General features: G+C 40.9%; 3 protein-coding genes, 1 long non-coding RNA gene and 1 other non-coding gene across 9 annotated transcripts in view; 2 read left to right on the forward strand and 3 right to left on the reverse strand.

The window, feature by feature from the left end:
• Positions 1–67,136: 67,136 nt before the first annotated feature.
• LOC126161918 (alpha-1,2-mannosyltransferase ALG9) lies at positions 67,137–184,936 on the reverse strand. The gene is made up of 13 exons (XM_049918087.1): positions 184,729–184,936; positions 184,497–184,653; positions 179,597–179,802; positions 163,409–163,522; positions 146,892–147,002; positions 146,593–146,680; positions 138,963–139,157; positions 123,299–123,415; positions 114,668–114,875; positions 97,472–97,613; positions 93,174–93,303; positions 90,691–90,824; positions 67,137–67,361 (listed from the first exon to the last, which is right to left on the reverse strand). Exons 1-13 carry the CDS (start codon positions 184,815–184,817, stop codon positions 67,232–67,234), a joined length of 1,821 nt encoding a protein of 606 aa, XP_049774044.1. The 5' UTR covers positions 184,818–184,936; the 3' UTR covers positions 67,137–67,231.
• Trnat-ggu (transfer RNA threonine (anticodon GGU)) lies at positions 104,647–104,718 on the reverse strand. The gene has a single exon. It is a non-coding gene; the product is annotated as a tRNA-Thr (tRNA).
• Positions 184,937–185,030: 94 nt separating the features above from the next.
• LOC126161921 (cilia- and flagella-associated protein 300-like) lies at positions 185,031–329,195 on the forward strand. Of its 4 annotated transcripts, none has more exons than XM_049918091.1 (7): positions 185,031–185,256; positions 185,328–185,476; positions 227,138–227,170; positions 238,114–238,286; positions 269,027–269,199; positions 294,155–294,187; positions 328,677–329,195. In XM_049918091.1, exons 1-7 carry the CDS (start codon positions 185,168–185,170, stop codon positions 328,714–328,716), a joined length of 690 nt encoding a protein of 229 aa, XP_049774048.1. In that variant the 5' UTR covers positions 185,031–185,167; the 3' UTR covers positions 328,717–329,195. The 4 variants fall into 4 exon arrangements, with proteins under 4 accessions (XP_049774048.1, XP_049774046.1, XP_049774050.1 ...); XM_049918089.1 differs by lacking the exon at positions 294,155–294,187 and adding an exon at positions 325,134–325,362; XM_049918093.1 differs by lacking the exon at positions 294,155–294,187.
• Positions 329,196–358,183: 28,988 nt separating this feature from the next.
• Positions 358,184–576,716, reverse strand: part of LOC126161922 (uncharacterized) — a 270,341-nt gene continuing 51,808 nt past the window's right edge. Inside the window, exons 1-13 of one of the 2 annotated variants that reach the window (XM_049918095.1) lie at positions 525,477–525,701; positions 524,292–524,457; positions 524,156–524,212; positions 515,209–515,396; positions 489,223–489,343; positions 483,803–484,056; positions 470,120–470,233; positions 442,937–443,097; positions 433,618–433,823; positions 401,805–402,042; positions 389,429–389,562; positions 368,113–368,368; positions 358,184–359,889 (exon numbers count right to left, since the gene is read on the reverse strand). In XM_049918095.1, the coding sequence (XP_049774052.1) occupies positions 359,773–359,889; positions 368,113–368,368; positions 389,429–389,562; positions 401,805–402,042; positions 433,618–433,823; positions 442,937–443,097; positions 470,120–470,233; positions 483,803–484,056; positions 489,223–489,343; positions 515,209–515,396; positions 524,156–524,212; positions 524,292–524,425 (1,980 nt within the window). In that variant the 5' untranslated portion in view covers positions 524,426–524,457; positions 525,477–525,701 and the 3' untranslated portion in view covers positions 358,184–359,772. Of the gene's footprint in view, positions 359,890–368,112; positions 368,369–389,428; positions 389,563–401,804; positions 402,043–433,617; positions 433,824–442,936; positions 443,098–470,119; positions 470,234–483,802; positions 484,057–489,222; positions 489,344–515,208; positions 515,397–524,155; positions 524,213–524,291; positions 524,458–525,476; positions 525,702–576,716 lie in introns of those variants that run through there. The other variant, XM_049918094.1, reaches the window with a different exon arrangement.
• LOC126161923 (uncharacterized) lies at positions 563,166–563,977 on the forward strand. Its single transcript, XR_007534974.1, has 3 exons — positions 563,166–563,368; positions 563,517–563,627; positions 563,787–563,977. It is a non-coding gene; the product is annotated as an uncharacterized LOC126161923 (long non-coding RNA).

Genomic DNA, 576,716 nt, shown 5'->3' on the forward strand with positions numbered 1-576,716 from the left:
TGGTTTCTGTACAAATTGTAAATAGCCTTTCGCTCCCTGTATTTTACCCCTGCCAGCTTTAGAATTTGAAAGAGAGTATTCCAGTCAACATTGTCAAAAGCTTTCTCTAAGTCTACAAATGCTAGAAATGTAGGTTTGCCTTTCCTTAATCTTTCTTCTAAGATAAGTCGTATGGTCAGTATTGCCTCACGTGTTCCAACATTTCTACGGAATCCAAACTGATCTTGCCTGAGGTTGGCTTCTACTAGTTTTTCCATTCGTCTGCAAAGAATTCGTGTTAGTATTTTGCAGCTGTGGCTTATTAAACTGATTGTTCGGTAATTTTCACATCTGTCAACACCTGCTTTCTTTGGGATTGGAATTATTATATTCTTCTTGAAGTCTGAGGGTATTTCGCCTGTCTCATACATCTTGCTCACCAGATGGTAGAGTTTTGTCAGGACTGGCTCTCCCAAGGCCGTCAGTAGTTCCAATGGAATGTTGTCTACTCCGGGGGCCTTGTTTCGACTCAGGTCTTTCAGTGCTCTGTCAAACTCTTCGTGCAGTATCGTATCTCCCATTTCATCTTCATCTACATCCTCTTCCATTTCCATAATATTGTCCTCAAGTACATCGCCCTTGTATAGACCCTCTATATACTCCTTCCACCTTTCTGCTTTCCCTTCTTTGCTTAGAACTGGGTTTTCATCTGAGCTCTTGATGTTCATACAAGTGGTTCTCTTATCTCCAAAGGTCTCTTTAATTTTCCTGTAGGCAGTATCTATCTTACCCCTAGTGAGATAAGCCTCTACATCCTTACATTTGTCCTCTAGCCATCCCTGCTTAGCCATTTTGCACTTTCTGTCTATATCATTTTTGAGACGTTTGTATTCCTTTTTGCCTGCTTCATTTACTGCATTTTTATATTTTCTCCTTTCATCAATTAAATTCAATATTTCTTCTGTTACCCAAGGATTTCTACTAGCCCTCGTCTTTTTACCTACTTGATCCTCTGCTGCCTTCACTACTTCTCCCTCCGAGCTACCCATTCTTCTTCTACTGAATTTCTTTCCCCCATTCCTGTCAATTGTTCCCTTATGTTCCCCACCATGGTGGGTGCCGTACCAAAAATCCAGCAAGCCTCCAGTCCCTCTGCTCACATCCTAAGGTCGTCTTCCTAAAGTCCATAGGTCCAATCACCCAAGACTCCCCATTGTGGCTTGTTACTGCACTGTGACAGAAAGAATCTGCTCTCGTGGGCCAACATCTACAGCATATGACCCATAACATACCTGCCTATATAACAGAAACTAACCATTTCCTCCACAGACTCTGTACGGGTCCGGTTCCTTCCCTACCTGGTACCTTTCCCATCAGTGTCTATGCCACCTTCCTTTGTACTGATGTCCCCCGATGCCCTTGATCCTCCTGCTATAAACACTACATGACTCCAAACCTATAATCTCCTTCCTGGTCACCATGATGAACAGTATCCTTATCCACAGTTACTTCTTTTTTCAAAGAATCACCTACAAATAAATCCATGGCACAATCGTATGCAAACCTATCCATGCGCGATCTAGAGGAATCCTTCCTAACCACCCAGAATCCCAAACCTTTCACTGGGTTCAGATTCATTCATGACACTTTTGTGATTGTGTAACCTTCATACCTTCTACCCCATTTGATTAACCTGGCCCTTCTCAACCTAAGCTACTTTCCTTGATGTTGACATCCACCTCAAGGGTGGCTACGTTAGCACCTTTTTCCACATCAGACCTACAAACCACCAACAATGCCTTCTACAGCATTCCAAACAGCCTAACCACCCATGGTTATCGCATCTATAATGACAAGCAGTCTCTCTCCAATTATGACACAGGTCTCACTGAGGTCTTCACAGCTTGAAATTACCCTTCAGAGCCTTGTCCATAAACAAAGCACCTGTGCTTTCTCTTCAGTCACCTACCACCTCCCAGATACCAGGAGCGCTCCTCTCATGACTCAGGACTGGAGCAACTGAATCACACTCTGCTTGGTCTGCAGCTTGTGGTCTAGGGGTTAACATTGCTGCCTCTGGATCACGGGGTCCTGGATTCGATTCCCAGCCGGGTTGGGGATTTTCTCTGCCCAGGGACTGGGTGTTTTTTGTCCTCATCATCATCGTCATCATCATCATCTGTGAGAGTGACTACATTGGATTGTGAAAAGAAAATGGGACTGTGTAAAAATTGGGACTTTGTACGGGTGCTGATGACTGCACAGTCGAATGCCCCACAAACCAAACATCATTCTCTGCAAGGGTTTGGACTACCTCTTGTTATGCCTTAAAATAAATATCCTTCACACCCCTCTTACAGTTGCATTCCACCTCCCACTGGAACTACACAATATTCTTGTCTGTCCTTGCTCCAACCATGCTTCCAGTCCCTTGCCTCATGGCTCATATCCCTGTAATAGACCTAGATGCAAGGTCTGTGTTGCAGGCATTCCTATCCCATCAAAGGCAGGGCAACTGGTGGAAGCAGCCACATGATCTATCAACTGTGCTGCAGTCACTGTACAGCTTTCTGCATGGGCATAACAAGTGCTGCCTGTTCACATGAATAGCCACTACAAAACTGTGTTCAAGAGGAAGCTGAACCACCAAGTCGCTGAACATACTGCCCAGCACAATACTTGCTGTCTTGATTCCACCTACCTATCCCCTCCCCAGCTCCCACTCTAGCATTACACAAGCCTTCAATACCACCAATGCACCCATTAGTCTTTTCCACTTCTGAGCCCTATCCTGTCCTCACCACATCCCTGTGCTCTCCCACAGGCAGCACTGCATTCTCCCCCACTCTTACCCTGCTATTCCTCCACCACCTCCTTACCCCTACCACTACCAACTGTGTAGACTTATGCTCACATCAGACACTTGGGTCCCAGCGCCCAGAGGCAGTGGTGTGTGTGTGTGTGTGTGTGTGTGTGTGTGTGTGTGTGTGTGTGTTTTCTACTTTGGAATGAGGACTTCAAACAAAAGTCTAAATATTTTAGAAGCTGTTTTCATTGTTCCTGTCCGCAATTCAGTGCCTTCCCTGTCAGGTGACAAACTACCCTCAGACTTCAAGAAGAATGTAATAATTCCAAGATGCTGGCAAGTGTGAATACTCCAGAACCAGCAGTTTAATAAGTTATGCCTGCAAAATACTGACACAAAAGATTCCAGAACTGGTTACACAGTGTGTATACCTCCTGGGAAATGTGAGAAAAACCTGGGAATTTTTTCATGTGGGAGAAAACCGGGAAGAACTCAGGAATCTTTTAGAATTCTGGGAATTTTTTGTTGTCTTAGTTTTGAGTTAAATTTTTGTAATTTTGGCTGGCAAGAACTGATATTCTAACAAAGAATTTTACTTGAGCCCACTACTGTACAATAGTACTGCAGCAATAAAAAATGAACGAGATAGAACCACCAATGTAAGACTTATGTTACAAAGAAAATGCATCATTTACAAGACATAGTGTGCACATAAGCATTCAGCAGCAGCAAAATGTGTCAAAGCCTTTAGCATAAAGACTATGCAACACTTCATAACAACCACTTTCAATGAGCATTGTGTCACAACTGTTTTTCTAACAGGTCACGGGAAAAAATTGCAAATGGTGGTTTGAGAAGTGTTACTTTAAAAGTAAATTTTCTTTCATGCAAGCTGCATTATGTTAGTGTGAGAATGTGCAAAGAATTTCTTAAATCATAGTGTTTGACTCTCATTCAAAATTTAACACTTGGATGACCAGCCACTCAGAAAAAATCTCCCAGAAAAATTTGGGCCTAGAAGATAAGACATTTATGTCATCATTTAAAATTTTACTGGCACATTTGGATTTGATGTACCTTAAAGGGTAACACACACAAAAAAGGCCAATATTATATGTGAAAACTTAGATTTTCTTGTAGCTATAGTACACATATATTAATTTAAACCATGAACTTTTCCTATTAGGGGATTTGCTCCACTTAACAGTGATGCTGCTACTGGCTGCCTACATCATGTGTCCTAAGTTCTAAATACGTGCTTTCATTTGCTGGCGAGATAACATGATGTAAGCTATGATGGGTGGACAAAAGCACATCGTGATCTGGATTTTAGTTCTTCGGAAACTAACGTGCTGTGTTTGGAATTTGTATTAATACTTTTGTAATATGAAAATATGCAGCATAAGTGTTGCTGCACATCAAAGATCTTTCCAAATCATGTTATTTTTTTCTGGGTTTTGTTTCCTAAAATTCTTTACCATTCAAACAAATAAACAGTTTTTCAGTTCCTAGAGAAAGAAAACTGGGAAGAACTCAGGAATCTTTTAGAATTCTGGGAATTTTTTGTTGTCTTAGTTTTGAGTTAAATTTTTGTAATTTTGGCTGGCAAGAACTGACTTAACACACAGAAAGTGCATCTTTGTCTGAGAAAAACCTGGAATTTTTCCCCCCCTCCTCGCCTGCATATACACTCTATTATAGCCAACCTCGTGGAAGACCAGTTTTGGTTCCGGAGAAATCTAGGAAAACATAAGGCAATACTGACCCTACAACTTACTTTAAAAATGCTGAACGAAAGCAAACCTATATTTATAAGCTTAGCGATTATAGATAAAGCTTTAGACATTATTAACTTGTGTACCCTCAAATTTCTGAAGTCTCTGCAGATAAAATACAGGGAGTGAAACAACTTGTACAGAAACCCGACTGCAGTTATAGTGTGTTGGATATGAAAGGGAAGTTGTGAAGGGAGTGAGACATTGTTGCTTAGTCATATTGTAGTGTAGTCACAGTGTTACTCAAACTGTAAATTGATCAAGCAGTAAAGGAAACAAAGATATTTTAGTTCACAGATAAGGAATAAAAGTTTTCATGTTTGTCAATGTAATTATGTCAGAGGCAGCAAACCACTTCGAAGTTCAGTTGTTGATGGTGTCTCGGAAAGAGGTTATAAGAACAAAAATATTTTGAAAAGGATAGATTGTTTCTCACAGCAAAGGTGGCACATTGAGTTGCAGATAGGCACAATGAAATGCAGCTATTGGCAAAAGCTTTGTAGTTGATTCTGGGAGTGGTGTGAAGATTGGGGGTGTAGGGATACAGCACGGTAAATATGTTTGTGGACTCTAGGTCTGGGCCTAGTGTCTTTCCATGAAGGCCTTTGTGAGATCTTCAGCATACTGGGCAAGGGAGTGCTTATCAATGGGGTGGGGGTGGGGGGATTGTTTGGTGTGGAAGGGATTGCAGCTGTTAAAAAAGCAGGTACTGTTGGTGGTTGGCACCATCAGAAAGGAAGTAAACGTCCAAGAAGGTGGCATATTAAGTTGAGAAGGACCAGATGAAGTGGATGGGGGAGAAGCTGCTGAGGTGTTGAAGGAATGAGGATAGGGTGTATTGATTCCAAATCATGAAAGTATCATCTATTATCCTGAGCCAGAGTAGGGGTTTGGGGTTTTGAGAGGTTAGGAAGGTTTCCTCTAAATGTTCCATACCCATAAACAGCCTGGCACTGGAGGGTGCCATGCAGGTGGCCATGGTTGTGTTGCAGATTTGTTTGTATACCTTCCTTTCAAAGGAGTAGTAGTTGTGTGTCAGGATAAAGTTAGTAAGGTGTATGAAGAATGAGCTAGTGGGTTTGGAGTCTGAAGAATGCTGGGAGAGATAGTGTTAAATACTGAAAAGACAATGGGCGTGAGGGGTGTTGGTGTATAGGGAAGTGGCGTCAACAGTGACAAGTAGAGATCCAGGAGGTAAAGGGGTGGGAATGGTGAAGGAAGTGGTTGGTATCTTTGACAGGAGACTAGATTTTGGGCAGCTGGCTGGAGTTGTTGGTCAAAAAGGGCCAAAATTCTTTCAGTGGGGGCACAATAAACAGCTACATTGGGGTGTCCATGACTGTTGGGTTTTGTGAAGCATGTAGGTGGGTTGCAGGGTGTCATAGCGGTGAGGAAGTAAATCCATCCCTCTTCTTTCTTCACACAAATTGCATGTAATCCTGTGCCCACAGCACTGTTATTTTTTAAACTTGATTCTTCATTTTCCATCTCCAATTTTCATAATATACTTTTTTCAGCAAAATTCTACGTTGATTTGAGCTTCTTCAGCCAGTCTATGCCAATATAAAACACACACTCAGATGTGGTGCTCATCAGCACTCCTTTCTTGTACTACTGTTGGTGTATTTTGAAGTTTAATAATCTGTGACCGTCCAATGGCAGGCTTTTATTTTCAACCAATCGTACATATTGGGAAACAACATTTACGAAGTGTTGCCAAAATTGCACTTATTTCACTCTTACTGTCAATTAGGTCATCAATATTTACACATCTCTCTGGCATTAAAATTATTTTGTCTCTGAGCAGGTCATACTTACATCCTCATTTTCTTTTAGTACTAAGGAAATTTGTACATTTGATCCATCTTTTCATAAATTTTCAGAAGAGTCGCATCCAAATCATGTCCTCATTTTAACTACTCATTGCAATCACATTGGTCTCATATTTGTTGTTGATAATCATAATTGTAATTATGTTGCATCTTCGTAACGTCATATTCTTGTCACATTCTCTTCATTGTATTGCCGATAGTGGTCTGTGACTTATGTTATTTGGAAAATCACATCATGCTTTCATCTTTTTTTCTTCTGCTCATAGTTATTATGTTTATTGTTGTTGACATAGCTTCATCAGTCAGCCAACACAATGTTGTAGTAAATCTCATGTTAACATAACTTTGTACTGCTATGGCTATCTGTTTACACACCATGTCTGGCAACTTGTGGTTTAAAATTAAGATCAATTCCCTCCTTTTATGGGAGCTTATAAGGAAGCATCTCTATCATGAAAATGCTTGCTGAAATATTTGATAATGCTTTCCCAAAATTACTATGCAGCATGTGTCAATTATTTGTCTGCCCTTCAGTAGTATTTTTGACCTGTATTTGTTTACAAAATTAGTTTCAAATGCAGTACATTTTTTAAATTTTTCAAATGCTTTACTGTCTTATCCATCTTCTTCACATTGCATTTAACTAACACAAAATTAATTTTAACAACATTGATACTCTGCCCTGGAATTGTTGGTCAAAATTAATTTTCTTTTTTTCTCCCTATGTTTGACAAATGAAGGTTGTGTACTGCCAGATGGTTTAAACATTGAAAACAGTATACATTTTTTGTGTAGTGTGAGCAATGAGTTCAGTATTCCTTACTTAAGAGTGAGCTAATTTCATTGTGAAATTTTTCCTTGCTGTCTTAAGTGAAGTTTCATTGTGAGTTAGCTAGACGGCCTGCAAGTCTCCTGTCATTAATAACAATTATTTCTTTTGGCCTCTGCTAGTCCATTTTGTTTATTCAACCTCTTTTCCTGGCTACTTTATTTGACTAGTTAAGTCGTCTGATTTTTTTGTTTAATTTTTCTGTTAGCTGTTTCTTTGTGTTGTTATATTAATATATTTTTTGATGACGTAAGATCATTATTCTTATCTGTAGTGATTTAGTCCAAGGCACTACTGAATTTTTCAGCTATCTTCCTTTTGTTCCTTTATCTCCTTTGATATTATCACAAATCATATGATAAACACCTGCTCACTGAATGTGTAATAGGTAATTCTTGTTTATTATTTTTCTTCCCTTGTTCTTACAGCAGGTGGGTCACATTCAACTTGGCGTCTAATTGATCTGCATCTCATTTCCAACCTATTCCTTTTTCCACCCTGAAACAGGAACCAATAATTCCAAAAACTATGTATGTCGTTTACTTTTTTGATATTTATTGCCGGTGAAATGTTGTTCCTCTGAAGGAAGCTACTGGTCCATCATGTAGCCATCTTATAATTTATCAGATGAAATAAGGTGTCAGACAGCAGTAATAGCTTCAAAAATAAATTGAAATCATAGCTTCAAAAATAAATTGAAATCATATCTCCTTGACAACTCCTTCTATACCATAGATGAATTCTTGAATAGGAATAAATAAATCTATAAATATAGTATATGCATTTTGTGCCATTTAAATGATGTGGCCAACAGGACCAGTTTAAAAACAACAGTGACATTCATGATTATAATACCAGAAGCCTCACAATACATCAACTCACTAATGAAAACAATAGTGTACTGGCCTTATTAAATGTGTATATGAGGTGTTGTGAAAAGTGAAAGTAAACAATATCTAATGCAGGAGAATGTGGAAAATTCATATTTTGGATCTCCAATTAAGATTATCATCTATATGTACACCCAACAACTTAGTATGCTCTACCCTTGCTACTGACTTCTATTGATGTGTTATATTTATTGAAGGAACTGTACTTTTTGCAGCAGAAAATTGGATGTACTGTCTTTTTTCAAAGTTAAGAGCAAGCCCATTTGCAGAAAACCAATTAATGACTTCCAAAGACTGTATTTGTATCATTTTCAATTGGACTTTCTTTTACTGGATTAATAATGATGCTTGTATCATCAGCAAATAGTGTCAGTTCAGTGTCCTTTTTTAGATAGGAAAGGAGGTCGTTCACATATATCAAGAACGGAAGGGGACCCATGATTGAACCCTGTGGAACACCAAATGTAATTTCACCTCAGTTAGATGAAGTGGCAAACTTCTTGAAATCACTTGACCCATATAAGGAAACTTTTTGCTTCCTGTTCTGTAGGTATTACTTAAACCACTCATATGCTATTCCATTTATACCATAGAATTGTAATTTCTATAACATATTGTCATGGTTCACACAATCAGATGCTTTGGACAAGTCACAGAAAAATCCTATTGGTGACATTTTACTATTTAAAGACTATTATGTGGACAGTGAAACTGTATATTGCTGTCTCTATGAAACAGCATTTTTGAAATCCAAACTGTGATTTACTAAGTATCCCATTACTGTTGAGATGGCTAACCACTCTTGAGTCAATTACTTTCTCGGAGATTTTTGAGAATGCTGTAAGCAAGGATACTGGCCAATAATTGACATCTGTGGTGTCCCTCTTTTGTAGAGAGGCCTGACGATGGCATATTTTAACCTGTCTGGGAAAATACCTTGAGTTAGTGATGCATTACATACGTGACTCAAAACATCAGCTGTAATTGCTCCACAATGTTTTAATATCTTATTAGAGATGTCATCTACTCCAACAGAACATTTATTTTTCAGAGATTTAATAATTTTACTTATTTCACAAGAGGTTGTTAGGTGAAACTTGTTTAATCTAATTTTTTTTCAAAACAGACTCTTCCATGCACTGACTACCTTTTTCTTTTGAATTGTTCTCACCAATTTTTTCTCCTACACTTAAGAAATGGTTGTTAAATATATTAGCTGCTTGTGTACTGTTGGTTAGGATGGTCTTGTTCTCTTTAACAGTAATACTACCTACCCCAGTGTTTACTTTTCCTGTCTCCCTTTGTGCGCGCGGGCTCTTCCTCCCGTGGTGGCACGATGGAGTGTGAATGTATAGTGTGAGAGGGCTTGCTGTCCTCCCCTTGTTTCCACTCACAATAACTAGATGGAAAAAGTTGTCTGGTATAAGTGTTTATTACATTAAACATTACAACTTGCACAGGCAGCGCACCAACTGCGGCTTCTGGCTTAGCCGGAAGACATACACGCCTGTCCGCTATGGGGTCTCGCAGCTACCTGCTCGGCCATTACAACGGCTAATCCTACCTGCGTGCACAAAGGACCTGGGAGATCCACTTCCACACGCAGGTTGCAAATTCTTCCGACGGGGAGCAGACTATATTGGACAGTCTGACCTGCCCAGTTTTCCAGTTTGAAGCTGCCACTAGATGGCAGCTGGAGTGAGTAGCAGAGTGCAAACAGACTCCCACTCTAAAATGAGTTTTCTCATTTTACAAATACCAAAATTTTAACAAACAACAAAACCAAAACAAGTAAACAATAAAAATATAACTAGGCACAATGTCAATGCACATTAAAAACATGAATACACTAACATTTGGGATGCCCACATCACCAAAACACCACTGTCACGCTGCATGTGAAACTTAATGGGTACTAACATGCAGGACACAAAACAATAAAGTATTAGTATTGTACTGCATAAAAACATGTAATCAATACTAACAGTAGTTAGTCCACAAGAAACATCCACAGCTTCCCAAGCTGGTCTTATCTATTATGAGGTTATTCCAGTAAATGGCAATTTGGCAGTGGCCCTGTATCATAGACCACTACACAGATCTGGGGGACACAATTTTGCTATAGGCCTCTTAATCTGCCCACTAGCAGTTTTTACCATCACCACACACACACTTATCAGGACCAGGAAACAGCTGGCCAATGACACCCAGCCTCCACACCAAGGGAGGCAAATTATCCTCCTTGACCAGCACAGGATCGCTGATCTGGTGTTGCCATGCTCCTTCCGATGTCCATTTTTGTGTTGCTGCAGATCATGTATGTATTCTGTGGACCACCTCTTCCAAAAGGACTGATGCAACTGCTGCACAAGTTGCCATCTTTGCAACCTGTTTGCGGGAACCTCAAGGACAGAGGGTTCAGGATGAGCACAAAGGGGCTGTCCGATTAGGAAATGACCAGGAGTGAGAGCAGCAGGAGAATCTAGGTCATCAGAGAGAAGACACAATGGCCTTGAATTCAAGCATGCTTCTATCTGAATTAACACAGTAGTCAGTTCTTCAAATGTCAGTACTGCATTGCCGATGACGCGTTTGAGATGCGACTTCATGCATTTGATTCCTGCCTCCCAGAGTCCACCAAAGTGAGGGGCCGGAGGTGGAGTGAACCTCCAACTAATTCCTTCTGAGATCGAAAAATTCACCACACCTTCAACAGTAGCATCATTAGAGAGAAAACGTTTAAGCTCATTGTCTGCACCTACAAATGTGGTGCCATTGTCACTGCACATGTGAGAAGGTTTCCCTCTTCTTGCAATGAATCTCCTGAAGGCGGCCAAAAATGAACTTGTTACCAAGTAACTAACTAATTCTAAGTGGATGACCTTGGATGAAATGCAAATGAATAAATCAATATAAGCCTTGGTGGTAACTTTACTCCGCCTTCCACCATGCTTTACAGCAATAGGGCCTGCATAATCTACTCTGCAGTGCTGGAATGGATGAGACTGGTTTACTCTAGCTGCAGGTAGCTGACCCACGAGTTGAACTGCTGTCTTGGACTTAAGCCTAAAGCATTTTAAACATTTCCTGATAACTCCCTTAACTGTGTTACGCCCATTGGGGATCCAAAACCTCCTACGCAACATAAGCCAACAAAAGTTGTGACCCAGCGAGCAACAGATTTTCATGTTCATCTATAATGAGAATTTTTGTCAAATGATGCTTAGGCGGTATGATAATAGGATGGCGCTCATCATATGGTACATCAGCATTCATTAATCTCCCTCCCACTCATAAAATACCTTCAGCATCAACAAATGGGTGCAAATCCCTTAATTTGCTATTATGTGGAATAGGGGAGCTGGCCTTCAACAAAGCGACCTCATTACCATATTCGATGTGTTGAGCTGCGCCAAATGCCCTTTTGATAGCGTTGTGGCATTCCTGTGGAGTGGCCCAGTTATCCTGTCTGATTTCTGAAGCCTAGTGTTATTAGCAAACCTCAGTGCATAGGCCAAAACTCTGTACGTTTTTTTGAATGATGAATATTTACACAGCATTTCATCATCAAGATTAATGACAGACACCAAGGATACTTGTGTACACCTTCTCTCAGGCACATCTTCTACACTAAGTGGACTGCAAGTGTTGCAGTCGAGGTCGCAATTGGATAGCCATGACGGGCCAGGCCACCACTGAACAAGTGAACTCAAGGCAGCTGGATTAATACCACATGATAATATCCTCTGATTTGACATGTCTCCAGTTGGCAACTGAACTCAGTTCCTGGATTTCAGAGACTCTGTTGGTTTTCCAGTGACAAGGACTACGCTGCAGCCAACAGACTACTATTGTGGAGTCTGTCCACAAATGAATGTCGCCACTATCTATGATGCCTAGGGCATTGGACACCTTGTGAATGAGTTGGGCAAGAAGCAGTGCACCACATAATTCCAGTCGTGGAAGACTGTTGTTTTACAGGGGCAACCCGAGATTTGGCTGCAGCCAATGAGACCAACACACTGTTATTGGGAAGAACACATCTGATGTATACACAAGCACCATATGCCAACTGTGAAGCATCACAAAACCCATGAATTTGTAATTTAACATGCTGGGGGCAAGTAATGATCTTCCTGTTAATGAGAATACCATTTAGGGAAGACAGTTGCACATAAACAGCATTCCATTCATCAATGAGGTTGGATGGAAGAATTTCATCCCAATCAAGGCTTAGTTGCCACAAGTGCTGCAAGAACAATTTACATCTTATGACTGCTGGACCTAAAAGCCCCAGTGGGTCATAGATTGATGCTATTGCAGACAGGACACTGCGTTTGGTAACCTTTGAGAGCCAAAGACTCTCCAGCTGTACATGGCACTGGAAAGTGTCGGAGCCAGGGTGCCATAATATCCCTAACGTTTTTATGGCTTGTGACCAGTAAGATGACAAGGTAAACACGTTTCTCTGTCCTGCACAGGAATTTTTTCCATGACCTTGTGACTATTGGAACACCATTTTCTCAGTGGAAACTCCGCAGAAACAAGTAGTTGAGTCAGCCGGATTTGAAGTTCCTGAGCTTCAACTTCTGTATCTGAGCCACCTAAGAATTCATCCACATAAAAGCTAGACATAAAGGCTTGCGATGCCATTGGAAACCTGTTTTGATTCTCCAAAGCCAACTGTTGAAGACATCTGGTAGCAAGAAAGGCAGCAGGAGCGGTTCCATAAGTGAGTGTACACAGTCTATATTCTTGCATCGGTTCAGACGGTGATTCTCGCCACAGAATTCTCTGGAAGTTCCTATCATCAGGATGGAGCGACACTTGGCGATACATTTTTGCTATGTCAGCTGACAGAGCAACGTTAAAGGAGTGAAATTTTATAATAATGGAAAATAAATCTGGCTGGACAGTGGGACCAACCATCAAGATATCATTGAGAGATACTCCATTAGAAGTGGCAGCAAAGCCATCAAATACTACCCTCAACTTAGTAGTGGAGCTGCATTCTTTGAAGACAGCATGATGTGGAAGGTAACACCTTGGACCAATAATATCTTGAGAATTAGAGATTTCCATGTGTCCCAGTTATACATATTCATACATGAATGCAGCATATTCCTTCTGCAGATTTGGTTGCCTTTTAAACCTCCTCTCAAGATGCGCCAGTCTCAGAGAGGCTTGTTGTCGTGATTCGCCTAATGATTTACAGTCAGGTTTCACTGGTAGCCGAACCACAAATCTCCCTTCTTCATCTCGTGCCGTGGCGCTGAAAGTGAGCCTCACATATTTCATCCTGCCTACTCATTGTTTTCGTAGACAGTTCCTCTAACTCCCAAAACCTTTGCAGTTTGGCATCTAAATTGTCACCTCTAACAAAGCACGAGGTCACTGTAGAACGAGGCATATTGCATGCAGCTGAAAGCATCCTTCCAGACAAAATCCAGACAAATCTTGTTTCAACCAGTGAAGGATGACTTGGTTTCACCAGCCTTTCCTTACAAACAACGTCAAAGAAAACCTCAGCACCAAGAATTAAATCTACTGTGGCAGGCTTGTTGAATTCTGGATCAGCGAGCGGAAGATTACATGGGACACTCCAGGACCTTGTGTCTATCTTGCTTGCTGGTAGGTCACTGGTGACATGATCTACGATAGCACAAGTAGTTCTGACATCAAAGTCGTTGACCCTAGACGACAGTTCAACATCACAAGTGTAAGACACTGAGGCTGCAAAGGCATTGTTTATACCCTTCACAGGAAACGAATGTTTACTTCGTTTCAGTTTTAATTTCTCTGTCATGCCCTTAGATATAAAGGATAGCTGACTCGCACTATCTAGCAGAACTCTGCAAACCTGCTGTCTACCCATGCTGTCTTTAATGTTGACAACAGCTGTTGCCAACAAAACATTACAATGATGTTTGCCTTCCCGTTCATAGCTTGATGGGCCAAGGAGTGGCCTCCTGGTTCACTATTCTGCTCATTCCTTGGTTCAGCAGGCTTGCGGAGCAGTATGTTGTGCCTTCCTTTACAGGTCTTACAAGGAGAGATCCTGCATTTAGTCAAGAAATGACCAGAGCGGATGCACAAAAAACAAAGCTTATTTTTTGTCACATATGCCCGCCACTCATCGACATTTAGTGCTTGAAACCCTTTGCGTTTAGTGATAGTATGAGGTTCACTACAAAAATTACATGATTCCTCAGCATCAGCATTAGCGAGATAAGCCCTCCTCACATGTCTTGTTTGATTTAAATTATTGGCATTTCCTTGCAAATCCCTTGAGGTGTTATCCCTGAACCTGATCAACACAAGGGCCTGACATTTTGTTTCCAAAAAATCTATTAGTTGATTTAATGTGGTGAATGTTGACTCAGGCATCTTTACCTCCCACTCATGACGATCCGTGGGTCACATATTAGACAGAATCTCTTCCGAAAGAATAACTTCATGAAGTGGAACATCAGGTTTGAGAGGTTCTAAGGCCTTCAAATGGCTGCATACATGATTAATTAGTTGCCTATAATCGCTTGCTGCGCCATGGCCGACTGTAGGCAAGGCCAACAAAGCCTTAGCATGTCTGGCTGCAATTATTTTTGGGTCATTATACCTCTGCGTAACAAGTCCCCAGGCTATCACTAGATTTCTTGCTGTGACAGGTATATGTTTCAAAAGGTCTTTAGCTTCACCTCGCAAAGACGAATTAAGGTAGTGAAGTTTTTGAACGTCATCAATTGAATTGTTATTCATAATGAGACTCAAAAATGTATCCCTGTATGATGACCACTTAAGGTAGTCACCTTCAAAATTTGGCAAGTTAATAGTGGGTAGTTTCAAAGAACTGACATTGCCTGATGGATTCGAGCCCAAAGGCTGCAGAAGCTGGGTGTACCTCTTCATTGAACCCTTGATAGTGGATTCAACAAAGTCCCACAAATCCTCGAATTCTGCCCTGTCCTTACTATGCTCTGCTGATTCGTCTTCAATTTCCAGCCGTGTTTGAGATGACTCAAAATCAGTCTGAATCCGAGTCAATCGACTTAATTTTGATTCCAACATTTCGATGCTGGCACCGTCTACAGACTGCACAAAGCTCGCTAAGCGCGCGAGAGTGGCCTTTGCTACACCCCTCTGCTTGACTAATTTTGTTTTCTCTGAGGGCTCCATTTTAGGACCAGGAAGATGGTAGCAGGAAGTCAACAGTTGCACTTACCAGGCTGCAGCGGCAATACGAGGCAGTACGAACTGGAACAGCAGTCAGGGCACTGGTAGCTGGCGTGGCAGGCGCTGCAGTCTCCGACTGCGCGAAGTTTCGGCGGGAGCAGGAAGTGACGTCACCGATGATGCTGGCACTGACACGTTTCTGTGCCTCTTGCGTTTGAATTAGACACACATTAAATGTTCACAAATATGTCCCCGATCGCTGTTGTTAAGGCTGTTTTTGTCTAAATCCCGAACAGACCTTGGGACACTCGATAGCTGTCAACAACGAAACTGATAACGTCCGCAGCTCACACGTGGTTTTTTAGAAGTTCACAAATACCGGAAATAAATCCGCGCGAACGTAAATTCTGCGTGGTCACTGTATCCGGCACAGAGGACCAAAAAATATGCGCGCGGGCTCTTCCCCCCGTGGTGGCACATTGGAGTGTGAATGTATAGTGCGAGAGGGCTTGCTGTCCTCCCCTTGTTTCCACTCACAATAACTAGACAGAAAAAGTTGTCTGGTATAAGTGTTTATTACATTAAACATTACAACTTGCACAGGCAGTGCGCCAACTGCGGCTTCTGGCTTAGCTGGAAGACATACACGCCCGTCCGCTATGGGGTATCGCAGCTACCTGCTCGGCCGTTACAACGGCTAATCCTACCTGCGTTCACAAAGGACCTGGGAGATCCACTTCCACACGTAGGTTGCAAATTCTTCCGACAGGGAGCAGACTATATTGGACAGTCTGGCCTGCCCAGTTTGAAGCTACCACTAGATGGCAGCTGGAGTGAGTAGCAGAGTCCAAACACCCTTCTAACAACATTCCATATTGATTTTATTTTGTTGCCTGAGTTGTTAATTTCTTCTCTAACATACATATTTCTTGATTTCCTTTCAACTTTTCTCAGTATGTTAGAATGCTTTTTATAGTGTAAAACTACTTCTGGATCTTTACTAGCTCTTGCTGTCTCATACAGTTGTCTTTTTCTTTCTGAAGACACTTTAATACCTGTAGTTTCTTTGAAAAGTGTGTGGTGTTACACTTAGTAATTTTCTTTGGGCAACAATGTTCAAAGAGGGATATAAATTTATCAAGAAATATGTTGCTCTTATCATTAGCATTTGGCTCATTATGTACATCTTCTCAATTAACATTTCTTAAGCTTTCTCTGAAGTGCTGTATAGATACTGGGTTGAGCGATCTCACACTTTTACTTAATGGTTTCTGACCTGTACACCGTGTTATGTTTTGTAAGTAAATCAGTTGTGCATCGTGATCTGACAATCCATTTACCACAGGGAAAGCATGTTTTTCTTTTACATCCTCTTTATGTATAAATACATTATCTATTAGTGTGCTACTGTTCTGAGCTATATGTGTATGGAAATTGATCACTGATTCTAAGTTATATGTTATTAATAACACATCTAGTTCACTTTTTCTATCAGAATTACTTAGAAAATTTACATTGAAATCACCACAGATTAATAACTTCTTCTTTTTGTATGACAGACAGCTTAATAGGGAGTCAAATTTTTTTTATGAAGAACTCCCAGTCTCCTAATGGGGACCTGTACACTGTTGCTAATATCAATACTACATTATCTAGCTGATAATTACTCTGCCATTCTGCTCTCAAACAGCTTGTGGGTAAAAATTAACACCCAAATCTTTCTGTGTGAACTCGGATTCCTCATATTTTATTATACTAATTTCTCCCTGTGTAGGTGGGAGTCAAAACAAATATTTCAGCTTTCAGTGGAGAAAGGTGCTGATTGAAAATTCACAAAAAATCTCACAAACGCTAAACATCTTGTGGGACTATTACCTTCGTGAATTTTAAGAGTCCTGGTGTTGGAGGGAGGTTGGAAAACTTGCTTAACACCATGTTTCTTCAAAACATGACAAATTTTGACTGAAATGTTTTCACTGTAGAGCAGAAAGTCTATTGACTTTGGTGACACCTCCTCACTCTCTGAACTTGTAGATGATTAGTAGTGCAAAGCACTTGCTTTCTCTCATTCACTTGATCCAGTTATGCTGGCAGGTTTTCAAAGTCTGACATAGCGTGTGCCCTATTCACTAAAGGTCATTAGGTTTTCCTTCACAATAGACCAGGCAGTGAGCATTGTTGCCGCAGCGGTACAAATGGGTGTGAGTAGGATTACTATAAATCACATGTCCCAACATCCCATACCCCTCCTTCCTGCCCATCACAGTGGCAAAAGTGATGCAGCCATCCTTTTGTACTTTCACAATGAAGTAGATGTTTGGGTGGATGTAGTTATGGTGATCGAAAACAGTGCAAATTCTCACTGCTGTGAGACAATGTTGAAAACCCAAGGCTGGATTAGCAGAAAAAGTCACCTTCGTCTGATGGAAGAAACGCTACAGAGATGAAACACACAGAAGCCATTATGGCATACTTCGGCAAGAAGCTACAAGTGAGCTCCACTGAGACAGGAAGAGCACAGCCTAGGCCTCACGATGGGTGAAGTTACCACATAACCAATTTTGACAATTACTTCCAAGGCTGCAACACCGCTGACACAACAGAAGTACCAAAGCAGACTGTATCAATGGTGGTCTACATTACCACGCATCTAGGCCTGGCACCAGGCCATGTCCTTGGTTTATGTGATGATTGATGGCTTGGCAAAACAGTGGTAGTTCAAACCACTGTAGACACTGCCCATTTCAGCTATGCAGTATCTGTCTTTGCCTGCAGCCAGTTACAAGAGATACCCCTCACCAGTCATAAATCTGAAATGCAAAGTCTAGCTGCTGCTGCTGCTGCTGCTGCTATTAAATGCACCTTTACTAGCTGGAGCTACTGGCTACGCCTACATCTGATGCCGTCGAGAGTCGAACTGGTGTCTTCCAACACTGGGACATGTGGTGGCCAACTTCTACCAACTTAAGGGTGTCCACCTGCTTCACACTTGGCCCTGATTAGCTGCTGAGCCACAGCTTGCTGTATGTTGTACACTTTTCTACTGCAGGCTTGCCCCTGCACACCACTGATCCTCCATAATACACTGGACTCCTTGGTTCAACTCTGTGTGCTCAGGCGAGTTTTCCACTGAGAAGCACACCTGCACCAACCATTGTGATGGATTTCTGCAGTGTCTGTCATAGATGTGTGACAACCACCTGCCTGGGATCTGAAGTGACACCATGCCACCAGAGTACTGGCGACATAACTTTGCTTCAGCTGTTGTCTGCTCGATGGGTCTACGGCACAAGCTGGCTGTTCCATGAGGCTGCATGCTGAGTTAAATGTATTCGCCCTGCCAGGACCACCCTGCATCTCATGGTGATAACTTCTGTTCAGTAACTCTATGACTGCTGTACTTTTTGTATGGAATAAATAAATCCATGTATTTGCTGTTTCTGTGACTTTAGCAGACATGAACCTTTCACCATGCTAATAGACACTTAGTGCCATTGTGACCTGTAGTAAGGTATCTAATATCACCTGCCACCCTGACCCCTGTTACACCAGATAACAAAAGGGTTATATTCTTTTTGGGCCAGCAGGCAGATCACAGAGTCATCTAGACAGAATGTTTCAGGAGTTCCTCGTCAGCTACCTTCAGGTAAGAATATTGTTTCCAAATCTTGCTGGAACGTGTTACTGTCATGACCATGGATGACTGAAGTACTTGGGAGTGTATGTCGCCACTGCCCCTTAATCAACGTAAAGGTGCAGCAACTCATTGGTGAAAGCTATCAGAAATGATGAATCGTTAGGGAGTGTGTGTGTGCGCGCCAGCCCAGTCAAAGACCATCCTGACATTTTCAGTTTTCTCACCTGAAGATGATGGACCACTCAAATTTTTTGTCAAGATGACTGTGTAACCTGGTTGCAGACTCGACATGTACATAATAAATTAGTACACTGGGAAAGCTTATATAGCTACAACGGAACTTTTGTCCACATACCTAAAACGCAATGTGGCTATAAAATCATGGACTCAAAGCCTCATTCTTCATAACATCAGCAATTTTTGATGAGTTTACTTGGCCACACATCCACAAATTATTCAAACATTAGTTATGGTGGTAAAAGTGACAAGTACACTTGCTTATTTCTGTAGGGAGGAAAAATGTATCATTGTATGCAGAATGATGACAAGATTCATAGTAGGAGAGTGTTCTTTTGTTTCTGTTGGGACTAAAAAATAGTCAACCTATCACAAATGTTGTGCATCATAGTACGCCGAATAAAGCAATGAGCTAGTTTAGCTTTTGTCTATGGAAGGAGTCATCGGCCTGATTTTGTTTCACGAGATTTTCGTCACTTGGTTTGATTTATTTGCCATTTCAGTATTTTTTTCTAGACTGGTTAAAAGGCATGACCTGGGTACACTGAGACTAAGAATTTTATTTTGTTACTGTTCAGCAGTCTTCAGAATGTGAAGGTTTCTGTGACCTGTTGTGTCAAGAAACTGCACCTCAAAGTTTGCTGATTAATCTCACCAACAAATCTTTAAGTGAGGCAGCTTTATCTAGGAAGGTTTGAACTTTGCCCTATGTTCCAGGTGTGTGGCCATCAATGTTTTTATTGGTTCTCTTGAGCAAACAGTTCACAATTTAACTCTTGAAACTGCTGAGGAAACATGCTGAGCTCTGACTAGAGCACATCCTGTCAGAGGGGTCAGCCTTGCATTCCCTCAAACGCCACCCTGACACAGTCATGTTGACTCACTGGCATAGGTGGTGTTGAAAAAGTGAGGCCATGTACATGAGATGCATGGCATATAAAGAGACCCAGTTTATTGCAGGCATGATGCTGATATAAAAAAAAAAAAAAAAAAAAGAAGGTTGAAAACGAAAACAAAGAATCCTCTTAAGGAAGGACAGCACTTTCTCACAGGTGACAGTTAAAGACTTACCTTCCATTATTCCTATTGTTAGCAACAGTGGTGTTGCTATATATATCGCAGCCTGGCATCATTTTACATTGTTGAGAAATTCAGTAGAATTTTTTTTTCACTGACTACAGGGGTTTCACCTTAATGATTACAATACTGTAGTATGTTTTTTCTGTTACCATACTGTTGGTGTGTGGGGCCATGGGAGAGATCCGAGCACCCCCCTCTGTCCAGCTGTGCAACAAGCCATCAAACTCTCACCCCAAAGAGCAAAGCCACTGGCTACACAATCGGTAGGCCGGAGAAGACACGGATAGTACTCCCACGAAGACTTCCTATGTCCCTCCAGCCAAACAATATCCAAGTCTTCCTCTGCTAACCAGAAAGGCTCAAAGAAGTTGACCAAAGGCAAATAGTCTTCTCCTTCGCCGACTCGAAGATCTTCTTTGATGGTGTCACCATGTGATACCTTAGCCTGGCCGCCTCCGTGTCGCCAGTGTGCACCACCAACCATTTTTCTGCTTTGGACTCCACAGATCAACGGCACAAGCAAGTCGATGATTCTGTGGACCTCGTGGAACAGGATCCTCCTGTTTCTGTGCCCTTTAGTAGTGACTCTTCGCAGGCTGTCATTTGGCAGCTGCCGAGGTCATGCCCCCTTCAACTCTTCCTCATCATGACTCTCCTCCAATGGAACGTTTGCGGCCTTTGGTCCCACAAAGAGGATTTACGGCTGCTTTTAGCATCGCAGTGCCCCCTTGTACTCTGCCTTCAGGAAACGAAACTGCGTCCTCATGACTGCTTGGAGCTTTCGCATTTCTTCCCAGTTCGTTTTGACCTTCCCCCTGAGGTCAGCATTCCATCTCATGGGGGTGTTGTGCTGCTCATACGGGATGACGTTCATAGTCAACCCATCTCCCTGATTATCCATCTTAAAGCTGTTATAGTTTGTCTTTTCCTTCCTCACCAGATTTTCTCCCTCTGTACCATTTGTCTCTCTGTCATTTGATGTCACCAGGGCAGACTTCTTTCAGCTTATTGGGCAGCTACCTCCCCCATTTCTGTTACTCTGTGACTAAAATGTGCATCATCCCCTTTTCTTGGCTGATCTTCTTTGTCAACTCAACCTCTTCCACTTTAACACTGGAGCACCCACATTCCTTTCCAACTTCTTGCACACTTATTCCCATTTGGACCTATCCTTCTGCACTGCCCAGCTTGCCCGTCATCTAGAGTGGTCCGTTCTTTCTGACACCTACTCGAGCGACCATTTCCCATGTGCTGTCCATATGTTGACTCCTACCCCTCATGCATGCACACCCAAATGGCAGCTTACTGAGGCTGACTGGCAGCTTTACTCCTCCCTGGCGAACCTTAAAAGAACAGGATTTTCCCAGTTGTGATGATCAGGTTGAATATCTCACCAACGTTATCCTTACTGCTGCAGAATGTTCCATTCCTCACACTCCCTCTTTACCACACCATGTCCCAGTCCCTTGGTGCACTGAGGCATGCCATGACGCAATTCCTGCATGGAGACGTGCACTCCACATTTTTAACCATTGTCCTACAATGGCAATCTGCATTCATTGTGAACAGATGCGCGCAAAGTGTCATCGCGTTCTTCAGGAACGCAAAAAAAGCTAGCTGGATTTCATTCACTAGTTTTTTTAACAGTTCCACCTCTTCCTCTGTCATGTGGGTCAACTTCAGACGGCTCTCTGGGACCAAGATCCATTCCCCAGTTTCCAGCTTGAATGTAGCAGACGATGTCATTGTACCCTATTGCTATCTTAAACACCTTGGGTCACCATTTTGCGAAAATTTCGAGCTCTTCCCACTATCAACCTGCCTTCCTCCATCGGAAAGTTGTGGAGGAGGCTCAAGCGATACCCTTCTCTTCTCAGAATCGTGAGTGCTACAATGCCGCCTTTACTATGAGGGAGCTAGATCATGCTCTCAGTTCATCCCGTTCCCCCACCCCAGGGCCGGATGCTGTCCACATTCAGATGTTGCAGCTCCTTTCTCTTGTGGGAAAGGAGCAGCTGGTCAGAGCAAATTTCCTGGATGTTGCCATAAAGCCACTGTCATACCCATACCTACACCCGGTAAGGACAAAAACCTTCCTTCTATCCACCACCCCATCTCTCTCACCAGCTGCGTTTGCAAGTTTATGGAATGTATGAATCATGCCTGGGTGGTATGGTGGCTCAAGTCTTGCAGTTTACTAATGACTCAATTTACTAATGACTGCAAAATCTGGATTTCGAGCATGGCATTCTGCATTTGACTTTGTCCACCCATGTCATGAATAGTTTTCTGTGGAAATCCCAGGCTGTGGCGCCATGTTTTTCAATTTGGAGAAGGCCTATGACATGTGATGGAGAACTGGTATCCTCCGTACTCTTTACATGTGGGGCTTCTGTGGCCACCTGCCCTGTTTCCTTCAGGAATTTTTAAAAAGACAGTTTTCAAGGTGCATGTGGGTTCTGCCTTGTTGGATGTCTTTATCCAGGAAAACAATGTGCCTCAGGGTTCCATCCTGAGTGTTATCCTCTTTGCTATAGCCATTAACCCTATAATGGCCTGTCTCCCACTGGGCAGCTCCGGCTCCCTTTTTGTTGACGATTTTGCCGTATATTGCAGTTCTCCACAGACCAGTCTCTCAGAGCGATGTCTTCAGTGATATCTTGATCCTGTTTACTCCTGGAGCATCGACAATGGCTTTCACTTCTCCACTGATAAAACCATCTGTATGAATTTCTGATGTCACAAATGGTTTCTCCCACCATCTTTACATTTTGTGCCTGTCACCTTTCTGTTCATTGAAACTACGAAATTCATGGGACTCATGCTTTATAGAAAACTCTCTTGTTCCTCCCATGTGTTTTACCTGGCAGCCATCTGTATGTGGTCCCTCAATATGCTATGTGTCCTCAAAGTTACTTTCTGGGGTGCTGATTGAACCACCCTCCTCAGTTTGTAGCGGTCCCTTGTCCATTCAAGACCCAACTATGGGTGCTTTGTTTATGGGTCTGCACGTCCATCCCTCTTACGCGGTCTCAGCACTATACACCATCGTGGCAACTATTTGGCCATTGGCGGCTTTTACACTAGCCCGGTTGAGAGTCTGTATGCTGAAGCTGCTGAACTACCACTGCCCTACTCCTGTGACTTTCTCCTCAGCAGGTACACATGCCATTTGTCTGCCATGCGTGACCATGCATTAGGATGGTAATGCCTCCCTCTTCGATGATTCCTTTGGTGGTCAGTATGGGGCACATCCCTCTTCTGTTACCTCCTGGAGTCCGCTTTTGGCGCTTGTTTTGGCAGCTTAACTCCACATTACCTGCAACATTCCCAGTGGGTGTGACCCTTTCACCACTTTAGCTTTGTGAAATGGCTCGTGTTAACCTTGGTCTTCATTCATTTCCTAAGGACAGTACTCCAGCCTTACTCTATCACCTTCAGTTTCACGACCTCCACGTGGAATTTCATGATAGTACCTTTTGTGTACACTGATGGCCCTCGGACTGACCGTGGTGTCGGGTGTGCCGTTGTCATTGGCGCACACATCTTAAGATATCAGCTTCCAGCACACTTCTCAGTATGTACAGCCGAGCTCTTCGCCCCGTATCATGCTATGGAGTACATCCAGCAACACTGACTTTTCAACTGTGTCCTCTGCTCAGACTCTCTCTGTGCCCTTCAAAGTCTGTGTGCTGTACACTGCCCAACCCTCAGTGCAACAGGTCCAGGAAAACTGTCACTTGCTCACTCTTGGTGGATCCACTGTGATGTTACAGTGGGTTTCCGATCATGTCGGTCTGCCAGGAAACCAGGCTGACACTGCTGCCAAGGTTGCAGTCCTTGTACCTTAGCCCACTAGTTCCTATATTCCCTCCAGTGATCTCTATGTTGCCATCTGTGTCCCTCTGGCATCACCATTTGTCCTCCCTTCAAGTGTATAAGCTCAGGATTGCTAAGCCTCTCGCAGCAGTGTGGACAACCTCCTCTCAGCCCTCTCACCGGGAGGCAGTCATTTTAACTCAGTTGTGTATTGGGCACTGAATTTTTAGCCATCGTCATTTGATAAGTGGAGCTTGCCCCACCACTTTGAACACATAGTGCCCAAGTTCTGACTGTCAGCCACTTCCTGACGGAATGTCCCATTTTTTAACTGTTTATGTTCCCACTTGAGTTTGCCATCTGAGTTAACGGCCGTTTTAGCAAATGCGCAAGCTGTTGACTGTGTTTTACTTTTGGACCTCCATTTCTGTATGGTGTCTTTAGTAATCTTTTCTTCACATCCCTGTTTTTAGCTGTCTTCTCTCATGTCATTTGGGATTGACATTTAGTCATTTGTAACTCCTCTCTGTTTTTGTGTTTTGTAGTTTTGATGAGGGCACATGATCCCAGTTGTTCTTGCGCCCTAAAAAAAAAAAAAAAAAAAAAATGGGAGAGTCATTTTCCCCCACTGTCATTAACATTCTTATGGAGGATTTTGAAAGATGAATCCTTGAATCCATGGTTTTGAAACCTTCTTGCTTTATTAGGTATATGGACAACAGTTAGGCTACCTGGTCTCATGGTAGTGTGAATTTGTTTATCTTTTTGGAGCATGTAAACATTCACTCTACAATGGAGGTAGAGATGCATTGGTGCCTCACTTTCCTCAATGTGATGGGACTTCGAGCACGCAGTTTATAGGAAACACACTTGTACTGATTTGTACTCCATGCTCACAGTTGCCATCACATAATCCAACATGAAAGGTAACTTCATCTGTTGATGCAAGGGTTCACACAATGATAAGTGGAAACCTAATACCTCTAAATTTTTTATGTGAAAACTTACAGAGTTAACCTTTTAAAATAAAACAAAGTTTATTAGCATACTACATTTTTATGTATTTATTTTCCAACATAGTCACCCTGGTGACGAACACTTTTGTCCTGAAGAGAGACCTGTTTGTTGATACAGTCACAGTAGGATGTTTGACTTTGGTGAACCACAACTTAAATTCTCCTTGCACTGCTTCATCATTATCAAAGTTAAGTTCTCAGAGGTGTTCTTTAAATTTTGGAAACAGAAGCATATTGGTTGGGACCAAGTCAGTACTGTAGGCCTATGGAGGATGATCGATGAGAATGAACCCAAGGTGTCAGATTGTTGCAGGTGTCGCAGCCCTCATGCTTGGTCTGCTACTGTCATGCTGAAGGAGAAGTTGCTCCATGTGTAGATGAACTCTTCAAATTAGTGCTTTCAGTTTTCCAAGGGTCTCACAGTACACTACCTTAGTTATATTACACACCACCATGTTACACATTACAATTCGAAGACCTGTAGCTGCAGAGAGTTGCAACTTGTCAGTGAAGGGGGAAATTTGACCAAGAAATACACATGACAAGTAATACTTCAACTGGTCTTGAGAACACAATAAAAATTTGGAGGCGTTTCTTTTTTAAGCATGCTCTCACATCTCTGACTCTGGAAGCCTGCCAGATGAACTGGGTCACCTAACATTAATTTTTGGCATAAAAGCTATATTGAGCTATAGAAAGGTCAAGCATTGCGCTCCTGACCCACTGTAAGTTCAGAAGCATTGAGAGAATGAGGAGAGTGGTCCATAGGTAAATAGTGCTGCAAAAAAATATTGGCCATATCTTATAGTCTGATTTAAAGTAGTTGTCACTTGACGTTTGTGCTGCGAAGTTGCGGCGTTGTCACGTCAAGCACTGGCTGGAGGCAGCCGCCTCAGCGCATCGCTACCCGCGGCGATAGAAAATCGTTTTAAAGCCTGTATCTTCTACAAAAAGTAAGTAAAAAATTTCAAACCCTCATATGATGTATATCTCTACAATGTCTCAATCTGTCAAATATCTATTCTTAATTTTAATTAGGCCAAGAGTTACATTAATTTGTTTGAAACCATTTAAATTCTCTATTTTGCAAACAGCTTCTAACTTATCAAGTCATTACTGAAAAACTATTGGTGTCACAGCATATTATTTTTTTTCCATTCATTACCAATATAATGCACTCGGCAAAGAATCCTTAAAAGTTTTCGTAGTGCATTATGTTTCCTGTATATAAATTTCTGAAAAGCGTTTTTAAGCAACCCTATCAGTACTGAACTCGAAACAAGTACCTCATACAAATATTATGTAAATATTTTGAAATTTAAGTATAGTATCGGTCTCAGTGGTATCTATAAGCATATCAAATATCTCTTCTTAATTTTAATTAGGGCCGTTGTTACATTAACTATTGAAGTGTGAGAAATTTTCGCGTCTGGAAAAGTTTTCTTCTTTAGATTGCAAATCTCAAACTATTACACACATGGAATAACATCTTGGTGTATATACAAAATGAAATAGAATTAAAATTCAGTCTAACTTACCATAAGGAGTCTCACAATAAGAATAAGAATTTATTGAAATAAATTCACAAACACAATATTTAATGGCAGTAAGTACACTACACACTAATCAGACAATGCGAAAACACTGCTTAATTCAGAGTCAGAGTCAGTGGAACTATCTGTGTTACTGCTCGTATTGACAGATATAATCAAGTCTTCGACACTTTGTTGTAAGATACCTTCATTGTTCCATGCATCCTGTATTACTCCTTTCACGTGATTCACTACCTTCTGCCAGTCTTCCGATGTCACAATTTCAACTGCTTCTTTCAAAAGGCGTTCCACTTCGGTTAATGTGAATTTCTTATTTTCTGCAGCAATATGCCGTTTAACCTGAGCCCAAATCAGCTCTATTGCTTTGAAATGGCAATGGTAAGGAGGCAATCTGAGCACTTTATGCCCGTATTTTTTTTGCTACTTCATCCACAATGTAAATCGGGTTCTTTGGCTTGTGTTGCGATACATGTTCTAATAATTTGACAAAATTACTGTCCAACTGTACCTTATGTACCTTAGGTCAACTGTACCTTATGTTTCTGTAACCAGCTAACAATGTCGTTTTTCCTCGTTGCCTTTGTGGGTGCTTTATCTTGTATTACTGAGTGATAAGGAGCGTTATCCATAACAATGATAGTTTTTTGTGAAGTTCTGGAGCACACAGTCTTCAAACCATTTCAGAAAAGTATTGTGGTTCATCTCTTCGTGGTAGTCGGAGGTCTGAATGGTAGCAGACAATTTGGAATGAAACCTTTTGAATTTCCAGCATGTGCTACAATTATCCTTTTTCCTCTGCCAATCAGAGCTGCCATACAACCGCTGATGGTACCATCTGTCCAGCCTTTTTTTAAATTGTGTCCTGCATTCACCCACATTTCATCAAGCCAAACGATATCATCAAAATTTGTCCCCACTAATTCTCTAAGAAAGCGGCATCGCCAGGCTGCAATATCTTGGCGTTCCATTAGTAACTTTCTGCCAGAGATGGATTTATAGCAGAATCCTAACATTTTCACGACTCGTAACAAAGACGATTTACTACCCTGAAACAGGTTAACTGCTGTGAGGGTAGCATGTGGATTTTGAGTGTTGGATACTCTTTCCTCGAATAAAATGCGTATATTTGACGACGAATGGCATCTTCCTGAAAAGAGTCAAGTTTTGTGACCCTCTTCTCGAGTCGCCTCTTTTTCCCAGGTGTCTCCAATTTAGATGATTCACTGGAGCCTTCTTTCGTGAATTTCTCCTTGCAGATTCTTATTACTGGTCGTTCGCTAACTTGCAGAGCATCTGCAGTTCGCTCCACCACCTTATCCAAAGGAACGAGAGGCCCTCCTGCATCCCTCTCTCTCTCAAAATACTCCCTTAAGGAACACACGTATTCATTCCTGATTGCGTATAATGACGCCATGTCCGCAACTTTTTGGAGGTTTCCGAGGAGTGTGCAGCCTCGGCCTCCCTCTCTTGCGACTGCTTTCATCAGACATCATAAACACGCAAAGCTACAAGTCACTCAAATCTCTCATGTCTACAACAGCTCGCTGAGGACTGACTGGCTGGCACAATGCCTTAGTCAGCTCAGCAGAGCGAAGTGGCAACGCAATGGCAGCTGACAGCGGCTGCCATTGGTTTATTGGTGGCGGGAGCCCTGCAGCCCGTTGCCTGTCAAGTGACAACTACTTTCAATCAGACTATAGTGTTGTGTTTTGCACACTACAATCCCTGCAAGGTAGTGTGCCCATCTGTCACAGATAGCGTGTGGATTTGACCTACATCAAGGCAAATCCAGGGCAGCAAGTTTTTCAGTGCTCATCCACAGAGGCCGCAAGCAAGTGCCACAGAGTACTTTTGCACATCTGCATCACATGCACAAGTCAGGCAGAGGGATGACATCACTCCAGAAGCCAATAAGCAGATGCATGGTTGGCTGTGGCAATCAAGCAGATTCCCAGCATTAATCCTCAATTCCATGCACCATGTATTGCGCATTCCACATGATTATTTGACTCATGCCCCAGCAAGGTAGCAGTAGTCTTGTCTGGAATCAGCAGTCTTCATCGGGTGTTTCCGGTCCATGAGTATAGCAGCTGCCACAGCCATGACTGCCCATCAATGTCAGTAATGCACTTAGCTCTGGACAGTGTTTACTTCTTGAAAGTAACTAAATTGTGTATTGGACTTTCTCATAAATTGTGTATTGGACTTTGTCTCAGTCAGGACAAATCCAGATCAGTGGTACCTGAACCGGAATTTATGGTTTTGTATTGTTGCAAGAAAAGTGTGTCCATTAACATTTTACTAATTATTTGGTAGCAGTGTTTGAAAAATTCTACTGCTGAGCATAAATAAACATGGTGTGTGTTCCCCAACCTGTCTCTTAGGTTAGAGCTATTTAAGGGTCCGTGAAAGATGATCTGAGCCTACATCAGCCAAGTGACTTATTGGATTCCATGCAGTTGCAATTTGGCAAGTATATGTCTGACTGTAAGGACTCCTGAAGACAACTATGTGGAACATAAGTGTAAAACATACCTACAACAACCAAACAAATGTGTAATTCCAGAACTCTACTCTGGTACTGGTAACTGAATGGAATATACGAACACCAAGATGTTTGCCTGGATTTCCAATTGGAACAGTGTTTTAAGGACATGAAAAATAAATAACCATGTCACGGAAGAAGAGGTTGCCACTGCCTTTATTCCATATAATGGCGCACTATCGGGGAAAATGGGCCGTATATTGAAGAAACACCGAGTTAAAACAGTCTTCTGCCCGCCCAATAAAACGGGCATTACTGGGAAGAGTGAAAGATGGCCTCAGTTTGAGGAAGGCCGGCATATACCAAATTCCCTGTGAGTGTGGGAAGACTTATTTCGGACAAACAGTACGCACCATCGAAGGTCATTGCCAAGAACATCAAAGGCACACTCGACTGAAACATCCAAATAAGTCAGTGGTAGCAGAGCACTGTTTGTCCGAGAAACATGAGATGGATTATGAGCGTACCGAGATCCTGGCTCAGACCTCTAAATTTTGGGACAGCATTATAAGGGAGGCTATCGAAATTCGCACCAGGGAAGATCTTATCAACTGAGATTGCGGCTACAATCTCAGCAAGGCTTGGGCCCTGGCATTGAATGTAATTAAGAAGACTCTCAGTAAGAAGTACGAACTGGCGACCAGGGCAGACGTAGCAAGCACATCGACACTACGACAGATTCCGACGCCCATGTCTTCGCGACCGCGGGCGCGTGGGCACGGACGGCAAGCGTGGGCACGGACGGCAAAGAGAGCGGCCCACGGGGGGAGGGGATTTAAATTGGCCGCCCACCCTCAGGAGCTCAGTTCGTCAGCACACCTGACGATGGCGACATGTCTGATTGCCGAAATATTATGCCCGTTGGACACTATGAACTGGCAGTATACCCGTGGACTGTTCGAACAACTCAAAAGATAATTAAAAATGTAACTCATTACCCACTCTTTTTGCAGGTTATTTGAATATTTAGATTCAAGTACCAAAAATTGTTTTGTAGGTAAGTTCTGGTAGATTGTAAATACTTTTGGATTAAAGGTCACCATTCACCGAAAAGCACAATCACTGAGTCACCAATAGGTACACATAAAAAGAAAGAAAAACTTTACCAGATTCCTCAGTAATCGTTTATCAAGTGCCCATACGCTGCCTGCTCATGCACATACTCCTCTCTCTCTCTCTCTCCACATGGTGCCATGTAGGGCATAGGAGGGTGTTTTCTGCATGTATCTGCTGAAAAAGGGAATGTTCAGAAATCTAGCAAGTTTTTTCTTTCTTTCTTTTTGTGTGTGACTATTGATGACTCAATGCTTCTGCTTTTTGGTGAGTGGTCTGTTTTAATCCAGAAGTAGTGAAAATTTGTTAGTTACAGGACTGAGTGATTAGGGTGTGATCTACTGTACACAGGAGTCAGAATATACAGTGACAGTACCTATTTTCTTTGAAAAATGTAATGTAATAAGTAAATGTCTAAGCCACAAAATGGAGACGAGTATCGGCTATTCAGTATAATTGAGGAGGCAGCAATGTTATTTCTAATTTATTTACGTTTAGTTGGCATATGCATTTGTAGCATTAAGCAGTATAGTGAAGTTTTATAGTTGATACTATAAACAAATTATGGTTCTTTGATTTGCTTATCTTTTTGTTAATGTATACGTTGACTCTTTCAACATCCCTGAATGTTCTCCTCCTTGATGGGATCTGTGGAACAAGGTGAATGAATGAACGGTTTTCCAATATCCTTTAAATAAAGGTATTAAATACTCTACTTGCCAGGCAGTGTCAAAAACAGTTGGAAACGTAGTGTGAAAAATCTGACTAATAGGATACAAAGTTTGCATGCACTAAATTTTATCAAGAGACTAACAATATTCATAAATGTGTCACAATTAGACAAACTGGCAATGAAAATTCCGAGTAGATGCTGGAAGAAAGTATATTTGATTTAATGTTTGGAAATGTGAGAATTACAGTTGCCTTGCCACTTCAGATAGTGAAAAGAGCAAATACTGGAGTTGTATGTAAAATAATCACTTACCTTTAGAGATCAATGCACGGAGCACAGAAATGTGTAACAGGGAACAGCATTCACACTAGCTTTTGAGCACTAGTTCTTTTTCTAGCAAAAATGTGGCTGTGAGACTGGTGCTGATAATTATTGAAAGCAATTGCCTGAGCTGATGGCGGCGGGGAAGGACACAAGTGAGGAATAGTGTCAGAGGCAGCTCCCTGGAAAGGTGACTCGGTCCCCACACAATACAGTAAAAAGAGAACAGAAGGTAGAACAAAAATATAGTTAGGAAAAGGGAGGATGAGAATGTGAATGAGATAAAGGTGAAGATAAAAAAGGAGAAAGGGGGAAGAGCGAATGCCCATACGGAGGGAGAGGGAAGAGCGGTGGGAGAAGACAGTCCACGATCTGGGTGGAGGAGGAGTGGTGTGGACAAGAAAGAAGGGAAAAGATAAGGTGAAGCAGTGGGAACAGGTTAGTGGAGTTTTTGGTTGGGAGATTGTGAGAGCGCAATATAAGTTGGCGAGAAAATTCCCATCAGTGTGGCGCAGAGAAACTTGTGCTGGAAGGGATTATCCATGTGGTCTGCATAGCGAAGCAGCTGTTGAAATCATTTTTAATGTGAGGTACCGAAAGTTTGGAAACTGGATGGTCAGATCTGTGGTTAGTCACAGCATGGCAGTGGCCATTCATGGATGTAGTCACTTGTCATGCCCACATCTAAAGCTGTACAGCAGCTGCAGCATAGATGATATATAACACACCTGCCTTCATATGTGGCCCTACTTCTTGTTGGGTAAGAAATGTCTTGTGAATGGACTGCAGTAGGAGGCAGTGGGCGAGTGTGTTGGAGAAGTCTTCCATCTGGGCTGATCACAAGAGAATGACCCAAATTAGTGCTCCAGCACCCGCACCATGTATAGAATACCCTTGTTAATCCTTATTACAATCCTACTCCCAGTCCTGTACCCTAGGAGTCATTCCAGATTCAAAACATGCTGCACATGTAATAGAAATGACTTTAATAGTTGCTTCATTACTCAGGCCATTTGGATACACCCTTCGTGCACAAGTTCCTATGAAATATGCAGATGGGAATGGGCTCTCCGACATATCTTGCACTTTTGCAATCCTGTTGGCCTAATCCACCACTAATCTGTTCCCTCTCCGTCTATGCTCTGCCTTCCATCTATTTGTCTTGCTGTGCAGCTATAGTCATCTATCCAAAGACATGCCTCTTTCCCTCTTACCCTCTCCTTATGTCCTTTCCCATCTCCCTTCCCACTTCTGTCTGCTCAGGCTACTGCTTTCAGTAATCATGTATGAATAATCAGTCTTGTCATGGCCACAGGAGTGTACATTTGCGTACTTTTGCACAAGAAGAGCTAGTGCTTGGAAGCTAGTGTGAAGGTCGTTTTTCTTTCTGTTACATGTTTCTGTACTCCATACGTTAATCTGCTATAGGTGAGTGGTGGCCTTTACCATATTTTACGAATTGTACCATCAAGGAATTTCCATTATTGAAATCTTTGCATCACATATCCCACACTGGAGCTGGTACAATTGAAACGGGTGACCTACAGCAGGTGACAAAAAGTAAAATTTGAGAAACAAACATGACTTGAAATATGAATATGTTGAATTGAAATAAGAAAGGAAATACCTGTTAAAGATTGCACATTTATTGTTGACAGCTGTTTACTAAGACTGTGCCACTTACAATTGTAGGCAATTATGTATTATTTAACGACAAATTAAGGCATGATAATAGCTGAAACAGTGTGGTTTTCTACTTGATTAGGTGTTACACTCTCTCTCTCTCTCTCTCTCTCTCTCTCTCTCTCTCTCTCTCTCTCTGATTACTAAAGTGTTAGTTTTCAACAAAAATTTGTAATATATGAGTTTGTTTTTACACGTAATGCTTGGCATTCAGCATCAAGAGACTTTTCACTAAACATCCACAGCAATGAATCTGCTTCACATGAGATGCATGTCAAAGTTAGTTATGTAGCCACCATTGGAGGAACGATGCACAACCCTTCTGAACTCATGTCATCAATATAACTTGCAATGGATATGTCAACTAATATACTGCCTGTTTGTACTCATTTTTGATCTCACTCAGTAGCTTTTTGTACTGCTGCTCCTATTCGTGTACACTAATTATTGGGATAGTGACACACAATGGAATAGAAAATACTGTACAATGGATTTATCTAATTACATTATATTTTCAATAACTGATTATAACATAATAAATACCCTGAAATGAGAGACATCCCTATGGACCAAGTATTTTATGAGAAATGGTGAAGAGCTACAAGAGGATTTTATTTCTATTTACACAATAGGAAACAGAATTGTAATAATCATAGAGGCATCAGTGTAACCAGCTCAACAGAAAGGTAGTATGGCTTGATTTTAAGAAAACAGTAACTAGACATTAACAAATGGAGTGCATTTAAAGCAAGCAGATCATGTATAGATAATGTTCTCCCTACACCAGTTGGAAAAAAGAATACCTGAAAGAAATAAGAAAGCACATCCAGTATTCACGATCTTGAAAAAGCATAGGACAATGTCCCATTAACCAACCTGTTTGAACTCTGGAACCATGTAGAATTGATCCTTTGTATACTTAATGTACAGGACGTCGCATAAATGTTGTCAAGCTTCTAGGGGAGGTGTGACACATCGTAAGGATTGAGAATTGCATAGCAATCCATAGTTGCAAACACCAAGGGTGAGTGGTGGCAAAGGTCAAAGACTCGAAAGGAAACAAGACTGATTCATTTGAAACAATGATTGGGTATAATGAGTACACATGGTGTATGACATGAGTACAGTTCTAATGTCACTACAGATACTTGAAGTTTGCACCATCAATTGCCATGTATGCCTGACACAGAGCATTTACTGCCAGACACACTGGGAGTGTCTTTGAGTGTAGCAGCTAGTCAGACAATTCTTGTGATAGATCCATTTCAGACTTTACACGATCTTGATCTGTGCAATTTTGGACACTGTTCATAGGTCATTCATGTATTGATGGACTGGGCGTGGTGGACCTGTTCTCTGGTTCACCCACACACACTGTATTTATTGAGCCTTGGTTTCTTTCAATGGGGGCCATGAAATCCCTTATGTATTGCAGTCCTGTGGAGTCTGAAATGGATCTGGTTGCAAGAAACATATGCGCAGCTTCTATAATCAAAGAAATTTCAGGTGTGTTCGAGCATATCCGACAGTCAATACTCCATCGCTATCGGGTGTGCGTAGCATCTGATGGTGTAAATTTCAAGCATACAGTTATATTGTAATATTAAAGCTGTATTCGTGCTGTACACCGTGTGTACTCACTATGTCCAATAACTGTTACTAATGAATCACTCTCGTGTTTCCCTTCTGAACTTTGATCCCTGCCGCCACTTACTCCTGACATTTGCAGCCATGGGTTGCTATGCAATTCTCAATCCTTACGATGTGCTCCCTTCCCTAGAAATTTGTTGCAACATTTCTGGGGCACCCTTTATATAAAGATATGAACAGAAGAATAATTGTAAGATCTATCATCACTAAACTGATTAAAATAAATAAAGGAGTGAAATGGATGTTGGTTATTTACTACATTATTCAAAACATACTTACAAATTTCCTTGAGGAAATGGAAAAATAAATGCAGTAGATTAGGAATTCAGTTGGAAGAGCACAGTGCATATACCCCTCTATTTGCATAACCAGGTGGTGGTTGCAACTTGTGGCGACAGTCGACTGCCAGTAACTTCACCGGCGAAGCGCAGAGTAAAAGGTCTTTGGGGACTCGAGGTTTTTTGGATTATTCCTGTCTGCGTCTGGAGAGTGTACACATGTAGTGAAATTGTGCATTGTTTTTCTTGTGTTTCTGGAATAAACGAACCGTAATAAAAGTGCCTTAACGTAATAAGTTGGTATTTTTTGGCGCGTGGACCGTCACTATAGCCATAAAAACCCACATTGGTGACCCCGAGTCGCGAAAATACGTTGCAGTCGCTCGCTGTGTATCACCGGTTTCGCGCCAATAGACAATGTCGCAGCCTCCAGTTTTTACGGCAGTGCACGACGCCGCGACCACAGAATGGACATTCGACTGAAGCGCAACGCTTCACCCCGTGTGCCACTAATACACCGGGAATGTTCGTATCTCCCGTGTTTGCCTCGCCTGGCCGGACGACTCTAACCTCGGCCGGCATACCACACCGGGCGCTGTACACATCGTCGCAGACACCTTCGGCGGCATTCTACACTCAACAGAATGCCCCGCCAGCACAGGACCACGGAAACCCCGAGTTTCTACCGCACAGCATGGACCACGCGGCCGGCCAGTTTCTGGGTCCACATGCACGGCTGCCGTTTAACGTGCCCCCCTTCGCGCCGGTCGAAGGGACACTCGCGCCAACCGCGCCGGACCATTTATACGCCTACCCGTCCTGCCGCCCCGCGCACACCTCGGGCGACGCACCTGCTGTGGTTCCGCCCCGTCACTCGGTGCTCAATCGCGATCTCGCGCCCCTGCTCGAGATTCCGCCCATGCCTGCCGTGCCGTGCTTGTCGTGTGGGCGCACAGATTCCGTGCCTACATGGACTGGATACCACGTCTCGCCTACACAGTTAACGGACGTTCAACGCAACACAGTGAACACCGTGCAGAATCCCCGTGCGTTTCGTGCCCCTCCTACAGCCCCGCAAACACTGACCCCCGGCCGTTTTCCGAAGCTTCCGCCGTTACAACCGGACAACCCAGTGACGTGGTTTACCTTGGTGGACAATATGTTGGACATACACGGTATTGCCGACGACAGCACCCGTTTCGTGTGTTTAGTGAACCATCTGCACGACCACCCTGATCTCATCAGTGACTTATTGCTGAATCCTCCTAAGAGCAACAAATATGCCTCTGCTCGCGCATTACTTATCGAACGTCTCTCTCGTCCGCCGGCCGATACTATTCACAATATAATTTACGACGAGACTTTAGGCGACAGAACACCCTCACAGCTGTGGCGACGCTTGCGTGCACAGGTCGGTACCGAGATTCTGCCGAACTTAGCGCTCTGGGCATTGTGGTTGGTGAAGCTACCACAAGAACTACAGTTACATTTGCTCCCACATACCGCAGCGTCACTCGAGGATAAACTACGGCTGGCGGATCAGGCATACGCTATTATTCGACACAGCACAGTGTCTAACACCGCCGAGGTTGGTAACCCTGTGTGTATACTTCCACCGTCGGGCGGTAGAGGCCGGGCGCGTGCGTATCGCGGACAGCACACGGAACAGCAGCCACCTAGCGGCCAAGACCGGGAACCACCAGCGGGTCGGCAACAGCCGCTCCCCACCCCAACAGGGCTAGCGCCTGCCCCCCCCGCCTGACGCTTCGGCTGTCGGGACGAGTTTAGCCGATTCACGCATATGCTGGTTTCACACCACTTTCAGAGACGCTGCTCGCAACTGCCGTCCACCCTGCGCGTTCCCAAACGCCGCATGCGGGCCGCTGTAGGCGCCACGGCCCGCGGATACAGGCAGGGGCGCCCACAGACATTGCATTCTGTCAGATCCCCCACCCCACGAGGACGTCTGTACGCCTTGGATGTAGGTTCGCGCCGGTATTTTCTCGTCGATACCGGAGCAGACGTTAGTGTCATACCTCCCACATTTCCTGTAAAGGACATGACATCAATCAAACTGTCCCTTCAAGCAGCAAATAAGTCGACACTTCGAGTCGAGGGCCTGGCAAAGCTACCTATTGAACTCATACCTGGTAAACAGTTCACTTGGTCCTTCTACGTGGCTGATGTCGAAGATCCAGTATTAGGCATCGACTTTCTTTTTCACTTCGGACTGTCTCCAGATCTTCAGTCAGCCGCATTATTGCACCACGCCTCGTCCATGCAAATTGCATGTTCAGTCGCCTCTTCGGCCCCCCCTCCCCCTCGGCTGCCCGACGACCTGGGCACAGATCCCATCAAGTGCTCCTCATCGGCAGACAGCCTCACGATTTCTACCCCCCATCCCCAACCTGAACGCCCTGCAGTCGACTATCTCCGTCCTCACAACGTCGAACGGAACCGTGCCAGATCATCGGCTACGCAAGCCCTCACCGAGGCACAACACCTCAGACAACGCCTGCCACCGCCGCCACCACCTGACACCGGAGATGCACCTCGTGGAACTTCGTCGACACCGAAGCAGACTGCTTCCCTGGCACATCAGGTTAGTGACTCTCGTGTGCTACCGATCCCCGTTCACGATGGCCCCCAAATGAGTCTGCCAGCCAAGCTGAACGCTATTACGAATGGCACGACTCACAAAATTGTCACGACAGATGGGCCTCCAGTACACCATAAAGCGCGCCGACTGCCACCACATAAACTACGCCTTGCTAAAGCCGCAGTGGAGGAACTTCTAAGGACAGGCATTGTCCGCCCATCGGACAGTAACTGGTCCTCCCCCATACATTTAGTTCCCAAAAAGGACGGCACTGTGCGCCTGTGCGGCGACTATCGTCGCCTCAACGCACGGACGGTTTTAGACAATTACCCGATACCTCACATACAAGACTTTGCGCAAGTACTTAGCGGAGCATGCATCTTCAGTGTCTTGGACTGCCGCAAGGCATATTTACAGATATCAATGGAACAGAGTGACATTCCAAAGACAGCAGTAATCACACCTTTTGGCCTGTACGAATTTTGTTACATGCCTTATGGTCTCAAAAACGCGGCCCAAACTTGGCAGCGTTTTATAGACTCACTTCTTTTTAACTGCACGTATTGCTACGCATACCTCGATGACATACTAATTTTCTCCCCCTCTGACAGAGAACATGAACTCCACCTGGCCACGATACAGGACTTATTGACACGTAACGGAGTCGAGATCAATAATGACAAGTCACAACTCCGCTGCACCGCTGTCACTTTTCTGGGGTACACAGTCTCCGCGGATGGTATATGCCCTCCGCAGGAGCGGGTTGACTGCATTCGTAAGCTACCTCTCCCAGTGTCATTTCGCGAATTACGCCGGTTTTTAGGAACTGTCAATTTCTACCGTCGTAACCTGCCGATGGCGGCAGCAATTCAAGCCCCTTTGACTGACGCATTGGCCGGAAAACAAACCTCAGGCAGTCGCCGAGTACCGTGGTCTGACAGCATGGTGAGAGCTTTTGAAGACCTTAAATCAGCGTTAGCACATGGTGTCACTCTCGCCCATCCTTTGCCAGATGCCTGCATCTTGATTACAGCGGATGCAAGTGATTTCGCAATCGGTGCAGTCCTACAACAGCATGTCAATGACAAGACTCAACCGCTCCGTTTTTTTTCCAAAAAATTATCTACAGCTCAACGTAAATGGTCAGCATTCGACAGAGAATTGCTCGCAGTTTACGAAGCTGTAAAATATTTCTGCACAGACATTGAAGGAAGGAATATAACAATGTTCACGGACCACCGCCCCCTCGCGGAGGCTATCCGTAACCCCGCTACTGACCTTCCCCCACGTAGGTTCCGGCAAATGGACTTAATTTGCCAATACACAACAGACATCCGTTACATTCGAGGGTCAGAAAATGTGGTGGCTGATTACCTATCACGTATCACTGCAATTTCATCCCCCATTAATTTCGATGAATTGGCCCACTTACAGGACAGTGACACCGAATTGCACAACCTCCGACAGGACCCAGATACTTCCCTTCAGATCGTTTCGTGCAACCTACCGGGCTCGGCGAAGCCACTGTGGTGTGATACTTCCACGGGCACCTCTCGGCCTATTGTTCCCCCTGCGCTACGTCGCCAAGTGTTCAGTAGTTTACATAACCTGGCACACCCTGGTGCTAAGGCTACTACTCGCCTGGTTACAGAACGCTTTGTGTGGCCAGGTGTGAAGAGGGATTGTCGTACTTGGGCCCGTGCTTGTTTACAGTGCCAGCGCAGCAAAGTTGGCAGGCACACACAACCCAGTCTAGGTAAATTCGACATCCCGAAAGGCCGCTTCCGTCATGTACATGTGGATCTCGTGGGACCATTACCCATGTCGGATGGTTTCAGGTACATCCTGTCCGGCATTGATCGCGTTACACGTTGGGTGGAGGCAATCCCCCTGCAGAACATCACAGCAGATTCCATAGCACGCGCATTTGTATCCTCCTGGATAGCTCGATTTGGCTGTCCTACATCCATCACCACCGACCAGGGAAGACAGTTTGAATCCCTGCTGTTTAACAAACTCTGCGTCCTCTGTGGGGTGGATAGATTCCGCACTACGGCTTACCACCCACAGAGCAATGGACTGGTCGAGCGGTGGCACAGAACGCTGAAAGCGGCACTCATGTGCCACGGTGGTGAGTGCTGCGATGCCCTTCCCTGGGTTATGCTAGGAATACGCACGGCTTACAAGACAGACCTCCAGGCTTCGCTCGCAGAGTTACTGTATGGCGAGACCCTAGTCCTCCCTGCAGAGTTCGTCAACGACGAAGCAATCGCCGACCTGTCTGACCTCCCCATGCTAGTTGAATGGGTCCGGACACACATAGCCGCGATCCGCACGCCTCCTCCACGGCCACATACCCGCCCTCGCGTGTTCAGGCATGTGGCACTGGACTCTTGTGAGTTCGTTATGTTACGGGATGACACGGTCAAACCGGCATTACAACCACCCTACTCTGGCCCACATCGAGTAGTGTCTCGCAGGGACAATACTATGGACATTCTTGTCAGTGGTCGCCAGCAGACAGTTTCCCTCCAACGCGTGAAACCAGCCTGGACGATCGAAGAATCTGTGACACCTCCCCCCGAGTCTAGTGTTCTTTCATCAGATGGTGACGACCCCGCCCCCACACAGACCACTCACCCCCCTGCGTCCCACCACGATCGTAATGGCACCGAGCCTACACCCGAGGGCAACTCAGCGGTTGCGTACGATGATATGCTACCCTCGTTCCAAACAGGCAATGCGTGTGACAACCCACAACCTCAGGCTCAACCTCATGTTGCGTGTGACATTACACTGTCCCAAGTGTTGATACCCAATACCTCCACAGAGTGTTCAAAGGTTTCTCCTGAACTACGTTACTTTTCGCCCCCACCCCCTCTAGTGCACCCTACATCCACCGCCGACGAAATTTGCATCGCAATCAACGCCTCTGAGTGCCAACGCGACGAGCTTTCCTTGCAGCTCCATGAGGGATCCATCTTCGTCCTCTGCATAGGGGACACTTCACGTGGGTCCACATCCACGTCACACATCACCATCCTGCGCACAGTCCCTATCCCCAATGGGGTGGATACGGCTGCCATAACCGCAACGTTCAGCACCGACGGGATGCTCAAGATTCGCATCCCTCTCTCCGCCGGTACTGCAACAACATCTCCTGTGCCCGTCCAGTTCACGCGCACAGGTCGACCAGTCCGACCCCCCCACTGGATGGCGGACTACACGAGCGCTAGTCCACCCTGCACAGACAGTATGGACACTTAGCGCACGCTGCTATCAACCAGCGAGCATCCCACAACGCCACTACACAGGAAGACACCCACGTCCGTCCTCCAGTGCTCCGCACTCCTGGGGGGGGGGGGGGGGGGGGGGGGCTCTGTGGCGACAGTCGACTGCCAGTAACTTCACCGGCGAAGCGCAGAGTAAAAGGTCTTTGGGGACTCGAGGTTCTTTGGATTATTCCTGTCTGCGTCCGGAGAGTGTACACATGTAATGAAATTGTGCATTGTTTTTCTTGTGTTTCTGGAATAAACGAACCGTAATAAAAGTGCCTTAACGTAATAAGTTGGTATTTTTTGGCGCGTGGACCGTCACTATAGCCATAAAAACCCACAAACTGATGAAGAAATCACTTACATGGTGAGAAAATTAATAGAAGAATATAGCAAATGAGGACTGAAGTTGAACATCAAGAAGACAGAATACTTAACATGGGAATACAATTGGTAGCTCTAGAAATACCAGACAATGTAACCATCAGTAATCATAAATACTTTTGGAGTAAGATGTAACAGCCGATTTTGATAATGTGATGTTCCACACGTATACTCTCGGGGCAACTCAAGATGTTTGTGAGATCCAATCACGTCATTTATCTAGGTATTAAGCTGGGAACTGTGCATCAGTGGAGGTAAAGAGAAGCTAAGGTATTATGAGACCAAACAGCTGAGGTCATCGGTCATACAGAGAAGCATATGCACAGTGTTGAGAAGGCAAAGTGGCAGATGAGTGTCCCTACCTGCTGGGGGTGGCTGCCTATGTTTTGGCTATCTTTTCTAGTTTCAAAGTAAAGGATGATGTAAGAACTGAAATCTAAAGAAGAAAAGAAACAACTGAATGGTTGATGTGTTAGTCACGAGAGAGAATTCTACTTGAAACTATCTGTGATGCTGAGCAGAGATTTGAGTATATGAGCTATATGTAGAATATTAAGGAACTGATTTGCTTGTAAAAGTGTTATGTTAAATATAACAGTTATAAGAAACTTTCCGAGTTCCTTGGAAGTTTTGGCAGACGACATGAGTTCTCTTTCCAACATCACAACTACGCAATAGGATATGAGGTCTATCACAAATTGTTGGAGCATGGTTATTGGGTACCAATCACCAACAAACTATATTAGACAACCAGAATATTTTATAGGATACATGACTGACAATTTGACAGATCGTACTATGCAATGAGGGAGGTTGGTAAGGAAACAAACGCTATTTGTATGCAAGAAGAAACGCATTGCAGGAGTATAATAAATAAAGATGGAATGTGTGAAGATGACTTAAATCAGATTAAAAATGAAACTTAATAATATAGGGTGTTTAAAAAAAATGACCTGATATCAAAACTATTTATTGATAAAAACATACTACTAACTTGGGATTAATTGCAAAATATTCATAAAATCTGGAAGTTTTAGCTATGCTATTACAACTGCCCTCTGTCCAGCAGCAGCACAAACTACATCTACACGATAGCTAAATTAGGCATAAACTTTATAAAATGTATCTGCTTTTACAGGAGTTATGGTGATTATTACTCTGTTCTCCTATGTCATGAGGTAAAGGGGAGATGAACACACTTTCCTTCACATACAGCCCCCCCCCCCCCCCCCCCACACACACACACACACAAGAAAAAATTGCACAGGGTCACATCCAGCGATCTTGGAGGCCAAGTATGCAGGGCAGCATCTCAAAGTTCTGTGCACCCTACTCAGCATTGAGGCAGTACGTCACTGAGAAACTGATGTATGTTGGTGTTCCAGTATGACGGTGCTCCATCCTGTTGGAAAATGAAGTCATCAGAGTTCTTGTGAAGTTCTGGAGAAAGTCAATTCTACAGCATTTGAAGATGGCTCATTCGTCATGGTGCTTTCTTCAAAAAAAGAAGGGACCATACACTTTTTCACAAGTCTCTTTCACGCTCAGTAATGTCATTAGGGTCCTGTAGTCACCATATATGCATGTAATGTCATTTACTTTACTGCTAATATGAAATGTTTCTTCATCAGTGAAAACTGACATAGTAAAAATGTATCATCTTCTGTGTCCTCTAGTAGAGCAATGTTGAAGTCAACCCATTTCCTTTTAACACCAACCCAAAGAGCTTGCACTAATTGTAGTCGTCAGTATGGTTTATGGATCAAATGATGTCTTAACCTTCTCGAGTTTTCTCCTTGCTTGGTGAGTAGACTTTCGTGGACTCTGGTCAAATGTTTGCCAAATTCTTTCCACCGCTTTATGAGTGCAAGGTTGACCTGGGCTCTTACCTTTGCACATGCATCATGTCTCTTCAAATTGGCAATACCAACGATAGATGTTTTTGGGTGCAGGTGGATGAATACCAAAACACCAACAAAAAGCATGCTGGACTGAAATCATTGACTCACTCTTTGCAAATTGCATCATACAAAGAGCCTTCTGCTGAGTGAACACCATCTTACTTCTGATGGAACTGCAAACCGAGAAGACATATTGACTGACATGTAACAGGAATTTTCTGAAAAACTATAGGCCATGTCCATTCAAACAACATATTTCCTTGCCTGCATGTCCCATGTTTTGTAATTATTAGCATCCAACATCAGGTCATGCTTTTTTATGTACACTGACAGAAAAAAGAAACCCAACACTAGGGAAGAGTTGTGTGACATAAACAAAAGTTGCTAGGTGTGTTTCTACATCAGGAAGATGATATCTATTCAAATTTTGCACCAGTCACATAAGAGTGGCACTAGTAGTCCACTTGGTGGATGCAAATCAGGTTTCCTTTATATACAAGCTGTAATTGCCATGAGCATTAGTTATTTCGAGACTGGATGTGTTAAGTTTATGTTAGTTAAGAATGCCATTACACTTATGAAGACAGCATTATTGACAGCTCACCGAGTTTGAACAAGGTCACGTCATAGGACTACAAGAAGCTGGATGTTCCTCCCATGATACTGCAGAAAGGCTTGGCAGGAATTTAGCCACTGTGCATGATTGCTGGTACTGGTGGTCACAGGAAGGTACATTTATAAGATGACTGGTATCTGAATTGGCACATGGTACTACCAAGAGGGAAGACCGTTGTGTTCAGTATGGCTGTGACACATAATATTGCATTTGCAGCAACATTTCAAGCAGCTGTTGGCACCACACTGACACAATGAACTGTTACAAATAGGTTACTTCTGGAATAGCTCTAAGTAAGACACTGACCCAACCCATTGCCATTTGCAACTTCAGTGTGTTTTCTGATGAAAGGTGGTTCTATCTCAGTGCCAGTGATGGCTATGTGTTTGTTACAAGGCCCCAGGAATAGACAACATTCCATTAAAATTACTGATAGCCTTGGGAGAGCCAGCCATGACAAAACTCTACCATCTGGTGATCAAGATGTATGAGACAGGTGAAATACCCTGAGACTTCAAGAAGTATATAATAATTCCAATCCCAAATAAAGGAGGTGTTGACACATGCGAAAATTACTGAACTATCAGTTTAATAAGTCATGGCTGCAAAATACTAACACGAATTCTTACAGACAAATGGAAAAACTGGTAGAAGCCGACCTTGGGGAAGATCAGTTTGGATTCCGTAGAAATGTTGGAACATGTGAGGCAATACTGACCCTATGAATTATCTTAGAAGATAGATTAAGGAAAGGCTAACTTATGTTTATAGTATTTCTAGACTTAGAGAAAGCTTTTGACAATGTTGACTGGGATACTCTCTTTCAAATTCGGAAGGTGGCAGGGGTCAAATATAGGGAGCGAAAGGCTATTTACAATTTGTACAAAAACCAGACAGCGGCTACAAGAGTTGAGGGGCATGAAAGGGAAGCAGTGATTGGGAAGGGTTGTAGCCTATCCCCTATGTTATTCAATCTGTATATTGAGTAAAGGAAACAAAATTTTTTAAAAAATGGAGTAGGAATTAAAATTCATGGAGAAGAAATAAAAACTTTGAGGTTTGCCAATGACATTGTAATTCTGCCAGAGACAGCAAAGAACCTGGAAGAGCAGTTAAACGGAATGGACAGTGTCTTGAAAGGAGGATATAAGATAAACATCAACAAAAGCAAAACGAGGATAATGGAATGTAGTCAAATTAAATCAGGTGATGCTGCGGGAATTAGATTAGGAAATGACATGCTTAAAGTAGTAAATGAGTTTTGCTATTTGGGGAGCAAAATAACTGATGATGGTCAAAGTAGAGAGGATATAAAATGTTGACTGGCAATGGCAAGGAAAGCGTTTCTGAAGAAGAGAAATTTGTTAACATCGAGTATAGATTGAAGTGTAAGGAAATATTTTCTGCAAGTATTTGTATGGTGTGTAGCTACGTATGGCAGAAAAACACGGACAATAAATAGTTTAGACAAAATGAGAATAGAAGTTTTCAAAATGTGGCACTACAGAAGAATGCTGAAGATTAGAGGGGTAGATCACGTAACTAATGAGGAGGTACTGAGCAGAATTGGGGAGAAGAGGAATTTGTGGCACAACTTGACTAGAAGAAGTGATCAATTGGTAGGACATGTCCTGAGGCGTCAAGGTATCACCAATTTAGTATTGGAGGGCAGCGTGGAGGGTAAAAATCGTAGCACTGGAATTTTCGCCAGTTGGAATATGTGGAGACATGGTTTATATTTATTAACAGTTTTGATGTATCACACCCACCTGACTGTTTACCTTCCCCAAAAAATAACCACCAGAACCACTCTCTCCTGATCCTAAGATGCTAGTCATCCCTTCCCCTGTTGATTGCGCAGTTTAGAATTATCCATCCTTGGTGCAGTTGTGTGATGCCATTCCCTTAAATGGCTTTCTGACTCAGATTCAGAGAAATAAGTCAACATCTGAAGCCCCATCACAGTGTTTGCTAACAACTTCCTTCCTTCCTTCCTTCCTTCCATGCTGAAGTGATGAAAGTAGTTTCTCAATACAGTTTACCTTTTCTCTTTATTGTGGGTGGTTTTCATCCACATAAACCAGGTTGTACGAACCTTTGATAATGCATGTTATCAATAAGAGTAATCAAATTACCTTTAGTGACAGAAAGTTAGCAACACTCTTCATTAGAAGCTAGCTGGCAGTTGGGATGAATTATGTCACTAGCACACTTGATATGTGATTCAATTACTGAAGTGGTGTGACAACAGTTCTGCTGTTAACCAGGCAACTGAATTTTCCTTTCATATTACACACAGACAGAAATTCTGTATCTGTCTGGGCTGGAATTCACTGTCTGCAAAAACATTCATCAATTTGGAACTGGTTAAAGACAGTTATTTGATATTTACATCAATGTCTGTCATTTTCTCAAACACTATACTGCTGACTCTCTTCTACGAGATATGCTAGTACTTCTAAGGAGTGTACAAGTAATCCGAATTACCTGATGGTCTGGTAGATAAAAATTGCACAAACTGTGCAGTTTCTGGTTGATTAAAGTCTATAGAAGTTCCAACAACATACCCTTTGTTTCCTTAACACTCCTCTTGTTATAACGTCAAGTTGAACACATATATTTCAAAACGACACAACACATATAAGTCACTGAGCGAGATGACAAAGCAAGACATGTGAACAAGGTAACATTCGAATGAAAACTGAGTCCAAGTCTAGCGGCCGCTGCCTGGCTGGCCGCTTAGGTGGCACGGTTGCTGCATGGCTGGCAGACAGTGCCGCATGTAGAGGACGTGCGTAATTGCGCGGTGGCACCTTGAATGGCCGGCTAGTCACAACACTTTTCCCCCCTTTGAAATTTTTTCACTGGTCTTGATGGAGGTGGCCTGGAGATTGCTAACGTCCATAGGTGTTGTTTGGCTAGCCGTAAAGTCTTGAGGAGGAGGCTTCCCGTACGGACGGAAGTGTCCCCAATGATAACGGGTCGAGATGACAGGAGACGTAGGGGTCGAATCTGCTGGGGCCCCGTGCACTAATCTGCCCGTTGCGACAAGTCCAGTTGATATAACAGGAGACATGGGCAATGTGTCTGCATCCGTAGGAGAAGGAGGTGAGTAGATTGGCTCCGACAGATGACGGTCATCCGGTTCCTGCATGGGCACGTCTCCTGGTAGCGTCCGCTCTTGTACTGGCACCGAGACGACGGTGAGAGGGCTGCGTTGCGAGTAATGAGAGATGCCAAGATCCCGAGCATCAGGTAGAGCTGAAGGTGGTGTAGCGGCATTCGGAACAGGCATTGCCGGCACACGAGGCCGAAGCTGGTCCGAATCACACACTGCAACACCCATGTCCGTCTGGATTTCATACAGGCGTTGCCCACGGTGTCGTAAGATGCGGCCCGGACTCCATTTTGGCCGCCTGCCATATCCCCGTACCCAGACGAGGTTGTCAGTGGTGAACCGGCCAAGCGAAGGCACCCGCAGCCGTGAGGTGGAAGGCCGCAGAAGATGAAGTACCATGTGGGGCTGTCGGCCATGTAAGAGCTCAGCCGGGTTGTGGTCGCCCATGGGGGTGAAACGGTAAGAAGCCAAAAACTGGAAAAGCGCATCATCAGCAGCAGAAGAATTCAGAAATTTCTGCATCTGAGCCTTAAATGTGCGGACCAGTCATTCATCCTCACCGTTTGATTGTGGATGGAACAGAGGGGCCGTGACATGCATAACGCCGTGACGAGCACAAAAATCCGCAAATTTGGACGATGCAAATTGTGGACCATTATGAGTAACAAGAGTAGAGAGAAATAATGCGGGCGAGAGCACTTGTGGTTGCTGCGGTGGTAGGCGACGTGCAACGGACAATGAAAGGAAAGTTAGAGTAGGCGTCAATTACGAGGAGCCAATAAGCACCTAAAAAAGGTCCCACAAAGTCAGCATGAATACGCTCCCAGGGTGTCTCAGGCGAAGGCCATGGTGACAAAGATGGCATCTGGGCAGCGGCCTGTGATGCTCAAGGGCCACAGGCAGCGACCATGTGTGCTATTTCAGAGTTGATGCCAGGCCAGTACACATGGCGGCGCGCCAGAGATTTTGTGCGAGACACACCCCAGTGCCCTTGGTGAAAGAGGCGCAAGACCGAAGCACGCAAAGACGCAGGTACCACAACACGCGGCAAAGCATTGTTGGTGGAAAGGAGGATAACACCATCCCTAGCCCTGAGGCAGTAGCGCAAAGCATAGTAGTGCTGCAACGGGTCAGAAGTCTTAGTGGACGGACGATCTGGCCAACCCTTCTGAATACAGCGTAAAACCCGGGAGAGGGTAGGATCAGAACCCGTGGCAGCTGCCAGCCGGCCCCCGGTGATGGGGAATCCGTCCACAACCTGCTGCTCGGCAACATCCAGATGGAAACACAAAAGTTCGTCCCTATCGAATGCCAGATCCGGACCCATGGGAAGGCGAGACAGTGCATCAGCATTCATATGTTGAGCCGTCAGTCGGAAATGAATCTCATAATTGAAACGAGACAAGTAAAGAGCCCAACGCTGGAGGCAGTGTGCAGCCTTGTCGAGAAGTGACGTTGATGGATGAAACAAGGAAACAAGTGGCTTGTGATCCGTAACAAGATTAAATTTGGATCCATAGAGAAAAACACCAAACTTATGAAGAGCATAAATAATGGCCAAAGCTTCTTTTTCAATTTGAGAATACTTCTGTTGGGCATCTGTGAGCGTTTTGGAGGCATAAGCAATGGGTTGTTCAGAGCTGTCCGAAAAACGGTGTGCAAGGACTGCACAGACCCCGTATTGAGAGGAGTCCGTGGCAAGCACAAGATGTTGGTCAGGTCGATAAGTAGCCAGGCACGGAGCCTGTTTCAGCATAGTCTTCAATTTCTGAAAAGCCGCATCGCATGACGCGGACCAGTGAAAAGGCATGTTTTTATGGAAGAGGCGATGCAACGGCTGAGCCACCAACGCAGCAGACGTTAAAAACTTGTGATAGTATGCTATTTTCCCCAAGAAGGCCTGCAGTTCCTTAACAGATGTAGGGCGAGGAAGAGCATCGATTGCAGCAACAGTTTGCTGAAGCGGACAAATACCATCCCGAGAGAGTTGAAACCTTAAGTACGTGATAGATGCCTGAAAAAATTGTGATTTCTGAAGATTACACTTAAGACCGGCAGTCTGTAAGACATGAAAAAGTGTGCGGAGGTTCTGAAGATGTTCTTCGGTGGTGGAGCCAGTGACAACAATGTCGTCCATGTAATTTATACACACAGGGACAGGGAGCAATAATTGTTCCAAGAATCGCTGAAAGAGAGCAGGGGCGCTAGCAACCCCGAATGGCAATCGTTGGTATTGATAGAGGCCAAAAGGCGTGTTAAGGACCAGAAACTGCTGGGAAGCAGCATCGAGAGGAAGTTGTTGATAAGCTTCTGACAGGTCAATTTTAGAAAAATACTAGCCACTCGCAAGTTTAGTGAACAATTCTTCAGGTCGGGGCATAGGGTAAGTGTCGATGAGGCATTGCGCATTTACAGTGGCTTTAAAATCGCCACAGAGACAAATATCACCATTGGGCTTAGCAACGACGACAGGAGAGGACCACTCACAGGAAGTGACAGGAAGCAAGACCCCTGAAGTAGTGCGGTGATCCAGCTCCCGTTTTACCCGATCACGAAGGGCCACAGGAATGGGCCGAGCCTGAAAAAACTTAGGCCGAGCAGTGGGTTTGAGCGTGACATGAGCTTCAAAATTGTTTGCACGGCCTAACCCAGGAGAAAAAAGGGACGAAAATGTCGTCGACAAGGAATCCAATTGAGCATAAGGAATAGCATCAGAGACAATATTGACAGAGTCATCTATGGAGAACCCAAAAACGCGAAAGGCATCGAAACCAAAAAGATTTTCGGCATTACTATGATCGACCACAAATATGGGAACAGTGCGAACGACAGATTTGTAAGATACCTCAGCATTAAATTGTCCCAAGAGAGAAATCTTTTGTTTATTGTACATCTGTAATTGCCGAGTGACAGGTGATAGGAGTGGAGAACCCAACTGAAGATACGCCTGAGAATTAATTATAGTGGCAGCAGAACCGGTATCCACCTGCATGCGAACATCCCGACCAAGGATTTGGACAGTAAGGAATAACTTCCCTGAAAGGAAAGAAGTGCAATTGACAGACAACACAGAAGCAGAATCAGCGTCACAGTCATGATCATGTATGCGGTTGGATTTGCAAACGGCAGACACATGACCCTTCTTTTTGCAATTGTGACACACGGCCCAATGTTGGGGTCAGTCCTCCCGTGAATGTTTCGTAAAACACCGTGGACATGAAGGAAGTTGCCGGGGGTTTTGCTGCAGTTTCTTAGAGGCTTGTTTACGGTTAGGCCGAGGCTGCACGTGGGAGCGTACTGCGGCCACGTCGGCCGGCGGGGACGCTCCACACGCGTCGTCAACAGCGCACAGGGGTTGTATTTCCCTGACATCACCCCATGCCTCTATTTGCGCCCCAGTGGTGCGAAAAATTTCAAAAGACTAGAGTCAGATTTGCCAACTGAAGGGCACATTGCCAAACTTCTTTGTCAGGTGCCGACCAGATAATAGCATCCTGTACTATGAAATCGGCATAGGATTCTTTGTGAACGTCAGTAACAAATTGACACTTTCGACTGAGGCCTCGAGGTTCAGTAGCCCAAGCGCGATAGGATTGATGCGGTTGTTTTTGATAACGATACAAGGCAACACGAGAGGCTACCAAATGCGTTTGCTTTTGAAAATAGACAGACAGAAGTGAGCACATTTCAGCAAAGGACAAAGACGCAGGATCTTTCAAAGGAGCCAATTGCAACAACAACTAATACATTTGAGGTGAAATCCATGAAAGGAACAGAGACTTACATGTTTGTTCGTCCGTGACATGAAATGCCAAGAAGTGCTGTCGAAGACATTTTTCGTAATCAGACCAATCTTCCGCCGTCTCGTCGTAAGGAGGGAAAGGAGATATAGATAATGACAAGAAACGCCCCGCATTTGATGCCGCAACGAAATCGCGAATCGCTGATGTTAGAAGCGTTTGCTGTTCAATGAGACCTTGCAAGAGCTGCTCGACAGTAGCCATGGAAACCTGTGGGTCAACGATGAAAATGAAAAACCCCATCCTCATCACCAATTGTTATAACGTCAAGTTGAACACATATATTTCAAAACGACACAATGCATATAAATCACTGAGCAAGACATGGGAACAAGGTAACATTCGAATGAACACTAAGTCCAAGTCTAGCGGCCGCTGCCTTGCTGGCCGCTTAGGTGGCGCGGCTGCTGCATGGCTGGCAGACAGCGCCGCATGTAGAGGACGCGTGTAATTGCGCAGCGGCACTTTGAATGGTCAGCTAGTCACAACACCTCTCTCCCTTCCCTCCCCACTGACCTCACCTTTGGTAGTTCCTGCCCTCTTCCTACCTGTATCCTCTCACCTACTCCCTCTACAGTTTCACACACTTTTCTATTCCCCTTCTCAGTCATTTTCTTTTGCCTAACTCTCTCCTCTCTTGTAACACCTCTCACACAGCCTCCTGATGCTGCACCTAGAACTCTACGCACTTGTCCCCATCACATTCCTGCACACTCCCACAGGCAGCACTACAGCATCTACCCCTAAGCCTACCCTACTATTCCACCCCATCCCACAACTTTTATGTAGCCTGATTACCCACCCCAACCAAGGTTGCTACTCACCCCTGTGGTTTAAATGTTTCTGTCCACTGTTCAATGCCTCCTCTAGGTGGGGAGTAGCAATCTATCCTAACTCATATTATTGAACTGATTAACAGGTAATTCAAGGTAGACTGTTGAAACAAAAAATGGGATAATTTAGACTGGTATCATCATTACATTACTTGTAAAAAATCTGTGTGTGATATTTAGGAGATACAACAGTTTTGCTCAGTCTATAAGCCTATTAGTATTTGATATACATTATTTGATACTAGTTTTGTTTACATGTTGTTGAAAATTATTGCCTTCATGATTCAGTTTATCTTCATGGACTTGTGTATAGTTTGCTGTCATCCACTTGGTCTTTGTGGCCACTTACTGTTTTTCTTGGAAATGACTTGGGTAGTGTGTTACAAAAGTCACAAAAAAGGTTGATTTTTGTGTGCAAAATAGCTTGTCATTATGGATCAACAATTTCGGGAGCTTTGGCTATGTCAAATAACACAGCAGGAACAATGTCAGGTACACATGCTATTGCAACAACTAAAACAGGAGCAGATGCAGGAGTTAATCATGTAAATGCAGAGCTGATCCAAAAAGTAAGCATGCCGCATGTGGGGACAACCTTTGCCCCACCCCTGCCATTTGCTGTGTTTGATGACACTGGAAAGAGGTGGGAAAACTATCTGTGTAAATTTATGTTGTATTGAAAGATCCCATAGTCCAAAGTGCTTTGTTATATAATAGTAGTAGTCTTTATGAAACAGGTCAACAGCTATCTGTGTGTGCATGGACCCTTGAGCATTAGAATTTATGTTTGCGAATACTGCCAAAGCATTTGAAGTGCCAGCAGCAGCTCAAAATGCTTTTTCAAACAGTTGGCAAATAGCTCAGCTCTTCACCACACACCGACCGGTTATTCCCCCACATGTGACTTAGGGTGTGAGCCCTGCACAAGGAAATGTTTCTTACTCCCAAGTAGATTTTGATGGAATTAGTACACAAACACAGCCTAGCCATGTGTCTCAATTTAGGTCACACTCCTTTGATAGTAACAAAAGTTCCCCTCAGTGTCAGATTAGCCCCAATTGATGCTTAAGTTTTGTCCATACTGTAACGTGTGCCATGAGCATTATCAGTATCCCCTTCTTTTTTGCACATGCTACAACTGTCACAAGCACTTGGCAGCGATGTGCTGGAGCCAGAAAACAACACTGTGGGCTGATGTGTGGGTGTTCACCAATACACTGTGGGCAGCAGAACCTGACCAAGCATCAGTGTTCGCCGTAAATCCAGTCCTAGCAGAACCCATGCAAGTGCCTAATAAACTCCTCATCGAGTTGGACTTTAGTGGTATTATGACCTAATTCCACATGGATATGGGGCAGTAGTTTCTCTGATTATACAGGACTAACTAGCAATTGAGGACAAGATAAGTCAACAGATCACGAAAAATCCCCTTCTCGATAGAAAAATATATGTGTAATTTCTTTATTTACATTGTTGCAAAATCCAAAGAAATTCTCATTTCACCAGCTATTGATGGCCCTTAAAAAGTGCATTATTTCATTGAAAAAAATCTGTAGTTGATTGAATTTTGCAGTAGATATGGAAGTTTTGCATGTTAATCATATGGCAACATACTCTTCGCTTTGCATGCTATCATTTGTGAAAATCTTGTTTTGATATCTCAAACAGTTCATGAGATACTAGGGCTGTTATGAAAATTTCATTCTGCTTTTTTGCTGCCATACACAATCGGAACAGAGTGGATTGTATTCAACCCAGTTTCTCAAGATTGGAGATATATAGCGATATCCTCCCAAGTTTCAAGAATAATTTAATATGTTAGCCACCACATTTTTTAGCAAATAGTTTTTTATAATTGTTTGAGAGAGATTGTACTTTGGCTGCCACATGCATGACATTCTGTTTCATGTCAAGGGTAAACTTGCATTCTAGCAGAGTTTCCGCCTTGTAGGCTGTGATGTCAGAAGCCAAACAAGACTGGCCAGTGCATGTAGCATTCAAGGAATCTTGTAAGCAAAGAAAAACAGCACTGGAACTGTCATGAAAAATGAGTGAAAGCTCCCTGCCAAGAAGGTGGCTAGCAGACAACGGAACCAGCTAGCGAGTCATTGTGCAAGCCAGCAAGTAAGCTTACAGCGAGTTTTACACGACTTGAGATGGGCTTATGGCATCATGTACCTTGGTAAGCAGCGAACCTAAGAGGGGAGGCAGGTGTTTCATCACCAGACAGAACAAGTTATAGGGTGTATACGGGGACAAGGAAAAAAAATTCCCGGATTATTCCCGGATATCCCGTTTAAAAAATATCGAAAATACACTTTTTCTGTGGTAAGTGACAGTAGGTTTTCCGTAGATTTTCCCTCGGAACTGTAAAACTGATCAATCCTTTGAATGGTTAACGTTTTATATAATCGCGTAGAACTTCTCGGAGAAAAAAAAAAAAAAAAAAAAAAGAAGAAGAAAAGACGGAGCAGAGAAGTTTTGGAGAGACTTCTAATAAAAAAAAGGAGAGAAGTTTTGGAAAGACCTTTGATTTGCAGCAACATATACGCTGCATATTTTCGTATTACGAAAGCATAAATTCGAATTGCACCAAACACAGTGCGTTAGTTTCCGGAACGTTGCAACCGAGGTTGCGATGTCCTTTTGTAAGCGAGTCATATCTCAAGCCACGAGATCTCGCCAGCCGATAACAGCAGCTATTCATGGCATAGGACATGTGTTATAGTCAGCCAATAGCAAGATTACTGGTTACATAGCGCGAACACACAAGAGGAAAAGTTAACGGTTTACATTAATGTACACAGTACCGTATATCTACAAGAAAAGCTAAGCTTTCACATATAATATTGGTCTCTAAGATTAACATGCTGCAATAGAAGTTAAACTTTCACATGTAATATTGATCTTTTTTGCGTGTGTTATACTTTAAGATGCATCACACAAATGTGCCAGTAAATTTAAAATTATGACATAAATGCCTCGGCTTGAAATTCTTGTAAGTGGCTGGTCCTCAAACTGTTCAGTTTCGAACGCTCTGTGGTTTAGATATCCATCCCACTTTCTCACATGTAACATACTTCATCGTGCGTGAAAAGAAATTTCCTTTGAAAGTAACGCTTTTCTAACCACCGTTTGCAATACTGTTAGAAATAGGTTCGATTTACCAATTGCCAGAGAGCTCCAGAAAACGCATTATTGTGCGTGTGCAACTGCAGTGGTGTAGGAAGCTCGCATGTTCGTGTGTATAAAGCACTAAGAGAGCTTACATTGCACCATAAAAGAAACAGGGCATCAGAGGATACTCCAACGAGCATCGAAATTTCGTAAACCATACTAAAATGCATAATTTGGCTTGAAGTGCAAATTGGCTTTTTCCAGATTCACAATGGAGGAGGTCCCATCTGATATTAAGCTTTTCAGTGTTGTTTTTGGGATGTAAATTTTCTTGGAGTACCAGTACTCTATGATTTAATGTTTGGTTCTTTATTATGGCGTAATGCCATACATGGCAGAAGATGATAACGTGCACTTGAAATTCAGCGAACAGCCGGCTGGAGTGGCCGTGCGGTTCTAGGCGCTACAGTCTGGAACCGGGCGACCGCTACGGTCGCAGGTTCGAATCCTGCCTCGGGCATGGATGTGTGTGATATCCTTAGGTTAGATAGGTTTAATTAGTTCTAAGTTCTAGGTGACTGGTGACCTTAGAAGTTAAGTCGCATAGTGCTCAGAGCCATTTGAACCATTTTTTTCAGCGAACAGTTGGAACTAGCCAATACTGTAGAATGAAACACTTCGTTTCAAATAAAATGATTGCCTCAGCGGAATTTCTTTAGCAAACTTGCAAAAATAACTTCATTCTTCTGCAAGGCGATTAATGCTTGACTGCTACTAACTTGGAAAGAAAATCAGAAACTGAAATTAATAATATATTTTTGCCTTCCGTAATTATGTGAATGTATTTTAATTCACTTGATAGCTCCCAGCCACAGAAATCCGTTTTGTTTTCATTTGACGTGGGAGCTGTACACGAAGAGAAGCATCGAAATCACTTAACGTAAACACGGGTCATGTAGGACTAACCCCCTCCCCACTACAACTCTGTGCAAGTGCGAATCTGGCAGCTAGGGCACGCGAGAAAAATTTTTCTCGTTTGCATCTGGCTGCTTGCTGCTACTACCGATACAGCTAACAGCCAAACTTCAAGTAGCGGGAAGCGGGAGAAGGTACTGCTTATACGCGAGTCAAATGCGCATGCGCAACAGACCGCTGGCAACTGGTCAAACGAACCTACTGTGAACAGTTGTTACGTCATGCTCATAGCAAGTAGTTTATTGTTACGAAGAATTACAGTCTGCGCCCTATGGTCGTTGACATATTTTTGATATCTGCAAACGCTTGTGCGTGCATGGTGTTTATTGTCCTAAATTGCACATTTCCTTTGCCACTAAAGTTTTATTTTTTTCCCTCTCGTTTATATTTTATTGCTGCAGTTCTCCAGTAGCCAGGTTACAATAACATTCTTTGCTAGAGAATCAATTCTGCAGTCAAAATTACAAAAATTTAACAGAAAGCTAAAACAATGAAAAATTCCCGGGTTTTTCCCAGTTTTCTCCCGGATGAAAAAATTCCCGGGTTTTTCCCAGATTTCCCGGTTGTCCCGGGTCGTATACACCCTGAAGTTAGTTTCCTCTTTTCCAACACCAACACATCTCATACCATATATCATCATGACATCCCACATCTATTACACAAAATTTGCAAGGTATACACTAAATCAATTATTTGTCCATATTATGGAGTTTCAAACAGTTGTGTTCCTCACCATTGTTACATGTACAGAAATGACTAATAGCCAAAGACAATAAGTTTATGTCTGTTATTCTATAATCATAGTCTTGCATACTGAACATATTGGTGCAGCTGCAGAACTTCGTATTTTAAGTGGACTTATACCCTCTTCTTAAACTTTCTATTCCTTCATCTTGCTGAAGATGTCTTCTCAATGCAAGAGTTTCTTATATTATTCATCTGCTCTACTTTTCTCATGATAGAACACAACAACTGCCAATTATTTCTCTCAATTCACAGAATTCACAAGAAACTTCTGTAAATACAAATAATGACTGTGGATGCCAAAGAGTATATAAAACTATCACCACATTATATATATATATATGAACTCTAAAGAAATCTGCAACTATGTTGTACAGCCAGTTGTCTAATTTTCAGCATCAGCAATGGATGGAACACAACACAAAAAGTCTTTAGGCCATAGAGCAATGAGTATTAATAAACAATCCAAGTCAAGCATACAACTCTGTGACTATTGAAATGCAGACTAACTACGCAGAACCTCACAATGCATTGCATTTTGAGGGCAAAGGCTTGACAAACAATTACAGAGAGTAAAGAGCGATCAAGACAAACTCAAGCAACCTGTCGGGTGCAGCTGAGATTAGGCTGCTTGACTTTAAGTGTGCTTCTTCAAGCCGTCAGAACACACAAATGACCCACTCTTTATTAACTTGGAACAATAACTTTATTTATTCAAGAGTAAAGCAATCACATCCAATGTGTGAGAAGATGTCTTCCATGAGCGTTATATCATCCATAACACACTCGGAAGGCTAACGGAGAACAAGCAGTAGAGTGGAAGTTGTAAATATGTACAATTACAAAGAGAATGAAAGAAAGGCAAAGAATAAAAAACGAATGCACACTCAATTTCACTTGGCAATGACTACACCCACCAGAAAATGACAGAAGATGATATGTAGCTACAAAGTGTTCCAGATGGACACGGGTGTTGCAGTGCGTCATTCAGACCAGCTTTGGCCCCGTGTGCCGGCAACACCTGTTCCAGATGCCGCTACACCACCTTCGGCTCTACCTGATGCTCGGGATACTGGAATCTCTCATTACTCACAATGCAGTCCTCTCACCATCATATCGGTGCCAGCACAAGAACTGACACCACCAAGAGACGTGCCCATGCAGGAACCAGATGACCATCATCTGTCGGAGCAACTCTACTCACCTCCTTCTCCTACGGATGCAGACACATCGCCCATGTCTCCTGCTGTAACAACCGGACTTGCTGCAATGTGCAGATTGGTGCACGGGGCCCCAGCAGATTCGACCCCCACGTCTCCTGTCATCTCGACCCGTTATCATCGAGGCTTTACGGCCAGTCAAACAATACCTATGGACGTTATCAATCTACGGGCCACCTCCATCAAGACCTGTACAAAAACTTCAAAGGGGGGAAAACTGTTGTGACTCGCCGATCTTTCAAAGTGCCGCCGCGCAGTTACGCGCGTCCTCTACATGCGGCGCTGTCTGCCAGCCATGCAGCAGCAGCACCACCTATGTGGCCGGCCGGCCAGCCAGCGGCCGCTAGACTTGGACTCAGTTATGATTTGACTGTTAAAGTGTACACACGTCTTACTCTGTTTACTTGATCTGTGACTTTCATGTATTGCGTCTTCCTTGAAATACAGGGTGTTTCAAAAATGACCGGTATATTTGAAACGGCAATAAAAACTAAACGAGCAGCGATAGAAATACACCGTTTGTTGCAATATGCTTGGGACAACAGTACATTTTCAGGCAGACAAACTTTCGAAATTACAGTAGTTACAATTTTCAACGATAGATGGCGCTGCGGTCTGGGAAACTCTATAGTACGATATTTTCCACATATCCACCATGCGTAGCAATAATATGGCGTAGTCTCTGAATGAAATTACCCGAAACCTTTGACAACGTGTCTGGCGGAATGGCTTCACATGCAGATGAGATGTACTGCTTCAGCTGTTCAATTGTTTCTAGATTCTGGCGGTACACCTGGTCTTTCAAGTGTCCCCACAGAAAGAAGTCACAGGGGTTCATGTCTGGCGAATAGGGAGGCCAATCCACGCCTCCTCCTGTATGTTTCAGATAGCCCAAAGCAATCACACGATCATCGAAATATTCATTCAGGAAATTAAAGACGTCGGCCGTGCGATGTGGCCGGGCACCATCTTGCATAAACCACGAGGTGTTCGCAGTGTCGTCTAAGGCAGTTTGTACCGCCACAAATTCACGAAGAATGTCCAGATAGCGTGATGCAGTAATCGTTTCGGATCTGAAAAATGGGCCAATGATTCCTTTGGAAGAAATGGCGGCCCAGACCAGTACTTTTTGAGGATGCAGGGACGATGGGACTGCAACATGGGGCTTTTCGGTTCCCCATATGCGCCAGTTCTGTTTATTGACGAAGCCGTCCAGGTAAAAATAAGCTTCGTCAGTAAACCAAATGCTGCCCACATGCATATCACCGTCATCAATCCTGTGCACTATATCGTTAGCGAATGTCTCTCGTGCAGCAATGGTAGCGGCGCTGAGGGGTTGCCGCGTTTGAATTTTGTATGGATAGAGGTGTAAACTCTGGCGCATGAGACGATACGTGGACGTTGGCGTCATTTGGACCGCAGCTGCAACACGGCGAACGGAAACCCGAGGCCGCTGTTCGATCACCTGCTGCACTAGCTGCGCGTTGCCATCTGTGGTTGCCGTACGCGGTCGCCCTACCTTTCCAGCACGTTCATCCGTCACGTTCCCAGTCTGTTGAAATTTTTCAAACAGATCCTTTATTGTATCGCTTTTCGGTCCTTTGGTAACATTAAACCTCCGTTGAAAACTTCGTCTTGTTGCAACAACACTGTGTTATAGGCGGTGGAATTCCAACACCAGAAAAATCCTCTGTTCTAAGGAATAAACCATGTTGTCTACAGCACACGTGCACGTTGTGAACAGCACACGCTTACAGCAGAAAGACGACGTACAGAATGGCGCACCCACAGACTGCGTTGTCTTCTATATCGTTCACATCGCTTGCAGCGCCATCTGTTGTTGAAAATTGTAACTATTGTAATTTCGAAAGTTTGTCCGCCTGAAAATGTACTGTTGTCCCAAGCATATTGCAACAAACGGTGTATTTCTATCGCTGCTCGTTTAGTTTTTATTGCCGTTTCCAATATACCGGTCATTTTTGAAACACCCTGTATATTTGCTCAACTTGAAGTTATTACAAAAAGAAAGGTACTGGAAGGAAGAAAAAGGCATGATCATAGTGTTTTTAGATTTAAAGAAGGCACAGCTCAGTGTGATGAGGCATGTGACTGCCTGGAAAAATGAAATACCCCTAAGCTTATAACTAACTTTATAACTACAAAAATTCAGACGCTGTATGATAATTCTGAACAGAATGTAGAGAGAGGATTTGGAAAATTAAAGTGGTCTGGAACAAAGGGACGTATGCAAAAGGACAGTTCCCTTTCCCCATTACCCTGCTTCATACTCACGGATCTCGTAATGAAGTTCAATAAGGACAGAGCTGATCACCCTTGGTACACAAAACAGGTCAGAACACTGTCACAGTAAAAATGAAAACAGCATGCCAAATTTAAACAAATGCAAAATCTCCAACATTGGCCATCTTTTACAGAAGCTAAAAAGTTAGCATGGACTTCAATGCAAGATACTTATAATAGTTTCCACAACGAAACTGTGTCTTGAAACCTGGCAGAAAATCCAGAGAGATTCTAGTTATATGCTAGTGGCATGATGCAATCAATTCTTTCCCTGTGTGATAGCAATGGAAATAATATCGATGACAGTGCTTCTAAAGCATGGTTACCAAACATAGCCTTTCAGAATTCCTTCACCAAATAAGACGAAGTAAACATTCCAGAATTCGAATCCAGAACATGAGTAACTTAGAGGTAAGTGAAGCAACTTACATCATTAATAAAAGCAAGTCTCCTGGTCCAGACTGTATACCAATTAGTTTCCTTTCAGAGTATGCTAAATCAATAGCTCCACACTTAACAATAGTATATGACTGCTTGCTCGGCAAAAGATCCACACTCAAAGACTGGAAAGTTGCACAGTTCACACCAATATTCAAGAAAGGCGGTATGAATAATCCATTAAATTACAGGCCAATATCATTAATGTCAATATGCAGCAGGATTTTGGAACATATATTTTGTTCAAACATTATGAATTACCTTGAAGAGAATGGTCTACTTATGCACAGTCAACAAAGATTTAGAAAACATCGTTCTTGTGAAACGCAACTAGCTCTTTATTCACATGAAGTGTTGAGGACTACTGGCAAGGGATTTCAAATTGATTCCAAATTTCTAGATTTCCTGAAGGCTTTCGACACGGTACTTCACAAGCACATTTTAGTCAAATTGCTTGCTTACGAAATATTGTCTCAGTTATGTGAGTGGATTTGTGACTTCCTGTCAGAGAGGTCACAGTTCGTGGTAATTGATGGAAAGTCACTGAGTACAACAGAAGTGATTTCTGTCTTCCCCCAAGGTATTGGTTATAAGCCCTCTCTTGTTTCTTATCAGTATGAATGATTTAGGAGTCAATCTGAGCAGCCGTCTTAGGTTATTTGCAGATGATGCTGTCATTTATCATCTAGTGAAGTATGATTAGAAGATCAAAACAAATTGCAAGACAATACAGAAAAATACCTGTATAGTGCAAAAATTGGCAATTGGCCCTAAATAATGAAAAGTGTGAGGTCATTCTCATGAGTGCTAAAAGGAATCCATTAAACTTTGGTTACACGATAAATCAGTCAAATCTAAAGCCCATAAATTCAACTAAATAGCTCTGAATTACAATTACGAACAACTTAAATTGGAATGAAGACACAGAAAATTTTTGTGGGAAGGTGAATCAAAGACAGTGTTTTATTGGCAAAACACTTAGAAGATGCGGCAAATCTACTAAAGAGGCTACCTACACTATGCTTGTCCTTTCTCTTTTGGAGTACCACTGCACAGTGTAGGCAAGTTTTGCATTATAGAGAAATAAGGGAATGAGTGTCACTGACATAATATACAATTTGGGATGGACATCATTCACAGAAAGGTATTTTTCGTTGTTGCAAAATCTTTTCATGAAATGTCAATCAACAACTTTCTCCTCCAAAAGTGAAAATATTTCGTTGTTGCCGACCTACATAGGGAGAAATATTCATCATAATAAAAAAGGGAAATCAGAGCCACAGAAAGACAGGTGTTCATTTTTTCCACACGCTGTTTGAGAGTGGAATAACAGAGAATTATTGTGAAGGTGGTTCGATGAACCCTCTGCCAGGCACATAAGTGTGATTTGTAGAGTATCCATGTAGATGTAGAACAAAGTGGAAAAAGAATTTCTAAATACTCTTGCATTTTCAGACTATACAGAGATACAGAGGAAATTGGATGTGTGGACACAAAAGTTCAAAGACTTCAGCATAACTGTGAGCAAAACCAAGTTAGCGGCAATGGGAATGAGTTGAGCACTCGCACTTCATAATCTATTTTCATTGGGGCAGAAGATCAAGAAAGTGAATAATTTCACATATTTTGGTAGTGCTGTGACAAGTACTGGGCATGCCAATATTGAGGTTCTGAACTCAGTCACAAAATAATCAAAATTCTTCAATCTAATATGAAGACTTGTCTGGAATAAGGATGTTTCTCTAACAGCTAAACAGACAAAGTTCAAAACTTTCCTTCATTTCACAAGCTAGTAGTTCACTTACTTGTCTTTTGGCTAAAACACAGCTCTCCAGACTATAGGACATGATGGACTAAAGGTCTTCAATGGCACCACTGAGGAGGAAGTAAATGCCAGAAATGCAAATCACTTGGTGTTTGGTTAACTTGACAGTTAGTGATCTCAGTCAATTCAGGAAAGGATACTATTGCTCCAGTGTCAAACCAACACTGTGAGTGGAGCTCTATGAAATTCCTCAGTCTGTCCTACAAAAGACATGGAGAGACCCGTTACTGGAAGTGACAATGAAGGAAAGGCTGAGCACAATGAGCCTGAAGTGGTTTGGTCATATGAAACGGATGCAGCCTAACCAATATTCCCATGAGTACTTTCAAAGGAATGTGTGAGGACTCCTTTGTCTGTTTTGATGGCCTATGTAAGACTGCTGGAGAGAGAGTTAAGCCTGAGCCAGCACATAGAACTCGGTGATGCTGAATATTCTGGACTTTTTATGTTAATAAGTGGTAAGGTAGGAGAAGGAGTGTGCTTTGTTCCTCAGGCACTGACTTGTGCATTTGAGTATAATTTGGAAAATATTGTGTAAATACGTAATGGGAGAATTTTATGGAGGTTACAAGGCAACTCTTGAAAAGGGAACAAGTCTCCTATATTTATTTCATTTTATTTTTTGTAGGTGGAGAAATGGCTAAGTCATTAAGACTAGCTCAGATTTTTGTTTTATCCTTTTCAAGTAGAAATTGTAGTTTGAGAAACAGAGCGATTATCAAGTTTCATCTACAAATCGCCCCAGAGTACAAATTTTGAGGAATAAAAACAAAAGAAAAGAGTGGTCCAGTATCCCATGTCCAATATTTGCAGACAGAAAAAAGTTATGATTTCTTTCCACCAATGCAGTTTTAGTGTTGATGTAATTATTCTAATGTAGAAAAGATTTAAATGATGCAAGGGTCAAGCAGCATCATATAAGCCACAATGTCATATGTAAAAGAAGCTTTGAGATAAAACTCTAAGGTTTTATAATTTTTCCACTGAAATAGTTTATTTCATAGCTACTTTGACAGTAAATAGCTGTCATCTTCAGATCCCCAGGTATATAACTACACATCAATCTCATCAACTGGCGGGTAGTTACATTTATGGTAGATACGAGAATCTGAAGATGACAGCTAGTTACTGTCGCAACTGGTCACAAAATAAACTATGTTGTATCAAGTGATCTTGGCTTCTAATATTACAAATTACAGCATTATATTGTCCCAAAAATATGTGTGAATTATATAAGTGCACTCAAGTCTATGCAACTGGCTATGCTGCGATATCTCTGAGGCGAAGCTAATACTCAGGCAACTAGCTGAACATTGAAAAAAATCTATACATAACTATTCAAATTCAATTAGACATTTCTTGTAGATAAAATTATAATCTTAACACATTACGAAGAGAATGTCAGAGTTGGTGATAGTTCTGGTCTTTTTGTAATTAGTAGGAGAATGCACTGCACTTGACATATCTCACCATGGATGTAACAGAAATCCAAATAAATTATGCTATCATACACCAATAATCAATCACTTGAGGGTTCATAGGAGACCATCATTTTGACTGACTACTACTATAATAGTACCACAAGGCACATCAGGTACCAACTTTTTCAAACAATGCAGGGTCAAAACTATTGACAGCTAGTGCTACATATTTAATATTCGTCAACAGTGTCACATAACATAGCCACCATCATAAAAGAAAACCATGGACTGTGATACACAACGTACCTACTTCCAGCTGCTTGGATGATAATTAGTTTGTCTCACTTGCCTTAAGCTAAGAAACAGTCTAATAATGACATATTGTACATTCAGACAAGTGGGGAAAGCAGTTTATCATATGATCTGCCCTCAATTATAAAAGACAATGAGACAAAAGTGTTAGAGCTTTTTGGAGTTCGATTGCTATCTGAACTTCTTCCTAAATTATGAGGAAGTACATTTTAATTATACGCACATCAAAAAAAGTTTTGCATCACCTCCGTTCCGAGAGTTCCGGAACCTGTACAGAAAATTGGAATAGACATCAACATAAACATCATTTCTGTCCTTTTTACTGCTCATGAAAACCATACATTGCATGTTGTACCACCATACAGTGAGACCTTCAGAGATGGTGGTCCAGGTTGCTGTACACACCGGTACCTCTAATACCCAGTAGCACGTCCACCTACATTGATGCATGCCTGTATTCATCATGGCATACTATCCACAAGTTCATCAAGGCACTGTTGGTCCAGATTACCTCACTCCTCAACGGCGATTCTGCGTAGATCTCTCAGAGTGGTTGGTGGGTCATATCGTCCATAAACAGCCCTTTTAAATTTATCCCAGGCATGTTCATTAGGGTTCATGTCTGGAGAACATGCTGGCCACTCTAGTCAAGCGATTTTGTTATCCTGAAGGCAGTCATTCAAACATGTGCACGATGAGGGCACGAATTGTCGTCCATGAAGATGAATGCCTCGCCAATATGCTGCCAATATGATTGCTCTATCGGTCGGAGGATGGCATTCACATATTGTACAGCCATTACAAAGTCTTCCATGACCACCAGTGGCATACATCAGCCCCACAGAATGCCAATCCAAAACAGCAGGGAACCTCCGCCTTGCTGCACTCACTGGACAGTGTGTCTAAGGAGTTCAGCCTGACTGAGTTGCCACCAAACACGTCCCTGACGATTGTCTGGCTGAAGACATATGCAACACTCATCGGTGAAGAGAATATGATGCCAATCCTGGGCGGTCCATTCGGCATGTTTTTGGGCCCATCTGTAGTGCGCTGCATGGTGTAGTGGTTACAAAGATGGACCTCACCACGGACGTCAGAAATGAAGTTGTGCATCATGCAGCCTACTGCGCACAGTTTGAGTCATAACACGACATCCTGTGGCTCCATGAAAAGCACTATTCAACATGGTGTCGTTGCTGTCAGGGTTACTCTGAGCCATAATCCGCAGGTAGCGGTCATCCACTGCAGTAGTAGTCCTTGGGCAGCCTGAGCGAGTCATGTCATCAACGGTTCCTGTCTCTCTTTGTATCTACTTCATGCCTGAACAGCATCGCTTTGGTCCACTCCCAAGATGCCTGGACACTTCCCTTGTTGACAGCCCTTCCTGACACAAAGTAACAATGTGGACATGATCGAAACACGGTAATGACCATCAAGGCATGGTTAAACTACAGACAACACGAGCTGTGTATCTCCTTCCTGGTGGAATGACTGGAACTGATCAGCTGTCGGACCCCCTCCATCTAATAAGTGCTGCTCATGCATGGCTGTTTAGTCATTGGGTGGGTTTATTGACATCTCTGAACAGTCATAGGGACTGTATCTGTGATACAATATCCACAGTCATCATCTATCTTCAGGAGTTCTACGAAACAAGGGTGATGCAGTTTTTGTGTGTGTGTGTGTGTGTGTGTGTGTGTGTGTGTGTGTGTGTGTATTGACTGGTTGCCGGCTTTGCAAAGTAGTTAGCTCATCATTAGCCATCATACAGCCTGAATTTGTTATTTTAACCATGTTTTAGAACACAGACCAGTTTACAGGTTGAGTGATTGATAGTGCTGCTGAATGGGAGCAAAAACAGTAAGTTTGTATGTTATGCCCTTTTAACCATACCGCTGTTAAATGACTTCAACTTAGTGAAGTAATCGGAGAAGTCTATTTCTGCTCTGGTCGGAGTACAAATGACAACAGAGAATTCCAGACTCCATTTCACCTTGTTAATTAACAATCTTCATCTGTCTAAATGTTCATAAGTAATATTTGATAAATAAAATAAACCAGAAGAACTGTAGTTGTGCATACACCATTGAAGCCCACATTTACAATTAGCAACAGATAAATCCCACATGCAACTGGAAAATGTGATTTGCTAGTTAAATTGTATATATTACATATCAGTAGCAATCTCTGAAAGATTTCAAACTGACAACAGTCAGCAGTGTCCTACAGATAGAGATATAGGACTGTATTGTCTACTCACTGAACCATTCTACCAAATGGTTTTTTTTTTTTTTTTTCTTATCTGCACTTTTTGAGCTTTTCTCAATACAGTAGTTAACTTACATATAATACAGGACAACCCATGTTAAGTATAACCAGTCTGATATGTGTTACTAGACAATGTGCGACATAAAGAACATTACAGAATTAAGGGATTTTAGACTAAATCTGCTTTTACAGTATAAAGAGTTCTTTGAATATAACTTGCCATAATAAGCAGTGGCATGTCAGACAACATGAAGCATATGTCCAACTTAATTTATCCACTTATGTTGTATATATAATGTGAACAACTGAATTTGAAATTTATAGTTGTAAATCTTGGAATCTATATTTGAATCACTTAAAATCATACTGTCTGCAAAGATAAAATATTCCTTTGTTATATTTCTCTTTAAGTACCTGTTATGTATTTTCTCTCAGACAAAAACCAATTATGTGGAGCACTGTACCTATTAAATGTAATCATCACAGTACTTACCATAACATCACCTATTCTGACTTATCCTATGTCCTGATGTGCTTTCTGTACAATGTAAGATCTAAAGGACCAATAAAAATGCAACACAATATCACTGGAACTAGTCATATGTAACAGCACACCAAGGTATGATTACTTAAAATGCTATAGCTTCAGAACTGAAAGAAATGGACATCGTTCAGGACAGAATTTGGTACTGAGATTTTTAAAGTTGCTGTAGTGTAGTCATTACAGACTTACTGGAATACAAGCAGTTGGCTGACAGGGATCTGGGTACAGTGGGATGTCTCTAATGGTCTACCTTCTGAATATTCAGACAACACATAACCATTAGCTGTGCGAGAGGGTATCACTCTCTCTGTCTCTGACAATTACTGGTACATATTTACTTCTGAAATTACAGTTGTGATTCTTTCTATTTTGTTTGAATCCTCTCATTAGGAAATGTTAGTATAGACACTGCTTAATATATAGTGGTGGGTACTTATAGATGTCAAACATTCTTAGTGCACTGTGCTTACAAACATCTGCGAAATTTATACATTGTTTATAATTTATATGTCAGTTCATTTCCTTAAGAAATATAAATAAATGCATTAAATTATCTGATATTACACTGCACAAACTTTTGAAAATAAGTCTAATGGGTTGCTCAAATAAAACAAATAGGTAGATAGAAAGGGTTCACCTGTCATTTACTTGTATTCTGTATCAATGGAGGTTTATATAATGTTCAACCTCTCTTTCACTGTATGATTACATGTTCTATCTGTTAACTCCATTCTCTTCCTCCCTTAATTCAAATTTTGTGGACCTCAGGAGATTATAAGGTGCATAGGTACAAAACCTCTCTGACAGCCCAGGTATATAGAAAGCTCTGAAAAATCTGTGCGACCTGGAACACACGGAAAGTACTGTGATTATAAAGAGGCGAAATAACACTGTTACTAATATGTCTCACTTATTCCAAGCAAAGAGAGAATAATAAGACAGTAATTAATTCTAATCCAGAGCTGTAGATTTCTGAAGAGAGACATTATTGTTGTTGTTGCTGTGGTCTTCAGTCCTGAGACTGGTTTGATGCAGCTCTCCATGCTACCCTATCCTGTGCAAGCTTCTTCATCTCCCAGTACTTACTGCAACCCACATCCTCCTGAATCTGCTTAGTATATTCATCTCTTGGTCTCTCTCTACAATTTTTACATTCCACCCTGCCCTCCAAAAACAAACTGGTGATCCCTCGATGCCTCAGAATAAGCCCTACTAACCGGTCCCTTCTTTTCGTCAAGTTGTGCCACATACTCCTCTTCTCCCCAATTCTATTCAATACTTCATCATTAGTTATGTGATCTACCCATCTAATCTTCAGCATTCTTCTGTAGCACCACATTTCGAAAGCTTCTGTTCTCTTCTTGTCCAAACTATTTATCATCCATGTTTCACTTCCATACAAATACTTTCAGAAACGACTTCCTGACACTTAAATCTATACTCGATGTTAACAAATTTCTCTCCTTCAGAAACGCTTTCCTTGCCATTGACAGTCTACATTTTATATCTTCTCTACTTCGACCATCATCAGTTATTTTGCTCCCCAAATAGCAAAACTCCTTTACTACTTTAAGTGTCTCATTTCCTAATCTAATTCCCTCAGCATCACCCGACTTAATTCGACCACATTCCATTATCCTCGTTTTGCTTTTGTTGATGTTCATCTTATATCCTCCTTTCAAGACACTGTCCATTCCGTTCAACTGCTCTTCCAAGTCCATTTCCTGTCTCTGATAGAATTACAATGTCATCGGCGAACCTCAAAGTTTTTATTTCTTCTCCATGGATTTTAATACCTACTCTGAATTTTTCTTTTGTTTCCTTTACTGCTTGCTCAATATACAGATAGAATAACATCAGGAAGAGGCTACAACCCTGTCTCACTCCCTTCCCAACCACTGCTTCCCTTTCACGCCCCTCGACTCTTATAACTGTCATCTGGTTTCTGTACAAATTGTAAATAGCCTTTCGCTCCCTGTATTTTACCCCTGCCACCTTTAGAATTTAAAAGAGAGTATTTAAGTCAACATTGTCAAAAGCTTTCTCTAAGTCTACAAATGCTAGAAATGTAGGTTTGCCTTTCCTTAATCTTTCTTCTAAGATAAGTTGTAAGGTCAGTATTGCCTCACGTGTTCCAACATTTCTACGGAATCCAAACTGATCTTCCCCGAGGTCGGCTTCTACTAGTTTTTTCTGTAAAGAATTCATGTCAGTATTTTGCAGCTGTGGCTTATTAAACTGATAGTTCGGTAATTTTCACATCTGTCAACACCTGCTTTCTTTGGGATTGGAATTATTATATTCTTCTTGAAGTCTGAGGGTATTTCGCCTGTTTCATACATCTTGCTCACCAGATGGTAGAGCTTTGACAGGACTGGCTCTCCCAAGGCCGTCAGTAGTTCCAATGGAATGTTGTCTACTCCGGGGGCCTTGTACCGATTCAGGTCTTTCAGTGCTCTGTCAAACTCTTCACGCAGTATCGTATCTCCCATTTCATCTTCATATATATCCTCTTCCATTTCCATAATATTGTCCTCAAGTACATCGCCCTTGTATAGACCCTCTATGTACTCCTTCCACCTTTCTGCTTTCCCTTCTTTGCTTAGAACTGGGTTTCCATCTGAGCTCTTGATATTCATACAAGTGGTTCTCTTTTCTCCAAAGGTCTCTTTAATTTTCCTGTAGGCAGTATATATCTTACCCCTAGTGAGATAAGCCTCTACATCCTTACATTTGTCCTCTAGCCATCCCTGCTTAGCCATTTTGCACTTCCTGTCGATATCATTTTTGAGACGTCTGTATTCCTTTTTGCCTGCTTCATTTAGTGCATTTTTTATTTTCTCCTTTCATCAATTAAATTCAATATTTCTTCTGTTACCCAAGGAGTTCTACTAGCCCTCGTCTTTTTACCTACTTGATCCTCTGCTGCCTTCACTACTTCCTCTCTCAGAGCTACCCGTTCTTCTTCTACTGTACTTCTTTCCCCCTTTTCTGTCAATTGTTCCCTTATGCTCTCCCTGAAACTCTCTACAACCTCTGGTTCTTTCAGTTTATCCAGGTCCCATCTCCTTAAATTCCCACCTTTTTGCAGTTTCTTCAGTTTTAATCTACAGTTCGTAACCAATAGATTGTGGTCAGAGTCCACATCTGCCCCTGGAAATGTCTTACAATTTAAAACCTGGTTCCTAAATCTCTGTCTTACCATTATATAATCTATCTGATACCTTCTAGTATCTCCAGGATTCTTCCATGTATATAACCTTCTTTCACGATTCTTGAACCAAGTGTTAGCTATGATTAAGTTGTGCTCTGTGCAAAACTCTACCAGGCGACTTCCTCTTTCATTTCTTAGTCCCAATCCATATTCACCTACTATGTTTCCTTCTCTTCCTTTTCCTACTCTCGAATTCCAGTCACCCATGACTATTAAATTTTTGTCTCCCTTCACTACCTGAATAATTTCTTTTATCTCATCATACATTTCTTCAATTTCTTCATCATCTGCAGAGCTAGTTGGCATATAAACTTCTACTACTGTAGTAGGCGTGGGCTTCATGTCTATCTTGGCCACAATAATGCATTCACTATGCTGTTTGTAGTAGCTTACCCGCACTCCTATTTTTATATTCATTATTAATCCTACTCCTGAATTACCCCTATTTGATTTTGTATTTATAACCCTGTATTCACCTGACCAAAAGTCTTGTTCCTCCTGCCACCGAACTTCGCTAATTCCCACTATATCTAACTTTAACTTATCCATTTCCCTTTTTAAATTTTATAATCTACCTGCCCGGTTAAGGGATTTGACGTTCCACGCTCCGATCCATAGAATGCCAGTTTTCTTTTTCCTGACGTCCTCTTGAGTAGTCCCCGCCCAGAGATCCGAATGGGGGACTATTTTACCTCCGGAATATTTTTCCCAAGAGGACGCCATCATCATTTACCCATACAGTAAAGCTGCATGCCCTCGGGAAAAATTACGGCTGTAGTTTCCCCTTGCTTTCAGCCGTTCGCAGTACTTTTTGGTTGATGTTGCAAGGCCAGGTCAGTCAATCATCCAGACTGTTGCCCCTGAAACTACTGAAAAGGCTGCTGCCCCTCTTCAGGAACCACACGTCTGTCTGGCCTCTCAACAGATACCCCTCCGTTGTGGTTGCCCCTACGGTACGGCCATCTGTATCGCTGAGGCACGCAAGCCTCCCCACCAATGGCAAGGTCCATGGTTCATGGGGAAGGAAGAGAGACATATAAGAGAATAAATTATCAGTATCTGTCTGAATGCCTTCATTAACTGACAGTGCTCTACAAGCTCCAAAAATAAGCTGCATTCTGAAATTGAAAGATTCATAGACAATGCGCAGGAAGAGTCAAAGTGGTGTCACCTGCTTTATGTCAAATAAGAACTGAACAACATGAGAGAGCAATGTAACTTACTGAGACATGTGGCCCCATCCTCCAAACCCCAAAATGTAATATGCTGGAAGGAGGGGCAGTATAGAGATAGTGCTTGGTTGAGATGAGGAAGACCGTGGGTACCAGGCCAATGTAGACAGCAGATATTGTTTGTAGTAAATAGTATTGATTTTTGAATTAGGGATTTTATAGTTCTTCACGGATCTACACTAATAGACATGCGGTTCGATGTTCGCACAGTGGCTGAGTCATGTGCACAATGTCTTTCTTCCTTTCCATTTCTGTGCCACACTGCTTCTACTTGTTCTATTTTCTAGTGAGATAGTTGTAAACAATGATATAAAACTTACAAAGTGAAACATAGAACAGTGCCACAGCAGTATCTACGGTTTGGGTTTTTTGTCTTTACATCACGCGACACTGGCACAAGAGAGTGTACAGAGGCACTGAGATACCACAGATGTGAGATGAGTCACAGGCATTGACATCATCATTATGCTGTCCCAACACCCTCTAGTTCAGTGGGCATGATAGCAGAAAATCCACCTAAGATAGCTTTCTAAACCAGTGTATAGCATAATGGGAGAATGTATCAGGCATCAGGGGATTATGACGAAGAGAGAGTTACAGAATATTACAGAGCAGCATTAAGGACCACGGATTGTAGCTGATAAAGTTCCTGTGGTTAAATAAATATGTCAGTGGTACCACGGGGCTGAAGCGCAACACACTGGATGGGTTTCTCAGGGATGGTAGGTGAAGTTTAAGGTTTACATGACAGTTCCCCAGTCATTATAACCATAAATGTGATTGCAGTGACTTCATCATGGATTCCTTTCTTTTGTGAATAGTTCACATAAAGCTCTTGTTTCTGAATTTGTGTGCTTATTTCTTTCAACTCAGTGATTAGGAGAGTGTGTCACATGGAGCATGGGATAACTCTGACAAAGAAGAGTGGTATGTAGTAAGGCTAAGTATAGAGTGAAGGAGAATAATATATGGAAAAGGCTGGGTGCAAAGATTCATAATGTTAGTAGGAGTACTGATGTAAGATGCTTCCAGGATTGCCACACCACTATTCCTAAGAAAGTGTTTGACCAACACCACCTAAATCACAGGGCCTTACAACACTCTGCCAATAGGCAAGTGATGTCATCAACTTCAGGTATACAGCCAGTGCCACCTACCTGTAGCAATGCGACCTAGATGCCTGTAGAAACGCTATGTGGAGCCATGTAAACAACTGTTTCGAAGCTATAGTGTTAGTGAGTTGAGTTCCCTTGAGAAATCATTTGCTTTTCTGCTCTTTGACGTTATATTGCCTGTAGCAGTTCAGGAGTGATCATCACCATGGTGAATAAGTGTTGTGTTTTGGGTTGTGATGGTAATTATGATGAGAAAAAGAAGGTTCACATTTTTAAATTTCCAGCTGACAAGAATACATGAAGGAAGTGATTATCTGCAATCAAATGAGAGAACTTCATTACTAGCAAGCATTCTGTGGTGAGTACCTTTTATTTTAAGCCATACTTATCGAAGAAAGTATATTGCAGTTGAAGTCTGAGTATTGGTACAATTTTTAGCAACATGCGTGCAGTATATTATTTCTCATTTTGTAGGTCTACCAATTGCACTTCTGCGAAGATGATATATTGTGGGAAACACAAGCAGTAGACTGGAAAACTGGAGCTATGTTAACCGCACCACTAAGCAAGCCACAACTCTGACAAAAATGCAGTCCCAAGCAAATTTCCTAACTGCTCTTTGCATATTTCAAAAGTGATGCCAAAAACCAGAGTACCTCCCTCTGAAAAACAGAAGAAAAGGGAAGCTGCTGCACTGAGAGCATCCATAGAGGACAGTATTAAATCTCTAGAAGTATATAATTAGAAGTTTTCCTTCAATTCATTTTAAGAACTGATACAGAAGCTTGACTCTGTCACTTGTAGTGAGAAGTGGTCAAAAGCAGTGAAAGATTCATATATATTGTTTTTTATGTAGACAATGAAAAAACACCACATCGTATTTTGTACATAATTATTAATCAGGAACTCAGTGTAATCATTTATGTAAAGGGTTGTGAAATCACGTCCAAGAAAGTTAGAAAACCTGTAAGTAATATCCATGATTTAGACAATATTAAAGTATTTGTTGAAAGTTTAGCATGGAAAAAGGAAGAAAAACATCTTCAAGACATCATTGTTGAGTTGTTAGATAACTTAGAATGTGATGGGAAAACTAAACCTGCAGTTGGATTCATAAGAAGCCAGTTTTAGTTAAGCTTTTCACCTCCTGAGAGACGTAGGTTTCCTCCCCATGTTTTACTATTTGCTTCTTTTTTTTTTAATTTCAAGCCATGCTTACAGATTCATACAGAGCACTGGAAATATTGTTCTGCCTTATCCTAATACTATTAGAAACATCTGTGCAAATATTTATGTTGATCCTAACAGTCCAAACTTTCTATATTACATTAGGGAGAAAGTACCAAACCTGAATCATCAAAATTGTTTTGTGACACTCATGTTAGATGAAATACACATTAAGCCAGCCATGGACTACAAAGGAGGAAATTTAGTTGGTATGGCATATGATACCACTACTCTTGCAACAACTGCTCATGTGTTTATGGTGCAAGGTGCAATTTCATCATTTAAAGATGTTGTCCACATCTTGCCTGTAAATAAAATGACTGCTGACCAGTTGTTCAATGTAATAAAAAAAAAGTATTGATTGGGTTGGAAAACCTAGGTTTCAAGGTTATTTCTATTTGTTCTGACAATAATTCAATAAATAGAAAAACTGTTAGTAACTTAGCAAATCCATCACAACTTAGTACTGCTTACCCATACCCTTCAGATCATTCCAGACCTGGTTTTATGTTATACACCCAGTACACATTTATAAATGCATCAGAAATAACTGGGTGAATCTGAAAGATGAACTTCTGCCATTTTGCTTCCCCAGCTTTGAAAACACATCTGTGAGAATGCAAGCTTCATTTTCTACAGTTAGGTCCATATTTGCCATTGAAATGAACAAATTATTGAAATTTGGGATGGTTTAAGTATGAAAGCTCTGTGATCCTATTTGTTAGAAAAACAAAATGTAAAGCTTCTTTGTCAAATTTTCAATGACAGCATCAAGTGTAGTTTACTGGAGTTGGGGCCTGCAAATGACATTAAAAATTATGAAGGAACTGCTGAATTTATTAAAATAATAAGCACATGGTGGAAAATCGTGAATGTTAAGTCCTCTCTGAAAGGAATTAGATGTAGAGGGGAAATGCAAAAGTCTCTAACAAGCTACAAGGATGATGGAAGGTGTAAATTTCTACAAAATTTCTAAATTAGTTAAACAACTGGAGCTCCATGAATTTGTCAAGTGGTAAGCTCAGTAAGGAAACACACACTGCATTCAAGCAAATAACATACGCATTATTAGGACTGAGAACATTTTGTCTGTCAGAGCTTAAAATGTCATATTTGCTGCCTGGAAAATTTCAGACTGATGCCTTGGAAGCCAGTGTATCGATGGCTGGATTCCAATACTATGTGTCAACGAAGCAAATATTTGAAGCAGTGAAAAAGCTGAGATTATCAACTTTGTTAGAGATTTCTTTACAAGGTGACTCAACCAAGAAAATTGTAATTAGGTCTCTACAAAGCTGTGATCAGTCTGAATGTCTTGATGTTGCCTGTGGCATCTCAGCATCAGTATTTGTAAAGTAAGTGTTGGTTGATGTGATTTGGAACTTATTGGTCCAAAGTGTGGTAACTGTGCTCAGTTTTTAACAATAGATAAGCAGCTGGCATGTGGTGCTGAGCACAAACTAATTAAAGATCCTGATAGAGGTGGCTTGCGATATCCACAGAAAATGCCAATGCTGATAGTAATGTAGTCTTTTTCTTTCATGAGAAAACTATTAACAGATGAACACTGTGATTCCAACGGCAAACAGCATGTAAATTAATTCTTGATTGTGTCATGGCCAATGATGATTTTGCAGTAGATGTCTGTGACAAACATTCAGCACAGGAATAGTGTAAATCTGTTGTTTGGACAAGTGTTAATATTTTGCTTAGTTGTTGTTGTAGTTGTTGTTGTTGTCTTCAGTCCAGAGACAGGTTTGATGCAGCTCTCCATGCTACTCTATCTTGTGCAAGCTTCTTCATCTCCCAGTACCTACTGCAACCTACATCCTTCTGAATCTGTTTGGTGTATTCATCTCTTGGTGTCTCTCTACGATTTTTACCCTCCACGCTGCCCTCCAAAACCAAATTGGTGATCCCTTGATGCCTCAGAATAAGCCCTACAAACCGATCCCTTCTTCTAGTCATGTTGTGCCACAAATTTCTCTTCTCTCCAATTCAATACCTACTCATCAGTTATGTGAACTACCCATCTAATCTTCAGCATTCTTCTGTAGCACCACATTTCGAAAGCTTCTACTCTCTTCTTGTCTAAACTATTTATACTCCACGTTTCACTTTCATACATGGCTACACCCCATACAAATTCTTTCAGAAACGACTTCCTGACACTTAAATCTATACTCGAAGTTAACAAATTTCTCTTCTTCAGAAACGCTTTCCTTGCCATTGACAGTCTACATTTTATATCCTCTCTACTTCGACCATCATCAATTATTTTGCTCCCCAAACAGCAAAACTCATTTACTACTTTAAGCGTTCCATTTCCTAATCTAATTCCCTCAGCATCACTCGACTTTATTCGACTACATTCCATTATCCTTGTTTTGCTTTCGTTGATGTTCATCTTATAGCCTCCTTTCAAGACACTGTACATTCCATTCAACTGCTCTTCCAGGTCCTTTGCTGTCTCTGACAGAATTACAATGTCATCGGCAAACCTCGAAAGTTTTTATTTCTTGTCCATAGATTTTAATTTCTACTCCGGATTTTTCTTTTGTTTCCTTTACTGCTTGATCAAAATAAAGATCGAATAACATTGGGGTAGGCTACAATCCTGTCTCACTCCCTTCCCAACCACTGCTTGCTGGATGGATGAGGTGTGTGCTTTTGATGACACTTGTTATCGCCATACTTATAACTCTTGTTGCTGATGTGAAGTGTTACAGTTTTAGTTAGTTAGTTTCATGTTCCATGGATCATTTTGCATGAGAAACCATATGATTTAGAATGGGTCATTTTAAATTCACACTGCAAATTAATTTGTACATATGGCTACATGCCGAAGATTTTTATTTTACATTTACTTTACCGTGCAAATGTGAAATGAGCTGTTCCACACTTGTGACCTTAGGTGATGTCTGTTTTTCTGTGAAATATAGTCTGTCAGTAAACTGAAGAGCGAGCGAGCGAGTCTCCACTCTGCCTACCTATCTACATCACACAGCACTTCTACAGGCTGTTTCACAACGTAGTACTGGCCCTGATGGGGCACGTGCGTTAAATCTGTGGCGACACCGTGTACAGATACGTCCCGGCTGCTTCATTTATTTTTAGGCAAATGCGTTCAGACCATAAGGAATGCAAAATATGATAGCTTCTTCCGAAACACAACATTATAGAGTAAATAATATAAACATACGAACAGAAGTCAGGATTTTACTGCAAACATAAAACAGAATGCCTGTTCATGTGAATGTATGTTCCTCTTTTGTTATTTGTAAAATGAACCCCATATAACGCAACCACTGTAGAATTTAAGGCTTGTTATTACTTTGTGTTTCTACTAAAAGATTTCTTTGAAGGGTTGCATTGAAACTTAACAATTCTTGCAACACAAAGAATGTTTAAAAAATAGCCATAAATTTATAATTTTGTGTGTTGTATTAGTATGATTTGCACTACTTTTTTCTCGCTGTCTTCGTAAACATGGTTGAAAAGTATGTGAACTATGTTATGCATATTGGGTATTTACTCTGCCGTCAGCTATCAAAAATGTTACATGTGTTTTGATAGCATCAATGATTATTTGTTTTGTATAAAAACAGATTAGAGAATCTGCATTAAATTTTGTAATAACAATTGAACAAAGTGTATGAAATTTTTAGAAATGGTTAAATATTGCTTTTGGTGAGTCTGTTATGAGTAAACCAAGGACATACAAGTGGTATAAAGATATCAAAGCAAGCCTTAAAGGTGAGTGGTTTTACAAGCACAGATGAGATTAAAAATGCACAGTTAAGAGAGCTATCAACTACCTCAAGGAAACTGTTCCTTAAGTGTTTTGGGAATTGGATAATTTGGAAATTCATGGTAAGGACTATGGGACCAAACTGCTGAGGTCATCGGTCCCTAGGCTTACGCACTACTTAATCTAACTTAAAGTAACTTATGCTAAGGATAACACATACACACATGCCCGCGGGAGGACTCGAACCTCCGACGGGGGGAGCCGCGCAAACTGTGACAAGACGCCTTAGACAGCACAGCTACTCTGCTGTCAGCCTTCGGGAATTGATTAAAGCTCTGGCATAAGTGTATAGTGTGTAATGGCAAATATTTTGAAGAGGATAACATTGCTGCAGATTAATAAATAAACTTCTTACCAAAAAATAAAAATTAATATGTGAACGCACCTCATATGTCAAGCTTTTTACTTAGAAGTCCAGAATCGGTGTTCATGTTTTGAAGGAAAATTCAGTAATGTTTAGAGTAGCTATTGCACATGCTTCAAGCAATATGTCTTAGAATCAGGTGAATAGTAACCAAGATAGAGATTTAGTAACAGAATACATTCAAATGCTGCTGTTTCATAAGCATCAAAGGTTTCATGTGGCTGTGCAACTATCTATAACAATGGGTTTCCTCCAAAATTATTAGTTTTCTTTCGTGGCAATTCCAGTAAACCATGCGGCTCATTTTCGCGTTCCTTACTTACCGTATTTACTCGAATCTAAGCCGCACCTGAAAAATGAGACTCGAAATGAAGGAAAAAAATATTTCCCGAATCTAAGCCACACCTGAAATTTGAGACTCGAAATTCAAGGGGAGAGAAAAGTTTTAGGCCGCACCTCCAAATCGAAACAAAGTTGGTTTATTGTAATGAGACACAATTTAGGTTGAATGAAAGACGATACAGCTACAGTAGTTTGGTTCGATTCGTAAGCTTAGCAGTTAAGCTTTACCAGGTAGCCATTGCTATGCATCAGGTGCTCCGTCCGTATTTATAAGGGTACCCTTCCTTTTTCACGTGCTTCGTCTATTTTGAATCGATTGCTTATTTTGCTTTGATCTGATAAGTGCCGTTTTCTTTGTTATAGGTGTTTACGTCACTCTAAGTTGAAAATGCATTACTGTACTGTGTCATGCATTGTTTGTCACATTCTGATAGTGCGTGTTTACGGCCTATCGCCACTCGTGGCATGGCTTGCTTTTTTGCGCGCTACTGCCGCTTACAACTAAAAAAAAAAGAGAGGAATCGTCTCATTAGCGAAACAATGGCAAGAGACTGCTATTTGTTGTTACTTACACTGCTGCTTTCTTTGATAATGATCAACAAGAACCAAATGATAGACTGCGTATGATAGAACATGTTCTGAACGAGAGTTAGGCAAAAAATTTTCTCTGTTTGAAAATCTTTGCGGCCGCTTCTTTAGTACATCAAATTCTGCACAGAAGTTAGTCATCTTAGATTTAAAAATCTAGTCAGTTGCCATGCTTCATTTCTGACTGTAGCACTATTAAGCATAAGAATAATACGAATATAAACCTGACACGATACGTATATTCTTCCGCGTTTGCTGTTGTCTCACTCTAGTTTCGTAATTTATTAGGCAGACAGGATTTAAATGAGATAGCAGCAAACACGAAAGAATACATGGCAAAATGTTTATATTTGTATTATTCTTATGGTGAAGAGAATACTGCATGTGATTCACATTTCATCAGGTTCCTATTAGCAACCATCTCTTCTCACAGGTAGGAAAAAAATTCAAACGTAGAGTTGGCTATATTGACAAACATCCCTAACGGTCTTGCCAGCCGGATTTTCGTAGTAAATTGAAATTCTGCTACATTCGAAGATGAACAATATGGAATTTGTATTTACTTCATTGGATAATGTATGAAAATGCAGTGGTCGAAAAAGCTCGTCTTCCACCTTTTTTTTTTATTTCCTGACGCAGAGGTTTTGGCGCCAATATTTATCTTTGTGCCTACAAAGCATGCCTGTATAGCACTACATATATTCGACGGCAGAAGTTAGTTGTGGCGGCACCTACCAACATTTTTCAGACCTTCCGCTTGCTTTGCACTCGATTCTAAGCCGCAGGCGGGTTTTTGGATTACAAAAACTGGAAAAAAAGTGCGGCTTAGATTCGAGTAAATACGGTATGCATCCTGTTGTGGCGAGGTTGATGTTTGCATAAATTGCAGCCCTTGGACTGGGACTGTTAATATTAGCCAACAGTTCTTTTTGTGTCGCCTCTTTAACACACACTGTAACAACATAAGAGACAACCAAACACCTGTTACTCAGCAAATACCTCCTCTTCTTCACGTTCTGCACATTTTCTTGCAATGCAGGGCGATAAGTCATTACTTCCGGTTACCGAAGTATATCAGTGAGTATATAAAGTTAACTGAGTGACGCTGGCAACTAAGATCCCACAACAGAAATGACGTATATCACTGTACGGCAATCTACACCACTAGACAGGTAACGGGAAACTGATTTTGGGTGCCCCTGTAGGCCGGTGGCAGCGTTCTTCTCCGAAAGGCCACTTCCCCCACCAAAAGCGCTGCTCGCTCTTTAGTTTACAAACAGACTATACTGTGCTAGTCATAGGCACCTCTTTTCATTTTGATACTTGAACTAGTAAATTCCTGAATTCCTAACGTACTTTTTCTTAGTTCTGGTGCCTTTTTTGTGCTGCATTGTGTGTTTTCCAAATATGTTACTTGCTGTGTGTACTCACCCTAATATTTAGATAGGTCTTTTTCTGCTATACAGCATACCATATTAATAAAAAAATAAAGCTGTTTCATCCCTCCAACAATCTGCTTGTAGTTTTCCACTGAAAGCAGCAAGCTCTTGTTTCACACTCAATATGCAATAATAGCAACTTAACTGTCTCTAAGATGGCTCCCAATCATGTTGCTTATTATCTGCACAGCATTCTTTGCCACATTGTCATTTTGTGGAGTTTGGTGAGAAGTATTTGCATGTCTTTGACCATGTGCTATGTTGATCATGCTTTGAAAGTTAATTGTGACTGGACAAGGGTGTCATGTTTGTATTTCCTTTACATGTCATGAAATTGGATTGTCTTGTTTTTCTTTCTCTATTTGTGTGAAAGTTATTTTTGGGTAGAAATCTGTTAGTGGGATGTGAGCTCCCATTTGAAAACTTGAATCTATTATCTTCCCTACATATTGTGCTGTGCCCATTAGCAAATAATTGAGAACCACACTGTTAATATTGAAGATGTTTTGTAGGAGAAACTTTGCTATCTAGAAATGCAAATGTGATATGGTTTGAGTAATTATTACCATCTGTCCTTACAATAACCATTAAGAGGCTGTGGCATCAGTCATTATGTCTGTGAAACAAACATAGCAAATGAAAACAAGGTTACATTCATGAGGACTGCTACTCTGTGCAATGTTTCCATAAGTGTAATGTAGAATGAATGCTTTCATTGTTAGAGTAATGCTGGGCTGTTTCATGAAATTAATAGACACTTCTGTATGTTTTGGTTGTGCCACTTTCACTGTTTACAATTTACTTAAAACCACATATTTGAAATATGTTATGGATGTATATTATTATTAGTTGAACATCGTTTAGATGTGTAAGCTGTATATTCTACAATTTTGTTTGTGTGAATGTTACGAGAATAAAACTGTGTCAAATGCTTTTTTCCCAGAGATAACAAATCAACTCACAGTAATTTCATTTATAGTCAAGCTCGATCATCTAAACGTCTTTTACTGTCTTATATTTATCCGTTTCTAAAATGGTGTTAGAGCAACGATTTGGCAAAAGGCAGGGTTCACGCTAAGTGCCTCGCCTGGATTGCGTAACATCATAGTTGAGTTGTGAGGCCTTGTCGTTTAGGTGGCGTTGTTTTGACAGAGCTACCAAACAGACTGAAACAGAGTTATGGACTCCTCTGTGAGAAACCTTGCAGCCGGCTACCGGAAGCAATGAGTGAACCATGAAAAGGAACTTAAGCATGTGTAGTAAGTGTGATAACGCATCTCTGGTATTGTGAACTTAAGCATGTGTAGTAAGTGTGATAACGCATCTCTGGTATTGTTCTCAGTACTAGTGCTACTTCTCTGGGACAGCCAGCGACTCTAACCATATAAACAGTTTCCAAATGTATCTGGTTACCTGTTTTAGCTGTTGAAGTGTTACAGACAGACCCTCATAGATGGTGTGAACCAAAGACCAATCAGAAGTGTCCACAATGAACTTTAAAGAATTAACTACTTCCATGTGCAGCAGGAGAGAGATTTCAAGGGGTCAAATTATTCAAAGAAGGGAAGAGTGTAGGGACACAAGTCTAGACAGATGGGCTTGATGCTATTAAGCAGGTCACTTGCAGCAATATACTGATCCAGCACTGTGCCACGGCATTCACTAGACATCACTGACTGCCTGTGGAGATGACTGCCACAAGCAGGAGGCACTTCTCTATACAGTATACGTGACTTTAGCAGCTGGAAAATCACAACAAACCCACTCTGGCATGTATAAATACTGGTTTTCTTGCCAGGTTAATCATTCATCAATTGTCATCATGCCAGCCTCTGCAACAAGGTCAGCTCTGCTCTGCTATCATCCTGACAGCGCCGTTTGCCAGGGGGTTCAGCCATCGCCAGATGAGCCCCAAGTCTAACCGAGGCTTTCTTGGCATCTGAACTGCTGGATACCTTACCCATACCCCCAGTACAGATTGAATGACATGGGGAATAGGCTACAACTCTGTCTTGTCCTCTTCTCAACTACTCCTTCCCTTTCATATCCTTCAACTCTTATGACTGCCGTCTCACACTTGTACAAGTTGAAAATACCTTTCACTTCCCTGTATCCCTCTATCTTCAAAATTGCAAAGAGTATAGTACAGTCAACATTGCCAAGAGCTTTCTTGAAATTTACAAATGCTACAAATGTAGATCTGCCTTTCTTCAGCCTATTTTCTAAAATAAAATGCAAGGTGAGTGTCACCTTGCATGTTCCTCCATTTCTCGAGACCCAAACTGATCTTCCCTGAAGTCAGCTTCTACTACATTTCTCATTCTTCTATAAACAATTCACATAAATATTTTGATAACATGACTTATTAAAGTCGCTTTCTTTGGGATTTGAATTATTATCTTCCTCTATCAGTCTTAAGGTATTTGCTGTCTCATATATTTTGCATGCTTCTCGTGGTCTTGCGGTAGCGTTCTTGCTTCCTGAGCACGGGGTCCCAGGTTTGATTCTCGGCGGGGTCAGGGATTTTTCCCTACCTCGAGATGACTGGGTATTGTTGTGTTGTCTTCACCATCATCATTCATCCCCATTACGGTCGGAGGAAGGCAACGGCAAACCACCTCCACTAGGACCTTGCCTAGTAAGGCGGTGCGGGTCTCCCACATCGTTCTCCTACGCATGTAAAGAAGCATGGTACTTCATTTCCATTTTTTTCCATATCTTGCACACCACATGAATATTTCTGTCATGGCTGGCTCATCCAAGGTTCTCAATTCTGAGAGAATGTTGTCTACTCCAGGAGCCTTGTTTCTGCTTAAGTCTTTTAGTGCTTTGTCAAATTCTTCTTGCAATAACGTATCTCCTACATCATCTTTACTTACTTCCCCTTCTCTTTTTATAACACTGTCCTAAAGTTTGTTTCACCCATATAGGCCCTCCATATATTCCTTCACCTTTCAGCTTTACCTTCTTTTGTTAGCCACCTGAGCCCTTGATATACATAGCTGCTTCTCTTGTCCCCAAATGTCTCTTTAATTTCTCTATAAGCAGCATCTACCTTTCCTCTAGCCTTGCATTTCTGATCTAGCCATTCCTGCTTACCCATTGTGAATTTCCTGCCAATTTCATTTTTTATACATCTGTGTTCCCTTTCATCTACTTCATTTGCTGCATTTTTATATTTTCTCCTATCATCAGTCAAATTCCATATCAACTGTGTTAGATCCTTTAATTGGGTACGGAGTCCAGAGAATTTAAAAAGGGAAATAGATTGATTGAAATTAGATATAGTGGGAATTAGTGAAGTGCGGTGCGAGGGAGAACAAGTTTTCTGGTCATGTCAGTATGGAGTTATCAACACAAAACCAGATGGTGGTAATATAGGAGTAGGCCTTGTTACCTATGTGACCCTCTGCTGCCTTCACTATTTCACCTCTCAAACCTACTCCTTCATCTTCTATTATATTTCTTTCCACCTTATCAGTCCAAAGTTGCCTAATGCTCCATCTGAAACTCTCAACAACCTCTGGTTCCTGCAACTTACCCAAAAGTCCCAACTTCTTAATCTCCTATCATTTTATAATTTATTTAGTTTTAATCTGTGTTTCATAACCAATAAAATATGGTCAGGGTCCACATCTGCCCTGGAAATGCCTTAATGTTTAAAATCTGGTTTCAAAATCTCTGTCTTACCATTGTATAATCAATCTTAAAACTTCTTGTGTCCCCTGGTATCCTCCACATACATGATATTCCTTCGTAATTCTTAAACCAGCTGTTAGCAATTATTAAATTATTCTCTGTGCAAAATTCTAGTAGGCAGCTCCCTCTTCCTTTCCTTTCCCCCCAGTCCATGTTCTCCCATTATTTTTTTTCTCTTTGTCATCCTGCTATCAAAGAATAATTTCCTTTATCTCATCATACATTTCTTCAATCTCTTTATCGTCTGCAGAACTATATTGCATATACCATTGTGGCAGGTATTGGCTTTATCTGTCTTGATTATGATAACACATTCACTAAATTGTTAACAATTGCTTACCCACATGTCTATTTCCTTGTTTATTATTAGGCCTACTCCTATATTACCACCATCTGGTTTTGTGTTGATAACTCCATACTGACATGGCCAGAAAACTTATTCTTCCTGGCACTGCACTTCACTAGTCCCCACTATATCTAATTTCAATCAATCTATTTCCCTTTGTAAATTCTCTGGACTCCGTACCTAATTAAAGGATCTAACATTCCACAATACTACCAGTAGAATGCCAGGTTTGTTTTTCCTGACGAGACATCCTCCTGAGTAGTCCCCACCTGGAGATCTGAATGGGGGACTATTTCAACTCTGGAACATTTTCCATATGGGACTGCAATCATCACTGAGCTGCATGTCCTTGGGAAATATAACAGCAGTAGTTTCCCCTCGGTTTCAGCTGTTCCCAATAGCAACATACCATGGCCTTTTTGGCTAATGTTACGAGGCCAGATAAGTCAATCGTACACACATTTACCCCTGCAACTATTGCAAAGGCTACTGCCCCTCTTCAGGAACCACATGTTAGTCTGAGGTCTCCACATATCTCCCTCTGTTGTGGATGCACCTACAGTATGGCTACCTGTGTCTCTGAGGCATGCAAGCCACCCTGGCTTGGCAAGTCCAGTATTCATGGAGAATAATATTTGGTATTAAATTATTATGACGACAAGGTGAAAAATAGGCACCACAGTTGTGAAAGACTGTAATTTTTTGGTCACAATTGCACTTATGTTTTGGTGTAATCACATTTAAGAAAAGACATTGAGTTCCACATTTTTTTAGGGAGCAGACTCCATAACTGTACAGCTTTATGAAAAAAATGTCCCACAACAAGCAGCGCTGTGTTACCTGGGGATGGCAATCCATTCGTGGGACAGTTCCAATTAACCTATTTCTTTATTAAGTGGCTATATCAAGCTGCTGAAAAACGGAAGTTTTTGTCTTTATAAATGGAGAGAATATGATGAAAAGCAGCCCATTATTCACCTGATTCAGCTTGAGATACTACCTACATTAAGTTAGCTAAGATGTTCAGTTCTGCATAGTTAGACCAAGTGATATTACAGTTTCCCCACATGATGAATTATAAATGTGGCTTCAAGTTAAACTAAACGTACATTTTCTTAGATGTGCATTAAGGATTTATGTTCACTGAGGGAAAATTTGAAAAGAAGATATATAATTGATCACAATGGCTAAATATACTGCAGCTCTTATACCTCTCTAAACAAGCTTACAAACAAACAAAAGAAATGTGCGTATATTTTGAGACTAAAGGCGCATTAATTTATTGTAATTATTATTGTTGTTATTATTATTGTTTTAACTGAATATTTTTGGTGTATCATGGAAAATTTAAAGTTTCTTTTCATTACATTTTTCCATACAACAGTACAGTGTGTGCTGTCATAAGTATTTTCTAGTAGTTGGCGAAAAATGTTCACTAATGGCTGAAACTGGCCCTGTGGTTTAATCTGTCAGTTACCTATCCACTAGCCTACTGGACTGCATTAACATCCACAGTGGCTCAAATATCATTTACTTTCATTAACTTCTTGTTACTGGTAAACAGAACAAGTTCATCTTAAAACTAAGGTATGAAATGAGGATGCACAAGAAAGAAAAAGTGAGAAACAGAGTGTACAGAACATAATTATTGAAAGAAGAGACAGATTAGTTGGGCATCTTCTATGGCATGGGACAGTTAATTTGGCATTTAAAGGACCTAACACTGGAAAATTTACATGGGGAGACAAATTCTAGACATATTATTACGACACTGTGTATAGAAGGTATGCAGAGATGAAAAGATACCACAGAATATAAATAAATGGAGGACATTATCAAATCAGTTAAAACTATAGCATCTCTTGGGAAATGGGTCACAGAGACTAATAAACTGATTTTTATGTCAGGAGAGTAGCTGATATCAAATTGTGATATGAAATTAAAGCTGCTTGTCATATCAGGAAATGATGTGGTTAATTTTACATATCATGAGTAATATTTGAAAATGATGATAATAATAATAATAGTAGTAGAAAGACACACCAATGGTGGTCCAAAGCTCTGGAACTTTGTCTGGCAAGTGACAGTTAAGGAGAAGGTGGAGGCATATTGATCTTGTTAAAAATCCTTGGTCAATCTAGCTCTACATGGTCACATCTTTTAAAGCCCCCATCCATGTCTAAAGGTCAACCAGATCAATAGTAAATACTTCTCAGACCGACAATGATAGGTTGAAACATTTTATAGAAGATATTTAGGTAATTAAACCAGGAAGCTGGGAAGGTTTACTAAAACAGAGCAACTGGGAAGGTTTACTAAAACACAAATAAAGTGTATGGATATGTCAATATTAAAATGAAAGTAAATATGGTGGAATGAAATTCATGAATAAGTAAAACAGAAAGAACAAAAGTGTGAATAAATGGAAAAAGTGACCACAACAAGTAGTTAAATAGGGAAATGAATAACAATAATAATAATAATAATAATAATAATAATAAATGTGAGAATTTAAAAATAACAACATGCTGTAATACAGAAAAAAAATTGTACTAAACTCTTGAAAGCCAATAAGATGTTTATGAACAAAATAATTGTCAAGTGTCATTTAGTTGCTTTAAACGTGAAAGTGGAAGATTCATGATAAATAATAATGAATATTGTAAAATGACAGCAAAGGACTTGGAAGAGCAGTTGAACGGAATGGACAGTGTCTTGAAAGGAGGATATAAGATGAACACCAACAAAAGCAAAACGAGGATAATGGAATGTAGTCAAATTAAGTCGGGTGATGCTGAGGGAATTAGATTAGGAAATGAGACACTTAAAGTAGTAAAGGAGTTTTGTTATTTAGGGAGTAAAATAACCGATGATGGTCGAAGTAGAGAGGATATAAAATGTAGACTGGCAATGGCAAGGAAAGTGTTTCTCAAGAAGAGGAATTTGTTAACATCGAGTATAGATTTAAGTGTCAGGAAGTCGTTTCTGAAAGTATTTGTATGGAGTGTAGCCATGTATGGAAGTGAAACATGGACGATAACTAGTTTGGACAAGAAGAGAATAGAAGCTTTCGAAATGTGGTGCTACAGAAGAATGCTGAAGATAAGGTGGGTAGATCACGTAACTAATGAGGTGGTACTGAATAGGATTGGGGAGAAGAGAAGTTTGTGGCACAATTTGACTAGAAGAAGGGATCGGTTGGTAGGACATGTTTTGAGGCATCAAGGGATCACAAATTTAGCATTGGAGGGCAGTGTGGAGGGTAAAAATCGTAGAGGGAGACCAAGAGATGAATACACTAAGCAGATTCAGAAGGATGTAGGTTGCAGTAGATACTGGGAGATGAAGAAGATTGCACAGGATAGAGTAGCATGGAGAGCTGCATCAAACCAGTCTCAGGACTGAAGACCACAACAACAACAACAACAACAACAATGTTAAGTATCTCAGATGACAAATTAATAAAATGTAAAATGAAAATTTGGAACTTCAAGAGATCTATTACAATCTAGTACCTTCTGCAACAAAAACTGGAGCTGTAATCCAGGTACTAAAGAACAACAGGCAAATTTGAAAGGGGTGGGTGAGTAAGGGGAAGGAGGGATAGTGGGGGTATTAAATGCCTAGGGCAGGGAGATAAGGGAAGGGAGGGAAGTCAGGTGTCTGTCTTTCAGTGGTAGAGGCAAAATGAGATTAAATAATGTAAAAAGACCAAAACTAGGTAAGCAAGGTATGGGGTGAAAGATAGACAGCAAGAAAGTAATATTGTGCCTAGCACAGTTTATGGCCAACCTGACACAGAAGAACAAAAGACACGTTGGTGGAACAGTTTCCACATGTGCAGTTAAGAGGTACTGGCATAGGATGGGCGGGAATCCAAATGGCACGAGTAATAAAGCAACAGTAAAGTCATTGATGTTTTAGTATTATCAGAAACAGAGTGGTCAAATTTTCTTGTATTAATTTATTTGGCTAGACAGCTGAGCATATCAAGCCCACATAAAGTTCTGCAGCACTGCTGGTACATGCTGTTTTCATATATGGCCATACTTTTGATTAGGTATTGAATATATGCAACGGGAGTTCATTGGGAGGTTGTATGTGAGTGATGTTACAGATCTTGCACACAGGCAGATAGATCATTCACATGGGAATTGCCCTTGAGGTATAGAATTTGGGATGAGGGGTGGGACTGGGGTCCACTAAGATAGTGCGTAGTTTGGATGGGTGATGGAATACTAGTACTTTGAGAATGAGCATAGAATTCTGTGTAGCATATCTCTCATATCAAGGCACAAGAGGTAACTGAAGCTCTGGCAAAGGATATGAATGAGTTTTTCAAGGTCACGGGGGAGAGGAGTACAAATCAGTGCCAGGTACAATAGGTTTGTTCATGTCACAATAAGAAATGGCAACAGAAATTTATTTCTGGAGCGACTAGGCACAGTCGGTCCATATATATTCTGGTAAAGTAATTGGCTTATTTCAATACTTTTGCTTCCCACTGGAGATGTGGCACCAGCCAGTACCTAGGCTGTAAGTGAGGGATTTTTAATGTGAGATGGATGCCAGAAGACAAATGAAGTACAACTGGCAGATGATGCATTTTATATGGTCAGAAGGTTTCATGGGGACATCTAGAGGCTAGAAATCAACATCTGGAAAGGTAAGCCATTGAATGCAGTAGGTTTGGGAAGATGTTAGGTCCACTGAGAAAAGAGCAAAGGCTGTCCTTGCCACGGTTCCATATCATAAAGATTCCATTAGTGAGTTTGAGTAAAACATAGGACTTAAGGGATTGAGTTCGGATGGCTCTTAAACAGGATGCATAGGAAAGTGCTGCATGAATACCAAAATCAAAGGAAAATCCAGGATGGAATAATGACAGTATTATGGAAAAGTTAGATTGCTACTCACCATATAGTGGAGATGCTGAGTCGCAGACAGGCACAACAAAAAGACTGCTGACAAGGTAAGGTTTCGGCCAAAAGGCCTTCTTCTGCATTAGACAACATACACACACATATCCCTGCAAGTGCAATGCACACCCACATATATGACCACTCAACTATGGCTGAGGAAGTTTCTGTAAGAGCATTGTGGTCATGCAAGTGAGAGTCGTGTTTGTGTGGATGTGTATGTGAATGTCATCTAATGTAGAAGAAGGCCTTTTGGCTGAAAACTTAACTTAGTAGCAGTATCTTTGTTGTGCCTGTCTGCAATTCAGCTTCTTCACTATATAGCTAGTAGCAATCTACCCTTTTTGTAATATTGTCAGTATGAGTATCAAAGGCAGTTCGGCACACTTTCCTGTAAATTTCGCTTCCAAAGGACGAAATACTTATGGGTCCAATTGTGCTTCATGAAAAGGATTTTAAAGAAAGTGGTGGCTGTGGTGTAGGGTCAGTGCTTGGAAAGTGTGTCTTCCATTACAGCAATGCCAAAGGCATGGGCGATGTTCATGTACAATGATACAGCACCAACAGTGGCAGGATTCTAGTGGTAATACAATAGGAACTTATAAGATGTAAATGATGAAGTTATTAATGTGTTGTATACAGAAAATGGAACTTCAGACACCAACATGGAGATGCTGGTCATAAATGGCAGAGGAAGTCTCTGTAGGAGCCTTGTAGCCAGGAATGATCAAGTGATCAATGGAACTGTTTTTGTGGACTTTTGGGAGCAGATGAAAGATGGATTTATAGGGGTTTACATTCAGGTGAAAAGTTTAGGAATGGACCTATTATTCTGAAGAGGCTCTGAAGCATCCTAGTGGTAAGATTTGTAAACATAGGTGTTGGAGAGCTGCTTGAGATCATCACATAGTCACTGTGGTCCTGACGTCATCAGTGGGATGAATGATAAGGTCAGGATTTGTTTTTATTTGTAAATGGCTGTTTGTCCCACACATAATTTACAAAATCATACAAGATCAAGAAATAAACTTTGAGCAAATTTGGAAGACTGGAAACATCCCAGAAGTAAGGAATGTAGCCCTCACATATGCACAGCACAAGAAAGGCAATACAGAAATGTCAACAATTATGGAAGCGTATTCCTTTTGCCTGTTGCTTATGAAGTCTCAGCAAAAATCCTGTTGAAGCTTATTATGTGAATGTCAAGGAGGGCCTAAAAGACTAAATCTTGTTCAGAACAGATATTCAAACTGTAGTCCACAATTAATCACAAGCTACCAAACATAAACCTTTATAGATTTAGAAAAGACTCTTGTGACCAAATGACAACAGAATTCTGAGTTAAATGTAAATTAGAAGATCTTGCCCATAAAACTCCTAGAGACAATTTTACAAGAACTTGTGTGTGTCAGCTTATCCATTGGTCTGCACTTCTACATGGTGAATGGTTGTTTTACTCAGTCCATTATTTCTTTTCCACCAGAATTTTCCATCATCATAGCAGAGAAATACAATGTAATATTTATGTACTATGATTTAAACTAAGACATTGATCCCAATATTAAAATATATGGAATAACACAGTCCATAAAAAATAAATCATAAACTCTAACAGTATTTTCTGTGTACCTCAATATATTAGCACGATTCTCAAGGACACATGTGCTTGTAATGCAACTCACAGCTCTCCCAAAGAAAAAAAATATATTGTAGTAATCTGAATTTACTACATAAAACATATCATTTACCTTAATTCTAGTGAAAACTGCAAGTCCTTTGTAAAAAGAAAGAAGATCAGATGCACTCAAAGCAAGTAATTACTCTGTTCAAGGAACAAACAGTTCGAAATATCTCCAATAATACGACTTTATACAAACCTCTCCACATCCAAAAATGGTATTGACTTGATAACCACCCAGTAATCTTTCTGATGTGAATAATTGGATTCTTTTGGTGTCTCACGTCCTTCCAGATCCAAGTCAAATAAGAAATGACAGTTTTCAATGTCAAACTGAAAATGTAAATTGTTTTAAACATTTTATTACAAAACATGTTTGCTAAATAATAAAAGAAATGGTCTTACAAAGGCTATTAAGTAAAAATCACTAGTGTTTGTGAAAAACTTTTATCATTCTAACTAACTGAACAACTCACTACTATTAAAAAAAAAAAAAATCCCCCCCCCCCCCCCCCCCCCGCCATGATCCATAAATTGTGACTTCTTAATTTCTTACAGAAAACTATTCGTGAAATTCAGAAAGATGGTTGCAGTTTTCTTGAAATGTCCACTAATTCACAGTGATCGAGACCTCTGCAACAGTGTCGAATGAGTTGAACGAATCAGAGCAGAGTCTGGCTGACACCCTCCTCTGTATATATCCAATCACTTGAACAGTATTCCAGACTACATTTGTTGAACAATTGTTTAAAAACAAACTCTGTCAGAGATAAGCCAGAGCTTTCCAGGCTTTTATTTTAAATTCCAGATCATATTGCCTGCTATGCTACATGTACAGTTCCAACAGTAGTTGTTTAACCTGTAGTAGAATCTACAACTTTCTCATGCCCCATATGATGAGCTTGTACAATTTTTTCTTGGCTTTGGAGCCACCTGCCCTTTATGACAGTAATTTAAAAAAAAAATAACAGTAGAACTCATCATATCTATTAATGTAAAACATAAACAACAGTGAGCCCACTGTGATTTCATCCATTCTATTACATGTTTGTTTCTCATGAAATCATCAGTCCAGTTACACATACAGCTACAGACATCATATAAAGTCTTTCCTTTGGAAGGCATTATCGGGCAATCAACACCCGATGATGCTGATTGCCTCATTATGCCTTCCAAAGAAAAGATGATGGTTAAAGACTTACGCTAGAGTTTTCCACTCATTACAGTCTTTGGTTATGTATATTCATGTTCTTTCTGGATGTTTTCCATTATCATCTATCCACCTTTCATTAGGACACAGCCACAGTCTTTTATTATCTCCTATGATCCACAAAAGAACTTCCTTGGCATACCTATCATCGATTTACCTGGCAACATGTCATCCTTATCAATAACTCATTTCCCTAATGTTTACAATTATGCCTTCCACCTCAGTCTGTTCCCTGACCGATTTGTTTGTTTCCCTGTCTCTCCCAATAATCTTCAAGGTGCATCTCTCCAGTTACCACTCACCAGCCTTCAGGTCTTAGATGATTTTTTTGCACTTAAGTTACATGTCCTCATGCGAAAGATCAGAAAAGATAGTAAATTTTCCTTTTCAATTACAGGTACATGAGAAGCTTGGATACAAAAGCACTCCAGGGCATTTTTACACTTCTGTTTATTACTTTTCCTATCCGCCGAGTTATTGTCTTCAACCACACTCACCATAAAAGATCAGTTCCATGACTTTATTAGTAATTTGTGCTATTATCTTTTTCACAGTTTGTTTATATCACTTTGTCCTGGTCTCACTGTAATTGATTTTTAGACAGGTGTGCAACATTGCTCTACGAAGTTCTTTCGTTCAGTTATCTACAGTAGAGGGGAAACTGTACAATGTTATCAGTAAAACTGAAATGATTTAGACATGTTCCATTAACAAATATTCCTTACTTGTTTTCCCACTTTAATGGCCCGTAAGTAACCTCTGTTACAGCTGAGAACAATCCAGGTGATATGCAATCTCCTTGCTAGACTCCTCTTTCCAATTTCAATTTACCACTATCCTGGTGAATTCTAATGTTAGCTGCAGCACTGACAATATACTCTTTGGTATACTGACACGGGCTGCATCAGTCAGATTTAGTTGAAACTGAGAAAAAAAAATTTACTCAAAATCCCTGACAATGTTGTAATTCATACTCACTGGTCTGGTCTATAATATTGTTCATAATCTGTAAATGGTCCACAGCATAACACCTACTTCTAGTCAGCTTGTTGCTTTGCTTGATTAGAATCTATTGTTTTTTTCTAAGCAGCTGATGATTTTGTATATTTAGGAGGCTGACAGGTCTAGTTTACAGCATCATTTAGCAGAAATGCCTTCTTCTACAGACATTCTATGCATAACGTTATATGTGCCTTCTATAAAATACCACATCCACCTTTAACCACTTCTGCCAGAAGAAAGAACCACTGGCTCTGAAAGCTTGTAAAAGTTAAACCTTTTTGTGTGTGTGTTCTCCTGCCGCCACTTGGTGAGTAGATTTTTTACTATCCATTTACGTTATACTGTCAAATTTAATTCAGGGGCAGATGTGACATAAGAGTGTAAAGGTGCCTGTACTTGCCACCAGTTGTACAATGTAAATTTCATCTTAGCCAAAATGATACCCCAAGTAAACAAAGATATTTACTTACATATCTTGATGGTTCTTCTTTATTCATATCATTCATAAATTCAGGTATTATGGATGTTGCATTGTGAGCACTGCTGTATGGTTTTGGCAGCTGGCCTCTAAATTCAGATTTCAGGAACTGCAAATTCCAGCTGCAATTAAAATGTGACATAAATACCCATGTGACAATAGTCTACTTACATATCAAACTACAGTATGTTTAGAATTACAAGTGTTAAATTTTTACTTTTACATAGCTGATCTTCCAGAAATGTACCAAAAACCAAACTATTTATGTAACATACCACATTATAGTCTGTCTTTTCAAGTACACACAGAGTTTTCACAACGAGAATTTGGAATACATCAGAAAGTTCTAAGTCATGGTATTGTTCACACATCTTCTCAAATGCTTGCATTCAGCAACATTTGTTCTACATGTAATTGTTAATTTTGGTGAAAAAAATGATTAAAACTTTACTTGCTTGTGCACTTACATTCATCGACGTCATATGGAATAATCTTCTGGGGTATTTCTCACACAGACACAAAGACTACCAGTCATTTCTTTCCCTTTCCTGTTCCACTCACAAGAAGAGTGAGAGAGAACTGACTGTCTATATGCCACCTCAAGAGCCCTAATCTCTCTAATATTACCTTCATAGTCCTTGTACGAACTGTAAATTGGCAGCAGTAGAACTGTTCTGCAGTAAGCGTCAAATGTCAGTTCTCTAAATTTTCTGAAAAATCTTCCTCAAAAACAACATCGCCTTCCTTCCACTGACTCCCATTTGAGTTCCCAGAGCATTTCTGTAATACTTCATGTTGTTCGAATCCACCGGTGACAAATCTAGCAGCCTGCCTCTGAATTGCTTTGATGTCTTCCTTTAATATGACCGGATGCAGACCCCAAACACACTAACAGTACACAACAATGCATGACAGTAGTGTCCTTATTTGCAGTCTCCTTTACAGATAAACTACACTTTCCTAAAATTCTCTCAATATACTGAAGTCAATGATTTGCCTTTGCTACTACAATCCTCACATGCTTTGCAATGTTATGCTTAGATCTTTAAACAAATTGACTGTGTCCAGTAGCACACTACTAATGCTGTACTCAAACATCATGGGTTATTTTTCCTACTAATCTAAATTAACTTAAATTTTTCTAGATTTAGAGCTGGTCACCATTCATCACACTAATTAGAATTTCTGCCTAATTTATCGTGTACCCGTTACAGTCACTCAACCACGACACTTTCCTGCACACCACAGCATCATCAATGAACAGCCGCAGACTGCTCTTTACCCTGTCTGCCAGATCATTTACATATATAGAAAATAACAGTGGTCCTATCAAACTTCTCTAGAGCAATCCAGGTGACAGCCTTATCTCTAATGAACACTCACTGTCAAGGACAACATACTGGGTTCTATTACTTAAAAAGTCTTTGTGCCACTCACATACCAGTAAACCTAATCTGTATGCTTGTACCTTCATTAACAGTCGGCAGCATGGCACCGTGTCAAATGCTTTATGGAAATCTAGGACAATAGACTTTGCCTGTCGCCCTTCATCCATGGTTTGCAGCATCTCATGTGAGAAAAGGGCAAGCTAAGTTTCACACTAGTGATGCTTTCTAAAACTGTGCTGATTTTGGACAGAGGCTCTTCCTTCTCAAGAAAATTTATTATATTCAAACTGGGAATATGTGGTATTGGGAATCTAGGAAACCTGCTTTCTCGGATCACTACACAACAATTCAAGCAAATCGTATTAATGATTTTTATTACAGAAAATAAATGACAATACTTAACTCTGAGAAATACAGATGTGTTGGGAGCAAAGGGTGACATGCAAAATAAACCATGTTCTTCAGTATATACAATTCCTAAGTAGCTGGTCTTGAAGCGCCTAATCTTGATGCTGCTATAGAAGTGGGCCACAACCAGTTGGCACGGCACTTATGTCCTCTTCGAATAGAGGTTGCTGCCATTGCGTTGTCGTCCTGGCGAGGGGTCGGTCAGCGTGCAATTGGCTGACGTCTTCTTCACAGCCGTCTCTACTCTCTCATTTCCGACTGGCACGCTGGCACTTGACTTGATGCCATAACAGAATATGTTAAGGGATTCTGCAGCAAACATGTTAAAAATATTGGTTTGTAATTTTTCATGTCCATTATTTACCCTTCTTATATGCATGAGTCACCTGCACTTTTTTCCAGTCACTTGGGACTTTACACTGGGAAAGAAATTTGCAATAAATGCAAACTAAGTAAGGGGCCAATGGTATAGAGTACACTGTGTAAAACTGAACTGGGATTCCATCAGGGATGGACCTGGCAAGTTATTTGTTTTTAACTCTTTCAGTTGTTTCTCTACACCAGGGATGATTATTACCATGTCCTCCATACAGGAGTCTATGTGATGGTCTAACAACGGTATATTTGTATGATTCTCTTGCATGAACATTTTCTTAACTACGAAATTTAAAGTTTCAGCTTTACTTTTGCTATCTTGTAACCTTCTACCGCCACATCAAAATGGCGAACGAGTCACTGGATAGGAGCCTTAGAACCATTTAATGATTTTACGTGGAACCAGAATTTTCTCAGGTTCTCGGTGAGACCTTTTGCTAAGGTATGACAGTGGTAGTTGTAGTAAGCTTCGCACATTGATCTTCCTACACACACAAATTTTTATTAACTTCCACCTGTCCTCACTTGTGCATTCTCTTTTGAATCGAGAGATTTTTCGAATTTCGTTGTTAAACAATAGTAGGTCTTTTTCATCCTTAATCCACTTACTCGGCACATACTTCTCCAGAGTATGATTTATAATCCATTTACACTCTGCCCATAATTCCTCTATGTCCATCATACTGCAAGCAAATGATGTCAGTTCATTGTCTACGTGTGATACCAACAACTATCTATCTGCTCTTTCTAGCAGAAATACTCTCCCAGCCTTTATTATTGATTTATTAATTTTAGTAATCTAAGTCACTATGGTGACATCATGGTTACTAATCCCTGTCTCTATACTGATGCTGTCAATTAGGTCATGCCTGTTAGTAGCTATGAGGTATAAAATATTTCTGTTGCATTTGAGCTGTTGAACTAGCTGATCAAGACATTTTTTGGAAAATGTGTTCAAAAGAACTTTGCAACACGGTCTGTCTGTGCCCCTGCAATGAATCCGCAGACGTCCTAGTCTATACTTGGTAGGTTAAAGTCAATTCCAACTAATATGGCATGATCTGAGTATTTCCACACTACTGATTGTAGGGCTCTCTGTCAATGACTCTAAAAACTTCACAGTGGAATCAGGTGGCCAGTCAAAACATTCAGTCATTAACTTGATTTCACCTAGAACTGTTATATGTGACCAGGTAACTTCACCGTCACATTCAAATTTGACATCAGTAGAGACAATATTTTTTCAGCTGCAATAAACACACCTCCTCCTATGATGTACAAGCTGTGTTTTCGATATATGTTCCATAAATCGCTAAATGTTTCAAAATTTCCACTTGGGGTTTCAGCCAGCACTCAGTCCCAAGAATAATTTGAGCACATGAACTTTCCTGGATGCCAAACTACTGTGATTTGAATCCAAATACTGTTTAATTTTACTAGGGCGTATGCTTTAGTAGCCAGGATTTTGAAACGAATGGCACACTGTGATTGTTCTTCATTTCCAACACTAGTACACATAACAACAAAGTTCAAATAAATGTCGTCATACTTTGAATTTTCATCTATTCTTTTAGAACTGCATGATACATTTGAAATATCACGTTTTGCACTTACACTGGAAACTTTGTCCATGCTGACAGAGAAACACAAACCACAGAACATAAATAACATTTAAAAATTATATATATTCAATGAAACTAACCTTCAAACTACGTGTTACTGAATAAAAACAAGTGAATCGCATTATGCAATTCAACTGTCATCTACCAAGCTGCCACAGAGAAATAATTATTTGCTGGCTCACTAGATATCACTGCTAGTGTACATGTTGTTCCTTTATTCAGAAAGCAAATAAACCAAATAACTGTTTTGACGAAAGCACTGCTGAACTGCCACTGGAAGGCTGTGACACTCCTGAGAGCCATGTCATACAGTTTGAAAGCCCTTGCATTAATCTTAGTATAACTCTTATGATGCATAAATCTGCTGAATGTGGCATAAATTATTAGTCTTTTAGCCCTGCTGTACAAATAACAGATAATTTGACAAACACAGAGCCTGAATGATTTGATCCCTCTTTCATCAAATTGTAAAAAAAAAAAAAGGGGGCAGTTCTTACTTATTGTCTGGCAGAAAGAAGCTGGATGGGTAACGATACCACTCCTTTCCAACACAAACATTTATGATAGTGTCAGAAGGAATCCTTTTTTCTGCATTGAGACTATTCAGCTCCAAGAAAATATCTATGGGTGCGTGGTAACCTGTAACAAAGAATGGAGTACACAAGATTGACAAAAATAATAAAGTGATAAAAACTGAATACGAAATTATTGAAGCTGGTTTCAAAAATAATGGGTCTCCTATGTTTTAGAAACAAGAAGAAAGCATGTCACTTCTCAAAAATAATTACAACTGTGATGTTACAAACTCTTGGCTATTGGGACTGATGTTTTGGCCCTCTTGCTGAGGCCTTCTTCAATGAACTGACTGTAGAAAGGCTGAAATGTTGGATAAAAAGATTCTATATGAATGACACAGCACAAATAACCTAGAATTTTTAACATGGTCGACAATGACCATGAGGACTCCATTCCTTGGTTATTTAATTCTTTATCGGAATTAAACAACATACAATATAATTTAATAACTATACCATTTTTATCTACTGGTATCTCACATCAAAACTACGATAACTACAAAATAATTTAGGTAGAAATAATCATAAAAATTGACATTCAATGTGCAATAAATTCTTTTCAGCAGAGAAGTCTATAAGCATAACTAACATAGGTTCAGAGGTATTCATCTTGAGATTGAAAATTCTTGCGTCCACAGTTACTTACATGTAAATTTGCTTTTGCACCAGTTTTGCCTTGAGCAAACACAATTTTTTCTTCTTTTTATCCAGATATATATTGCTGAAAGACTGCATCATCAGTGTTTTTTTATTTCTATCAAATAACAGGAAACATTGCTTTTTTACTGTCTGTACCTATACAAAATCAGCATTTAAGAAAATATTCACAAACTGAAATAGAATTTTTTTTTAATATCTAGATAACACATATTGGGGTTTATGTAGCTTCCTGCACTTTGCAGTACTGCTGTTATTCTACTTCTGTTAATGATCTTCAGCTATAGAGATCTTAACACACAAAATTTATTTAATATCAAAAATTACCCCTGGAATGTCAAATTGTTGTGATTTACATTATTTTAATCCATATTTAAGTTTGTGTTTCTCACAACATGGTCTTCTCTGTGTAACTGCACTTGTAACTTGCACTGTCTTACTGTTCACTATATATGACAACAAGATAGTGAATAGTTGAATACGAGGGTTGTTTTTTAAGTAAGAGCCGTTCGCGCGTATAGTCCTGTAGTTCGCGTGGACGCCGCAACAAGCCACTGCGCCACTTGCCGGCATCCTTCCCATTCACACTGATGCAAGTTGCAGCTCTGTAGCTGACGTTTACGCATCGCTGTGCTACTTTATAATGTTTATGATTATTTAATCGCCCACCGCGTGTGAGATACTGTCAGTGATACGTTTTTGACTGCAGAAATTCATCGTCAGTTAACAGAAGTTTATGGCTTGAATGCAATGAGTGAAGGTAAAGTGCGTCAATGGGTTAGAGAGTTTAAAAATGGCCATCAAAACGTGATGAAGAACGTTCAGGCCGGCCCTCTGTGATCACTAATCATTTGGTGGCTGCAGTCGAAACAAAGATTCGTGAGGACAGAAGATTCACAATTTCCACTCTTTCTTTGGAATTTCCACAAGTTTCAAGATCGGTTTTGTACAAAATTGTGTCTGAAAACATAAACTTTAAGAGACTGTGTTCTCGATGGGTACCCAGACTCCTCACAGAGGACCACAAAGGGAAGAGGTTTGCCACTTCATTGGACTTTTTGATTCGTTAGGAAGAAGAAGGGGATGACATGTTGAGTCAAATTGTCACTGGAGATGAAACATGGGTATCCCATATCACTCCCGAAAGCAAGTGACAATCGATGGAATGGCGACACACAACCTCACCTATCAAGGTCAAAGACAAACAGACGCTGTCAAAGTGCAAGATTATGGCAACTGTGTTCTGGGACCGGCGCGGTGTTTTGCTAGTGGACGTTATGCCACGAGGAACGACAATCAACTCAGATACCTACTGTGCAACTCTAAAGAAGCTCCGCAGAGCAATTCAAAACAAAAGGCGCGGCATGCTGACAAAAGGAGTTTTGCTCCTGCATGATAATGCTAGGCCTCACACTTCTCAAAAGACTCGGGATTTGATTGATTCTTTTGGCTGGGAAGTTTTGAACCACGCACCATACAGCCCCAACCTTGCTCCTAGCGATTTTCACCTTTTCCGGTACCTGAAACACCATCTTGGCGGGCAGCGCTTCAATGACGACAATGAAGTGAAAGCGGCCGTGAACTCTTGGCTGTCGGAGCAGGCAGCTGAATTCTTTGAAGAGGGAATTAAAAACTTAGTTGTACGGTATGACAAGTGCTTAAATAAACAAGGCAACTATGTAGAAAAATAGGTAAAAGTGTGTAGAATCAGAAAATAAAAGTTTTTTTACAAAAGTATTTGTATCTTTTTTTAAAAATAAAAATTGCCCTTACTTAAAAAACAATCCTCGTATCTTCTAGGCAAGAGTTCTGATCTTAAGACTTTGCCTCAATTGTCTCAAAGAATTGTCAGATGACCCAAACTCATAAACACACACACACACAGAGAGAGAGAGAGAGAGAGAGAGAGAGAGAGAGAGAGAGAGAGAGAGGGAGAGAAAGCAGGGGGGGAGGGGGAATTTTGAGGTGAAAACTCTCACCAAGACGATATTCAACCATTCATCACCTTATTTTCATACCTGGAGAACAGTGAGACAGTGCAAGTTACAAGTGCAGTTTCACTGAAGAGATAATGTTGAAAGCAACACAGTCTTTTAAAATAGAGTAAAATGACGTAAATCACAATAGTTTAACATTCCAGGAGTAATTTTCAACACAAATAAGCTTTTTATACAGTACAGTGTCAATAATTTGAGGTGAATGGGACTGGAATCACCTAGAACTATTGAAAACTCAAGACTACTGAAATTTATGTAGGAGAAAGAAATAAAACAATGTTGAAAAGAACACGGTATATCATTTCAACTGTTTTTGCACTAATGGTGTGTGATGTAGACTGCATTTGCTTCAAGTTTTATGTCCAGTCTACCTGCAGTCTCATATCATAATTGATATGACTTCATTTTTGCATGATTTAGTTTTCAAAACAGAGCTTCTTCACAACATTTCCCATAACATTAAACTCTGTATATTACTGAAAAATTTGCAGAGATGACAGTATGCAAGAATACATAATGAATGCATATAGCACCTGTTAAATATTCCTGACCAGTTCCTGCTAACAGATGAATCAGTGTGTAGTAGTTAGTAACATCAGGGACATAGAATGTTCAAATCAAACTGCTGATAAAAAGCTTGAAATTTAGAAATGTTATACCATGCAATTATTTTGTTAATCACAGCAGGTATGTTATTACCACTGTATTGAACCATTGTGATTTGAATGTACAGGATGCTAGAAAACTATTTACATCATTTCCTAGTTTGTGTTTCACATGTTGACTGATTAAGTACTTTTAATGTAGGTATTGGATTGAAAATGTTTGATTAATAATATCTGGTCACCTATTAGCGGATGTTAATATGGGGTGGACCTCAACAGCTCGAACTCTGCTGGGGATACTTTCAATGAAGTGCCTGATTGTCGTATATGAATGGTAGCCCATTCTTCCTTAAGAACCAAATCCAGAGAAAGTTGGGTGGCTTGCGGAGTATAAATGTAGATGTAGAATGTAGATGAAGTAGTGAAGTCGCATGCTGGGGCTGGAGTGAAGTTTACATTCTAACTTGTTCCATAGGCGTTCCACTGTGTTCAGGCCAGGACTCTGGTGGGCTGTCCACAAACCATTGTCACATATATGCTGCTTTACAACAGGATGCATTGCCATTCTGCTACAATCAGTCACTGTCTCTGAATTGTTCCTCTAATGCACATAGTACACAAAGCTGTAAAATGTGTTCATATCCTTCTGCACTTTGTGTTTTCTTGGGCGCAGTGGGAGAACCATGCCCTAACTATTAAAAACACCCCCCTGCTATTACACCACCTCCTCTGTACTTCACTGTTTGCATTACACGTGGTGGCAGGTAATGTTTTCCAGGTATTCTCCAAACCAAAACCCTACCATAGGATTTCCACAGGTTATAGTGTGATTCATAAATCTACATCACGCAATTCACCTCATCCATTGCCCAGTGGCATCACTCTTTACACCAGCTCAAATGTGCTTAGCGTTCACTACAGAAATGTACGGCTTATGAGGAGCAACTCAATCATGGTGCTCTATTCTTTTTAATTCATTATGCACAGTCACCGTGCTAGCTGGACTGATGGTAGCACTCTCAAGTGATTCCTTCTGATGATTACATGCTATTTATTCCCTGCTCCTTTTATAAAGGCAATCTGCCTGTTGTGACATCTAGTGGTCAAACCCACATTACACAGAGATGTCCAAATACTTCTGATCAGATACTAAGCATTTGAAACTAGTCACCGTTAACTTGAATGTGACCACAACTAAGATAGAAAATTAAAGATGTAATAAGATACGTATTAAGTATTAGGAGAGACTTGCTTATACCACTGCATCAAACTTGCCCATATATATTTCATAAAGAAGTCAATCTATATGATAAAACAAAAACCCCTTTGAAACAAAAACGAGGGAAGATTAAGGTTTGAAATTGGGGTCATCAGAAGCAGACCATAATGTTACAACAGCCAGGGAAGGAAATTGGTAATGTTCTTTGCAAAGGAACCATTGCAGTATCTGATATAAGTAAACTATGTAAATGTGAATATGGGTGGCCAGGAATAGATTTTAACATCTGCAAGCGTTGTTCTTTAACCACGTAATAGAATTTTACACAAGGAATGTAGGAAACGTACCTGTGATGAAAAAATGATTCTACTGATGAGGCCCTTGTATACTAAACAACATCAGACTCACTCGATGTTTAGTGAGATAGCACCCTTGTGGTTACATATATATGGAAAATGTAATGGTACCACAACAAAAATTTTATAATTCTGGCAAATATCAAACAATAAAGTTACCATAAAGTTTAAAATCCTTAACTGGGAAATAAACCAACATCAATGATGATACGCCCCCACCCTGTGTACCATTGTCATTAAATCTGCAATATAACCTACGACTAAAGCGAGCTTCCAGGTGTTTAGCTGCATAGTTGTTTCCATTTCTGCACAATATTTCAGTGACCGACCTGGCCATCTTCTTCAGGTGCCATGAGTTTTGCTATTATGTGTATTCAATGCCTGGACTCCAACCAGACTGTGCGGTATTGCTGGTCTCATGCTGCTATTTATAGCCGAGTTCTATTCCCAATTACCACTGCGCCCTTTGATGCTCTTTTGTTTTGCAGATCATGCACTGATACTCCATAAACAAAAATTCCCCCCATGTTTCCCAACTCTGGTGGATGTGACGGTCAGCGAAATTTTAATGAACTGAGTGCTGGACCCCAAGTGCAGGCACAGTGGACATTGGGAATTGAACTCAGCTATAAACAGCAACACGAGACCAATAACTGCTCACAGACTGGTTGGAGTCCAGTCCAGTGAGTGCAGATAATAGAAAAATTCACAGCACCTGAAGAAGATGGCCAGATCAGTTGTCAAAATATTGAAAATGGAAAAAAAAACTTGGCTGAACACTCATAAGCTCACTATTAATCACTCACACTGAGAAAACCTGAGAGGCGAGAAACCATTTCACATAATCTAAGATTAATGAGTATAATGTAGTTATTTAAAACTCAATGTCTATTTTATTAGTTTCCTAATACTAAATGCAGCGAATCTCCTCCACCTCCTGGACTTAACAAAACAGAAACTGAGGTCAATTGCATCACATTTAGCTATATTCATTATTGAATCAGACATATTCTTCACACTGAAGCTTGCAACATTAATCACTGTAATAAATTAAATGCCAAGTAACTACGATAAACTATATAGATTGGTCATATGGCAGAAAGTGCACATCACAAGCAGATGGCTCATTGACTTCACAAGTGGTTTTTGAGGTATTTACATTATTGTTTTTATATGAGAGAGAAATCATGTCACTACTATCATGTAGATCATCAAACAAGTCCAATCATTATTTAATATTTTTCTTTTATTTATAATTTTTCATTTTAATATTCTCTTGTATGTTAGAGCACAATTCACTGTGGCCCACATGCTGGGTAGGACTGTGACTTCAGCAAAGGTTGTTTGTTCTTGTGGAAAGTGATCTGCTATGCACTACTACGCACCCATTCTTGATAGCCAATAGGGAGTGTGGGAGAGAAATACCTTGTTAACTGCTAGCCGCCACATGGAGCTTCAGTTCCACGCTGGTTTCTCTCTCTCTCTTGCCCTGACTTTCAGCTAGAAATGTGATTTCCCCCCCCCCCCCCCCCCTGACACTGAAATTAAAATCATCTTATGACCACCATGACTGGCTAACGACTTCACACACAACCTTGGGTGAGGCCATTTCCATTCTGAACAAGCTACAAAGCCTCTTTTTTTCATAAAAATTTACACCAAATAATGCTGTAACTTTTCCTCCTACAAATTAGTGCCCCCACAGATGATTTTTGCCTGTTTCCCACTATGGCAGTCTTGAATATTGCCATGACACTGTGATTATTCATTACTGAATTTCTTTTAGTAGAGCCAATCAGTTTCATTGTCAGCCTTCACAAATAAAATGCCCTTTTTGGACACAAATTCCGGCAGGGCACAAGTTGTTAGCATTCCCCCCAAAGGATGCCCTCACAATGCTTATCCTGACGAGGCCCCTCTGTACTTGCCTGAACTTTTGTAGTAGTGGGATACTGGAACCTTAAATCTGCTCACCAGAAATGTTCTTGATAACCTCCCAAGTGCATGTAAGAAGAGGCACTTACTGAGCTGAAATTATTCACAGAGGAGTAAGTGTTAACACGTGTTAAGATAATTTTGGAACATAAGAAGTACTAATTCCATGTGGAACAGTGGTGACCAGTGTACAACAGAAACAGTACACATTGATCAGTTTCAGATGGAAGAAATATAGTCTCAGAAAAAATTGAGGACACATCATTGTGTTAGAAGACACAAAAAGCAATCCATAATGACAGAAGCTGAAGTAATTAATTAAAACTTGTGCCAAGGCTGGGACTTGAACCCAGGTCTCCTGCTTACCAGGCAGATGTGCTATCCACTACACCACCCTGGCATTGTGCCTAAAATTTGTTGTTGTGGTCTTCAGTCCTGAGACTGGTTTGATGCAGCTCTCCATGCTAATCTATCCTGTGCAAGCTCCTTCATCTCCCAGTACCTACTGCAACCTACATCCTTCTGAATATGCTTAGTGTATTCATCTCTTGGTCTCCCTCTACAATTTTTACCCTCCACGCTGCCCTCCAATGCTAAATTTGTGATCCCTTGATGCCTCAGGACATGTCCTACCAACCGATCCCTTCTTCTAGTCAAGTTGTGTCACAAACTTCTCTTCTCCCCAATCCTATTCAGTACCTCCTCATTAGTTACGTGATCTACCCACCTAATCTTCAACATTCTTCTGTAGGACCACATTTTGAAAGCTTCTATTTTCTTGTGTCCAAACTATTAATTACCCATGTTTCACTTCCATACATGGCTACACTCCATACATATAATTTCAGAAACGACTTCCTGACACTTAAATCTAAACTCGATGTTAACAAATTTCTCTTCTTCAGAAACGCTTTTCTTGCCATTGACAGTCTACATTTTATATCCTCTCTACTTCGACCATCATCAGTTATTTTGCTCCCCAAATAGCAAAACTCCTTTACTACTTTAAGTGTCTCATTTCCTAATCTAATTCCCTCAGCATCACCCGACTTAATTCGACTACATTCCATTATCCTTGTTTTGCTTTTGTTGATGTTCATCTTATATCCTCCTTTCAAGACACTGTCCATTCCATTCAACTGCTCTTGCAAGTCCTTTGCTGTCTCTGACAGAATTACAATGTCATCGGCAAACCTCAAAGTTTTTATTTCTTCTCCCTGGATTTTAATACATACTCCAAATTTTTCTTTTGTTTCCTTTACTTTCATTATTAAACCTACTCCTGCATTACCCCTATTTGATTTTGTATTTATAACCCTGTATTCACCTGACCAGAAGTCTTGTTCCTCCTGCCACCGAACTTCACTAATTCCCACTATATGCCTAACATAGCTGAACATACTATCCTAGCCCAATGCCCTCCATAACACAAACTTTGATTCATGCCACCATCTTGATTTTACTGACTTAAATCATCAGTATTGCTGAATAAAATGTAATTCCAGTCCATGATGAATCAGAATATGTTGCCAAACACTGAAGCACTTGCAATCACATTGCCCACCAACAATAAAATGTGAGAGAAATTAATGCATTTGTAGGAGCAGAACAGTAACCCTTTGTAGCCAGTGTTGGAGAAATCTGCATGGTTATTTGAAGAAAGGCAATATTTATCTGCCATGGACTTGACACAGCACAATATGCTGACTGAGGATGCACACCTGAAACCTCAGAGGCCTTACCGAATCCCCTCACATGTGTAGCATACGACAGCAGTTAGATGCAGGAATAATTCAGTTTTCCTGTAGCTCGTGGGCATCAGCACTGTCATGGTGTGTAAAAAGAGTAGCAATGGGGAAAAATATTATTGCCTGCACTGATACACAAATGGGAAATCGAGTTAGGACACCTGACACTTATGCATTGCCCTGTGTCAATGAAATGCTCTACCACTTGGGTAACTGCAAGTATTTTACTATGTTAGATATGAGGTCACATTACTATCAGATACCCATAGCCCATCCGAAGAGATCCAACATGATATTTGTCATTCCTTCCAGGCTGTATGAATACCTTAGAACAGTTTCCACACTAAAAACTGCACCTGCTACTTCTTAGTGGTTTAGAGCCTTGCCACTGAACCCTACTATTTATATGTTATACCTTGATGACATCAGTGTCTTCTCTTGGTCAGTCGAGGAACATGTAGAATGGCTATGGAGAATACTGTCATGTTTCACAATGTGGAAACCTGAGCTTAAAACTAAAGGAACGTCACTCCTTTGCAATGTGAAGTGCAATGCCTCGACCACATTATAAGTTCCATTATATGTTCTGCAGGTGTTAAACCTGATCTACATTTCTCAAAAGCCATTGGTAACAGACCTACACTGAGGAGGGGACCTTTAATCGTTTCTAGGTCTTGCAAATCACTATTACGTATTTGTGCAACATCACTTTAATTAAATTATTGAAAAAAGAACTACCTTTCTATTGGACCACTTAATATGACATGGACAAGCAGCAAATTATAGATGTTTTGACAAAATTTCTTATCCGGACTTGCGAAAAACTGTTCATTGTGTCATGTGATTATATTGTAAGACATGAAGCCTATTGGTTATGCTTGATAAAGCAGAAACTAAGAACAGTACTATTGAGGAGGAGCTGCTAGCTGTGGTATAAAGTGTACTTTGAGTGCTACCTTTACGATAATCATTTCATGGTAGTCACTGACTAGTACAGCTTATAAATTTACTACTAAGGCTAATAAATTTAAAAGACCCAAGTAGCTGACTGATAGGACATAAGTGTGGTAAACAACTTCAAACTGTCGATGGGCTATTACAAAAGCCCATGTGTTGCAAGAGGACACTGTGCTTGAAGCTGAACTGGAAGAGGTACAGGAAAAAGAGGAGGAATGCTAACAAGTTGCGGCTTGCTGGAATTTGTGTCCAAAGAAAATATTATAAATTGTAAAAGCCCACAATGAAACTAATTGGTTACACCATAAGTGCTTCAGTGATGAATAATCATGAAGTATCATGATAGCTGTCCAAAATGAGAAGCAGATAACAATCACATGAGTGGACACTAAATAATGGTGGAAAAGTTGACAGGATTACACTGAAGGTTATATCTGCAACTGTATTCCTTGTGCACACCACACACAACATACTAAGCCTGAAATTCCACTGCAAATACTACCTGAGACTCCTAGACCATATGAAATAGTAGCTTTAGACATCCTAGAACCATTTTCACAGAGACAGTAACAAAATACATATACATTATCAATCACTGTTCTCTTCTCACATTTCCTATTCTTGGACCCAATTGCTGACATAATTGTGGCAAAAGCATTCATTATGCATTTAGTTGTATCTTTTGGAAGTCCTAACAAGATACTAACAGATCCAAGGATAAATCTTCATTACTCAATCAAGTTTGTAAACGTTTTAGAATAAAGAACTAGAGGACAATATCTTTTCAACCTAAAGTGAATGGAAGGATTTAACTCGCAAACAGAACCATAACTAAAATGCTTTCCTAGTAAGTCAATGAATCCACAATGATTGGGATGGATATTTGCCCTACATTATGTCTGCCTACAACAGTCAAACCCAAGAGTCAACTGAACATACCTCCTACAAGGTTGTGTAAGGTCAGAAAATGAGTTCCCCATTCGAGGTAGAAAATTTACTGGTAGGTGAAGTCAAAGTATTAGCATGGAGACTTAAAACTACATGGAGAAAAGTGCAACAGAAATTGCTAAGCAAGTAAACAGGAGCAATAAAGATGTAATTTTGCTTATCTGTTGACAGGGTGAATGGGATCTACTGAGAAATCCTGCATTTAAAAAGGAAAAAAAACTATGAAATTCTTCCCTCTTACGAGTCACCATACCATATTTCTCGACTCTTATCACCCACAAATGCGGAGTTACAACAATCTGATTGCACTGTGACCATATATTTCGAAAGGCTATAGCCGTAATGCAGTCATCTGCCATCACCATCAGCTGTCAGTACCTACAAACTTAAATGTCAAAAAAAAGTTTCTGCTTCAGGCATTCCATCAATAAGCTTTGTGCTCTCAGCACTCATATGGACTTTGATCAAGGGATAGAAGCTTTCCTTCAATCCATGTTTTGCTGAAATTATCACACTATTGTGGGCTCTGCAGCAGACAACCCACACCTGACATCAATTACAACTGCAATGGGATCACTGAGGTGGACTGTGCATCAGTGGAAATATATCATCTGCTCAGATGAATCATGTTTCTTGTTACGGCAGATAATTGACTGTGTTCAGATATGCCATCATCCAGGCAAATGACTGCTCGAAACATGGTGCACGACGCACACAGGCTGGTGGGGCCAGTATTATGCTATTGGGGACATTCACCTGGGCTTCTGTGGGATCTTTCGTAGCAATCAAAGGTGCCATGGCAGCTGTGGACTACTTGGACATTATTGTGGACTATCTGGATCACTTCATGGTCATTGTCTTCGCCGATGGCAGTGGCATCTTCCAACAGGATAACTGTTGATGTCAAAATATTAGAATCATGCTAAGGTAGTTTGAGGAGCATGACAGAAAACTCATGTTGATGTCATGATCAACAAATTCACCTGATCTGACCCCAATGGTACCCATCTGGGATGTTATTGGGCACCAAGTCCTGGCACACAGTTACATGAAATGTGTGGCCTATGTATAGATATCTAGTGACACATATCTCCAGAAATCCACCAAGAACTCATCAAATCCATGTCATGAAGAATAACTGCTGAATTAAGTTCTGAAGTCCAACCAACACACTATTAAGCAGTGGTCACAATGTTTTAGCTTACCACTGTAAATGGAGAAAAAGGATAGCTATGGTGAGCAACATTGTCATAATTTTGTAGAGGCCTGGTCTGAGACCCCTACTGTTGCTGGGATAAAAGGGTGTGGAGTGCAGTGGATCAGGCCAGTCAGTATGCTGGGTGCCAATGATACAACATTAGCAGAAAAAGAACTTTTTACATTAAAGTTTACAATCAGTTCTTCTCTGTTGCAGTGCTCAGGACAGCAGCAGTGCATGCACTGTCTCAGAACGTGCTGCTGATGTCTCACTGATTCGGAGGATATCACCCAGCAGACTGTGCTGACAACCAGCGTAGCTTGTACAGCAGGCATTGGTATCCAGGACAGTGACCACATTATTACCAGAGCACTCTCGTAGACTTTGAATTGGTCTGCTGGGGTAACCTCTCAGCAGCTCTGCACAGTACGGAGATGGACAACAGCATAGTCTGATGGCATGCCAAACACCATGAGTTTGTCTCAGGAACCAGGACGTAGAAATCTCCAAGTCTTCTCATCAGTTGACAGCGCACAGCAAATGAGTTCAGCAGACCACATGGGTAGCAGTCTCGAAGGCGGAAGTCATCTTGGCAATTGGTAGCAGCAAATCAGAGAGTTGGCCTCATAGATGGTCTCCTACGACGTAAAGATGTCATGGCTCAGAAGCCTGAGTATTTATTATTGCTCATCAAAGGGAATGACGTTATGCCTAGCCAGTGATGACTGATTATGGCCTACTTTTCCAGGCTCATCAGTAGTCTTCACCACCCCTCTATCTCGCAAGAATGGTTTTCAGGACTTCAGTTTGTTGCCTTTCCACCAGATCAGCAGGCCGATTGGTGTTCTTGTGAAACTTTTATTCTCTGTTGGAAAATCATGCTGCACTGTCAGAAAAAAACATTGTCTTCTCCTCATTCAGGTCATGTTGCTAAGTTATACTTCTGGCTTCTCACTTGCACGAGGTGAGGCAATATCTTACAGGTTTGTTCTGCTGTTCACATTGTTTGCTTTCTACCGTTTTGTCATTTTCACTGTGGCACAGGGCACTGGACTGTTTTGCTTTGGCTTGGTGCTGATTGGAGAGGATTTTGAGAAAATTTTACATTTGGACATAACACATTTCTGCTGTGTGACAATTTTCAAAATACATATGGGATGAAACCCAGCATAAAATAAATATTTAACTTTGCATGTGATTTACATATCACTGCTCAATCTACTTCTGAGCACAATAGTAATATTGTGATGATTACTGAATAAACAGGGATGTCTGATTAATGTAGGGTAGATTCTTTGCTAGTGTGAGTAAGGGACCTATACCCTTCTTATTTGTATTTCTACAATCAAAAATAAAAGCACAGCATTAGTTGTCTCAACCACTCACACTAACAAGGTAATCTGGAGGCACATTGCACAAATTTTGCAGAGGAAAGATGTCAGTTTGTGCAAAGGAGGAAATAAAACAACTATATCACTGTTCAACATCTCCAGGTCTCCCAGTCAATAGTGACATACAGTTATTTCTCTACTATAAATAATAAATTGATGAATACTGATAAGACTGATTCTTAAATAAATGATGTTTTCTTTGAAAGAATAGATATTCTCAAAACATTGAACTGGCTGTGGCATCAGAGCTTAGTATGAAAAAACTTTGAATTCTTTCATAATTTTTTCAAAACCAAACATCACATACCAAATTATTTACTACTAAAAAGTTTTATTGAAAAGGGAAATCATTTTGCAACTGGTGTTACTGAACAAAACTACTGAAGTGCAGTAGCTACCAGAAATCTGTTTGCCTATATGCTTCATAGATGTCACTACTGTGAGCTTAGATGTATTCTTCATTTACGTGAAAACCGTAATCTGATGAAAACAGATTAGGTAAAATACATGTAGCAGACTTTAAAATTTTGATAACTATTATAGAAACCCATTGTGATAAAATAAAAGATGAGTACAGTTAACCATATGAAGCTATTAAAAGAAATTATATAAAGATAATACAGAGGGGTCCAAAAAAATGTATCCACTGTTTAAAAGTCCATAACTTGCAAACTAACTGATGGAGTTGTCTCATTTTTGGTGAAAGTGTAGCTTACAGTCCAACTCAAAGACATCACTGTAGGTGTTTGAAATGGTCACCATTAACATCCACACACAAACGATGCCAGTGAACTGCAGCACGAACTACTGACTGCAACCTGTTCAGTTGGATATTTGCACATGAATGTACAATGGATTCTTGAAGTTCATCCAATGTGCATGGCTTTTGTCGATAAACAACGTCCTTTAAGTGTTCCCCACAGGTAAAAGTCCAGAGGAGTTAGGTCTGGGAAACGTGGTGGATACTCCACAGCACCTCTATGGCCTATCCATCTTCCTGGTAGATTTTCATTGAGATACGCTGTAACACAATTTTGGTAGTAGGCTAGGGCACCATCTTGTTGAAAGTAAATTCTTCCATCTCCATACAAGTCTCGGATGGCACGTAAAATGGATGTCTGAAGCTTCTGAAGGTACATCTCACTGGTAACTGTGCCATCAAAGAAGAATGGCCTGATCAAGCCCCAGTAGGACAACCCACACCACACATTTATTCCAGGCAAAATCATAGCTTTGTCTACATGGACATCTGGATTTTCGGCAGCCCAGTAGATGCAATTGTGGCGATTTACTGTACCACTGAGTCTGAACTGTGCCTCCTCAGACCACACAATCATCTCTGCAAACTCTTCATCGTTGTGTACCATCTTAGTAAACCAGTCGCAGTACTACATTCTACGATCTGGGTCATCCTCATTCATTGCGTGTAGCGATAGTGGGATGTAGCACTTCCACTTTGCTGTCTTCAACATTCACCAAACCCTTGAGCGACTCACTCCAGTTTCATGGGCTCACTGTTTCACAGACTTCTGTGGTGAGCGAGTGAACTGTTGTAACACACGATGGGAGTTAGCTGGACTTGTTACTGTTACAGGTCGTTCAGATCATTGTTTGTGTACATCTTTAACACAGCCTTCGGCTTCAAATTTGTCTCGAATGTGACGAATCATTAAACGTGTCGGTGGCTCTGTTTGATACTCATTTCACCATTGCTGTTGAACCTCATTAATGTTTTCGTACTTAAAATACCACTTCAAAACTGACTTCCTTTCATTGAATGTAAGCCTTGCGCCAGCCATGTTTACTCGAGTTACTAGGTGCAACTAAGAACAAAACACTGACTATCTGGTGACTGTCATCTGCCAAAACAAAACAACGCAATACAACGCTTGTGTCGTGATTGTCGGAACTACAAACTATTACACTACCACTACACTCCGTCAATTAGTTTGCCAGTTATGGAATTTTAAACAGTGGATAACATTTTGTGGACCCCTCTGTATAAACATTGTATAAACGTTTTCTGTGGGAGACATATCACGATGTATGAAAAGCCCTCTATGGTTAAGTTCTTACGATCGCTGTACACCTATGTAACATCTTGGCAGCCGAACCAATATAGGGCACTGATCACTGATCTGTCTTTTCTTCAGTCATTTAGTCATATCGACATTTTTTCTTTCATAGGTAATTTATAGGTTGCTATAGACAGTGTATTACATATATTTTCTTTTAATAATTTTATACGGTTAACTGTATTCGTCTTTTATTTTGTAACAATTGGTTTCTATAATAGTTATCAAAATTTAGAAGTCTGGTACAAATATTTTACTTAATGTGTTTTTTATCATATTATGGTTCTTATGTAAATGAAGAATACATCCAAGCCCACAATAGTGACATCTATGAAGCATATAGGAAAACAGATTTCTGATATCTACTGCACTTCAGCAGGTTTTGTACAGTAATGCCAGTTGCAAAATGACTGTGTGGACGATGCGGCCTATTTTACATCCTATTTTAGTTCTAAGTGACAATGCTTTGTTGAGTGTATTTATATGTTTTGACGATGCCATTATGGCTTCATCGCATTAGGCCATGGTGTGGAACAGGTACGCTTTACCTTGTTTTATCTGTACATTTCCCAGTTTGTATGAGAGTATATTGTGATATAAAATGCTATATTGTTTTGAAAGATAGCCTGCCCACTCAGTGTATATTATTTTTTTATATTGTAGATCTGAAGATGGTCATTACTGACTGAAACTGGTCATCATCGAAGGAATTTATATTGTAATCAAAGACTGGAATAAAAAAACATTTGAAGGTAGTATATGTCTGTCTGAATGTTTAATAGGGTATCATTCAAAATCTGAAGTAAATCAGTCAAGAACTTTTTGATATTTTTACTAACAACATTATACATATACCCAAACCTTTATTAGAGTAATGTGTAAAAATCTGAATAAACCAGTCAAGTACTTTTTGAGATTTTTGTTAACAATGTTTCACCCTTATGTATTCCATATATATTTATATATTAATATAATAGAGGGAAACATTCCACGTGGGAAAAATATATCTAAAAACAAAGATGATGTGACTTACCAAAAGAAAGCACTGGCAGGTCGATAGACACACAAACAAACACAAACATACACACAAAATTCTAGCTTTTGCAGCCAACGGCTGCTTCGTCAGGAAAAAGGGAAGGAGAGGGAAAGACGAAAGGATGTGGGTTTTAAGGGAGAGGGTAAGGAGTCATTCCAATCCCGGGAGCGGAAAGACTTACCTTAGGGTGAAAAAGGACGGGTATACACTCGCACACACACACATATCCATCCACACATATACAGACACAAGCAGACATATAAGGTAAGTCTTTCCGCTCCCGGGATTGGAATGACTCCTTACCCTCTCCCTTAGAACCCACATCCTTTCGTCTTTCCCTCTCCTTCCCTCTTTCCTGACGAAGCAGCCGTTGGTTGTGAAAGCTAGAATTTTGTGTGTATGTTTGTGTTTGTTTGTGTGTCTATCGACCTGCCAGCGCTTTCTTTTGGTAAGTCACATCATCTTTGTTTTTAGATATATTTATATATTAACATATATTAAAAATATATAGCCTATACCATTCATATGTTGTTTAGAAATTTTAAGTACATAGGTCAAGAACTAAGCAAGATTTTTGTAACAACTTTTCCCCTTTATATATTACATATTTATTTATATATTACAAGTGAAGAACTTTTGGAGATTTTCAGCAAATTAACATTTACATTTTTATTTATACAGATGAAAGGTGATCATGTTCTCTCTATTACACCATCCACAGTGTTCTTTTCCATACTTTCTACAATTTGATGAAATAGTATCAGCATAACAGCAAAACACTTCTGCTATTGAGTAACTACGTAGATTTTTCTTCAACTCATTTTCAGTGCATTGCTCTATGTTTAGTAGTGCTCAAGAAGTGTTCTAACATAGAAGAACAACTATTTAACTAAACAAAGTGGAAGTCTACAGAAATAAAAACTATGTACAAACTAAACTGTTAGTACTGTAAAGGAGTATGTAAATGAGTTACTGTATTACTACCTACGGACATACCATTGTATAGTGCAAATATCCTTGAAATCCCAAACAGTGAGCAAACAGCTATTGCTGCCACCATTATTGGCACTGTGTGATTCAGATAATGTGATGCCTTTTCTCCATCTTCCACAAAGAACCGAAACCAAAGTTTCTGCAGTGCATCAACAGTTATTGCTCCATTAAGGCAAATAAGTGGATAAACAGGGAACAAAAATCGTTCCTCCTGAAAAAAAAGATGTATTTTGTAAGGGATATGTCACTATCATTATCAGTTCTATAAGTAAATTATCATAACTACTTCTGTCTAATAGAAAATTTCTTCCTTAATTGATAGTAGTTGTGAAATAATATTAAGGTCAGTCATGAGAAAATACTACTGCACAGTAACTTTTCATAACTATAGCCACTATGGGAAAGAGTCTGGCCAGTTGGATGCATAACAGGGAAGTTTTCCATCATAGTTAACACTACTGTCAATATCATTTAATCGTGTCAACATCCAAACATCAGCCTCCAAATGTTTTCATTACATATCCTCTTTCTGATAGAACCTACAACTTCTTTGAGGGACATTGCTTTAAAACTACTCAAATATTACAAACACACAAGTTTATTATCAAAACAAAAATCAGGAAAAATCAAATAATGGAAAGTCCAGGTTGAAATATCAGCAGTATTATGAAAAGGATAGACTGCTACTCACTGTAAAGATGACATGTTGATTTGCAGATACGAACAATGAAGAGACAATTACACACTGAGCCTTTGGCCAGAGGCTTCTTCAGAAAAGAAAACATACACACACTTTCACATAAGCACGCACGTCATACATATATGACTGCTCTCTCTGGATAGAATGCAAAGGTGTCCTGTCACATGAAAGCAACAATCTGTGTGTGGAAGAGGGAGGAACAGAAGGGTATAAGTGAGGGGAGAAGTGTCAGTGCTGCCTAACAGCATGTGCAGGGACCAGATGGTGGCGAGACAAGGTTGCCTGGTGCAGTGTTGGGAGACTGTGATCAAGAGATTGGGGGCTGGGGAGGGGAGGGGGAGGGTGGCAGGAAGCAACACAGCCTGCAATGCTTTAACAAGTGCATTGAAATGTGTGGGGGATTTTTTGAACACCTCTTGTATGATGGATTAGTGTCATCGAATCATTCTCAAGCATACCTTGTGGTTCCACCATGTATACCAGAGCAAAAATTGCGGTCACGCTATGCTCCAAAGGTGTCAGATGACGTTTGGTGGAATTGCAGCCTCACGATATCGTTAGAGGAGGGGTCAACAGCGCCAACACGTTGCTGATGAAGCGCGGCCGAGCTCGAGGGTGACGTCACAGTGCGCCACACACAGCATTTCAGTAAGTAATAATCTCACTTGTCTTCATAATAATTCACAGATGTGTGTAGTTTTCAATCCACTCCATTTTCATATCGATCAAAAATCATCTGCATAGTACTTTTTTGGTTATTATGTGACATTCCCCCTGAATCACCCTGTATAATAGAGGGTCCCTATTATCAAAACTATTCTACTAGGTACTTACGTATCTAGTGCATGATCAATTATTCTTCAGTCAATGTTCCTTTTCATGCTCTTGTCACTGACATATGACAGTACTATCTCTATTTGGTTTGCTGAATATATAGATATAATTTACCCCAAAAATGTCACTGCTATCAATTTTAAGTTTTTTAAGCAAATTTCTGCTCATACTGTTATGTAAACTCAACTCATGTCAATTGCTTTTTATACTTTGATAATAATGTGAAGCCCTTTGTACTTTGATAATGATGTGAAACCTGAGTTTCTCTTGGCATATAAAATGTTCAAACAACACATGGGAATGCAGCCAGGTAAAGTCTTCATCAACCACCGATATTTTGACAGGCGCACACCCCATCATTTTCAAGCCACAAATGCAATAAGAGAATGCTTTGCAAGTACATTTAAAACCTTGGTATATGGCGCATATGTGGAAAGAGAACACACACTCTCACACATAGTGTAAACAACTAGCACCACCACACAACCAATGAAGAACCAATGTCAGAGGTTAATGATAGTTAATATTAATTCCAACAGATGAGCACAAGGAGGGAGCAGGATTTTCATCACTCACCTGATTCACAGAAGGTTGAAAATGCAATGTGAGTCTAAGCTCTCTTTCACTATAACTGTTCAGGTGAAAAGTGATCTCAGAGTGGGCTAACTCAGTTGGCAAACCTTCCGGGTCTGAGATGACATGGGCCCCATGGCCTGAGCCGGATGGTGACAACTATCAACCTGAAGATACAAATCAGTGTGCATTGGTTTCCTATACACAGCATGTCCCAATGTACTGTAGATTTTCCTCCTAACCAACACATCAAAGCAGCCATTAATTCCCACTTTCATTGCAAAGAGAATATTCATGTGGATAGAATTCAGATGTTCTAAAATGTCATTTACATTCTCATTTCCATGAGGCCAAAGAACAAAAGTATCATCTATATATATATGAAAAAACACACAAATTTCAACAACAGACTCCATGGCACATTCCTTGAAATCTTCCACAGACAGATTGGCAATAACATTTTACAAAGTGCTCCCCAATGCAATTCCAGTTCTCTGTTCAAAGAACTGGTCATTGAATAAAAATTACTTTGATGTCAATACACACCAAAATAAGTTCATTAATTTAACACAAACCTATCCTTAACTAAGTATAATGAATGTGAGAATGAAATGTTACTGGAGAGAGAGAGAGAGAGAGAGAGAGAGAGAGAGAGAGAGAGACCATGTGGTACAATTATTAGTTTATGCCCACCTTTGATGCTGACTTTTGCTCAAAAATCTCACATGCAGCTTCAATTTCTATCTTGGTGATTTTATGTTTCTTGTCTACTGTGATAAACACACCACCTCCATTTCCCACTACCCTATCGTTTCAATATATACTTGGATTTACTCCAGAAAAGTCACTGTTTTCAATTTTTAGCTTTAGCCAACTTGCTGTTTCTTGTGTTATGTGACCTACACTGCTTATTAAGAGTGCTTCAAACTCTGGCACATTGTTGTGAATGCTTTGGCACTTGGTCTCCACAACTTTAATACTCTCACCTGTGCAGGCACTTCTTAGGAATTTAAACTAATACTACATTGGTTCATACAGGTATCATTATATGGACTGGCCTTGTGTGCACCCCAAACACAGTTAGTACCAAGGTAGCAGCCTTTGATGTGTGGTGCACATCTGATCCATTTAGGAGGAATCCACAGTTTTCAATCTTGTTGAGAACAGAAAGGCTTCTTAGATCATCTGGAGAGTATCATTCCACATCTCACCTTGACAGATTATATGGCACCTTTAACTGAAATCTTCCTAATAATGTCCCATTCAATAAAAGATTTTTATAATTCAGCAACATGTGCTCTGGACTCTCTGAAAGGCTGCAAGGTTTTTTAGTATTTGGTCAACTTTTGAACCTACACAGAGATGCACATCTGTCCTTAACTGCAGAGCAGCCCTCTTTTCTCCAAAATCAAATGAGAATTCTTTGTAGTCATCCAGAAAAGTCTGAGTGGCTGCAGCAGCAACTTAGTGAATAATGTTCATACTGCAATCCACCTATTTCTGGACACTTTCTTTAATGAGTGCATATTGAGGGACTGATGGCACTGAACAACCCTGCAACACTGCTGAAGAGCATTTTTCTATCAATTTTTAGAGGACACAACACAGATCCTCTAACAGAAGACTTTTAGCCATTCAGTTCCATGGGCATGTTGTAGTGGCTCCCGATTCTACATGATGAGCATTAAAATCCCCGCAGAGAAGAAATGGGGGATGAAGGGGATATAGCTGTGTGGAAAGATTGAGAGAGCCTTGTGATATGGAATGCCATTGGGTGGTGGGGGAAGGGGAGGAGGAGGAGGTCAGGGGAGAGGGTAGTGGCGAGAGGATGGAGGAGAGGGGAGAGGAGGAGTAGGTCAAGGGGAGAGGGTAGTTGGGAGAGGGTGGAGGAGGTGGGAGGGGGTGAGGGGAGGGGAGAGGTGAGGAGGGGAGGGGAGGGGGGGAGAGAGGGGAGGATGAAATTTAAATTTTGTGATTTATGGTATGGTATCAGTGTGTGCAGTCTGTAACCCTTTGATGTCTGATGTTAGTAGATTCATTTAGTACATTTCTATCAGTTGCACTTCTTGATGTTTGCTGAGATGGTCCTGCCAGTCAGTTCAACCTAACCATGTTGCAGCATTCTTAATAGAACTTCATCTCCTTGTGTGCTGATGAGTGCTGGAAAAGGATGTTAATTGTCTTCCAAGTTACCCAAATAGCATGAACACCTGAACTTTAAACCTTCTATATTGTTACTTTCTCTTACAAAACATTGTATCTCATAATGTTGTATATAATGGCAGATCCTTTTGAAAAACCGGTTGGCACTTAGACGAGACTAAGACAAGGTTTCCTCTACACAAGCCAGTTCAACAGCCATTTGTCATGGCATCCACAGAATAATATCTAGCACAGTGGGATGTCCCGAAAGTTACTAAAAAACATCACAAACATCTTTCACTGTCACAGAAGCCTGAAAGTGGGACATGTAATATCATAAAAATGTCATCTCGCACTTCAAGAGGTCAGGTCAAGTGAGCATATCATAAATTTATTCAACATGTGCACTATTGTAGTAACTGTATCATAAAGATTAGTTGCAAAATTGGACCTTTTGTAGGTGAATCAGTTATCGATAATGAAATAATGTAAAAAAAAAGGGTAAAAAATAATGTGTTGATTTTGATAAGTTTTCGAATTGGAGCAAAGATTACTTACGTTAAAATGCTAAGAAAAGGAAATTAAGCCTTGCACAAAACAAAAAACAAAAAAGTAGTATACTGTGACTACAATATCAATAGTCACAACTGGAGTCAGTCAACTTGTACAAATATTTTGATGCAACAATCTGTAGGGATATGAAATGGAATAACAACATAGATAAAACAGGTGGCAGAATTCAGTACATTGCTAGAATACTAAGGAAATAAAGGATAGCATTGAAATTTCCAGTTTTAATATAATTTTTTGTGTGCTTCTGGGTGTGAAAATATCCAACACAACTGCAGTTTCATCGTGCAGCGACTCACGCTTCCTGGATGCACAAAAGTCATTACAATAATTTACCAGAGGGGCAGCTCAGTTATGGATGCTCATCGTTTGTTCACCAGGGAAGTGGGTCGCATTCACCATTTCTTTACTTGAGGTATACCGTTCACTGTGGCTAGGTTCAAGTGGGATTTCATTCTACTTAACCAGATAACATCAACAAGAAATGTTAACTGCTAAGTGAGGGTGAGGACAATATCACAGCAGTAGCGGTCAGTACTGAGAAAGAGCCAAATGTAATCTCAGTGGCTGCTGGTATCAGAGACATCAATTTGGCAAATCTTGTGAAAGGATTTGGGCCTACATCCATACAAAGCTGTACTGACTCAAGAGTGAAGCCAAATGATGACAGACTGCATCGTGAGGTCATTGATTGGGCCGTACAGCAGATGGAAGCTGATTCCAATTTCAGTGGAAAAATCATCTTCTCAGACGAGGCACATTTTTGTGTTAGTGGCTCCATCAATATGCAAAACTGTCAGTATAGAAGTCAGAAGAACCTACAAGTGATCCATGAGATGCCACTCCATTCAGAAAAACACACTGTGTGGTGCGGTTTATGGCACGGCAGTGTCAGTGGAGCTTATTTCTTTCGAGATGATGATGGAAGAACCATTACTGTCAATGGCAACCCCTACAGATCCATGTTACGGGAATTTCTGTGGCCAGAACTTGAGACCATCGATATTAAAACATGTGGTTCCAGCAACGTGGCACTACGTGCCACACAGCTGGTTTTACGCTTGATTTTCCGAGGGAGAATTATGGTGACCAGATCATTTCAAGACATGGATCTGTGAACTGACTGCCATGGTCATGTGATTTCACATCCATGGATTTCTTTCTTTCAGAATAATAAAAATCCCAGATCTGTGCTGATAAGTCACAAACTCTGGAATACTTGGAGGTGAACACCTGTCATGCTATCAAGATGTAATGCCACTACTACAATATTTTAGAGCCTATGTTATTCCAAATTACAAAGCAATGTACCTTCGGACATGCATGTGTGTCTGAAGAAACAGCACTGCGGCAACTACAGCTATTATGAAATACATGAAATGTATTCACATTTGCAAATACTGACAACCATCAGCTGTATAATGGAATGACGACTATGAAAATTTGTGCCGGACTGGGACTCGAACCCAGATTTTCCACTTATTGTGAGTGTTTCCTGTACCATTTGGCTAGCTGAGCATGACTCATGACCAGAACAAAACTTCCATATGTTATCGACAATGTGTCTACAACCTGTTCTCATACATCCATTACGCACATTCCCATAAAGGAGGGACGTTTTATTTGAAAGTTGCTTGCCCGGTGTCAGCAGATAACAATGATATTGCAGTGCCTCTACTATTCCGAATTACAATGCACTGTTCCTTCAGATATACATGCACGTCCAAAGGAACAGGCACTGTGGTGACTACAACCGTCATGAAATACATCACATGTATTCGCAATTACGAATATGGACAACAATCATGTGTATAATGGAATGACGACTGAAAATCTGTGCGAGACCGGGACTCTCACTCTTAATGAAAGACCCTTTACAATAAGTCTACAAAGGAGACTGCTAATAGAACACTTGTGCAGCTCATCCTTGGGTGTGTTGAACCCATACCCAATAGGCTAACAGGGGATATTGAATATATACAGAGAAGGGAAGCAGATACATCACAGGTCTGTTTGACTCATGAGAAAATGTCACAAAGCTGCTGGAGAAACTGAACTGGTGCACATATTAATGTGCATACAGTCACAGTCTTGCCTCAGCAGCCAGAGACTGAAGTAATTGAGACATCAACATATCGCAAGGATAGTACCTTCTGAAATGCAAGTAGCTGGGTGAATATTGTGCAGTCAGAGAGAAACATAGTATACTTAATTTCATGAAACGGGATGTATCTTGTCATAATAGTGTGATGTCAGTCGAAATCAGTAAATTGCAATTGCCATAGAGGTGAGAGATATAATCAAGAGGATAAAAGGGAAGTTGAAGGAAACAGTCACCCTTAAAAGAAAATTAATTCACCTGTGTTGCTCAAAAAAGGCAAAGCTGATGTCCTTAATCTTTAAAGTGCACTAAAAGACATCCACTATTATGAATGCCAAAATTACAGCTGCACTACTCTTAACACGTAAAAGCGAGGCAACATGTGGGAACACAGACTGTTCGTGGATCAGGGATTGCACACTTGTTACTGCTAGTTACATGAACTGCTCAGGCAAGAACACTGCATGGGCGTGCAAGTTCCACAGCAAAAGATATGAATAATACCAACAAAGGAAAAACCAACCCACCAAAGAAGGTAAACAGTGATGCACAAAGAACAGGCTTTTAGCACAGGGAAGACACCTTTGCTTCTTTATACTGGAAACTTTAAAATAGACTGACACATTTATGATAATAGCAAGAGGTTGCAATAATGATCAACTAACACACAAATAACTGACTAACTAACTAGCATGCAGTGTCCACAGAAATTATGGTCTGTGTAGGTTATAGTTGTCTACATTTACATTTATACTTTGCCATCCAGAGTAGAGGGCAATTCTCATTGTACCAGTTATTAGGCCTTTTTTAAAATTTTTTTTTTCATTCTTTCACGTATCAAATGCAGAAAGAATGATTACTTAACTACCTCTGTGTGTGCTATAATTAGTTTAATCTTGACTTCGTGATTCCATGAATCATATATGTAGGAGGTTGTAATATATTCATTTCTAAAGTAGGCTTTCACAGGATAGTTTGCATGCATTTTCAAGTGTCTGCCAGATCAGTTTGTTCAGCATCTCTGTGACATTCTCTCACGACTCAAACAAACCTGTGATGTTTGTGCTGCCCTTCTCTGTTTACATTCAATATTACAATAAACGGATAATTGTTACTCACCACATAGCAGAAATACTGAGTCGCAGATAGGCACAACAAAAGTGAGCTGTGTTTTTTGGGTTTGTGATTTGTGATTTGTGTGTGTGTGTGTGTGTGTGTGTGTGTGTGTGTGATGTCTGTGACTCAGCATTTCTGATCTCTACCTATTTTTCCTGTGTGCTACGAGCCACAATCTTTACAACAGATCTTATGAAGTATATTATTGCTCACTGAAAACTGCATGTCTGTATTGAAAGTCTTGTCTTCTGACACTGTGGTAAGGAGGGTGACCGAAAGTTTCATTTTCTTAAAAATATTGCCCCTTTTGTTAAACAACTAACCAACCAACAGATGGTATTAAGTATCCTTTTTGTAATCATATGGGACACCTTTTGTAGGGACACTAGTGCTTTAGCTTGTTTTTTTAGCATCTTCTCAGAAATACTGTCAATAAGTGTGATCTAAGAAAAAGCTAAACAGTCAAGCACAGTTTGCACTCATTGTTCAAAATCATCCAGAATATGTTTGTAATTCAATATCACTGTAATTTGTCATCTGTACTTTTGAATCCCATAATAATAATAATAATAATAATAATAATAATAATAATACAAACCTTGTGAGGTTGTGCAAAGAACACAACCATCCATATGAACATGGGCATAAGAGACAACCAGAAAGGCAAGCAACCTGGATTTCGAGGCTTTGATGGAACAAGCCAAGACACCAAAAGCTGAAAGCAAGAGAAGAAACATATTTGTTATTTTTATCATCTCCTTATATTACTAAAAATTTCCATAATTTTTCCACTCATAGGATTTCTATATTTGTGGATGCAAAAAGATTTGAGAGAAGGTCTTCACGTTTAAGGTTCTTTTTTAAGAACAAAAACATACAAAAATATGTATCACTGGTTAAATTCATAGTCATATCATATAGTGTTCATCGATATTCACAGGGGCATGTGAAAACCACTCTGCTTCTCTAGAGGGTTGGCTAAAACTAGGTTGCATCAGCTACTTGTTTGTAAAACCTGAAATGTTGTTTTGTTTTATAAAAAAAGTTTGAAAATCCTCCTTCCAATGAAATTTTACTGAGGAAAAGATACATAGCTTCTTCTAACTCAAGGTTTCAGTTAGTATTTTATATACATAGTAATTCATGAATGCAAGACACTGCTCAAATTACTTATTTGATTAAGTAACATCAAGCATACTGTACAAAAAAAAGAGTGTCAATATTTCTTGGAAAAGATGTGTCTCTGGCTTTAGTAACAGGTTCCAGCATATACCAAAGTATATTCGACAAATTCCTCTTTTTAACAGGAAGGTAAACACATAGCAAATAAAGGTATATGAGACATAGTTTTTACTCATTTATTTATTCATAACTGGATCCCCCCCCCCCCAGGGGACACCACATTATTGAAGGCACCTTCAGTGCTGCGTGGCAGGGTTTCTGTGCACTGATGAAGTTGAGGCCTCTGCTAGCAGTAGCATAGCTTCTGGTAAGGCCACCTATGCTGGAGTGGTCTTGACAGAGTAGTGAGACAAAGTGTGTCCCACAACGTAAGGCAGGGAGAGTTCTAGAGTTGCAGTGAAGCCAGTTTCCCTAACGGCACAAACCTGATACAAATCCTGGTCTTCCAGGTAGGGCATGCGGCATGGGGCCGATAAACCTAGTGTGACAATAACAACATGGAATGTGAGGATGATGCTTCACCCTAGAAAAACAGAACAAACAGCCAAAGAAATTTTAAAATTTAAGAGTGATATTGTAGAATTACAGAAAATAAGATGGCAGGAAAATGGGCAGGTTGACGAACTCATATACTAAACAGTATGAAGTGCGCCAGAGAAAATAACTGGCCAATTTGGAACAGGGTCTGTAATAGGCAGGAATGCCAGGAAAAGCCTATTAGGATTTGAATCAATAAATGGAGGAATGTGCAGACTTAGAATAAGAGGGAAATTCAGGATCATATCAACAATAAATGGACATGCACCAATGGAGGATAAAAATGATATAATAAAGTACCAGTTCTATGTACATGTGGAAGAAGTATGCTGCCCAGAACCTAGGTATGATTTGATATTAGCAGTAGGAGGTTTTAATACAAAAGTAATGAGGAATGAGCATCAAGATGGAGTTTCTGGCAAGCATTCATTGTACAAAGAAAACAACAACAATGGAGCCTTACTGTGCCAATTCATGACATGAAATAATATGATAATTAAGAGCACCTGGTTCCCACACAAGAAGATTTGTCTGCATACAGGGAAGTCTGCAGTTAATGGGATAGTCAACCAGATTGACCATATTTTAATGAATGCCCACCATTCCACCTCAATTACAGATGCATGGAGTTCCCGAGGACCAAATTGTGACTCAGATCAGTTTGTGACAAAATCAGTCTTAAGAGATAAACTATCATTAGTAAATACCAATAGGTCAGAAATAAGGATGGACTGGATATAGGTAAACTCAAAATTCCTGATGAAATAAAAAAATACTAACTAACACTAAGTAGGAAATTGAGTAGTAAAGGGCCACCAGCAGGAGTAGGCGAAAGATGGAGCAGGATTTAAAAAGCCATTAACAATTTTGCAGAAAAAAGAGCAGGTGTGAGAAGAAGCAGCAGAATCCAGGAATGGTTTGACGAAGACTGCAGGTTAGCAATAGAGGAAATAAGTAGGGCAGGAATGAGATTGTCACAAAGAGAAGGCAGAAATAATGTGGAACAATACAGAAAATTAAGGAAGAGTGCTAACAGACTGTGCAAGAGAAAGAAAAGAAAGCACACTAAGAAGAAATTTCAAGACCTAGAAGAGGTAAAGGAATGGAATGAAATGAGAAAATTCTATCATGTTGTAAGCAAAATAAGGAGTAGATTCCAGCCACAAACAAAAGCATGCTCAAGTAAAGATGGAAGGATGATAAGGGAGAAAGAACAGATAGTGAGAGATGTGCAGAATATTTCAAACACCCATAATACCACCCTGGAAGAAGAAGAGGGCCTAACAGGAAAAAAGAGTGGAGATGAAGTAGGCAATGATGGAGGAAAGCCAAGGCTGCAAGAGGTATCTATGGCTGTCCACAACATGAGAAACAATCAAGCCCCCAATTAAGACAGCACAATGTCTGAATTAACAGGATGTGGGGGAAGTGCTGTAATAAAGGAACTGCACACACTGATATCATATCCTTGGTAAACTGAAACCATGCCAGATAATTGGAGAACTGGAATAACAATTCCCATTTATAACGAAGGAGACAGACCAACATGTGAAAAGCAAGGCTTATATGATCTTCACAAATATGCTAAACAAAAAGATGCAAAATTTCACAGAAGATGCATATCAGTGTAGTTCGTAATCAGACAGAGTAACAACTGATCACATATTTGTGATCAGAGAAATAGCTGAAAAGTTCTACAGAGATAATAAAGCTCTGCACTTACTATTCACTGTTTTCAAACAAGTCTTTGACAGCAAAAATACAGAAGGCTGAAAGAAGTTGGTTTAAGTGCCAAATTAATAAATCTAATCAGAATGATAATGATACAGAAAAGAGCAAAAATAGATATATTCAACACGCCAAGTGAAAACTTTGTAATAAATGAGTAAGCAACGTGACAATCTCTCCACTGTGTTATTCAATACAGCTCTGCACAGCATAACAAATAAATTCAATAAAGCAGGCACCATATTTATTAAAATTAGCCAGATATGTGCATACGCTGATAACACTGCAATGGTAAGAAGAAATGGCAACATACTTAACGGAACAAACATGGCAATGGAAAGAGAAATATTAAAAATCGGCCTCAGAATAAATTAAAATAAAAGAAAATCTATCTAAACATAAATGGGAAATGTTTCAAAGGAGTGTCCTCTTTCAGTTACTGGGAGCTCTGATGTCAAATAACTGCATTGGAAAATTATAAGGGAAAAGTTGCATGCAGAAAACAGAGCTTATTTTGTAAATCTACAACTCTTCAGAAACAGTCTTGTTATAAGAAGAATGGGACTCCCTAGCTCACCCAGTGGTTATAAATGGGTCAGAGGTACTGACGCTGACAGAAGATGGCAAAAAGATTTGAGCAAGAAGTACTATGCAAAATTTATGGTCCAATATGGGAGAAAGAAGGCTGCAGGGTGTGCTATAACACCAAGCTACAGGCATTAATACAAGGAAGAAATATAGTAAAATTTATCAAATCACAACTAATACAATGGCTAGGATATGTGGAGAGAATGGCAGAGAAAAAAGAATACAAAAGAAAATGATTAAAGATGTGCTCTATGCTACTAGATGAAAATAGATGCCTAGAACAAACAGAAATGGTGATGATGTAAAAGAGCAGCTCATGAGTATGTGAGACCAGGGGTGGAAAAGAGATGCAAAAAACTGTGAAGTGTGGAGGAAAACAATTGAAGCCAAGGCTCACCAAAGGCTGTAGTGCTACAGAAGAAGAAGCAGTTTCATAACTGGCATCATTTGTTCAGGAGCAGCCTGACTGCCTCATAATTGCCTACGTAGACAAAATTTGATCAACATTAACATCATTTTAAACGCAAGCCATTTATGAGCTGCAGTATATGAGCAACTGGAGCAGTGATGATGAGCACATAAATTTTAAAATGTGGCAGATTAAAAAACTCTACAGTGAGTATCAGCAAGTTAGTAACATAAAGAAGTAAAGACAGAGGGTAAGAAACAAAAACACTGCAGTGAAGAGGGGGAGGGGGGGGAGCACACACTTTTAAAGGTGAATTGAAAACTCAAGATAAAAAAAATAGTGAAACTGGAAACAAAAATCAGATAGAGGAAAAGAGGAAGGCAACTAGAGCAATCTGAGAAGTCAATCATTTAAGTTGTCACATATTTATTTTATATGGCTAATAATTGGCAAGAATTTTCTAATGGCATCATTTTAGTTATTGAGCTCATGCACGCTAACATTCCTTGGCAATGTCTGCAATCGTTTAATCAAGCTGAACCCAAAGAAAATATGTTGGCACAGGTATTATTACCAAACACCTTTTCTCAGTTTTGAGAATGTGACTGCATGTTTTACACATTGACATTAGGCACCTGAACACTGCCTGAAAGGCCATAGGTAGTGACAAATAGTCATAACTTTCCTTTCCCTCTGATGCTTACTTTATCATGGATCCAACATCTGCAACAGAACATGTGCCAAAATACAACTGATCCGAGAATCTAAAACTTCGACAATATATTAATCTTGAACTTTTCATTACTTACATGTTAATTAGTTCACCATATCTCTAAATGCAAGCAATTACTTAAGATATACCCAATTATCTGCTTCTAGATTGACAAGAGAGAACTTGTAAGACTGTCATGCAAGACAGACAATATGAACTTGAGAAGCTTGAATGGCAGGTTAGTTCCACGAGTATCTGACAGAGGTGACATTTCATCTCCATAAAGTTACACAGAGGTCCATAACTACTCAATCCATGATGTAACATATGCACTGGAATAATGTGTTACTATTCAGTATGCAACAGAAAGTTATGGCCACAACTTTCAGGAAACATTCCACATACATTGAGCAAGTAAATGCGTTATATGTGCATGAGTATAAAACACTTTATTTCCACGTTGGACATTATTTTCTTCACAATCACATTAGTCACAGGAAGCACACAGGAAAAGAATGTATCAGCACAGTATGAAACACTTTCCCAAAGGAAATGTACAAAATGTCCTCTGTTAACAAGAATACATACATCAACCAATTTTTCCATTGAATCCATGATGTGGTGATGTATCCCTGGAGAACTGGCTGTTGTTTCACAGCCTTCCACAATTCGGACACGAAGACTCTGTAAATCTTGTACCAAGGTTCCATAAACAAGAGTTTCCAAATGCCCCCACAAATAAAAGTCTAGAGGTTGTAGGTCCAGAGAGTATGGAGGCTAAGGAATCAGTTCAACTCTTGCTCCCCAAGACAACAAGCAGTTGCTTCAAATATTCTCCTGTTGGTGTACCATCATTCTAGACATCTCTCCCAATGCAAATGCTGAATGCCACAGCCACTACCATCTGCTGAGCCACACAGGAAACCAAAGACATGATGAACAGTAAACAAACAGTTGATGCTATGTGCTGGATGCGTCAGAGAAGTCCACCGCATGAGCTTCTATGGAAGTGATTCCGGTGGTGGTTTCTCATTGCCTTCCACTGATGATGATGAAATGATAATGAGGACAACACAACACCCAGTCCCTGAGCGGAGAAAATGTCCGACCCAGCCGCGAATCGAACCCAGGCCACTTGGTGTGACAGACCGCCGCGCTGACCACTCAGCTATCGGGGCGGATGATGCTAGTAAAGCAGTGAATTTAGTAACATATCAATACAAGTAATGAAGAGTGTCACATGTCACCATTATTTTCATTCTATTAAACCAACACTGGCAGTGAACATAAGAATTAAAACTTACTATACATTCTGACCAAACACAGCCAAGAGGATATTTTGCACATTTCATGTAAGAAAACATTTCTTGTAATGCTGGTATGTTGTTTGTATGTGTTTCCCATCATCAATATGATTATGATGAGAAGTAGAAATTGAGTTTTAACACGGAAATAGTGTTTCTGGGCCAATGTTCATATAACACATTTTATTTCTCTAAGTTTGAGGAATGTTTCCAGAAAGTTTGGGCACACATTTTTGTTACATACCTTGGAAGGAACTGTCTGAAGCAGACGAGTCACCCTGACCAGCACAGTATCAGAATGTAATACACTGGTACTGGTGGTTCAGTGAAGCACCCAGTAATTTCTGTGGGAGGTACAAACATAAAACCCTCAAAGTGCCTAATTAAAAATTCAGCACAAAAGAAAGCACCTTATATGATCTTGTAAATTTGCTCACTAGAGTACGGAGGCTTGAAAATATAACCTGATCATGAGTTCCAATAATAAAGTTTTCAAATTGATGGTTGGACATTATCACACAATGGAGGTCCGTTGGCATTCCATAAATATCTGTAATGTTATTTCATGTCATGGGCTAAGCTCAATGATTTTCTAACACACACAAGATGATAATGATCTTTGTGAAGCCTACATTGACAAAGGAACCTTGATTGTGAGCTCACAAAAGGCCAATAATGTTTACAGAATTTGACACTCCACATATTGTCCACCACGCAACTGCAATATTGGCTGTTAATGGCAACAGGATGCGAACTGGAGGTATTCAATGGTGCACACAGCATGAGGCTATGGAGCGTAGGTGAACTGCTTAGTCAATGAGTAACACACAACAGTGCTAGAGGTGTTGATACAAAATAAAACAATGGCAATGACAAACAAAACGAACATTGCATTATACCTACAACATTGCTGAAGTTGGCACTTTGTCAGACAGGAATCCAAGGAATTTTGCAGAGTGAGAAGTACGTGACAGATGAAATATTAGCATTTCATGCACTCAACCGTGCGGACAATGTACTTGACGAGTACAACTGGTGATGAAATGTTCTTAACAAGTGAAAGTGATATTAAAACAAATATTGAGAGATGTAATTCATCAGCCTTGTCAGACAGGGAGCCACAAATCCCATCTCTAGAGAAATGTAGTAAAGGACAATCATTTTCAGCATAATTATGTACATGGTAGATCATCCATGGCATACTAAAAAGCAAGTTCATAAGATTTCAAATAACTCCACAATAATGTGACTGTGTAGTGCATAAAATTTTCACTGCCAACGTTCTGATTTAAATACCAAACCCCTCGGCACACACACACACACACACACACACACACACACACAAAATCACTCAATACATACACATAATATTACAAATACTGTGATGGAGCATATCACGAATAAATAAACTAAACTAGATACAATTTACAACATATATGTTGACAGTGACCTATTACATTATGCACATCAAACTGCATGTGACATCGAGCACAGTGGTTCCAGGGAAGCATTGGACGGCTGCATAACTGCAAACAGTGCCACAGAATTGGAAGATGGAAGAAACGAAATTTCAAATAACGTGTCACCTTGACAATGCACAACAAACTGCACAATCGGCCCAAAAATTTGTAGATGAGATAAACAAACTTATCTCATCATTCAGTAAGGAATTTGTTTCCAACTCTGACCAATTGGGTTTTGAAGAGGAAACACATATGAAAGGAACCCTAGAAATTAGAGGTACCATGAGAGTTGAATCATGATCAACTAACATCAATTCTTTAACACATTTGTATACAATTATGCTGACTGTTAATCTGAATGGTAAATTGGCTGGAAAGTTATTTACTGTGCTGCAAATAGTTGGAGTTACTTTGCCCCCTATGATTCTTTCCCAAGTGAGTGATCTTGCAAGGACAGTAGGGAATATTTATGTCACAGCAAGCAACAGTGGGAAAATGGGCATAAGAGAACTACGACTATGGTATCAGCACTGCTTCTGGCCAATAGCTCGTTAAAATAACTTGCTTTTGCTTTATTCCTTGTCTGCACATAAAAATCATACTCCTGTAGAGTAAACTATCCCTCCTGAAAAATGTGTGACATTGCAACTCATACCACCTGGAACCACTGGACAAATTAAGCCTCTGGATGTTTGTTTTCTCCGTGCCTATAAAACACCAAATGCAGTTATGCCTTCAAGGACAGCCAGTTTCACGATAAGCTCCACGACAGACCAAATGCATTTGGTTGCATGGCATTACATTCAATCAGTTCTCATCACCTCATTACACTAACAGGATTATATATGCATTTTTTAACAGTGGACACCTAGCTGAACATCCCAGACAGTTTGTAACTCCCAAGAAATTTGCTTTCATTCTTGATGGAGCTAACCTTTGTGATCACCGTGGCATGCCAATTTTTATTCAGTGTTCATGGTGCAAGTTAATGGTTTGTTTTGAACATTTCTTGAATGTCGACGATGTCCATTTTGTAAAGTGTAATACATACATCCCATAGAAGGTTGATCTCTGCACCTCGAGACACTCATTTCCTGTCACCCTTCTGATGCACATGCTGTGTCATTAGCAGCTAATATTTTTCCTATAGTAACTGTTAACACAACACTTTCAAATGAGCCTTACTAAAGAATGAACTAGTGAACTAGCACTCAAGGGGTTCCTTGTGAGACCACCGGCATCATTTCACTGAATTCATGAATTCTCAGAATGACAGGACGTCATAAGGGAATTTCAAACTATCACCTGGCGACTGTTTCCTTGCAGAATGATCTGAATTAAGTACTTTCAGGACACGAGGAACAAGAAAGGTCTCCATCAATTAGTGGGTAGCTACTGAAATTACATCCTTCAATATTGTTCCGAATGTATTTATTTCAATTGTTCTATCAACATTACAGTGAAAGTTCAGCATTTCTACATATACACCTGCATGGATACTCTGCAAATCATATTTAAGTGCCTGGCAGAGGGTTCATCGAACCACCTTCACAATTCTCTATTATTCCAATCTCGTATAGGCATGGAAAGAATGAACACCTATATCTTTCCGTACGAGCTCCGATTTCCGTTATTTTATTGTGGTGATCGTTTCTCCCTATGTAGGTCAGTGTCAACAAAATATTTTTGCATTGTTGTTGTTGTGGTTTTCAGTCCTGAGACTGGTTTGATGCAGCTCTCCATGCTACTCTATCCTGTGCAAGCTGCTTCATCTCCCAGTACCTACTGCAACCTACATCCTTCTGAATCTGCTTAGTGTATTCATCTCTTGGTCTCCCTCTACGATTTTTACCCTCCACGCTGCCCTCCAATACTAAATTGGTGATCCCTTGATGCCTCAGAACATGTCCTACCAACCGATCCCTTCTTCTGGTCAAGTTGTGCCACAAACTTCTCTTCTCCCCAATCCTTTTCAATACTTCCTCGTTAGTTATGTGATCTACCCATCTAACCTTCAGCATTCTTCTATAGCACCACATTTCAAAAGCTTCTATTCTCTTCTTGTCCAAACTATTTATTGTCCACGTTTCACTTCCATACATGGCTACACTCCATACAAATACTTTCAGAAATGACTTCCTGACACTTAAATCTATACTCGATGTTAACAAATTTCTCTTCATCAGAAACGCTTTCCTTGACATTGCCAGTCTACATTTTATATCTTCTCTACTTCGACCATCATCAGTTATTTTGCTCCCCAAATAGCAAAACTCCTTTACTACTTTAAGTGTCTCATTTCCTAATCTAATTCCCTCAGCACCACCCGACTTAATTCGACTACATTCCATTATCCTCGTTTTGCTTTTGTTGATGTTCATCTTATATCCTCCTTTCAAGACACTGTCCATTCCATTCAACTGCTCTTGCAAGTCCTTTGCTGTCTCTGACAGAATTACAATGTCATCGGCAAACCTCAAAGTTTTTATTTCTTCTCCATGGATTTTAATACCTACTCAGAATTTTTCTTTTGTTTCCTTTACTGCTTGCTCAATATACAGATTGAATAACATCGGGGAGAGGCTACAACCCTGTCTCACTCCCTTCCCAACCACTGCTCCCCTTTCATGCCCCTCGACTCTTATAACTGCCATCTGGTTTCTGTACAAATTGTAAATAGCCTTTCGCTCCCTGTATTTTACCCCTGCCACCTTCAGAATTTGAAAGAGAGTATTCCAGTCAACATTGTCAAAAGCTTTCTCTAAGTCTACAAATGCTAGAAACGTAGGTTTGCCTTTCCTTAATCTTTCTTCTAAGATAAGTCGTAAGGTCAGTATTGCCTCACGTGTTCCAACATTTCTACGGAATCCAAACTGATCTTCCCCGAGGTCGGCTTCTACTAGTTTTTTCTGTAAAGAATTCATGTCAGTATTTTGCAGCTGTGGCTTATTAAACTGATTGTTCGGTAATTTTCACATCTGTCAACACCTGCTTTCTTTGGGATTGGAATTATTATATTCTTCTTGAAGTCTGAGGGTATTTCGCCTGTTTCATACATCTTGCTCACCAGATAGTAGAGTTTTGACAGGACTGGCTCTCCCAAGGCCGTCAGTAGTTCCAATGGAATGTTGTCTACTCCGGGGGCCTTGTTCCGACTCAGGTCTTTCAGTGCTCTGTCAAACTCTTCACGCAGTATCGTATCTCCCATTTCATCTTCATCTACATCCTCTCCCATTTCCATAATATTGTCCTCAAGTACATCTATTTTACCCCTAGTGAGATAAGCCTCTATATCCTTACATTTGTCCTCTAGCCATCCCTGCTTAGCCATTTTGCACTTCCTGTCGATCTCATTTTTGAGACGTTTGTATTCCTTTTTGCCTGCTTCATTTACTGCATTTTTATGTTTTCTCCTTTCATCAATTAAATTCAATATTTCTTCTGTTACCCAAGGATTTCTATTAGCCCTCGTCTTTTTACCTACTTGATCCTCTGCTGCCTTCACTACTTCATCCCTCAAAGCTACCCATTCTTCTTCTACTGTATTTCTTTCCCCCATTCCTGTCAATTGTTCCCTCATGCTCTCCCTGAAACTCTATACAACCTCTGGTTCTTTCAGTTTATCCAGGTCCCATCTCCTTAAATTCCCACCTTTTTGCAGTTTCTCCAGTTTTAATCTACAGGTCATAACCAGTAGATTGTGGTCAGAGTCCACATCTGCCCCTGGAAATGTCTTACAATTTAAAACCTGGTTCCTAAATCTCTGTCTTACCATTATATAATCTATCTGATACCTTTTAGTATCTCCAGCGTTCTTCCAGGTATACAACCTTCTTTCATGATTCTTAAACCAAGTGTTAGCTATGATTATGTTGTGCTCTGTGCAAAATTCTACCAGGCGGCTTCCTCTTTCATTTCTTAGCCCCAATCCATATTCACCTACTATGTTTCCTTCTCTCCCTTTTCCTACACTCGAATTCCAGTCACCCATGACTATTAAATTTTCGTCTCCCTTCACTATCTGAATAATTTCTTTTATTTCATCATACATTTCTTCAATTTCTTTGTCATCTGCAGAGGTATTTGGCATATAAACTTGTACTACTGTAGTAGGTGTGGGCTTCGTATCTATCTTGGCCACAACAATGCGTTCGCTGTGCTGTTTGTAGTAGCTTACCCGCATTCCTATTTTCCTATTCATTATTAAACCTACTCCTGCATTACCCCTATTTGATTTTGTGTTTATAACCCTGTAGTCAACTGACCAGAAGTCTTGTTCCTCCTGCCACCGAAATTCACTAATTCCCACTATATCTAACTTTAACCTAGCCATTTCCTTTTTTAAATTTTCTAACCTACCTGCATTTGGAGAAGAAAGTTGGTGATTGGAATTTTGTGAGAAGATTCCGTTGCAACAAAAAAGGCCTTTCTTTTCATGATGTCCAGCCCAAATCCTGTATCATTTCTGTGACACTCTCTCCCATATTTCATGTTAATACAAAACATGCTGCCTTTCTTTGAACTTTTCAATGTACTCCATCATTCCTATCAGGTAAGATCCTAAAGTGTGCAGCAGTATTCTACAAGAGAACAGACAAGTGTAGTGTAGGCAGTCTCCTTAGTAGGTCTGTTACATTTTCTAAATGTCCTGTCAATAAAACACGGTCTTTGGTTAGCCTTCCCCATAACATTTTCTATGTGTTTGTTCCAACTTAAGTTGTTAGTAGCTGTAATACCTAGGTATTTAGTTGAATTTACGGCTTTTAGATTAGACTGATTTATCATGTGACCGAAGTTTAAGGAGTTCCTTTTAGCACTCATCTGGATGATCTCACACTTTTCGTCATTTAGGGTCAACTGCCACTTTTCGCACCATTCAGATTCATCTGCAAACAACCGAAGATGGCTGCTCAGATTGTCTCCCAAATCATTTATATAGATAAGGAACTGCAAAGGGCCTATAACACTACCTTGGGGAATGCCAGAAATCACTTCTGTTTCACTCAATGACTTCCCTTTAATTAATACGAACTGTGACTTCTCTGACAGGAAATCACAAATCCAGCCATATAACTGAGATGATATTCCATAAGCAGGCATTTCACTACAAGCCTCTTGTGTGGTACAGTGTCAAAAGCCTTCCGGAAATCCAGAAATATGGAATCGATCTGAAATTCCTTGTCAATAGCACTCAACACTTCATGTGAATAAAGATCTAGTTGTGTTTCACAGGAATGATGTTTTCTAAACCCATGTCGACTGTGTGTCAATAGACCATTTTCTTCGAGGTAATTCATAATGTTCGAACACAATGTATGTTCCAAAATCCTGCTGCATATCGATGTTAACGATATGGGCCTGTAATTAAGTGGATCACTCCTACTACCTTTCTGAATATTGGTGTGACCTGTGCAACTATCCAGTCTTTGGCTACAGATCTTTCGTCGAGCAAATGGTTGTATATAATTGTTAAGTATGGAGCTAATGCATCAGGAACCTAATTGGTATACAGTCTGGACCAGAAGACATGCTTTTATTGATTGACTTAAGTTGCTTCACTACTTCGAGGATATTTACTTCTACGTTACTCATGTTGGCAGCTGTTCTCGATTTGAATTCTGGTATATTTACTTCGTATTCTTTTGTGAAGGCATTTCGGAAGGCTGTGTTTAGTAACTATGCTTTGGCAGCACTATCTTTGATACTATCTCCATTACTATTGTGCAGAGAAGGCACTGACTGTTTCTTGCCACTAACATACTTCACATACGATCAGAATCTCTTTGGATTTTCTGTCAGGTTTTGAGACAAAGTTTCATTGTGGAAACTGTTATAAGCATCTAGCATTGAAGTCTGTGCTAAATTTCGAACTTCTGTAAAATATCGCCAATCTTGGGGATTTTGCGTCCGTTTAAATTTGGCATGTTTGTTTCATTGTTTCTGCAGCAGTGTTATAACCCGTTGTGTGTACCAAGCAGGATCAGCTCCGTTGTTTGTTAATACAATTGATATAAATCTCTCAATTGCTGCCGATACTATTTCTTTGAATCTAAACCACATCTGGTCTACACTTATATTATTAATTTGAAATGAGTGGAGACTGTCTCTCAGGAAGGCGTCAAGTGAAATTTTAACTGTTTGTTTTCAATGGGTATATTTTTTGTTATGTTTTGAGGATTTGGGGCTTACAATATTCAATCTCGCTATGACAACCCTGTGTTCACTAATCCCTGAATTGGTTTTGATTCTCGTTATTAACTCAGGATTATTTGATGCTAAGAGGTCAAGTGTGTTTTCACAACCGTTTACTATTTGCGTGGGCTCATGAACTAACTGCCTGAAATAATTTTCAGAGAATTCATTTAGCACAATTTCGGATGATATTTTATGCATACCTCCGGAATTAAACATGTATTTTTGCCAACATATCAAGGGTAAATTAAAGTCACCAGCAACTATTATCATATGAGTCGGGTACGTGATTGAAATCAAACTCAAGTTTTCTTTGAACCTTTCAGCAACTGTATCATCTGAACTGGAAGGTCGGTAAAAGGGTCCAATTATTATTTTATTCCGGTTGCCAACAATGACCTCTGCCCATACTAACTCACAGGAAGTATCTACTTCAATTTCGCAACAAGTTAAACTACTTCTAACAGCCAACCATGTTTAGCCTGTCCTTTCAGAACAGTGTTAGGTTCTTCACAAAAATTTTGACTGAGCTTTCAGTGCCTATAACGATTTGAGCATCAGCGCTTTCTATTAGTGCTTTGAGCTCTGGTACTCTCCCATCATAGCTCCAACAATTTACTATTGTTATACAAATGGTTCCTGTATTTACGTTCTTCCTGTGTTCAGCCTGCACCCTTTGTGACTGAAGCCCTTTTTGTGTTTTCCCCGAGACCCTCTAACCTAAAAAACCACCCAGTCCACGCGACACAGCCCCTTCTACCCGTATAGCCGCCTCCTGCACATAGTGGACACCTGACCTATTCAATGGCACCCGAAACCCAACCACCCTTTGGCGCAAGTCAAGGAATCTGCAGCCTACATGGTCGCAGAACCGCCTGAGCCTCTGATTCAGACTCTCAACTCGGCTCTGTACCAGAGGTCTGCAATTGATCCTGTCGACTATGCTGCAAATGGTCAGCTCTGCTTTCAGCTTGCAAGCAAGACTGGCAACCTTTATCACTTCTGTTAGCCGCTCAAAACCAGAGAGAATCTCTTCTGATCCAAAGTGACACACATCATTGGTACTGACATGAGCAACCACCTGCATATGGCTGCACTCTGTGCTCTTCATGGCATCCGGGAGGACCCTTTCCACATCTGGAATGAGTCCATCTGGTATGCACATGGAGTGTACATTGGTTTTCTTACCCTTCTTGTCAGCCAAGTCCCTAAGGGGACCCGTAACGCGCCTAACATTGGAGCTCCCAACTACCAATAATCCCACCCTCTGTGATTGCCCGGATCTTGCAGACTGAGTGGTTTCCTCTGAAACAGGACAGGCGACAGCATCTGGCTCAGCGACAGTGTCAGCCACAGACAGCACCTGGAACCTGTTTGTCAGACAAACCGGGGAGGCCTTATATGTGGCCACCTGGGAAGTCTTTCACCGCCTGCTTCGCACCGGGGTGACCCCCCACTCGACCACAGGTGAGGGGTCAGCCTCAGTGCGAGTAGTAACTGGGTTGGCCACCGGTGAGGACCGGTTGGAGCACTCAGACATGCTGGACGTCTGTTGGATCCCCAAGGCCGGCCCACAACAGTGGTGCCCATCCATTGCAGCCTCAAGCTGTGTAACCAAAGCCATCACATCCTGAAGCTGAGAGCGAAGTGTCACTAACTCGGCTCGCAGCATCCGCACACAACAATCACAGTCCCTGTCCATACTAAAGGCGGTGGAAAACTAATCTAGGCAGATAAATGGACTATTGGCACATGCTGCGCAACTCTACTCTTGACCCTGACAAAAACGCAGGAACTGTGTCTAATAATACACAGATATTCAAAAACGTAACTACTGAAGCATTCAGATGAAACTAAATAATTCTCCCCTGATTAGGAACTTGTAATATATCACAAAATCAGTTTACTTTCCGACGCAAATGAAAATGCGAGAACTGTGGCTATTAGATATTAAATTTACATGCAGAAACTCAAGAAACTAAACTATTAAAGCACACAGATGATATAATAAAATTCATTCCTTTCATTTGATTATTGATGTTGCCCAACAATATCAGGATCCAACCAACGAGTTTCATCCTGTCAACATGGTTTCTAGTGATATGTGTAAGTAAATAACAGTAATCACATTTTGACACTGTACTCACCAGAAAAAGAGGAGAGAATAAAGCTGCTAAGAACACAAAGTTGAAGTTCAGGAATCCATTAACAAAGTAAAATGAAAATGGCTCTGTGCCATACAGATTGGGTCCATGATTTGTGAATATATTGTAGTGAACAATGTTGTATGGAGCAATAACAAGTCGACCAAAATATGAAGAGTCTGTTTTCACCATTGGAAGCTGTTTAAAACAAAAAAATCAGTATTAAAATTAAGCATTGTGAATTGGAATTTATTCAGATCATAATATAAATTTACTAATAATGCAATTAGGGTACAGGAGTAATATAAAAATGAGTATTAGGATACAGGTGTTATATAAAAATGAGTAACATAATTAATATAAAATTATATTAATGGGATAAATCAGCATTTTAAACTGAATAATACAGTTCTCTTCTTTTTCTCATTTTTATTTTGTACAGCAGTATTTACACAACAGTGATGATAAGTGACATCCTGATTAAATTATCCATTCACAGTTCATCCTCAATGAAATCTTCCCACTGAGCAGTGTCAGTTCTATAGCAAAAATATTATGTAGTTACTATTTGGTTGTTGTTTTTTTTTTAAATTTGTTGTAGATTTTCATTCCCTTATATTGTGGTGCCTGAGCATATAATCTGGATCAGTTAACACTAAGCATAAAGTGATCTTAATTTCTTTTATTGAGTGAGTGATCAAAATGTTCTTCCTTTAATAATTCTGAGTTACAGTCTTAAAAGATGACGGGCTCGTAAACATAGAGGACAGTTAAAAGCCCCTGGTTTTTAAATGAAGGGTGACATGGTTCCCTCCACCACACAAATTTCTAATGACATATTTTTTTCTGTAATTACCTAGGCACATAATGCTCCACTCAAAAACAACCCCATATCTTATTACTGGCTGTAAGTAGCTATGATATAGTCTCTTTGTTATGTCTACAGCAACAAGCAGATGTATGGTAAATAAATTTTCAATTATATCACATCTCATATAACACTTACCGCAACACACTTATTTTACCATCAGTAAGAAATGCATTTGATGTTTCACTATCTTTAACACTGAGATAATAATGAAACAAATGTATACATTAAATTTAAATACTCCTTCAAAGAATCAAGTCATCAATGGCTCATTTTTTTAGGAACAATGTATTATTTCATTTGGATTTCATAAAAAATTAAAGGTCAAAACAAAATTATATGATTAAAGCCTATAATTAATAGTAAATGAAGTACTGCCCAACATTTCAACACTATAACATCTTTCACTATTTAAAAATATTTAATGTAGTCAATTATGGATTGAATTTTATTGCCCAATCAGAGTGTATTGAGATGCAAGAAAATGAAACAGATCATAAACTCTTACACATTAAATCTATTTAACAGTTTTAATATCATGGATAATGATGTACATTCAGACATAAGAGCTGTCAACAAGAAACCAGATGCTATGTGGCACGTTGTGCACTTAACAAAAAGCAGTACAATTTCCAATTTAGATTTGAAATCTGATGCAAGAAGGATTGGAGTGTAAATAGCATAGCAGTGAAGAAAGCATACACCAAGTCTCACAAGTTCATGAAATATGATCACGTCAGACACAGCCGATCAAGTTAGTTAACCATTCAGCCTATGTAAATCCATGGGGTTCATTACAGAATGAAAAAAAGTATAATTTTAAAAGTGTCCTAAATCAACTATCATATAACTGAAATATAGATGTGACATAATAATTTGATGAATTCAAAAAATCTTTCATGTGTGTTTAATGGTTTGAGGAGGAGATGGGTGGAAGAGACCAAACAGCGAGGCATTATTCTCATAGGATTAGGGAAGGACGAGTAAAGAAAACAGCCATGACCTTTCAAAGGAACCATCCTGACATTTGCCTGAAGAGATTTAGGGAAATCACGGAAAACCTAAATCAGTATGGCTGGGAACTGAACCGCTGTCCTCCTGTATGCGAGTCCATTGTGTTAACCACTGTGCCACCTCACTCGGTGTTTAAAGAGGAACGGGACATAGCACTGATAGAGTTCGAGGATGGGATACAAATAAATTCACAAAACAACTCCTTAAGAAAATGCTATACAAAAACAGAGCAGATGGTGCAGTGGTAAGACATTCAGGTGGATGGCAGTTAAAATCCTCATCTGGCTATTCAGGCTTAGGTTTTCTGTGGTGTCACTACATGGCTTATAGCAAGTGCCAGGGAGGTTCCTTTGAAGAGTATATGGCTAATTTTCTTTTCCACCTGACACTGTGTGCCACCTATTATGATCTCACTGTTGAAAGCACGTTAAACCCAAATCTATCTTTCTCCCTTCCTAAACAAAACTATATTGCTCATGTAACTAATTTAACACCTCGTGAGGTGATTATTATGAGTTCGGAACCATACAGAAATTACTCACTGACAAGATAACATGGAATGCGATGTGTATGCCAGAGAACAGTTGTACTGGTTTACCATCAGTGCCAATATAACAACAACTTCCCCAGCTATCAGACAGCTGAGCCATTTCAAACAGCAATGTTGACAGATCACAGTCAAAATGTGTGGAAATCTGATATAACCTGGTGTGTGTGTGTGTGTGTGTGTGTGTGTGTGTGTGTGTGTACAGTCTTCAAATTTGTAACCACCTTCAACAATGGCCTGTATTTTCTTGAGATCTTCACTCAAACCTCTGTCCCTATAAAACCAACTAAATGCAAGTATATCTCCACATCAACAGTTGCACCCCTTTCATAATGTGTCGAATCTGCTTCAGCATCAAGTTTCTCAACATCTACAATAATAAATGCTTTTACACTTTCCTCTCCCATAAGTGCACCACTAACTTTGGTCATAAAAAAATCTCCCAGATAGTTCTCCTCCTCTCTTACAGCAGCAAAGTTCCTACTTTCTAACCAAACAGTCACCTCATCTTCTCCCTTCCACCTATACTAGTCTTTCTCTGAAATCAGTCACAACCATCAAATATAAAAGAATATCCACCCAGGGAAATTTATGATGGAATGATGACATGAATCTAGTTGTGAGAGATACACATAGAAGGTTTGGATTCACCAGATGAATCCTGAGGAAGTGTAGATGTAGATTTAATACATCAACACAGATCTTTTATAAAATTATGACATATTTTTGAATACATTTTGATGGACTAGTGTTCTTGCCATGTTGAACTGATGGAAAGGATAGGTATTGTTTACAAAAGAGTTGCATGATTCAGCACTTATCAGTCTAATCAACAAATGACTGCACAGTATTTCTTCCTCCAACATAAATATCACTTATTGTTAATTACAAGAAAATCAGAACAAAATGGGCTATATCATGGCAACCGTTCTTCCTGTGCAGGAGCTGCAAATGAGAAAAAAGGAGCGGGAGGAGGTGACTCTGGTTTTACATGTTCTCAATGCTACAAAACATACAACCAACTGCAAAGCTCACACTGTAAGATTTTGGATGAAATCAATCGAATACCCCCCCCCCCCCCCCCCCCCGGCCGCCACCACCGCCACCACCAACAACTACTTCATCACTGTTGCCATTCTAAAAAAAAATCCCTTAATCACATGTCTAGTATGTGCTGTAAATGTAAATGATGTTGATGAGTGCTTATTATGCGTAGGATGAGCAAAGGTGTTAAAACTAAGAGCAGCATACAACAGTAAAACAGCAACAGGTAGGCTACAGGTGCAATGTCTTGGCATAATTAAAGTATTACCATATTCAACTACTTACGTTGTCTTCCAAGTATATGAGATCACATTTTAACAGACGATACTTCTGTAAATTCCTGTAGTATGAATTGTACACTGACTCCTCTCTTCCCATGCAAGTGAGACACATTCATCCAGCGGTGGATTGGGAGTAGTACAGTATGTCTGCTATCTCACTGAATGTGATAGCTGTATATAGCCTATTATTATGATCAGGTCACCACTTCCCCACCTCCCACACATATTCCCCTTCTGTCTGTGTCTAGCATATAGAGTGTGGTCAGATATGACATCGTTTTCCAAAATGTTTGTGTGTCATTTAATTGAGGTGGAATGTGGGAAACGGCACTGTATTCATCTAAGCATCACATGCAGGCTGATCACCATACTGACCTCGATCAATAAACTGCGAGGTGGATTCAACCCGTGGCCGGTGCACTTCCCCGTATCCCAGAAACAAGCACTTTAACATGCTTGGCTATCCGAACGGGTCTTGCTAGTACAATATAAATGATAAATATGTTTTTGAATCATAAAGGTTTGATTAATTTATATCAAATTTGGGCATTGTCCAATTAGTGCATAAATACACTGAAGCCCAAATGACTATTGGAGGAGGACAACCAAGGTACACCAAGCTCCAGCTCAGTTTATGGAATGAGGAAGTTAGTCAATGGATCTGCATTAAATTTCATCAGAAAAGTTAGGGAAGCAATGAAATCTACTCCACTTAATAAGAACTCTCTGGTTTGTCACTGAACACCTAGCTTTATTTCCAGTGTACACTTCGGTTGGTTTAGTACACAGACACAACTATACTGTGGAGTGGCAAATGCTGAAAATGACACTGGTTTTATTCCTACAGCAGTATAAATACAGCTTAGCCCGTTTAAAGTGCCACCTCTGTGATACAGGGAGGTGAGCCTGCCCTGGATCGTATCTCCCTCGTAGATTACCGATGAGAGCTGGTGAACTTGCCTGTACATGATGTTTAGATGGTTTTACACATCTAGTTATATAAATACCACCTCAGACACACACTACAAAAAAAAATTTAGAAAACATTCTCACACTTCAACATAGATTACTACAGACATAGACGGATGGAATATATGTGTGGAGCGGGGAGCGAGTGGTGGTGTCAGGTAGAGCATCCAGCCACCATCTACCACAAACATAGCTTGAAACCACAATGTCAAAGCCGACCTAACAGAAGATACAAGAAAAGGCGAAGAAGAATAAGAATAAGAGGAGGAGGAGGAGGAGGAAGAAGAAGAAGAAGAAGAAGTACAGCAGGATATATGAAATATGATGTTTTTGTGTAAGTTCATTATACCTGTGTTGCCTGCAAGGCTAGCCGCGCGGTCTAATGCGTTGCTTCCCAAGCGAGCAGGCGTGCTGATCCCTGGCACGAATTCGCCTGGCGGATTAGTGTCGAGGTCTGGTGTGCCGGCCAGTCTGTGGATGGTTTTTAGGGAAGTTTTCCATCTACCGCGACGAATGTGGGCTGGTTCCCCTTATCCTGCCTCAGTTACACTATGTCGGCAATTGCTGCACAAACACTGTTTCCATGTATGCGTCCACCATATTTATTCTAGCACGCAAAAATTTCGGGTTTAACTTATCTGCTAAGAGACGTTCCCCGCACGGCAGAGGGGGGGGGGGGGGGGGGGGGGCGTCCACTGGGGGCCGAACCGCACAATAACCCTGGGTTCGGCGTGGGGCGGTGGTGGTATGAGTGGACTGCTGTGAGATCTGTTGTGGAGTTCAGAACCACTGAGGGTGGGACGAAGCCTCTCTGTTGTTTCTAGGTCCCCGGTTTAATATATACATACATACTTATGTTCCCCTACATATAAACTGTAACATGAGAAAAAATTTACAATGGAAACAATGAGTGTGAAAATATAATAATAATTATTATTATTATAATTATAATAATAATTCATGACATTGCAATGACAATCTCAGTAAAATAAAGGTGTTTGGCAAAACACAAAGAGGTCGCCGACAGAAAACGGGACAGATATTGAAAGGTAACTGATGATCTTTTTTTCTCTCTCAAAGGCATTAATAGTCATATGGTATATATTTTTGTGAACTAAAGAGCAATAACTAGTACACTATTTCTGAAGTGGCTTCCTTGACACAGAGATGACAAATCATTTCATAGTGTACAAAATAATGTCCTGACTGACTCATCATTGTCCAGCACCAAACCGTTAAGGCTAGAAACTTGATAAATGGCGAGGGTCTTAATCTTATACTGTAAGTGTCATTTAAGAACGGATTTTTCGAAATTCCATTCTCAAGGAATGAAACAGGGGACACAAGGGTTTTGAAAATATATCACTATTAAGGCAATTTGAAGCTAGACCTACGAAAATTGGTCTTTGGATTCTCAATCAGAAATAAAGAAATACATGTTTCAGTACTTTTGACAGTATTACGAAAAGGATAGCTGCTTCTTACCATATAGTGGAGATGATGAGTCGCAGGTCGGCACAACAAAAAGACTGGCAGAAAATGAGCTTTCAGCCAACAATGCCTTCATCCAAAGATAGATCACACATACACACACACTCAATGCAAACAGAACTCACTCACACATGACCGCAGTCTCTGGCTATTGAAGCCACACTCAGTAATTTTGGAAATTTAACCCCTATGGGGATGAAGTAGTGGGTGAAAACTCGTTCTTAAAGAAATACTAAAGTGTTTTCAAAGCTACATCTAAGAAAATTGGTACAAATAAAAAACAGCTTATTGCAAATTCAGCCCCTCTGGGGCTGATATTTGGGATGAAAGTTTTTATGGAAATATTTCATTATGCAATCATTTTTTAAGCTAAACCTATGAAAATTTGTATTTGGCTTCTCTGTTAAAACAACAAAAAAATGCATTTCACTATTTTTGGACATTTATCCTTTTAGGGGATGAAATAGGGGTGATATGTATTATGAAAATATTTCATTATGAAAGCATTTTTAAAACTGAATCTAAGAAAATTTATATCTAGCTTCTCGGCTAGGAATTAAAATAATAATAATAATAATAAACACTTGTGCCAGTGTTTCTGGAAATTCAATCCCTAAAGGGGCAAAACATAGAAAGGAAGTTTTTATGCAAATATTTCATTATGAAAGCATTTCTAAAACCAAATCTCTGAAAATTTGTATTTGGCTTCTCAATAAAGGGGGAAAAATATGTTTTTCATTATTTTTTGGAAATTCAATCACTAAGGGGGTGAAATAGGGAACAAAAATTTTTGTGATAATATTTTGTTACTAGTATATTAAAACATTTGTAAAGCAAAATCTATGAATATTGGTATGGGACTTCTAAGGAAATATTTGTTACAGGATGACAGTTTCTATGGAAATACCAGCGACAAGAAGTCGAAAGACATGATTAGCAAAGACCTCTGATTCAGCTAACAGAGTTGCTTTCTGGTCAAAAGTACATTCAGAAAATACCATGCTTCTATGGCCATAATAAGTGTGAAAAGTTTTGAAGATGTTGCAGTTTGTGAACAACATAAAAATTTGTTAAAAGTAAACAAAAAAATCTGTGTAGATCAAACAATCTGCATGCGGAAAGAAACTGGCACTAGTCTCGTGCTCCCATAAAGATTTTGAACATGCTTTCTTTACAGTTAAACATCTGGTCAGGCTCAATCACTAGTTAGAAGGTATCATTAGAGACTCCTAAAACTAATAGTCTAAGTAAAAATTTATTCTGTTGACTTTCTCCAAAAAAATATTTGCTCTAAAGAGTTCTCTTGTGTGTATCAACTTCTAGAAATAGCAATTAAAGTGCAAGTGTTTACAATGTAGAAGTGTTTGATTTTAAATGACAGAGAATGGAATAAGTAGTAGTTACATAATTAATATTTACCAAAATAACTGCAACGGATATTCCACTCCACTGTATGAATTTCACGACATCTTTTCGCCGGAAAACAATGTCCAGTGCAATGGGAACACTACAGAAAAATTGGTCAAATCACCATTCTCCATTGTTGAAGCTCATTATAGGAAATAATTACATATATAAACACATACTTCATATTCTGAAATAATAACAATAGCAGCAACAGTAAGAACATTAACAGAAAAATGACAATAATAGTATTAAACAACAACAATATATTAATACATAAGTAGCACACCCTGTTGTTAGTGCTTTATACTCACCCTAGCAGCCCTGCAAATGGCCAGCTTATAAATGAGGAGATTGCTGTAGCAAAAATGGCTAGTTCATACTTCCTTTGATACCATGCACCAAGAGAGACCATAGTCATATACCTGAAATGCAAAGAACATATAAATCACCAAAAAATGACGTCTGCTCATCATATAGTCATAGTTTATGGCCCTTATACAATTTAGTTTTGGAGTAAGGCACAGCTTAGAGCCAGGCCAAAATATTAGGCATAATGGCTGCTGCCACAGTTATGTATTGCAAAACTCTATTTAAATTTCAAGTAATGCATTTCTTTCACATGGGGGCGGACTCTTCTGTGAATGGCTCAATGTTTATGCTCCATACACTACGAATGTGACAAACCTATTCCACATTCATTTCACTGCCTGCTGGTGGGATATCCTCTTTACCACTTGGCAGGGATACAATGGGATTGATGATAGATCAGAGCTGTAACACAGATATCCCCACTGAAACACACATAGGAGGTGATACCTGAACTGTTACATCAGTCATCCGTCCATTGAATGATGGTAACACGGGAGGGGGGGGGGGGGGGGTATAGATGGGGCTTCCTCAAAGGATACCATTAACACGACCTTCATCTGCATCTGAGTTTTAAAATATATGACCAGTCATTCCAATTCAGAGTTTGATGCTGGGTGAAAAGGGGCACTGGTCAGGTCATCATGCCATTTTTTGGCAAAACTGGCAGAACTCAGATGTCAAAAAGAGAGTCCCATTGTTGGACACTATCATTCACAGTGTGTCCTCTATTGCAAAGATATTGGACAGGGACTGGACTGTTGCAGTGGTAGTTGTGGAAGTCACTCTGGCCATAAGAGGAAAATCAGAGAGGGCATCTACTACCAGATGTCACACTGTGCCTTTAAATTGTCTGATTGAATCAAAGTGTACCCACTCCCGTGGATGTACTGGCTTGAACCATGGCAAAAAGCCCTGCACTAGATCACACTGATTTTGCACAAATGTGTATCAGAACTGTACAGCTCATTCAGTCTGCACATCTATCCCTGGCCAGTAAACATGACACATTTTCATGGCCTTCATACAACTCATTCCTGATTGCCTGCAATGCAGGAGGTGGATGATATGGGGTCAGCACCCAGGTGATGTTACAATTTTGGACACTGCATCCCCCACAGCCATAAACAGGATGCCATCAATGGCATTAAGGTGGTGTCAGAAGGAGAAGTAAATTCTCAAAGTGGAGTCCGAGCACTTGACAATACACTCCAAGCCAATCCTGCTGAACTGACATCATCACCTCTGAAGAAGGAGGCCCACTCATCTAGCCTTCATGACATCATCATAAGCTGTGATTGTAAACCTGGCAAGAGAATGCATTACATGTCCATTTATCGAAAAGTAAGCAGTCTTCTACTTACTGAAATAGTGGTCCACTGGGAGACCTGGTAAGGTGAGACTGCGAAGTATGTTGTAATTATAACTGCTGAGAAACAATGCCTAACTCTGAAGCCACTGTTCTCTCAAGGAGTTTCAACTCTGGACCAAACATGGTGATCAGCAGACTATGATCAGTTAGTAAATGGAAATTGCTGCCATACAGAAATATATGGAACTCTCTTTTACCCTACACATTATGGTCAAGGCTTCTTTCTCGATAAGAGAATAATTTTTCTTTTCTTTATGGGACAGCATGTCATCAATGCCAAACACTGACATGTCTGCGGCTAACATAATACTTCTTCCAGATTCAATGCATTATTTCAAGGTAGCAAATGCTCTCTAATAGGCGTTAGGCTATACAAATTTAATCCTTTTATGTGAAAGATTTCGTGAGGGGCAAATGAGGACCATTCTGGGTATGCATTTTCTGTAATAATTTATTTTCCAGGTAGAGTTTGTAGTTCTTAAAGATTCCAGAAAGTAGACTTTAATTTGTTTATACAGTTGTAAGCCCAGAGCTTATCAAACAAAGAATGTAAATTGACAAGCTGTTGCCCCCTCGTAGCTTTACTCACAGTTATGTCATCTAAGTAGTTAACATGCACAAGCACACAATGCAAGAGTCGTTCTAAACACCATCAGAAAATTGTGGGCGCACTTGCAATGTCAAGTGGCAGTGAATTGTAAAAATACAACCCAAAAGGCATGTTTATCAGATATAAAGCAGAATGCCAGTTTTTAAAAAAAGTAGTAAACACTTGAAAAATTTGCCAGCAGTTTGTTCGGGAGCCCTTGAAATGGCCCCAGATAGAGACTGCTCTTTGAGTACATGATAGATGAATCCACTAAGTGGTGCTCAAAGTAAAATTCAAACAGGTGCAGAACATTTTCACAAATGGTAAAATCTGGGATACAGTGATGTGCGACTTCTCCTGGAAGTTGCAAGCTGATGAATTCCAGAACAGAAAATCCAACATAAGCAATATACAAATAGTCCCAGATGTATCCAAAATGAAATACAACTCCACAATAAGGTAATCAACACAATACTATAATTGTGTATACCAGAGTGCTCCATGTACATTATGTGAAGTGGTTTCCCTAGCTGTAGAGCATACTTATTTAAAGCAGCCAAGAAATTAAAGGTTTCTCTCATCTTAGACATAAGACTCTACTGGTGTGGCTCAAGGCCCCTCATCCACTCCTACTGAGATGACTAATCAACTTCACCTCCATATCACTGCACACTGGTGGGATATACTCATCACTACTTGGCAACTATATGCAACTCACACTTGCATCCCCCCCATGAACCATGGACCTTGCCACTGGTGGGGAGGCTTGCGTGCCTCAGCGATGCAGATGGCCGTACCGTAGGTGCAACCACAACGGAGGGATATCTGTTGAGAGGCCAGACAAACATGTGGTTCCTGAAGAGGGGCAGCAGCCTTTTCAGTAGTTGCAGGGGCAACAGTCTGGATGATTGACTGATCTGGCCTTGTAACATTAACCAAAACGGCCTTGCTGTGCTGGTACTGCGAACGGCTGAAAGCAAGGGGAAACTACAGCCGTAATTTTTCCCGAGGACATGCAGCTCTACTGTATGATTAAATGATGATGGCGTCCTCTTGGGTAAAATATTCTGGAGGTAAAATAGTCCCCCATTCGGATCTCCGGGCGGGGACTACTCAGGAGGACGTCGTTATCAGGAGAAAGAAAACTGGCGTTCTACAGATCGGAGCGTGGAATGTCAGATCCCTTAATCGGGCAGGTAGGTTAGAAAATTTAAAAAGGGAAATGGATAGGTTAAAGTTAGATATAGTGGGAATTAGTGAAGTTCGGTGGCAGGAGGAACAAGACTTTTGGTCAGGTGATTACAGGGTTATAAGTACAAAATCAAATAGGGGTAATGCAGGAGTAGGTTTAATAATGAATAAAAAAATAGGAGTGCGGGTTAGTTACTACAAACAGCATAGTGAACGCATTATTGTGGCCAAGATAGACACAAATCCCATGCCTACTACAGTAGTACAAGTTTATATGCCAACTACCTCTGCAGATGATGAAGAAATAGATGAAATGTATGACGAGATAAAAGAAATTATTCAGGTAGTGAAAGGAGACGAAAATTTAATAGTCATGGGTGACTGGAATTCGTCAGTAGGAAAAGGGAGAGAAGGAAACATAGTAGGTGAATATGGATTGGGGGGAAGGAATGAAAGAGGAAGCCGCCTTGTAGAATTTTGCACAGAGCATAACTTAATCATAGCCAACACTTGGTTCAAGAATCATAAAAGAAGGTTGTATACCTGGAAGAATCCTGGAGATACTAGTAGGTATCAGATAGATTATATAATGGTAAGACAGAGATTTAGGAACCAGGTTTTAAATTGTAAGACATTTCCTGGGGCAGATGTGGATTCTGACCACAATCTATTGGTTATGAACTGCAGATTGAAACTGAAGAAACTGCAAAAAGGTGGGAATTTAAGGAGATGGGACCTGGATAAACTGAAAGAACCAGAGGTTGTAGAGAGTTTCAGGGAGAGCATAAGGGAACAATTGACAGGAATGGGGGAAAGAAATACAGTAGAAGAAGAATGGGTAGCTCTGAGGGATGAAGTAGTGAAGGCAGCAGAGGATCAAGTAGGTAAAAAGACGAGGGCTAATAGAAATCCTTGGGTAACAGAAGAAATATTGAATTTAATTGATGAAAGGAGAAAATACAAAAATGCAGTAAATGAAGCAGGCAAAAAGGAATACAGACGTCTCAAAAATGATATCGACAGGAAGTGCAAAATGGCTAAGCAGGGATGGCTAGAGGACAAATGTAATGATGTAGAGGCTTGTCTCACTAGGGGTAAGATAGATACTGCCTACAGGAAAATTAAAGAGACCTTTGGAGAGAAGAGAACCACTTGTATGAATATCAAGGGCTCAGATGGCAACCCAGTTCTAAGCAAAGAAGGGAAGGCAGAAAGGTGGAAGGAGTATATAGAGGGTTTATACAAGGGCGATGTACTTGAGGACAATATTATGGAAATGGAAGAGGATGTAGATGAAGATGAAATGGGAGATAAGATACTGCGTGAAGAGTTTGACAGAGCACTCAAAGACCTGAGTCGAAACAAGGCCCCGGGAGTAGACAACATTCCATTTGAACTACTGATGGCCTCGGGAGAGCCAGTCATGACAAAACTATACCATCTGGTGAGCACGATGTATGAGACAGGCGAAATACCCTCAGACTTCAAGAAGAATATAATAATTCCAATCCCAAAGAAAGCAGGTGTTGACAGATGTGAAAATTACCGAACTATCAGTTTAATAAGTCACAGCTGCAAAATACTAACGCGAATTCTTTACAGACGAATGGAAAAACTGGTAGAAGCCAACCTCGGGGAAGATCAGTTTGGATTCCGTAGAAATGTTGGAACACGTGAGGCAATACTGACCTTACGACTTATCTTAGAAGAAAGATTAAGAAAAGGCAAACCTACGTTTCTAGCATTTGTAGACTTAGAGAAAGCTTTTGACAATGTTAACTGGAATACTCTCTTTCAAACTCTGAAGGTGGCAGGGGTAAAATACAGGGAGCGAAAGGGTATTTACAGTTTGTACAGAAACCAGATGGCAGTTATAAGAGTCTAGGGGCATGAAAGGGAAGCAGTGGTTGGGAAAGGAGTAAGACAGGGTTGTAGCCTCTCCCCGATGTTATTCAATCTGTATATTGAGCAAGCAGTAAAGGAAACAAAAGAAAAATTCTGAGTAGGTATTAAAATTCATGGAGAAGAAGTAAAAACTTTGAGGTTCGCCGATGACATTGTAATTCTGTCAGAGACAGCAAAGGACTTGGAAGAGCAGTTGAACGGAATGGACAGTGTCTTGAAAGGAGGATATAAGATGAACATCAACAAAAGCAAAACGAGGATAATGGAATGTAGTCAAATTAAATCGGGTGATGCTGAGGGAATTAAATTAGGAAATGAGACACTTAAAGTAGTAAAGGAGTTTTGCTATTTAGGGAGTAAAATAACCGATGATGGTCAAAGTAGAGAGGATATAAAATGTAGACTGGCAATGGCAAGGAAAGCGTTTCTGAAGAAGAGGAATTTGTTAACATCGAGTATAGATTTCAGTGTCAGGAAGTCGTTTCTGAAAGTATTTGTATGGAGTGTAGCCATGTATGGAAGTGAAACATGGACGATTAATAGTTTGGACAAGAAGAGAATAGAAGCTTTCGAAATGTGGTGCTACAGAAGAATGCTGAAGATAAGGTGGGTAGATCACGTAACTAATGAGGAGGTATTGAATAGGATTGGGGAGAAGAGAAGTTTGTGGCACAACTTGACTAGAAGAAGGGATCGGTTGGTAGGACATGTTTTGAGGCATCAAGGGATCACAAATTTAGCATTGGAGGGCAGTGTGGAGGGTAAAAATCGTAGAGGGAGACCAAGAGATGAATACACTAAGCAGATTCAGAAGGATGTAGGTTGCAGTAGATACTGGGAGATGAAGAAGCTTGCACAGGATAGAGTAGCATGGAGAGCTGCATCAAACCAGTCTGAGGACTGAAGACCACAACAACAACAACTTGCATCTTTACTTCCCATTTCTTCAATTATATTTAACCTTCCTGTGGAGAGAGGCAGTTATTCTTAAGACTATTTATTTATCAATTTATTTACAAGTCACATATACTTTTCAATTTTGCTTCTTTGCACTGCCTCCACATTCTTATATTTGGTCACTAAGTTAACATGTTTTTTGGGTCATTCATGCCTCTTTCTCCTCTGATTTCACCATGCCTACAGGGGCTGCATGATCTTAATTTTGCCTCACTAAATCACATTCCTCTTCTATTGACACAGAACTGTTATTGAATTTGGTTGATTTAATCGTTACTGATTGATTGAATTTGCACTTCAGCTAATTATTTAATACACCTTTTTCTCAAACATCTGTTCTTTTATTGAGCTGAAACTTACAGTGAAAATAAGATAGTAATTACTATGAAGTTTTAGAAGGCACAATAAAGTATAAAAATTTTTTAGAGAAAAGTTGAAGAATAATCAATCCTAAAATACCAAAAAAATCTTCATTACTCCTTCTAAGCAATGAGGTGTACCTATGCAGAATACACTGAAAAAGCATTTTTTAAGACAATATAGTTTTGGGAAAAGAATACTGTTCTCTCAAACACTTCAATGCATTCGGCTCTAGCCAATTTTACAATATTGTGGTTAGCATGTTGCATCCTTTTTAGGAGTGTCATAGAGAGATGGCAAAATAAAAGCAAATTTACTACTTCTGACTACCAGAACACATGGAGGTCATGCAGTAACATAATAATGGAAAAACCACAAGCAATTGTAAGAGTGAATACCACAATTCCCTGTACAGTTGAGGTGTCAAACAGTTAATATGCATTTGCAGTTGTGTTGAATGGAATGGATGAAAGAAACACAGGAGAGGGGAGGGGAAGGTACGTATGAAGGTGTGGGAGGGAAAGGGCTAGGGGTGTACAGGAAGAGAGGCACCAAGGGAAAGAGATAAAAATGTAACACCAGGAAGGTCACTCCAGTGCAGCAAAGGATGTCATATGCATTTAACAATGAAACAGGCAGTGTTTGTTAGGCAATGAGGGAGGCAAGAGGATGAGAAGAGCTGTAAAGAGAAAGAGGGAGCACATAGAAGAACAGTGGGGATGTAGATAAATAGGTGGGAGAATGAAACTTAAGTAAATTACTGAGGAGCAGCTGGTGAAGGGATGAGGAGGGCAGGCACAGAATAAGGGGTTGGAGGTGGCTCTGTAGCAGGGGATAGTGAAGATTGTGGGATCAAAGTATGTGCTGTTTGGGTAATTCCCCCAGTTGCATACTGAAGGAAAATCTTCATCCATTGTTCTGCTGGTGGCACTCCACCTCTTCTCTCCCCTGTGTCTTTATCGCAATCCATTCAACATTTTCTTTGTTGAAACAATATAGAGTTGTATAATGCTCTTCAGGTGGACACTGACATGGTCTGTGGCATTTTTCATGGCATATACATGCTGCTCGTTGAGCTATATTTGCACTTAGCAAATGTGTGTGCACCACTGACCAGTCTTCACATTTTGGAAACTATAGCTACCAGAATGTAATCAGAGCTTCTCTTTATTCATACAATTTATCTCATGCTGAAGCCAGAGCTCAAGATGAAGGAAAAGCTTCTTTCTCCCTCTTGGTTCATATTTTATTCATGAATTCTAAAGCTTAAGCTTTGAAATTTGAAGGAAAAGCATTTGCTTCACTTTGTTCACATGGCCTGTTGGTCGGTCGGTTGGTTGGTTAGTTTAAAAGAGAGGGGGAGGGACCAAACTGCTACGTCATCAGTCCCTCGTTCTGATTAAAATAATTCCACTAGGGTGGGATTAAAAAAAGCAAGACTTAGAAAACAAAGCTGGAAGAAAGAAGAAAACTGCAAGAATGACAGAAAGGCAACAAATGCTAAAATGGACAACATCGGACAAGAAAACCACAGAGTGATGCAAGAAACACGTAGAAGAGATCAAAACAAGAGAGCAGATTACCGTGGCTGGCTGACCATGAGAATAAAAAGGAGAAGCCAGCCACTCTGCAACACATTAAAACCTCCACCATAAAAGCACTAGGGTGGGGGACACAGAGGGACAAAGGACATGTGCTAAAACTTAGGTCAAAAGATAAAAACCCATCCTCATGAATACAACGTAAAACTAAAGCTGCTGTTGAGGCATTGTTGCCCAACACCGAAGGTAGGGTGCTGGGAAAGTTAAAAGTCCCCCGCAGAGCTGCTAAAAGTGGGCAGTCCAGCAAGAAGTGGACAACCATCATTTGTGAGCCACAGCAACACTGAGGTGGGTCTTCGTGACGGAGGAGGTAACCATGTGTTAGCCACATTTGGCCAATGCAGAGCCAGCAGAGGACAACTGATTCCCTGTGAGAGAACCGTATGGAATACTTCCACACTTTTGTAGTCTCCTTAATGCAATGCAATTTGTTGTGCATACTGTTATGCCATTCTGTCTCCCAAAGGCAAAAAAACCCTGCAGGATAAGACACAATGCAGGTCAGTTGCAGAGATGCCCATCTCCAGAAGCCATTTCCGCATAGTCTGTTTGGCCAGCCTGTTGGCAAGTTCGTTGCCTAGGATTCCGACGTGTCCTGAATAGACGCTACCACAGGATGGCAAGGGCAGCACTGGTCGAGAGCTTGTAGGTTGCTCAAGGAGTCAGTACACAGGAGAAATGACTCACCAGGGCATGAGTGGATGTGCTCAACAGCACGAGATATGGGCGCCAGCTCTCCAGTGAAAACACTGCAGCCATCTGGCAAGAGTGCTGCTCAATATGTCCTCCATGAACACACGCACAGCCTACATGACCATCAGCCATCAAGCCGTCTGTGTAAACCACTTCATTGCCCTGGTACATGTCGAGAATCGAGAGGAAGTGATAGCAGAGAGCCGCAGGGTTAACAGAGTCCTTAGGGCCATGCAAAAGGTCCAGAAGAATCTGCAGCCTAGGTGTACACCATTGAGGTGTACGTGAATGGACCTTGAGGAGAGGTGGTAATGGGAAGGACTCCAGTTCAGATAGAAGGGACCGGATGCAAAACACAATCGAAAGCCCTGACATGGGCCGCCGATGCGGGAGATGAACCTCCGCGGTTGGGAAAAGGAGATGGTAATTTGGATGCGCAGGGAATTATGAACATGTGCAACGTAACTGGCAAGCAGTTGTGCATGCCTAGCCTTCAATGGAGGGACTCCGGCCTCCACCAGGACACTGTGTCATCGACTTGTTCTAAAAGTTCCCGTCGCTAGGCGAAAGCCACAGTGGTGCACTGGGTTGAGTAAACGCAACACTGATGGTGCCGCCAAACTGTAAACCAGACTCCCATAGTCAATGCGGGATTGAAAAAGGGCTCTGTAGAGCTGCAGCAGTGTAGAGCGATCTGCACCTCAGTTGGTGTTGCTCAGGTAGCGGATTGCACTGAGGTGCCGCCAGCACTTCCACTTAAGCTGACGAAGGTGAGGTAGCCAAGTCAATTGGGCACTGAAAATCAGTCCTAAGAATTGATATGTCTCCACTTCAGTGAGTGGATTGTCATTAAGGTAAAGTTCTGGTTCTGGATGAACGGTGCGAAGCCGACAGAAATGCTCGACACACGACTTTGAGGCTAAAAACTGGAAGCTGTGGGCTAGAGCCCATGACTGGACCTTGTGAATGGCTCTCTGTAGGCGCCGCTCAGCAACACCAGTACTGGAGGTGCAGCACAAATGCAAAAGTCATCCGCATATAGAGACGGTGAGACTGACGGCTGCTAATAGCCACTAAAAATACAGAGACACTCAATACGGTGCCACAGAACCCCATTTTCCTGAATACAGGGGGAGGGGGGGGGCAGGGGGGGAGGAGGGGGAACTATGGGAGGCACCGACTTGGACACGGGAAGTATGGAGCAACAGGATGTTTTGAATAAAAATTGGGAGCGGGCCCCAGAAACCCCCCCCCCCCCTCACACAATGTGGCAAGGATATGATGTCGCCAGGTCATGTTGTATACTTTACGTAAGTCAAAAAAGACGGCAACCAGATGTTGGTGTCTGGAAAAGGCTGTTCAGATGGCAGACTTGAGGGACAAAAGATTATCGGTGGTAGAGTGACCCTGGTGAAAGCCGCCTTGACATGGAGCCAGTAGGCCACGTGACTTCAGGACCCAACCCAACCGCCGACACACCATATGTTCCAGCAGCTTGCAATGGTGAGGCTGATGGGCCAGTAGCTATCCACATCAAGCAGGTTTTAACCGGGTTTGAGCACCACAATCATGGTGCCGCTTTTAGTTAGATGAGAGATGTTTAGTCATCTGACTGTGAATCCAATCTGACCCAGGAGCTGTGTCAGGGCAATGTGAAAGGGCGTGGAGGACTCCCACTCTGTAAATGAGGTGTCATAGGGTCCACTGTGGTATGTAGTGAAAGAGAGGACTTTCTTTTCCATCTACAGTTTCTGGGTGCGACGCAGAGGCTCGAGCATAGTGCTCAGCAAAGTGCTCGGCAATTGTGTTTGCATCGGTAGATAACACGCCATTGATGTTAATGCCAGGGACACCTGTTGGGGTCTGGTACCCAATAACACGTCTGATATTCATCCATACTTGGGAAGATAATGTATGGCATCCAATGGTTGACACGTACCCCTCCCAACACTCCTGTTTCCATTGTTTTATAAGCTGGTGAACATGTGCATGGAGCCGCTTAAAGGCAATTAGGTGCTCTAGGGAAGGGTGCCACTTATGTGGCTGTAGAGCTCGTTGACGCTCTTTAATTGCCTCAGCGACTTCCGGCAACCCCGAAAGGACTGTCTTTTGCCAGGGGTACCCTAAAGAACAAGGGATCGCATTTTCCGCCACAGAAATTATAGTTGTAGTGACCTGCACAACGACAACATTGATGGCACCATGTGGGGGAGATTCAGCAGTGACAGCAGAGGTGAAGGCTTCCCTGTCTGCCTTGTTTGAAGCCCATCTGGGTAGGCATCTGGGGGCATGACGCCGGGGGAGTGACAGCAAGACCACACAGGTCATCATGTGCTCTCCTGTGGATAAATGGGAGAAGGCCAGGACTGCAAACCGAGAGATCAAAGACCTAATATGTGCCATGTGCCACAATGAAATGTGTGGAGGCACCTGTATTTAAGAAGCAGAGGTTGAGTTGTGACATTAAATTTTCGACCTCCCAACCTTGGCCAGTAAGCATGGCGCCACCACACAAGTGTATGCACATTAAAATCTCCCAAAAGTAGGAAAGGTTTAAGGAGTTGATCAATCAGTGCAGCCAATACGTTCATGGATGGACTACTGCACCATCTGCAGGAAGATATACACTGCAGACAGTTATTTCCTGTGTCGTCCTTATCCTGACAGCCACAGCTTCAAGAAGGGTTTGAAGGGGCACAGGTTCACTATATACTGAGTTCAGGACATAGATGTAAACTCCACCTGACACACTATTACAGTCACTAATGGTTCCTGTAATATCCCTTGTAGCCACGGAGGGCAGGGGTGTGCATTGCTGGGAACCAGGTTTCGTGGAGGGCAATGCAGAAGGCAGGTGTAAAGCTTAACAGTTGCCGTAGCTCAGCAAGATGGTGGAAAAAGCCACCGCAATTCCACTGGAGGATTACGTGATCATGAGACTGGGAAGGTATGAAACACTCAATGCGGCAGTCTACGCCTCAGGGTCACCTGCTGCCACCAGATGAGTACCTGTGCGATCAACATCCATTGTGTCTGAGGGCCCAGAGAGATCTAGGTCATCAGCAGATGCCAGAATCTCCACCTCATCCTCAGACACAGAGCTTGTAGGTAGTGGTGGTGTGGGTGCCACTGCAGTGCCTTGTTTCTTTGGGGTCTTTTTCTTTTTAGGTTTATCTCACTGCTCCTTCTGTTTGTCTGGCTGGGACTGAGGGACTGAGGGGACTGAGGAGGACCGTGAAGCCCTACCTGTGGTTGCTTCAGCCACTGGCACTTGTCAGCTTTGCCACTGGTAGCAACCTGGGAAGGGAGTGACCCAAGGGATCCCTTCCTGGTGAGAGGAGCCGAAGAAGCATCACATCGGGGGAGGGATATATTACTTTATGTCACAGTGGTAGACCACCACCTTGACCTTCTCAGGTAATGTGTCACCCTTGAAGGCCAAGATGAAGGCACTGGTGGCAATCTGATTATCCCTCAGACCCTGGTGGACGCGCCGGACGAAATGGACACCTTGTCGCTCTAAATTGGCATGCAGCTCATCGTCAGACTGCAAAAGAAGATCCCTGTGAAATATGATACCCTGGACCATATTTAAAAAACAAACATCCCCCAGCTTGTCGCAGAGGAGTAGTGCCCGTGACTGGGCAGAGGATGCTGTTCCGATCACGACCGACCCTGACCACATTTTGTACAAGCCCTCCACCACCCCAAACTTGTCCTCTAAATGCTCAATGAAAAACTGAGGTTTCATTGACAAGTAAGGTTCCCCATCAACTCTCGTACATATGAAGTACCGGGGTGAATAAGCTTCGCTGCCATCCTTAGCCTGGTGTTCCTCCCATGGTGTGGCTGCGAGGGGGGGGGGGGGGGGGGGGGGGAATGATTTGGGGTCACATTTCTTAGCATTGAAGTTTGACCTTGTCCTGCTTAGAAACTGCTCATGTTTGACCACCAGCAAGAGATGACGTACTACACTTCATGGTGTGTCATCCAGCTGCAGCAAAGGCCATCCTGCAGTTCCGATGCCCCAGGGTGATGGGCATCTACTCCTTGGTATATGTGGGGAGTTAGTGGCGTAGGCATCAGCAGAGCAATCCCTGTGTGGCCAGGGGGCTACAACCAACAGGGTACATGGAGGCCCCACCACAACAGACTGGTTACCGTGCTGGACATCGGGCACAAAGGACCTAAGAAGTCAATTATCGTTGGCAGTGCAGATAGCAATACTGCACAGAGGATGGAGGAAAATGCACCTCGCCCAACAGCTGGAGAATGAACGGAAGTGCTGATCCACATCGGCGAAGGATGCAAGTCGTCTCAGCGCATGATGGACACTATGCACCATGTAAGGCGCCCTTCCCCAATTGGCTTGCTCTCCGGGAAAATTTTGAAAAATGGAGCTTAAAACCTACAGAGGACATTCACATAAAGGCCGAAACATGAGAGACTCCTTTTAGTCACCTTTTACAACAGGCAGGACAAGGGCAAAGCTGCAGTTGTATTGCACAAGCAGGCTTACACTTGAAAGGTGCAGTGTTTACTGTCCGATTCAGGGCATTGCAAGATCAGTGCTGACCCTACAAAAAGTGTTAAGAGAAAGATTGACAACATCCTGAAGAAAAGTTTCTTGTTGCAGAGCCTTAAATCTTACTGAGGTGTCTCCTCTAGATTATATAGCTTTCCAAATATCCACAAGTAAGGGGCTCCTCTTAGGCCTGTTGTGACTAACATTAGTGCTCTGACAAACCATGTAGCAAAACACTTACTACTATGAAATGAATGAAGTCACTGAGCCATGACACGCTACGGGCACATCAATGTGCACACCATCACGCTGCTGTCTTCAAGTCAATTATAAACAAAGAAATTAAGAGTGGCAAGGAGTGGATGTCACAAAGAATAAACTGAAAGTAGTTGCTTGCACCTCCATTCTTGATGGCCCCCGTGTACTTGCTGGCTACAATTTTAATTTTAGTATTGTTAATAATGGTACTTTTAGTCATGGTAACGGCTGGTTTACTGCTGCCATTGTAAGAACTGGTAGTAGATCAGTGTGAGCATCACATTAAGAGCCTGGTGGATTCATTGTGTTGATTACAGGAATTGCAATGAATGAACACTGATATTTTAGTAATTTTTTATGAGGTCTCTCTCTCTCTCTCTCTCTCTCTCTCTCTCTCTCTCTCTCTCTCTTCACATTCCTTTATCTGATTCATTATGGTTAATTGAGATGTTCGGTATTGAATTACTGAATCTATTTTGACATGTGTTTACTTCCACCTACCTTTTATTCAATGAGAAGTACTATGAAAAGACAGACGGAGTTGCAATGGGAAGCCCGTTGTCACCATTATTGACAGTTTGTTTACAGAGGACTTTGAGGAATGTGCCTTGGAGTTGGTGGCATTGAAACCTGCATATTTTTTTCAGATATGTAGATTACACTTTTGTTGTTTGGTCGCATGGTAGTGAGAATTTAAATTGCTGTATAGAACATCTGAATTCAATCAACCTGAATATTAATATCATGATGGAGTTGGGAAAGAATGGATCCCCCGATGTGTTGGTACATTGGAACATGCTGTTTATAGGAAATCAACTCAAATTGACTTTTTTCTACAGGCTGATAGTTGTCACCAACTCGCTCAGTGTGAAGGGATGCTTTGTACATTGTTTCACAGGGCTCATGTCATCTGAGACCCTGAAAGTTTGTCAGCTGAGTTAGCCCATCTCAAAGCCAGCTTCCGTCAGAATGGTTATAGTGAAAAAGACACGTCAATATGCTTTGCACTATCGACCAGCCATGGACAGGTTGAGTGCTGATAACAACAATGTGTCCTTTTAGGATCCATAAAGGATGACATTGGTTTGCATTAAGGTATGTGTCCATCATATTTATTGCAGTCATGGCATGTCATATACTGGTCAGGCCATCAAGGGCAGTGGAGAACTCGTACATTGAGCATAAGCATCACATACGCTTACAACAGCTGAGTAAATCTGTTACTACAGAACATTGTTTGCACTGATCATCCTATGGACTGTAATTTGGAGATTCTGGCATGTATTCCCAGTTACCTGAATAGTGTTATTAAGAAAGCATTGAGATTAAATTAATATATGATCTTAGAAATAGAGATTAAGGTTTTTGCTCAAATTCTACATTGAATCCTGCTCTCTCCCTTGACAAAAACAGAGGGACAGAGCTTTGTGTGTGTGTGTGTGTGTGTGTGTGTGTGTGTGTGTGTGTGTGTGTTTTATATCCTTGCAAATATATTATGTATATTTCCAGCTTTCTTGCTGCATTTATGCCATGAAAATGACAGGGTGGTCACCTGTCGAAATATCAGTGGTCGTCAAGGACATCACCTGGTAACAGTCCTGTAAGTTGTTTGAACGTTTTATACGCTGGGAGAAACTCATGTTTCACATATTCCACAGTTGTGAGAACCTCACAGTAAATTCCTTATGTCTATTTCCATGCAAACCTTTGATATTTTACAAGGTGTACACCCTCCTACCATCTTCTTTATTGCATTGACATGCAGTTAGGAACTTATGAAATGTACAACAAATGTTCGTTGATCTAAACTTTTGAGACTGGATTAATAAAAAATAGAAAAAAGGATAAGAAGCTGGTTTTAAGCTTCAGGTGTTCTACATTGGCTCTCCCCAGATAAGTGCAACACATGGAACATTCATACAAAACATTCCACTTTTGGCACATTGTTTAACTCATGTATCACATTGCTTTGAATGCCAGTTACATTGTCGAAGCATTGACCATTCATATGAATTTCTGCACTGTTTTGTTTTGTGATATGTTCATACTGATAGCTCAAAGTCTTGTCATCAACGATGATTTTTTCCAGAAAAAAATTGTCCCTGTTTTGGTTTCAATCCAATTGGAGCACATTGGGCACCCAAGTGTCTTCATATTTTTTCAGGAGTCAATATGTGTGGGACAAGCTTTGTACACACTCTTATCTTCTTCAAAATATTCTGGAGAATTTATTAAACAATTGATTTAGAGATGTTGTTTCATTGCGATCTGTGACATAATGTTGATACAGTACAGTCACATGTCCACTACTTAGCACTGCAAGCTTACAGTCTGACTGTTCAAATGCACATCCATGGTTTACAGCAGTTTGTGCAAGCTGCCACCATTGTACTGTGCTGATGTTGCTTATACACCAGGAATAAAACCAGTCTCAGAACATTTTGGATAGATGGTGTATGTTAATACTTCAGAGCTGCAGGTAGATCTCAGGATATACCAATCATGTCAGCCAAGTATATATTTAAAAATGTAAGTCATCATCATCATCAGCAGCAGCAGCAGCAGCAGCAACAACACCAGCCAATTTACACTGATTCCCACATAAAGGCCTCCTGTAGACTTTTCTGTGCATTATTGTCTTCAGCTATACACATTTATATTGTTCTTGCATGTCTTTTAATGTCATCTACTCAGTTTCTATCAGGTCATTGTCCTGATCTTTCCTTACTCTTAGAATCCAGCAGAGAATTATTTTCATTCCTCTTCCATCATTTTACTTGGCAAATGTCCTACCAACCTCCATTTCATTTTCATTAATTAATGAGGCAATTGCTCACAATTTTATTGACACTATATCTAGATGCATATGAATAACATAATGTATTTCATCAAGGGATAAGCTTTTCATTAGAACTACACATAAAAACAGTTATGACTCATTGACGTTTTGAGTATATTAAGAGAAATACTACATACGTTCAAATGCAACATTTGTTCTAATTTTTACTCACATTGAAAAGGTAGAGGGCAGGAATGCTGTGCTAGAAATAAACATTCCTGCACTAAATATCATAAATGCCAACATAAGACGACCAATCTGGACTCCAAATTCACGGCAAACGCTCCTGAAAAGGAAAATCCACAACTAAAACACAAACATGAATTAAATTTTAGCTTGTCATTCTTAAATATTGGCTTATTATCCCTAACGAAATGGTATACTCAATGATAAGTGTGAAATGTTACAAAACTCCTATGAATTAAAATATAAAAAGATGCTTGATTGGGGAAAAGTTATAACTGTTATTGTTTCTGCATGTTTCTGGCCATTAATATATATTCTTACACTTAGTGTTGATTTTTTTCTTTTCTTTGTTTATAATTCACAACATATCATGACTGACTTAATCTTTTTTGCATGACATTTCAACTGATAACAGAGCTTGTTTCTCTCACATTCAATGTCTCACTTGCTGACAGAGAGAGAGAGAGAGAGAGAGAGAGAGAGAGAGAGAGAGAGAGAGAGAGATCCTAGAAAACCCAAAACCATCAAAAAGAGACAGTCCAGAATGAATCTTTGATTCTGAAGCAGTGTGTGAAGTGTTCTGAAATTTCCTGGCAGATTAAAATTGTGTGCAGTCTGGGTCTGAAACCTGAAACCTTACCTTTCACAAGAGAAATGGCTCAGCCACAACACAGAGGAATCTTTCCAGAATGAATCTTTCAGTGTGCAGTGGAGTTGCATCTTTTTGAAACTTCCTGGCACATTAGAGTTGTTATGCCATTTCTCCATAATAACATTTGTTTCAGTAGTGCTAGACACACAAGGTCTGTGGGAGAGCTTCTGTAAATTTTGCAATATGAGAGAGACGTATGACAGAAGTAAAACCAAGCGGACAGGTCATAAGTCATGCCTGTATATCTCAGTTAGCAGAGCACCAGCTCTGAAAGGCATAGTTTTGGGTTCGAATCTCTGGCAGAACAAAGTTTTAGTCTGCCATACAGTTTCAAAACAGACCACATGATGCTACTGAGTGAAAGATTTGTTCTGGAAACAAACCCCTGCACTGTGGCTTTCTCATTTCTCAGCAACATCCTTCACTGCAGGTGTACTGGTACTATTAGGTACACAAGAAAACTTCTATGAATTTTAGAAAGTAGGAAAGGGATACTGGTCAAATTAAAGCTGTGGTGGTGAGTTATGAGTTTTACCTTGATAGCTCAGTTAGTGAAGCATTGCCCACAAAGGATAAGGTTCTGGATTCGAGACCCAGGCCACCACAATGTTTCAATCTGCCATGAAGTTTCAAATACAAATATGGGGAAGAAACAGTCTTGGTTGCAGGGTTGTAAGTATTATTTATTTACCAATGACACATTTCGTCTGATTCAAGCATCTTCAGATTGGGTGATATTAGATAATGTTAGACACTGGCGATACCAAGCATACGAAATATCCCATGTGCCTAACACCATCTAACAACAGCCAATCTGATGATTCATGAATCAGATTAAACATGTCACTGATAAATAAATAATAATTACAACCCTGCAACCAAGACTGCTTGTTTCTTCATCATAAATTACTGGTTGCTGTACCATCCCCACTATGAGTTGGAAAAAGTTTTCAAATAGAAATATGTTTTGATTTCTCCTGTTCTATATCAGACTGTTCCAGCACTACCACATGAAACAAGAGCATACACAGGCCCCTGTCAGCTTGTCACAGCCAGATGCAGCTAGTATACGCTACCCATAAGGCAGCCCTACTGCATGTGTTCTGCACATGCAAGAGGTGCTTGGCCATCCCTGCCAGCTGCCAGGGCATCTACAATCACACACACTACAGCCAGACTCTCTCACTACCAGCCCCTCAGTTCCCACAGGTGCCCAGCAGCATGTGGGCCAGCAATCACACCTAAACAGCCTGTTCTATAGCATATCACCACAATTTTCTATATTTACATACATGAGTAACTGAATTAGACATTTGCCTTGTGGCATATAGCAGCTCTATCATCCTGTTGACGGCAACAGTGCATCACTGCATGGTTTTCACATGAGATACCAAGCATGTTGCCAAGCCATCCAAACCTACAAAAACTCCACTTCTGCCCACAAATCATGGAGTTTGCTATTGTCCAAATCACGCATATCTAGCGTGACAGTTTCCCAGAAGCAAACACTAGAAAGAGGTCGTATGACTTGATAAGCATGTAAAAGTTCATTCATGACTGTGGACTGATACACGAACGATTATGATGCAATTAGGTAGAAATGGAGTTGATGTATTGTCTTGCTGAAAGTAGATTACCTGTTGGCTGCTGTAAACAAGCAAAGATACACATAATATCAGAAAACAGGTCCTGACCATTTGCCAGTGAGTTGCTGGTACGCATATCAGTGGCCTCATTTCATCTCGTGTAAGTAACCTACACACAAGAACACATCCACTACCTACCTAAACAGTACCATGTTGCCAAGTGAGTGGCAGCACCCCACATGTAGTTTTCAACATATCATATTCTGCCATTGATGTCATCCATTGTCTATTGTAGCTCGTTAGTCTAGATAACTTTTACCCATGCTACAAGGGTGCAATAGTGGAGTTCCTGTGGATACACTAATCTCCATTCCCAGTAACATGTGCTGAGTACAGGTGCACAAATAAGGTTTAAGAAGATGGTGATTCTACATGTCATAGCTGTTCACCAGTTACTGTCACCTATAATTGGATTGGAGAGTGGTTTCCTGCATGATGCCCCATCTATCTGTTGTTAAAATCTGTGACGTTCAATGGTGACACCTCTGATCAAAACATTGTTTCTCACAACAAATGAATCTAACAGCACCACCTTTCTCTGAACTGAGATCCTAATGGTACTCGTACAGTCTCAATGGGGACAAGTAGAAAGATAAGTGCCTCCATGCCCACAGAGGCAGGGTATGGCACACATCTGAAACCCACAATTGTTGTGTTGATATTGAACTTGTTCACTCTGGCCTTATTGACACACTGATGGCCAGTATCTGGTACGATTACATCTTATTCACAACTGCTCCATTTCCAATGTTAATGGGATGACATTTCTCTTTTTAAACCAATGTTTCTCTATTTGCCTCCCATCAAAAGTAGCCTGAAAGCTAAAATGACTTAATATTTTCACTCTTAGCTTCAATATTTCACATTCTCCTGATAAATACAGAATTGAGGTCGATGTCTACCTTTTTATACAGGAGATGCAGAACTCCATCTAAGTGAAGTGTGTTATTCAGAGAACACAGATCCAAAATAGTCTTTCCCGAAATACCTTGCAAAGTGGGGATGGTAAAGAGGTGTGGTAATATGGAGGCAAAAATAGGGCAGAGAAGTACTAGGAGGTGGAGAGGGAGACAGATGGCTCTCAATGGCAGTGATTGAACTTTGGACTATTAATGGAAATAAAATATGTGGAGGGGGGGGGGAGAGAGAGGGGGGGGAAGGGCAGGGTGAGAGGGGGAGGGGGGAGAGAGGGGGGGAGGGAGTAAGAGGAAGAGAGGATAGGTGTCAGAGGAAGGATAGTCATGAGTATTGGAAGATATTAGTGTGATCTTCAACATCACTTCCCTTCAACTATATTGTTGGAGACTCCTGAACATGAGTTGGGTGCTTTTTTTCCACTAATTCCTCTCCTGTGCCCACCTCTTCATCTCAGAGTAGCACTTGCAACCAACATCCTCAGTTATTTGATTGATGTATTCCAATCTGTGTCTTCCTCACAGTTTTTTTTCCCCTCTACAGCTCCCTCTAGTACCATGGAAGTCATTCCCTGATGTCTTAACAGATGTTCTATCATCCTGTCCCTTCTCCTTGCCAGTGTTTTCCACATATTCCGTTCCTCTTCAGTTCTGTGCAGAACCTCCGTGTTCCTTACCTTACCAGTCCACATAGTTGTCAACATTCTCCTGTAGCACCACGTCTCAAATACTTTGATTCTCTTCTGTTCTGGCTTTACCACAGTCCATCTTTCACTACCATACAAGGCTGGGCTTCAGACGTACATTCTCTGAAATTTTTTCCTAAAATTACGGTCTCTGTTTGATAGTAGTAGACTTCTCTTGGCCAGGACTGCCCTTTTATCCAGTGCCAGTCTGCTTTTGATGTCCTCTTTGCCCCATCCGTCGTAAGTTATTTTGCTATGTAGGTAGCAGAATTCCTTAACTTCGTCTACTTCATGTCCATCAATCCTGATGTTAAGTTTCTTGCTGTTCTCATTCCTGCTACTTCTAATTACTTTTGTCTTTCTTTGATTTACTCTCAATCCAAATTCTGTGCCCATTAGATTGCTCATTCCCTTCAGCATATCATATAATTCTTCTTCACTTTCACTCAGGGCAGCAATGTCATCAGCAAATCGTATCATTGATATCCTTTCACCTTGAATTTTAATTCACTCCTGAATCTTTCTTTTATTTCCATCATCATCGGTTTTCCGATGTACAGATTGAACAGTAAAGGGGAATACCCCCCCCCCCCCCCCCCCACACACACACGTGCTCACGCAACTCACACACAATTGACCGCAGTCTCTGGCAGGTGAAGCCACACTAGGCTTCGGCTGAAAGAGACTGCAGTCATGTGTGTGCGAGTTGCGTTTTGTGTGTGTGTTTGGGGGGGGGGGGGGGGGGTGTCTATTTTCGATGTTGGCTGAATGCTTATTTATTTGTTACCGTCTTTTTGTTGTGCCTATGTGGGACTCAGCATCTCCCCTATTTTTCTCAGAATTTCGAACAGCCGCCACCATTTTACATTGTCGAACACTTCTTTCAAGTCAACAAATCCTATGAACATGTCTTTATTTTTCTTTAGTCTTGCTTCCATTATCAACCGCAATGTCAGAATTGCCTCTCTGGTGCCTTCACCTTTCATAAAGCATAACTGATTGTCATCTAGCACATCTTCAATTTTCTTTTCATTCTTCTGTATATTATTCTTGTCACCAACTTTTATGCATGAGCTGTTAAGCTCATTGGACGATAATTCTCACACTTGCTAGCTCTTGCAGTCTTTGGAATTGTGTGGACGATATTTCTCTGAAAGTCAGATGGTATGTCGTCAGACTCATGCATTCCACACACCAATGTGAATAGTCACTCTGTTGCCACTCCTCCCAATGATTTTAGAAATTCTGATGGAATGTTATTTATCCATTCTGCCTTATTTGATCTTAAGTCTTCCAAAGCTCTCTTAAATTATGATTCTAATACTGGATTCCCTGTCTCTTCTAAATAGACTCCTGTTTCTTCTTCTATCACATTAGACAAATCTTCCCCCTCATAGAGGCCTTCAATGTACTCTTTCCACCTACTCACTCTCTTCCCTGAATTTAAAAGTGGAATTCCCATTGCACTCTTACATTGCTTCTAATATCACAGAAGGTTGTTTTGACTTTCCAGTATGCAGAGTCGTTCCTTCTGACAATCATATCTTTTTTGATTTCGCCACATTCTTCGTGCAGCCATTTTGTCTTAGCTTCACTTTACTTTCTACTTATTTCATTCCCCAGGGACTTGATTTCTGTATTCCTGTACTTCCCTGAACATTTTTGTACTTCCTTCTTTCATTGATCAACTGAAGTCTTTCCGCTCCCGGGATTGGAATGACTCCTTACCCTCTCCCTTAAAACTCAAATCCTTTCGTCTTTCCCTCTCCTTCCCTCTTTCCTGATGAGGCAACCGTTGGTTGCGAAAGCTTGAATTTTGTGTGTATGTTTGTGTTTGTTTGTGTGTGTATCGACCTGCCAGCGCTTTTGTTTGGTAAGTCTCATCATCTTTCTTTTTAGATATATTTTTCCCATGTGGAATGTTTCCCTCTATTATATTCGAAGCATTTCTTCTGTTACACATGGTTTCTTCACAGTTACCTTCTTTGTACCTATAATTTTCTTCCCAAATTCTGTGATTGCCCTTTCTAAAGATGTTCATTCCTCTCCAATTGGGCTGCCTATGGAGCTATTCCTTATTACCGTATCTATAGTCTTAGGGAACGTCAAACATGTCCCGTCATCCCTTAGTACCTCTGTATCCCACTTTTTTGTGTATTGATTCTTCTTGATTATCTTTAGAACTTCACCCTGCTCTTTATCACTACTGCAGTGTGATCTGAGTCTATATCTGCTCCTGGGTATGCCTTACAATCCAATATCTGATGTCGGAATCTCTGCCTGACCATGATGTAATCTAACTGGAATCTTCACGTATTACCCAGCCTTTTTCAAGTATCCTCCTCCTCTTGTGATTATTGAACGGAATATTTGCTATTACTAGCTGAAATTTATTACAGGAATCAAACAGTCTTTCTCCTCTCTCATTCCTTGTCCCAAGCTCATATTCTCCTGTAACCTTTTCTTGTACTCCTTCCCCTACAATTGCACCCTCATGACTATTAGATTTTCATCTCCCTTTATGTACCATATTACCCTTTCAACATCCTCATTTACTTTCTTCATCTCTTCAGCTTGTGACATCAGCATTTATACCTGAGCTGTCATTGCCAGTGTTGGTTTGGTGCCAATTCTGACAATAACAACCCTATCACTGAACTCTTCACTGTAACACACTCTTTGCCCTACCTTTCTATTCATAATGAATCCTTCTCCCGTTATATCATTTCCTGTTGCTTTTTATATTAAACTATACTCATCTGACTAAAATCCCTGACTTCTTTCCATTTCACTTCACTGTCTCCTACTATATCTAGATTGAGCCTTTGCATTTCCCTTTTTAGATTTTCTACCACATTCAAGCTTCTGAGATTCCACACCCTGACTTGTGGAATGTAATCATTTCATTGATTATTCAATATTTTTCTCATGGTCACCTCCCCCTTGGCAGTCCCCTCCAAGAGATCTGAATGGAGGACTATTCCTGATTCTTTTGGCAATGGAGAGATCATCATGAGACTTTACCAGTTACAGGCCATGTGTCCTGTAGAAATACATTATATGTCTTTAATTCAGCGGTTTCCATTGCCTTCTGCATCCTCATGCATCATTACTGATTCTTCCGCCTTTAGGGGCAGTTTCCCACCCCAAGGACAAGAGAGTGTCCTGAGCCTCTGTTCACTCCTCTGCCGTATCTGATACTGCCTTTGGCAGAATGAGGGTGACTTCTCAAGCCAGAAGCCTTCAGCTGCCAATGCTGATTATTAATCAAAATTTACACGGGGATGGGTTTCAAAGCACCATGAAAGAGAAGTAAAATGATATTGCCAGAGTGTAAACTGTGCCGAATGATTCCTATGGACAAACAAATGAGTGAAAAAACTGAAATCTTCACAGAACAGAAGACATAACCAAAAATTCATAGGGTCTGTTCTGTATTTGACCCTCCCCTCACATTTCACACACTTTCTGTTCTTCCTATATATTCTCATGGTCTTCTGTTCATTATCTGACATTTGCCATTGTTTTCACAACTTCTCAGTCATACTCCTCTCACAATATTATTATATTCTCACCTTAAGATATGCTCTTCACAACCAACTGGCATGCACAATTGTAGTCATAACGTTTCAATATCGTTTGTCAGTAATTTGGATCATTTTACAATTATACAAGATCTGACAGCCTAATACGTGGAAAATACAAGACATACTGAAATGATACAAGCCATCTGGCTTGCCTCCTTCCGTTGATATACTAACACTATCTGCTCCTTGTCACAACTGGAAATTGGGACACATGATTCTCACCACTTTATTTAACTCTGACTACTGTACTTGATACTGACTAAGGTATTTGTTAAAAAATTGCAGGGGTTGTCTGTCTGAACTAACGTCGCTTCAGCTGAGGCGCACAGCACCGGGAATAAAGATGCACTCCGCTCGCCACTCAGAGAATTAAGTCTCTTACACTGGTGGCACAGCCACTCGAGCGAGGGTTGCGGGACTCTCGTGTCACTCAAAGGAGGACAGGATGTTTGTTGTTATGGCATATGGTACTGTCTGATGCCTGGCTACAGGTTTTGAATCTTAAGGGCTGGCTCACCACCTGATAACATCTGGAGAGTCCTTAGTTCTTGCTTGGCTTGCTGCTGTGGTAACAGGACCTGGTGGAGCTCCCATTTTGTTTGCTTGGCACGTTGGAAATTCTGAGTTGTATAAACAATGTTCTGATTTGTCTATCAACTCTTGACATCAGGTGGGAATTTCTGCAACAAACTTTGAGACCTTATTGGCCCTCTACTTTATATACACGGAGATGACAAAAGTAATGGAATAGTGATAGGGACATACACAGATGGCGGTAGTACCACATTCACAAGGTATGAAAGGGCAGTGCAATGGCAGAGCTGTCATTTGCACTCAAATGATTCATATGAAAAGGTTTCCAATGTGATTATGACCACACAATGGGAATCAACAGACTTTGAACATGGAATGGTAGTTGGAACTTGACGCATGGGACATTCCATTTCGGAAATCGTTATGAAATTCAGTATTTGGAGATCCATAATTTCAAAAGTGTGATGAGAATACCAAATTTCAGGCATTAACTCTCAACAAAGACAACACAGGGGCCGGCATTCATCACTTAATGACTGAGAGCAGTACCATGTGCGACGCACTGACAATGCTAACAGACAAGCAACACCGTCGCAGTTACTGCAGAGATCAGTGTGAGACACATGACAAACATATCCGTTATGACACTGTGGTGAAATTAGACACTGATGGTCTATGGTCGCAGATGACCAACACGAGTGCCTTTGCTAACAGCGCAACATCACCTGCAGAACTTCTGTTGGGCTTGTGGCCATATCGGAAGGACCCTAGAGGACTGGAAAACCATGACCTGCTCATATGAGTCCTGATTACAGTTGGTAAGCGCTGATGGTAGGGTTCAAGAGTGGTGCAGACTCCACAATGCCATGAATCTAAGTTACCAACAAAGTACTGTCAAGCTGGTGGTGGCTCCATAATGGTGTGGGCTGTGTTTAAATGAAATGGACTTGGTGCTCTGGTCATCTAAACTGATCACTGACTGGAAATGGTTATGTTTTGCTATCTGGAGACTATTTGCAGCCATTCATGGACTTCATGTTTGCAAATGATGATGGAATTTTTATCGATGCACCATCTCACTGTGCCTGAACCACAATTGTTCCCAATTGCTTTGAAGAACAGTCTGGTCAATTTGAGTGAATGACTTGGCCACCCATTGAAAATTTATCAGACTTAACTGAAAGGTCAGTTCATGCACGAAATCCTGTGCCAGTAACGATTCGGCAGTTATGGACAGCTGTAGAGCCCCCCCTCCCCCCCCCCCCCCCCCCCCAACTAACCATGGACCTTAATGTTGGTGGGGAAGCTTGTGTGCCTCAATGACACAGATAGTCATGCTGTAGGTGCAACCACAACAGGGAGGTATAGTTGGGAGGCCACACAAACATGTGGTTCCTGAAGAGGGACAGCAGCCTTTTCAGTATGTGCAGGGGGCAACATCAACCCAAAAGGCCTTGCTGTGCTGGTACGGCCGACAGCAAGGGGAAACTACAGTTGTAATTTTTCCCGAGGGCTTGCAGCTCTACTGTATGGTTAAATGATGATGGCATCCTCTTGGGTAAATGTGAAGCATGGAATGTCAGATCCCTTACTTGGCCAGATAGGTTAGAAAATTTAAAAAGGGAAGCAAATAGGTTTAAGTTAAATATAGTGGGAGTTAGTGAAATTCAGAGGCAGGAGGAATAGATCTCCTGGTCAGGTGAATACAGAGTTATAAATACAAAATCAAATAGGGGTAATGCACGAGTAGGTCTAATAGTGAATAAAAAAGTAGGAACTCAGGTAAGCTACTATGAACAGCATAGTGAATGCGTTATTGTAACTAAGACAGACACAAAGCCCACACCCACCACAGTAGTACAAGTTTATATGCCAACTAGCTATGCAGATGATGAAGAGACTGAAGAAATATAAGATAAAATAAATTATTCACATAGTAAAGGAAAACAAAAATTTAATAGTCATGGGGGACTGGAATTTGATAGCTGGAAAAGGAAAAGTAGGAAAAATAGTAGGTGAATATGGACTGGAGAAATGGTTTGAAAGAGAAAGCTGCCTGGTAGAATTTTGCACAGAGCACAACTTAATCATAGCCAACACTTGGTTTAAGTATCATGAAAGAAGGTTGTAAATGTGAAAGAGGCCTGGAGACACTGGAAGGTTTCAGATAGATTATAGAATGGTAGGACAGAGATTTAGGAACCAGGTTTTAAATTGTAAGACATTTCCAGTGGCAGATGTGGACTCTGACCACAATTTATTTGTTATGAACAGTAGATCAGGGGTGGGCAAATAGCGGCCCGCAGGCCCCATGTGGCCCGCGGAGAGGTTTTATGTGGCCCGCCAAGACATTTAAAAAAATCATAGGAAAAGCAAAATTTCCCTTCCCCGCGCGACTAACAAAATCCGCGAGCATCTGCGCTACTTGGTAGTGCGTACTACCGACAGATGTCTCTACAGTCACGCAACCAACCTAGCTGCATGTGGGCACGGTGGATTATGGGAGCACTACTATCAGCCACCACGGGCACGGAAAAAAGCACTGTGCATCCTGCTATTGGTGCAAATTTATGCTCCACGTGGTGGCTGATGGGAGCGCTGTATTTCCCCCGTGCCGAGTGAACAGTATGACGTTCAGAGCAATTTTCTTCTTTTTTGGGTGGTTTACTTATGTTTTGTCTGTGTAGCAGTACAATGTAATTTTTTTTTTTTTTACTTCAGTGCAATCATAACTCCTAAGAAGAAGCGTAAAGTCAGTGATAAGTGCCGTCTGTTTAATGAAGACTGGACGACCAAATATTTCTTTATTGATACAGGAAATAAAGCCGCATGCTATGATACATGATACAGTTGCCATGTTCAAGGAGTACAATCTGAAATGACATCACGAAACAAAACACAGTGACTTTGGCTGCAAACTTTCTGATGAAGAACGAAAAATAAAAGCAGTGGAGTTCATGAAACACTTGAAGAAGCAACAAGCGTTATTTACGACGCAAACACCGCTTCAAAATAGTGCTACAGATGCAAGTTTCATGGTCGCCTATAACCTTGTTAAATGAAACAAACCTTTTTAAGATAGGGTTTTCACTGGCAATGGACGAAAGACAGATATTGAAGATACTGCACAAGTACTCATCTTTATCCGTGGAATTAATGAACATTTCGTCATCACCGAGGAATTACTTGGTATAGTATCCATGAAAGATAGAACCACTGGTCAGGACTTGTTAGAATGTGTTGTTAATTGTGTGGAAACAAGTGGCTTATCCTGGAACAAAATGGTAATCGTTACAACAGATGGGGCCAGAGCTTTCTGTGAGAAAAATATAGGTATGGTGAAACTTTTAAAAAACAAGTTCCAAGCCGAAGACACAGACAGTGATATTTTGGATTTTCATTGTATTTTACATCAAGAAAGCCTCTACAAGACTGCACTAGACTTAAAGCATGTGGTAGATCCTGTTGTTGGTGTTGTGAACACAATCAGAGCAAGGGCACTCCATCACAGACAGTTCAAATCTCTTCTTGAGGTGGGGGCAGAACATGAAGATGTAATTTACCATAACAGTGTGAGGTGGTTGAGCTTGGGCAAAGTATTAGAAAGAGTCTGGGCATTACAGGATGAAATTATTTTATTTCTGGACACTACGGAGATATCTCAAGATTTTGTTGCAAAAATAGGATGTGAAGAGTGGAGATATGAGATGATGTTTGCAGCTGACGTTTTTGAAAAACTGAATGAGCTGAATGTGACACTGCAGAGAAAGGGGTTGTTTGCTCATGCAATGTGGACATATGTCGAAGCATTTAAAACAAAACTAGGTCTGTTTGCAAGGCAAGCAAATGAAGGCAAGTTTTGTCATTTCCCTTTACTAGGGAAACAGAAAGCACCTGGAAGTGTTTCAGCTAAGATTAGGGATTATCTGCAGAGTTTAGAGGCTGAGTTTACTACAAGATTTCAGGATTTTAAGAAAATTGAGCCTCAATTTAATGTTTTATCGTATCCCATCACTGCTGGTATTGACACTGCATCACAGGAGCTGCAACTTGAACTGATTGACATGCAGGCAGATCACGCAGTGAAAGAAATGTTTAGTGCTGTAATTTTAGTTGACTTTTATAAATCTTTGTCAGCTGAAAGATTTTCATGTAACAAGAAACTTGCAGGCAAAATGTTCTCCAAATTTGGATCAACGTATATTTATGAACAAAGTTTTTCTTGCTTGAAAATCAACAAGAGCAAACACCGAACTTGTTTAACAGACAGTAATTTGCAGGTTGTGATGAGAATATCAACTAGCAGTCTAACTCCTGATTTCAAAAAAATTGTGATAGGATGCATTTGTCCCATTAAACTTGTTTTAAAATTTAATGTACTTGGAGATGATAATAAATTAGCAAAATAAATGAAATTGAACACAAATTACCAAAACTATAAGAAGTATACTTAAACCCCTTTGCTTCTCACTCTTTCATTTATATCTAATGATTTTTATGATACCTATTATGAAATGTAAAGCTAACTAATCAATGCATTTTAACGATTTCACTGCTACACCCGAAATTGCAACTCGTTGTGTGATATGTGATTAGAAATAGAGAAAACTTGCATTTTCATAAAAATTTTGGGAATACTGCGTGCGCCCGCGCGCGCACGGGCACACACACACACACACACACACACACACACACACACACACACACACACACAGTATTTATATATATGGAATTACAAGTGAAAAGTGTACACATTATTTATATATATGGAATTACAAGTGAAAAGTGTATAAGGTGCGGCCCTCCACTAACCTCTGTGTCTATAATGTGGCCCCCAAGCCAAAACAATTGCCCACCCCTGCAGTAGATTAAAACTAAAGAAATTGTAAAAAGGCAGAAATTTAAGGAGATGGGACCTGGATAAACCAGTAGAACTAGAGGTTGTAGAGAGTTTCAGAGGGAGAATTTGGGAATGACTGCAAGATCAGGGGAAAGGAATACAGTAGAAGAAGAATGGGTAGCTTTGAAAGATGGAATAGTATAGACGGCAGGGGATAAAGAAGGTAAAAAGATGAGGGTTGTAGAAATCTTTGGGTAACACAAGAGATATGGAGTTTAATTGATAAAAGGAGAAAAGATACAAATGCAGTGAATGAAGCAGGCGAAAGGGAATACAAACGTCTAAAAAATGAGGTTCACAGGAAGTGCAAAATGGGTGAGCAGGAATGGCTACAGGACAAATATAAGGATTTAGAAGCATGTATCACTAGCGGAAAGATAGATGCCGCCTATAGGAAAATTAAAGAGACCTTTGGATAAAAGAAAACCACCTGTATGAATATCAAGAGCTCAGATGGAAAATCAGTCCTAAGCAAAGAAGGGAAAGCAGAAAGGTGGAAGGAGTATACAGAGGGTCTATATAAGGGAGATGTACTTGAGGGCCATATTATGGAAATGGAAGAGAACATAGATGAAGGTGAAATGAGAGATGTGATACTGCGTAAAGAACTTGACAAAGTACTGAAAGACCTAACTCAAAACAAGGCCCCTAGAGAAGACAACATTTCATTAGAAATATTGATAGCCTTGGGAGAGCCAGCCATGACAAAACTCTTCCACCTGGTGAGCAAGATGTATGAGACAGGTGAAGCACCCTCATACTTCAAGAAGAATATAATAAATACAGTTCCAAAGAAAGCAGGTGTTAACAGGTGTTAAAATTAAAGTCGCGTTTGCTAACATGAGTTCTTTACAGAAGGATGGAAAAACTGGTAGAAGAAGACCTCAGGGAAGATAAGTCTGGATTCCAAAGAACATGGGAACATGCAAGGCAATACTTTCCTTGTGACTTCTCATAGAAGATAGGTTAAGGAAAGGCAAGCCTATGTTTACAGCATTTGTGGACTTAGAGAAAGCTTTTGACAATGCTGTCTGGAATAATCTCTTTCAAATTCTATAGATAGCAGGGGTCAAATATAGAGAGTGAATGCCTATTCACAACTGGTACAGAAACCAGATGGCAGTTATAAAGAATCAAAGGGCATGAAAGGGAAGCAGTGATTGTGAAGGGAGTGAGACAGGGTTGTTGCCTATCCATGATGTTATTCAATCTGTATTATGGGCAAGCAGTAAATGAAACAAAAGAAAAGTTTGGAGTAAGATTTAAAGTCCAGGGAGAAGGAATAAAAACTTTGAGGTTTCCTGGTGACATTGTAATTCTATCAGATACAGCAAAGGACTTGGAAGAGCAGTTCAACTAAAGGAACAGTGTCTTGAAAGGAGGATATAAGTTGAACATCAACGACAGCAAAACGAGGATAATGGAATGTAGTCGAATTAAATCAGGTGATGCTGAGAAAATTAGACTAGGAAATGAGACACTTAAAGTAGTAGATGGGTTTTCCTAGCTGGGAAGCAAGTCAAACTGATGATGTTTGAAGTAGAGAGGATATAAAATGTAGACTGGCAATGGCAAGAAAAGTGTTTCTGAAGAAGAGAAATTTGTTAACATCGAGTACAGATTTAAGTTCGGGAAGTCTTTTCTGAAAATGTTTGTATGAAGTGTAGTCATGTATGGAAGTGAAACATGGACGATAACAAGTTTGGACAAGAAGAGAATAGAAGCTTTCGAAATGTGGTGCTACAGAAGAATGCTGAAGATTAGATGGGAAGATCGCATAACTAATGAGGAGGTATTGAATAGAATTGTGGATAAATGGAATTTGTCATACAATCTGACTAGAAGAAGGGATCGGTTGGTAAGACACATTCTGAGGCATCAAGGGATCACCCATTTAGTACTGGAGGGAAACATGGGGAATACAAATCATTGAGGGAGACCAAGAGATGAATACAGTAAGCAGATTCAGAAGGATGTAGGTTGCAATAGTTACTCAGTGATGAAGAGGTTTGCAAAGGATAGATAGAATGCGGCACTATGCTGAGCAAAATGAGGTCTGACGCGATATTACGGCATATTCCCTGACTTCTGTCACCTAAGAGTATTACATAGTGGGAAATTATTTAACATGGCAGTTTCACACCATTGGTCAGACATAAATAACATTTTGCCTGTCTAGTGTTTGCTTTGTGTAGTGGGAACAGGGAAGTGTTTGCATGGACACATGATCAGGAACTCTGGGATTGGTCATCTTAGAGGCAACTTCATGTGCTCAATTGCTAAGAGGGTGATCATTCTGGTGTTCTGCACTGGGGCATCATGATCCACAGATTCTGGGCTAGTGCAGATCTCACACTGACCCACATTTTCATGTCCATCGACACGACAAGAGGCTGGTGAGTATATTGTGCGGCACCAGCTCATTAGGTGGGAGTTTATCATTTTTATAATGGTATTCCAACACCACAGTGTCGTTTGATTTCAGTTAGAAAGATAGGGTCTTTCTAGTTTAGTTACAACAATCAACCACTGCATAGTTGAATTCAGATACAAGGAGTTCATTCACATCACTGAGGGAATGTGCAACTTATTATTCTTCCCTGCAAATCATACCCGTGCTGATTAATTGTTCATCATGATAGCTCCTTATTTTCAATCTGCTGGTTTTCTTGTGTACGAAGTCGAACTTCTGTAATAAATTGATTCTTTGAGGGTGTGCCGGAGTCTAGAAAATCATTGACTCTGGTAACAACTTCTAAGTTCACATGTATGGAGCATGTATTGCAATATGTAAAGGCATTTGAATACACACACATGTTTAATGAGGAGAGGACAGGAGTCTGAGCTCCCAAACATTAAAATGGCTACGTATTTCCAACAACAGATGACCAACAGCTAGCATTCTGATTTTTACCCATTTTTTTGTGAACATTATCTATTCCTTTCACATGTTGTATATATTGCCTATTCTTCAGAAACATCTAGCACCACTTATCACATATTTTCTTAACAACCTATTCTCTGCTCAGCCATTTCTGAGATTTTCATTCATCTTCTCTTTAATTTCAGCTTTTTAAATATAATCACAAAATTGAAATCTACAGTTTAACATACAAAGCTACATTGTACATACCTGCTGTATTTGCCTGCTGCTATTCATAAATCACACAAATAAACTGCAACCTGAATTGCCTATTTCAGCAATGTTATCATTATTAATACTTCTATATTCACCAACATACAAAAATATCTTACTTGTAAAAGTAAACTTCACAAAAGGCACACAAGAGTCCCAAAAGGCATCTTGTGAAGTAAAAGATCAAGAGCCTATTTGGCTGCAGTAAACGATGGTACAGCCATGCAGGTACCACATGGAGGAGAAGATACATGTATGAGCGGAGAGCATAGTTTGGACTATACTCCCAGGTTTGAAATCCTTTCCCAAATAGGAGGTAGTGGCTCTGAAAAAGAAAAAAATTATCAGCGACAAAGTTTCGCACGCTTGGATTTGACCTAACTGATCATGATCTCTCTCTCTCTCTCTCTCTCTCTCTCTCTCTCTCTCTCACTCACTCACTCACTCACTCACTCACTCACACACACACACACACACACACACACACACACACACACACAAAAACTGATTTACCCAGTCAGTAATAGGGATAGGACTTACAGTTTAATATAGACTCTGATGCATGGTGCAACTTGGAATTTTTCAGATTCCACAGATCATTTTCAGAGATAATAAAAATAATTACAGAACAAAATTTAGTTTCGACTGCAGTAAGATTTAAACCACTGAGCTTTTGATTTGTAGTCTGGCACTTATACAAACTATATGTTAATATACTGAAGATGTGGCAAATATATTCTTCAGAATGTTAATGTATTGAAGGATACATGTATCAATGGTAAAGTCTCATTAAACTTCATCATGATAGTGAGAAACTCAAAATTGAAAGAGAACTCTTTCAAGGAGATCCCATATAACCAAAAGTAATGTCAGAACTCCTAGAGGAAATTTTTAGATTCCTAAAATGGGGAAACAATGACCAAATGGGGCATACCTGAACCACTCTCATTTTGCTGATGAAATTGTGCTACTTGCCCATAACGCAGAAAACTTTAGCTACAAGTGGGAAAACTTAAATGAATAAGATTGAATCAATGTATAACCGACATACTGAAAAGAAAATAGTACCGGAAAAATATTTTTTCGTATTTAGGGTAGTTGAATGGACGGACAGCAACAGAAAGACTAGAACTGAAATTGTCTTTTGTGCTTCTGATAAACCAAGTAAGTTGTAGCTTACAAAACTAAGCTTCTGGTTTACCTCAAAAGAAAAGTTTCATATCAATGTGTATTACTCATTTTGTTTTATGGCAGTGCAACAGGAGCTTTAAACATGAAATCAGTATTTTAAAAATTAGGGCTTCTAAGTGAATAATAGAATGCATATTCGAAATTACTAACATACAAATGAAAAAAGCAAACTGATTACTGGAGTTGAAGTAGTAATTATGACTGTAATTAAATGGGCAGGGCATTTAACTAAGTAAATGTTTGGCAGATGAACCGTAGAAATTCTTTACTGGATGCCGAGAAATAAAAAGAAGATCATGGTGACAACATATTGAAAAATAGGTGGACGACATTATTAGATATGATGAGAATAATTTGAATGCGTACAGCTGGAGACCATAAGGCATGTAAAAGTCTAGTGATGGCCTTAATCCAATAGTGATGATTAACAGATTATGATGATACTAATGAGGATACTAGGTTGAATCAGTGCCATGTTTCTGAAGACCATTAGAACAGATTTTGTTAATGTCTCCTGATTTTCTTGAAAAGGAGAATAATTCCAGCATGGTTCCAGTTCTGCAGAACTGTCTTCCCCTGCAGAATTCTGCAAATAATTTGGGACATTTATTTTGGATTACTTTTCTTCTAGTTTTAATTATTTTTATTGGAACATCATCATCAATTTGTCTTTTGTCTTTTTGCACAGCTAAACTGACTTTACACACCTAATCTGGCATTACTTCCAGAATTTCATTACTTCCAAGAATCATGTTCCTCTTATTGCTTGCTTGTAACTTGCACCTACTGTGCAATAATTTCTTTATTCCAAATGATATTTCCTTTCCGTTTAAATTCTTTGTGCCAGTAGAACCTTTTGCGCTTTGAATATGTTCATTTATTAAATCATTGGCATTTCTGTCTGCATCTGGGATCCAGGTACTGAACTTGCAGTGTAATTTATTCTGGCATATATCCCTATTCTTAAATCTTATCCACATAATTTTCAGTTCTTATCTCCTACTTAATGAGCCTGTTTCTTCTCAGATTTACATCTAACTTCACTCTACATCTTGAGAGTCTATGATCAGTTCCCATTCTTAAGTGTTTTTTGTCCAACACACCTGTACAAGTTCTTTATTGTTTGCTAAAACAGATAAATACAGTTTTAGTCACACTCAGTCCATTCTAAAACACTATTCTGTTTATTTATTTCTAGAAGAATGTGTTGACAACAAGCATATTTCTTCTTGGCAAAATCTACTAACATGTGATTTCTGCTACTATGTACAAAGTTTCCAAATAAAAAACATTCTTTGTCTTTTCTCTTATTTCCACACTGAAATTCCCTGATATCATCTTTTAGGGGGATTTATTGACATCTAATCAGTTTCTGTAACTCTTTGCATAGGTTGTATAACTCTGTATTGGAATGTGTGCATATTGGTGCAGTGATGGTAATGACTGCCATGGCATGTTCATTTTATTTTGAAATATATCTTGCTATTTTGGCTGAGATTCCTTCATTATCAGTAATTTATTGTCACAAATAAAAATTGGATTTTTTAAGTCCATGTCACTTTCTATATAGGCAAATTCTGTACACTTGCTTGCAGGTGTAGAGGAAGATGGGCGTGTCCCACAACCTACAGCCACTGGCCTAGTTTTCTGTTTTCTCAGTCCTGTACTCCCAATATTCTTTCACCTGGAGTAAAATACCAGCATTCTGGGAACTCGTAGATGGTAATTGGTCCTCTGACATCAGCACCCTTGGTTCACTAGCCTGCCAGTACATGAATTACATGAAGAGTTTGGCAAGATATGTGACCACTGCTAAACCTAGACAGAATTCTGCTCACAGAAGCCTCGGTCCAGTCCTGAGTGCTTTCAAATCTCAGAGCTTGTGATGAATATGACAGTTCTCATATTAATCACGCGCAGGTGGTGAACTTAGTTAAATATTGTCATTTAGCAGTGAGATTAGTAATACATTTCATCTAGAGGGTTGCATACAATGACTTACCATGCCATATGCAGCGTACATGAGCAGCCCAACTACATTTGATCTCCACACAGTAAACTTTCTCTTCTTCAGAAAAAGAGGTTTTACATAGTCACAGGCATGCACAGCTGATGCCGATTTAAAAATGTAAGGATGATCAAAAGCAGAAAAGCTGAGGGAGGAGGTTAAACCCTATGGTTCCGTAACACATGGAAATGTTGAGAAGGTGTGGCAGGTGAATGAATGCACAAACAGTACCAAGTGAGGGCAAGAGGGTGGTGTTTGGAAGGGAGCTACAAGGCTATAAAATGGGTGCGGTAATGGTAATGACTTTGAAGATAAGTGATGCAGTCTTAAAAGAAGAGTCTTGTGAATGATATTTTTCACTTCAGGCTATGATAAAGTGCACTCAAAGCCCTGGAAGATAATAAAATAATAGAATTCAGATTGTTTCTTCATAGGAATTCAGTAGCAGTGGTGCAGAAGGGAAGAGCTTTGCAAGAGATATGTTCACAAACCACAAAAGAAAAGTTCTCCATGTCTTTATAAACTACTGACAAGACCTCCAGAACATTTGGTGATGTAAATTTGCTAATGAGAATAAAAAGTAAATAATTCATCACCCAGAATGTTTGATTCTTTGCTTTTTACCTGTTTTTATTGCAGAGGAAAAGTTCTGATGGGAATGACTGGAATATTTGGACATAGAACAAGTTATCACCATGTACGCAGACAGATGATGCAATGAGGCTGAAGCAGCTAATATTTATACTGGCTACTCCATCAGTATGTTAAGTCTACAGTACTTGGTCCATATCCCAGACAAACTACCTCATATTATCAATTACAGTGTCAGCTACTGTTAAAATAGAACTTGGAAAATGTTGTTATGTATTTTTTTAACTAGCAAAAACTTGTCCAAGGTTGAAATGAAATTAATCCAAAACAAATAATAACACCTTGGGATCAAACCTCAATCCTTTAGATTTGCAGGCAATCCTTACTGACTGAAAGGTCATATCAAAAAATGAAATGCAGTAACATTCATACTGAAAAACATAGCTTGTCAGTTGAGTTTGTACCCAGCATAATCAATTTCCAGGATGAATCTTCCAGGAAATTTCTACATGATCAATTATTCATAGTTCATAATGTTTGGGGGCAATGATCACTACTGTCAAAAGCTATACTATTCTAGCATACCCGTCAAATTTATCAGAAATTGCAGTTTCAAAACTTTTATAAAATGGTTGGTATGAGGCTTTCAGGTCTTTAAATATGCTCTAGCAGTTAACTGGCCTGTTGAGCCATCTATTAGAAAATAGGTCCTAGTACCACTTGATAACATAAACTATGAATGATTATAATAGTCATCACTGCTGTAAGGGTTTATACTTTTAGTTTAGTGTTTGAAAAAGGAGTTGGAAACATGGCAAGACAGACGGTGTCAATATTATGAGAAACTATACGCCTAAGGGTTGCTGCCTGGAAATTATTTACCACACAACTGAACCACCCGGAAACTCTGGCTGTACTACAGTTTGGGAAATTGTCATTCGTCACGAAAACACAGTAATTAAAGGAAAGAACTGCAAGGAATAAGGAACTGATAAAACGTATTTCACAAATGGCAACGAAGTTATTACCAAATCGGTGGACGTAAAGTAATATCAGGGAACTGTCAGTGCAACAGCAACAACTACTACTATTTACTACTACAAATACTACTACTTCGAATGACTTGGCTGGCTGCCTTGTATTACCGGTACCTAAAACGGTAACTCGTGCGTAAATCATGGCTTTGCTGTACGCAAATTCTTAGCATCTTGAAACAGTTTATCACTCACTGGTTCCCAGTAGTTGTATGTTTCGTCGCAGTCAGAAATGTGGCTCCAAATTGCTGCACAAAATCTTGCAGAAAGTAGTGCCTTAAATGCGGTTTCGCCACTTGGATACACAATACCCATATCAGACGGACTTGGCGCAGGATTATATTCTTCTCGCCTAAAACACAAAAGTTCAATTTCACGACTTTCATTCATAAGTTTTACAGTGTAAGAAGTTCGTTTACTCAAAGACCTGGAATTTCCTGATGATTTTCGTCCACTTATTTTTTTAATATCCTTGCGACTATGGGCATGATTACGCTGGCGTATTGATGGGGACATGGTTGTCTCAGGTTGAAGTTCATAAACGTGTCACAGACGTACGTCAACAACACAACACAGCTGTTGTTTACACACAAGCCGCTTCCTTCGATCAAGCCGGTCAGCTGCGATCGGTGATCTCTGGTGTCAAGGATATTAAAAACTTATCATACTACTCTTAGCGAATTACAAGCATATATAGTGAATAGGAGTATTCGTGCTATAACTCATTAAATTACCATATTGAAGGTACAAATGTGTACGTTCTCTCATCAGTAGTACGGCTTTGGCCAGACCAAAACTAAAATATCCAACAGGTCGAAAGAGCCGGCTAATATTTCGTTGCTAGGCATCAGATTCTCCTAAGAATCATGGAGGATACTTACACTTTCATATACGTGCCGAACCGAGAGTTCAATACTTTTAAAAAGAAAGACGTAGCCGAACTGTTAATGAAATGGTTGGTAAATGCGAGGTTGGACATTAATTGTTTTTGATACAAAACATTACATTTCTCTCGTATTTCTGCAGGTCAATGAAAGACAATCTCAGATTTCAGACCTACTGCTTCAATCAGCCATTTCAAACGTATCGGAAAAATGATTTGATAGAAGCATTTCTTAAGGACCAGACTGTGATTGCGTCATTGGATTGCTTCCAACAATCTTGGAAGCCTCGCGGTAAGTTTATTTGGTTTTCGTTAGAAAAAAAGGAAAAAAGTCAGAAACAAAAAATCCATCGTGGAAGGAATACTGCATTTACATTTACACGGAACAATGAACATTGTATCTATGTTTTGAACCTACTTTGTTCATCCTAGAACTTAGTTCTCCACCAGTGCCGTATCTTTTATGTTTATTACATCCTCACGATTTTTCTGATGAAATACCGGTTTTAGTCAGTTAAGCTTAGCTTCCATTAAAATAACTATGTTTATAGATTAATGACATAAGCAGTGCTTCAATATTTAAAACTACTCTTTTCGACGACGGAAATGCTGTTTAATAGACGCACATAAAAATGCTCATCTTTATCGTATTTTTTTAGGACACTAGGCTACAAACACGACAATGTTTCAGGTGATAGTGTCACAAGCAAGCACAACATTGCTACAAAGCTTTATTTACCAGCAGCGTAACACATTAGTCGGTTTGTTGACGCAATACATTGTTGCGCGGAGTCGACAAAACGCTCTCGAACTCAACAAATGTGGCATCCGGTGTCATGGGGCCACTGTATTCAGTATGAATACAGTCTCAATCAGGTTCAACATAACGAAAATAGAGACCTCCACCAGCAAGAAGTTGCGAGGTTTTCTTCATGGTTTTGGAGAGAAGTTCAGCACTGACGCGGAAATATTATTTGTAAATTATGTGAAGTTAGCGTAGAAAACCGCTTTAATGTGTATCACTGTAATACAACCAAACACAGCAATTATGTGAAAAGAAGTGCTGAAAATGACGGCAGACAAACACTTCATTCGAACAGACCACCATCAACCTTTTAATCACTCTTCAAGGACTTGAGTGAGATGATGATGGCTTGCAACATACCACTGCAATCTTAGTTTGCGAGATTTTTGATTTTGAAATTTGGGACTGCTTCGCTGGACACCCAGCGTATGTCTATGTGTACGTGTCCAGCATTTCCTCCTAAACCACTGGCTCAGTTCGATACACATACCAAGGGCGCCCATGCTCCAGGGCAAGGGGACCGCCCCCTCCCCCCAAATATAGTGTTACCAGGTGTATTTTTTCAAGAAAATGATTAAAAGTCAGTATTACACAGGTTTTTAACAGCGTCAGAAAATTACTTTTTTTTACAGCTACATGCAAATCACTATACATATTCCAAAATAATAAAAGTACGACAGATCTAGTTCCCCTCCTTGCACATGGGTACCCTTGACACGTACCGCTTGCTGTCTGGGAAGCAGCACTGGGGGGAATTAGAACCTCATAGCTCCCACAGGAGCATAGATGTGGCTGAAAAGGGGCTTCCAACTGCTGTTATCTAGGCTTCTCTGCATGACAGGATTTTGTGTGGGTAGTATCTGCATGCATTGCAATGGCTACACCTGCAGATGGGCACAACTGAGCAGAGGGGGAGCAGGAGATGGGTAGTCAGAAGTGGGAAAATGAGGTGGAGAGAAAGGAGAATGGGAAGATGGACAGACAGAGAGGTGGGAGTAGGAGATGAATGTAGAGAGAGGGGGAGGAGGATATGGGAACGGAGAAAGGGGGTAGGATGAGATGCACAGGAGGTGAGAAGAGACTGGCACAGACAGATGAGAAGAGGTGGACTGATAGAGAAGGAAGGAGGAACTAGAGATACAGAGAGAGTTTGGAGAAGATGGGCAGAGAGGGAGGGTGGAGAAGGAGATGAATGGATAGAGATGGGAGGAAGAGACAGACAGTGAGTGAGAGGGAGGAGACGGTGGACAGATAGAGGGCCAGGATAGAATTGTCAGAGATTGGGGTTAGAGGAAATGAACTGAGAGAGGGTGAAAGGAATCTGACCTGAGAGATTGGGGTATATAGTGAGGAGGATTAGATGGAGAGAGGACTGTCAGAGATAGAGGGTGGATGAGGTGGATTAAGAGACGGAAGAGGAGATCGGCACAAAGAAAGGAGAGTAAATGGACAGAGAGGGGTGAGGTGATATGCTCATTGAGAGGGAGCAGATCAGATGGACAGAGATAGGGGAGATGTACACAGAAAATTGAGGAGGAGGAATCAGACAGAGGGACAATGGAGATGGAGATGGGAAGAGACAGGGAAAAGAAGGAAAATGATATAGACATCTGGTATAGGTATTAAATGAACCATCAATACATACACTGTGGCGACAATACTTCCACAGTGTGAGGAAAGTCGATGTAGTTAGAAATGCTTCAGATGGTTTTCACCTGTGAAGCCCTATCAACGAAAAAATTCAAAATAATAGCTGTAAACACAGCACCATTTTGTTGATATGTCACTGCAAAGACAGTTACCATTATTTACTTTACAATTACATACTGGAATAAATAAACACTCTATAACTCCTGCACAGAGGTGGACAGAGTGACGAACACATAATTGACAGAGCCACGGGAAGAAGCTAGTATATACATAAAAAGTGGATATATGTATATGTGTGTATGTCCAACATCTCCTCCTAAAACACTAGATCAGTTTCAACCAAATTTGGGCATGTCTGACTGTAGAGAGGGGGGGAGTAGGAGATAGTTAGTGAGAGGGGATGGATGAGATGGGTAGAGAATTGGGGGGGGGGGGAGGAGACAGACAAAGAAATAGGGGAGGAGGAGATGGACAGATGGAGAGGTAGGTATAGGACTTGGACACAGGAGGAGATGCAGAGACAAAGAGAGGTGGGGAAGGAGGTGCAGAGATAACAGGCAGAGGATGACGTGGACAGAGAGAGGGAGCAGGAGAAGATAGACAGACAGAGTGGCAGGATAGATAGTTGGAGAGGGAGAGAGAGACAGACAAGACAAAGAGATGGGCTGGGGGATGGAGAAGGGGAAGTTGGCCTGAGAGACTGGGTAGGAGGATACTGGCAGACAGAGTGGAGAAAGGGGAATGATTAGAGCTGGGGGAGGAAGAGGTGGAGAGAAAGAGAGGGGGAGGAGGAGATGGAAAGAGAGAGAAGGTAAAGGAATGGACCAAGAGGGATGAGGATGGATAGTCTTAGAGAGAGGGAGGATGAGATGGACCAATAGAGGGGATATGGACACAGAGCTGTGGAGATGTGGACATAGATGGAGAGACAGTGGATGGGGAGATGACACAGGAGGGAGGAGGCAGAGGATATGGTGCTATAAAGACAGTTCAAATTACATTCATTTATAGTTACAGATTGGACTAAATAAACTCTCCACATCTCTGGCATAGAGAGCCAGGGAGGGAAAGAGGTGGACTGAGTGAGTGTGTTGATGAGTTGCATCCAATTTAAGTATAGAATGTGTATGTGGGTCAGGCTACCAAGAAAAGTCTAATCTATGTCCATAATGCAGAGTGTAAGTATGTATGTCCAGTGTGTTCTCCCAAACCTCTGACCTATTTCAGCCAAATTTAGCACACAAACAGAAGTTTCGAGAGTATCAGCCCTCTGGTGTTTATAACCTCCTAGCTCCAATGGCAGCGAAGATGTGGCATAAACATGTTTTTTCCAGTGCCATACGTGTAGGTTGCCCTGTATGACAGATACGTGTAGGTTGCCCTGTATGACAGACACGTTGTGTTGGAGTAGTAAGTAACCTATTGCTCTATTATGGTAAGGCTGGGGATGAATACAGGATGGAATGGACAGAGAGGAGAGGAGAATGAGATGATAGGCAGAGAGAGAGCCGGAGGGGGTGGACAGATAGGGGGGCTGAAAGAGTTGGCCAAAGAGAAGAGGGTAACAGGGGATGGTCAGAAAACAGGGGCAGGAGGAGAACAGGTAGATAGGGAGGATATAGATGGCAAGAGGGGAAATCATTAGAGACAAGGGGAAGGGGATAGGAACAGAGAGGCAGGAAGAAGGTGAGTAGGAAGAATGTGGAGGAGGAGATGGATATGGGGAGTGAAGCAGGAGAAGATGGAAAGGTGGGGCAAGAGATTGTGGAGAGAGAGAGAGAGAGGGGAAGGAGGGGGAGATGGGCAGATAGAGAGGCAGGAGGAGTAGATGGGTAGAGAGATAGGGAGGGAGAGATGGACAGAGAGGTGAGTGAGGATGAGATGAACAGAAATTGGGTGAGAAAGCGATAGATGGAGAAAGGAGAGAGGTGTATGGACAGGAAGAGGAGAGACAGGTATGGTCAGAGGAGGATGTGGGCCAAGACGAGGGGGAGAGAAAGAGAGGTGCTCATTATATGTAACAAATGCATATGTAGGCAGAGCTGCAGGTATCAAGCTAGTCTATATCTTTATTTATTTATTTCTCCTCTCTGTATGTATAAAGCAGAGTGTATGTCTGGTATCTCCTGCCAAACCCGTGGATCAATTACAACCAAATTTGGAACAGAAACAGCAGGTCTTGTAAGTATCAGCACTGTGGAGTTTATAACCTTCTAGATCCAATAGGAGCAAAGATATGGGCAAGAACGTGTTTGTCCAGCCCCTGCTATATAGGGTGCCCTGCACAACAGGTGTGGCAATAGGATCAGCCTAACCTACCTTCCTGCCTTGCTGTGAAGGCTATAGATTAATTGCATGCAATGGGTTCACAGCCCCTATAATATAGGTTATACAGAGAGCGGGGAGGGATCCAGACAGATAGAAGTTAGAGGAGATGGATAGTGAGTGATTGGGGTGGAGCAGTAGACAAACAGTGACGGGAGGGAAGAGGAGATGGACAGAGAGAGAGGAGGAAGGTTGAGATAGACAGAGGGAAGAGGGCAGGAGGGGATGGGTACAGAGAGGGGGCAGAAGGTGTTTTTCAGAGAGGGTTTGAGGAGGACATGGGGCAGAGGGGAATTAGGTGTAGATGGGTCAGAGAGGGGGGGTCTAAGAGGAGATTGACAGAGGGAGGAGAAAGGCATTGACAGAGAGATGTAGAAGAAAGAGATGGTGAGAGAGTGGGTTTGGAGGAGATGAGAAGAGTGAGGGAAGAGGAGATGTGTGCAATATGTGTCAAACTTGCATACAGATGAAGCCATGGGGAAAGGCTGGTACATCGATCAAAATGTATAAAGTTGAGGATGTGTATGTATGTGTAAGAACACCTGGACTGGAACAGTCCACATTTTACACACAAACTAGTTGCCTGGTGAGAACCAACATAAGGTGCTTATAATCTTTTTACTATTTGTGGAGCTACAGCGATGTGTGGTTTTTTAGCCCATGCTGTATATGCTGCCCTTCATGACAAGTGTGCTGTGTGAGAGAATATCGATCTGCTGTGCAGAACAGCCTACACAATAGGGAAAAGAAATGGTTTTCTTACCTCCAACGTGTAGGCTGTCGAGCACAACAGGCGTGCTGCGTTGGAGTAGTATCGGCCTGCTTTATCAACCTACTTTGTATGGCAGCCTATACCACAAGGGGAAAAAAAGATTTTCAATATAGACTGTGCTGCACGAGAGGTGTGTTGTGGGAGTTATAGCAGCCTGCTGTATTGGCCTCTTTTGCAGGGGCTGCATGTGCAGATAGGTTTGCTTTGGGGAAGGTTGAGATGGATAGAAGAGGAGATAGAGAAAGAGGGGGGCAGGAGGGGATGGATAGGAAGAGAAGGGGCAGAAGGGGATGGGTAGGGCGAGAGGGGGCAGGAAGGGTTGTAGAGACATAGAGGGAGTGAAGGATCAGATGAACAAAGAGAGAGAGAGGAGGTGGAGAAGATGGACAGAGAGAGAAGAGGACGAGATAGACAGTGGAAGATGGTGGAGGAGATGGAGAGAAAGAGGGGAGAGGGATGAACAGAGAGAATTGGGAGGGTGAGATGGACAGATAGGGAGGTGAGGAAGTGATGGGCAGGCAGTGGAGGGAGGAGGATATGGAGTGAGGGAGGAAGATATGATCAGAACAGTCAAACAGATGGAGCAAGGGACATTGACAAGGAAAGGGGGAGGGCAGATGGAGAAACAGAGGTTGAAAGGCAGAGGAGATGGATAGACAGAAGTGGGAGGTAGACAGAGATAGAGGGGGAAGGAGATGTGTGCAATATGAGTGTCAAATGTGTATGCTAGCAAAGTTGCTGGGAAAAGTATGCTCTATATCCATACACAGTACAAAAACGAATGTATGTGCTTGCATTTGTATGTATGCTCCACTTCTTCTCCTAAACTACTGGACCAATTTCAACAGAACTTCATACTTATTTACCTTACTGTCAGGCAACAAAAGCTGTTGGGGTGAGAAACACCTACCTATCAAAGGGGTGAGGGTATGGATGAAAATGACGTCATAAATACTGAGATGCATGAAGAACTGCTGCATTGTACATGACATTTACATTTATTACTTCATTGCTACTACATTTTGCAGTACATTTTGCAGGTAGTCACCACTTATGTCGCTTAATATGCCTACAAAATTGTGTCATTGTGTAACACATAGTCCAGGAGATATGATGTCATAAACGTTAAGCATAAAGGCTAATGCTGTGCGGTATGGACAGAGATGTACAGCTATAAATAAATACCTGGACAATGCCAGGGTTTTCTGCTAGTATGTACAGGGAGCGGCAAAAAGATTTGACGGTTTTTAAGTACAAATAACACAAATGTTAAGAGAGATAAATATGTTTTATTGGTTATTATAGAATGGTGTTAATGGAAATTAAAGAAAATAACATTGGAACAACGGATTTCATCAGTTTAAGACCTGAAGATGACGACCTTCAAATGGTACCCTTCTGTGATGAAGCACTTTTCCAGTCTCACACCAAAACTGTCGAACACCTTCCCTAACATCGCAGAGGCAGGTTGGCTATTTCTTGAGTTATGGCCACCTTAAGTTCGCCCAATGTATGGGGCTTGTTTGTGTATAATCTTGATTTCAAGAAATCCCACAAGAAAAAATCACAAACGCTTAGATCAGGAGAGCATGCTGGCCATGCAATATCCCCAAAACAAGAGGTTACTCGGCCACGAAACTTACTTTTCAAAATGTCTGTTACCTCATTGGCTGTGTGGGCAGTTGCCCCATCCTGCTGGAATCACATTCTACTGTGCACTAAGCGTTTCTCTGAAATTGAGGGATCAGGAAGTTTTGTAACATCAACGGATAATGTGAATTGACCATAACAGTTTGACCACCCCTCTTCAAAGAAGTATGGCCCAATGACAAGTTTTTGTTACACCACACCACACAGTGACGTTAGGACTATGCAAAGGACGTTCATGCAGTTCTTCAGCCAAAGTTCTGTTTGTTTACATAACCATCCAGACGAAAATGCACCTCATCACTCATCATGAAAGTTTTTTCAGCTGTAATCAAATCAGTCAATTGTTCTGAAAATGCTTTTTGCTTTGCATTATAATTGGGCTTTAACTGCTGAACAATAGCCATTTTGTATGGATGGAAGTGCAGACTGAAGCACAAAATTTGTCTTACCGAGTGGTCAGATATATACAAAGCAGCAGCTTGTTGACATGTCAGCCGCCAAAGACTGGCTTACACAGCTTCTCTTATTCTGTCTATATGCTCTGGCATCTGGGCTGACCTTGGACGGCCTGTCAAATTCCATTTCAATGCTGAACCAGTAGCTCTGAAGCTACTCACCCACAGCATAATTGTGTTGCGTGTCAGAACTTTTCCTCATGGACCTAAATTAAAATGCCTACAGAATCGCCGCAGCACAGCAATACAGGAATTGTTACTTTTAAAAAATGCCTCGACAACAAATGCGCGATGCTCAACTGGCCACTGCTCCATGGCTGCTAAAAATGTCAACATGTTGTGTCTGAAATGTGCCCCCCCCCCCCCCAACCACCACCACCACCTCCTACTCGCTCAACTGTGTGGCAATGAAAACTGTCAGATCATTTTGCTGCTTCTTGAATATAAAGCTGAGTGTGTGTAGGTATGTATGTGTAGGAACTTATCCCAGGCTCCTGGTCCAAAGTGAGCCAAATTTGAGACACAAACCCCTTACCCCCACAGCACCAACATAGGGGGTATATAATGCTCTAGCTTTCATGTATATGAGGATACAGACATGCATGTTGTTTAAGCATCTGCCATATAGGCTTCCCTGCATGACAGGTGCAATGTGTGAGAACAGTACTGACTTACCTTATCGCTCTGCTATGCAGGGAAGCTCACATGTCAGGGACAAAATACTTGTTTTCCCAGCCCCTCATGTGGATGGACAGAGAGATGGAAGAAGGTGGGAATGGTTAGTGAGAGAGTGGGTTGACAATATAGAAAAAGGTATAGAGCAGGGAATAGGAGATGGACAGGGTGAGGCGGGAAGAGGAGATGGACAGAAAGAAATAGGAAGGAGGAGAGGGGCAGGGAGAATTGGGGAGAAAGGTATAGACAGAAAGAGAGGGGGGAGGATATGGTCTGAGAGGGTTGCAGGTGAAGGTCATAGGGCAGGGAGGAGAGGAACAGTGAGAGGGTGGGGGGACCAGTAGTATGCAGATAGATGGGAAGGAAGAGATTGATACAGAAAAATGCTGGAGGAGATGAATAACAAGAACTGGGGAGGAGTGGATAGGGAAAGGGGATAGGGGGACAGGAAAAGAAAGATAGGAGGCGGGGTGGGGGCAATGGAAAGAGGCATGGAGGCAGAAGGAAATGAACAGAGAGAGGGGTGAGAAAGATGTGGAAAGAAAGAGGAAAAGTATGGAATGTGCATAGCACTGTGTGATTTATAATGCTCTAGCTCAAACATTTACAGAGATACAGGCATGTGTCTTTTTTCAGCCCCTGACATATAGGTTGCCATGCACAATGGGTGTGTTGTGTGGCAATAGTATTGGCATGTCTTGTCGACATGCTTCTCAGGGAAGCCTACACACCAGGTGCAGGAAATAATTTTGCATCTCCTGACATGTAGACTGCATCTTGTGTTGGAGTAGAATCAGCCTGATTTATCAACCTTTCTTGCAGGGTCTACAATTGTGGATGGATATGGCTGGAGAAGGTCAAGATGGAGAGAGGAGGGAATGACCAAAGTGAGGGGGCAGGAGGAGATGTGAAGAGAGAGAGAAAGGAAAGAGGACATCAACAAAGAGACAGAGATGGAAGGAGGAAGTTGGATAGGGGGAGAGGGAGGAAGAAGTGATGGACAGAAAGTGACGGAAAAGGAAATGATGGGCAGAGAGATGGGAAGAAGTTTGTGGACACAGAAGTGAGGAGGAAATGTCCAGAGTGTATATGTGGTGAAGATCAGAGGGAGGGAGGGGAGGAACAGAGAGTGTGGTGAAGAAGATGAATAGGGAGAGAAGGACAGCAAGGGAAAGGCAGCTGGAGGAGATGAACAGGGAGAAGTAGAGAGTAGGGTGGGAATAGGGAGAAATGGTCAGAGAGGTGAGGCAAGAGGAGATGAGCAGAATGAAAGGGGAGGAGGAATGTCATAGAAATTGGGCAGAAGGAGATGAGCAGAGTTGGTGAGGAAGAAATGGGCAGCAGGAGGGGGAGAAGAGGTGGAGAGAGATGAGGGAGAGGAGGAGATGGCTAGAAAGGAGCTGAGGAGGAGATTGGCAGAGAGGTGAAAGAAGGAAATGGACAGAGGGGCAAGTAGGGTATTTACAGATGTTGGGGTGGATGTGGTCTGAGAGTGGGGGATCAGGAGATGGGCAAGGAGGGGCCAAGGAGTAGGTGGACCAGGAGAGGGGAAGAAGAAGATGTGTGCAATATCTTTGTTGAAGATGTATGCTGGTGAAGCCACAGTAATTAGATTACATAAAAAGCAGGGGCTATGAATGTACACATTTCTGGGATCTCCACCCAAACCCCTGGATTGATATGAGCCAAATTTGGGACAAAAACAGCAAACATCATAAGGATCAGCATTGTAACCCCATAGTCCAATAGGGGCAGAGACATTGGCAGAAACGAATTTTTGAGCCTTTCCCATACAGAGTGCTCAGCACAACAGGTATGTAGTGTGAAAATAGCACTGGCTCATCTCATTGGCCTGCTTTTCAGGGCAGCCTACACCTGAGGGACAAAAAAGGTTTTTATAGACCTCATCATGTAGGCTGTCTTGCATGACAAGCATGTTATGAGAGTAGCATCGACCTGCTTTATTGTCCCCTTTTGCAGGGGTCACATGTGTGTAGGTAAGGTAGTGGGAAGGCTAAGATGGACAGACGACAGATGGACAGAGAGAGAAGGGGGCAGGAGGGGAGGGACATGGAGAGAGAGAGCAGGAGGTGATGGGTAGAGAGAGGAGGACAGGAGGGGATGGACAGAGCAGGGAGAGGAGAAGATGTACAGAGAAAGGGAGGAGGAGGGGAAGATGTAGCAGGCAGGTGGATTTTGTAGTGGGGTAGTGGGCCAGTGGAAAATATAGAGAGGGGGGAGGAGATGAACATAGGGAAGGAGAGGAGGATATGGTTAGGGGAAGGAAGAACCAGTCGGAGAGAGGGAGCAGGGCAGATGGACAAAGAGAGAGGGCAGGAGTGTATGAAGCAATGAGAGAATGGGGAGGAGGAGATAGACAGATAGAGATGGGAAGATGAGGTGGACAGAGAGATGGAAGTAGGATGAGGTGGGAAAAGAGAGGAGGGGGTGAAAGGGAACTGAAGGTTTGTGAAACATATGGTTTGAATGCATATTCAGAGGAAAATGCAGGGAAAAGGTTAGTATATACGAGGTCATCAGAAACAGTGTGAAAACTTGTAAGGGTATTGCAGATGAGGTTGTTCTGAGAAATAACTGTTAAGAAAAAACGTGATACTTTGCATCATTTCCAAGATATTTAGCATGAAGTTAGCCTATCAGGTTGTCACATGCAACTTGCATGCACTAAAATGCAGTAATGCACAGACATCTATGGCTCTTTGAGTTACCACTTGTTCAGATGCTCATTACCAGTTGAAGTGTGCCTTTTTAGGAAGTGATACATTTAACCTTAGTGACCAAAGTCTACATTTGTTTGGTTTGGGGAAACCAAATGCAGGATACATTTGGCGATACTGAGTGCGGCAAGCTGCTTGAATTTGCTTGCAGGATGATGTGGCTAGCTAATGTCAATGTTAAATAACTCTGATAAGTCCAATGTATCTAATTTTTTCTTGACAATTATTTCTCAACACAGCCTCCCCTGCAACACCCTTAAAAGCATTCCAAACAATTTGACAACCCTGTATATAAAACAGTATGTATGTGCGTACAGGGTAACCATAACTAAAGTTCCAGTTTCAAAGCGCTTTAAAAAGAGAACCACTGCTTAGATTGAAGTCAGATTTGAGGAGCATGTTGTTAATGCAGGGGGAAATGTCATGGAATAAAAAAAAGAGGACAAAAATTTGACCAATAGATGATGCTGTAAGCATCAGAAGATTCACACTAACAAACGTGGAGCACACAGTTGTTCCTCAGTTTGTGTCCAAGATGCCCAACATGACTGTCTGCTTGAAGTACCATGTGCTACTGTTGAAGCTCCTTTACAAGAATGTTGACTGTGTGCCAGCAGCACTGCAGAAGTTCCGGACACTCAAGGGTATGAAGAGAACCATTGATCCAATGTATGCTAAGGGTCTGTACAAAATGATTACAAAATTTAAAAACACAGGTTCTTTTGAAGTATGCTGTGGCAGAGGGAGGAATGCAGTTGATCTGACATCTGTCAAAAATGTGGCCACAGCATTACAGGTGGGGTTGAGCGGTAGTGTGCAAACATGCAGAGCATAGGGAATTGCCTGAATACTGGACATACCTGTGAGCACAGTGCATAAAATCCTAGGTAACATCCTGCATTGCTCTCCATACAAAAATCACCCATGTTCGAGACTTGCTTCCTGCTGACCTGCAAGCAAAACAAACATTCACTTTGGAATGTCATGCTCTCATGGAAGTGGACAGTCAACAACCATGGAACGTTCTGTGGCCAGACAAAACCCATTTCCATCTCCAATGAAATGTCACTATGCAGAGTTGCAAATTATGGGCAATGGAAAATCCGCTCACACTTCAACTAGTAACACTTCATTCTGCAAAGGTGACTGTGCAGTGAATTGATGCTATGGCTTATCGTAAGGCCACATTTTTTTCTAGGAGATGAGTCCTGCAGGTCTTGTTACCTCTACTGTCACTGGTAAATGCTATTGAGCACCAACATCATTCCACCCCTTGAACAGTGTACATGTGTCAGTAGGACCATTTTCACACAATATGGCACTCCTCTGCTCATTGCACAGCTAGTGGAGTGGCTGCAGCAGAGATACTACAGAAATGCTAAAATTACCAGCTGTCATTCCCATGCAGCATGGCTGTCCAGATCATTTGATCTTAAGCCATGTGATTTCTCAAAAAAATGGTTCATATGGCTATGAGCACTATGGGACTTAACATCAGATGTCATCAGTCCCCTAGAAGTTAGAACTACTTAAACCTAACTAACCTAAGGACATCACACAGCCGGCTGGAACGGCCGAGCGGTTCTAGGCGCTACAGTCTGGAACCGCGCGACTGCTACGGTCATAGGTTCGAATCCTGCCTCGGGCATGGATGTGTGTGATGTCCTTAGGTTAGTTAGGTTTAAGTAGTTCTAGGGTCTAGGGGACTGACGACCACAGCTCAGAGCTCAGAGCCGTTTGACATCACACACATACATGCCCAAGGCAGGATTCTAACCTGCGACTATAGCAGTCGTGCAATTCCAGACTGAAGCACCTAGAACTACTTGTCCACAGCGGGCGGCTGTGATTTCTCACTGTGGGGTTACTTGAAAGATGCTCTGTCCAGTACTCTGATTGCAAACATAGCTGAACTGAAAGCAAGCCTTCTGAACATGACCTCTGAGACACTTCACCTGTTGTGGAACATACTGTTTCTGAATTTCAACTTGTGACAGAAAATGGTGGACAGCATACTGAACATGTCTTGTGCCAGTCTCAAGATAATTAGAAACAGATGTCATTATGCTTTTTATACAATTTTTGGCCTCAGGACAATTAAAAACTGATTCTTCCCGTTCAATGTGGGACGACCTTGCCATGGTGTATGGGCCTGCCCAGCTGATTTAGCCACAAATGTTAATTGCCAAACTTGTGCTGTCATACACATTGCACAGTAAAGATGGTGTAAAGTGCAATTCAAACTACAGCCACCATATTGCAATTCATCTGTCATTTGTAACCAATCTCATGTTCTAATGGAACCGTTGCTGTTGTGCAGCTATGTTTAAAATACTGAATCTCATGTATCTTAAAAGGCTTACAGCATCATCTATTGATTAAATTTTGTTTAAATTTATTTGTTCCAAAACTTTTCCCCTGAGTCAATAATATGCTGTTCAAATTCAATGTAATTCTGTGGAGTGGTTCTCTTTCTACAGCATTTGAAACTGGAGCTTTAATTATGTACAACCTGTATAAAACAGTTTTCCAGCCCCAACTTGTGGGCTGCCCGGCATAAGAGGCTTGCTGTGTTGGAGTAGTTTCAGCCTACTATGCATGGCAGACTGCACGTCAAGGGAAAATAGGGTTTCCAAGCCCTTGTCATATAGGCTGTGCTGCATGAGAGACCTGTTGTGGAAGTAGTACCAGCCTGTTTTATCCACCTCTTTTGCAGGGGCTACATGTGTGGATGGGCATGGCTGGGAAAGTTCAAGATGGATAGAAGAGGAGACAGAGAGAGAGGGGCTGGGATGGGATGGATAGAAAAAGGGGTGACAGGAGGGGAGGAGTGGGAAAAGAGGGGGCAGGGAGAAAGTGAAGACAGAGTGGAAGGTGGAGGATGAGATGGACAAAGAGAGAGGGACGGATGAGATGGACAGAAAGAGGCGAACGAACAGGAGATGTAAGTATATCTGGAACCTCCTCTCAAACCCCTGGATTGATTTTGATCAAATTTGGCACACAAGCAGAAAACTTTACAAGTATCACCATTGGGAAGTTTATAACCCTCTAGCTTCAATAGGAATAGAAATATGGCAGAAACATCCATCTCCTTCCCCTCTCTCTCCGTCCATCTCCTCCTATCCCCTCTGCTCACACCTACTCCTGCCCACCTCAACCCATTCATCTCAGCCTGCTAACTCTCCCTATCCATCACCTCCTGACCCCTCTCCCTATCCATCCCCTTTCCCTCTCTACCTGTCCCTTCCTACTGCCCCCTCTCCCTATCAATCTCCTCCCCCATCTATCAGTCCCCCTGTCTGCATCTCATCCTATTCCTGTCTCATAGTCCGCCCCCTCCTGTCCCCTTGCTCCCTATCTTTCTCCTTCTGCTCCCTCCCTCTGCTCATCCCCTCCTCTCATCATATCAACCTATCTCCAGCCATCTGCATCTGCAGGTGTTACCCCTGCAAAACAGGTCGACAAAGCAGACAGACACTACTCCCACAACATGCCTGTCGTGCTGGGCAACCAATATGTCAGGGGTGTCAAACCTGTTTCTTACCTATGATATGTAGGCTGCCATGCAAAGTAGATCAATAAGGTGTACAAATACTATTCCCACACAGAATTCGCATCATGTAGGGTAGCTTATATGGCAGGGGCTGTAGTAACAAGTGTTTGCCCATATTTCTCGCATTTTTCAAGCTGTTGTTGTTGTTGTCTTCAGTCCTGAGACTGGTTTGATGCAGCTCTTCATGCTACTCTATCCTGTGCAAGCTTCTTCATCTCCCAGTACTTACTGCAACCTACATCCTTCTGAATCTGCTTAGTGTATTCATCTCTTGGTCTCCCTCTACGATTTTTACCCTCCACGCTGCCCTCCAATGCTAAATTTGTGATCCCTTGATGCCTCAGAACATCTACCAACCGATCCCTTCTTCTTATCAAGTTGTGCCACAAACTCCTCTTCTCCCCAATTCTATTCAATACCTCGTCATTAGTTATGTGATCTACCCATCTAATCTTCAGCATTCTTCTGTAGCACCACATTTCAAAAGCTTCTATTCTCTTCTTGTCCAAACTATTTATTGTCCACGTTTCACTTCCATACATGGCTACACTCCATACAAATACTTTCAGAAATGACTTTCTGGCACTTAAATCTATACTCGATGTTAACAAATTCCTCTTCTTCAGAAATGCTTTCCTTGCCATTGACAGTCTACATTTTATATCCTCTCTACTTCGACCATTGTCAGTTATTTTGCTCCCCAAATAGCAAAACTCCTTTACTACTTTAAGTGTCTCATTTCCTAATCTAATTCCCTCAGCATCACCCGACTTAATTCGACTACATTCAATTATCCTCGTTTTGCTTTTGTTGATGTTCATCTTATATCCTCCTTTTAAGACACTGTCCATTCCGTTCAGCTGCTCTTCCAAGTCCTTTACTGTCTCTGACAGAATTACAATATCATCGGTGAACCTCAACGTTTTTATTTCTTCTCCATGGACTTTAATACCTTCTCTGAATTTTTCTTTTGTTTCCTTTACTGCTTGCTCAATATACAGATTGAATAACATCGGGGACAGGCTACAACCCTGTCTCACTCCCTTCCCAACCGCTGCTTCCCTTTCATGCCCCTCAACTCTTATAACGACCATCTGGTTTCTGTACAAATTGTAAATAGCCTTTCGCTCCCTGTATTTTACCCCTGCCACCTTCATAATTTGAAAGAGAGTATTCCAGTCAACATTGTCAAAAGCTTTCTCTAAGTCTACAAAAGCTAGAAATGTAGGTTTGCCTTTCCTTAATCTATTTTCTAAGATAAGTCGTAGGGTCAGTATTGCCTTACGTGTTCCAACATTTCTGCTGAATCCAAACTGATCTTCGCCGAGGTTGGCTTCTACCAGTTTTTCCATTTGTCTGTAAATAATTCGCATTAGTATTTTGCAGCCGTGACTTATTAAACTGATAGTTAGGTAATTTTCACATCTGTCAACACCTGCTTTCTTTGGGATTGGAATTATTATATCCTTCTTGAAGTCTGAGGGTATTTCACCTGTCTCATACATCTTGCTCACCAGATGGTAGAGTTTTGTCAGGACTGGCTCTCCCAAGGCCATCAGTAGTTCCAATGGAATGTTGTCTACTCCCGGGGCCTTGTTTCGACTCTGGTCTTTCAGTGCTCTGTCAAACTCTTCACGCAGTATCATATCTCCCATTTCATCTTCATCTACATCCTCTCCCATTTCCATAATATTGTCCTCCAGTACATCGCCCTTGTATAGACCCTCTATATACTCCTTCCACCTTTCTGCTTTCCCTTCTTTGCTTAGAACTGGGTTTCCATCTGAGGTCTTGATATTCATACAAGTGGTTCTCTTTTCTCCAAAGGTCTCTTTAATTTTCCTGTAGGCAGTATCTATCTTACCCCTAGTGAGATAAGCCTCTACATCCTTACATTTGTCCTCTAGCCATCCCTGCTTAGCCATTTTGCACTTCCTGTCGATCTCATTTTTGAGATATTTGTATTCCCTTTTGCCTGCTTCATTTACTGTGTTTTTATATTTTCTCCTTTCATCAATTAAATTCAATATTTCTTCTGTTACCCAAGGATTTCTACTAGCCCTCGTCTTTTTACCTACTTGATCCTCTGCTGCCTTCACTACTTCATCCCTCAGAGCTACCCATTCTTCTTCTACTGTACTTCTTTCCCCCTTTCCTGTCAAATGTTCCCTTATGCTCTCCCTGAACCTCTGTACAACCTCTGGTTTAGTCAGTTTATGCAGGTCCCATCTCCTTAAATTCTCACCTTTTTGCAGTTTCTTCAGTTTTAATCTACAGTTCATAACCAATAGATTGTGGTCAGAGTCCACATCTGCCCCTGGAAATGTCTTACAATTTAAAACCTGGCTCCTAAATCTCTGTCTTACCATTATATAATCTATCTGATACCTTCTAGTATCTCCAGGATTCTTCCATGTATACAACCTTCTTTTATGATTCTTGAACTAAGTGTTAGCTATGATTAAGTTATGCTCTGTGCAAAATTCTACCAGAGGGCTTCCTCTTTCATTTCTCTCCCCCAATCCATATTCACCCACTATGTTTCCTTCTCTACCTTTTTCTACTCTCGAATTCCAATCACCCATGACTGAAATTTACATCACCCTTCACAACCTGAATAATTTCTTTTATCTCATCATACATTTCTTCAATTTCTTCATCATCTGCAGAGCTAGTTGGCATATAAACTTGTACTACTGTAGTAGGCGTGGGCTTTGTGTCTATCTTGGCCACAATAATGCGTTCACTATGCTGTTGGTAGTAGCTTACCCGCACTCCTATTTTTTTTATTCATTATTAAACCTATTCCTGCATTACCCCTATTTGATTTTGTATTTATAACCCTGTATTCACCTGACCAAAAGTCTTGTTCCTCCTGCCACCGAACTTCACTAATTCCCACTATATCTAACTTCAACCTATCCATTTCCCTTTTTAAAATTTCTAACCTACCTGCCCAATTAAGGGATCTGACATTCCACGCTCCGATCCATAGATCGCCAGTTTTCTTTCTCCTGATAACGACGTCCTCTAGAGTAGTCCCCGCCCAGAGATCCGAATGGGAGACTATTTTACCTCCGGAATATTTTACCCGTGAGGACGCCATCATCATTTAACCATACAGTAAAGCTGCATGCCCTCGGGAAAAATTACGGCTGTAGTTTCCCCTTGCTTTCAGCCGTTCGCAGTACCAGCACAGCAAGGCCATTTTGGTTAGTGTTGCAAGGCCAGATCAGTCAATCATCCAGACTGTTGCCCTTACAACTACTGAAAAGGCTGCTGCCCCTCTTCAGGAACCACACATTTGTCTGGCCTCTCAACAGATGCTCCTCCGTTGTGGTTGCACCTACGGTACGGCCATCTGTATCACTGAGGCACGCAAGCCTCCCCACCAACGGCAAGGTCCATGGTTCATGGGGGTAGGGGCGAGCTAGGATGTTAAAATCCCACAGTGCTGATACTCACGAAGTTTGATGCTTGTTTGCCATATTTGGTTGAAATTGATCCAAGGTTTGGGAGGAAATCTTGGACATACATACATATTTATAGTGTGTATTTATAGCTGCCCATACAGCAAGAGTTGAAGATATGATTTTAGTATATATATCCTTCATCTCTTTGTATATTGCCTCCTTCCCCTCCCTCTTTCCCTCTCACTCCTTGTGTCCCCTTCGTTCCCCTTTCTCTCTCTCCAACTCATCCTCCCACTACTGTCTATCCATATCCTCCTCCCCACTCCCTCTCTCTCTCTCTCTCTCTCTCTCTCTCTCTCTCTCTCTTTCCATCTCCTTCTCCTCATTCTCTTTGTCCCTGTCCTCAACCCCTCTCTCCAAACCATATCATCCTCCTCTTCCCTCTGTCTATATCCTCCATCTACACTTTCTGTCCCTCTCCTCCTCCCCCATCTTCCTGTTGCATCTGACCTGTATGCCTTTACACCTTCACAGTAGTAACTGTATTCCCCCTCCTCCACATCTCTCTCACTGTTTCCTCCTCTCCCTCTCTCTGTCTGTCCCATTCTCAACTCTCTCTATGCCCATCACCTCCTCTACCTCTTTCTATCCACATCTTCCTCCCACCTCTTTCCATCTATCTCATCTTCCCACCTGCTGTCTCTGACCACATCCACCTGTCTCCATTTTCTGTCCTCTCACCCTATCTATTACCTGCTGCCTCCTCTCCCTGTCTGCCTCCTACTCCCCACCTCCCCCTGTTCACCTCTGCCATCCCCATTTGCCTATACATCTCCTCCTGCCCTTCTCCCTGTTTCCAACTAGTCCCCCACCCTCACACTGTTCCCCTCTTACCTCACCTCTGCCCACCAACTGCAAACCTCTTTGTCAATCTCCCCTCCCTCTGTTCCTATCTATCATGAACTTCCCTGTCTCTCAGATCTGCCTTTCATCTATCCATCTCAATCTTTTCCCACCCTGGAAAACAGGTTATTAAGGCAGGGCAATGCTACTAAAACATAATGTTACTGTCATGGAGGACAACCTACATATTGGAGCCTGGAAAACTATTTCTTGATCAGAGTGCATTGGCTCCCTGCAAAGCAGGTCGATAATGCAGGCCAGTACAATTCCTACACAACATGCCTGTCTTGCATGTGCCCTATACGGTTGGGGCAATCAATAGGAGTCCAGATTTTGCTGAAATCATACCAAGGGTTCAGGAGAAGATCCTGGGCACAGATACATGCTGCTTTGCATATGTATATAGCCTTTTACCTGCAGCTTCACTCATGTATGTGTTTGACACGTATATTGCATACATTTCTTCCTCCTACTCCTTTCTCTCTGCCCATCATCTCCTCCCCCCTCTCCCTGTTCATCTCTTCTTCTCTCCCCTTTATGTTCATCTACTTCTCCTCCCCACCTCTCTCTCAGTTCATTTCCTCTTGCCCCTTTGCTCTCTGTCCATCTTCCCTTACCCCTTTTCTCTCTGTCCATCTTGTCCTCCCCCCTCTACCTCTCCACCTCCTCCTCCCCCTCTTTCTCTTTGTCCATCTCCTTCATCCCCTATCTTCATCCATCTCATCCTGGCCCAACACCCTGTCTATCTTCTCCTGCCAATCAGTCCTTATCAATCTCCTCCAGCACCTTCTCCCTCCAACTCCTCCACCTCACCTCAACCTATCCATCTCCTCCTATCCCCTCTCCCTATCACTATCCTCCTTCCACAATGTCCCCATCCATTTTCTCCTTCACCATCTCCTTGTCCATCTGCTTCTCTTGCTCTCCCTATCCCTGCCTCCTTCCCTCTCTCCCTACGGATCTCCCTCTCCTCCCACCCATCTCCTCCTTCCACCTCTCTCTCTGTCCCTTGTCCTCTCTCTCTATGCCTATTTGCCCATGTAGTCCCTACACAACAGTTGGATGAAGCAAGTCCATACTACTTCAACCCCTCATGCAGGGCAGCCTACCTGAAAGGAGCTGGGAGAACCTCCTACTGGAGGTAGGAGATTATAATCCCCACAGAGCTGATACTCTTGAAGTTTGCTGTTTGTGTGCCAAATTTGGCTGAAAGCATTCCAGGGCCTTGCAAAGAGATCCTGGATGTACATACTTACACTTTTTTCCCACGGCTTCATCTGTATACTTGTTCGACACATATATTGCATACATCTCCTACTCCCCCAACCTGCTCATTACATCACTACCACTTTATCTGTCCATCTCCTCCTCACTCCATTCCCTGCCCATCTCCTTCTCTCACCTCTATGCTCATCTCGTCCTTCCTCCCTTCTGATAATCTTCTCTTTACCCTCTCTGCTAGTCATCTCCTTCCCATCTCTGCCCATTTTCTCATTCTCCCTCTGACTGTCCATCTTTTTCTCTCCCCTCTGTCTGCCCATTTAGTCCTCACCCCTCTCTCTATATGCCTCTCATTCTGTCTCCTCTCTATGTCCATCTTCTCCACTTACTCTCTCTCTCTCTCTGGCCATTTCCTCCTCCCCATCAATCTCTGTACATCCCCTTCTGCCTCTCTCTCCCTACCCATCCGCTCACGTCCCATTCATACTTTACTGACTCCCCCCTCCTTCTCTCTCTGTCTCCATCTCCTCCTCTATCCATCTCAGCCTACCCCCAGGCATGCCTGTCTGCACATGTAGTCCCTCTGCAGCAGGGGCCAATAAAGCAGGCTGATACTATTTCCACAACACACTTGTCGAGCAGTGCAGCCTGTACATCAAGTGCTTGAAAACTGTTTTTTACCCATGAAATATATAGACTGCCATACAAAGCAGACCAATAAAGCAGGCTGATAGTACTCCAACACAAGACATCTATCATGTAGGGCAGCCTATATGACAGAGGCTGAAAAAAACATACTGTGCCCATACCTCTGCTCCTATTGTATCTAGGACTTTATAAAGTTCACAGTACTGGTACTTGTGAAGTTTTCTGTTGTCTGCCCAAATTTGGGAGGCAATCCCAGACATATACACATATACATATACACTCTGCTTTATATTTTCCCCATTGATTTCAATACATACTGAACACACCTCCTCCTCCCAATCTCTGTGTCAACCTCTTCCTCCTTTTGTCTGTCCACCTCATCCTCTCGCCTCTATCTATCTCCTCCTCCTCACTCTCTCTGTCTCGTCATCCTCCTCCTCCTCCTCCTCCTCTCCTTGTCCACTTCCTCCTACCCCTCTGTTTGACCATAACGTCCTCCCTCCCCCCTCTCTGTTTACATCTCTGCATCCTTAACCACCAGCTCACTACCCCTTTACAACTTTCACCTGGCTCTGTCCATTTCCACCTCTTTTTGCCTTGTCCATCCCATCCTCTATCCACCTCAACTTGTCCCCAGCAATTCTCATTGGCATGTGTAGTCCCTGCACTACAGTTCAATAAACCATGCCAATAATACTCCCACAACACACCTGTCATGCAGGTCAAACTACAAATCAGAGCCTCCAAAAACATTTATGCGCCTGTGATGTACAGGCTGCCAAGAGAAACATGCTGATAAAGCAGGTTTATACTACTCCAACACAACATACCTGCCACACAGGGTAGCCCACATGCTTGGTGCTGGAAAACTGTTTCTTGCCCCTGATTTATAGGCTGCACTGCAAAGCAGGGTGGTAAGGCAGGCCGGCACTATTCTCACTCAATGCACCTGCTGTGTAGAGCAGCCTGTACACCTGTACACCACGGGCTGGAAAAAACTTGTTTTCTCTCATATCTTCACTCGTATTGCAGCTGGAAGGTTATAATCTGTACAGTGCTGATATTTATGAGGTACCTCCCTGTCCACCATCTCTCCATCTATATCCACCTTCCCACCTCTCAGTGTCCACCTCCTCTGTATCTGTCTGTCTCATCCTATCCCTCCATATGTCAGTCATCCTCATTCACTCAGTCCGTCTTCTCCACATCCTCTCTCTGTTCATCTCCTCCTCGCCCTCTCTTTCTCTCCATCTCTTTCTCCCCCTATCTCTGCTGATCCACCCTTCCCCAATCTGTCTGCCAATATACATATGTGTATAGATGTATTAGCCTTTTCCCTGCAGCTTCGCCAATGTACACGTTCAACATTTATGTTGCACACATCTTCTCTTCTCCCTCTCTCTGTCCACCTGTTTCATCCCCTGTCCCTCTGTACAGGAGATGTGGAGAGTTTATTTATATTAGTCTGTAATTACAAATGAAATAATAGGAACTGTCATTGCAGTGATGTATTAACAAAATGGTGCTGTGTTTATGGCTATGATTTTGATTTTGTAGCAGATATTACTTCACAGCTGAAATCTGTCCAGAGCATTCACAACTGTGTGGACTTTCCTCATGAAATATCCACTAGTAGGGTGCCTTGTTACAACAGTGTATGTATCCACAGTCCTTTTAATAGTTGTACCACATATCTGTCCATCTCCTTTCCTCAGCTTCCCTGTTTTATCCATCTTGCTCTCCACTGTATCTCTATGTCCTCCTCCCCAACTCTCTGTGTCCTCCTTTATCACCATCCATCTTGTCTGCCCCCTCTCTATGACCATCTCATTTCATTCCTCTGTCCATCTCCTCCCTTCCTCTCTATCCATCTCCTCCTCCCCTCTCTCCATCCACCTCCTCTTCTCCCTATCTCTAACCATCTTCTCCTCCCTCCTCTCTCTGTCCATCTAATCCTCTCCACTGTATCTGCCATTCTCCTCATCCACACTCTCTCAGGCCAGTTCCCCTCCCCCTTTCTGTGTCCATTTCCTCCTCCCTTTCTCTGTCTCTGTCCACCTCTTTCTCCCTCTGTCTCTGGCCATCCCCAACTTCCCTCTATATGTGCACCTCCCTTCCCCATTGACTCTCTGTCAGTCTCCTTGTGCCCTCACTCTGTGTGTCCGTCTCCTATTCCTCTTCCCTCCCTCTCTGCCTATCTCATTGTCCCACCTCTATATATTCATCTCCTCCTCTCCCCTGTCTGGGTCAGTCGCTTCTTATCATCACTCTATCTGTCCATTTCTTCCTTGACATCACTACCTTTCCATCTTCTCCTCCCCTCTGTGGAAATCTCCTTCTGCCACCTATTTGCATGTCCATCTCCCCTCCCCCTTTTTCTATCCATCTTATCCTCCCGCCTCTCACTATCCATCTCCTACTCCCCCTGAGCTCTGGCATGTCCATCTGCATGTGTAGCCAAACCAACACATACTGATACTGCCTTCATAAACTATCTGTTGTACAGAGCAGCTTACATGACAGAGGTTGTCACCCATATCTGCATTCCTGTGGTAGCTATGAGGGTCCAACAGCCTTAGCACTGATTCCCAGATAGCAATGAGTATTTTTATTATAGGAAGATGACATTGATTTTGATCAGGTGATGGGATATGCCACCTGGAGGATAGTAGATGTACTGATAATGCTTTCAAAGACATCTGCTAACAAATACTGTTGTGACTTAGTTATCAAACTGCCATCTATGTCTACCCTTTAATAGGGAATGCTCACAGCCAGAAGACTCAGTGTGTTGTGGCTTGGCAAGACAGCCAAGCCACTATGACCGGTAGCTGAAAAGCACGCGTTCAAGCTCACGCAGGCTGGCGTGAGGTCTGGAACAGGACAATGTAATTAATATAGCCAATAAGGTACGTTTCTGCTAGAATACTTAACTTTAATTCATAATTGATGACCGTCGGTCTGACGGTACATGCATCACAAGATAAATAGCAAATGATAATGGCGCCTTGCTAGGTCGTAGCAAATGACGTAGCTGAAGGCTATGCTAACTATCGTCTCGGCAAATGAGAGCGTAATTTGTCAGTGAACCATCTCTAGCCAAATGAGAGCATGTCAAGTACCAGTGACTGCAACACTCGCAGGTGGGAATCCCATTATTGGTGTCTCAAGTGACTCACAATAAATGGGGTAAAGTATCAACAAGAGATGGATACAAATACACAATGAGCCTGTAACAGGCATAATTGGCAATTGATCAAACCAGGTGTCAAACATTTTGATTACAAATCATTAGTTTGTTTTTACTCCTGGCATCTCAAAACTACTTTCCCATAAAATTGCTTTTAATAAATTTTGTGTAGAAGTTCAGCACACAGTTATACAAAGCACTGTAGCTTAACCTGTTGGTAGGGCTGTGCCTGTAAAGTAGTGTGACTCATCAGACATTACCTACAGTATTCACCGTCTGGCTGGGGACCTGGAGCAACCTGTGGTGGTGGTTCATGGATTTGCAGTAGCAATATTTATACTGAATCCATACAATGATGCCAATGACCATTAGAGCTCCAGGTACAGAGGTAATCCTTGAAATGGCCACTCGATTGGGATAATGCTTGAAATGCCCACTTGATTGACAGTGTGTGCAGTAGGAAAATGGAGTGATGAAGGAAAACAGTTCAAAACAACTGACACACAGCAAAATTGAATTTATATCCCTTAACATTAGGCATGAGTTACCAAAGTGTGAAGCATTCGAATCTTTGTAAGGCTATACAGGGCTATTACAAATGATTGAAGCGATTTCATAAATTCACTGTAGCTCCATTCATTGACACATGGTCCTGACACACTACAGATACGTAGAAAAACTCATAAAGTTTTGTTCGGCTGAAGCCGCACTTCAGGTTTCTGCCGCCAGAGCGCTCGAGAGCGCAGTGAGACAAAATGGCGACAGGAGCCGAGAAAGCGTATGTTGTGCTTGAAACGCACTCACATCAGTCAGTCATAACAGTGCAACGACACTTCAGGATGAAGTTCAACAAAGATCCACCAACTGCTAACTCCATTCGGCGATGGTTTGCGCAGTTTAAAGCTTCTGGATGCCTCTGTAAGGGGAAATCAACGGGTCGGCCTGCAGTGAGCAAAGAAATGGTTGAACGCGTGCAGGCAAGTTTCATGTGTAGCCCACGGAAGTCGATGAATAAAGCAAGCAGGGAGCTAAACATACCACAGCCGACGGTTTGGAAAACATTACGGAAAAGGCTAAAGCAGAAGCCTTACCATTTACAATTGCTACAAGCCCTGACATCCGATGACAAAGTCAAACGCTTTGAATTTTCAGCGCGGTTGCAACAGCTCATGGAAGAGGATGCGTTCAGTGCGAAACTTGTTTTTAGTGATGAAGCAACATTTTTTCTTAATGGTGAAGTGAACAGACACAATGTGCGAATCTGGGCGGTAGAGAATCCTCACGCGTTCGTGCAGCAAATTCGCAATTCACCAAAAGTTAACGTGTTTTGTGCAATCTCATGGTTTAAAGTTTACGGCCCCTTTTTCTTCTGCAAAAAAAACAATACAGGACACGTGTATCTGGAAATGCTGGAAAATTGGCTCATGCCACAACTGGAGACCGACAGCGCTGACTTCATCTTTCAACAGGATGGTGCTCCATCGCGCTTCCATCATGATGTTCGGCATTTCTTAAACAGGAGATTGGAAAACCGATGGATCGGTCATGGTGGAGATCATGATCAGCAATTCATGTCATGGCCTCCACGCTCTCCCGACTTAACCCCATGCGATTTCTTTCTGTGGGGTTATCTGAAAGATTCAGTGTTTAAACCTCCTCTACCAAGAAACATGCCAGAACTGCGAGCTCGCATCAACGATGCTTTCGAACTCATTGATGGGGACATGCTGCACCGAGTGTGGGAGGAACTTGATTATCGGCTTGATGTCTGCCGAATCACTAAAGGGGCACATACCGAACATTTGTGAATGCCTAAAAAAACTTTTTGAGTTTTTGCATGTGTGTGCAAAGCATTGTGAAAATATCTCAAATAATAAAGTTATTGTAGAGCTGTGAAATTGCTTCAATCATTTGTAATAACCCTGTATTTTCTGATATGTAAGTGATATACTTGGATAAATCATTAGGGCACTGTTGATGCCTTATGGAAAAACCTGAGAAAGTCAGATGGATCACTGCCACAAGAGAGGAGCAATACCTTGGCATAATGTGGCTGGAAAAGAATGTGATGTTCCTGGTACTGTCAGAGGGCTTAGTACCAATTAATCCAGCAAGCTCCTTGTTGACAGAAGAAAGAAATACAGAATAGAGCTGACAACATGGCAATAGGATAAGTGATGAAAGCAGGAGGGTCAAAACATTAATTGCAGTGCATGCGGTCATAGGTGCCCACTGGCAATTCCAGCAGAGTGGATGCACATGGCCGGCCGCGGTGGTCTAGCGGTTCTGGCGCTGCAGTCCGGAACCGCGGGACTGCTACGGTCACAGGTTCGAATCCTGCCTCGGGCATGGGTGTGTGTGATGTCCTTAGGTTAGTTAGGTTAAGTAGTTCTAAGTTCTAGGGGACTTATGACCTAAGATGTTGAGTCCCATAGTGCTCAGAGCCATTTTTTTATGCACATGCACCATGCTCCATTAGTAATGTAAATAACTGTGTCAGCAGAATCAGTCCATGCTCACTCAGTCCACTGCAGAAATCAACAAGTGCGCAGTCTTGCATCAATTAATAGATTAAGTGTTTCAGCATTTCTATTTGCCTATGGGTGTAGTGACATGGACACTAAGCGAGTTCTTTGCAAGTTGGTGTGTCTTACATTGGAATATGCAATAGAGCTTGTGGCATCACTGTTAGTGACAATGATTCTGAATGTACGTTAATGTAGGTAACTACTACCAGTTCTCATGGGCTAATCTTTTCATATCTCCCACTGTACTGGGGATTGCTACTGTATCAAAATTACAGAAGTAACAGGCATCATGGTGCACATACTGTGTTGCATCCAGCATGAAAAGTATTTGTCGTGTAAAGTGCACTACATGCACATCTCTCAATGAGAGCATATAATTATTTACAGTATTTAGATAAGGAGGTATATCCTTATAATTGGTATGTTTCCCTCAACTGCTGTTTTCAAATGAACAAAGTTGCACTAATATGAAGTATCTATATCTGCTATTTCCCAATAGCTCAGTCTGAGCATCCTCTTAACTGCATTGAACATTTTTATACATGACATAATAAAATAAAAATACACTTCAAAGTGGGCAGGTAAGCCCAGAGAGAGGGGTTAAACTGTCAGATAAAACAAATAAATACCTAATCAAATACAAAGTTATGCAGGAAGAGCTTCAAAATCGAATGCAAAACACACTTAACATTTTTCATACATTTGTTAGTAGCTGGAGTAGGGGCTGTTGTGATAACTTTTCCCTTGTTGTTTATGTTGTCATGTACTTCTGGTTATAGATTGATATCTTTCACGTGAAAGTATTGGGCAATGAGCACCTAACGGTTCTCCCTACACCTTATGGTGCACCATAAATTCAAATATTACTTCTAGTTGTTACTAAAACATGATCGTTTTAGCAATTTTTTACCGTCTCAAAGGCCTTAATAATGAGGTGACATAATCATTGATGACATTGTGTCATTAAGTGTTTTGTATCTTTGTGCCTGTACTCTTTGTCACTGTAGGTCATCATTGATGGCCTTTGCAGTGATTTACTCAACCTACCTGCAATATCCTAAGAACTGTTGCTTTGCATTGGAGATTCTTGCAGACGTTGGCAGTTGATTTCCCAGTGATGAACCTACCTTGAAGTCTAAAATCTGCAAGTCAGTGTGGTAAATTATAGAAAGTAGCTTGAAGCATATATATTTTTTTAATATGTATTTTGTGAGGACATGAAAACTGTGTTTGGTAAAATCAATAAGCCATTTTGATGTGCAAAGGGGAGATTGTGTCTCTATTCCAGAGTTTTTTAATTGCATTTTGTAAAGGTGATAGATGCTGTAGCTAAGCAAGTCTCAGTGCAGTTGCTGTGGCTTGACACAGTGGTATGTACTCTAGTCAGTAGGATCTGCTGTCACATCAGTAGCAACCATACCTCTTGAGCATGTGGTGCCTTTATGACAAACAATATTCATGCTGTTGAAAAACATTGGAAAATGTATCTGGCTCATTAGTGCAGTGGCAGAATCAATAATGATTTGTAATACTTGATAGTTTTCTGTTATCATTACATATGCAAAGCACATACTTTAGTTCAATTATGTTTTGTAACATAAGGATATAGCTGGAATTGCTGCAGATTGATAAGCTAGTACACATAGTCACTTTTAGATGCTCAGGTTCTCATGATATGATTGCAGCTACAAAATAAGTGGCAGTTCGCACCCTAATTTGAGCGAAGCTTCACTGAACATGATGAATAATGGGTGTTACTTACATCATATGTTGAGTAGAACTTTGCAGTATTTGTATCTTAATGTCCGATTTCTGCTTACCGTAGGTTAAGATCTCTGCTAGGAGTAAGTTAACTTGGGTAGGATTTGGTTACACTGGTATATGAGAGAGAGAGGATTTCCATGAAAATATATATTGTAATGGAAAAACTTCTCGGTATTTGTATCTTAATGTCCGATTTCTGCTTAGTTTGAGGTCTCTGCTAGGAGTAAGTTAACTCAGGCAGGATTTGGCTATGTTGGTGTATTATAGAGAGAGAGCTCTCATGGAGCAAATCCATATTGTAGTGGGCCTTTGGCAAATATGGATCTCCATTAATCGCTCCTGCTACAGTGAGAGATAGGACAGCCAAATCTTCCAGGAAGTGTTAACTGAAGTTCTTAATGTGACTGGTATACTTGGGTTTACTCAAAACTATGTCAATTATGGTCCTGATTCTTCAATCACATAATGGAGTCACGTTGCATGAGAAACTAAAAATATTTTCCTTTATCTACTTAAAACTATTAGTAATAGTTTGCATGCTATGATTGGTATGGTAGATTGTGCAGAATGGTTTCTGGCGAGCTCTGAGCAGTCTAACATTGGACTTATTTAAGCCATGAGTGAAGTGCATAACCATTTATGTGATAATGGATTTAACATTTTAACTTTATGTTTTAATAGTTCTTTGCTAAGTTGGGATACAGTGGGTGTTCGGCACATGGATGGCTGTTTGATGTCAGAGTGATGGCCACCACTTGCAGCTAGAGAAGTGGTGGGGAAACTGGTGCACATTCAAACTTTTGCAAGGATGCAAGAATGTAGTGTCAGTCACTATAGTGGATAAGCTTTTCTAATTGTAACTTCATTAATATTTCCTATCAGGAGGATGGAAAGACATTTACCAGGCAATCAGTAATGATACTATGGTGCAGAAATCTTCAGTGACATGCTTGTGACCCTGTTGCCTCTAAGCTGCTGAAAGTAAGCTTATCTTTATTAGTTTCCTATTTTATAATAAGTTTTCCTTTCTACCAGATAATAATCAACAATATTGAACCTAAATGGGATTGAATTGCTGCTTCAGTGCACAAAATCTGAGTGTAGAATAATAGTAAGGGTTTTGTTTGAAAGTATGATTCTAACTCAACTCTTGTAAGCTTTAAGTGCTGTATAGAAGGTAGCTGTTTTAATGAACTGTTTCATTTTCATGTAAATAAATTGGCTGACGTCAAAAGTAATGGCAGTGGGTAACATGTTACATTTGTATTACACTCTGTGAAAGTAGCATAGGAATTTGCTCGTGGCATTATAAATCATTACTGATGAAACATCTTGTAATACTTGTTGAGAGATAGAACCACACTGGACCAGTGCTGGCCTAAAGCTGGCTTAAGGAATTAAACCCCTCCCTAAAGCTGAGGCAGGTAAAGAAAGGGTAAGATTGACCTCCACAAAGTACTAAACTCATTAATTGACCAGAAAAAAAAAAAAAAAAAAAAAAGAAAAAAAAAAACTCGCATGTCAAAACCTCATTTCACGGGCGGTACGAGTTTTACATAATTTAAAGTATAGTTATTTAACTAATTAACTAAAATCTCATAGAAAACAGGATAATCAAATTACACAAATGCAAATTTATGTCACATTTATCTTGGTTGCTTGATGTGTGTCGTGAGTCGTATGGGACGCGCTGGTTATCGATTCAAACAAACCCAGGACTCAACCACAAGACAACAATAATCCATTTCCATTGGGCTGAGTATTAACTCTGAAATGAGCCCAACAGCACACAGCAGAAGAAATGGAAGAGAATACTAAAGTGCCTGATAGGAACAGTCAACGCTAGCCACGACGAATAACTTCGGCGATATGGCCATGTCACTGGATCACTGTTTTAGCGGAATGTGAATGTCAACCACTGCTGAACAAAGATGTATGATAGGTCTTACTTTGATTGATACACTTTCCAATGAATCGCTACTGGTACCGGGACACAGTCTTGCTTGATAGGTCTTACTTTGATTGATGCACAAACTGACGAGTAGCTACTGGTACCGAGACACAGTCTTGCTTCCACATCGACAAAATAGAGGACACGGAAGTGATAAAATTTCAATAACATCTTGAATCAGACACCTCTATTCAGACCCAAAGCCAGTAACCTTATCTAGGCCACATCCACAGTAGACATAGCGTTGACAACCGTCACACTACTGAGGCCCACTCACCACTCCGGCCTTCACGCTCACCACCAGCTGCGTGTGCAATGAGGAACTGCTTCACGCAGAGCACACAGTGCTCCCTTGGGATCGCTAGTCAACAAAAGATGGCATGTGGCAGGAATTGAAATTAACACTGCAAGCGACATTAAGAGGCAGAGGAATTGAACTGTGAAGAGCACACAGTTCACACACTACGTGTGAAGCATTGTAGGAAGAAATAAAACAGTTGTGTACTGGTAACAGTTATTGCTTGCAAATGCAAGATTTATGTATCTCAGCTATCCATTGGTACTAATAACACCAAGTGAGATGGCAATTTTCTAGGTGTTCAAATTGTAGCACAAGAAGGAGTTTCTGAGTGACTGTCAAGTGGAGCGTAACTTGTGTTCTTCATGTGTATGTAACACTTATGTTGGGTTATGACCACATGTGTTTCTGACAAATGGATCACTGTTAAGCCTTTTACTCCATTTAGCATCTATTTCACTTATAGCAACATTATGCGAACTGACTCAGTTTTCTATAAGCTTTGTGGAGGTCTTTTGTCTCCCTAGACTTGCATTACTTAAATTCAAGCAATTTGTTACTGTTGATTCATAACACTTCTTCTTTTCAGTTTTTTTGTTTATGACCAAGTCTAAGTGGTTGGCAGTGCCTAACTTATGTAATTTGTGACTGTTACAGTTGTCAACACCTTTGACCCATACTGACATGGATTCAGAATCATTTATTTTATGATGATTCCTGGTCCTGATAACCACTCATATTGGATAACCATCCAGCTCTGGACGTAGAAAATTTACCAATCGATAACTGGGGGCTCAAGGATGCAACAGTTTTGCCTATATAAGTAATGATTTTGGTAAGAAGGTGTCAGTCTTTGTGCACAAGCAACAGCATTTGACTGCTCACACAGAAGATGCCATGTTATTATAGGAGGAGAAGGCATACCTGCCTTACTGTGTATAAAGCCATCGATAATATTGTAATTAATACCGAGAAATATGTAGGCATGCAGGTTATTTTGCATGGCCTGCCAGTGTTCTGTGGTGGTGTTCTGAATTTTACGCTTACTAACAATGATTCTGCACAGCATGGTAATGGCTGGGTTATCGTTGCTCTAGTACATGGACCGAAAGTAGAAAAAGTACCAGGTCTCGAATCATTTATCAGTCATGACATCATTGTCTATCCGACATTTCAGACCTGTGAGTTGTACAACAGAGACATGGGTAAATCGTATTACATGTCCACCATGCCTTTGGTTATCAGGACCAGGAATCATCATAAAATACATGAATCTGGATTCATGTCAGTATGGGTCAAAGGTGTTGACAACTGTAAGAAAATAAAGATTGTAGGTGATCTCACACACTATTACAGAAATTAAATAAAGTCTTCCTTTCACCCTATCCCTAAAAAAAATAAAAAAATATATAAAAAAACTACACACTGATCTTGCCAAAAGCCGAGAAGCGATTCTTCTTGGTGTTGTAGCTCTCTGGGGCACCCTGGGATTGCACTCTGTGTGAACCTTGACCTTAGTGATTACATAACCGCTTATTGCTCTGTGTTTACAAACAGACTGCACATAGTGCATCTTATGTAATTTGTGACTGCTGTATCACAGACTTGCTCACACTTTCACATTTTCCTGTAACTGGCAGAAATTTGCCACAACTGAAAGGGCATTTATGAATTAGCTTGCTTATCAATTAGTTCTCATGACTTGAATCTTATATTTTTCTGCTCTAGCTGCTGATGCTTAACAGCATGACTTATAACATGACACACACACACTCACTCTCTCTTTTCTTTTCTTTTTTTCTTCTTCTTCTTCTTCTTCTTCTTTTTCGGAACAGCATGCATCTCTGTTGTACTCAATTTTCTCCATGTAATACATTTTACAGATGCAAACAAATAGTTAAATGATCCATATCTTTCTTGTCCTATTTTGATACATTCTTATCAGCAAATCTTTCTCCTTTAGTCTCTGGACCTCAGTGTGTAGGGATGGATGCTTGATTCTTAAAGCACAGTGAGGACATGCTGGCAATGCCCTATCTTTCTTCTTTTTCTGCTTTGTTGTGGTGACAGCTTTACTAGTTGGTGTGACTTTAGGTGTAGAAGTTGGTGCTCCTTGAGGTGGCACAGTTCAGCCATGATACGTCTTTAGTCGATCGAAGTATACTTTGCAGTACAATCAGGTAAATGAATTTTGGCATTCACTGCGGAGGTGATGCACAATAGAGAGAAGGTGCCCTCATACCAAGGAGTGAACTTCTTAGTTTGTCCCTTTTTTACCATGGAATTTCATAACAATACCAAATCACTGGGTTTGTATTGAGGGAGTATAGTGCCTTTGTTGCTACATTCTGGCTATTTTTGTGTGGCTTTGAAATTACTGTGTTTAACTTGGCTCCATATGACTCTTAGATGGCAGACCAGCCTTTTCACTTTGCCAATATTGACAATGGGTGGCAAAGTGTCAATCTGGATCTCCCACAGACTGCTTCATATGGGGAGTATCCCGTTGCTTCATGGATATGAAGTGACAAATCCGATGTATCTGTCCCAATCTAACTTGGTCTTTCCTACATAATATGATAGCATTTGAACAATAATTTTGTCCGCTCAATCTATGCACCCATTGGCCTTAGGATGAAAGGGCATAGTTCACCGTTTTTTGGTTCATAACATTTTGCAAACTTGTGAAACCAGTGCCAACCTACAATTTGAGCCTTGGTCAATGAGTATTGCATCAGCTCTTCCAAATGGCAATACCAAGAGATTGACAAAGGCAAAAGCAACAATTTCAGCAGTCATATCTACAAGTGGTATCAAAATTAGATACCTTGAAAAGTGATTGATAACTGACAATGCTTTGTGGAAATGGGCTGAAAATATCTAAGACCACAATTTGAAATGGTTTCAATACTTCTGGTAACTTTTGTAAAGGAACTTTAGTCTTTGGTGAAGGATCTCATTTTTGCACAAGGCAGACAATTTTGTGTATACTTCCTAACATCAGTGTGTCAGCCTCTCAACCAATCTAAGGCTATTCTTGCATTCACGGCTCATTGCCCATTATTGCAGGCCTGTAAACTGCTGTGACACTGTGCTGCTATTTGTTGTTACAATTCTTTAGGTATTACTACTCTGTTACCCAATTGGGTCTTGTGATACAGTATACTGTCTTCTGTAACAAAATCAGAGAGTGATGCATACTGGTGGCATTCTACATCTCTCTCTTCTGAGTCTTTCAGTTCGTCTGTGGAAACATCATCTGTTTGTGCAACTCTAAACTTTCTGCTTAGGCTGTTGGCATTGCTGTGCCAGCAGCCAGGCTTATGCTGAACTGCGTAATCATATCCTGATAATTTTAATGTCTATCTAGTCAAGCAACTACTGGGGCCTTTTGAACTTAACAGCCATACTAAAGCAGTGTGGTCTGTAACCACAGGGAACTGACACATACACAAGTAACACTTAAAGTAATTTACTCTAAGCATGAAGGCTAGCAGCTCCTTCTTGACAGCACTGTCGTTTCGCTGACTTCATTTGTGTGAAGGTGTAAACAGTTGGTCTTTCCTCACTATTATGTTCCTGACTTAAAACAGCTCCGACACCATACCATAATGCATCCGTTGAAAGAATGAAAGGTTTTTCAAACTTTGGAATGTTAGTAAATATGATCTAGTCAAAGTTTCTTTAATTTTCCTTATTGCTACTTTGCACTCATCTGTCCATTCAAACACTACATCTTTGTTTAGTAATTTTGTTAATAGCTTTGCTGTTGTAGCATAATCCTGTGCAAAATTCCTATAATAGCTGGCTGAAGCTAGGACAGATTTTAACTCTTTAACGTTTCTTGGGGTTGGAAAATTATCCACTTCTTCATTTAGCCTTCATGTGGCTTAACTCCATCTGTACTAATGATGTGTCCCAGGTACTGAATCTGTGACCGTGCAAAAGAATGTTTCTCTAGTTTTAAACTCAAGTGTGCACTTTGCAATCTCGACAATGCAATTCTTGATCTTTCTGCATGCTCTTCCATTTTTTTACCAAAATTATGATGTCATCAAGATACACAAAACACATAGTAGGCTTTAAACCTCTCAATAAGAAGTCAGCAAATCACTGAAAAAATGGCAGGAGCATTTCTTAGACCAAAAAGCACAATAAGAATTCATAGAGTCAAGATGGGATCACAGAAGCAGTTTTAGGTTTGTCTTGTGGTGCAATTAGTATCTGATGGTACCCAGGACACATGTGGCAGGGTAGAAGGGTAGTAAAGTATTTGCAATTTCCTAACCTGTCTAAGGTCTCATCAATACATGGCAGAGGGTAAGTGTCAAGTATGGTGCCCCCCCTTTTTTTTATTTTTTATTTATTTATTTATTTTTTTTTTTTCCGCAATGACAAATGGACTGGTCCACAGGCTTGCAGCTTGCAGAGTGTTGAATTGTCACTGCAGCCAATTTCTGTTGAATCATGTCTTTTAACAACTGATTGTAAATGATGAAGTAACTGATATGGCTTCTGCACAGTTGGTCTAGCATCTCCTGTGGGAATTTCGTGTTGTATGAGGTCACTTACTAGCAAATATCACCATTCCTTGAATAACCACACATATTTCTCTAAAATTGGATACAAAAGATTTTGCACTGTCTCTAGAAAATGTGCCAACTTCTCTTTCAACTGATTTCTTATCAAGGTGGCTAGTGCACAAATCTTCCTCGCAGATATTTTTGTCTTGACACTGTTTCTGGTTCAAAACTTCTATTTGCATAACTTCTTTGCCACTGGCTTGTAATGTGCCATGTGAGTTTTCTCTCCCATTGACCAAAATTGTCAACACACACAGGTAACTGAAACCTGTTCCCTTTTACTTTGGGTCTACGTAGCCCTCTCTTAACATGGATTTGCAACCTGTCGAGAAAATCGTTCTTGATGAGTGGGTCAACCAGAAAGTTTGATCTTGGTGGTACCTGGTCTTTTACTTAAATCCAGAAACTTTTCTTGTTCCACCACTGATTGTTACAGATATGATAGTTTTCAATGTGCATTTACATGGTTCCATTGAAGCTTGTGAGGTAGGCCTCCCTTCACAGGTTCCTCACAAATGAGACGCACACTCACTGTCCAGACAGTGGTCTGTGTCACTGAACTAAACAGCATGTGTCCTACAATCTATCAAGCCTGATAGCACGTTAGAAGATTGTTTCCCAGGATGATATCAAATTTCCATCTGCATTTCCTCACTACTTCCATATCAAAGACATACTTTTTCCCTTCAGTGTGCAGGTCTATTGTACAAGTACCAGCATGTCTGATTATCTTGTCTCCAAGTCCACTTATATTGTACCATGGCGATTTTAACACATGCTTGTCATTATTAGAAAAAAAAGACCACTAACCTGAGCTCTAGTATCCACAAGAATTTTGACACTCTTCCCTCTGACCTTCCCCTCTCAAACTAAATATGCCACCTCAGTGGGCTCTTCCCTTTTTGTTGGGTTCATATATTTCATGGTGGGTGTCAGAACCGGCCCCACACTTGTTTCCCAATGAAATAGTACTCCTGCCTGACTGACTATTTCTTTTGTTACCTGTTGAGGGAATTTAGCCACTTATTTTGCGGACAGTGATCTTATTCATGTCCGACAGTATGGCATTTCTTACAACAGATAGCCCAGTAGTGCTTGCCCATATGGTTGGGCTTCCCACATCTCCGAAAATTTGTGTCATTAATGAACACATGTCATGCTTTGTTGGCACACACTGGGGTGGGTCTTCAGACTTCCTTGTGTTATAGAGCAAGTCTTACTACTTCATGCAAGGAGATAGGGGAGGCTACCTTTACCTCTCTCCCTGTGCCTCTCCCTATATGTAGATTGATTCCATATATGGATACATCAATTGTTCTCACATCAGCTTCTTCAATTAACACTTCATTATGTGTATTGTACCTTCCTAGGGTGTACATGTGACAAGATACTGCCCTAATTCTGTCTGCTAATGCTTCAAAGGCCTCCCTGCTTTTTTTGTCGAAGGGTGGAAACTAATCATGGCAATAGCTAACCCTTTACTTGTCAGAGTAACGCTCTGCTACCCCCTATGCCAAGAAATCAAAAGTGAGTGCTTCCCACAAAGCATCTACTGATTCAACAAAAGTTTGCGCATCACCCAAAAGCTTCAGCTTGGTAAAATTTAACAATAAATGGTCTGGCCATGTGCATATATGTCCAATGTGTCCGACATTTTTCAAAAATGTTGTTACACTTTTGCTTGGCTTTCCAGCAAAAGAAGGTACAAAAGTTATGGCTGGAAGTGACTGGCACTAACTTTTCTGTTTGAACTTTAGAGGCTCTTGAAGGGCTTGGAGTTGTCACATTTTCAGCAACTCTAGCTTCACGTTCACGATTTATCATGTTAAGCTGTTCCTGTAGCTCTATTTTTTCAAGTGGTAAGGTTGCTTATATGCTGCTGCAGTAAAATAATGTTATAAGGCTCCTTCAGGGCCACATCTGCAGCATTGAAAGCCAATTTGGTCCTCTCTGCTCGTTGGCAAGGCCATAAATCCAGCATGATTTCAAAACTGGGATTTAAACTGAACAGATGTATACAAAAAAAAGATCTCGCTCTATTCTAGGTGATGAAAATATCCGTCAGCAGATGTTCACTGGAGTTATTAACTAGCAGAATGCACTGCAGTGACACTTACATACACTGAGGTGGCAGTGGTGTTGGCGTCGGTATCAGGAGTGGCGAAGGCTGGAGTGTCAGGGGCAAGCTGTGAGAAGCTGCTGCACGGTTACAGCACTCAGCAGCAGTGCACAGTGTGGTGCAGCCTGCAACTACTCTTCTACTGTTAGCAGCTTGCCCTGGCATGGATGCAATGTAGTGGCACATGGCTATATGGTGCTCTTGTGTACTTGATTGGACTATCACTGCCTAACACACTGTCGGTCATGCCCGAATGTGCTTCTAGCGTGAACAGCTAAGTGGCCCACGGAATCAAATCTCTGTGCATCGTTATGGTTGCCAAGACATAGGATCAGCAGGAAAATATCAATTTGGATCAAATGGTGGGAAAGATCCCACTCTTGGACTCCAGTCTGTAAATGTCAGGCAGGTATCAGAAACTGAGGTGGGCATCAAGAGTATTTTCCCTTCACTTAAAATGAGAAATGTCAGGATTCAGGGAAAAATGGGTTTTATTCCTAAGAATTACCACTGAGGGATACAATATTCATGATAACTGGCTATAGTCACAGAGTGAACTGCACATGGTATGAAAAGAGCATTTTGTCCTCTATAGGAAGGACTGGTTGACACATCCAGAGGATAATGAAGCTGGCAGGCAAAAGAGCAACTCGCTGTTGTGGCTGCTACCTCGCTGAGTCTCTTGCATACCTCAAGTGATGGCACTTGGTCCTCCCATTGGCGGGTGTGTGGCAGAAAGTTGGCATCTCTCTCTCAGCAATACCATGGTGGTGCCAATAGCTCAGTGTAAGAGGCTAAGTTAAAATGATGGGAGCACAATACAACAAAAAATATTATCATATTACCCATTACCATGTACACTGCATTACAGCAGTGGCCACATGCCCTCCTCCTGTCTTGCTCATACTGCTTCATCCAACATGAACACGCATAGAGCTACAAGTGTCCAAAGAAAGGCCACATTGCATGAGTGTGTATTTTGCACACAGTAGTACCATTGGACATAAACTGTATCTCTACAATGACTGTTTCTCCCAACAGACTGTTTATTGACTTGCGTGTGTTTCATAAACCACTAAAAGTGTGAGTGTCCACAGGAGCTGAAGTACTTTACTAAATGCACAGATGTATGTGGATTTGGGCTCTCCTCATCTCACACAGCGTTCACAGAAGTTGGTTAGCTGGAATAAACAGCAGATTCCAATCCTTGGTCAGTTCTCTTCTTCTGTAACTTACAAATCTGTTGTTTGCCCTTCCTTATCGTGGGTTATTCTCATACAGCAGACCTGTTAGAATTAGAGGTGTTTATCACTTTTGGTTTCTCCTTGGCTGGTGAAGTAACTTTAGTGTCAGATCAAGTTTCATATCAGCAACTGGAGTCACTCTGCTCAGAGTTTTCATCTCTGTTTTCCCCTGGGCTCAGTTGTACTACCAGTTTTCAGGCCCCTAACCACAAAAGACTTTTTTCGTGTATGTGGGGAAGGGGGGGGGGGGGGGGGCAGATGTCTGGCATGTTGCCCTACTGTCAAGACTGAATTACACCATCTGACATCATTTGATGTCACTCGGCCTACCTCTTCCAGTGAATGAGCTGGTCATCATTAAGAAGCTGATGGGTAAGCTTCACCTCTGCAGTGACTTCAGTGTCATGATTAATGCACAGTTTGTGATAGATATGTAGCCTTTGCCCCACCTTGATGATTGCTCACAAAATTATCTTGTGGCCACTACTCTTCCAAGATTTATTTGCTGGAAGTGTACCTCCAGCTCCCCTTGGATGAGGCCACTAGGTGCCTTCTCATTTACAATGCACCTTTCAGCCTATACTAATATCAGCACTTGCCTTTCCGCTTCACCAGTGCACCTGCTGTTTTTCAGTGATTTTTTGGAACACTTGACAGCCTCTATACCCGGCTGCGTCACTTACCTCAACAATATAATTCATTTGTGTATTTCCACTGGAGACCACCTTAGTAATCTTTGATCATTGTGTTTGCAGTCTGTGGGTCTCAAGTGCAATCTTAGCAAATCTCAATTTTTTCAACCATCAACTGAGTTTTTAAAACCTGGGTTTTAAGGTTTCTCACACAGGTGTCAAGTCATTACTTCACCAAGTTGATGCAATCGCAGCTTTGCCATGGTCAACCTACATTAAGGAAAGTTTTTACCAGGTGCATCCACAATTGCTCAGCCACTGCATGCACTTTTATGTAAAAATGTGCCTTTTGGTCTGAACAACCCATTGCTTACACTTCTAAGGCTTTAACTCCTGCTCAGCAGAAGTATTCTCAGGTTGAAAAGGAGGCTTTAGTGATTGTTTTCACCCTCAAGAAATTTCATTTCTTCTTGTATACTTCTAAGTTCCATTTAATCATGGATCACAAGCTCACTGCTCTTTTTAATCCTTTGGCTTCTGTGCTGGACAAGGCATCGTTTGCTGTGGTGGGCTCTCTTCCTCTCCCGTTACCATTATCAGATCCACTACCAGCTGCTGTGCAACACACTAGTGTCAATGCATTGTCTTGCCTTCTAATCAGGCTGAACCTAGTGTTCAGAAGGATTAGTTGCTTTGTTTCTATTTAGATATTGAGAACCAGAATGCACTTGATGGTTTTCCCATCACTAGTGCTGCAGCTGTTACTGCAGATCCTGTCCTTAGTTGGGTTCTTGCTTTTGTGTAGCATGATTGGCCAAAAATGTCCCCAGGCCATCTACTCCCTGAGTTGTGACTGCTACTTCCTTACACTGTAATGTACTGCAGCTTCTGCATGTCAGTCACTGGGAGACCTCTTACACCAAAGCTTTGGCCTACTGGTGTGTGTATTGGCTGGGCATAGATGGGGATGTTATGCAGCTTATTGCTGTTTGCAGTCACTGCATTTGGCAAAAGACGGCCCTGCGGGTGTCTTTCTCCCCCTGGCTAGCACAGAACACAGAAGCTCCCATTGGAGTGTCTACATGTCGATTTTCATGGAGCCTTCCTGAACCAGTATTGGCTCATTGTTGTGGACGGCTGTTCCCAGTTCCCATAAGTGACACATTGTCCATCCATGTCTGTGGTAACCAGTATTTCGGTTCTGTCTAAGACTTTTGCCATTGAGGGTCACCCCTCTAATGTGTATACTGATAATGGCCCCCAGTTTCTTTGGAAGTACATGTCGGGCAGTTTCCCTGAAGCTGCTTTAGTCAATTTTTTTGAGTTTGTACCCTTTCACTCTAGTAGGGGACAAGAGCCTGGCAGAGCTACTACATGAATGCCAATCATGGACCCTCCTTCACCTGCTGCATCATCACCTCCACAACAGTTCCGGCTGGGTACACTTCTCTGGGCTTGTGGCTTCGGCCATCACTGAAATTGATTCCTGACATCATCAACCATTGCCAGAGCTAGCGCCTGTGCATCATGCATGCTCCTGGTGGGCAGATGTCCCATCACTTTGCCCAGCTGCAGCCACATGCAGCAGGCCCTGTTCTGGAAAGCCCAATGCCTTCCCATATCTGCCACTGCTGATGGCTGTTCTTGTGTCACAGATAGTCTGGTTTGTGCTGCAGAAGGGATCACTGCTTGGCAGATTGCTGTCTGGGGTTCCTACCTGTGCCCCTCCTTCCTTGGTTGCCATCACAAACGCAGCCCCCACTGCACCTTATGCCACAGCCATTGCTATCACCTCCATCATTGGGTCCTTTGTGGCCATCGTCTCCAATGCCCCTGCTGATGCTTTTGGTGCTGACTGCTGACCTCGACAAGGCATCACTATGTAGATGCCATCCCCAGTCTTGCCCTATAGTCTTTCACAAAAGAGGGGATGGTGCACCTATCCACCCCCTCATCGCTTCCACCCTTACTCACCTGTGCCTGTCCACACATGCTGCAGCAGCTGCCGTCATTAGGCGATAAAACGGACATCAGCACCATCATTGGTGTTTCCTGTGGCTTGTAATCTCAGTGTCTTATGAGATCAATGTTCTTCTTTTTTCACAGTACCAGTGCTATTTTGGTACCGATGCTTGTTTGGTACTAGTGCTTGTTCGGTGCCAGTGCTTTTTTACTGTACCATGCATTTTTCCATGTCTGGTGTTTTTTATGCATATCTGTATGTGGTTTTCCCACCCCTTAGAGGGGAGGAGTGGTGTATCTTCACTCATGACATGTGTGATTTCAGGGAGCGCACTTTCATACAGTTCACAGATCCACTTATAGAGGCCACCAGGGTTGGCACCATGGTATACTCCGGTGAGCCACCAAAGAAACAACATTATTTAAGTGATCCCAAATGAGTGCTTGGTCTATTCTTTATGCTGTATTACTGTTGTCCGGTCAGTGCGTTCAGTGCTATGCACAACCTGTATCTTACATGTTGCTCTAAAAAGTACTATGTCCATACATCATTTCTGTTCTTGCTGTAAGACAGGCAAGTACTAGTAGACACTTAACAGCTGTGACTAACTTGATTGGCTGATCACTGAAAGTATAGTCAAACAATAAATTCTTTTTTCAGCAATATGGAAAGGATAGATTGCTACTCACCACACAGAGGAGCCATTTAGTTGTAGACACATATTCACACATGACTGAGTTGAGCCTTAACATCCAGAAACAACAGTGCCCATGTGTGAGTGTGAGTTGTGCCTGTCTGAATGTTTGTGTGTTTTCTTTTTATGAAGCACTTAATCCACAAGCTAAACATTCGTAATATGCTTTTTTATAGTGCCTGCCTGCAAGTCAACTCCTCCTCCGTATGGTGAGTAACAATCTGTCCTTCCAATATTGGTGTTTTGTCATCCTGGGCTGTCCACTGTTTAAATTTTTTCTTGTACAGTAAAAGATAAAAATAAAAGTATTATATACCATGAAAGAATTATTGAAATGAGACAGAAATCCGAAGATGTGATGTACATGTACACACAAACAAATGATTACAATTTCAGAAAAATGTATGATTTATTCAAGAGAAAGAGCTTCACAATTTGAGCAAGTCAGTAACACATTGGTCCATCTCTGGCCCTTATTCAAACACTTATTTGGCTTGACATAGATTGACAGATTTGTTGGATGTCCTTCTGAGGGATACTGTGACAAATTCTGCCCCGTTGGTGCATTAGATCATCAAAATCCTAAGATGGTTGAAGGACATTGCCCATAATTCCCCAATAATTCTCAATTTGGAAGAGATCTGATGATATTTCTGGTCAAAATAAGGTTTGGAAAGCATGAAAACAAGCAATAGAAACTCGTGCCAAGTGAGGGCAGGGATTGTCTTGCTGAAATGTAAGCCCAGGAATGCTTGCCATGAAGGGCAACAATATGGGGAGTAGAATATTGTCGATGTATAGCTGCGCTGTAAGGGTGCTGTGGATGACAACCAAAAGGGCCGTGCTATGAAATGAAATGGCACAACAGACCATTGCTCCTGGTTATGGAACAGTATGGCAGTTGACAAATGGATCAAATGGCTCTGAGCACTATGGGACTTAACATCTGAGGTTATCAGTCCCCTAGAACTTAGAACTACTTAAACCTAACTAACCTAAGGACATCACACACATCCATGCCCGAGGCAGGATTCGAACCTGCGACCGCAGCGGTCTCGTGGTTCCAAACAGAAGCGCCTAGAACCGCACGGCCACACTGGCCGGCAAGGCAGTTGACAATTGGGTTGATATCCCACTGCTGTCTGGAGCGTCTGCAGACATGTTGTCACTAGTCATCAGGGCTCACTTTGAAGCAGGACTCATGAACTCATCACTGAAGACAGTTCTACTCCAGTCAGTGAGATTCCATGCCGAAGATGTATCTGTAGATGACTCAGACAGTGGTGAGATACCAATCTGACTGTCACCCACCATACAGCCCAACAACCAGCAGTGATGCCATTTCATTTCTTAGCACAATGCCTTTGGTTGTTATCCATGGCATCCTTACAGCACAGCAGTATGTTGATGATCTTCTACAGGTCGTTTGGTTGTTCTTCATGGATAGCTATTCTGGTCTTATATTTCACCATGATAATGCCTGCCTACAAATGGCAAGAGTTTCTACTGCTTGTGTTTGTGCTTGCTAAAACTTACCTTGGCCAGCAAGGTCACTGGATGTCTCCCCATATGAGAACATTTGGAGCATTACGGGCAGGGTCCTCCAACCATCTCAGGATTTTGGTGATCTGTTGCACTAATTGGGCAAAATTTGGCATAATATCCCTCAGCAGAATATCCAACAACTCTATCAATAAATGCCATGCTGAATAACTGTTTGCAATAGGCCAAAAATGGACCAATGCATTATTGACTTGGTTAATTTGTGAAGCTCTTTCTCTTGAATAAATCATGTAATTTTTTTAAAACTGTAATCAATTGTTTCTCTGTACGTGTATGTCACATCTACCAATGTCCCTCCCAATTTGATAATTTGTGCACAGTTTTCTTGGAGTGTACTTACATATATTGCATTGCAGGTTTTAAGCAGACAGCCAGCTGGCAGCTAGTGCTGATCATATGAAACTGTTCCCGCATTTCATAAAAAAAATTTCATATCACCACAAAAAATGATGGCCTTATTGCACTCAGGTGACATATGCTGATAAACATTTTCCCACTGATGTTGTATCCCCATTAAGAACAACATACTAAATTGTGTTTATTAACATTTTCTAGACTGTTATGCTTCAGTCCTGCAGATTCTCTTGAATTTGTTGAAGTTTTTTTATGTATGAGGATATATTCACTGGGATTGTGTCTTCAAGGTTAAATAGGAGTGTTTTTTGTGTGGAAGGGATGACAGTTGGTACTGGTACTATTGGTGGTTGTTGGATTTTATATTGATAGACTTATGGACTGTGCCATCAGAGAGATGGAGATCAATGTCCTGGAAGATGGCGCATTGGGTTGAGAAAGAGCAAATCAATCAGATGGAGGAGAAGGTTTTGGAGGAATGAGGATAAGACATCTTGGTCCTTGATCAGATTATAAATGTATTATCAACAAACATGAACCAGACAAGGGTTTGGGGGTTTGGGAGGCTAGGAAGATTTTCTCTAGGTGGCCCATAAACAGAGCAGCATGGAGGGTGCTGTGCTGTGCCCATGGCTGTGCTACAGATTTGTTTTACAGTGGTGTCCAAAATCAAAGCAACAAACCACTGTTTCCCCATCCTGTGTCTAATTCATGATATAATCATGCAGACTGTCAGCAGATGTCCTTATGATCATGTTCTGCATGGAAGATGGCAATGAATGAAGATGGCATTCCCATCAATGGACAACCATTCCAAGAATGACATCAGGGCACCCATTAAATGGTATAGTGTTTGCCAGATAGTCCCACATCCACAGTCACTGTGTACACAGTCACAGACAGTGCAGTATGGCATAGAGAAGATGCCTACCAGACTCACTGCAGTGGAGGGCCATAGGAAGAATGGAAGCAGGAAAGTCACACGCTGATGTCACCTGATGACTTATTGTGAATCATTCTGTTGTTTCTCCAATGTGGTGACAATTTATAGAGACTGAAACTGTATACCGAAGACCAGAGCAAGGCTGATCATGTGTGACATCAGAGAGAGAATACCATTATTTGGCTGTAAGGGCTTAATAGTAGCGCCTTGGTGCTGCATGGCAACTGGCACCTGACCTTGCAGCATCTACTGGAAGCCTGTATCGATGCAGAAGGTGAACAGAAGGCTTCAGCAGAATGGCATTTACTGTCATAGACCTGCTGTATGTGTACTTCTGATGCATCTTCACAGAAGGGAACGTCTGTAGTGAAGTCGTCAACAAGCCACCTGCTCAGTCGAACAGTAGGCCAATGTTCTTTTCACTGATGAGTCCTGATTTGGTCCGGAGAGTGATCCTCAATGCATTCGCATAGGAGGGAATGTGGAACATAATTTTGGGACCCAAATATTGTGGAAAAAGGCTGATATCGAGGAGGATCCCTGATGGTGTGGGCAAGGATTACATTGATCACTCAAACAGCTCTTCATGGAATTATATAGATGAATTGGGAAGGTTTAACTGCTGTCAGGTATCATGACAAGATCGTGGGACCTTTTGTGTGGTTGTTTCAAGACATTGTGGACCCAAGACTTCGTACTGATGGACGATAATGCTCAACCTCATAGACTATGGGTTGTCAATGTTTTCTTGGAAATGGAAGATATTGCACACACCATGTGGCCTACTCACTCTCCTAATTTGAATCCTGTAGAGCATGTTTGGGATGCACTAGAGAGATAGGTTGCATCATGTCAGTGTCCACCAACCACGCTTCAAGAGTTGTGATCAGCTCTGCAGGAGACTAACAACTTCATTCACAGCATTCCTCAATGTTGTCAGGCCTGTATTGCTGCCACAGGTGGTCACACCCTATACTGAGAACATTAACAAGTTGTTGGAATGTGTGTGCAAATTCGTTAAGTTGGAAAAAATGAACATTTTTGTCTATCATTATGACTGTTGCAGTTGTTCGTATTCTGTATTCATTACATTATTTCTGCTATATTATCACCTGTTTATACCGTTTTGTTGGAAAATAAAAGTAACCTTGCAGAATTTCCATTTGTTGCTTCAATTTTTGGACACCAGTGTACATTTTCCCCTTGAAGAGAATTAGTCGTGAATGAGGATGTAATTGGTAAGGTGTATAAGGAATGAGTTAGTGAGTTTTGAGACAAAAGAATGCTGGAAGTGGTAGTCTTTGACAGCAGCAAGGCGATGAACGTGAGAGTTGCCGAAGAATAGCGAGATGGTATCAACAGTGATAAGTATGGATCCATTAAGTAAGTGAGTTGGTGAAGGAATTGGTTTGTATGAGAGGCTAGGCTATGGGTAATTAGTTGGAAGTGTTGGGTGACAAGAGCAGAGATTCATTTAGTGGATGCACAGTAACCACCTACAATGGGGGTGTCCAGCATTTTTAAATTTGTGGATTTTGGGAAGCATTTAGAAGGTAGGTATGTGGAGATCATTGGGATGAGGAGTAATATGGGTTCAGGAGAGAGATCCTGGGATGGGCCTATGGACTAGAGTAGGAACTGGAGGTTATGTTGCACTTCTGGAATGGGGTCACTATGGCAGACCTTGTAGGTGGAGGATTCAGACTGTTGGGGAAGCCTTCTTTCAGAAAGTCACTGTGATTCATCATTACTGTGGCAGCACGTTTGTCTGCAGGGAAGGTACGAATGGCTGTTCTTTCTTCTGTTGTGAATTTTGTATTTTTGGGAAGGGACCAGTGGCTAAGTTAGAGGTAAGGAATTCCTAAAAAGTGACCAAGATTGGTTAGGTGGGAGGGGATGAGGTCACAGTTTGATAGGCACATGAAGTGGGACAGGTGAGGTTCAGTGGTAGGATTAGTTTGGCTTAGTTGGAGCTATTGGTAGCGAGGAAGTCTTTCCACTATAGGGATCTTGGATGAGTCCAGCATGGTTGAGCTTAGTGTGGGGTTGAAGGCAGAGCCTTTGCTTAGGACTGATACTCCTGTGGGATAGATATTTGTGGTGGATATGTTGATAACAATGTTTTTGGAATTTTTAGGTTCTAAATTTAGTTTCTGGAGGGAGTTTCAGAGGATGTGGTAAATGGAAAAGTTTATAAAGTAGAGGCTGAGTGTTATGAAGGGTGAGGGGTTGACAACAGGGTTTTCAGGGCTTAGGATAGCTGTTGGTAGGTAGTGGTGTCCCAAGGTGGCATTATGATCTCAATAAGTTTGATAATTTATGGAAATGGTGCCCGGAGTGCTCTTTCAGGTGTTGGAAGGCAAGGCATCTAAATTGGGAGGTGTAGTTTAGGTAGATGATTGATCAGTGACAGTATCTAGCAGAGGTGCCTGTGCCAAGAAGATTTGTTTTTGTAGTACTATGTTTATGAGGGATAGGGACTGACAGAATCTGAAATTATGACCATCTATCATGAAGCCCGGAAGTGAAGAATATCCTGTCCAAGGTAGTACATATCCCAACTACTGTGGTATTCCACTATCCAACCAACCTACACAACATCCTGTTCCACCCCTATACCATTCACACTCCTAACTCCTAGCCACAGAGGTTATAACTCTGTGGAAGACATAGATGCAAAACCTGACTGATTCACCTATCCAGGACATTGTCCTGTTGCAGGCTTATCCCATTCCATCAGAGGCAAAGTCACCTGTGAAAGCAGCCATGTCATGTACCAGCTCTGCTGCTATTTTTGCACAGCATTTGACCACCAAATGAATGGCCATCACATGAATGGCCAAGAACACAGTTGACTGTACAGAGATAGAATGCACAACTGAGCACAACATGATTAAGTTCAGTGGCTGCTTCACAATTCATGCCATCTGTATCCTTCCACCCAGCATCAGTTTTCTGAATTATGCAGGTGGAAGTTATCGTTGCATTACATCCTTTGCTACCATAATCCTCCTGGCTTCATTCCCCATTAACCCACTGCACGCACATCCTCTACCCAACAGTCTCGCCCTCCTCTATCCTGCCACCTATGCCCTCATGTCCTGTGTGCTCTCCCTTATGCATTCCTATCCCACACATGGGCTACCTCCTACTGTGCTGCCAACTACCCCTCCCCAGCCCCTTCTCCTGCTTCCCATCTCATTCTCCATCTACCCACACCACATGACACAATCCCTCACTCCAGTCAACCAGGCAAACTGCAGTTCCAGCTAGCACACTGTAGCTACAGACGTGTATGTGTTCTTGTATAGAATAACAAACATGATTTATGTAACACAGTACTTTATAGAGTGACACATAAGATAAAATGAAGTACTGGTTGTCCTTAGTACTGAACACACTGACTGGACAACAGTAATACAGATTAAAAAATAAGCCAAGCACTCATTTGCAATCACTTAAATAATATCGTTTCTTTGGTGACTCACCAGAGCATGGCAGGAGGCCAACCCAGGTGGCCTCTATGAGTGGGCCTGTGAACTATACGGACGTGTGATCTCTGACATGCAGGAGCTGCAATACATTCTGGCATAAGGAAGCGGAAATCACAACCCGGGAAGCAGCATCCTTCTTATCTAACAAGAGAACCCCATTATACACAAAAATGTGGTGCTGGAGGGAGAAGCAGGAAGTCCCAGGGAATTACCTGGTGAAAATCCCATCATACACAAAAAGGTGCTGCTGGAGGGACAGGTAACTACACAAGGAATCCAAGGCAAGACCTGGATGGTGGCAAGGGGGGGGGGGGGAGTTCTCTAGTGAACTGTGCTGCACAAAACAGAGGGCCTTCATTTATGGATGATGCTATAGTGGCACTAGTGATTGGAAAACCATCAACCATGTTCCGGTTCTAAGTATCTAAGAAGAAACAAAACAACTCATCCTTATCGAACGTCATGTCCGGGTCCGATCAGAAGACGAGATAAGACATCGACATTGGCATATTGCACCATTGGCCGGTAATAGATCTGATAATGATAATGGGAGAGGAAGAGACCCACCACTGCAAACAATATGCTGCCTTGTCTCGCATGGAAACCAAAGGACTAAAAAGAGCAACCAACAGTTTGTGATGTGTGATTAAATGGAACTGAAAACCATAAAAGAAGACATGAAATTTCTTGAGGGTGAGCATAGTCACTAAAACCTCCTTTACATGAATTACCCTAGGACTATATGTGTGCCAACACCATGTCAAGACCATGCTGAGGGGAATCTGTAGCCAACACAAGATGCTTACCAGGCTGAACAATGGCCAGCCATAGGGCAGATGGAAGCTTAAATTTAAGCAAAGCAAACACTCTGTTACAAGCTGCAGACCAGAAAAAGGCACATTTTTATGCAGAAGTGCATGCAGGGGCTGAGCAACAGTGGATACGTGCGGTAAAAACATGTGGTGGTATGCAACTTTACCTGGAAATGCCTGTAGTTCCTTAACGGACGTTGCCCATGGCAAAGCTGGAATTGCGTCAATATGGTGATGCAGTGGCTTGACTGCTGTGTGGGAAACATCAAACTCAGGTACTGAATTGACAACTAAAATAATTTAGTTTTGGCAAGGTTGCACTTGAGACCTGCAGACTGCAAAAACAGAAAACAACAATCAGAGATTTCTAAGGTGGTCTTCAGTGGAATAACCTGAAACAAAGATATCATTGAGGTAATTGATGCTGCCAGAATTTCTAAAAAACACTGAAAAATTGCAGGCATGCTAGTGATGCCAAAAGGCGAGCATTGATATTAATATAGGCTGAAAGGTGTATTGACAACAAGAAGGCACCAAGTGGCTTCATTCAAGAGAAGCTGGGTTTATGCTTCTGACAAATCAATCTTCAAAAAGTGGTGGACACATGATAATTCTGCAAGCAACTCATCAGAGAAGGGCAAAGGTTATGTATCTATCATGGACTGTGCTTTAGTTGTGACACTCAAAACACTGCATAGGTGAAGCTTACCTGTTGATTTCTTAATGATGACTGATGGTGTACCCCATTCACTGGAAGAAATAGGCTGAATGACATTGAGCGATGTCAAATGGTCTAATATGGCCTTGACAGAGTCGCACAATGCAACAGGCATCTACCACACCCAGAAAAAATGAGGGCAGGCCTTCTCTTTCATAGTAATTTGGGCCTAACAATTGGTAGCACAACCAAGTTCAGGGGAAACCAGAGGTGAAAATTCAGAGAAGAGGGAATCCAGCTGCTTATACAGAACTTGAAATGACACAAATTTACTTCATCAGCAATTGGGAAACGAGGATGTAGATGAAGATGAAATTGGAGATATGATACTGCGTGAAGAGTTCGACAGAGCACTGAAAGTCCTGAGTCGAAACAAGGCCCCGGGAGTAGACAACATTCCATTAGAACTACTGACGGCCTTGGGAGAGCCACTCCTGACAAAACTATACCATCTGGTGAGCAAGATGTATGAGACAGGCGAAATACCCTCAGACTTCAAGAAGAATATAATAATCCCAATCCCAAAGAAAGCAGGTGTTGACAGATGTGAAAATTACCGAACTATCAGTTTAATAAGTCACGGCTGCAAAATACTAACACAAAATCATGGAAAAAGTAGTAGAAGCCAACCTTGGGGAAGATCAGTTTGGATTCCGTAGAAATATTGGAACACGCGAGGCAATACTGACCCTACAGCTTATCTTACAAGCTAGATTAAGGAAAGGCAAACCTACGTTTCTAGCATTTGTAGACTTAGAGAAAGCTTTTGACAATGTTGACTGGAATACTCTCTTTCAAATTCAGAAGGTGGCGGGGTAAAATATAGGGAGCGAAAGGCTATTTACAATTTGTATAGAAATCAAATGGCAGTTATAAGAGTTGAGGGGCATGAAAGGGAAGCAGTGGTTGGGAAGGGAGTGAGACAGGGTTGTAGCCTCTCCCCGATGTTATTCAATCTGTATATTGAGCAAGCAGTGAAGGAAACAAAAGAAAAATTCGGAGTAGGTATTAAAATCCATGGAGAAGAAATAAAAACTTTGAGGTTTGCCGATGACATTGTAATTCTGTCAGAGACAGCAAAGGACTTGGAAGAGCAGTTGAATGGAATGGACAGTGTCTTGAAAGGAGGATATAAGATGAATATCAACAAAAACAAAATGAGGATAATGGAATGTAGTCGAATTAAGTCGGGTGATGTTGAGGGTATTAGATTAGGAAATGAGACACTTAAAGTAGTAAAGGAGTGTTAGGAAGTCGTTTCTGAAAGTATTTGTATGGAGTGTAGCCAAGTATGGAAGTGAAACATGGACGATAAATAGTTTAGACAAGAAGAGAATAGAAGCTTTCGAAATGTGGTGCTACAGAAGAATGCTGAAGGTTAGATGGGTAGATCATATAACTAATGAGGAGGTATTGAATAGGATTGGGGAGAAGAGAAGTTTGTGGCACAACATGACTAGAAGAAGGGATCAGTTGGTAGGACATGTTCTGAGGCATCAAGGGATCACCAATTTAGTATTAGATGGCAGTGTGGAGGGTAAAAATCGTAGAGGGAGACCAAGAGATGAATACACCAAGCAGATTCAGAAGGACGTAGGTTGCAGTAGGTACTGGGAGATGAAGAAGATTGCACAGGATAGAGTAGCATGGAGAGCTGCATCAAACCAGTCTCAGGACTGAAGACCACAACAACAACAACAACATGTGTGAAGAACTGACCTAGGACTGGAATACCCTGTTTATTGTAGCTAACCAACTTCCATGAAAGCTGTGTGAGGGGAGGAGAGCCCAAGTCCACATACATTTGTGCATTTATTAAAGTACTTCAGGTCCTGTGTCCACTCACATTTTTAGTGGTTTATGAAACACACACGAGTCAATAAACAATCTGTTGGGAGAAACAGTTATTGTAAAGATACAGTTTATGTCCATCGGTACTAGTGCATCCACCATGTTTGAAGAGTTACACACTATGCAGTGCGGCCTTTCTTTCAACATTTATTTCAAACAGCCCAACACTTAGGGCATATAGCACATTTGTATTGGATGAAGCAGTACGAGCAAGATGGAAGGGGTGCATGTGGCCACTGCTGTGATGTAGCTGCTGTGGTCACAATCGATGCTGCCCCATGCAATGCTGAGTTGAAGGCTGTACTGCTGCAAAGGCTTCCCTGTCATCATGAACACTTGCAGCGTGCCTAACAGTGGTTGACTGAGTAACTTTCATACCTCCCCCCATGCAGCAATCTGATCGCCTGCAGTCCATGTCACTTCAAAGGACTGTGCTATATTGAGCACATCCATAAGCACTGGAGCCTCACATTAAAGCACTTTATTGCAGACTTCCCTGTCTGGGGCCACACAAATAATAAGATCAAGCACCATGTGATCAGCATAGGATTCGTGAGGGGTACTATTGACAAATTTACAATGATGGCTCAACCCATGTAATTCTGCATCCCAGGCTCTGTAAGGCTGGTTTGGGCATTTTTGACAATGGTAAAATTCTGCACACCTCACAATGACATGCATCCTGCCACAGTAATAGGTTGAGTGAAGCTTACACATTTCATCAAATGATAAGCTGGCTGCTTCTTGCAAAGGCACAAGTTGGCACAACAACCAATAAATGCACAACAAAAGCTAGAAAAGAAAGAGCTAAATAGGTTTGCATCACCCATGCAAAAAATCTGGGAATGTTGGTTAACCATGTCTCGTAGGAGTCCCAATCTTCAGCTTATTCATTATATGCTGGAAAGGATGACAGTTGCACTGACAGAAGAGTAACCTACTGTGAACACCCAGATCTTCAGTCCTGAGACTGGTTTGATGCAGCTCTGCATGCTACCCTATCCTGTGCAAGCTTCTTCATCTCCCAGTAATTACTGCAACCTACATCCTTCTGAATCTGCTTCATGTATTCATCTCACATACATACATACATAAAAACACTAGACACAGAAAAATACATGGTACAGAAAAAAAAGCACTGGTACCACAGTTCTCTAACTCGTTAAAGGATTTGTTCAAAAAGTAGCTAGTTTCCTTCCTTTTCTGTGTGCTTTTCAATGACTCAAAGCTTCTGCTATTCAATGATTGGTTTCCTTTACTCCTAAATTATTTGTAACAGCCAGAAAGATTTGCAAGTGAGCATGCTAATATTATTCTCAGTAACAGCAATGCAATAATAGATTAATAACTTCTACAAATATCTTCAGATCTCTCAATTTTGCATTTCAATAACTAAAGGAAAATTTCTTCCGAACAGGAATTGCTGCAGATACTGTTGAAATTAAACAAGTCCCTTGTACTGTAACATCAATGTCATTTTTTGATCCTCTTCTTGACAGTGATAATGGAATTGTAAGAGGTGATGGCTGGATTTCAAAGTGCATGATTTATTCTCTAGATGGTTTCGAAATATATGATGAACTTGGAAAGGTAATATTTCAGTTTATTTGATTAGCTGTTAGAATGCTAGAATACTTCTAATTGCCAAAATTCATTTTTCTAGTAGCATATTTTGGCAGCCTGCATTTGAACACATCAATTGATTTTTCAAATAATGGAAGCTTCAGGTGGGAATATCAACAGCATTAGGAAAAGCATAGACTGCTACCCACTTTAAAGATGACACGTTGAGCTGCAGATAGGCACAATGAAAAGACTGTTACACATTTAGCTTTTGGCCACGTTCTTCTTCAGAAAAGAAAACACACACACACACACACACACACACACACACACAAGCAAGCAAGCACACCTCAAGCACACACGACTGCCAACCTTGGCAGCTCAGATGAGGATGCCAGTTCTGGTCCAAGCTGCTGGAGATGGCAGTCATGTTTGCTTGAGGTGTGGTTGGTTGTGTGAATGTGTGTATGTTTTCTTTTCTGAGGAAGGCTTTGACTGAAAGCTAAAGCTAAATGTGTAATAGTCTTTTCATTGTGCCTGTCTGCAACTAACCTGTCATTTTTAGAATCAGTTTCTTTTTCAACAATTTATGCTGATTAGTCTGCAGTTTTTCCCATGACTTATACTATCTTTAGTAAAGTTTGTAAACAGTGTCTTATTTTCATATACTATGAGGAATATGTTTATGATTGCCATATACTGTTCCTTATAGCATTACAGAATAAAAAAGATATGCAACATACAATGTTAACTTATGCAAAAGATAAAAGATATGAATTACATTTGTAGGAAATAAAAAGTGTAAGCAAAATAATGTGTTCACATGGAAATTTTGTCCTAGGTACTGATGCGAAGAGTTTGGTGATATGATTCAGCAGACAAAATAAGGCAACAAGTAAAGGGCTTTTATGCAAATCTTGATTCTTCAAATTCAGTTAGACTAAATTTATTCAGAGACAGAAAGTAATTACTACTCAGAATCACAGAAATTATTCATTTCTTTATCACACATACTACATGAAAATTAATATGATAGTAGAAAATACTGGATGGAATACAAACAGTTGTATAAGACAGGCAAATTCACCATAGATAACTATTGAGCAGTGGACAAACAAACAGTTGAAGGATGTTGTAGTTCAGCTTTTGAACTTTTGGTTCTCACAATGAGAAATATTAGTTATAAAGTTTGTTGCAGATAAAACTAACACTCCTATCACTCATCTCGCCTGTCCCTTGGTGGTGGAAAAATGCTAGATAATGGCTGGCAGTAATGGTGATTTGAATAAAATATTCTAACCTGGTCTGAACAGTGTTTATTTTTGTGATCTAGAGAATGATTTTCCACATTGTAGCATTGTTAGCACATTATGTAACTAACTGTCCCTGAAATCATCCTATCTTCCACACAGTAAGTGATTTAATGGAATGATTTATTAAGTTAAGGTATTCTTGCAAAGTCTTTTCTCAGGATACATGTTTTGGTGTTCATTGCCTAAAAGCTTGGGAGGTTTGAAGCAAAGTGTCTGTATCTGAACCTCTGGAGAGCTCCATGCCTGCATCTGATTGCAGGAAGCATTACTCATATCAGGCTATAGGCTGCATTCAAGGCTATTCAGAAGACTCTAGCATGGGTGCATCTACTGTGTAGTGAATTATACTGATTATGTCACACTCTACAGTCATACTCTGCAAGCCTCTGTGAAATGCATAGACCAGAGTACATCCCAATGTACCATGTATTAAGATTTCATTGCATCCTATTTGCATATGATGTGCAGGAAGAGTGATGGCTTAAATGCCTCTGTGTCCTTTAATTAGTCTAATCTTATCTTTGCAGTCTCTAATGGAATAATACTTATGGCACTGTTGTACATTCCTAGATTCCTCACTTTTACTCATTCTTGAAACACTGTAAGTAAACTTTTGCAGGATATTTGACATCTGCCTTCGGGCATCTGCCAGTTCTGGTTACTTGGCATTTCTGTGACATTCTTCTATGATTCAAACAAACCTGTAGCTGTTTGTACTGTCATTCTTTGTATACCTTTAATGTTCCCTGATACCTGTAGTTGGTATGGGGCCCCCATACATGAACATTACTCTAGAATGTGTTGCACAAGTGTTTTGTAAGCAACCTAACTGTCTGTGCATCATGAACAGAGAGAGCATTTGTTATTGGGTATACAGTTATTTTCTTGCTTTGAGCTTCACCGAACGAAATGTTGTCAATTAGGGTGTCACTGTCTTTACCCACCCATGTTGAACATTTAATTACTGAGATCAAATTGCAGGATCCAAATAAGGTTTCCAGTTCACTTTTTCTATCAGCATCCTTTATGTAATCTATGTTGAAGTCACTGATGTCTGATAGATAGCATATTAAGGAATCCAGATTCCTCATAAACAGTTTAAAATTCCCCAGTGGTGCTTTGTATGGTGTTGGGGAAACAAAGTGCTAATCCTCAAGAGCATAGTTTTGGCTTATTGGGTGTCATATGTTTAGATAAATCTGTAAATTTTAAATCACAACAGCTTTTTCTACAGATGGTTCTATTTTTTCTTCAGTTATGCAATATGTTATCTGCATTATAAATTGTTGGAAACTCCCAGAAATTATTTTACTTGTAACATTGTTCCTTCTCTTGTGAGTTAATATTGTCTTCACCTACAAGTACTTGCAAAACTTTTGAGAGAAAATATATGACTTTTACTCTCATACATCAAAGAAGAATATACCAAAGTCACTAAACATAGAAAAGAAAAATAAACTCTTACTGTAATAACCCAAAAATCTTCATAATGTAACAAGCCAGTGTTTACCTAAATTTGGTCACCACACAAAGGTTTCTCAGTTTTTGCATTAGGTTTCCTTTGTATTACAAAACTGAATACTAGAAAACTAAAGCTTCAAACATAAATAAATTACAATTCAATATATATAACACCCTCATGAAGAAACAGCGATTTCAGTTACGCTTTGTCACAACACTAATGAAGTAACCCGAGGTTGTCAGTCTCTTCATTATTCACTTTACATTTTTAGTTTAAATGGAATGTGCAATGGGGAGGACATCCATCAGGCAATAGTATGCAGACCTTTACAACTCTACCATCCCTCAAAAGATGCAAAATAGCCTACATTTCCCTTGGTCTGTCACTGTGAAAATACATCTGTACTCTTCATCAACACCAGCCATGTAAATAAACAATTCTCCACCTGAAGATGATGGTGTGAACCACTGAAATACATAGTGGCAAAATAAACAAGTGACTGATGCAGAAACTGCTTTATTTGTACGATATAGTGTAAAAAGTTAATTATTTCTGCTTAAAACAAGAACCCAGCATTCACTTAACTGCAATCTCTGTTAATTAAATAGTGTCTATTTGATAGTTTAATCACAGGATACTACAGTTCCACTTTTTATAAATTGCATAATTTTACATTTATGAACATTTTAAAGAAAGTTGCCAATCTTTCCAAAACTTTGAACTCTTTTCTATATCTCACTGAATAATTGTGCAGCTTTTTTAGCCAGGACATCATTATAGAAACTACATCACCACAAAAAATCCTGAATGCAGTATCTTTTCAAAGATTCTACAATAGATGGAGTTCAGTGATATTGGATCACCTCTCCTATTCTTCTTGTGGCCAGGTGACCTGTACTTCCTTCTAAGCACTGGCAAAGTTTATTGTTCAAGGGAACTGTGATGGATTATTGTTACATTCTTGGATGCTGTATCTCTCTTCAGACTAAGAAAAGTTATTGAGTAGCACCTAGTTTGCCTTTCATAGTATCTACCAGAGTAAATTTATTTTGGACACTGATTTGTCTGGTGCATGTATCCAAATTCTGAAGTACTCACTGAAGTGCAAATCATCAGTCATTTAGCACTGAGAAATACACAAGAAGTAAAGAAAGCACAGTGAAAGATGAATGGCAGTTGGAGCAGTTCTGAAGTGTGATCTCTGCTTCATTATTAGATGACTCAGATTTCCATATTGAAGAGGTCCTCATGAGCTTGATGCCATGGACACTTGATGATACCTCTCCACAACCTATTGTAGGCAGTAAAATCCCCATGGAGAAAGAATGGATGGGGAGTGTTAGAGTACCTCTTGATCAAATTGTTCATAAGAGAGCAAGCAGTTGTCTACTAACCCACTTACACTGTTACATCTGCAATTTCTAGGTTGGCAGGGAGAAGCAGAGGTGAAGAGTGGCATACATAATGTACAATGATATCTGATCTTCCTTTAGCTCTCCCTGCTGAGGTTATCCTTCCTTCAAAGGTTGTTATCCTGTAGGAGAGGAGCACTGTATAATTTAAAAAGTGTTTCTTGTAAACATGAGCTAAAGATCGTGCCTGTCCTAGAAGTCTGAATTCCTTCCAGTGTATGCTTAATCCCTTAATGTTCCACTGTAAAATTGTAACTGTCTTATATGTGATGTTTTATTTTACCTTTCCCCCTGTCTTCCCATCAAGTTAGTCATACTTCAGTGGCAGAAAGATCATTTGAGGAACTAGCTGATTTCCTCTGGCAGACTGCAACATCCATGTTATCTGTGTTTGAGCCATCAACTGATTTGGATTTGGAATCAGCGTAGAGCAATTTGAGAACTCAGAAATAATTAGATTAATCTGTTTCTATCATCTTTTTTTCTGCTTCTGTGGAGACTGTGGTGATTGGGGACACACTGTTACATTGTTCTTGGTCTGCCAGAGAGGCCAACCTGTTGTATCAGGGTATATTTTCTTCTAACATTTACTGATGGTATGGAGGAGACAACTGATTTAACTGAAGTCCACAGCTGTACATACACATGATAGTGTGTGTGTTCATGCTGGCTTTAGCTGCCAAAATAGGTATGTGTAGGAATTCTTTATCAATGTGGCAATTGAGACACATAATGAGAGTAATTTAAACAGTTTGTGAGACATGTATATCTTTTTCATTTCAGTATAAGGTATTTATCTCATACATATTACTTTATAGATTTTATTTCCCTCTTAAAAAGTTGAACAGTTTTGATTTCAAACTACATGTTTTACCTAGCAATTCATTCAAAATAATGGGGATTAACACCTTAGTCTGTCTTTGTATGCCTCTTGGCTACATTTTCCACAAGTTTTGTGCCCACCCACAAGGCTAATATTTGGAACAGTACATTTGGTTGGAGTTGCATGGTCTCACCTTAAAGTCAAAAAATCTACCACTACATGTCCAAACAGTGGTGGATAATTTAAGTCAATATGTATGTGGCAGTCTCATTGAGCTGTGGATTAAGTTATTTCATAATATTCATTCACATCTCTTTTGTCTGCCCCCTTTCAACTCCTCTTTGAGCTCTTTTTAAGTCAATAAACCCTTCATCAGACAACATCATGATAGCTGTGTTTTCTCTTACTTTTGAGATTTCTCCAAACACCCAGGCATTAGGGATCAGTTCACCTTACTGGTAATTAACCATTTTTCATGATTCATTGTAAACTGTTGCTTGCATAAAGTATCATTACATTTTAAATAATTCATCCTCTCTTTTAATTTAAAAAAAAAAGACATTTCAAAGAAAATTCTGAGTCCTTTTACTATCTGGTAGTCTCTTCTGAGCTAATGCTCTCACTGGACTATCTGAAGTCAACTTCATTGAGTATGCAGTTTTGCTCCTGGGCAATACAGCAATCCTGTAAATGCTAAAATTCTTGAACTGACAATTATTATATTCCCACAAGCAGCTAAGAAAATACAAGTCAACAAGTGAGCACCTCTGAAAAGTGAGTAAACTTCAAAACAACTGCAGTGCAGCAGGTTCTCCAGAAATTTCTTTCTTTCACCTGTATGACTTCAACAGGCATCAATTCCATTGACATATAACTGACATGCAAGTTGAAGGTTTTTATAAACGTTTGTATCGTTCCCATAATCCAGACAGATGGAGCAAGTTCTCTATCTCCTATGACACACAATATTTCACCATCACACCAAATGGTAGTTAATGAAGCATGCTCAGAGTTCACATTATTGGAAGACTTGTGGCATTGACAGCCCTCCAGCTTGGAAGCTCTGGTTTTGTGAAACCTTAACATAGTGAGTGCTCTCTGTAGTTTTAGAGGAACTGATCATTTGGTATGACTCAGGAACCATGTGGAGCTTATCAGATAACACATCAAAAAAGGAAAATGTGTTTCCCAGAATAACATCATTGAGTTCCATGCATTTGGCTCAAGCAGATTTTTTTTTTCATTTTTTCCAGGAAGAGAATTGTTTCCAACTCTGCAATAAGCTCATTTACAGTAGACATGCTCCTCACATACCATAAATATCTTCCCTCAGATACACAGAGGTGACAAAAGTCATGGGATAGTGAAATGCATGTATTCAGATGGTTGTAGTGTTACATACACAAGGTGTAAAAGGTTTGGTGGAGATGTCATTTGTACTCAGGTGATTTCTGGGAAAAGGATCCTGATGTGGTCACAGCCACATGATGGGCATTGACAGTCTTTGGACAAGCAGTGATAGTTGGAGTTAGACATATGGGACGTTCCATTTCACAAATCATTAGGAAATTCAATATTCTGAGGTCCACAGTGTCAAGAGTGTGCTGATAATACCAAATTTCAGGTATTACCATGACCACACAGTAGTGACCTCTTAACATCCAAAAGCAGCAGCATTTCATTAGAGTTGTCAATGCTAACAGACAAGCAACACTGCATTAAGTAACCACAGAAATCAATGTGGGCAATATGACAAATGTATCTATTAGAAAGTATGGCAAAATTTGTCATTAATGAACTATGGCAGCAGATGAGTGATGTGAGTACCTTTGCTAACAGCAAAAACTGCCTGCAGTGCCTCTCCTGGGATTGTGACCATATTGGTTGGACCCTAGATAACAGGAAAATTTTGATGTGGTCAGATGAGTCCCAATTTCAGTTGGTAAGAGCTAATGGTAGGGTCCAAGTGTGGCACATGCCCAATGAAGCCATGGACTCAGTTTGTCAACAAGACACTGTGCAAGCTGGTGATGGCTCCATAATGGTATGGTCTGTGTTTACATGGAATGGACTAGGTCATCTGGTTCAAATGAACCAATCATTGACTAGAAATGGTTATTTCAGTTACTTGAAGACTGTTTGTAGCCATTCTTGGACATCATGTTCCCAGATAATGATGGAATTTTTGTACATGACAATTCACCATGTCACCACGCCACAAGTGTTGGCAATTAGTTTGAAGAACATTCTGGACAATTTTAACGAATGATTTGGCCACCCACATCACCCAGTCTGAATCCCATTTTGAACATTTATGGGACATAATCCTGCACTCTTTTCACAATTATGGATGCCTATAGAGGCAGCATGGTTCAATTTTTCTACAAGGAACTTCCAATGACTTGTTGAATCCATGCCATATTGAGTTGCTCTGCTATGCTGGGCAAGAGGACATCCAACCCAATATTAGGTAATATCCCATGACTTTCATCACCTCAGTGTATAATTCATATGTTGTATTCACCATAGTGAACCACCTACTCACAAATTAACCACCGGAATAACAAAGAGGCATGAAATGGAATTCAAAGTAGTACTCCATCCACACCCTTGCCTCAGTTTGGTTCCCCTGTGGTAATTCTCATTTCTTAACCTCTTAAATTAGCTCTGAGAGAAGGTATTTTTGCCATATGAGGAGCATGTCTACTGTAAATGAGTATTATGCAAAAAAAAATTCTGTTTCAACTTTTGATGAAATGGAAAAGAGAGTAGCTGTTTAACCCTTTTAGAAATAGTCATTGTTCATTATGCCCAACAGAAAATACACGACTTTTGCTGTTTTGGTGAATTTTCACCTTCATAAGATTACTGAATTCCTTGGTAAACTGTAATAGTAGGTCAGTATCTCTTTTCTAGTTACATAATGATACCAGAAACTTCTCCTTTACCAAAAATGAGTTTTTGGTTTTGATCTGGCGTCAATAAAGTGTGGCACCCTATCATGAACATAGCAGCTTCTTCACATGCAAAACTCAATCCACTGTACTGTGTACCTATTTATACATGACAGCCATCTAAAGACTCACAAAATAAAAATCATTTACAGATGAACTGCAGTTTACACAACCACAGTACAAAGCTAAATGGACCACTTGTAGACTCTGCACCATTTTTAAATTTTCAGGTTATTTGTCTTTAATCATCATGTTGTGAGATTTACAAAATTTTAGACAATGTTAAAAATGGCCTTAATCATAAGACGTATATACTGATCACTTTATTGCTAACATTTAGGGAGCTTCTCTGTAATGAGGAACAAATATTTTAGAAATTCTGTCTTAAAAAAGAGGGAAACTGAAAATCAGCAAAAAATTAAAATAAAATAGAAAAATACCTTATTAGCTGCTCCTTTTACAAAACTGTTTAGACACAGCAAATTCATATCAACTGCATGACACATAGCAATGTGCATTGTAAATGGACCTATGTTCTCACGGCATGTAGACAACTACTGTTCTTTGATAAATACTGCTGTAGCCATGTAAATATTAGGCTGGAAGTAATTGATAAACAGCAGTTATATATCTGAGAAAACAGCAACTTTTTTCAAAGTAATGGCTTTCCTGCTAACTTTACTATGTTGAACTTAGACTACATAAGCACAGGTACAATAAGCCTAGCACTTATGGTAATTACAACACCAAGAGGGATGCATATGACTCAGAAGTGTGTTACATCATAGCTGGAGAACAGTGAAAATTAAGTTGCTAAACATCTATATTTCAATCACATTTGATAAATGACTTTGGACATCAAAGAAAGCTTATGCATACTTCACCACACAACTGAGTGTTATCTTGCTGACATAGAGCATATGCAGTTGCAATAGGAGGTGCACTAGCAACATGGATTTCGACAAGATCACAGAACCACAACAGCTCACACAAAACTTTGGCACAGAGGCTAAAGTTATATACATGAAGCAAAGAATGCATATTTATTTGTTTAGCCCATTGATCATATGTAGTATAATGTACGATGCAATATTGGACTTGACTGTAGCCTTCACAAAGAACAAAGATAAGATTGTACATAAGCCTACATATTATAAATTACAAAAGTAACAACTTACATAAATTGAAGTTCATGTATTCACTTACTGAACAGAAGTAGTGGTACTACAGATAGCCTGTAACTAGTCTCTCAAAAGCAGAACTATTCAGTATTCATTTTATATCATTTGGCAAGTTGCTTAATTGTTTTATTCCCATACAGAAGATACCTTTCAGATAATGACAGTATTATGAAAAGGATTGACTTCTACTCACCACGTAGAGGAGATGTTGAGCTGCAGACAGGCACAACAAAAAAACAGCTATAAGTTTGTACTTTCAAAAGGTCTTCTTCTAAAGCAGAAAACACACACACACACACACACACACACACACACACACACACACACACACACACACACACCCCCCTTGACCACTGTCTCTGGCACTAAGGCTGGACTCTGTACAACAACTGTGCCTGATGTGAGAAGCAGTCTGTGGGTGTGGGAGTGAGGAGGAGGCTGGGTTGGGGAGGGAAAGGAATAGCAGAGGAGGTTTGGGGAGGTGTAATGCTGCTTGTGGGAGCATGCAGGGACATGGTGAGGATGTGGTAGAGCTACTACGTGCAGCAGGAAGGTTTGGAAGGGGTGGTAGGGAGGGAGGAGGAGGGGAAACAGAAAAAGGGAGAAGTAGAGGAGAGGAAAAAGACTAGGCCTAAGTGTGTGTTTGGTGAAATAGAAGCCTTCGTAGTGCTGAAGTAGCAGCTTGCTCTGCCTTTGATCAGATAGCTGATGCCTGTGACCATACTGGAGTAGGTGGTATTGCAGGATGTAAGGGACAGGTCTTGCATCTAGGTCTACTGCAGTGGTATGAGCCATGAGGCTAGGGATTGGGACCAGGAATGGACAAGGACATTGCATAGGTTTAGTGCATGATGGGATACCACTGTGGGAGGGGTTGGAAGGGTAGTGCATAGGACATTCCTCATTTCAGGGCACAGCAAGAAGTAGTCAAAATCCTGGTGGAGAATATGATTCAGTTGCTCCAGTCATGGGTGGTACTGAGTCACAAGGGATGGTCCTTTTTGGCGACATGGTGGGAATTTGGGAGACAGTATGTGACCGGAGAAACAAAGCATGGAGGACATGTTTCTGTACAAGGTTGGGAGGGTAATTTTGGTCTGTGAAGATCTCAATGAAACCCTTGGTGTATTTAGAGAGTGAATGCTCGTCACTGCAGATGCTATTGCCATGGCTGAATAGGCTGTATGGAAGGGATTTCTTGATACGGAGTAGGTGGAAGCTATTGAAGAGTAGGTGCTGCTGATGTCTGGTAGGTTTGATACAGTTGGGGCTACAGATGTAGCCATCTTTGAGGTGGAGGTTAACATCGAGGAAGGTGGATTGCTTGGTTGAGGAGGACCAGGTGAACTGTATGGGGGACAAGGTGTTGAGGTTCTGGAGGAATGTGGATAGGATGCCCTAACCTCATCCTCAGTCCAGACCATGAAGACATCATCAGTGAGTCTGAAACAGGTGAGGGGTTTGGGATTCTGGGTGGTTTTGAAGGATTCCTCTAGATGGCCAGTGGGTAGGTTTCTATAGGATGGTGCCATGCAGGTGCCCATTGCTGTACCATGAATTTGTTTGTAGATGATGCCTTCAGAGGTGATTGCGTGTGAAATGTGGGTGAGGATATAGTTGTTCAAGGTGAACAAGGAGGTTATAAGTTTGGAGTCAGTTGGGTGTTGGGAAAGATAGTGTTCAATAGTGGCAAGTTGGGCATTATGGCTGTTAGTGTAAAGGGTGGTAGCATCAGTAGTGATGAGCAGGGCACCATGTGGTAAAGGAACAGGAACCATGGAGTAGAGGAAATAGATGGTGTCTTTCGTACAGGAAGGTACATTATGAGTGATAGGATGAGATTCTCTTAGTGGGGCACAGTAACTGACCACAGTTGGGTACCCTGGGTGGTTGGGTTTATGGATTAAAGCAAGCACGTTGAAGGTAGAGTGTGAGAAGTGGTAGGTGTGAGGAGAGCAATAGACTCAGGGGAGAGGTTCTGGGATGGACCTAAGGACTTGAGGAAAGACTAGAGATCCTGCTGGATTTCTGGAATGGAATCACTGTGACAGGGTTTGAATATGGACAAATCTGACTGCTCGTGGTCCAGGTGATCCCTACAGTTAAGAACCATGGTGGTGGAATCTTTGTTGGCAGATAGCATTATAAGGTTAAGATCAGAATTTAGGTAGTGGATTTCAGTTCTTTCTGTGTGCGTAAGATTAGTTTTCATATTGAGGGATGTGAGAAATGATCAGAGGCAAAGTTTGAGGTTAAGAAATTCTAGAATGTTAACATGAGGTGATTTGGGGGCTGTAGGGGTGAATCACAGTTGGATGGCAGAATGAACTGAGTCAGGCAGGGTTCAACAGTGGCTTTGGGTTGAGTCTGAAGCCTTAGTCCCACAGAAGTATCAGTCGTTTCTAAAGGACTTACCTTTTGTCCCACTCTCAAATCCAGTCGTTATGGACTCATAATGACCTTCTCTCCTTCTCACAGTCCCTACACTGGAAACACATTTTCACCTACCAGTCCTACCAATCAGACCTGATATGGATCCTTGTAGTACACCTTGGGAAAGTGTTTTCTAGTTTGAGGAGTCATTTCTTAAATTTGAAGTTACAGTTACTCTTTGTTTCCTGTCTGTTAAGTAAGAACTGAACTATTGTAAAGCAGTGCCCCAGAATCCATAATCTTTAATTTATGGAGAAATAGGAAGTGGTTCACTGAAGTGAAGGCTTTTGCCAGAAAACAGAATATTCCTATGACCTTTATACCCTCATTTAATGTGGAGCTTATTTTTGGAGTAAAACTCATTGATGGCATTTGCAGTGCTTTTTACCTGTTGAAGTCCAAACTGGTTTTTAAAAATTATGTCATTTGCAGTCAGAAGTTGTTGAATTTGTTTTGCTGCAATCTTTTCAACACTTTAGAGAAGACTGACAGAAGAGAGAGAGGGTGGGAATTCCCCATATCTTCTGTCAATTCCTTTTTGAATAATGGTTTTATGTCAGCATATTTCAGTATGGTTTGAAAACATCCCTGCACAAAAGAATGGTTTATAATATCTGACAGTGCTTGTGAAATGTTATTGTACACACTCCTGATTACAGAAATGAGTCTTTCATCAAACCCAGACAACATTGTTTTTAAAGACAGTATTTCATTTTCCAACTCTCTCTGGGTGATTTTTTCAAACTCTTTGAAAGGTGTGTTGCAGTTGTTTTCCAAGCTTATATTTGCTGTAGGTTGCCATATCTAAATCTGATCTTGCTACATTTAAGAAAAATTCACTGAAGAAATTTGCCATATGAGCAAGGTTTATTATAATATAATTTTTAAATTTGATTTTCAAGTTCTCTTGATTTTTGACTTTGCCTCCTGATTCTGACTGAACACCTGACAAGAATGCCTTTGTCTTATTTTTGTGTCTGAGAATAAATGTATTACTTGCCATTTTTTTAGGTGTGGCTACAATTTTTCTGAATCAGGATTCACTGTACAAAAAACAACACACACCAATGCCCATACATGGTGCCAGGTGGACACCAGAACTTTCCTACAAAATCAGCCTCTCAGTTTCAAAGGCAACAGATCAGTCTTTACTGGGCAATAATAAATTAAAGTGGTTTACATTTCCCTCACTGAAAATCCTATGTTTGACCTTTATAATGTTTTTTACCTATCCTCCTTTAATAGCGATGGGAATTATTAAAGCTTTATGGTCATTGAGCCTTGTACATACTGTTTCATGGACCACTTACAGTTCTCTTTGTCAGTCAACATTTGACACAAGGCTATCTGACTGATTGGTGTTACTCTTGTTGCAAGGTTTACCATGACAGTAACATTATATCATTTAATGACCCTGACTAGAGCGGCTCTCTGTTTATATTTACTGAGAAAAACTATGTTGAAATCACCATAAAATTAAGCATCACATGTAATTATTTAGGAACCATTAAATTTTTCCCTGAAATATCCCAAAATTTCCTGGCAGAAAACAGTCCACAATGGCTGTTATCAAATTTAATCTCAAAGTCTTTCTTACTAATTTGGAGGGTAATATTAGCTATTATTCTTGATGAATATGGCTGCTGTTCTGTAGTGATCACCAGGTCTACAATAGTAGTCAACCTAAGAGACATTTTGATGGGAGACAGAAACACACATTACAGAAATATCATTTAACTAATGCATTATTAGTGTATTTAAATCTTATACTTTGTTCTATAGGGACTTAACAATTTGGTGAATGATCTTCATTACAGAATTTGAGAGAATATCTAGAGTACCCCTTACTATCAGTTTAAGTACTGTTCTCTTAGAACTATTGTTTCTATTAGACAGAAGTACTTGTGGACACACAATTTTTGTTGCAAAGATGTTTGGTGCTTGCACATCAGTTCTAGGTGCTGTGTTGCTGGTTTTCCTGTTGTCAAACAATATCCTGTCTCTATTTATCTTGTAGGCTTCCTCTTTCTTCTTCTTTCTACTAAATTTTGCAGTTTGTGTGTGTTTCTTCTGTATATTCAATTTGTCATTGTTTCCAGACCAAATCTGGTAGGTTTGTTTCTGGTTCTGTTTTTGCAGAATATTTCACTTGTGTTGCATACGTGTTTGGTGTTTGCACGTCAGCTGTTGATGCTATGTTGCTGTTTTTTTCTGTCTGTTTATTTTGCTGGCTTCTTGTTTGTCCTGCTTTCCATTAAATTCTGCAGTTCATGGGTGTTTCTTCTGAATCTGCAATTTGTCATTGTTTTCAGACCAAGTCTGCTACAGCTGATTCAAGTGCTGTTTTTGCATAGTATTTCTTCTGTAGCCTGGTTTTTACATTAGTGATAAGTTCCCTCTTGCTACACTGATTCAAGTAGTAGTAGTAGTATTAGTAGTAGTAGTAGCAGTAGCAGTAGCAATAGCAGTAATACTAGTAGCAGTTTTTGCTGTTTTATTCATCCACAGTCTGCTGCTCGTGGTCTCACGGTAGCGTTATCGCTTCCCAATCATGGGGTCCGGGTTCGGTTCTCAGTGGGCTCAGGGATTTTCACCTGCCCCACGATGACTGGGTGTTGCCTTCATCATCATCATTCATCCCCATTATGGTCAGAGGAAGGCAACAGCAAACCATCTCCATTAGGACCTTGCCTATTACGGCAGTGCAGGTCTCCCGCATCGTTCCCCTATGCTCTGTCAATAAGCATGGAACTTCATTTCCATTTCATTCATCCACAGATTGCTCTTACCAGGATATTGGACATGTTAACAGTTTAAGCACAAAGAAAATAACATGATTCATATAACAGGCTTTTACTTTCTTACTGTTCTAGCTTGCCAGGGATGGAAAAAGTAGTCAGCTGTGACCTTAAAGTAGGGACCATCCCAGCATTTACCTGAAATAATTTAAAAACTGTTGTATTTAGTTATAAGTATAACCTGGCCATTAGACCGAACACAACTTTTTTCCATGAAACCATTAACAACTTGAACACAGTATTTAAGTAACATTCACACAAACCAATTACATACACAAAGAGCTGTAGCAGTACACATAGAGAACTGAGGCAGAGTGTAGCTCAATTAGCCATAAATGGACTGGGGCCCATGACAGGCTCTGAGAGTGATCTCTCTCTCTCTCTCTCTCTCTCTCTCTCTCTCTCTCTCTCTCTCTCTCTCTCTCTCTCTCACACACACACACACACACACACAAACACACACACAAAAGTCTGAGGTGCCCTCTGCAGACAACATAGCACTGCCACATGCACAGCCTTTTGAAAGTATATGCACATGTCACTAAATTCCTTGGATTGTTGAGATATCCATACTGTCCTTCTCATCCACTGGGCTCTGGCTAAGGTGGCATACTGCAATGGGAGCATATGGTCTGAAGTGTTCAGGTGCAGACTCATTTTGCACCTACCTTCCCATGTCAAACCATATGGCAACACTGCCAACATTGGGATTGTTTTCATGTCAACCTCGGACATCGGCTCTGGTGATAGCACTTGTGGTGCTGATGATATTGGTACCGGCAGTTGCTCAGGAACAGGTGACAGAATCCCTGACAGTGGTGTCAGAAGGAGTAAAGGAACTGCTGGTAAGGCCTCCGAGGATGGATGCTCTTGCCTGTGTGGGAGTGGAGTGGAGAACCGGCAGCCAGCAGCAGGTGATGTGATGACAGAAGTGGACAGGCTTGGAGGTGATGGTATGACAGGCAGGGGTGGGGGTGGGCAGGGGGTGGGGGTGGGGGCAGCCATCCAAGCGAAGGCAAAGCTGATCAAGGTGCCTCAAGCAGAGGCTGTCCTCCATGCGGACATCACAGAATCGCCACCTCTGGCATCTGGCGGTGACAGCTAGAATCCTTTTACGGCATTGTCCAAAACTGTGCACCCAGACAGCCACACCCAGCCAAAAGAGGCACAGTGCAGCTGGACAGGTTGATGCCTGAATGGAGGACACATAGGGTATAGCACTGTCCTCAGCTGGCATCCATGGAGTAGCTCTGCCAGGCTCCTCTTGCCAAATGGCATGAAACAGTGTGAGGAGAGAAATCGATCTAAGGCAATGTTGGATGAAGAGTTGGCAACATCTGAATATTGAACATTTGTGCAAGGTGTCCACCTTACCATTAGATTGTGGATGGAATGGCAGGATGAGGATGTGACGGATACCACAGGAATTGCAAAATGCTGCAAACTCTTGCAATGAAAACTGTGGACCATTATTGGCACTAACATCATGAGCAAATCTCTGAGTGAAAAAATTTGGACAAGGCTGCTATGGTGGAAGTTATTGAAGTGGGAACACAATGAACGACATATGGAAAATGAGAATATGGGTCAATGACACAGCCAGTAAGTGTTAAGAAATGGGCCTGTGAAATCCACATGCATATGGTCCCATGCTTGTGATGGCATCAGCCAAGGAGACAATGATACCCAGGGAAGTGCTTGGTGTGTCACACACAGTGACCAGGAGGCAACCACGTGGGTAATGTCACCATCCAAGCCAGGATAAAACAAGAGTCAATGGGCCAATGCTTTTGTGCATAATACTCCTCAATGATCCGCATGTATAAACAGAGAGCCTCCAAATGAAGCACTGATGGGGTCACTACCTGAGAGGCCATGTGATCCACGTCTAACAGCAGAACACCATCCACAACAGACAATCAAAGTTGAAAGGGGATCGGATATACAAGAAGATGGTGAATCCACCTAACCATGTTGTACAAATGTTATGACCTTCCTCAAAATGTAATCTGAAACTACAGCCTTTGCAGTCCATGTTCTAGTTACAGGGAAACATCAATCATCTGCTGTGTGGTGACATCAATGTGGAAGCAAAGCAATTCCTTCTGATCAAATCCTGGGTCCAGACCATCTGGCAGGCAGGGAAAAACATCAGTATTTGTGTGTTGATTTGTAGGGCAGAAATGAATCTTATAACACAAAAGGAAAAGAGCCCACCATTGAATGTAACATGCTGCTTTATCTGGCAACAACACAGAAGGACAGAACAATGGTTTGTGATCAGTGACCAGGTGGAATTTGGTACCATAAAGAAAAATGTGGAATTTCTTCATAGCATATACAATGGCCAAAGCTTCCTTTTCTATCTGATAGTACCTAGTTTGAGCTGGGATCAGCATTTTTAAGGCATAAGCAATAGGACACCTGGAGCTATCAGAATATCTAGACATAAGCACTGCCCCCAACCCCTACTGTGAAGCATCCATCATAAGGATTAAGTGGAGGCCTAGTTGGTACATCAATATGCAGTACACAGACTGAAACATGGTCTTAAGGGTGTAAAATGCAGTTTCACAAGCTGGTAACCAGTGGTTAACATATGTTGTGACTCTTTATCTAAAGGGAGTTGTAAACAGCATCTGACAGGTCAATTTTTGAGAAATGTTGACCACCTCATAACTTTTCAAAGAATTCGTGCAGATGCAGTATCAGGTATGTATCCACAATGGATTTTGCATTCACAGAAACACTGAAATTGCCACAGAGATGTAACTGTCCTGGTGGTTTCTTTACTATAACTGAGTGGGTAGACCATTCACTTGATGCAGTAGGCTGAACAATGCCAGATTCCATAAGGTGATCTAATTTACCTTTGACTTGTTTCCTGAATGCTACTGGCCCAGAAAAAATGAGGCCAAGCAGAAGGCTTCATGACAATGTGTGCTTGAAAACTGTTGGCATACCCCAACCTATGAGAGCACAAAGAGCACAACTCAGAACACCAATGGATCTAACTACACTCCTGGAAATGGAAAAAAGAACACATTGACACCGATGTGTCAGACCCACCATACTTGCTCCGGACACTGCGAGAGGGCTGTACAAGCAATGATCACACGCACGGCACAGTGGACACACCAGGAACCGCGGTGTTGGCCGTCGAATGGCGCTAGCTGCGCAGCATTTGTGCACCGCCGCCGTCAGTGTCAGCCAGTTTGCCGTGGCATACGGAGCTCCATCGCAGTCTTTAACACTGGTAGCATGCCGCGACAGAGTGGACGTGAACTGTATGTGCAGTTGACGGACTTTGAGCGAGGGCATATAGTGGGCATGCGGGAGGCCGGGTGGACGTACCGCCGAATTGCTCAACACGTGGGTCGTGAGGTCTCCACAGTACCTCGATGTTGTCGCCAGTGGTCGGCGGAAGGTGCATGTGCCCGTCGACCTGGGACCGGACAGCAGCGACGCACGGATGCACGCCAAGACCGTAGGATCCTACGCAGTGCCGTGGGGGACCGCACCGCCACTTCCCAGCAAATTAGGGACACTGTTGCTCCTGGGGTATCGGCGAGGACCATTCGCAACCGTCTCCATGAAGCTGGGCTACGGTCCCGCACACCGTTAGGCCGTCTTCCGCTCACGCCCCAACATCGTGCAGCCCGCCTCCAGTGGTGTCGCGACAGGCGTGAATGGAGGGACGAATGGAGACGTGTCGTCTTCAGCGATGAGAGTCGCTTCTGCCTTGGTGCCAATGATGGTCGTATGTGTGTTTGGCGCCGTGCAGGTGAGCGCCACAATCAGGACTGCATACGACCGAGGCACACAGGGCCAACACCCGGCATCATGGTGTGGGGAGCGATCTCCTACACTGGCCGTACACCACTGGTGATCGTCGAGGGGACACTGAATAGTGCACGGTACATCCAAACCGTCATCGAACCCATCGTTCTACCATTCCTAGACCGGCAAGGGAACTTGCTGTTCCAACAGGACAATGCACGTCCTCATGTATCCCGTGCCACCCAACGTGCTCTAGAAGGTGTAAGTCAACTACCCTGGCCAGCAAGATCTCCGGATCTGTCCCCCATTGAGCATGTTTGGGACTGGATGAAGCGTCGTCTCACGCGGTCTGCACGTCCAGCACGAACGCTGGTCCAACTGAGGCGCCAGGTGGTAATGGCATGGCAAGCCGTTCCACAGGACTACATCCAGCATCTCTACGATCATCTCCATGGGCGAATAGCAGCCTGCATTGCTGCGAAAGGTGGATATACACTGTACTAGTGCCGACATTGTGCATGCTCTGTTGCCTGTGTCTATGTGCCTGTGGTTCTGTCAGTGTGATCATGTGATGTATCTGACCCCAGGAATGTGTCAATAAAGTTTCCCCTTCCTGGGACAATGAATTCACGGTGTTCTTATTTCAATTTCCAGGAGTGTATGTATACAGCTTGTTCAGACACTAAATTCATTTCATCTGAAATGGTAAAACCAAACAACTTAAAAGCACCTAATCCACATAGATTCTCCACACATGCATTATCTACAACAAGAAATGTAGGTGACCAGACTACTACTGACTTGTAGGTCACTGGGGCAGAGAATTGGTTGAGAATAGGAATACTCTTGTTTACTAACTTTCACGACACAAGGAGAAGCAGAGGGGAGCCCCAGAGTCCATATAAGTTTTTGAGTTCATCAAGGTTACCACAGCTCTTGTATCCGCTTGCATGTGGAAGACTTCACAAAGAACCTTAACATCAATGAAAAGCTTGTTTGGCACAACAGAAATAGCCAATGCAATGTTTACATCCATATCCACATCAGGATTGTTGTGCTGGATTTGTGCATTACAAACAAAGCAATGTGACATTTTTGTTGCAATTATGACAGGTAGCCCAGCCTTTTGGGTAGTCTGAGTGGTCATAATTAATGAAACAATAAGGGCAGGATGGGAGTGTGAAACGCATACATTGTTGTTTACTGGCCTGCTTACTTTTTTTTTTGCGGGCTGCTGCTGGGAGTGAGGCCAGCCACCTTGACATTGAGATCACATGTGGGCCACCACAGCCATGTCTTCTCCCTGTGAACTATCAGGAGCTTGGTGTGGAGGAGAGGGTTGAATTGCTGATACCTCACACCAAGTTTCAGTTTGGTTACCTGCAGCTTGCAACACCTCACATGACTGTACAATAGTTAAAACCTTGGAGAGGGATGGATTTTCACACTAGATAGCACATTCTTGCATCTCACTATTCAGAGCTAAATGAATGATAGCATCTCTCACCATCTGATCGGCATACAGCTCTTTATGCATCTCGGATACAGAATGACAATGATGGCTTAACCCACGGAGTTCACGCACCCATGCTCGATAGTATCAATGTGGTTGTTTCATACAGTGGTAAAACACAACACAGGGTGTGCTTACAGTAGTACTTTTTTGAAAGAAGTTCACACATTTGGTTAAATATTAAAGAAGACAGATCTTGCAAAGGAGTGAGTTGACACAGGACTTGATACATTCTCCATCTCCATCTGCATCTACATCCATACTCTGCAAACTACAATGAGGTGCATGGCAGAGGGTACATCCCATTGTACCATTTATTAGGTTTTCTTCCCGTTCCATTTACATATGGAGCATGGGAGGAATGATTGTTTGATGCATTTGTGCATGCAGTAATTATTCTAATCTTATCCTCAAGATCCTCCATGTGTGGGCAATACATGGTGGGTTGTAGCATATCCGTACAGTAATCATTTAAAGCCAGTTCTTGAAACTTTGTTAATAGACTATCTCGGGATTGTTTACATCTGTCTTCAAGAATCTGCCATTTCAGTTCCTTCAGTATCTCTGTGACACTCTCCCATGGTTAAACAAACCAGTGACCATTCGTGCTGCCCTTTTCTGTATACATTCAATATACCCTGTTAGTCCTCTCTGGTATGGTCCCATACACTGGAGCAATATTATAAGATGGGTCACACAAGTGATTTTTATCCAATCTCTTTTGTAAACTGACTGCACTTCCCCAGTATTCTACTAATGAACTGAAGTCTATCACCTGCTTTAGCCATGACTGAACATAAGTGATCATTCTATTTCATATCCCCACAAAGTGTTACATGCAGTATTTGTATGAGTTGCCCAATTCCAACAGTGACTCATAGACATTATAGCTATAGGATACTACATTTTTTCGTTTTGTAAAGTGCACAATTTTACATTTCTGAACATTTAGAGCAAGTTGCCAATCTCCACTCCAGGTTGAAATCTTATCAAGATCTGATGGAATATTTATGCAGCTCTTTTCAGATATTACTTGATTATAGATAACTGCATCAACTGCAAAAAGCCTGATTTTACTATTAATATTGTCTACAAGGTCACTAATATCAACTAGAACAGTAACTGTCCCAACACACTTCCCTGGGGCACACCTGATATTACTTCTACATCTGACGATTACTCTCCATCTAAGATGACATGCTGTGTCCTTCCGACCAAAAATGTGCTCAATCCAGTCAAAAATTTCACTTGATACCCCAGATGATCCTATTTTTGACAATAAATGTAGTAGGTGTGGTACTGAGTCAAATGCTTTTCAGAAATTAAGAAACACTGCATCTATCTGGTTACCTTGATCCAAAGCTTTCAGTAAATTGTGAGAAAAGTACAAGTTGGGTTTCACATGATCAGTGTTTTCAAAATCTATGCTGGTTGGCATTGAGGAAGTCATTCTGTTCAAGATACCTCATTATGTTTGGGCTCAGAATATGTTCTAAGATTCTATAACAATTCAGTGTCAAGGATATTGGACAATAGTTTTGTGGATCACTTCTACTATCCTTCTTGTAGGCAGGTATGACCTGTGCCTTTTTCCAAGAACTGGGCATGGTCTTTCGTTTGAGGGATCTATGATAGATTATAGTTAGAAGAGGGCCTATTTCAGCTGCAAATTCAGTATAGCATCTCACAGGAATTCCATCGGGGCCTGGAACTTTGTTCAGTTTTAACAGTTTCAGCTGTTTCTCAACACCACTGACACTAATACTTATTTCATTCATCTTTTCAGATGTATGAAGATTGAACTGGAGCAATTCTCGTGGGTTTTCTTTGTAAAGGACTATATGAAAATGGAGTTAAGCTTTTGCGTTACCACCCTCAATTTCAGTTCCTGTCTCATTCAATAGGGGCTAAACACTAACTTTGGTGCCACTAACAGCATTTATACAGGGTGTTACAAAAAGGTACGGCCAAATTTTCAGGAAACATTCCTCACACACAAAGAAAGAAAATATGTTATGTGGACATGTGTCCGGAAACACTTACTTTCCATGTTAGAGTTCATTTTATTACTTCTCTTCAAATCACATTAATCATGGAATAGAAACACACAGCAACAGAACGTACAAGCGTGACTTCAAACACTTTGTTACAGGAAATGTTCAAAATGTCCTCCGTTAGCGAGGATACATGCATCCACCCTCCGTCGCATCGAATCCCTGATGCGCTGATGCAGCCCTGGAGATTGACGTATTGTATCACAGCCGTCCACAATACGAGCACGAAGAGTCTCTACATTTGGTACTGGGGTTGCGTAGACAAGAGCTTTCAAATGCCCCCATAAATGAAAGTCAAGAGGGTTGAGGTCAGGAGAGCGTGGAGGCCATGGAATTGGTCCGCCTCTACCAATCCATCGGTCATCGAATCTGTTGTTGAGAAGCGTACGAACACGACTGAAATGTGCAGGAGCTCCATCGTGCTTGAACCACATGTTGTGTCGTACTTGTAAAGCCACATGTTCTAGCAGCACAGGTAGAGTATCCCGTATGAAATCATGATAATGTGCTCCATTGAGCGTAGGTGGACGAAACTAAAATGAGCTCTAACATGGAAATTAAGCGTTTCCGGACACATGTCCACATAACATCTTTTCTTTATTTGTGTGTGAGGAATGTTTCCTCAAAGTTTGGCCGTACCTTTTTGTAACACCCTGTATATGACCAGTATTTCTTTGGATTTTGTGAAATATTATTTGACAATATTCTGCTATGGTCGTCATTGAAGGCATCACGCATTTTTCTCCTGATAGCCAAATGCATTTCATTCAGCATCTCTCCATCTATAGCTCCATGCTTTGTTCTACACATATTGTGCAGTAATCTCTGTTTCTTAGAAGTTGCTTTACAGTGACTGTATACCAAGTTGGTTCCCTCGCATTATGAACTGTTCTAAGGGTACATATCTATCCAATGTGCGGTCAACTATTCTTTTAAACTTAAGTGAGAATTCCTCTACATGCTTGTGCCCTGTACTGAAACTTACAAGCTACTCATTGACATATTTACTGGTTTTATCTGGTTTACTGGACATATATATATCTTCATGCTTGTTTTAGTTGTCCTTTGTACTTTGGTAATCACTGTTGGCACAACCATGTCATTGTCACTGATACTTGGACATATCCATGAAAGGAACAAGGCACTACAAAAATAATATCAGGAATCCCAAAAGCTTGAAAGAGTTGTAGCAGACGTTTCTCATGTGTGTCACATTCCTCAGTGGACTCATAGTATGTAGAAAAGGGAGGCAGAGAAGCCACAAGGGCTGCGGAGTGTAAAACTGCAGGCAACAGAGGCTGAAGAGCATGCCAACTAGACAAAACAGAAGCTATTGATTGAAGTACCTGAGTTTGATTGTCTAGTGCCTATGATTGGTGGTGCAATGCCTTGGCAAATGATTTTTGCTGTTCAACCAATTGACATAAAATGTACCCTGTAACACTCTCAGCCACTGTGAGAAGAAATGGAGCACAAATCAGAGTAGAAATTTGCACGCAGAACATGACCACACTCATTGCCAAATGTGTTATCATTAGGCATAAGTACAACAAGACCAGTAGACTGATCACAACTTTATTCCATGGAAGCATTAACTACTTGCGCACAGTACCTAAGTAACATTCAGAAGGAACCAGTTACATACACAAAGAGTTGTAGCAGTACTCACTCAGGTAGCCTTAAGTAGACTGGAGTCCACGGCAGGCTCTGACAGTGATATCTCTCTCTCTCTCTCTCTCTCTCTCTCTCTCTCTCTCTCTCTCTCTGTCACAAACACACACACACACACACGCACGCACGCACGCACGCACGCACGCACACACGCACGCACACAAGGCTCTTGTGCCCTATGCAGACAACACAGCACTGTTGTGCATGTAATCTTTTGAAAGTACGCACACACATCACTGCTGAAACCCGAATCATGATAGCCTGGTGAAGATTCAAGCCACCACCCTCCTGAATACAAGGTCAGTCTGTTTAACACTGTGCTAGCTCGTTCAGTTTATTGCTAGTGTACAATCCTGGTTTGGAAAGAAGGCATTTACTAATATTCATTCATTTACTAATGTTCATTCATTTCTCACTCTCAGTCACTGCACACACAACACATGCTAAACACACATTATTTCAAAATGTGACATTACACACACTATCAGCTGACATCAGGGCCGTAGTGTCAATGTTAAGTTTCCATTTTATGTACCATGACTTTCCATTTGCTAGCCTGAAAAATAAGTCAGCATCCCTCCTTAATGATTGGCATCTTTAGCACAGAAAGACCATAAGGTGTTAGCATCATACACTGCATGTGTTTGGGGGTATGGTTTCCCAGAAAAGGAAAAAAAAGAAGGAAAAAATACAGTGTGAAAATGTTACATGAAATGTTAAATGTTTTATTATCTTTGTTATTATTTGCATTACATTTATTATCAAACCACTACAGTGTGTTATCTAAAGAGATCATCAGTGTATAGAATATATTGCTTAAGAGATACTTTTTAATTTTCTTTTTAAATAAGTGTGTTTTAGCAAATTCTTCAATATCCTTTTTTATTGTACACTTTTAGTTCTTGATAGAAAATGCTGTTTTGAGTTTTATGTTTATTAATTCTTGTTAAATGTTAGTTCAGTCTAGATTTTGTTCCATGGTAATGGACCAAGCTGTTTGTGTAGTAATGTAATTATCAATTTTGTTTTTGATGTGCACAACTGAGTAGTAAATGTACTAGTAGTAAGTGGTACAGTGAAAATCCCCAGTGTTGTGATCATGTCTTTAAAATGAGCTTGACTATTGCTTGTGGTTATTATTGTTATAGCCCTTTTCTGTAGCTTGAAACCTCTTTTCATGTTTTGTGCACTTGTTGTCAACAAAAGAATTCCATAGCTAAGTCCTGAGTATACATATGAATAGTATGTAACTGAAAGGCACTGGCTGTTACACCCTGATGACAAGACTCTAAGGGCATAACATGGTGATGACATTCTGTTTGGAGGTATTAAGTGTTCACACCACTTTAACTGAGAATCAATATTCATTCTTAAAAATGTTGTGCTTGTTACACATTCTACAGAAGTGCTAGCTACATTTTATTTAACAATATCATTTTCCTTTTTCAAACTGAAATTTGTGATATTTGTTTTCCTTATCAATGTCACTTCATTACTTATTGGCCAGTTGTAAACTTCCTTGAGGGTTTCATTTGCCTTCTCTGTAAAGAGGTCTCTTGTTTTCTCAGTGACTATGATAATGCTGTCATCAGCAAAGAAAATTTGTTCCTCATGACTAACAATACTGAAAAGTCATTGATGTATGTCTGAAACAGTGTTGGTCCTAATATACTACTGTGAGGAACTCCTGTATTAATGTGATTTGGTTCTGATAGGTGGTTCACTAAAAGTGTGACCTTATTTGTGGTATGTGTACCTCTACCCTTTGTACCCTGCCTGCTAGATATGATTGGAACTAGTCATTAGGTAAGCCACTTATTCCTAGTGGTTCCAGCTGATTTAGTAGAATCATATGGTCAATAACGTCAAAAGCCTAAGAATATCTAAAATATACCTGTGACACACTCATTTTTGTCAATAACAGCAAATACCATTTTTGAGAATTGCTTTCACTGATTCTTGACTTTTACCAGTTTGGGAACCAAACTGTGATTCACTTGGAAGGTAATAGATAATCTGTCTTTCATAATTGATTTAATAATCTTTGAGAATGATGACAGCAGGGAAATAGATCAGTGGTTTTCTGTGTCTTGTGCATTACCTTCCTGTTGCAGAGGCAAAACTCTTGCCTGTTTTATATACTATGGAAACTTTCCTGATGTAAGTGGCTCATTTAACATGTTTATTAAGAACCCTTGCATAATCTGTATGCATTGTTTCAGCACACACATTGGTGCTTCATCTAAGTCTACTGATTTTGTTAGTTTTGTGCAGTTTTCTGATTTCATAGTCTGTGGGAGGTAGTAACATCATTGTACTTAATGCGTGATTATTTTGTAGGGGTTAAATTTGCTTTTGGGAATTTTTATTGTAATTTATCTGCAATAATCAAAAAATGCCCATTCACAGTTTTCTAGGTGCGGTTGATGAATTATTACTGTGACCCCTTCCTTACCAGAATTTTGTTATGCTTTTGTGCTGACTGCTGCATACCACATCCACTGAAACAACTCCTCTCATTGCTATTAATGTATAATGACTAGACATTCACATTATTTGTACAAAAGTATTATAGTGTATTATTAGTTTGGATAATTTCTCTGTTAACATATGACCAAACTGTCAGGCCATATTTGAGTGGCAAATTTGCTGGAATAATACTGGTGAAATTTAAATTTCAATATGAAGCTGTTTATGTTTTTTACACATAGAATCAGTATCAGAAGTAATTTTCTGTGAGATTGGAGCACTCATTGTTTATCCTTACTGCCACATTATCAAAATTAGCTCCAGTCACCAAACAATTTTATATTTTGTAAATACTTTTGGATTAAAGAAGATCACCCACCAAAAAGCAGAATCATTGAGTTCTCAATAGGCACACACAAAAGAAAGAAAACTTGCTAGCTTTAAGAGTTATCCTTTGACAAGCTAGAATAATTCCACTCTCTCTCTCTCTCTCTCTCTCTCTCTCTCTCTCTCTCTCTCTCTCTCTCTCTCTCTCTCTCCCCCTCTCCCCCTCTCTCCACCTCTCTTCACATGCCCCTGCATGGTGCCACCTGAACTAACAGTTCCAATGATACTTTTCGGCAGTGTACTGGTTGTGGTAGGGTAGTGTCAGGTGGGATGCTTAGAGGAAGAGGAAGGCGGGAAGGAGGGAGAAAGAAGGGTAGATGGGTGGGTAACAGCAGCCCAGAGGGAGGCAGCCAGTTTGCATCATTCCGTCTGCAATTTCTACCCAGTTACTACCCACCTCCTTGCTTTTTGCTGTTGATGTTGCCTCCCTACACATCGACACCTTCTGTGTTATGGCCTTTGCTCTATAAAATGTTAGCCACATCAACATTGTTCTGATTGCAAACTCACCACATCCCTCTTATACTGATGACAAGTTTTAATTATACCCTAAATTATTTCTCATTTGGTTGAAAGACATACAAACAAATCTGTGGTACAACATTACACTCTCATGCACATAAAGGTATCCTTCATAGCCACCCAAGTTCCTAAGCACCTCATCTAATCAGTTTTGTTGATAATGTTCATGATCTGGACCCAAGACCAAGAGTTCTGCTCTCATTCCTCCGCAGGATTCTCCTGTCAGTATCACCTGGTCTTCTTGAACTCAATATGCCACTTTCCTGGACATAAGGCTCTAACTCTCTGATAACTCTGTAAAACCTTCTTCTCTATCAAACTCATCAGTCACAAACTTTGCTAGCAGCCACCCCTTCCGCACCAAAAAGTATCTTCTGTACAAAGTCACCATCCACTTATGGTGTATATACAGAAATGACAGGTCCTATGCCCAGTATGCAGAAAGTCTAATGAATATCTTCACAGTCAGGTGCTGCCACCTAATCTTCATCCACAAGCAGATCTCCAGTACCACACCCTCCCACATTCCTAAGGCCAGTATTACACTTATGTATTTCTTTGTCAGAGTTGATATGTCAAATATTTTTCTCAAATAAATATGATACCATAATAGGAAACTTCGTCAAATCTTGTCTTTTGTCAAAGAAATATGATCAAATCTAGAGCTTTGCCATAGTTTTGACCATAAAAGTCATTTGTCTTCTGTTCCCTGCAATGTGAAAGGTAACCGCTTGAAGCACTGGCAACGCTATGGCTATTTGATGTCTGAAGTATGTTTGTAAATGTGTTTAGGTGGTGTGTTCCTTCAACTCTTTTTATAACCTTGCTTTCACTCAGGTTGGGGTGAGTAGGGGGCACAAGGCCTGTTATTAATCGTGTGCTGATGGGCAGGTAGGATATACTGCAAGTGACTTCAAATCCACAATCACAGCTATAGCCATCCACCTATACACCTGGAAATATCCAGGCAGCTTTTCAGTTAACCAAAATAGAGTAGAAAGAATTACTCTACTTTGTCTATTTTTGAACTCTGGATGCCACAAGTTAAAAAGTGCTTCATCTGTTTCACGCTTTTTTTTAAATTTTTTAGTTGTTGGAACACTAATTCCATTAATTATATTATTCAAAAATAAAAAATAGTTGTGAATGCCCATATAGTGTACTAAACATTTATTTTCAGATATTACTCCTTCAGTGCTTTCTAAATCATTTCAAATGTTTCTTGAATTGTTTTGCTTAATGTGCACTGTGATATTGAGTGCTGTATTGTTAGCTAGAGGAGCATCTCCAGTGGCAAGAAATTGCAGTGTTATGGTGAGCCTGTCTTCTGCATATATAGCATTTCTGAACAGAGTATTCTGTTTTGTAATATGAGGAGCCACTTTACTGAGCAAATACTAAAATGCCCTCTCATCCATTCGTAAGTAATTTATGTAAGACTTGACGTCCTCCACTTGCAGTGCTCACAGAAAAATTTGCTGAATGTATTTATTATCTCAACGTATAACCCACTGCTTCACCCAAGTGTGTTTCCTGTCCACTCAGCCTGCAAAATGTTTGGTTTGCCCTTATCTGTCTCCTACTTCAATCCCCTTGCCATGTGCATCATATCTGTTGGAATGCTGCAAGACCTGTCCCATGCACTCACCTAGCATATTGTATTCCAATCCTGTCACAGGCATATTATAGCCTAACAGTGGCAACACCACATGTGAAGGAAACTACATCATGCACCGCTTCTCTGCAACCTTAGCATAATTTTTGATGTTGGGAACACCACCATCAGCTGTCTATCTGGATGAAAGGTTGTTTCAAGACATCTGCCATCTGCAAACTACCTCTCAAATCCAGCTTCTGATTTCATAAGTGAACGCTTTCTGTCAATGCATCCTTTAGTTCTAGAGTCCCCATGACCTTGACCTCCATTATTTCCTATTCTTCACCCATTTCTGACCTAGTTGTAACTTCCCCCATCATCATCAGCTTAAGTTTTTCAGCAATCTCATCTATTCTATCCCGTTTATCCACTCCTAATCCTTGTATCTTCTGTCATCAGTCCAAAATGCTGCTACCTCTGCCTGCACGAGAACTATCTCTCTCTAATGCTGTGTTCCTACCACCAAGTCCATCCCTTCCCTAGCTCTTACTCTTCCCTTCCTTTCGCCCTTTCACCACTCCCTTACCCACCCTCTTTCTAGTTCAGTTCACCTGCTTCGACCCTCACTGCAGTCATGCCAAAGTGCCAGAACATTGTTGTCATGTGTGTGTGTGTGTGTGTGTGTGTGTGTGTGTGTGTGTGTGTGTGGGCGCACATGCACACACACACACATGCACGCACGCTCACATATGAGTGCACACTTGCATACATGCTCTGAAGGAGAATGAAAGCTTTTAAGTTGAACTACAGCATTCCAGTTTTTGTTTGTGTGTCTATCTATGAATCAACACCTCCACTTTACACTTAGTGTTTATATTGATTCCACTCTTTATGGTCATAACATTGCTCAAGAGAGCTTGGTATGAAATGGCCCAGCTTTTAATTGAAAAATGTAGTTTTGTTGTATATAATTTGTGTGTGATGTATACATTAATGAGCCAAAATATTATGACCCTGAGCTTTATACTGTGTTGCTCAATCTCTGAAATTCAATGCAGCAGCTATTCTGTGAGGCCTGAATTTGACAAGTCATTGGTAGGTTTCCAGAAATATGTGGCACCAGATGTGCATGCACAAGTATCACACATGCTGCAAACTCCAGTGGTTTGTGGGTGAGAAGCTGGCACCCAGTAGTGTACTAACGTGTTCCATGATTTTCTGATCAGGCAAATTTGGTACCAAGATATCATTGTGAATTCACTATCAAGCTCCTGAAACTGCTGTAGTATGATTTTGGTCTTGTGATATGGACAGTTTTCCTGTTGGAAGAAGCCATTGCCATCACGGAAGAGATAAACATGAAAGGATATGAATGGTGTATTGTAAAGTTCTCATAGTCCTCAGCTATCATAGTCCCTGCAGTTAGTAGATACTACCACAGTCCTAACTGAAACTGTTTTACAGGTCTGCATCCATGCATTTTTTGAGCACCTGTTTACCTTTAGGACTGCATATCAAAACAAGACCATTGAACTAATGTAATAACAAATGCAATATATGTAACAACATGACATCTTTTCTATTGACCCAGGGTCCAGACTTGGTGATAACTGTGTTTACTGAAATTGTAATTGGTGATATCATTGGGTCAGCATGGAACTATGTAGGGACTGTCTGTTGTGGATTCTCATGTTCAAAATTGTATGCTGAATCCTGTACTCTGTGTACACTTGTGCCTACACCAGCATTTTATTCTGTCATTAGATCTGCCACCACTCACTGGCCATCCTGCTTTATGGAGCAGGCAGTCCTCCAACCTCCATGTTCTGTGATAAGATGTGGGTGTCCAACACCTCATTGCCTCATTGCGGTTTCACAGTCCTCCAAGCACTTTCAGTGGATGCTCACAACAGAGGGATGCAAGCAGCTGGTCAGTTTCGCCATTTCTGAGATGCTAGTTTCCAGGCACTAGGTCATGCCAATTAGTCCTTTGTCAAAAGTTGTTCATGACAGGGCATTTTCCAATTTGCAGCCCATTCCATAGCTAGAATGATTCCTTGTTCATCTCTGCTCCACTCATATACTTTCTTTATCATGTTAAGTACCTGCATCATCACTAGCTGGCTTTCAGTCTTGTGGTAGGCAGTGGCCATAATGTTTTGACTCATAATTGTAAGTTATAATTTACTTGCAAAAGCTGAACAAAGAGCCAGAATTCTCATGTTTCTAATGTAGAGATTCTTAAAATTCTACTGTAGAGTGAAAAAGAGAAGCACATAATATTATTCTAGCAAAATTAATTTTATTGCCTGTAGTCTACAAATTTTACTTGTAGTTTATGTATTTAAAGATAATGGTATATGGTGAGACCTGTTGATTTAGAATCATTCAATTTCAGGTACTTCTGGATAGTGAAAGTGAAAATTATGATATATTTTCTGAACAGGAGCGGCAACAGTTTATTTTCCAGATCTTTAAGCATCTCTGTCTTGGAGGAAAATGGTGCCAATATGAAGACAACATAAATCCCTACTTGGAAACAACAAAGTTAATATACAAAGATCTGCTAAGGTAAGTTACCATCTGAAAAGCTATATCCTCTTTGTACTGCAGCAGCAGCAAGTAGGTTGCTTTTGGATCAAGGATTAATTTATTTAAAGCAGTAAATATATAACTGAATCACTGCTGAAAGAGGATAATGGCTTCAAAATTGGAAATGCAGATTTTGTCAGTTTTGGTTTATTGAGACATAGATGGATTGATTGGAACCAAAACTGGACATCATCATTGCCTTTCCACATGTAGAGACCAGAGTGAAATATCAAATTGTTATAATAGTTTCTAGTATGAGACAACTCCAAGAATCATTATGTCTAAGAAATAAATGTGTGGCACTCCTGGAGTCATGCTGGACCAGTCAGTGGTTTTTGTTGCAAACTCTGACTAACTAGTCCACAGATAACATTAAGATGAGCAGCCTAGAGTTATGGACAAGTGGTCAATCATCTTCTTAAGATGTTTTGTATTATTTTTGTATAAACTTAAGAAAGTTTTTTCAACAAGTGCACAATCATTTTTTATTCATTTTGTATGAACTTGGTACAGTTTTGTGAACATTGAAGAGTTGTATGCTAACCTAAACATAATCAGTGGTTTTGGTTGAAAAGCATTGAGAAATTGTAAGTTATTTGGATATCTTTTACACATGCTTCATTACATGATTACATATGGAAGTAATGCATTTTTCTGTGTGATAGTATGCCCAGAGCAGAGATATTTACTTTATATTACATTTATTGTGCCAGAAATACTGCCATTAATTAATTATATGTTCTTACTATTATATAATTGAAATAAATGTATTAGAATACATTTGCTTCTTTTATTAGTGTAAAGAGAGAACTTCAGATGTTAAGAATCATGATATCAGCTACAGCTATTTTTCAGACACGGCGATATTAGCCCTACAGAGTCCAGAAAATTAATGGTTCCATACTGCAGAAATAAAATTGCATTAAGTTGTTAAACAGTTGGTGTGGAATAACTATTCCCTCTCATGAATAATTCATCAATCATGAGTTGTCCCCTTTTAAAAATAAGCAATTCAATTCAAAGTGTGCCAGATAGGAGTATTGAGCAGTATCTCATTTCCTTTGATGTAGATTACAAAAAATGTACCCAGAATTAGGGAAAGACTATAAATGCTGCAGTGGTTGTTGTAGTGTTGCCATTATTAACTGTCTGTGAAAGACCTTAGACTGAATAATTGGGAACTACGATTGTGGCTGGGTTCTTTAATTCAGACAGCTCCTTAGCAGTCCATTGTGGGTTCACGAGATGCACTTTGTGATCAAAAGTATCCAGACACCCCCAAAACCATACATTTTCATATTAGGTGCATTGTGCTGTCACCTGCTGCCAGGTACCCCATATCAGGGACCTCAGTAGTGATTAGACATCGTGAGAGAGCAGAATGGGATGCTCTGCAGAACTCACAGACTTTGAACGTGGTCAGGTGATTGGGTGTCACTTGTGTCATAAGTCTGTATGCAAGATTTCCACACTCCTAAACATCCGTAGGTCCACTGTTTCTGATATGATAGTGAAGTGGAAACATGAAGGGACACGTACAGCACAAAAGTGTACAGGCCGACCTTGTGTGTTGACTGACAGAGACCGCCGACAGTTGAAGAGTGTCATAATGTGTAATAGGCAGACATCTATCCAGACCATCACACAGGAATTCCAAACTGCATCAGGATCAACTGCAAGTACTATGACAGTTAGGTGGGAAGTGAGAAAACTTGGATTTAATGGTCAAGCGGCTGCTCATAAGCCACAAATCACCTAGTAAATGCCACACGATGCCTTGCTTGGTGTAAGGTGCATAAACATTGGAAAAATGTTGTGTGGAGAGACGAATCACGGTACACAACATCCGATGGCAGGGTGTGGGTGTGGCAAATGCCTGGTTAATGTCATCTGACTGCATGTGTAGTGCTAACAATAAAATTCGGAGGTGGCGGTGTTATGGTGTGGCCATGTTTTCATGGAGGGGGCTTGCACCCCATGTTGTTTAGTGTGGCACTATCACAGCACAGGCCTATATTGATGTTTTAAGCACCTTCTTGCTTCCCACTGTTGAAGAGCAATTCGGGAAAGGCAATTGCATCTTCCAACATGATCGAGCACCTGTTCGTAATGCACAGCCTATGGTGGAGTGGTTACATGACAATAACATCCCTGTAATGGACTGGCCTGCACAGAGTCCTGACCTGAATCCTATCGAACACCTTTGGGATGATTTGAAATGCCGACTTCGTGCCAGGCCTCACTGACCAACATTGATACCTCTCCTCAGTGCAGCACTCCATGAAGAATGGGTTGCCGTTCCCCAAGAAACCTTCCAGCATGTGATTGAACTTATGCCTGTGAGAGTGGAAGCTGTCATCAAGGCTAAGGGTGGGCCAACACCATATTGAATTCCAGCATTACCGATGGAGGGTGCCACGAACTTGTAAGTCATTTTCAGCCAGGTGTCTGGATACTTTTGATCACATATTGTATCTCACCACCATTGACAATTTTCTCCTGCTGGGCATAATAATATGGAGGCTATCCTACGGAGGAATCATTAAGTAGGCTATTTATTTATTTAAAAAAAAATCTTGAGGAGGTCTACAATACAACTTGAAGGCATAATATTGCAGGAAAACTTCATTATTGGGAACTTCAGGCATTACTTCTCATCTTTTTGTGTTTCTTCTTGTTTTTTAACTACTTCAGATATCATGATGGGAAATTGAGTGGCAGAATATGTCTCTCAGGGGAGCATCCTCAGTGTTAACACTTTGGCTTTATGTCCATGATTAAGCACACAGTATAGGCTCACTTCTGTTATATCAACATATCAATTACAGGTATTCATGAAAAGGCTGAAGGAGTAGATGGTGCAGCAGTTTCAGGTTAGCAGTGGAATTCTAGGAGCATTTACTGTCAATTTCAGTCATGATGAACAGTATTCTGTAGGTGAGGGGTTTGCTTAGGTTTCTGGGCCTCAAGTTTGATTAGAAACACACTTGGATGCCATAACTGAGGGACCTAAAATGTGGTTCCTCAAAACACTTAGCATTTTGAAGTGTCTTATGCATTCAGCTTGAAGATCTTTTAAAAAACACATGCCCCAATTTATAAAGCCTTCATGTGGTTACTTATTTTTTTTATTGTATAAAAATAAATAAATACTCATCAGCAAGATCTGCCAGTCTAAAAGATCAACGCTGTTCACTATGAGTTGATCAGGCTAGCCATAAGCAACTACAGAATCAGTCCCATTCCAGTTGCTGCACCAAGACTGGTCAGCAACTACTGTCCATTTGACAGTGATTTCTCATGGTGCATCAAGCATAGAGGTTCTTGTCTGATCCTAAACACCATCCATCACTTTCACCAGCTGCCCAAGTGCAACAAAATGCAAAGCAAGACTTTGCAGTACTTGGTGTGGAGCCAGTTTCAGTCATTATACAAGAGGGGAATCAGCTGCCACCTTGAACGCTCAGAGGCCCAAAGTTAATTAGATTTACAACAGACTGACAAAATACTGCTAGTGATTTCATTTTTCAAACAAAATTTTATCCAATGATGCAGGCATCACAATTACATACTGGGTATATTGATGAGTGTAAGCTGGGAGATGATGTTTATGCTCACTGATTTGTCCCAGTCATTTTCTCAGAATATGCCCACTCAACAAGTTTGGTTCATGATGTGGAAGAAGATGTATGCAATTTTGAGGGTATTGTATCAATGACACATGTTTATAAACTGGAAGATGCAGTAACCAAAGAGACATTTACAATAGTTACAGTTTCGAAAAACAAAATCACCTGCTGTAGCCCTGTGGCCAGGAGAAGCATCATGCGTCATTGAGAGATGTGAATGGAAGTGAGGGAAACAAACTGTAGTCATATAACTTAGTATCCAACAGTCTCATCACCCTGTCTAGCCAGAGTATCTCATTTCCTTTGATGTAGATTACAAAAAATGTACCCAGAATTAGGGAAAGACTATAAATGCTGCAGTGGTTGTTGTAGTGTTGCCATTATTAACTGTCTGTGAAAGACCTTAGACTGAATAATTGGGAACTACGATTGTGGCTGGGTTCTTTAATTCAGACAGCTCCTTAGCAGTCCATTGTGGGTTCACGAGATGCACTATGTGATCAAAAGTATCCAGACACCCCCAAAACCATACATTTTCATATTAGGTGCATTGTGCTGTCACCTGCTGCCAGGTACCCCATATCAGGGACCTCAGTAGTGATTAGACATCGTGAGAGAGCAGAATGGGATGCTCTGCAGAACTCACAGACTTTGAACGTGGTCAGGTGATTGGGTGTCACTTGTGTCATAAGTCTGTATGCAAGATTTCCACACTCCTAAACATCCGTAGGTCCACTGTTTCTGATATGATAGTGAAGTGGAAACATGAAGGGACACGTACAGCACAAAAGTGTACAGGCCGACCTTGTGTGTTGACTGACAGAGACCGCCGACAGTTGAAGAGTGTCATAATGTGTAATAGGCAGACATCTATCCAGACCATCACACAGGAATTCCAAACTGCATCAGGATCAACTGCAAGTACTATGACAGTTAGGTGGGAAGTGAGAAAACTTGGATTTAATGGTCAAGCGGCTGCTCATAAGCCACAAATCACCTAGTAAATGCCACACGATGCCTTGCTTGGTGTAAGGTGCATAAACATTGGAAAAATGTTGTGTGGAGAGACGAATCACGGTACACAACATCCGATGGCAGGGTGTGGGTGTGGCAAATGCCTGGTTAATGTCATCTGACTGCATGTGTAGTGCTAACAATAAAATTCGGAGGTGGCGGTGTTATGGTGTGGCCATGTTTTCATGGAGGGGGCTTGCACCCCATGTTGTTTAGTGTGGCACTATCACAGCACAGGCCTATATTGATGTTTTAAGCACCTTCTTGCTTCCCACTGTTGAAGAGCAATTCGGGAAAGGCAATTGCATCTTCCAACATGATCGAGCACCTGTTCGTAATGCACAGCCTATGGTGGAGTGGTTACATGACAATAACATCCCTGTAATGGACTGGCCTGCACAGAGTCCTGACCTGAATCCTATCGAACACCTTTGGGATGATTTGAAATGCCGACTTCGTGCCAGGCCTCACTGACCAACATTGATACCTCTCCTCAGTGCAGCACTCCATGAAGAATGGGTTGCCATTCCCCAAGAAACCTTCCAGCATGTGATTGAACTTATGCCTGTGAGAGTGGAAGCTGTCATCAAGGCTAAGGGTGGGCCAACACCATATTGAATTCCAGCATTACCGATGGAGGGTGCCACGAACTTGTAAGTCATTTTCAGCCAGGTGTCTGGATACTTTTGATCACATATTGTATCTCACCACCATTGACAATTTTCTCCTGCTGGGCATAATAATATGGAGGCTATCCTACGGAGGAATCATTAAGTAGGCTATTTATTTATTTAAAAAAAAATCTTGAGGAGGTCTACAATACGACTTGAAGGCATAATATTGCAGGAAAACTTCATTATTGGGAACTTCAGGCATTACTTCTCATCTTTTTGTGTTTCTTCTTGTTTTTTAACTACTTCAGATATCATGATGGGAAATTGAGTGGCAGAATATGTCTCTCAGGGGAGCATCCTCAGTGTTAACACTTTGGCTTTATGTCCATGATTAAGCACACAGTATAGGCTCACTTCTGTTATATCAACATATCAATTACAGGTATTCATGAAAAGGCTGAAGGAGTAGATGGTGCAGCAGTTTCAGGTTAGCAGTGGAATTCTAGGAGCATTTACTGTCAATTTCAGTCATGATGAACAGTATTCTGTAGGTGAGGGGTTTGCTTAGGTTTCTGGGCCTCAAGTTTGATTAGAAACACACTTGGATGCCATAACTGAGGGACCTAAAATGTGGTTCCTCAAAACACTTAGCATTTTGAAGTGTCTTATGCATTCAGCTTGAAGATCTTTTAAAAAACACATGCCCCAATTTATAAAGCCTTCATGTGGTTACTTATTTTTTTTATTGTATAAAAATAAATAAATACTCATCAGCAAGATCTGCCAGTCTAAAAGATCAACGCTGTTCACTATGAGTTGATCAGGCTAGCCATAAGCAACTACAGAATCAGTCCCTTTCCAGTTGCTGCACCAAGACTGGTCAGCAACTACTGTCCATTTGACAGTGATTTCTCATGGTGCATCAAGCATAGAGGTTCTTGTCTGATCCTAAACACCATCCATCACTTTCACCAGCCCAAGTGCAACAAAATGCAAAGCAAGACTTTGCAGTACTTGGTGTGGAGCCAGTTTCAGTCATTATACAAGAGGGGAATCAGCTGCCACCTTGAACGCTCAGAGGCCCAAAGTTAATTAGATTTACAACAGACTGACAAAATACTGCTAGTGATTTCATTTTTCAAACAAAATTTTATCCAATGATGCAGGCATCACAATTACATACTGGGTATATTGATGAGTGTAAGCTGGGAGATGATGTTTATGCTCACTGATTTGTCCCAGTCATTTTCTCAGAATATGCCCACTCAACAAGTTTGGTTCATGATGTGGAAGAAGATGTATGCAATTTTGAGGGTATTGTATCAATGACACATGTTTATAAACTGGAAGATGCAGTAACCAAAGAGACATTTACAATAGTTACAGTTTCGAAAAACAAAATCACCTGCTGTAGCCCTGTGGCCAGGAGAAGCATCATGCGTCATTGAGAGATGTGAATGGAAGTGAGGGAAACAAACTGTAGTCATATAACTTAGTATCCAACAGTCTCATCACCCTGTCTAGCCAGAGAGGTGAAATGAAGTGCTACTAACATTTCTTCGGGTAAAATATTGCCGTTTGATGTATGGTTTCAAGCTATTGCAAGAATATCCACCATTTGCAGTGCTTGCGCTGTACATGTGTTAATATGCACATTTTGTGTGAGTGCACTCAGTTTGCAACAGGGAAGTTACCTCATAATTTTGCTAATGGTTTATCTTTATAATGTAGGTGACAACACACAAAATGTTGAACTTTTGCTCTTCAACTCAACTCTTTGAGCAAGTGTTGTTTAGGTAGTTTTAACTTGTTCCTCAAAGTGATTTACCTAATAAATTTTCTTGTGTGGCTGCCTTACAACTTTTCAGAATCTCTTTATTAGTTTATCAATTTTTATAATTTTTCTACCCAGGGTGTACCATAACTCAGATCTAGTTCTAGTGGCCAAATTAATAGGTGTCCTGTATGCAAATGGCAACATAACCAACAAAAATATACGGTACCATAACATTCATACTGTTGCATTAAAGCATTGCTAGGAAACAAGTAAACTGCATTAGTAGTGTTGACAATAAATCGGACCATGACCATCTAGTAACACTGTTTTGTCTTAAGCTTTTTTTTATCAAAAAAGTTAACTGTGGCTCATAATTGATATATAAACTTACTGTAGGTCCACTGTGTCCTTTGTACATAAGGAAAACTACAAACACCAGTCCATTTTGCAATTACTTCAAACAGTAGGAGAGAATTTTTTGAGAAAAATTATATTTAAAGCTAAAAAAATGCGTACAGATATTGATAAGCCCAGTTTATGTGTATAGAAAATACGAGAAATATGGAAAGCTGTTTACCAAATGATTGACAAAAATGTACTAAGGAGCTGATACATACAGCTAATATTGAAGGCACTTACATACCTAATTTATGAAATCTTAACAGCCTTTGCATAAATATTAATGACAGTGTTTCACATTCCAAAATCTCCTAGCAGTTATTGAGGATTCAAATTTTCCAAAATAATGTTCTTAATTCTAATTATGCCAATGAAAATGAAAATGTATATACAGGCTGTTCAGTTCATCTGAAGACATCGAAATATGTCAAAAACAATACACTGGACACATAAAAAAATTATAATAAAAATCTGTTCATCTTGGAGGGGGACATCTAGTGATACCAAACTCAAATCCCCATCACACCCTGTGTCTTGGGGCAGGGGGCAACTTTGAAATCTTAAAAGGGAACCCCCAAGTTTTATTGCAGATTTGGATTCTATGGAAACAATACATAAGTATTAACTGAAATGTTTTTTTTTTTGTTAAGTGGCAGATGGCACTGTAATTGGAAAAATCAAAATGGGAAGAAAATTGTGTTTCAACAATCTATCCAATGACACAGGGCAGGCAATTATTTTACAACTTTTGATGGGTCAGAGGAAAATAATGTTGAGAATGGGGTTTCCCATTAAAAAGAAAAATTGACTCTCTTACCCTCACAGTATGGAGATTAGGAGGAGGGGGGGAGTTAATTGAAGTGTCATTGGATAACCTTTTGAAACATACAATTTTCTACTTATTTTGATTTTTCTGACTACAGCATCATCTGTCATGAAATGAAAAAAAAATTTTCAGAGAAAACTTATGTATTTTTGTCCATAGAATCTAAATCTGAAATGAAAAATGAGGGTTCCCATTGAAGTTTCAAACTTCCTCCCCTCCCCCTCCGCACCCCAACACATAGGGTGCGGCGGCAGTCAAATTCCACATTATTGTATATTCCCCATCGAGACAAACAAATTTGAACTGTAAATTTTTTCAATCTGATGTGTGGTTTTCAAGATATTTTGATGTCTTCAGATAAATTGTACATACTGTATATAAAGAGTGAGCCAGGAAGAAAGGTTCAAGCTTAGAGGGTGATAATATCAGACATTCTGAACAAAGAATTTCATATGGACATATGCCCTATTCCAAAACACTTCCCAGATGTTGACAAGCTTGGCTCATGTAATGCATTGTACAACAGAAGGGCATGACTTTCTCAAAGCAATCATCACTGGTGGTGAGTCATGGGAATATTACAGCACGCCCAGAACCAAACAGGCCTCTATGGACTGGAAACATGCTGGTTTTCCAATATGAAAAAAATTCAAAGTGACTCAAAGTGCTTGTGACAGTGTTCTGGGATATAAATGGTTTGTTATTGGTGAACACAGGAACACTGTGAATGCTGCAGCCTACATTAAAACTTTGGTTAAGTAGCAACTTGTTCTTCACAACAAACACCACAACGTCAATGCTGACAGTGTCAAACTACTTCATGACAATATTCACCCCCAAGTTGCTGCTCTGGTTCATGAGAAAATCGCCAGATTCGGGTGGGAGGTGCTCCAGCATCCACCATCTTGTACGTAGAAGAAGGTGCGATTAGATGAATGATGAACACTAACTTCACTTAACAAAGGTTTATTCAGCACTTGCACATACAAGAGTGTGGAGCAAACTGCCTCCGGCCATTAACACATACAGTATATATACAGCTACAGAACGTTTGAGTACAATGACTCTTGATATTTGTGTATACTTCTAGAATGTACTCAAACCGAATATGGAAATTAAAATTGTACAGTCCAGGTGAGTTTTGATCTCATGACCCTCCATGCAACAGTTTAGCATCATAACCACTACACCACAGTGCTACTCAGCTTCTTCTGTGACAATATACACTCCTGGAAATTGAAATAAGAACACCGTGAATTCATTGTCCCAGGAAGGGGAAACTTTATTGACACATTCCTGGGGTCAGATACATCACATGATCACACTGACAGAACCACAGGCACATAGACACAGGCAACAGAGCATGCACAATGTCGGCACTAGTACAGTGTATATCCACCTTTCGCAGCAATGCAGGCTGCTATTCTCCCATGGAGACGATCGTAGAGATGCTGGATGTAGTCCTGTGGAACGGCTTGCCATGCCATTTCCACCTGGCGCCTCAGTTGGACCAGCGTTCGTGCTGGACGTTCAGACCGCGTGAGACGACGCTTCATCCAGTCCCAAACATGCTCAATGGGGGACAGATCCGGAGATCTTGCTGGCCAGGGTAGTTGACTTACACCTTCTAGAGCACGTTGGGTGGCACGGGATACATGCGGACGTGCATTGTCCTGTTGGAACAGCAAGTTCCCTTGCCGGTCTAGGAATGGTAGAACGATGGGTTCGATGACGGTTTGGATGTACCGTGCACTATTCAGTGTCCCCTCGACGATCACCAGTGGTGTACGGCCAGTGTAGGAGATCGCTCCCCACACCATGGTGCCGGGTGTTGGCCCTGTGTGCCTCGGTCGTATGCAGTCCTGATTGTGGCGCTCACCTGCACGGCGCCAAACACGCATACGACCATCATTGGCACCAAGGCAGAAGCGACTCTCATCGCTGAAGACGACACGTCTCCATTCGTCCCTCCATTCACGCCTGTCGCGACACCACTGGAGGCGGGCTGCACGATGTTGGGGCGTGAGCGGAAGACGGCCTAATGGTGTGCGGGACCGTAGCCCAGCTTCATGGAGACGGTTGCGAATGGTCCTCGCCGATACCCCAGGAGCAACAGTGTCCCTAATTTGCTGGGAAGTGGTGGTGCGTTCCCCTACGGCACTGCGTAGGATCCTACGGTCTTGGCGTGCATCCGTGCGTCGCTGCGGTCCGGTCCCAGGTCGACGGGCACGTGCACCTTCCGCCGACCACTGGCGACAACATCGATGTACTGTGGAGACCTCACGCCCCACGTGTTGAGCAATTCGGCGGTACGTCCACCCGGCCTCCCGCATGCCCACTATACGGCCTCGCTCAAAGTCCGTCAACTGCACATACGGTTCACGTCCACGCTGTCGCGGCATGCTACCAGTGTTAAAGACTGCGATGGAGCTCCGTATGCCACGGCAAACTGGCTGACACTGACGGCGGCGGTGCACAAATGCTGCGCAGCTAGCGCCATTCGACGGCCAACACCGCGGTTCCTGGTGTGTCCGCTGTGCCGTGCGTGTGATCATTGCTTGTACAGCCCTCTCGCAGTGTCCGGAGCAAGTATGGTGGGTCTGACACACCGGTGTCAATGTGTTCTTTTTTCCATTTCCAGGAGTGTAGTTCAGACCTTGCTTCATCAGACTTTTATCTGTTTGGTCTCATGAAGAAACTCCTGGCTGGTCAATGCTTTTTGACAGAGCAGAAGTGAAATCAGCAGTCTGCAGATGGCTATACTTCAATCAAATGGGGTTCTATGAACATGGCATATTGAAACTGGTACCACAATGGGAGAAGTGTGTTGAGAATGTTGGTGACTATGTAGAAGAGTAGGTAACAGTTGTAAGTTCCTTTGTGAGTTTTTTGTTTTTTACGTATTAAACTTCTTGGTAATAAAATTATTGTGCACTACTTTCTGATCTTCCCTTGTACCTAAGCAACAGTGCATTTTTAGTGCCCACCAGGAGGCGACCCAGACAAATACTGCTCGTCATGACTTGCATGAAGTACCCAGTGAGGACCAAAAGCATCAGTTTCCATAATGAAATTTACACTGCAGCAGAGGGTGTGCTGATATGAAACTTCCTTGCAGACTACAAATGTGTGCCAGACCAAAACTCAAACTTAGGGCCTCTGCCTTTTGCAGGCAAGTGCTCTACCAACTGAGATACCCAAGCATGAGATACTGCTAGAAATAAAGCTGTGAGGATGGGTCATGAGATATTCTTGGGTAGCTTGGTTGGTAGAGCACTTGCCTGCAAAAAGAAAAGGTTTCGAGTTTGATTCTTGGCCTGACACACAGTTTTAATCTGGCAGGAAGTTTCATATCAGCTCACACTCCACTTGAGAGTGGAAATTTCATTCTGGAAATGTCCCCCAAGATGTGGCGAAGCCAAGTCTCTGCAATTTCCTTTCTTCCCAAAGTGCTAGTCCAGCAAGTTTTGTAAGAGAATGTCAGTGAAGTTTGGAAGGTAAGAGATGAGGTATTGGTGGAACTAAAGCTGTGAGGATGGGTTGTGAGTCATGCTTGGGTAGCTCATACAGTAGAGCACTTGCCTACAAATGGCAGAGGCCCTGAGTTTGAGTCTGAGTCTGGCACACTGTTTTACTTTACCAGTAAGTTTCATGTCAGCAGACACTCAGCTGAAGAGTGAAAATTTCATTCTGGAAACTTCCCCCAAGCTATGACTAAGCTATGTCTCCACAATATATTTACTACCAGGAATGTTAGTCCTGCAGGTTTCACAGGAGAACTTTTGTAATGTGTGGAAGGTAGAAGTAAAGCTGTGAGGATGAGCCATGAGTCGTGCCTGGGTAGCTCATTTTGCAGAGCACTTGCTTGTTAAAGGCAAAGGTCCTGAGTTTGAGTCTCAGTCTGGCACATAGTTTTAATCTAGCAGAAATTTTCATATCAGTGTGCACTCCACTGCAGGGTGAAAATTTTGTTCTGAGAATATCCCCCAGGCTGTGGCTAAGCCTTATCTCCACAATATCCTTTCTTCCAGGAGAGCTAATACTGTGAGTTTCATGGAGAACTTTTGTGATGTATAGTAGTTAGGAGTTGAGATACTGGTGCAAGTAAAGCTCTGAGGATTGGTTGTGAGTCATGCTTGGGTGGCTCAGTCAGTAGAGCACTTAACCTGCAAAACGCAAAGGTCCTGAGCTCAAGTCTAAGTCTGGCCCATAGTTTTAATCTGCCACTAAGTTTCAAGCAGTGGCTTGTTTCCCATTACAGACAAATTGATCTTAAAGTGTAATTTTATTTGGCCATTCAATACAATTCTCACTAATTAGTCTAGTGTGATATTCATTTTATTGATTTCATATGAATGTATTGTTGTTTGACCATTGCACAGAGTACTGTACATATGACATAGTATTAAACATCCCTTGTGGAGAGAAACAACTGAAATAGTTGAAAACATGTAAGTTTCCAGGTCTGGATGGAATCCCAATTCGGTTTTGCAAAGAGTACTCTATGTCATTGGCCCCTTACTTAGTTTGTATTTATCGTGAGTCTCTTGACCAGCAAAAAGTGCCAAATGTCTAGAAAAAAGTGCAGGAGACTCCTTTATATAAGAAGGGTAAAAGAAGAGACCCACAAAATTACAGACCAATATCCTTAACATTGGTTTGCTGCAGAATTCTGGAGCATATTCTGAGTATGAATGTAATAAATTTCATAGAGATCAAAAAGCTTGTGTCCACAAATCAGCACAGCTTTAGAAAGCATAGCTTGTACAAAACTCAGCTTGCTCTTTTCTCACATGATATACTGTGAACTATGGATGAAGGGCAACAGGCAGATTCCATATTTCCAGATTTCCATAAAGCATTCAACATGGTACCCCACTGCAGATTGTTAACAAAGGAACATGCATTTGGAATAGGCTTCCAGATGTGTAACTGCCCTGAAGACTTTTTAAGTAATAGAACCCAGTATGTTGTCCTTGACAGTGAGTGTTCATCAGAGACAAGACTGTCATCAGGTTGGCTCCAGGGAAATGTGATAGGACCACTGTTATTTTCTATATACGTAAATGATCTGGCAGACAAAGTGGGCAGCACTCTGCAGTTGTTCACTGATGGTGCTGTGGTGTACAGGAAGGTATCAGAGATAAGTGACTGAGGTTGACACAAGATGACCTAGACAAAATTTCTAGTTGGTGTGATGAATGGGAGCTGGCTCTCAGTGTAGAGAAAGGAAAGCTAATGCATATGAGTAGGAGAAACAAACCTGTAATGTTTGGATTCAGCATTAGTAGTGTCCTGCTCGACACAGTCACATCATTTAAATATCTGGGCATAACGTTGCAAAGTGATAAGAAAGGGAACGAGCATGTGATGACTGTGGTGGGGAAGGTGAATGGCCAACTTCAGTTTATTGGGAGAATTTTAGGAAAGTGTTGTTCATCTATAAAGGAGACAGCTTGTAAGATACTAGTGTGACCTATTCTTGAGTATTGGTCAAGTGTTTGGGATTCACACCAGGTCAGATTGAAAGAAGACACTGAGGCAGTTCAGAGGCGAGCTGCTAGATTTGATACCAGCAGGTCCAATCAGCATGCAAGTGTTATGGATATGCTTTGGGAGCTCAAGTGGGAAGTCCTGGAGGAAAGAAGATATTCATTTTGAAGAACACTACTGCGAAAGTTTAGGGAGCTGGCATTTGAAGCAGACTGCAGAACAATCCCACTGCCTCCAACATATATATTGCATAGGGACCATGAAGATAAGAAAAAAATGGCTCTGAGCACTATGCGACTTAACTTCTGAGGTCATCAGTCGCCTAGAACTTAGAACTAATTAAACCTAACTAACCAAAGGACATCATACACATCCATGCCCGAGGCAGGATTCGAACCTGCGACCGGAGCGGTCGCTCGGCTCCAGACTGCAGCGCCCAGAACCGCACGGCCACTCCGGCTGGCATGAAGATAAGATATGAGAAATTAGGCTCATATGGAGGCATATAGGTAGTCAATTTTCCTTCACTCTATCTGCAAGTGGAACAAGAAAGGCAGCAACTAGTTGTGGTATAGTGACTTACAGAGTATATATGTAAATGTAGATGTAGAATATGTATTAACAGGAACAGTAAAGTGTGAAAAATAACTGGTACTGCAGCAACTACAGCACCTCCCTGCCCAACATTTCCTGCTACTGCCACGCAACAGTACTGCTTAGTTTCTGCTGGTGTACTGGTTGTTCTTTACATTTTACTGCCCCTGCCAATACATAATGATAAAATGAATATAGCACTAGACTAATTTGGTTCTGTTCTGTCAAATGGGCATCTAAAATCCCATTTTAGAAATAGTTTTGATTGTAATGGGAAAAAACAGAGCTTTCCACCAAAACTGTGCATCACAGGCAAGATGATACAAGCAGTGTTTGTTTGGGCTGACTCCAGCAACATGTTACAAAAATATCTGTCAAAACACCATGGAAAATGTACATGGTGGCTCTTAGGAGGGACGTCATATATATCAGCAACAAGTAAGCCACTATTAAAGAAAGGGAAAACAATGACAATCATTAACAGTTCCTGGCCTACCTCCAGATTGGTCCATCTTTGTTGTTGGTTAGTCTGTAGGTTTGGCTGCCATTTAGAGCACTCAGGTTCAATTTCTGTTACTGCTAGGGATTTTTGTTTGGTGAAAGTACTGAAACAAGATGCACACAGCCTCATGAGCCTAATTGAAAATCTATTTGAATGGGAAGTATCACCTCCAAGACCTGGAAATTTCACTGTAGAGGGGAGAGCAGTCTTCTGACTGCATACGCCTCTACACCACATCTAAATAATGTGATTTGCCAGAAGATGAGATGGCAGCTGGTCAGTACTGGATGGTCCTCAGGGCATGATAGAGGAGTTACTAATTTCAGTCTATCAAATATTCTGAAAGTGCTGAGGAAGTGAGATATACCAACATGTAGTAAAACTGTAGTGTATTAAGCCTTGCCAAATTTATTAATCATTCTGGCTATGTTGAATGATTGAGCAATCTCTGTGTGTGAGTTGCCCCATTGGGAATGCACTGTCATAACAAAATTTTTAATTTCAGACAAATGGCTAAAACATCTCATTTACATTACCCAAAATTAAATGTTTCTGGACTTGATTAAAAATCATGAAGATACTTTTATTAGTTAGTCTCCTACATATATGTTTATTAATACTCATACATATAGGCATAAATGACCTCACTTTCTTATTCTGCTCAATTAGTAGCCATAAAAAAAACCATCATTATGTTGCAGACTGAGTCCTCTCCACTTTCTTGGCTGAAGGTTTCTGTTGCATTTGTGGCGTTGATAGGTCACATTGACCACACAAATTACAATCTTTGGAATATTAACTGCTCGGACGAGTCGCCATGTTTAATTCAGTCTACCTTTGTACTTCATGCAGTGTTCATGTGTATCAGTCTTTATCGTAAAGTATATGTGTATATAGGAAACTTGGGAACTGTTTATTACATGTATTACGATCCATAACCAGAATCCCATATTGTTGACCATGGTCAAAAAGTTCTATGTCTTCCGTGACTTCCGTGCCGGTCATATAGAATCAACAGGTTTCACATCCGACGCCATGGCTACTTCACCGAACTTTCTTTAGAAAGATTTGGAGGCCCAGCTCTTACAACCAGGCCAACACAACCCTCCACCGTCAGTTATTTTACAGCTAACAGACAATGAGCTATGATCTTCGACAAGGGTAACCTCTACTTTAGCAACTCCACAACGATCAAATGTTACGCAGTTACCTCAAACAATGGACTCAGGCTTTGATTCACTGGATTACGCACAACAACAAGTGAAAAGTGAAGTGGATGATCTACTAAATAGTGTGGTGATCGAGCACTCATACAAAGTTCAAAGGGACCGAAATTCGCACACTTGCTTTGATCCTCTATGTGCCACGACGTAGATTACAGTAGTGCCATGTGCAACGCTGCCATTTGTGCAAAATGCACACACAGTCAACTATTACCAAGCTACGCCAGCCTCGCCTTCCTTCAAATCAGTAACAGACATTTTTATGCATCCAGTTTACCAGAACAAACCACTGGATCGGTGGCCCAGTTTTGCGACCACGTGGGTACGATTGCACCCAACATAGCCTCTTCATGCAGCAATGTTGTACTATGACAGTGTGACCGCCAACAGGTTTCACCAGTGTTTTATGGTCCTACCACAAAGGGTGCACGGCCAGTGTGCATGGGAAACTCTTGTTGTTGCCAATTTAAGCCCCAGGCCACCTTCCCCCTAACCCCCTCCCCCTCACCCATGGGGGGGGGGCTTCGATTCCGACCATACAATCACTCGCTCCTTCCGCAGTACCGTCTGCGTCTGCCGTGCCAGCCTTCTGCGTCATTTCCAAGTTGGACAATGCAATTTCTGGTCCAGTTTACAGGCCCACATTACGTGCCAGTCACCTGTTTACTCCCACGGTACCGACCATGCCTGCTGCATCATGTTTTTGGGTGTCTTCAGACACATTACAACCAGCCATTGTTCTGAATGTGTGTGCTAGTAACATTTTCGCTCCGGTGATGCCGGATCCCAGCATGAACTCTTGTGCAGCGGGACCGCAGGCCTTCCAAGACACGCTGAAGCCACCTTCGTCTCCACCTCCAGGCCACCTACCCAAGCTACCTCCCCTAACGAGGACAATCCAGTTTTATGGTTTGCACTGGTGGAACACCTCTTCAAGCTGCATCAAGTGACTGATGAAAACTCCAAGTTCGTACGTTTGGTCACACATCTTCATGACCACTTGGATTTAATTTGTGATCTCCTACTTTCGCCTCCACCGCCACCAAAGTACGAGTTCGCCAAGAAAATGATATTGGACCGACTTGCCTGTTTGCCACAGGAATTGATAATCGAGATTTGTACGAGGAGCAGATGGGGGAACGCACTCCATCACAACTTTGGCGCCACCTCAGGTTACCCATGAATGAACACACGATGCCAGACGTAACTCTGTACATGGTATGGTCTGCCAAGTTACCTACCGACCTACAGATACACCTAATGCTGCAATCTTTCGAGTCTATCGGTTCTTGCCTACACATTGCAGATCAGATGCATGTGCTCCTGCACCAGAAACACCCAGCTCATCCCCCATCGCTGTGTGACACTACACCTCCTGTTTACCAGCCGTCTGCAGGCAGTGGCATGGCCCGTTTCGCTTCCATGCCTTCTACGCTGCCAGGCAGTATTCGTTCGATGTCTCCTCTTTCTGAGCACTCAAGACTTGCCCACACTCCATACATCCCGGCTTACTTCCCAGAACAGATCAACAAGAACAAGCCTCCCCTGCTATCACAGTCACCACCACATCCGGCTCATCCATACTGTTGGTACCACAAGATTTTTGGGGCTGAGGCCAAGAAGTGCAGGTTACCTTGCCAACACCCAAATGCCGACTGCAGGAACTAAGTGAAGTCGAGTTTTGCGAAGAACTTCACAGCCCCTGTCCCCTAACATTGCACTCCGTCCACTCATCCCCTCGGCTGAGTGGTCATTTATATGTGACAGACATTTCATCCCAGTTTGTCTACCTAATTGACACTGGCAATGACGTGTCTATTATACATCGATCATTGGCTCCTACCGACTTTTCCCGACAATGTCTCTCCTGCGAGCTGTCAACATATCAATGTTACAAACTGTCGGTTCTGTGAAAGTGATGGTACACCTATCTCCTTCTCTGCATTTTGCGTCGACCTTCTACCTTACTGACATCGACGAACCAATTCTTGGTATGGATTTTTTGTCCCATTACAAGCTCTCCCCATACATAGTCCAGTGTTCAGTGTTACACCACCTGTCTAACACTCAGATACTGTGTTCCGGCATCCATACTCCTCGTTCCGTTTCCGTCACAACATGGGATTTAGTTCGTGAGTGTTCCACTGTCGCGGGCAAGATTTTGACCTGTGTCACTAACCCACTTTCAGAACATAACTGAGAGGTGCACCTCCACCGGGAAAACGACGAGTTGAAACAACGCATTGCTCACACTTATAATGAGCTCGCTGCGGCCTGCACCTCACTGTTGAAACTGCAATCCACAGTTCCGCCACCAGATTGAACTTCATCACAAAGCATCAGTTCGAACAATCATCAGGTTAGTTCGAAAACATTCACTGCATGTGACGATTCGCGTTCAGTGACCTCCGCACTGCCCAAGCGCCCACTATGTTCAGTGCCTCATGTTTCAAACAGTGTCTCTAATAGCAGTCACTCGTGCAACATGACCATGCCCACTACGCAGGCAGCCGCCCCGCTTGTTGATAAACATTCCGCCTCTCCCGCATGCCAGCCAAGCAACTCGGCGGCCATCACTGTCCCTCGTGTGATGCCAGTGCCTCTCTCACCCGTGCTGGTTACCCAAGGTAAAGTTAACAACAGACAGTCACTGAGCGCTCCATTCTGTTCCGTGCTGTGCATGCAGCAAACAAGCACACATCGCACTCGCGTAATAGGCATGTGACTTCCATGCTGCCTATTCCCACTCGCGCTAATGGCTATGCCTCATCACGCCCCACTCATCCCAAAACTCCACATCAGCCTTGTGTGCAGTTCTCAGTCTCTTCTGTCACTGACGGAATGACACACAAGCTAATTACCACTGCCGGTCCTGATGCTTCAACCCCATTAAGTTGTGCATGGCCCAACAGCAAATTATCGAACTTCTGGAGGCAGGCATTCTACAGCCATTGGACAGCAATTGGTCTTCACCAATTCACCTCGTCACCATACACGACGGTTCTTTTCGAATGTGTGGTGATTACAGATGTTTAAATGCTCACACTGTCTTGGAAAATTACCCTGTGCCAAACATAAACGATTTCACTCATATGTTATTGGGTGCCACAATCTTCAGTGTGATTGATTGCAAACATGCTTATCACCAGATTCCCGTAGTGCCAAAAGACATTCCAAAGACTGCGATCATCATGCTGCTTGGTTTGTTCGAGTACAACTTCGTGCCATTCGGTTTAAAGAATGCGGCACAAACGTGGCAACATTTCATTGACTCAATCTTACGACGATTCGAGCTCTGCTTTGCATACCTGGATGACATACTCATTTTCAGCAAATCGTCTGAAGACCATGAAGATCATTTATCCCAGGTCCTCCAGACTTTGGCATCCAGCGGTATCGAGGTCAACAAAGAAAAATTGCAATTGTATCAGTCTTCTGTGACATTTCTGGGTTACACTGTCTCCACAGATGGAATACAGCCTCCCAAATCCCACATGCAGGCTATCACGTCATTGCCACCACCAGCTACGTACAAAGAACTCAGACGTTTCTCAGGTACTGTAAATTACTACTGCCATGATCTACCTTCTGCCGCCACCATGCAGGGCCCGCTGACGGACTCACTCTCTGGCAAACAAACTTCAAACATTAAACCAGTCCATTGGACTGAACCCATGCTAGAGGCTTTCAGGCCTCTTAAAACAGCTTTAGCTCACACAGTAGTACTCGCCCACCCTGATCCGTCTGCTGATTTGTTCATCACCACAGATCAAAGACGACACAGTTTCACCACGTCATTTCTTCTCCAAAAAACTGTCTACAGCACAAAAGAAATATTCCACTTTTGATAGAGAGCTTCTGGCAGGGTACGAGGCTGTCAAACATTTCCGCACTGACATCGAGGGCCTTCCGTTCTTCATTCTTACTGATCACAAACTGCTGGTGGACGCCTTCTGCTACCTGCCAGAGGGTCCTCCCCCCTGATGTTTCCGCCACTTCGACCTGGTCTCTCAATTTACTACGGACGTATGCTACATCAAAGGCATGGAGAACATCCCCGCTGATTTCCTCTCACAGATCAATGCCATTTCAACTATCATCAATGTATCCGACCTCACCCCTCTACGTGCTTTGGATGAGGACACTCAGGTTCTGCTCATGGACCCACAGTCTTCACTCTTGTTTACCAAGGCTAAGTTCCCTGGCATTTCAGATGACATGTGGTGCAACTTTTCTACAGACATTCTGCGGCCTTTGCTCTTGCCCACTCTGCGCCGACAGGTTTTTGACGCCTTGCATAATCTCGCCCACCCAGCGTCCGAGCAACCACTCACCTCGTCACTGAGCGTTTTGTGTGGAAAGATGTGAAATGGGACTGTCAAACATGGGCAAGCAGCTGCATTTCCTGTCAACAAAACAAAATAGGACGTCACACCTCTCCACCACTCGGCAAGTTTGACATCCCTTAGGGACATTTCCATCATGTACATATCGACCTTATCGGTCCCCTGCCTCTGTCGGAGGGCCACAGGTATATCCTGTCCACAATAGACTGAATGTCTCATTGGGTGGAAGCCGTCCCCTTACCCAACATCACAGCAGAAACTGTGGCCAAAGGATTCGTTTCTCCTTGGATCACTAGGTTCGGCTGTCCATCCACCATCACAACCGACCATTGTCGACAGTTCAAATCTGCACTTTTTACTGTTCTCTGTGATCTTTGAGGTATTAAAAAGATCCATACGACAGCCTACCACCTGCAAAACAACTGGCTGATGGAACGATGGCACCGCACCCTTAAAACTGCACTCAGGTGCCACGACTGTCTCTGGTCCGAGGCACTTCCTTGGGTGTTGCTGGGTCTACGTTCTACATTTAAACCAGATTTACACGGGACGATTTCCAAATTCATTTTTCGTGAAAACCCAGTTTTACTTGGGGAACTAATTCTCCCAGAGGATCCTGGGGATTCCCCCTCCTTCTCAGACTTTATCGTAAGGATGCCTGCACACTTTAGGAACACCCAGCTACACCCACCTGTCAGCCATTCCCCACCTGACACTTATGTGCTGAGCGCACTCAGCACTTGCTCACATTTCATGCAGAGAGACGACTCTGTCAGGCAACCCTTACAATCCCCTCACGTTGGCCCCTTTGAAGTACTCTGGAGGGGTGAGACGATGTTTGACATTATGACAAAAGATCACCTGCAAACGGTTTCTCTATGCAGTCTCAAGCCTGCCTTCGTAGACTCCCAACACCCCTCTGCCATCCCTGTCGGACTGCCCGAGCACATGTTCTTTTGACGAACCCACTAATGAGTCCATTCAGCCTATGGTTGGGTTTTCTCCATACAACAATACACCACTGCAGTTCACGGGTTCCTCAGGCATGTCATTATCATCCCCATTCACAGGTTTTAAAGACATTTCAGGTACTAGAGATGCGGACGCCCTGTCCTTCATTTCGCGCTGCAACTTACCATCTGACCTCGTTGACAACGTGTCGATTATGGTGTTAGATAATTATGTGCTTGTACTGCTCACTGACAGCACAGACCCGACCCTCACCAAGGAACTCAATGTCAAGATGATGCATAACTTGTTCCTCCCACAAGAGAGTGATCGGTCATGTGTTCGAGCTTTCATTTCTTCGGACAGCTCAGTCTGCATTCGGGGAAGGCACGCTCACATGCCACCTCCTCTCCCATACTGCTACTCCCAAGTTGGTCGATGCACCATTACCCCCTGCTGGATTTTGGATTATGCGTTAGACCGGCGGCTGCCCTCCGCACGCCAACCCGATGACCCACACGACGGCCCACCCCCCATCAGGTCTCATAGGTCGTACTCCATACTGTGGAGGGGGAGAGGGGGGGCTGTGTGGCATCAATAGGTCACATTGACCACACAAATTACAATCTTTGGAATATTAACTGCTCGGGTGAGCCACCATGTTTAATTCAGTCTGCCTTTGTACTTCATGCAGTGATCATGTGTATCAGTCTTTATGGTAAAATGTATATGTATATAGGAAACTAGGGAACTGTTAATTACATATATTATGACCCATAACCAGAATCCCATACATTGTTCAAGTTGATGCTTTGGTGATGATGTTTGTGCTGCTGATGCTGTCTCACTTCCTCCATTCTGTCTGGCTTGTTTCTGACAGTTGTCAACTTTTGCAATTCTGTTTAGTGTTGGCTTTTCTTTGGTTCTTGATCCTTCAGATTGTACCATTGTCACATTTTTTGGAAAAATCACTGCAAATTATGTTTATAAGTGCAGGTTTGAATAAACATGTTCTTGCAGTAGCATCTAAAATCTGCATATCTTTTCATTTCATTGTTAAATGAAGACAATGTCTACTGAGAAACAAATTTATCTTCACAGTTGGAGCATGGCTATAACACCATGCTGTTTCCATCAAGAAGTTATTTACAGAGTAAATTCTCTCACTGCATAGAGGTTCATCATATCAATGTGCTATTGTGCTTACAATTGTTTTTGTATAAATGTCTTTTCAAATACATGCTTAAGAGCACACTTGAAGACCGTGACATTTTTTTATGTTGCTTCTTCAGTAATCCCACTGGATGTACAAACTAAACATATAGGCATGTGTAACATTGGCCACATGCATTGAGGGCACCTGTGGTGGAAACATCCCTGCTATTGCAGGTCAGTCACATAAACTTCTGTAGTGGATAAATACAAGACTGCCCAGAGGGGAATTCACTTTTCACTGTACAGTTAAACCATGACCACCACTGCTATTTACTTGGACCTGTTTAGACTTGTGTTGTATAGTCATTTGACTATTGAGCATGTGGTTTCCACAACTAGCAGGCTTAATGGATCTTTCCTTAGTATTATAATTACAATATATGTGCATAGTGAAATAGTTGTGCTTGGAATTATATAAATTTTAATCAGGCACTTTTGTGTATTACCGTATTTACTCGAATCTAAGCCGCACTTTTTTTCCGGTTTTTGTAATCCAAAAAGCCGCCTGCGGCTTAGAATCGAGTGCAAAGCAAGTGGAAGTTCTGAAAAATGTTGGTAGGTGCCGCCACAACTAACTTCTGCCGTCGAATATATGTAGCGCTACACAGGCATGGCGCCAAAACCTCCGCGTCAGTAAATAAATTAAAAAAAAAAAAGAAAGAAAGAAAAAAAGGTGGAAGACGAGCTTTTTTTTCTCCGCCCCGAGTTTCGATCACTGCACTTTCATACATTATCCAACAAAGTAAATACAAATTCCGTATTGTTCATCTTCGAATGTAGCAGAATTTCGATGTACTACGAAAATCCGACATGCAAGACTGTTTGGGATGTTTGTCAATATGGCCAACTCTACTTTCTGAATTTTTTCCTATCTGTGAGAAGAGATGGTTGCTAATAGGAACCTGATGAAATGTGAATCACATGCAGTATTCTCTTCACCATAAGAATAATACGAATATCAACATTTTGTCATGTATTCTTTCGTGTTTGCTGCTATCTTATTTAAATCCTGCCTGCCTAATAAACTACGAAACTAGAGTGAGACAACAGCAAACGCGGAAGAATATGCATATCGTGTCATGTTTATATTCGTATTATTCTTATGTCTAATAGTGATACTGTCAGAAATGAAGCATGGCAACCGACTAGATTTTTAATTCCAAGATGACTAATTTCTGTGCAGAATTTGATGCACTAAAGAAGCGGCCACAAAGATTTTCAAACGGAGAAACATTTTCGCCTAACTCTCGTTCAGAACATGTTCTATCATACGCAGTCTATTATTTAGTTCTTGTTGATCATTATCAAAGAAAGCAACAGTGTAAACACGCACTATCAGAATGCGACAAACAATGCGTGACACAGTACAGTAATGCATTTTCAGCTTAGAGTGACGCAAACACCTATAACAAAGAAAACAGCACTTACCAGATCAAAGCAAAATAAGCCATCGATTCAAACCAGACGACGCATGTGAAAAAGGAAGGGTACCCATTTAAATACGGACGGAGTGCCTGACGCGTAGCAATGGCTACCTGGTAAAGCTTAACTGCTAAGCTTACGACTCGAACCAAACTACTGTAGCTGTATCGTCATTCATTCGACCTAAATTGTGTCTCATATTACAATGGACCAACTTTGTTTCGATTTGGAGGTGCGGCCTAAAAATTTACTCTCCCCTTGAATTTCGAGTCTCAAATTTCCGGTGCGGCTTAGATTCGAGTGCGGCTTAGATTCGAGTAAATACGGTAATTTCTGCCTGTAACCATTGCTTTTATTAATGTCCCTTAAGACTATTATTGTTTGGTTTCAAGGGCTAATAGACAATTTCAATCTGTTCTTACAGAAGTTTATCTATATTCAATGACCTGTGTTGGTGTAAAGTGAGAATTACAACAGTTTTCTTCAACTAAAACCATTACACCATCATTCTGGCAAATTATTTCATTTTTTCATTGACACTGCAAACAGCGTATTTTAATCTGATACTGAGATTCACTAGTGATGAAGTAATATATTCTAGCTACCGAAACTCATTTAGCATTCCTCCATAGTGGCATCCATACCTATCAGAAAGAAGAAGTACTTTTTCTGTCTTTTGTTTATGCTGTAAAGCCCTCTCATAGATTCCTGTTGTCTATTTGGTTTGCAAAGTTGACCAATGAGTGTAAATGTTTGTCAAGAACGTTTGGAGATAAATGACTCCGAACAAATGAACATTTACATTTTCATTTATATAAATTGGCATGGACCAAAAATGGTCCCATATGTGACTCCCTTTATGATTTCACACCACTACAATTAACTGGCCACCAACATCACCAGACCTTATGCCAATAGATTTTTGTTTACAGGGTTGGGCGAAGGCTGAGGCATACAAATGAATGGTGAGTACATGAGATGAATTGCTAGGTCGCATCATGGATGCTACTGCCCTCATTAGGGAATGTACAGAGACACTCACAAAGGAACATTGCCAGGTGTCAATAAATGACCTTGATGAAACTTGATGGGTGTATAGCAGGGACAAAATAATGCAATACTTATTTTTTTGTTTGTCCCTAATTTCACTTTTAAGAGGTAAAACACACCCTGAAAGGTAATTTGGTATATTAGGTTTGGAGAGAATGCCTTTAAATAATGATAAATAAAGTATATTTCTTGTATAAAAGTTGATATATAATTAATGTTTTGAAAACTGTATGATCAAATTTTGTAATAATTTGAAATTCTGCAAGCAATCCCCAAGTAATTATGAAAGATGAAAACTTTCATTACAATATAAATTAAAGAAGCTTTCCAGTTACATATATACATATCCATGTGTAATAAACCTGGTTTTTGAAATACTATTTTGGGAGAATAAGCTGTACACAGTGTGCTGTCTGAGTATTTTCAACATACCTAATTAAAATATATAAATATTCATTATTAATCTAGTTTTTTTATTCTACTTATATTTGTTTCATGTTTTAGCTGGTTATTTTGTGTTCTCCATCCTTCTTCTGCTTCTTCTTCTTACTATTTAACATATGTGCATTTTGTTAATTGAAAATAATAAATAACACATTATTATGATACCAAATCATTACACTAATGATAATCTGTAAATAAATGCTTAAAATGTAATGTTTTTGTACACCATATGCATAAAATGAGCAAATTTTTTTCTCATAATATACGTGGTAGAGAAGACAATGTACAACAGCAGGATTTCAAATTGTTGCTGGTGACCTTCAAAATATCCTGACTTGTATCAGGCATATTTTAGTGCATGGGTAAGCTGTGGCAAAGAATTGGTTGTATACTCATGAGTGCAGTTTGTTTATATTGTTTCTCAAGTGGTGATATCATAATCATTCAACAGAACTAGATCAGAAAATTTTCTGAAAAAGTTCTTCCAACATTGAAAGAAATATACATCTCATGACTGTACCTGTGCCATCAAGCCCTCGGGATCACAGACGAGCAAGTTCCTCATCCTCAGATATGATGATCTGTATTCTTTCACATTGACAGCCCCAATAATCTAACAATAATACAGATTTTTCTCCCTCACCACGAAAGAAAACTTCTTTCAAATAAATGATAAAATCATCTCCGATTGACAGCTGAGTCAATGCATCATTATCTGGCAATGTTTCAGCAAGTATCTTATTTGCCATCTTCATGTGAAGCATTGGCTTCACGTCTTATCTCAGTCATTATAGCTGCTAGACCATGGGCTTCTCTGCATCCTCGGTGCTGGTCAGACCAATCGGGCATGAGCAGAATCAGCACAGCAGCTCATGGTGTCGGGGGCCATGAGCAGTGGGTCCCAGTGTTTCACCTTGGTGCATCCTGTTTATTCTATCAGCCACCACCATTGTGATTCCGTCAATGCACTCTCACTATATTCTTGCTCATGTTGTGTCCCACGTGGTGCTAAGTTGGAAGCCACTATCCCAGTTGACCAGGTTATCATTGACTCATATCTCCACTGCCTCTTCAATAGCAGAGTCCCAGAAGGCACTATTCCAGTTAACCAGGTTATCACTGACTCATATCTCCAATGCCTCTTTAATAATAGGGTCCCAGAAATCATTCATTCTACACAGCATCTTGGTTTGTTCAAATTGAAACATGTGTTCTTCACTGAGGCTGTGCTCCGCTACAGCAGATTTCTCTTTTTTCCTGAGGTGAACGCTTCTCACATGTTCAGAGAGGTGTTGTGCGATGAAATGCTGCATGTGTCCAATATATTGTTTTCCACATTCAAAGGAAATGCTGTATATACCTGGTGTTCTAGGACCCAAGTTGTCCTTCATTGAGCCCAACATATTCCTGATTTTTGCTGGTACCACTGGTGCTGAGTACTGGGACAAAATTAATTCGCTGCTTCAGGACCAGGCTTACAAACAAGTGGAGAAGTACCCTACAACATCTGTGACTAGAAAGACCATTGCTCTTCACAACAACTCAGGTCCATACCAGGACCTGGTAAAAAGGCTTTACCCCAGAACTCCAGTTCCACCGTGGTTATACGGGCTCCCCAAGACACACAAGAGGGAGGTACCACTACGCCCAATAGAAACTATAAATTCTCCCACTTATGGTATAGCCAAAACACCTGGCACAACTGCTGAAGCCTCCTGTGGCTAAATAACCCCACCACATCAAGAATTCCATGGAGTTTCTTGACAAATATGATATTATGGTCAACTTTGACATCATATCACTCTTCACAAGGGTACTGCTAGTGGACATCTTGAAACTACTTGAGAACCATTTTGGTGAAGACACACTGGAATTATTCCACCATGCACTCACAATCATGTACTGCCATTGTGGGGGCAAATTTTACCAACAGATGGATGGAGTCATGATGGGATCCCCACTGGTACCATTTATGGCCAACATGTACATGGAATATTTTGAGGATATCGCCTTCGAAACATCACACCTTAAACCCAAGATCTTTTATCAATATGAGTATGATACTTTTGCAGTCTGGCCACTCAATGAGCACACTTTAAAAGAATTTCTCAACTCTCTGAACAGCATACACAAGAACATCAAGTTCACAATGGAATTAGAAGAAAATGGGTGCCTACCCTTCCTCGACATCCTAATAAAGAAGAAATCTGTGCTCACGACCTTTGACCACATAGTGCATGACATATGCAGCAAGAATGTCTACCTACTGAGATGCAGCATCTGAAGAAAACCTTAAAGAAGAATGGCTACACTGAAGTGCAGATTAGATGTGCTCTCAAGATGAGTAAGATGAAGAAGGAGAACCGTCAGGAAGAAGAGGACAACAAGGGCCTGGCGTTCCTCCCATAGACAGGGCTGCCCATGGGAAAGATTTTCAGGACACTGGAGAAGAACAAGATCAAAACCATCTTCCATCCTCCATCAAAAATGAGGAATATGATTGGCTCAATGAAGGACAACTTGGGTCTAAGAACACCAGGCATATACAGCATTTCCTGTGAATGTGGAAAACAGTATATTGGACAGATGCAGTGCTGCATCACATAACACCTCTCTGAACACATGAGAAGCATTCATCTCAGACAAAAGGAGAAAACTGCAGTAGTGGAGCACAACCTCAGTGAAGAACACATGTTTCAATTTGAACAAACCAAAATGCTATGTAGAGCGAACAGCTTCTGGAACTCTATTATTAAAGAGGCAGTGAAGATACGAGTCAATGATAACCTGGTCAACTGGGATAGTGGCTTCCAACTTAGCACTGCACGAGATACAGCATTAGCAAGAATACAACAGGAGTGCACTGATGGAGGCAGGTTGCTGGCAGCTGATGGAATAAAAAGGTCATAATGAGATAAGATGCTGGGACGCATTGCCTGTGGTCTCATACACCACATGCTGCTGAGCCAGTTCCACTCACACCTGACTGGCCTGACCGGTGCTGAGAATGCAGAGAAGCCCATGGTTCAGCAGCTATTTTTTGGCCTGGTCAGAAGTTTGGTAACCAGTTATGATGCTGTTGAAAGGACATTTGGGGTTTCAAAAAGAGATTCTTGAATTCTTGGTCCAAAGTCATCATTAGTTTCTTTCAAAACTATGAAAAGGTGCTTTGTGAAAAAAACTGTTTTGACCACCATACCCATCGACAAGAAACTTGTTCATCTGGTGGTCCCAAAGGGCTTACAGCCCAGGTACAGTCATGAGATGTATACAGCTTTCAATGTTGGATAAACTTTGTGAGAAGATTGACAGATCTAGTTCCAATAAATGATTATCTAGTTCCACTGAATGATTATGATGTCATTCTCCACTTGAGAAGCAATATAATCCAGCTCCAATCAATAGTACATAATCAGTTCTCTTTGCTAAGATTTACTAATGTATCGAAATATGTCTGACACAAATCAGGATATTTAGACTGTCACACATAACAATTTTAAATCCTGCCAAATTTTGTTGTATATTGTGTTCTCTGTCATGTATATTATGTGAAGAAATTTCGTCGATTTTATATGCAGGGTGTAAGAAAACGTTATATTTCAAACATTTATTTACAGGGTATCAGTACTGTAATGATTTTGAAAACATAAAATAACAATTTATTTATTTATTTATTTAGCACTCGAATTGTCACATTCATGATATGGACTTGTCAAGGTACAGAACAATATAAAATATTACATATTTACATCGTGTACAAAATCTTATCATTGGTATCAACACATCTCTTTAACAAAAGCATTATTCTGCTTAATTTGATTATAAAAGTATATATGTACATATATAGTATAAAAGCTAGCAAAACCCCTTGGTTGATTTTACTAAAACTCTTAAATACCAGTACTTTAGTTAACTAAGCATTGTAACGTATGGCACAAAAGCTAGGTGCATAATTAGAAACATACATGGACAAAAGAAGTTTGGTTTCATCTACGAATGGTTGATAATTGTGAATTCTTGTTTAAAGAGTCATGAAGCAGGCCTACAGATCTGAGCAAAATTCCAGGTATTCATTAATGCTGTAGAAGCTGTTGTTTATTAGTAGAGTTTTTAGTTATTTTTTGAATGTATTAATGTTTGGTATTTTTTTGATCTGGCAGTGCACTGTACAGAATTTTTGGTTGGTAAACAGCACTGTCCTGGTATATTGATTTTCTGTGTACATCCCTATGATAGTCATTGCTGTTCCTTGTTTGATAATTGTGGATCTCACTATTCAAAGCTGAAACTTGATGGTTTTTAACAAAGAAGATGCTTTCAAATATTAATATAGATGGTAATTCCTTAAAGATACCTCTACAGGGTGCTCTGTAAGTAACACCACTTATTAATCTTACAGCTTTCTTTTGGAGCTTAAAAGACTGCTTTGCAAAAGAGGTATTTTCCCAGAACACTATACCATACTTCAGTATGCTATGCATGTATGCGTAATAAGCACTTAACACTGTTTCAGTATTGCAGCAATCTTTAACCACTCTTAATAAGTAACAGTACTTGCTTAATTTTTTGTTAAGCATTTCTACATGTTTTTCCCATCTTAGATGCAAATCCACCCATAATCCTAAAAATTTTATGTGATTCTTTTGGCTATTTGATAATGTGAATTTTACATTAGTCAAATTTTTGTTCCTTATGTGGTTGAAGTTCGTCCATACAGTTTTCTTCTCATTGTCAACTAGACAGTTATCTGTAAACCATTTTTCTGCCACTTCTGCTGTTTTGTCAGTTTTTTCCTGCATCTCATAATCATTCCTCCCTTTTATAATGAAGCTGGTATCATCAGCAAATAATGTGGTATCAGCTGTTGAAAACTGTTGTGGTAGGTCATTAATAAAAATCAAGAGTAACAATGGTCCCAATACCAAGCCCTGGGGTACCCCATAATTAACTCTCTTATACTCAGAATGGTACACATTGTCATCCTGGGAAATTTGTACTCTTAGTTTCCTATCAGTTAAATATGACTTGAACCACTCTTAGGAGATATCATGAACACCATAATTATACAGTTTTAATAGCAGTAGATTATGATTTATAAGATCAAATGCTTTAGAAAGGTCCAAAAACAACCCACAGATCAGTTCCTTGTTCTCAATTGCTTTGTAAACAAGTTTTAGGAAACTGAAGAGAGTCGTTTGTGTAGATTTTCCTTTTCTGAAACCATTCTGTGCATTTACAAGAATTTTATTTTTGTTTAGGAAGTCTAGCAATATGACATACATTATTCTTTCAATTATTTTTGAAAATACAGATAATAATGATAGTGCTCTGAAATTTTTAATGTCAAATGTGTCACCACTTTTATAAACTGGTATTGCTGTTGACTGCTTAAGTTTACTTGGAAACACACCAGTTTCAAAGGCGTCATTGATTATGTCCACAAGTTGAGAGACAACATTATCGGTACCATATTTAATAATTTTGTCAGGGATACCATCAAATCCTCAGGTCATTTTACTCTTTAGTTTGCTGTACTTGTACTTCTTTGGGTGTTACGGGGTATAGGTACATTGTCCTTTCATTTATTGGAGTTATTACCTTTGTCTTTGGGTTACATTTAGTGGTGATCAGGTTTTGGGCTACATTAATATAATGACCTTTAAATATATTAGCTATTAGAAGTGGATCATCAACAATTTCGTTTCTGTGTTTTATGGTGGTTTTATTACTTACATTTTCATGTTTGCCTGTATTATTATTAATAACTGTCGACATATATTTCATTTTGTTGTTACCCTTTCTGATATATGAATCATTATGGTTCCTTTTTTGCAGCAACTATACCTTCCCTGTGCTTTCTCCTATAACACTTTACATATGGTTCCAAGATAGTATTTTGCTTTACACACTTATATAGTATTCTTAGACTTTCTGATGACTCTTTGATTTCACTTGTGATCCATGAATTTGATTTTTTGTTCATTTTCATTCTCTTCAGAGGAAATGAAATATCATATAGCAGTATTTATAATTTGACAAGAACTTGTTGAATTTTGTATCTACAGAACTATTGCTTTCCATGTCCCAGTTTACATTTTTTAACATTTCATTAAACATCCTAATGCTGTCATCATTAATTAATCTTCTCTCAATATGTCTCCTGTTGTCATTTTTCTCATGAGATTTCTCTAGAGTCAATTTATCAGCTTGGTGGTCAGAGAAACCTGTATCCAATACCTCAGATTTAAAGCCACATTTTGACTTGTCAGTGAATATTTGGTCTATAGTACTTTATTTTTGCTGCTGTATCTGGTGGTATCTTCTACACACATGTCCATATTGTATGTTTTTAGTAGATTAACAAGTTTCTGCCCTTTTTTACAGTTGTCCTTGAAATTAACACTGAAATCCCCAAACAGGGTGTTTATAAAAGAATATCGGGGTTTTAACACTTTATAATATTTATTATATTGAACTTACAGTTATAATGATATGCCAAATGAAAGAGCCATTCAAACAGTTTTACCAAGAACCTTATAAATGTTCAATGTGAGCACCATTTGTCACACGGCACACATCAAGCCTATAGCCAAGTTCTTCCCAAACGTTGATAAGTGTGTCTTCAGTGATTATAACAACAGCTGCTTCAATCCAGTTTCTTAATTGAGGGAGGTCTTCTGGTAGCGGAGGCATGTACACATGACGCTTGATGAAGCCCCAAAGGAAAAAATTGCATGGCGTTAGGTCGGGTGAACATGAAGGCCATGCAAAGCAAGCTTTGTCATTGCGCCCCTTGCGGCCCCTCCAGCGCTTGGGTACAGTGAAGTTCAACCAATCGCGTACTTCGCTATGCCAGTGAGGTGGCGCACCACCTTGCTGGAAAATGAAGTTCTGTGGCTCATCGTCTTCCAACTGAGGGAAGAGCCATTGCTCTAGTGTATCAAGGAAAGAAGTGCCAGTTACAGTAGTTTCACCAAAAAGAAAGGCCCATAATTTTTCTACCTGGATACGGCACAAAAAAGTCACTTTAGGGGAATCTCATTGCATTTTTACCACCTCATGATGGTTTTCTGAGCCCCACATGTGCACATTGTGAGTGTTAATGTGTCCACTAAGGTGAAAGGCCAATTCATCACTGAAGACAACATGATCCAGAAAATCTTCACCATCATGAAATAACATTTCGTTTGCGAAGTTGGCACATAAGCCATGGTCTGCCAGCTTTAGAGCCTGTAATAACTGTAAACAGTAAGGATGTAGTTGTACGTGTTTTCTTAAAACTTTCCAAACAGTCGACACAGGAACTTGTAACTCACGACTAGCCTTCCGCACTTATTTGTTTGGGGTATGAGTGAACAACTCTCTCACTCGCTCAACAGTCTCTTCGCTAACTCTTGGTCATCCTGTGCTCTTCCATTTACAAAGGCAGCCGGTATCCTCAAATTGATGATACCATCTATGAATGTTATTATCACTTGGAGGATCATAACCTAACTTCAGGCGGAATGCATGTTGCACAGTAACTACAGATTCAGTATTTGCAAACTGCAAAACACAAAATGCTTTCTGTTCACTAGTCGCCATCTTTGCTACTACTGCTGTCTAATGGATTGCAGCGGAAACATTGCGTGCTGTGCATGTGCACTGGTGCCAAACACAACTGTTTGAGTTGCTCTTTCATTTTACATATCATTTATAACTGTAAGTTTAATGTAATAAATATTATAAAGCATTAAAACCCCAATATTTATTTATAAACACCCTGTATTTTGATGACTATTTAGATAGTTCAGAAAATTTTCCAAATTTTCAGAGAACAATTCGAAATTGCCAGGTAGGGGCCTATATATACATGCAATTATAATTTTACTGTCTTTTTGTTCACATAAACAATGTTCAAAATCTTTTTCAATACAGCAGACATTTTTAAACCTAATTTCCTTTGATTTAATATCTGTTGTTACAAATATACATGTTCCACCCTCTAAAACGTAAAACAAATCTAAGTAAAATAAAATAACTGAACTAATAATGAATGTTTATATATTTTAATTAGGTACGTTGAAAATACTCTGACAGCAGATTGTGTCCAATTTATTTTTCAAAAATGATAGTTCAGAAACCAGATTAATTACACTTGGATGTATGTAACTGGATAGCTACTTTAATTTATGTTGTAACAAAAGTTTTCATTTTCAGAATTAGTTAATGGTGGTGGGGCATTTTGCAAAATTTAAAATTATTACAAAATTTGATCATACTTTTTCAAGAATGTTAATGACATATCAACATTTATATTTTGGTTCAGTTTGGAACCGCACTGCTGCTATGGTTGCAGGTTCGAATCCTGCTTCCAGCATGGATGTGTGTGATTTCCTTAGGTTAGTTAGGTTTAAGTAGTTCTAAGTCTAGGGGACTGATGACCTCAGATGTTAAGTCCCGTAGTGCTTAGAGCCATTTGAACCATTTTTTATTTCTTATATGTCTTCATTTTGAAGATATTTCCTCCAAACCTAATATGCCAAATTCCCCTTTAACCTCATATGCCAAATTACCTTTTGATGCGCAGTTTACTCCTTGAAAGTGAAACTGGGCACCAACAAAAAAATACTTATTGCATTATTTTTCCACCTCTACACAACTGCCAAGTTTCATCAAGATCAGTTATTGACACCTGAGAAAGTTCCATTCTCAGACAAGCAACACAGCATATTCTCCCAACAGTGCACAAATGCAATTGAAGTAGTTAACAGTGAGACATTTCAACATTTATTGTGAACTGTACAACAGCTTTAATGTAATGTGTACAATAATGCTTAGAGATGAATGTGTTAAAAATACGTATTGTGTAATCACTCACATAGGGATCATGAGGATAAGATTACACTAATTACTGTATATACATAGGCATTCAAACAATCATTCTTCCCATGCTCCGTATGTGAATGGAACAGGAAGAAACCCTAATAACTGGTACAATGGGACACACTCTCTGCCTTGTATCTCACCGTGGTTTGCAGAGTATAGATGTAGATATAGACTGATACTTTGTAAAACACATGTTGTAATCTTTACTAACTGTTGTAGTACATTTGTAATTCTGACAATATATTGAATAATATAGAAACTATATAACAATGTACATTAAACATATTCTACATTGGAAACATTATGCTCTTATGATACATTGTGTTCATATGAGGTTTTTTGCTTCGAATGATCATTCCTTTCATACTCCTGGATACTGACCATTCCTTATGGCATACCATGTATATACACTAAATTCTAGAGTGTTTTATGTAAGTGTCAGTATTCTACCAAAATTAAATAGCTTGCATTTAGTGCTGTAACTTGTATCAATTGTTATACATTTAATGGTTGAAGAAATAAGTAAAAAGGCCTGCCAGTATTAGGCAGATGGGAGTAATTGTATACAATCTTAAAAAGTCCAAACATTTCAGGACAAAGGAAAATGTTCTTTTGAAAATACTGCCCCTAATCTCTAGAAGATTTCAGATAACGTTGTTTGTATTATTATTATTATTATTATTATTATTTCTTTCCTTTCTCAGACATTATGTCTGGTTAAAAATGGAAAGTGACGCTGACCTTGGTCAAGCGTGACTTCCTTTTAACTGTACGGTATATGTTACATTGCATTTAGGAACTTTCGGGTAGTTGAACATGGTTATTATTATTATTATTATTATTTGCATATGGACCATATTGGATCACATGGTGCTTTTAGATTCAGTTTCCTGATCTTCCATATGGGTCCCATTCTCTCTCCTTATGCAATTTTTCTTTCTTCAGCCCATTTTATTCCCATTTTTTTAAACCTAATCCTCTGGCTGTATTACACAACAGTTTACTTTTTCACTGAACAGTTTTCTGCCCGCTACTTGCACTGCTTGTATTTGGACTCTCTTGAGATTTTTAACATGTTAGATTCACAGTATATTCTTTAATTTTTCCATATCGACTTATGTCATAATTTTGTGTAACAATAATGGACATTCCTCACTGGAGCAATACATAAAATATGGGAACAGAAACCACTCACCTATAGCAGTTCAATGCATGGAGTACATAAACATATAACAGAAAGTCCGCAGCTCGTGGTCGTGCGGTAGCATTCTCGCTTCCCACGCCCGGGATCCCGGGTTCAATTCCCGGCGGGGTCAGGGATTTTCTCTGCCTCGTGATGACTGGGTGTTGTGTGCTGCCTTAGGTTAGTTAGGTTTAAGTAGTTCTAAGTTGTAGGGGACTGATGACCATAGATGTTAAGTCCCATAGTGCTTAGAGGCATTTGAGCCATATAACAGAAAACAATACTCTTGCTAGCACAAGTTCTTTTTCTTGCAAAATTACATCCATTCGCACTTGCAACCACACAGACACCCAAACACACTCTCATATGGTCATGGCAAGACGGATTATTGATGCTCTATTATTGAAAGCAATTGCCTGAGCTGGTGGAGGTTTGAGGTGTTGACTGGATAGTAAGGATTGGTTCAGATGACCCATAAGTAAGTTGGCTTAGGATGGTCCCATGTGACTACCCCTGGTGGTACCATGGATTTGTTTGTAGATTTTGCCTTTGATAGTGAAATAATTATAGGTCACAATGTGGTTGACTTGGAGGAATAGGAAAGAGGTGTTGTGTTTAGTATCAGGAGGACAATGGGAAAGGCCATGGACATGAAGGGTGTCAGTACACAAGCATGTCACATGAACAGTGACCAACACGTTGATATGGCGGTAATGGGACAGGAATAGTGGAGAGGCATTGAAGGAAGTGAGCAATGTCTTGAATGAATGCAGCACAAGAGGTTACGGACAACAGTTTGGAAGTGTTGGTCAACAAACGCAGAAGTTTGTTCTTGAAAGCATTGTACCGAGCCACAATGGGATGACCAGTAGGGAGACCTGTGGGGTTGGATTTGTGGAATAGGTAAAAAGTGTGTTCCATAGGAACGGTGTTGGTCTCAAAGAGGAGGGAAACAAAGATGAGGCCTGGTTAGAATTGAGGAATTCCTGGAATACTATCAGGGGATTACTGTATGGAAGGGGAGAAGCGTCACAGTTGAAGGGAGGTTGGAACTATTTTAAACAAGGTTCTGTGTGGGATCTTGGTTGGCTGTTGTCACTGAGGTGTGCTGTGAAGGAATTTTCCCACTGAAAAGAAAGAGAAAAGGAAGTAAAGTCCTTTACAACTCAAGCATGGTTGGAATTAGCTTTGGAGCTAGAGGTGAGGCACTGTAGAAAGTACTGAGACTTCTGCAGGGGTCAGAATTTGGCAGAATGTTTGCCAACAGTGTTACAGGGTAGGTGTTCAGGAGTAGTGTGTTTATGGAGGGTGGAGGAGGTTTTTGAGGATGTGGAATGTGAAGTGAGACAGCAATTCATGGTTGGGGAGCTGTGAGGGGTTGACAGGAGTGTTCAGGGAGGATGGGGTCAGAGTGGATGGTTTTTTTTCTTTAAAAAAAAACCCCAAGGATTGCATTATCATGAAGAACCAAATTCATGAAGTTGAGAGACTGGTGGGATTGGTAAAGGTAATATGGGAGATGTCAACAGCTACCAATATGTTTCACTATCAACATCATTTTCCAAAATTTTTGAGATGTAATGTATTCTAGAATGGTATCTCACAAGAGTAACAATAACATCCTCAATATATCACAGTTTGCATTCCAGAAGAGTTGAAACATTGAGAATGCCATTTATGTGTACACTCAACAAATTTTACAAGCAATGAATAACAAAATAGTGCCTGTTGGTATTTTCTGCAGCCTATCTAAGCTAAGGTATTTGACAGTGTGACTCATGATATTGTCTTAGAGAAACTGAGATTTTATGGGACTGATGCTAAGCCAATCAATGGAAAACATCATATCTAAGTAAAAAAATGCAGAAAGTTGTACTATGTCATGTCTTAGTAAAAGAATACAGAAAGTCGTACTAAGTAATTAAACAAATGTAGTCCAGGGACATTATTCTGACTGGAGAGAAATCACTTATGGGATTACCCAAGAGTCAATCTTAGGTTTACTGTTGTTCCTCATATATGCAAATGATCTTCCATGTAATATACAACAAGCAGAATTAGTTCTTTTTGGAGATGACACTAAAATTGTAATCAATACAAGCATACATACTAGGACATGTCATTTTGGAAGGCAAAAATAAAATTTCATGCTTTTATGAGTGAGGGGGGTTCAAAAATGTGCCTTTGGATGTGTAATATCCTAATTTAAAAGGCTTTTCTTTATTGATAAACATTTAGCTTGGTAAATTTGCACTTGATTGTGAAGTATATTGAAAATTCTGACAAAAGTCCATAAATAAATATAACGTCCACCAAAATTTGCTCAAAAAGTGTTTTAATTAACTCAAATTTCTTTATATTTTGTCTCTATCATAAAACATTGAAAACACATTGTAAAAATGTAAAAAACCTTAAACCAACAACATTCATTTCTAGGCATCATTCGTCTTCTTGCTTCCCAGCCTCTTAATACATCCTTCTCTTATCTCGTGAGTATACACTTTACCAGAAGCCTCTGTTACTTTTTTCACACATCTCTCTATAGTCTGTCTGTGACATGGTTACTTTGGAAGTTGCTTTGTATCTTGAACATACTTTCCTATTTCTGATATTTTAAGTTTACAAGTAAATGGAGGTTCATATAATTTTTCTAACCAGTCTATCGGTACCAACAGTGAACCTGCATTTGGATATGCTGCAGGTGTTTTCCTTGGCCAAACAGATACATCACCTGGTGTATCATCATCTTTATTCCTCAATTCATTTATCTTCTGACCCCTGTTCTCCTTTTTCTGGGTCTTTTGAGCACAAAAGTGTTGAAGCACCATATCACTAAATTTGTACCATGGTGAATGTTGGATTGTTGGCAAAAAATGTCTGCTATTGACTTCTTCCTGGATTTTATGAGCTTCAATTGATAAAGATTGTGGAGGGTTATTCCTCCCAAGAGAGTTTTAGTTTGGTAGCAAACCAGCAGGGATAGTAAATGCCAACATTGTATTCCACAAGCAGTCATAATGTCTCCAAGTTGTTTCCTTCAAGTCCTTGTTTTGAAACCCATATCACAAAAACCTATTCACAGATGTTAACCAACAACAGTGGGATACATGACCAATTTCTAGTAATGCTATATCAGTTGGAATTGCAGCTATCCTTATAGCTGAGTTATCCTGTGACCATAAGCCTGACCTGTAGAGAGATCTTTGACAACAATATCACTCAATGAAACCAAAGGCTCTGTCAAGGATATGCTGAAAAAATGAGGGATTGATTTCAAAGAAATTTAGCCTATCCGGCATCGAGAATGAAATTCTTCAGCAAATGAGTTCATGACTTTTTCTTGGGCCTTTTTACGTTATTGTCATCAAACACAAGTCTCCTGTCTCCTCTAGTAATTAATCCAGCATCCAAATGTGCAGCTGTTGCAATGGCAGTTATAGCACATAGACCAACACCATACCTAATACTTTGCAATGAAACATTTCACTATTGTAATGTGTAATACTGACTTGTGCTGAAAGTAGAAAGTACATCAGAATCATCACATGGTATCTACAAAGGATCTTCAGAGTTTTCATCTTTAACATCAGTTGTCTCTTCATTTTCTTTGAAGAAACTAATTTTATTTGGTCATAATGTTTTATATTCCTCCCCATTCTGGTTATATTCAGAAATTCTTCTTATTTCATACTCCTGTCTCTCCTGATTTTTAATTTGCCTTCTGTGCTCAGGTAGACCTGGTAACCCAATTTGATGCTGTCCAACAGACCCAACCTTCTCTCTTTGACCTTTAATAAACCTAGCTCTTTGACAGTTATCTCCATATCCTTAGAAAAGAACAAAAGATGTGCACTTCATCTTTGCAGTTGCACAACCTGGGCATGGACCCCAAAATTCTGAAAAAGCATAACCATACACTTGCAATTGAGGATATCAAAGAGCTTGTCTAATGTTGCTATGAAAGCCACTTTCACTTCCAGTTACCCGCTGCCAACTGGTATGTTTTTCATCTTCCCCAGTTGCCTTCTGTTTTCTTTAGCACTGTGACTCAAATTTAAAATTGGCACAAAAAAAAGGTGTGTACTAACACCCACTTTTCAAGAACTTTTGGATAAATGTCCTTTGCAAGAGTGCCTATTGGGTAATTTGTGACATTCTCTCCACTCTATTCTCTTAGTAGAAGCTCATATCTCACAACATCATAAAGAGTTGGGAGTTCAGAAAGCAGCATTTATCGACCAGTTCCAAGAAGTTACTCATGTGAGTGGTAGGTTCCTGTCTTGTCTTCCTTTCACCAGCCATGGTTCTGAATTTTCAGATTTTGAAAATGGAAAAAAACTATTTGTGCCTGGAAAAATAAGGAGGAGAAAATATCACTACTTGTATGGAATTAATGTAGAATACTCTGCTGCAAATGAGTATTGCTAGTTTAAAAACTTTTACAAGAGCTATAAGAACAGTTCACAGATGTTATAGTACATTTCTGTTCTTGAGCAGAAGTACAGGCAGGATTAATGATAAGAAGGCGCTTCTTGAAAGAAGATAGTTTGTTACAAATTTTAAAGGAAACATCAAAATACCATGGAATGGAAGTAGCAGTTTACCGAGCAGAACAATGTAATTGCCATTTCTTGTAAATATAATTGGAAATCGCTAACCAAATCACAACTTTATATCCCACTTAATTTTGTGAAAAACAAAATCAAAATATTTGATCCACCCTAATACAAATGGCAAACAATGTTCTTAAAAGTATCATTGACTGGTTTTCTCTGAATGATCTCACCCTAAATTTTAAAAAGAGTGCAACGTATTCAGGTCTGCACATCTAATGATACTACATCAATGATATGTGTAACACAAGTAAAAATGGTGCAATTTCAAAATTCTCAGATGTCCATATTGGCTGGAAGATAAACTGCAAAAAGCACATTTTGGAACACCTAAAATAACTCAGTTCAGCTACATTTGCACTTAGATCTTTGCAAATGTTGGGGAAAGACAAATTAGTAAGCTGATACATTTTGCACATTTTCATTCAGCAATATCATATGGAATAATGTTATGGTATACCGTGTCTTTGAGAAAGAAAGTCTTCATTGCTTAAAAATGTGATGTAAGAATAATAGGCGGTGCTCACTCATGATCATCTTGTAGACATCTGTTTAACGAGTTAGACATTTTGACTGCTGTTTCACAGTATGTTTCTTCCCCCATAAAGTTTGTTGTAAATAGTCCACTGCAGTTCAAAAGAAACAGTGGTGTACACAACTGCAATGCCAGAGAAAAAATGACATTCATTATGCCACATTAAAGTTGTCTTCAGCACAAAAGGGGATGCACAATGCTGCAACCATGATTTTTTATCACTTCCTCAGTGATATCGAATGTCTAACAAACAGCAAAGTAAAATTTGAAAATAAACTGAAGAAGTTTCTTCTCAACAGTGCCTTCTATTCCGTATAAGAGTTTCTATAACTGAAATGTGTAAAAGATGGTGACTAGGAATTACTAACTCAAATCTCTATGTTTTCTTTTTCTTTATGCTACTTGAAAATTATCAGGCATGTAGGCATACTTACAAAATAATGTGTGATGTGAATATAAAATGACTCATTTCACATCATAACAACTTATGATGCAAATGATCCATGGAACATGAAACTAAGTAACTAATTTGGGGCTGGATGGGTGACATCCTGCAATGGCAGTTTTAATAGTAAGCCAGTTAGGTGGGATACCATGTGCCAGACATGATTCTAGAGAGGGGATGTGTGATTGGAATTTTGCAAGGGCAAAGAAGAGTTCCTGGAATTTTGTGTGTAAGCTTGTTGCTGAGAGTCTTTGGATACATACATAAAATTTCAGTCTTCATTTTCTAATATCTCCTGCCATGTTTGATAGTTTCTCTGTTACTTTACAATATGGCCATTTGTATACACCCTCTAATTCTTCTGGTCAAGAATTTTCCTCACAGTCTTTCATTCTTTTTTCAGGATGTTTCCCAGATCATCTCTTCCATTGAGAATTAAAATTTTTCTTGCATACAGAGCTTTAGATCTGATCACCATATTGTAGTGTCTAACCTTTGTATGTGTGGAGATGCACTTCTTGATGAAGATGTTTTGCATTTTCCCCTATGCTCTCTTCTATTCTTGCTTTTCTAGCTTTGTTGGTTCTATGGTCTCATAGAGGTATTTGAAGTGCATAACTCTTGATTTTCCCAAAATTTGTTTTTAATTTCTGAAAGGTAAACATAATGCAATGAACTCAGTTTTTTCAAAAGAGATTTGTAGACCTCATTTTTCAGTGAATTCTTTGAGGACTACTATCAGTTTGATTGCTGTGATTTCACTGTATTGCTAAGTCACCTATGAAAGCGAAGCATGTAATCTTAAAGTCATCTTTGGTCCATCCAAGTTGAGTAAGTTTTTAAAGATTTTGGATTTTAAATTTCTTTTCCCATTCCCTGATGACTTTATCTAGGATGAGATCTTCCTGGAGAACAGTGATTTTAACTGAAAATGGGCTCTGATAAATTTTACTATGGACTTTTGTATCCCTGAGTGTTTACTTGATGAGGATTACTGTCTTTGCATCTAGTCCCTTAGGATGTCAATGTGTGATTTTGATTGACCAAGTCATATGCCTTCATAAAGTTGGAAAAAAAAGTGTAGATGATTGGACTGTTTCATATTGCCTTATATTCCATTGCTGTTTCTAAGTTGAAGATTTGATCTGTGCATGAACTCCCTGATCAAAAAGTTGCTTGGTATTCAATGATCTTACATCCAAGCTTTGCTTGTGTTTTTTGGAGTACACATTATGAGAATATCTTACACCTGATTTGAAGGACAGAAATCCATCTGTAGTTATTTGTGCCTGTACTACCACCTTTCCTGTAGAGTGAGAGGATGAGTGCACACTTCTAGTCTACTGGCACCTTTTGTGTTTGCTAAATACTCATGGTGATTTGTGTACTGTTTTGTAAATGAACTTCATAATTATGAGCAAGAAAATCCATAGTATGATGTATTCAAAGGCAAGTTAATATAAGTAATTTTCATACAGTTTTGATGAACAGTCAATATGTTTGTAAATGTAAACATAAGGGAATTCAAACTATAAAGAAAAGAATAGGAATTGATCCTGAAATCGATAATTTTATTACAGCAGATCTAGATTTCAGCTATTAAATAGCCATCTTCAGTGTTAAAAATTACAAAACAGGAGAATAGTTTACAACACTCATAAGTGCAAACATAAACACCATGCATTTACGTACCATATAACAACACATGACATTAGTTCAAAGTGTCACACTGTAAACAATGTTGGTTGACATAGAACATACCGGAGTCTAATATGAGCTGAAGCCATTACTTACATGGTTTAACAAGAAGAAAATGTGATAGCAGAGATGCATGATTCCCTTTATTGTGGTAGCAGTTAATAATTCAAGAATATTGATGCTAATTTTTTTTAAATGTGCTGAACAATAAAACCCTGAATAATGGTTAAACCATGGAAAATGAATCCCATATTATGTGGAGTATAAGTAAAGCTCACTCAACAACAATAAATACAGGAAGGTATGTAATGTATTATTGCATTTAAAGCTAATTGAAGAGAAGCCATTTACAATTACATACAACTGTGAAAAGTACAATATTAAAATAATTAAAATATAAAGAGTGGAAATAGTACAACAAAATATAGTCTGCTCTCTCTAGGCATAACCTAAAATCTTATAGATCATACATTAGCACCATCTCTGGACTTACAGTAGAAACATGTGGAATAAATTAGCATTACAATGTCAAAAGAAAGGAAACTAGCCAGTGACACATGAAAAATGAACAAGTAAGTAAAATAAAGGCTTGAAAATAGTACAGTAAAACATGACGGCCCTGTCTGGTCATAAATTAAAATCAGACACACTGTAAAAAATACATTAGCACCAACTCTCCACTTAGAGTATAAACGCGTGGAATAAAACAGCATTACAATATCAAATATGAAGCTAGCCAGTGGTGCATAGAAATGAGTAAAAAATAAGTAAAATGAAGGAGTGTATCAAAAATATGGGGAATAAAATATGTTCAAACAAACTGTGATTGAGTGAGACCATGGTTATATTCAATTTTGCACTCTCACTGGGCTAAATTAAGGAATAAGATATCTATGCTTAGTGTAATTTTTTGACATTATTTCCCCAGAAACAAATAAAAGTATGAAAGTAGTATAGTAAGTTACAAAAGCATCCATAAAAAAGTATTATGTACCAGCTTGAAAAGCCAAACAACTCACAGACACAATATCTACTTCTGATGTACGCCATATTGCCTGTACGTGTGTGTGTGTGTGTGTGTGTGTGTGTGTGTGTGTGTGTGTGTGTTTTTCAGAGCCAGTGGCTCTTTCTTCTAGTAGAATGGGTGAAGGGAAAGGAAGAAGGGTGAAGGAAAAGGACTGATGAGGTTTAGGAAATGGGGAGAGTTCAGAAAAGTCACCCAGAACCATGGATCCAGGGAAACTTACTGGATGTGAGAAACTTACTGGATGGGATGAGAAGGAAAGATTGATTGTTGGGGACTGCATCAGACAATACTTGAAAACTTTAGAGCTTAAAGATGGAAGGCAGAGCAATATGCAATACACAGATTACTGACAAAGAATCGTGCATGAGTTAATAAGTGTGAAAAGCTAAGTGCATTTTATGCAGTAGAGGTAGGGGTGGGGAAAAATAGAGAGGTCAGAAAATAAAAGATTTAGAAAACTAAAAGGGAGTGAAAAATAGAATATTGAGACCAATGAAATTAATGTAAATTAAGCACAGGTGGATGGTGTGAACCAAGGACATATTGTAACACCAGTTCTCACCTGTGGAGTTCTGGAAAACTGATCCACTGGTATCGACTCAGTTTACTCCATGTCAAACACTGATTGAGCATCTTAAATGTAGTTTTGATCTTGATTGGTATTTGCACTGTCTTTCCCACAACTTTTGACTTCCACTTCTTCTTCCACCTGACCTCACTCCGTATTCTGCCCACTCGGCTAGAACACACAGCTGTTGTCCTGGTACTGTCAGTCCTGCCTTATGTGCATATCATGTGACATTTTGCTCCATGGGACCACATGAATCCATATGCACCAAGCCAGGCACCTCGGTTGCATGCTATCCTCCAGCCTGAGAAATACCAAATACCAAACACACATGATTTACACTTGCAAACTCTAGCATGACCAACTTTACAACACCACAAGTCTCCTATGTCACTAATTTTACTAAAAGCTAGAGCATGTTCACACAGAATCAACAATTTTTAGTTTATAAATACCATTTGAACCTAGTCCAGAACAGAGAGTTCGCCTTTTTTGAATACCTTATATCCATCTTTGCAAAAACATCATGTATCCCTTTCTTAACCAAAGAGGAAATTACCAAAGAGGAAACTGACAACAATTTAGTGACTAACCATCTTCTGATTGAAGATATGCCTGGTGAATTGTTGATAAAATTTCCTTTCTTTTCACTTACTAATTCAACAGCATCAATACACTTCATAATTTTTTGTCTGCAAGTTATGTGGTACAAAATATTGAAGCCATCCCTTTCTTGAAGTCATGTGCGATGATGCTCCAGAATCAACTATCCACTCAATCTAGTTGAAATCCATCATACCAGGAGCACAAACCAAAGACTTGTATGTTTCCTGGAAATCCTTCTTTGAGGATTCTAGCCTCTGGAAACAATCAGATTTGAAGATACCATACTTCCAGCAGATGAAGCATTTCATTTTCTTCTTTTTTTGTGTGTCTTTGGAAAAAAGTCTTCTTTGATTTCTTACAATGTTTTGTGAATAAAGGACTATTACTGCCATCTTTGTCCAGCTTGGGATAGTCTTTCACACATTCATTTAGCAGATGTTATATACACTGGGCAGTACCTTTGGAGTCTTAGCTTCCTTTGTGTGACTGCAGACTCCAAGCATGGTTGCATGTTTGCTGTAGCCCAGATTCTTGTGTTCTTCAGCTACACTACTTTAATTTTCATGTGTGAATTCTTAATGCTGTTGCGCTCCCTTACATCTGTGTTTGTCCATGACCATGCACTCGGACCCTCTGCTTACATGTTAGGCTGACACTCACTGTTTGTTCAAAGGTATCCTGTGACATGGTATTCTTTGCTCATTCCAAGCTTTCTTTGTGAATGCTACCATCTTGCTTTGCAAGATATACCAGCAGGCAACAAGAACTTGCTCTCAGATGTCTGTTCATTTTTGTGTTAGTGTGTATATTGCAAGCATCACAGCCCCAGTGACTTTGGAGGCAATAAATGCAACTGCAGGAGGAGCAGCAGAAACAACAACAACAACAGCAGCAGCAGCAGCAGCAGTTGCAACAGCAGCTCATTCATTTGTTGACTGCACAGTCAGTGATCCAAGTGCAGGTGGCACAGCCTCCACCACCAGCACCAGTCCCATTTGCAAGTTTTGTGAGACCTTGGAAAGATGGGAAAATTATTTACACCATTTAAGCTTTACTGTAAGACAAGGAGCATCACTGAGTCTGTAGATTACTTTATTGCTGTCAAGTAGCAGTTGTTTGCATGAGAGCTGAAGAAATTGCAGCCCCTTATGGATCTTGCAAAAGCTGAATTTGCTGGGTTGTGTCAATCACTAATGCACTACTGAGGTCAGAAAATGCACATGGTAGCTGCCTGCTTACTATTCAATCAACATTATAAGCATCCTGGCAGTCATAATGCAGTGTGGTTACTCAACTTGCAAGGGTTAGCACACAGATGTCATTTTGATTGTAAAGAATGGTGTAACATGTCCTACATAGATACTCTAATTCACAATGTTGTGATGCGGCTGTTGCCAGACAGTGCAGTTCAGACCAAGGCATTACCAAATGTGGATCCTACATTAGACAAGGTACCACAAATCTGCAGAGTGGGAGGAATTGATTACTGCAGCACAAAACAATTTTTCAGATGATTGGTGGTTGGCTAAAATTCATGGGTCACACCAGCAGGGCAGGTCCTTATTGAAGCCTTTTCAGGCTTTAGCAACCATGTTGTCGAGTTGGTCAGTCAAGCATGGTGACTGATGGGTACTCCTGCATCCCAACACTGGTTGGCTACAAGGTGAGGGCTGCAACAAACTGCTCTCTGTTGCTGCTGTGTTAAACACCAGCAGAGTGCACTGGAGGTGCAGAGTGCTGTGTTTCCCCTGTGCCAGACTCATCACCATGGGCAGCAGTCTTTCCCAGACTGTTGATGATTACAATGGCCCCATTTCATTGCAACTTGTTGAGCCTGCCATATGCTAGCACATTTATCCATGGTCTGCAGGAAACAGTGGTGAGCAGCACCATGGACTAATGTTCCATTGTTTGCAATCTAGTCCCCAAGCACATCAGCAGATCTACAGCAACACAGTATTCTGGTAGACTTGGAGATAGCTGTGTGTTGCATGGAGTTTCAATTAGACACAGTGTCTTTGGTCAGTCAGATCAATTTAGACACAAGGGACAGAAGCTGCTAAAGCAAAATTTACAAAGTAAAGGAGGAAAAGAAACAAGCATCTTCCTAGACTTAAGTAACGTATTTGACGACTTAAGTAATGTATTTGACACAGGTGATCATGGGGTACTTTTAGGTAAATTTGAAGCACTAGGAGTAAGGGTGGGGGTGTGGGGGGGGAGAGGGGTAAATAAATGGTTTAGGTCTCATCTGGCAGGCAGAGTGTAGAGGCTAGAGATATCCCAAATTTCAAATGGCTCTTACTATATGGTAAAACATCTTTCAGTTCTAGAATATTTGAATATAGGAATCCCTCAATGGAGTATGTAAGGATCAATACTGTTGCTTATTTACATTAACAACTTCCCACTGTGGGTCACACAAGGAGAAGCTGTGTTATTTGCCAATGACAGCAATATAATAATTATAGATAGGATGCCAGAAATGTTAGAAGTAAAAGCTGAAAAGGCACTTTTGGCCGTCTGCAACTGGGCAAATCACAATAAAGTAACTCTTAATGTAAAAAGGCTAATAGTATGAACTTCTGCATAAATAGAAAACCTGATATAATAATACTTAAAATACATAATGAAACCATAGTATGTGTAGCTGTCACAAAATTTTTAGGTATGTATGTTGATCAGCAGTTAAAGTGAGATGAACATATCAGGATAGTTGAAAAAAGAATTAGCACAGCATGCTATCTATGCCTTATGCATACTAACCACAACATGTAATAGCCCATGCCTAAAAGAAACATACTATGCACACACACATTCTAACATCAGTTATGGCATAATATTCTGGGGTGCAAATGCTCAGAATGTCAAAAATGTGCTTAAATTGCAAAAACAAGCCATAAGAATACTGAGCAAGAGTCACAAAAGCTGCAGTTTTTATACAAAAAACACTCAACAATATGCAGAAAACAGCTCCATACCTGATCATCAAACCATATGCAGTGATTGCTTCTGCCTGGATAGAATGAATAGATCAAAGACCCAAACAACTATGTTTTACTGAGGAGTCAAGATACATAATAAACTGCTAAAAAGAGATCAAAACATAAAGGATCTCTATAAATTTAAAACGTATCTTAAAGAATATTTACTAAACATTAGTTTTTGCTCCATCAAAGAATTCATGCTATATAAAATTATTACAAATAGATAAGCAATTTGACCAATTACAAACTGTACAAAGAGGGTGGAAAATGGTTGTTAGCAACACAGTACATTGTAATCTGAATTTACTCCATGCAATGCAAAACCCAAGATGTACTATCGGAGGAGTCTTATGGCTGCTTTCTCTTGTTTGAAGCAAGTTCTTTTGCCTTATGTAATGCAGTGATAAATTATGTATACATATATTTCTATTATGAATTCCTTATGTATACCCTTTTTTTTTCATTGTCTTATGTCCTTCTATTATGAATTATGTTTGTGTGTGATAATGTCACCCACACAAAGAAATTTGTCTATGGATGAATGAATAAATAAATAAAATAAATAAATCATTGTCTGGGAGATGCCCTTCCCCTGTCCCCTTTTTACAACACTCTCAGCACCATTCCCTTGCAGGGACAACCACTAGTCACAATCAAATACAAAATCATTGAATGCCAGCTTGCACATTTCACTGTAAATTTGCAATTGGCAGAAAATAATTTCAGCATTGCTGCTTTCTCTATTTTTGGATTTCAAGTAGTCAACAATGTTAACCTTGTCTCACAGACAGTACTACTTCAAAACTTTGGGGCATTGCTTCAGTCATTCAATCAACTGTTAAATGTTCTTTCAGAACATAACAGCTTAACAATTTGCTGTTTGTGGTAGCATCAGCTCCAGAAGTAAACCAGCATCTTCTTTGAGCACCTTATGCTGCATCAGTTATTTGGATGACACTTGAATTACTAGCTCCACATGACAATGACATCTGAAAAATTTGCAGGTAGTTTTCCAGCAACTGTTAGACAACAGGCTGTCATACAAGCTAGAGGAATTATTTTTTTCTCCTAAAGTGCAGTATTTAGGGTATGTCTTAAATAAGGATGATATGGTCACAATTGCAGAACATGTAGCAGCTATTAACAAATTCCCAGTTCCTGGTAATATTAAGAAGCTGCTCTTCTTTATGTGTAAGCTACTCATCTCCGTGTTTTGTCCCTGGTCCAAACTTCCAGACAGGAAGGCACAGCATTTATAGCACTGAGTCTTGTTTCTCAGTACTTATTCTAATGTCATTCAGTACTGGAACACTTCCCAACATGTGAACACAGACACTTTGTCTTGGTTATTGGTGCAGTCCATCATTGACTTCAACAAACAGCAGGTAATCTGTCTTGCAGTGGAGCAGAACCTTCAGAATACCCTCTGTGAATTTCTTTTGATACGTTAAGTTGCACTCTGGGTTTATAAGTTCACAATAAAGTGTTGTAGAATGGGACCTCATGCTAACTACAGAAGATCAAAATTGCTGTGTTGTTATTCTGTCTTCTCTGTGACAATACATCCAAACAAATAGTACATGTGTCCTGTTGGGGGATGTCCCACATGAAAACACTTGCCTGGTGATATGTCTATTGCCAGCAATTAGTTCTGCTACAGAACATCCAGTGTATTTTTTCATGGTCCCTACCAGAGCACCCATGGGAATCAGTGCATTTGGACTTCTTGCGGGCCATGTGGCTGTTAGTGGTAGATGTCTTGTCTAATTTCTCATATTTTTCTCAGTTGCTATCTATGACATTGCATACTAAAAATCATATCTTAGCTACCATTTACACTCTCGAGGGTGCGCTGTGCATCCTTGTCTCTGACAATGGTCACCAGGTGGAATTCAACTTTCCTGGTGTAATTCCATGGGCTCTGAGCTCAGTTGCATGTTTGCTCTAGTCTGGGTTCTTGTATACTTTGGCCTTTGCTTGTGAATATTTCATGTGAATATTTTATGCTGTCACACTCTCCTATTTCTATGTGTACCCTGACCACACTTACAGACTCTCTGATTGCCAGTTAGGTTCACTCTCACTGTTTGATCAAGTGTGCTTCACATTATTGCTCTCCAAGCTCATTCTGAACACTTTTGTGACTGCTACCATTTTGCTATGCAAACAAACTTTCTGTAACAACAAAATGAAATTGTCTATTAGTGCATCTAACTAATAATCATATACGATGGAAATTAATATAAACAGTAGTCCCTGATAAAAACAGATGTAGGTGCAAGCACTACTACATTGTTACATATATGTCTTGCAAATATAATTATTAAACAAAGTTCTACTTAGTCTTACAGCAGTAGAAACCACACATTCATCAGTTGAAATACTATGCAACACAAGTTCAGATAAACAGCAGCAATAGTTTCAGCTTACTTCTAGAGGCAAAGCTGAATAATAGCAACTGAGGATGAGTTAACTGCTGGTCAGCCTTTTATTTTCCTGTTATGGAAGTTACTGTGACCATCCTATGATGTTGGTAGCTTTTCCTCACTGAAGATAGGCAGTTTTCCACATACCAATACAACCATGCCTTCCATTTACATGTCAGATTGGACTACCAAATCCTTCTGTTGTTATCCTTTGCTAATTACTCATCAGACAACCATTTTGAATTGCCTTACTGTTGCCTGTTTTCCTACAATTTTCCAACCCTTTTGTGTCTTATTTCAAGATCATACTTCCCTTTCTCCATCTTTGTCTCTCTCTCTTTCATGCCCTACCTCCTCAGTTTTGAGATTGTTATCAGAATTATTTTGGCACTTCTGCAGCCTGTCTTGCTGCTGCATTTTTGCACACATCCGGGCAGTGTGTGTGGGGGAGGGGGGGGGGGGGTTGGTCAGTGTGTGTGGATGTTTGTGTGGGCACGTGCAACACATATGCAGCTGAATTCTGACTGGAATACAAGAATTATATGATGTAATCCCAGTATGATATTCTCCTGCACTGCATATATTTGGACTTACTGTGTTCACATGTAGATTAAGGTTCTGTTCTAAGTGAAAATAACAATAATGTTTGAATTTGTTTCTTGCTTTTATTTTAATGTGCTGCCTTGAGTAAAGGCTACCATTATGAACATATACAAACACTGGGCAGGCTGTATTTTATAATTTTGAATATTTGTTTTGTTTTCTCCATATTTAATTTGTTTTGTAACTATGACAATATTTTCTCTATTGTAAATAGTCTGTTATCCCTCAAAGAATAATTCTGTGGATCAGTAGTGACTATGTACTACTATGGAACATTGCTAGCAGTTTGTATTTTGTGTCACACAACAGATTAAGTATATTCAAGTCTTCTTGCATCTGTATGAGTAAAAACTCACAGGTAGGATAGTTTTCTTGTCAGTAACAAACGTAGATGCTGAAGTGTAGATATTTGGTGTAACTGAGTGGTACACCATTATTTCTCCACAGTTTTCATCATCTCAAATCATCGGATTCACCTTTGCATTATCACTGCTGCAGTAACAGCAGAAATATAATAAGTTGTCATTAAAATATTTGTTTCATTCACAAACAGTACTGTAGTTCCACTTTGATTTTTTTCTGCTGTCATTCACAAAGACAGGAATAGGGCAAACTGCAGAACTGTCTCCTGATGGTGTCTATACCTCATGTTTTTGTAATATACAGTAAAAACTAAAACTGCTGTGTGTTACTGTGTGTTTAAAATTTTCCTTTAAGGCATAGACAGTCATAGAAGAATGACTGGATCTAAATGCAAGGCATGTGCATAAAACCATAACTGCTTAACTCGTGATTTGCTAAAATCAAGATACATCAGAAATATGTTGTTTATTATCTACTGCTGTTGATATTTCATTTTTAAAGATAAAAATTATTGACTTGCCAACTCTGAAGCCATACTGTTAATTGCATATTATGATGTCTTTAACCCTTTTAATCTCATATGAAACAATTTCTCAAGAATTTTGTTGCAAAGCTGACAATTTTAATATGGATCTATAGTTACCAGTTCCACATTTTCCATTCTTCTTTATAGCTTTTAGGTTCTTTGTAAGTATACCAGCTTCAAATACTGATTTCAAAATGTTTGTCAGCAGTTCTGAAATAGATGTCCATCATTTAGTTATACGCACATTTAGTGAATCATTTGAGCCACATTTTTTACGTACAATGATTTATAGTTATGCATGTTCAGTCTCTCAGGCGTATTATATTATTACATACTCAGAACTTATTCTGTGGAGTAGAATGAGATGGTAAGTGGGTATGATTTCATGTTTTGTCTGAAGTTAATTTTATTGTGAATTAAATTCTTTACATCTCTGGTTTATATAAGTTTTGATGTTTGTAGTTGATATATCAGCACAATTTATTCAGTAATCCTATCATAATTTTCATCTGTTCCCTAGATGTCGCAGTGTAGACTATAATGTCCTTGTAGTACATTCTGAATCTGTTCCAACTTTTTTTTACTGTTTGCCTGTTTGTTATGATGGGTATTAATTAACTGCTGTGCTATTTTTAAAAACAAAAATTTAAGGCACTGTGGTGGAACTTTTACTATTTTCACTTTCAATCAGCTGCTCATGACAACTCTGCGTATATTTTATTCTGGTGACAATTAAGTAATTGCCTCTATTGAAGGAAATATGTTTAAAATTGGAAGATACCACTCAATGTAAGAAGCTGCGGTAATTACGCCAGAATATGATCATGGCTACAGCAACTGAATATTTCTTGTTGTTTTGCTTTGTTGAAATAACTTAAGTGATATAAAGCACAATTTTCTCTATAGAATTATTGTCTGGAAATGAGTCCACATCCAGTCACATGCTACAAACCCAAATAGGATTGAAACACTGAAAGAAATTATAAGGATCTATTACTGAGGTTAGTTTCTTACCTTCACTTTTATAAATAAATATTGCCAATGTTTATTACTATTTTTTGGGAAATACACCTTGAGAAATTGATAGGTTGATCTAAAACTGAGGAACTGTGGCAGACTATCACCTGCAAAATAATTTCAGTTTGTTTGCTAGCAATTTCTGTGTAGCCTAAAGAGATTTAATTTTTCTGTCAGGAAGAGATTTAATACATTCAGTAGTTGTGGGTACAGAGAGCATTCTACAGTTTTGGATCCTTACTTGTCTTTCATTTATAATGACTCTCTTGCCCAGTACAAACTATCAAGTGACTGGAATAAGAAGGGGAAAAGAAAGGACCCACAAAGTTACAGATTAATATCCTTAACATAGGTTTGTTGCAGACTCCTTGAACATATTTTAAGTTCAAATATAATAAATTTTCTTGAGATGGAAAAATCTTCTGTCCACAAATCAATATGGTTTTAGAAAGCATTGCACTTGCAAAACTCAGCTTGCCCTTTTCTTACATGGTATTCTATGAACCATGGATGAAGGCTATAGACAGATTTCATATTCTCAGATTTCTGGAAAGCATTTGACAAGGTGCAACCTGCAGGCTGTTAGTGAACCTCTGAGCATATGTATTTGGTTTCCAGACATGTGAATGGCTTGAAGACTTCTTAAGTAGTAGAACCCAGTTGTTGTCCTCTAGGGCGAATGTTCACTGGAGACAAGGGTATCATCAGGAGTACCTCTGGGAAGTGTGATAGGACCATTCTTGTTCTTTAAATACATAAACAGTCTGACAGACAGGGTGAGCAGCAAACTGCAGCTACTGTTGATAATTCTGTGGTAGAGACTATAGAGGAAGGCATTTTTGTTTTATTGTGTGGCTTACACAAAATTTCTCGTTGGTATCATGAATGGCAGCTAGTTCTAAATTTAGAGAAATGTAAGTGGATGCAGATAAGTAGGAAAAACAATCCTGTAATGTTAGAACACAGCATTAGTAGTGTGCTGCTTGACACAGTCATGTTGGTTAAATGTCCAAGTGTAACATTGCAAAGCAATAGGAAATGAAATGAACGTGCAAAGGTGGTAATAAGGAAGGTAAGTGGTCTACTTTGGTTTATTGGGAGAATTTTAGGAAAGTGTGATTCATTTTCAAAGATGACCACATACGGAACACTAGTGTGACCCATTCTTGAGTACTGCTCGAATGTTTGGGAATCCAATCAAATTAAATTAAATTAAAACATTCAGAGGTTATATGCATACAATTCCGAGGTATGTTGCTAGACTTGTTACTGATAGGTTTGAGCAACACACAAAGATGCTTTGTGATCATAACTAGGAATCCTTGGAAGAAAGATGACATTCTTTTCATGAAACACTATTGATAAACTTTATAGAACCAGCATTTGAAGCTGACTGCAAAACAATTCTGCTGCCACCAAAGTATGTTTTGTGAACATGATAAGTAAAATTCAGCTCATATGAAGGCATACAGACAGTCATTTTCCCTTGCTCCATTTGCGACTGGAATAGGAACGGAAATGATTAGTAATGCGACCGGATCAAGATAACTTCTTCCATGCACCATACAGTGGCTTTCAGAGTATTATGTAGATGGCTTAATAAATGAATCTACCTGAGTACTATACATTTATGTCTAGGTTTAGTCTTGATGTGTAGGCATTTAGTCAGTGTTATAAAAACTTTCTTTTCTTTTTCTCAGCAGTCATATTAATCTTCTTTTTTGCTGTCTCATCACTAATGTCAAGAAACTCTTTTATACTGATGATTTTGTTTCCTGTTTAATAATGCCTCACTGTGAAGCTTCATGGCTATATATTCGGTGACATAACAGAAATTGGATCCAGATGTTCTGGGACAATATTCTACATATTGAGCCGTCTGCACAGGTCTGACACCTTAGCTCAATTCTTCTGTCTGCTAGTATGTGGAAACAATGCTAAGGCAATGGCAATGCATGAATGCTTCTGTGAAGTCTGAGAAAGTAAACACTGTTAGTAAGCAGAGTGTTACCCATGAAATGTAGAAGTTTTTGTACGGGTCTTGTAAATGGTTATAGGCTGTTAATATGTTTCATTATATTTCAAACTGCATTCATATTACTTACTTTTACATTTCTACATGTTTGTTTTTATGGAAAACTGAACACAAGGTCAATCATGCAGGAGTATTTCTACAAAATGTTAGATTTTTTGTTTGCAGTGATTATTTTGCAAATCTCTTCCAAAACTCTTTCTGTAAATACTCTATCAAAGTCATTATTTAAAATTCCATGATGCTCAGTCTGCTTTTGTTAGTTAACCCTAAGAGAGAGGGTCAGGGGAGACTTACTGGACAGGATGAGAAGGAAAAACTGGTCAGTCTTTCCTTCTCATCCCATCCCAATAAGTCTCCCCTGACCTGGGGTTGTGGGTGACTTTTCTAAACTGTACCCCTTCCCCTAAACCTCTTCAGTCCTATTTCCTTCACCACTCTTCCTTCCCCTTCAACTCTTCTGCCAGAAGAAGGAGCCACAGGCTCCAAAAGTTTGTAAGAGTTAAATACTTTCGTGTGTTTGTTCCTCTGCCGCTGCTTGGTGAGTAGATTTTTTATCTATCAGATAAATGATTAGAATAGGCCAAAATGTTTTTTATTCATTAGTTCGATACTAGTTTACTCTAATTCAATAATTATTTGCTCTCTGTATGTAAAAAAGGAAAAGAGAGAAAGAAAAATTGAGATTCAGAATAGACAGACCTGTAATTCATGAGAGCCAGCCAAACAGGTACTATGAGTATGAATTACAAAATTCAGACATGACAGACAGACAAAACAGACATGAGAATGTAAAACATGTCATCTTGGATTATGATAATGAGTTCATTTTGTAGATTTTATCACATCTGAGGCTTTAACTTTTGGCTTTTTTGCTTAAGTCCTAATCAGTGGGACACTTTTATATTTTCTGTTCTCAGGGTACATAAAGACAGTACAAACAAGAAATTATATATATCATCTTTAGTATTCAGAGTAGTTGCAAGAGACAAAAATGGTATTGCTTATTTTCCGTGCAATCCTGACAACATCCAGAATTTTGCATACTTGATAATCGACCCACCAGAAAGAAAGATCACTACTGTCACACATAATTATGGTGGAAATTTCAGTTCTTAACAAGACATATTATTTAAACAGCTGACTAAGGTAAAAATATATTATTTTTAAAATATTTGCACTTATCCTTGATTATTTTACTTTATGCATTGTTTTTCTTACCAAGAAGTTGTAATTTCTGCTTCCATATATATTACACAGTGTTCCAGAAATATAAAAAAAATGTTCATAGCACTATTGTCTCCAAATTATAGATGTTATTAGTGGTAATAATGATATAAGAACAAATAAAATTTGAATACCATCTTTATTAGTTTTTGTGTAGCTGAGGCATGGCAATATTTATTTTCTCTAATTACCTGTACGAATGTTAAGATTTTGGCTCACTAAGTGTTTTCTATTCTGTCATTCATCTTGAAAATCAGGATTTTTCATGAAAATAGTTTGCTATGTGATGAACCGTACAGTTAATTACAAAAAAAGGAGTATTTTATAGAGAAAAATTAGTAAATTATGTTTATGAGACAGAATTACTGAGCAGTACTTATCTTCAGGAGGTGAAATATGCAGTACACAGATAGGCATATATGAAAATAAAAGTGCTTTATCTACTCTCATACTAACTTGAGGAGGGTCTCTTTCATTCTGGGACCTGGGTGACCTGCCCTACTTTTTAACCATTTGCAACATATCCCTCTCTGTTTCCAACATTGAAACTATTTGTTCCAAAAGCTAAACAGTATGTCCCTTTTACTTTTATATGTGTCTATCAGTGGTTCTGAATGTAGGGATTAGCCATTAATTCTGTCTCATAACTTAATAGAACTATATAGTTAGGAAAAGATGGTCTCCTCTATTAAAAAGAGCTTGTAGAAGTGCTTACTTTTCTCTGTCTATTATGTAAATGAGAGGTAAATCATTCATTTACTAGGTACTAATCAGTTAAAAGTCTGTTCTTTGAGGAATGCTGTGCCCATACATATAAAACTTCCTGGCAGATTAAAACATTGTGCCAGACCAAGACTCAAACTCATGTTTGGGTAGCTCAGTTGGTAGAGAAATGGTCCACAAAAGGCAATGGTCTTGAGTTTTCATATCAGTGCACTCTCCATATCTATGCAATATCCTTTCTTTCAGGAGTGCTAGTCTTGCAATGCACGCAGAAGAACTTCTGTGAAGTTAGGAAGGTAGGTGACAAGATACTGGCAGAAGTAAAGCTGTGAGGATGGGTCATGAGTCATGCTTGGATACCTCAGTCGGTAGAACACTTGCCTGCAGAAGCATAGGTCCTGAGTTCAAGTCTGGGCCCAGCACACAGTTTTAATCTGCCAGGAAGTTTCATATCATTGCACGTTCTGCTGTTGAATGAAAATTTCATCCTGGGTGCTTTCAGCATAGTGTAAACTCATCAGTGAGAATGTTGGCCTTTGATCCATAATTCAAACTTCTGCAAAGAATTTGTGAAAATATGAGTAATGTGTCAGTTGCTTAGTCCATCTTGAATCCAGACTGAGAAATGATAAAGAAATATATTTTTAAAATTAATTTGTGTGTTGTACTAGTTTATAAATTAAGAGCTAGCAACTGCAGTGACAATTATACCAATTTTGGACTGAATTGACCGCAAATGTGTAAGCCACACAGTATGAACCAGAGTGTATTCCTTGCAATTTTTTAAAGTGAAAATCTTACACTTATTTATATGAGTAGCATTAAAGTAATGCTTTTTGTGGATACAAACATTTTAAATTAGTTGTGTGTTCACTACTTGCAATCTACATTCAGTTATACCAGTAAAGATAAATAATGTTGCAGTTAATGCATATAAAGTAACATATAAGTGGTCTGCAGGCTCTGACTCCAGTCAAAATTTAGACAAATAAATGTGAAGGACATTCAAATCACTGAAAGGGGTGAAGTGAAATGAGACAAATATGCTGAATTAAATTATTAGTAAAGAAGAAATGTTCATGAATTTTTACTTTGGACTGTAAAGGTAAAGGATTGGAAGGGCATTACTCTATTGTGTGAAAATACTCCTTGCTAAGCTTTGTATGATACAAAATTGAATAGTTATTGTATCGTACGAGAATCACAGTAAGAACTCCAGAGAAATCTGATAGAGAAATGAGTTTAGGAATAATAATTATAGCACAATTAGTTTAACAGCTCATGCATTCAAATTGCAAACAATAATAATACAGAAAAAATGAAAAGAAAATTGAGGATTGGAGTTAGATGACAAACAGTTAAAGGCACCAGAGTGGCAGTTCTCACATTGTGGTTGACATTGCAACCAAGAGTGAAGAAAAATGAAGACATGAAGACATGTTCATTGTATTTGTCAACCCGCAAAAAACTTTTGGCAATCGGAAGTGGTGCAAGATGTTCGAAATTCTGAGAAAAATAGGGGGAAGGTATAAGGAAGAACAGGTAATATACAATATGTACAAGAACAAAAAGGGATCTGTAAGACTGGAAGACCAAGAACAGAATACTTGGATTAAAAAGGGTCTGTTCAATCTATACACTGAAAAAGCAATGACAAAAATAAAAGAAAGTTTCAAGAGTGTGTTGAATGAAATGAACATCTAATGAGTACAGAATATGAATTGAAAGTAAGCTGAAGAAAGATGAAAGTAATGAGAAGTAGCAGAAATGAGAACAGCGAGAGACTTAACATTATAATCGGGGATCACGAAGAAGGTGAGGTTAAGGAATTCTGCTACATAGGTAGCAAAGTAACCCATGACAGGTGGAGCAAATAAAAAGCCATCTATCACTAGCAACAAGGGCATTCCTGGCCAAGAGAAGTCTACTTATATCAAGCACAGGTCTTAATTTGAGAAAGAAATTTCTGAAAATGTACATTTGGAGCACAGCATTGTATAGTAGTGAGACACGGACTGTGGAAGAACTGGAACAGGAGAGAATTGAAGCCTTTGAGGTGCGGTGCACCAGAAGAACATTGAAAATTAGGTGGACTAATAAATTAAAGAATGAGGAAGTTCTGTGCAGAATCTGCAAGGAAACGAACATATGGAAAACACTGATCAGAAGAAGGGACAAGGTGAATCAACATCTGTTCAGACATCAGAGAATTACTTCCATGGTACTAGAGGCAGCTGTAGAGGGTAAAAACTGTAGAGGAAGACAGAGATAGGATACATCCAGCAAATAACTGAGGATGTGGGTTGAAAATGTTACTCTGAGATGAAAATGTTAGCAGAGGAGAGACTTCGTGATGGGACACATCAAACCAGTCAGAAGACTGAAGAGTCAGAAAAAAAGTGCCTGTCATAAATTTATTAGCTTTAGAAATCCATTGTACAAGGGCTAGTCACAATGTTTAATCATCTCAAAAAATATATAAAGGTAAATAATTATTTTTTGTTTGTTTGCAGGTACATGCTACCTTTTCAACCTAATGGTAGTAAATGGTGAAAAAATGTCCGTGTATATCCCATATAACTGATTCAGCAACTATGCAGCTTTCATTGCTATGAATTAGTAATTGGAGGACCTTATACCAGAGCAAACCAAGTACAAATTATATTTTTAAAGATATAAAGTTTTAAAACGAAACCTGATAAATAAAAACAGTTTGTAAACTCACTCATAGCATATGTTCAATATTATTGATTAGCATTTCATACATCAGACACCTGGGACAGGCTACAATTGTTCATTACAAATAAGTGGAATAAAAAAACAGAACTATCATTCACAAATTTTTTATTTAGCAATGGTATTATATTATTATAAATTGATTTCATAGTATTCCATATCCTTGGGGTATGTGTAACTAAACTGTATTATGTTAAACTTTTCTTTTCAGATTATGGTACATCCTATGTTTAATCTAGCTACAGTAAGACCATACATGTTTTTCTCTTTGTTAGAACTGAAGTTAACATGTTATAACTGTGGAAAATATAACTTTTCGCCAAACAGAACTTTTACATTGAGCTCTGGATTTTTTGCTCAAGTCATGTATTTCTTGTGTGAAGAATATGTATTAGGTAAATCTCACCTTATTCTCACTGTGGCTGTTCTGATGCTTCCTCAATGTTCATCCAGCATGTAGTACAGTTCCTCCATAAGCTGTGCACCAAGATTGGCTGCTTATTAGTCTGTCTTACTCTTTATAGTCATCTGTGTAGCTTTAAAAATAACAGCCTTTCTCACACTGGTATGTCTTTTCAGTGGCTTTAATCATGTTATTTTTGAGTTGTTGACACTCCAAACCTCTGACAATTCTATCAACATGAAAACTGACTTGAGGAAACTGTTAAATTGTCTGCGCATCAATTCTGCCTCCTTGCAGTTTTAGACCTTTCATTAATTAATCTTTAAAATTTAGCTTTAATTGTTATCAGTTTATTTCATATAAACTATACATGTTATTACTGAAAGAAAGAAGGTTAATCTTCCTTGAAACCCTGCATTGGTAAGGGAAATGTTGTATTTGTAGAACAGTGAATCTGAAAAAGAAGTATAAGAACAATTATTACAGCTGAACACTGAGACAAGAGTCCAAGTATGTTCCAGGAGTGGTTAGTAACTAATGCCAAAATTTTACTGAACCTTCAAAACACACTAGTGCCAATTGGCTTATATCTCTGCATTCTTCTGTAATTTAAGAAGTTTGTTGGGCATAATTGAAAGCTAATGCATTTAAAATGTATTAGTAGTGTAGTCTTCTGCTGTTTAAAAAAAACTGACTTCATTCACCTACATACAGGCGCAGTTGGGTAAAAATGGGGCAGGTAGTTGACTATAGTCAAGTAGTAAGAACAATCACTGCATTTGCCTGAATTAATTTAGAGAACCTACAAAAAACCTATATCTAAATGACCAGATGCCTCCATCTTCCCAAATACAAGACCATTCTATTAAAAACAGTACTTCTAGCGTACAACACTATCTTGTTTGTACATTATTGCACATTACTTATTTCATAATGTGAAAATCTAGTGCTCCACTGTTTATTCACTTTTCAGCACAAATCACTGCACACACTCCACTTACCATACAAACATTATTTCATAATGTATAAAGTCAGTGCTACATTGATCATTCAAACTCAATAACTGAACACTCGGTATCCATCTTTTATCTTTGTTTGCCATTGGCCATTAACATAATGGAATAGGCTTTACATCTTACACATGATACTGATATATTTACAGATCATAACCTTACTCTCTACGTTTTAACAAATGTTTCATATATTTTATTATGTGCTCAATCACAGATATTTATACTTAATTACATACACAGCTACAAGCATTTGTACCAAATTGTCTACACAACTACAAACATTTAGCCATATATTTTAAATTTTAACGTATGTCTACATTTTGTCCCTTCAAAAAATTCTGTTACATTATAAAACGGATTTTTAGCCAGCCAGCTGTACAGTTTTCTTTGAAACAGGTTAGAAGGCATGGACCATGCTGAGGGTGATAATTTGTTAAATATTATTTGGGAACTGATTGTGGGTGAGCGGGCTTTTTTTTTTACTAGACTGTGTCTCAGAACATCCATTTTCATTTTTTGTCCTCTGGTGTCGCGTTTGTGTATATCTCCCCTTCTTTGATATTTATTTTAATGTATAGTGCTGTGACTTACCAAACGGGAAAGTGCTGGTAGATAGACACAATAAAAACACAAACACACACACACACAAATATCAAGCTTTCACAACCCACAGTTGCTTCATCAGGAAAGAGGGGAGGAGAGGGAAAGACGAAAGGATGCGGGTTTTACGGGAGAGGGTAAGGAGTCATTCCAATCCCGGGAGCGGAAAGACTTACCCTCTCCCTTAAAACCCACATCCTTTCGTCTTTCCCTCTCCTTCCCTCTTTCACAGAGGTCGGCAATGATCTGTTGGTCCAGCCCTACACATTTCTCGTCCAATATATTTTTTGTATTTTCAATATAGCAGCTATACGTGTGAAGTGGCATCATACTAGCAGTCCATAAGAAATGTGAGACTGGAACAATCCAAAACCTGTCAATCTTAAACAGTTAGGAGTAAATCTCTCAATTTCCACATTAGGTATGTTACCCTTGACATTCTTTTGCAAATGTGACTGGTGTGTTCTCCCCAGAGTCAGTATGAAATCCGAAAAGTTTAACTACTAGAAGATTCTGGGTCTTGTCAGGATTACACAGCAGTTTGTTAGAGGAGAACCTTTTTACTGAAGTATTTAGTGATTCCAGTGACATTTATTGTAATGCTGATGTGTCCTGGTGAGTTGCAATAGTTGTTGTCTCATCCACATAGCAGACCAGAGATTGACGGACATGATGTGGCAAATCATTGATGGCAATTATGAAAAAAAAAAAATGATCCAAGCACTGATCTCTGTGGTACTTCTGTTTCTACCATTTTCATTAGAGAATGTCTATTTCTCATTGAAACATATTGTTTTCTGTGTCTTAAGTATGAAGCAATTATTATTAGTGTTGTAGTTTGTACTCCACAAAGTTCAAGTTTCTCAGTCAAGATTCCATAAGGGATACAATCAAAGGCATTACTTAGGTCACATGAAACCAGTGAGGCTCTTTTCCTCAGCAGTGCCTATCTGGTTTACAATGTCAAGAACTGCTAAGGTAGTAATTTTTCCTCAGTTGTAACCAAAATGTTTGTTCAAAAGGAGATTATTTTCTTCGAAACAATCACTTAATTGATTAAGAGTTTCGAATATTTAAGAAATTACAAGATCTCTTGAGATTGGGCAATAATTTTGGAGGAGATTTTTGTCTCCTTTTATAGAAACTGGTATAACTTTTGAAATTTTTAATGATACAATGAAAATTCCAAACTGAAGAATTTGTTAAAAATGAAGACTAAAAGCACACAGATAAAATGAACAGTTTTCTTGATAATTTAGTTGGATAGCAAGTGATATCCATAGTTTTGGAGTTGGAGAATTATTTTGCTGCTTTTATCACATCTGTGCCTGTGATAATTTTCCACTGAAAAGATTGTTTCACTGGCAGCTACTTAACAAGTAGTTCACTTTCAGATGTGTTGGTCATGTTTATTCTGTTTCCAATTTCTCTACTATGTCACAGAGACTATACACATGCTGCCAGTTGAAATCAGAACCACTGTGTGATAAACACATTTACTCACATTGGTTTAACATAATTTAACAATTTAACTGTGTTCAGCCATATACTGCCTTGGTTTCCAGCAGACTGCTTACCTGTATACCTCATACTGCTTCACTTGAAATTATTAACTATTTGTCACACTTAACACAGTCCCAAAAATGAAACTGGTGCATTGTGCCTATAAACCCCTTGACAATTTCCATGGCTACACTTAATCTACACCAAAGATTATGACTGTGGATAAGTAGTATCATTACATTTCCTTTATTGTAACCCTAACTTTAGGACCAACAAACATTTATTGAATACAGAATTAAATCTGTAATTGTAGATTAAATTGTTCATTAGTCCACAAGATCAAACAATAATAGTCTCTGATTGAAGCTAATATACGTAGATCCAAGCATGACTAATCCATAGTGAACTCATATTGCAATTATAATATTAAACACACTTCCAAATAAGTCTTACATTAATGGAACTCATATGCTCACTAATTACAAGCACTATACAGAAATTTTGTGCCAGCTTGTGAAGTGCAGGTAACAGGCTCATCTCTCTAGTCATTCAGTAATCTGAAAGCAGTCACTATCCAAACACAAGTCCAATCCAGGCCAGGTAAACAGCAGTTGTGGTCATAGATCACATCATAGAGGCTGAGTTGAATAATAGCAGCTGGTGAAGAAAAAACTGAGACTGGGCGATGTGCTGGGCAGCCTTGCATTGGGCAACTACAGAAATATGTGTGACTGGGCTGTAATATCAGCAGCTTCTGTGTCAGATGTGGGTAATGTTACGCATATCACTACATCTGTATCTTCAATTGAATGTGTGGTGGGGTTAATAAACCCTTACTAGATTTTTTAATTTAAAAAATGTTAAAAATATTGAAAAATGAATTCCACAACCTTGACCAAAATTTACTGAAGTACACAACATTCCAAGTCTGAACAAATTGCAAATTTCTTCTTTCTTGCTGCACTTTCCAAATTTGCAAATATTTACTTTAACAACTCTCATACCATCAACCATCCCATCCCTGAACAAAGATTTACAGGCCTTCTTCTGTTTATATTTATTTTGTTTATCAGTATCTTTAAAAGGAAAGGTAATACAATTTGATAGATAAGAAACAATCTACTGTACTCACCAAGTGGCAGTAGGAGAACACACATATGAAGATATTGAAATTTTCAAGCTTTCAGTATCCTTATATGTTTGTTCTCCTGTGACTGCTTGATACGTAGACTTTTTTTGTCTATCCCATTACATGATATTTACAAAAACTGATTGTTTTCATTTAAAAGGGGAATTGATTATTTTATATACTATGTCATATTTATAGGAAACAATAAGCATTAGATACAGAAATTAAGTTATCAAAATGACTTCAAATTACTGTTTCTCTCAAAATATTCACAATCATATAAAATTGGCAGATTATGTTAGCATATAGAAAACTATTATTTGGTACATTACAATGAATATATGTATAAGTATTTTGAAGAAATAAAAAAATTATAAATTGAAAACATTATGTTACATGGATATAGGTTAGTTACTATATTAAGGATGAAATAAATAAATAAATAATGTAAATACAGAGGCAGATAAGATAAAATGCAAATACTTGAACTCTTTCAAAGTTTTTAAGTGCTGGTGGCACAAAAGAAAATTGTACAAAATTTCAAAATTTACAAGGCTTTTCTTCACTTGAAATAAGAAACAAATCTGTTAAACATAGACAAGCAAAGTAAACTGCATAATTACACATCAAGACACAAAGTAACTGCAGACATTAGCTGCCAGTGGGCATTGATTTATGTCAATGAGGCAAGTTGAAAATTTGAGCCAGACTGAGATTCGAACCCAAGTCTCGTGCTTACTAAGCAGATGCACTGACCATTATGCCATTCGGACACAGTGATTACTACAACTGCACTGAGTACAGCTTCCCATTAGACCCATATTCTCTACAGTAGAGATGCAGTGCCCCTTCTCATTAACCTCATTACTCATGGCATCTCACTGATTCCTGTAAGAGTTTGAGCTTGGTGTGCATTTGCACTGAAGGGATTATTGACTGTCTTCACCTCATATATATAATTATACATAATGATTCCTGCAATCTAAAGTACATAACTAAACATTTGCTTCATCAAAACCTGTTAAATATATAGTTAATTTACATTTCACTGCACTATAAATAATTAATAGCAATTTCTTTAGAGCAAAGGTACAATAGATCAAAACATAAAAATGAAATGCAAGGACATTTATAATGCTAGCAAAACAGTGTAGGTCACTTTCTGCAAATGTCTTTCCATATAAGGTTTTTTTATTGTTATTACATATCTTATGTTGTTTCAATACCATAAGAATTATTTTAATTGTTTTCTGAAAGATAAAATTACTTCACTTGTATTTGGTGTTTTAGGGATTACTGGATAAATTGCGGTATCACTGGTATAATGGAGTTGCTGATCCTAGGTCCATTGGCCACAGGTGGCGTTGCAAACGACAGCGTAGAAGAGATAGCACTTGATATAATTTTGTATGCTTTTGTATGACCCTGGTGGTTATGGGAAATGCTATATGTGTGTGTCCACATGAGTAATATTTTTCCTGCCATAAATTACAGTATTTTGGGTGGTTTGGGCTTCCTAGACACCATAACTTTTAGTAAGTGCCAGGGTACAGGCTTCACGTTTGTGTCCTTGAAGTTGTTAACCTTGAGTTGGTATGTTACTCTTGTGGTGGCTCAATGGCATAGTGTATATTTACCCTGATCACTCTGGTCGTGGATGCTGAACAGGAACAAAATTCCCCCTGCTCCCCTACCCCCACCTCCCATCTACATGCACAGCTGCACAGGGGTTGCTACAGCATTTTTCCTGCCCCAACCCCTGTAGTTGATTATAGTTCCTCAGTGCCCATTCCTTATTATCTTGTACTTGACTCTTCCTAATATTTATACACAACACTATTATCACTGCTAAAAACACAAAATAACAATCAAAGGATAATGAATAATACTGCCACTAAAAATAAGCTATGCTCACAGCATCTAATGCTGTACTGTATTAAATATAAATCTGTTCAAAATCTACAATTAATACATTGTCCACACAGTGAAAAAACGAATCCTATATCTTGTTTATTATTTTGTGGCTCATAAAAATTAAATTATTCTGATCAGCCTAGCCCTAATTTTAATTCATAAATACATCACATATTACTTGGTACACACTGTGTTCTATGTCATGTTGGAATTCTCTCTCTTTAGTATATTATTGCTTCATATTTTCCATATCTGCTTTGCCATGGAAATTCTTCAAACTGATTGATGATGAACAGGGGTCATTTATTACATCTGTTGCTATGGTAGATGTGGTACATTTTATTAATGTTTTTCAAGATCTGTTCAATATGGTTTGATACTGGCCAGCAGTGAGATGAACACCTGTTCAGCTGCATGTCTCTTTATTTTTCTTTACAATTATTACTCATAATCTGTGGTTCCATTATCACCCAGGATCTTCTTTGGATGTACTAACACTTTTGTAGCATTTCCTATTGCTTTCAGGAATGGGGTTAATAGATCAGCTCCCATAATTCCCTTAAGCTCTTGAAAAAAGATCAGATTCAGAATTCCTTTGTGTTTTATTGTCAATGTTTTAGTTTTTTCACATAGTTGGCAGGAACTAAGACTCTTTCTTGTGCACCAGACCATGTTATTAAAAATTTTGGCCCTGTTTGAAACTCGAAACAGTTTTTCAGTTATTCTTCTTCAGTTTCTCTTTTGTAACAATCTCATGTACTGTGTCAATTACCTCAGTACACAGCAGTTGTGTACTGGACATTTTTCAATCAGTGTTCTCTTCTGCATGTATTACTGCTCTAGCTGATGTTTCTCCTTGTTATTTGCATAATCAGCTGGTGTGCACTACTCTGGTTCTGTCTGCTTAAATATTTTCCACACCCAATCTACAAATTCCTTCATAATATCCATGACTGTGGTACATACACACATGGGTAAGCTCTGCACTACATAGCTCATGATTGTGCATTCTTTGAATTGGTTTCATTTCCTTTTTAATAAAATTTTGTGAATGTGCCACCTTTATCTATATGGTGTGAGTGATTTAATTGGAGACATAGAAAATCTACTCACCAAGTGGCGGCTGAACACACACATAAGGGAGGGTTATAATTAGGCAAGCTTTTGGAGCCAGTGGCTTCTTCTTCAGTCAAAAGGGTTGAAGGTGAAGGAAGAGGAGTGAAGAAAAATGACTGGAGAGGTCTAGGAAAAGGGGAAGATTTCAGGAAAGTCACCCAGAACCATGGGTCGGGGGAGACTTACCACACAGGATGAGAAGGAAAGACTGATTGTTGGGGATTGCATTGGAAGAGATTTGAAAACCTGAGAGCTTAAAGATAGAAGACAGCATAATGTGCAAGACAGAGATTACTGCTTAAACATCATTCATGACTTAATAATAGTGAAAAGCTAAGTGCATTGTACATAACAGAGGTGGGAGGGGATAGTGAAATATAGACAGATAAGAAGAAATATAGACAGATAAGATAATAGACAGAGATGTCTCAGCATTTCTTCATAGTAACTACTAGTTTTTCTTCATTCCACTACAGTTTTCTACATCCTTCATTGCCTATTTTTCACTGCCCACCTCCCACGCCTGTTATGTACAATTCACTTAGCTTTTCACTCTTATTAACTCGTGCATGATGTTTAAGCAATAATCTCTGTCTTGCATATCATGCTGTCTGCCATCTTTAAGCTCTTAGGTTTTCAAATCTTGTCCAATGCAGTCCCCAACTATCAGTCTCTCCTTCTCATCCTGTGTGGTAAGCCTTCCCTGACCTGCAGTTCTGGGTAACATTCCCAAAATCTACCCCTTTTCCTAGGCCTCTCCAGTCCTTTTCCTTCACCCCTATTCCTTCCTCTTCAATCCTTCTGCCTGAAGAAGGAGCCACTGGCTCCAAGAACTTGCCTAATTATATCCTTCTTTTCTGTGTGTGTTCCACCACTGTTTGGTGAATAGATTTTTTATCAATCCAATTAAATTATTTTGTTAAAAATTTATTGTTTTTGTTGTTTTATGGTGTGAATAGTTAGAAATGAAAGTCAAAATTTCATCCTGGTACTTCTTACTCCAATACATTATTAGAAAAGTCTTTCCAAGTTACACAAAGATCGTGTTATTGACTCTAGCAATGAATCTCAGCCACACATTCATTCCTCCAAACTTAACACGAATGCGATTTACAGCACCTCTGACCGTGCATCAAGTAGAATTCCCTTCTTGGGTTGTATTTATTAAACTGCTAACTTTTATGAATTTGTATATCATTTTGAACTGCCATGTCCCCACCACTAGCCTATTCGTAAAGCACATTTTTTGTGCGATAGTTTGGCTGCCACAATTCTTTTCATTTCTGCTAAAATTTTTCATTTGATAGCTGCTATTTCCACACTATGTTTCCATTCAACAGCATCTTTATCGGTTCTGTGCTAACTAGATTACTAATGATTTCAATTTGCATTGGAATCGATTGTAGTAATCTTCCATCCATCTCATTCCTTGCTTCTTCTGCTCTTACGATCTGATTTTCATTTTTTCCCATTGGCTGACTTCATCTCACTAATACTTTATTCTCTGATGCTACGCACATTTTAGCTCCACCTGGATTGTGTTCTCCTGCAAGTCTTGTCTCAAAATCTGAATTATTTTATATCATTCCCTACTGATTCTGCATGGCTTTGTTTTAAATCTTTAAATCAGTTTCTTGATTCCAATTAAAATACTGATATAATTCACTTTGTACAGTTTTGGAGACTTCCTATTTTTCATTTAGTTTTTGTTCTTTTATCTTCATGACTTTCCACATCTTTCTTACACTTATTCGCAGTAAAGAATTTTTTCCTTCAAAAATTTGAATACGGTGGTAATATTTAAGGTACCTATGATAATTTTATTGCTTCAGTGACATTTATTTGTTTTTGTGGGTTTTAGACTGCAAATGGCTATGTTGGTGGATCTTTCTGAGTGTAGTGAAAATTATCCTCCACTGTGGTGTGATAAATGTTTTGTAACACTACGGTCTACATTTGATGCATTCTATGTTCCATATGGCAAACAATCTACATTTGACGCATTCTATGTTCCATATGGCACTCGTACACTGTCTACAGAAAGTCAAAGTTTGATACTGTTTATCTACTATTCAAAGTTGTACTGTTTATTATACTGCATCTGAAAACTGTATGTTGTAACGTGGTAAATGACTTGTAACATCAGTTCCCCACTTGCAAGTATCAATTCTGTATCTACATCTAGGCTCTGCAAACCACTTTGAGGTGCATAGCAGAGAGAATGTCACATTGTACCAGTTATTATGGTTTCATCCTGTTCTTTTCATGTGTGGAGTGTGGGAAGAATGATCATTTGAATGCCTCCGTGCATGCAGTAATTATTCTAATCTTGTCCTCACAATCTCTATGTGAACAATATGTAGGGGGTTGAAGTATATCCCTAGAGTAATCATTTAAAGCCAATTCTTAACTTTGTTAATAGATTACATCATTCTTCACGAGTCTGCCATTTCAGTTCTTTCGGTATCTCTGTGACACTCTCTCACAGATTAAACTAACTGGTGACCATTCGTGCTGCTCTTCTCCTGTTACTCCTATGTGGTACGGGTCCCATACACTTGAGCAATATTCTAGGATGGGTTGCGTGACTGATTTTTAAGCTATCTCCTTTGTAGACTGTCTGCACTTTCCCAATATTCCACCAATAAACCAAAGTCTACCACTTGCTTTACGCACGACTGAACCTATGTGATCATTCCATTTCATATCCCTACAAAGTGCTACACCCAGGTATTTGTATGTGTTGGCTGATTCCAACAGTGACTCATTGGTATTATAGTCATAGGACTAGTCATTATTTCATTTTGTGAAGTGCAAAATTTTACACTTCTGAACATTTAGTTGCCAATATCTGCACCATGCTCAAGTCTTATCAAAATTTGATTGAATATTTATGCACCTTCTTTCAAATAGTACTTGATTACAGATAACTGCATCATCTACAAAAAGCCTGATTTTACTATTAATATTGTCTGCAAGGTCATTAATATACAACATGGACAGTAAAGATCACATCACATTTCCCTGGGGCACACCTGATGTTACTTTACGTCTGATGATAACTATCCATCTAAGATAACAAGCTGTGTTCTCCCTAGCAAAAAGTCCTCAATCCAGTCACACATTTCACTTGATACTCCATATGACCATATTTTTGACTAAGTGTAGTAGGTGTGAATGCTTTTTGGAAATCAAGAAATACTACATCTACCTGGTTGCCTTAATCCAAAGCTTTCAGTACATCATGTGAGAAAAGTGCAATTTGGGTTTCACATGATCAGTGTTTCTATGCTAGTTGACACTGAGGAAGTCATTCTGTTCAGGATACCTCATTATGTCTGAGCTCAGAATATGTTCCAAGATTCTACAAGAAATCGATATCAAAGATACTGGATCGATAGTTTTGTGGATCACTTCTACTACCCTTCTTGTAGATGGGTGACCAGTGCCTCTTTTCAAGAACTAAGCATGGTTTTTTTGTTTAAGGGTTCTCTGATAGATTATAGTTGAAGGGGATGGGGGCTAACTCGGTAGCAAATCTGACAGGGATTCCATCGGGGCATGGAGCTTAGTTCAATTTTAACGATTTCAGCTGTTTCTCAACATCAATGACACTAAAACATATTTCATTCATCTTTTCAGTGGTACAAGGATTAAATTGGGGCGATTCTCCTGGGTTTTCCTTTGTAAAGGAACATTTTAAAACAGAGTTAAGCATTTCTGCTTTTGCTTTGCTACCCTCCATTTCAGTTCCCGTCTTGTTCACCAGGAACTGGGCTCTAGCTTTGGTGTCACTAATTGTCTTTACATATGACCAGAAAGATGACAGTATTCTGCTATGGTAGTCATTGAAGGCATCACACTCTGCTCCCTTCACAGCCAAACACGTTTGATTCAGTATCTCTCTATCTACAACTCTACACTTTGTTTTACACTGATTATGAAGTAATATCTGTTTCTTTAGAAGTTTTTTAACAGTGACTGTATACCATTGAGGTTCCCTCCCATTATGGACTGTTCTACTGGGTACATATGCATCCAGTGGTCAACTATTCTTTTAGACTTGAGCCATGGCTGTCCTACATGCTCCTGCCCTATGCTGTAGGTTTCCAGTTCCTCATTGAGATATGATACTACTGATTTTTTTTCTAGTTTGCTGAACATATATATCTTCCTGCTTGTTTTAGTTGTTCTTCATACTTTGGTAATCATTGTTGCCACAACCACGTCATGGTCACTGGTAGCAGTTTCGATGTGGACATCCTCAAAGAGGTCAGGTCTGTTTGTTGCCATTAGATCCAATAATTTCCATCATGAGAGAGGTTCAATAGTGATAAGAGACTGATTGTGGACCGAAAGTTGCTGTATAGTGCATACCTAATGTATTAATTCTGTACCGTGTGAAGTGCTGTTGGAATATACCTGTTTAACATTCAGTACCATAGAAATTTGTTTAATTGCAGCTATTTGTAATACACGGGTTTCTGAAATGTTAGGGAGCAAATGTAATCCCACCAAAAGTTTATATTTAATAGGAAAATCAGTTCTGTACAACTCAACAAATATCTTCTCAGTGTGTCGCATTTCTCAATACTAAAATAACTTGTGGCGTCGATAGGTCATATCGATCACGAACAACATGATATTTGACTAAGATCAGACATTAGAGCCGCCATATTATTCTAGGAGTCTACTTTTATCTCTCTTTCTGTGTACACGTGTACGACTACTGTGGAAATATATATCTATGTGCAGATATTTGTGGGACTGTTCATTCAGTATACCCTCTACACGCATCCCGTTCCCAAAAACTCATTTGTTGTATGTAAGTTTAATGCTGGGCCATCACTAATTGATAACTTAACTTGGCTCAATTAATTGAGTATAGTTAATGCATATGAAGCATATACTCTTATGGATCCCAGCAAATTGCCTGTTCTCATGGTATATACTTTCAGGCTCCAAATAATTCGTTGTGTGTCACTCATGACAATGTCTCAAAATTTAAAACTGGGCATTGCTTGTATTCGCTCCCACTCAGTATATACTCAACTAGCATCCATTGCCATCAAATTAACACTTTTCCCAGACCTACATCTACATTTACATCTGTATTCTCCAAGCCACTTTACATATAGCATGCAGTATACTTCGGTTAACAGTGTCAACTCCCCCTTTCCTGTTCCGTTCAGGAATGATGGAACACAGTTGAAGGGTTACAGCAACTGCTTCACAAAAAAATCGTCTGTGTCACTCTTTTCAAACATAAATGGATCAGTGGAATTCTAATCAGTGTAAGGCTTTTCCACGGTAAGCATGGGCATTGCTTCAATGCTTTCACTGTAGATGATTAGCAATTACCATAGTAGAGACTGAGAAGAACCAAGTTATTTTTTTATGAAAATTTGATGACAACACAGTTATAGTTGTTCAGATTCATTGCTTCTAGATATGATTCAATGCCCAAACAGTTTTTGGGACACCAAGAGTGTTATTACACTGATTTTCTTTATTCAGTTAAACAACCAGCCAAGCTGTAAAAGGCATGACCAGCATATAAATGTCATGAAAGTTACTTTTATGGATCAACAAGACAACACCATTTCCTGCTTTATTCCAAGCAACTCCTGAAACTGATTATTGCAGATGTGCACACTAAAACTGGAAACAGGCAAATTCCCTGCATTAAATTGAATCAGAGCAAGCTTACAGCCAAGAATATGTGAACCTAAGGAGTGCAATTGCTGTAACAATTGTAGTGGGACTTTGAATTCCGCCGCGCTACACTCGTTCCCTCAGATAAAAAATATCCCGTCGCAGCGGGATGAGCGCTCGACGGCAGAGAAACTACTAAAATTGTAACTTTTTTTGTTTTCTATTCGTTTCTTTTTTGTCTCTTGATAGCCGGAGCTTAAGGCATACGTGATCTGATGAAGACGTTAAAAAAACTTATTAGCTAGTCTTGATCTGATTTTAATGTGTAGACAAGTTGTGGAAGTTGTTAAGAAATTCGGAGGATGGAAGTAGCGAAGTAAATTAAATTGCATACAGTATCAAGATGATTTTAATTGGTATAAATTAGTGATTCCTGGACTATTGCAAGATTTCGGAGCAGACTTTTCACGCAGAAATGGAGGAGATTTTTGAAGGCCTGGACGCCGCCCGAAAGAAGACAAGTTAACCTGGTAAAGGATGATCTCTCATCTACGCCACTTTCCCCTGTCAGTTACATTCTGTTATTCTCTGTTTCTTTTCAGTAAGTTTTGTAGTGGAAATTGGTTTAACTTTTGCTCAAAAACGCCACAAGGACCACCCCAACTATAGCTTTTCTGTAATACGAAGTCCGATTTGCATTTCATTCTTTCCTTTTTTCACGGTCATTTACGATTTTAAAACCCCCTTTTTATTCACCATTTCTTCCCACATTTTCAACCTTTTGTCTTTTATTCACTTTTTTCTTTTTTTATTAACCACTACACAATGATCTGACTGTGTTTTGAGAAACACCTGTTCATCGGAAAGCACTAGTGTTATTCACTCTGATGTACATAAATATGACATTAGTTCTGTTCTATATGAACCTTTTGTAAGACGTGGTGCATACAGAATCTTACGCAGGATTTTGGTTGACAGGCTGAGCTCATAGAAATTATGTATCACCGTGCCCTCTGCAAATTCTCTAGAGAGAATGAAGGTGTTGCGGTGCCCCGTTGTATCTCCTCTAAAACTTAGAGCCGCGCTCCTTTGACTATCAGTGTGAACTTACTTGAATGCCAGATACAGGTTCAGCTTCCCCGCAGCTCCGGCGTCTTCTGCTTGCATCAAACTCTTCTCCGAAGATTTTATATTTTGAAGAAGGTGAAATTTCATCTACTATTCCCAAAATCCTATTATCTAGTCCAAATAAAGACTTTCTGAAAATGCAGTTGCTGTTAACATATTCTATATCCAAAATTCAATACACCGTTTCACTGCCACATTAAACAGTAAGCCCACACTTTCTTAGGGCATTCGCACATGGCTGAATTCAACCAAATTAGATAACATTTTTTCTCAACGATACAATACTAATATACATGTCCGTCTGCTCAAGACCAAGTCACTATTAATAATAATATTTTTTTTTTCTTTTGTTGTCTCTCCACAACACGCAACAATCATCAATGTTTTTCGTGCATGAAATTCGTCCACGGAATTCTGGGCCGGAAGTTTTTCTTTTCTCTTTGCTGCAACCGAGAGCGTCACTTGTTGGCCCAGTTTTGCTCTTCTTTCTCGGTTAGCCTGCACAAATAACGTTCTGCAGCAGTGTGTATCTGTTTATGCTACAACCCACTACAAAATAACGTGTGTTCAAAGTGGCTGGAACAAAAGTGACTCCAGACTTTCGTAAAATTCTGGGGGCACTACAGTGTTAACTTAGTCTATTAAAATAACAACTACAATAGTGAGTTTTTTAGTTCTCGGAGGAGGCTGGAAATCAGTGATCGAGCAAGCAGGACAGGAAATTCTTTAAAATCATCCCCTCCCCCTTTTTTTAAGGACCTAACCCTTTGTATTGAAGGTGAAGTTTGGCTGATAATTTATTAATACCCCCATATTAATGTGACAGCTGCTGTTATTGTGTTGAAATATACAGTTATGAATTATACTATTTACCCATCTTATGTGAGGTACACATCCATGTTGACTATTGAAACTCAACTAAATCTATAGAGTACATTTGCAAATGTATACATAAAGTTGATGTTCAAGGGTTTAATTTCACAATGGAAGCAATTACTGAGATCAGGAGAAATTAAGTAACTGTTATATGGACTGGTAACTGAGTAGTGATGAAGATACCTGGTGTAGCTTCGTATTTTCTGCTTATGCCAGAGACCACACAGTCATTCATCACAGTTTCTGTTAGGAACAGTCAGTGTGTTTATTTTAATGTAAATACATTCAAAAAACCACCATAAACCACATCATAAATGATGCTGATCATTTTCTTTCAACATTCTCAAAACACTTACTGTAAAGATATATCAAGTTGCAGACAGGCGCAATTAAAAGTCACTCACATGTAGCTTTTGGCCACAGCCTTCATCATTCAAGACACACACACACACACACACACACACACACACACACACACACACACACACTAGCAAGCACACTTCATGCACACACAACCACCAACTCCAGCATCTCGGGCCAGAATGCAACATCACGTGGGATACAAGCAGCAATCTGGAGCATGTGGGGAACAGGAAGAGGAAGGGGAATGGGAAGGGATACATGCTATCTGGTGGAGTGTACAGGGACTAGACTCCAACAGGCACAATGTCAGTGGTTGTGGGGTAGAGAGGTGGGGAAAAAAGGAAAAATAAAGGACAGGTACAGGGAAAGATGGGCAGATGCACTGGCAGAGGGCTGCAAATAAACAGGGTGGAAGATGAGCAAGGAGAGGAGACGGTGGGTGGAGGTTTTGGGGATATGTGTTACCATAGGTTGAGGCCAGGATAATTATGGGTGTGGAGAATGTGTTGTAAGGATAACTCCCTTCTACACAGTTCAGACAAGCTGGCGGGAGATCTGGTTGCGGACTAGGTCTGAGAGATAGTGCCTGTCTGTGAAGGCCTTTGTGAGATTCTCAGCATACTGAGCAAGGGAGTTTTTGTCACTAAAGATACGCTGTCCCTGGATGGCCAGCCTGTATGGGATAGATATTTTGGTGTGAAAGGGATGACAGATGTCAAAATGCAGGTACTGTTGATGGTTGGTTGGTTTACTGTGGACAGAGGTGCAGATGGAGCCATCAGAGAGGAGGAGGTCAACATCTAGGAAGGTGGCTTGCTAGGTTGAGGAGGAGGATCACATGAAGTGGATGGGTGAGAGGATGTTCTGGTTGTGAAGAAACAAAGATAGGCTGTCTTGGCCCTGGGTCCAGATAATGAAGATATCATCAGTGAACCTCAACCAGACTAGGGGTTTGGTGTTTTGGGAGGCTAGAAAGGTCTCCTCTAGATGGCCTATAACAAAGTGCCATGCGGGTGCCCATGGCTGTGCCATGGATTTCTTTGTACACCTTCCCTTCAGATGGAAAGTGGTTGTGGTTTAGGACAAAGTTAGTAAGGTGTATGAGGAATGAGGTAGTGAGTTTGAAGTCTGGAGGGCAGTAGGAAAGGTAGTGTTCAATAGTGGCAGACCATAGGAATGAGAGATGTTGGTGTATAGGGAGGTGGCATCAACAGTGACAAGTAGGGATCCAGGAGGTAAAGGGCTGGGGCACTCATTGACCAACACCTCCAACCAATTGCCCATCATTTAGCCTCCCACATCAAAGGCACCAACCACTGCCTTCACCAACTCTCCACCATCCCCACCCCATTACCTCCCGGATTCCTACTCATCACTGTTGACGCCACCTGCCTATATACCAACATCCCTCACTCTTTTTATTGGCAGCCCTCTAATAATGCATCCGCCAATTTTTCCCCGCTCCTCTCCTTTTTTGTTCATTTTTTCCCCACGTCCCTGTGCCACAACCACCTGATTCTGCACCTGTTGTAGTCTAGTCCCTCCACACTTCACCAGACAACATCTGTCTCTCTCCCCACCAGTACTCTACTATCACTCCCCTTTCCTCTTTCCCTTCCCCACCTGCTCCAGATTGCTTTTTGCATCCCATGTGATGTTGCATTCCAGCCCAAGACGCTGGAGTTGGCAGTTGTGTAGCATGCGCTTGCTTTGTGTGTGTGTGTGTGTGTGTGTGTGTGTGTGTGTGTGTGTGTGTCTGTCTTACCTGACGAAGGCTGTGACTGAAAGCTATATGTGAGTGACTTCATTCTGAGTGACTTTTAATCGTGGCTGTTTGCAACTTGACATATCTTCTTTATGGTAAGTAGCAATCTATCTTTTCCTACACTATTGATATTCCTACTTGGAATTTACATTGTTTGATTTATTAAAACACTGATTTACCAAAGTCCTCACTGTCACACTTAGGATACAAGCAGTAATGAATTCAGGTGTCACATGCTTGAAATCCATGTCTGTGGTGTGTAGTTCTATATAATTACAGGATCTCCAGTCTCTCCTCAAATCCTTAGCCCTATCCCAGAACCTCCCCCTGGGGTCCATCTGTCTCCTCACCCCTACACTGGACTCGCACTCGGGAGGACGACGGTTCAATCCCGCGTCCGGCCATCCTGATTTCGGTTTTCCGTGATTTCCCTAAATCGCTCCAGGCAAATGCCGACTTCCTTCCCCGTCCTTCCCTAATCCTATGAGACCGATGACCTCGCTGTTTGGTCTCTTCCCCCAAACAACCCAACCCCAACCCCAACCCCTCCTCACCCCTACCAGTCCCCCACACTCCCTAAAGTCCATAAACCCATCCACACAGGACGCCCCATTGTGGCCAGTTACTGTGCCCCCACTGAGAGACTCTATGCTCTCATAGACCAACACTTTCAGCCTATTACCCAAAACCTACCGTCCTATATAAAAGGTACCAACCATTTCCTCTACCAACTCTCCACAGCTACTGTTCCTTTACCACATGGTGCCCATCTCATTATTATTGATGCCACTTCCCTTTACACTAACATCCCCAAAGCCCATGGCCTTACTGCTATCGAACACTACCTTTCCAGATTCCCTATGAATTCCAAACCAAACACCTCCTTCCTAGTCGCCACGACCAACTATATCCTCAATCACAATTACTTCTCTTTTGAAGGCATTACCTACAAACAAATCTGGGGTACAGCTTTTGTCACCCACATGGCACCATCCTATACCAACCTATTCATGGGCCATCTAAAGGAATCCTTCCTGAACACCCAGAATACCAAACCCCGCACCTGCTTCAGATTCATTAATCACATCTTTGGATCTGGATCGAGGGTGAGGATACCCTATCCACATTCCTCCAGAACCACAAAACCTTCTCCCCACTCACCTCGTCCTACTCAACCCATCAAGCCACCTTCCTCCATGTTGACCTCCACCTCAAAGATGGCTATATCAGTACCTATGTCCGTATCAAACCTACCAACCACCAGCAACATCTACACTTTGACAGCTGCCACCCATTCCATACCAAGAAGTCCCTTCCATACAACCTAGGCAACCATGACCTCACATCTATAGTGGTGAGCAGTTCCTCTCACAATATACCGAGAGTCTCAATGAGGCCTTTACAGAACGTAATTACCCTCCCAACCTTGTACAAAAAGAGATCTCCCGTGCCTTGTCTTTCCAGTCATCCAGCACCTCCCAAAGTCCCACTGTCCGACCACAGAGGAGCATCATCCTCGTGACATATTACCACCCATGATTGGATCAATTGAATTACATTCTCTGCCAGGGTTTCAACTACCTCCCATCATGCCCTGACATGAGAAATGCTCCTCCCACAGTGGTATTCCACCGCACACACAATATCCTCTTCTATCCCTACACAACCGTGCTCCAAACCCCTTGCCTCATGGCTCATATCCCTGTAATAACAAAGATGCAAGACCTGTCCCATACATCCTCCCACCACCACCAATTACTCCAGTCTGGTTACAAGCACCATCTGTCCCATCAAAAACAGGGCTACCTGTGAAACCAGGCAAACGATCTGCAAACTAAGCTGCAACCACTATGCTGCATTCTACATAGGCATGATGACCAATAAGTTCTCTCTCTCTCTCTCTCTCTCTCTCTCTCTCTCTCTCTCTCTGTGTGTGTGTGTGTGTGTGTGTGTGTGTGTGTGTGTGTGATAGAGAGAGAGAGAGAGAGAGAGAGAGAGAGAGAGAGAGAGAGAGAGTTGTCTATTTTTGACTAAGGCGATTGTTGGCCAAAAGCTAACTTGCTGACAGTCTTTTTATTGTGCCTTTCTGCGACTCAGCATCTGCACTATGTGGTGAATAGCAACCATACTTTTCATTATATTGTTATGTAATTTCAATTAGTATTGATAACTGCCAACCACACACACAGAACTGACAGAAAGGCCTGCTAGTCATCATTTGTTGTTAGCTTACTTTACAGAAGTTGTATTGATTCAAGAATTTTTCTGTAAATTCTAGAACCACTCAGCCTTCTACCGTCTCAAACACATGATATTCTGGTTGTCATGGTGGGATGGTAGAATCCTACCTACTTCGCGTCACATGTTTGTGTGTGCAGGTTTAAAATCAGTTGCAGGAAGAAAGGAGACGCGGCGGACGAACGGCACCAACAAGTACCTCTCGGGCAATCCATAGATGTTTTAGTGCTCAACTACGCAATGTGAATTCTACGCCGGATGAGCATGAAACAAAACTTGATTACTTTAGTACAAAATTGTAGAAGATACTGTTGAGTGAACTTTTAATGTGTAATTATCATATTTAAAGTTAGTTTTAAATTTTAAATATGATAATTACACAATAAAAGTTTACTCAACAGTATCTTCTACCTCTTTGTACTAAAGTAATCAAGTTAGTTTTAAATGAAGATCATAGAGAATTTTCTAAAAGCAGTCCACAAGGGATCCAGCTACAGGATGTGAACATTACAAGACTTGCCTATGCAGATGATGGAGCACTAATAAGTAGTTCCAAAAGAGAATTAATCAGAATGATGCAAAATTACCACAAAATTGCTGAGAAAACAGGATTACATGTTAATGAAGAAAAGACAGAATACCTGCCCATAAGAAAGAAAACCAGAAAAGAGGCACCTCTGAATGCCCGTTTATCAACAGCAAACAAGACACTTTTTAATTTCATCAAAATTCTAAAAAAAAGATCACTTAGCAGTAACTTCAAAATCTGCTTATATCAATCGACCATTATATGTGTGATGTCATATGGATGTGAAACATTAATATTTAGAAAGAAAGATGAAGAAAAACTGTTAATATTCAAAAGAAAAATACTAAAGAAAATTTTTGGACCTGTATATGATGAAAATAACATGGAATGGAGAATAAGAAGAAATGAAGAATTAAGAGGGCTGTACAAACACCGTAACATCATCGAAGTGCTCAAGAGGAGAAGGTTGAATTGGGCAGGCCATATAGCAAGAATGCCAGAGAATAGACTACCTAGAATGGCATTCCGCAGAAGAATAGATGGGATGAGAGGAAGAGGGAGACCCAGAATCAGATGGTGGGATAACATTTGGGAGGACACAACTAGGATGAACAGCAACAGCAACTGGACAAACAGCACATTGGACAGGCAGAAGTGGAAGAGGCTCATAGAGCTGGTGTATGGTTGATAAGGCCCTTTCCACATGTAAAGTAAAGTAAGTTTTAAATGCTTGCAAGAGCTAAGGCACATAAAAGTATGGAAAATATACAACAAGTTGGGGAAACTCAAGACCCAGCTATGGCCATAAAAATTAGCAAAGAAGTGCCTAACTGGGGTGAGTTGATAAATTTAATCAAAGCTCCGAGTCTTAAGTTAAACTCATTAAATTCTCAATTAAATGCTCAGAGTGCGACTCCAAGTAAAGAAGTAGTCTTAGTAAATTTTCAATTAAATATCCAGAGAAGCTTTAAATGCTCAGAGTGAAACTCTAAATATTCAAACAACAAATTTAGGTTTGTTAAACTCCAAAGTCGACTCTCAAAGCAAAGAATTTAGTAATCTATGTGGATGCATGGGTGCTTTGAAGACTGAGTTCGACACAATAAGTAATAAAGTAGAAAATTTAAAAGTAGATTTAAAGAACGAGTTGACAAATTCTTTGACCACTCATATAAATCATATGTTCACTGACCTTAGTCAGAAACAGAGTAACACTTTTCAGGATTTATCAAAAAGATTAGAACTTAACACTGAGAGCAAATCTAATAATGTAGAATCCGAACTTACTGAAAAGTTAAGATCTTTTGAAAATGTGTATAATGTTAAGTATAATGATGTAAGGCAGTGGACGAATAATTTGAAAGAGAGTGTAGATAAGCAGAATGAATTAATGCCAGTCATTCAGTCGCAAATTACAGGTGTCAATACATGGGTAGATAATGTACAAATAAATTTCAAAGAGAAAATAGCTAACTCTGATATTATAAATGTAATTAGTTTGGAGGAACAATTTGGAGAAATTATAGATCGAAAGGTTACCGAGAGAATAACATCTGGGAATGTATCGCCGATTCCTACTTCTGAACTTAGTGATATCAGGAAGGGTATGGATGACCTATGGAGAAAATTTAAGCTTATCCAAGATAAAGTAGAAAAAAGGGTAACTTCACCTAATGTTGCATTAACTAGTGAAATGGTGACTGATTTGCAATTAAATTATGTAAGACAAAGCCTGTCATGATGTGAGAACTGCCAGGTGTTGTAGGGAGAAATGTGTGTACATATGGAAATATGCACCCATATATAGGAAGCTATGACTGTTCTACATTGAATATAAATAAGAAGAGGTGCACCTAAACAAAGAACAGTGACAGTTCTAAATAGAGATTAGAATAGGCACAATGCACTCATGAGTAATGGATAAATAAGAAAGAGGTGTGAGCAAAGAGAGAAAATGAAAGTAGGAGAGGAAAAAAGTCATGTTGATCATTAAGAAACACCAGTTTAATAAATACTATGATAAATTGAAGGATAATGGGACGTAAATAGTATATAGTATAGAATTTATTGAAAATACAGAAGTTGATAAGTAGAGGAGGACTCTAGAGAGTAAATGATATATTAAAGAATGAATGTGAAGTTTAAGATAGATTTATTATCTTTACCAGAAGATACTTAATTATGGTATACATAGAAATATATACTAGGGTAATGAATCATGAGGCCTACTCAGAAACGATAAGGGTGGCGTACCTGGCATTCACTAAGTATAAAGGGCAGGTGTACCTACATGGAGATAGGATGATCTGTGGCCTAAAGGGGCATACCTACCAGAATGGAAAGAGGAAGTGCTCTCATAAGGTCAACCTACAAGCAAGAAATAGGTGCTGGTCCTAGGAGAAGGGAACAGTATCATGACAAAGGTCATAACTTTTATAGGGATTATTCTGGGAAGTGTGAATTCTATGAACGACTAGCAGTATCATGTTTCATGGAAATAAATGAGTGTCAAAAGAACACTTCCATTTCGTCCACAGTTCCTCCAAGCTTCAAATAATGAAAGTAGTACATACTAGGAAAAAGGTAGTACAAAAGATAGGAATAGAAAATAGAGAACTCATGTGTCATAAACACCTGAAGTTCACAATAGAAAAAGGAAATAAAGAAAAGAAAAAGAATCCTCACAATTCCTAAATATTAGTAAAGCTGACTAAAACCACGAGTAAATGCTCATGTCTTAATAGCAAAGTAAAATGAGAAAAGAGTAGAGAAACAATAAGTGAAAGATTGTTCAAGAGAGGACAGACTTGTTATTGAAAGGAAAGATATGTATACAAACATATGTAAGATATGTATACTGTTAAGATATGAAATGTTATTATGAGTGATATTATTTGCATAATGATTATGTATGAAGTATCTCGTATTCAATGTAGCGATTCGAGAATTTCTGTGTAAATTCTAGAACCACTCAGCCTTCTACTGTCTCAAGCAAACGATATTCTGGATATGAGTGTGGGATGGTAGAATCCTACCTACTGTGCATCACATGTTTGTGTGTGCAGGTTTAAAATCAGTCGCGGGAAGAAAGTAGATGTGACGGACGAAAGGCACCAACAAGTGCCTGTCGGGCAATCCATAGATATTTTAGTGTGTGTGTGTGTGTGTGTAAGGAAGAACCACAGAGTTTATATGCAGGTCTGTGCTTATTGGGTCATTGACTATTGTTATTAAAACAAACACAGTTGAAAAAGAACTCCTGGAAACTCTTGACGTAACCTTGCTATAGGCAAGACTTATTTTCTGATTTATGCTAAGAAAAGTTAAGGTTTCAAAGCCAACTTTCTTTTAACTGTAATTTAATTTCTTTCGGACATTTGACTGTATGAGGGACTTACTGGAAGTTATATATTCATGTTGAAAGCGAGAGTCAAAAGTGAAAGTAAAATACATCGTTAACTGACGAAAAGTAAAGTTTGTATGTCTACTTATTTCATAAGTAGAAAGAGTCTAAAAATTCCTGTACCTAGCATAACTCAACAGAGAAGAAATCAAGAGGGTTTCCAGCCGCTGGCTATCCAGTAAAGAGGACTGGCTACAAATTCAAAGTAAGTCACCTCGTAAAGAAGTGGAAGGTGAAACTTCCTGGCAGATTAAAACTGTGTGCCAGACCAAGACTTGAACTCGGAACCTTTGCCTTTCGCGGGCAAGTGCTCTACCGTCTGAGCCAGCCAAGCACGACTCACGCTCCATCCTCACAGCTTTACTTCTGCCAGGAAAGCTGTGAGGATGGGGCATGAGTCATGCTTGGGTAGCTCAGACGGTAGAGCACTTGCCCACGAAAGGCAAAGGTCCCAAGTTCGAGTCTCAGCATTTCTCACAGTTTTAATCTGCCAGGAAGTTTTATATCAGTGCACACTCTGCTGCAGAGTGAAAATCTCATTCTGGAAGTGGAAGGTGGTTTGAGGGAATAAACTGAAATAACCCAGATTCACACACTCATTTTAAATCAGAAACGTTAGATCTCCAGTGACTGATTCTGTACATTAATGTATAATGTGATTCGTTTCAAGTCCCTGAAGGTGTGTGTGTGTGTGTGTGTGTGTGTGTGTGTGTGTGTGTGAGAGAGAGAGAGAGAGAGAGAGAGAGAAAGAAAAAAAAATGAATGCAAGAGTCTGTGGTGGTCATTCAGCTATTTAGTTGTGACAAGTGTTTGCTGTTTTGGTAAGTGTTTCTGACCTGTCCTGTTTCTTAGTTCTCTGGCAGACCTTCAAAGCTGAATTGGCCAAGGATTTCTTACATTCTGATTGAGGAGAGGTACCTCGACTTTGTTTTATTGAAGTTATGTACAATGAAATGCTCCTGCCCATCAAAATCCTAGTTAAATCAATATCTACAATGTAGGAAAAGATTGACTGCTACTTACCATAAAAATTACATGTGAAGTAGCAGACAGGCACAGTTAAAAGACACTTACACATAAAGCTTTCAGCTATAGCCTTCTTCAGAAAAAGGTAAACACACACCACTCATTCAGATGAGCAAGCACACCTCAGGCAGACATGACCGACAACTCTGGCAGCTCGAGCCAGATTCTGGCTATGTTTGTGAGGTGTGCTTAATTGTGTGGATGAATGATGTGCATGTTCTCTTTTCCTGATTAAGGCTGTGGCTGAAAGCTTGTGTGTGTCTTTCAGTTGTGCCTGTCTGCAGCTTAATGTGTACTCTTTATGGTAAGTAGCAGCCTATCTTTTCCCACATAATTGATATTCCTAACTGCAGTTTCCATTCTTTAATTCAATATCTGGAAGGGATTTATTTCATTTGGGTGCCTACTTTTCAAATAGTTAATGGAATAAATTCTGAGATTCTCATAGTCTACAATTTCTTCACTTACACTTCCTGTCAATTACAAATTAAATATTCCTTCATGCCTCACCATATCATCAGGCAACCTATCCCTTTTTCCCTTGAGATCAAATCAGTAAATCTTCACTAGTTACTCAATCACTTATCTTTCAAGAAGTTGATTTTACATTATAACAACTGTAATGTTGGGGCTGCTTATATATAATTTTCTGAAAATCTGCATGGGAGCATTTCCACTAGAACTTACAATCTCTACTGATTAATGATATTGAAGATTCTTCCCATTTTGGCTGAGAAATATAACTTTATTGAATGGCTGTGCAACAGAGTAATTCTTTACCCTTATAATCACCCCCCCCCCCCCCCAAAAAAAAAAAAAAATATTTTTTTTAAAAACTGTTAACACCTACAAAGTAAAACAATTAACTGTGTCCCTGTCTTAGCCACATCTTACCTCTCCAGTGATACCGTTTTCAAGGAGTAAGTGCATTATCCAGTTGAGTTTCATATCTTGGAATTACCTGCACTTCCCTTGATAGAAATTGGGAGTGCCAGTAATGCTACTGTGGAACCTGGAGGCACACATTGTGAAACTGAATGAGGCTGTGAATATAATAATTATAGTAAAATATTGCTTTTTAACTGTCTATGGTAAATGGTAAATTCTTTTCAATCACAGAACCAATGTCATGGCAACAACCCTGCCTTCAGTGTTTTCAGTTTCCAGTAACAGCTGCCATCACCATGACAATAAACAAGTAACTAAGTAGCGGTATGAGGCTTATAACATATAGGTTTCCACTTGGAGAATCAATGTTTCCCCAATGGGCAATTGTACATGGTTTTGTTCTTAACAAAGTGTAAGCAGTGTCCAGAAAGGATGACTGTAAATATTGTGTAAAAGTCTGTTGGTTAAACAAATTTGGATTACATTAATCTCTTAAAAAACATAAAATAAATTTTTAAAAAAGTAAGAAATCTCCTCCTGATATATCGTGAATAATTTTACATACAACAGGGTGGGAAAACAGTTAGAGTAGAAACATTTGCTATAATGTCAGTCAAAGAATAAATGTACAAAAGTATAGATCAACATGTGCTGTGTCCTCCGAACAGGATACAGCCAGGACAAATGCACCACAGGTGCAAAGGTGTGAATTGGTGCCAATGCCACAGAGACTCGCCACTTGCACGAGTTCCACCAATGCCACAGGCAGTGCTGAGGGTTAAGATATCAACTTCGCCTTGGCCAATTGCTGGCCGAGTACAATCTGCCAATGACTGGACGACAATGGAGAGAAGCCTACTCAGAAGATAGAAGAGCAGCTCTTGCCCACTGGTTATAGATCATAGTCCAGGGCTGACTTACACAGGGAACATCATTTAGTGAACTCTCAAAGTGAACAGATAGTTGTTGTAAATTGCATTTGATATATACTGTGAAGTTACCTATGATTATTATTATCCATTGAGGACCTTTCTTGTGTTATATTACATGCAGTGTTGCAGACTTCATTATTTGACAGTCACAAAGATAAGTAAACTTTTAACTAATTTGTGTTACTTTGTTACTAATTTGTTGGAGTGTTATAGAATCTTCATTCTGTTACCTGACCCTGGGGCACAGCTGTGTAATAGTGACAGGGAGAAATTGTCTTAGCGGTGTACTGCACCAGAAGCTCTTTCACAAACTCAAAACCTCTGCCTACTGTAACAACAGCGGCAACTCAGCCTCCACAGCAGTAGCAACAACCCCTTTACAAAACTGGTGATGAGAGTTTACAAAAATATGTTCTCGCAAGCCATCATATAGTGTACCATACTACTACTACTACTACTACTACTACTATTACTGCTCTCTCACCTACCACTGCCCCATCCCACCCCCCACCCCCACCCCCGCACCCCAAATTTTCCTTTTGTAATGGTTACCAAGAACAAATACTGTCAGTACTCCTCCATCTTGGCCTGAATTTCTTTTATTTTACAGCTGTAGACATTATGAAGGATGTATATAATGTAGTTATTCGCTAGTGTTGGGACGTGAATGTTCATATTTTGGGAGAAAGACTTTCGAAGACATACATTTGTCATCATTTTTCAAGTGGCCTCCTTTCTGTGTGAATTATACTTCTTTAAGATTCTTTTAAGACATGTTAGTTTGGAAACTTCATTCCTCAAAGTGATATTTTTGCCTGGTTATTACACTGTAAATTGTTCAGACAGATATTCCTAGACTTATGACATTTGTTACTAGCACTACTCACAGATTTTTGACTGTGTAGGCAAACAATATTAGGTCTTCTCCTCAATATATTTGTGTATATTATATTAGGTTTATTTATGTTTATGGGCCCACTGCTAGTGTTGGCACTAACTGTTGATCACCTTCCAGCCTTCTTGCATTTTATAACAATTTTTAGTTCACATCCTTGTACACTTCTGTCGATAGTTTAAAAAACACACATTATCTGAGAGGTCATTAATAAATATCATGAACAATGATGATCCAATCACATTCCCTTCTCAGAGTGCACAGAATACTATTTTGTTTCATCGGGTCCTGATTGCTAGGAAATGTTTTACCCAGTTACATTTCTATTTGGATATTCTGCAAGGTAATATTTGTTTACTAGGATACAGTACTGAACTTCAGTGAAAACATTTTAGAAATTAAGAAATACAGCATTAATATTGACTTGCAGAATTGATTATTCCTACAGAGGGATTATCTGGCTCGCAAAAAAAGTTTATAGAAGTTAGGGTTCCAGTGCCCAGAGACAGTGGTCGTGTGTGTGTGTGTGTGAATGTGGGGGGGGGGGGGGGGGGGGGGGGGCTAGGCGTGCATGCGTGTACGCATTTTCTATTTCAGAAGAAGAACTTCACCCAATAACTCAGTTTTCTTCATTGTGCACGATTGTGACCAAATGCCTCTTCATTGTGCATGATTGTGACAAAATGCTCCTCTATGTGGTGAGGAGCCATATATCCTTTCCATACTGTTATTAGGGAAACAGTTTTGTAGATCTCCTTTGTGAACTTTCTTATGGTTCTGTAGAAACTGGTGCCTTTTCCCAGTTGCATGGAAGGCAACATTGCTCCATCCTGTTATAGCTGGCTCCTCTTCTAACAACCATTCAGTGTAAGTGTGGAAGTGCCCAGGTCCAAGGAGAGGCTATCACATTATGTTCAGCTCCCCATTTCACTTCTATACAAGACAGTAACAAATATTTTAAGGGCATTAATCTTTCTCTAAAAATGTTTGTGGTACAAATTACACTTCTACAAACATAAAAAAAAGTAAGTGTGTTTCATTGTGTGGTATGAATTTTTATCAGATGAAAAGTTAAAAATGACTTACCAGTGGTCCGTAAAAAGCCTGTGTCAGTATTGACCACAAAATCATCTAAATTTATATGACAATGACAGAGTTCTGCGCCTAACAAGAGCAGTAACTGCAACCATTTACCAATATGTCAAAATCGATCACTGACTCTCAAGTTCTCAGAATTGTTGATGCTAGGTCTTTTTCACTCTTCATACTGTATTATATTAGAGTGTTCTTATCACAGTACTTCACTGCTAAAGTTTTTTTATGAAACTATGAAGCAGTAGTAAAATATCTAACTATACCAAATAAAATTTGAAGAGATACAGACTATGACTATCTGCTTGATATAAGGGCTCTGTCGGAGGAGGAAGAAGCTGACAAGTAATGGCAATGAGAAATAAAGGAGTAATAATGGAAGAAAAAGAAACTGATGAGACAAGCAAGGTACAAAGAGAAGGTGTTCGGGGGGAGAGTGCGGGGGGGGGGGGGGGGGGGGGGGGGCAGGGAAAGAAAGCAAAAGGAGGTGGTCCAGGGCAAAGAAAACAAGGAAGGTGGCTGGGGAAGAGGAGCACCAGCAGATAACAGTAGCAGTGTTGTAGCAGAAAATTAAATGGAAAGCATGATCAATATAGCATCAATCACTTCATCACCTAAATCTTTCTTTGACTTCTGTTCATTTACATTCATTCTCATTTGATGAAAATCACAATTTCACTACTGTTGAACGCAAATGTCAGTGTCTCTCTGATATCCACAGTTTTAATTTTTCTGCTGATATCTCCTATTTAGGGAATGAAAATAGTTATTGTGCAGCAAGTTCATTAGACAGGAATAAAAATAATAACAAATGTATTCAGTGACATTTGTGTCTTTACAGTTTTGGTAACAATTTATGACACACAAACTTGCAATTCATGTAAATACAGTACTGATTATTAAGTCTTAATACAGCAATTTTAACAAAATGGATCCTGAGTATTACCAAATGCAGTATTATTAACTTCAGTATAAAAATGTTATCATACAGCAAAGTATGCTGTGTAAGCATGAATGTTTTAGGTAATTTACATTGTCAGTACATTTCTGGAACATTATTAATCTTATAAATGTCTCAAAGTTGCATACCTCTGCCACTGTAACACAATTGTTGATGATTATCATGATGATAACAACAATAATAATAATTAATAAATAATAGTAATAATTACACATACAAAATTAGGAAACAAGTATACTCCATGGCATATGGGAATATATCAACTTACAAATATTCAGACATACATATGCTGCTTTGTGGTACTTTTCTCCATTATTCTACTTACAAACATTATTCCAGCCTTATGAAATATAAAAATAGCTTTCTTCAACTCCTTTGACAAATCTTGCCTGTTTACATTTCTTCAAATTTCTATTTCTAAAATAACTTTTTAAGCTAGTATCCACAGTATACACACACACCATTTTACAGGAGGAAAAAAATACTGGCAACATTAAATCAAAATAATCAGTTTTTTTAAAGACATGGAATGACTAGCATAGCTCCTTACAACCGTGTTAAATTTCCATATAAAAATGACAGTCTGGCAGGTTAAAACTACACAACAATAACACATATAAATGGTACCTGACTTTTGTATTTATTTTAAACTTAAGTAAGTCATTTTTTCATAAATAACTGTACACTGACTAGCATAAGAAAGGCAAGCAACTTTATAAAACAAAGTAAATGCCATTGTAGGAATTCTCTTATCAAGTATCATGAACAACTCAATGTTCAAATTTAAATGAAATGTGGAATATTTGCATTGTACAGAACCTGTCATTAATGACAAAGATGGTCTGAAAGGAAGCAAGGAAGTGTTATGTGTCACCTTGAGCTTTTAATAGCTAATTAAATATTAAAAATGTGCACCAGTTTAGAAATTGGCAAGACATTTGACTATTTCTGGTGCTGAACATATGTTTCCATTTTTATATATCACATTGGTTAACAGATCTCATTGGTGTAAGACAAATATTTGTTATTAGAACTACACAATATCAAAACAGTATCACTGTGCAACATTTATTTTGATTTTGGTCTCTTACTGACTTCATGTAGTTAACACAGAACATAAAAACACTTACCCTCTACTTGCAGATTATAGACGTAGATGCACATATCTGTTGAAGATATGTGCACAACGCAATAAAGGATATATGAGAAAAGCAAAGATCTGAACTCACAGCGCTCTCACTATTTCAGATTGAGGCTGAATATCTGCTTGGGACTGACAATTTCTTCAGTAGTTTGTCACTCATCAGTTATGCTTGTATCACTTCCACTACAAATTCACACACAAAAACAGGAAAAATATATCATAGATGGAGTCATTAAAAGAAGGCAAACTGTTTTAGTACCCCTTCCAAATAATAGCATGTGTGGACAATATTAAACATTTTCAATGCTCATTTGGTTGTCGAAGTTTGCAGTAACAGTACTTGCTTAAATGATGGTCAGCACTGCTTAGGCAGGAAGCGGCACTCCCATAACGATTTATGCGGCTGACATCTTCAATCTGCAGGAACAATGGGAAAAATTGAGTATCAAGAATTTTTCATGAAATAATTTACAAAATTATTCATCTTTTTTAGTTGAATAGAGGTCATATTGGATGTTACTACATAAAACATTGCTATAAAAATGTACAACTGAATGAGAATTCATAACCTGTATATCCTGGTAACTCATGAGTATCTGAAGTAAAAAAATTTCACATATCAAAAAAAAGAGCAATATCAAATTGTGCAACACATGAAACTATGCTCTAACAGCACGGGAGAATGTTAAATGAACTTAAAGCTCTTTAACAGATACGAGGAGCAAAAATATTTGGATACATATTTATTTTATATAATTCTCTGTTTAGGCCTACATTTATTCTGTTACAGGAGTGTTACTGGCAAGGGGACCTTACAGACCAGCCCTCTTTGATTTTCTTCATATTTATAAGATTTGGAGGTCCAATATCCTGAAGCAGTATAATGAAATTAGAAAAGTCTTTGAAGATTGCAAGTTTTCTGAGCTTTGCTATGTACAAAATTACTTTGATCTTATTAATGTAGTTTCTGGTTGCTGCGGGCGTAGTGTAGAAGTCTAATGATTGCAAAGTCACTGGTCTGAACCTCATTAGTTGACTTGTTCTTTTTACTTTCCTTATTTATTGACAAATGGAAACTTTAATTAATAAATACTGAATCATAATTTCTTAACAAACATACAATCATTGTATTTTTAGTTATTGGTTGTATTAATATAATTAAAATTTGATGCATATATGTAAAATGCCCTTGCTGTTAAGATGAAAAAATTATATGTATAAATGATACTGTTCAGTCTCTAGAAATCAAGTGTCTATTTTCTATTGACGTTTGGTATTTTTGTGCCAGTTTTTAATACATTAAGAATATTTGCATCATCTTATGTTTATTAATTAAAAAATTATGATTCAATGTTTGATAACTAATATTCCACTTGTTAGTAAAACTATAACTTTAAAATATATAATTTTAAAAAAGTATATAAGACAAACAATCAGTCAGTCAGATGTGCACCAACAACTTTTATTATGAAAAGTATAGATTGCTACTCACCACATACAGAAGAAGGCTTTGTATCACAATGAAAAGATTGCTAACCATTTAAGCTAACAGACAAAAAACATTCACAAACATTTGTGGTTATCATACTTTCATACTACTCAGCTACCTTTATACTTAAAGCTTGGAACACCTTTTAATCTTCAAAAGTGATTTTTTGAGGTCTTTCTGGGGCAGGGGATTGCATTCTACTGTTGTAAGGAAATTGATGTCCAGGCACTGACTTTCAAATCCTATACATATGACAAAAATCAAAGAGGTCCCGTCTGAAAGATCCCCTTGAGAGATAAGAAGTTTAGTGAGTTATCATATTTCTGTACAATCCTACTTGCACAGAGGTCTAATCTAATCAAAACAATCAAAACATTTGTATAGTCCACAGTGACACACTGCGGCCAATGCTCTAAAAGCACTACAACAAAAACCATTTTCTTATGTAAAAAGAGTTTCCCTGGATCAAATTCTATAACTAGAAAGAAACGGCATCACTGAGAAAAACATTTTTTATGTTATAAATTGTTTGTTGTAGTGTAGACTAGCATGACAACCAATAACCTATAAACAAGGAGCTAACAACAGCAGGTAATTTGCATCTGAGTACAGAACATTTTTTGAGATGATCTTGGAAAGTGTGAGTATGACCTAACTCACAACAGTTGACTTTGATAAAGGGCATGCTGTAATGGCGTCTTAGCTTTAACAAGCTTCACAATCATTAGTATCTATTAAATGACCATTTATTTTGTATGAAGCATTTCACTGTAAAGCGTAGGATGTTCACACTTCATCCAAGAGTGGGACATAACAAATTTGTAACGCTGATTAGGCAAACATTTCTGGTACAAATCATTCGCTGCACATTGTTAAAAAAAGGTACTAGTTAGCAGATGACATACTTTTGCTTGCTCACTGGCCCAATAACATTCTCATTTATGACTTCAGTGGGTACACCAACATCATTCTTGTTCCAATGAATAACAGAAATAAGTAGCCTCTTCTGAACAATTCAGCTTCCTATTACAGGTGATCAATGTCCCTGTCTGGTTATGCCACCTTCCAAGGGAACACTTGTATCACTGGACATTGTGGCTTTGGTGAGATTATATTTTAGGAAACCTGAGGTTGCTACAGACTGCACCATGAAAACTATGGACAACATTCATTTTATTGCTACTCCTTTCATAAATGATATCTTCTCCCAGGATATGGCATTTTCTGTCACGACTGTTTTCAATGCCAAATGACCAAACATATGCTAAGGAAGTTTGAGACCCATGCTGATTTGCCATAATCAAAAATGCATGGGATGTCATAGAAGATTAGTTCAGAACACACTAATAAGCTTGTAATCTACCGAAATAGCGTGACCTATGTATGGCCATACAGTGTCATCTACGTCCCACACTACCATGCACTCCATCATCTGGAAACTTTTTGCATGCCAATGTGGGAATAGGGGTGCTATAAGGTATGAGATCAGTGAACACATGTCAGCTTGTTGTTTCATCTGAATTCCACTCGTTACAAAACTTGTACCAATATTCTCCTCACAACACATAAAAGACAATCAAACCTCTTTATCCTAAGTATCGCATTGTTCCTCCTCCCAAATCCTACAGCCGTCTTCTAGTTGTTTCTTCTCATGCCTGAAATCATGCAAAGTGATAAGACACATGTCAGCTTATGCTTCAGCTCTGACTTCCCCACTACCAGCATGTAATAAGTCATTTCAAATGTTAAATGAAACTTTTTGCTCCTGTCAGATACTTATCAGACACTTAAAAACGCTAGCAACAGTCATTTCAAAATTATTTGAGAACCCGATTTTTATGCTACTACATGGAGAGGCACTTTATACCCTGTTTCTCTCTCAGTCTTATAATGTCAGTTACACATAACACTGCATTCTTCACGCATTCATTAAGCTGAAGCGTCTTTATGCTATTGAATATATTTTGTTATTCTTAACAACATCATGTAATACTGTCTTCTGCAAACCAACATACATGATCTACATCTACATCTACATCCATACTCCGCAAGCAACCTGACGGTGTGTGGCGGAGGGTACTTTGAGTACCTCTATCGGTTCTCCCTTCTGTTCCAGTCTCGTATTGCTCGTGGAAAGGAAGAGTGTCGGTATGCCTCTGTGTGGGCTCTAATCTCTCTGATTTTATCCACATGATCTCTTCGTGAGGTGTACATAGGAGGGAGCAATATACTGCTCGACTCCTCGGTGAAGGTATGTTCTCGAAACTTCAACAAAAGCCCGTGCTGAGCTACTGAGCATATCTCTTGCAGTCTTTTCCACTGGAGTTTATCTATCATCTCCGTAACGCTTTCGCGATTACTAAATCATCCTGTAACGAAGCATGCTGCTCTCTGTTGGATCTTCTCTATCTCTTCTATCAACCATATCTGGTATGAATTCCACACTGGTGAGCAGTATTCAAGCAGTGGGCGAACAAGTGTACTGTAACCTACTTACTTTGTTTTCGGACTGCATTTCCTTAGGATTCTTCCAATGAATCTCAGTCTGGCATCTGCTTTACCGACGATTAATTTTATATGGTCATTCCATTTTAGATCACTCCTAATGCCTACTCCCAGATAATTTGTGGAATTAACTGCTTCCCGTTGCTGACCTGCTATATTGTAGCTTAATGATAAAGGATCTTTCTTTCTTTCTATGTATTCACAGCACATTACACTTGTCTACATTCAGATTCAATTGCCATTCCCTGCATCATGCCTCAATTCGTTGCAGATCCTCCTGCATTTCAGTATAATTTTCCATTGTTACAACCTCTCAATATACTACAGCAATGTTCGCAAAAAGCCTCATTGAACTTCCGATGTTATCCTTAAGGTCATTTATGTATATTGTGAATAGCAACGGTCCCATGACACTCCCCTGTGGCACACCTGAAATCACTCTAACTTCGGAAGACTTCTTTCCATTGAGAATGACATGCTGCGTTCTGTTATGTATGTGGTGGATTGGAATAATTTGATCCATATCTGTTTCTCATAAACCATGTCAAGGGGAGGAGAGATTCTAGAACTTGAATAAAAGCAGATGTGAATATAAATGATATTATCTGAAATATGGAATGAGAAACCAATAGAAAGTGTAAAACCTGAAAATAAGGAAAGCAGATAAGAGAACAGGGGCAATGTGGTAATAGTAGCATTGTTAGAAAATGAAAAACACCGAAAAAGGCCAATAATCGAATGGACCATTACTGGAATTTTCAGCACATTCACGAAAATGATTTAAATGTTAAGGCAAATTTCTGTCTGAAAATTCATTTTTGATGTTTGTGTAGCAGAACTGGAGAAGATAAAAAAAGTAAAAGGTGTAGAGGGACACAGAGAGAGAGACAGAGGAATTTTTCACAAGCTCAGAAGGAGAACGTAAGGTTCAGTGTGTGAACAGTCTGTGGCGATACATTATGAAGGTAAAAACCATTTCAATATTTTCTGGACAAGACTTTGAGAAAGCACTGAGAACCCATGTTGAGAAGGTCTTACCAAACTTTAAACCCAATTTCTCCATTATTCAAGTCCTTGCCATTACACTGTGTAGATTTCATATTGCAATGCTTAACCACACAATTATTGGAATCCACACTCCATAATACAATGGTTAAATTTTTTGACAACTAATCACTATAAATGACTGAATCAGATCTTTCTACAGACAATATTGCTAAAAAATACAAGTCACAGAGTTAAACTAATGAGATATAATGAAACTGTGATGTGACTTCAGCTGCAAACTAACTGGTTATAACTCCAGAAAAGAGCCATAAGAATCATAACCAAAAATGGAAGTCAAACTCCTTGTAAAGATCTGTTCAAAACACTGGGGATTTTAACTGCTCTGTGTGAATACATTTACCAGTCAGTTGTACACATCAAAAATGACACTGGTAATTACTGCATAAATAGTTGTCTGTGACCATGGAACAAGAGCTAGACTCAACTTACATTTGCCAAGAAAAAATAAACATAAAACTCAAAATAGCATTTGCTACCAAGGGATAAAACTATACAATAAATTACCAAAAGAGATAAAAGAAATTGCAAAAATACACTTATTTAAAAAGGCAGCTACAAAGTACCTGTTATACGAGGTGCATTCAAGTTCCAAGGCCTCCGATTTTTTTTCTAATTAACTACTCACCCGAAATCGATGAAACTGGCGTTACTTCTCGATGTAATCGCCCTGTAGACGCACACATTTTTCACAATACTGACACCATGATTCCATGGCAGCGGCGAAGGCTTCTTTAGGAGTCTCTTTTGACCACTGGAAAATCGCTGAGGCAATAGCAGCACGGCTGGTGAATGTGCTGCCACGGAGAGTGTCTTTCATTGTTGGAAAAAGCCAAAAGTCACTAGGAGCCAGGTCAGGTGAGTAGGGAGCATGAGGAATCACTTCAAAGTTGTTATCACGAAGAAACTGTTGCGTAACATTAGCTCGATGTGCGGGTGGGTTGTCTTGGTGAAACAGCACACGCGCAGCCCTTCCCGGACGTTTTTGTTGCAGTGCAGGAAGGAATTTGTTCTTCAAAACATTTTCGTAGGATGCACCTGTTACCGTAGTGCCCTTTGGAACGCAATGGGTAAGGATTACGCCCTCACTGTCCCAGAACATGGACACCATTTTTTTTTAAGCCCTGGCGGTTACCCAAAATTTTTTTGGTGGCAGTGAATCTGTGTGCTTCCATTGAGCTGACTGGCGCTTTGTTTCTGGATTGAAAAATGGCATCCACGTCTCATCCATTGTCACAACCGACGAAAAGAAAGTCCCATTCATGCTGTCATTGCGCGTCAAAATTGCTTGGCAACATGCCACACGGGCAGCCATGTGGTCATCCGTCAGCATTCGTGGCACCCACCTGGATGACACTTTTCACATTTTCAGGTCGTCATTAAGGATTGTGTGCACAGAACCCACAGAAATGCCAACTCTGGAGGCGATCCATTCAACAGTCATTCAGCGATCCCCCAAAACAATTCTCTCCACTTTCTCGATCATGTCGTCAGCCCAGCTTGTGCGAGCCCGAGGTTGTTTCGGTTTGTTGTCACACGATGTTCTGCCTTCATTAAACTGTCGCACTCACGAACGCACTTTCGACACATCCATAACTCCATCACCACATGTCTCCTTCAACTGTCGATGAATTTCAATTGGTTTTACACCATGCAAATTCAGAAAACGAATGATTGCACGCTGTTCAAGTATGGAAAACGTTGCCATTTTAAGTATTTAAAACAGTTCTCATTCTCGCCGCTGGCGGTAAAATTCCATCTGTTGTACGGTGCTGCCATCTGTGGGATGTATTGACAATGAACGCGGCCTCATTTTAAAACAATGCGCATGTTTCTATCTCTTTCCAGTCCGGAGAAAAAAAATCGGAGGCCTTAGAACTTGAATGCACCTCGTACAATACATTTTATACATTGAAGGATTGCTTAGATAAAACAGAGTAGGGGTTTGGTAAAAAAAAGTTATACAAATATATAATAATAATGATTATAAATCATCCAACATTCCACATAACACCTTTTTTCCTTCTTTTTCCTTTTCTAGAAAAACTTACTCCCAAGCTATGCATTGCACAATACTAACACCTCTTCCTCTTTCTGAGGTCAACGTCTCACTCATTATAGAGGGATGCTGACTCAGTTTTTCAGGATAGCAAATGGGAAGTTGTGGTACAGAAAATGGCCCAGAGATCACCAGTGTGTGTGTGTGTGTGTGTGTGTGTGTGTGTGTGTGTGTGTGTGTGTGTGTGTGTGTACGCTTAATGAGTGAAGTGTTATGAAACAATGTGTATAGTGTGTGCAGTGACTGATAGTGAGATACGAGTGAACAGTGTAGCATTACATTATTTAATATGTTATTAGCAAAAAAAAATTGTTGTACACCAGGAGTAAATCTAATGATTGTTTCTAACTAGAAGTCTGTAAATGTATGTGTATATGAATTATCTTATTTTAAATTGGTCTAAACTTGTAAATACTTTGACACGTCCTATATCCTTGTAAAAGAGATCTACAAATGAATAAAGCTGCTGCTGCTACTACTACTACTACTACTACTATTACTAATTTTACAGGTTTGTGATGCAACTGTGATGTACTTTGGTAATGAGCATAGTTTCTTGTCATGTAGCCTCTAAATGCCAGTGGGAAAAGCCCCAACTTTTTTATTTTTTTAATGCTCAGTTTTGTAATAAATCAATATACCTTAGCAGAACTGAGTGCAAGGTGGTACAATGATTAAGGCGCTGACCTCATATACAGGAGGAAAGTGGTTCAAATCCTTATCCAGCCATTCAGGTTTCTTTCTTTTCCTCGGGAAATATGAACATACCTTAAACATGATCTGGTGGGGCCATCATTGAAAGTTAACTTAAAACCAAACTGTTAAAAGTTAACTTAAAACCAGATGTTTTCTGTATTTCTTCACTGATTTTTTTTATGTCTTGTGCACTGCATATTACATTATCCTTACTGCAGTGTTATTGTTACAGTGTCTATCAGTTCTCCATAGCAACACTTAGTACAAAGGTTATTCAGTTTTGCCACAGCTGGAAATTCTACAAACTATTTACCTTAACCAGGAAATTCATTTGGGTGAATGTAGAAGTCTCTAAGAGAAGGGCCTCATTATAGAGGCATTTTATAAGTTTCAGAGTTCCCACTCTCCTTTCTTTATAAGAAATTTGATCAGGAAGGCCAATAGTGCCATTCCATTATGTTTCAGGCACAGAGTGGAGCAGCATTCACTCAGCGAGACAACCTACTGTACAGTAATAGTGCCTTGAAGTTAAGTTTTAGTTTTTAGGTATTGGAAAGTTGGTGCAGGACTTCTACACTACTACACTACTTTTCAAGTTAGAGATAACCAGATCTCTCCTCTTACATTCTAAAACGATAAGTTCCACTTCATGACTGTTTGGACATTAGAGGATAAGTATCCGACAAAACAATATTTTTCCTTGTAGTCGGTATTATGCAACACACTAAAAAGCTAAAGAAGACCATAATAAATTTGAAAAGTTTCATTGCACTTCTTAAATTTATCAGAGGAAAAAACAATTCATGCTACTATTTAAAACACTTACTCGAATGGTAAAGCTGTCTTCTTGTATATTGTATCGCATGGAGACTTCGAAAAGTCCATTTCCTGGCTCTGTTGAAACCTTTAACTGATATATTTCATGTGAATGTCGTGTTTTTGCTGAAAGATCTGGAACAAACCCATCTAAATCTGCATTTTTTCGGAAGTGCAGCAAATTATGATTTGGTACAAGGCGAGCAGCCCACTGCACATGTTCAAGATGTAATGGTGAACACAAATGACGCCGTTCACTGGTAAACCTGCAAAATAAAAGTAAAATTGGTTACCTTTCTAATTAATTGTCAAAAGTTTACCTAATAATGACTGTTCCCTGGATAGTATGAGAAGTTATTTCCTTGAAAAATTCATTATTTTCCATATTAACCACACTGACTAACCCTAATACAAATTAACACATTAGAAATATTCCTGCATTGTTAATTACATCCACATACATACTGCACTAGCCACCATATGGAACATGGAGCATGCGGAAGGTGTTACATACCACTAACAGTCCTTTCTTTTCCTCTTGCACTTGGAAATATAGTAAAGGAAGAATATCTTCTATAACCCTCTGTACGAGCCCTAATTCTTCTCATCTTATACTCGTGGCCCTTACGTGAAATGTTCATCGTCGGCAGTAGGGAATAACAATATTAATGTGCTGACAGTAAACTGCAGGAGTGTCTATAGAAAGGTCCCAGACCTGATCTCATTAATAAATGGTCACAACGCCCATATAGTACTAGGGACAGAAAGTTGGCTGAAACCAGACGTAAACAGTAATGAAATCCTAAACTCATATTGGAATGTATACCGCAGAGACAGGCTGGACAGTGAAGGGGGGAGGGGCGTGTTTATAGCGATAAGAAGTGCAATAGTATCGAAGGAAATTGACGGAGATCCGAAATTTGAAATAATTTGGGTGAAGGTCACTGTTAAAGCAGGCTCAGACATGGTAATTGGATGTCTCTATAGGCCCCCTGGCTCAGCAGCTGTTGTGGCTGAACACCTGAAGGATAATTTGGAAAATATTTCGAGTAGATTTCCCCACCATGTTATAGTTCTGGGTGGAGATTTTAATTTGCTGGATATAGACTGGGAGACTCAAACGTACATAATGGGTGGCAGGGACAAAGAATCCAGTGAAATGTTTTTAAGTGCTTTATCTGAAAACTACCTTGAGCAGTTAAACAGAGAACCGACTCGTGGCGATAACATATTAGACCTAATGGTGACAAACAGCCCCGAACTATTTGAAACAGTTAACGCAGAACAGGGAATCAGCGCTTTTGACAAAAAGCGGATTTCAGAGTACCTGATGGCTCAACACTAAAGTTTTGTCCCAAGTACAGATAGTGCTGAGGATCAGTGGACAAAGTTCAAAACCATCGTACAATATGCGTTAGATGAGTATGTGCCAAGCAAGATCGTAAGAGATGGAAAAGAGCCACCGTGTTACAACAACCGAGTTAGAAAACTTCTGCGGAAGCAAAGGGAACTTCACAGCAAACGTAAACATAGCCAAAGCCTTGCAGACAAACAAAAATTACGCGAAGCAAAATGTAGTGTGAGGAGGGCTATGCGAGAGGCGTTCAATGAATTCGAAAGTAAAGTTCTATGTACTGACTTGGCAGAAAATCCTAAGAAATTTCGGTCTTATGTCAAAGCGGTAGGTGGATCAAAACAAAATGTCCAGACACTCTGTGACCAAAATGGTACTGAAACAGAGGATGACAGACTAAAGGCCGAAATACTAAATGTCTTTTTCCAAAGCTGTTTCACAGAGGAAGACTGCACTGTAGTTCCTTCTCTAGATTGTCGCACGGATGACAAAATGGTAGATATCGAAATAGATGACAGAGGAACAGAGAAACAATTAAAATCACTCAAAAGAGGAAAGGCCGCTGGACCTGACGTGATACCAGTTCGATATTACACAGAGTACACGAAGGAACCTGCCCCCCTTCTTGCAGCGGTGTACCATAGGTCTCTAGAAGAGCGTAGTGTTCCAAAGGATTGGAAAAGGGCACAGGTCATCCCCGTTTTCAAGAAGGGACGTCGAACAGATGTGCAGAACTATAGACCTATATCTCTAACGTCGATCAGTTGTAGAATTTTGGAACACATTATGTTCGAGTAAAATGACTTTTCTGGAGACTAGAAATCTACTCTGTAGGAATCAGCATGGGTTTCGGAAAAGATGGTCGTGTGAAACCCAGCTCGCGCTATTTGTCCACGAGACTCAGAGGGCCACAGACACGGGTTCACAGGTAGATGCCGTGTTTCTTGACTTCCGCAAGGCGTTCGTTACAGTTCCCCACAGTCGTTTAATGAACAAAGTAAGAGCATATGGACTATCAGACCAATTGTGTGATTGGATTGAAGAGTTCCTAGATAACAGAACGCAGCATGTCATTCTCAATGGACAGAAGTCTTCCGAAGTAAGAGTGATTTCAGGTGCGCCGCAGGGGAGTGTCATAGGACCGTTGCTATTCACAATATACATAAATGACCTTGTGGATGACATCGGAAGTTCACTGAGGCTTTTTTCAGATGATGCTGTGGTGTATCGAGAGGTTGTAACAATGGAAAATTGTACTGATATTCAGGAGGATCTGCAGCGAATTGACACATGGTGCAGGGAATGGCAATTCAATCTCAATGTAGAAAAGTGTAATGTGCTACGAATACATAGAAAGATAGATCCCTTATCATTTAGCTACAAAATAGCAGGTTAGCAACTGGAAGCAGTTAATTCCATAAATTATCTGGGAGTACGCATTAGGAGTGATTTAAAATGGAATGATCATATAAAGTTGATCGTCGGTAAAGCAGATGTCAGACTGAGATTCATTGGAAGAATCCTAAGGAACTGCAATCCGAAAACAAAGGAAGTAGGTTACAGTACGCTTGTTCGCCCACTGCTTGAATACTGCTCAGCAGTGTGGGATCCGTACCAGATATGGTTGATTGAAGAGATAGAGAGGATCCAACGGAGAGCAGCGCGCTTTGTTACAGGATCATTTAGTAATAGCGAAAGCATTACGGAGATGATAGATAAACTCCAGTGGAAGACTCTGCAGGAGAGACGCTCAGTAGCTCAGTACGGGCTTTTGTTAAAGTTTCGAGAACATACCTTCACTGAAGAGTCAAGCAGTATATTGCTCCCTCCTACGTATGTCTCACGAAGAGACCATGAGGATAAAATCAGAGAGATTAGAGCCCACACAGAAGCAAACCGACAATCCTTCTTTCCACGAACAATACGAGACTGGAATAGAAGGGAGAACCGATAGAGGTACCCAAGGTACCCTCCACCACACACCGTCAGGTGGCTTGCGGAGTATGGATGTAGATGTAGTGTTTTGCAGTGGGTCTCAAATGCTGGTTTTCAACATTTCCTCAACAGTGCCTTGTAGAACAATGTTGTCTTCCATCCTGGGATTCCTGTTTGACCTCTAGGGATTCCCATTTAAGTTTATGAAGCATTTGTGTTACACTTGTGCGATGATCAAACCTAAAGGTAACAAATCTAGCAGCTCACCTCTGTATTGCTTTGGTGTCATCCTTTAATCCAGTCTAATGGGGATTCCAAATGCTCAAGCAGTACTCATGAATGGGTCACACTAGTCTTCTACAGAAAAACCCCTATTTTATGTTTTCGTGCATGCCAGACTAAAAAAACGCAAAACCGAAGAAAATGCAGAATCAAGGAAAATGTAAACCCCCTCCCCCAAACACGAGCAAAAACACACGTAATTGGCATATACGAGGGTGGTTTGAAAAGTTCTCAGAACGGAATAGAGAAAAAGTACTTATATCAATGAAACATTTTTTTATTTTTCGATATAGTCTCCTTGTAGATTAATGCACTTGATCTGACGATGTTCCAGTGCCTTGATCCCATCTCAAAAATGAGTTTCCTCCAGGCCTGTAAATAGTTGTCTACGCTGGCTATCAATTCTTCATTTGAAGTGAATCTTCGTCCACCAAGAAAAATGTTCAGTTTTGGGAATAGATGGAAGTCTGATGGAGCCATAGCAGGTGAATGAGGTGAGTGTGGCAACAGTTCATACCTTAGTTCATGTAACTTTGCCATGGCAACGGCACATGTGTGCAGGCATGCATTGTCTTGATGGAAGATGACTTTGTTCCTTGCCAAACCTAGCCTTTTTTCTGTGTCTTTTGTTACAATTTGCCCAGAAGATTAGCATACTATTCTCCAGTAATTGTTTGCCCAGTAGGGAGATAATCTACAAACAGAATCCCCTTCGCATCCCAGAACACTGATGCCATGACCTTTCGCACTGAAGGAATTGTCTTTGCTTTCTTTGGTGACGAAGAATCAGCATGTTTCCACTGCTTTGACTGTTGTTTTGTCTCATAGTTGTGCACCCAAGTTTCATCTGTGGTCACAAACCAGTGCAAAAAATTTTGTTCATTTCTTCTAAAATGGGCCAAACATTGTTCTGATATGTCCATTCTCATGCGTTTTTGATCCAGCATCAAGAGTCATGGCACCCATCTTGCAGATATTTTTTTCATTTCTAATTCTTCAGTTAAAATGTGATATACCCTTTTACATGACATCTGGCATGTGTGAGCACTTTCAATCGGTGATCCTCCATGACCACACATCTTGGCCAACCACTGTGCAGATCATCATCTAAGCTCTCCCAACCAAATTTAAATTCATTTGTCCACTTGGCAACAGTTGAATATCAAGGAGCAGAGTCACCCAGTTTCTGGAAATCAGCATGAATGATCTTTGCTTTCATACATTTCTTTATGAAGTACTTAATCACTGCTCGAATTTTTTCCACCTTTGCACATTACTACGCGGGAATAACAACAGAGCCACATCATTGCCACAGCTATCTTCCAAGAGCACTGACATGACACGTGTTTACAGACAACAGTCCAATGAATATCACATGAACAACTCGTTGTGCTAGCACTGACCTCTCGTGGTGATACCAAGAACTTTTTTAAATCACCTTTGTATGATTAAAAATTGCAATCCTCTCCAATACTTTGTATAAAATCTAAGTGAAGGAAATTAAATGACAATACAAAGTTTATATAATAATTCGTGTTAGTGAGTTTCATCATTTCTTAAGAAGTCACAGATGTGTAAGATCAAGTAAAAATTCATCAAAAACTTTAAATTGGTGTGTGGATACAAGACAATCAAGCTATTTTCTAATATGCTGTGACCACAAATTATACATTCAGAACATGCATTTTTGAGAGATCTTCCTTTGTGCTCACCCAGAAAAAGCAAAAATTGATGAACAAGAACTAAACCGAAAACATCACACCAGATAAGTGGTTAAACCATAAGCAGAAATTCAGACATCTGCTTAATGACACACTTTGTCACCATTGCTGTTACTGTTTAATGCTTTTCTTATAAGCTGCATTTCATTTGCTCACCACTGCTGAAGTATTATTTTAGGCTTGGCGAGAGGAACGGAGATGTAAAAAAATGAGTTTACTTCTCCAGTTGAAATTACGAGCTAATTAGAAGGCAGCTAAGTTAACTTCTGTACACTGTGTAAAATGTAAAGTTGAAAGAAAGCTCAGGTCCTACAGTTTCGCTTCATGCCCTCTGTCACTGCTGCCACTCTTTAACGATCTATGGTATGTGTGGTACAAAGTATATATGTGAGTAGTGAACGTAGTTGTTAGAACTGTACTTTGTCAGATTTGAACACAAGTCTTTAAAATGTGCTATCACAAAACCCTTGTTCTATTTCCTTGGGACATCTCTGCCATAGCACACCATCTGCACTAGAAGTATATTTTCAGCACTTCACAAAATGCTTGTACTCCTACCTGCACTCCTGTCATTGAATCGCCACTCTCCCTCTCCACACATCCAGTCGGTGAGCTCACTTTACATGTGTTAGTGTGGTGTGGTAGCTGTGCTGGCTTTTGGGTGACTTAGTAAGCTGCCAGTCAGTGAGAGTTCATTAGCCAGAAATGGGCAACATTTCCTTGATTCTGACTGAGTACATTTCTCGAGACTCACTGTTTAAATTTGATGGGTTGACAATCGATTTTGTTGCTGAATACAGTAAATCAGAATTACATGCAAAAAGATGAATCTGAGTTATATGTGGCACAATAAAAGACGGTGGCTGGGCCCATTGTCATATATTGGCTTGGTCCGGAAAACTTTGCTTAGACTGTCTTGTTTTTTCACTACCACTGCAACCTAGCATTAGTTTTACCATAACTGCACAGTGAAGCTAAATGTTGCAAGTTGTGTTGGCAACACCAATCATGGATTATGTCAGCATTTCCTCTCTCGCGTCTCACTTCTCCACAATGGCCTTAAACAGACCTTTATTTCCGCCACCACCCATAGTGCGAACCATCTGGCTTTTGTGCTACTTATAACTCATTCAGTTACATCAAATGTCAATAGGAAGAAAATGTGACAAAGTCAAGTGAGACGTCGAGTAAGAACTTAGAATCAAGGTAAACCTTACTAGCAAGAAATGTAAAACTATGGAACTTTTAGCATTGATCTTAAAGGCTTTTCACAGGGGCTAACAATTTATGGTGTAGAATCGTGAAAAATGTAAAATCAGATAACTTAAAATTGTAATTCCACTGTATATGCCATCTACTTTATAGATGAGCTACACCTCCCTAAGACTCGGCCAAAGAACCGAAGTCGATCATTTGCCTTTCCCATTACAAACCTTACATTCTCATGCTGTATCATATTGCTTTGCAACATCATGTGTCAAGTAATACATTACTAATGCTGTATTCAAACATTAGAGAATTGTCTCCCCTACTCATCTGTGTTGCCTTACACCTTTCTACATTTAGAGCTAGCCAACTAGAAATTGTCTCCCCTACTTATCTGCATTGCCTTACACCTTTTTACACTTAGAGCTAGCCAACTAGAAATTTTGTCTAAGTCATCTTGCATCCTGCTATAGTCACTCAATGAAGAAACCTTCCTGTACTCCTCAATGTCATCAGAAAACAGCTCTCCCTGTTCATCACATCATTTATGTACAAAGTGGATAATAGCAGCCTTAACATACTTCTCTGGGGTGCTTCTGATGATAACCTTGTTTTTGATGAACACTGACAATTTATTGGGTTCTACTATGTAAGAGATCTTGAGCCACTCACATATCTGGTAGCCTAACTCATATGCTCAGACTTTAGTCAACAGTCTGCAGTACTGCCCCGTGTCAAACACTTTTGGAAAATCTAGGAATATAGAATCTGCCTGTTATTGTTCATCCATGATTCACAGGACAGCTTGTGAGAGAAGGGCAAGCTCAGTTTCACATGACCTCTAAATTTGTGGCCAGAAGTTTCCTGTCTCAAGGAAACGTACAGGGTAGGAGGGAGGTGGGGGGAAGGGAGGGGGAGGAGGAGAGATTCACTATGTTACGTCATTGCGGTCTTCAGTCCAAAGACAGGCTTGATGCTGCTCTCCATGCCACTCTATCCTATGCAAGCCTCTTCATCTTTGAATAACTAGCTTACTGCAACTTACACCCTTCTTAATCTGCTAACTGAATTCACCTCTCCATCTCCCTCCACAATTTTTACCTTCCCCCACCAAACACACACTCACACACACACACACACACACACACACACACACACACACACACACACACACACACACACTCTTCCCTACAATATTAAACTGCTGATACCTTGATGTCTCAGAATGTGTCCTATCAGCCAATCCCTTCTTCTAGTCTAGTTGTGCCATAAAATTTTTTTTCTCCCCAATTATATTCAGTTACATGCTCTATCTATCTAATGTTCAGCATTCTTCTGTAACATCACATTTCGAAAGCTTCTATTCTCTTCATGTCTAAACTGTTTATTGGCCTTGTTTCACTACCATACATGGCTACACTCCATACAAATACTTCTGGAAAATACTTCCTAACATTTAAATCTATACACAATGTTAACAAATTTCTCTTATTCATATACGCTTTTCTTCCAATTGCCAGTCTGCATTTCATATCCTCTCTACCTTAGCTATCACCATTTATTTTGCTGCCCAAATAACAAAACTCATCTACTACTCGTAAGTGTCTCATTTCCTAATCTAGTTCCCTCAACACCGCCTGATGTAATTCCATTACGGTCCATTATCATTGTTTTGGAATGCAACACTTTTTTTCTTGGCCCATTTCAGTTGAAAAGATGCAGAATTTGTTGTGGGACATTGTCGAGTATCCCTGCTTTAGTCTTTATAGCTTCACAAGTTCCGATAGGTGGCGGCGCTATACATAGCGTTCCAAATGGCACCTGTAACGTAGGTACATTTCAAGCAGAGAGCTGTCATTGACTTTCTTTTGGTAGAAAATCCAAGCATTGGCAGGTACTCATAGACACTTGTACAATGCTTACAGAGACCTGGCAGTGATCAAAAGCACAGTGCATCATTGGGCGAGACATCTGTCATCACTGCAACAAGCTTGACCAAACCTCTCCAATCTCATGCATGCCAGCTGATCTGTGCTCCCCCAGGAAAGTGAAGAAACGACTTCAGCACGTTCATCACTACAAATATGCAAATGAACTTCTCCTTCTCCATGACAACACAAGGCCTCACAGAAGTCTGCGCACTTGACAGGAGCTACAAAAAGCTCCATTGGACTGTTCTTCCTCATACGTCTTACAACCTGGATAACACACCTTGTGATTTCCATCTGTTTGGCACAATGAAGAATGCACTCCACAGGAAGCAGTACATGGATGATTGGGAGGTTATCCATCCAACAAGACATTGACTCCATTGTCAATCAGTAGAGGGCTATTTGTAATAACTTCAAGTTGAACAAATATATTTCAAGGAAGACGCAATACATGAAAGTCACAGATCAAGTAAACAGAGTAAGACATGTGTACACTTTAACAGTCAAATCATAACTGAGTCCAAGTCTAGCGGCCACTGACTGGCTGGCCGCTTAGGTGGCACTGCTGCTGCATGACTGGCAGACAGCGCCGCATGTAGAGGACGCGCGTAACTACGCAGCGGCACTTTGAAAGATCGGTGAGTCACAACACTTTTCCCCCCTTTGAATTTTTTGCACAGGTCTTGGTGGAGGTGGCCTGTAGATTGCTAACGTCCATAAGTGTAGTTTGACTGGCCGTAAAGACGAGGAGGAGGCTTCCCGTACGGACGGAAGTGTCCCCCATGATAACAGGTCGAGATGACAGGAGTCGTGGGGGTCGAATCTGCTGGGGTCCCGTGCACCAATCTGCCCGCTGCAGCAAGTCCGGTTGTTATAACAGGAGACATGGGCGATATGTCCATGTCTGTAGGAGAAGGAGGCGAGTAGAGTTGCTCCGACAGATGATGGTCATCTGGTTCCTACATGGGCACGTCTTCTGGTGGCGTCAGTTCTTGTGCTGGCACTGATATGATGGTGAGAGGACTGCGTTGTGAGTAATGAGAGATTCCAGTATCCCGAGTGTCAGGTAGAGCTGAAGGTGGTGTAGCGGCATCCGGAACAGGCGTTGCCAGCACACGAGGCCGCAGCTGGTCCGAATGATGCACTGCAACACCCATGTCCGTCTGGATTTCATACAGGCGTTGGCCACGGTGTCGTAAGATGCGGCCACGACTCCATTTTGGCCACCTTCCATATCCCCGTACCCATACAAGGTCATCGACGGTGAACTGGCCAAGCGAAGGCACCTGCGGCCGTGAGGTGGAAGGCCACAGAAGATGAAGTAGCGTGTGGGGCTGTCGGCCATGTAAGAGCTCAGCCGGGCTGTGGTCGCCCATGGGGGTGAAACGGTAAGAAGCCAGAAATTGGAGAAGCACATCATCAGCAGCAGAAGAAGTCAGGAGTTTCCTCATCTGAGCCTTAAATGTGCAGACCAGTCATTCAGCCTCACCGTTTGACTGTGGATGGAACGGAGGCGCCGTGACAAGCATGACACCGTGACGGGCACAAAAATCCACAAAATTGGAAGAGGCAAATTGCAGACCATTATCAGTAACAAGAGTAGAGGGAAGGCCTTCCAAAGAGAAAATGCAAGCTAGAGCATTGGTGGTTGCCGCGGTGGTAGGCGACGTGCAACGGTTAATGAAAGGAAAGTTAGAGTAGGCGTCAATAACGAGAAGCCAATAAGTACCTAAAAAAGGTCCCGCGAAGTCAGCATGAATACGCTCCCAGGGCTTCTCAGGCGAAGGCCACGGTGACAAAGATGACTTCGGGGCAGCGGCCTGTGACGCACAAGGGCCGCTGGCAGCGACCATGTGTGCGATTTCAGAGTCGATGCCGGGCCAGTACACGACAGCGTGCCAGAGATTTTGTGCAAGAGACACCCCAGTGCTCTTGGTGAAGGAGGCGCAAGTCTGATGCACACAAAGACACAGGTACCATAACACGTGGCGAAGCATTTTCGGTGGAAAGGAGGATAACATCATCCCTAGCCGTGAGGCAGTAACACAAAGCGTAGTAGTTCCGCAACGGATCAGAAGTCTTAGCGGATGGACGATCTGGCCAACCCTTCTGAATACAGCATAAAACCCGAGAGAGGGTAGGGTCAGAACCCGTAGCAGCCGCCAGCCGGTCCCCGGTGATGGGGAACCTGTCCACAACCCAGTACTCATCAACATCCAGGTGGAAACACAAAAGTTCGTCCCTATCGAATGCCAGATCAGGAACCATGGGAAGGGGAGACAGTGCATCAGCATTCGCAAGTTGAGCCGTCGGTTGGAAATGAATCTCATAATTGAAACGAGACAAGTAAAGAGCCCAACCCTGGAGGCGGTGTACAGCCTTGTCTGGAAGTGACGTTGATGGATGAAACAAGGAAACAAGTGGTTTGTGATCCATAACAAGATGAAATTTGGATCCATAGAGAAAAAACACCAAACTTATGAAGAGCATAAATAATGGCCAAAGCTTCTTTTTCAATTTGAGAATACTTTTGTTGGGCATCATTGAGTGTTTTGGAGGCATAAGCAATGGGTTGTTCAGAACTGTCAGAAAAATGGTGCGCAAGGACTGCACCGACCCCGTATTGAGAAGCGTCCGTGGCAAGAACAAGATGTTGGCCAGGTCGATAAGCAGCCAGGCACAGGGCCTGTTTCAGCATAGTCTTCAATTTCTGGAAAGCTGCATCGCATGACATGAACCAGAGAAAAGGCACGTTTTTACGCAACAGGCGATGCAATGGCTGAGCCACCGAAGCAGCAGACGATAAGAACTTGTGATAGTATGCTATTTTCCCCAAGAAGGCCTGCAGTTCCTTAACAGATGCAGGGCGAGGAAGGGCATTGATCGCAGTGACAGTTTGCTGAAGCGGACGAATACCATCCCGAGAGAGTTAAAACCCCAAGTACGTGATAGATGCCTGAAAAAATTTTGATTTCTGAAGATTATACTTAATACCGGCAGTCTGTAAGACATGAAAAAGTGTGCGGAGATTTTGAAGATGTTTGTCAGTCGTAGAGCCAGTGACAACAATGTCGTCTGTTCATATTCATCAATAAAATGTTCTATCAATTGATTGGCTGCTTTCTTCAGCAATCGTTGGTATTGATAGAGGCCGAAAGGCGTGTTAAGGACCAGAAACTGCTGGGAAGCAGCGTCGAGAGGAAGTTGATGATAAGCTTCTGACAGGTCAAGTTTAGAAAAATACTGGCCTCCAGCAAGTTTAGTGAACAATTCTTCAGGTCGAGGCATAGGGTAAGTGTCGAAAAGGCATTGAGCATTTACAGTGGCTTTGAAATCGCTACAGAGACAAATATCACCATTTGGCTAAGCAACGACAACAACAGGAGAGGACCACTCACTGGAAGCAAGACCCCTGAAGCAGTGAGACGATCCAGCTCCCGTTTGACCTGATCACGAAGGGCCACAGGAATGGGACAAGCCCGAAAAAACTTAGGCCGAGCAGTGGGTTTGAGCGTGATATGAGCTTCGAAGTCATTTGCATGGCCTAACCCAGGAGAAAAAAGGGACGAAAATGTCGCCGACAAGGAATCCAATTGAGCATACGGAATAGCATCAGAGACGATATTGACAGAGTCATCTATGGAGAACCCAAAACGCGAAAGGCATCGAAACCAAAAAGATTCTCCGCATTACTATGGTCGACCACAAATATGGGAACAGTGCGAACGACAGATTTGTAAGATACCTCAGCATCAAATTGTCCCAAGAGAGAAATCTTCTGTTTATTGTAAGTCCGTAATTGCCTAGTGACAGGTGACAGGATTGGAGAACCCAACTGAAGATACGTCTGAGAATTGATGATAGTGGCAGCAGAACCAGTATCCACCTGCATGCGAACATCTCGACCAAGTATTTGGACAGTGAGGAATAAATTCCCTGAAAGGGAAGAAGTACAATTGACAGACAACACAGAATCAGACTCAGCGTCATGTTCATGAACATCATGTATGCGGTCGGATTTGCAAACGGATGACACATGACCCTTTTTTTTCCATTTGTGACACACGGCCCAACGTTGTGGACAATCTTCTCGTGAATGTTTCATAAAACACCGCGGACACGAAGGAAGTTGCCGTGGGTTTTGCTGCAGTTTCTTAGAGGTTTGTTTATGGTTAGGCCGAGGCTGCGCTTGTGAGCGTACTGTGGCCACGTCGGCCAGCGGGGACACGCCACACGCTTCATCAACATCGCACAGAGGTTGTATTTCCCCGACATCGCCCCATGCCTCTATTTGCGCTCCAGCGGCGCGAGAAATTTCAAAAGACTGAGTGATGGATAGGACTTCATCTGGAGTCGGATTTGCAAACTGAAGGGCACGTTGCCTAACTTCTTTGTCGGGTGCCGATCAGATAATAACATCCCGTCCATGGAATCGGAGTAGGATTCTTTGTGAACTTCAGTAACAAATGACACTTTCTACTGAGGCCATCAAGTTCAGCAGCCCAAGCGCGATAGGATCAATTCGGTTGTTTTTGTTAACGATAAAAGGCTACCACATGCGTTTGCTTTTGAAAATAGATGGACAGAAGTGAGCACATTTCGGCAAAGCACAAAGATGCAGGATCTTTCAAAAGAGCCAATTGCGACAACAACCGATACATTTGAGGTGAAATCCATGAAAGGAACAGAGACTTACATGTTTGTTCGTCCGCGACATGAAATGCCAAGAAGTGCTGTCGAAGACGTTTTTCGTTATCAGACCAGTCTTCCGCCGTCTCGTCGTAAGGAGGAAAAGCAGGTAGAGACAACGACGAGAGATGCCCCGCATTTGATGCCACAATGAAATCACGAATCGCATTTGTGAGAAGCGTTTGCTGTTCTATGAGACCTTGCAATAGTTGCTCTAAAGTAGCCATGGAAACGTGGGTCAACGATGGAAAAGAAAAATCCCATCCTCGACGCCAATTGTAATAACTTCAAGTTGAACAAATATATTTCAAGGAAGACGCGATACATGAAAGTCACAGATCAAGTACACAGAGTAAGACGTGTGTACACTTTAACAGTCAAATCATAACTGAGTCCAAGTGTAGCGGTCGCTGGCTGGCTGGCCGCTTAGGCGGCGCTGCTGCTGCATGACTGGCAGACAGCGTTGCATGTAAAGGATGCGCGTAACTGAGTTGCGGCACTTTGAAAGATCGGCGAGTCACAACAGCTACGATAATGGCATACATGCCCTCCCAATAAGGTAGCTTAAAGCTATCAGACTTATTGGAGGTTAAGTTGAAAAATAGGGTTAGAGCTGGGAATAACGTGGTGTATTGGAATCCTGAGAAAAAAAATTTGCTTTCAGAAAAAAGTATGTTTGATTACTTACTGAATGCCCCTTTTATTCCATTCAAACTCAGAATGGTTTCAAGAATCCTACAGCAAATTTATGATGAGGACATTTATCTGTAGTTATTCTTTTACCTTTCTTATATGCAGGAGTCACCAGCATTTTTTTCCCCAATCACTTGGGACTTTACCCTGGGCGAGAGATTCATGATAAATGCAAGTTAACTAAGGATCCAATAATGCAGAGAACTCCCTGTAAAATCTAACTAGGATTCCATATGGATGCTACTACATTGCTAATCATCTAACTATCTCCCTAAAATTCATTAGAAAACCACAATAAAAATATTTAGTAACCTAAGAGTGATATCTTGTTACCAGTGATCTCATTACTTTGTCTCCCCCCCCCCCCTCTCCCTTGACACGAGCTAAAAGTGGTGACATAAGGTGCCCATTGCTATAAGAAAAGTAATGTAATGGCTCAAACACTGACAGCCAGGAGCACAGCCCAGCAACCAAAACAGGACTGCAATTACTGGCCAATGTGCTGCCAGCTTAGTGGCATCAACAGACACAGCTTCTGCAGCCAGTGCATTCATGTGAGGGACAACACGTGGACTTGTGTCTCACGACTGACCGTCCTTCCGATTACGCCACACCAGGCCATCGAACCTGCTCCAGATGGTTTACATGGCCTCAATACAGGGGACCTTCCGCAGTTGTCAGCACGTGTAAATGGGATTTAAACCACTAGGACCAGCCAATCAGGAGGTGGTCACAGCTGGGCTCTCTCTGATGATACATGATGTGTGTTGGTCATTCTGCATCTATGACACTTCCTATGCTGGGCCGTCAAACAAAGACTGCTGCCTAGGTGACCAACTTGGGCACAGGGATGTCACCTCAGCACCATGCCACTACCCCACAGTGGTCTGCTGCCATCCGCCAACATGCTGTTGTAGCCATGCTGCTGCTACTGTCTGTGGGAAATGTCTGCATTGGCACACCTGTACCAGTGTGCAGAGGTGCGAGGATCACCTCCTGTCATCTGTGGTCTGTCTGTTTTAGATGTGCTGAACCATGTCTGTTTGTATTCATCAATAAAATGTTCTATCAATTGATTGGCTGCTTCCTTCAGCTGCTTCATCGCCAACCTCCAGTGGGAAACCACTCACCCAGTCCTACCCTGCAGTAAACTGCTATAATATTGGTGTCAGTATACTTTCTGTAGCTGGAAATGGTCACACAACACAGCACTGAAGGGAAGGAAGTGCAACTGCAGTGGTACTCAGCTCAAGTTTTTTGCCGGCAAGTGGTGTTTTATTTTGGGCCTATCTCATTGTGATTGTCCTTTCCTTTGTATTTTGCATATACTATACATAGTGGTGGTAGTCCTGAACAAAATGGCTGTCCCTGAGAAAGCAACAACCCAGAAGACAATTCAGCATATATTAAATGAAGTAATTTAGGTTAGAGCTGACAATGAAGTTGTGTGTAGAAAAGTGAATCATTTGAAGGATGAAAGATGGGAAGGGTTATATTCAGGCATGTTTTCACTTGTCCTTGATGCTAGTATGGTTGCATTGGTGGCTGGTCCCTTTTGGACACTTCCATATCATCAGATGCCTTTCGGTCTGAAAAACGCACCAGCGACTTTAAAATGCTTATGAGACAGAGTTCTGCAAGGCCTGACACCAAAACAATGCCTAGTATATCCAGATGACATAATAGTTACTCCAAGGACATCTGGGAGCACATGGTGCATCTGCAGGAAGTATTTGAATGGCTGCGTGTAACTTCATATTGCAGGAAAACTACTATTTAGGTCACATTATTGGCAGGACAGGGTATGTTCCAACCCACAGCTTGTGTGAGCAGAAAAAGATTTTCCAATGCCCAGCACAGTAAAAGAAGTACATGGGTCTGCAAATTTCTATAGAAAATACATTCCAAACTTTGGAGAGGTAAGCAAGATCCCTTAGGCATTTGTTTAAAAGAAAAAGAGTGTAAAATTTAGCTGGATTCAGAGCTGTCAAGAAGCATTTGACTGGTTAAATGGATTACCAGCCATGATTCCTGTTCTGATATTTCCAGACTATCATCAACAGTTCATCTTGTCCTGTGACTCTAGCAAACATGCCTTTGGTTCTAGCCTGAACCAAGTGGTGCATGGGAAGGAACACCTCATAGCCAATGCTTCCAGGTAACTGAATTAAACAGGAAAAAAAGCTGTTCAATTTCAGAAAAGGGAAATGCTGGCATTAATTTTTGGTATCACATATTTTCTAGGCTATCTTTATGGGAGAAATTTTAATGTCATAACAGATCACACTACACTGAAATGGCTTCTAAAATTGCAGGATCCAACCAGTAGGGTAACCTGCTGGACCTTAAGGCTTAGCGAATTTGATTTTGAGATAATGTATCATTCAGGAAAGTCTCATGGTAACGCTAACGGAATAAGCTGCAAAGTACACACCATAGAATGCCCCCAGAATAAGCACAGAAGAGTAGCACAGAACTCAGAATGCAAACACCAATTGTCAACAATACAAAAAACATGCAAATTTCAGCTCTGATGATGACTGAGTGCTTTACAAGCAAACACAATTTGGCTGCCGTATTGTTGTGCGTCTGTTAAGGGGACAAAGCATTGAAAGAAGTCCTCGATTCCATCTTAGCTGGGCACATCAGATGATGAGCCATGGACTGCAGCATTGTAGAAAATTACTGGTAGCCACGGGAAAACAATATGTCATGTGCTACGTAAAGAACTGCATCCCTTATGCTCAAAGAGCTGATCTGAGTCCTCAGCAAATACTCCTGTAAAGACTGTGTGAGGCATAGAAACCTTTTCAATTAATCAGCCTCACACTACTTGGCCCTTTTGTACAAACACCAGTGGCAAATCAATATGAACTAACCCTAACTGATCACATTTCACATTACTTGGCCATGATCACCATACCAAACCAACAAGTACACATAGTGGCTCACGTTTTCATTAACTGTTGGCTACTGAAATCCAGCACGCCAAAAACAATGATAACTGACCAAGGCACGAACTTTAAGTCTGAATTGTTTAAGCCGCTATGTTGATATTGCACATTAAGAAGTTGTAACTAGCGCCCTTCACCCACAAGCGAACAGAGGAACAAAGAGAATGCATAGGACTTTGAGCAGAATGCTAAGTTATTTTGTGAACAGTTGCCACAATATTTGGGACACCCTTTTACAATATGTTTTGAGTGTGTACAATTCAAAAATCCATGTCAGCATTAGTTTAAGCCGCTATGTTGATATTGCACATTAAGAAGTTGTAACTAGCACCCTTCACCCACAAGCGAACAGAGGAACAAAGAGAATGCATAGGACTTTGAGCAGAATGCTAAGTTATTTTGTGAACAGTTGCCACAATATTTGGGACACCCTTTTACAATATGTTTTGAGTGTGTACAATTCAAAAATCCATGTCAGCATTAGTCTTCCACCCAACAAGGCTGTTTTTAATATAAAAATTCCCTCAGCTTTTTAATTATGTCAACCTACTCCAGGAGTGGATGTATCCTCTGTTCGAGACTTTCCCAAAAGCCTAAAAGTGATGTGGCATCAGGTGAAAGAAATGAACACAAAGGCTCTAGAAAGATGGGAAAATACACAATAAAAAAAGTGAAATTATCACTCCGGGCAGTGGGTTATGTTAGCAACCCCTGTTCTGAAGAGGAAAATGAAGTTCATTCTGCAATACCAGGAATCCTATCAAGTATTCAAAACAACACCCTCAGTTAATGTTAAAATACAACTCCCAACCTGAACTGTGTTAGTCCAAATGAGTAGAATCCACCCATTTCAAGAAGAATCGGAAGCACTGCCTGAATTGATGGTAGCTCCTTCCAAATGGGGAAGGGAATGCAGCCCTCCCCCCCCCCCCCCCCCCAAAAAAAAAGAAGAAGAAGAATAAGAAGAAAAGACATAAGTAAGCCAGTGATGGAGAGTATACCTGAGATTGTTCCAACACAATCCATAAATCTTAAAACAATGTAGTGGTGTCACAAGTTGACTGTTTGTAATTTCTTATCAGTTATGTATTATGGTTACGTTTATGTGATGTTATCTCTATGAAAAATGTTCATGAGGAACACTTGCATATAGTTAATAGGATAGAGAACTGTTAATAGAGCACTGGTGTATCTAATTCAATTTGATTGTTTTGTTTTGTATGCAGTTCACATGGAAGGTAGATATGCAGGCAGAATGTGAGTTGGTAGTGAGTGAGTATATATGTGACATACACTGGCTTGTAACTTGTTGAATATCCTTTATAAAGGATGTTCCCTAGATCAATTCAGTTATTTTGCGTGATGAGGTATTTAAGGAAATACTACTCTCCTCCTTGGTGTCACTGCGGTGCTAAGACATGCAAGTCACTGTTTGCCCAACAAAGTGAACAAATACGGCACCTGAGTCATGCGAATATACTCTGTCTTGCTCTGAGAAGCCTGCAACTAATTTCCCTACAAGTGAAACTGAATTTTTCCAGAAGATTGTGTCACACTGACTGTACTCATTACCAAAACCAGCAGTAGCCATTTCCACCTGCCACGACCAAGAACATTTCGGCAGCACCCAGCACATAAAACTACAAAGTCAGGGATTGCAAATGAATGGTATGCAATGTGATATTTGAGGTCCCACTTTCTGGTTATCTGCCACCATTACCAGAACCACAAGTCTAAACACCAGCTAATTGTTGATTTACCAACTGACCTACCTATTGAAATCCTGCCCAAGGAAAACCAGACTTTCCTGAATGCCATGCTAGATCCAACTCTTCTGACTACCCTGGACCAAATGGCAGCAGGACAAAATGGACATGTGATGATGGAACATCTACTTGATAATGTAAGAAAACAATGTAACAAACAACAAAAGCAACTCATAACCATAGGGACAAGCACATCAGATATTTGTGTAATTTTCAGCATGATAAGTATCGTGTACTGCCATCTCAGATGTAAAGCTGCTCAATATTTACCCCTTACCTCCCTTCAGCCTGCGGGTCCACAACAGTCACTGGCGAAAATGTGACTCAACCACAGAGAACAACAATAAATTGTGGAGAAAAAACCAAAGTGAGGCGCATACACTCAGAGCCGAAGGACGGTAGAAGTGAGATACTATATTTAGTGTAAAATAAAACAAAAAGGAGACATGCCAAAGTCTTATTCAAGCGATGAAGAAACAATGATAGATAAGGAAGTGTCTCTTTTACAGTCAGACCAATAAACCAGGAATACAGAGAACTGGATTAATCTAAGAAGGGAGGAAATGTAACAGATCAAACATAGACAGCAAGGACTGCAGCCCAGCAACCAAAAACCAGGCCACAGTTACTGACCAATGCTCTGCCAGCTCAGCAGCATCAGCAGACACAGCTTCTACAGCCGGTGCTTCCACAAGGTGGATGTCACATAGACTCCTGTCACACGGTTAACCAACCTACTGATTACGCCACACCAGGCCATCGACCCTGCTCTAAATGTTTCGACATGGCCTTGATACAAGGAGGCTTCCCCACCTGTCAGTATGTGAAAACAGAATACAAACCACCATGATCAACCCATCAGAAAATTGTCCCAGCTGGGCTGTTTGAGGATGCACAGCCTGTGATGGTCACAGCTGCATCAATAACACTGCCACTGCCAGGCCGTGAACCAACGACTACTGCCTTAGTGTCCAATATGAACATAGTGACATCACATCATTGCCAAAATGCTACCCTGCAGTCATTAGCTGGCATCAGCACGCTATGGTAGCTGGGCTGCACGCTACGATCCATGGGAAATGCCTGCATCGGCACACCCATACCAGTGTGCAGGGGTTCAAATATCACCTCCCATCACCTGCAATCTATCTGTTTCAGAAGTCTGTTCATGTTCATCAATAATGTTCTATCAACTTATTGGTTGCCTCCTTTGCCCGCTCCACCACCAACCTCCAGCAGAAAACCAATTGCCCACTTCTATCTTGCAGTAAATGCTGCTACAGTATATTAGTACAAAAATAATGTTGTCCTTCAGTTTTTGTCCAGAATGAAGAACAGAAATTCTAATGTTAATGCTTCTCCGGTATGTCAGGGTTGTATCCATAAACTATACTTTGGTTACCAATGACACTCTTCAAAAGACAGAGTAAAAGCTGCTCTTAAAACAGTTCCATAACATCCACACTTATAAGCAAGCCAGCATGGAGCAAGTAAGCATGAACTTTGCCACAATCCTCTCTGTTTCATTTTTTTATCATCAAAATTTGTTAACTTCAGATTTTACAGGACTTATAAGATGATAATCATCTTTCATTAGTGTTTTGTCATTTTACACACTTACACCAGTCATAATTTCAAACTTAGCTTTGGTAAGCACAAGTTTTAAAATTTCATACACTTCCTTAACTAACTTTATGTATCTTGTAGGAAAGAAGAAAAGAGGGAGGTAATAGAAATGATAGAGAATAAGTAGAATCAATTACATTTTAAATGCAAGTTCACATTATACAAAAATAATTTACATGTAACATTTAATGAATGAGGAGCTCGCTGCTTACTGTGTTCAAAAATGAATAAAGAAATGTATATTACTGGCTACTCCCTCCATGAGCTGTCTAAGGATACTGAACATAAAATTGAGTGTTCTCTTAACGCAAGAACTGAGACTTAATGTTATAACATTAATCCTGTGAATGGTGTTTCGCAAAAACATTAGCCTCTTTTAAAAGTAATTTTTTAATGTGTATCAAACAATGGAAAATCCAGGATGGAATGTAACAATACCAGAGAAGGAAAGTTGCTACTCACCATATAGCGGAGATGCTGAGTCATGGTAGGCAAAATAAAAAGATTCACACAATTAAAGCTTTTGGCCATTAAGGCCTTTGTCAGCAGTAGACACACACACACAAACGCAACTTGCACAAACATCAGCAGTCTCAGAGAGCTGAGACCACACTGAACAGCAGCACCAGTGCATGATGGGAGTGGCGACTGGGTGGGGGTAAGGAGAAGGCTGGGGTGGGGAGGGGGAGGGATAGTAGGGTGGGAGTGGCGGACAGTCAAGTGTTGCAGTTTAGACGGAGAGTAGGAGAGAAGGTGCGGAGGGAGGAGGGGGTAAGTACTGGAAAGGAGAGAAATAAAAGAAATTAAAAGACTGGGTGGGGCAATGAAATGACAGCTGTGTAGTTCTGGAATGGGAACAGAGAAGGGCTGGATGGGTGAGGACAGTGACTAACGAAGGTTGAGGCCAGGAGGGTTACGGGAATGTAGGACGTATTGCAGGGAAAGTTCCCAACTGCGCAATTCAGAAAAGCTGGGATGTGTATGATGCTTTGATATGGAAGAGCAGTTTCACATGGTATTTGTTTGAATTTTGTTTAATATTTGCCTGCATAGTTGAGACAATATGAGGAAACATTTTCCATAGCTTGTGTATTTAGTAAAGAGAATTATCTAACTAATATTGCCACAGCCAGTATCACCTGATTTACGAGGAACATCATAATACTTACTTGTTCAAGAAATCTACAAACGTTTCAGCAGCTTTCTTGACAGTCTTGTCTTCTAGACTAACCTCTTGCCAGTCAAGACATGCACACCAATGAGCCTCTACATAGGCATCAGAACATGTCCGTTCCAAGGGAATCTTTAAACATGAAACAATTAATTAATTTCAAGTATAATGATATACTACAAAATACAGGCACTTGTTTAAAATTATTAGACCAGAATTCAAGTCAAAACAGATCTACCGAGTTTTAACAAACACCTTTTGTTAACAACTTTCTAAATTTGCAGTCAGAAATTTGTTCCACAAAAACTACACAGAGGAATGCAGCAAAACCTTATGCGAATGGCAAATGCTGCAGAAGAGAAGATTTTTCTCAAAAAACTCATGTCATGCATTGAATGTGGACAATGAGCTACAGTCTGAAAGGTTGAAAGGAAATGATAAGGTATGTAATAGAGCACAATGATAAACGGTGGTTTAGCCATCATAGAGTACAAATGAGGAACACATACAAAAATACAACAGTAGAAGATGTTAATGAAGTAGAGTCTTCCATAGTGATAAAACAATGAGCATGATCATACAGATTCATATGATATTTGCATGGTAGGAGCAGAAGGCTCATTACCAGGTGCAGCAGACAAAACTTGATAGTAAAGATGATTTATTTTAACTGACATAGGAGACAAAATTGCTTACATTTCCACTGACAGTTTTTGGGGGTTCTGCAATCTTACTATTTATTCTTTTCCTCCTTTTGTGTTGTAGTTCTAGTTCTAATATGCAAATCATGAGTCTCAAATTCTGATATGTCTGCATTTCTATGTTGTTATCAGTTATATTATAAACTTTAAAACAGTATCCAAAATAAAAAGCGTAACACTTGCATTTAATAAGTTTAGGAAACCACAAGAAACCTAAATGGAGAAGGCCCAAATCGAAGTCCACTGCTTTTTTTTCCCTCTTTTTTCTCACTCTCGAACAGTGAGGAATAAATAACATGTTGTGTAACAAATTTTTTATGGTAACTACACTGAGGTGACAAAAATCATGGGATAGCGTTACGCACGTATGAAGATTACGGCAGTATCATGTACACAAGGTATAAAAGGGCAGTGCACTGGCAGAGCTGTTGTTTGTAATTAGATGATTCATTTGAAAAGGTTTCTGACATGATTGTGGCCACACCATGGGAATGAACAGACTTCAAATGTGGAATGGTAGTTGGAATGTACCAATATCCCCGTCCTAGCCTCCTCCTTACCCCCACCCAGTTGCCACTCCCTTCATGCATTTGTGCTGCTGCTCTCAGTGCGGTTTCAGTTGCCTGAGACTGCACTAGCATGTGTGAGTTGTGTTTGTGTGTGTGTGTGTGTGTGTGTGTGTGTGTAATCTTTTTTTGATGGAGGCCTTACTGGCTGAAAGCTTTAGTTGTGACAGTCTTTTTGTTGTGCCTATCTGCGTCTCAGCATCTCCACTATTAGCGAGTAGCAACTTTCCTTTTCATAATATTGTTACATTCCAGCCTGGATTTTCCATTGTTTGAATGGTAGTTGGAGTTAGACCTATGGCACATTCAATTTCAGAAACTGTTAGGGAATTCAATATTCTGACATCCACAGTGTCAAGAGTGTGCTGACAATACCAAATTTCAGGCACTACCTCTCACTACAGACAATGCAATGGTCAACAGCCTTCACTTAATGACCAAGAGTAGTGTAGTTGGCATAGAGTTGTCAGTGCTAACACAGAAGCAACACTGTGTGAAATAACCACTGAAATCAACGTGGGATGTGCAACAAATGTATGTGTTAGGACAGTGCAGCAAAATTTGGCATTAATGGGCCATGGCAGCAGATGACAAACATGACTGCCTTTGCTAACAGCGTGATATTGCCTGCAGTGCTTCTCGTTGGCTCTTAACCATATCCGTTGGACCCTTTATTAGTGGAAAACTGTGGCCTGGTCAGATGAAACCCAATTTCAGCTCATTAGAGCTTATGGTAGGCTTTGAGCCATCCACCCAAGTTGTCAAAAATGCACTAGTCGAACTGTGGGCTATGTTTACATGGAATGGACTAGCTTCTCCAGTCCAACTGAACTGATCATTGACTGGAAATGATTATATTCAACTACTTGGAGACCATTTGCAGCCATTCATGAACCTCATGTTACCAAACACTGCTGGAATTTTTATGGAGGACAACGCACCATGTCACTGGGCCACAATTGTTTGAGATTAGTTTGAAGAACGTTCTGACGATTCAAGCAAATGATTTGGCCACCCAGATCACCCACTATGAATCTCGTCAAACATTTGTGGAACATAACTGAAATGTCAGTTTGTGCACAAAATCCTACACTGGCACCATTTTCACAATTATGGGCAGCTACAGAGGCAGCATGACCCAGTATTTATGCAGAGGACTTCCAATGATTTATTGAGTCCACACTGCACTACATAGGGCAAAAGGAGGTCCGATTCAATATTAGGAGGTATCCCATGACTTTTGTCATGTCAGTGCATTTTGAAATGGTTGTACAACACTGTAGTTAATATCACTGTAAAATTCCAGAAATACTTCATGATGCTGTTAATTTGTTTTCTGACAAATAAAAAGAGTCACAGCTGGTGCACGTAGTTACAAGCATCTCCTAAAATAGGAACTGTCCTATCCTAGAGAGATGCAGAGCCCAGTACCTGAGTGGTGAGACTGCAAGCACAGCATGCTTTCGCCATGACTCCTCTTATACTCACGTCAGTTTCACATACTGGTGATTCCTTCACTCACCTAAATGAGTGAGCACTCAATTTGTGTGAAGCAACAAGCACTGCCATTTGGCTGAAGAAACATGGCGATTAGTTTAATCACAATATAGCAACTCTAATGAGTCTGGATGGCTTGGAATGCTTTTCAATTAGAGATTCCCTGTGTTTCCATGGTCTATAAAGAATGTATGTGATGATTCATCAAGTATTTCCAAGGTGATTGGACATGATTATGTGCAGCCAATATTAAAATGACTATGAATGCAGAATGTTATTGATTTTGCTGTCCCACTGTACAAATTGTATAAATGAATAGATGCAGCAATCTGTGGCAGGTGGTGGGCATAAGGAGAAGGCACGGGGTTGGGAGCAGGAGATGTAGCAGGGTTGTGTTGGGGGAAGCTGTGGGAGCCAGCAGGGGTATGGTGGGGACAGGATAGGTCTGCTAAGTGCAGCCAAACTGACAACTACCCTCACATTAGTATATAAGACACACATGGCAAAAATAAGCTGAACTGGAAGTGACACACCACAAACTTCACAGAGTAGTGGATCCTCCTGCCACAGGAGCAAATTGTGTATGTTAAAAGGCTATTTCCTACACGAAGTTCATCAAGCCTGTGTGATCAATTTGAGTGACCACAGTTTGTTTTCCGCCACCTCTACCTACTCAGTTTCCCACTGTCCTACAATTCATCTGTCAGTCAATGAAATGACAGTGTGCATGAACATACAACACCATCCCGACATGCCTCTTTGCCTGTTTTGCCAGCTCTGTCTTTTCTCTGTATCCTGAGTATGTCCATGTACCCAGCAGAAGACCACCTCCTTGCCACGGTGTAGGTGCTGCTGTATGGAGTCATGGATGAGCTGAACAAACTGGTCTACCAGATACATTTGGGGGACCTCTTGTAGCGCACTGACTGAGTCAGAACAGATGAGAAACTTCATACAACGATGCCTGTGAATCCACTCCAGTGCCATCATAATGCCATATAACTCCACATCCTAATTTGTAAACTGTTCCAGAAAACCCTTTGAAAACTCTAGCAGGGAAAACAGGTGAACAACTGAGCATTCTCTTGCTGGGACCCATCTGTATGAACAAGAAAGTAGTCTAGGTTTCCTTGTACTGTGTCAAGCTTAATATCATTTTATGCTTCTGAAGATGCCAAGGTGGCAATTTGTTCCATTTCCAGCTGATATTTAAAGGTCTGGTCCTTGAGAAGGTCAGTAGAATGTATCCCGAATGGTTTGGTCGCATGGGACCGATTCCTGAACAGCCACTCAAAGTGGGGGTGGACTGCAACACAAAATGCCTATGACTGAGGCAATGCCAAGACTTTCAGGGTCTATCAAGCCAGAAGAAGGCACTGCCAAATCCAGGGTGATGATTCACTAGCCACAGCACACAGACTCTGAACTAGGCTGATCTTAAAGGCTCCAGTCAATATCTGAATGCCCCAATGGTGGATAGCATCTAACATCTTGAGGTAAAAAATATGGGCTGATCAATAAATGATGCTACCATGATCTAACTGTGATCTGACAAATGAACTATAAAACTGCAGGAGGTGGAACCTGTCAGCTCCCATGCCTTTCCACTGAGGCATTTCAATAAATTCAACATTTGAAACCCTTTGTTCGCAAGTCTTTGAGGTGCAGGAACAACGTTAATTTTGAATCAAATAGTAGGCCCAAAAAGTGCGCAGCAATCTTAAAATGTAAAATGTGGCCCCCTATTGTGAGTTCTGCTAGATTAAAAGTTTGACAAGCATGGTTAAATTTGATATATGTAGTCTTCTCTGGTCAGAAACTAAAACCAGTTTTACTGTCTCACACTTCCAGCATACTAATGGTCAGCTGTAGCTGTCTTGTTGTTGTTGTTGTAAGATAGGAGGAAAAGTAGAAGATTGTGAAGATGTACACAAACAAAGAGCATTTAACAGGGCTCCTGACTGCTGAGGAGTTGCCACAGACAGTGACTGCAAACAATGTGACACTGAATACACCACACTTGGGAAACCTATTCTCCTACACATTGCAGTCTGACAAGGCATCACCAGTGCCGTACCAAAAGCACTGTTCCTTGAGGAAGGGTTGGATAAGAAGCAACAGACATCGACATAGTCCCCATTCACAAAGTTGGTGAAGAATGTTCTACCTTCAAGTAATGTTGTACCCTTTGTCAAGACAGACAACAACAATGAGGCAACTACAGCCGACCATCAGGATTCTGGAAGCTTGGAAGAATAAACAAAATAGTTTTGGCATACGAAGGAATTCTATATCACAATCTCCAGTAGAATTAAGTCGTCAAAGGCAGGATGTGGTAGCACCTGAAATTGTGTTCAGAGCGGCACAGGTGACCTCAGAATCTGAGAAGCCAGATGAGGCAGCAGTTGACAATGACCTTAGGAATCTTACCCATACATCTGGTAAGGGTACACTCCTGTAACAGTTAGGGTTCATACAATCCTTGGCTGGTTTCCACAATGGAATTAATATTGCCTCCTCCTGGGTTGTGGGGTACTCTTGATCAAACCAGATCTGACTGAAATAAGATGGGAGTTTGCCTTTGGTTTCGGGTCACAGATGATGGAGCATGGCATAATGAATCTGATCTGGTCCTGGAGCAGAGTCACTAGCCACTGATATAGCTTGTTCCAACTACCAGATGAAGGATGGTAGACCTCCTCATCCCACAGGAAAAAGCAGAGCAGCCACTTTTCCACAGTCCTACAAAACAAGTGGAATACAGAAGTCTGGATGATGCTGAGATGATAAAAAAGGTGTTCAGCTAAAACCTGAGCTAGATCTTTAGGCACGTCTGTCTACCAACACCCCATTTGTCAACAAGGCCGTAAGAGGAGGTGTACTGCCCTTGCCTGAAATCTGCCTTATTGATTCCCAAACTTGCACAGTGGAAGTGGACCAATTAATGGAAGTCATGAATTCCTTCCAGGAGTCCTCTTCCATTCTTTTATCCACTTGCCTCACATGTGCTCCCACTGATCTGAAGGCACGAAGGTTTCCTATCATTGGACAGTGTCTGAATTTCCGCAAAGCTGGCTCCTACTGCCAAGTGACATTTGTCATACCATCAAGGGACATGACATCATCTGCCGGCCGCGGTGGTCTAGCGGTTCTAGGCGCTCAGTCCGGAACCGCATGACTGCTACGGTGGCAGGTTCAAATCCTGCCTCAGGCATGGATGTGTGTGATGTCCTTAGGTTAGTTAGGTTTAACTAGTTCTAAGTTCTAGGGGGCTGATGACCACAGATGTTAAGTCCCATAGTGCTCAGAGCCATTTGAAGCATTTTTGAACCATGACATCATCTGAGGTGGTTGCTAGACTGGGGAATGGAATCTGTGGCAGCTCATTGAATCTCACAGGTGACATATGGCCCACCATCTCCTGGTACAATCCTGTTGTTCAAAGATGGTATGCTGACTATATTGCAACCAATTTCCCCTTTAAACCATCCATATTTGCAATCTTCTGTCAACCACCACCAGAGTCAGCAGACAAATACACACCAGAAAGTGGCCACTGGAAAGGAAATCTGTGGTCAGTTCCCCCTGAATTATGTCTACAGTAGCTGGGGAAGAAAAACAAAGGTCAATGGCTGAAGATAATCCTGCAGCAGTAGAAAAGTGTGTCATCTGACCAGCGTTCAAAAGGCAAGACATTCTCTCAATGGATGAAGTGCTCAGTAATTCGACCCCCGGAACAAAAATGGTAGGTGAGCCCCAAAGCACATTGTGTGCATTGTAATCCCCCATGAGGAGGAACACAAGGGGAACAGTGAGAGTTCTGTCACTGAATCTTTTTGTGAAATCTTGTGGGACTTAACTGCTAAGGTCATATTTAACCTAAATTATCCTAAGGACAAACACACACACACACACACACACACACACACACACACACACACACACCCATGTCTGAGGGAGGACTCAAACCTCTGCCAGGACCAGCCGCACAGTCCATGACAACTGTGATTTTAACTGGTTTGATAACTTCCACTGCAATTGCTTTTATGACCATGGTAAGAGGAACAGGAGAGGAATTGCATCTGTCATCAATGAAAACAGCAACACTACCCTTATCCCTATCTCCAGTAACACTGTCCTTCCTGTAGGAGCAGCAGTCCATTAATGCTTGTGTGTTGGCAACTTTAAAATGAGCTTCTTGTAAGCAGGTGCAGAACAGTTTCTACTTGGTCAGGAGCTGTAATTCTTTAAACTGTAATGAGTGTCAGTTTAAGTTCCACTGCGACAGAGTAGTCCCTGTGGGAGTCATTCATTAGTGATGGTTGTCCTTGTACTTCTTCCTTATTGGTGGTGATTACCTGAGATGTCAGGAGGAACATTAGACTGTGTCAGATTCTGCCTTTCCTCCAGGAGCATATCAACATTCTCAACAGTAAATTCACCACTGGACAGGGAGAGTGCCCGTCTACACAAAGGTTTAGCTGCCACTTTCTTCAATTTTGAACAGCTTTTTATGTTGCTTATTCCTTATTTGTGGCAGGAGTTGCTTGCATTGGTAGAAAGGACAGCTTAATGGGATTTCCGATGGTGTGCAATGGTAGGGGGCTCAAGTTTTAAGTCCACTGTTAACAGCTTCTGAATGATTTTGGGTTCAAAAGTAGCTTTTCCCCCCCTCACATACACAAGTGTACTTAAATCTGTTTTCTGGGTTTGTGTGGAGGCATCAAACTTGGTAACTGACTTCTTAAGGGCTGATGTAAAAGAAGTAGCAAATACCTGAGGTTGCATAGTTATTTTAGCTTCACCATAGGGCATGTGTCCCCTAATTTTCAACTCCTGAACTTTCCTTTCCTCATTATAAACCCCACACTTTCTGCTTCATACTGCATGATCCCTGGATCAGTTTATACATTTTAGTGGAAGTGTACAAGAATCATCTGATTCGAGGGCTGAGCCTACACAATTGCCACACACAGCCCTCCAGTTACATGCCACAGTGGTATGACTGAATCCTGACATTTGAAGCATCGCACTGGTTTGGGCACTAATGGTCAAACCTTAAAGACAGGTATAGCCTGCAAGAATATGTTTACGTAATTCTGGAGTGTTAAATGCTATAATAAATGTTGCAGTTTTTTCCAATGTGCCAATTACTCTTATATAGTTCTGCACTTGTGTGACACCCTTATTTTTCTATTCTTCACGTAATTCCTCAGGGTCTAACTCCATTATATCAGACAGGTAACCATGCCTTTACCAAAGTTAAGGGCCTTATGCAACTCAGCCAAAACAGGGTAATCATCAAAGGTCTTGCATCCCAGAAGCTTCGATAGTTAGTTTTATCTGGCAGTTTCAATTAGAAGTGTTCCGTTACGAAGTCATTTAATACTTTTTAAGGACCCAGCAATACCCTCCAATGCCATGCAAATATAGAACGGGAATACCTCCTCAAAGATTCCCTCTGCTCTCTTCATTACACCGAAAGTGTTATGGCAGACTACTGCTCTGTTACTATAACTCTGCAAGTTCTTCTTGGACAGACTGACCAACTAAACTCTCTTTGTTGAGAGGGTGAAGGTGCTACCTGATGATACACCCATCCTGTCAGTGGTAGATGTGGATTGAGGTCACTCCATAGGGACCCCATCAGCCACTAACGAAACAAATGTTGATCCAAACAGAGCCCTGCATACCTGAGAAGGCCTTATACAATGGTGGGGCAGCAGATGTCCCAGAGAGAATGTTTTATTTCACCATTCTTTCACCTCATCTGTCTCTTGGCCACAGTTTGGCAGTGGCCATTAATGCAGAGACAGCTTATTAGTTGTCATACCCATGGAGAAAGCAGCACAGTGCGCTGCAGATTTGTTTCTAAATCATGTGACCGCTTTCACAGGTAGCCCTGCCTTTGTTGGGACAGGAAATACCTGTGATTGGATTGGATTATGTGGTAATGGGAGGATGTATGGGATAGGTATTGCATGTAGGTCTATTGCAGGGTTATGAGCCATGAAGCAAGGGGCTGTGAACAAGTGCGGAGTTGGGATTCACAAGGACATTACACAGGTTTAGTGGGCAGTCCCCATCTTGGGAAACCTGGGGTCACCAACCTCATAGCAAGCTAAGAAAACCACAGAAGTAGTAGTAGTAGTAGTAGAGAGGTTTTTGGGTGCACAACAGCAGGGTTAAGGAAACCACAGCCCTCCCTTCCCTATGTTATGGACATACCTCATCAGACCCCTCCGCTGAGGTCTGTCCGGCTTGGGCAACCCTGTCAGTAGCTATACTACTGCCAGCATAGTCCTCAGCATTACTGAGGAATGCAAACCATCCCACCTGGCACTTAAGGTACCTACGATAAAGTGGTGTCCCGCAGGAAGAAGCAGTCATTGAAGTGAGCACATTGTGTTGGGCAGAACATTCAGCAACTGGCTGGTCCATCTGTCTCTTGGCCACAGTTTGGCAGTGGCCATTAATGCAGAGACAGCTTATTAGTTGTCATACCCATGGAGAAAGCAGCACAGTGCGCTGCAGATTTGTTTCTAAATCATGTGACCGCTTTCACAGGTAGCCCTGCCTTTGTTGGGACAGGAAATACCTGTGATTGGATTGGATTATGTGGTAATGGGAGGATGTATGGGATAGGTATTGCATGTAGGTCTATTGCAGGGTTATGAGCCATGAAGCAAGGGGCTGTGAACAAGTGCGGAGTTGGGATTCACAAGGACATTACACAGGTTTAGTGGGCAGTGGAATACCATTGTGGGAAGGGTGGGGAGGAAAGTGCATAGGGTATTCCCCATTTCAGGACATGACAAAAGGCAGTTGAGACCTAGATGGAGAATGTCATTCAGCTGCTTCAGTATTTGGTTGTACTGAGTCTCAAAAAGAGTGCTCCTTTAAGGCCAGACAGTGGGCATGTGGGAGGTGGTAGGTGATCTTGGAGATAAAGCATGGGAGATCTGTTTCTGGGTATGGTTAGGATGGTAATTTCAGCCTGTGAAGGCCTCAGTGAAAACTTTGGCATATTTGAAGAGGGGACTGCTGGTCACTACAAATGCAATGACCATGGGTGGCTGGACTATATGGAGAGGACTTCTTGGCATTGGATGAGTGGCAGCTGTCGAAGTGGAGATATTGTTGTTGGCTGCTAGGTTTGATGTGGATGGAGGTACTGATGTAGCCATCCTTTAAGTGCAGGTCCACAGCAAGGAAAGTGGTTTGCTGGACTGAAGAGGACCAGGTGAAGTGAATGGGGGAGAATGTTTGGAGGTTCCAGAGGAATGTGGATATGGCGTCCTCACACTCAGTCCAGATCGTGAAGATGTCGTCACTGAATCTGAACCAGGTGAAGGGTTTGAGATTCTGGATAGATGGGAAGGATTCCTCTAGATTGCCAATGTATAGGTTAGCGCAGGATGGTGAAATGTAGGTGCCCATTTCTGTACAATTTGCTTGAAGGTGATCCGTTCAAAGGAGAAGTAATTGAGAGTGAGTATATAGTTGGTCATGGTGACCAGGAAGGAGGTTGTAGGTTTGGAGTCACTCGGGGACTGAGAAAGTTGACGTTCAAAAGTGGCAAGGGCATGAGCATAGGGGATGTTAATGTAGAGGCAGGTAGCATCGAAAATTATGAGCAGGGTACCTGATGGAAAATAAACAGAAACAGTGCACAGTTGGTGGAAGAAATGATGATGTATTTTATACGGAAGGGTAGGTTACAGTTAATAGGCTGAAAGTGTTGGTCCATGACACACAGTAACTGGCCACATTGGGGCTTCCTGGGTGGTTGGGTTTAAAGTATTTAGGACCCATGTGGAAGGCAGGTGTGTGAGGAATGGTGTGGATGAGGAGAGAAATTGACTCAGGTGAGAGGTCGTGGGATGGACCTAATGATTTGAGGAGGCACTGGAGATCCTACTGGATTTCAGGAATGGGGTCACTGTGGTAGGGTTTGTAGATGGATGTGTTTGACACCTGGCAGAGGTTACAAGATAAGGATAAGGTTTTGGCTGGTGGAGTGTGGTTCACTCTGTGGATGTAAGGTTGGTTTTCACGTTGAGGGACTTGAAAAATGATGGTGAGGCGAAGCCTGAGGTTAGAAACTTCTGGAAAATTGACAAGGGGTGATTTGGAAGCAGTGGGAATGAATCACCATTGGATGGAGGAGTGAACCAGGTCAGACAGGGTTCAATATTGGTTTTGGATTGAGTCTGATTGTTAGGGCTGGTGGCAAAAAAGTGTTTCCATTGTAGGGATCTGGAGAAAAGAGAAAAATTCCAGGATGACTAGGACAGGTTCATGACAATGCTTCATATTTGCTTAGGTTCTATATTCTGTATGGTATTGGGAGGGAGTTTCTGAGGATGTGGTAAATGTAGCAGGTCTGTGAGAGAGGGTTTGTCAGCTATGAGGAGATGTGGATTTCATTCACCAAAATCAACATTTTTTGAAAGTCTGCAACTATGTCACTATTCATTTAAATAATAAAAAAGTGAACAACTTACACTTTTTAATGCATAACAGGACAAGGTTCAGGAATTTCTCTCTTTCTCAGGTGCAACTATTTCCATGTGTTTGTTGTTCTGCCCCTCTTGCTCTGAGTCATCTTTTAATGGTTACTGCATTTCAAGAGAGAGAGAGAGAGAGAGAGAGAGAGAGAGAGAACAATATACACAACAGACATCACACAAAATACCAATATACCGAAATATTTAAGAATGGGAATAAATTCCTGAAACATGTCATGTTAAGCATGGAAACTGATGCAGTCTTTATTACTGAAATCAGAAACACAACAGTGAAATATCCACAAACTATAATTTCCCAGTATTATGACAACTGTCTCTAGCAGCTTTGTGCAACTTTGGATACTTCCTGCCAGTGATCTGTAACTGTCAGTAGTACTAGTTTATATGTTTTCTGGTATACTGCAATGGCACAACATTGAAAGAGTTGTTTAACTTAATATTTATTGATGCAAAGAGCCCGGGATGTAACTCAATTTTAATTTATTTATTTGTATATATAGTTACTGCTTCTTTTCTTCTATTGGTTCTGGCATGCATCATGCTGTATGTGTTAATTCCACTGTTTCCCATTTGAGATACTGTTAAGCAGAATAAACATGCTTACATTCCATCTTCTCCTTCATTTTCCTGGGTGGATATTAGTAAAATATCGGACTCCGCCATTCCATATGGTACTTTAGAATAAAAGACATCTTTGGCTTTTATGTTGTACAAAATCACACCTGCTTATTTTTGGGCTTGAAAATACACACACACACACACACACACACACACACACACACACACACACACATATCTCAAACTTGTTTTGCAAAATCTGATTATAATGTCTTATGTACCAGGCATGATTACACCTAGTGTGCTCACAGTAACTGACAGGACCACTGCAACTGGCAGGCTGTGTAGATGTTCACTCCCCTTCACATCTTTTTGCCTACGCCCCATGAACTCTAGATCTTCCTAAGAACTAAGTGCTAATTTCCAGTTTATGCTTTAACAACCTTCACATTTATCACACATAATTAAATTACAACATGAAAATATCATAAATTACAGGAAGTCAGATGAAGTTAATCTACCTCTTTGAAAAGGCTGATGGACCTACTGCGTATATTGCCTCTACCTGCTCCTTCAAAGTGTAGCACATTTCTAAGTGTTGGATTAATATCAAATGGTGTAGTCAGCCTCACAGAATTTCGCTTGAAGTTTTCCACAGCTTCACGATATTTGTTTGAGAACCAAGGTGGAAAGACAAAAGCAAACATTGGTAGTCTTTCCTCTTGTTTACCTTGATCAGTGTTTCGAATATCTGCAAAACTACAGAAACATACAAAAACAACAATATTAAATTGGGATTTTCCCATAATCTTGATCAGATATAGAATTTTGGATTTAAGAGGAAAAAAACTACATTTATTGAAACACAATGCATTTCATGCCGTATTTTCTGTGAATGTGACAAAATTCCAGTAAGTATAAATTAAACAAGATGACACCAAACACACAAAATAGTATCCTTGTATGCTAGTGGCTCAGTAATGGCAATTTGCAGCAACCTACAAGAAAGTTTGCATTCTGTTTTTGAAGTACAGTTTGAAACTTATAATTTGTCCAGCAATTCAAGTAGCAACATGATATATGCATCTATCACCATTTATATAAATACTAAACAAGCAATTTTACAGTGAATGACAGAGGGTATTTCATAAACCTTAGCTGTCCATCACTTTTCCTACAACTGACGTTATGTGCCCATTCAGTTTCATGTTATTTTACAACTTTATGCCTAAATATTTAATTAATGATATGAATATAATAGAGGGAAACATTCCATGTTGGGAAAATATATCTAAAAACAAAGATGATGTGACTTACTAAACGAAAGTGCTGGCAGGTCGATAGACACACAAAGAAACACAAACATACACACAAAATTCAAGCTTTCGCAACAAACAGTTGCTTCATCAGGAAAGAGGGAAGGAGAGGGAAAGACGAAAGGATGTGGGTTTTAAGGGAGAGGGTAAGGAGTCATTTCAATCCCGGGGGCGGAAAGACTTACCTTAGGGGGAAAATGGACAGGTATACACTCGCGCGCACACACACACAATATCCATCCGTACATACACAGACACTAGCAGACATTTGTAAAGGCAAAGAGTTTGGGCAGAGATGTCAGTTGAGGCGGAAGTACAGAGGCAAAGATGTTGTTGAAAGACAGGTGAGGTATGAGCGGCCGCAAATTGAAATTAGCGGATATTGAGGCCTGGCGGATAACGAGAAGAGAGGATATACTGAAGGGCAAGTTCCCATCTCCGGAGTTCTGACAGGTTGGTGTCAGTGGGAAGTATCCAGATAACCCGGACGATGTAACCCTGTGCCAAGATGTGCTGGCCGTGCACCAAGGCATGTTTAGCCACAGGGTGATCCTCATTACCAACAAACACTGTCTGCCTGTGTCCATTCATGCGAATGGACAGTTTGTTGCTGGTCATTCCCACATAGAAAGCTTCACAGTGTAGGCAGGTCACGTGGGTGCTTTCACACGTGGCTCTGCCTTTGATCGTGTACACCTTCCGGGTTACAGGACTGGAGTAGGTGGTGGTGGGAGGGTGCATAGGACAGGTTTTACACCGGGGGCGGTTACAAGGGTAGGAGCCAGAGGGTAGGGAAGGTGGTTTGATGTGGATGGATGTCTGAAGCTGGCCATTGGACAGGTGGAGGTCAACGTCAAGGAAAGTGGCATGGGATTTGGAGTAGGACCAGGTGAATCTGATGGAACCAAAGGAGTTGAGGTTGGAGAGGAAATTCTGGAGTTCTTCTTCACTGTGAGTCCAGATCATGAAGATGTCATCAATAAATCTGTACCAAACTTTGGGTTGGCAGGCCTGGGTAACCAAGAAGGCTTCCTCTAAGCGACCCATGAATAGGTTGGTGTACGAGGGGGCCATCCCGGTACCCATGGCTATTCCCTTTAATTGTTGGTATGTCTGGCCTTCGAAAGTGGGTCAGGATGGAGCTGGCTAAGGTAATGAGGAAAGAGGATTTAGGTAAGGTGGCAGGTGATCGGCGTGAAAGGAAATGCTCCATCACAGTGAGGCCCTGGACGTGCGGAATATTTGTGTATAAGGAAGTGGCATCAATAGTTACAAGGATGGTTTCCGGGGGTAACAGACTGGGTAAGGATTCCAGGCGTTCGAGAAAGTGGTTGGTGCCTTTGATGTAGGATGGGAGACTGCAAGTAATGGGTTGAAGGTGTTGATCTACGTAGGCAGAGATATGTTCTGTGGGGGCTTGGTAACCAGCTACAATGGGACGGCCGGGATGATTGGGTTTGTGAATTTTAGGAAGAAGGTAGAAGGTAGGGGTGCAGGGCATTGGTGGGGTCAGGAGGTTGATGGAGTCAGGTGAAAGGTTTTGTAGGGGGCCTAAGGTTCTGAGGATTCCTTGAAGCTCCACCTGGACATCAGGAATGGGATTACCTTGGCAACCTTTGTATGTAGTGTTGTCTGAAAGCTGACGCAGTCCCTCAGCCACATACTCCCGACGATCAAGTACCACGGTCGTGGAACCCTTGTCCGCCGGAAGAATGACGATGGATCAGTCAGCCTTCAGATCACGGATAGCCTGGGCTTCAGCAGTGGTGATGTTGGGAGTAGGATTAAGATTTTTTTAAGAAGGATTGAGAGGCAAGGCTGGAAGTCGGAAATTCCTGTAAAGTTTGGAGAGGGTGATTTTGAGGAAGAGGAGGTGGGTCCCACTGTGACGGAGGACGGAACTATTCCAGGCAGGGTTCAATTTGGATAGTGTCTTGGGGAGTTGGATCATTAGGAGTAGGATTAGGATCATTTTTCTTCGTGGCGAAGTGATATTTCCAGCAGAGAGTACGGGTGTAGGACAGTAAATCTTTGACAAGGGCTGTTTGGCTGAATCTGGGAGTGGGGCTGAAGGTGAGGCCTTTGGATAGGACAGAGGTTTCGGATTGGGAGAGAGGTTTGGAGGAAAGGTTAACTACTGAATTAGGGTGTTGTGGTTCCAGATTGTGTTGATTGGAATTTTGAGGTTTTGGGGGGAATGGAGCTGGAAGTGGGAGATTGAGTAGATGGGAGAGACTGGGTCTGTGTGCAATGAGAGGAGGTTGAGGTTTGCTGGAAAGGTTGTGAAGGGTGAGTGAGTTGCCTTTCCAGAGATGGGAAACCAGGAGATTGGATAGTTTTTTGAGGTGGAGGTTGGCATGCTGTTCTAATTTGCAGTTGGCCTGTAGCAGGATGCTCTGAACAGCCAGTGTGGATGTGGGAGAGGAAAGATTGAGGACTTTTATTAAGGATAGGAGTTGACGGGTGTGTTCATTGGCTGAGTTGATGTGTAGGTGAAGGATTAGGTGGGTGAGGGCAATGGATTGTTCAGTTTGGAACTGGTGTAGGGACTGATGGAAAGAAGGGTTACAGCCAGAGATGGGAACTTTAAGTGTGAGGCCTTTGGGGGTAATGCAAAATGTCAGACAAGCCTGAGAAAATAAAATATGGGAGTGTAATCTGGCTAGGGCGAAGGCATGTTTGCGGAGGGAATGTAAATAAAATTTAATGGGGTCGTTGTGGGGATGTTGTGAGGGTGACATGGTATTAGAAGGTGTAAAGTGTAACATGAGGCTGAAATGAAAATGAAAATAAAAATATATGGGGAGAGATAAAGGTGAACTAGAAAGCAACTGGAGATCTGGTGTGAAAAAAGGCGAAAAAGTGTTGGTTATAGCTGGGCTATGTTGAACCGGTGGTGAACTTGGGTTGGTAGACAACGATGTGCACAAAGGTTAGGTGGTTGTGTTGCCACCAAAACACGTTAAAGGGTGGAGCAATTTGCAGACTCTGAATGTGGCTCTCCAGCAGGGATACGACTTCCTCAAATCCTGCCCGTTCAGTTTCATGTTATTTTGCAACTTTATGCCTACATATTTAATTAATGATATGAATATAATAGAGGGAAACATTCCACGTGGGAAAAATATATCTAAAATCAACATGATGTGACTTACCAAACGAAACCTTAATCCTACTCCCAACATCACCACTGCTGAAGCCCAGGCTATCCGTGATCTGAAGGCTGACCGATCCATCGTCATACTTGATAACAGGTTGGTTGGATGGTTGGTTTGGGGTATAAAGGGACCAAGCTACGGGGTCATCAGTCCCTTTTTCCTAATGCAAGCAAGGCTCAAGGTACAAAAACACCCAAAGTATGTTTGAGAAAGTAAAAGGGGGAAAAGAAATGGGGAACCATACCTAAAAAGAAAATGAATGGAATGAACAAAAATCAGAGAAAACTTACACCACAAGGAAAAGTAGAAGACGGTACTAAAACCATAGAGCAGATGGTCTGGGGCTGATCACAATAATGAAAGAGGATGGGCCAGCCACTCTGCAACACATAAAATGTCCACCCTAAAAAGACAAGGCGAGATGAACACATGTAGGGAAAAGATGACAACCAACACAAACAAATGCAAAGAAAGCGTGACAGAGTTAAAATGGAGGTAGAGTGGCGGCCTAAGAGAGTAGGCTAAATGCCCACCCTTAGATGGTACGATAAAAAACTATGGGAGGCACCAACTTGGACATGGAAAGTACGGAGCGATAGGAAATTTTGGATAAAAACTGGGAGCGGACCCCGGAGATCCCACTCATATAATGTGGCAAGCATATGATGTCGTCAGATCGTGTTGTAAGCTTTTCGGAAACCAAAAAAAGACGGCGACCAGGTGTTGGTATCTGGAAAAGGCTGTTAAAGGCTGTTCGGTTGGCAGACTCAACAGAAACTAAATTATCTGTGGTAGAGTGACGCTCTCAGAAACCGCCCTGGCATGGAGCCAGTAGCCACGTAACTCCAGGACCCAATACAACTGCCAACTTACCATACATTCTAACAGCTTACAAAAAACGTTGGTGAGGCTGATGGGCCAATAGCTATCCACATCAAGCGGGTATTTGCCGGGTTTGAGCACTGGAATGATGGTGCTCTCTCACTGTTGCGAAGGAAAGATGCCATCACACCAGATCCGGTTGAAGATGACAAGGAGATGTTGCTTGTAGTCAAACGAGAGATGTTTGATGATCTGACTGTGGATCCGATTTGGCCCAGGAGCTGTGTAAGGGAAATGTGCAAGGACACTGAGGAGCTCCTACTCCATAAATGGAGAATTATAGGGTTCACTGTGACGTTCAGTGAACAAGAGGGCTTTCCTTTTCACCACCGTTTGAGGGTGCAAAATGCTGGGGGATAATTCTCCGATGTAGAGGCTCGAGCATAGTGCTCAGCAAAGTGCTCGGCAATTGCATTTGCGTCGGTAGATAACAGGCCACTGATGTTAATGCTAATGACACCTGCACCCAATGGTTGAGACATACCTCTCCCAACATTCCTGTTTCTGTCTTTTTATAAGCTGGCGAATGCAGGCATGGAGCCATTTAAAAGCTATTTGGTGCTGTAGGGAAGGGTGCTGCTTATGTTTCTGTGGAGCTTGCCAATGCTCTTTAATGGATTCAGTGATTTCCGGCTACCACCAAGGTACTGATTTTCACCATGGGCACCCTAAATAAGAAGGGATCATGTTTTCCGCCGCAGAAAATATCACTCTAGTGATCCGTTCAACTACCACATCGATGGTACTATGTGAGGGAGATTCAATGGTGACAGCAAAGGTGAAAGCTTCCCAGTCTGCCTTGTTTAAAGCCCATCTTGGTAGACGTCCAGAGGAATGGCACTGGGGGAGTGACAAGTAGATGGGAAAGAGGTCACTACCACACAAGTCATCGTGAGCTCTCCAGTGTACTGATGGGAGAAGTCCTGAGCAGCAGAGGGATAAATCAATGGCCGAGTAAGTGCCACGAGCCACACTGAAATGTGAGGGGACCCCAGTATTTAAAAGGCAGAGGTTGAGTTGAGACAGGAAAGTTTTGACATCTCTACCTCGGCCAGTAAGCCCGGTGCCACCCCACAAGGGGTTATGGGCGTTAGAATCCCCCCAAAGTAGGAAAGGTTTAGGGAGTTGATGAATCAGTACAGCCAATGTGTTCAGGGGTACTGCGTCATCTGGAGGAAGATATATGTTGCAGACATTTACTTCCTGTGTTGTCCTTATCCTGAGAACCACAGCTTCAAGAGGGGTTTGAAGGGGCACAGGTTCACTGCACACTGAGTTCAGGACATAGACACAAACTCCACCTGACACTCTATTATAGTTGCTATGGTTCTTCTAATACCCGTTATAGCCGCGGAGGGCAGGGGTCTGCATTGCCGGGAACCAGGTTTCCTGGAGGGCAATGCAAAAAACAGGTGTAAGCTTAACAGTTGCCGTAGCTCAGCCAGGTGGTGAAAAAATCCGCAGCAACAATTTAAACCTCCTCATTAGTTATGTGATCTATCCATCTAATCTTCAGCGTTCTTCCATATTTCGAAAGCTTCTATTCTCTGCTTGTCTACACTGTTTATCATCCATGTTTCACTTCTGTACATGGCTACACTCCATACAAATATTTTCAGAAAAGACTTCCTAACACTTAAATCTATATTCAATGTTAACAATTTTCTCTTCTTCAGAAACGCTTTCTTGCCATAGTCAGTCTACATTTTATAACCTCTCTACTTCAACCACATCAGTTATTTTGCTCCCCAAATAGCAAACTCATTTACTACTTTAAGTATGTCATTTCAAAATCTAATTCCCTTAGCATCATCCGATTTAATTTGACTACATTCCATTATCCTTGTTTTGCTTTTGTTGATGTTCATCTTATATTCTCCTTTTAAGACACTGTCCATTCCATTCAAGCTGCTCTTCCAGGTCCTTTGCTGTCTCTGACAGAATTACAACATTGTCAGCAAACCTCAAAGTTTTTATTTCTAAGGATTTTAATTCCTACTCCAAATTTTTCTTTTGTTTCAATATACAAATTGAATAACATCAGGGATAGGCTGCAATCCTCTCTCATTCCCTTCTCAACCACAGCTTCCCTTTCATGCCCCTCAACTCTTATAACTGCCATCTGGTTTCTGTATAATTTGTAAAGAGCCTTTCGCTCCCTGTATTTTATCCCCGCCACCTTCAGAATTTGAAAGTAAGTATTCTAGTCTACAACTGCCAGAAATGTAGATTTGGCTTTCCTTACCCTATCTTCTAAGATAAGACGTACTGTCAGTATTGCCTCGTGTGTAATAACATTTCTACGGAATACAAACTGATCTTCCCCAAGGTCAGCTTCTACCAGTTTTTCCATTTGTTTGTAAAGAATTCTTGTTAGTATTTTGCAACCATGACTTATAAAACTGATAGTTCGGTAATTTTCACACCTGTCAACTCCTGCTTTCTTTGGGATTGGAATTGTTATATGCTTCTTGAAGTATGAGGGTATTTCACCTGTCTCATGAATCTTGCTCACCAGATGGAAAAATTTTGTCACAGCTGGCTCTCCAAGGTTATCAGTAGATCTAATGGAATGTTATCTACTCCTTGTTTCAACTTAAGTCTTTCAGTGCTCTGTCAAATTCTTCACACAGTATCATATCTCCCATTTCATCGTCATCTACGTCCTCTTCCATTTCCATAATATTCCCCTCAAGTACATCGCCCTTGTATAGACCCTCTATATACTCCTTCCACCTTTCTGCTTTTCCTTCTTTGCTTAGGACGGGTTTTCCATCTGAGCTCTTGATATTCATACAAGTGGTTCTCCTTTCTCCAAAGGTCTCTTTGATTTTCCTGTAGGCAGTATCTATCTTACCCCCTGTGATATATGCCTCCACATCCTTACATTTGTCCTCTAGCCATCCCTGCTTAGCCATTTTGCACTTCCTGTCAATCTCATTTTTGAGACGTTTGTACTACTTTTTGTCTGTTTCATTTACTGCATTTATATATTTTCTCCTTTCATCAATTAAATTCAATATCTCTTCTGTTACCCAAGGATTTCTATCAGTCCTCGTCTTTTTACCTACTTGATCCTCTGCTGCCTTCACTATTTCACCTCTCAAAGCTACCCATTCTTCTTCTACTGTATTCCTTTCCCCTGTTCTTGTCAACCATCCCTTATGCTTTCTCTAACACACTCTACAACCTTCATGTCCCATCTCCTTGAATTCCAACCTTTTTGCATTTTCTTCAATTTTAATCTACAGTTCATAACCAATAAATTGTGGCCAGAGTCCTGGAAATGTCTTACAATTTAAAACCTGGTTCGTAGATCTCTGTCTTCTATCTGAAAACTTTCAGTATCCCCAGGCCTCTTCCATGTATACAACCTTCTTTCATGATTCTTAAAACAATTGTTAGCTTTGATTAAGTTATGCTCTGTGCAAAATTCTACAAGACAGCTTCCTCTTTCATTCCTTACTCCCAGTCCATATTCACCCTTTCTTCCTTTTCCTACTATCGAATTCCAGTCCCCTATGACTATTAAATTTTTGTCTCCCTTACCTATCTGAATAATTTCTTTTACTGCATCATACATTTCTTCAATCTCGTCATCATCTGCGGAGCTAGTTGGCTTATAAGCTTGTACTTCTGTGGTAGGTGTGGGCTTCGTGTCTATCTTGGCTACAATAATGCATTCACTATGCTGTTCGTAGTGGCTTATCCATATTCCTATTTTTTTAAATTCATTATTAGACCTACTCCTGCATTACCGTTATTTGACTTTGTATTATAACCCTGTATTCCCCTGACCCAAAGTCTTGTTCCTCCTGCCACTGAACTTCACTAATTCCTAATAAATCTAACTGTATCCTATCCATTTCCCTTTTTAAATTTTCTAATCTACCTGCCTGATTAAGGGATCTGACATTCAACGCTCCGATCCGTAGAATGCCAGTTTTTTTTCTCCTGATAATGATGTCCTCCTGGGTAGTCGCCGACCGGAGATCCTAAGGGGGAGGGGGGGGGGGGGGGGGACTATTTTACCTCTGGAATATTTTACCCAAGAGGATGCCATCATCATTTAACCATACAGTAAAGCTGCATGCCCTCGGGAAAAATTATGGCTGTAGTTTCCCCTTGCTTTCAGCCATTCACAGTACCAGCACAGCAAGGCCGTTTTGGTTGATGTAACAAGGTCAGGTCAGTCAATCATGCGGACTGTTGTCCCTGCAACAACTGAAAAGGCTGCTGCCCCTCTTCAGAAACCACCTGTTTGTCTGGCCTTTCAACAGATACCCCTCCATTGTGGTTGCACCTACGGTACAGCTATCTATATCACTGAGGCACACAGGTCCAGGGTTCATGGGGGAGGAGGGGGGGGGGGTTCCCAATGTAATGGGTACAAATCACACATATGTAGTACTGTGCAGTTTACTGGTTGGTAAAATGTTGTCTTCCCAAGAGTAATGAGTTTTCATTTTTGAATAGTATTCTACCAGTAATTTGTATGCACGTGTTGTAGACACATTTTGGGGTAAATACCAAGATTCTGTAACGCCAAAACAATTCAATAATAGAAATATTAATTACCCACTGCAGATGAGAAGAGAATGGGGGTACCTGCCAATTTGATGGATGCCAAGCGGGCTATGGTAAGAAATGTGATGCTGTGTTCATACTCAATAAGTTTGAAAGAACCTGTCTGTCCAGTCTTAGATTTTGTATGGTAGTGCTCAGAAAGCAATGCAGATGTTATAATTTAATGCATGTTATGTTTGTAGTGTGCAGAAATTGAAGGCACCAGATAAAGAAAAGTATCTATATCTACATCTACATTTATACTTCGCAAGCCACCCAACGGTGTGTGGCGGAGGCCACTGTCGTTACCTCCCTTTCCTGTTCCACTCACGTATGGTTCGCGGGAAGAACAACTGCCAGAAAGCCTCCGTGCATGCTCGAATCTCTCTAATTTTACCTTTGTGATCTCCTCGGGAGGTATAAGTACGGGGAAGCAATATATTCGATACCTCATCCAGAAATGCACCCTCTCGAAACCTGGACAGCAAGCTACACCACGATGCAGAGGGCCTTACTTGTAGAAGCTGCCACTTGAGTTTACTAAACATCTCCGTAACGCTATCACGGTTACCAAATAACCCTGTGACGAAACGCGCCGCTCTTCTTTGGATCTTCTCTATCTCCTCTGTCAACTCTACCTGGTACGGATCCCACACTGATGAGCAATACTCAAGTATAGGCCGAACGAGTGTTTTGTAAGCCACCTCCTTTGTTGATGGATTACATTTTCTAAGGACTCTCCCAATGAATCTCAACCTGGCACCCTCCTTACAAACAATTAATTTTATATGATCATTCCACTTCAAATCATTCCGTATGCATACTCCCAGATATTTTACAGAAGTAACTGCTACCAGTGTTTGTTCTGCTATCATATAATCATACAATAAAGGATCCTTCTTTCTATGTATTCGCAGTACATTACATTTGTCTATGTTAAGGGTCAGTTGCCACTCCCCGCACCAAGTGCCTATCCGCTGCAGATCTTCCTGCATTTCGCTGCAATTTTCTAATGCTGCAACTTCTCTGTATACTACAGCATCATCCGCGAAAAGCCACATGGAACTTCCGACACTATCTACTAAGTCATTTATATATATTGTGAAAACCAATGGTCCCATAACACTCCCCTGTGGTACACCAGAGGTTACTTTAATGCCTGTAGACGTCTCTCCATTGAGGGCAACATGCTGTGTTCTGTTTGCTAAAAACTCTTCAATCCAGCCACACAGCTGGTCTGATATTCCGTAGGCTCTTACTTTGTTTATCAGGCGACAGTGTGGAACTGTATCCTTACGCCTTCCGGAAGTCAAGGAAAATGGCATCTACCTGGGAGCCTGTATCTAATATTTTCTGGGTCTCATGAACAAATAAAGCGAGTTGGGTCTCACATGATCGCTGTTTCCGGAATCCATGTTGATTCCTACAGAGTAGATTCTGGGTTTCCAGAAATGACATGATATGCGAGCAAAAAACATGTTCTAAAATTCTACAACAGATCGATGTCAGAGATGTAGGCCTATAGTTCTGCGCATCTGCTCGACAACCCTTCTTGAAAACTGGGACTACCTGTGCTCTTTTCCAATCATTTGGAACCTTCCGTTCATCTAGAGACTTGCGGTACACAGCTGTTGGAAGGGGGGCAAGTTCTTTCGCGTACTCTGTGTAGAATCAAACTGGTATCCTGTCAGGTCCAGTGGACTTTCCTCTGTTGAGTGATTTCAGTTGCTTTTCTATTCCTTGGACACACATTTCGATGTCAGCCATTTTTTCATTCGTGCGAGGATTTAGAGAAGGAACTGCAGTGCGGTCTTCCTCTGTAAAAGAGCTTTGGAAAAATGTGTTTAGTATTTCAGCTTAGCGCGTGTCATCCTCTGTTTCAATGCCATCATCATCCCAGAGTGTCTGGATATGTTGTTTCGATCCACTTACTGATTTAACATAAGTCCAGAACTTCCTAGGATTTTCTGTCAATTCGGTACATAGAATTTTACTTTCAAATTCACTGAACGCTTCACACATAGCCCTCCTTACGCTAACTTTGACATCGTTTAGCTTCTGTCTGAGAGGTTTTAGCTGTGTTTAAACTTGCAGTGAACCTGTCTTTGCTTTCGCAGTAGTTTCCTAACTTTGTTGTTGAACCACGGTGGGTTTTTCCCGTCCCTCACAGTTTTACTGCACGTACCTGTCTAAAACGCATTTCATGATTGTCTTTAACATTTTCCACAAACACTCAACATTGTCAGTGTCAGAACAGAAATTTCTGTTTTGATCTGTTAGGTAGTCTAGCAAGAGTAATAGGAGGCAGATTTTAAACAGATAAACCTTCCTCCCTTTTTTTATAATCCTATTTACTTCCATATTCAGGGATGCTTCAATGGCCTTATAATCACTGTATTATGCAATGTTTTGGTCATCTGTTGGCATTCATGGAAGCACAGGATTGGATTATATAATCGTCCATGATGGGGTTTCAATAGTCAGAACAGAATAATACAGTTAACTGATGTTTGACATGTCTTCATGAAAAATCTTGCACTATCAGAAAACTGGAGTGATGTTTGCCATACTGTGTTGTTGAGCAGTGAGCCCTATTTCCTTTAAAACTATAGGGCACATTGTTACTTATCAAGATGCCATTACACAGTTTATTTTGATTCTTAAAGCAGACGAACACTGTTGTTGGCTGCAGCAGGAAAGTACCAATTTCCACACATCTAATGACACAGATCATTTATTAAACAAATTATTTGTTGATGAAACCATGTCTAAAGGATTATGGCCTCCATACTCTCCCAATTTTATGTCTCCAGACTTCTTCCAGAAGCCATATTTTTCCAGCTGAATGATTGTAAAGACACCTACTATAAAGGATTGTCGGCATAATTTGATCGTTTGTACCTCCAGCCACTTATTCTCCTGCTGATAAGTGACTTTTCTTCTCAACAGTATAAAAGCACATACTGCACCTTGCTCATTTCCCATAATTTATGTGCACCTGCTATCCAGTACAATGACACTCTCATTCCATTGTAGCACATGAAGGGTGTTTTATTTGTTCTGCACTACGCTCTCTGTTGTGTGCATTTGCTTTTGTTGTTGTCTTTATTATTGATGGTGGTGATGTTATGTTATATTAGGGCACTAAGAACTGAAGTCATCAGCAACATTAGTAAAATGTTTTCTGATGAATGTGGTTAAAATGCTTAAAACTGCAAGGTTAATCTATAAGCAAGGTCTGCCTTATAATGTTCCATTTTCAATGCTACTCATTCACATACTTAAATAGAAGCAAACCACTATATGCCAGAGGAAGGATCCTTATGTCACTGGACAGTCCCTATCCTTAAGGATATTAAAATTCCTTCTTCTTGCCTCAGTGACTGACAGGAGGAACAGCACGCTTGAATTGCTGACTTCACTGACCATACCTTCCTGTTCCTCATCCCTAACCACTCTTTCTCCCAAAGACTTACAATTCTGAATCTCAACTGTAAGGTTCCTGCATGTATCAGGGCAGTGCATAGTGCCACAGAATCTGTGATGCAGGTATTCTTGACTGCACCATTTCTCTGAATTCCCACTTTTTCTGGCTAACAATACAATGACTGTGTTGGCGTAAGCTGTCGCCAGCACACCAGCTGGCAAAGATGAAGTGAAAATCTATTAGTCTGTGGTGGATTAAACATGCCTATCGCCAGAGAGGCCAGAGACATGACGACAAGCAACATGCCACCAACACTCTCTTGACCAGAGGGTCTCACTGACTCACTCTTCCAGTTTGGTGTCTGTCAGTATATTCACAGAGCAGATATAGTTCATCACAGGTTATGACAGTACATAGCGACCAGATTAGTGCCTATGGCAGGACTAATAGTGAGACTAAAGTTTGTAATAACAAGAGCACTGATATTGTCTGCAAGACAACTATTACTGATGAGCTTGTACCACAATACATGGACTCTATTCAAATGAAGTAAATGATAATGTAAATAAGAAACTGTATTAATCCATCTGTGCATTTGTGTCTTAGCTACAAAATGGCAGGTCAGCAACTGGAAGCAGTTAATACCATAAATTATCTGGGAGTACGCATTAGGAGTGATTTAAAATGGAATGATCATATAATGTTGATCGTCAGTAAAGCAGATGCCAGACTGAGATTCATTGGAAGAATCCTAAGGAAATGCAATCTGAAAACAAAGGAAGTAGGTTACAGTACGCTTGTTCGCCGACTGCTTGAATACTGCTCAGCAGTGTGGGATCCGTACCAGATAGGGTTGATAGAAGAGATAGAGAAGATTCAACGGAGAGCAGCGCGCTTCGTTACAGGATCATTTAGTAATCGCGAAAGCGTTACGGAGATGATAGATAAACTCCAGTGGAAGACTCTGCAGGAGAGACGCTCAGTAGCTCGGTACGGGCTTTTGTCAAAGTTTCGAGAACATACCTTCACCGAAGAGTCAAGCAGTATATTGCTCCCTCCTACGTATATCTCGTGAAGAGACCATGAGGATAAAATCAGAGAGATTAGAGCCCACACAGAGGCATACCGACAATCCTTCTTTCCACGAACAATACGAGACTGGAATAGAAGGGAGAACCGATAGAGGTACTGAAGGTACCCTCCGCCACACACCGTCAGGTGGCTTGCGGAGTATGGATGTAGATGTAGATGTAGAAAGAGGATACCGGCCACCCGTCACAACATCCTCTCCCTTGCTGCTTCCTTGCAGTACAAGACTCTACAGTGACAATGAGGATGGGATACTACAGTGGCGAACAAGGATAATTCAATGGTGATCCAAGATAATCAACTTGGCTGAAGATTTTGTCTAGTTTCTCTTGTGTTTGTATTGCAGGGGTGCTCATGTTCAAGTGTTTCTATTTACTAATTTGTTGTGTTCTTGCATGTATTCAAGGAGGGAAGCTGCAAAACTAATCAAATTTCTCTTTTCAGAAGCTTTGCTTGTTTTTTGCTATAATGTATTCATGTAAACCATGAATTCCCCATCCCCTCCCCCTGTGCCTCACTCGCAGATGGCCAGTGTGATGGATCTAATGCAAGCTTTTCAGTTTCAGAACCAACAAATCACAACCTTGCCAATGACTGTACAACAACCACCGGCTGCACAAGCTGTGTCTGCCACACAAACACAACTGACCAGCCAACCGGCCCAACAAGTGCTGTCAACCAGTATACCACAGTCCCGGCAATTTAAGGACACAGAAGAGGAATGGCTCCAATACCTGACTCAGTTACAAGCACATTGTCAAGTTCATCATGTTCAAGATACTATAAAGTTACAATACTTCCTTTAAACTGCAGGGTCCCCAGTGTTCTGATTAATATTAATATTATTCCCAACCGTGTCTCCCAAGCTATGACTGAGTAATCGCAGTATTAACTCAATACTGTGACCAGCACGTCCAGGTAGCTGCAGCTAGAAATTAGTTCTTGCAGAAAAAGCCGGAACAGCCAGTGGTACACAGAATTAACGGGTATGACTAGGAAGTATAAATTTAAGTGTAGTTGTGGCAACATTTACAATGATTTAATGATCTGCGAGGCAATAACATTCAATGTCCCAGATGACAGAATACAGGAACAGATCATAAAGCACTCTGATCCATCACTTCCTCAAGTACTGCAAACCTTGGAGCAATATGCCTTGGGAGCCATAGTGGCCAAGAAGTCTGACCAAGCCCCAATTTGTCAGGTTGAGTCACCCCTTGATCCCATCCACCCCAAGCAGCCACAACAACAAGCGTGTACACAACTTTGTGGGCAGACACACAGACATGTAAACAAACCTGTGAATTTAGTAAAGTCTTGCCCTACATGTTTTGCTCGCCATAACAGACAGAACTGCACATCCCGTAATGCAGCATGTTACATGTGTGGAAAAAAAGGCCATTTCCAAGCAGTTTGTTTGCAACGGTACAAGAAAGCCAATTTTGCCTGCTCCCAGAAAGAACAGGCTCATGTGCATGCAGTGAACACTGTTTTTTCAAAACGTACAACAGCTTCTGACAAAAGTAAGATTAAGGTTGTGCCTTCTCGCCCTAGTGCTGTGCAACAATGTTCTAACGAACAATTTGTCTCATTACAAATTGCTGGCTGTTGTGTGAACTTTTAGTTAGACACAGGTGCCTCAGTACCTTTGCTCAATCATGCCACATACAAACAGTTAGGCTCACCATGCCTTTCTAAATCTAGAATTGCTTACAATGGACAGGAAATTCCAGTGCTTGGACAGTGCAGTTTGCCTGCTACTTACAAATCTCACACTAGGGCAGTAAATTTTACTGCGCTGAAATGAAGATACAGTGTGAACATATTCAGTTTAGGATTTGTTTGGACTTTTGGGCCAAAAGACAGTGTAGCTAGCTTGCTTAAGGAATTTCCTGAATTATTTTCAGAAGGAATGGGAAAATCTAATAACTTTACAGTGCATGTTACATTGAAAGACAGTGCACAACATAAGTTTTTCCGGGTACGCCCATTCCAATTGCTTTAAGAAGCAAAGTAGATAGTGAATTGAAAGAATTGCGCAATAATGGCGTAATTGCTTCCATTCCATTCAAGGGCAAGTCCTCTCATTTTGTTGCTTTTGTTGCCTAAGCCTTATGGTTGCATTCACATTTGTGTTGACTTCAAGTCTACAGTCAACCCACAGGCAGTAGTCAACACTTTTCCATTACCTCGCCCTGAAGAACTCATGGACAGGCTTGATGCAGGACGTTCAATTTCTAAGATAGATTTGTGTAGTGTCTACTTGCAAATTCCATTGGCTGAATAAACTCAAAAAGCATTTATTGTAAATTCACACTTAGGACTGTTCAAGTATTTGTGTTTGCTCTTCAGCAGTGCTTCCACTCCAGCCATTTTTCAATGTTACTTTGAACAGCTGACAGCAAAAGTGCCATTTTGTTCAAACTATCTTGATGATATTGTTGTCTCAGGTCGTACACCAGAGGAACACGTTGCCAGTTTGCATACTCTTTCTTGAGTGTTGTCAGAATCAGGACTCAAGTGTTGTCTCGAAAAGTGTGACTTTTTTCAAACTGAACGACAGTGCTTTAGTTATGTGATAAACAGTCTGAGTGAGCATCCCCACCAATCACATTTGCATGCAGGCCGTGACCTGCCTGTTCTTCACAATGTGTCTGAACTGCAGTTGGTACTAGGCACGACAACATACTACACTCGGTTCCTACCAATGATGATGATGTTTGGTTTGTGGGGTGCTCAACTGCGCAGTTATCAGCGCCTGTACAAATTCCCAGTCTTTGCTCAGTCCAATCTCGCACTTTCATGAATGATGATGAAATGATAAAGACAACACAAACACTCAGTCATCTTCAGGCAGGTGAAAATCCCTGACCCCGCCGAGAATCAAACTCGGGAGCCCATGCTCAGGAAGCAAGAACGCGACCACGAGACAGTTCCTACCGAATGCCGCTCAGATCATAGCTCCATTGCATCATTTGTGTTACAAAAATGTACCTTTTGTGTAGACTAAAGACTGTCAAGATGCATTTCAGGAACTCAAAAATACTTTGCTTAGTGACAGGTGTATAATGCATTTTGACACTGCCAAGCTAGTAGTTTTGCAAGTCAACAGTTCTTCTTATGGAATCAGTACTGTCCTTTTGCACAGAATTGGGGCACAATACAGACCTATTGCTTTTGCCTCAAAGTTTTTAACTCAACCTCAATAATATTATTCACAAACTGAAAAAGAAGCCCTCGCTATTGTGTGTGGTGTGACAAAATTCCATCACTATCTGCTTGGTCACAAGTTCTATTTAGTGACAGATCACAAGCCTTTGCAGTCTTTTTTTCATCTACCAAAGCCGGTTCCTACATGCACTGCTCAAAAATTGCAATTTTGGGCTTTGTTGCTTTCACAGTATCAGTATGAAATTGTGTACAGACCTACAGCAAAGCATGGCAATGCAGATGCCCTGTCTTGCACTCCAACAGGCCCAGACTTTGAATTTGATGCATCTGCCACATCTTGTTGCTAAATCGATGTGCAGGACTCTGAATTGCTGGAATCTTTTCCCTTGCACTACAGAAAAATTGTGCAGGCCACAAAAGCACACCCAGATCTCAAGATTTTGTTGCATTACATTTGCATGCCTTGACCTCGTTCATTGAACTGTATCCAGAACTCTGTTGTGTGCCGATACTTGGCTCATCGGCATAACCTTTAAGTACAACAGGCTGTGATTCTAGTTCCAAATGACAGTGGACAATCGCATGTGCTTATTATCAAAGTGTTGCAAAAGGGTGCATTGCAATTGTTGCATCAAGGACATTGAAGAACTGTTCACATTAAACAGTTAGCATGATGGCACTGTACTTGGCAGGGCATGGTCGTCCACATTGAACAGATGTCACAGTGTTATACATGTGCAGAAAACCAATCCACTCCACCACAGACACTCGCAGCTTGGCCTAAGACTCAATTGTCATCACAATGAGTGCACATTGACTGTGCAGGGCCATTTTGGAACACTCGTTGGCTCATAGTGGTGCCGTGCCTATGGCTTTACCACATCATGTAGCACCATTCAAGCATTGTCCTCGATATTATGCATAGAAGGTTCGCTGGAAGTACTTGTGTTGGACAATGGACCACAGTTCACTTCACGTGATTTTGAACAGTTTTGAGAAAAAAAAATTGCATTTGTTACCAAACAAGAGCTCCATTTCGCCCCCAGTCCAACAGAGAAGCTAAACGCTTCGTACGCACTTTTAAACAACAGGTGGCCAACTTCGTTCGCACCATCCACACACAGGAACAAGTGCTGAAATTCTTTCCTGCTTCCTATCGCTCCCACGAGATGCACCATCACCAGGAGAACTTCTACATGGTCACTACCATTGGATGCTGCTACACCCAACGCAGCATCTGGCACCACCAATGGTCCACAAGTATCGCTCTGCGCCACACAGTCTTGCTCTTTTCAAGGTTTATGGCAACTGCGGGCACTGCGAAAAGGCATGAGACAGGAATATGTACTTGATTGTAGGTCCCGATGGTTAGCAGTGCCACCACCAGAACCAAATTCGTGCATGTTATTTGCCTGTGATTCTGCTACTTTGCTTTCCCCAGATTCACGACCTCATGGGAATGTGTAGCCTTTGCAGCCACCCACTGGTGCCACTGGGGCACTCCAGGAGGAGCAAATGGATGATGTACCCTCGCTCACACTCCCAACATCCCTGTTTGCCAACCCAATGAACTTGGACCCATTGTCGCTGCCGCCATCAACACTGCAAGACATGCCCTCAGGCCTGGATGTGTGCCCTGGAGGGCCTGGATGTGTGCTCTGGCAGTAATTTTCCAGAGGATGTTCCTGTTGCCTCGCAAGCCAGATGGCAGGTAACGATCGGGAGTACGTCATCCTCCACAGTCACAGCTCCGCCAGCTCATCTCTACATCCAGGGTCCTGCCCTCCCCCCCCCCTCCTCCCCATCCCCTGTTGTCTTGTTTTGCTTTAGGGTGCAAAAAACAACTGGGGTCATAGGTGCCCAAGTCAAAACTATAGAACACAAAGACAGATAGGAGTTAAAAAACGACTATACTCAGTCCCAACTGACATAAGAGAAGACAGCTAAAAACAGGCACATGGAGAAAGGGCTAAAAAAGACACCCTACAGAAACAGAGGTCCAAAACTAAAAATTAAATGGCCTTTTCCATATTGCTTTGGCAGATAAAAAGTAAAATTCAGTCGACAACCCGCATGTCATTTGCTAAAATGTCCAATAACTTAGATGGCAAACCCAAGCGGGAACATAAATGGTTAAAAAATGGGCATTCCATCAGCAAGTGGTGGACAGTTAAAACTTGGGCGCAATGTGTACAAAGTGGTGGGGTAGCACCACTTATCAAATGACGATGGCTAAAAAGGCAGTGCCCAATACACAGCCTAGTTAAAATTATCTCCTCCTGGTGGGAGGGCCGAGAGGAAGTTGTCCAAGCCGCTGGGAGAGGCTTAATTAGCCGGAACTTATTCCCATGAAGGGAGGACCACTGGCAATGCCAAAGTGACACCACCTCCTGACAGACAGCAACACAGAGAACATCAGAGGGAATGTAGGAACTAGCAGCTGAGGTACGAGAACTGCAGCCTTGGCAGCAGCGTCAGTGGCCTCATTTCCTGGCAGACCAACATGACCAGGAACTCACAGAAACATCACACTGGCTCCATCAAGAAAGAGCAAGTGACAGTTTTACTGGACCCACTGCACTAAGGGGTCGGCAGTGTACAGCACACAGACTTTCAAGGGCGCTAAGGAAGTCTCAACAGAGGATACAATTGAAAAGCCTATGTCGCCAGATGTACTCCATGGCCTGAGACAGTGTGAACAGCTTGGCTGTAAATACTGAGCAGTGTGCTGGAAGCCAATATCGAAAGACATGGGTGTCAATGATGAAGGCACACCCGACTCCATGGTCAGTCCGAGAACCACCAGTGTATACAAAGGTACTATCGCAAAGTTGCGTGTGAAGGTCATGAAACTGAAGGCGATAAAGTGAGGCTGGAGTAGTGTCCTTAGGAAGCGAATGAAGGCCAAGGCTTAACATGACTGCTTCACGAAGTCAAGGTCCTGAAGGGTTCACACCTACCAGGAATGTTGTAGGTAATGTGAAGTTAAGCCTCCGTAGCAAGTGCCGAAAGCGGACTCCAGGAGGTAACAGGGAAGCAGGGAAGGGGGACTCACTCTATACTGGTGATCAAAGGAATCAATGAAGAAGGAGGCAGCACAGGATGGGTGGCTACGCGTGGCAGACAAACGGCATGCATACCTGCTGAGGAGAAAGTCACGGTGGTAGGACAGAGGTAGTTCAGCAGCTTCAGCATACAGACTCTCAACTGGGCTAGCGTAAAGGGCACCAGTGGCCAAACAGGTGCCACGATGGAGGAAAGTGTTAAGACATCATAAGAGGGATGATCGTGCAGATGCATAAACAAAGCATCCATAGTCGAGTTCTGAACAGACAAGAGACCAGTATGCATGGAGGAGGGTGGTTCGATAGGCACCCAGGAAGTACCACTGATGGCACATAGGTCACTGAGGAACTGCGTACTATGAGCTGTCAGGTAAGACACATGGGAGGACCAAGAGAGTTTCCTATTAAGCATGAGCCCCAGGAGCTTCGCGCTTTCAACAAACGGAAGGGCAACAGGTCCAAGATGTAAAGATGTTGGGAGAAACCATTTGTGCCACCAGAAATTCATACAGACGGTTTTGTCAGTGAAAACGCGAAAGCCATTGTCAATGCTCCTGGAGTAAAGACAATCAAGACATCGCTGAAGACACTGCTCAGTGAGACAGGTCCTTGGAGAACTGCCATATACGGCAAAATTGTCAACAAAAAGGGAGCCAGAGATGCCTGGCAGGAGAGAGGCCATTGTAGGGTTAATGGCAATAGCAAAGAGGATGACGCTCAGCTGGTGGCTTTGACACCTTGATGGCCTGTTACACAGCTGGATGGGGGGATGGTGATGCTACCTTGACACTGGGTGATTTCGCAACCTCAGAGCTGAATTTGAGGTTGCATGTCTTTTATGGAGCTAGGGGTATCAAGAACAGATCTGAAGCGCCAGACGGGAGAACACAGGGTTTGCAACAAGACAATAACTTGTGAGTGACTGGGTAAGGCACTTTTTCCTTTACCCACATCTCTTGGACAGCCCACTCATCAAGATACATGGGACAATCCCGAGACGATGCAGCATGGCCATCACTGCAGTTGATACAGTGGGTAGAAGGGGACAGACAATTGCCCTCGTGCGTATCCCTACCACAGGTTATACATTTGGCTTGATGTCAACAAGACATTCTAGAGTGGTTGAAATGATGACAATGCTAGCAGCACATTGGGTTCGGAATGTAGGTGAGACCATCGAGCAGCCGAGTGTAAATAACACCATGGGAAGAATTCAAAGTTCTATGGGCCTCAACGCGAACAGGGTAGCTGTGGAGAAGCAAGGGAGCAAACAGTTGTTGTGCTTGAGAATCAGAAGTAGTCTCCTAATGCAAAGTGCCATTCCATAAATGAGAGCAGGATTTCACAGGGCTGGCAATTGCATCAACACCTTCCTGAATAATAAACAGATTTACCATGGCGAAGAACTAGCCGTCTTCAGTACGTGAGACCATGAGGAAGGGTCTCTGAATCACTAGCCTCATTAAGTTTTGTAGATGATTGACTCATTGCAAGAAAATTCCCCATGATTGGCAGCATCTCTGATGGCACACTCCATCCAACTGGGGGCCCCCTTCAGGAACACATAGGAAGGAAGAAGGAAAAGAGAAACCTCAAACGTCGAAGCAGAGGAACAAAAGGAGAATGGATACAAAGAAAGGAAAAGGGAATGAAAAAAAGATGGTGAGACTGTTCTTACGTCAGCGACAGACAATGCAGAACATTCCCAATAACACCCCAGGCATGTTCCCCAAGGGAGGGGGAAAAGAATAGCCAAAGCATAGACATGCAGCACAGAAGGGAAAAAATGCTGCAAAGGCTGGGGCCCCTTGGTAGCCAAGCATGAACCTGTGAACCTGCCAAAGAGTGGTGAGCGCCCTGGGGGGACTCCCCGTTGTCATTCACATCCTCCCTACACAAAACAGAGCGGCATTTCGGGGGAGGAGGAATGTGTTGGTGTGAGCTGTCGCCAGCACATCAATCAGCAAAGACGACGTGAAGATCAATTAGTAGTTGCTGGATCAAGCAAGCATTATCACGAGAGAAGCCAGAGACACACCGACAAGCAACATGCTGCCAGCACCCTCTCAACAGCAAGTATTTAGGCTGCTGCCACTGGCTGGAGGGCCTCACTGACTCACTCTTCCAGTTTGATGTCTGTCAGTATACCCAAGGAGCTGGTATAGCTCAATGCAGGTTATGATAGTACATAGTGGCCAGATTGGTGTCTATAGTGGGACTAGCATTGAGACTTAAGTTTGTAATAGCATGATTACCAATATTGTCAACAAGAGGACTATTACTGACGAGTTTGTACCTCAATACATGGACTCTATTCAAGTTAAGTAAATGTTCATGTAAATAAAGAACCATATTATTCTAAGTGTGCATTTGTGTTGGAGAAAGAGGATACCGGTCACCCATAACAACATCCGCACCTTGCTGTACAGGACTTTACAATGACAGCTCCTTTCACAGTCCCTATAAGTGGAGGAAGTGTCGTCATCCACCTTGACAGCTCCTTTCACAGTCCCTATAAGTGGAGGAAGTGTCGTCATCCACCTGGACTTGTTTATCAACTGGGTACATACTATGGAGGATTCAAACAGCACTCGGAGTTTGAACATGTGAGAAATTTAATGGCATGATTACATGTCATAAGATCCAATGCCCTCAAGACTGCATATTATTGGTGCAAAATGTTGATATTTCACTGAGAAACCACATCTTGAGGATACATTCTGAGAACAACAAAGAGCAGTCTACGAGTACTTTCTGTTTAGGATTACAGGTTTGGCTACATGCAGTAATAAGTTCTGTAAGCAAATGCTTCATATATAGCTATGTAATAGACCTGGCTGACAGTGTTGTTTATGTTCTCTAAATTGTATTGTACTTATGCTGTCATCTCATGTTTTAATAACTAGTTGGTTTCTTAGGATCATGTCTTCTATCATATTTGGAGTTAGAACACAATTGGTGACAAGCAGAGCTTTCATGTGCTCAACTTCAGTGACCATTTTTCAAGCAACTTATCCATGGATGTGCTACTTCAATTACATCTCTGGCAACAGCAGCTTATTACAGCCAACATGGAAAAATTTGTGGCTAGTTGGCAGTTCAGGTGTCACCATTTCAAGTGCACCATCTACTGTTTCTGCTGTATGACGACTCTTCTGAAGATTGAGAAACTTATGGAAAACAGCTCTGTCAGCACTTTGTTGCACTTAGGACAACAGACAAAGAAACTTTTAAGGTTTTGTTTTTATTATGGATTCCTCCTCACACATACCAGTTGTATCAAGTAGCCCCTTTGCAGGAACCAGTCTCCCTCACTTTTGTTTAAATGTATAGTTTTTCGTCTTCTTATCAACATAAGCACAACCATGCCTTTGCTACTTGTGCAGAATTTTACCAGGACCACAAGCAGCCGCAGCAGCCTTATCGGGCTTGAGCAGCAGAGTTGCAGGGTTTGAATATTTACTGTCACTTTACAATTAAAGCCTCCAAAAATTCCTATGCAGATTCTGTGGTTAGAGATGTGATCATCTATCTCGCACCTGATAAGGAAGTTCATCAGAGAGCCCTTCGATGTGAGAATCCGTCCTTGGAAGAAGCTTTAAATATTGCTCAGTCCTTTGAAGTCTCTCATGCTGTGGGCCACCAAATCGAAGATAGGGTGATGTCACCATTGTTGATAGTGAACCACATCAGTGCATGGTAACAAACTCCCTGAACGAAGAGGGATTCAATGCTGTTCAAACCAGTAAACCTAGCTGCAATGGACAAACCTATCAGCAACAATGAGGAACCAGTGTGGCACTTCTGTCATACCCCCTTGCTTTGTGCAACATGAGAGTCATGCTCCAGGCGGTGAATGTCATGCTCCAAGTGTCACAAGAAAGGCCACATTGCACCTATCTGTTGTTTCTAGCCTTCCTCAGAACAAATGGACATTTACATTCGTTATATTTCATCATTATCTGCAGGGCAGAATAAGCTCTATATTGAAGTGTTTGTTCTGAACAAATCATTATCACTGAAAGTGGACGCTGAAGTAGCTGTTTCAGTCCTCAGTTCTCAAACATATGCAAGGCTGGACTCCCCACCATTGACTCATGTTAAACGCCATCTGGTAAGCTACAATAAACAGCATCTTCTCATTCTCGGTCAGTCTATTGCTTCCATGGCTTACAAATCTGTAATCCATCCTATCACAAAATTACATCTCTGGCAACAGCAGATTATGACAGCCAACTTGGAAAAATTCATGGCTAGGTTGGCAGTTCAGGTGTCACCCTCATACTGAAATTTTGTTCGGGTTAGATCCTTTCCTTGCTTTTGAATTTTCTATTACTGACACTGTGCATCTTGTATCAGATCAGGTTCCTTACCAAGACTAGATTCATTGTGTTCTGAATTTTCAGATTTGTTTTCTAAGGGATTAGCATGTGCAAACAACTTCATAGCACATATCAAGCTTAAACCTTTGGCTTGTACGCATTTTTTTATGCATGGACCTTACCTGTGTCCTTTTGTGAACAAGTCAAGTCCCAATTGGATCAGTTGACATTACTCGGCATCATTCAACTGATTTGAAGAAGTGAGTGGTCTACACCATCAGTGATTGTAAGAAAACCCTTGCGTCAGCTTGAACTTTTTGGAGTCTGTAAAGTTACTGTAAATGCAGAGTCTGTTATTGATATTTAGCCTCTGCCTCAAGCTGATCAATTACTTGCAAAATTAGCCAGGAGCCAATTCTCTTCAAAATGTACTTAGCTGGGACTTACCTGCAGGTTCCATTAACTGGTGCATCGAAACAATTGCTTGTAGTGAACATGTCTTTCAGTCTTTACCAATATAACTGTTTAATGTTTGGAGTGGCTGATACCCTGGCTATATTTCAACACTTCTGGAGCAACTTATGGCAGATGCTCGTTGCTGCATCAAATATCTTGACAATCTTGTAGTAACAAATGCTACAACAGGAGAACACTTATGTGATCTCCATTCTGTTTTGCACAATGGAGGCCTTAATGTCATCTTACTAAGTCACTGGTTTTTCAACCCTGAATTTTTTATATCAGTCATGAAATTTCCAGACAAGTGTTTGACCCTAAGAACAGCAAGTCGCCACCATTATGGCTTTACTTCATCAGACTAATTTGAAGGAACTACAGGTGTTCCTTGGTAAAATAGCATACTATCACAGGTTTGTGAGTGTAGCCACTCCGGCTAATCATCTGCAGCAGTTCTTTGTAAAAACATTCATTTCAAGAGGCCTCTGGCATGTGAGCATGCATTTGTGCAACTTAAAACAAATTGCTCTGTCGTCTTCCAACCTGGAAGACTTTTATTCTTAGCCACAGATGCATTAGAGTATCGGGTGGGGGCAGTTCCATCATGCTGACAGAACTGAGAAACCTATCAGTTTTGCAACCAAAAAACTGAACGCAGCTCAGCAGCACTATTCACAGATCAAAAAAGAAGCCCTTGAAATTGCTTATGTCTTTAAAAAAAGTTAGGTATTCTTATATGGTACAAAATTCCACTTAGTCACAAATCATAAATCTTTAGTTGCCTTGTTTCACCCTTCTGCTGCTTTACCTGACAAAGCCGCTAATTGCTTTCAACATTGGGCCTTACTTTTGTTGAGATATCATTACAAGACCCATTTCTGCCCCACATCATAGCACGCTAAAGCAGACGCATTTTCTCAGCTGCCCATAGCATCCGGTCCATTGTTTGATCAGGAAGAACTTTCATGTTTTCAACTTAACACAGAAGCATGAAAGACTAATCATTCCCCCATTACCAGTTCCAGGATTGCATCTGCAGTAGTTCCAGACCCAGTGCTGAAACAAGTGGTGAGCATGATACAACACAGAAGGCCAGACTATTTACCAGTCTACGCATCCTACCCATTGTGGAACCTCTGCACTTTTCTTAATCGTCTTTCCCTGTCAGATGGTGTCATTCTCTTGTCAACAGAAGGGTGTACTCCCTGTGTTGTGATTCCAACAATGTTGCATAGGGAGGTTCTCAGCCTGTTACATCAAGGTCATTGCAGAGTTATAATCACTAAACAATTGGTTAACATTCTGACCCGATACTGATTGCAATTTACAGCACTTGGTTGCTGCTTGCCGCGTGTATTCAAATCAACAGTTTTTTTTTTCCTTAGCCAGTGCCCACACTACCTTGCGAAAGAATTGATATTGACTTCACTGGACCTTTTATAGACACGTTTTGGTTATTGGTTGTTGGTGCCTTTTCCGAGTTTCCTTTATGTTGTTCACTTGTTCACTGTTTTGTCTTCCACAGTTAATGCGTCTGTCAAGTTGCAGTCCGTTTTTTTGTTTTTTTTTTTTTTTGGGTCGAAGACCTACCTTATGTTTTTTTCTCAGTTCTTACAAAACGACTTCAACTGGGGTCAAGAGGCCAGCCAAATTCTTGCATGACTGGCAGCTGATGACACTGCTCCATCTCCTGCTGCCTGACAGGCATCCTGCAATAGCACCAATGTCATTGTAGTCTGTGCCCAGAACTCCAGTCTGGGCCCAAGGGTTCAGACAACACCAGTGTCAGATTCCAGGTGTCATCGACAGTCACAGCAGTTGATATGTGTTCATGGCGTGTACTGACAAGTGACTTGTGGCACACCACTACATTCAGCTACACCCTGGGTGGGCGCAGATGCCTCCCTGGAGACCACTGTGCAGGTGTCACTTCTACTGGCATCGCAGTTAGCTGTGGCAGCAAGCCACCTGGGCTATGAGCATCCACCTTCCCGACTTGGTCTCCAGTTGCCCCACCAGTGGACCAGCTCAGCACAGACAACACGGCTCAACCTCTTGACACCCTTGTGGTGCCTTCTCTCATGGGAAAGAACACTGGGGCTTCATCAGCAGACCCACAGTTACCTCCAATGCCAGCGGATCCTACAGTGATGCAGGTGTCTACTGTCCACCGGCTGGTGCTGCCTTCATTACCTTCAAAAATCGTGGCTCCCCATCTCATGGCACATAGAGAGGAGTCCAACATCGACATGATCCCTGGCTATGGAGTGCCAGGGTTGTCCGCCTGCTCTCCTGGAGGGGGCAGAAGACACGCATGTCTGCATTTGTGCCAGTTCCACCCCAACTCGCTGGTTGATATTGACTGGAAACTGTTCATGCCCAGGACAACCAGTTCAAACAATATAGGTGTACCAATCATCAGCATGCTGTGGAGATGCTGGCATATGGTTGCTCTTTCCCTCTGCCACCACCACTACAACACATGTCAATATGTGTGTTCATTTGAGTAGAGCACTATTCGGGTGCTCTGGGCTCCCACCACAGGCCACTGACCTTGGTCAGCTGCTTCTATTGCCTGCAGCTAATAGCAAGTGGCCCCTGGCAAGCAAATACTTCTTATATAGCCATGTACTGGCTCTGGCTGGCAGTCTTTTGTATGTTCTGTAAACTGTGTGGTGTGACATAATCAATAGTTGGTTTCTTATGATCATGACTTATATCATGTTCGGAGTTAGGAATAAGCCATATACATTATGGACCAAGTAGATGCTGCTGAATCATACGGGGCGATTTATCAGTCTCAACACAGAAGCTGAGACTTGGATAACCACCTCAGAAGCCCCATTTGTGAAACTGTCCAAGGATATAATGCTTCCACATAGTGTGAAAGGCCCTTCAAGATTGAAGAATGTGTCATATTTACCTGATGACCCTGAATATAAGATGCGCTGCAAACCCCCCCTCCCCCCAAATCCTGTTTTGAAGAGGCTCCAGGAGAAACTATTATTTTTAATGTGTTCTGCTGAGTTACAATTACAAACTGTTTTACTGATAAAAAGCATCTTAAGAGCTATTTAATTTTATCCATGCTGTACCTTGTGAACTCTGTGGCCATTAAGGATTTTTGGTGAATGATGCAACCACCCACACATAATAACACAGGGCAGCCAATGGAGATTTTCTGTTTAGGATTGTGGCTGGTTGTGTTGTTCACCAATAATCTTAAGAGCTGCTGAAATAAATTAACACTACCCACTGCAACCAGTCATGGTGCTTTCTCAGATAGAATATACAACACTGATACGCAAGTAGTTCTGCGTTAAAAACCACAGAAAGTTGGACTAGTTTTGTTCTGCAGCATAATGTATGTGTCACCATTTTCATCATTGTTATGCTCCAGTTTGTACTTGCTTTGAATTCTGTGAGACACAGGGTCAGGAAACTGCACTATCTCCAGAGTTTTCATTCAGATAATTTTTCAAGTAATCAAAAGTTGAGTTTCTCTCTTACACACTGAGCAACCTGCTGCTTTATGTCTTAAAACATTCCCTGATTTGATCCCCTGAAACTCTGAAGTGTAGAATTGGCAATTCCTACTTTATTCTTTCTAAGAACATTTGCTTCTGAGACATAATTTTTTTCCCTGCTGTACAACTGTTTGTAGCCTTGGCTTCACGAATAACTTAACTTAAAATTAGTGTTTCACTGTCTGTGTGAACCATTTGTGAACTGCAGACTCATAAATCCATATTCTCAACAGAGTCAAGACTGTGTTTTGCATCAGTTATCAGTTACTACAATTTACTAATTTACGGCATTAAGCAAAGTGGATAACAACAATATTATATTGCCTTGGCTCCCTAGTAATGGACTGGTAGAAATCAGACCCTTCGGGCTAACAGTCCAATTCACAATTTGTTACCAAACTTAAAAATCAAGCAAACTTGAAAATCAAGCAGTAGCTAGTTTAATGCCATTGCTGAACCTCTTGTTTCATTTATTGTCTCCTGTAGAAATATATACTATTGCTGAGTATTTGTCCGTTTGCAAAATCACTTCAGTTACAACTACATTTAATGTCAGTGTACACATGTTAGATGTTCATAAAAAGCAAGGTATGTGAGATGTGATCCAAAGTTTGGCAACACAACAAAATTTGCTCACTGTTCCCAAATTTGACTAATCTGATGCCACTGCACTCCATCTCACACTTCTGAAATCTTCAAATTAAATCTGCATGTGAACTCAGCTACCAGAGCTTCAACTGCTTAGTTGGGTACATATGGAATGCATGATGTGTTGTTGATAAAGTAGTGATTGTTGTATTGGCATCTCCACACAGTAAGACTGTCAAGGATTGTTTATCTCCAGAACTGACACTGGAATTGACTAATTGGTTTCTTAGACTTTATAATCCTGGTCATACTGATGGACCATAAATTCCAGCATTCCTTCTTCCTCTGCAGTTAATTAGCACACAATAGTAACTGGTCAACAATGTACAAACATTTTCTGCTCTCAGGCAATGGATCGAGATGGCTTCTTATTTCCAGGATAGAAAGAGAACCAAAGTCACACCCATCTTCATGAAAATCTCAGAAATGATTCACTGAACTACTGCCTTGTATTTTAAGTATGTATCTACTGCAGAAACACTAAAAGAAAACAGTGATACGCGTAAATACAAAAAGCTGCAATCAGGTAAATGCAGCACATGTCCTTCATATAAAAACTAGTATAAGCCACGTATCCTGTATCCTGCACAATATCCCTCTGAAAAATTCTAAAGAAATTGTTTCTATGTGATAATCAATATGTATTTTCATTGACTGGGGACTGAGTGTGAGGCAAAATGTGGATCACCATTCTTGATCAGGGAGAAAAAAATCTGAACATGGCACTGCCATTTGGACAACATCTACATGTAACATGATGTAATAATGGAATTTATAAACTTTATATGTTATAAATCATTGAAGAAAGCAATATTTTACATCCAGATTTTTGAACTATGTGTAGAGTATCGTTGTAACACCTGCACTCACTGTAAGGATCGAGTCCTCTTCTATAGATACAGGATAGACAACAAATATACACTGAAGTGACAAAAGTCATGAGATACCTCCCAATATCATGTTGAATCTCCTTTTATTCAACATAGTGCAGCAACTCGACGTGATATGGACTCAACAAGTCAGAATTCCTCTACAGAAATATTGAGACATGCTGCCTCTATAACCATCCATACTTGAAAAATTGTCGCCGGTGCAGGATGTTGTGCATGAACTGGCCTCTCTATTATGTCCCATAAATATTCAATGTTATTCATGTTGGGCAAACTGGATGGCCGAATTGTTTTCTTGAATTGTTCAGAATGTTCTTCAAACCAATCGTGAATAGCTGTGGCCTGGTGACATGACGCCATTGTTTGGGAACAGAGTCCATGAATGGTTGCAAATGGTCTCGAAGTAGCCAAACATAACCATTTCCAGTCAATCATCAGTTCATTTGGATCAGAGGACCCAGTCCATTCCATGCAAACACAGCCCACACCATTATGGAGCCACCAGCAGCTCACACAGCACCTTGTTGACAACTCATCTCCATGGCTTCATGAGGTCTGCACCACACTCTAACCCTACCATCAGCTCTTACCAACTGAAATAGGGGCTCATACGACCAGGCCATGGTTTTCCAGTTGTGTAGGGTCCAACCGATATGATCACTTACCCAAGAGAGACACTGCAGGCGATGTCGTGCTGTTTGACAAAGGCACTCACATCGGCTGTCTGCCACCACAGCCCTCAATGCCAAATTTCACTCTACTGTCCTAACAATTATGTTCGTCATACATCCCCCACTGATTTTGCAGTTATTCCACACAGTGTTGTCAGTCTGTTAGCACTGAAAACTCTATGCAAATGTCACTGCCCTAGGTCACTAGGTGAAGGCCATCGACCACTTCATTGTCCATAGTGAGAGGCAATGCCTGCAATTTGGTATTCTCAGTACCCTTTAACAATATGTAGCCTGGAATAATGAATTCTCTAACAATTCCCCGCATGGAATGTCCCATGTTCTTGCTTCAACTACTACTGTGCATTCAAAGTCTGTTAATTCCCATTGTGTGTCCATAATCACATCAGAAGCCTTTTCACTTTAATCACCTGAGAACAAATGACTGCTCTGCCAATGCACTGCCCTTTTATACTTTGTGTATGCGTTACAACCACCATCTGTATATGTGCATATCACTACACAATGAGTACAGCACCTCAGTGTAAACTTTGTAATCACTTAAAATCCTGAGGAGTTCTGCATTATCAGAAGCTCTTGTAGCTTGTAATAAGCTGTTGAATTACATGATGTATGTTCAATTCAACACAGAGGATCTGTTAATGTACTTCACACTAAAACCAACTTCACTGATAAAGTTATGAACTGCCTAACTACTATTTCACTAAAGCTGTAGAAATACAATAACAGTATTAGGCAAGACACAGCTGACTGATTTTCCTATATGTTCAGCAGTTACAACTGTCAATTGACGGACCTGACATTGAAATATTATCTACAATCAGTCACTGTTTCTTCTGCCCAATGATAGGGGGTGTAAAGGTGGTTGGCCAAAGATTTGAATATTCATTTTTATTATGTATTGTGTGTTTTATTATGCATATGCCATCCCGTATGAAATCTTAAACAGTGGAATTCGTTGCACCAATCATCAAGATACGCTGGCATTATCATCTACCAATTCTATATACTGCTCATTTTCTGTTAAGATGTGAATAATGCTTGCAAATACATTAAAGTAGCATTTCTTATACCAATGAATACAATAATAATAATAATAATAATAATTGTAAGATCAAAACTTACCGGTGGCCATGATCGCTCATGATGATAAATACAGTGTTGTTAAGATGGCCTTCTCTATGCAATGACTTCATCATTTCGAGCAGATCCCTATCAGCTGCTCCCACATCATTATATGAATCATGAGACAATTCACCATGGAATCCAAACATAAACTTTGGTTTTGACTTATAAACTTTAAAGAAGTGACTGATATAATTCATCATTATCTGGAAAACAGAGAGAAGTAGTAATTTAATTTACTGTTCAAGTAAAAGTTTTATGAAGAAACAGAATACTGTAGAACTGTGCAGCACGGGACTACTTGTGCATTAAAAGACAGACTGAAGTTATGCAAAACGAAATTTTACTAACACACCACAGGTTGTAGTAGCAGCTTCCATATATGATTATCACATGGAATCACGGTAAGGTCAAACAATTTCTTGTTAGACTACTTATTTTTAGGCCACTGTTCAATGGTACTGACTGATGATAGTGATATGATCAGACACTTGATAACCAAATCCTAAACTTTTCATTGCAGACACACTTGCTAAGTAAACCAAGTAGGGGAATGTCTGACTTATTTCCAAAATATGTTGTGGTTTTTCATGTCGCATCTTATATGATGAATGTGCTAAAGAAAAAATATCAGTTGGGCTCTATTACTTCCTAAAGGCAGCAACCATTCTTGAAAACAACAGTGATTCAGAACAGTTAGGATTGCTAACGATATCTGATAGTATTCTTCATTATCCTATCTCTGTTCATCAGTATGACTCTTTCTAACAAATATTACAAAATGGCATTCAATATGTGAGGAGCATCATTTCAAATCACATCATATCCACTAATGGACAAAATTTGGTTTGATACATTTTTATATACTCGTAGTTTCTAAAGCAATCTTTCATACTGTGAAGTCAGATTGTAATAAATTTTATTCACTGACAGTATAAGCAGCTGCTAAAAACTAGCTGTTGTTTCAAATTGTATTCAGTCCTGTATAGTGCACGTTGCAAATCATATTATGTCTGACATTAATACTACATGAAGCTGATTAGTTACTTTGCTCAGCTTGTTACAGTGACAACCAACATGCTTTTCTTGATAACGCTGTGTGTGCAATATTGACAGTTATGTTTTACTTGTGAATTTTATGTAAGGAAACAGCTTTTTGGATTATTGAGGAAGGAACTGCTGATAATTCAAAAGGAAACCTAAAGGAGGAAAAGAAAACCAGACATGTTCATCAACTTAAATTTGAGGCAAGGTACGTAAAAATAAACTTAAAAAAAAGAATACTGCAACTGTAAGTCTCACTACAAATATTAATCTGACCCAACCAAAATCTTAATGAATGTTGATGACCTACAATTTTGAATGCTGATAATCTATAATTTAATACATAATTAAGTCAACATTCAAGTTTATGACTTTCCCAATTCTTTTAAGGAACTTTTATTGCTTCAAGAATTTCGGGTTAAATTCTAGAAACACTTGGCTCTCTGCCATCTCAAACACCCGATATTTTAATGACAAGGGTGAGAGAGCCTTTTTACTGTACCACACATATCTGTGTGTGCAGGAAGGACAGCTGTCACGAGGAGCCAGAAGCTGTGTCAGATGAGCGGCCCTGACAAGTGGTTACAAGCAGAACCTAGAAATTATATCAAAAAGTCAAAGAGTATCTGGATAAGTTCCATAGTATGTGGTGTCATGAGGATTGTTAGAGAGACAGATGAAGAGTGTGTTATATAGAAAGTCTTACTTTATGTCTTGGCTCTGCATGAGGCAGAACAGATGTAACTGTATGAATGTATAGTAGATTCTAACATTTATCTTGGAACCAGTTGGCTTGTTGGAGTTTGTACATAATAATTGTTACTTTGGGACGAGAGTCACAAATATGTCTTTGTTTAACTGACAAGAGCCAATGAGTACATAATTTATTGCAAGAATATAGAGCTGGTTAATAATATTCCCCTTAACCTGATACAGTTTTCGGAGAAGAATTAAATGGCGAGAGCGACATAGCTGATAACCCAAAGAAGAGGATCAGCTGCATGCACAATGTGTAAGTCAACTGGAAGAGACGTGTCAGTCGTGCAACCCAACGCCGCACTGTCTGTTGTCATCCAAGAAAGCATTAGAAACTCTGATAAAGATCCTAATATGATCGTGTTCACACCTCCATGCCAGCACAAAGATGGTCATTACTCATTACCACTGCTGTAATATTCCTACTAAGGGCCAAAAATAAAGTATTTGGAGTTCTAAACAAAATAAGTAGGATCAGCATGTTTAAGTGATGATTCAGGTTTCTTGACCAAAGAGATGCCACTCTAGAGCTGATACCAGGAAACCTACATCACGGACCCATAAGTATCACACACCAATAAAAGAGACTTGGAACCAGTGTGTGCAAATCTTTTTGCAAAGCTGTTTGGATTTGGACAGAGTCATCTAAATGCAATTACTATATCAGTTATGGGTGGTGAAGGATGTAAAGAACATGAAGAGAGTTGTCATGAGGAAGAGAAGTTAGCAGCAAAGAAATAGAAGGGTATTAGTTTCACCTTGAGCCTAAAGGATAGGGAGAGCTATTATTCTAGGGAGGGGGGGAACGGATTCCTCCAAAAAATATTCAGCTCAAAATTGAACTTAGATTTCTGAAAACCTGCATCTGATACATGTAGCTACTGCCTTAAAATGTCTCTTAGATTGGTTATAGCTGTTCAGAATGAAAAATCAGGAATTCTGACAAACTCGAGTGCTCATAGACTAAGGGCAAAAATTTTTCATCAACCTGGGCTCTGAAATGCAACTGAGTTCTTCCAAAACTATTAAACAATAAGGCATATTATCCACAACAAATAAATTATCACACTCTGTGTGACAGGCAAGGATAATAGAAATCCACACTTCTATGTCTGGACAGAAAATCAAGCTGCCAGAAGTTCTGTTGAGGTTGCTTCAGGTCTCTGTGATCTTCTGTACAGATTTGAGTTCCCTACTGAGAATGATAGCTAGAGGCCTCTTGCAGTAGGTTGTGAAGAGCAAAATCTTCAAAAAACTGACAAACAGAGACTACCACAGTGTTTATAAATATGTAGGTTCAGTTAATTTCTTAGTTGAGGACTGGAGGGTGAGGGACCACTAAGAACTTAGTGAACTTTTTAAAAAGGAGGATGGTATCAGTGAGATGAAGTGAATTACATTATGAAAATCAATGAAATATGAAACTTACACACTTAAAATAAAAATGGAGCCAACCTCTCACTGTGATGAACCATCCAAGACTTTCAGTCCCATTCTAAGAAAGGGAAAACATTGCCTTACTGTTGAACCATCAGTTACTTCACCAGACAGTATAATGAATAAAGCAAACAATACTGATGTGAGAAACTTGCTATGTAAATATTTTGGAGATGAATAGAGGAGCATAGGAGATTTAGATTTCTGTGCTAACATCATTGATGCAGTTGTTACAGTAACTGTCAACAAGGAAGAAGTTAGTATGATAGCTTTTGTTTGCTTGGAAGGAGGAGGAGCATTGAACCAAATTTAACAAAAAATTGACAGGATGGTCATTCTGAACATTCCACGAAGCAAAATGTTTAACCAGAAGATTTAGACTTTGGGTTAATAATTTTGTTTAATAATAATGCATACAAGCATTTAAATAATACAGTATATCACTGAAGAATTAAAGCAGAAAGACATTGTGAGAATTGTATATCAAGATGGCTAAAGTGAATTATTTTATTGTGTAATAAGATGAACCGCGCGTGATTAGCCAAGCGGTCTAAGGCGCTGCAGTTCATGGACTGTGCGGCTGGTCCCGGCGGAGGTTCGAGTCCTCCCTCGGGCATGGGTGTGTGTGTTTGTCTTAGGATAATTTAGGTTAAGTAGTGTGTAAGCTTAGGGACTGATGACCTTAGCAGTTAAGTCCCATAAGATTTCACACACGTTTGAACATTTTTTTGTAATAACATGATTTCCAATAATAACATGTTAGTCTGATATAAATCCTATTGCAATCAACTGGCAGCAAGAAAGATTGGCTCTGAGCACTATAGGACTCAACTGCTGAGGTCATTACTCCCCTAGAACTTAGAACTAGTTAAACCTAACTAACCTAAGGACATCACAAACATCCATGCCCGAGGCAGGATTCGAACCTGCGACCGTAGCGGTCTTGCGGTTCCGGACTGAGCGCCTAGAACCGCTAGACCACCGCGGCCGGCAGATGATGTCATGTCCCTGCAGCGCCTTTAACCACACGGCCACTTCGGCCGGCCAGCAAGAAAGACATTATACACATACTATACATTAGAATGTTTACTGTGAAAATTAATTTTTTATTAACAGATAATGTTGTTCTATAATGGTAACAAAAATAACTGGTTAGTTATGCATTTTCCTTATTAATCATTTTTTTTATTTCTACATTTTGCAAGTTACTGTATCAAAATGTGTTAAGTTCAACACATTTTCCTCAAATTTGAAGAACACTATAGCAAATCATCACTTTACATGTTTCCAGAAGTAAGTCTCAAACACAATAATATCACATTCTACAATGTGTGAAAAGTTTCCCAGCTTAGGAGTAATTAGTTTTTCGCTTCATCTGTAAAATGTCGTTTTTTTGGGTGTAACACAAATTGAAATAATATTGCTCATACTACTGACAAGCACACAGACATGACAGTACTGAACAAAAAATTGGTTCTTCCAGTCCACAGAAATAAAAGCAGCATAGAGAATATTAAGTCTAATTTTCTTGAATCGTCTCTCTTTTTTTTTTTTTTTCCAGATCGCTGCATCTGGTATCTCAGCATAGCAAGTTTGAAAACCTGTCAGAAGGCATGGACCTTGAATTTTGCCAATAGGCAACACAGATACTGCTATGAGTGCTAGTACTGCCATGTCAAAGCAGTGGCCATGCAGTACCACAAAGCCACTTTCTGTCTCACTGGCCACAGCAGCACTGTAAAGCTCACCACACTGTGGCTCCACTTTCAATTGTGTATTTGCTGGGCTCTCATATTGTTCTCATTACACCTGTTTTGGTCTCACATTTTCACTGTGTCTTATGTTTTTGTTCTTTGGACTGCTCATTGTTTTCCTCTTGTCGTCTGTCTTTCTATTCACACTTGGCAGTCTGCTGCTTGTGACCCCTGGCCAGTCATAATAATTGATGACAAAGCAAAAGGTTAACAGCATACCATGGGTGTTAAACTCTTGCAACAGCAACAGGACAACAGCTGTTGCTGCTGCAGCAATTGCAACAGCAGTTTCAACAACAGCAGCAGCAGCAAAATGAGTTGCTCTACCAGGAAAATCAGCTTCTGAAGGATCAACTACAGATACAGAGTACTCACCTGATACAGGCAGTGGTCACTTCCCAGCCAGAGAGCAGATCACCCAGCACTCTACTTCTCAATTATGTCAAAGAGAATTGAGACACACATTTACAGCAGCTGAAGCAGCACTTTCATGTTACAGGTGACATTTCCCAATGAACACTCTTCCTGTCTTGTTCTTTCCTGAAGGTGTTTTTCTTATTTAAGAAGTTGGATCATTTCTTAAATCCAGTCACTTTTATATTCGAGATGTCCACGTTATTTTTGAAGTACTATTCATAATGATTCCACAACTGCAACGCAACTCAGATTTCACAATAGCACAAGCAACCTGGTCAAATTGTAACAGTCTTGTGTGATTGATTAACAGGTACTGAGTCACTGTTGCAATTTCACATTTGTGACTCAACATGCAACTCTCCATATCTGGACACTAAGTCAAGGCAAAGTGATCCAAATGGCTCCCAATCCATCAGTTCGCACATCAGCCCTAAGCTTGACAACCCATCACTGAAAGATATTCTGACAATTACACAAACTGCAGAAATAGCACAGGCAGCTAAGGATGCCTCCTGGCTCACCCAGACGTAACAGTGGTTAAGATGTCACATTGATGATGATGATGAGCGTTTGGCGTCATTGGCCGGGAGGCCCCTCGCGGGGCAGGTCCGGCCGCCTTGGCGCAGGTCTTATTACATTCGGCGCCACATTGGGCGACCTGCACGCCGGATGGGGATGAAATGATGATGAACACAACACAACACCCAGTCCCTGAGCGGAGAAAATCTCCGACCCAGCCGGGAATCGAACCCGGGCCCGGAGGACGGCAATCCGTCACGCTGACCACTCAGCTACTGGGGCGGGATGTCACATTGCACCATAGGAGCATGAAACCATTGTAAAGCATTTCAGAGACAGTGGCGTCATGATTCATCACTTCCCGATATGTCAATGGCCTCTGCACAGCCAATCATTCAGCCAATTATTCCTTGTCTGTGTGTGTAGTGGCGTCTTCTGTGATACCAAGACTGCTTCACAGCACACCCGCAAACAGACTTTTAGGATTTCTGGGCACACTGTACCCTCCATGGGAAAGATTGACATCTCCAAACAGTTTGTTGTAAACCATAAGGCCAATCACACCCAGCTCTCTGCCTGTATCTTGGTATCAAGGAACAGTGCACGAACTTCAGGCAATAGTTCTCCCTGGCAATCTTTTCATAAAGTTGCTTACAATCCTAATAATTGTGGATGAAAACATCTATTTCTAGGTGGATGCTGGAGCTACCATTTCCCTGATAAGCCTCTAAACATGTGCTTATATGGGTTCCCCAGATTTGGCCTACCCTCCTGTTGATTAGTAGCATATGGTGACAGCTAAATTCACTATCTCTGCACCCGACAAGAAGATCACATGGCAGAACATTTTTGGTCTGGAAGCCTTCTCATTCTTTGGACTCTCCACCAATGATGAGATTCTGGTCATACCTGACTAGCACCTGTGTTTGAACCTGGCCTAGGGTGCACCTAAGATTTCCAAGCTCTTATCTCCTTCATGCAGACACAGTGTCTCATTTCTGTCATGCATAGCCCTTTCCAGTCTCCTTATGGACAGCTACTAAGCAGGAACTCTATCATCTAAATGAGACCGGGGTGACTGAATCATTTAAAATTAGAACTTGGGCCATGCCTCTAGTATTGGTAAAGAAACACAGTGGCTCCCTCTGGCTATACGGTGGCTCTGAATTGACAATGCCTATGCACAGATCAAAACATGCCCTAACCCATGTCCAGAACAACTCTTCATATGCTTGTCAGGGGAGAATATTTTGCTGTGACTGCCCTTGCCAATGCATATTTGCAGATCCAGATGGATGAGGTGTCGCACACCATCATGGTTATAAACACTCTTTCATCTTATACTCACCTTATACTCATCTTATCTTTCATCTTCTTGCCTTCTGGGATCTCTTCTGTTCTGAAAATCTTCTAGCGATATCTGGAATAGTTAAATACATCCACATCCACTTACACTAACTATCTCAATGACATAACTGTTGAAGGAGCTACACATCAGGAACAGCTGTGAAACCTTTGTACGCTATTCACTACGAGGTGGAATCCAAAATTTTCAGGACTGATGCTGCCATCTGGAAAGTAGGAGTAGTAGATCTTTGTACCGCTAGGTGGCGAGAGCTGCAAATCTGATGAGTCAGTGTGCGGAGAGGCGATGAGTCAGTGTGCGGAGAGGCATTCAGCAGGGAGGCTGTGTTGTGTGTCCCCAGTGATTTCCGTAATACTCTGTGTTCGGTGTGTGGCAATTTTACGATGGATCCGCGAATGGTAAAGACCGCATCTGATGATCCAACCTTCTTGTCACAGGTTATCACCGGTGACGAGACCTGGATTTATGGTTATGACAAAGCAACAATTGCCCCAGTGGAAGAGCCTGGGCTCTCCAAGACCCAAGAAAGTGGGGCAGGTGAAGAACAAAGTGAAGAGCATGATCATTGTTTTCTTTGATACCAAGGGAATTGTACACAAAAAATTCGTCCAACCCAACCAGACAGTGAATTCTGCATACTACTGTGACGTGTTGTGACGGCTCCGTAAAAACATGTAGCGACGATGGCCTGAAATCTGGTGTCAAGGGAACTGGCTGCTGCATCACAACAATGCACCCTGTCACACGTCCTTGCTCACCAGGACCTTTTTGGCAAAAAGCAACATGGCGGTTGCACCCCACCCACCGTACTTGCCAGATGTGGCACATTGTGACTTCGCGCTATTCCCAAAACTGTAACTGAAGTTGAAAGGCCATTGGTTCGACACTCTAGAGAGGATTCAAGAAGCATCACTGGCGGTGATAAACACCCTCAAAGAACAGGACTTCCAAAAAATGTTTGACCAATGGCAGAAGTGCTGGGACCATTGTGTGTGTGTGTGTGTGTGTGTGTGTGTGTGGATGGGAACTACTTCGAGGGTGATGGTAACCATTAGTCCAAACGTAAGGTTTTCAACAGATGGCAGCACCAGTCCCAAAAATTTTGGATAGCACCTCGTATGTTACATGACACAAGGCTAATGTGCCTTAAACAACTGTCAGTTTTCCAGGAGCAAGTGGAATATGGTAAGTTATTATTCAAAGTTCATTTAAGCAATACACATCATGCATCCAGTAAACCAGCTGCGGAAAAAAGGCATTTAGCGCAGGTGGGTGGCTATCTGTGAGGGTGCCTTCACGCAGTTGACGTGCATGGTGAGCTTGGCAACCTGGCTTATGCCTTTTTCATCACTGTGTCACACTATGGTTGCCTCTCCATATAGCATTCGTGCAGTGCTGGTGCACCGGAATGATGATAGCATTGAGCAACTGACTGCCTATGTGTCAAAGGTGCTGACACCGACTCATAAGAACTAATCACAAATAGGAAAAGAAGCTGTAGCAATTGTCTTTACCATGAATAAATTCTGCGTTTACCTGTTTGGGATTATGTCCACTTTAATTATGGGCCACTCTTCAGACCATACTCTAGACTTCCAGAATGAACAGCGCAATGGCTCCAGCGTTGAGCACTTTTCCTCAGCTCCATTGAATACAAGCATCCAGTGCAATATGCCAATGTGGATGCCCTATATCGCCTACTCGAGATATTTGCTATCAAATTACTAAATAACAGCATTTTCACAGCTAGAAAAAGCTGCACTTGGCATTAAATTTTATACATATTTTATGCGCATACAATGAACAAGGTAAAGTGCTAAGTGTATATTTTATTTTATTAATGAATATTCTTTAGTGGAGGAAATTTTTTGTCTCTTAGTGGACAACGAAAAGTGATACCACTTGAAAATATAACCAGTTTGCCCCTTTCTGATGTATGAAGTGTATTGTCATAGTATCATAAACAAAAGAGAGAACTTTGCTTACTTTTGTTATTGTGACCATAATGAACTGTTGCAGTGCTTACCTTGTGTCTTGGGATCGAGCCCATGCAATATTTCTTGTGTTTTGAAAACTCTGGCGCTGCAGCGACATAATATGTCCTCATGTAGTGATCAGTTGGAGGGTCATTGAATCCCTTTAGTCTGTAGGTAAATGTGCCAATGCTTGGACAGTCTTCCATGTAAGCTATAGGTGAACAGAATTACATCAGATTACAGAGGTACAATAACCATTTTCAAATATCAGTCTATGATGTTGCTAAAACATATTTAAGACAATGATAACGTAGACTGAAATAGTTTAGTTGAATAAACACAAAAAGGCTATGAAGAGGGATTGGGAAAAAAGCTTATTTACATTATGAAGAAAAAATGCAAACTTAGGGTTTAATGTCTTCTAAGTGATGAGATCAATAGACACAGAGCACAAGATTATATTGGGGAAGGATAGGAAAGCAAATTGGGCATGCCCTTTCAAAGGAGCCATCCTGGCATTCATCATAAGTAATTTGGGAAAATAAGGGAAAAATCTACATACAAATGTCTGGCGCGCGAGCTCTCTCTCTCTCTCTCTCTCTCTCTCTCTCTCTCTCTCTCTCTCTCTCTCTCTCTCTCACACACACACACACACACACACACACAAACACACACAACCTAAAAATATCATTATCTTTAAGGGGACTGTTCTGCAGTTCCCCTGAAATCACATACAGGGGCTCTTTAACTTCTTTTACTTTGTGGCACCGAATCCTCCTCCATCAGCAAACAATATATTCAGGAGAATGGTGTGCCTCCTGCATATGACCCTCTTTGCTTGCATATCTTTGCACCTGGAACCTAAGAGACCATTGTCACGTAGATGACCTCTATCTACGCTATAGCGCTTCATCAATAGCTGCAGCTGAATATCGACTTTAAAGAACCCTCTGCAGGGTACAAAATTGGTATTTAAAGCATGGATTCCAATTTTCCTCCTCTAAAAACCGAGTAATGTATTTCTCCATGCTTAATGAGTTACTCTGTTTCCTATAATTAAGCCACATGCTATTAACTATAGTTCAGCAACACTGCTTCCTTAGGCTCTCATTCAACAGTGGGCTGACAAGACTTCCTTTCTATCCTACTAGGAATCAGGTGGAAACAAAGTTCATGATCACTCACACAGATTGTGACATGAAGGCCAGTGGAACAAACAGGCAGTTGCGTGGTCTCTAATGACAACAAGATCATGCCAACTAGAAGAAAAGTCCAGAATATAGTGAAGAGTGTCACAAATTCATGATAAATTCATTCCAAGAGTAGCCCAACTTGAAAATAGTAAGCAGGCAAGGACAAACTGTGACTATCTCAGTACTGCAGGCCACAATATTTATATGCCGCATCATGTCAGCCAACATACCCACCTCACAAATTATTTGTGCACTCCATGGTTGAGGGGCAAGTTGCTGTTTGGACAGGTCAGTTATCTCTGACTGCATGTCATTATTTCTTCTCATGTTGAACTGGGCTGGGAATCTGTATCACTACCAGATACTACACCCCCACACATTTTAACAAGCATGTAGGACAAAAAATTGTTAGATATGCATCTGGCCCAGTAAGGAAAAAGGGAACAAGGTGCTGGCATCCCTGCCAAAGGGTTTCACAACATGTCTGCATTATGGTTGGTGCCTGTGCTGTGGGCGAAAGTACTAGTTGATTGTAAGCCTCTGAAGTGTTGCCTGGGCCTGCCTGTGAGAGACTGGGTGCTGGCAGTGATGTGAGGATGGCAGTTATTCCACCTCTGTGGACATTTCCCTGTCTTTATGGTCAACACATTTCCAATTTTTGGACAGGGTTATTGGTTGTGGTAACCAGAGGTGACCTACAGAGTGCCAGTAGTTCCACTCCTAATAGGTCCCATTCCTGCTCTTTGTTGACATCTCTCTGTCACAGAAGGTGGGGGCAGAGGTTGTAACATGGTGGCAGATAGGCTGGTGAGTGAGGTCATCAAGACTGAAATTACCAATACTGAGATTGCGACAGCCCTAGTGGGCTGAGGGGTGAGAGGTGACATTCTGGCCCAGCTGATGGCAGATCACTGCTTTTGATCAGCTATGATTTCAAACAGTTGTGCAACCTCCTGCCAGTGACAACAACATGGATCCATCCAGGATTCTGACTGAAAATATAAGCCTATACATCGGATCCCGCATGATAATGTGGCTGAGTGCATAAGCAATGAGTCTGCTGGGTTGGGTGAGGTAGGTCAAAGAGAGTAGATAATGTGTGCCCATACAATACTTTGACTGAACTATGTTTGTTAACATTGGCCAAGATTGTTGTGGAGAAACTAGTGAGTTCTTTCCCAGAACAGACTTTTGTCATGATTTCTAAACATCCTGACCAATTACTCCTCTTTGAAAATTGATCCTGGGTGGAATGAATCTGTTCTTTTGGTTGGTGCTTTAGGGTGAAAAACTGCTAAGATCATAAGCATCTGTATCATAATGTAAGAAAAAACAAGTACTAAATAAAAAATCTGAGGCGAAAAAGGCAAAAACCCGAACAAGCAAGTTTAAAGGGGGGGGGGGGTGGGGCAGCTAAGGGCAAGGACATCCCTAGAGAGAATTTCTGAAAACATCGTTGAGATGAAGGAGGTCCCCGCAGTGGAGAAGAAGTTTGCTTTGCCATGCCGCTGTGGTGAATAAAAAGTAAGACGTGATTGTCAGAATGTGTGTTATCCACTAGAACATCTAACAAAGCAGACGGCAAACATAGATGTAAACATAAACTGTTAAAATATGGTCACCAGGTAAAGTGGTGCATCTTCAAGAGTTGAGAGCAGTAATGACAGAGTGGGGCATGGTCACCACTTAATAAATGGCAGTGACTAAAATGACAGTGTTCTATATGCAGCCAGGCTAAAATGACCGCCTTGCAACGCGAGGGCTGACAGGAAGTCCACCACATTACTGGGAGAGGTTTAATGTCCTGGAGTTTGTTCCCCTGGAGAGAAGACCACTGTGCACTCCAGAGTGGTACTACATGCCTACAGACAGTGACACAAAGATTATCCAAGGGAAGAGAATGACTAGCAGGCCAAGGGTGGAGAGCTGCAGCCTTTGCAGCAGCACTTGATCTCTAGCATGCTGACGTGCGCATGGGAACATCAAGTTGGCTACCCCAACAGTAAGAGAGTGAAGGCATTCTTATATTCATTGTGCTAAAGAGTGGATTGAGTACAGAGAGTGAAGCCTATGAAGAGCACTGAGAGAATCTGAGCAGATGACACAATTCGGAAGCCCGTGTCACCGGGTATATTGGGTGGCCTGATAGAGGGCGCACAGAGTTCTGAAGTAAAAACTGAGTACTGGTCAAGAAGGTAATATTGAAAAGGATCATCGCCAAGTACAATGGAACACTGGTCTTTGAACTACTGGTGTAGATGAAGACACTATCACCAAACTGCGTGCAAAGTGAGAGAAACTCGCTTCAATACACCAGGCTAGGAGTAGTGTACTTGGGAAGCGAATGGAAACTGAAATGAATGTGTACCTCAGCATGAACCCACAGTGGTGAAGAGCTTGCACTTATGGGGAACGTGGCAGGGAGCATGAAGCAAAGCTATTGAAGCAGCAAATGAAAACAACTCTGGGAGGCAAAAGAGAAGGTGGGTGCAGCCCATATTGGCAGTCAAGGGAATCATCAAACAAGGGAGCACAGGATGGGTGACCATGCATAGTAGACACACAACTGAGGAGAACATCCTGCTGATAGGACAATGGTAAATCGGTAAGTCAGCAACCTCAGCATAAAGACAACGGGAGTAGTATAGAAGGTACCAGTTGCTAAATCTGGATGATTGGTGATGTTAAGATGACATAAGACAGACGGACATGTGGATAAATATACGATACGTCCATAACCATATGGACATGGGAATGGTATAAAAAGAGGAGGATGGTCTGATCCGCTCCCCCACCAGGTATCACATAAAACACCTAGAACATTGAGGGAGCAAGTACAATGAGCTGCTAGATGTGGGAAGATCAACAGAATTTCCTATCAAATATTAGTCCCTAGAATTTTGTTGTGTCAACAAACGGAAGAAGGAATGGGGCGAGACATACTGATGGGGGAAGAAATTCTGGATGCCTGCAGAAGTCCATACAGACAGTCTTGTCAGCAGGAACCCGGAAGCCATTGTTGTTGCTCCATGAGTAACGATGGTCAAGACATTGCTGAAAATGCTGATCAAGTAGACAGGTTCACTGAGAGCTGCAATAGATCACACAGCCATCAACGGAAAGAGAGCCTGAGATACCTAGCGGGGGGCAATCCATAATATGGTTAACGGCTAGGGCAAATAAGACAACACTGAGCATAGAGCCCTGAGACACCCTGTTCTCTTGAATAAAAGTGTCCAACAGAGTCGAGCCCACACAAACCTTAAAAAACACAGGCTTTTAAAAATTCCCAGATAAAAAGGGGCAGGTGACCCCGGAAGTCCCATTCGTACATAATACAGAGGATACCCCTCCTCCAGCAGGTGTCATACACCTTCTCCAAATCAAAAAACATGGACATAGCTTGACACTTCCACAAAAAATTATTCATAATATGAGCTGACAAGGTGGCAAGAGGATCAACTGCAGAGTGGTGCCCACAGAATCCACATTGGTCATTAGTGAGGAGATTCGAGGATTCAAGCCACCACACCAGGCGACAAATAATCATATGTTCCATCACTTTGTAGATATAACTAGTGAGGGAAATTTGGCGGTAGCTGGAAGGAAGGTGTTTGTCCTTACTAGGCTTAGGTAAGGGAATGACAAGGGCCTTATGGCAGTGACAGGGAAATGTGCTATCTGTCCAAATGCTGTTATATGTATGGAGGAGAAAGCGAGGCCTCAGGAGAAATGTGTTGAACATCAGAATGTTAACACTGGCCGTTCCTGGAGCGATCAGATGACTGGGACGAAGAGAGTGCATGTTTAAGCTCCCTCATAGTAAAAGCAATATTGTAAATTTCACAATTCTGGGAGGAGAAAGTCCTTCCCTCCACAACCATTTCAGAGGGAGGAAGGCAAGATGGTAGGAGGTGGGACTTGAAATGTCTGCAAAATATGGGCCCAAGGTGTTGGAGTTATCAAGAGGGTCTACAATGACATGGTTTGCTATAGTGATGGACTGGGGTATGGACCGTAATACCTGAAAGCCAATGGAGATTACCTCAAAAAACAGAAGGGGGAGAGCTTTGAAAAGATATCCAACTAGCTTTTTTCTATTTCTGAAAATGTGGCAACACTGCACATGTAGCTGTTTATAATGGATACAGTTTGCCATCATGGGATGCCGTTTAGAAACGTGGAGAGATTGTCTCTGCGTGCAGACTGCATCACAGCATGCCTCAGCCCTAGGGGACGGAGGCCCATTGTGGTGAGGAAGAGGTGTGAGGTAGGGAACATTCCATGACAGTAAGGATAGTGTTTGTAAGGTATTCTACCTGGTCATCAAAGTAGGGGAAATGGTGCTTACTGAAAGTGGTTAGCAAGGAGTGGACCTGCCAGTCAGCTTTTGATAGCTGTCAGTTGGTTGGATGCACAGATGGGATAGGCGTTAGCAAACGAATGACACAGGGGAAATAGTCACTCGAGTGTGTGTCAGAGAGAACGAACCACTCGAGATGACAAGCAAGCTGAGTAGCACAGATCGAAAGGTCCAAGAGGGAAAAGGAGTGTGTGGTATCGGAAAGGAATGTGAGTGTATCTGTGTTCAAACAGATTAGTTTGAGCCTCTCGGACAGGGGCACGGAGAGCCCCAAAAGGGATGATGGGCACTGAAAGTGCCGAGCAACAAAAAGGAAGAAGGAAGCTGAGTAATCAATTGCAAAACCTCTTCCATGGTGACAGCAGAAGAAGAGAGTGAGTAGATGTTGCAATGAGAGAAGGTGAAACTGGGAAGGGAAAGACAGACAGCAACAGCTTGAAGCTGGATGTGCAAGAAAATGGTGTGATATAAATGTTGTCTCAATGAGCAACATGACTCCCCATGAGCCGAAGTCTCTGCCTCAGGGGAATGGTCAAAAGAGGAGTGGGAGATGAGGAGGGCGTAATTTTGTTTCCTGGAGGCAGAAAACAACTGGATAGTATGATCACAAGAGGAGTCATAATTCAACCCTATTGGATACGAAGCCGTGAACGTTCCATTGGAGAATAACCATATTCCACGATAGACAGGAGCTGGGTCAAATAAGAGGTCAGGCACTGCAGTGGTTGCTGAGTGCCAGAATCTGAATGCGCCTAATGACCAGGTTCAGGAGCTGAAGGAGTCTGGTCCATAGTTTGACAGAGGTGGCGGTATTCGCCCATAGTTGGCCAGAGGACTGATTGTTAGCGGTGTGTCCTGGTGAAACGGATGTTGGCCAGGTTTGGGTATCACATGGTAACACCAATGAAGAAGAATGCTGAGGTGGAAAATGGGAAGATTGTTTGCCTTTGTTTGACTGCTTAGAACCTTAGTGTTTGTCAGGTGCAGACCCCGACGTTGGCTGGCTAGAGGTGTGCAGAAAGCCATTGTGGGAGTACTCCTCCTTAGATTTCTGTGCTTCTGTTTGCGAGGCATGCAATTTCTCTAGTGCAGGTGAAGGTCTGTTGGTATGGTGTGCATCCACAGCAGATGAAGATGAGGATGATTTCACAACCATGGCACTAAACTAGAAGTCGCAAGTTTGCATAGCCATGTCCTTCATAGGAAGGGTGTAGCAAGAACAGTACTACAATTGGCAGAGGGTGGCGTACGAGGTTTGTGGCTACCCAACATTTTCCAAGCAGTGCGAGTAGGATCCTTTTCCTTTCCCTGGATCTCCTGAATGGCTCTCTCACTGAGGTAGATCGGACATTAATGGGAAGCAGCAGCATGATCGCCCTTGCAATTGATGCAGTGAGGGATAGGAGGTGGACACAACCTCATGTGTGTTCCTGCTGCAAGTTACATATTTGGCTGCATTTTCACAAGATTCACGGGTGTGTTTGTAGTGCTGACATTCATAGCGATGCATGGGATTCAGGATACATAGTCTAACAGTAATAGCTTCATAGCCAGCCTTAATTTTTGAAGTTAAGTACCACATGTTCAAATGTGAGGAGTAGACTGAGGGTTGGCACTAATTCCTTATCAACACTTTTCATGATGCAGTGAACTATAGTCAGTGAGATAGGCTGTTATTTCAGTCTTGGTTAGGCCATCAAGCAGTGAAGTGTATATAACACCACAGGAGGAATTAAGACTGCAGTGGGTCTCTACTAACAGGATAGCTGTGGTAAAGTGTTGCATTGAAAAGTTACTGTGCTTAAAAAGCACTATCCTCCTCCAAAAGCACGGTCCCATTACACAGCCAAGAGCAGGACTTCACAGGACTGGCAATGGCATCTACACCCTTCTGAATAACAAATGGATTAAATGTCATGAAACTGTGAACAACTCCCATGCAGACACTACGAGGTATCGGGGTGCAGCTGGGTTAAGTATCGATTCTTTCATCTCAACCTATTTACAATTTTGGGATGAGAAACTCATTGCTAAAAAATCCTCCATGATTGCCAGCATCTCCAATGGCACACTCTTTCCTGCTGGGGGCCACCCTCATGGGGGAAGCTCACCTGCCTTATACGATTGTTCGCACCTCAGCTCACACCTCCTGGAATCCAGACAGAGGGACCAATCGGCATAGAGGAAGATACCAGCTCAGGCAATCACTCCTCCCTGGGCCTGACCTTTACCAGGGGGTACATACCAGCCCTACTTGTCAACCCAATAAACTTTTATGCGTCAAATGTGTGGGCTGGCCTTCAGGCATGCACAGGGAGGAAGAAGAAGAAGAAGAAAAGGTAAAACAGAGACCTCAAATGCTACAACGGAGCAAGGGTAAGAAAAGGAAGGACAGGGAAAGAAAGGTGGGTGGACAGCATGAATCCATACACAGTTTACCAAGAACTTCGGTTTCCCAAAGAGGGCACACAACTCGGTCTTCAAGGGAGGGGAAAAGAATAGCAGGAGGATCGACATGCAGCACGGAAAGGAAAGTAGCACTGCAAAGGCACCACTATCAGTGTCCCATTTCCTTGTACCAGTCGCAAATGGTTCGTGGAAAGAATGAGTGCTGGTATGTCTCTGTGTGGATTTTATCTTTTTTGTTTTGGGGAAGACCAGACAGCGAGGTCATCGGTCTCATCGGAATAGGGAAGGACGGGGAAGGAAGTCGGCCATGCCCTTTGAAAGGAACCATCCTGGCATTTGCCTGGAGCGATTTAGGGAAATCACAGAAAATCTAAATCAGGATGGCCGGACGCAGGATTGAACCGTCGTCCTCCCGAATGCGAGTCCAGTGTTCTAATTTTATCTTCTGGGCCTTTTTGGCAAGATATACGTAGGAGGAAGATCTATATTGGTTGATTCTTCCAGGAACATACACTATCATAACTTTAACAGTACATCACTTTGCGATGCACACTGCCTCTCTTGAAACGTCTGCCATTGGAAATGGCCGAGCATCTCCAAGACACTTTTGTGCTAATTAAATGAACCTGTAACACTACTCTTCTTTGGATCTTCTCTGTTTCCTCGATCAAATTTATCTGGTTTGACACTGATGAGTAATATTCAAGCATTGGTTTTTCTAAGCTACCTCCTTTGTTGAAAGATTACATTTCCTGAGGATTCTTCAATGAATCTCAGTCTGACATCTGTCTTACGTGGCATTAGTTTTATGTGGTCGTTCCACTTTAAATTGCTTTGTATGCATGTCCTTGATATTTTATGAAAGTAACTGCTTGCAGTGATTGTTCTGAAATTGTGTATCAATACAATAATGGGTCTTTCTTTCACAACTTCTTTCTGTTGAGAATGACACACTGTGTTCAGTTTGCTAGATGTTATGCTTTTTTTCTTAGTATATGCCCAGCATATACTTGGCTGAAGTAGAAAAATATGCAATCACTCACTGGGCCAGCAATGTAGACCATGGGCTTGAAGTTGTTGAAGTAATGTCTGTAGAATCTGTTATACTTATGCATAGAGAATGGCGTATTAATTAATTAATAGAATTTCCTTAGTTTTATTATTGATTGGTAACTGCAAAAGCAACATTCAGGTCTATTTTTGAGATATTATGGCCACAGCAAGTTAAGCTGACAATTCCTATGGACTACGTATTGGATACAGATCCATGCTGGTTGCACATAACTACATACTGTGACTGATCTATTATAACTATCACTGGAATTATTGACCGGCTAGAAGATACCAGGGGCACTACTTCCATTTTTGTGTTTTATATAGTTCTACCTTAAATGGATCATGTTTAGGGAGTAGCTTTAGGCATGCTCTGTAAAAGTAAGGTGCTGTGGATTTCTTTAATTTATATGTGCTTTACAAAGCCTATTGTACAACCTGACATAGGTTCAAACAGTTGCTTGAACTGTGAATATGTTGTATCAAGTTCTCGAACAATATCACACTTTAAATCAGATCTACTTGGTCTTGATTTTAGAAACCAAAAGGCACAAAAGTGTTTGCTCCGTAAATTAGTTGGTAATTTTTTTTTTTTTTTTATTTGTACTTAGTAGCATGTATTGAGTTTTGATCTTGCCATGTGGACAACTCACTATTTTACTTCACTACTCTATGCTTAGCTTGCTGCAGCAGTTGTGAACCAATGCTCAGTACATGGCCAAACTGGTGACACACAGTCATAGCCGTCCAATGGGAAGTCCACTACCTGGCAGAGGATATGAACCATTGTATCCATTACTAGGGTTTCTTCCCATCCCATTCAGGTATGGAATGCAGGGAGAATGATGATTTAAATGCCTCCATATGGGCTGTAATCAATCTAATCTTGTCCTCATGATCACTATGTGAAAGATAAACAGGGGGTTGTGGTATATTCTTAGAGCCATCATTTTAAGCCTTTTCTTGAAACTTTGCACACAGGCTTTCTCGAGATAGTTTATGTCTATCTTCAATAATCTACCAGTTCAGTTTCTTCATCTCTGTTACACTCTCCCACGGATCAAACAAACCTGTCACCATTCATACTGCCTTCTATATATACGTTCAATATCCCCCTTTAGTCCTATTTGGTATGAGTCCCACACACTTGAGCAATATTTTACAATGGGTCCCCATGAGTGATTTGTAAGCAATCTCCTTTGTAGACTGATTGCATTTTCCCAGTATTCTACCAATAAACCGAAGTCTATTACCTGCTTTACCCATGACTGAGCCTACGTGGCTATTCTATTTCATATCCCTGCAAAGTGGTACAGTGAGGTATTTGTATGAAATGGTCAGTTGAATTGTGACTCACTGATATTATAGTCATAGGATAGTACCTTTTTTTTTTTCATTTTGTGAAGTGCACAATTTCATGTTTCTGTACACAATTAAAGCATGTTGCCAGTATTTATACCACTTTGAAATTTTATCAAGATCTGACTGAATATTTACGCAGATTCTTCCAGACAGCACATCATTATAGAAAAAAATCTGCTTTTCAAGTGTGCTTCAAACTATGGCATTACTATTAACATTGGCCACAAAGATCTCAACACACTTCCCTGGGGTACTCCCAAAGTTACTTCTACATCTGACACTGACCCTCCATCCAAGATAACTTGCTGCATCCTCCCTACCAAAAAATCCTCAGTTCAGCCACAAATTTCACATGATACTCCATGTGACTGTACTTTTGACAATAAGCATAGATGTGGTACTGAGTCACATGCTTTTCAGAAATCAAGAAATACAGCATCTATCCGATTAGCTTGGTCCACAGCTTTCTGTATGTCATGTGAGAAAAGTGTGAGTTGGGTTTCGCATAACGAACATTTTCAGAATCCGTACTATTTGGCATCGAGGAGGTCATTCTTTTTGAGTTCACAATATGTTTTAAAATTTTACAAGAAACCAGTTTCAAAGACACTGGTCGGTAATTTTGTGGGTTACCTCTACTCTCCTCCTTGTAAAAGAATGTGACCTGTGCTTTCTTCCAACTAATGGACATGTTTTTCTGTTTGAGGGATCCACGACTGATTACAGTTAGGAGAGGGTCTAACTCAATGACAAATTCGGTATAGAATCTGACAGGGGTTCCATCAGGGCCTGGAGCTTTATTCAATTTTAATGATTTCAGGTGTTTCTGAGCATCACTGACATTAATACTTATTTCATTCATCTTTTCAATGGTACAAGGATTAAATTGGGGCAGTTCTCATGGGTTTTCCTTTGTAAAGGAACATTTGAAAATTGAGTTAAGCATTTCATCTTTCACTTTGCTAACCCTACTTTCAGTTCCTATCTCGTCGGCGAGATACTGGGCACTAACTCTGGTGCCACTAATAGCCTCTACATATGACCAGAATTTCTTTAGGTTTTGTGAAAGATCATTTCACAAATTCTGCTATGATGGTCATACACAAAATTGGGGGAAAGGTATACAGTAGAAGAAGCATGGGTAGCTTTGAGAGATGAAATAGTGAAGGCAGCAGAGGATCAAATAGGAAAATGACAAGGGCTAGTAGAAATCCTTGGTTGAATTTAATTGATGAAAGGAGAAAATATAAAAATGCAGTAAATGAAACCGGCAAAAAGTAGTACAAACATCTCAAAAACGAGATCGACAGGAAGTGCAAAATGGTTAAGCAAGGATGGCTAGAGGACAAATGTAAGGATGTAGAGGCTTATCTCACTAGGGGTAAGATAGATACTGCCTACAGGAAAATCAAAGAGACCTTTGGAGAAAAGAGAACCACTTGCATGAATATCAAGAGCTCAGATGGAAAACCCGTTGTAAGCAAAGAAGGGAAAGCAGAAAGGTGGAAGGAGTATATAGAGGGTTTATACAAGGGCAGTGTACTTGAGGGCAATATTATGGAAATGGAAGAGGACGTAGATGACGATGAAATGGGAGATATGATATTGCATGAAGAGTTTGACAGAGCACTGAAAGACCAAAGTAGAAACAAGGCCCTGGGAGTAGAGAACATTCCATTAGGGCCACTGGTAGCCTTGGGAGAGCCAGCCATGACAAATCTCTTCCATCTGGTAAGCAAGATGGACGAGACAGGTGAAACACCCTCTTACTTCAAGAAGAGTATAACAATTTCAGTCCCAAAGAGAGCAGGAGTTGGCAGGTGTGAAAATTATTGAACTAACAGTTTAATAAGTCGCAGCTCCAAAATACTAACATGAATCCTTTACAGACAAATGGAAAAACTGGTAGAAGCTGACATCGGGGACGATCAGTTTGGATTCCGTAAATGTTGGAACATGTGAGGCAATACTGACCCTATGACATATCTTAGAAGATAGATTAAGGAAAGGCAAACCTATGTTTCTAGCATTTGTAGGTTTAGAGAAAGCTTTTGACAATGTTGTCTGGAATACTCTCTTCAAATTCTGAAGGTAGCAGTGGTCCAATACAGTGAGTGAAAGGCTATTTACAATTTGTACAGAAACCAGATGGCAGTTATAAGAGTCGAGGGGCATGACAGGGAAGCAGTGGTTGGGAAGGAGTTGTGAGAGGGTTGCAGGCTATCCCCGATGTTATTCAATGAAACAAAAGAAATATTTGGAGTAGGAATTAAAAGCCATGGAGAAGAAATAAAAACTTAGTTGTTTCCTGATGACATTGTAATTCTGTCAGAGACAGCAAAGGACCTGGAGGAGCAGTTGAACAGAATGGACAATGTCTTGAAAGAAGAATATAAGAAGAACACCAACAAAAGCAAAACAAGGCTAATGGAATGTAGTTGAAATAAATCAGGTGATGCTGTAGTAATTAGATTAGGAAATGAGGCACTTAAAGTAGGAAATGAGTTTTGCTATTTGGGCAACAAAATAACTGATGATGGTCGAAGTAGAGGAAATATAAAATGTAGACTGGCAATGGCAAGGAAAGCATTTCTGAAGAAGAGAAATTTGTTAACATCGAGTGTAGATTTAATTGTCAGGAAGTCTTTTCTGGAAGTATTTGTATGGAGTGTAGTCCTGTATGGAAGTGAGACATGGACGACAAATAGTTTAGAAAAGAAGAGAATAGAAGCTTTCAAAATGTGGTGCCACAGAAGAATGCAGAAGATTAAATGGGTAGATCTTGTAACTAATGAGGAGGTACTGAATAGGATTGGGGAGAAGAGGAATTTGAGGCACAACTTGACTAGAAGAAGGGATTGCTTGGTAGGATATGTTCTGAGGCATCAACGGATCATGAATTTAGTATTGGAGGGCAGCGTGGAGGGTAAAAATTATATAAGGAGACCAAGAGATGAATACACTATGCCGATTCAGAAGGATGTAGGTTGCAGAAGGTACTTGGAGATGAAAAAGCTTGCACAGGACAGAGTAGCATGGAGAGCTGCATCAAACCAGTCTCTGGACTGAAGACAACAACAACAACAACAACAACAACAACAACAACAGTCATTGAAGGCTTCACACATTGCTCTCTTGACAGCCAAATGCATTTCAGTCAGAATCTCTCTATCTACGGTCCTATGCTTTGTTTTACACCTATTATGCTGTAATCTCTATTTCTTAAGGAGTTTTTTTAGAATGACTGTATACCAGGGAGGGTCCCTCCCATCATGAACTGTTCTACTGGGTACACAGGGTGTATACGCGGACAAGGAAAAAAAGTTCCCGGATTTTTCCCGGTTAAAAATACACTTTCTCCTGGGTGACAGTATATTTTCCCTTATCAATCCTTTGAATGGTTATGGTTTTATACACGGGCATGCAATTTCCCGGCACTTTAGAAAACGAAACTCAGGGAAAAAGACATGCTTTGGAAATATCTTTGATGTGCAGCAACATGTACGCTGCATATTTTCATATTAGGAAAGCATACATTGGAATTCCATCACACACGGCATGTTACTTTCCGTTTTTGTAAGCCACTCGTAGCTCATGTCACGTGATCTCGCCAGCCGATGACAGCAGATATTAAGAGCATAGGACACATGATGTAGTCAGCCAACAAACAGCAACATCACTGTTACATAGCACGAACACACAAACAGGGAAAGCTAATAGTTTAAATTAATATACATAGTGTTGCTACAAGAAAAGCAAAGCTTTCACATATCATATTGGTCTCAAGCTGCAAGAGAAGCTAAGCTTTCGCGTATACTGTTGATCTTTTTTGCGTGTGTTACACTTCAAGATATATCACACAAATGTGCCAGTAAAATTTTTAATAATGACATAAATGTCTGATCTTCTGGGTTTGAAATTCTTCTAAATGGCTCGTCATCAAAGAGTTGATTTTTAAGTGAGAGTCAAACACTCTGTGATCTAATAAATTCATGGTACATTCTTGCATATAGTTCAACTTATGTGAAAGTAAGGCTTTTCAAACCACTATTCACAATATTTTCCCACGACCTGTTAGAAATAGATTCGTTTCAGCAGTTGCCAGAGAGCGCAGATAACAGGCAACACCGTGCTTGGGTAGTTATCATGATGTAGGAAGCTCGTATGTACGTACGTGTAAAACATTGAAAGATCATACATTATGTCACAAAATAAACAAGACATCAGAGGATACTGCAAGAGCATCGGAATTTCGTGAACTATATAAAAATGTGCGCATTTAAAGTGCATACTTAAAGGGCACATTTGTATGTCCAGATTCCCAATGAAGTAGACCTGGACCTGATATTAAGCTTTTCAGTGTGGTTTTCGGGATGTAAATTTTCATGGAGCACCAGTACTGCATTATATCATGTTTGCTTCTTTATTATGGCATAATGCCATACATGCTAGAAAATGAAAACGTGCACTTGAAATGCAGCGAACAGTTGAAACTAGCCAGTACTGTGGAATTAAACATTTCGTTTTAAATAAATTGACTGCCTCTGTGGAAAAGGTTAACAAAAGTCAAATTTCTTTAGCAAACAGACAAAAATAGCTTCATTGTTCTGCATGGCGATTAATGCTTGACTGTCAGAAAGGTAGAAATAAAATAAAAGCTGAAACTAATGACATATTTCAGCCTTCCGTAATTATGTGAATATGTTAATTCACTTGATAGCTCCCGGCCACAGATATCCATTTTGTTTTCATTTGACATGAGAGTAAACGAAGAGGAAACAGCAAAATCACTAAATGTAAACATGGGTCATGTGGAGACTACCCACTAGAACTCAGACTGCTCTGTGCATCAGCCCCGGATCTATGACATTTGCGAACCGGGTCAATACTAAAAAAAAAAAAAAAATCGAAATTTCAAAATATGTTCATCTTGTAGAGCACATCTTTCTGAAAAGTCTGAAATATAAGACATATTATTTGGTCTTAAGTATGCCAAAGTGCAGTGCCACGCCTCTTCATAAAGCATTTTTCTACCGCACATCCAAACTATATTCAGGAGAGTGGAAATTGAAATGTCCTGTGGTGCCTCTCCTGCTCCCAGTCGGCCGGTTTGACAGCCTGTCCCTCTTTAAAAAAATCTCGCAAATAATAGTGGATGGGATTATCTGTAATCGAGATAACAAGAACTTTTCAGAAAATGTGAACTCTTCATTTCCTATTAGTTAATAACTTGCTGTTTTGTGTAACATAAAATTAAATATAGGATATATAAAACCAATACTGACAAGAGATAAGCAAGAAATTACACATTTCTTCAAACCTTAGCTCCTAGCATTTTTTTCTCTCTAATCTTGCTACAGCTTTATATGGCGAGCTTTCCTTTCTGCGAAAGAATCTATTACCTCATCAAAGTTCGTCAAACGTTTTGCTACATGAAAAATCGAAATGTCATTATCTAATACTGAAAAAGCTGTTAATACAAATAATACCCAAGACTGGTGTGGTTTCTCGATCTGATTACGTCTATTTTGTCAGTCTGCTAGATCAAAATAGGCCTTTCTAACATGGCAGCGATTTTGTAACACACCGAATAAACGAGACTGTTTTGGCACAAATGGCCATTTTTATAACATGGCAGAATATAATCCAATAAGTAACAATATCAAATGCCTATTAGGCATACTACAAACAAAAAGTTTTATGTCAGGAAATAGTTTCACATTTCATTCATAAGCACCAGCTTCTCAAGCACGAGATTGAAAAGTAGTATTATGAAATTTTTATATAAATTTGGAATCATCTTATTCTTCCATAATTTATGTGATGTCCCCATTTCTTCTCCTTCCTCGTTCTAACAAGCAATCTTGTCATTACTAATTCTGTAGCTATTGCTGCCACTGTCAAAATGTGTTCACCGATTAACTTCATTAACCCTGCCAGAATCACAGGTTTAGTTATCCCGCGATTATTTTCCAGTTAGGCATTACTGCGTGTTCGAACAACACTTTCCCGCGTTACTTGCAGAATAGAACTTTACGTGGCTGCTAGCCAGGGACTGTACTACTGGTCCTTACTAGGGTAGCGATCTGGCCAAAAATTTTCTGTCAAAATTTCGTTTTCTTGGATACACCGAGAAGATAATACTTAATCTTTCTCACCTGTTATTCCTGTCAGTCATTTATCCCCATTCTGGTAGTCTGAATCTATGGATTTCGTTAGTAATTATAACAATTCTGATCATTCGCAAACCCAGTCAACCACATAATCAGACATTGGCATTCATCTGTTCGGCTTTACTCACTCAGCTATAGCCCCGGCCCCTTTTGTCTGCGGAAAGTTTAATTCTAGATGTGACAAGGATTCTCCTGACAGAGGCATCACATACACTCTGCATGCATTCAAAAGTCAACTCATGATTCATTCAGAAATCAACTTAAAATGTATTCAAAAATGTTCAAAAACCAACAGGCAAGCTTTTCAAAATCGTATTAATAATTGATAGGCAAACGTGCACAGAATGCTAGGTGCTTTGTGAAACAAGTTTTTTTTCCTCTAGAATAAGAATTTGGCGCGCCCTTTTCCCGGTAGCATCTAGCTGCTTGCTGCGACAGCTCAGCCAACAGCCACATTCCTGTTGTCAGAAGCAGGAGAATCTACTACTCAAACGTGACTCAACTGCGTATGCACATGAGCCCGCGCGTAACTGCTAAAACAAATCGAATGTAAACAGTTGCAACTTCACGCTCATTGGAGGCAATTTGTTGTTATGAAGAACTGCATGGTTTTCCTAAAGCCATTGACAAATTTGAATTGGCATACGCTTGCATGAGCACTGTGTGTCATTGTTGTATATGGCGCATTTCCTTTGCAATTTAAGTTATTTTTGTTTTTTCTCTCGTTTATGTTTAATTGTTGAAATATTATTCTGCAGTAGTGGGATACAGTAATATCCTTTGTTAGAGTATCGGTTCTTACCGGTCAAAATTACAAAAATTTAACTGAAAACTAAAAAAATGAAAAATACCCAGAATTCTAAAAATATCCTGGGTTTTTCATGGTTTTCTCCTGGATGAAAAAATTCCCGGATCTCCCGGTTGTCCCGGGTCATATACACCCTGGTACATATCTATCCAGTGCATAGTCAACAATTCTTTTAAAATTTTAACCATAGTTCCTCTACATGCTCCTGCCATGTTCTGAAAGTTTCAAGTTCATTACTGAGATATGACATTACTGCTTTTCTATCTACTTTACTGAACATATTTATCTTTCTGCTTGTTTCAGTTGTCCTTTGTACTTTGGTAAACATTGTTGTCACAACAATCTCATGGTCACTGATACTAGTTTTGATGTGATCATCCTCAAAGAGATCGGATGTATTTGTTGCCATTAGATCCAACATATTTCTCTCAAGAAAGATAGTTTTCGAGGAGGCATTTAGTTATGTTTCAAAGGATGTCTTGTCATGCCCATCACTAACAAAACCATGATTTTCTCAGTTCACTCTTGGATGATTAAGGTCTCCACCAATGATTACAGTATGAGTGGAGAACTTACATACCAGAAAAGTACCGAGGTTTCCTCTAAAATTTTCACCTACATAAGGAGATGAGTGGTGGGCAATAGAAGCATCCAATTACCATTTTATGCCCACTACAGATACTGAGTCCTGCCCAAACAATCTAGCATGCAGCTTCAGTTTCTGTCTCGATGGATTTGAGTTTCTTGTGTACTGTGACAAGTACACCACCTCCATTTCCCATTAGCCTTTCATTTCGACATGCACTTAAGTTTTTCCCCAAAATCTCACTGCTATCAATTTAGGTTTCAACCAGCATTCTGTTCCTAGTATTATGTGAGCTTCCCTGCTTTTCAGGTGTGCTTCAAACTATGGCATTTTATTGTGAATGCTTCAGCAGTTAACTACTAGGACTCTACTACTCTCATCTGTGGGGTGCGCTCTTTTTGGATCTTACACTTATAGCCTGGACCTCCCAACAGAGTTTATCATGTGGACTTGATGGAGAGTCAACTAATTAAAAAAACTGTGTGCACCTCATGCACAGTCAGTTAACTGAGTAGCAGCCTCTGATGTGGACTGCACACCGAACACATTTGAGGGAACTCTACAGTTCTCAACCCTATTGTACAAGTCCAGGAAGTTGCAGCCTAGCTTGTCACAGAACCTTTGAAGTCTCTGGTTCAATCCTTCCACTTGATTGAGAACCAGGGGGGCCACAATCAGTTTTGGGACCATGCTCCAAATTTTGAGCTTCGCTGGTCTTCTCAACCTTCTTTACCAGTCACCAGAATGATCCAAGTATGACCTTGGGGCCCAGACAATAGGCATTGTTTGCTCCAACCTGTGGCACAATCTGGAGTTGATTGCACCCTGTTTCCTAAATGGCTGCTGGAACAGTCTCTTCAACATGTTGAATGGGACCCCCAGGCACACACACTAAGTGCACCTGGTGTTCTTTCTTGTCCCTAGCGGCTAAGGGGTACCATTATTTGCCATTTTTTTTAATGGCAATGATTAATAGACCCCTTACTCTTGACACAGGACAAAGTAGGTTTCCCAAAACAGGTGAAGTGAGCCCCACTAACTCAGTTTCAGTTTCAATGAAAGACAGCACATCAAACCAGTTGCTTAGGGAGATCAGTATAACACTACTACTCCCCTGGTCCCCCCATCTACCCTGTACAGGACTCCTAAGTCCACCATTGACACACCATTCGCAGTCAAATGTACGAATAGTGACAGATCCTGTACTTCCTCTGCAGATGGGACAGGATTCACAGATACTTGACTGCCCAGAGCGCTTCCAATACACTGATATGCAGCAGTTGCCAATCACTTAACAGTAGTATGCTGCTTACAAGTGTTAGTCAACTCATCCCTTGTTCGAGAACAGCATTTACAATGCGGCTGCATTGTAGCTGGTGCAGTGTATTACAAGACAGTGAACAAATAGCTTTAAACTAAGCCTGCTAACTACCTTTCATTCTGTTGAGCTAAAAAATTACTAATTCCCCATAAGAATCAAAGAAAATACACAAAACAAGATTTATATTACGGCAACAGAAAAATCTGTGGTAAAAATTACTACTTTCCTAAAACTTTTTGAGGTTAGTTATAGGCATTAACAAACTAAAAAATAGAGTTAATTTACAATAAATGTAGATAATACGTACCCCTCTTGAAGCAAAAACTAGGTTTACCATATGTTACTTACAATATCTGCCACAGTACCCAAATTCACAAATGCCAATTTATTACAAATTAGATGAGGTACAGGACAATGGTCTTGAAAATTCTCAAAAATGTATGTCTATTTGTGTGATATACACAAATTCTTGGGGAGCTATTCTTTGGCAGTAACTGTGAATCACAAATGCTGATTTGCTATGAAATAAGTTATCCACAACAATCGCACCAGTAACTTACAAAAATTTTCTAAAATATAGTTTTGTAAGTGTCCAAAAATTCTCAAAAATAATCTACTTCTCACATAGTTATATAATGAAACTAAAGAACAATTGTTCTGAACAAGAATAGGCCTACTGTTCTCAAAAATTTTAAAAGAGCACAAATAAGTTTAAGCTTACAATGAATGATAACAGTACGAGTTTATCGTGCCACTCAAAAATGTTCAAAATTTCACAATATATCAAATAAAATGAGTACTGATACAATCAATGGAAGATTATGCAGAAGTGATGTAAACAATAACATATATGAATCCAGAATTTCAAATTGGCATATGAATCTGGCACACACAGTCTCACACAAAGGAGAATTCTGAAGTCAGTTTTTACATACAGATAGATGTGCAAATTGCTTGAATTTTTACTTAGCTGATTCTGTGACAGTCTCTATACTGGTGTGCCGAAGATGAAAACTGCAGTGACAGTTTATCTCAGTCAAAATTGGAAAAATGTGCAGTGAGAACAAAGCATGTCTTCTGCCTGGAGCAGCTAACAAAACTGACCAGTGCTCCATTCATCTCCATAGTGTTGATGTGAACTTCTGCAGGTCTCCATCAGCTCCTGTGGGTACCATCTGGATAGCATGAAGCTTGCTGATAAGAGTTGTTGTTGCTGGGCACTGGCCGCAGAAAACACTGGTTAGGTCCCTACTTCTTGCACGCAATCAACTGCGTCATTACAGAATGTGCAATGAGGTCTCTTACGTTTGGTGCTGCAGTTTTGAGATGATTTATTTGAGGCAGCTATCCTGGGGCTTGCTCACAACAATTTGGAGGCAATTTTTTTGTGAGTTTCTGCTCACTCTAGGAGAGGACTACAGCAAAGTAACAGATTTGTGTGTGCCTACCATTAATGACAGATGTTAATCACTAACTACTGGCCTAACTTCTTAATCCCACATTTCCAGACAACCAGTTGCTCAGTAATTCAGACACGATGTTGACTGACTACCATCAGTTGAAGGCTAATGTCATGACTGGTTGCTAGTATGATATTCTACATTGGTGTTGATGCCACATGGTCTATACAGCCTGTACTGACACTGTTATTTTGGGTGCTTTAGTGAGTTTTAGAAGCTCACTTAATGTTGGGTCAGATTACTATAATGCCTTTGCATTGATTTGCTGTCCAGAGAGAGACCTATGTCACAGATTTAAGATTCAGCATACAATGTGTCATTGTTCATATGAAATATCACACTTGTGAGCCAGGCCTCAAAGATCCACAGTCCATGCTGCATATGTTTACTGGTGCTGCTTAACATGATAATTTAACCCAGGCCTAACTGCTACCACATGGTTTAGTGACTGTAGCAGCCACTCAACAAACCATATACATTACAGAAGCAACACAAACTGAAGAGTTGACTGCACAGCTCTTGCACTCACATGAACTCCTAATCTTATCACCCCAATACTATGTATGAAATGCATATGGATCCACAATGCCATCGATACTCCACCTAGTAGATCCCAAACATCACAGCAGCATGAAGTTAGTAAAAGTTCCACTATTAGCCTGTTAATGCCTTGGCCTATCTACTACCTCCTATTGCATGGGCCACAGTAAACAAGAATGTCTGTTGTATGTCAAGCCATTGAGATGTTTAGCCAGCACGAATCATATGCGTCATATGACATATATATTTTGGAAAAACAAAAGGAACTGTGAAATAACAAACAACATTTGGACAAAACCTATAATTTTATGAGGTTGAGAAGCAAATATGATTGAGTCATCAGTAAATAAAAGTGATTTATTAATCAGAAGTGGATAATGTATCATTAACCACTTATAAATTAGTTTAAATTAGTTATGTTTTGAGAATATTCATATACAATGAATAATCTTCAACTGTGTGATATTTTTCAAAACAATGAGGTACATGCAACACAACTCAACAGTTTTTATATTCCAACTTTTTTCACTCCATTTCTTATTTTTCGTACATACTTTTCAAATTCTTGTTAGATGAGTTTTCAATGGTGTGGGATCCATATGTTTCAAAAAACTAAACCCCAATGTTCTGCATATAGTATCATTGGTATATCTCCAGTTGATAACAGTCCTTGCCTTTCATAAACTTGTGACACCACATTTTGTAATGCTGCTTCTGGTATTTGAAGTCTATACTCTGTCTAATTCTGTTTCTTTTTCACATGGTCTTTGTTCTACAGAATATATGAATTAAAAAGTACTATATGAAATATGTAAAGAAAAATTTTTGGTGGCCTTTCAAGTACTTCTTTGTAACAGGGAATCTTGCTAATATCTGATCTTGGCAGATAATACCAATCTCTTCCCTGCTGTAATCACTGACACATTTTGGTTTGAAAGTACTGTTTCATTGACTATTGTGTTGTTCAGTCATTACTTCCGTGCTTTGTAGAAATAAAATAGGCATCCTGTTTATCCTTACACTTTAGTGCTAATATGCTTTGCACTTATCATGCATTCCTCATTTTTAATTTTGCTTCAACGAGATCTTCCAGTGTATTTTCTCTATTAAAAAACACTATCTCAACAACATTTCTTCCATTTTCAATTAAAGTTATAAACAATTCTGATAAAGCATACCAATTATCCATGTACAAAGTGTGTCCTTTATTTAGAATTGACTTTCATCCAGCAGTTTCAGATGCATTTTAATCACAATCTGTTTTATTGTTTTATGAATATATTTTAAAATTCTAGCAATAGCTCAATGCTGACTCACAAAGCTTCTAAAATTTTATCCCAAACTTTGCCCTCTTTGAGGGAATAAATTGTTTATAAGATTGTGTCCCTTAAATTTCATTACTGATTCATTGGTCACAATGTTCTCTTCCATTACAAAAACTACTATGAATTTTTTTATTAAAATTGTTTATCACAGGCATGACTACATAATTTATTCATCGTGCCAGTCATATCATTATTTGCATAATATAAAAACCTAGTGATTTGCACTTTTTTTTTCAGTGGCATAGTTTTCCTGAAATCGGTGTTTCTATGATGGCTCTGTTAGGCTAGTACATCTGATTTTTTTGTAACTTAAGCCATTATAATGAATAATGCAAAGTACATTTTAAGTTAATTACAACTGACAAGGATCTGTGTCTCATCAATTTTCTTTCTTGTATTTTCATTGATCATTAATGGTTGTTCTGGATACTGGTTTGTTTCCACGACAATATCAGCCAAAAACACATTGTCAAACAGTGCGCAAGAAATGGCTAACGCTTTTGTACTTCTGCCTAACTGCTCTTATACCAGGTGTCAGCATACACTCCCGAATTTGTGGCATGTTATTTTCTTCTTTCCAAATCTACTGCATAGATGATTGATGACGATACTGTCTTCATCAGTGATGTTATCTTCAGTGATTAATCTTCTTGAACACATGAAACACAACACCACTACTGTCCTATAACTATCAGAAAGGTCTATCAAATCATTGTTCAAAATAACAACACACTGCTCACTACGATCATCAGTATTAGACATTCTTTTTACTGACACAATAGGTATACAGGGTGGTTAATTCTTTTAGGGACTTATAATCGACATGCATGAATGCAACAAAGTTGTACACATAACTGAAGTAAGAGAACATTGAGAGCTGTTGAATCACGAGTCCAACTCATGTTGTTGTCGTTTGTGCCGCATTGCGTACCATGAGCCTGGCGCATCTTGTTTACATGTGGACAGTGCAAAGAACCATGGTGCAGGTTCATGCTTACTGTTTATGGCCCAACTTCCTTACCATGAGTCACACTCGTGGTTGTAGGCCAAGGAGTTAATAGAGGCAGCCATCCCACCAAGAAGGGATCAACTTCAACAATGACTTGAGCTCTGCAGCAGCAATGGATCAAAGGTGTAATCATCCACATAACCCAATTATTCCTAACAAGATTCATGAATCGGCCCAGATCCAGTAAACCAGCAGAAGCGAAATTGCAAATTTATCAACTGGCCTTTAAGCCCCCTCATAGGTAACATACATACGCCGCATTCTAAGACACTTCATGGTAAGTTATCTATTCTGTATTAAATTTTGACCTATTCCAAGGACTTACCATGTATAGAGATGTATGCTCCTGTCAGTAAATCACGAGTTCCTTAACCACGAAGTTTTTTGGGGGGGGTTTGAGTTATAAAGAGATCAAACTACAGCGTCATTAGTCAACCAAGAAGTAATTGGTACAAATAGTCCTAGGAATAATTAAAGAGTTGGTTATGTATTCATGGACAATGGGCATGAGCAATGATATTTATCAATTGCATGCTACATTTCGGAGGCAAAGTTGGTAGCTATCACTCGTGTCTTCAAGTACATGCATAATTTTTTACTAGAGCTGTGATTAAATGAGTTGTCTCCAAGGCTTGGAACAATGTAAAACTCAGAACTGCTTCACAATCTAGGTATTGAGATCATATTTGTATATAGAGTGAGTGAGTGAGTGAGTGAGTGAGAGTGCATGCACACGAGTGTGTGTGTGTGTGTGTGTGTGTGTGTGTGTGTGTGTGTGTGTATCCACCTCTTCACTCCTCAAATAAGAGGGTTATGGAACGATGCAAAATCTGACCAACATATCATACAATTCAATGAGGGAAAGCAAGCTATAACACAAAATTTAAACTGTTAATAATCTGTTGAGCTGGTTTTGTTCATAGTAGATAGAGTGCCTCTCCCCGCAGATAAAGTATGAGCATACTTGAGCCATGGATGCTCCACACCCACACAGTCAGTAACATCATCTCCAGCAAAGCAACTAATTCATTCATTCACTCACTCACTCACTTCAGAAGAATGTATCGGCCACTTGTCTTGTTCTCATTCATGTTACAAACATATAGAGTGTGTTAACCTTATTTTACAGAAACAAGTCTATCCTTTAGGATAGACTCTTTAGAGAGTTCTGTCAACTGTCTCACTATTGAATAGTATCATTATCATGATCATGATCATCATCATCATCATCGCTGGCCTTTTGGTTGGTTGGTTGGTTGATTTGGTGGGAGAGGACCAAACAGTGAGCTCATCAGTCCCATAGGATTAGGGAAGGATGGGGAAGGAAGTCGGCCATGCCCTTTCAAAGGAACCATCCTTGCATTTGCCTGAAGCAATTCAGGGAAATCACGGAAAACCTAAATCAGGGTGGTTGGATGCGGGTTTGAACCACTGTACTCTCAAAAGAGAGGACAGTGTGCTAACCACTGCACCACCTCGCTCGGCTACTCTCTTTTATGAGAGTCATTCAGAAAGTAAAGAATGCTTGTGCACAGATTCTGTGTTGTGTTTGCTAACAGCAAGATGTAGAGGCTTGCCCACTTCAATTTATACATGGATCTATTGACAGCTAAATCTATAGCCTGCAAGCCACATGACCGACTGTGTGTGATGGAGGGCATACCTGACACCACTATCATTTCCCTATAGTGTAACTCAGCCACAGTGGACCTCTTTGTCTATAGAGATGCAACATGTTACATTTATTTATGTTCATGGTCAACTGCCAGTCCTTGCAATAATTGCCAATCCTCTGATGGTCTTCCTGCATTTTGCTACAGTCTTCTGACCTTAGTACTTTTCTACAGATAATTGCATCGTCTGTGAACAGCTTCACAGAGACTTCAGTGTTATCCATTAGATCATTGACATATTGAACCATAGTGGGTCTTGAACAAATGCTTCACATAGCTCTTGCCACATTAGATTTATCAGTTTTGAGCTTTTGGCAACTTCCTCCATCTTCATCATCAGGAAATTAAATTTCAGTAGACAGTCAGATATCTCAGTTGGCCAAATTATGTCAGGGAGACATCATTGCAATTACATAGTTGTAAATAGTATGTTTTGGATTTGGAGACATTGACAGTCAGTGACAGCAACACTGTCCTTTGGTCACAAGTGTCAGCAAGAAATCTGCTGTAATGGAAGAAGTGATGCTGCTGCTGATGATGATGATGATTGGTTTGTGGGGCACTCAACTGCATGGTTATCAGTGTCCATACAAATTCCCATTCTCTGCTCGGTCCAGTCTCGCCACTTTCATGAATGATGATGAAATGATGAGGATAACACAAACACCCAGTCATCTTGAGGCAGGTGATACGGAAGAAGTGAATCTCTCTATGTGGTAACGACTGCTGGCATAACAGCATACTGAATGAATTACTAACTGCAAATCAAATTTTGAAGCACAATGTGAGATTGTCATGAGGATGCTGGGGGTTATGGTAGTGTTGCGTAACATGATTGACAAATCAAATCATGTAGAGAGTACCATTATTTTATAACTCTGAGTCATATAACATGGATCCAAAACAGAACAATTAAGAGAATATTGGAAAAGGAAATCCTGAGAACTGAATTAATTTGAAGTGCAAAAAAGTTTAAGAAGGCTGACATATAAATTTTAACCGAACTGAGGATACACTAAGATACATGTTATAAATCAAAGATATAGCTGCTACAGTCAAATCAAGGGATTGGATGTGGAGTGTGTGACACAGTCAGAAAAAATATTAAATAAATAAAATTGGTTCAATAGTAACAAAAATATGTGTACTATCTAAATTATATGAGGACAACTGTGTAAGGTTTCATTACAATGACTATAACAGTAATTACGAATACCTGATACAGTAGTAAAACAGCATTACTTCACAAAGCTAACTGATAATCACAATCTATTGTTGCAATCTCTTAAAGTTTCCCCCGGATGCCTTGAAAGACACAAATGAGGAAATATATCCAAGAGGTGATTGATATAGTTGTCAGGGCTGTCTTTGTACAATAATAATGACCTGTAGACTCGGTTGTCACCGAGTGCTGCCTTTGTCATTTTAATCGAGAGTAACATGTTTATCTTTTGAGTAATTATTACCCAGCTACGGCAATGAAAAAACATTACAACTGCATTTGCAGAGAAATTTGGCCATGTTCATTCAATATCCACATCAAAAATACCTGTGATTGTAACAAAACAAAGCGCAGTTATATGTTTGGATACAAACTGTGAGTACTAAAAGCTTTGTAAATACTTTACTGATAAAACCATACTGCAAATTTTATACACATTATAATGAACTGTATGAACAGCCCTAAATGGTGAACGTATCATCATCATAGCATGAGGTTAACTTCATACTATCCACTCTTAGAACTCATATCTATTCACAGGTATTTAATCTATAAAAACACACAACGTGAATTAACAAATGAACAAAAATTATTAGCTGATAAATATCATCTCATAAATATAAACAAAATTTTCAGAAGCAACCAAAATAGTAAAACAACAGCTGCAGTAAAGCTATAGGAAAATATAAAACATGACCAAAATGTAGTGAATGTAGTTTCTTTCAATAAGTATTACCTGTAACATAGCCACTGGATTGATATTCCTTCCACAAAAATGGATAGACATTAACATAGGAAGCTTTGTCACCCATTCTTTTTCTTGTTTCTGGGAGTTCCAGTTCAATTTTCCCTACAAAATGTTCAATAATAGTTTCAAAAAGCATTGTAATTACTATTCACAAAAATATAACTGTTACAGTAATAGTACGAAAAACTTAGTGATAAGTCATGAGTTGTAATTTTATCCTTATCTTGTATGTATGGAAAATGTTACTAGACAGGTTTAAAAATTTAATATAGGAATGTAATTCTTTTTTTGCAGTGTAAGAAATTATAATTCACAGCAAGGATCATATTCATTTTGATTACTTTTTTAAATAATATGAAAGTGGACAATAAATTGAGTCAGAAGGCAGCCAGTTGAAAAATGCTCCTGTCTGAGCACAAAAAGGTGAATTTCTTGTCTTTAAAAGACTCTGACAGGAAAGTGGGGAATGAGCTGTCTCAGTCATCATACTGCCTTCATCAACAATAGTTCTGGCACGCAACATGTTTCCACTCTTTTAACATAACGTTCTAAATCCTTTTACCCAGCCTCCCTCTGTAGTGGCATTCACAATCAGCATCTCCCCATCACTGTTACTTACTACATGTCCTTCGCACTGTCTCCTTCTCTACCACCGGCACCTTCTCCTGTCTACCTCTGCCACTATCATTGTCTTCGTTCCTTTCTCTCTCACTCTTCCTTATCACTGTCTCCTCCTTTGTCTCTCTGCGACAGTGCCATTGTCTTTGTCTCATTCTTTTTCTTCCCCACTGACATTGCCTCTTTCTGTCTCACTTACAGTCTGCTGTATTTCTCTTCAACAACCATTGTCTCTTGTCCACACATGTCCTTGTGGATGGTCTGCCCAGGGTTTTTAACTCCTAGACTGGGAAACTTTAACAAAGGGGTATAGGGGATGGGTGAAAGTGTGCAAATGTTATGCTAGAGTTCGCTGGTCTAGGCAGGTGGCAAGTGGAAGGGGTGAGGGGGTTCCAGACCATGCAAACCTATGTATGGTCTCCACTCAGCTCTCTCTTTTCATTTCTACCATCTCCTCTCTCTTTTACCCCCACTGCTATTCTCTCTACCTACATCACTTTCTCTTTTACTGGCACTGTTTCACACTGACCATCACTATCTTCTCTCTTCTTGTTTCCCACCGCTATTGTCTTAATCAATCTGTGCCCTATTATGGCAACACAGTGCACATACAAGGAAAATAGACATCCATCTGAAAGAATCAATGAGAATTATTATGGGTATTTAAAATCCATACTGATCCCTTGCTGCACACAATCAGAAACATTCCACCACCTGAATTGTGATGCCAAGGAGCAACCAATCAAGAATGGAGGAATCTACATCACCCCATGTATCCCTTCCAATTCATACAGTCTTAAATGACCCTTCTATAGATCAACTGATATCACGTACTCCACAGTAACATAATGGAAGAAACAACAAGAAGTCTGACATGAAAGAAGAGTTTTGCAAGAGATGGAGTGCTGCAATAACAAAACATCTGCCAGAATTTGATCTGAAGAGAAGTGAGTGGACAAGACAACAGGATAAGAACTGGTCATACCAGGGGGAATGCTATGATGCATCAGTGGAGACTCCGAAACTCTTCAGCCTGCAATTGTAGGGCCCAAGTACAAATCATTCAGCATACTGCACACTGATGTGCTGCCCTCTCAGAAAGTGTGCCCAGAACCATTCAGTGACTTTATTAATGCTATCGACTACTTCAACTATCTGCTATCAACTGCTTCATTCCCTAGATGTTGTACTATGTTTAAATGTATCTGTTTTAATTATGGCTGTAATTTTATAGTTTAAATGTTCTCCTTTTGGTATTATTGAATTATTAATTTTCATAATTTAAACATATTAAATTTGCACCTAAATCCTTAAATGTATAACTGTTAACTATATATGTTTCTTAATATTTGTTGTTGTCACCATATGATAAATAAATAAATCTCTTTCTCTTTCATTACCAAAATTTTGGGTGGTGAAGGCAGAATAAGAATTGAGGCAGTAGATACCCTACCTTTCTGTCAGAGTCTTTTGAAGACGAGCATATGGATATATTTGTGCTCCAATAGGAGCATTTTTAGTTGGTTCCCTTCTTTTCCCTGTTACATCAGGGTGTGCTACTCATATAAAATAAATTCTGTAGGTTGGTACAGTTTTGACAGTTTATTTATATACTTCCAACACATTTAGATATTTTAATACATGTTGTTTTTGTGGTCTTCAGTCCAGAGACTGGTTTGATGCAGCTCTCCATGCTACTCTATCCTGTGCAAGCTTCTTCATCTCCCAGTACCTACTGCAACCTACATCCTTCTGAATCTGTTTAGTGTATTCATCTCTTGGCCTCCCTCTACAATTTTTACCCTCCACACTGCCCTCCAATACTAAACTGGTGATCCCTTGATGCCTCAGAATATGCCCTACAAACCGATCCCTTCTTCTAGTCAAGTTGTGCCACAAATTTCTCTTCTCTCCAATTCTATTCAGTACATCCTCATTAGTTATGTGATCTACCAATCTAATCTTCAGCATTCTACTATAGCACCATATTTTGAAAGCTTCTCTTCTCTTCTTATCCAAACTATTTATTGTCCATGTTTCACTTCCATACATGGCTACACTCCATACATATACTTTCAGAAACGACTACCTGACACTTAAATCTATACTCAATGTTGACGAATTTTTCTTCTTCAGAAATGCTTTCCTTGCCATTGCCAGTCTACATTTTATATTCTCTGTACTTCGACCATTATCAGTTATTTTGCTCCCCAAATAGCAAAACTCCTTTACTACTTTAAGCCTCTCATTTCCTAAGCTAATTCCCACAGTATCACCCGAATTAATTCGACTACATTCCATTATCCTCATTTTGCTTCTGTTGATGTTCATCTTATATCCTCCTTTCAAGATACTGTCCATTCCATTCAACTGCTCCTCCAGGTCCTTTGCTGTCTCTGACAATATTACAATGTCATCGGCAAACCTCAAAGTTTTTATTTCTTCTCCATGGATTTTGATCCATACTCCAAATTTTTCTTTTGTTTCCTTTACTGCTTGCTCAATATACAGATTGAATAACATCGGGGATAGGCTACAACCCTGTCTCACTCCCTTCCCAACCACTCCTTCCCTTTCATTCCCCTCAACTCTTATAACTGCCTTCTGGTTTCTGTACAAATTGTAAATAGCCTTTCGCTCCCTGTATTTTACTCCTACCACGTTCAGAATTTGAAAGAGAGTATTCCAGTCAACATTGTCAAAAGCTTTCTCTAAGTCTACAAATGCTAGAAATGTAGGTTTGCCTCTCCTTAATCTATTTTCTAAGAAAAGTTGTAAGGTCAGTATTGCCTCACGTGTTCCAACATTTCTACGGAATCCAAACTGATCTTCCCCGAGGTCGGCTTCTACCAGTTTTTCCATTCGTCTGTAAAGAATTCGTGTTAGTATTTTGCAGCCATGGCTTATTAAACTGATAGTTCGGTAATTTTCACATCTGTCAACACCTGCTTCCTTTGGGATTGGAATTATTATATTCTTCTTGAAGTCTGAGGGTATTTCGCCTGTCTCATACATCTTGCTCACTATATGGTAGAGTTTTGTTAGGCCTGGCTCTCCCAAGGCTGTCATTAGTTCTAATGGGATGTTGTCTTCTCCTGGGGCCTTGTTTCAACTTAGGCCTTTCTGTGCTCTGTCAAACTCTTCACGCAGTATCATATCTCCTATTTCGTCTTCATCTACATTCTCTTCCATTTCTACAATATTGTCATCAAGAACATCGCCCTTGTACAGTCCCTCTATATACTCCTTCCACCTTTCTGCTTTCCCTCCTTTGCTTATTACTGGATTTCCATCTCAGCTCTTGATATTCACGCAAGTTGTTATCTTTTCTCCAAAGATCTCTTTAATTTTTCTGTAGGCAGTATCTATCTTACCCTAGTGATATGCGCCTCTACATCCTTACATTTGTCCTCTAGCCATGCCTGCTTAGCCATTTTGCACGTCCTGTCGATCTCATTTTTGAGACATCTGCATTCCTTTTTGCCTGCTTCATTTACTGCATTTTTATATTTTCTCCTTTCATCAATCAAATTCAATATTTTTTCTGTTACCCAAGGATTTCTACTAGCCCTCGTCTTTTTACCTACTTGATCCTCTGCTGCCTTCACTACTTCATCCCTCAGAGCTACCCATTCGTCTTCTACTGTATTTCTTTCCCCCATTCCTGTCAATTGTTCCCTTATGCTCTCCCTGAAACTCTGTACAACCTCTAGTTCTTACAGTTTATCCAGGTCCCATCTCCTTAAATTCCCACCTTTTTGCAATATCTTCAGTTTTAATCTACAGTTCATAACCAATAGATTGTGGTCAGAGTCCATATCTGCCCCTGGAAATATCCTACAGTTTAAAACCTGGTTCCTAAATCTCTGTCTTACCATTATATAATCTATCTGATACCTTTTAGTATCTCCAGGCTTCTTCCATGTATACAGCCTCCTTTCACGATTCTTGAACCAAGTGTTAGCTATGATTAAGTTGTGCTCTGTGCAAAATTCTACCAGGCGGCTTCCTCTTTCATTCCTTTCTCCCATTCCATATTCATGTACTACGTTTCCTTCTCTTCCTTTTCCTACTGTCGAGTTCCAGTCACCCATGACTATTAAATTTTTGTCTCCCTTCACTATCTGAATAATTTCTTTTATCTCATCATACATTTCATCAATCTCTTCATCATCTGCAAAGCTAGTTGGCATATAAACTTGTACTACTGTGGTAGGCGTGAGCTTCGTATCTATCTTAGCCACAATAATGCATTCACTATGCTGTTTGTAGTAGCTTACCTGCATACCTATTTTTTAATTCATTATTAAACCTACTCCTGCATTACCCCTATTTGATTTTGCATTTATAACCCTATATTCACCTGACCAAAAGTCTTGTTTCTCCTGCCACCTAACTTCACTAATTCCCACTATATCTAACTTTAACCTGTCCATTTCCCTTTTTAAATTTTCTAACCTACCTGCTCGATTAAGGGATCTGACATTCCACGCTCCAATCTGTAGAAAGCCAGTTTTCTTTCTCCTGATAACAACGTCCTCCTGAGTAGTCCCCGCCCAGAGATCCGAATGGGGGACTATTTTACCTCCAGAATATTTTACCCAAGAGGACGCCATCATCATTTAACCATACAGTAAAGCTGCATGCCCTCGGGAAAAATTACGGCTGTAGTTTCCCCTGGCTTTCAGCCGTTCGCAGTACCACAACAGCAAGGCCGTTTTGGTTAATGTTACAAGGCCAGATCAGTCAATCATCCAGACTGTTGCCCCTGCAACTACTGAGAAGGCTGCTGCCCCTCTTCAGGAACCACACATTTGTCTGGCCTCTCAACAGATACCCCTCCGTTGTGGTTGCACCTACGGTACGGCCATCTGTATCGTTGAGGCACGCAAGCCTCCTCACCAACGGCAAGGTCCACGGCTCATGTGGGGGTGTTTTAATGATTGCCGCTCCAATTCACGCATCGCATCCATGACACTATTTTCTCTATTTTGCGATAATACAAAATGAGCTGCCCTTCTTTGAACTTTTTTGATGTCGTCCATCAGTCCCACCTGATGCAGATACCACACTGCACAGCAATACTCCAGAATACAGTGGACAAGTGTGATGCAAACTGTCTATTTCGTAGACCTGTTGTACCATCTAAGTGTTCTGCCAATGATTTGCAGTCTTTGGTTTGCTCTACCCACAATGTTATCTATTGATTGTTCCAATTTAGGTTATTTGTAATTGTAATTCGTCAAGTATTTAATTGAATTTACGGCCTTTGAAATTCAGTGGATTTCTTTTAGTACTCATGTCAATAGCTTCACACTTTTCTTTATTCAGGGTCAATTTACACTTTTTGCACCATACAGATATATTATCTAAATCATTTTGCAATTCATTTTGGTCATCTGATGACTTTACAAGATGGTAAATGACAGTATCATCTGTAAACTATCTAAGATGGCTACTCTGATTGTCTCCTATGTCGTTAACATAGGTCAGGAACGAAAGAGGGCCTATAACACTTTCTTTGGGAACACCAGATATTATTTGTTCTACTCAATGGCTTTCTGTCTTATTACTATAAACAATGACCTTCCTGACAGGAAATCATGAATCTAGTCGCACAACTGAGGCAATATTCCATAGGTACGCAGTTTGGTTAGAAGTTGCATGTGAAGAATGATGTCGAAAGGCTTCTGGAAATGTAAAAATTTGGAATCAATTTGGCATCCCTTGTCGATAGCACTCATTACTTCATGAGTATAAAGAGCTAGTTGTGTTTCACAAGAATGATATTTTCTGAATCTGTGCTGACTCTGTGTCAATAAATCATTTTACTTGAGGTAATTCATACTGTTCGAAAACAGTACATATTCCAAAACCTTACTGCAAATCGACGTTAGTAATATGGGCCTGTAATTTAGTGGATTACTCCTACTTCCCTTTTAGGTATTGGTGTGACTTGAGGAATTTTCCAGTCTTTAGGTACATTTCTTTCTGTGATTGAGCAGCTGTATATAATTGCTAAATATGGAGCTATTGTATCAGCATACTCTAAAAGGAACCTGACTGGTATGCAATCTGGACCAGAAGCCTTGCTTTTATTAAGTGATTTAAACTGCTTTGCTACACTGAGGATATCTACTTCTATGTTTCTCACCTTGGCAGTTGTTCCTGATGGGAATTCAGGAATATTTACTCCATCTACTTTGGTGAAGGAGTTTCAGAAAACTGTGTTTAATAACTCTGCTTTGGTGGCACCGTCATCAGTAACTTGCATCGTTGTTATCGCACAGTGAAGGTATTGATTGCATTTTGCCATTGGTGTGCTTTATGTATGAGCAGAATCTCTTTGGGTTTTCTGCTAGATTCCGAGACAGAGTTTCATTGTGGAAATTATTAAAAGCATTTCACATTGAAGTATGTGCTATATTTCGAACTTCTGCAAACCTTTGCCAATCGTGGCGATTTTGCGTTCTTTTCAATTTGGCATGCTTTTTTCGATGCTTCTGCAACAGCGATCTGATCTGCTTTGTGTACCATGGGGGATCAGTACCATCACTTATTAATTTATATGGTATATATCTCTCAATTACTGTCAATAATATATCTTTGAAATCATTCCACATCTTTTCTATGCTTACACCGATAAGATCGGAGGGAGTGAAGACTGTCTTTTAAAAAGGCGTTAAGAGTATTTTTATCAGCTTTTTTAAATAGATATACTTTGCATTTCTTTTTGATAGTTGTAGGTGTTATGGTATTCAGCCTAGCAGCAACTGCCTTGTGGTTGCTATTCCCTGTAATCGTCACGATACCTACTATTTATTCAGGATTATTTGTTGCTAAGACGTCAAGTATGCTTTTACAACCATTTATGTTTTGAGTGGGCTCGTGAACTAACTGTTCAAAATAATGTTGTGAGAAAACACTCACAAGGAAACCTCCCCATCGCACCCCCCTCAGATTTAGTTATAAGTTGGCACAGTGGATAGGCCTTGAAAAACTGAACACAGATCAATCGAGAAAACAGGAAGTAGTTGTATGGAACTATGAAAAAAATAAGTAAAATATACAAACTGAGTAGTCCATGTGAACATAGCAAACATCAAGGACAGTGGGAGTTAAGGAGCGCCGTGGTCCTGTGGTTAGCGAGAGCAGCTACGGAATGAGAGGTCCTAGGTTCAAGTCTTCCTTCGAATGAAAAGTTTAATTTTTTATTTTCAGTTTATGTGACAACTTTTTTGGGAGTGATTATCACATCTACAAGGAAACTTAAATCGGGCAAGGTAGAAGAATCTTTTTACCCATTCGCTAAGTGTACAAGTGAGGTGGGTCGACAACATATTCCTGTCATGTGACGCACATGCTGTCACCAGTGTCGTATAGAATATATCAGACGTGTTATCCTGTGGAGGAATTGGTTGACCTATGACCTTGCGATCAAATGTTTTCGGTTCCGATTGGAGAGGCACATCCTTTTGTCTACTAAACGCACGGTTTTGCGGTGCGGTCGCAAAACACTAAACTTATTATAGTGAACAGAGACGTCAATGAACGAACGGACAGATCATAACTTTGCGAAAATAAAGAAAGTAAAATTTTCAGTCGAGGGAAGACTTGAACCAAGGACCTCTCACTCTGCAGCTACTCACGCTAACCATGGGACCACGGCACTCCTGAGCTCACATTTTCCTTGATATTGCCTGTCTTGCGCATGGACTACTCAGTTTGTATATTTTGCTTATTTTTTTCATAGTTCCACACAACTTCTTCCTGTTTTCTCGATTGATCTGTGTTCAGTTTTTCAAGGCCTATCCACTGTGCCAACTTATAACTAAATCTGAGGGGGTTGCGATGGGGAGGTTCCCTTGTCAGTACAATTTCAGATGATGTTTTACGCCTGCCGCCAGCTTTAAAGTGTAATTTTTCCAGCATATTGAGAGTAGACTGCAGTCACCACTGACTATAACTGTACGAGTGTGGTACCAATTTGAAATGAGACTCAAGTTTTCTTTGAACTGTTCAGCAACTATATTTCCAACTCGGGGGGTCAGTAAAATGATCCAATTAATAGCTTAGTCCGACTGTCAAGAATAGCCTCTACCCATAATATTTTGTACGAACTGTCTACTTCAATTACACTACAAGGTAAACTACTTCTGACAGCAATAAATACTCAACCATCAACTGTATTTAATCTATCCTTTCTGAGCACTCTTAGATCGTTTAAAAAAATTTTGGCTGAACTTATTTCTGGCTTTAGCCAGCTTTCTGTACCTATAACTACTTGAGCTTCAGTGCTTTCTATTAGGGCTTGGAGCTCTGGTTCTTTCCCAATGCAGCTACAACAATTTATAACTACAATACTGATCGTTTCTACAACTACCTTACTGTGCTTTTCTTGCCCCCTTTTTAGACGAACACCCTTTCTGTGGTTTCCTGAGCTCTTCTAAACTAAAAACTTGCCCAGTCCACACCACACAGCCCCTGCTACCCATGTAGCCGCTTCCTGTGTGTAGTGGACTCTGACCTATTAAGCGGAACCCGGGAACCCACTGACCGATGGCGCAAGTCAAGGAATCTGCAGCCTACACTGTCACCTGAGCCTCTGATTCAGACCCTGCACTCGGCTCTGCACCAAAGGGCCACAGTTGGTTCTATCAATGATGCTGCAGATGGTGAGCTCCATCATAATCTCACAAGCACGACTGGCAGTCTTTACCATTTCTGCTAGCCGCCCGAAACCATATAGAATCTCCTCCGATCCAAAGTGACACACATCATTGGTACTGACATGAGCCACTACCTGCAGTTGGCTGCACCCTGTACTCTTCATGGGATCCAGAAGCACTCTTTCCACATCCGGAATTACTCATCCCCCCCCCCCCCCCCCCCACTCCCGGTATGCACACAGAGTGCACACTGGCTTCTTTCTTCCTTCTCTCCTTGGCAGCCACGTTCCTATGGGGCCCCATTACGTGCCTGACATTGGAGCTCCCAACTACCATCAAACCCATCCTCTGTGAATGCCCAGACCATGCAGCCCAAGAAGCTTCCTCGGAACAGGGTGGACGACGGCATTCGGTTTAGAGACTTCGTCATCCACGGATAACACCCAAAACCTGTTTGTCAAAGGAACCAGGGGGAGGCCCCACAATCGCCCCTCAGAAAGTCTTTTGCTGCCTGCCAAACTTTGGAATGATCTCCCACTCAACCACCGGTGAGAGGTCAACCTCAGTGCAGGCGGTACCCAAGGCAGCCACGGCAGTGGACCGACTGGGGGACACGTGGGATGTGCTCAACGTCCCTCACATCCCCACATCCGACCCCCCACAGTGATGCCCCTTGGCAGCAGCCTCAAGCTGTGTGACGTAAGCCAACACAGCCTGGAGCTGTGAGTGAAGGGTCACCAACTTAGCTCGCATCTGTACACAGCAATCACAGTTCCTGGATATGTCGTATCGAGACAAATGGTGTACAAAAGGCTTTGAAAAGTCACCTTTATTGTTGGAGACCTGTTGTACGTGCTCCTCTGATGCGTCTTCACAGAAGGGAACGTCTAGAGTGGAGTCATCAACATGCCAGATGGGCAGTCTAAGAGTGGGTCAATCTTTTTCTCAGAGATGAGTCCCAATTTGGTCTGGAGAGTGATTCTTGATGCATTTGCATCTGGAGGAAATGTGGAACATGATTTTGGGACCCAAACATTATGGTAAGAGGCCAGTATCGAGGAGGATCCCTAATGTAGTGGGCAAGGATTATGTTGACAACATTAACACCTCCTCAAGAAATTTTACAGGTGAACTGGCAAGGTGTAACTGCTATCAGGTATCATGACAAAGTCTTGGGACCTCGTGTGGTGGTTGTGAGGTGGTGCGCGCCCAGGCTTCGTATTGCTGGATGATAATGATCGATCTCATGGAGCAAGAGCAGCTGATGTTTTCTTGAAAACTGAAGATATTGCATTCACGGCGTGGACTGCTTGCTTTCCCCGATTTGAATCCCATAGAGCATGTCTCGAGTGCACTAGGGAGACAGGTTGGATCATGTCAGCAACCACTCTCCAAGGCTTACGAGCAGCTGTCCAGGAAGAATGGGAGTTACTGCCTCAACGTGAGATTTACGATATCATTCACCGCATGCCCCATCGTTTTCAGGACTGTATTGCTGCCAGAGGTGGTCACCCCATACTGAGCACATGACTAGCTGTAGGAATGTGTGTGCAAATCTATTAAGTTGGAAAAAACGAAGAACATTTTTGTCTACCGTTATGCATACTGCAGTTTTTTACATTCTGTATTCTTTACATTGTTTCTACTTTACTATCACCCGTTTGTACTGTTTTGTGGTAAAATAAACACAATCTTGCAAATTTTCCATTTGTTACTTTAATTTCGGACACCAGTTTAGTTCAGTACTATGGACATCACTTTCCGAAACATTTTAATAGTGAGATTTGGGCTCAGATAGATGGCCATGAGCTTTCCCTTAAGTGGTTTCTGCTAAAAAGAAAAAAAGAAAAAGAAATACATGTGATCCTACTGAAATTTCAGTTTATGGGGCTTCGTGCCTCACCAGTACTGAAGATGATTGCCTTACAGCAAAATACAGATTTTTCATACAATCTACTTCAACAACTTCTTTTATGTTTTCATCAGATGAACAACAGGAACCTATCATATAAACAGAATGAATAATTACCCCACTGAAAGTGAGAGTAACGTGAAGAATAAAGAAAGAGGAACCCATGATTACAGATTCAACACTAAAACAGAAATATTGGCAGTAAGGTGTAAACATAGTGTTTAATCATGAGACACTGCAACCAACAACCCTCGGCAAGTGATGGATCAAGTCTGGAAAAAAGTATATTCAAATTCTGCAGTCTATATTGACTGCAAAATACAAGTCCACTGGAGGTACTGATAGGCTTGACTGGAATATGTAGAAGTACTGGATCGGAATTTGGATAAATAAATGGTACTTTCAACTGATAACCAGTGCAATAGATGCATTGTCTTGGAAATGAAAATACTTCTATGCTTCAATTCTTAAAATTTGTTGCAAGGATATATCTTGCTCAGTCATCTCTGTCCAACCTTAAGTGAGGTGCATATCTTTCACACATAAAACCATTAACATCACATGTTCAGGCAGCAATGAGAATTTCCAGAACCACACATATGATTGAATGTACAGCAATGGGAAAGAAAAGAAAATGTGAAGTTTACAAGAAAAATGCAAGGAAGCAGTACTGTATACATAATATATGGTTATATATTGACAGCTTTGCTGCTTACCCGCCAGGCTAGCCGAGCTATAATGCGCTGCTTCCTTGACTCAGGTAGGCGCGCCGGCTCCAGATCGAATCTGCCTGGTGGATTAACGACAAGAGCCGGTATGCCAGCCAGCCTGGATGTGGTTTTTGGGCAGTTTTCCGCTAGGTAAATACCGAGCTGGTCCCCACGTTCCGCCTCAGTTACATCCACGCTGGCTGGCATATTGGCCCTTGTTAATCCATTGGGCGGATTCGATCCGGAGCCAGCGTGCCTACCCGAGTCAAGGAAGCAGTGCATTAGCGCTCTCAGCTACCCTCGCAGACATCTGAAACATGTTCACATTATGCCATGTCTTACACTAGACGCAGACAGCTGGGGTACACTAATTCTATCCCAGGGGGTTCGGGGTGGTGGCAGGAAGGGTATCCGGCCACCCTCTGCCACTAACACTGCCAAATCAATAGTGATAAGGCCGACCCTGCACTGCCGCGGGAATAAGGCCTCACAAGAATGATGACGATTGACAGTTTTGCTGCTTGTCATTCAAAGTAAAAAGTTATTGTAATGTTAATTGGTATTCCTGTGATCCCCATTTGGAGGTGGATTGCAATACACAGTAAAAATTTTTCTAACATTATTTCTTTGCTAATAAATTACGAGAGACTTCCTAGCTTCCAGAAATATTAGTTCTTTCCTCTGAGAGGAGAGCAGGATACTTTGGAAAATGTTTAAAAGGAAGAGCAGATCACCCAGACCCTAGGATAAGAGGATCCCACCTGTAGTGAGGACAGGCATAGACAAAGAGGAAGGAGGAAGCACTACTACACTTTACACCTGCTGAAAATAAATATTGGCAGCAATTCCATCTCATAATTTATTAGTTTTCTCAACAAAATTTTTCTTTGTACTATACTTTTCTTCTTATTTTTATTTTGTTATACTTGGCACCACCTGGCAAATAATTTATGTCACAGGAAATAGTGTGTTTCATGACTCGTTCTGGACTTTTTGACCTTTATGGGTAAAGATATCTGTGATGAGCAATGTCTTTGGTGTAAAGTATCCCACACAGTTTGTTGAGCATTTATGTAACACTCTTATGCTCAATAAATAAACTAGTCATGAATTGTGTAGATATTCTGTGAATCTTTGTTCTCTCATCCATTAATCTACATTGAGAAGAGTCCAGACTGATGAATGATGCTCAAGATCTGGGCAAACAAGCGTTTTGTAAACAAACTGTTTCATATATGAATTACAATTTGTTAGGATTATTTCAAAAATCTTAAAATGGGGTCTGCGTTTCCATGGTAGAATTTAACAATTGTTCAATATTAAACTGTTCTGGAGAGGAGCTCATTGAGATCTGAAGGTTTTGAACGATTCCAGTGACTGACTGCGAATTTTCTGATAAATACTATCAACTTTGCATTCTCTGAAAATGTTCAAATTATGATACGATTAACTGTAGCAGCAAAGTGTTCCTGGTTTCCACCTTTCAAAGCAGTTAATGTCAGGAGATTTACCTAATTGTCTTTGTGTGTGTGTGTGTGTGTGTGTGAGAGAGAGAGAGAGAGAGAGAGAGAGAGAGAAAGTGTGTATGTTTGTATGGTGGAGATATAAATGGACTGGGACTTCAAACATTCATACACACACGATCAAAAATGTTATACTGATGTTGTATAAGCTTCTTAAAACACAAGTCATATTTCACATATTGCAAAAGTTAGAAAGGCAGCATTAATTACTATGATAGAAGGTGCTTCACTACAAATACCTGTAAGAATAGGGATGAGTGCTTGTGGTGTTCCATCTCCAACAATATTATATCCATGTAGTTCAATTGCATTCAGGTTTTCAGTAAGAAACTTATAAGACTGTGGCATTTTTCTGATGAACATATTGTGAGACAATGAGTCAAATCCAAACATCAGAACATTCAGTCTGAGAGCATCATGTGGTAGTTTATCCCAACCAGTGCGATCCAAAACATCTTGATCATGGCGTATTCCTGCCAAAACACTGTGCCATCTACAACAAATTAAGAATCACTGCAAAAAAATGTTCAACTTTGAAAAATTTGATACAAGTATGTTTTCTTCTTAAATAAAACTTATCTCTTAAGGGTACACAATACTGACACTGTAGCTATAAGATAATGCAACCAGTCATTTCACATTATTTTCACTCAACCTCACATTGCTGAAAATGCATACTGTAATGGAACATATTTTTGGACTACCTCCTAATTTCACCAGCACTTCATCTCAAGTAACTTCAGCATAACAAAACAGAACTCATGTTAACGTTCACCCATCATCTCCCAATGATAAGCCTCCTTGATCTAAACAGCCAGTTAATAGAGGAATACATCAATTCACGTCCCTTGAGCTACAGCACTTGCCTAGGTAAGTTGGCTTGAGTGCTCCAACAACACAGATTGCAGTACCACAGGTGCTACAACATTTGAGGGCTATCTGTAGAAAGGCCAGACTAGCCCATGGCCAGAAGAGTGGCAGCAGACTTTTCAGAAGTTGCAGGAGCAACAGTCAGGATGATTGACTGATGTGGCCTTGTAACATTAGCCAACATGGCCTTGCTGTGCTGATTCTGCGAACAGTGAAACCAATTCGAAAATATAGCAGTAATTTTTTTCCCCAAGGGCATGCAGACTTACTGTATGGATTTACGATTATGGCGTCCTTTTCAGTAAAATACTAGAGACATAAAATAGCCCCCATTCAGGTATCCAGTTAGGGGCTACTCAGGAAGAGTCATCATTGGGGTCTGGCATTCTACAGATTGGAGTCTGGAATGCTAGATCCCTTAATTAGATGGGTACATTAGAGAACTGAAAAAGCGAAATGGGATATGGTGAAGTTAGTTGTAGTAGGAATTACTGAAGTGTGGGGCAGGAATAGGCCAAATAGTGAATAAGAAAACAGGAATACACATAAGCTACTATGAACAACATAGTGAACACATAATAGTATCCAAAACAGACACAAAGCCAAAACCCATCACTGTAGTAGAAGTTTATATGCAAACTAGCCACTCATATGAAGAGATTGAAAGAAAAGTAATGAGGTAAAGGAAATTATCTAGGCAATTAATGGAGACAGAAATTTAATTGTGTTGGGAACTAGAATTCGGCAATGACCATCCAGCGAATGTTTCTGTGTACGGGTCTCCATAGCAGACAGCTGGTTCATGCACACATGCTGACTGCTGATAACATCTTTTATGTTCCCTCAGAGAGAGTCAGTCATTGGAGTGTGAAGTGTGAAATGTCTGAAAGCAAATACCCTGCAACAATTGTGGGAAGGGTCCAGGTTGGAGGGCACTTCCTGGGTTATCTCATCATTCTGGAAGGCACAATGGATCAACACAAGTATCAATCTATCCTTGGGGATCATGCTCACTACTACATGCAGTTTGTTTTTTCTTGGTATAATTGTGGGTTGAACAAGCATTGAGGTACAAGTGGGAGCATTATTGTGATGCAATTTCCAAGACTGGTTTTGCCACAGCTCCGGTTGTTTTCTTCAAATTGCTTCAGGCAAACTGCACTCCCAGGTAATATTCCTTACTGACCATACAACCTTAAGGTAGAAACTAATGACACACTATCCCACTGTAATCGAAGAAAATAGCGTGAAGAACCTTCACATGTGATCGAACTTCTTGCATTGTTTTGGTATTGACTCTTCAGGCAGTTTCCATTGGGACAGTTGGGTCTTGGTTTCGACATCATGCCCATATATGTTCTGTCAGTTGTTATAACTTTCATTAGAAGTTCTGGATCATTGTCAACTTCATTCTGCAATTCCTGAGCTATGTCTAAACAATGTCATTTTTGATCAAAATTCAACAATTTCGGAACACACTTTGCTGCTACGCGTTTCACGCCCAAAACATTTTTTTTTTAATTAAAAAAGTAAAAAAATCATTTGGCATAAGCCAAGGGAGATGCCAACATCATTAGCAACCTAGCTGATGGTGATTTTCCAGAATCAATTTTTTTTTACTTTTTCCACAGTGTCATCAATAACTGATGTGCTAGAGCAACCAGACAGTCGTCATCTTCAACATCTTCCTGACTCTTTTTGAAATGTCTATACCACTTGAAAACTCTAGTCGTAGTCATAACAGATTTGCCAAAAGCCACAGTCAACATTTCAAATGCAGTGCTGCATTTTATTCCTTTTTCAACCAAAATTTAATGCAAATTCTTTGACCCCTCTTTCTCATAAGTAAAAATATGCCATGCACTCGAAAACAGATGAAACCTTTTCAACTGTCAAAGTTTTGAAAATCAGATACATAAAGCCTATGAAAATAAAAATATTCCTGTTATTTTCATCACACCTCGTACTTGCCATAGATCCTCAACCAAGAAACCTAGCACAGCTGGCCACAGCACTGGCTCCACATCCCTGTCTGTGTCTTCTAGAACCTCACTGACGATCTTCCTGCACATCTCACAGTGCTCCACACTACAAAAGGTGATCATCTGAGCATGTGATAACATTAATGTGATTACGCACCATATAATGGTAAAACAGAGATTCAGAAACCATATTTTAAACTACAAGACATCTCCAGAGGCTGATGTGGATTGACCGTAATTTATTTGTTACAAACTGCAGATTAATACCAAAGAAACTCCAAATGTTAGGAAACTGAGCAGACAGAACCTGCATAAATTGAAATGACCAGAGGTTACTGAGATTTCAGGTGCAGTATTAGGCAAAACTTAACTGAAACAGGGGAAAGGAATGCAAGAGAAGGCAAATGGATAGCTTTAAGAGATGAAATAATGAGGGCAGCAGAGGATTACACACATAACAAGACAAGGACTAGAATAAATCCCTTGATAATAAAAAAGATATACAATTTAACTGCTGAAAGTAGAAAATATAAAAATTCAGCAAACGAAGGAGGTGAAAAAGAATATAAGGTCATAAAAAAATGACTTTTTTCATAAAAAAAATGAGATATGGCAAAGTAGGAATGGCTGGCAGACAAATGCAAGGTTGTAGAAGCGTGCATAACTAGGGGAAAGGCAGATGCTGTCTTTAGAAAAATTGGAGTCCAGCCCAGGATGCTCAAGGTGACGGTTATGTGTGCATGAGGTGTGCTTGCTTGCGTGAACAGTGTACGTTTCTCTTTTGCTGATAAAAGCTGTGGCCAAGAGCTCTGTGTGAGCGTCTTAATTGTGCCTGTCTGCAGTTTAATGTGTCTTCTTTATGGTAAATAGCAACCTAGCTTTTCCTACATTGTTGAAAAATGAAAGAGCTCTTTCAAGAAAAGAGAAGCAACTGTATGAATTTTAAGAGCTCAGATGGCAAATCAGTATTAAGCACCTGACAAGTGAAACCTGGGAGGAATATATAGAGCACCTATATGGGGGAAACAGACTTGAGGACAATATTATAGGAAGAGAAGAGGAAGTGGGCAAAGATGAGATGGAAGATATACCGCTGTCAGAAAAATTTGACAAGAGTACTGAAAGAACTAAATAGAAACAAGACCCTTGGAGTACATGACTTTCTTTCAGAATTATTGAGATCCTTGCAAGAGCCAGCCATCATACACAGCTGCACTAGTGCCACTGCATGTGGACGATTTGTGTGTGTGTGTGTGTGTGTGTGTGTGTGTGTGTGTGTGTGTGTGTGTTTTTCTAGCATTCTTATTTTGCCTCAGCAACTCAACACCACCTCTATGTGGTGAGTAGAATTGCATCCTTTTAATAAATTTTTATTACATGTTTCATGTTTTATCATCCATATTAATTGTTTTAGAGATCATACCCTATGATCACATACATCACAAAGCATGCAAGCCATCTACCTTTTACAGCAAGGAATATTCTGTAGTGGGAAGTTAACTTCCTGCTACCTTGGATGTTGGGTACCAAATTCGCTTCAATAAATACAACAAAAAAGAATGAGTTGATGGAATGGAAAGGAAAGGAAATACATCTAAGAGCACCTAGAATTTTTTTGGTAAGCCAAATAGGGTCTTCCAGTATGTCAAAAATGGGAACAGTCAGTTTGCATCACTAGTTTCACGTTATGGCATTGAGATCTGAATTAAGATTAAAGGCTGTTCAGTGAGCAATGGTGATATGCATGCTCAGGAATACTAGTCAACACAGAAGAACAACAAATAAATCAGGGAAGAGCCTCGAGTGAATGCTAGTGTTGACCAGCAAAATGGAAGGAGGAAAGGAAGGAAGGAAGGAAGGAAGATTAGTTTTCAATACCCATTGACATTGAGATCGTTAGAGATGGAGCACAAGCTTGGAGTGTGTCAAGGACGGGGAAGGAAGTCAGCTGCGCCCTTGCAAAGGAACCACCCTGACATTTCCTGAAGAAATTTAGCGCTGAGCATTATCTAGAGCATGATTTAAGGGACTTGAGTGCTTGCTGCACCCAACCAACATTAGTTTTCCTGAACTCTAGAGAAATGAACTTGCTTTCTAACATATTTTCACATCCTGTCACCCTCCAGGAAATACACTCCATTAACTATATCCTCTTTTCCACCTTTTTCACTTTTTTAGTCCTTCTCTTTCTTATTTTGTGCTTATTTCTTCCTCCATCTATTTTGTTTGTTTTATATTTGCACCTTGTGGTTTACTTAGTTTTTAGCTATAATCTCTATCTTACAATACATTTTCACATTTGAATTTTGTCTATTATAACCCACTGTTAGGGAAACCTCATTATCTGCAGCATTTGCCTACTCCACCACAATTTTTGAAAGAAATTTCTTCCCATGTTTTTGATATTTTTCTGATTTTTTCTTTCCTTTCAACAACTGAATTATTTCTAATGTTTCAAAAGCTAGACAGTTTAAGGCTGTATTTTACTGTTGTCAATAATCCCTTCTCTGGTTGGTTATCTTTTATATTTTGGTAAATCAGTAATATATCTCATCTGTCTTATATGCAGAGTTTCAATTTTTTTCTTGCATTATTTTACGGCAAATGTCCATGAGGCTGCTGGAAAAGCCCTCTACAAGATATATTCATCTATATTGCTCAAATGTAGAGCTTATGTTTACTGATAATTTGTGCTATAAGTAATTAGGTAAAGCATGTTTTCTACAAATTATTCATAAAATATATAGTCCAGTAAAACTATTTTGAATGAAATTATTTAAATAATAGTTGTGGAATATGGAACTTACGTGTAACCTTTACTTGATATGCAGTTGACTTTCACAAAATCAGACTCCTCCAAGTGGTACTCTGTATGTGTTTGAGTTGTTACACCATCATGTGTTGCATGATCACTATCACGAAATATATCTGTCAGATGAAATCACGGAGGGAAAACTTAATTATCATTAAAATATCGTATACAATCTTTTCCCCAAAACTTAAGGGGACTACAGTTACAATACAAGTAAATTTCTCTCTCTCTCTCTCTCTCTCTCTCACACACACACACACACGTGGTGATTTTTTTATGTATACAGAAGCATCACTTACAGGAAGTACAGATAATTTGCATATGAAAATTTCTCTTCTATTTCTTTGTTTGGTCAATGGTTTAGTCAATAATTAATACCAAAGTGTTTTGTTTACAGAAATAGGCAGCCACACTGGAAGAAATTCATAGTTCAAGTTGACAATACAGGGAGGATAGGTACAAGGAAACATACACCACATTTGGTCGACAATATTTGCCAAATAAAACACTACCAGATAAGCTCTGAAGGTGTAAAATGTTTCCACAGTTATGACTCTTCTGCTTGGTTCACTACTGAAACTTTCTGTGAATTTTACAACCAACATAATTCCTTCTGACAAAGCAGTTTCATGAAATCTTTATAGTGTGATAATTTTATGTATGACTTAATTAGTTTTATGTTCTTCTGACTTGTCATTTATGAGCTATAAAAATGTAAAAATAGCTTCATAAATATTTGTTTTCATGAAAAACGGTTCATAACGCTTCAGTTCCTTTCAGCTTAATCTGTCATTTGATTTTCCATACACATTAAAAGTCACGATATAATTTGCAAGGGAACAAAAAACAAGTTGACATTCATAATTAGTAAAACATGATTTTATTAATACAGTATGATGCATTTCAAGTTGTTAACTTCCATTCATTTACACACTGTTTTCTTTTGCTTCTGTCATGAAGAAGAGCGTTAAGGAAAGTGGATCAAGTTACACATTAACCTCAGAATTACAAAGTGTGTGTAAGTGAAAAATTTTCACTGAGAGCATGTTGGATAAAGATAATTAGAAATTTAAAAAAATAAGTGGCACCTCATTTAACCACACAACTTCAAAGATGATTTTGATAAACCCCTTTTGTGGAGACAAGGGCACATAGTTAACTGCAAAGCTTAGGGAGAATCACACACGAAAATAGAGAATACCTCAACACGGGAACACGTTCATGCAGATGTGCTTCCATTATTTTCAAAATTTTTGACAGTATACCAAAAGCAAAATAAGATAGAAACTGTTTTTTTTTTTGAAGCATTAAAGTAGAATCTTTGAACATATAATGCGATTGTATATATCAAAAGTCTACCCACCCAGCAACAGCAGGAGAAAAAAACATATAAAGGTACTGAAATTTGCAAGCTTTCAGAGCCAGAGGCTCTTTCTTCTCATAGAAGCATTGAAAGGGAAAGAACAGTGATGAAGGAAATTAACTGGTGAGATCTAGGAAATGGGGAGAGTTCAGCAAAGTCATCCAGAACCCTGGGTCAGGAGAGAATTACCAGACAGGATGAGAAGGAAAGACTGATTATTGGGGACTGCACTAGACAATATTTGGAAACTTGAGAGCTTAAAAATGGAAGACAGGATAATATGCATGACAGATATTAATGACAAAACATCACACACAAGTTAATAAGAGGGAAAAGCTAAGTACATTGTATGTAGTAGAGGTGAGAGCAGGTATACAGGTAGGAAAATATGAGGGCTATTCAGAAAGTAGGGAACGTTTCCATCGGACGCTGCTAGGCACACACCGATCGCATATATTTTGGTGCGTGTGTACTTGGCAGCTTAGTCGGCATCCATCTGTGACAGCAGGAATGTCTCTGTGCATCTGGTTTTTTTGATATTTGAATTTGAAATGTGCGCTGCAACTGAAAATCCTGCCAGTTGTGAGGTGTGGTCTGTGATACGGTTTTTGTTGGCAAAGAACCTAAAACCTATAGAAGTTTATCGTGCACTGTGTGAAGTGTACAGAAACAACATAATGAGTGAATGTTCCGTCGAAAAATGGTGCATTCGCTTTAAAAATGGCCGAACCTACATTCATGATGAAGAGAAGAATGGACACCCAAGCATTGTGACTGGCAATCTTGTCGCTAAAGTTGATGAAACTATTCGTGAAAACCATTGCTTCACAATAACGGAGCTTTCACTTTCTTTCCCACAAGTTTCACGGATTTTGTTGTTTGACATTGACACTCAAAAGCCTGGCTACCACAAATTTTGTGCACAATGGGTGCCCAAAATGCTTGCAGAGCACCATAAAGAACAGCAAATGGGGGCAATGTTGACATTTCTGGAGGCCTACCATTAATATGGTGATTCATTACTGGATCAAATCGTAACCAGTGACAAGACTTGGTTGAAACATGTCAATTGTAAGACAAAATTACAGTCCATGGAATGGGGGCACACAATGTCCCCCCAAAAACCAAGAAAATGTTTGCAAACCTTGTCAGCAAGGTAGTTGGGGCAACAATGTTTTGGGATAGGCAAGGTGTGCTTCTTATTGATTTTATCGAACATGGAGCGACCATAAATTCTGCCCGGTACTGTCAAACTCTGCACAGCCTTAGAAGAGCAGTTCACAAACGTCAAGGAAAGCTGACATCCAAACTTTCGTTTTTGCATGACAATGCCCAACCTCACATGGCAAACGGGTGCAGAAGCAACCTAGGGTCTGACAAGGATATTATGAGGATTGAGAGAGGGACGGAAAGCTTTTCTATGTGTGGTGGGCAAAACCTCATGCAGAATTGACTTCATTCCGGGGCACAATTTTGGGAAGCTGTAGCCTATTTGAAGTAATACATTCAAGGCCAGAATAATTCTGAGTGATAAGAGGTATAATCCTAAGCTGTTTTTTGGAGGCATCAGAAATAGCAGGATTGGGTGTGATGGCCCAGGGAATCTGCTTTTGAATTAAGCTGGTGGGATAATTACTTCCAGTGAGGGCTGAGGTGAGAATTGTGGTGTATGGCCATAGAGTCAGCATCTGAACAAGTACATAGGCCTTGAATGCTAAGGCTGTATGGGAGGGAAGTTTGAAGTGGAAAGGATGGCAACTGTCAAACTGTAAGTACTGTTGTTTGTTAGTAGATGCAATGTGAATAAAAAAGTGCAGCTGACCCTCAGTGGGATGAAGTCAACATCAAGGAAAGTGGCATGGGATTTGGAACAGGACCATGTGAAATGTAATTGGGAGAATGTATTTAGAGATTCCACAAATTTTAACAGGCCAGGTTCACCAAGAGTCAACATGGCAAAGATGTCAACAATGTTAGTAAACCAGTGCTGAAGGCTTATGTATCCCAGGAAAGCCGCCTCCAATAGGACGCTTAAAAGAATAGTTGACCAGGCACTGGATAGATATGTACCTGGTAGAACATTTCATAATGGGAGCAACCCTCTATGACATACAGTAGAGTAAAGAAATTTCTAAATCTGGTACCAAGCACTGCGGGTTTCGAATTCACGCCAGACAGCATGGGCCTCGATTACCACTAGAGGTCTCTGCAGCTGTCGCGGCGCAAGCCGTGGCTGCACACGTTCCTGGCCCGCATATAAGGTGAGGGCGCCATGGTGGAGCACGTGGTCCCAGCAGCCAATACAGACCTATCCTATCCTGTATTTAAGCGCTTGCGTCTCGCTCAGCTAGGTAGTCTGATATTCGCATGTGTATATCAACATCTCGCCTACAGACAGCGTGTTTACGTTACTTTGTTTCCGTGTACGAGTGGACGTTGTGGATTCGTTAGTTTGTCACTTGTGAGCCCGTTGCTTCTTGTGTGGTGTTGTTTGTAAGATCTTGCTTGGTCGTCTGCCGTTGCTCGTGACCATCCTTTCCCATTCATTTGTTTGCTCATGGGCCACCCCTGTTTGGTCCCACCGCACTTCATTCTCAACAACCTCGCGACTGTTCCGGTCGTGGTTACAACATTTTTGGCGACTAGGTAAACGGTGGTAGTTGTTGGCATGGAGGCAAAGTTGGTCTGTCTTCTGGGGCAACAGAAGCAGCTCATGAAACAGCAGCAGCTCCAGTTAGACATTTTACAGCAGTCGCTGTGGTTGCTAATGGACAAAGTTGATGCAAGGGATGCACTGCCACAACAGCTTTCGAGTCATCAGGTGCCCGATGCTTTCCCACGTCCGATATCGTTCCCCCCATTTAATGACGCTAAATAAGACTAGGAAACATACTTACATTGGCTGAAACAACATTTCACAGCTCTTCAAGTCATGGATGACTCCTTGCAGCAGTCACTGTTTTTGTCTTGGGCTTCCCGAGGCATGTTCTTTCTTCTCCGCAAGTTGGCACCATTGTCCGATCCTGTGGCTCTCTCTTTCCAGGAGATATGCCTTTTGCTGACAAACTATTATTCCCAACACTACCACATGGTCGCCTCTCGACAGAGTTCCGCCAGTACCATAAACAGCCTTGTCAGTTGTATCATTCCTGGGTCCCGGACTTTCAGGGTCTCAGCTGTCAATGGGATTTTACGTGCACCAATCAGCAGTGGGCTTCGTATGCAGACTCCCTGTTCTGGGATGTGGTGATTCAGCTGGCTCCCGATCCTGAGGCCTGCACTGTGGCATTGAAACTCAATAACTCCTCCTTGGAAGAGATTCTCCGCATTGCCCACTCCTTTGAAATTGCTCAAGTGGCTAACGAGCGTCTCATGGTGCAGCCGCAACTGGCGGCGATCGAGGCATCTCGGTGGGTTCCATCCTCACGACGTCGACATGGCCCAGCCGACAGAGGCCAGCGCCGTTGGGACTCCTCTTTGTCAGATGTCTCTATGGCATCGGCGCCTCCAGTTGCTCCTCGTCGCCAGTCGTGAGGCCCACTTCCATATTGCCCACAGTGCTTTACCGCACATTCTCGAGCTGATTGTCCCCACCGCTGGAAAATGTGCACGCTGTGTAACAAGGAGACGCACATCTGATCGGTTTGTCGTAGTCGCTTGACTTGCTCCAGTCCTGCCCCTACTGGGCCTCAAGATATCGTCCATGCTCTGCAATCGGTCATCCCACAGGATGACCCTTCAGTGCAGAAGCTTTTTCTCACGCTCCGCCTTTTCACTGAGGAGGCCAGTTTTCAGGTCAACACTGGGCTCCCTGATTAATATGGCGACATATACCCGACTGGGCTCTCCTGATTTGTCACCCCCCTCTCGGCGTTTGGTTGCTTATTGACATGGTTCCATTCCCCTTCGTGGGCACTCCGTCGTTCAGGCGACATACAAACGTGTTCCCCAGCTCCTTACTCTCTTTGTTGTTGACCATCTGTCGGCTTCAAATATTTTTGGCCTGGATGTGTTTCAAATGTTTGGCTTTTCAATTTCCAATGAAGTTGAGGTCATTTCCACGGCTGTTCCTTTTCAGGACTTGGACGATCTGTGCTCCACTTTTGCGTCGTTGTTTGCAACGGACCTCGGATGTGCTTCCGATTTTCAGGTGCACATCATACTTTAGCCAGATGTGCAGCCTCGCTTTTTCTAGGCTCAACCCCTTCCGGTGACCTTACGACCGGCAGTCAACCAGGAACTTGATCGGCTCCAGGCCGCTGGCATTCTAGAGTCTGTGACATACAGTGCCTGGGCGACACCATTGGTGGTCATACGGAAACCCAATGGGTCCCTTCGGCTGTGTGAGGACTTCGGCACTACTGTCAATGCTCAGTCCCTTGTAGACATTTACCCCATTCCCCGACAGAAAGACCTTCTCCCCAAGCTTGCCGGGGGAGAGTACTTTCCAAGATCGACCTGGCTGAGGCATACCACCAGTTACCCTTTGATGCCGATTCCCAGAACATCTTGGTTATCAATATGCCTTTCACATTTTACAAGTACAAGCACCTTCCATTTGATATCTCTTAAGTGCCAGCCATTTTCCAGTGGCTTCTGGAGCAGCTTACACAGCCTATCCCTTACTGTGTGAATTACCTGGATGACATCTTGGTCACTGGGCGTTCCCGCCAGGAACATTTGCAAAACCTCAGTGCCTTATTTCAATCTCTGCAATCTGCAGGTTTACGCTGTCGGCTGGACAAGTGTTGTTTTTTTTCAATCGGAATTGGAATACTTAGGCCACTGGCGTAGCAAAGATGGCATTCGCCCTTTGGATCATAATGTTGTGGCCATTGAGGCCCTTCCTCGTCCCAAGAACTTCCAGGTGTTTTTGGGCAAGGTTACTTATTACTTAAAGTTCTTACCCCAGGGTGCCTTCATTGCTCAACCCCTCAATCACTTGTGTCACAAACAGGTGCCTTTTGATTGAACTCCTGCCTGTGATCAGGCTTTTCTCCGTTTAAAGGTGATGCTGAAGACTGCCCCTTACCTTACTCCCTTCTCTCTGGAACGCCCCTTGGTTGTGGCAGCTGATGCGTCGGCATATGGCATTTGGGCCATCCTCGCACATCAGAATGCCAACGGCTCAGAACAGCCCATCACTTATGCATCTAAGATGTTGACCCCCACACAATGGAACTACTCCCAGCTTGAAAAGGAGGCCCTGGTGATCATGTTCGCCATCCAAAAATTTCACACCTATCTCTTTGGGGCAAAGGTCACCCTCCAGACAGACCATAAACCTTTAATTACCCTTTTCAGACCCCACTCTCACCTAGAGAACGGCTCAACGTCTTCCGTGCTGGGCGTTATTTTTACGAAATTATGCTTACACCATCCATCCCACTGCCCGCCATGCTAACACAGATGCTTTGTCACGTCTCCCAGCAGGACCCGATCCTGCGTTTGACCAACAGGAGGTCCTCTGCTTTCACATTGATTCCGCCCACTGGGATGCACTGGACGGTCTGCCTTTTATGACTGCTCACATTGCCATGGCTACACGCCGAGACCCTATTTTGCGGACGGTTCTCCGCTACATGGTCCACAGGTGGCCCTCCTATATTACTCGTCAGATGCAGACCAATTTCATCCCCTGGTGCCACCTGTCCCACAGGCTCTCCATGGTCGATGATGTCCTCCTGTTAGCCATGGAGTCGGATGCCCATCCCTCTGGATTTACGGCATCAAGTGCTCGCTCAGATTGTTACACCGTGGGCACTGGCGTTTGTTCCGCATGAAAGTTTTGGCCTGCCAGCACGTGTATTGGCCTGGTATCGATGGTGATATTGACCGCCTGGTCCGTCAGTGCGTTGTGTGTGAGCGTCACCAGGTAAGCCCCCCCTCAGTCATTTACACCCTGGCCTGAGCCTCGCCAGCCCTGGGATCACATCCATCTCAATCTTGCGGGCCTATTTTTGGGGTCCATGTGGTTACTTATCGTTGATGCCTACTCCAAATACCCGTATGTCATCCGCATGGCGTCCACCACCATGGAGGCCACATTCACGGCCCTGGCCCAGGTTCTCACCATAGAGGGCCTGCCTCACACATTAGCCTCTGATAATGGCCCCCAATTCACGGCATCCTCCTTCCACAACTTCTTTCTGGCCAACACTATCAAACATATCTATAGCCCACCTTTTCACCCTTCCTTCAATGGCGTGACAGAGAAGCTTGTCCGCACATTTAAACAACAGTTGATGAAGGCGGTCAAAACATCTCCAACCATGTCGGCCCACATCCTGTTTTTGAGCACCTATCGCATGATGCCAATTGATGGATGTAGTCCAGCGGTGCTCTTCCATGGGCGACAGCTGCGGACCCTGCTCCATTTGCTGATGCCGTCCTCCTCCCGCCCCCATTCCCGGTCCTCTCAGTGTTACGTCCCCGGCACAGCCGTGTGGGCCTGGGTGTACGGGCACAAGGCAGGTTGGATGCCAGCCGTGGTCATCGTGGCCCCATGGACGGCATGTGACTTCTGTGCAGACATCGAAAGGGTTGGAGTGCCACCATCATAACCAGCTCTGCTCTCGTGACCCCATGGGTCTCCCGCTGCCACCTCCTCCTCTGCTACCTCCTTCAGTTCAGATGTGGACCTCAAGTTGCCGCCACTGCCCCCCCCCCCTCCCCCCGCGCTGCCTCCAGGTGGATCGGTGGCTCCCTCCGCCGCGCTGGCCTCTTGCCCTCTGGGTCAGCTGTCATGGACACGTCGGACGTCCCTTCCTCCCCACCAACGGCGGTTGGCGACCCCGTATCTTCTCCCATCTGCCGAGCATCTCGGCACTGTCCAGGGTGTTTCTGCCCCTACTCACAAGTTTTCATGGGGGAGGGTTCTGGGACAGAGCGCCGCGGGTTTCGAATCCGTGCCAAACGGCATGGACCTTAGTAAATGAATCGACTTCATTTACTTCTGTTACGATGGACGTGGAATAATTATGGGCAAATTTTAAACATATTGTAAATCACGCATTGGACAAGAATATGCCGAAAAAGTGGGTTACAGACGGAAAAGACCCACCGTGGTTTAACAGCGCAATTCGGAGAATGCTCAGGAAGAAAAGGCAGTTGCACTCACGGTACAAGAAAGATCGGGAGTACGAGGACACGCAAAAGTTAGTAGAGATTCGTGCTGCTGTAAAAAGAGCAACACGTGAAGCATTCAACCACTACCACCATCATACCTTAGCAAAAGATCTTGCTGGAAACCCAAGGAAATTCTGGTTTTACGTAAAATCTGTAAGCGGGTCGAAGGCTTCCATCCCGTCACTCACTGATCAGTCTGGCCTGGTAATGGAAGACAGCAAAACGAAAGCTGAAATTTTAAATTTAGCATTTGAGAAATCTTTCACGCAGGAGGATTGTACGAACATACCGCCGTTTGAGTTTCGTACAGATTCTCGTATAGAGGATATAGTCATAGACATCCCTGGGGTTGTGAAGCAGCTGAATTGGTTGAAAATAAATAAATCGCCAGGTCCTGATGGGATTTCAATTCAGTTTTACAGAGAGTACTCTAAAACATTGGCTCCTTACTTAGCTTGCATTTATCGCGAATCTCTTGCCCAACATAAAGTCTCGAGCGACAGGAAAAAAGCGCAGGTGACGCCTGTATATAAGAAGGGTAGCAGGACAGATCCTCAAAATTACAGACCAATATCCTTAACATGGGTTTGTTGCAGGATCCTCGAACATATTCTCAGTTCGAATATAATGAATTTCCTTGAGACAGAGAAGTTGCTGTCCATGCATCAGATGGCTTTAGAAAGCATCTCTCCTACGAAACGCAACTCGCCCTTTTTTCACATTATATCTTGCGAACCATGGATGAAGGGTATCAGATGGATGCCATATTCCTTGACTTCCGGAAAGAGTTTGACTCGGTGCCACACTGCAGACTCCTAACTAAGGTACAAGCATATGGGATTGGTTCCCAAATATGTGAGTGGCTCGAAGACTTCTTAAGTAATAGAACCCAGTACGGTGACCTCGATGGTGAGTGTTCATCGGAGGTGAGGGTATCATCTGGAGTGCCCCAGGGAAGTGTGGTAGGTCCGCTGTTGTTTTCTATCTACATAAATAATCTTTTGGATAGTGTGGATAGCAATGTGTGGCTGTTTGCTGATGATGCTGTGGTGTACAGGAAGGTGTCGTCGTTGAGTGACTGTAGGAGGATACAAGATGACTTGGACAGGATTTATGATTGGTGTAAAGAATGGCAGCTAACTCTAAATATAGATAAATGTAAATTAATGTAGATCAATAGGAAAAAGAATACTGTAATGTTTGAATTCTCCATTAGTAGTGTAGCGCTTGACACAGTCACGTCGATTAAATATTTGGGCATAACACTGCAGAGCGATATGAAGTGGGACAAGCATGTAATGGCAGTTGTGGGGAAGGCAGATAGTTGTCTTCGGTTCATTGGTAGAATTTTGGGAAGATGTGGTTCATCTGTAAAGGAGACCACTTATAAAACACTAATACGACCTATTCTTGAGTACTGCTCGAGCCTTTGGGGATACCTATTAGGTCAGATTGAGGGAGGACATAGAAGCAATTCAGAAGCAGGCTGCTAGATTTGTTACTGGTAGGTTTGATCATCATGCAAGTGTTACAGAAATGATTCAGGAACTCGGGTGGGAGTCTCTAGAGGAAAGGAGGCGTTCTTTTCGTGAATCGCTACTGAGGAAATTTAGAGAACCAGCATTTGAGGCTGACTGCAGTACAATTTTACTGCCGCCAACTTACATTTTGTGGAAAGACCACCAAGATAAGATAAGAGAGACTAGGGCTCGTACAGAGGCATCTACATCTACATTTATACTCCGCAAGCCACCCAACGGTGTGTGGCGGAGGGCATATAGGCAGTCATTTTTCCCTCATTCTGTTTGGGAGTGGAACAGGGAGAGAAGATGCTAGTTGTGGTATGAGGTACCCTCCGCCATGCACCGTATGGTGGATTGCGGAATATGTGTGTAGATGTAGACCTCAATTAACACTAGAGGTCTCTGCAGCCGTCGCACCGTAAGCCGTGGCTGCGCACATTCCTGGCCCGCATATAACGTGTCCCCAGCAGCCAATACAAACGTACCCTATCCTGTATTTCAGCGCCTGCCTTTCGCTCAGCTACGCAGTCTGATATTTGCATGTGTCTATCAACATCTCGCCTACAGACAGCATGTTTACGTTACTTTGTTTCTGTGTATGAGTGAACATTGTGGATTCATTAGATTGTCGCTTGTGACCCCGTTGCTTCTTGCATGTTGTTGTTTGTAAGGTCTTGCTCGGTCACCTGTGTCCGTCCTTTCCCATTCGTTTGTTTGCTCGCGGGCCGCCCCCGTTTGGTCCCGCCATGCTGCGTTCCGGCAACCCCACAACCATTCTGGTCGCGGTTACAACATTAAACATATGGACATTACTACATAACAGGTGTAAAACAAAGCATAGGAGTATGGACAGAGAGAAGCTGATTAAATGTGTTTGGTTGTCAAGAGAGCAATGTGTGAAGCCTTCAATGACTACCTTAGCAGAATACTGTTGAATGATCTTTCACAAAACCCAAATAAATTCTGATCATCTATAAAGGCTGTTAATAGCATCAAAGTTAGTATCCAGTCCCTAGCAAATAAGACAGGAACTGAAATTAAATGCACCAAAGCAAAAGCTGAAACAGGAAAGCAAATGCTGAAATTCTTATCTCAGTTTTCAAATATTTCTTTACAAAGGAAAACCCAGGAGAAATGCTCCAACTTACTCCTCGTGCCACTGAAGCACTTAGTGAAATAAGTGTTAGTGGTGTTGAGAAACAGGTGAAACTGTTAAAATTGAACAAAGCTCCAGGGCCCAATGGACTGCCTCTTTTCTAACTATACTCTAGCATAGATACCATGAACAAAAAAGTGTGCCCAGATACCTTGAAACAAAAAACTGTGCCCAGTAGTTGGAAGCAAGCACAAGCCATTCCCAGCTACGAGAAGGGTAGCAGAAGTGATCCACAAAACTACGATCCAATATCCTTGATACTGATTTGAAGGAATATTATGAAACGCGTAGTTGCTACTCGCTACAATGCAGAGATGTTCAGTGGCACATTGGCACAACAAAAAGAATGGCAGAAAGTGAGCTTTTGGACAAAAAGGCCTTCGTCAAGAGTCAGAGATAGACAATATACACACAGACACTCACACAAATGCAACTCACACACCAGTCTGTCTGGCTGCTCAGGCCACACTGCGAGCAGAAGTGCGTGATGGGGGAAGACTTCAGGTGGTGAGGCTAAGGAGGAGGCTGCGGCAGGGAAGGGGAGGGATGGTGGGGTAGGGGTGGGGGCAGTAAAGTGCTGCTTGTGGGAGCATAGATGGACAAGGTGTAAAGAGAGTAGGGAAGTTGGGTGCAGCCGGGAGGTTAGATTGAGGAAGATGCACAGGGGTGGCTGGTGGGGGGCGAGAGCGTGATAGCGAAAAAGGAGAGAACTTTAATACTGATTTGTTGTAGAATCTTAGAACTTTTTCTGAACTCAAACAAAATGAGACAACTCAAATAGAATGACCTCCTCCACTCCAATCAGCAAGGATTGCACAAACATCAACCATGCAAAACCCAACTCACACTTTTCTCTGATGACATAAGGAAAGATCTGGATCAAGGCAAGTCAGGTAGATGCAGTATTTCTTGATTTACGAAAAGCATTTGACTCTGTACCATAACTGTGCTTACTGTCACAAGTATGATCATATGAAGTATCAAGCAAAAATTGTGATTAGATTGGGGATGTATTGGTAGGGAGGATGCGGAAAGTTCTCAGATGGAGGGTCATCATCATACGCAGAAGTAACTATGGGTGAGGCCCAGGGAAGTGTGTTGGGACCCTTGCTGTTCATGATATTAATGACCATGTGGACAATGTTAATAGTAACTGTTTGCAGGTGATGCAGTTACCTGTAATGAAGTACTGTCTCGAAGAAGCTGCATAAATATTTAGTCTGATCTTTGAAATTTTATAAAGTGATGCAAAGATGGGTAATTTGTTTGAAATGTTCAGAAATGTACAATTCTGCACTTCACAAAACAAAAATCCTGTGACTATAATATCAATGAATTACAGTTGGACTCAGCCAGCTCATTCAAATACCTGGAAGTAACACTTTGTAGGGATACGAAATGGAATAATCACATAGGCTCAGTCAAATTTAAAGCAGGTGGTAGACTTTGGTATGAAATTACAATGAAATGAACACTGTTAGCTGCTTACAGGCGTTGACATAAGTCAACGGGGACAGAAGAAAATGTGTGCCCCGAGCGGGACTTGAACCCGGGATCTCCTGCTCACATGGCAGACACTCCATCCATCTGAGCCACCGAGGACACAGAGGATAGCGCGACTGCAGGGATTTATCTCTGGCATGCCTCCTGTGAAACCCACATTCTCAACGTATTGTCCCGCACTACATTTGTAGTGCCCCCCCCCCCCCCCCCCCCCCCCCCATTATACTCATTACTCACGGCGCATTGCCGATTCCCGTAAGAGTTCGGGCACTGTTTGTGCATTCGCACAGAAGATGAAGCTGGTCAAGTGGCCAGTGAGCCTTCACTATATATATATACTAAGATGGTATCTGTTCTTTCGGACATGTCCAAAAGAACAGATACCATCTTAGTATATATATATAGACTTTGGTATATTGGTGGAATAATGGGGAAATGCAATTAGTCTACAAGGGAGATTGCTTCCAAATTACTCATGTGTGCCATTGTAGAATGCAGGCTATGGCGTGATGAACCATCCCTGCTTCTTCTTCTCTTGCTATCAAATCTATTCATCAAGAATCAGCAACATTAATGTGCATGGGTCCCTTTGAAGTAAAATATTCTGGAGGTAAACTAGGTTCCCATTTGGATCTCCAGGCAGAACCTACGTCGAAGAGATTCAGGCCAAAAGGAACTTTCTGGTTGGGAACATGGAACGTTAAAAGTTTGAACAGGCCAGGAACGTTTCAGACATTATTAGACGAATTAGATAGATACAATGTAGACATTACAGGTATTCAAGAAACTCGGTGGTAGGGGGAGGGTAGCATAAGGAGGGGTTACTATACATTTTTTATGGAGGTGCGGAAAGCTCACAGTTTCGGAACAGATTTCGCAGTACAGAGAAAAGTGCTTCACGCAATCAGAGATATAAGGTTCATTAGTGACCGACTATCAGTTATAGTGTTGTCCGGCAGGTGGAATAGACTACCGTATTTACTCGAATCTAAGCCGCACTCGAATATAAGCCGCACCCGAAAAATGAGACTCAAAATCGAGGAAAAAAAATTTTCCCGAATCTAAACCACACCTGAAATTTGAGACTCGAAATTCAAGGAGAGAGAAAAGTTTTAGGCCGCACCTCCAAATCAAAACAAAATTGGTCCATTGTAATACGAGACACAATTTAGGTCGAATGAATGACGATACAGCTACAGGAGTTTGGTTCGAGTCGTAAGCTTAACAGCTAAGTTTTACCAGGTAGCCATTGCTATACGTCAGGCGCTCCGTCCGTATTTATACGGGTACCCTTCCTTTTCACGTGCTTCGTCTGGTTTGAATCGATTGCTTATTTTGCTTTTATCTGATAAGTGCCATTTTCTTTGTTATAGGTGTTAACTTCACTCTGAGCTGAAAATGCATTACTGTACTGTGTCATGCATTGTTTGTCTCATTCTGATAGTGCGTGTTTACAGCCTGTCACTGCGCGCGGCATGGCTTGCTTTTGTGCGCGCTACCGCCGCTTACAATTTTAAAAAAAGAAAAGAGAGGAATTGTCTCACTAGCGAAACAATGGCAAGAGACTGCTATTTGTTGTTACTTACACTGCTTTCTTTGATAATGATCAACAAGAACCAAATAATAGACTGCATATGATAGAATATGTTCTGAACGAGAGTTAGGCGAAAATTTTTCTCCGTTTGAAAATCTTTGCGGCCGCTTCTCTAGTACGTCAAATTCTGCACAGGAATTAGAGTCATCTTAGATTTAAAAATCTAATCAGTTGCCGTGCTTCATTTCTGACTGTATCACTATTAGGCATAAGAAAAATACGAATGTAAACATGACACGATACGTATATTCTTCCGCGTTTGCGTTGTCTCACTCTAGTTTCGTAGCTTATTAGGCAGATAGGATTTACATGAAATAGCAGCAAACACGAAAGAATACGTGGCATAATGTTTACATTCATATTATTCTTATCGTGAAGAGAATACTGCATGTGATTCACATTTCGTCAGGTTCCTATTAGCAACCACCTCTTCTCACAGGTAGTAAAAAATTCAGCACGTAGAGTTGGCCATATTGACAAACATCCCGAACAGTCTTGCCAGTCGGATTTTCTTAGTACATTGAAATTCTGCTACATTCGAAGATGAACAATACGGAATTTGTATTTACTTCGTTGGATAATGTATGAAAATACAGTGGTCGAAACTCGGGGTGGAGAAAAAAAGCTCGTCTTCCACCTTTTTTTTTTAATTTATTTACTGATGCAGAGATTTTGGTGCCAGCATTTATCTTTGTGCCTACAAAGCATGCCTGTGTAGCGCTACATATATTCGACGGCAGAAGTTAGTTGTGGCGGCACCTACCAACATTTTTCAGAACTTCCGCTTGCTTTGCACTCGATTCTAAGCCGCAGGCGGTTTTTTGGATTACAAAACCAGAAAAAAGTGCGGCTTAGATTCGAGTAAATACGGTAGTAGTAGTTAATGTACATGCACCAACTGAGGACACTGAAGAGGTTGTTAAAGACGGCTTTTATGAAGAACTAGATCAACTGCGGGATGAGTTCTCCTCGTATGATACAAAATTAATCATAGGTGATTTTAATGCGAAGATAGGGAAGGAGGAAGCATTCTGGCCTGCAATTGGGAAGGAAAGTTTGCATAACATTTCGAATGATAATGGCACAAGAGTGGTTAATTTTGCTGTTTCAAAAGACATGATTGTTGAGAGCACATATTTCAAAAGGAAGGACATTCATAAAGCAACTTGGGTCTCTCCAGATGGACACACCCGAAACCAAATTGATCATGTTCTTGTAGATCGGAGATGGCACACTAGTATAGAAAATGTTAGGACTTTCAGGGGAGCAGACTGCGATTCTGATCATTTTCTTGTAATTGCCAAAGTTCACCAACGGCTATCTTCAGCAACATCGAGGTGTCACAAAGCAGAACTTGTTAGGTTCGACACTGACAAGCTAAATGATGAAAACTTTAGAAGAAGGTAGATGATAGAAATTTCAAATAGGTTTGATGCTCTCAGGACACACGAAGATCAAGACGAGGATGTAAATAAACAGTGGATCACTGTGAGGAATAATATCAAAGAGGCAGCGAAGGTCACAATAGGTACAATTAAGAACAGGAGGAAACCGTGGTTTGATGAGGAACGCAAGAAATTGGTAGAGGAAAGGAGAAAAGCGCGATTAGATTAGGATAGAATGGGAGACAGAAAACGAGAGGAGTTCTTGAACTTGAGAAGGGAAGTTGGTCGTAGGCTACGGGCAAAGAAGAGGGATTATTTGAACAATCAAATTACAAATATGGAAACAAACAGTAAAACAAAAAACATTAGGGAACTTTACCTAGACATAAATGGGTATAGGAAGGGCTTCAGGGCTAGGACAAATGCACTTCGAGGGGATGCTGGGGGAATACTGACAGACCCCAGTGCTATATTAAGTAAATGGAGGGCGTATTTTGAGCATCTATTGAATGTACACCAGGAAGCAGGAAATGAGCAGGCGTATGAAATACATACAGCAGAACCCCAGACACCTGAGCCAATGTTAAAGGAAGCAAGAGATGCAATCAACAAATTGAAAAACCATAAAGCACCAGGATCAGATTGCATAACTGCAGAATTAGTTAAAAATGGAGGACAGAAATTGGTGGAAGTAGTTCACAAAGTGATAACTAAAGTATGGAGCTCAGAGATGATACTTGAAGAGTGGCAGGAGTCGATTCTGATCCCAATTTTTAAGAAGGGCGACAAAATGGATTGTAGTAATTATAGAGGGATATCGCTATTACCAGTATGTTCCAAAATTTTCTCGAATATTCTGCTAAGCAGGCTTACACCATATGCAGATGAAACTGTGGGGGGATTACCAAGCCAGCTTTCAGAGGAACAGATCAACTATAGACCAAATATTCACCCTGCATCAAATTTTGGAAAAGAAATGGGAATACAATAAACCAGTTCATAATCTTTTCATAGATTTTATAAAAGCATATGGTTCAGTATTGCAATCAAAATTGTACAGAATTCTTTTGGAACTTGGAATACCAAAGAAGTATGTTAGACTTATAGAAGCGAGTTTGAAAAACACAAAAGGTAAAGTACGCGTGGGGAAATTAGAGTCAGAAGAATTTGTAATAAAGAACGGACTTAAGCAGGGAGATGCCCTGTCTCCACTACTTTTTAATTTAGTCCTAGAATATATTGTACAAATGGCAGCAGATAATTCAGAGGGTTTGGAGTTAAATTGAAATATTAAGATATTAGGGTATGCAGATGATCTAAACATCATTAGCGATAGGAAAGAATCTGTAACAGCAAATGCGAATGCGTTAATCAAGGCTAGTGAAGATGTAGGTCTAAGGATAAGTGAAGACAAAACTAAATACCTGGTTACTACTAGAATGCCAACAGCAGTAGATCAGGAAATGTTAAGAGTTGGAGACATGCAGTTTGAAAAAGTGAACACATTTAAGTATCTAGGCGTGAACATCACTTCGAGAAATGAGATTGAATTCGAACTGAAGAAGAGATTACGGGTTGGGAAATGCATGCTACTTGTCACTGACTAGATTACTTTCATCACAGATATTGTCTAGGAATTTAAAGATTAGAATATACAAAACTATTATTCTACCAGTTATGCTGTATGGGTGTGAGACTTGGTCTCTCACTGTACAAAATGAAAAGCTGTTTTAAGTATTTGAAAACAAAATTTTGAGGAAAATTTTCGGAGTAAAAAGGGATGACATTAGCGGAGAGTGGCGAAAACTGCATAACGAAGAGGTTCACAAACTCTATTCAAGCCCTGACATAATCAGTATCATTAAATCACGTAGGCTGCGATGGGCGAGTCACGTAGCTTGAATGGATGAGGGCAGGGCAGCGTGCAGAGTGCTGGTAGGGCACCTAGAGGGAAAACGTCCTGTGGGGAGACCGAGGCATAGATGGGAGGACAATGTGAAGGTCGATTTGAGGAGCCTAGGTATTGAAGGTGAATGGCTGGAAATAGCCCAAGACAGGGACAGATGGCGAAAATACGTTGCTTCAGTAATGGGCTCTAGAGTCCGGTATGGCCAGTGAGTAAGTAAGTAAGTGCCATTGTAGACTATTGCTCAAGTGTGTGGGACTCTTACCAAATAGGACTTACAGAGGATACTGAATGAGTACAGTGAAGGACAGCATGAATGATCAAAGGTTTGTTTGACCCATGGGAGGCTTATAGAGATGCTGAAGAACCGGAACTGGCAGACTCCTGAAGATAGACACAAACTATCCCAACAAAGCCTACTTACAAAGTTTCGAGAATTAGCTTTAAATGATAAGTCTAGGAATATATTACAACCTCCAAAATATTACTCACTTAGAGATCATGAGTATAAGGTTCAACTAATTACAACATGCACAGAAGCCTTTAAACAATCATTCTTACTGCACTCCTTAAGTGAATGGAAGGGTAGGAACCCTAATAACTGCTATAGTGGTATGGTGCCTCTGCCATGTTCTTCAGAGTGGTTTACAGAGAACAGATATAAATGTATATGAACTTTAGTCCAGCCCGCCAAGTTGGACAAGATTTCTAAGACTTGGTACAACTCTTCTAGCTTTAGACTAGATGACTAACACTGTGTTGACCCAAGGAGGTCCAGAACACACAAACAAAACACAAGCAATAGTAATCAGAGAGTTTAAAAGAGATCTTTATCTTGCCCTTCTGGTAAGAGGAGGGATTCTTTGCATTAATGCAAAATTCCTGAAAAGTAAGTCTCAAGTAATTAGTATACTTGATTCATATGCAAGGCTCAGCACGTCAGGCACATAACTGGGAATACTCGACGCACTAATGTAAAAATTGTGGCCATCTTGTGTCTGTTTAGAGGTTACTTGTAATAATAATTTTCACAGGCATTCCATGAAACCAGAGCACTGTCAGTCCAATCCCTGCGATTTCCACTGTGTGTGCTGGGCCCATTTTAGGATAAATATTTCCAAAAGACAAATATGACAAATAGCTACAAGAACAGCATTTAAAGGTATTTCTACAGGGGTGTTATACATAACATATGGTTATTATCAAGTCACAGAAATGGGACAGGTGCACCTATATAGGTACAAGTTGCCTACATTTCTATTGGCATAATATAGGGTGGGGCAAATAAAAGTGGCCCAGAGAATGAAGTTCCAGGGTACAAAGAAACACAGCAGAGAAAGTAAACACAGTACTAACCTGCAGATGTTAAATGTGACCACCATTCATCTCTTGGCATTTTTGGGCACTGGTCAGCAAGTTGCTGAAGGCAGATCGAAGCTGGACTGCTGGAATTGCTGCAGTATCATCTAAAATGTTCTGCTGTAGTTCTTCAGGACTATGAGGGTTGTTACGACACATCTTACACTTGAGGGCTCCCCACACAAAGTAGTCACACAATGACAAATCGTGTGACCAGGGTGGCCAGCTAGGACTGCGACCAGATTGACTTTTGCTTTAACAACTCTGTCATGTGTGAAGACTGTGTAAATGTGCTCCAGTGTTCAGTCGGCTGTATGGGCAGTTTCTCCATCCTATTGGAAATAACTGTAGGTCCTCTCCTCCTCTCTTTTATATGCATGAATGGATACATTCACACCCAGTTGTATCCACTTGTTCAGGCCACTTTTATTTGACCCACCCTGTATAAAACAGGGGGCAAACTCATTCCACATTTTTAGATTTCTACAAGGCTTGTGACATGGTTTGTCACAAGCAACTTCTAATCAAATTGCATGCCTTTGGTGTATCATATTGGTCATGTGACTGGATCCGTGACTTCCTGTCGTAAAGGTCACTGTTCGCAGTAACTGATGGAAAGTCATCGAGTAAAACAGAAGCAATATCTGGTACTCCCCAAGGAAGAGGTCCTCTCCTGTTCCTGATCTATGTCAATGATTTAGGAGACAATCTGCGCAGCTGTATTAGATGTTTGCATATGATGCTGTCATCTACCATCTTATAAAGTCAACAGATGATCAAAACAATTTGCAAAACAATTTAAACAAGGCATTTGTATGAAGCAAAAAGTAGAAATTGGCTAAAAATTGTGGAAAGTGTGAAGTCATCCACACAAGTACTAAAAGGAATACACTAAATTTTGGTTAAGGAATAAAACACACAAATCTAAAGACTGTAAATTCAACAAAGTACCGTATTTACTCGAATCTAAGCCACATTCGAATCTAGGCCGCACCTGAAAAATGAGAATCTAAATCAAGGAAAAAAAATTTTCCCGAATTTAAGCTGCACCAGAAATTTGAGACTCGAAATTCACGGTGAGAGAAAAGTTTTAGGCCGCACGTCCAAATCGAAACAAAGTTGGTTCATTATAATATGAGACATAATTTAGGTCGAATGAATGACGATACAGCTACAGTAGTTTGATTCGAGTCGTAAGCTTAGCAGTTAAGCTTTACCAGGCAGCCATTGCTATGCGTCAGGCGCTCCATCCGTATTTATATGGGTACCCTTCCTTTTGCACGTGCTTTGTCTGGTTTGAATTGATTGCTTATTTATCTTTGATCTGGTAAGAGCCGTTCTCTTTGTTATAGGTGTTTACATCACTCTAAGCTGAAAATGCATTACTGTATTGTGCCATGCATTGTTTGTCGCTTTCTGATAATGAGTGTTTACGGCCTGTCGCCGCCCACGGCATGGCTTACTTTCGTGAGCGCTACCGCCGCTTACAATTAAAAAAGGAGAGGAATCATCTCATTAGCCAAACAATGGCAAGAGACTGCTATTTGTTGTTACTCACACTGCTGCTTTCTTTGATAATGATCAACAAGAACCAAATAATAGACTGTGTATGATAGAAGATGTTCTGAACGAGAGTTTAGCAAAAAATTTTCTCCGTTTGAAAATCTTTGCAGACGCCTCTTTTAGTATATTACATTCTGCACCAAAATTAGAGTCATCTTAGATTTAAAAATCTAATCAATTGCCGTGCTTCATTTCTGACTGTATCACTATTTGGCATAAGAATAATACGAATATAAACATGACATGATATGTATATTCTTCTGCATTTCATGTTGTCTCACTCTAATTTTGTAGTTTATTAGGCAGACCGGATTTAAATAAGATAGCTGCAAACACGAAAGAATACATGACAAAATGTTTATATTCATATTATTCTTATGGTGAAGAGAATACTGCATGTGATTCACAATTCATAAAAGTTCCTATTAGCAACCATCTCTTCTCACAGGTAGGAAAAAATTCAGAACATAGAGTTTCCCATATTGACAAACATCCCAAACAGTCTTGCCAGTCACATTTTCGTAGTACATTGAAATGCTGCTACATTCGAAGATGAACAATACGAAATTTGTATTTCCTTCATTGGATAATGTATGAAAATGCAGTGGTCGAAACTCGGGGCGGAGAAAAAAGCTCGTCTTCCACCTTTTTTATTTTATTTTATTTTTTTATTTTATTTACTGATGCAGAGGTTTTGGCGCCAGTATTTATCTTTGTGCCTGCAAAGCATGCCTGTGTAGCGCTACATATATTTGACGGCAGAAGTTAGTTGTGGCGGCACCTACCAACATTATTCAGAACTTCCGTTTACTTTGCACTCGATTCTAAGCCGCAGGCGGATTTTTGGATTACAAAAACCGGACAAAAAGTGCAGCTTAGATTCGAGTAAATACGGTACTTAGAGTCCACTTTTTTTATGGGAGAATTTAAAGTAGACTGGGGCAGCAGAGAGAATTTGGAGCAAGGAGGGAAGTGTTCCAGGATAATCCATGCAGTTGTGTGCACCACTGTGTCAAGGTGGCTTAATGGCTAACGCACCTGCCTAGTAAGCAGGAGACCTGGGTTAGATTCCCAGTGTTGGTACAAATTTTCACTCATTGCTTCAGTCTATACGTAAAATCTTATCTGTATGAAATCATTAAAGTCTCTGAAATTATGTCATTTCATTTGCACTTGGGGATTACAGTTACGAATAACTTATATTGAAATGATCAAATAGCAAATGATGTGAGGAAATCAAACCAGGGACTGCTACTTATTGGCAGAACACTTAGAAAATGCATTAGGTCTACTAATTACTTGCACTATGGTTGTTTGCTTTCTCCTGTAGTACTGCTTCGCAGAGTGGGATCCGTGTCAGATAGGACACATGGAGCACATCGAGAAAGTTCAAAGAAGTGCAGCATGTTTCATATTCTTGTGAAATAGGGGAGAGCATGCCATACATATGACATGCAAATTATGGTGGCAGTAAATAAAGCAAAGGTGTGTTTTGTTGCAGCAGGAACTTGTCATGAATTTCAATCACCACCTTTCTCCTCAGAGTGTGGAAACATTTTGTTGGCACCTACCTACGTACGGGGGATTATGATCATAATAAAATAAGAGAAATCAGAGCTCGCATGAAAAGATTTAAGTGTTCATTTTTCCCATCCGCTGTTTAAGAGTGGAATGGTAGAGAAATAGCTTGAAGGTAGTTCGATGAAGCCTCTGCAGGTCGCTTAATTGTGAACTTCAGATTGATAATGAAGATTCAGATGATTGGCTGTATAGAAACAAAATGTGGAATAAACACCAAAGACCTAAAAGAAAACTGCATCAAACAGCTCTTTAAGAGCTGAACTTTTGTAAAAAAATCTGTAACATACAAGATAGCAGTTCTGATGAGATACAGCTTGTGGCAACTGAGAGACATATTAAATTCAAAACACAGGCCATGGCCAATAAATTCAGTGAAGTCTTTCTTGCAGCAACTGAAAGAAGAGGGAGAGGAAGAGGCAGAGGCAAGAGGGAGAGGACTTTGAAAGCAGAACCACTAGATTTACTTAAACAGGCCTTGCATATTCCATCAGCAGGTGTTACTTTTGCCACAACTATTGGAGGAATATCAAAAATCATTAGGCCATGGAATAGCATTAACTCATACAGATATGATTGTTTTCAACATAGGCACTAAAATCTACTGCTGACATGATAGTGCACCATTGAGTTATCTTGTAATCAGTTGCACTGACAACATGTATTTTCTGAAAAACTGGTGTGTGTTTGTGTGATATTAACAGCCATTTACAAAAGTAGTAACATCTAATCATAAAATAATCTCTCTCCTCCCAACTTTCTCAAACATTTTTGAGAAGGCAGCTTGAAATACACTATTGGACAACTTTTTTGAAATTAACCTTGTAACAACTGTTCATTTTTAGCTTCTGTAAATGAATCTGAACAGAGGAAGCATTATATCATCTCATGAACACAGTTCTTGTTTAACCAAACAATTCTGTAACCTTGCCAAGACCTCTGATTGAGTGTAAGTAGATTTTAACACAGAAATTAAACTAAGGTGTTGAAGATGTTTCACTTGCAAGGATGGAATCACATCTTAACAACAGATAACAGTGTCCCACCATCAAATCATACCACAGGAATAAAGCTAAATTCGGGATGGGCAAACATTAAATATATTGTCTTGCAAGGTTTGATACTTGGTCCACTCTTTTTCTCAAGCTACAAGAAATAAAAATTATTAAATATGTTGGAGGTTTCTTCAGAAACTGTGACATTTGCTGAAGACACAAGCTTAATGAATAAGAGTTCAAAGATATCTACGCCTTGCACAACTAGAAGAACAGTGGAGCACATTTATAGCTGGTGCAGAGCCAACAGCTGAATTCTTACAGTTCGAAACAAATATGTGTACCAGAAGTAGGTCTACCTCCATAGTCAGCGTGTCTGGTTGCTACACAGAAGGTCCGGGCTCAGTTCCTGTTACTGCTATGGTGGGAGGACTAGAATAGTGCGCACTCAGCCTAGTGATGCCAACTGAGGAGATACTTGAGTGAGAAGAAGTGGCTCTAGAGTCTGGGAAGCTGCCAATGGCTGGCAGAGCAGTGTGCAGACCCCATGCCCCTCCGTAATACATTCAAATGACACCATTGGGTCACCACTCGGTACCGCATGGCAGTCAGTATGTGAAGTTGGTACCAGAAGTAGAGATCATGTGTGAAATTTCTAGAAATCCAACACCCAAACTGACAGTAAAATGAAGTGGCACCAACAACAAGTGAATAAGTTAACCAAAAAGCTCAGTTCTGCCTGTTTTGCACTTAGTAATTCCTCTCATTGCACTGACATGAAGATAGATTTTCCTGCATACTTTCACTGAATACTGTCAAAAAGTACAGGGTGACACACGGGAGACAGACGGTTTTGAACTGCGTAGTACTGAGGGTGCGGTGGTAGGGGGGGTCATGGTGGGGATAGTTCTGATCCACACAAGATGCCATTTCATTTACTCAGTCACTATGGAGCAGTGGGACTTGCAACGTCGAGTGTTTGTCTACGGCAGTTTCGTGAAAAGTAGTGAGTCTATTATTGCTACGCAGCGATTGTTTCGTGTGCGGTTTAACGTCGGTCGACATGGAGCTGTTCCGAGCCGTAACACAATCCTCAGATAGGTGGAAAACTTCAGATCACCTGGAAACATACTGGATAAGAAGCATCCTGACCCGAGACGCAGAGTAACGACACCAGAAAATGTTGAAAGGGTAAGGCAAGCGGCAGTCAGAAGCCCAGGACGGTCAACTAGATGTCATGTTAGTGAGTTACAAATCAATCGTGAATCAGTTAGATAAATTTTGCATAAAGAATTAAAATTCCATCCCTACAAAATGCTCATTGTCCAACAACTTGAGGAAACTGATTTTGCTGTATGAGAAGACTTCGCTTACAGAATGCAAGTGATTTTGGAATCGAATGAAAATGAAATTTTATTGATGAGTGATGAAACTCATTTTCATTTAAACAGGACCGTGAATAAGCAAAACCTATTACTGGGCTCCAAAGCATCCACACCTTATCCACCAGCGGCCTCTACACTCAGAAAAAGCAACAGTCTGGTGTTCTTGGCTCTGTTGGCATTATTGAGAATGTGGCCACAGTTACTGCTAATTCGGTTCGTTACATTCATATGCTTGAAACATTCTTGAAACCAGAACTAAGAAGACGACGAATCCCTTTACAATGTATTTGGTTCCAGCAGGATGGGGCAGCATCACACACCGCAAACACTTCAATGACAGTTCTTAGACGCATGTTTCCTGGCCGGATTATCTCACATTTTGGCAATGTTCCTTGACCTCCCAGGTCTCTCGACTTTTCAGTATGTGACTTTTTTCTGTGGGGGTACCTTAAGAAATGTGTCTATAACCACAAACCACTAAATTTGGATGAGTTGGAAAATGCAATCATTCAAGAAATTGCTCTCATCCCTGCAGAGATTTTAGTCGGTGTGATGGAGGATTTTGAAAAGAGACTTGATTATTCCTGCATTCGAAATGATGGACATCACCTTGACGACATTATTTTTCACAAATAACTCTGTTAACTAAAATGGCAAATAATGAGCTTTGATTTTGTGTAAATAAGCATGCATTAATTTTAAAGTTGGCTGAGTATTATTTCATTAAAAACCATCCGTCTCCTGTGTGTCACCCTGTACTTATTACACAGAAGTGTTTAGTTAGAGTATTATGTAAACTTGATAATTGTATGACTTAAAGAAGCCTTTTCGGGAATCTTGGGATCTTTATACTAATGAGTCAGTATGGTGGTTGATGATAATAGGGTATTTAATATGAACTGTGATGTTCACAACCACAAAACTAAAAGTAAAAATAATTTCTACACATACTATACATCATGCTTAGGGTTGAGAATTGAGTCTTATGTTCTGGTGCAAAAGCCTTTAAAAAGTTGTCAATAGACAGCAGGTGGGGAAATTGAAATCCCCTTAAACTTTCAAACACATAGTAAAAGATTTCCTCAGTGGTCACTTCTTTTATAATTTATCAGAACATTGGGACACATTGACATAAACTCTGACTAACAGAAATGTTCATTTCTACTACACAGTCAGCTGATAGTGGTCTCTGAAATTAAGTTACATAAGTAACTAGGATGAAGTGGTAGATAACAGGTGAGTAGTGTAAGATAAAGTAACTCACATAAATACCAGTGTGAGTAGCACCTGACATAATTTACTGTTAGTATACTTTAGAGAAGTTTCCAGCAACATCTGCTTCTGCCTGTTAATGTACAACTAGACTGGTTGCACACCCCCATCCCTATCTTTTTTGATATGATTAAAAGAACACAATGTCTTATATGCAAGTGAAATTCTCCACTAATTTTTCCTGTTAAAGCCCTTTGCAAAAGTTATAAATGTGAATAGAAACACAATAATTACATGTTTGATAAACATACTAAAATAAAATGTTATATACCTGTAAATCCACACTCAATGTCTCCATACTTTTTGCGTGCAGTACTTGTTATACGAGCAGTACTGCCATCCATCTCAACCCAATCTTGTTCATCTGAGCACTTTATAGGTCCAAGATCTTTGATGAATTTCATTATATCTGGATTGTTTACTTCCAGATAGGGATGTCTACATGCCTGGCCTCCAGCTCTGATGATTAAAACCATTACAACATTAAATTATCAAAATAAATCAATTCCAAATGATATTATAACATGTGACGGATTTGACTAAAAATTAGTAATATAGACAATAAACGACATTAAACATAAATATGACACTGGATTCTGATATTCCTTTTCATTGATCATTAAGATAGCTTTCTTGCACTCTTCTCTACACCTAGTATAAATTTAAACTCATTTGTACACTCATTCACTCATCGTCATATTCAACAGATCTAAGGACAATCGTTAAATATTTGAAAAATAAATGTTCTATTGGAGTAGATGACATCTCTAACAAAATATTAAAACAATTTTGTGCAGTTACAGCTGATGTTCTGAGTCACATATGTAATGAATCACTAACTCAAGGTATTTTCCCAGACAGGTTAAAATATACTACTGTCAAGCCTCTTCACAAAAAAGGGGACACCATATGCCAATCATCAAGAAAGTATTGCACTCAAGAGTTGTTAGTCATCTCAAAAGTAATGGGATACTTAGTAAATCACAGTTCGGATTTCAAAAATGCTGTTCCACTGATTTGGAATAAGGCTGGGCATCTCGGACATATTCTGAGTCGTGGTCACCTTTGTGCTCATACGGCAAAGACTACCAAATCCACCGGTTAGTCCCTCAGCCGTTAGGGGTAAAACCCAATGGGACTCGGGGCAAGTAAGGCTAGCAACCTGCTTCACTGGTACTTTAAATATGATGCTGGCAACAATCAGAGCAAAATGCCTCGGACCTTTGGAGGTGACGGAGTCCCACCTCTAACTGACAAACCAGGGACTCCTAAGATACGACTTCGCAAACAAATGGTAATGAGACGGGGAGCTATTAATATCAATGAGGGCTACTCTGGGAAGAAGGTAGAGCTGGCAGAGGCTGCAAGTAAAATGGGGCTGGACATATTAGCTGTTAGTGACATTCAGGTAAGGGGTGAGAAAGAAGAGGAAGCGTGAGAATACAAGGTCTACCTGTCAGGAGTCAAAGCAGGAATAGCACAATGGGGTGTAGGGCTTTACATCAGGAAAGAAATGGAACCCAGCGTAGTTGCAATAAGGTATGTAAACGAACGACTGATGTGGATAGATTTGACAGTGTCTAGCAAGAAAATTAGGATTGTGTCAGTATATTCGCATTGTGAAGGGACAGATCACGATAAGATGGATAGTTTTTATGAGGCACTCAGTGATGTAGTTGTTAGAGTAAAGGACAAGGACAGTGTTCCGCTCATGGGTGATTTTAACACCAGGATTGGAAATCGAACAGAAGGGTATGAAAAGGTTATGGGTAAATTTGGAGAGGATATGGAGGCAACAGGAACGGGAAACAACTCTTGGATTTCTGTGCCAGTATGGGCTTAGTAATCACAAACTCCTTTTTTAAACATAAGAACATTCAGCGGTATACTTGGGAAGGCAGGGGAACCAGATCTGTCATTGACTATATAATAACAGATCAGGAATTCAGGAAGGCTGTGAGGGACACACATGTATTCAGGGGATTCTTTGATGACACTGATCATTATTTAATCTGCAGTGAAATTGGGATTGTGAGGCCGAAAGTGGAGGAGGTCAGGTCCATATGTAGGAGGATAAGAGTGGAGAAACTTCAGGATAAGGAAATCAGGCACAAGTACATAACAGCGATCTCAGAAAGGTACCAGTTAGTTGAATGTAGTCAATTACAGTCATTGGAAAAGGAATGGACAAGGTACAGGAACACAGTACTAGAAGTGGCTAAAGAATGTCTTGGAACAGTAGTGTGTAAAAGTAGGATGAAGCAAACAGCTTGGTGGAATGATACAGTCAAGGCAGCCTGTAAAAGGAAAAAGAAGGCGTATCAAAAATGGCTACATACCAGAACCCAGGTAGACAGAGAAAGTTATGTTGAAGAAAGAAACAAAGCCAAACAGATAATTGCAGCATCCAAGAAGAAATCATGGGAAGACTTTGGAAACAGGTTGGAGACTATGGGTCAAGCTGCTGGAAAACCATTCTGGAGTGTAATTAGCAGTCTTCGAAAGTGAGGTAAGAAGGAAATGACAAGTATTTTGGACAGGTCAGGAAAACTGCTGGTGAATCCTGTGGATGCCTTGGGCAGATGGAGGGAATATTTTGAAGAGTTGCTCAATGTAGGTGAAAATGCGATCAGTAATGTTTCAGATTTCAAGGTAGAATGGGATAGGAATGATGATGGAAATAGGATCACATTTGAGGAAGTGGAAAAAATGGTCAATAGATTGCAGTGCAATAAAGCGGCTGGGGTGGATGAAATTAAGTCGGAACTCATCAAATACAGTGGAATGTCAGGTCTTAAATGGCTACACAGGATAACTGAAATGGCCTGGGAGTCGGGACAGGTTCCATCAGACTGGACAAAAGCAGTAATCGCACCAATCTTTAAACATGGAAACAGAAAAGATTGTAACAACTACAGAGGGATATCTTTAATCAGCGTTGTGGGTAAAATCTTCTCAGGTATTGTTGAAAGGAAAGTGCGAGTATTAGTTGAGGACCAATTGGATGAAAATCAGTGTGGGTTTAGGCCTCTTAGAGGTTGTCAGGACCAGATCTTTAGCTTACAGCAAATAATGGAGAAGCGTTATGAGTGGAACAGGGAATTGTATCTATGCTTTATAGATCTAGAAAAGGCATATGAACGGGTTCCTAGGAGGAAGTTATTGTCTGGTCTACAAGATTATGGAATAGGAGGCAAACTTTTGCATGCAATTAAAGGTCTTTACATGGATAGTCAGGCAGCAGTTAGAGTTGACGGTAAATTGAGTTCATGGTTCAGAGTAGTTTCAGGGGTAAGACAAGGCTGCAACCTGTCTCCACTGTTGTTCATATTATTTATGGATCATATGTTGAAAACAATAGACTGGCTGGGTGAGATTAAGATATGTGAACACAAAATAAGCAGTCTTGCATATGCGGATGACTTCGTTGTGATGGCAGATTCGATTGAAAGTTTGCAGAGTAATATTTCAGAGCTAGATCAGAAATGTAAGGACTATGGTATGAAGATTAGCATCTCCAAAACGGAAGTAATGTCAGTGGGAAAGAAATATAAACGGATTGAGTGCCAAATAGGAGGAACAAAGTTAGAACAGGTGGACGGTTTCAAGTACTTAGGATGCATATTCTCACAGGATGGCAACATAGTGAAAGAACTGGAAGCGAGGTGTAGCAAAGCTAATGCAGTGAGCGCTCAGCTACGATCTACTCTCTTCTGCAAGAAGGAAGTCAGTACCAAGACTAAGTTATCTGCGCACCGTTCAATCTTTCGACCAACTTTGTTGTATGGGAGCGAAAGCTGGGTGGATTCAGGTTACCTTATCAGCAAGGTTGAGGTTACGGATATGAAAGTAGCTAGGATGATTGCAGGTACTAGTAGATGGCAACAATGGCAGGAGGGTGTCCACAATGAGGAAATCAAAGAAAAACTGGGAATGAACTCTATAGATGTAGCAGTCAGGGCGAACAGGCTTAGATGGTGGGGTCATGTTACACGCATGGGAGAAGCAAGGTTACCCAAGAGACTCATGGATTCAGCAGTAGAGGGTAGGAGGAGTCGGGGCAGACCGAGGAGAAGGTACCTGGATTCGGTTAAGAATGATTTTGAAGTAATAGGTTTAACATCAGAAGAGGCACCAATGTTAGCACTGAATAGGGGATCATGGAGGAACTGTATAAGGGGGACTATGCTCCAGACTGAACGCTGAAAGGCATAATCAGTCTTAAATGATGATGATGATGATGATGATGATGATGACTGAAACAGCAATATACAGTTTCACTGCCCACATACTGGAGACTTTAAATAGTAAAACATCATCAATAGGAATTTTCTGTGACTTAGCCAAAGCATCTGATTGTGTGAACCATGACATTATGTTACAGAAATTACAATTCTATTGATAATGATGATGATGGTGATGGTGATGACGATTGGTCTGTGGGGCACTCAACTGCGCGGCCATCAACGCCCGTACACATTCCCAATCTGTGCACAGTCCAATCTAGCCACTTTCAGAAATGAGACTGGAATGATGAGGACAACACAAACACCCAGTCCCCGGGCAGCCAATCCTCAACCTGGCCAGGAATCGAACCTGGGACCCTGTGATCCAGAGGTATCAGCACTAGGCTCTAGACCTACAATTCTATTGTGTAAATGGAATGGCATATGAGTGATTTAAGTCATATCTATAGAACAGGAAGCAAAATGTTTCTTTATATGGTTTAAGTGATTTATGAAGTTTGCAACTTCATCTATTTTGGATGAAATTGCATTGGGTGTTCCACAGGGTTTGATCATGGTTCCCCTTCTGTTGCAAATATATGTGAATGACCTCCCTACTTATCTCAAACAAGAAGCTAGACTGACACTGTTTGTTGGAAACACAAGCATCATTATTAATCCAGTAAAAGAAACTCCAAAAGAAAATGATACAAATAATGTCTTTGGAAAAGTTATTAACTGGTTTTCTGCAAATGGGATTGCTCTGAACTTTGAGGGGAAAAAAAATAGTACATCCAATTTTCTGCTGCAAGGAGTACAGTTCCTTCAATAAATATAAAACATCAATAGAAGTCAGTAGCAAGGGTAGAGCATACCAAGTTTTTGGGTGTACACATAGATGAGAATCTTAATTGGAAAAAAAATCATATTTTGGATGTCCTAAAGGGACTAGGTTCAGCAACTTTTGCAATCAGAATAATTGCCCATTTTGAGGATATAGAAATTAGTAAGCTAACATTCTTTGCATACTTTCACTCTGATGTCAAGCAGAATAATATTTTGGGGTAACTCAACACTTAGGCAAAAGGTATTCACTGTTCAACAGAAAGTGGTCAGAATAATGTGCGGGGCTCATAGTCACACATTTTGTAGCCATCTATTTAAAAGGTTAGGAATTCTTACAACAGCCTTTTATTCAGTAATGAAATTCATTCTCAACAACAGGGACCAGTTTAAAAACAACAATGACATTCGTGACTATAATACCAGAAGAAAGAAAGACTTACACTGTCCTCTACTTAACCCATCTTTGGCACAGAAATGGGTAAAACAGGCCACTGTAAAACTTTTTGATAAATTACGAGATGAAATAAAATGTCTGACAGACGGCAGTAATAGTTTCAAAAATAAACTTAAATCATATCACCCTGGCAACTCCTTTTATACCAGAGATGAATTCTTTAATAGGAATAAATAAATCTGTAGGTATAATTTATGCATTTTGTATCACTTACGGGAACGGGGTAGGTAATAAAAATGAGGGTGGATTTAAACTCTTCTTTCCCTTTTGTGTAGCCAGTATATGCACTTCTCAAGTAACTGTAGCAATGTTGTAGATCAGGAAAATCTGTGGACTTATCTGTTTTATACAGTGTATCAGCATGATCACTCTCCCTCGTGTCAAATACTTACCTCGTTTGATTGATACTTATCTACATTAGTTTATAAAAGCTTTGTGCTGTTCATTTTTTTCACTATTTCTGGTCTTAAATATCACACCCATTACTTTGGATTAATTTAGAGAGATAGTTTTGAATTAGATACTTATTTGCATTTTCAGTATTGAAGACTGTTTCATTTCCAGGTTCCTCCTTTGCACTGTATAGATAACTTTCATGCCGTCAAAAACCCAGGATTAGTTAACCAGTTGGTTTATGGACTGATGGTCATTAACTTGGCAAAGGTACGAGCCTTAAGCAATTACCAATGGTTGACATAACTAACAACAAGGATACATTAACAAAATAAACTGAGACATACTAATGGGACGTCCATGGGAAGGGGGGGGGGGGATAAATAAAAGAACACTGACCTGTCACATTCATTGGTTTCTCCATTTCCCAATCAAACTACCACCTTCCATACTAACCTAGACCGTGCATTACATGCATTTCACAATACAAAATACGGTTACCCTCAGTTGATCACCATCTCCACTAGAATTCTATCGGGCTAGCAAAAAACACATTCTAAGCTACCACCAACAAGAAATAAATGATATATTATGAACAGAACATATTACTGTCATTTATAGCTGAAATATACAAACAAAAATATCCCAGATGCCATCTCCTTAACAAATGACATCACATTTCAAAAGCATTATAAATTTGTCCTAAGACTTACACTCATGCCTTCTTTAATATTATATCATAGATTTTTGCAAAAAGCGAGACCAATGATACTGATTGTCAGTTTCTTAATTCACTTCTGTTTTCTTGCTTAATGATTATTTATTTTCAATGAAAATTACTCCTCTATCGAGGCATTCAGAACACATGTAACCATATACTTTTGAGAGAGATAATGAAACACCATCTAGGGCAGATGAGTGTTTGATTTTCATTTTTATTATCCACGTCCAGTGATGCCTTTCGATTGAGGATGACAAGGTAGCCGGTCAGTACCTTTGGGCCTTCTTGCCCTCTTCGGGTGGAGTTTAGTTTTTTTTTATTTATTTTTTAATCATGTTTAAAAGCTCTGTCATAGTTGCCTGAGAACAAAATTCATGCTTGAGTTTTTGGCACTATACTCATTTCATATGTCTAAAGGTTTCCTATCATTTTATGCACTGCAGTTAAAATATCCATTCAAAATATTTGCTATGTTTTGAGGACTTACATGCTTTCAGTAATATTCACATGGCAGGTGGCCTAAGTCCGTTTTGTTACTTTCCTTCCTTCTCCCATTTATGAAGACCTACAAATCTTCTGAATAGTTATATGCTTAGTCTGTAGCTCCCTTTCAGAAAAGGGTCTCTTATTACATGTTTCTAAATTCAGTTTATTTCTTGCATGGGTTACCTCCTTAGCAATCCGGTTTTTCTGTGTTTGGCCTTCTACTAATATTTTGTGCACAGGAGATTGAACATTAAGTGTATATCAGACAGTAACCAGTAACAAGACAATGATTATATTACTATGCACATGTAAATAAATGGCATTACATGTGGATTTATCTTCCATCAAGAAGTCAACATCAAGATGGATCAGTATAAAAGAACTGTAGACCATTTTCACACTCAAAACAGCCTTCACAAAAAACCAGTTTGGTTAAAAAAAAAAGATCAACAGGGTAGGCTATTTCCTCACAAATGAAATTCTTGAATCAATAAATAACAAAATTCCACCTACTGAAACATTCTGTGGCTTGTCAAAAGCCTCTGACACTGCAGATCACAATATCCTCTTACAAAGGCTTATTGTTATACATTGAATCATACCTACACAGCAAAAAGCAGAATGTGATTCTTAATGGTACCGATGGCTGTCCTGTTTCATCTAACTGAACTACATTAAAGTGTGGAGTGCCACAAGGTCCACCTTGGGACCTCAAGTGTTTCTTACTTTAATCAACAATCTCCCACTCTGTGCAAATTTGCTCTGACATTTTATACTGGTTTAAGTCTAATGGCTTAACACCAAGTACTTAAAAAGCTCAACATATGCCATTTCATGCATCTCGACAACGAAATTAAGTAATCCACTTAACTGTGAAAATCTAAATATATTACATTCTGAATCTTCTAAGTTCCAGGCATTCTGATTGATTACAAAGTTAAATTGGTCTGGGCATCAAAAAAGACACAGTGTGTCAACTTATGCTCTTTGTGTAATTACCCCTGTTGGTGAAATGAATTGTATCAAAGCTGCTTATTTTGGCAATTTTCACTCTGTCATGTCACATGGTATAATTTTTTGGGGGTAATCAGCCTTTTGGCCTAAAAAATCTTTATTGCACAAAAGAGAGAATTTAGAATCATGAGAGGTAGTCATTAAATATATTCTTGCAGTTATCTGTTCCGTAAGTTCAAAACGTTAACCACAACATCTCAATACTTATTTTGTTTGATGATTTTTGTCTGTAAGAACCATTCTCTTTTTAGATCTAATAGTGCATACCATGTTGACAATACAGTCTAGAAATGATTGGCACAGAGATCTAAAACATATCAGTCTTACATAAACAGGTGATCACTATTCTGCCAAAAAAGTTTTCAATTCTCTTCCATCAGATATTAAAGTCCACAGTAATGCTCTGCCTACACTTAAATCTAAATTGGTATTCGAGTGTCTTCTTGAGCACATGCAGGTTAATCAATGACTGTTTTTGTGAATCTGTATTTTCCATTTGTATTTATGTTCTGAGACTTTCAGTTTATAATGTGTCATCCATAATTTGCCTTCTTGTTTAACATGGTAACCTATAAATATCCTTTTTTCTTTAGATTAAGTTACTCTCAGTAATTTATGTTATGCTGACTTTAACTATACCTTATTAACTATACTTCAACCTTTAAGTTTATTATTACTGAACATTTTCTTATTGTTTCCCTATAATTATGTAAACCTGACTCTTTCCACCTGACTCATTCAACATCCTTGTGATTTGTCATAGTATGGATTCATGGAATTTAAAATAAATAAATATCAGATCTGTGAGAGTAAAATGTTAACCTCATTTAAGAATCTCAAGCACTGACCTCTGCCTTATAGACATCCAATGTGCAGTGAATATTTAGTTATAGGTATACAGCTCAAATCACTGCACTATAGATTAAGAAGTAACTGAAGTTTAAGATATAACAACTGCTTTTGTAAAGTGACCACTCCTGCTAACAAGACGAAAATAACTGTTGGCTTTCTTGCAAACGGGAGAGGAGTGAATTCTTCTGGATAAAATTACCACAGCTTCATCAACATACATACTTACGCAAGTTTTCGCCATGTCTCATCAGGAGAAGCTTGAATCATGCTGGATATATATTTCCTGTAACAACAATACATATTCTCAAGTGAAAGTCGTGTAATACACGGGTAATACAGTCATTATAAGAAAAGTTACTTACAGTCTGGCCTCTCTGTCACTGTCATCTATATAAGTATACCCAAAATGTGTTCTAGCAATCTGTACTCCAATATATATGAAGCAGAGACCAAGAAAAATGCAAACAATTCTCCGGACATGAAATGTAGACGTCATTCTTGGTGACTGGTTAATCCTTACATTTGCAGCTGTAAGAGAAAAGAAAAAGATTACTTTTGTGTTAAGGACAAACAATTTCCTTTACTACCTTCTTTTAAAATTTAAAGGCAGAAGCATTTTTGTAATATAATACCATCTGAATCTCTAGTAAGGATACACAACTAGATTAACAGCTATGAAATAGTAACAGTCATATTCCACACGTGTACCATTTACTATTACCCCATGGCAATACAAACAAATTTTTCAAAAACAAGAATTTTTAATTAACTGCTACTAATTCATGACGAAAAATTAAAAATTACATGGGCACTATGGCAAAAAATATATGAGAAGTAATTACAGGAGAGTTTCCCCCACAAAAAAACACGGCAAAGTGATTCAAGAATCAACATTCAACGCATTTGTCAAACTTTTTGATGTTGTACTCTGCGCTTCCTTCTTTCATTGCATATTGTTTGCACCTAACGACCCTGAATATACGTGTAGCTGATACGAGTGGGTGCTTTTTGTTACTTAATGATTACCACGTTTGAAAGTGCGTCTAGTGTTTTCGTTGACTTTATAGCTGCATTAAATCACTGTTCAGCAACGAGTCTACAAGTTAGCGCATTCGAGTTGTTTGACAGCTTCGAGGTTAAACCTTGAACTGAAGCTACAGAAGTTAATAACATAACTTTCCTTATTCATTGACATTAACTTTATTTGAATTTCCCTCCTTCACGTAAAGGGACGGGGCTGTTATCTTCACTGTGACAAACCAAGGGTTCATCTTTTACCGAAGACACTACAAAAGCGTCTGTTCAATAAATTGCGGACAAACTCTTTTCTACGTTTTAAAAAGTGAGAGCAATTCCAGCTGTTGCGTACAAGTAAATAGTACGCTACAGACAACTAGTAAACATAAACAATACCGCTCCAATATCGAGCGTCTCGACTGCGCACTCGTCGGCAATGGTTCACAAATAATAGCAGACGACTTCTTCATGATCTCCAGAGTAGGAACTTACTGTTTAACCAGTATACGATTTTAATTCTTTTAACGTACCTTTAGTGGTTAAAAACGATGTTAATAACTTAGAAATCGGTGCACTTTCACAAGCCGCACGCTTTAAATAGCAGTTATTGAATGCACATCAACGCTTTCATGCAAAAAGAGAAATTCCTCCTTTTTTCGTAAGCATAAAGTGCTGATATACTCAACTATACCACCGCAAAACCACATCGCGACACCTTTCACCCCTCACCCTCTTCACATACCCTACACATTCAGCGTATTTGTACCGACTGCATCCATAAGGTTTGCGCATGCGCGTCAGGGATGTCAAAAGTGCGTGTCGCATCCGAAGCGTATGTCGGAGGATTTGGGGAAGGGAAACTTTATATTTCCACAGTCTCGTTATACGATCAAACCGGGTTGCTCTTTCACATCAGCTTCCTGACACTCGTCTTTCGTTCTAACCAAGACACAATAACATTTCTTCTTGCTCTCCCCTATCGTTAATTTTGGGTAATTACGCAATTGTAGGCCTACTGGGCATCAGTGGATAATATCAGGCTGTTTGACGTAGCAAATGCCACTTTTCCGCAGGTAAATGGAAAAATGGAAAGTAGAGAAACGTAGCAGTATGTTTTGTTAGATTATTCAAAAGCAAAAAAAAAACTGAAGAAGTCAAATCACGTGACACAAGTGTACCTGTAGAAACTAGACGAAGTAGTAGCTCTTAGTGAGGAACTTGTAGCTTCTAGCTCAGAACAGGGGCCTATAGAGGAACTGTGGCTCAAGTTTAAAAAAATAGTAAGTGATGCACTGGATAGATGTTAAAACAATTAAGTGATGGATTCAGTGGGTGGTCCAGGAGAGGGCAACATCGGCCCGGAAATTAAAAATCCGCCCCACCCCCGAGAAGTTCATATCTATTTGTATATAACATTGCAAGTCAAAATAATGCATCAACTGAAATTAACATACGGGCTGGTGTAATAACCAATGAAGCTTGTTTTGTTTTGACAAATTTCAACTGTCCCAGCAGCCACTGTTTACGGAGTTTGGAATCAACAATGGACAAGTCGTGATAACTCTACATATGCCGGTACTGATAGGTGCAAACAGGCCACCGCCTGATAAACAATACGACAATAATAAGCTTCCACTCCTGCAATAAATTTCTAGTTCTTGTATGGAACTATACTGACAGTTAGTCAGTAGCTTTACTTTGGAAGAGTGCTGTGATCATGCAATGTACGTGCGGCCTTCGTCAATTCGTCGTATAAAAAGAAGTGTTAAAGGTGCAAATGCGATGTCAAAAAAACTCTCTTCCTCTGCTTTCTTTTTTAATAAAAAAAAAAACATCTTATTGCAGAAACTACAGATGAGTGTGAGTCTATTGAAAGAAATGTTAGTGAATGTGGTGGCTAATTGCTTACCGTATTGGATTTGCTGTTACTCTTCCTCAATTTCGAAAGAAAAATGTTCTATTTCTGACCCACCCTTAACTTGTCATCCTAAACCGTGCGTTGAAAGTAGCAGAAAAATGGGAGTTTGGATACAATTGTTTATACTTGGCCGCGATCGGGATGGGGCTTTTTGTAAACCGTGTAGGATGCATTTAAAATATGATATTGAACCTCTTCAAAAGCAGGGGTAGTGTTCATTTCTGTACCTCTCGCTACGTTTAGAAAATCTGTGGAAGCACGGAACAACTAAAAAAGCACGCCAACTCAGAAAGACAATGTAAATCCGTTACATTTAAGAAAATTTTAAACTAAGGAATTAAACGCTCCAGTTCATGTGCAGATAATCAAACAAAAGAAACTGAAAAACTTTTAAATTGCCAAGCAGTGTCTTATTTAATTTGAGGTGCGTATTTCCTTAGTAAGGAAGAAATCCCCACACAACAAAATATGAACCTCTAATTCGCAAGATAGTACTAAACGGTGACATTAATCTTGAAAAATTAAATTTCAGAGTGAAGGTTTCATATGTTAGCAAATATACTGCTTCAGATGCTTTTCCTTGATAACAGACGAATTTGCAAATTTTTCTAACCAAAGCGAATGTGAGAATCATACTATGTTGTACTTGTGTAGAACAAAAAGTACCACATATTATGATTCTCACATTCCGTTTCACAAGTTTTGACTCTTGAATTCCTTTGTTGTGACATAGTTCACATTCATTTGTTGTTTTCATTTCTGCTCTCACTATACATCAGCTTTGCTTGTGACGGTAATATAATCTTACCACATGACTCTCATTCTATAACCAGCGTATAACTCGGTTTTCAAACGGTCCATTAACGATGAATAATATGCACCTATATTATTTTTACCCTTTTCCAGATAGTCGATGAGGATTATCCCTTGTGAATCCCAAAAGACAGTCGCCATAACCTTTCAGGCCGAAGGAATGGTCTTCGCCTTTTTTGGTGCAGATTCTCCATTGGTAACCCACTGTTTAGATTGTTCTTTGGTCTCAGGAGTATAGTAATGTATCCATGTTTCATCCACAGTGACGAAACGACGGTTAGTCCTGCAGATTCTTCCTGAACAGGTGCAAACCATCCTTGCAACACTTCACACGATTCCGTTTTTGGTCAAGTGTGAGCAATCGCGGAACCTATCTTGCGGATAGCTTTCTCATGTCCAAATGTTTATGCAAAATATTATGTACCCGTTCATTCGATATGCCCACAGCACTAGCAATCTCATGCACCTTAACTCTTCTGTCATCCATCACCATATCATGGATTTTATCAATGATTTCTGGAGTCGTAACCTCCACAGGACGCCCAGAACGTTCAGCATCACTTGTGCCCATATGGCCACAACGAAAACTTTGAAACCACTTATAAACTCTTCCAATCGAAGGTGCAGAGTCGCGTAATGTTTATCAAACTTCTCCTTAGTCTCCTGAGGCGTTCTGCCTTTCATAAAGTAATGCTTAATCACCACACGAAATTCTTTTTCGTCCATTTTTTGACAATCACTCGACTCCTTTGATTCACACAAATGACAAACACAAAGAAATAGACCAATATCGCTGAAACTTGGTGTGCGTTCTTTCCAAAGATGCTACTAACCAAACATGAACTTTTGTTGATTGTTTACTCATTCTGGGAACTGTAAATAATGATAGGCAGCAACTGTACTGATTTATTGTAAATTCCAAAACAAGCAGCGATTCTGTGCAGTTCTGTTACTTGTTATGTCAGTTATGTCTGCTATATATATAAACCAGAGTGTATGTCTGTCTGTATGTCCAGGATTTCCTCCCAAGCCCTTGGATCGATTTCAGCCAGACACAGAAACAGCAAGCCTCACAAGTATTAGCACCATGTGGTTTATAGTCTCCTAGCTCTAATTGGACTGGAGATATGAGTAAAAATGTTTTTCTAACCCTGGCATGTAAGCTGCCCTGAATAACAGGCATGTTGAGTGGGAACAGTATCAGCCAGCCAAATCACCCTGCTCTGAGGACAGCCTACATTTCAGGGGCAATAAATAGCTTTCTGGGCCTCAACATGTAGGTTGCCCTGCATGACAGGTATGCAGTGGAAGTAATATCAGCCTGCTTTATTTATATTGTATTGTAGGCGCCACACATACCGGCGAGTATGGCTGGAAACAGGCTGAGATAGACACAGGAGAGGAAGGATAGAGCAAGTGGTAGGAGGAAATGAACAGAGAGAGAGTGGAGTAGGTGGAGATGCATGAGGCAGGTAGGTGTTCAAAATGGTTCTGATCACTATGGGACTTAACTGCTGTGGTCATCTGTCCCCTAGAACTTAGAACTACTTCAACCTAACTAACCTAAGGACATCAAACACATCCATGCCCGAGGCAGGATTTGAACCTGCGACTGTAGCGCCTAGAACCGCTTGGCCACCCTGGCCGCTGTAGAACATGTAGAGTGGTAGAGGGGTAGAGGGCAGGTGGTAAAGTAAGAGGGGCCAGAGACAGAAAGAAAGAGGGGGTGGAGGATATCATCAGAGGAAATAGGGGGTAGGTATGGCCAGAGAGAGTGATTGGAGGAAATGAACAAAGAGAGGGGAGGAAGATATGAAGTGTCAGAGGGAGTGAGGAGGAGGAGATAGACAGAGAGGGAGCCTGAGGTGGACTGACAGAGTGAGGAAATGGTGGACACAGAGAGGAGGAGGTGTGTTCAGTATATGTGTCCAAACATACAGGGTGACAGTTATTGTGCTATATGAAATAAAATCGTCATAAATTCTGAACAGTTTGCGTTTGGACATTCAAACTGCACAGTTGGCTGTGACGCATGATGAGAATTAGTATGCGCATGCATAGTTTGGTTTAGTGATGAATCCCACTTTTATTTGGAGGGGTTCGTCAATAAGCAAAATTGGGACATTTGGTGGACTGAGAATCCGCATTTCGCGATCGAGAAGTCTCTCCACCCTCAACAGGTGACTGTGTGATGTGCAATATCCAGTCAACTGAATAATTGCTGCGATATTCCTTCATGGCATGATGACTACCGAACGGTATGTGAAGGTTTTGGAAGATGATTTTATCCCCATTATCCAAAGTGACCTTGATTTCGACAAGATGTGGTTCATGCAAGACAGAACTCGACCCCATCGAAGCAGGAGAGTGTTTGGTGTACTGTAGGAGCGCTTTGGGGATCGGATTCCTGCTCTGGGGTACCCAGAGGCCTCTGGCGTGGGCCTCGAATGGCCACCATATTCTCCGAATCTGAACACATGGGGCAGTATGAAAGACAAGGTGTACAGCAAGAATCCCAAAACCATTGCTGAGCTGAAAACAGCCATTCAGGAGGCCGTCGACAGCACTGATGTTCCGACACTTCAGCGGATCACGCAGAATTTCGTTATTCGCCTGCGCCAGCCACATCATCGCAATTATGGCAGGCATATCGAACGTGTCATAACCTAAATCCGAATATCTGTAGAGACGTTTATTTATTGTATAAAATGTGTGCACGCTGTAGTTTGAAACTAATTTACGTTTTTTTTCGTGTAGTTCAATAAAAGTTACCCTGTACGCAGACAAAGGTGCAAGGAAATGCCTAGTTTCTAATATTTTCAAGTGTTATTTACAACTTAGTGGTACAAACATACATTTCACGTTTCTGCTGTAACATCACAGTTACAAAACAACAGCAAGTTGTACATTGATTTGAATACAGAATGTAGTAGCTCTCATTTTATTGATTGGTAATTGTATCATATTGTCAGCTGAGTAGTAGATGAAAGTGTCTTATGCTGAAGTTATGTACGATGTTCATGCAATGGCAATATTTTAGGCTGAGTTATTGCCCGACTCATTTTGGCAACGTATTTACCACTTGATACATGATTCAGAGACAGTTTTCCAGTACTACTTTGAAACAGTATATATTCCTTATCACTTCATAATCTTCTGTTACATGTGTATAACTGTAAGATTTATCGCATAACGGGCTACCTCTATTCTACATCCATCTTTTATGTTGTTCTAAACTTGGTAAAAATACATGTTTCTTTCTTTCTTAACACCATAATGAAATTAGTTTGTGCCTTTACTGTAACGCTTCTTGTGTTACACTGAAGAACACAGCACCTACCACACTTTGTTACCCTTTCACCGCCACAGTAGAATACCTGACAATTAACAGTCAGTTACAATATAATTTTATTGGAAAGACATGGGTAGGAGAGCTGTGGCCAGCGTAATGTAAAAACAATTACATTCCCTTTATTAATTGTTGTAGAGAGTTCAAACTGCATAATAATGTAGTTGGAATGATTCTTTCCCAATTCATGTGTTTCAAAATCTCTATTTACTTACAGAAGAATACCGAATTACAAGCAGAAGTAACGTTCTGTCAGTGGATCCTTGATGAAGGAGGTTTGCAACCTATTTGACATCCATGAAAGCTACTGAATGTGCACAAGAACGAAACGATGACAAGAGAAATGTGCACATACGGATGAGGAAGTTTGCAGACAAGAAAAACCAACGTAGGAAACGTTGTAGTCAATACATGCAAATCGAAAAAGGACGATTGAGTTTAACGTCCCGTCGACATCGACGTCACTAGAGTAGGAGCACAAGCTCGTATTACGTCAGGGATGGGGAAGGAAATCGGCCGTACCCCTTCAAAGGAACCATCACGGTATTTGTCTGGAGCGATTTAGGGAACTCTCGGAAAATCTAAAAGTGGATGGCCGGACGCGGGTTTGAAGCGTTGTCCTTCCGAATGCAAGTCTACACAAATAGATACTATGTCACAATACGTGAGCTTGGTGCACAACTGAAGATAGTCACAATTCCATACACAACAAAGTAGTGGGAAGGAAAGGCTATCGGGCGACGTATACAAAATGTGTGTGTTTTTATCTGACATGCGAATCTGGATGAAAAGGAACGAGAGTTCTACTACATCCAGCAGTGACCGCTTGACTGAGACATAAAATGTGAAGAAAAGGGAACCCTCACCGACCCAGGTGCAATAAATACATGTCGATCAAAGAATCGATCTTAAACGTCTGGCTTGAACATTTTTATCTGTACTGAGAGGTTAAACCGTGATGGTAAGGTATCAGGACGCTCCGAATTGTTACCAGTTGGAACTCTCAACAGACTACATGCAGCTCCCTGAGAATAGCCGCAAAAGAATCGAGAATCTTGTTGGCCCACGTTACAAACTTGGGAATGAACTGAAATAACGTGAAAAGCCCTAGAATCCTCCTTAGCTATCCCGTGAATGCTTTGTAAACAAAAATGTATCGTGTCGTGTTCACATTCATGGCTTGTTAATGAAGGGCATTATGCGAAAAGCCTGAAGATTCTCCTCATCAGTCTCTCTTAACCCGTCAGCCGAGTGAACAATGTGGCTTCTCCATACTTGTTACCATGCTCGATGGTAATGAGCAAACCTGTCGTCTAACTGCTAGTACGCGGTCTGCGATCATTAGTTTCCCATTCTATTGTACAGTAAAGAGGTGTAGTAGGTATTGACATTGCCTCAAAAAGTAGTTTGTAACAGTTATTTATTACGGTTACTGTAAATCTGTGGTACATTCCTAAAGACCTTAACCTATCAGGAGATCTGTGGAGTATGGTTTGCGAGGGACTACTGCTAAATTTAGTAGAAAACAAATTGTCGTTGTTGTGGTCTTCAGTCCTGAGACTGGTTTGGTGCAGCTCTCCATGCTACCCTATCCTGTGCAAGCTGCTTCATCTCCCAGTACTTACTGCAACCTACATCCTTCTGAATCTGCTTAGTGTATTCATCTCTTGGTCTCCCTCTACGATTTTTACCCTCCACGCTGCCCTCCAATGCTAAATTTGTGATACCTTGATGCCTCAGAACATGTGCTACTAACCGGTCCCTTCTTTTTGTCAAGTTGTGCCACAAACTCCTCTTCTCCCCAATTCTATTCAATACTTCATGTTTAGTTATGTGATCTATCCATCTAATCTTCAGCATTCTTCTGTAGCACCACATTTCGCAAGGTTCTATTCTATTCTTGTCCAACTATTCATCGCCCACGTTTCACTTCCATACATGGCTACACTCCATACAAATACTTCCAGAAACGACTTCCTGACACTTAAATCTATACTCGATGTTAACAAATTCCTCTTCTTCAGAAACGCTTTCCTTGCCATTGCCAGTCTACATTTTATATCCTCTCTATTCGATCATCATCAGTTATTTTGCTCCCCAAATACCAAAACTCATTTACTACTTTAAGTGTCTCATTTCATAATCAAATTCCCTCAGCCTCACCCGACTTAATTCGACTACATTCCATTATCCTCGTTTTGCTTTTGTTGATGTTCATCTTATATCCTCCTTTCAAGACACTGTCCATTCCGTACAACTGCTCTTCCAAGTCCTTTGCTGTCTCTGATAGAATTACAATGTCATCGGCGAACCTCAAAGTTTTTATTTCTTCTCCATGGATTTTAATACCTACTCCGAATTTTTCTTTTGTTTCCTTTGCTGTTTGCTCAATATACAGATTGAATAACATCGGGGAGAGGCTACAACCCTGTCTCACTCCCTTCCCAACCACTGCTTCCCTTTCATGCCCCTCGACTCTTATAACTGCCATCTGGATTCTGTACAAATTGTAATTAGCCTTTCGCTCCCTATATTTTACCCCTGCCACCTTTAGAATTTGAAAGAGAGTATTCCAGTCAACATTGTCAAAAGCTTTCTCTAAGTCTACAAATGCTAGAAACGTAGGTTTGCCTTTCCTTAATCTTTCTTCTAAGATAAGTCGTAAGGTCAGTATTGCCTCACGTGTTCCAGTATTTCTACGGAATCCAAACTGATCTTCGCCGAGGTCGGCTTCTACCAGTTTTTCCATTCGTCTGTAAAGAATTCGTGTTAGTATTTTGCAGCTGTGACTTATGAAACTGATAGTTCGGTAATTTTCACATCTGTCAACACCTGCTTTCTTTGGGATTGGAATTATTATATTCTTCTTGAAGTCTGGGGGTATTTCGCCTGTTTCATACATCTTGCTCACCAGATGGTAGAGTTTTGTCAGGACGGGCTCTCCCAAGGCCGTCAGTAGTTCTAATGGAATGTTGTCTACTCCCGGGGCCTTGTTTCGACTCAGGTCTTTCAGTGCTCTGTCAAACTCTTCACGCAGTATCATATCTCCCATTTCATCTTCATCTACATCCTCTTCCATTTCCATAATATTGTCCTCAAGTACATCGTCCTTGTATAGACCCTCTATATACTCCTTCCACCTTTCTGCTTTGCCTTCTTTGCTTAGAACTGGGTTTCCATCTGAGGTCTTGATATTCATACAAGTGGTTCTCTTTTCTCCAAAGGTCTCTTTAATTTTCCTGTAGGCAGTATCTATCTTACCCATAGTGAGATAAGCCTCTACATCCTTACATTTGTCCTCTAGCCATCCCTGCTTAGCCATTTTGCACTTCCTATCGACCTCATTTTTGAGACGTTTGTATTCCTTTTTGCCTGCTTCATTTACTGCGTTTTTATATTTTCTCCTTTCATCAATTAAATTCAATATTTCTTCTGTTACCCAAGGATTTCTACTAGCCCTTGTCTTTTTACCTACTTGATCTTCTGCTGCCTTCACTACTTCATCCCTCAGAGCTACCCATTCTTTTTCTACTGTATTTCTTTCCCCCATTCCTGTCAATTGTTCCCTTATGCTCTCCCTGAAACTCTGTACAGCCCCTGGTTCTTTCAGCTTATCCAGGTCCCATCTCCTTAAATTCCCACTTTTTTGCAGTTTCTTCAGTTTTAATCTACAGTTCAGAAATAATTATTAAGAAAAAAGTTAGATACGTTCCGCCGTTTACGCGTTATTTAACACTGAAGTTAGCCAGTCAGGTCGTTAGGCGCGCAAATTCGAGGACTTTCAAGTGCTAAAATGCGGTAATACATAGACATCTGTGGATTCGTGGTTACCACTTGTTCAAATGCTCATTAATATTTAAAATGTGCCTTTCTCGGATGCAATAAATTTAAGCTAGATCAACAAAAGCTACGTTATTCGGTTTTCGGAAACCAAGCTGAGAACAAGTTGGCGACACTGTCTCTGAGAAGTTGCTTGAATTTGTGTATGCCACGATAGGCTAACTTCAATGCTAAATAAACCGAAACGGTGCAACTTACCAATTTTTTTCTTAACACAACCTCGTCTGCAACACCATTACAAGATTTGTAGGCTGTTTCTGATCAGCCCATACATGTACAAAAAATAACTATTTAGAATTCAGTATATAGTGGGATTTCACCTTATACTTTCTGGTTTTTATTGCTTTATAATTACCAACAAACGTCAAAAACAACTTTATTTTTCTCCCTTAACAGAACTGACATTTAAAATGTTAAAAGAGATTTTTTAATGAAAATTGTTTCATTAATTCATATTTTTATTCGTGTTTTTTTCTTTGTCCAGGTATTGTCAAACCTAAATCATTTTTCACTTTCAGATATTTGGCACCTTTTGTAGAAATGTAGTCATAGGGGAAATGTGGAAGTTATCATGGAACCTTCGCAAAGTGTCCCGAAAACAGAGCAAAAAATAACATAAAGATTACGAATGTGGTGTCACCGCCAGACACCACACTTGCTAGGTGGTAGCTTAAATCGGCCGCGGTCCATTAGTACATGTCGGACCCGCGTGTCGCCACTGTCAGTACTTGCAGACCTAGCGCCACCACATGGCAGGTCTAGAAAGACGGACTAGCACTCGCCCCAGTTGTACGGACGACATTGCTAGCGACTAGACGTACGAAGCCTTCCTCTCATTTGCCGAGAGACAGTTAGAATAGCCTTCAGCTAAGTCCATAGCTACGACCTAGCAAGGCGCAGTTAACCATATCTGGAGAGAGTCTTACTTGTATTCACCATAAACGATGTATACCAAAAGGATGGATTAAAGTTAAGTATTCCCAAAGCAACGTACTTTTCTTATTAGCATTCATTGAGCATCCTGTTTCAGACTTCACGATATTCTGGGTGAGCTGATAGCGTGCCTATTCGGCCCTTCTAAATAACACTGTGTCGGCACTTCTGTCGACACATAACAACGAAGGTATAAAAGCACAAAGTTAATCTCTGTAACACGATTAAATGTGTCTTAGGAAGTCTTTCCTGAAGGTATCTGTGTGAAGTGTAGCCATCTACAGCAGTGAAACATGGACGATAAACAGTTCAGACAAAAACAGAGTATAGGCTTTGGAAATGTGGTGCTACAGAAGAATGCTGAAGGTTAGATGGACAGATCGAATAGGTAATAACGAAGTCCTGGATCGAATTGTGGGGAAAAGCAGTTTATGGCACAGTTGACTAAAGGAAAAAGTCGGTTAGTAGAAAACATGCCGAGGCATCAAAGAATCGTCAATTTGGTAATGAAGGAAAAATTGTAGAGGGAGACCAATGCTTGACTATAGTAAAATGGCCCACATGTCTGTAGGTGGCAGTAGTTTTGCAGAAATGAAAAGACTTACTGTCAAAGTCGAACTGTTCTTCCCGAGAATCGTGGACGTCGACTACCTGTTCCGCTGCCAGTCCGTATAAATGCCGTCGTGTAAAACGTATAGAGGAATTTTGTGACATTCCATTCCGTGACATTCAGTATGAATCGCTCTAGGCGTTTCTCGCATCGGAGATCCTTGTGCTCGCGTGCAGCGTCATGTGTATGCATAGCACAGTGTAGTTTTCTGAATATCTGGTAAACAAGTCTTGCCTCACGTGTGTGTTTTGGCACCTTCCGTGCAGCGCCGGCTACCACTAGTCAAGTCCTGGTAAATTTCCCTCTTACACCAAAGAGACAGCATTCATAACTACCGCCCGCTGTGGCCGAGAGATTCTAGGCACTCCAGGGTGGAACCGCGCGACCGCTTCGATCGCAGGTTCGAATCCTGCCTCGGGCATGGATGTGTGTGATGTCCTTAGTTTAGTTAGGTTTAAGTAGTTCTAAGTTCTACGGGACTGATGACCTCAGAAGTTGAGTCCCATAGCGCTCAGAGCCATGTGAATCATTTGAGCATTCATAACTCACCTCTTCTACATCCCATTACAATGATTGTAGCCGGGACCACTGGCGTTTGGCATATGCAAACGTGTTGGGCTGCTAGTCCCGTCGTCAATCCCATACAGAAAATGTATTCAGCAGATTTAGAGTCGACTGTGCGTTTTTTTTAACTTCGTGACAGGATGTATCTCTTTCATATCAACGCAGCGTCCGCCCCCCGTAACTGAGTGGTCAGCGCGACAGACTGTCAATCCTAAGGGCCCGGCTTCGATTCCCGGCTGGGTCGGAGATTTTCTCCGCTCAGGGACTGGGTGTTGTGTTGTCCTAATCATCATCATTTCATCCCCATCGACGCGCAAGTCGCCGAAGTGGCGTCAAATCGAAAGACTTGCACCAGGCGAGCGGTCTACCCGACGGGACGCCCTCGTCACACGACATTATTATTATTATCAACGCAGCACTTGCTGACCGTTGAAATGCAGTAGTGCTATTTGTTTCTGTGCTTCACCAATATCTACGCTGGAAAAATAATAAATAGGAGAGTAACAGCAGCGCGTCCAGCAGCGGGGAAGTAGCAGGTGCGGCGGGCCTCCTCTTGGCGGAAGGTGTGGCCGCGGTCCCCGGTATAGCGGAGCTGGTCCGCTCTGAGGTAAACGCTGCGCTTCGCGATAAAGACAGTCTCGATCTGGTAGCAAGCACTATATCAGATAAAGTAACGGCAGCAGTACTGGCCAAAATGCATGAAACTGTTCAGGCTAATACCGCCAAAATTACGGTATTAAAAAAGTCGGCGTCTGAGAACGAGAAAAAGGACAAGAGTTAGAAGTAAAACTATCTGCCGCGACAGACGAGCTAGAACAGTACCGAAGGCGAAATAGTCTACGACTGTTTGGCGTAGCAGAAAATAAGGAAGAAGACACAGACAACCCACAGGTTGCACGTGAAAAATTGGCCGTTGAAGTGACTAAGGCAGACATTGACAGGAGCCACCGGGTGGGACGAAAACTAACAGGTGCTACCAAACCTCATCCAATAATAGTAAATTCGTCTCATACCGAAAAAGGGCAGAGATCTTTACCCAGAAGAAGAGATTAGCAGGGAAAGGGCTTAAAATAAGGGAAGATTTGACATGTGAACTAAAGATTTTAAACAGTGCCATATCCCATTTCGGTCTTCAGAATGTGTGGACACAGGATGGTAGAGTAATCATCAAGACAGCAGCTGGAAAGAAGACAGTCACAAACGTGACAGAACTGAATAGTATTAAGTGAAGCTACACGAGCCAAAACTACAAACTTAACACCATTTGCCTTGTTTAAGTACTAACAAATTGTTACATCCCCTAACTCAGATATACTGTCTTGTAATTGTATTAAATTTTTAATCTTCCCCATATTTGTACCTTCTACTAACTGTTTTTGTAATTGTATTAACCTTGTATTATTTTTTGTACCTGTAGTTGTAACGTTTACTTAATTTTAGTTACTGCTAATACTATTTTTATTTGCTCACTTTATTCTCTTCCATTCTGTAACAGTACCATTGCAATTATTAGTCTCTCCTTTAGTTCATTAGTCACCCATCTCTTCCGTTTAAAAAACAAAAATCACTATCAGTGTCACTTCAGTAAATTTCAATTTAATTGCAGCTTCCTACGATAATCTATTAGTTATTAGTTTGCTTCTCTCTGCTGACAGCATGGGCATTTTAAATCACTCCCCTTTTTTCTTTCCATCATAAGCTGTTTCAGATACACTAATTACATTTCATCTTTTACGACAGAGGATACACGGTCACACATAGCCGTCACTGTTTCGGTCATATTCCCCTCGCACCGAATACTGCTCCTCCATTTTCGATACCCGTGCAACCTCAGGAAATGTATTGCGATCGCCTTTCTTTCTGCACTCGCGGAGTCACAAATAGGGTGCGCAAAATCTCGGACACCCCTGTGGGATGTTACTTCGCGGAAGCAGCGGCCAGTGCCCCTCGCGGCAGGTAGTGCCTGACAAAGGGACAAACCAGTCTACCACACTACTCCAGTCTGCTCAGCAGAACGCGTCAGAGCTTTTAGCAGCGCACTGCAACATCCAGTCTTCATCTGCACATTACGAAGAACTTAGCCTCCTCTTCGACCAACTAAACCACCACGTAATCCTCTTATCCGAAACGTGGTTAAAACCACACATATCCTCTACATCTGTTCATCTCCCAGGGTACACATTTCTTAGGGCAGACAGATAAAAAAAGCGAGGTAGCGGTGTCGACGCATATATACGAACAGATCTCAAAGCGAAAGTCTTATGTATGTCAATCCCTGCTGAAGAAAAGAAGCTGAATTCTTGTTCACTGAAATAATGTACAAAGTCGGGAGTGCTCGATTGGTGTCGTCTACATGCCGCCAAAAACAAGCTCAATGAGCTCCTTTCAGTCGGAATTACATTCACTTCAGTGTCAATACGAACACGTCATCGTAATGGGAGACATGAACATAGACCTACTCAAAGACACTCCCTCCGCAATAGACCTAAGAACATTGTTTAGTTGTAATAGCATGAACATTCTTCCATTACAACCTAAACATCATACGGCGCACAGTCATACTCTTATAGACATAATTGCAAGGAAAAAGACTGACAAAGTAAGTGATGTTGGTCAAACCACCTGCCCCAGGCCTCTCAGCACATGATGTAATATTCCTGGCCTGCTCTGTCCAGCCCCCAAAGATCAAATCGCATTACTTAACTTGTAGGAACATGAAACGTCAAATCGCATTACTTAACTTGTAGGGACATGAAACGTATTGATCTTGACGCTCTAACAGCCGATCGCTCAGAAATGTCATGGCATCAATAATCAGAGAACCTACAATCGATGGCAAAATTAATGAACTTGGTGATAAACTCACTGCCTTCTATGACAAACATGCACCTGTATGCACAATCCGTGTAAGAAAAGCTCCTGCTCCATGGCTGGCATCTGAATTACGTCAAATGATGAATAATAGGGATGCTGCCCACAGGCGTTTTAAGGCAGATCCGAAACCCGAGCGTTTCGAAGAATATAGAAAGCTACGGAACAGAGTGGAACAATGCACTTGCAATGCTAAAATCAGGCACGCCCGCTCCTTTGTATGCAGCGATCTGACGCCCACGACTCTGTGGAAGAATCTCCGTGGCATGGGGGTCGGAAAGGCAAAATCGGAAACTACTGTCTCAGCTAACGAATTAAATGAATTCTTCCCTGCACCTCTGAATTCCCATACGGCGGATAATTACCGTCCACAAGAATCCCCTGACTGGATAACTAACCACGATACCTTACAATAAATACGGCAAGAAAAGCAATAAAGAGAATCTCTTCTGATGCGACGGCAATAACAGTATCAGAATAACCATGATCAAGAATGTTGCAGATATCTTAGTACCCGTCTTAACTGACATATTTAATTTTTCCCTCGTGAACGGAATGTACCCCACTGCATGGAAAAGAAGCATAATTCGACCCATCCCTATGATCGAAAACCCGCAACTGCCTAGTGATTGCCGACCAATTAGCATACTGCCTGCTGTTTCCAAAGCACTTGAATATATTGTTCATGATCAAATCACTGAACGTCAGCACGAATTCAACCTATGTGACAAATTTCAATCCGGATTCCTTTTTTAAACACCACAGCACGAAAACTGCACTAATTAAAGTAACTGATGACCTGAAATATGCCATCGACAGCCGGGAAGCAACAATATTGACGGTACTAGACTTCAGCAAAGCTTTTGACACTGTTAACTTTGACACATTGCTCAGAAAAATGCGACAGCTTAATTTCTCAGATAGTGCTATGAGGCGGTTTGAAAGCTACAGCAATGTGTTGTCTGTGTACATGAAAAATCTCCCTGGAAACATATCTCCTCAGGAGTGCCACAAGGATCAGTCTTAGGGCCACTTTTGTTTTCTTTATACGTCAATGATATTGCGTCGGTTCTGTCGTTCTGTAAATATCATTTCTATGCCGACGACCTCCAGCTTTACCTAAGCGTCAGATCTGAAGATATAAACACTGCAATCGCTCAGATGAATGATGATCTGTCTTCATTGGTGAGATAGGCGAAAAACCTGGGGCTTAAACTAATTGCAATGAAGATACTAGTAATCTTAATAGCTCATCAGAAATTAATAAGTTCAGATTTCCGCGAACGGCTGCCTCCTATTCAGCTCGACGGTATTCCAATCCCGTATCAGAAAACAGTTAAGAACTTGGGTGTAACTTTGGATGAGCATCTCAACTGGGCAGAGAATACAGTCGCCGTGAGCCGGAAGACGTCCGCTTGTCTCTATGCCCTCACACAGTTTCAGAACGTATTTCCACAGGACGTGAAACGCCAGCTCGTGCAAACACTCGTTCTACTGAACCTCCACTATTGTAATTTAATTCAACAAGGCATGAATAGTGAAAACAAAAGACGGTTAGAACTAACCATGAATGCCTATGTGCGTTACACCTGCAACATTCGCAGATAAGCCGCGAGGATTGGCCGCTTGGTTTTAGGCGCCATGTCACGGATTGCGCGGCCCCTCCCGCCGGAGGTTCGAGTCCTCCCTCGGGCATCCAAGTGCTAGCCAAGCCCGACAGCGCTTAACATCAGTGATCTGACGGGAACCTGTGTTACCACCGCTGCAAGGCCGTTGGCCAGAGATATTAACTACTGCTTTCAAGTGTCTGCAAGAAATTTGCCATTACAAATACATTAGCTCTCTTTTTCAAACCAACAGTTTAGTTCATGGTATCAGTACTAGAAAGAAGAAAGATCTTCACAAAGATTGAAAGTCACTTATTTTGTCCCAGAAAACTATCTCTTATTCAGCAACATGCATTTTCAGTATCTTGTCAGACAACCATAATAAGTTTAACTGCTGATAAAGCTAGTTTAAGAAGAACCTAAGGAATTTATTGCTGGACAACTCCCTCTATTCTACAGACGAATTTCTTTTCTGAACCAGTTGGTGTGTATGTTACTAATAAGATCAAGTAACGCGAGTGTTACGTACAATCTGACTTCTGCACAAATTCAGTGCAGTAATGCGATCCTTTGTCAATAAGTACTGTAAAATCATTTTTTTACTTGATGATGCATGGCTACAACAGCATAAGAATTATCACATGCAACTCAGTGTACTATATACTTGTATGTTTTGAGATGTTTTTGACTTATTCCACATTTATGAGGACCATTTCACTTGGTCTCTGTGGGAGGTAAATTAGTGTAATTTTTTCTCTTTGTGAATATTTATTGTGCATTCTGTTTTCACATTTTTTTTCATTCTAGAGGATCTCCACACTATGGATCTATTGGAACGAAAAGAACATCTGTTCCAATCTAACTGTCGTGCCCTTAGGAGAGAATTCACGTAACCCAAAGTTTCTGCCACTTTTGAAAAGCATTCTGGAAGTGTTATCTTTGTTAGGGTGTTTGGTATCCTCTGCGATTCTGCTTGAGTCTACTCCGCCCTATTAAATCTTCGCCCTTTCAGCGTGGCTTCCATCTCGGGGATGAAGAAGGAGTCGTGCGGAGCGCAGTCGGGAGGGGAATAACTGTCATTTTGAAACTTGAGTTTCTCCCAGCGTATAAAATGTTCAAACAACGTACGGGAACGCAGCTGGGTGACGTCTTCGACAACTGCCGATATTTCGACAGGCACATACTTCATTCCCACTTTGTGATTTTGACAGGGTGGGCGCCTGTGGAAATATCGGCCGTTGTAGAAGATGCCACCCGGCTGCATTCCCGCTGTTTGAACTGTGATCTGATTTTTAATCGAAAATTCCTGAATAACGTAGGCCATTTGCGGTAGTGCAGTGTCGTAGTGGAGTACACAATCGTCCCTAAGCCACTTCTGCGTACCTTTTCCTCATACCCTCCCACATATGTATTAGAACATCAAGACAGAACTCTGCATTGACCATGGGGCCAAAAGCGACGAACTCTATATGAACAATTTCACACATCAATAAGGACTTAATGTTTGTTAGTCTTGACTTGTCGAGCTCCTTTTAGCGGAGGCAAAAGATTTTTGCGTCGCACGTTTGCTGCCATGGTCATAGCCATAAACCAAACTTTTATCATTAGCGACAACCTATGAAGGAAAGATTGAATCGTCTTCAAGCGGTTGTTTAAGTTGCCTGTAGTCATCCATGCGGTGTTGCGTCTGATGGTCTTGAAGCAACCGTTGCACACTCTTCGCTGAAATCCTCTTCAAGCTCTGTTCTTCTGACAGAATACCTTCGTATATGCCATCATTTACTCCCAAAGTGGTGCAGAGGCCTTGGATGATATGACCATGATTTTTCAGAATCCGATGCCTCAGTTTCTAAACACTTCCTTGTAATATGCTATTGGTCTGTCTAGTGACTGCAACAGCAGTCCACATATTCTCAAAATAGGGCCGCACATGTTTACGTGTCTCATTGTATCCGTAGATTTGACCAACGCGCTATAAGGTGCTCCAATAGGTGTTGAAAATAAAGTTGTAGAAGTAGATGAATCGCATGTCACAACTCGCAAGTACAGGAAAGGATGACTTTAGAGAAACGAAATTGAACAGATATCTGTGTTTGGAGGCATTAAAAGAGAGTCTCGGCAGTGCTTCATAATTCAAGTGTATTCAAGGGAGAAACGACCTGTAATGTCCCTTATTAAGAACTTCATTTTGCCAGGAACGAAAGAGATTACCGATGCTGGAAGTCTAGTACAGATTGATGAAAGAGGATTTTACCAGGAATTTGTAGACCATTCATTGAAATTCGTGTTTTCGGAAGACTCATTGGTTAGTAAGCAGAATATAGAGCGCTTGTGGAAATCTCTGAAATCCTCTATTTAACGAGAAGGCCAGCGGGAACAGAGACGAACTGTGCATATTTCAGTACCTGTACTTCCACAATTTGCGGTTGCGTGGAAAAAAGCTTACTTGCGAGACTCTCCCGTTTTCCTGACAGATGTAGCCAGTGTTCCTCAGCTACAGCCAAAAAAGGATTGCTCCCGGCTTCTTACACAATACGCGAAAGTGTCTAGGAAGATCTGGGTGACGACTAAGGTAAGTGATATTCCATTTAATTACATCATTCGAAGACAATCTTTCGTCATTGTTGTTGTCGACGCTGTAAAGAAAATCGATATCGTTCATCTTTTATCGTTGACTGAATGTCAACGACACAGAAACACATTGCTATAGTTGGTATCACGAACGATTGCAGTCGAGTTTAGGCTTGTTCTGCGCACCTACGTTACGTATACTCCGACATCCAATGAGCGTTCAGTAGTGTTCTGAGCGCTCTGCTCTGAATGCCGTAGCTAATGCGACCACTAAACATGATCTCAGCGAGTTGTTTAGTGAATTTATATTTCATTTGTTGCGAGCTGTCATTGCGGATCGTGGTGGTAAGCGATAAATTATGCATAGGCAGAGGCATAATTTGCAGGATATACGCTTCCTTCAAACGGAAAGCACGTGCATGCGCGTAGCGCAAATGTCGCTCGGAATCGTGAACAATGCCATTCTCGTTCGTGCCTCGACATGCGCGAACCGTCATTATTCTTGAATCGAACTATAGACTGGCAATATCGTATACAATATCATTGCTGTCACTGAAGCCAGCAGTTCAGAATAGCAATATGGCGGCGAGGGCAAAGGACTGGCAAAACACTCGCAATAAATGGGAATAAAGTGATACAATTACATAGTAACAAATAAGCCCTCGGTCACAAATATTAAGTCAAAATTGACCTGGTTTCGACGCTACTATGAGCGTCGTCTTCAGAATTAGACTAACTGTACTAAAACATTAGGTATATAGTACATTAATAAAATTAAAGTTTGTACTGACTCGAAAAGATGCAGTACTCACTTGTGTTAACGTGCCACAGCAATGCCTCTGCGACGTGGTTACCGTCGTCGCTGGCGGCGCAGCGTACCTGTGTATCGCAGTTTGAGGGCGATTGATATTGACTTGGCTGGGCAGTTTAATAAACAGCAATTGATTGGAGGTCCAAATGTTTTTCGTGGACTGCATCTGAACTTCACTTGTGATGTACAAGCAGTGTTCGGAGGTAGTACATGGCTGACATTGGCTGTTGTATGGGGCAACCAAGCAGATTATGGTGGACTTGAAGCATTTCCAGATGCTAACATTTTGGCATGGAAAACTTGGAGTATTGCTGAGACTACAGGACTGTTGGCTAAACAGCCTTATGGTACTCTTGTTCCCAGCATGCCATTTGTATTGTCTACTAGAAGAAAGAAGTTAAATGCTGATGAGTACCTTTTTTGTGGGCGAAAGTCGGCAATGGCAATTGTAAAATAAAGATTAACGGTGACTGTATGTTGTGACATAGTAAGTACTGCATCTTTTCGAGTCAGTACAAACTTTAATTTTATTAATGTACTATATAAATAATGTTTTAGTACAGTTAGTCTAATTCTGAAGACGACACTCATAGTAGCGTCGAAACCAGGTCAATTTTGACTTAATATTTGTGACCGAGGGCGTATTTGTTACAATATAATCCTGACACAGTCACTGAACCTTAGCAGCTATGTTCAAAGTTTTATGATACAATTACGTTACCTTTTGAGTTTTGACATAATGGTCAATACATGCGTCGCGTTTGACTTTAATTTTTCGTACAGCAGACGAAAGATGCAAGGAAAGAAACATGTCTCATTGCAAGCATAACTAGAAACATCTTACATATTTTTGCTTTCGTAGGGTACTAAGCCTCAATAATTACATTACAGTGAGTCTTATCCGAAATACGGGCAGTATTTAAATAGGTTGTGGCTATTTTAGAGGGTTTAAAAATCTAATATTAACAGACGCAGCTTAATTATGCGTCTTTACCAGTTCTGATCTACTTTAGCTTTTCTTCGAATAGTATGCTCACTATGAAAGTGCTCCTACAAGTAAACGTGCTATTTGTCTATGATAACAAGTGTCTTTATTCATTTGAATGTTCTTACGAAAACTACAGTCTGCTTTAAACGTGTATGTATTGTATGTAAATTGGTGCTCTTCTCCTAACGCGATTTTACAATGTATGTATTAAACTCAACCAGTACGCAAATATTTATTCCACTCCAGAAATTCTTTAATCCACCTCGTAAAGCTTACAACGCCATTTCGCTTTAGAAAATCGTGTTAGTACCACACACAAACTTCCTGGCGCCGCCATCCTACCTCAACAAACGTCACGCTTTAGTGAAAGCTACGTCATTGCCAGTCTAGCAATGTATGCCGGCGGTCAACAGTCTAATAAAGACTCTGTAAACAAAATCGATATCTGGCGCCTTGACAGTCGTGCGTTCGAAATATATCGCTTAAAAAAGATATTGGAAATTACCTTAAATAGAATAATATGGAACAAGAAACTATTGTGTATCAGTCATGGCTACGCTATAGTAAGTATCCTGTGACCTTTGTGGTCTGGTTCTTCGCTGATAACCGCAACAAGTAGATATTGAACGCTGACACAACAATGCGATGTAATAATCACATGTCAGTTCAAACTAAAAAGTAAAAGAATTGAAAATATGGAGACGTGTCCGTTTCACTATCCATGAAGGTCATTTATTTGCAGAACTCGGCCTATGTGAACAGTACACGTTCGACGAATAGACGATTTAAGGACTACAAAGCACAATGCTCTGAAGAAACAGTTGAGTGTAACAGATAATTATGACCAGTAGATTCACAAGAGTCACAAATGAGTATTATTTGGAAAAAGCTAAAATTTGATGAAAGAAAACATACATGAGCCATAATGCAGAACATTTACCGAAACAGAACGTACTGTTTGTATGTTCTTCCCTTATCCGTAAAGGAAGTGCAAACGTGGAGTTTCAGTGGAATAACTGAAAAACAACGCACTTGAGAAGCGCAATATGTGATTATGCTACATCATTTTCGGTGTATACCCATTACATTAGCACAATATCAAAAGCAACAGTGATCACATTATCAAATGATTCAACAGGAATACAAACTTCGTAACCAGATATTTGGCGTAATACAGCTGTGTATCATGATGCAAAAACGTGCTTGTAAGTATGATGAAGATGGTTTATGAAACATAGATCTTGTAACGTGATCTGTAATTTGTCAGTTTGCTATTGTACAAAATAAACAGGACATCTGGCATAAACTTTGTACGGTCCAAAACATATTGTTTCTTCGAGGAGGTGTACTTCAATAGCCTTGTCCTCATTAAACTTTAACATCGATTGTACGCAAACGCAAGGTTTTACAGATAAAAGAACTTGATGGTTGGTACAACAAACACATCTCCGTAATTTAAAATCATTTCAGTCTGGTGCAGTTAAAGCCGTTCGAGCAGGACTATTTACCTTGTCAGCTGAGAATGCTCTACCGTCTGCATAATTTCAACCCTACAGGTCTGCGACACTGTGGATACGGAGATAGCAGGAGAGAGCTGAGTAACTGAGGCGTTCCCTGGAATAATAACTTTACGTCCATTAAGTCGTTTTCCGCTTCCTCCAAATATTGCATCTGTGCTAGTCTGTCTCCGTACTAAAACGTTCTTCTGCTGACAAAATATTATTACACTGTTGTTACTCTCCGAGACACAACACACTCTAGAAACATTTGACTGTCGTGTTGCACCACGCCTTTTTTTATTCGTTTAATACTGTCACTGTTTAGAGCCAGCTGCTTCGCTCGCGTTTGTGTAGTTCTTACAACAAAATAATTTTGTAAACATACAACAGGTCTACTGAAAAATTAATATATTAAAGAGCCGTTTCTTTTTGTAAACAATTCACAGAACGCCGGCTTGTGGTGACTGTTGAATAGCTTTATTTGACTGAATTCAAACATTTCAGCACCTTCTAAACTTTTCATGCTAATTAAGACCATAGAAGCATTGACATTTCTCAGTGTACTTCTGTCCAAAAAGCGGTTCTAGTAGCGGAGTCGGAGGTTTTTGTTAATCCTGCCTTTTCAGCCTTGTGATGATCTTCCCATAGAAACTAAAATTCCCTAACCAGCATTTTTTTTATTCCTAACCGAGAAGCCAAATACAAATTTTCATAGATTTAGCTTCAAAAATGCTTTCATAATGAAATATTTTGATAAATACTTTGATCCTGTATTTCACCCGGTTAGAGGTTGAATTTCCTAAAACACAGAAGCACTTGGTCTGACCGAGAAGTCAAACTTCAATTTTCATAATATTGGTTTAAAAATGCTATTGTAATTCTTCAATAATGATCTAGCTGTTATGTTTCCAAAAATGCGGAAACAAGTATTTTTTTTTAATTTTCTGAGTGAGAAACCAGATACCAATTTTCGTACTTCTAGTTTCAAAATTTCCTTAATAGCAGCATATTTTCAAAGAATCTTTAGCCCCCTATTTCACCCCCCCCCCCCCCCCCATGGCTGGAATTTCGAAAAATCCCTTCTTAAACGATGATAACACTGTAAGATCAACATACTCGCCAAATTTCATGTACCTATCCTTTGCGGTTTGGTCCAGGCGATGATGGGTCAGAAAATTAATCAGGACATGTCCTTTTATACACAGAGATTTGGCCTTGAGCGCGAGTAGGCTACACTATTTAGCCAGGAATTGTTAAAATAAAAAATGGATTTTTTTTAACTTTGACATGAAGGCATTTGCTTCAAATAACAAAAAAAATCCTTCTTCATTATTGGCCAAACAAAGAAAAGATTAGTTTTAAAAATCGAAGTAAACAAAACAATCAAGTTTACAAAAGTACCTACTCCTTGATATATAAACGATTCATTAAGTAAAATGATGATATCACTTTGTCTATTGTCCTGTGGTCAGATTTTAAAACTGCAGCTGTCCATGCTACTCTATCCTGTGCAAGCTTCTTCATCACCGAGTAACTACTGCAACCTATATCCTTCGATATCTGTTTATTGTACTCATGCCATGGTCTCCTTCTACGATTTTTACCCTCCGCGCTTCCCTCCAATACTAAATTGATGATCCCTTGATGCCTCAGAACGTATCCTACCAACCGATCCCTACCTCTAGTCAAGTTGTACCACAAATTACTCTTCTCCACAATACCATTCAGTACCTCCTCATTAGTTACGTGACCTACACATCTACTCTTCAGCATTCTTCTGTAGCACCGTATTTCGAAAGCTGCTATTCTCTTCATGTCAAAAACTATGTATCGCCCACGTTTCACTCCATACAAATACTTTTAGTAAAGACTTTCTGACACTCAGACCTAAACTCAATGTTAACAAATTTCTCTTCTTCAGAAACGCTTTCCCTGCCATATCCAGTCTACATTTTATATCCTCCCTACTTCGATCATAATCAGTTATTTTGCTCCTCAAATAGCAAAACTCATCCTTTAAGTGTCTCATTTCCTTATATAATTCCCTCGGCAACACCTGATTTAATTCGACTGCATTCCGTTATCCTTGTTTTGCCTTTGTTGATGTTCATCCTATATCCTCCTTTCAAGACACTGTCCATTCCGCCATGCTGCTCTTCCAGATCATTTGCTGTCTCTGACAGAATTACAGTGTCCTCGGCAAACCTCAAAGTTTTTATTTCATCTGCATGGATTTGAATTGCTACTTCAAATTTTCCTTTTGTTTCCTTTACTGCTTGTTCAATATACAGATTGAATAACATCAGAGATAGCTCCAAACTTGTCTCCCTCTCTTCCCAACCACTGCTTCCCTTTCATGCCCCTCGACTCTTATAACTGCCATCTGGCTTCTGTACAAATTGTAAATAGCCTTTCATTCCCTGCATTTTACCCCTGCCACCTTCAGAATTTGAAAGAGCGTATTCCCGTCAACATTGTCAAAAGCTTTCTCTAAGTCTACAAATGCTAGAAACGTAGGTTTGCTTTTCCTTGTTCTATCTTCTAAGATAAGTCTGGGTTTCCATCTGAGCTCTTGATATTCATACAAGTGATTCTCGTTTCTCCAAAGGTCTCTTTAATTTTTCTGTAGGCAGTCTCTATCTTACCCCTAGTGATGTATGCCTCTACATCCTTACATTTGTCCTCTAACCAGCCCTGCTTAGCTATTTTGCAGTTCCTGTCGATCTCATTTTTGAGACGTTTGTATTCTTGTTTGCATGCTTCATTTACTGCATTTTTATATTTTCTCCTTTTACCAATTAAATTCAGTATCTCTTCTGTTACCCAAGGATTTCTATTAGCCCTCGTCTTTTTACCTACTTTACCCTCTGCTGCCTTCACTATTTCATCTCTCAAAGCTTCCCATTCTTCTTCTACTGTATTTCTTTCCCACATTCTTGTCAATCGTTACCCAAATCACTCTCTGAAATCCTCTACAACCACTGGTTCTTTCAGTTTAACCAGGACCCATCTCCTTAAATTCCCACCTGTTTGCTGTTTCTTCGTTTTTAATAACCAATAAATTATGGTCAGATTCCACACCTGGTCCTGGAAATGTCTTACAATTTAAAACCTCGTTCCTAAATCTCTGTCTTACCATTATATAATCTATCTGAAACCTTCCAGTGTCTCCAGGCCTCTTCCAGGTATACAACTTTTTCATGATTCCTGAACCAAGTATTAATTATGATTAAGTTATGGTTTGTGCAAAATTCTACCAGGTGGCTTCCTCTTTCATTCCTTACCCCCATTCGATGTTCAACTACTACTTTTCCTTCTCTTCCTTTTCCTACTGTCGAATTCCCTTCAGTACCTGAATAATTTATTTTAGCTCATCATACATTTCTTCAATCTCTCCGTAATCTGCGGGGCTTGTTGGCATATAAACTTGTACTACTGTGGTAGGCGTGGGCTTCGAGTCTGTCTTTGCTACAATAATGCGTTCACTATGCCGTTCGCAGTAGCTTCCCCGTTTTTTATTCATTATTAAACCTACTCCGGCGTTACCCCTATTTGATTTTGTATTTACGATCCTGTATTCACCTGACCAGAAGTCTTGTTCCTCCTGCCACCGAACTTCACTAAATCCCACCATGTCTAGCTCTAACCTATCCATTTCCCTTCTTAAATTTTCTAACCTACCTGCCCGATTAAGGGATCTGACATTCCGCGCTCCGATCCGTAGAACGCCAGTTCTCTTTCTCCTGATAACGAAGTCCTCTTGAGTTGTCCCCGCCCGGAGATTCTAATGGGGGCCTATTTTACCTCCGGAATATTTTACCCAAGAGGACGCTATCATTTAACCATACAGTAAAGTTGCAAGCCCTCTGGAAAAATTACGGCTGTAGTGCCTCTTGGTTCCAGCTGTTCGCAGTACCAGCACAGCAAGGCCGTTTTGGTTAATGTTGCAAGGCCAGATGAGTCAATTATCTAGGTTGTTGCCCCTGCAACTACTGAAAAGGCTGCTGCCCCTCTTCAGGAACCACACGTTTGTCTGGCCTCTCAACTGAAACCCCTCCGTTGTGGTTGCACCTACGGTACGGCTATCTGTATCGCTGATGCACACAAACCTCCCCACCAACGGCAAGGTCCATGGTTCATGGGAGGAGGCCAGATGAATACGTTCTTTAGAAAGAAAGTTCTTTATTCATTTCGAAAGCTATGAACTGATACCTGTGATTTGTGCCGGAAAGGTGAAGCTCTACTGAGTGTCAACGCAAATGATCCTCATAAAGAAATACATGGAGAACATAAAATAAAAGTTGAACATTAAGACTGTCTTTAGCAAAAAAGGGATGCTCAATGCTGCAACTAAAATTTTTGATCACTTACCCTGTGACATAAAATGTCTGACAGACAGCAACGTTTCTCTTTAACAACTCCCATTTCATAAAAGAACTTCTATCACTGTAATGTGTAAAAGGTGGTGGACAGTAATTAATGACTCGTTCCTCAGCATTACGATGTATCATACAAACGATCCACGGAATATGAAGCTAACTAGCTAACTACACTAAAGGAAAAAGTATCTGAGGTCGGCCAAACTGGAAAACACATATACCTTAGGAGCCGGAGTTTGGTCAGGAGCTGAACGTGTTCTAGAAAACAATGAAATTTACTTGTTTGGTCATTGTGCAGCAAAAAAAGATTCAAATCCTGTTTGTTATTTTTTCTATGATTTCACAAGTAGGAAACCGAAGGATCTAAATAATATTAGGACCATTATACTTCTGTCGGAACCGTGAGAAGGGAAAATAAAAATACGAGTATGTGAATATCTTTGTTATTCAAAGCAAAAAATGTGCCCATACAGTACGTGTTTCCAGTTAGGGGGCACTCATACAGTCAATGCGACCATAATTTCGGCCTACATGGAAAAACTGTACGAGATGTTGAAAACACTGAGAATGAGCGCTAATCTGTTGCACCGCTTTAGAACTGCGGAGAGAGTCCAGCACCATGTAAAGTGCTATCCATGGACATTCATTCTACATCAAATAAAGAAAAAGAGGATATACATTAAGATTCTCTTGCGCTACTCAAGTTCCTATGAGAGGAAAATGCCGAAGTGCTAAAGACGACTATAGAAGACTGTTCAACTGCGAAAGAAAATGAATACTTAGAATGTGAAACAGAAAAATGATTGCAAAGACTATTGAAGATCATTTGAGAGAAAGTCACGACCCTCGCGATCCCATTCTGTAGTGTTTCCGCTGTGGCAAGCGCTGTCTATTAAGTACCGTAACATAAATAAAACGTGCAACGCATGATAGGAGCAAAAAATGCAGTTACTTAAAACTTTTGGCCATCTGGAGCCCCATGTGCGTCGTTTTCATTTCTGGCCAAGCCCTGGATGTACTATAACTTTTGACGAAATTGGTGATGACGAATAGGCACGAACCCGTCATAAGAAGTGACGGAAGCACGTACTGAGAACTCTAATCTTCCGTACTTTTCGTTTGATGATCGTCCAAAAGCACCGGGGAGGGGAAAGGGCGATGAAGTCGTGTATAAGGTAGCAGTTCTGCAATCCCTGCTGCGTGTGAGTGTCTTTCCGGAGCTTCCACCTAAAAATACTTTGATTTGCTCATCAGTGTCTTTTCTGGTCTGTTGGTGACAGACGACGGGTAGCTCAATTTCTCGTGCAACGGATGGAAGTCGCCAAGGGACGTCGGCAGAGTAGAATTTAACGTCCCATCGATAATGAATTCATTAGAGACGAAGCACGAACTCGAACCGAGTACAGATAGGGAGATATACCAGAATGACCTCTTTCAAAGAAACCATCTAGTTTGCATGAAGCAAGTTTAAAGAAACCATGGAAGGCTTAAATTGGAATGACCGGTCAGAGAATCGAATCCGAACGCGAGTGCAGCGTCTTACCAGTGCAGCAAAGCGCTCCGCGGGTCAGATACCGAATACTCATCTAAGTACTGGAGGTAAAGCACGAGGCTGTGTAGTCAGTACGACAGCATGAGAAATATGATGGTGACGCTCTCTAGACAAAGTAACCCAGTGGAGAGCGCCTTTGACAAATCCGTCGCCAGAGATCATTACCCTGGGCAGGGCGGGGTCCGTGCAAGACAATGCACCTTACAATACGGTTAGAAATACACCTTTAAAAAAAGCTACGTCACACCACGAGGAAATTATCCGAATGGGACGTAAATCAGTAGATGTGAAGTAAACGTACAGACAATCAAAAGATTGCACTTTCAGAAAAATTGGATGTTTTACTCAAGAGAAAGAGCATGTCAATAACGTTTTTAGTCCACGTCAGGCTCTTATGAAATTAATTATTCGGCTTGGCATTGATTGATAAAGTTGTTAGATGTCCTGCTGAGGGATATCGTGCCAAATTCTGTCCAAATGGTGCGTTAGATCGTCAAACTCTCGAGATGGTTGGAGGACTCCGCCCAGAATGCTCCAAATGTTCTCAATTGCGTTCACAACAGCGAAAGACATCTAGCGACATTGCGGTCAAGACAGGGTTCGGCAAGCAGCAGAAACTCTCGCAGTGTGCGGCCGGACATCATCTTGCTGAAATGTAAGCCCAGGATGGCTTGCCATGAAGGATAACAAAACGGAGCGTCCAGTATCGTCGAAGTACCTCTGTGCTGCAAGGATTCTGCTGCTGACAGCCAAAGAGGTCCTGCTATGAAAAGAAATGGGAGCCCAGCCCATCACTCCTGGTTTTCGAGCCATGTAGCGGGCGACAGTCGGGTTGGTATTCGTCGGAACGTCTTCAGACACGTTTTAGTTGATCATCACGGCTCAGCTCGAACCGAGATTCATTCCTGAAGATAATTCAGTTCCAGTCAATGACATTCCAGGCCACAGACTTGTCTGGAGATGCCCTGGACAACGGTGGGATACTAACCTGATTTTCACGTTGGATTGTCAAAATCCCGAGAAGGTTGGAGTGCTCTGCCCAGAATGCTCCAAATGTTCTTAATTGGGGAGACATAAGGCGACCTTATTGGTCAAGACAGGGTTTGGCATGCACCAAAACAAGCAGTAGAAACTCTCCCTGTGTGCGATCGGGTATTACCTTCTGAAATGCAAGCCATGGATGGCTTGACATAATGGGTAACAAAACAGGGCGTATATTATCGTCGATATACCACTATGCTGTAAGGGGTCCGCGCATGACAGCAAATGGCTCAAATGGCTCTGAGCACTATGGGACTTAACTTCTGAGGTCATCAGTCCCCTAGAACTTAGAACTACTTAAACCTAACTAATCTAAGGACATCACACACATCCATACCCGAGGCAGGATTCGAACCTGCGACCGTAGCGGTCGCGCGGTTCCAGACTGTAGCGCATCGAACCGCTCGGCCACTCCGGCCGGCCGCGGCGGATGACAGCCAAAGAGGTACTCCTAAGAAAAGAAATGGCACCCCAGACCATCACTCTTGGTTGTCGAGCCGTATAGCGAGCGACTGTGAGGTTGGTATCTCACCACTGTCCGGGACGCCTCCAGACACGTTTTCGTTGATCATCGAGGCTCTATTCGAAGTGGGACTATTCCCTGAAGACAATTCTACTTCAGTTAACGAGATTCCAGGCCGAAGACGCGTCTAGAGGCGCCGTGGACAACGGTGGAGTACCAGCCTGACTGTCGCCAGTCGTATGGTCTGACAACCAGGAGTAATGGTCCGGGCTGTCATTTCTTTTCACAGTAAGGTCCGCTTTGACTTGTTATCCGCGGAACCCTTATAGCACAGCGGTACGTCGACGATATTGTACGCCTCATTTTGTTGCCGTTCATGGCAAGCCATCCTGGGCTTACATTTCGGCAAGATAACGCCCGCCCGCACACGGCGAGAGTTTCTAGTGATTGTCTTGGTGCTTGCTAAACCTTATCTTGGCCAGCAAGGTCACCAAATCTCTCCTCAACTGAGAATGTGTGGAGCATTTATGGCTTGGGCCCGTTAAGTAGATCAAAATTTTGAAGATCTAACGTGCCAGCTGGACAGGATTTGGCATGATAACTCTCAAGTGCACATCCAACAACTCTCTCAGTCAATGTCAAGTCGATTAACTGCTTGTACAAGGCCAGAGGTGGATCAACACATTATTGACTTGCTCATTTTGTGAAGCTGTAGAACAAATCATACAATTTTTCTGTAATTGTTTCATTGTCTGTATATGTACATACATCACATCTACCAATTTACGTCCCATTCGGATAATTCCTTCGTGGAGCGTTGCCTTTTTTTGTCTTAGAGTATATCTGCCACGAACGACTGGATCAGTGTTTCAGTGTACCACTCGTTTCTTAACTTCTCGTATCTTAAACCAATCAGACATCCACATAAGCACAACGGAGACCTGTCAGCATCTGGCTGGGACGGTTCCACGTTTTCTACCTTCTGTGTGTGCTGCAAATGTCAGTTACTCTCGATAGTGTCAGGTACTCATAGCAAGGTCATACGTCACTTAAGTAATCGTATTTTCTGTCTTCAGCTGGCGAATGGGACAGGAAAGTGAAACAGAAATACTCACCCGAAATACCTACATCCAGTAAATTATGACGCGTGAAATATGAATGCGCAGAGTGTCACATTTGTATATGAGCTTGGGAGACATGGCGAAGCAAGTGAATTCACGGTGGCTGGGCGATTTTAATTCAGCCTGGCTCGGCACTGAGGTCCTGAGCTGTTCCTTATGAAGAAGAGCACGAAAGCAACAAGTTTTGTAACGATCATAAACTTTACCGGACAAAATATTAGCCACACTCTTAAAAGAGCGCTCTAGTCGCTTCGGAGCGCTGTAGAACTGCTAGCAGGCGGTCATCTGACGCTCCACCGCTGGCGTAGATCGCGGCAGTGAAGTGAGTATGTGTCAGTCACTTGTATGGACGGAGCGCAGTAAGAGTAAGATGGTCGAAATGAAGACGTGACTGGACGGCAGGAAAGAGCTTTCGTATTTGGACGTCTCCATGACGACACCGTAAATGAAGCTGCTCGATTTATTGGTGTATCAATGCTGACTGTCCAACGTGGCTACAAGAACTGGTATACCACTCTCACCCATATAACAGGGTGTCTATGGCCTCAGCTGTTTTGCGCTCTAAATGGAGAAAACCTACCCACAGGGGCCGGAAACGAATGTTAATAATGATCGGTTTCAAATCCAATTGTAATTGCTCTTCCAGTGTGTGCTGGTTCATCTCGACCAGCTTCTGGTCGAACACTAAGAAGAGAACTGCGTACAATTGACATTTAGAATGAGGTGCTTTGAAACAGGCCAATTCGCACGGCAGCATATAAAAGTAAAGGGGGGGGTGGACAAATATATGGAAATACCAATAAAACAACACGGTATTGGAAATTCGATGGAAATTCAAAACAGTTTCCAGTCATCTCCCAATGGATGAAAAAACAGGCCCTGTATGGTTTTCAAGGGACTGTTATACGATTCTTCCTCCAAAGTAGTAGAAAGTTCAGGAAACAATGATCAAGATGGGTAGCAATCATGCGTCCTTTTCTCCAAAATACACCAAAAAGTGTCAATGATGTTAGGATCAGATGACTGTGGTGGCCAGGGGAGATGCGACATTTGATCATTGTGCTCACAAACCAACCCTGAATGATGTGAGTTTGTGAACAGGGGCCGGGTTTTTGGAACGCATCATTACTACTGGGGAACAAACACTGTTCTATGTAAAGGACCTGATCACTCAAAATGATCACATAATCCTTGGCAGTAACGTAACATCGTAGAGTAACCATGGGGCTCATGGGATGCCACAATGTGGCTGACCAAATAATCACCGAACCCGCACCCATGTTTCACGCTTAGGACGTAAACTAAGCTAGAAGTTGGAAATAGTTTCATACTATACATCGGATGAGTCTTGTTTCATAGCTCATCCGATAAATTACATTCTTCCATTGCTCCATAGTCCAGGATCTATGGTTTCGTCACCTTGTTTTTCTGTTGCAGGCATCTACATCTCTAATAAGTGGTTTTGGAACCCCAGTTCTCCTTGCAATTCCCTTTTTATAGAGCTTCCTTCGTGTAGTTTTGGCGCTAACAGGGGACGCGAATTTCTGCAGTGACTTTTGCAGCTGTCGTTCTCTTATTTTTCGTAACAATCCTCTGTCGTGGTCACTCAACAGTCACATTCGTCCGCATTGTGACTTAGTGGATGATGTTTTTGTGTATTTCCTGTATGCGGTATAAATCTTCGATAATATGTCTCTTGAAACACCAGACACAGGATACATTGATTATGGAAGCACCAACCATAGGAGTATCAATGATTTGTCCATGTTAGAATTCACTTAAATCCTGCATAATGCACTCACCATTACGAGGAACATTGTTCTTCCCAGGACCGACACTTACAACGTATTGGAAACATTACAGAGGTGGGTTCGTGTCAAAGCGGCAGCGCAACCTGCAGACTTGCCTAGTAGCTGCTTTTATGTTCATGGATGCATGTCTGGCGATATTTCCGTATTTTTGTTCAATTCCTATAAGCGTCCTCTACAGCGAAATAACACAGAAACTAGTCAATAGATAAGTATACTATCGTCCGACATCCCTAAACATTTTTGGAAATTTGTGGTAAGGACTATGGGACCAAACTGCTGAGGTATCGGTCCCTAGGCTTACACACTACTTAATCTAACCTAAACTAACTTACACACACCCATGCCCCTAAGGACAACACACACCCATGCCCTTGGGAGGACTCGAACCTCCGACGGGGGGAGCCACGCGAACCGTGACAAGGCGCCTCAGACCGCACAGCTTCCCTGCCCGGCTTCGACATCCCTACACACCTCGTCTACAGCCATACAACACAGAAATTGGTTAGTAGCTGGCTAGATGAGTGTACTGTGGTCTGACGTCTCGATTTCGCCTCTTTTAACGTGCTGTACGGCGTCGAGTGCACTGACAGGCCAATGCGACGTTTAGCTCACAGTATACGGAAGGGAGAAGTTCAGGCCAGAAGCGGTTCTGTGATGTGCTGTGGATGTTTTTCATACCAATTCTTGTGCTCACTCATCAGGTTTTCTTGAACAAGAACCAGAACGTTTATTTAACGTGCTCGGTACCTAGTGTTTCTTTCCTTGTAGGTCTTCATTGTGAGTGACGTGTGGACATGGCCGTCTTCCAAGACAACAGGGTTTTACAGAGGCACATGGTCGACCCTCTATTGGCCATCTGAATCGTCCTGTCTTAATCCCATAGAAAATGGGACAGATGTAGCAATTAACACTGCAGGAAAATTCCTGTAGCTCTACGGGGTCTGATCATCAGTGAGTGGATTCAGCTGCATGTGGCATAGCTGAAGAGACTTCTTCTTCGCCGAACTGAGACCATTATGAAAGCTAGAGGCGATGTTACCCGGTATCAGCATCGTTCTCCTGGATGCGACTAACTTTTGGTCGGCTGTGTCTATCACGGCGCCTAACAGGCTAGAACTACCGACGTTTCATGCAGGTGACTTTGCCTCCCCTACTGGAAGAAGTGCCATTGATGTTTCGAAAGGTTATGTGGCTGCTACATGATGGAGCTCCAGCCCACTTCGCCGTCGACGTCCGGACGCATCTCAGTCGATGGATCGGATGCGGGGCTTCAGTTGCATGGCCTGCTCGTTCACCGGATCTCAACCCATGTGATCTCTGGTTATGGGGCATTTCAAAAGTATCGTGAATGCAGTGCCCATTCCACATATGGAGACACTGGAGCGGCGTATTCGTGGTGCCTTTGACGCTGTTCGGATACAGCCTGGCCAATGTGAACGTGTGAAACAGAACATGCTATGGCGCGTACACGCATTCTCTGAGGCACATGGAATCAACACATACTCTATGGCTGCAAGGTACAGGGCGGATTAGACCGCATTCTCTGTGACAATGTACTCGTACGATTGCATAAATGGTATCTAGCATGGAAACCTGCATTTCCGGGCATACTAAGTTCATTAGACCTTCTTTGTTCCATATCCCCTCATCAACCACTCCTTAAGAGTTTGTACATGGTTGAAAAAAATCACCCTGTATGTCAAATACAGTTGCCTATGTCTGAATATGTATTAGAATATAGTGCACTATTTTCAAGCAACTCGGTAAAGAATCTTTCGGAACTTTTGGTCACGACGTTAAACAGCGACTTGTCTTTACATAATAGTATAAATTTTGTTTATGCATTTATATATCAAAGGTATTAGAGACATGTGTAACATGTGTTTGTCCAAACGTGTATTAGATTATTGTGTAAAAATTTGAATTACATCAGTCGATTACTTTTCGAGATTTTTGTTAACAACGTTTCCCGTTTATATAGCAAACATACAGGGCGAATCACCTAAAAGTTGCAACGCGAATATTGCGGGAATGGAAAGCCCTATTGATGTACAGTTGAAACAGAATGAATTGGTAATCAGAGGTTCTATTGTTAGCCAATAAACAGATTGTATTAATACTTAGAAAGCGTATTTTTTGTGCAGACATGGAGCAGTGCCTATTGAGATTAACAAACTAAAAGTAAGCTAAATTACAAAGTTAGTCGCCGGCCGGTGTGGCCGTGCGGTTCTAGGCGCTTCAGTCTGGAACCGTGTGACCGCTACGGTCGCAGGTTCGAATTCTGCCTCGGGCATGGATGTGTGTGATGTCCTTGGGTTAGTTAGGTTTAAGTAGTTCTAAGTTCTAGGGGACTGATGACCACAGATGTTAAGTCCCATAGTGCTCAGAGCCATTTGAACCATTTTTACAAAGTTAGTCGTGTTTGTTGTAGAATTGAAATGAGAGGAATCGTATTTTGAAAAATCTCCACACAGACACTTGTTTGCGCCATTCAACCCGCGTAGTTGCTGGGTACGATGTTGTTCTGTTTCCTTATAGAGTGCCGGTGTGTTCCTTGAGTGCATTGCGACTTGCAGTCAGTAGCCCATGAGTGAACGATGTGATTTGCCGATACAGAAAAAGCCGACATGCTCATGGTGTATGGAGAGTGTCGGGAGAGCACAGTTCGTTCTTGTACGATGCATGCGGCAAGTTATCCCTACAGGCGTCAACCATCTCTGCTACACACGATGACATGCAACGACGTATTACCGCAGCCTGCTCGGTCATCTCCGCTCCGCTGAAATGCTAGCAGTCTAGCACACTAGACTTGGCCACTGTTTCTATGTTTCGATACAGTGTATCGATACCTGGAACTGTTTCAGTGTTTCGGAACGGCTATGGTTCACTGTTTCGAAACAGTGGTGTTTCATTCCGCCCTTGTCTCGGATCTCGAGCCAGACACAGAAACTGTATCGTTGTTTCAAAATAAGACTGTTTCAGTCCACCTGTGCCTGGAACGGACTAATTGTATCGAAACAGTGATGTTTCATTCCGCTCTGTGCCGGACGAGATTCGGGCTCGGCACAGGTACTGAAACACAACATACCACTTCATGAAACACTTTCAAGAGTGTCGAAATCTTTTGACAAGCAATAGCATGAAGCTCAAGATATCCGAAAATAAAGCTTCGTTTCTAGCTGACTGTCCTATTCGGAAATGGCGTAACATCTGCTTTATAAACACTAACCAAACAATAAAACAACGCATACTATTCGCATTCAAAATAGTAAATATGTGAAAATCATTCAGTTAAATTACACTTTTTTTATAACATACGCTTCTCTGTTCATGTACAGTAATCATATTAAGAAACGCAAGTAAGACTACAACATTTTAAATAAAAAAGGCGTAGAGTGACAGTTATTAGACATGTATATAAATTTGATGCAAGTATAATTGCAAGCAATCTGTTTGACATATCACTGATAGTGTAATGGTGAACGGGAAGCATCGTAAATTCATAGTAACGGTTCGAAACACCTTGAAACACAATTTTTTTTCTGTTATATTTTGTTATTTATTCGAATTATTTGGCGTTATTTGTGAGTGTATAGTCACTGTGTCTATTATCCACAATGATTCCCTTTGTGTGCATGGAAATTTAGCAGGATGGGTATATTAGCCATACTAATGGAATGTGGGAATCCCAGTAGCATATCTGTTGTTTCTGCAGTTTGCTCCCACCTCCAGTTCCGTTCATGGTGGTTCTTCTGTCTTCAGCTAAGGCTTTCCTCAGCCAATTGAAAAGTATGAAAGTCACATGACACAAAAGCAGCGCATTTGCTGCAGGAAATACGAAACTGCCAAGACGCCCAAGTGATAGTTTCATACTTTCTGCGATATGATTAGCGCTCTCGCACCTCATTTGTGTTTATATGGACATACTTATACAGTAGACATTCAAGATGATAAAATGTGTAGGTTTATTAGATTACAAAACAAACTGTTTCACTGTTTCGAAACACCGTATCGAAACATTACATTGTACTGTTTCATTTGTTTCGAAACATTTACGTGTTTCAGTTTGACCATCTCTATAGCACACGTACAGTGTGTTAACTGTAAGACGGCAGTGATTAGTGAGGGGAGTGCGGGGAAAGGAGGAAGCAAGCATTGGTTGGCGTGGGGTGAGGAGCCGTTGGGGGGGGGGGGGACAAGGCACGCCTACCAGTTGCAGTGCTGGCACTACAAATTGCGCGTCATGTTTACACGAAAGCAGACGAAAGGCTTGGAAGTAAAACTCGCTTTAAATGTTGTTCGTAAACGAAACTGAAATCGTCATGTACATTAAAATCTATATATATAAAAATGAATGTATGTATGTTTGTCTACTATGCGCTCCCCCATGTTGTGACACCAACGACACTCTCTTCAAGTAAGTCACCCTTCCTCTGCCAACATTTATTAAACGTTAAGTTATTATCGATCCACGATTCATCGAGATAAAATATTTCTCTGCCTGCTTCCCTGAAGTTCGTCATGTCAACAATGAAACGAGATCGCCAGTGCACAATGTCTGGACGTTCTAGCAACACATTCCTCTTGTTTTCCACCTTACGCCATATGAATCCGATAGACAAAAGTACTTTTCTCATCGAAACAATACTCCACTTCCAGCCTATTTTGTCGTGCAAAACTGGAAGCAGTGTTCACAGGCTTGGCACAATCTTCCACACTGAATAAAATTCCGCTATCGTGGCGCGAATGACACGCTGGTTGAAATCATCGATCATTACTTCGATTTCTCCACTTCTTTTCCTAAGTTAAAAGAGAAAGAAAGATTTATAAGAAAATTCCTTCTGATTCTTGGAAAACTGTTTGAATCTTCCAATGCTACGCATGCTTTGTTCTGTGTATGTTGCAGCTCTCACTGAAGATTTGTAAATGGGCTGAAGCAATTTTTTCTGCTCCCTTTCGCAGCATTCAATCACACGCAATATAATTTTGCGAGCATCGCTACGTAATACTGGTTTCCTTCTAACCGTAGGCCTACCGATGGGGTTGTTGGCGACTCCCGAGATGGGCCAGCAACTACCTCTTCACTAATTTTGATAATGTTTAGCACAACTGCACAATAAAAACACGCAGAACAGTACAGCGCAAAACAATAACGAAGCAGACGACAATGGCTACCTTGTACAACACAGTCAGCTACGTAATGTTGGCACCAGTCGAAACTGCTTGCCTACCGAAGCCTCCCGACGTTTACCGACTTCTACCGATTCAGGACTAGGGAGAGGTCTGCCATCTAAAAGTTTACACTAGTGATGGGCTAAACTGCGATTTTCGGATATCAGTGATTTCTGTGAATGCTACTTTTCAGTATCTGTTATTCTTAACTGTGATTTGTCGCAGTTAAGAGTCGCAGTTAAGGAACATAGGTCGTGTATCCCTCCGCCACTGCTATTTCTGCGATTTCTGCTACTTCCGCGATTTCTGCGATTTCTGTGACTTCTGCTACTTCTGCGATTTCTGCTACTTCTGCGATTTCTGCGACTTCTGCTACTTCTGCGATTTCTGTGACTTCTGCTACTTCTGCGATTTCTGTGATTCCTGCGATTTCTGCGACTTACCACCGTATGAAAAAGTTACATCTGTCGACACAGAAAATTGCATCTCAACAAAACTGTCATTGGCAAGTATGTTTTACCTTTTTTCTTCCGTTGGCTTTAATTTTGTATTAAAGAAACAGCTGTGAAAATAGTGTAATTAAAATGTAAGTAGCCGTACAGTACCGTAATAGTTCGTATTTAGAAAATGAATTCTAACCTATTGTTATGTTCACAGGTACCTGAACTACATTTCAGTCACTCAGTAAAGTGATAACTCAAAATATAATTGTCAACAGATCTGAAGAAATTGCCACTGCGTCTTTAGACCGTTTTCGTCAGACGAGAGGTTAGTTTCTAAGCGTTTCGATGGACTTAATTACATCAGTGAGATCGTTCTTGCAAATGTGATATTCATTATAGCAAATATTAGCAATCTACTCTGTCAGTTATATTGCTAGTAATTAATGACAGCAAAAATTGTTTAATAATCCTTGTGTTTTTGCAGACACAATTCTGACTCTGATTACTGGTTGCTGTACGTATCTATCCACATCAAGGCTGTTTTTGAGAGAGACTCGTGAAGATTCAAGACAGCTGTTAGAGGATTTGCAGTTTAAAAGTGAAATAATTGTGAAATAAGTGTGTGAATGATTAAACTGTGTTTTATTGAAGTTGTTGTGCGATTTTAAAGGAATAATAAATGTCAAATACAGTGAGTGAATAATAAAAATCTCATTTACCACATGTTTAAGCCGTCCTATACCCATAATTTTCCGCCACTTACTTATTGGTAAACACTTGTTGGAGAGTGACATGCCGCCCCCCCCCCTTTTCTCCACAATCTTGGTGTGACACTGACCTGTAACTTATCCCGAAGTCTACAATATGCATTTTGAGGCTGTTGATATAAAAGTGGGAAGTACAGATCTTCCAGTTAAATCAGGAATAGCTTAAGTGCATTACTTGAAAGTAACACAGGAAAAGCTTACTTATGTAGGTGGTAGTAGTGTCGGCAAAAAGTTCTTGTGTGTGAAGTTGCCATGTAGAACACCAGGTGTAAAACTTTTCTCCCGAGTCTTGAACTGTGTGGGAACAAAAGTGAGGCATTCATATGACTGTTTTCATTTCTCTACACTTATACAGATGTCTGAGTTCTGCTGTGTTAACATTGCAAAGTCCTGTAGGCATGTGGAGTATTAACCAAAACTGTCATATTGGAAGCAGAATCAAACACATTTGTTACGTTACTTGATATTTTCAGGAGAAAAAGGCAATGTCGCTTCTTATTAATATAATACATTCAGAGTCACAGCAGTATTTGACCAACCATAACTGATGCTGAATGTGCATGTCGTCATATAATATGAAGGGCTTATTTCAATAGTGTTACAAGTCCATTACCTCCATATGCTTGAATATTTCTGGTATCTCAAATGCAGATTTGTCAGCGCTCATTTAACTTTACGACTCTGTATCTCAAAATGAACAAAAATGGACTTGTACCACTATTGAAATAAGCCCTTCATATGCACACACAGCACATCGATCTCGTGAGGCACAAGGCTCTCATAACGAAGTACGTACGTCGGTCAACAGATGACACTAGGAAAAGAATGTTAACTGCGCTTTTTAGTTGCTACTTGCGACTCTTAGTTGCTATTTGTCACGGAAATCGCAGTTTGACTCGGTAGCGAATAGCGTAGTATGAACTTTGCTCAACAGATGGCAGTGCTAACTGCGCTTTTTAGTTGCTACTTGCGACTCTTAGTTGCGACTTGTCACGGAAATCGCAGTTGGACTCCATAGCGTACCGCAGAGATGGACGTAGTACGAACTTTGGCCAACAGATGCCACTGTTAACCGCGCTTTTTAGTTGCTACTTGCGACTTGTCACTGAAATCGCAGAAAGCAGTGCTAAATTCGACCAATAGATGGCTCACGTCTTTGAATATGAAATACTACTTGCGACTGCTAACTGTGACTGAAATCGCAGTTAGATTCTGTGAAGTTGCTACTGTGATATCTGTGACTTCTCAGTCACTGTGATTTCTAACTGATACGCGATTTCCTGCCCACCACTAGTTTACACACTGTACAGCAGTCGTTCCATACAATGTGAATTGCCGCTGACGGCTGTCATTTTAAAGACAATCTGTGATGGTCAATAGTCTCATTACTGGTCAGAATCTACATAAGTAGTGTATGCAGTTGGGTTGTTCTTTAGTGTGTGTTGCTATAGCTGTCTTACAAGTGTCGGTGTGCAAACGTTTCAAAATACAGTATCTCGTAAACGACTCGCACTAGAATCCTGCAACAAACACAACTGGCATTCTAATTTAGCCTACTTTTTATATGTTAATGTCAGTACACATTGTTCCATTTAAAAAAGCGTACGTTTGCACAAAAAAATACACTTTCTAACTATTATTAGACTTTGTTCATTGGCTTAGAATACGACCCCCTGACTAACAATTCATTCTGTGAAAAACGCACATCGATAGCACTTTCCATTTCCGCTAGATTTGCGGTGCAAATTTAGGGTGATTCATTCTGAATACACTACTGGCCATTAAAATTGCTACACCCACAAGAAATGCAGATGATAAACGGGTATTCATTGGACAAATATATATTGCTAGAACTGACATGTGATTACATTTTCACGCAATTTGGGTGCATAGATCCTGAGAAATCAGTACTCAGAACAACCACCTATGGCCGTAATGAAAGGCCTTGATACGCCTGGGCATTGAGTCAAAAAGAGCTTGGATGGCGTATACAGGTACAGCTGCCCATGCAGCTTCAACACGATATCACAGTTCATCAAGAGTAGTGGCTGGCGTATTGTGACGAGCCAGTTGCTCGGCCACCACTGACCAGACGTTTTCAGTTGGTGAGAGATCTGGAGAATGTGCTGGCCAGGGCAGCAGTCGTACTTTTCTGCAACCAGAAAGGCCTGTACATGACCTGAAACATGCGTTCGTGCATTATCCTGCTGAAATGTAGGGTTTCGCAGTGATCGAATGAAGGGTAGAGCCACGGGTCGTAACACATCTAAAATGTAACGTCCACTGTTCAAAGTGCCGTCAATGCGAACAAGAGGTGACCGAGACGTGTAACCAGTGGCACCCCATACCATCACGCCGGGTGATACGCCAGTATGGCGATGACGAATACACGCTTCCAATGTGCGTTCACCGCGATCTCGGTAAACACGGATGCGACCATCATGTTGCTGTAAACAGAACCTGGATTCACCCGAAAAAAACAACGTTTTGCCATTCGTGCACCCATGTTCGTCGTTGAGTACACCATCGCAGGCGCTCCTGTCTGTGATGCAGCGTCAAGGGTAACCGCAGCCATGGTCTCCGAGCTGATAGTCCATGCTGCTGCAAACGTCGTCGAAGTGTTCGTGCAGACGGTTGTTGTCTTGCAAACGTCCCCATCTGTTGACTCAGGGATCGAGACATGACTGCACGATCCGTTACAGTCATGCGGATAAGATGCCTGTCATCTCGACTGCTAGTGATACGAGGCCGTTGGGATCCAGCACGGCGTTCCGTACTACCCTCCTGAACCCACCGATTCCATATTCTGCTAACAGTCATTGGATCTCGACCAACGCGAGCAGCAATGTCTCTATACGACAAACCGCAATCGCGATAGGCTACAATCCGACCTTTATCAAAGTCGGAAACCTGATGGTACGCATATCTCCTCCTTACACGAGGCATCACAACAACGTTTCACCATGCAATGCCAGTCAACTGCTGTTTGTGTATGAGATATCGGTTGGAAACTTTCCTCATGTCAGCACGTTGTAGGTGTCTCCACCGGCGCCAACCTTGTGTGAATGCTCTGAAAAGCTTATCATTTGCATATCACAGCATCTTCTTCCTGTCGGTTAAATTGCGCGTCTGTAGCACGTCATCTTCGTGGTGTAGCAATTTTAATGGCCAGTAGTGTATTTATTTAAAATACGCATTACAAATTATGCAACCTACGCGCCTCCGATCGTTTATTAGTGTATCGTGTAAAAATGTGATGCAAATTACTCACGAGCTTTTCGAGATTTTTGGTTATTGTTGTTGTGGTCTTCAGTCTTGAGACTGGTTTGAAACAACTTTGTCTTAATGGTGTAGTATAGATTGAGGTCGGGAACCAGTGATCTAGACAGATATGTCGTGGCTGTGGAAGTCTGACAAAAGCGCCTTAAGCGAGACACGCCGCTGGGACGACAGGAGGGGAAGGGCGAGGGGGCTGGCGGCTGACATCATTAAAGCTGCGGGCTGCAGTGCGCCGGTGTCACGTTCTGAGCCGCGCGGCCAAGGCCGCCCACTGGGAGGGAGGAGGAAGCGCCGCGCGCACCACGCAACAGCTGCTCGTCACGTCGCAGCCGATGGGGCAGAGGTTTAGCGTTGCACAACATCAACAGCTGATAAATCCAGTGATTGACCAACAGCATTCGGAGCTATTTTGGCTGTGCGAAGTCAACTGCCAAGCAATAGTGTAGCACTACGAAACTTGTGATCGTCAGAATCGAATCTGCGACCTCTAGAGCTCCAAAACTACCTTTCACGTCAACCGGATATGAAATATGTTCCCAAAATGTCTGACTTCGCGACAAAGACATTAAGTTTGCTAATTACAACAATCACTTTTTCTATTTTGTCACAACTATTCCACTTATGCATCTGCACTCGTAACGACAAAATTTCGTACCGTCGAGGACAAAATTCACAAAACCATACCGGTAAAATTTTCAGATTTAGATTGCAGCATTCCTCGAGCAGGATAATAAAAGGCTGGATATTTTACAAAGAAGCACAGGCACGAAAAATAACAAAATGTGTCATTTCGAAGTGAAACGCGTTGTGGTTGTCACCGTCGTTCCTAGCTCCACTAAGAGATATTCTTAATACTATGGTTAGAATCGCGTTGTAAATCTTGCGATCAAACACGACAGAAGGGATAGATTACATTCCATTGTAATTTCTAAAATCTGTAGGGGAAGCAGCAACCAAGCAAATATTCAGGTTTGTATAAAATCGATGAGACTGAGGACATAACATAGTTTCGGGCTTTCGGCAGAATTTCGTCGACATAATTCCGAAGATAGAAAGCACAAAAATTACGAGAAAGACTGCACAAATTTCTTGACAGCTCATGTATCCAAGTTGCTGACCAGACTAATATACAAACTAATGGAAAAGAAAACTGAGGACCTGTTACGCGGCCACTAATCTTTAGTAAAAGTTAAGGAACCAGAGAGGCAGTTCTGACGTTTTGCTTAAGGGTGAAAGGTAGACTTTAGAACCATCAATACACACTTTAGAACAGTCAAAACACCTTAAGAGAATTTTTCGACTTAGAAATGCATTCCAATATATATATGTCCAAGATACATAAAACCTCCAGAAAATAGATATACGCTGCAGGTAAAGACGAGTAATCGTTACAGCGCGGAAGCGTTGTTACAAATACACTCCTGGAAATGGAAAAAAGAACACATTGACACCGGTGTGTCAGACCCACCATACTTGCTCCGGACACTGCGAGAGGGCTGTACAAGCAATGATCACACGCACGGCACAGCGGACACACCAGGAACCGCGGTGTTGGCCGTCGAATGGCGCTAGCTGCGCAGCATTTGTGCACCGCCGCCGTCAGTGTCAGCCAGTTTGCCGTGGCATACGGAGCTCCATCGCAGTCTTTAACACTGGTAGCATGCCGCGACAGCGTGGACGTGAACCGTATGTGCAGTTGACGGACTTTGAGCGAGGGCGTATAGTGGGCATGCGGGAGGCCGGGTGGACGTACCGCCGAATTGCTCAACACGTGGGGCGTGAGGTCTCCACAGTACATCGATGTTGTCGCCAGTGGTCGGCGGAAGGTGCACGTGCCCGTCGACCTGGGACCGGACCGCAGCGACGCACGGATGCACGCCAAGACCGTAGGATCCTACGCAGTGCCGTAGGGGACCGCACCGCCACTTCCCAGCAAATTAGGGACACTGTTGCTCCTGGGGTATCGGCGAGGACCATTCGCAACCGTCTCCATGAAGCTGGGCTACGGTCCCGCACACCGTTAGGCCGTCTTCCGCTCACGCCCCAACATCGTGCAGCCCGCCTCCAGTGGTGTCGCGACAGGCGTGAATGGAGGGACGAATGGAGACGTGTCGTCTTCAGCGATGAGAGTCGCTTCTGCCTTGGTGCCAATGATGGTCGTATGCGTGTTTGGCGCCGTGCAGGTGAGCGCCACAATCAGGACTGCATACGACCGAGGCACACAGGGCCAACACCCGGCATCATGGTGTGGGGAGCGATCTCCTACACTGGCCGTACACCACTGGTGATCGTCGAGGGGACACTGAATAGTGCACGGTACATCCAAACCGTCATCGAACCCATCGTTCTACCATTCCTAGACCGGCAAGGGAACTTGCTGTTCCAACAGGACAATGCACGTCCGCATGTATCCCGTGCCACCCAACGTGCTCTAGAAGGTGTAAGTCAACTACCCTGGCCAGCAAGATCTCCGGATCTGTCCCCCATTGAGCATGTTTGGGACTGGATGAAGCGTCGTCTCACGCGGTCTGCACGTCCAGCACGAACGCTGGTCCAACTGAGGCGCCAGGTGGAAATGGCATGGCAAGCCGTTCCACAGGACTACATCCAGCATCTCTACGATCGTCTCCATGGGAGAATAGCAGCCTGCATTGCTGCGAAAGGTGGATATACACTGTACTAGTGCCGACATTGTGCATGCTCTGTTGCCTGTGTCTATGTGCCTGTGGTTCTGTCAGTGTGATCATGTGATGTATCTGACCCCAGGAATGTGTCAATAAAGTTTCCCCTTCCTGGGACAATGAATTCACGGTGTTCTTATTTCAATTTCCAGGAGTGTATGTCTGAAAAGACCGTGCACAGAATAGCGGAAAGGAGGGGGGGGGGGGGGGGCTCTTCGTGCTCGATTCTTACTTGAGCTAGGAACATGGGTGGGGGGAGGGGGGAAGTTTTTAGTTACGCTCCATCCAGCGGCCATTTGTATAGCCTTTCGCACATCTGTCTTACTGTAGCAATGTTACAATATATGGAGCAAGGGTTGAATGACGGACCATGCGTATGGTGCGAATCAATTAATTACTTTAAAAAATCTTGCTTCATTTGGATTTTGTGTGCAAAAAACACGTTTTTATGTGGATTTTTGAAGCTCGCCACTGATATACATTTAACTTGTACGAACTGGTTCAGACTTTGCACGAAGATAGATAAATGGATAAAGTCAAAGCGAAATTTTTTATCCATATTTATCAATGGTCGAGATACGATGGTTTAAAGTCGAGTTATACGTAGCACGTTAAATTCGTTCTTACGTGAACTGAATGCGTGGAAGCGGTTTAAAGTGAATCAAATAAATAAACAATGCATTATTGTCATAAAAATGAAAACTCACTTTCAGAAATTTAGATTCATTCGGATATTACGTGCAAAAAACACGTTTTTGTGTTTTTTTTTTACTGCGTCCTTCTACATTTCAGACTAGTGTGAATCGGTTCAAATTTTGTCAGAAGGTAGACAAATGCGTGTAATTAATAGTCGTCCTGTTGCTTTGTGAAAGCTTCACCCGTTGTCACGATATAAGCAACACGGTTCGGAAGACAATAAAAGAAACCTCTGCCGGATCAATTGATGACCGAGTCAACAAAAATCTACATCGATTGCCAAACAATGTCGGTCCAATGTGAAAATTATGGTAGAGTAAAAGCCGGGAGTCATAATGAAAAATCATCGTAGTACAAAAATGGCTAATATGCACTGAGCAGAATAGGGATGTTAAAGAAGGGAACTAGCTTTTCGATTTATCAGGCAGGTTCAAACACATTTAAATCAAAACATCTTGACATATTCGCACTTTTTTACGATATAACTCTACTTCCCCAGCGAAGTGAATTCTCTTAACTCACAAACTATTAGATGCGTCGTGAGGGGTGCAATAACAGACAGACATAAATTTATGTGCTTCTAGAGAGCGGGATGCATCAGCAGTGTGGGTGCATCCATACTAGGAAGTATCCCAGAGTGGGGATGCATGCATCTTAAACTTTAATGACATGTGTCAAATGCCATGTTGGATGACATGATTGCATGAGTCATATTATACGACATGACATCATGTATCATATTACATTAGTTGGGACGATGCGTTACATTACATGACATGGGTACTAATATTAACAAGTAAAAAAGCGCGAATATGTCAAGATGTTTTGATTTCAATATTTTTGAAGCTGCCAGATAAGTTGAAAAGCTAGTTCCTTTCTTTTGCATTCCTAATTCTGCGCAGGACAACTTCACTTTTTTTTGTGCTACGATACGAGCATTTGGCACTGGGTATGTAGTACGTACAAGAATCAAGAGGGAACAATAAGAATGGAAGACCAAGAGAAAAGTTCTCGGATTGAAAGGAACGTAAGGCATCTGCAACTACATACATACTCTGGAAACCACTATGAAGTGTATGGCAGACGGAACTTAGCATGCTACCTCATGTTAGAGGTTCTTCTAGTTCCATGAGATGAAAATTCGCAATGGAAGGATATCAATGATAAGATTCGTTGATAACACTGATGTCCTCTGTGAAAGTAGGGAAGAATAATAGGACCTGTTGAACGGCGTGAACAGCAAGGAGTATAGAATATTGATTGAGAGAGAACGAAACTATTGTGAAAGTACTGAGAAGCAAATATGACAGCAGCGACAATCCTAACATCAACATTGGGAGCGAAGCAACAGGTGAAGGGAAAGGTTTCTGCTGCCTTGCAACAAAAATTATGCATTGCACACGAATCAACGAAGCTGTAAGCAGCAAATTAAGACAGGATATTCTCCGCTAAAAGAGCATTGTGTGGAAGTGAATTATTGTGGGAAAACTGGAGAAGAACAGATTCGAAAAGTTTGAGCTGCGGTACTACAAGAGGATGATGACACTTAAAGCCAAGTAATGATGTTCAGTGTAGGCTTAGTGAGGAAAGGAAAGTGTGGAAAACACGAGGGATTACCCTCTTCTCCGAAAATTCGAAGTAAAGTAAGTAACACGGCGATCTGGCCTGAACATGATCTGGTGCTCTTTGGAATTGCGTGTGAATTTATTCAATAATAAAATCTAAATAAGACTGAATTTCGCAAGCGAACTCTCTCTGGATTATTTGTACGCCTATACCAATGGTCATAACACTTCATTGTTCGAGAAAGTTGTAAATTTCTTGGGAGTGAGTTTAGTTTAGATAAATAGCAGAAATCTCCGGGAGACAGCACCACGACAGTCAAGTAGAATGCAACACATGGTGTTAAGGAAGCTTCGGATAAGATAAGAGGAACGTGACGAGGATAGCTGTTTCCTGTTCCTGAAGAGAAAGTGGGTGGAAAACCTGCTGCACGCTAGGGCATGAAGGCGGCGTTAGATTTTGCAGCGGGAAAGTTCTCTCTCCTGCTGCGTGTTCCTGCCTTACCGATGCAGAACGATACGTCAATAAAAGCTATAATTTACGAACATCTGCATGCTGATTCACAGTTAACGATGGGCATAGCAATTCTGCCGAAGAAAGAATTTATTTTTCTTTATTGCAGCCTTGGAAGATTAGTGTTTAACGTCTCGTCGACATCGAGGTCATTAGAGACGGAGCATGAGCTTGTATTATGAAAGGATGGCGAAGGAAATAGGGCGCTCCCTTTCAAAGGAACCATCCAGGCATTTGCCTCAAGCGATTTATGGAAATCACAGAAAGCCTAAATGTACGTGGTCGGACGCGCGTTTGATCTGTCGTCCTCCCGAATGCGAGAACAGTGTGCTAACCACAGCGCCGCCTCGCTCAGTGTTTGCAGTCTTAACAAAGGAGAAAACTAAGTTCAGAAGCGGTGAAAAGAGCAACTGAGGCGTAATGATCAAATGTAGCTGCATGTGACAGGTAGCTTGCGTCCCTTTTTAAAACTAATTTTTCTGTTTATACTACGAGGGTCGTTCAATAAGTAATACCCCACATTTTTTTCTCAGAACATGTTTATTGTTAAGAGTCAGATTTTGGTGGCAACATACATCAACATGTCTTGTCCGTGTCCTGTTTTTTACGTAGTCTCCTTCACGTTCTATGGCCGTACGCCAACGTTGTGGAAGAGCATGTATTCCCTGCTGGTAAAAGTTCTTCTCTTGTAGGAGCAGCCTTGTTTTCACTGTATGACTAACACTCTCGACATCTTTTAATTGTGTTCCCCGTAGAGAATCTTTAAGCGGCCCAAAGAGATGGAAGAGCGAGGGTGCCAGGTCTGGGCTATAGGGTGGATGAGGTAATGATATCCATCCCAACTTGGCGATGCGTTCCGGGGTTCTCAGACTTGCGTGTGGGCGTGCATTATTGTGTTGGAGCAAGATTTCTGCTGGATTCTAGTCCGATCGTACACGTCGGAAACGGTTCCTGAGTTTATTCAGTCTTCACGTATTCCTCTGAAATGATGGTTGACTCTCTTGGCATCACATCCACGAGAATGACGCCATCACAATCCCAGAAGACTGTCACCATGACTTTTCCGGCAGAGGGGGTTGTCTTGAATTTCATCTTTTGTGGTGAATGAGGATGATGCCACTCCATGGACTGCCTTTTTGTTTCCGGCGCAAAGTAGTGCACTCAGCTTTCATCCCCCGTAACGAGCCGTGACAGCATGGGCTCTCCGTCGGTCTCTAAACGCTCCAACAATTCAGATGAAATGGCCTTTCCTTTAATCTTGTGGTCCGTTATGAGCATTCGTGGAACCCATCATGAGCACCTCTTTGAATATCCGAGAGTCTCGATCATTGCAGAAGTACTTCCAATGCTGACCGACAATTGTAGAGCCAACTGTCGAGTTGTGATGCGGCGGTCAGCTCCATCGTATCTGGAGCAGTGACGGTGGCAGGACGCCCCGAGCGTGGGTGATTATGGAGCTCTGTTTCTGCATTTTCTGAGGCTGTAACTTTCTTTACCCATCGCCTAATTGTACTCCTATCAACTACAGTATCGCCATACACTGCACACAAACGTTTATGGATGTTCACCACGGTTTCTTTTTCTACACACAAGAATTCAATAGCAGCACGTTGCTTGTTACGTGAGTCGTATGTAGACGCCATTTTGACGCTGTACTACGGCTCTGCCATCTGCCAAAACGGTTCGAAACTTCACCGGCGCACAGAACAAACATCAAATGTGAAGCACCAACGAGGACGTATGTCTACGTATATTAAAGGCTTTTATTTAAAAAAAAAATACGGGGCATTACTTATTGAACGTCCTTGGTATTTTATTATTAGAATTTCCTAAAAACAATACGGAAATGCATTGCTTCAACAAGTCAGATATGTAGAGTGTCCCGTAAATTAAATATTCCTACGACATTAAAGTCATGATTTAGCCCAATTATACGATGAGGTAGCTGCGATATATGTCAAAATGTTACACGATAATATTACAGTACAGGGTCCATTGTAAAATAATGCACGGAAACTGTGTAAAATGTGTTTCAGTGTAATCGGAATATGACTAACAATAATAAACCAAAATCCTTGTTAACGCACCCCACAATAATGTCAACACTAGTCGAATCTGAAAGGGACCGCATTCTAGGCCAGAGTGTGGCTGGGTGGGAGAGTATTGCAACTACATGAAACGTCTGCGCAGCTACGAAAAGGAACAATCCTCAGCTGTATAAGGAAGAGGGGACAATGAAAATTTGTTCCTGACCGGAACTACAACCCGGATTTCCCGCTTTACGTAGCGGTAGCCTTAAGCGCTTTGGCTATCCGTAGCGGTCGCGCGGTGCCAGACTGAACCGCCTAGAACCGCTCGGCCACAACGGCCGGCTACAACATGGTTAATGAGTAACAGCTGGAGATATGAATGAAACCATTACGTAGACTCGGTTGAGCTGCCAAGGAATCAGTCAGTTAAGCAGAGAGAGAGAGAGAGAGAGAGAGAGAGTGGTTATTTGCCAAATAATATATCTCTTATAACTCTAGCGAATCTACTGATCATAATTGTCTGCTGCGTCAAAAACGAGCGCTATAAGAGGCTTTATCGGCTGATTGTATCAGCAAGTCTAGTACAGAAGTTTGTTCAAAGCCTCTGATCTTCGCGTTGGCTGTCTTTCTCAGATTATCTCACAGAAACTCGTCTGTGAAGCGGACGTTTCTGAACTACATTGTCCTCTTCCCCGCCAATTGCCGCTTGCTTCCCGGATATCTTCTCAAGAGTCATTCCAGCTCTTTTGTACTTACCGTCAAAGGTTTACGGCGAAGAGAGAACACGGAAATCTTTTGAAGCTACAATATCCACGCCGACATTCGGAGCCGTATAATCCCAGGAGACTTACAGTTGCATTAATGAACGTTTCTGAAAGTGTGTGAAAGCGTCTAAGGGTTCACGTGTGTGTGTGTGTGTGTGTGTGTGTGTGTGTGTGTGTGTACGCTCGTGTGTGTACGGTGGGGAGGGGGGGGGAGAGGTAGGCGGATGAAAGAGGAGGGGGAGGGGGTAGGAGCGAGAGAGATCGAGAGACAGGACACAGAGTGACACACAGGTGTTAAAGTCTTCATGAAGACCGGTCAATGATCGAATTCTACAAGAGAAGACAAATGAAAAGATAATAGCTGAGCAAACAACGGTTCAAATAGCTCTGAGCACTATGAGGTCATCAGTCCCCTAGAACTTAGAACTACTTAAACCTAACTAACCTAAGGACATCACACACATCCATGCCCGAGGCAGGATTCGAAGCTGCGACCGTAGCAGTAGCGCGGTTCCGGACAGAAGCGCCTAGAACCGCTAGGGCACCGCGGCCGGCTGAGCAAGCAATCACATTAAATAATTGTCAAGATTTTTCCTCTAACTAACGTGCTGTCTGTCCAGGAAAACCTTCCTCGACCCTTTCAACAGGCAATAATTCAAAGATAACTTAATTAGACGCATAAATGTCTAATGTTTCTGTATTGGGATTTGTATTGTGAGTAGATTGCAGTCTCTTGCTTCTACCACAAATCATTTAGAGCCTGTTTTGCGGGACTGGATCTTTGGGCGTCGTGAAACAATGAAAAACAGGCCATGGACTCAGCAGCATTGACTGAATGTGTGGTGAAATGTCTCGAAGTTCTGAAGATCGTGTCGAGATGTATGACATGTTTATCGTAGGGCAGTACGACGCAAGGGCTACTACATGAGAAGTGGTAGCGTTCGTCCGTGAAGCGAACGAGTTACTGTATGCAATAAAACATCTGAAAAATTCGGTTTCCAGGATAGAAGACCATAAAATAAAGGCCTTCTGTTTTGGTTAGACCCCTTGCCTTTCACACACTTAATTTTTACAAACACATCAATTTCAAACGTGTTTTGTTACAGCTGATACCGTCCATT

Source organism: Schistocerca cancellata, chromosome 2 (genome assembly GCF_023864275.1).
Source record: "Schistocerca cancellata isolate TAMUIC-IGC-003103 chromosome 2, iqSchCanc2.1, whole genome shotgun sequence".
Lineage (NCBI taxonomy): Eukaryota > Metazoa > Arthropoda > Insecta > Orthoptera > Acrididae > Schistocerca > Schistocerca cancellata.

Bases quoted from the DNA above. Each gene is read 5' to 3' on its own strand.
- LOC126161918 (XM_049918087.1), bottom strand. From the start codon at position 184,817: ATGTCCCCATCAATACGCCAGCGTAATCATGCCCATAGTCGCAAGGAT. The intron at 147,003-163,408 runs GTGAGTAAAAAT...TTTGCATTTCAG, and splicing joins CTGCCCTCTACCTTTTCAAT to GTATATGACTATGGTCTCTC. The intron at 97,614-114,667 runs GTATGTCCGTAG...TCTTTGTTACAG, and splicing joins GATATTTGCACTATACAATG to GTTACCACGCACCCATAGAT.
- LOC126161921 (XM_049918089.1), top strand. From the start codon at position 185,168: ATGGAGGATACTTACACTTTCATATACGTGCCGAACCGAGAGTTCAAT. The intron at 227,171-238,113 runs GTGAGTAACAAT...TCTTCCGAACAG, and splicing joins GTCAACTCCTCCTCCGTATG to GAATTGCTGCAGATACTGTT. The intron at 238,287-269,026 runs GTAATATTTCAG...ATTCAATTTCAG, and splicing joins TATATGATGAACTTGGAAAG to GTACTTCTGGATAGTGAAAG.